At 52.9% G+C, this 576,716-nt stretch overlaps 1 protein-coding gene and 2 long non-coding RNA genes across 6 annotated transcripts; 2 read left to right on the top strand and 1 right to left on the bottom strand.

The window, feature by feature from the left end:
* Positions 1–166,427: 166,427 nt before the first annotated feature.
* On the bottom strand, positions 166,428–434,030 carry TAFA5 (TAFA chemokine like family member 5). 4 transcript variants are annotated; one of them, XM_016939434.4, is made up of 5 exons: positions 433,789–434,030; positions 271,456–271,605; positions 209,735–209,862; positions 170,952–171,102; positions 166,428–168,537 (listed from the first exon to the last, which is right to left on the bottom strand). In XM_016939434.4, the coding sequence occupies exons 1-4, from the start codon at positions 433,898–433,900 to the stop codon at positions 170,968–170,970; spliced, it is 525 nt and encodes a 174-aa protein (XP_016794923.1). In that variant the 5' UTR covers positions 433,901–434,030; the 3' UTR covers positions 166,428–168,537; positions 170,952–170,967. The 4 variants fall into 4 exon arrangements, with proteins under 4 accessions (XP_016794923.1, XP_016794924.1, XP_016794926.1 ...); XM_016939435.4 differs by lacking the exon at positions 433,789–434,030 and adding an exon at positions 345,957–346,195; XM_016939437.3 differs by lacking the exon at positions 170,952–171,102 and having other exon boundaries at positions 433,789–433,983.
* LOC129138494 (uncharacterized) lies at positions 375,175–376,153 on the top strand. The gene is made up of 3 exons (XR_008541802.1): positions 375,175–375,405; positions 375,616–375,863; positions 376,025–376,153. It is a non-coding gene; the product is annotated as an uncharacterized LOC129138494 (long non-coding RNA).
* Positions 377,703–383,798, top strand: LOC107970281 (uncharacterized). The gene is made up of 2 exons (XR_001712798.3): positions 377,703–377,957; positions 383,251–383,798. It is a non-coding gene; the product is annotated as an uncharacterized LOC107970281 (long non-coding RNA).
* Positions 434,031–576,716: the final 142,686 nt, after the last annotated feature.

The raw sequence follows: 576,716 nt of genomic DNA, 5'->3' as shown, positions 1-576,716 counted from the left end.
TAATTTCCATCTTAGGTATTTATCTAAGAAAAGTGAAAACGTACACCCACATAAAGGCTTGCACATGAATATTCATGCAGCTTTATTCAAAATAGCTGTAAAAAATGCTCTTCAACTGATGCATACATACACACGTTGTGGTATATCCGTACTAAGGAATACTAGTCTGCAATAAAACAAAGTAACAATATTTACCAATGCCACACTACAGCATGGATAAATCTCTGTATCATTATGTTAAGTGAAGGAAGTCAGACACAAAACCAATACCAAATGAAAGAATTCTAGAAGGGTCAAAGCTAGAGAGCAAAAGGAGAACTGCGTGATGGGTGCTGTGGAGGGGTGTGAAGTCACTGGAAGGCAAGAGTAACTTTTGGAGCTGTTACAAATGTCACATGTCCTGATTGTGATGGTAACAAAATTTATAGATTTATATACCTTGAAATGATGCATTTATTGCATATTAAACATATTGTAATGTAATGAAACTAAAATAAATGGTTATTTTTGGTTTGCCAGTGAAATTGGGCAACCAATGGAATCAAACAACAAAAATAAGTCAGTGGAAGAAGGAAAAGAGCAGTAAAATATACTCAATCAGGAATAAAGCGACAAAGATAGAACCAAGAACATATGGGATACATTGAAAACAAAAAGATAGTAGGCAAATCAAATCAAGTATAACTTTACGTATAAATGGTCTAAGTGCTCTAATTAAGTCAGCGACAGGATGGATGAAAAGAAAGACGTAATTGTATTCTGTTTATAAGACATACAATTTAAATACAAAGAGCCAGATAAATTAATAAAAAGTAAAAACGAGTCGAAGATGCACAATGAAAACACGAGTGGCTGCATTCAAAGCGGACTTTAAGACAAGAAGTAGTATCAGATAAAAGGAGGAACATTTTAAAATGAAAATTACACAAATTCATTCAAAAACAGTAGTTTTTAAAGTGCACGCAGAGAGAGAGAAAAAGTGCTTTAAATACCCGAAGCAAAAAATCAACAGAATTAAGAAAGAAAATAGATCCACAATTACAGAGGGAGGTTTAAATAGTCCTCTCTTGGAAATTAATAGATCAAAAATATGAAAATAACAGTAGAAAAATGAGTGAGGTAAAGAAGATGTGACTAGCTCTGTCAACCCACTTCGACTAATTGGCACTTGTGGAACACTGCAAACACAAACTGTGGGATACGCACGATTTTTAAGTGCTCACAGGATAAACTTCCAAATTCACCATAAGCTGAGCCTTGAAACATGTCTCAGTGAAGTTCAAAAGACTGAAATTGTACAAATTATATTTTCTAATCACAAGGGAATTGAAATAGAAATCAATAAAAAAATTGTTACATAAAACACTCATATATTTGAAAATTAAATAACTCACTTCTATGTAATTCATGGGTTAGAGAGGGGAACCACAAGGATTATTAGGAAAAAAAATGATAATGAATACCAGACATATAAAATTGTAGAAGATACAGATAACAGTAGCTTAGAAGGAAATTTATAGATTTATATTTTAAGTTTAAAAATAAGAGATTCATGATTTCAGTCATATATAATTCTGCCTTAAGGAGTTATGTGGTAAAGCAAATTAAACCAGGGGAAGTAGAAAAAATGAAAATAAAAATGAAAATAAAAATAAAGCAAAATGTATTAAAACTGCATACAGAACTCCTATCAAAGGCATTAAAGATAATCTGGTAGGTAACTAGTAGGTAAGCTAATCAGTTTTTAGCCCAATGGTTGGGGAATATTGCTGGACCCAATAAGGTCAATCTTTGCAATAGCAGAATGTAAAGGCTGCGATTATATGTTCTGTAACATATCCCCACATTTTACTACTGTCAACGTGGACCTAGATGTGCAAAAGCATTGTTTACTAATAAACAAATGAATTACTGAATTAAAAAGAAAAGAATAAAGATTTCAGGAGAAATAGATAAAAGAGAAAATAGAAGATAAGAAAATAAATAGTCAGAAGGTGATTATTTGAAAAGATTATTACATCTGATAAACTTCTAACTAGATCAATGAATAACAAACTAGGAAAAAACAAATTATCAGGAAAAAAGGGACTCAGCCATACATTAAAAGGATAACAAATAATAGAAACAACTTCATATCAATAATCTCACAACTTAGCTAAAGTGGAAAAATACATAAAAAGCCTAACATAGTAAAATTCACAAAAGAAGAAATGAAAAATCTGGGGGGAGACTTCAACCACAATGAAAGATTTGAGAACATGGGTAGCGGGGGGAGACTTCAAACACAAAGAAAGATTTCAGAACCTCGGTGTGGGAGGGGGGAGACTTCAACCACAATGAAAGATTTCAGAACCTGTGTGTGGGGGGAAAGACTTCAACCACAATGACAGATTTCAGAATCTCAGGGGGAGACTTCAACCATAATGAAAGATTTCAGAATCTCAGGGGGAGACTTCAACCACAATCAAAGATTTCAGAATCTCAGGGGGAGACTTCAACCACAATGAAAGATTTCAGAATCTGGGGGGAGACTTCAAACACAATGAATGATTTCAGAATCTGGGTGTGGTGGGGGAGACTTCAACCACAAGGAAAGATTTCAGAATCTCAGGGGGAGACTTCAACCACAACGAAAGATTTCCGAATCTGGGGGGAGACTACAATCACAAAGAAAGATTTCAGAATCCTCAGGGTGAGACTTCAACCACAATGAAAGACTGCAGAATCTGGGGGGAGACTTCAACCACAATGAAAGATTTCAGAACCAGGGTAGCGGGGGGAGGCTTCAATCACAATGAAAGATTTCAGAATCTTGCGTGGGAGACTTCAACCACAATGAAAGATTTCAGAATCTCAGGGGGAGACTTCAATCACAATGAAAGATTTCAGAATCTCAGGGAGAGACTTCGACCACAGTGAAAGATTTAAGCATCTTGCGGGGAGACTTCAACCACAATGAAAGATTCAGAACCTGGGTGGTGGGGCGGGAGACTTCAACCACAATGAAAGATTTCAGAACCTGGGTGGCGGGGGGAGACTTCAATCACAAAGAAAGATTTCAGAATCTTGGGGGGGAGACTTCAACCACAATGAAAGATTTCAGAACCTGGGTGGTGAAGTGGGAGACTTCAACCACAATGAAAGATTTCAGAACCTGGGTGTTGGCGGGCAGATTTCAACCACAATGAAAGATTTCAGAATCTCAGAGGGAGATTTCAACCACAATGAAAGATTTCAGAATCTGGGGGGAGACTTCAACCACAGTGAAAGATTTGAGAACCTGGGTGGAGGGGGGAGACTTCAACCACAATGAAAGATTTCAGAATCTGGGTGGGGAGGGGAGACTTCAACCACAATGAAAGATTTCAGAATCTAGGTGGGGAGGGGAGACTTCAACCACAATGAAAGATTTCAGAATCTGGGGCGGAGGAGGGGGGAGACTTCAACCACAATGTAAGATTTCAGAGTCTGGGGGGAGACTTCAACCACAATGAAAGATTTCAGAATCTCAGGGGGAGACTTCAACCCCAATGAAAGATTTCAGAATCTCAGGCGGAGACTTCAACCACAATGAAAGATTTCAGAATCTGGAGGGAGACTTCAACCATAATGAAAGATTTCAGAACCTGGGTGTGGTGGGGGAGACTTCAACCACAATGAAAGTTTTCAGAATCTCAGGGGAAGACTTCAACCAAAATGAAAGATTTCAGAATCTCAGGAAGAGACTTCAACCACAATGAAAGATTTCAGAATCTGAGGGGACACTTCAATCACAAAGAAAGACTTCAGAATCTTGAGGGGGAGACTTCAACCACAATGAAAGATTTCAGAATCTGGGGGGAGACTTCAACCACAATGAAATATTTCAGAACCTGGGTGGCGGGGGGAGATTTCAACCACAATGAAAGATTTCCGAAACTTGTGGTGGAGAGTTCAACCACAATGAAACATTTCAGAATCTGGGGGGAGACTTCAACCACAATGAAAGATTTCAGAATCTGGGGGGAGACTTCAACCACAATGAAAGATTTCAGAATCTTTGGGGGGAGACTTCAACCACAATGAGAGATTTCAGAACCTGGGTAGCGGGGGGAGACTTCGAACACAATGAAAGATTTCAGAACCTGGGTGTGCGGGGGTGGAGATTTCAACCACAATGAAAGATTTCAGAATCTAAGGGGGAGACTTCAACCACAATGAAAGATTTCAAAATCTGGGGGGAGACTTCAACCACAATGAAAGATTTCACAACCTGGGTGGAGGGGGGAGACTTCAACCACAATGAAAGATTTCAGAATCTGGGTGGGGAGGGGAGACTGCAACCACAATGAAAGATTTCAGAATCTGGGGCGAGGGAAGACTTCAACCACAATGAAAGATTTCAGAATCTGGGGCGGAGGAGCGGGGAGACTTCAACCACAATGAAAGATTTCAGAATCTGGGGCAGGGGATTGGGGAGACTTCAACCACAATGAAAGATTTCAGAATCTTTGGGGGGAGACTTCAAACACAATGAAAGATTTCAGAATCTGGGGGGAGACTTCAACCACAATGAAAGATTTCAGAATCTTTGGGGGGAGACTTCAACCACAATGAAAGATTTCAGAACCTCGGTGTGGTGGGGGAGACTTCAACCACAATGAAAGATTTCAGAACCTGGGTGAAGGGGGGAGACTTCAACCACAATGAAAGATTTCAGAATCTAGGTGGGGAGTGGAGACTTCACCCACAATGAAAGATTTCAGAATCTCGGGGGAGGGGAGACTTCCACCACAATGAAAGATTTCAGAATCTGGGTAGCGGGGGGAGACTTCAATCACAATGAAAGATTTCAGAACCTGGGTAGCGGGGGGAGACTTCAACCACAATGAAAGATTTCAGAATCTCAGGGGGAGACTTCAACCACAATGAAATATTTCAGAATCTCAGGGGGAGACTTCAACCACAATGAAAGATTTCAGAATCTGGAGGGAGACTTCAATCATAATGAAAGATTTCAGAACCTGGGTGTGGTGGGGGAGACTTCAACCACAATGAAAGTTTTTAGAATCTCAGGGGAAGACTTCAACCAAAATGAAAGATTTCAGAATCTGGGGGGAGACTTCAACCACAATGAAAGATTTCAGAACCTTGGTGGCGTGGGGAGACTTCAACCACAATGAAAGATTTCAGAATCTCAGGGGGAGACTTCAACCACAATGAAAGATTTCAGAATCTGAGGGGAGACTTCAATCACAAAGAAAGACTTCAGAATCTTGAGGGGGAGACTTCAACCACAATGAAAGATTTCAGAATCTGGGGGGAGACTTCAATCACAGTGAAAGATTTCAGAATCTGGGGGCAGACTTGAACCACAATGAAACATTTCAGAACCTGGGTGGCGGGGGGAGACTTCAAACACAATGAAAGATTTCCGAAACTTGTGGGGGAGAGTTCAACCACAATGAAAGATTTCAGAATCTGCGGGGAGACTTCAACCACAATGAAAGATTTCAGAATCTGGGGGGAGACTTCAACCCCAATGAAAGATTTCAGAATCTTTGGGGGGAGACTTTAACCACAATGAGAGATTTCAGAACCTGGGTAGCGGGGGGAGACTTCAAACACAATGAAAGATTTCAGAACCTGGGTGTGCGGGGGTGGAGATTTCAACCACAATGAAAGATTTCAGAATCTAAGGGGGAGACTTCAACCACAATGAAAGATTTCAGAATCTCAGGGGGAGACTTCAACCACAATGAAAGATTTCACAACCTGGGTGGAGGGGGGAGACTTCAACCACAATGAAAGATTTCAGAATCTGGGGGGAGACTTCAACCACAATGAGAGATTTCAGAACCTGGGTGTGCGGGGGTGGAGATTTCAACCACAATGAAAGATTTCAGAATCTAAGGGGGAGACTTCAACCACAATGAAAGATTTCAGAACCTGGGTGTGCGGGGGTGGAGATTTCAACCACAATGAAAGATTTCAGAATCTAAGGGGGAGACTTCAACCACAATGAAAGATTTCAGAATCTGGGGGGAGACTTCAACCACAATGAAAGATTTCACAACCTGGGTGGAGGGGGGAGACTTCAACCACAGTGAAAGATTTCAGAATCTGGGGCAAGGGGAGACTTCAACCACAATGAAAGATTTCAGAATCTTTGGGGGGAGACTACAACCACAATGAAAGATTTCAGAATCTGGGGCAAGGGGAGACTTCAACCACAATGAAAGATTTCAGAACCTGGGTGTGCGGGGGTGGAGATTTCAACCACAATGAAAGATTTCAGAATCTAAGGGGGAGACTTCAACCACAATGAAAGATTTCAGAATCTGGGGGGAGACTTCAACCACAATGAAAGATTTCACAACCTGGGTGGAGGGGGGAGACTTCAACCACAGTGAAAGATTTCAGAATCTGGGGCAAGGGGAGACTTCAACCACAATGAAAGATTTCAGAATCTTTGGGGGGAGACTACAACCACAATGAAAGATTTCAGAATCTGGGGCAGGGGATGGGGGAGACTTCAACCCCAATGAAAGATTTCAGAATCTGGGGGGAGACTTCAACCACAATGAGAGATTTCAGAACCTGGGTAGCGGGGGTGGAGATTTCAACCACAATGAAAGATTTCAGAATCTAAGGGGGAGACTTCAACCACAATGAAAGATTTCAGAATCTGGGGGGAGACTTCAACCACAATGAAAGATTTCAGAATCTGGGGCGAGGGGAGACTGCAACCACAATGAAAGATTTCAGAATATGGGGCGGCGGAGCGGGGAGACTTCAACCACAATGAAAGATTTCAGAATCTGGGGGGAGACTTCAACCACAATGAAAGATTTCAGAATCTGGGGGGAGACTTCAACCACAATGAAAGATTTCAGAATCTGGGGGGAGACTTCAGCCACAATGAAAGATTTCAGAACCTGGGTAGCAGGGGGAGACTTCAACCACAATGAAAGATTTCAGAAAGTTATACTTTTTTGGGAATTTGGTCACAGATTTAAGGAAAAAGATACCAATCAGAATCCCAGCAATTTGGGAGGCTGAGACGGGCAGATCACGAGGTCAGGAGTTGAAGACACGCCTGACCAACATGGTGAAACCCCATCTCTACTAAAAAAAAATACAAAAATTAGCCAGGCGTGGTGGCACATCCCTGTAATCCCAGCTACTCAGGAGGCCGAGGCAGCAGAATCGCTTGAACCCGGGAGGCGGAGGCTGGAGCGAGCCAAGATCGTGCCACTGGACTCCGGCCTGGGCGACAGAGTGAGACTTCCTCTAAAAAAAAAAAAAAAAAGAAAGAAAAAAGAAAAAAGAAACCTTTTCAAAGAATCAACAATTACACACTTCCTCATAGATTAAGATTACACACTTAATCTATAAGGCCAGCACAATCCTGGTACCTAAACCTGGTGAAGATATTATAAGGAAATGAAGTTGGAGCAGTATCCCTAATGAACATAGATTAGAAAATGCTTAACAAAAATTCTAGCAAATTAGATATTCCAATATTTATAAGAATAATACGTCATAACTAAGAACTTAAAAATCAATCAACACAATCACAATTGTAAGCAAATTTAGCAGCTTTACGAGTTACATTTATAAACACATTCAATCGTACTTCTATACATTAGGAAAAAGAATTAATAAATGAAAATTTAAAAATATTATTTACATTTGAAAACGTAACACGCTTCAGAATACATTTAAAGAGATATATGCAAGACCTCTACAATCAAAATGACAACATTATTAACAGTGAAAGAAGACACAAATAAAAGGAAAATACATCATGTTCATATTGGAAGACTCGATGTTTATAAGATGTTAGTTCCCCCAAAATAGATTTATAGCTTAAAATCAATCTCAACAGAAATCCAAGCAGAATATCTTTGGAGGAATTTAGAAGCAGATTCATGAAAAAATGGAAATGACTTAGAACAGCCAAAGCAAACTTTCAAAGAAAGACAGAAGTTGCAGGACTTCAGTACCTTAGTCCAGGCTTACTATAAATCACCAGGAATCGAGACAGCGCAGTGTCAGTGTGCAGAAAGAAAAGCCAACGGGCAGAATAAGATGTCCAGAAATGGATACAGAACTTCTTGGTCAATAGATGTGAAACAAAGATCTTGGTGAAATTCAGTGGGGAAGGGAGATGGTGCTGGAGCAGGTGAGTTATCATTAGAAATATCTTATGCCTGCCTCACACTATACACAAAAAGTAATTCAAGATTCATCACAGACTTATGCATAAGCAGCAAAACCATTAAACTTCTAGAAGAGAACATAGAAGAATAATTCATCATCTTGAGATAGGCATATGTTTCTTAGATGAGACGCAGAAAGCCTAACCACAGAAAACTGATAAAATTGGTCTTTATCATAATTAAAGCATCTGCTCGACAAAAGACACCTCTAAGAAAATGAAAAAGCAAGACATGGGAAGAAAATATTCACAGTGCACATATCTGACAAAGGACACAGATCCAAAATAGATAGAAAAAATAGCTCCTACAATTCCAGAAGAAGAAGAAAACAGTCCAAATTGACAAAAATGTATAGAAACACTTCACAAAAGAAAATACACAAATAGCCAAAAGGCACATGTCAAGTTGCTGGCGTCATTAATCACGGGGGGACACACACATGCCAGGCGTTTCCCACTAGGATGGTTGAAATTGAAAAGACTGGCAGCGTGCAGCATGGGCAAAATTACCGAGGAGCTGGAACAGGCACCCTTGCGTGGTTCCTGGCGCAATCACTTTGGAAGATGTTTTGTTGTTTCTCACAATGTAACACATGTCTCTACTTCATGATTCTCAAATTCTACTCCTAGGTGTGGGCGGAGGATTACCTAGGTGCCAAGGCAAGAGACTGAGGCACAAACTGTTTCAGTATAATAAAGAAAATAATTAGAATAAGAATAGTCATAATACAAATTAGATATAGAGATGACCATGAAGAATTATCAATCATTATAAACATTATTAATCATTAGCTTTTAATATTACTCTTTATTGCATCACTAATATAACCTAGGAATAACCGGCGGGTATAGGGTCAGGTGCTGAAGGGACATTGTGAGAAGTGACCTAGAAGGCAAGAGGTGAGCCCTCTGTCACGCCAACATAAGGGCCGCTTGAGGGCTCCTTGGTCAAGCAGTAACTCAGTGCCTGGGAAGCCACCCTTTACTTAGCAGACTGCGAAAGGGAGTCTCCTTTCCTTGGAGGAGTCAGGGAACACTCTGCTCCACCAGCTTCTTGTGGAAGGCTGGATATTATCCAGGCCTGCCCGCAGTCATCCGGAGGCCTAACCCCCTCCCCGTGGTGCTTCAATGGTCACGCTCCTTGTCCACTTTCATGCTCCTCCCATACTCCTGGTTCCTCTTTGAAGTTCGTAGTAGATAGCAGTAGAAGAAATAGTGAAAGTCTTAAAGTCTTTGATCTTTCTTATAAGTGCATAGAAGAAAACGCTGACGTATGCTGCCTTCTCTCTCTGCTTCGGCTACCTAAAAATGAAGGGCCCCCTATCCTGTAATCACGTGACTTGCTTCACCTTGTCAATCACTCAGAAGATTCACCCTTCTTACCCTGCCCCCTTGTCTTGTATGCAATAAATATCAACGCGCCCAGCTGTTTGGGGCCACTACCAGTCTCCGCGTCTTGATGGTAGTGGTCCCCCGGGCCCAGCTGTTTTCTCTTTATCTCTTGTCTTGTGTCTTTATTTATTACAATCTCTCATCTCCGCACATGGGGAGAACACCCGCTAAGCCCCGTAGGGCTGGACCCTACACCTAGGTATGTATTTGGATAAAATGAAAGCAGGTTCACAGAAACATCGGCATAAAAATATTCATAGCAGCTTTTTCATAAGAGTCTCAGACTGGAAACAATTTAAGTACTCAACAGGTGACTTTGTTTTATAAACAAACTGCGGACTCTTCATCCACTGGAGTATCACTCAGCAATAAAAAACCAGCCACTTAGACCTGATCACACAGAGGCATCTCAGAAGCATTACACCGAGTAAAAGAAGCTCCTGAAGTCAAGCACACACCCTAACCCTGTTCCATTACTATAAAGTTTCGGGACAGGCGAGGCCAGTCAACGGAGATGGGCAGCAGGGCAATGGGTACCGCAGGAGGTGGCACAAGGAAGCTTTCAGGGAGGTGACATCTTCCTGATCTTGGTTGTGACGTGTGCTACTGAGGTTCAGTTGTGTCAAAACTCATTGGATTGGACTTTTAAGAACTGTGCTCGTCACTATGAGAAACGAGCCCTCAGTTACGTAACTAATACAACTAACTGAAAAATTATGCGTTAATGCTAAAACTCGATTCCTACCAACCCTTAAGAACAGGGCAGTGACTCTGCCTACACCTCTTGGCTTAGGTGTAGCTGCTGTCACCACGGTGGATACCACCTGCGCCATCACCCAGGCCAGGGCAGTGGGCATTAGACAGACAGGGATAGCACTAGGAATAGGGTTAGGGGTAGAGATGGAGGTAGGGATAGGAATGGGAGGGAGACAATGATGGAGCTAGAGAAAAGGACAGGAATAAGGATAGAGAGAGACAGCGACATAGAGATAGAGGTATGGGGAGGTAGATAAAGAGATAAATAGACACAGAGAAAACAGAGGATTTATCCTGAGAACTGGCTGATGTGATTATGCATGTTGCGAACTCCCACACTCCGGCCTCTGTCAACTGGAGCTTCTGGAAGCATAGATGATGTCTAAGCCTCCTGTGAGGTTTACAGATAATCTATGTTCATGCGAGCGCCTCCCACACAGTCAGCATCCCACCGACGGCTTTATGCGCTCATGTCCCCCCAGGCCCAGGGACACCTCCGAACCCAGTGTCCTCATACATCAGAGGCCCTGTAATCAGGGCACTGACACAAACGCACTTTCAGAGGGAAGGTAAATGTGAAGATAGGCTCTGCTTCCTCCTGCACTGAAAATTAGGGGCACTGGCCTTGCGGGGAAGGCTGGGGGAAGCAACACCGCACAGCTGCCATGCCTGCTCTCATCCCCGCAGCCTGCTGTCCCCAAATGTGCTCGATTTCAGAGCATAATGGGCAGAAGGTGTTTCATTTTCCAGAACCCAAGGAAAAAATGTAATATTGAAACAGCGCCGGGGACGGGGTTAAGAAAGAGATCCCTCTGCCGCCACGTGGTGCTGGGTTTGATTTCATTTCCATATGAACTTGTGTCCTTCTCCCAACCTTATTTCCTGCTAATCGGAGGAGCCGGCAGGACCACCCTAGCTTTGCTGGGTTGTGCCGTTACTTTTAATGGCAATATATTCCCATCAGCCAGAAGTCAACTGGAGTTGGGAGGGCACGTCAGGCAAGTGACAAGGGATGGGAGAAGCGTGGGCCCTTCCCCTGCAGGTGGATGACTCCCCAGAAATGCTATTTTCTATTTTCTTTGACATCATTGTCTCCATCAGCTTCCCCCTCACCCATGGAAATTGCCAGTCTCAGGGATGGGCAGCGGCTCTGGGGGCAGCTCTTTGCTTATTCTGCAGGGCCTCAGGGTCAGCAGAGGAGGCGTGACTGTCTTTAGAACACCTTAATGGGGTGATGGGAAAGAGATACTGGGCCCAGGACCCTGCGCATCCACCAGTGGCTGCCTCGGAGAGAGGAGGCTGGTTCCAGCCACAGAAGCCCACCAGCATGTGGTCTTGCCTGTTGCAGACCCGCCCAGGAGGCCAGGAGCAGGCTGGCCAGGAGACCACTGTTTGAGGAAAGACCACTGCGGGGGGAAAAGGTGCAAGCAACGCCTTTTGTCGTCCAAAAGAAATAAGAGTGATGCTTCTCCCAGGCTCACGTCAGGATGCCTGGCTGTGGTCCTCACAGGCGTGGACACCATGGGACACTCATCCTTGGGGGCCCCCGAGGGAGGGGACACAAGTCAGCATCAGGTTTGTGTGGATGACTGGGACCAGGAGTGGGAGGGACACCTGAACGGGGTGGGGACAGTGTCCACCCTGCAGTGTCTCCTGGCCAGGACCACCTACTCAAGGGGCAGAGTAGGGCTGCTTAGACAGGGCCTGGCACTGCCTGGATTCACCCTCATCACCCACCTCTCTTGGCTACCGGCCAGATACCCTGGCCAGACCCAACTGGAGTGAGTGCACGGAGGGCATGCACCAGTGTGGGCTTCTCCTGTGCCCCACCAGGTGCCACGCCATGTGAGGTGCGCACATCAGGGGAACCGAGAGGGTGAGAGGGATGCAGGTCTCACGTGCCACGCCATGGGAGGTGCCCACATCAGGGGAACCGAGAGGGTGAGAGGGGTGCGGGTCTCACGTGCCACGCCATGGGAGGTGCCCACATCAGGGGAACGGAGAGGGTGAGAGGGATGCGGGTCTCATGTGCCACGCCATGGGAGATGCCCACATCAGGGGAAGCAAGAGGGTGAGAGGGGTGCAGGTCTCACGTGCCACGCCATGGGAGGTGCCCACATCAGGGGAACGGAGAGGGCGAGAGGGATGCGGGTCTCACGTGCCATGCCATGGGAGGTGCCCACATCAGGGGAACGGAGAGGGTGAGAGGGGTGCCGGTCTCACGTGCCACACCATGGGAGGTGCCCACATCAGGGGAACCGAGAGGGTGAGAGGGGTGCAGGTCTCACGTGCCACGCCATGGGAGGTGCCCACATCAGAGGAACGGAGAGGGTGAGAGGGATGCGGGTCTCACGTGCCACGCCATGGGAGGTGCCCACATCAGGGGAACGGAGAGGGTGAGAGGGGTGCGGGTCTCACGTGCCACGCCATGGGAGATGCCCACATCAGGGGAACGGAGAGGGTGAGAGGGGTGCAGGTCTCACATGCCACGCCATGGGAGGTGCCCACATCAGGGGAACGGAGAGGGTGAGAGGGATGCGGGTCTCACGTGCCACGCCATGGGAGGTGCCCACATCAGGGGAACCGAGAGGGTGAGAGGGGTGCAGGTCTCACGTGCCACGCCATGGGAGGTGCCCACATCAGAGGAACGGAGAGGGTGAGAGGGATGCGGGTCTCATGTGCCACGCCATGGGAGGTGCCCACATCAGGGGAACCGAGAGGGTGAGAGGGGTGCGGGTCTCACGTGCCACGCCATGGGAGGTGCCCACATCAGGGGAACCGAGAGGGTGAGAGGGGTGCAGGTCTCACGTGCCACGCCATGGGAGGTGCCACATCAGAGGAACTGAGAGGGTGAGGAGGATGCGGGGACTCTGTGTGCAGCTTTTCCCACTAAATTGTCCCAAATCAAAAGTTTATTTAAAACACGGAATGTAAGGAAAGAAAGCAAAGACAGTGAAGACAGTGGGGCTTGGAGCGCCGCTGTGAGTGGGGACCTGCACCCCTCTCACCCTCTCGGTTCCCCTGAGAACCTGGAGCTAAAGGGGGTGTGTGGGGCCACGGGAGGGGCTTTGTCTCACAGGGTGGGTGGTATTCACTTATGATTCACTTACGAGTTTTCCATCATGATGGGAGTGAGGCAACAGAGAGCAGAGAGAGAAAAACAAACTAAAACACCCCTTCGCCATCTTCACTCTTGTCTGGGAGAGGCAGTTCTATAGGCTGAAAAACCCCAGATCAGAGAACGGCGAAAATGCAGTGGAAGGCTTCATGACCTGCAGGGATGGATGCAGCCTTGGCCTCCCATGACTAACGGCAGGAGGTCAGCAGAATCATCTTGTTTATTAGTAACGGAATGGGACCTGCATTTCTAGCAGTACAATGTATTCATAAACTGTTCCATAGACTTAAATATATATAGTATTTTCTATACTCACTTTATATTACAAAAGCAAAATGTATTTAAAACAGCAAACACAAGGTAACGTCTTCCCCCAGGGTCCCTCGGTTGTACCCAGGGGATGGGTGTCGAAGCCTGAGGAGGCTACCTCTCTGCTTCTATTATGGACTGAGTGTGTCCCCCAAATTCACATGTTGAAACCCTATCCGCCAAGGCATGGAATAGGGAGCTGGGTCTGTTATGGACTGAGTGTCCCCCACATTTAAATGTTGAAACCCTACCCACCAAGGACATGGTATAGGGAGCTGGGCCGTTGGGAGGTGACAGGTCGTGAGGGTGGGCCCCCCACGCGTGGGATTCATGCCTGTCTCAGTCGGTTCAGGCGATTATAACAACATATCCCGGGCTGGGGAACTTAAGTGATAAACATTTATTTCTTACCGTTCTGGAGCCTCAGAAGTCCAAGATCAGGGTGCCAGCATATCACAGTTCTTCAGAGAACCAGGGCCAGTGGGGCGTGTATAAAGATGTATAGAAGGAGATTTATCATAAGGAATTGGCTCACACAATTATGCACGGTCTGACCTCTGCAAGTTGGAGAATCAGGAAAGCTGTGGGCCAGGAGCGCCAATGCTGAGCAGAAGACAGAGAGGAGGATTCTCCCCGCCTCTACCTTTGTGTTCTACTGGGGCCCTCAGAGCCTTGGAGGGTACCTGCCCACACTGGGGAAGGTGGGTCTTCACCCAGTCTATGGATTCAACTGCTAATCGTTTCCAGAAACAGCCTCACAGATACACCCAGAAATAATGTCTTACCAGCTGTCCGGGCACCCCGTGGCTAAGCCAGGTTGATACACAAAAGTGATCATCACAACCAGCACGTGGGTTCAGGTGAAAGTCCTCTTTTGGTTGCATGCAGCTGATTTTCAGCCATCAAAGCCAGCTCGTGGGTTCAGGTGAAAGTCCTCTTTTGGTTGCACACAGCTGATTTCACCTTTGGTTGTTGCATTGTGAAAACGAGCAAGAGTTCTTTCTAGAGTCCCTTTGCTGAGGGCGCTAATCCCGTTTACACTGGAGGTTAGGATTTCAGCACCACAGAAATTTGGGGGTGACACGGCTCAGGGCTGCAGGCCAGGCCCTGGAAGCAGGGAGGAGGCTTGGTGGGAGCGTTTAGGAGCGCTGTTATCTCACGCGCTCGGCAGACTTTTGGAGGATGAGAGGCTGTCCCACCGTGGGGGGGAAGGCACTTCGTGGGTGATCCTTTTCAGTGCGTGGCTCTCCGTGTGGCGCCACTCTGCAGACCCCCCAGAAAGCACCTGCCCAGCGGGAGGCTCCGCAGAAGGTGCCTCTGCTGTGAGGAGGCCAGAAACTCCCAGCACCGCGGTAGGGACGTCGTTGAATTGAACCTTTCTAGATGAGGCTGGTCCCTCAGCAAAAAGGTCCCATTTCAGCACAATAGGTTTCCTTTTCCCATTTGGAAGCCTGAGATCAGAGGACTTGTGACAGAATAATTCCTGTGATGGAAAGCAGCATCTTCCTGTCTGACAGTGGGTCTGCCGGCACGGACGGGGCCCCCAGGACCGGGACTTCTGAAAAGTGAAGGCGGCCGGACAATACGGGCAGTGGCCACAGTGCACGGACACTGTGCTGCGTGCTTTCAAGACGCTGTGAAGTGCAGTGCGAGAGAGGCCCTGAGCCACGGTGCCGGCAATGGGCGTGGACCCAGGGTGCACCCAGGCAGCAGGCCTGACCCGCAGCTCCGTGTCACACCTGGAAACGCCGTGAAGGGGCCAGAGGAGCCTGTCCGTGGCCCAAGCCCTTGTGGGCTCTCAGTTTCCCTCCATTTCCACCGCCTCCCCTCCTGAGACCCTGGCATTCACCCCAGCTCTCCACAGCAGGACACACAAAATCCACTCTTGCCTTGTATACTCCAGCCAGAAAGTGACACAGGTCCTGCTCCACATGGCCCATCAGTGGGATCAGTCAAAAGGCTCCCCTGCCACTCCCCAGCAATGTTCCTGTCCACACAGCCTGCCACTCCCCAGCAATGTTCCCCAACCAGCCCTGAGACCTCCTCCTGGCAGTCCCAGGGCACCTCCACCCACCAAGCCCAAACAGGAGCTGGGCCTCTTCCCGTGTATTCTGCACTCCATCCACAAGGTCTTGGGCCACGGGCAGGCTCCTCTGGCCCCTTCACGGCGTTTCCAGGTGCTACACGGAGCTGCGGGTCAGGCCTGCTGCCTGGGTGCACCCTGGGTCCACGCCCATTGCCGGCACCGTGGCTCAGGGCCTCTCTCGCACTGGCCTTCACAGCGTCTTGAAAGCACGCAACACAGTGTCCGTGCACTGTGGCCACTGCCCGTATTGTCCGGCTGCCTTCACTTTTCAGAAGTCTGGGTCCTGGGGGCCCCGTCCGTGCCGGCAGACCCACTGTCAGACAGGAAGATGCTGCTTTCCATCACAGGAATTATTCTGTCACAAGTCCTCTGATCTCAGGCTTCCAAATGGGAAAAGGAAACCTATTGTGCTGAAATGGGACCTTTTTGCTGAGGGACCAGCCTCATCTAGAAAGATTCAATTCAACGACGTCCCTACCGCGGTGCTGGGAGTTTCTGGCCTCCTCACAGCAGAGGCACCTTCTGCGGAGCCTCCCGCTGGGCAGGTGCTTTCTGGAGGGTCTGCAGAGTGGCGCCACACAGAGAGCCACACACTGAAAAGGATCACCCACGAAGTGCCATCCCCCCCACGGTGGGACAGCCTCTCATCCTCCAAAAGTCTGCCGAGCGCGTGAGATAACAGCGCTCCTAAACGCTCCCACCAAGCCTCCTCCCTGCTTCCAGGGCCTGGCCTGCAGCCCTGAGCCGTGTCACCCCCAACCCAAGGCACCGGGGCAGTGCCCACCAAGGCTACCAGACGGAATCCCCACCTGGGATAATGGGTGAGGAATGTCCTCTGGGTCCTCCTTCTTCCTGAGGGAGAGGAGACCTGGATCAGTGGTTTTTTATCTGGAGATTGGGGATCCTGGGGAGCCCAGGAAAGTAGGCCGTGGGTCTCCACAGTCTCCTCCCACAGCCTACAAGAGCACCTGGAAACCGAAGCTTTGGCCACGAGCAGAGGGCACGGGCACCAGCACTGGGTGGTTTCCATGGGATTCTATTGGCTCAGGGCTGGGTGTTTTGGGGGGATTCTATCAGCTCAGGGCTAGGTGTTTTGGGGGGAATTCTATCAGCTCAGGGCTGGGTGTTTTGGGGGGAATTCTATCAGCTCAGGGCTGGGTGTTTTATGTGGAATTCTATCAGCTCCAGCGCTGGGCGGTTTGCGTGGAATTCCGTCAGCTCAGGGCTGGGTGTTTTGGGGGGATTCTATCAGCTCAGGGCTGGGTGTTTTGGGGGGATTCTATCAGCTCAGGGCTAGGTGTTTTGGGGGGATTCTATCAGCTCAGGGCTAGGTGTTTTGGGGGGAATTCTATCAGCTCAGGGCTAGGTGTTTTGGGGGGAATTCTATCAGCTCAGGGCTGGGTGTTTTATGTGGAATTCTATCAGCTCCAGCGCTGGGCGGTTTGCATGGAATTCCGTCAGCTCAGGGCTGGGTGTTTTGGGGGGATTCTATCGGCTCAGGGCTGGGTGTTTTGGGGGAATTCTATCAGCTCAGGGCTGGGTGTTTTGGGGGAATTCTATCAGCTCAGCCCTGCTGCACCAGGTTCGTCAGACTCTGCAGAGGGTGCGGCTCAGAGCTAGGTACATCTCCTCAGTAGACAAAAATTGAAGTTAATCATTACTAAATAATTCATGGAGGCTGTGTGGGTTTTTTTGGTTGTTAGTTCTGCTTTTGGTTTTTAAAATGGAGCCTGTGAGTAGAGACAACCACCCCACTGTTTCTACCTGGTGTGTAGCATGGGTGCCCATGGGGTCTGTGTGGCCTGTGGCGTGGGTATCAATATCCCCACAGACATTCACAGAAACTGCATCAGGGAAAGCAGTGCCTCCTCCAAGGTCCCACAGCTGCTACTTAGTGGAAGGCGGCCTCGAATACAGGCCCAGTTTAACCCAGAAGAGTAAACATCCCCACTGGTTTGCCTCAGGTCACACTTTGGGTGATGTGGGTTCGCCACAGCAGACACCTTCAGCTTGTATGGTAGCAAGTATTTGACTTATGCCACTGAATTAGGAAAACAGGTGGCAAGTGTGCTGTCCTCCAGGGCAGGCGACGCCCCTCTGGTCTGGGGCCAGTGCCCTCCCCGGTGTGGGCAGCAGCCGGGTGTTTCTCTCGATAGCACAGACAGGGCTCGGCGGGGCCAGCAGAGAGAACTCGCGGAGGAACGCGTCTCCCTACGACGCACTTTATTAACTGGACGCTTGCTTCATGCCAGCCTGGAGGAGCACTTTTCGGGGAAGCAGAGGCGAGTTCATCGGGAAAGGAGAGCATTATCGGCGTAAAGGTCATCTGTGGAGGACTAGTTAGTGGCCGGGCACTCGGCTCTTCCAGGAACAGCACGAGATTGCAGCTTGAAAAATGGCCACCGAGGAACGGGTGGTCCACCCACTTAGGCCGCTGCGGAGCCGGGCACAATATTAATGACATCATTAACTTCACTGTGAATTTCCATACCCGGTAGGCCCTTGTGCACAGTTATTAATACGGCTCCACTCGAGAAGGCCTCTGGGTGTTCCGTGTGCAGAATAACAATCGCTCAGGTGGCCAGGACGGGGTGCGTGTCCGGGTGGAAGACGCTGGACGGATGGAGCCGCCCCTCCTGGGCAGGGCACCTGGCCGGGAGGAGACCCCTAGAGGCAGACCCTGCTCTGGAAGCGTTTCCATTCCTCATGCCCACAGCAAGGCAGTGGACGGGAGCCAGCGCAGATCCGGGGCCTGAGAGGTGCCATGGGTTCGTCGGCCTCTGCCCCGTGACCAAGCGGGCATGTACCTCAGTTTCCCCTTAGCGTACGAGGAGTACAGGGTTATCCTGAGGTTCAAGGCTGCAGCCACAGCCTCCTCACACACCACTCACTCATGCCGGGAGCTACCACTGGGTGATTTAACGCTGGACACCCTGATGACCCTGTAGGGTAGGGAGGAAATTATTTTTCTTTTACAGTTAGGGAAACAGAGGCACGGGAAGATAAAGCCACTCACCCACAGAGACACAAGCATGGAACAGGGGACAAGATTCAAGCTCCCAGTGCAGAGTCACTGTCTATGTCCCCCAGTGCCACACTGCACCATCTCCATGTATCAAGATGGGAACGTTTCCCAGAAAGTAAAACTCCAGCACTGGTGCCCCCCATAACCCAGGAGCCCACAGACAGTGGCCGGGAGCAGGTGCCCACCCAGGATGTCAGTGGCCCTGGGCAGGTCATCCAGCTTCTCTAAGCCCCAGGCTCCTTGTTTGTCAAGCACGGAGGGTGGTCCAGCTGCTGCTACAGGGTTCCTTCGGGAGGCAATGAGGTGAGGTCCACCCCCGGAAAGCCACTCTGGGCACACTCAACACTGAGGGGCCCTTTCACAAGGTGGCTGTAGGCAGGGCCACAGGACGAGAAGGCGGCCAGTCTGTGCATGGGTGTGTTGATGATTCCGCACAGGTGGAGGGTGGATGTCCCCAGGCAGTGGCAAGGACTTGGGAGAGAAATTCATGTCCCAGATCAGGGGAGCCCCAACCAGGGGAGCCCCAACCAGAGGAGCCCAGCTTCGGGGCAGCACAGGGCTGTGCAGCCTCTGGAGCTGTGTGCCATCGTGGACCCTGTACCCAGAGCCTACCAGAGTAGGAGAGACCCTGGAAGCTCCCTAGGCACCCGGGGGGCCTCTCATCCGATGATCCCTGTTTCTGAGAGCTTGGCCATTCACAGATGGTGCCTGGCCCCTGGAGGTGCAGGCGTTGACGATGTCTGGGTCCTGTCTGGGCCACCTGGTGCTGCTCTGAGAGCCAAGACCCCTTCCACTGTGGGGCCCTTTGCTGTCCTCCAACGGGAGCCCCTCAGAAGGAACAGGCTTCATCGCGAGGGGAGACGGTGCGCTGTGGAAGGCTAACTGATTCTAATGCTTTTCAGAACATGAAGGATTAAAATTCTAACACTGCCTGGAAAAAACCACGCGCCGCCAGTAGAAAATAACATCTCGCAATTTCCATCTCAGGCCGAGGACGGTGCATTATAGGAAATGATACAAATTGAATTCATTTTCATTCTCATTACAGGGATGGGGTTACAAGCTGCCGTTCTTCTGGACACGGGGTCCTTGGGGGTCAAAGCGGCCCCAGCACAGAACTGTTTTCTCCCAGGACCCTGACGTCCATCTTGCAGGAGATCTGGTGGTGGGAGGCACCCAAGGAGGGGCAGAGCGGGTGGCAGGAACAAACCCACAGGGGGTCAAGGGGAGTGCCTGGCCTGGGACCCCGTTACCTGCAGACTGCTGGTGGAACTGGCTTCCCTGCGGGCCCAGCACAGGAGGGTGTAGGGATGGCCCTGGACCATCCGTCTGCAGACACAGACATGCAAGATGGACCTGCTGTTTCACTCCACTGACTGGAAGAGAAGATGAAGCACCAGCTCCACCCCAGCCGTCACAAAAGTACCCCCAAGAGCTTGAAGGTTTGAACTGTGCTTGGGCAGGGATGGAGGCCTCTGGGGCCTTGGAAGTTTGAATATCCCTTCTGTCACCTCTGGAGGCGCACATGTCACCAGGCCAGCCTGGACTCCACCATCAGCCGGCCGGGGGAGTGGACCACTTGCAGGGGATGGCCCAGCCCAGACTGGCTTCTGTTCCCCGTGGGCCCAGCAGGGCATTGGCTGTCCCCTGTTATCAGAGGAGGGTCAAAGCCAGGCAGGGCCCTCATGTCCCGGGGCAGCGTCTTCTGTCTGTGGAGCCTCCAAGGTCAGGAGGCTGGAGCCATCCTCTCCTCGCGCAAAGCGGCCAGGACCCCAGGCAGCCCTGTGGGGCAGAAGCCGGGCAGGGCAGGTAATGGAGGGCCAGGGCTGAGCCGGGAAAGCATCCTGAAGCCTTGCCTCAGACCCGGGAGTCCTGCTCCGGAGAAGGAGTCAGTGAGACTTGTTATACACGGTGACAGAGGCTGTTCAGGTCCTTCCTGATGGTACAGGGACCTGGTGATTTTCACCTCCTGCCTTTCGTGCTGGGGAAGAGGCTACAGGTTTGCTCTGGCCGAGGTGCGTCCACAGGCCTGGGAGTGCAACCACTCGAAGGGAGCGGAAGGCGCGGAGTGTGAAGGAACAGGCATCTGCAGGGGACTCTGGCTTGACCTGTGGGACTAATTTTTTTAAACGCCGTTTATTGTTTGATTTGAAGCCAGCACTGGTGGACGTGGGGTGCCACCTCCTGAACACCTTCCAGCGGAGAGCGTCAGACCCAGATGGCGGCGGAGGAAGCTTTGGGGTTGACAAGCCCCTGCATGAAGTCGAAGGACTGTCTCCCCTCTCCCCGGGACAGCAGCCAAAGTGGCGTCTCCTCTTCTCCCGGGAGCCGCCGTGGGAGGCCGGCGCTGTCCTGGATGCAGCAGGCGGGGTGCAGGGGTCGTGCCGCTGCTGCCAGGACATTTTGTGGCGGCATCGACTGCTCAGAGAGCGACCACACTTGGCTGTGGCCCAGGCAGCGTCTTAGGAAGGCATGTTCATTACATCAGATGGCCTCCTGCTCTGGGGAACCTCCCTCCTCCCCATCAGCCTCCACGTCTTTTTGAAGCCAGTGGGAAAGGCTGAGGCTCCCTGGCTGACTCACACACTGGCTACACCGGAAATGAAATGAGAGGTTGCCCTGTGTGAGAACACCAGGATGCTGGCCTCACCCTTCGCCCCTCAGAGTTCCCACCACGCTCACCCCCTGCAATTTCAGTTCCTGGCTCCCATTCTCCCGTAACGCTTCCCATAACGGATTATTTCAGTGTCTGCTCAGGCGTCCCCTCCAATCCCCTGCCCCGCACATCCTTTACCTGCTCTTCTCCAGTGCTTATATCTGCCACTGTCTCCAATAACGGTGTCCCATTCCCCCTCGCCCTGCCCCAACCCCCTCTGCTCCTGCCATGTCCCCCCTTGCCCTCCACCCCATCACCTCCCACCCCTGCCCTGTCCCCGCATGCCCTCCACCCCCTGCCCACTGCCTCATGCCCTCTGCTCTCCACCCCATCCCCCTGCCCTCGACCCCATCCCTCCTCTGTCCTCGACCCCATCACCCCCTGCCCTCCACCCCATCCCCACTCTGCCCTCCACCCCATTGCCCACTGCCCTTCACCCCATCGCCCCTCTCTGCCCTTCACTCACCCCTGCCCTCCACCATCCTCCCTCCTCCCTCACCCTCACCTTTTTCACTGACTTTGGATCCCACAGTTCCTCCTGAGCCTCACTCCCACACACTCACCCTCAAACACCCGGGTGCTGGAACCGGGCCTGTGTGTCTGGCAGAGGCTGAAGGAGCAACACACATCCCCAGTGGAACTGACAGCGTAGCGGAACTTCAGCCCCAGCTGGATTCCTCGTCCATGCTTGGCATCAGCGGCATGGGCTGGAATTCACCTGGGTTGATTCCGGCCCGTGTGGCACAGGTGCACCTGTGCTCTTCTGCAGGCCTAAGGCCTCAGTGTATTCCCTGCCCACGGGCTTCATTCACTTGTCAGCAGAGACGCAGCTTCGCAAACTGATCCCAAAGCTAATTTCTAGAAATATCGATTCTTTCAGCGACCTCTCCACTACAGCCTAAGGTATCTCACAGGGAGGGAAGTCTGTCTAGAAGTTTCATCTTGTGGGAGGTTCCTGAAATACTGTGGACCCCTGTCCTGGCCGTGTGTCCACATTGCCCGTGATAACCAACACTCTTATCCCCTTCCCGCCTCCAGCACGCCCACACCACCTGTCCCTCTCTCCTCTCCCAGGTCTGAGAAGTGTCTAGAAGCCAGGCCGTGTGCCTGCCACATCCTGACCTGTGTCCCATCTGCCTGTCGTGGGCCTGTCCGGGGTGCAGTCAGGAAGGGTCTCCTGAGCCCTCCTGGATGTCCAGGCTCCTCAGCGGTGTTTCCCACATCCACACTTTGAGGGGTGTGAGTGGGCAGGACAAACCCCTGTGCTTTGAAACCAAGCAACCCAGGTTCAAACCCAACTGAAGGGCTGTGGGGTCAGGTGCCTTTCTGAGCCTGTTATCTGTAAGGGTCGGGGTGGTGGGAGTATCCCTCCTGCCTCCTACACAGAAGTGGCCAGGGCAGCTGAGATGGGAGATGTGCTGTTCCGAGTGAGGCTCTGAGAAGGAGCTAGGCGAGGGGTGACGCAGTGAATGAATGGCTGATGTCATCTTGCTGCATCTGCACACACGGCCTGGGGTCCACACCACCACCCCCGTGGCCAGGAGTCTGAAGCCTGAGGGTGCACATGGCAGCTGCCTAGGTGGAAGGCACCGGGGCCTGTGAGTGGGACCCCCAATCCTGACTGCTTCCTGGGGTCCAGAGCACAGAGAGTGGGGTCTGGTGCAGCTCGGTGGGTGGGTGTCCAGCAGCCAGCTCGCCTGGTCCCCACACTCACCCAGCCTTCATGTCCATGTCCCCATGTGGCCACCTCCCAATGCCCAGAGGCTGGGGTCACCTGATAGGGAGTGAGGAACGCATCCAGGCGGGATCGCCCTCCCTGGGATCTTCTTGGAGGGAGGAAGGAGTGTGGCCGCGTTACCGGACGGGGACTCAGCCTGGGGAGCCGGTGGCTCCATCCCTCGATCTGTGGCATTGATTTCTGTCACAGGAATGCCGTGCCTACTGCTGTGGTCCCAGGGGAGTCTCTCTGTCAGCAAATGCAACACAAACAGGATTTGTTAACAAGCTGCTATTATACCTGGAGATTGCGGCTCCAATGGGGTTTAGAATGAGGAAGAAAAGCCTGGGTTCTTGTCTGGGTGCTACCTTTGTCCCCGGCAGCTTGTCACACGGAGCACAGGGAGCTGGTGTGCTGCTGATTTCAGACAGGGGGCGCCACCCCCAGAATGGCCGCCCACAGGAAGGGCACCCTACGGGGCCCAACACAGAGCGGGGACTCCACGTGCCTTCCTCAATGCTCCTGCAGTCCACGGTTCCTCATTTTGATGGAGGAGAGGATGAGGCCCAGAGAAACAGGACTTCAGCAGTTCAGATGCAAGGTGGCCAGAGGCCACATGGAAAGGAACAGGGAGGATGTGAGAGATTGTCCCAGGAGGGAGGCAGAAGGCATCGTCCTGCAAACGTCCTGCAGTCAGTGCCTGAGGCCAGATGCTGCCCAGGCAGAGGGGCCTCTGGGAGCAGCGGTTCAGCCCCTCACTGGACAGACAGGACTGAGGCTCAGAGATGGGGTGAGGGAGACACTGCCCAGGGAAGAAGCGGAGGCCAGGCTGGTGGTGACCATTCCTGAGGATGGGCTCTGCCCTTGTAGGGAGGCCACCAAGCACTTGTAATGACTACAGCCCTACATCGGCCCCTGCAGGGTCCCAGCCCTGGCCTGCCCCGGGCTCAGCTCCCTGTGGCTTGGGTCTGGGCTGCCCCATCGCAGCTCCTCCTTGCCAGGGTCTGTTACAATAGAAGCTTCTTGCACTCAAAAGAGAGTGCAGCCATGGTGAAGGCCTGAAGGGTGCAGGCTATCACCCTTCCTTGCTGCTTGGAAGAGCAGGGGCTTCCTCTGCCTCCCCACACCCTCTAGAGAGCACTGCTCATGTCGCCAACAGGAGTAGACCTCACTCCTGGGACACATGGGCTGGCCCAGCGGGAGTGGACCTCACTCTTGGGACACATGGGCTGGCCCAGCGGGGGTGGACCTCACTCCTGGGACACATGGGCTGGCCCAGCGGGGGTGGGGTGGACCTCACTCCTGGGACACATGGGCTGGCCCAGCAGGGATGGACCTCACTCCTGGGACACATGGGCTGGCCCAGCGGGAGTGGACCTCACTCCTGGGACACATGGGCTGGCGCAGCAGGAGTGGACCTCACTCCTGGGACATGTGGGCTGGCCCAGCGGGGGTGGACCTCACTCCTGGGACACATGGGCTGGCACAGCGGGGGTAGACCTCACTCCTGGGACACATGGGCTGGCCCAGCGAGGGTGGACCTCACTCCTGGGACACATGGGCTGGCACAGCGGGGGTGGACCTCACTCCTGGGACACATGGGCTGGCCCAGCGAGGGTGGACCTCACTCCTGGGACACATGGGCTGGCCTAGCGGGGGTGGACCTCACTCCTGGGATACATGGGCTGGCGCAGCGGGAGTGGACCTCACTCCTGGGACACGTGGGCTGGCGCAGCGGGGGTGGACCTCACACCTGGGACACGTGGGCTGGCCCAGTGGGGGTGGACCTCACTCCTGGGACACATGGGCTGGCGCAGCGGGGGTGGACCTCACTCCTGGGACACATGGGCTAGCCCAGGAGACCCCTCTATCTGCCACCCTGCCGACACCACCCAGCACAGTAGAGCAGTGGGGGCCTCCAGCAGAGGAAGGACACGGCTTGCCCGAGATGCATCTCTTACTACAGAGGGGTGTTCTCCCTCTCGCCCTCCCTCACTCCCTCCCGTTTCCTCTCCTCTGCCTTCTTGCTCTCCCTTCTCTTCCTCCCCATGACAGAACATGTCCACACCCAGGTCTCTGTCCACACCCGGGTCTCTCTGCGGTGCTCTGTCCACACCCGGTTCTCTCTGTCCACACCCGGTTCTCTCTGTCCACACCCGGGTCTCTCTGTCCACACCTGGGTCTCTCTGTGGTGCTCTGTCCACACCCGGGTCTCTCCGTCCACACTCAGGTCTCTCTGCCGTGCTCTTTCCTGGATTTTGCTGGGAGTTCTTCACTCCCTCCTATGATACCTGATCCTGTGTACATGCTCAGTGCCCTCGTCCTGTGTGTGGTCAGCACCCTCATCCTGTGTGTGGTCAGTTTCCTCGTCCCTGTTTGTGGTCAGTGCCCTCATCCCTCTGGTCAGCACCCTCATCCCATGTGTGGTCAGTACCTGGCACTGCTTTCTCCCTGGACTTCAGGTCGTTGGTCTCACTTGGCCTTGAGCATTGCTATCTGGATGGGTCTCTCCTGAGCACCCTGCCCTTGGGCTCCAGTTTCCCGCTTCTCCAAAGTCCTGACTTCCCCATCGTGAGCACCGGTTCTGGGTGCTGCCCACAGGAGTAGGTGCTGTCTGGGTGGGCAGTGCCCGTTGATGTGGGGACTGAGTGCAGGTCTTGTGGAAAGATCAGCCTGCTGTCTCCTCCCAGCTGGGCCCCTGGGGTTGGGGAAACGGAGACACCATCCCCCCAGAAGTCTGTTTGGCTCCAGAATATGAGGCCATGCCACGCAGGGCATCTTTAGAACACCAGCTTCTGTAGTGCACAGGGATCACAATGCCTGCCTCCCGCTCTCTGCTGGGGAGGGAGTCCGATTCTATCCAAAACAAAGCATGCCACTGAACAGTTGGGAAAAAAGGGAACAGGAATTATCCAACACCATCTAGCAAAATGAGTTCCGAGTGAGCCCTGCTTGCCCGTGCTGTGGTCAGAACACTCGCAACCAGCGTCTGTGTGGTTGGAGGTTCACTGCAGACCTCCACCCCCAGCGTGGAGCTCTCCTGGGATACAGTGAGGGGAACCGCACACTTTGAAACCTGCAGACTTTATCCGTGACAAGTGTGACATGGACGACCAGAAAGTAACCAAGCTGCGCCAGGCTCCAGTTCCTCCCAGCAGGTTACCTGCTGTGCTGAAGGAAGCAGTGCCCATGTTGAGAAAAACACAGGCCAGTGAACTCTGGAAACACCTCTTTGCAGTAAATTCCACCAAGTCTTCAGCCTCACCTCCTGCCTTCTGGGTCAGGATGGCAGTGCTCGACCAGACCTCATGCCAGCTGGCCTCAGACCCACCAGGAGGAGAAGCCCAGGCTTGGCTGCCAGCTCTCTGCCAACCTCCAGTCACTCACTTCCTCTTAAACTCTGAGATACCCTCGAGTGCAACTGAGCACATGGCTCTGCCCAGATAGAGGCAAGCTTTTCTGGACTTTCTTACAGCGTGGTGTGGCTGTGTGATTAGGTCTGTCCCATGGGACCTAGGCACAAGGAATGGGCCCCATTTCTGGGAAATGTTCTCCAAAGTAATGGGCACGCACTCACTCTCTTTGGCCCGTTCTTCCTTCCAGCTAGCTGGGATGCAGATGTGATGGCAGGAGCTAGAGCAGCTATCCTGGGCTCAGAGTTTGAAGCCATTTAATGAGGTAGCAGAGTCACCCTGCTAGCCAAGCACTCCCTGCCTTTGGACTGATAAACGGAGGCTTTGTTACCCTGTGTTAAATGGTGCCCTACATCATAAGAGCAGTGAGTGATCAGAGACAAGCTGGGAACTGCCCCAGGCTTCCACTCTGACCTTTTACAATAAGTATGATGTGGACAGCCCCCAGAGGTGGAAATGCAAAACCACTTGTCCCACTGCTCTTCTTCCTCAGAGATCCCAAGAAATGGGACTGGCACCACCAACACTCCAGCCCCAAGGGCAGCCACCTGCCTCTCTGGCACAGGTTCCTCTGGGCGGTGATGGGGGAACCCACCCTCTTCGGTTTGCAGCTCCCCCATCTCAGCCCTTAACTTCCAGCCCAGCTCGGGAATGGGAGAAGGAGGGAGTGAGGCACCGGGTCACAGCGATCTTGGGCCCCACACCGCTTCGCTCACCTTTCACTCAGGAAAATCAGCCATGTGCCCCTCCCTGGAAACTGGGGACGGTGGGGAAAACATGGATATTTGGGGAGCTTTGCAGGGCCTCATGATTCTACTTGGAGAAAGTGACCTACTCTACTTCAATATAAAACCATTAATGTGTCTCCTAAGATGCTGCTTGATCTAGAAAACCAGAAAAGAAAACTGAAGGAGGACAGTTAATTTACACCAAAGTGAGAGACGATTTGCTGATAGGAAAACTAGGCAAGAAGACACAGCATTTAAATACAAGCAAGTTTCCACAGAGGCTCATAGACATCTCCATCAGAGAGGGGCTGATGATACCCACGCTGGGGGCCGTGGAAATAGGGTGGCATCACAGAGGAGCGGAGCGGTGGGCAGGGTGGCACGCTTGGCTGTGGACATTTTTTAAAATCCCCAACTTTGAACAAACAGTGAAAAAGTCTACGTTTGTTATTAGGTTAGTGGTTGTTCCTAGGACCCAGTGGGTAAATGTTGGACACATGTGTAAAAAGCTCACTGAGACCCCCACACGGTCAGCAGCCCCTTGTTCCTCCATCTGGTTCTGCCCTGGTAAAGAACTTGAATGTGAATGTGACTGGCCCACAGCCTGTACCCCTCTCCTGTCTGCCAGTGACCCACCATCCCATCAGGAGGCCAAGACACCCCCCACGTGAGAGACAACAGAGGCTGGGAATGCTGCCCCACCTCCATCTTCCCTCCCCTGCCTGCCTCCTCCACAGCTGCTGCCCCAGGCTGGAGCCCCAAGGCCTCCTCCTCCTCCTCTTCTGCCTCCTTCTCATGCTCAGCCTGCCATGGCCACCTCGCAGCCCCTGGCCTCGTGTGGAGCCCCTGCTTGTCCATCCCGCTGACTGCAGGTAAGGAGAGAGCCCGGGACGCCCTGCGACACTGGGCAAATCTCTCAGACCCCCGTCCACAAAAACAGCCCCCACCCGGCCTGCCAGCTTGATGAGTAAAATTCTGTAGAAAGGCAACTCCGACTCACTCCCTTCCTGAGTGTGTGGCTTGGCTTGGACAGTTCTAAGTCTCCACTGCTTAGCTCTGGGGCATGGGAACAGCCTGGGGCCGAGCTCACAGGGCCTGTGAAAGGGTGAGATGGGACGCGGGGCCTGCTAGAGAGAGAGCCCCGTGTGCGAGGCCCCAGGAGCTGCTGGAAGGAGCCACCACGAGCTTGGATGGGACTCGGGGCCTGTTAGAGACAGAGCCCCGTGTGCGAGGCCCCAGGGACTGCTGGAAGGAGCCACCACGAGCTTGGATGGGACTCGGGGCCTGCTAGAGACAGAGCCCCGTGTGCGAGGCCCCAGGGCCTGCTGGAAGGAGCCACCACGAGCTTGGATGGGACTCGGGGCCTGCTAGAGACAGAGCCCCGTGTGCGAGGCCCCAGGGGCTGCTGGAAGGAGCCACCAGGAGCTTGGATGGGACTCGGGGGCCTGCTAGAGACAGAGCCCCGTGTGCGAGGCCCCAGGGGCTGCTGGAAGGAGCCACCAGGAGCTTGGATGGGACTCGGGGCCTGTTAGAGACAGAGCCCCGTGTGCGAGTCCCCAGGGGCTGCTGGAAGGAGCCACCACGAGCTTGGATGGGACTCGGGGCCTGCTAGAGACAGAGCCCCGTGTGCGAGGCCCCAGGGACTGCTGGAAGGAGCCACCACGAGCTTGGATGGGACTCGGGGCCTGCTAGAGACAGAGCCCCCTGTGCGAGGCCCCAGGGGCTGCTGGAAGGAGCCACCAGGAGCTTGGGGGGGCATAAAGCAAGTTGTGTTCATCCTCTCACAGTCTGGGGCCAGAAATCCAAACTCAAGGTGTCTTCAGGCCTGTGCCGTCTCCTGAGGCTCTAGGCTCCTTCCAGCCTTTGTGCTGCCTCCTGAGGCTCTAGGCTCCTTCCAGCCTCTGGTGGCTCCCACATTCCTGCGGCCTCACGGCTCCAGTCCCAGACTCCGTCCCCTCCATGTGTCTGAGTCCCGAATCTCCCTCTCCATTCCCTGAAGAGGAGACCTGGCATTGGACTTGGGGGCCCACCTGGGCCCATCAGGGTGACCTTCTCATCTTGAAATCATTAACTTAACCACATCTGCAAAAGCCCTTTTTCCAAATGAATCCAAACCCACAGGTTCAGGGGTTAGGACGTGGACAGATCTTCTGGGGCCAGCAGCCCCAGCTCACTGCAGTTAACAGGTGTCAGCGTGGACAAGCAGAGCTATCCCCAGCCTTCAGTTTGCAAGAAGTAGACTCACCCCTTTCTCTCTCCTGCCAGCTCAAGTTGCCCCTTGCCCGAGAGAAGCCTGCAAAGACCACGGTGCCTTCTCTCCTACTCCCAAGCCCCCAGTTGGCCATGCCTGCCAGGGAGTGTTTCCAGCCCTGGGACTGAGGACCCTGTCCTGCCTCTAGGAGGTGTCTCTTCCAGGCCTCCACCTCTGTTCTACGCCAGGAGCCCACTCCATGCATGGACCTGGCTTTGTGGCTCAGAAACGTGTTTGGTATGAAAATCCGGCAAAATCAAGTAAAATAGGAGGAAGGCAAGGTAAACCCAACGCGGTGTCCTAGATGCCCACAGAGCAAGCTGAACTGTTGCCCTGCCAGGCCTGGATGAGGGAGGAAACCTGCAGACGGGGGCACTGGAGGGGAGAGGGTTGACCGCGGCCCGTGAGCACTCTCTGCTCTGAGAGTTTGATTGAATGAGATTTTTGGTTTGGCTTCACTGGTTATTGTAGTTTTTCCATTATTTTATTGTGCAAATTCCTAGTAGAGTCAGCAGAATCGGGAGGCAAACTGAGCAGCTACTGTGAAGTGTGAAAAATTACCGTCAACTAATACAATCACACTATTTGCTTATGGGATTATGGCATGGAAATGAGGCCTCCAGGCTGGCAATTTGGCAGCAGACTCCGGTCACCTTCCCGGGCTGCAGCCCCGGCCCAGGAGTTGTGGTTCTCCTGACTTCAGTGGCAGGATGAGCTTTCCAGCTCCCATGGGGCAGACGCCGATCTTTTCTACGGCATTGACAACACCATTAATTTTATCACGGACAACACACCCCAGGGAGCTAGGCAGGGCACCTGCAGGGAGAAAATACACTCATCTCACATTCACCCAGCAAATAGTGACCCACCTCTCTCAAACACAAACACAGACCTTAAATCCAAGCAGCCTGGGAATAAGAAGTGAAACCTTTTGAGTGCTGTAAGTGTCACCCCACAGACTCTGGGATTCAGGAGGCAGGGACCAAGCCTTGCTGCCTTTGTTTCCACAGCTGCAATCAGGACGGCCTCCCTGATCCAGTAAGGGCTTCTGCCCTGACTCCACAAGATAATCACCTGAGGGATTCAAGAAACTCTAACGTCGAGGCCACACGCCAAACCAGTGAAATCCAAATGTCACGTAGGGGCCTGGGTTCCAGCATTCTTCCAATGACTTCCAAGTGGCTTCATGAACAGCCACTGCTGAGAACCACCATCCTAACTAGAGGTCTGGCAAGGTCATACCAGAGACACTGAAGACTCACATCTTCATTAGAATTCATGCCTGAAAGATGGAAGCAAAGGCCCTGCACACAGAGTGCGTTTCTCTGTTGAACACGGAGGATACCCAGAGAGTCAAGCATCTCCTCAGCTCAGGAAGTGTTTAAAAAGTAAGTGGTGAGTTGGCAGAAGGGATAATGAAATTTTAGATAGATGTTTGGATGGATGGATGGATAGATGGATGGATGGATAGATGGGTGGAGAAATAGATCGATGGATCATGAATGGAGGAATGGGTGGGTGAGTGGATGGATGGAGGGATGGATGGTGGATGAATGGATGAGTGAATAGATATGTGGTGTGTGGATGGATGGATGGGGGATGGATGGATGGATAATGGATGGATGGTGGATGAGTGGGTGGATGGATAGATTGGTTGGTGAGTAGGTGGGTGGTTAGATGGTGGATAGATGATGGATAGATGAGTACATATGTGGGTGGATGAATGGATGGTGGATGAATGGATGGATGGGGATGGATGGATGAATGATGGATGGATGGATGGATGGATGGATGGATGGATAATGGATGGTGGATGAGTGGATGGATGGGTGGATGGATTGGTTGGTGAGTAGGTGGGTGGTTAGATTATGGACAGATGATGGATAGATGTGTACATATGTGAGTAGATTAATGGATGGTGGATACATGGATAGATGGGTGGGGATGGATGGATTAATAATGGATGAATGGGTGGGTGGATGGATGGGTAGTAGATCAGTGGATGGATGGATGAGTGAATAGATAGATGGTGTGTGGATGGATGGATGAATGGATGGATGGTGGATGGGTGGGTGGATGTTGGATGAGTGGATGGATTGGTTGGTGAATAGGTGGGTGGTTAGATTATGGATAGATGATGGATAGATGAGTACGTATGTAGGTGGGTGGATGCCTGGATGGTGGTTGAATGGATAGATGGGTGGGGATGGATGGATGAATGGGTGGGTGGATGGATGAATGGGTGGGTGGATGGATGGATGGTGGATAAGTGGGTGGATTTGTTGGTGAATAGGTGGGTGGTTAGACGGTGGATAGATGATGGATAGATGAGTACATATGTGGGTGGAGGCATGGATGGTGGATGAATGGATGGATAGATGGGGATGGATGGATGAATAATGGGGGATGGAAAACACACGACAGACAGATTTTGTGCTGAAGACTGCATAGAACTGTGAGACAGCCTCCCTGACCTGTTGGAACTTAGAAAGAAGATGGTTTATGGAGGCAGAGTGTGACTCAGCCCCATAAGCTGGATTGCGGAGGGATGAGGAGATACAGTGATTGACACTTACTAAGCACTTCCTGTAGACGTGGCCGGGAGCATCCCACAGGAATCTCCACATTCTCCCCCTCAACAGCTCTCACAAATGAGGTTGCCAGGAGGTGGCAGGGCTGGACCCAAACCCCACTGTCCCTGGCTGCAGGACAAGTGATCATCCAACAGACAGCAAGGGCTCTGTGCCAGGCAGGTGCCAGCGACGCAGGGGGCCTGCTTGTGAAACAAACAGGTGGGCAGATAGATAGGTGGGCAGGTTGGCAGGTGGGCTGAGCTCCCCAACCCTTGACCAGCTGTTCTTCCAGGGCTTCACGGTGATCGAGACAGATCCCTTGATGTTGGAAGACCACAGCCTGGTGTGGAGGAGGTCACCCGAATGGGACCTAGCCTGCTACAGGATGCACGCCTCTGGACCTCGGTGTCCCCAGCACCTGGGAAGTGGCCACTAGATGAACAGGTGTCCTGCCCGGGACGCTCTTCCCCAGTGCCCGCCTGCGGGACTCCAGCCGCTTGTTCCGGCTCCTGCTGCACCAGCCCCTGGTGACCGAGGCTTCTCCCGACCCCCTGTAAGTAGAGCTCGCCTCGCCCCTGCCCTCCCTGCCCCCTGAATCTTCATGTCCCTGCCCCGCATTTCCTCACTTGCCGCGTCATATTTGTGCTTCATACGTTTAATATTTGTTTCTCATCTGTCTTCCCCTGACCTCAGTTTGAAGTCAGGCTCCAGGAGAGCAAGGGCTGGATTTTCTGAGCATCATAACTTCCTTCGTGCCCAGAACAGCTGCATAATAGATGCTCCATAAACACTTGTTAACCACATTATTGTGTGAATAAATATCATGTCCCTTTGCTCACTGGGGAATGCTGGTCAATAAAAGAGGAGTTCAGGAATTGTAGGGAGGGGGCTTCATACTAGGGGGCAGGCAGATTGAGGAGTTCCAGGGCAGCTTAGCCTCCACTCTGACCCTCAGTCTCCTGCTCTGCTCAGCACAGGTGACTCTAACTCCTCTGCTGTGGAGCTGCCTCGAGGATTCACGACATGTGGCCCGTCAGGTGCTCAGCCCAATGCCGGCCCCGACTGTGCTCCATGCACCTCAGCTGCCGCTGGGTCTGCTGCTTTTATCTGCACCTGCCCCTCCTTCTGTACAATGGATGGGCCTCTATTCATCTCTCCTACTTCCCCATCTCCAGGGCAGCAGGTATGTGTGGCCCTCATGTGTGTGTGATTTGTAGGAAGGAATAGGCTATTTGGAGATGGTGCTGGCTCAGAAGACCAGGAGGGAGGGGTGGGGGGCAGAAACAGAGGTGACACGGCAGATGCGGACACAAGGCTGACTTGGGCTCAGGGCCCAGTTCCAAGGTGCCGCCAAGTCAGGTGGGTGGAGCCCCCCAGGTGGGTGGAGCTCCAGGGAGCAGCAGGTCCTGGGCTGCCAACCCCCAGAATCTGACGAAAGGCACCATGCTCCACAGCCTGAACTTCCCTTTACCAGGGACATGCTCACAGGACACTCGGCCTGCCCAGGACACAAGGTCAGCCTTCCCTTCTCACCCCCACCTGCTGTCCTGGCAGAGAGAGGCCCCCACCACAGGGCGGCCATAGTGGACAGAGCTTCCTCCTGGGCTGGGACCCAGGGGCTGGGACCCAGGGGCTGGGACTCCCGGCCTTGTCCCCCTGGGCAGGACCTGGCCACCTCCCTGTTGCCCCAGGGTGAGGCCCAGCCGTGGTGTCGGGCACCCACTAGGTGCTCAGTCAGTGCTCCTGGGGGCAACTAAAGGAGAGGGCGGGACGAGGGGAGGAGGGAGGCAGGCACCGGGAATTGTCTGTTGGGAGACGTTTGGGGAGAGAATCCCGTCCCCTCAGGGCCCACTCCCCCCAGAAACCTGGAGAGGTGTTGATTGCTCTAGTGGAGGGCGGGGAAGAGGCAGGTGATTGCAGAGATTTGAGGGTATTTTCTTCATGTTTCCCCAGACTCCAGTGAGGACGGGTCTGCAGGGAGCTGCATCCAAAGGCGAGATTCCCGCACGCGCTGGACAGACCCTTCTCGGGGCTCCTGTTAGGTCTCCCTCTCAGTGGCTCGAGGTCTTGCAGTTTCTCACCTTGGGAGGGAGCGGCTTTGTCGGCCAAGGCTCCAGGGAACTGTGATGCCTCAGAGGAAAGCCCAGACCCACTGGCGCAGGGGACCGGGGCCCTGGCTCCAGGTCCCGACTCACAGGGGAGGAGGAGCTGGGTCATCACCACTGCTTCGCCTGTGGGGAGACTGGGCCAGGCCAGGCCGGGGTGGATCGGCTCAACCCCATTCTTCCCACAGGCGCCATCGCCGGGGCCCCTCGCTGGTGCTGGTTTTATATCAAAGCCCTTGAAGTAAAGTAATTGTCACTAAAGGACAGTGAGTTTTTATTTATGTATTTTTAAAATGATCCTATGTACTTGTTTACTTTGGCTAGACACCTTCAGAATTTAGCATTCCTAAAAACGTGTATTTTTAAAAGCCATTTGCAGAAAGCCCTGGGTCTCCTATCCCTTGGCTTCCCCCACCCCAGGAATTCAGAACACCCCAATCCCATCCCGGCGCTGCCCACACGCGTCCTCTAACCTCCACGCGGGCACCTACCTCCACTACACCCTCCCGCATGCATTCCCATCCCTGTGACAGAAGCAGAGACTGGGGGCCCAGCTTGGGTCCTGGCCAGACACTGGCCTGTGTGCAGCCCTCACTTTGCCCTGCCTGCCACACGTGCAGTCCAGGGACAATGGACCCATCACTCAGCGTGTTACCAGTGGAGGGTTTCAACCAGGAGTCATCCATGTTCTTGGCATTTTGAACAAAGAATTGGACAAAATGCACAAGCAAAGCAATAAGGAACAAAGTAACAAAAGCATAGATTGATTGAAATGAAAGCACATTCCACAGAGTGGGAGCAGGCTTGAGTAAGCGGCTCTAGAGCTCTGGTTACAGAATTTTCTAGGGTTTAAATACCCTCTAGAGGTTTCTCATTGGTTACTTGGTTACACCCTATGTAAATGAGAACTTGGCCTGCAACTAGTCTGATTGGTTGTGGGAGGCAGCCAATCAGAGGTGCTTTCCATTTTTCATCTGCCATGCCGTGGAAAGGGGGGCATTGTAAAGGGGTAGCCTCTGACCCGTTTGTTACTTGGGCATGGAGAGGTGGGGGTTTTCTTTTGATTCAGTTCTAGGAAGTCAGCGTGAATCGGCCTTCGGTTCCCTGCCTCCAGACCCTATTCTCCCGCCTCAGTGGGCTCCCCAAGCCCATGCCAACCATTGCCTCATTGAACCTGCATTGCGGTCTGGCCAGCTGACTAAGTGTGTTGTCACGTGCAAACAAGGCACCGAGGCAAAGCTGGTCCATGATTTGTCCACTGCCCAGTGACGGAGCTGGGCTTAGACCAGCACTGGCCCAGGGGCTGAGCTGTGAGCACAGATACCCTGCTAGGAGCTCAGTGTACTCACGTTCCTGGGAGCTGATGTCGCCCGGTGATGTGGGTGAAATGGGATAAGAATGGCCACTTCCTGTCCTTCCTGGATCCCCTACTCCCTCTCCTTCCCAGGCCCTGGAACTTGCTCTTGAAGCATCCTTGAAGAAGCAGGTGAGTCTCACCCAATCCCTGGGCTCCAAGATGCTGGGAATCCATGAAGGCATGGAAGGATGAACACGGGTCCAAGCAGAGAGAGACTCCATGGTGGACACTGGCCAAGTTGGGAGGCCTGGAGCCGGGCAAGCGTTGGGCTCCTGTCTCCCACCGCCAGCTGAGAGCCAGCAGCACAGAAGACCACCCGTTAAAATTTCAAGCTGAGCTGTTTAACGAAGCCCTCGGCTATTTGTATATAAATCTCCATGTGGAAAACGCCAGTGTGGGCTTAGCTCCGAGAATGGTTTCTACAGCATCCCTAATGACTCCATAAATCTCCAAAGCGTGCACCTTTAATCTGACATAATTAAAGACCGAGTTCTTTCCAAATGAAACGTTTGAACCAAGGAAGGCAGCTCTAAGTGTCCCAGGTCTGATGCTGGGCAGTGGGTCACGGCAGCATCTCCTCCTGCCTGACTATCCTCAGGGACAGCCTTGGCCAGGACGGGAGTGGGGATGGCAGGCTCAGGGCCCCTTCTCCTCGGGCATGTCCCTCAGACCCCGGCCTGCTCAGGAGGGATGGACGAGGGGCAGGGCTGCCCCCGGTGGGCTGGGAGTGGGCCGGGCGCCCAGGCTGGGCAGAATCACGGATGTTGTGTGCTCTCCCAGCTGTGTGAGGGAAGATAAACAGTGGGGGTATTTCCAGTCCTGCTGCCTCCCTCTAAGGAGGAGACCCCGGGTGCAGGGCAGAGCTGAGGCCTACCAGGTCAGCCCCAGGAGGGGCTGAGGACATGGCTGGCTCGGCTTCCCTGGGACATGACGGGGCCACCATCCTGCCTCCCCCAGGCTGGGTCTGCAGTGCATGGTGTTAGTATAGGGTGTGGTGTGTGTCATGTGTCCTGCATGTGGTGATGTGTACCTGTGTGTGATGTGTGTGCTGTGTATCCTGTGTTTGTGGGTATGGGGTATGTGTGGTGTCTGTGCAGTGGTGTGTGGTTTGGGGTTTGTGTACGTGTGTGATATGTGTGGGGTGTCTGCTGTGTGTGATGTGTATATGTGTAGGTTGTGTGTGTGTGGTGTGTGTGTGCATGTGTGTGTGGTGTTTGTGGTGTATATGTGTTTGTACATGGGTTGTGTGGTGTGTGTCGTGTGTGTGTGGTAGAGTGGTTTAGGGTATGCGCACATGTGTATGTGTTGTGTGTATGTGTGTGTTGTGTGTCCACGTGTGGTGTGTGTGTGGTGTATTGCGTGGTTTACCGTGTGTGCATGTGGTGTGTGTTTGTGCATGGGTTGTGTGGTGTGTGTCCTACGTGTGTGGTGGGTGGAGTGTGTCTGCACGTGGGTTGTGTGGTGCATATCCTTCGTGTGTGGTGTGTGTTTCCGTGTGGTGTGTAGTGTGTGTGGTGTGTGTCCTGTGTGTGTGGTGTGTACGTTTTCACATTGGTTGTGTGTTGTGTATGTGGTGGTGTGTGATCTGGGTATGTGTGCATGTGTTTGGTGTGTGTCCTGTGTGTGTGGTGCATGTGGGTTGTGTGTGGGTGTGTGGTGTGTCCTGCATGTGTGGTGTGTGTGTGTGGTGTGTGTCCTGTGTGTGTGGTGTGTGTATTTGTATGTGGTGTGTAGTGTGTGCGGTGTGTGTCCTGCATGTGTGGTGTGTGGTGTGTGTGTGTGTAGAGTGTGTGGTGTGTGTCCTCGTGTGTGGTGTGTGTGTGTGTGTAGAGTGTGTGGTGTGTGTCCTCGTGTGTGGTGCGTGTATTTGTGTGTGGTGTGTAGCTTGTGTGGTGTGTGTCCTTCATATGTGGTGTGTGTGGTGGTTGTGCTTGCACATGGATTGTGTGTTGTGTATGTGGTGGTGTGTGATGTGGATATGTGTGCATGTGTGTGGTGCCTATGGGTCGTGCCCAGGTTGTGTGGTGTGTGTGTCTGCATGTGGGTTGTGTGGTGTGTGTGTCTGCATGTGGGTTGTGTGGTGCGTGAGGCAGGAGGAGGAGCTGGGCCCGGGCAGCGGCACATGAGACACGCAGCCTGGTCGGAAGGGCACGCGGAGCCACAGGCGGCCCCAGGAGGCCACACTCACCCTAAAAAGAGGCGAGGTGCAGGATGAGCGGACGAGCAGGAGTGGGGCTCTGGGCGTTTCCCAGCAGATCCCGGCGGGGCTGGTCCGGGAGTCGGAGGAGCACCACCACCCACAGCCACCAGGACATGACGGATTCAGGACGAATTCCCTGGCCGGCGCTCTGGTCTAAAAAAGGAGGGCGCAGGCCGGGTGCGGCAGCTCACACCTGTAATCCCAGCACTTTGGGAGGCCGAGGCGGGCGGATCACGAGGTCAGGAGATCGAGACCATCCTGGCTAACACGGTGAAACCCCGTCTCTACTAAAAATACAAAAAACTTAGCCGGGCCTGGTGGGGCGCCTGTAGTCCCAGCTACTCGGGAGGCTGAGGCAGGAGAATGGCGTGAACCCAGGAGGCAGAGCTTGCAGTGAGCCGAGATTGCGTCTCAAAAAAAAAGATGAGTATGCAGCCCAAAAGACGGCCCCAAAGGTGATTTACTGATTCTGAGGGAGAAGGTGGAGAATCCACGGTGGAGAAGCCCTCGTGGTCAGCACCCTCACCGCGCCATGGCGGCCACAGCACCAACGGCAGGGCAGTCCTCAAATCGTCCACCAGGAGGGCTCTGCTTCACTTCACTGGTTTTCCCGCCAAAAAGAGGAGCACGAGGAAACATTCCAGAAAGACAAGTGAAAGCACATTCTACAGAACAGTCAGGCTGTGATCCTCAAAAATATCAATGTTGTGAAAGAAGGATGAGAAATTATCCCAGAATAAGGGAGACGAACACGTGACAACTAGATGCAATGCGTGATCCTGCTCGAATCCTGAGCCATTGACTAATAACAATCATAGTTGCTAACAAGGACATTATTTGAAGAGGGAGTGAAATGTGGGTATGGACTCCACACGGCACTGTAGGGTTGTGTCAGTGAGAGATTTTAGTAAGAGACTCGAGGTATGTGAATGCTCTTAGAAGATACGGATGATGCGTTTGAGGCAGGAAGTCACGATTCTGAAAGTTACCTTCCAATGGCGCATCAACAACAACCGCTGCCGTTACAACAGAGATAAAACGGGCAGGATGACATTGCAGCCATGGCGGATCCGGCACAGGGCATGGGGTTATGCATTGCACTGTCGTAACTTCTCACTTTCTGAAATGTTTTCAATGTGAAAAAATACAAATAGAGTGATGAAAATGATACACCAGCAAAAATATATATATGTGCATATATACACACATATATGCACATATATGTGCATATATATGTATATATGTGTATATATACGTACGTATGTATACACACACATATACGTACGTATGTATACACACATATACGTACGTATGTATACACACACATATACGTACGTATGTATACACATATACGTACGTATGTATACACATATATGTACATATGTATATATACACATACGTATGTATGTATATATACACATACGTATGTATGTATATATACACATACGTATGTATGTATATATACACATACGTATGTGTATATATGTATATGTATGTGTATGTGTGTGTGTATATATGCGTGTGTGTGTGTGTGTGTGTATATATATATATATATATATATATATATATATATATATATGAGAGCCAAGATGAACCATTATGTGAGACACACTGGAGTTCAAGGGCAAAACTGGAAGGATACAGAAGCCAGTTATGTATTGGTCAAGGGAGCAGGTGATGGAGGAGACGTAATGACCACGAGCACGTAGGAGCAGAACAACACAGCCTCAAAATACATCAACAGCCAGCGAGCCACCTGCAGAGTAGGAGTACGCAAGCAACACTGCAGAAGATTTTAACACTTCGCTACAAGTAATTGACAGAACAAGTAGGAAAAAATCAGCAAATTTAGATAACCTAATTAAAGAGCTCACAGTAGAAGATAGATTATCTTACACCAACAGTCAGAAAATGCACGTTCTGTGTAAACATACTGCGAACAGCATGTGCTCAGAAATTAACCATGAGCAAAATTACAGAAGTATTCTCCCAATTCCAAAGAATCAACATCATACTGATTATCTTCCAGGCCAATGTATAATAAAATTAGGAGCTATTCACTGAAGAGTATTGTTAAAAAAATCTCATAGGAACCTAAATAACAGACAACTCAATATGCCTTGGGAAAAATCATAAAACTTATGAATACCTTAGAGTAGAATGAAAATGAAAATATTATATTCATTGGTGAGACATAGTAAAGCACTATGAGGAATTTATGAGTTCAAAATATATTTACCAGAAAAAAACAAGGTCTTGTAAATCTTCTAAGCAGTAAAATTCAGGATAATTAATGACAAAAAAGAGATGACTGTCTGAAAATGCTTGTAAAATAGTAAACTTAGTCAAGACTAAGGGAGAAAAGAAAGAGAGACAATGGCAATGAAATTCTTAAGACTGAAAGTGATAAAAGAAGACACAGATGAGACAAAAGGATGTTTCCTCAGACAGTTCAGTATTAATGAATTGGAAAATCTAGATAAAATACTTAAACTGAAAATACTTAAGCTTAAAACAAGGAAAAGTTTGAAAATGTTATCTCCTTGTATCTCTCAGAAGGGCTTTAATTAGATAATTTCTGTCAAAATCCTGGCAGAAATTTCTGTAGATACAGACAAGGGGATCATAAAATGTATATGGAAAGTCTAAGGGGCTAAAACAATTAAAACAATTTTGAGAAAGAAAACAAAGCTGGAGAACTTACACCTCCTGATTTTAAGAATGCCTGTAGTCCCAGCTGCTCGGGAGGCTGAGGCAGGAGAATCACTGGAACCCAGGAGGCGGAGGTTACAGTGAGCTGAGATCACGCCACTGCACTCCAGCCTGGGTGACATAGCGAGACTCCATCTCAAAAAACTGACTGTAAAGCTATAGTAGTCAAGATAGTGTGACATGGGTAAAGGGATAAACACCTAAGTCAATAAAAGAGAACAAAGAGTTCAAAATAAGGCACACAAATATGGCCAAATGATTTTTGACAAGTTACAAAGGCAATTCAATGGAAAAAAGATAGTATTTTCATTAAACTGAACATCCATATGCTAAAAGAAAAATGCAACTCAACCTAAACCTCACATCTTATATAAAAATTACCTTAAAATGACTCATAGCTGTAATGTAAGGCAGTAAATACTTTATTTATTTATTTATTTATTTATTTGAGATGGAGTCTCACTCTGTGTCCAGGCTGGAGTTCAGTGGCACGATCTCGGTTCACTGCAACCTCTGCCTCCCGGGTTCAAGTGATTCTCCTGCCTCAGCCTTCCAAGTAGCACCCGTCATCACGCCCAGCTAATTTTTGTATTTTTAGTAGAGATGGGGTTTCACCATGTTGGCCAGGCTGGTCTCGAACTCCTGACCTTAAGTGATCCTCCCACCTCGTCCTCCCAAAGTGCTGGGATTACAGGCGTGAGCCACCGCACCCAGCCAGGCTGTAATATTTTAGAAGAAATATAGGAAGAATATGTATGGCCCTTGATTAGGGAAAGAATACTGACAAATAAAACCATAAGCACATTCCGTTTAAACAAAGATAAATTAAGGCTTTAAGTTTGCTTTACACTGAGAAAGAACCTGATAATGTTATTGAATGCTAGAAAATATTTACAAATCACATACCTGATGAAATACGCACAATATGTAAAACTCTCATGATTCATCAGTAAAAAAAAAAAAAACAAACTCATTTTAAAAATGGGAAGATAATTGGAGCAGACACTTCACAAAATAAATTACCAAAGAAGTGCATGAAAGGGTGCTCAACATCATTAGGCATTAACGAAAGAGGAATCAAAACCACAAGGAGAGATCACTGCACACCTGCTAGAATGGAGAATATATACATATACAGGCAACAGTGTGTACTAGTGAGAAAGGTGAGCAGCTGAACGTCTCTTGTGTCATGGCTAGCAGACATGCAGAAGTATACAGACACTCTAAAATTGGCTGTTTTTAATGAAGTTAAATATACACTTACCAGATGATAGGAATTTTATTTGTAGGTATTTACCCCAAAGAAATGAAAACTTGTGTTTACACCCAAAACTGCATATGGATGTTTGTAGCAGCTCTATCTATTCTGTTCATTAACTGGAAACATTGCACCTGTCCTACAACGGTAGCATGCATAGAATAATAGGCATCCATACGGTGGGATTCATTTAGTCATAAAGGGAAATAAGCTATTGATGTGCAGCACTTGGCTGCATCTCTAAGGCATTATGCTAAGGGAAAAATAAGCCTCTCAAAAGTTGACATTCTTGAGAACCAAACTTATATTGGTGGATAAAAGTTCAACGATTACTAGAGGTTAGGATGTGGTGGGGTTTCAATACAGAGGGCAGCATGGGGGAGCTCTGCGGCGGGTGTAACGACTCTCTACCTTCTGTGACGGCGGTTGTAGGATTCTGTGCATGTATTAAAACTCATTATATTCTACCATAGAGGGAGAGGGAGAGAGGAAGGAGGAAGGGGAGGAGAGGAGAGACAGAGAAAGTGAAAAACGCTCTAACCCAAATTAAAGACAGGTTGCAGATTTGGAAAATAACACTGTTGTAAAATCTGAACCAGACAGGAAATTAATATGTATTAAGTTCCAGTACATTTAAAAGGACTAAAAGCATAGATAGCATGTTCTCTGACTAAAGTGGAATTAAATTATAAACCAAGTAGTAAAGCCTGTCTGGAAAATCCCTAAATATTTTGAAATTTTAAATTACTTTTCTAAATACCCCATGGGTCAAAGAGGATATCACATGAAAAATTATAAAACATTATAAACTGAATGAAAATTTAGTGGCCTTTAGTTAAGCAGTGCATAGAATGAAATTTGTAGTTTTATAGGTTCACACGAAAAATGAAAAGTGTTTTGAAATCAATGATCTAATATTACACAACAAGAAAAGAAAAATCAAGCAAATGAAACTGAAAATTAAAAGGTAGGGCATATTAAAGATAAGAATAGAAATCAATAAAATTGAAAAACCTCAAACAATGGAAAAGATCAATAGAACCAAAAGCTGGTTCTTTCAACATTGTCCCTTTGTGTTTGATTCTCTGCAGTCTGAACATGATATGCCTAGGTGTAGATTTTTTGGTGTTTATCCTGTTGGATGCTCTGAATTTCCTGGATCTGTGGTTTGGTGTCTATCATTAATTTTGGAAAATTATGAGCTATGATCCCTTCAAATATGTACTGTGTTCTTTTCTCTTTATATTGTCCTTTTCTTTTCCCATGATGAGTATGTTACCCCTTTTGTAATTGTCTCAGAGCTCTTGGATATTCTGGTTCTTTTCTTTTTTCATCGGTTTTGGAAGTTTCTATTGACGTCTCCAAGCCCACTGACTCTTTCTCAGCCTGGTCCAGTCTACAGATGAGCCCATTGAAGGCATTCTTCCTTTTTGTTACAGTGTTTTTTATTTCCAGCCTTTCCTCCGGACTCTTTCTTAGAATTTCCATTTCTCTGCTGACATTATTCATCTGTCCTTGCATGTTGTCCATTTTTTTCATTATAGCCCTTAATAAAGTAATTATAATTATTTTTTACTTCTGGTTTGATAATCCCAAAAATTCTGCCGTATCTGAGTCTGGTATTCATGCTGGCTTTTTCTATTCAAATTATGTTTTTGTTTTGTGATATGCCTTGCAACATTTTTTTTTCTTTGAGATGGAGTGTCACTCTGTCACCCAGGCTGCAGTGCAGTGGTGCTATCTTGGCTCACTGCAACCTCCACCTCTGGGGTTCAAGCAATTCTCCTGCTTCAGCCTCACAAGTACCTGGGATTACAAGCCTGAACCACCACGCGTGGCTAATTTTTTTGTATTTTTAGTAGAGACAGGGTTTCACCATGTTGGTCAGGCTGGTCTCGAACTCCTGGCCTCAGGTGATCCACCTGCCGGGGCCTCCCAAAGTGCTAGGATTACAGGCATGAGCCACTGCGCCCGGCTCTACATTTTTTGCTGAGAGGTAAACATATTGTAGTGGGTAAAAGAAATTGAGACAAAGAAGCCTTTCTTGTCAGTTTGAAGTTTCTCTGGCTGAGAATTAGCTATAGGTATTGGAGGTTCAAAGCTCCTCTGAGGCTCTTGCTTTGGTCTTCCCTACTGTCCCTGGGTCTCCCCTTCTTAAATAAGGTGCTGAGGTGTGGAAGGGGTATCCTCTGGTCCCTGATTAGTCTCAGTTTTTAGGGAGCCTGTGTCCTCTGGACTGTGACCTTCACAAGTGCTGCTCAGCTTTGTTTTGATTTCCTCTCCCTTAAACAAGACAGGAAAGCTAGAGGGGCTGGAGTTGGGTGTGTCTCCTCCCTGGGTCATTAGGCACTGATAAAACCCCAGGAGGTTAAGATCTGGTAACACTTTTTCTCTTGAGAGCAGCCCCTATTAAGAGCAGAGCTCCAGAGCTTTCCCCACCCCTGCTAGAAGCAGAGGGGAGTTTTCTCTAATATTCACTGTGAGGTCCGGGCAGCGTGGGACCTCCTAAGACTGGGGTCCCCTCCCGAGTGTTTGACATTCAGGCCTGTCCACATTGAGCCTCCGCGGTGCTTCTACCAGTCCTGAGTCTGGCTGCCAGCCTCTGCTCCTGGGCGTCTGTTCCTGGGAAGGTGTAATTCTCTAGACCCACATGCATTTCTCTGCAACTGTGGAGGCAGTGTCTTACCTTGTGTCCTAAACTCTCTGATAAATCTGAGAAGGGTTGCTTTCAGTTTGTTCAGGAAAGACATGATGCCTGCCTGTGGCCCCAGCTACTCGGGAGGCTGAGGCGAGAAGATGGCTTCAGCCCGGCAGTTCAAGGCTACAGTAAGCTATGGTCGCCACTGCTCTCTAGCCTGGGCGACAGAGTGAGACCCTGCCTCTAAAAAAACAAACAAACAAACAAAAAAAAAACAAAAAAGAGAGAAAGTGAGAGAAACGAGATAAGACATAAATACCAATATCGTGAATGAAGGAAGGGACTCATTACAGGCACAGTATAAATTCAAAGGATGAAAAGAAACATGAGTAAATTTATGCAATAAATTGGACAACATAGACAAAATGAAAATCATCCTTGAAAGGCACAAATTATCAATATTGAAGAAAGGAGTACAAAATCTGAATAGTCATTAAATGCATAATTTATAGTCTCTCCTCAAAGAAAACTCCAGACCTGGATGCATTCAGTGATGGATTCTGTCAAACACTAAGGAAGAAACAGCACCAGTCCCAAGTGAGCTCTTCCAGAAAACAGAAAAGAAAAACCTTCCATCTTATTCTATGTGTCCAGCATCACCACGATTATGATGAGGGGAAAATCACACAATGTTAACTTTTAAACATATCATGAATATAGATGCCAATGTTTATAAATTATTAGCAAATTGAATCTAGATACATATGTATACAAAGACATAGACACATGCCTATACATATATATATATATATATATATACATGTCTGTGTATATCTGTGTGTGCACGTGTGTATATTCATTCCCAGGAATGTCAGGTGGATTTAGAAAATTGATCAATGTAACACCCTATATTAACAGAATATAGAAGAAAGTCAATAAATTCGACACAGGCATCTGACAATATTCATTATTCATTGACAGAAACAAACCTGAAAATGCAGATTGAAGAAGGAATAACATTTTTATGTGAAGGTGACATGAGCAGAAAATCCTACGGAATCTGAATGATCTCAGCAAGACCACAAAGGTAACTGTATTTCTAAATACTAACAATGAACCAATGGGAAATTTAATTATCAATATTTACAGTAGCATGAAAAAAGCATGAAATACTTAGGGATAATTTTTTGAAATAGTGTAAGATCTGTATACTTAGAATCACAAAATATTACTAAGAAAAATATGAAATGAAAGCCCTAAATAAATGGAATCATAGAGGAAATTCGTGAAGTAGAAGAAACAATATTGTTAGCACAACAATTCTGCCCGACACGACTTATACAATCAATGCCATCCCAATAAAATCCCAGCAGGATTTTTTTTTCTAAATAGAAATATGTAAGTGATTCTAACATTTATAGGACAACGCAAAGGATCTAGAATAATGACAATAATTTTGAAAAAGAACAAATTGGAGGTTGGTGGTTGCATAGGTATAAAATAGTCAATACTCATTACACTGTACTGAAAAGAATTGTATTTATTGTATTGATATCATGTCTCAATCCAATGATTTTAAAAGGAAAAGCACTCCCTTCACTATGGAGCTGTGATAATGGCCTGTTTGGGGAACAGCCCCTCTCTTTGTGCATGTGATATTTCCAAAGCTGAGACAGTCCCTGGGGAAGGAAAGGACCCAGTGATTCCTCTCTGGTTTTCATATGAGATTCTGCTGGCATTATTAGTACAAAATTCAATGTTCTGGATTAGGGAATGGGGAAATTAATGCAATTTGCATTTCACAGAAAAATTTCTGTGACATGTGGCAGCGATAATTCCCATGCAGTCGGTGGGAGCAAGGGCAGCCTCAGGCATGACAGAGTCTCAGGGACGGCACTTGCAGCTCCTCAGCCACCGGGCTGTGGTCCCCAAGAAGAGGCAGCTGCTGGGTTCGACGCTTGCTCATTCCGAAAGTTGTGCCACACTTAAAGGTTCGTTTTGGAGTTGGGGGGATTTCTGAATCCAAGCAGGTGGAGACATCTGGCCCATCAGACAGGATGGCCAGCAGCCGCCCCAGGGAAGGTGTCCCAGCCGTCAGCCCCTGCTGTAGCAGCCTCACTTTGCAGGACACCCAGAGGTTCCTGAGCATGAGTCTGGAAATCTCACAGAAAAGGCACACATTTGGAAGCAGGTCTTGCGCACTGATAGTGGGATGCCTGATTCAGCGGAGAGAGAAGAAGAAGCCTTTGGCAACTGGCCAACACGTGTGTCGATTCATTCATTTGCTTAAGTCTTGAAAACACATCATATGCCAGGCACTGTACAAGATGCTTGGAATGTAATAGTGGGAAGGAAGGAAGGAAGGAGGGAGGGAGGGAGGGAGGGAGGGAGGAAGGAAGGAAGGAAGGAAATCCCTACCTTCATGGAGCTAATATTCTAGCAGAAGACAAGCAAGACAAACAAGAAATAAGTAAATTATCACGTGTATATTTGGGTAGGAAGCACATGCTAAATCCACTGGGCTGGAGGCTGCTCTGTCTACTGCCCACCTGGTGTTTCCCTTTCCCCATTGAGGCTCCCCGCTGGATGAACCTGGCTTTTGCCCTGCTCTGGATGTGAGCCCTTTGCGGGGAGGGTCTCTAGGGCTCCATCAGTGAAGGGGCTCAGGGAATGTTTACCCTGTGTTGCTGGAGGAGGAACCGATGGGGGGGATGGGGATGGAGCATCAGGTTCCAGATCTCAGAGCACCCGGGACTGAGCTCTGGGTGTCCCTGCCATGGAAGGCAGGAGGGAGGAAGCGATCGAGGGATGGGGATGGAGCATCAGGTTCCAGATCTCAGAGCACCCAGGACTGAGCTCTGGGTGTCCCTGCCATGGAAGGCAGGAGGGAGGAAGTGATAGGGGTGGAGCATCAGGTTCCAGATCTCAGAGCACCTGGGACTGAGCTCCAGGTGTCCCTGTCATGGGGAGGCAGGAGGGACAGGGTCCTGACTTGTGCCCCATGGCCTTGGAGGCACACACTGTCTCGGATGCCTGGAGGCTCATGTTAATTTCCCCAGTGCCCTACAAGAACAGCCATGTTCCTCAGTGAGATGAACAAGGTGGACCTGGGCAAAGCCAGGGACGAGACCACAGAAGCCCCCCGGCTGCTTCTCGGAGCCAGGGGAGGGGCCGGACCGGCCTAGCCTCCTGGACTTTATCAGGCCCTGAGCTCTACAGAGGCTGAAGCTGTGGCTTTGGAGCCTTTGTTGTGTGTTATGTTTCTGCTGTGGGGACCTCCAGGGCTCTTCAGACCAGGAAGAGCCTGAGGCCCCCAGGGAGCAGGTGCATGTGCACAGCCAGGGGCGAGGAAGCCATGTAGGGCCAGAGAGGCAGAGGAGGGTGAACTCTGGCCTTCCCAGCAGCATCCAGGGAGGAAGCTGGGAGGGGCAGCAGGGCGGTGGGTGGGGGACAGGAGGACTCGGCCTCACAGGAGCCCAAGAGGGACAGGACTCGCAGTGGGGAGGCTGGCTGGGGGTGTGTAGAGACCCAGCGGGGAACCAGACCAGAGCTGCTTCCTGGGGTGTTGGGGTGGATGTCCAGATGGGGAGGCAGGGGGATGGTCACCTCTTAGAGTTTTGGTAAATGTGTGCCAAATAAGAAAATGCACAGCGGGGCAGGCATCAGTTCACCACCTCCATCACTCCTCAGACTCCAGTGTTCAACCTGGCCCTCCCTTCTGAGCACCTCGTGCTTCCCAGGAGCCCTGCTCCCAGCTGCAGAGCCAGAGGATGTGCTGCCGGGGAGAAGCTCGCACGCGGCTCAGAATAGGACACCCCCAGATGGATCTCAGGTCCCTGGAGAGACAGCTGGGGCTGCAGACTGGCTCGGCCCCGGGAGGGCACCAGCTCACCCCCTCACACTAAGAACCCAGGGTGAGACTGCATCTTTAAAAATAAAAGCCACATCTTGACAAAACAACACCAGTGCATGGACCCTTGAGAGCCGTTTAATCCACACAGCAGGAAGCCCCCGGCACAGGGTGTGTGCTCCCGCTGCTGCTGGAGGAAGATCATGCAGACACACGGGCGATGTGGAGGTGCCACGGCCCCCTGATTCTGGGGGCACGCCATTATGATGGAAATTTTGGCTGAAATGATGGTAATAGGTGACCCTCTACAATATTAGAGACAGTTAAGCCATCTGTTTTTCCATCTCAAGTACACATTCGATTTTATATGCCTACCTGCATGGAAAAATGACTTCCAACAAAAGAGCGTTTTCATTATGTCAGCTGGCTTCTGGGCGCACATTTTGGACGGTCATTCAAAACACACTGGCAAATTTCCCCTGAAGGAAAATGTGCCGCTTGGTGGCTCCAGCTGCTCAGGCGAGGAGGAGCCGACCTTCAGGGCCTGCCTCAGGTGCCTCAGCCTAGAGTCCCAGCCCCTGGCACAGCCCTTGGCCCTGACATTTCTCCCCCGGCCCCCACAGGGGGGCCCAGGGTGTGTTCGGTTCTCTTTTGCATCCTCAGCAACAGCCAGGTGTGCCTTCACAGCGCAGCCTTGATTTCCATGACAAGTTAAACCGTCTGCCCCTCCGTAGAGCTTCAGGCCCATGAGATGAGCAGGGCATAGGGCAAAAGAGCATTTGACGGCATGAGAGTCTGGGAAACGCTGTGTTTTAGAGGGATCAAGAACGATGGCGAAATCAGGCAGGAGACGTAGTTCATGTTCCCTGGGAGCTTAGCAGAGGAGGACAGGCACCCACCCCAGGGGCACACAGGCCACACCAAGGCTGCCTGGGGGAAGCAGGATGGAACGCACTGTGGAATCTACCCAGGAGGATGATGGGAGAGCTGAGGGTGGGGACTGAGCAGATGCTTGTAAGGTGGAGAAAAAATAAAAAAGAGAAGTCTCCCTGGCAGGAGGCAGGGGGAGGACCAAAGCAAGATGGTGCAGTGCCTTTTCAAGGAGTAACAGGCAAGAAATAGTAAAAGAGGAGAATGAAAAGTTAGGAAAGAAAAAAAAGAAGGAACAATGGCCTAACCAATGTGAAAGATCACTTCTCTCTCCTGCACAAATCGGGGGGTGGGCAGGGCAGAGAGAGGGGGAATGGAATCCTCCAGGGCTCAGGCCCCTTCTCTTACTATGCTTGGATCCTTACTGAATTTGCCTCAGGGTCCAAGATGGCTGTGTGTGCACCAACCATCACGTGTGCTATCCTGAAAGAAGGGGCCCTCCCAGAATACCACAACACTTCTGCTGACCTCGCCTTGGCCAGAACCTAGTGGTCTGGACTGATCTGACTGCAGAATAGGCCTGGAGATGGCCTCTTCTAGATGACTGTGTGGCCATCCTGAGTAAGATCATGGCTCTCTAAAAAGGAAGGAAAAAATGATGCTGGAGCAGCCACTGTCAGGAGGCCAAATTGTCATGGCCACCAAAGGCCCAGCTTAGAAGACAAGCCAGTTTCAAGTTTATTAGGAGCAGGCAGCACAGGCTTTTGAGCATGAAGGTAAAGTGGTCAGGTCTGACTATCAGCCTGGAGCCCTGGGGGCCAGGGTGGAAGGTGGACACAGGACAGTCAAGTCAGGTATTTCCGCACAGATATACTGAGTGCTGTCGGGCCCAAATGCTGTGCCAGTCCAAATAATTAGACAAAAGAATGTCTTGGCAAAGCCCGTTCCCTTCCCCGATCCCTCCTAACCTGGGAAATAATGTCCCAACCCACCGGTTTTCCAGGACAACCAGCTCCCCAACTGTATCCAAGCCACCTCTCAATTCTGACAGCTCCCTCCCCATGGCCCGGCAGGTGTGACAGCCTCCCTTTGGCCCCACAGTCTCGTCTGGTCCTGATCACCTGGGCACTGCCATGGGCCCTTTGTGGGCCTACAGGCCTGTACCCATCCCACAGCCAGGATGCCAGGCAGCTCCACCACCCGGAGTCCCTTTGTAACCTCAGCTGCACTGGAGGTAGATTGCCAGGTAAATTTCAGTTCCCTAAGTCCCATTTGAATTTCAGGTCAACAACAAATAAATTTTGGTGTAAGTTTAGCCCCAATATTGCCTAGGACATGCTTAGACTAAAAATAAGTGCCTTGTTTATCTATAATTCAAATGTAACTAATCCTCCTGTATTTTGACTTGCTGAACCCAGCACACTGAATTTGAAGGGTGTTTCCTGAAACTATTTGAGTGCTCCTCAGCCACATTCGGTTTGGAACAAGGAGCCAAGGTCCAATTTCCAGGCAAAACCAAATGGTGCCCTCGCTCCCACCCAGGGACGGTGCCAGGAATATGCCAGCCATCCCTGGACCCGGGAGTCACCAGGCACGGGCCCTGCTTAGGGGTTGATCATCTCTGAAACCTTCCAGGACCACTTTGGAGATGGCATCTGACCTCCTTTCCTGGGAAGCTGCGGGCCTGAAGCCATCTTCCAGGATTTCTCTCTGTAGCTGTAGAGCTAACTAACACCAGGCCTCCGGGCCAGGAACTGGCAGAGGATTCTGAGGGCATTTTAGCCTCAGGCAAAGCCTCCCTGGCCCCCCATCTGCAGGACTTGCAAATGGACACTGCTTCCAGCCCTCCTGATGAGGACACGATTATTCTTCTCCACTGGTGCCAAAGCAAAATAAAATTCCATTTGCTTTTTTGACCCATTAAACAAGAACATTAGGAGTTCTGCAGGGGTGACCATATTTTAATGTGCTTGGAAACCGTGGCAGGGGAGGTTCATTCCCTTGCCTGTTTGTACAGGAGAAACAGTGAAAGAAATCTGAGTCAACCAGGCTGCAGGGAGTAGAAGGCTGAGACTTTTTCTTTTTTTTTTTTTTAATACAAGGTGGTGCTTAAAAGTAATAAAGAGGTCACAGGGAAAACCTGTATCATGATGAATCCAGTTATTGCAAAAGAGCTGTTTCCTTCAATGTTCGAAAGCTGATAATACACGTGCACAGGCGTCTGCTTCTAATTTCAGGGAAGCTAAGCCCAGGAGCGACCGCTTTGGAGGCCATCGGCATGGAGCTGGCTGTCACCCCTGGTGCACGCGAGTGGTGGGGTCTGTACCCCGGAGGCCCTGCCCCACCAGGCAGGACGAAGGACAAAGCACTCCTTCCCTTCTCCAGCACACTCTGTCCTTTGCACCCCCTCAGGGTCGCACAGGTCATTCCTGCTTCCTGGAAAGACTCATCCCTTCAAACTGCTTTTTAAGCTCCTACTCAACCCTCAAGACCCATCTCACAGAGACCTTTAATTACCTAGGGTTGAGCTAGTCCTGCCTTCCCCTGCAGACGGCCCCATTATGTTCCAGGCAGCTTCATTCACAATTGTCTCCTCCTCAAATGTGGCTTCCCCACGAGCAGGGACCAGTTTAATTTGAATCCTGTCCCCCATGTGAACCGCACAGTGGGCAGAATGTGGTGCTGACGTAATTAATGTCTCTAAATATTTAATCCTTCCCACAACCCCAGAGAAGATCCAATTCTGATGTCAGTGGAATAAAATGCAGTTCAAGTTCAACTTGAATTGATTCCGATGGTTTTCAGCACAGCCACCCACCGTTCCCAGGCCCCGGCCCCTTGGCTGGCCTCTTCCACTCCAAACCGGTGGCTTCTTCCTCGGGGAAGGTGCTTCGGGCAGCAGGGGTGCCAGGACAGAGGCCTGGAAGATTCTGTACTACACAGCATGGGGGCCACATTCTGTTGCTGGAAGGGAGTCACAGGCTTGTCCAGCTCAAGCGCAGGGTCAGTGAGAGTCTATCCTCACACTGTCAGAGCCAGCTGGGCAGCGTGCCGGGGCAGCTGTCCTCCAGACGGGGACTCAGAAGCTTTGTGCTTTAACTTCATGACACCGGCATCTAAGCTCACAGCTCTGGGCCCCACAGTGGACAGGGAATGGACCGCAGGGTTGAGCCTTTGATCACAGTGCTCGTGCTTCCCCCTATGCCGTTGCAGGCCTCAGTTTCCCCAGCTCTTTTGCCTGCACACCTGGGTCCCACATCCCCAGCCTGAGACAGGATCTCCTTGTCACCGTGGCTCTGCCACGTCTGGAGGTTTCCTGACCGCGGTCAGGCACCTCTCTCGGAACCTGTTTCCGCATCAGCAAGGACAGGCGAGGCCAGCGAGGAGGAAGCAGCTAACTCTCGTTAAAAGAAAAACTTTACACAAATTAAATCTAACAGAGTTTAATGGAGCAAAGAATGGTTTGGGAATCAGTGAGCCTCCCGAACCAGAAGAGGTTCAGGGAGATTCCGGCACTGCCGTGGGACCAAAGAAGATTCATGAAAAGAAAAAGTAGGGTGACTTACGGAAGACAGAGCGCGGTCCAGAAGCAGCCACGTTGGCTCCAGCTTAGGGTCTGTCTTACTTGATCAGGGAAAACTCGATGATTGGCACAAGAGTAGGTTACAGACTATTTACACGTCCAGTTTGGTACAGTTCACTGTGTACAGAAAGACTTTTTTTTTTTTTTTCAGACTGAGTCTCGCTCTGTCACCCAGGCTGGAGTGCAGTGGCGTGATCTTGGCTCACTGCAAGTTCCGCCTCCTGGGTTCACGCCATTTAGGCTGAACTTATGTGAGGAGGCAGCTTTAGGCTAAGCTTATCACTCTGAATTCTCAGTGGCATGTCGGAGTTTGCAAGAAAGGTGGATTTCCCATTCATGCCAACTCCTCCAGCATGGCTACAGATCGCGGCTCATCAACAACTCACACGTTCCTCCCAGGTGTTAGGGCAGGACTCAGAACTGGAGGTCCGTGCACTGGCTCGTCTATGCTCCAGCCCAGAAATGTCCCCGAGGCATGGCCAGAGTCCTCCAGGCTGGGAAGCAGCGGAGGCCGGGCCATGCCAGATCTGTCGTCTGGGTTTAGCTTCGTTGCAGTGAGTGTTTACAGCTGAGTGGTGCTCTGGTGGCCTTTGCTCTACAATGATCCCTCTGGCAGCTCCATGGAAAACGCAATAGTTGTCCAATTCAGGAGTGAGTTTCCACATCCATCCCTGCTAAGGGAGTGCACAGTGATGGTGACTGAGAAGCTCCTCAGAGCACCAGTTCTGAAGTCACACACGTTGGGTTTGGGACTGGGATCCAACAACTCCTTGTTGTGGGACAGTGTGCAGTCCTTGTCTGGTGACCCCACTTCCCGGTCTGCAAAATGGGATCCTGAGACCTGCCCCTCTTAGGGCTGGGAGGACCCGACCAGCAAAGCCCACACGGCCTCAGGGCCAGGCAGGTCCCAGAGTAAAGGACGTGCCAGCGTAATTGTTGCCCTGGGTGTTGTTACTGATATTACTGAGAGCTGCTATTTCCCTTTCTCCACTGCCACCTCCACGAAGACAGCACACATTTGCTTAAGAAATAGCAGCTAGAGCTTGGGCTGAACTGTGAAACATAGAAAGTGTGCTATATCAATCAGAGAACACTTTTCCCTGGCACCAGTGATTTCTCGGAGAACTGTGAGCCCAGGCATCAGCTGTGATTCCATGAGTGATGGAGGGCCAAGAAGCAGAATGACACCAAGGGACCTTTTGTAAACACCCGCAGGAGCTCTCTGCCTCCATGACAAGAAAATAAAGACACAAACTCTTCTCTGAAATTAGGGAAAAGGAAACAGAGAAAGTAGATGAATGCTTTAAGGAAATTTTTGAGGATAGAAAACTAAAAAACTATTAATTTAAAAATAAATTAAGTAAACAAGCTCTAAATAATGGCATCTTTTCCCCAAACTGTCATAGAAGAAAAGCTAATGTGTTATTTTAAAGGATGACTCTCAGATGACACTTAAAATTCCATTTATATTCTAGTGATTAAACAAAGCGATTTATTAGAGTTTTACGGAGGCATTTTCTCCCTGTGTCTTACAACACAGACCACATCAAAAGCACCCATTTACTGCCATTATTTCAATATTGATTTTATTTTATGATCTTGATTTGTGATTTATAACTTTGTTTTTCTTGAGATTCCTGTCTTCATGTTGTTGGACCTGTGTGTAAAGCAGGAAGCAGCTCCCTCCCTTGGATGTACTAAAATAGTTACCGCTTCACATCCGTGATGCTCCTGGTTACCTTCCTGCCCCTGACACAAGCCATGCCGAGGTGGGGAGGGGTCCGGCCCACACAAGCAGGGAGGGAAGCCTGTGGTCTCTACACTGGCAGAGGAAAGGGGTACGGACGCAGGCACCTGTCCCAAGAGGGAAGAAGGCAGATTCGGGATGGAATTAGCAAGACATGCTCCCCGACTGATTGTTACTTTCAAGAAAGCAGCCAGCCACACTGCCAGCTTTGATAATTGACTTTATTCTAGCATTGATGGATAAATTGATTGATTGATAGATGTCAGACAGAGGCATGACTGAGGTGGGACCAGGTTTGTGCAGAAAGAATGATCGGCTTTACTGATTCAGTAAAATTCATAGTTTCAATAAGCCACAAACACACACCCCCCAAGCACTAAACACACAGGCACACACACGCATGCACATGTACATGGGTACACACACACACATACACACGATACTTTCAGGAAGAGCTGAGTTCATGATTCCAAAGCTGGAGGAGTGTCTCAGATGTTTCCTTCTGAGACCTTGGATGACTGGCGTGGGTGCCGGGGCATGGGGGCAGCTGCTGGCCCATCAGAGACAGGCCTGCCCATCAGGAACTTATATAGAAACCACAATGTGGCCAGGCTGGATGTGCTGTCTTTGCCTTAATCCCCAGCTTCATGTGCCCCAGATTCTACTGTGACCAGGACTGGCCTCTCATACAGCACTCAACCGAGCCCAGTGTCCCCAGCTGCGTCCAGGGTCACCAAAGTCCCTGCTCTCCTCTGTGCAGGGAAACACTCAGGCCCCGCAGGTGCCAATCTCTTCAGGAATAGTCAGGAATAGCGCAGGCACCTGCTCTGGAGCCTCAGCCTTGAGTGGTCCATGGAGAGGAGGCGGTGCTGGCCTGCACACCATTCCCTCCTTCCGGAAGCCGATTGCTGGGAGGCTCCACCTCAGCCTGCTATCCAGAACCATGCTCCACCCAGCAGTCCCCACGTGCCTTAGAACAAGGTCAAGAGAGGTATTCATGCCCAGGCCATGGTGAAAACCCGTCTGCTTGTTCTCTTTAGTAATTTCAATTATTTTATTTTTTTGTGAAAATTACACATGTGCATTAGGAAATTTTTTTTTAGTACAGAAAGCAACACTATCACCCCAATCTCATCCCCCAACAGGAACCTGCCTTCATACAAGGAAACAACCCCAGACGGCCTCCGCCAGCCGGGTGGGAGGTCAGCGGGAGGAACAGCAGGGAGGGCGGGAAGTCCTTCTACTCATGCTTTTAATTAGATGATTTATTTTAAATTATATTTAATATGAAAAATAAAGTAAAACAAAGGGAATGATCAATCTTCATTTCTTTACCATGGAAAAGTTCATTTCTAAAGATCTTTTTAAGGGAAAAAAATAGAAACATTGAGAGTTTGATAATGAGGGTGTATGAGTGAGTGCGAGTGCGCCTGTGTTCTTATTTTATTTTTTATTTTTATTTTTATTTTTATTTTATTTTGAGACAGTCTCACTCTGTTGCCCAGGCTGGAGTGCAGTGGCACAATCTCGGCTCACTGCAACCTTTGCCTCCCAGGCTCAAGCAATTCTCCTGCTTCAGCCTCCCGAGTAGCTGGGATTACAGGTGCCCGCCACCACGCCCGGCTAATTTTTGTATTTTTAGTAGAGACAGGGTTTCACCACGTTGGCTAGACTGGTCTTGAACTCCTGATCTCAAATGATCCACCCGCCTCTGCCTCCCATAGTGCTGGGATTACAGGCGTGAGCCACCACGCCCGGCCCCGGCCTTCCTTTAATTCAGCCTGGAAGCTTGGCACAGGGTGGGTCCTCAATATCCCTTCTTCCTCTGCTGCAATCCTACAGTGGTGGACCAGGGTTTTTCTTCATAATAATTTTTTGTCTTAACTTTTCCTCTGGTTGACCATTCACTTCCAGGTCACGTCTCTCCACATGTGGGGAAGTCTTGGGATATACTTCCCAAGGATATCCTTCTTTTCCTGGAGCTGATGCTCCTTCTTTTCCTGGAACCCCTTCCACTCGGTGGAGCAAGATGGAAAAGCCCTTGGGGAATCTGAATGTGTTTCTTTTCAGGAGCGGCAATGATTTTCAGAGTTCATATGATGACTTTGTGTGCCCTCTTTTATCTTGTGGAGTTGCTAGATTTTTTAATACATTAAAGAATACACATCTATTTAAATTATACCCAACACTTCACTGTTTCATTTTTGAAACAGTTTGAAACTCTCATATCCATGCCTAAATCTTTGTGAGAACTGAGTGGGGGGAAGGTGCAGAATGCTGCTGCATCTCCCTCCAGCTGCCCCTCTCTGTCCCATCATCCGAGCGCCTTCCCCAGAGGAGCTTTGCTCGCCGTCCTGCCGCTAAGACACTCCCTGCTTCCCCTTGCCTTCAAGCTGAAGTTCAAATTCTTTAGCCAGACATCCAGGTCCTTTAAATCAGCAACAACCACTTCTCCCACTCCAGCCCTAAAATTAAGTTGTAAGTGCCTGGCACTTCCATGCCAATGTATTTAAGTTTTCCCTTTTTTGTTGCCAGGAATTGTGTTCATCCCACTGTGCAGTGCAGTGTGATGTGGTGGAAAGACTGCCCGGAGGTTGGAGAGGCTGCCCGGAGGTTGGAGAGGCTGCCCGGAGGTTGGAGAGGCTGCCCGGAGGGTGAAGAGGCTGCCTGGAGGGTGGAGAGGCTGCCGGGAGGGTGGAGAGACTGCCCGGAGGGTGGAGAAGCTGCCCAGAGGGTGGGGAGGCTGCCCGGAGGGTGGAGAGGCTACCCGGAGGGTGGAGAGGCCGCCCGGAGGGTGGAGAAGCCGCCCAGAGGGTGGAGAAGCCGCCCAGAGGGTGGAGAGGCTGCCCAGAGGGTAGGGAGGCTGCCCAGAGGGTGGGGAGGCTGCCCAGAGGGTAGGGAGGCTGGGGTTCAGGATACTGACTCCAGCAATTACTGGCTGTGTCCTTGGTCAATTTACTCATCTGCAGAGCACCTTCCAGGCAGAACACGTGGGAGGAATAGATGACACAATAGTCTTTAAACACCCGGCAAGGGTAGGTGAGAAGAGAGTACAGAATCCTGTCCTCACGCTACCCAAGTCTACGAAGGCGTCCTGCCCCTTCCCCATCATGATCATGTGTTTTCCATGCACGGAGTTTGCACCATCTCTCCACCCACCCCCTTGCCTGGGCAGCTTTGAGTACCCACTCCTCGACCCCCAGTTTATCCATCTGCTTCCATTCCACTAAACTCCCTGAAGGATGGAGGGGACAGTGGCTTGCCCCAAGCACCACACCTGAAGCTATGATCTTCAGGAGACAAAGAGGACACTAGAGCCACCATTCACAGGCTGTCTCCCAGGCCCTCCTTGCACAGGATGTACAGGCTTCCAGCCCCCATTCCAACCACAAGCAACCAAGGCTCAGAGACACCAGCTAAGACACAGAAAGTCACTCAGATAATACCAGGAGGGTTATGATGCCTGTGCATTTCTGATATGAGAGTGATGCCACTGTATAGCCAGTCTCCTCCACTGGGTCTAAGATAAGAGCCAGGATGGAGATTCTCATCTGCAGAGAATCCTCTGTACAGCTTCTTGTCAGGACAGGCTTGGGGAACATAGACCTTCATTTGGAGATGGTGGAAGAGTCGGTGTCGGTGTCTCCGTGCAGAGAGGGCTTCATGGGTAGAGATGTGGGCATGGAGCTGATTCATCCAGACTTGGGGCTCTGATGTTCACTTGTTGGTCAAGTTCTTACCTTTCATAAGCCTCAGGGGTTTTTTTTTCTATAACATGTGTTTAATAACAAGAGTCATTACTTCCCCATAAGTTTATTGGGAGTATCAACCCAGTTAATCTATGAGAACAACCATACAGGGCATGCAGCACTCAATAACTTTTGCAAGGATAGGTGAATTTGTGGATGGATGGGGGAGGGGACAACAGGTGAGTATATGGATGGGTGAATGGATGGATAGATGAATGGATGGAGGGTGAGACAGACAGGTGGATGGATGGAGGGTAGAAGGGATGGATGGATGAATGGATGGATGGATGATGGAGGGTGGGAGGGATGGATGGATGGATGATGGATGATGGATGGTGGGAGGGACATTGGATGGATGGATGGATGGATGGATGGATGGATGCTGGGAGAGACAGATAGATGGATGATGAAAGGTGGGAGGGATGGATGGATGGAGGATGGGAGGGACAGATGGATGGATGGATGGATGGATGGATGGTGGGAGAGACGGATGGATGAATGGATGATGAAAGGTGGGAGGGATGGATGGATGGATAGATGATAGAGGGCGGGAGGTACAGATGGATGGATGAATGGATGATTGGGGGTAGGAAGGAAAGATGGATGGATGGATGGATGGATGGTGGGAGAGATGGATGGATGGCTGATGAAAAGTGGGAGGGATGGATGGATAGATGATGGAGGGCAGGAGGGATGAATGGATGAATGGATGATGGAGGGTAGGAAGGACAGATGGATGAATGATGGAGGGTGGGAGGGAAGGATGGATGGATGGATGGATGATGGAGGATGGGAGGGACAGATAGATGGAGAGACACTTATGGGCAGGCCGTATGTTAAGCAATGAGAAAACAGCAATGTTTGAAAACTTATGTGATCTCCAACCTCACGGAGTTTACACTATGGTGGGATAAACTGGAATTATTCAAATACACAAGAACAAGTGTGAAATTGCAACTGCAGCATGCTTTGTTCAGGAGAGAAACTCGGTTCTATGAGGCTCCCTACCTGGGCATTTGACCCCTAGCTATCACCTCCATGACCCCTGCCTGACCTCAGCTGAGACACCAGAAAAGGCTTCTGTGACAAGGTGACTTTAAAAGCTGAAGGCTGTGTGAACAAAGAGGGGATGTGAAAACATTGGTGGTTCAGGACGGGTTTCCTCAGAGTCCTGTTGGATGCGGACCCGGGGGCTGGAGTGGACAGAGCAAGGTGCTGGTGGCAGGTGACTCAATCTTCAGAAAGATGGCCCCGGGCACGGAACTGGCCAACCTTGGTGCTAGACTGACTTTGGAGAGGGGAAGGATTTGGGAAGGGCCAGGGATGGCCTGGGGTTTCTGACATCATCTGCAGGATGGTGGTGGTGCTGTTCCCAGATAGAGCAGAGGGTCTGAGCTGGGTGAGGTGGAGCCAGGGCCGGGTGCTGTGACAGGTGGATGGACAGAGAGAGAGATGGAGCTCAGGGATGGGTAGGAGCCGGGGTGGGAAGGTCGGAGCTGAGTGTGGAGCTCAGGGATGGGTAGGAGCCGGGGTGGGAAGGTCGGAGCTGAGCATGGAGCACAGGGATGGGTAGGAGCCGGGGTGGGAAGCTTAGAGCTGAGCATGGAGCTCAGGGATGGGTAGGAGCCGGGGTGGGAAGCTCGGAGCTGAGCGTGGAGCTCAGGGATGGGAAGGAGCCGGGGTGGGAAGCTCAGAGCTGAGCATGGAGCTCAGGGATGGGTAGGAGCCGGGGTGGGAAGCTCAGAGCTGAGCATGGAGCTCAGGGATGGGTAGGAGCCGAGGTGGGAAGCTCGGAGCTGAGCATGGAGCACAGGGATGGGTAGGAGCCGGGGTGGGAAGCTAAGAGCTGAGCGTGGAGCTCAGGGATGGGTAGGAGCCGGGGTGGGAAGCTTGGAGCTGAGCATGGAGCTCAGGGATGGGTAGGAGCCGGGGTGGGAAGGTCGGAGCTGAGCGTGGAGCTCAGGGATGGGTAGGAGCCGGGGTGGGAAGGTCGGAGCTGAGCGTGGAGCTCAGGGATGGGTAGGAGCCGGGGTGGGAAGGTCGGAGCTGAGCGTGGAGCTCAGGGATGGGTAGGAGCCGGGGTGGGAAGGTCGGAGCTGAGCGTGGAGCTCAGGGATGGGTAGGAGCCGGGGTGGGAAGGTCGGAGCTGAGCGTGGAGCTCAGGGATGGGTAGGAGCCGGGGTGGGGAGCTCGGAGCTGAGCATGGAGCTAGGGATGGGTAGGAGCCGGGGTGGGAAGGTCGGAGCTGAGCGTGGAGCTCAGGGATGGGTAGGAGCTGGGGTGGGGAGCTCGGAGCTGAGCATGGAGCTAGGGATGGGTAGGAGCCGGGGTGGGAAGGTCGGAGCTGTCTACACGGGTCCCAAAAGGCCACAGGTACAAATGGCACCACGCAGATGGGGCATGGGGGTGGCACAAAGAAAGAGGGCACCTTGTTCTTGAGCAGATCCATCACCCTGTGGCCAGAGAGAGGATGAGCCCACAGGACAGAAGGCACAGCTAGAGAGGACGAGGACAGCCCAACGTGGCCACTGGGTGTCAAAGGCCAGGCAGCGGAGGCGGAAGGCAGCGCGGGCATGGAAAGCCTGGCCAGAGGGAGGAGAGAGGAAAACTCACCACTGTAGGAAGAGGCAGGAAGGACGGAATGCTCAGTCACTGCTGTTCTCAGACACACTCACACAGCAGGCCTGAGGCCATCTTGCAAACCACATTCATGGGACCTTGTCACTGTCCCTCCTGTAGAGCTCCTGGTCTAGAGGCAGCCATAGCCCTAGGAGCAGAGTTCTGTCCTGTGCCCATAATCTCCTGCAGGGCAGTGCCAGGACCTCACAGTCCTTGGGGACATTTTTGGGACCCAATATCTGAACCTCAATCTGATGTCAGTCAATTCTCTCCAAGAGTTTGGGAGTCAAATCACACCCCAGCCCTACCCTAAGCCTCTAAGTCCACTTTCATGGAGCTGGTTCTTGGTCAGGCTCAGGACGAGGGACACGCCCAGGCACACACAAACTCGCAAAAACGCTCACACACACTTTGTTGTTTAATTCAGCCAAGCTCCTCACTTAAAAACTGTATTTCAGTTTCTTTCAAATTGATCTATTGCCAAAAATTCTTCTAACTTAACATTACAAAAATAATCATCACAAACTCCATAAATCATGAACTTATAACGATGATGGTAATCACTGATATAATGGTTGCTATATTGAGATGGATGGCATCCTAATCACTGGGGCCATCATTTGTGTCCCAGCCAATATTAAATTCTTCCTCATGCACTCAGGGGACAGGCAGCCCTGTCCAGGGCCTGAGGCCATCTCTCCAACCGGAGTCCCCCAGACAAACACCTGCTCCTGTCAAGACTATGGTGGGGTGGGCTCCCTACCAGGGCTCCTGCTGGGCCACCTGCGCCACCCTCCAACTTGAATTTCCCACTTGAGCAGCAAGCGCCCGTAAGTGTGCACTCCCACAGGCATGGTGTGCAAGGCCAAGCTGTCCCTGCTGCACGAGGCCACTGTCCGTCTGCTGCAAGCAGGGCTCCATAGAGGGGAGGTTCTGCCCTGCTACACCAGAAGAGCCACATCCTTCTCAGGGTCCCAGCTGGAGCGGGCCTCTTTCCACCTGGGCAGCAGCTAAAGAGGAAGCTGTGGGGTCACTCAGCCCTTGTGCCTGTGTGCCAGATGGACAGGTAACACAGGGTGGGGGTGTGGCAGTGTCTTGTAATATATGCATGCACTCCCTGCACATAGACACACACGCTAGGGCACAGGGCCCTTTGCAGTGAAGTCCAGGCCCTGTTCTCTTCTCCTTGTCACCAGTTTATGGCATTAATTTCAGCACTGTGTCAGAATGCCGAGGGGCTCACAAAGGCCCCACGAAGGCCCCCTGGATGAAATATCAAGGAGAGAGGGTTCCAGCACACAGTGACTGAGGCCTGGTCCAGGGTGGCGCCCTGTGAGCAGTCCCCTCGGTTGGACAGCAGCTTTGCTCTTCTGGGGCCAGCCATCACCTGTCTATAGGACATCCCCACCCATCTGCCATGGGCCAGGAAGCCCTCATCTACTCAAGCCTTTCCAGGCAGTGGCAGCCGATAGCCCAAGTCCTCAGACTGTCCCTGCTGACTCCAGCCACAGAAGAGGAATGGGCATGCCTGACTTCTCTTACAAATAAAGCGGACAGGCTCCCAATCCCACGGAAACCCTGCCCTCGTCATGAGACATGTGAATGGGGTGGCTCATGGCCATGTCTGTGAGGCTGGGTCCCTGCCCATCACCTCTCATGGTGTCTCACACCCTCAGCCCACAGTGGACCCTGCAAGGCCCTCCAGCCAATAGGCCTCAGGCCACTCCATTTTCAGCTTCATACAACAACCACATAGGGAAGTGTTGTTGTTTTTTAATGTGCTTACTTATTTATTATTTTGCTTCTCCAACAGAATAAAGGTCTCAGAGGGCAAGACCCTTTCTTCTTTGATACCTGCAGCATCTATAGCCTCTGAAACACCGGTTCCAGAGTGTGGCATAGAACAGAGTTGAGGAAGGAAGGAAGAAATGAGTGGATAAGTGGATGCTTGGATGGATGGGTAGATGAATGATGGATGGATGGATAAAAGGATGGATGGATGGATGGATGGATGGATGGATGGAGAGATGGATGAGTGAGTACATGGACAGATGAGGGGATGGATGGAAGGATGGGTTGATGGATGAATGGATAGGTAGACTGGTGGGTTGTTGGGTGGGTAGATGATGGATGGATGGATGGGTGGATGAATAACGGATAGATGGATGAATGGATGGGTGAATGCATGGATGGATGATGGGTGAATGCATGGATGGATGAATAGCTGAGTAGAGGATGAGTGGGTAGATGGATGGATGGATGGATGGGTGGGTGGGTGGATGGATGGGCGGATGAGTGGATCGATGGATGGATGGATGGATGGATGGATAGATGGATGAGTGAATGGATGTGTAGATGGATGAATAGATGGATGGATGGATGGATGGATGGATAGCTGGTTCTCTTTTGTGCAGAGAACTATGGCATCTTTCCCCCGGAGGATCTTGTAGGGAGCAGAATATGGGGCCTTTGCCCCAGCCAAGTCCACTCCCACATTGTTCCCCCTTCCACATTTGATCTCTAAGTTTCCCACTCACCAGAGTGGTCTTTCATGAAGACCTGCTTCTCATTTCACTCGCCCACAGACCACTTCTCAGGCTCTGACTCACAACCAACCAAGCTCACCCTCCATGCAAAGGCTCAAAGCTTTGAATGAGCTGATGCTTCCTTTCTCACTCGTCTCACCTCCTGCTGCTCCCCCTTTGCTGCCATTGCTGGTGGTCCCTGGGTTCTTGGTGGTTCCTCCCTGTCGAATGCATTTCCCTTCCTCTTCACCTGCTGCCTATCCATCCTTCAGCTCCCAGATTAAGCAATGCGAGTGGAAAGGCACAATTTAAAAACCCAACACGCACAGGCTCAAAGGTATGCACAAACACGTTTGGTCCCGAGATGGCTCTTGCAACCTTTGCTGTGGCAAGAGGGGCTCCTGGTGACCAGGGCAGCAGAACCACTTCTTGGAAGTGATAGAGGGATGTGCCAAGTGCTCCCTGATCCCTTCTGCTCCTCGGTGGCTCCTCACCTCAAGCTCCTCTTGCCTCTGCTCCTGCAGGTGCTGTGGCTGAACCTGCCATGGCAGAGGGCAGCCCCAGTCTCCTGCTCTCCACCACCCTCCCCACCCCCAAGTGGCAAAATCCTACCCCCACTTTGGTAGTGAGGGAGACCCAAAGCAGTCCATGATTCTGTTGGAGTAAAAAGGGGACTGCCAGCCCACACAGCCCTGCCAGCTCAGCTCAGCCTCTGTGTCCCTCCCTCCATGCACTCTCATGTCTGTGTCTCTGTTCAGGGATTCACTTTTCTCCACTGCACCTGCTTTTCTCCATGAGACCATATTCATGCTTTCCAGTCTCTGGCCAGGGAGAGGCCAGGGAGCCTCACTCTCTAGGAAGGGGTCCAGCTGGCCAGGCTTGAGCCACCTGTCTTCTTGTTGCCCAGAGGGGCCGTGTGCTATCAGAGGAGGAGAGGCCAAGCACAGTGGGGTGACTCGGCTATGGTCCCGATGGGCAGCTGTCCACGTTCCCCGCTACTGGGCTGTGTCATATGTCTGTACTGGCTAGTTAACAGCTGGGCAGGGTCACTCTGAGCAGCCTGTCCCCTTTCTTTCAGAGCGGATCCAGGTCCTGGGTTATGTGGGCCCCATGCCCATCCCCAGCAGGCCCAGCTCAAGCTGGAAGAGAGACTCCTCCGTGCTCACACAGCAGGGGTGAGAACACGGGGGCTTGATGAGACCCAAACCAATGAGCCTCGCCTCCCTTTGGCACTTGTATTAGTCCCTTTCATACTGCTATAAAGAACCGCCCAAGACTGAATCATTTATAAAGGAAAGAGGTTTAAAGGACCCACAGTTCAGCATGGCTGGGGAGGCCTCAGGAAACTTACAATCATGGTGGAAGGCGAAGGGGAAGCAAGCACCTTCTTCACAAGGATGCAGGAAGGAGAAGTGCTAAGTGAAGGGGGAAGAGCCCCTTACGAAACCATCAGATCTCATGAGAACTCACTCACTATCATGAGAACAGCATGGGGGAAACCATCCCTAGGATTCAGTTCCCTCTACCTGGTCTCTCCCTTGACATGTGGAGATTACGGGGATTGCAGTTCACTATGAGATTTGGGTGAGATAGGAAACCAACCATATCAGAGACTTGGCTGCCCAAGTCTCTGGCTAAAGTCACGGAAACTCCTTGGGCTTCAGAGGACGACTCCTGCTTTCAGTGAACTCATCTGAGGAAGCGGCTGGCCAGCAGGATCTAGAGTTGCTTGGACAGGGGTGGGAGAGGAAGGGGTGTTTTTAAATATGAGGGATGCGTTGAAGGACCACAAACCCACACTCAGGGAACGCCAGGGCCCCTCAACTTCCTTCTTAGAGATGCTTGAATTCCTGCCAGCCTGTTCTGAGTCCCAGGACCCCTTGAGCCCCAGGACCCCTATCCCTCCCACTGTATCCTGGGGGCTCTGGTCTTCAGCTTCTTGGGCTGTGCTAGGGGAGGATCTGCAGATGGAGCTGGGGGATCGTTCCAGGGAGGAGAGGGGACCCTCTGGCCTTCCACAGTGAGGGTTTGTCCTATTCCTCAAAGCTCCCTCAAAGGATGCGTCAAGTCACCTGCCTGGCAGACAAGAGGGATTCTGCCCCAGGCAGGGGACAGGGTGTGGCTTTTCCATCTCTCTCTCCCCATGCTGTTCCTGTAGGCAGGAGGTGGGTTAGGGGTGGGCCCAGTGGGCTGTGAATAGTTGCAGGGGGGCTATCAGCACCCTCTGAGGGGACGGGTCTTTAGTCGTCTCAGTCAGGAGGGTCTGAGGAAGCTTTGAGGCTAAACCACCCTCTGATCACTGGCGCAGGCCCAGGCCTGCTCCTGCCCGCCATTCCAGAAAAGTAACAATAGTGAGGTGCATGGATTTCTGTTGAAAGGAACATTAACATTTATCGACTCGAGAGGTTTCTATCGATTCCCGTGGAAGCAAGGTCAGCGTGCACCTGCGGAAGGAACGTCAGCCCCTTTCCTGAGGTGAGGAGTCAATATTTGCTCTTTCCTGGCTGTCACTCAGCGGCCAGGCCACCACTGTCCATTCTCAAGGTTAACCCAGTCTGCAGCTGCGGAGGGACCCAAGGACAGAGGGAGAAGACCACAGCCACAGCCACAGCCACAGCCACAGCCGGGAGCTGTGCGTCTCCAGGATGCCCAGGAGAAAGCCAGGGACAGACCACAGATCCGGCGCTGGGACGGGCCCTCTGCTCCTGCGGACACCCATGCACCGAGATTAAACACGCAGTAGCTCCAGGCCCTGCCAGACTTTCGTCCCTAACTCAAGGGGTGCCTCTGGTGCACACCTCACACCTGCCCTGGTTCCTTGCTTCCCTTGGCCAATAACAGATGAGGCCCGAGCCTGTCTCAGCAGAGCAGGGAAGGAGCTCAGTGCCCCGTCAGACTCTGCAGGTGTCTGTTCCGTTTCCCACCTCCTGAAGCCATGTGCCCCCACAATCTCACACAAAGCTGGGAGGCACTTGGGGAGAGCACCATGATGACAACCTCGGGACCCTTCTGGCTCCTGTGTCTCAGTAAGATGCAGGGAGCTGATACCTCCATGTCGGAGCGGACAGGTGCTGAGGACCAAAGATCTGAGATGGAAACGGTGTCCACCTGGGCTCCAGAACCCATTTTCTAGCATGCCCGTGGGGCCTGGTGTCCACAGATACCTCGGTGAGCTCAGAATGACACTGTGGTCATTTTCTGGAGCAGTGATGCTCTCAACTGAGATCTCTGGACCTGAAACCCTCCCCTGGGCTGGTCCATACTTCACGGTGGCTACGCGAGATGGCTGCACAGAGTCCCATCAACTAAACACTCACCTGGGCTGGTCCATACTTCACGGTGGCCACGTGAGATGGCTGCACGGAGTCCCATCAACTAAACGCTCCCCTGGACTGGTCCATACTTCACAGTGGCCACGCATGAGAGCTGCATGGAGTCCCATCAACTAAACCCTCCCCTGGGCTGGTCCATACTTCACGGTGGCCACGCGAGATGGCTGCACAGAGTCCCATCAATTAAACACTCACCTGGGCTGGTCCATACTTCACGGTGGCCACGCATGAGAGCTGCATGGAGTCCCATCAACTAAACCCTCCCCTGGGCTTGTCCATACTTCACAGTGGCCACGCATGAGAGCTGCACGGAGTCCCATCAATTAAACCCTCCCCTGGGCTTGTCCATACTTCACGGTGGCCACGCATGAGAGCTGCACGGAGTCCCATCAACTAAACCCTCCCCTGGGCTTGTCCATACTTCACGGTGGCCACGCATGAGAGCTGCACGGAGTCCCATCAACTAAACCCTCCCCTGGGCTTGTCCATACTTCACGGTGGCCACGCATGAGAGCTGCACGGAGTCCCATCAATTAAACCCTCCCCTGGGCTGGTCCATACTTCACGGTGGCCACGCATGAGAGCTGCATGGAGTCCCATCAAATAAACCCTCCCCTGGGCTTGTCCATACTTCACGGTGGCCACGCGAGATGGCTGCACGGAGTCCCATCAACTAAACCCTCCCCTGGGCTTGTCCATACTTCACGGTGGCCACGCATGAGAGCTGCATGGAGTCCCATCAACTAAACCCTCCCCTGGGCTTGTCCATACTTCACGGTGGCCACGCGAGATGGCTGCATGGAGTCCCATCAACTAAACCCTCCCCTGGGCTTGTCCATACTTCACGGTGGCCACGCATGAGAGCTGCACGGAGTCCCATCAATTAAACCCTCCCCTGGGCTTGTCCATACTTCACGGTGGCCACACGAGATGGCTGCACGGAGTCCCATCAACTAAACCCTCCCCTGGACTGGTCCATACTTCACGGTGGCCACGCGAGATGGCTGCACGGAGTCCCATCAACTAAACCCTCCCCTGGACTGGTCCATACTTCACGGTGGCCATGCATGACAGCTGCACGGAGTCCCATCAATTAAACCCTCCCCTGGGCTGGTCCATACTTCACGGTGGCCACGCGAGATGGCTGCACGGAGTCCCATCAACTCACCAACTGGGCTTCTTGTTGTCATTTTCCTCCTGCAGCAGAGCCTGCACCTTTCCACAGAGAGATCTGTGTCTCTTTCTTCATGGAACAGGTCCATGATAGCCCTGCCAGGGCCACCAGCCGCTGACCTCCTGTAAGTCCTCCTGCTTAGAGCTTGTCCATCTTCACAAAACTGGAATCTGTTAGAGTACCCATGTGTCATTCTACCATTGAGCGCTGTCCCTTCTTGGTGCACTCGAGGCGTAGCTGAGCCAGGCTTCCTCTTTAGCTGTCTGCTGCGAGGCAGTGGGGGGCGCTGGCTGGGCCTCAGCCACCTTCTCCTGTCTGCAAGGTGGGAGCCCTGGGAGAGCAGGGATGTGCGAAGATCTCTGGAGCCCAGGGAGCCGCCAGCCCTCTGTCTGCAGCTGAGGATTCCTGGCGGTGCCCTCTTGGGAGGTTTGGAGGGTGACTAGAGAGAAAGCAGGAAAAACGACCAATCAGTCACCTGGTGCACAGAGCCCAGAACACCCTCTCTCCTCCCTTTTCCATCTAAAGAGAAGAAAGAATGGGATGGATGTAGAAACCCCAAGGGGGCTCTGGGACCCCCTGCCCCTTCCCTCCCAGGTGGGCCTCTCAGGTGCCTCTCGCCCAGGGTGGAGCTCTGGAAGCAGATGAGGATCCCCTGTGGGGACAGCTCCTGTGTGGCAGGTCTCCCTGGACAGTGGAGGCCCTATGGTGCCTGCGATGGCCCCCGCCCCCTGGCTCCTCGGGTGCTCCCCGCGAGTCTCCTCTGCAGCTCCTCCTCACCTCCCTCCTCCTCGGGTGGTCCTGGCCAGTCTCCTCTGTGACTCCTCCTCACCTCCCTCCTCCTCACCTCCCTCCTCCTCACCTCCTTCCTCACCTCCCTCCTCCTCAACTCCCTCCTCCTCAAGTGCTCCTGGCCAGTCTCCTCTACAGCTCCTCCTCACCTCCCTCCTCCTCACCTCCCTCCTCTTCACCTCCCTCCTCACCTCCCTCCTCTTCACCTCCATCCTCACCTCCCTCCTGTTCACCTCCCTCCTCACCTCCCTCCTCTTCACCTCCCTCCTCACCTCCCTCCTCTTCACCTCCCTCCTCACCTCCCTCCTCCTCACCTCCCTCCTCACCTCCCTCCTCTTCACCTCCCTCCTCACCTCCCTCCTCTTCACCTCCCTCCTCACCTTCCTCCTCTTCACCTCCCTCCTCACTTCCCTCCTCCTCACCTCCCTCCTCACCTCCCTCCTCTTCACCTCCCTCCTCACCTCCCTCCTCTTCACCTCCCTCCTCACCTCCCTCCTCCTCACCTCCCTCCTCACCTCCCTCCTCCTCACCTCCCTCCTCACCTCCCTCCTCACCTCCCTCCTCCTCACCTCCCTCCTCACCTCCCTCCTCCTCACCTCCCTCCTCACCTCCCTCCTCCTCACCTCCCTCTTCACCTCCCTCCTCACCTCCCTCCTCCTCACCTCCCTCCTCCTCACCTCCCTCCTCCCCACCTCCCTCCTCCCCTCCCTCCTCCTCGGGTGCTCCCGGCCAGTCTCCTCTGCGGCTCCTCCTCACCTCCCTCCTTTGCACACAGCTGGGCTCTCTGAGGCGCCTTTCCCTGCCCACGACTCCCTGAGTGGCTTTGAGCTTCCCTGTGGCTTTAAGCACCACTCATGCCCCTGACTCCCAGAGGTGCCTGTGGAGTCCACACCCTCCCCAGAGCCCAGGCAGCTGACAGGACTGTCTGCTCTGAAGGTGCTGTCGCCGTGGCTACAGCTCCTCTCATCTCCCACCTCTGATTTTCCCTTCGTCCATCTTCCCTGTCCCAGTAATGGCACTGCCGCCCACAGCTGCTCCTGCTACTGACCAGGAGCCAGTGTCCCTCCTCAGGCTCACCCCAAGGCCACTGTTTCCTCTTCTCTATCCTCTCTCTCCCTCCCCACTGTCTTCCTCTCTCCCTTTATCTCTCTATTTCTCTCTGTCCTTCTCTCCCCTTTCTCCCTTTCTGTCCCCACCTCTTTTTCTCTGGCTCTCTCCCTCTCTCCCTGTATCCATTTCCCTCTGCCCTTTCTCCCTCTCTACCTGCTTTCTCCATCCCTGTCTCCCTCTGTCCCTTTCTTTCTCTCTCTGCCCTTTCTTCCTCTCTCCCCACTTTCTCCCTCTCTCTCCCCATCTCCCTTTCACTCTGTCCCCACCCCACTGAGCACTCTCCGCTCTCCAGTCCCCACTCCTCTCGCACACACCCATCTGCCCTCCCAGCTCCCTCTCTCTGCACACTCCTCAGGACTTTTAGACGCGAGTGTCATCTAACCACTCTGAGGTCCTAGACACATTCTCACTGAAAGCAACTGCATGTCACCTCATTGCACTGTTGCTCTGGGCACAAAATCCAGACTCATCAATCTGCCTCATGGGGACAGCTGCTCAGCCCAGCCCCGGACAGCCTGGAGGCCCAGGTTTCACAGCCAGCACTTCCCAGGGACTGAGGGAGGCCAGCAGCTCTGCCAAGGGCATGCATTTCTGGAAGGGAGTGGAGCCCACTGGTCACTCAGGTCTGCCACCAATGGAATCAGTGCATACACCACAGCCTGCTAATGTCAGCCTTGAAACAAAACTCCCTGGAAAAAAACACAGAAATGCCTGCACAGGCCTGCTCCTGCGAGGGACCTGCCACCTCCCAGAGATGGCCGTGAGCAGTGGCATCCAAGGGCGGAGTCAGCACGCAGAGGCCTTCCCCGCTGCCTCCAGCTCCCGTGAGTTCATTAGAGGCTCATGGACTGGATTAGCTGGTCAGCTCCCTGGTGTGTTTGTCTGTTTGTTTATTTTAAGTCTATCTTATTTTAAGTCTACCTTTTTTTTTTTTTTTTTGAGATGGAGTCTCGCTGTTGTTGCCCAGGCTGGAGTGCAATGGCACGATCTCAGCTCACTGCAACCTCCGCCGCCTTCCGGGTTCCAGCAATTCTCCTGCCTCCACCTCCTGAGTAGCTGAGATCACAGGCACCCACCACCATGCCCAGCTAATTTTTGTATTTTTAGTAGAGACAGGGTTTCACCGTGTTGGCCAGGCCGGTCTCAAACTCCTGACCTCAGGTGATTGGCCCATCTCAGCCTCCCAAAGTGCTGGAATTACAGGCATGAGCCACCGTGCCTGGCCAAGTCTATCTTTTAGAACAGTTTTAGGTTCAGAACAGCAAAACTGAGCAAAGGTACAGAGATATTCCATGTAGCCCCTGGCCCCGCAAATGCACAGACTCCCCCATTATCGACACGTCCCATGAGAAGGTGTATTTGGTAGAACTGATGAGCAAACATCCATGCATCATTATGGCCCAACGCACCTGGCTCACAGTAGGGTCACTCTCTGCCTGAGTGTCACAGTAGGGCTCACTGTCGCGGTGATGTGGGCTTTGACAAGGTGCGTGGACTGAATCCAGCACTGCAGCCTCATCCGGGGCCCCCAGACCCTCTGTGCTGCCCCTCTTCATCCCTCCCTCCCCACCAGCACTTAGTAACTATTGATTTCCATACTGGCCCCATAGTTTTGCCTTTTCCAGCATGTCATGCACAGCAGATCTTCAAACAACATCATTTTGTCCAACGCTGTCTTGTTATCATGTTGATGAGAAAAAGAACATTGATTCCCTGTCATCTCCTCTGTGTGTGTGTGGAACTCGCATGTGAACCCATTTAGCAGCTTGGCAGAGTGGACCAGGAGATGGAAACGTTTGAAGACAGAGAAGAGGGAAAACTGGAGAAGTGAGATCCCAGAAAATAGGACAAGGACAGATTGCCAAGTGCAGGACCCAGAAGAGTGGTCCCCAGGCAGGACAGGTTTTAACACCCTATTCCACATGCAAGGGCAGGTGCTGGATGCCAGGAGAAGACGGAGCCCCAGCCATGTGTGGGTGGGTGGCCAGTGTGTAAGAGGACATCGTGGTACGGTGGGTTCCCAAATACTTGTGGACAGAAGGAGGACAGAGAGGGAGGGAGAGGGGAAGGAGGAAAGGAAGAGAGAGGCTGGAGGGAGGGAGGTTTTTGGCGCTGGGTGCTGGGGAAGGAAGTGACTCCTGCCTCAGCAGCCCCCCTCAGCCTTTGGCGAGTCGGAGGCCCCAAGCATGAAGAGTGAGTGGGACTTTCCAACGACAAGGGCGGGTCAGGGAACCCAGGCCGCAGGACAGCAGGGCCAGGGGCATGGAGGCCTAGGGTGGCAGCTCCTCCTCCTAGCACGCGGGAGCCCTGGAGGTCTCCACACTGGGCGATGGGACAGGAAGACGGGATGGGGAAGGCCGCTCCATATCTCTAAGGAGAAGAGGCAGAAGCAACAGACTGAGGACAGTGAGGCCAGGTGTCCAAGGGGTCCGGGCTCCCCGGCGCTAACGTCCACCCCGATGAAGCACCCACCAGCGGGGCTGCCCTGCCCTCAACCTGCTCACTGAAGGGGAACCCTCGAACCTCTCGGGGTTCTCCCAGCAGGAGGGAGGGCGACTGCTCCCCACCTCGCCACCCGGGAAGAGCTGTCGCCATGGAAACCTCCCTGTTGTCTGACTGAATTTCAGAACAGGGAATATTTTAGTCAATCAAGAAATTCAATTAGCTGAATGACATTTATTAATGCACCGCTATGCAGCACTAATTCCTGCTTTTGGGGAGATAATTGGTGTATTTGTGAAGAAGTGCAATTCAATATTTATCAGCTGCTGGTTTTCAGCAAATGAATAATCTGTTGAAAATATTCTCCTCAGGAATGTCACTTTTACTCAAACCCGCTGACAAGTGCGTCCTGTCTGACATGCCGAGTTCACCTGGAGGTGGGGTGTGTTGAGGCGCTGTGGGGTGCAGGGCTGTGGGCTGGGCCTCTGCCTTCAGAAGAGGCTGTGCGTCCTCAATGTGAGGCCCCAGGCGGCTCCATGGCACACATTCCTGTCCCTGCACAAAGGTGCCCCCTGCCAGCAGCTGCCCCGAGGGCTCAGGCCTGGATGGTGAAGGAGCCGAGGCAGTGCCTGCTCCAGGTGTCGGCCACTTCCTCCTACCTGGCCTCAAGGCCACCAGCCCACAGGAGGACCCGCTGCTGTACCTGTTCCACACCCACATCCCACACCCTGCACCCCACACCCTGCATTCTGTACCCAAAACCCAAATCCCACATTCTGTACCCCAAACACCATGCCCCACATCCCGCACTCCACACCCCACACCCTGCCCCCCACATTCTGTACCCGAAACCCAAACCCCACGTTCTGTACCCCAAACACCACACCCCACATTCCACACCCCACACCCTGCACCCCACACCCCACACCCTGCACCCCACATTCTGTACGCCAAACCCCAAATCCCACATTCTGCACCCCAAACCTCACACCCCACATCCCACACCTCACACCGCACACCCTGCCCCCCACATTCTGCACCCCACACCCTGTACCCCACACTCCACATCCTGCACCCCACATTCTGCACCCCAAACCTCCACCCCACACCCTGCCCCCCAAACCCCATACCTCTCACCTCCTGGGATTCAGCCCCTGAGCCACCCTCTGGGGAAGCCTCCAGGATCTCCTATCCCCTGGCTGGGGCTCGCTTTTATCTCAGCCCCACCTCCTGTGTTAGAATGCCCCAGCAGCCTGCCTATCCCTCCTTCCTCCGGCTCCTCAAAGGCAGGACCACGTCACTGTCCAGGAATCCCCACCATGCAGCCAGCCAGCGGGCTCACACTTCCTCTTTAATGGAAGTGCATACCGTTGGCATCCAATAAAAGATTCCAGGACTGCAGGAAGGCAAAATGGAAGCTGGAATGGGGGTGGACCTCAGTAGCCAGCGCTCTTGCTGTCCACAGCATTTGAGGCTGCAGGTGAGACTCAAGACACTCTGAGAGCCAAACATGCTTGTCACACACGGAGATCAGAGTAAGAAAAGGAAAACGCGAGGCTAGGAAGCCAGGGCCCAGGAGCTTCCAGGGAGGTGGGGGAGCACGTGCCCGTGGAACGAAGGGGCGACGGGCCTTTTGCCTTGGGCTGGGGTGTTTGAGAGCAGAGAGGTGGGGCAGTTGGGGACTGCAGGTGTCGGGCCCCTGTGGGAGACGGGGGCATGGCGGCCAGATGCACCTGAACCTCAGCTTCCTTCTGGCCAGGTGGGGAAAGGGCAGCGCGGACAGGAAAACCACAACGTGAGCATTTCCACCTTTCTATCCTTCCTGCAAATACTAACTTTCTGTGTCATTCCCAGCTACAGGTGTCCTGTCTGTCAAGTATTAAGAGCGGCTTACATTGGGCAACCTGTGGGGCCCTCCACACGCAGTGGGGCGCACGCTTTCAAAGCCTGGCGGGGATGGAGGACGCGTGGCTCAGGCCCCCACGGTGCCACCTGGGCCCAGCTCCCAAGCCCGTTGGAAGCCACCCCCATGCCTGCAGGTGACAGCAGAGGGCGCAGCCCACACCAGGGCATTTTCCTCAAGACCCTCCTGTGCAAAGACAAGACAGGGAAAGGCAAGAAAACACGGGTTTGGAGATTATCTACTTCTATTTAAGAAAAAAAAAAACGTATTTTAGCATAATCCTCTGGTAAGCACTAAACAGGCACCATTCGCAGAAGCTTGGGTTCTGTTCAGAGGAGTGGATGGAGCTGGAACCAGGATCGAGGTCTGTGGAATGAAAGGTGCCATCCTGCAGCGTGGAGCACCCCATGCCTGCCCCCGCAGGGCAGCTCTGATGCAGGTACAAGTTAGGGGAGGTGCTCCAGCAACACAGCCCCTTCTGTGTGTGGTGGCGGGAGTGAGAATGTGATGTGGGGTCTCACGTGGAGACGGGCGCAGGAACAGCATGGAGAGAGAGAGATGGAAAAGCCACACCCTATCCCCCACCTGGGACAGAATCCCTCTTGTCTGCCAGGCAGGTGACTTGAACCATCCTTTGAGGGAGCTTTGAGGAATAAGACAAACCCTCACTGTGGAAGGCCAGAGGATCCCCTTTCCTCCCTGGAACGATCCCCCAGCTCCATCTGCAGATCCTCCCCTAGCACAGCCCAAGAAGCTGAAGACCAGAGCCCCCAGGATACAGCGGGAGGGATAGAGGCCACTCAGGGGGTCCTGGGACTTGGAACAGCCTGGCTGGAATTCGAGCATTGCTAAGAAGGAAGTTTAGGGGCCCTGGTCTTCCTGGAGTGTGGGTTTGTGGTCCTTCAACGCATCCCTCATATTTAAAAATACCCCTTCCTCTCCCACTCCTGTCCGAGCAACTCTAGATCCTGCTGGCCAGCCGCTCCCTCAGATGAGTCACTGAAAGCAGGAGTCGTCCTCCCATCCATGCACCCCTGAAGCCCAAGGAGTTTCTGTGACTTTAGCCAGAGACTTGGGCAGCCAGAACTCCTCTAGCGCTGATATGGTTGGTTTCCTATCTCACCCAAATCTCATATTGAACTGCAATCCCCGTAATCTCCACGTGTCAAGGGAGAGACCAGGTGGAGGGAACTGAATCCTAGGGTCGGTTTCCCCCATGCTGTTCTCATGATAGTGAGTGAGTTCTCATGAGATCTGATGGTTTCGTAAGGGGCTCTTCCCCCTTCACTTAGCACTTCTCCTTCCTGCATCCTTGTGAAGACGGTGCTTGCTTCCCCTTCGCCTTCCACCATGATTGTAAGTTTCCTGAGGCCTCCCCAGCCATGCTGAACTGTGGGTCCATTAAACCTCTTTCCTTTGTAAATGATTCAGTCTTGGGCGGTTCTTTATAGCAGTATGAAAGGGACTAATACAAGTGCCAAAGGGAGGCGAGGCTCATGGGTGTAGGAGACCACGGGGAGGCCAGGGCAGGAGGGATCTGTCCCATCCATCTCCACTCACAGGCCCTGCAGCTCTGCAGGGAGCACTGGGCTCCGGGAGGAGCACATGGAGATTCAGTCTTGGGGGCCGGAGGATAAATGTGTCACTCCCCTAGACCTGGCTTTGTCCCCTTGACACTCACTCACTCACTGACCCACTCACTCACCCACACGGCTGCATTTCTTCATTCACCCAACACAGTCCAGCCTGGGGGAGCCAGGCCCCATTTCCCTGCTCAGAGCCTGCTCTGTTTCTTCCAGGGAGATGGGCCGATTCCGCGGGTCCCTGACTGCCCCGTCAGCACCTAGGCCCGGTCCCTGGCTGAAGCCCAGAGGCCAAGGTTATTTCACAGGGAAACCCCTTCTAGATGGTGAAGGGGAAAAAGAGGAAATGCTACCCAGTGGGGTGCAGGGGGAGGAGGGCGCCGAGGTGGATGAGGAGTGGAGGCCAGACTCTCTCTTCTCCCAGCTCTTGGGCCCCATGTGGGGGTATGGGCTCTGGGAAGACCCCTGAGAGGGTGTGAGAAGCTCCACGTCTCAGGTCCTGGGATGCCCCTGGCTGCCATGTCTCAGGGGCGTCCTGCGTCCTCTGTGCATGGGTGGGAGGGGCAGCTCTGCTTCAGCGGAGAAGTTTCTAGATGTAGATGTGGGAGGGGTACTGCCAATGCTTTCTGCCCAGGCATGGCCAGGATGCCCAGACACCCTCTAGTACATGGGAGGGGCCGTGGGGAACCCTGTGGTAAACCTAACCAGGGGCCGTGGGGAACCCTTGGGGAACCTGGGATTGGGGGTGGGCACTCAGGGCAGCAGCATGGGTGGGGGCAGGTTAGTGACGGTCCCCAGATGTGGGCATTGCCAAACAGCCAAGAGGAGGGGTCCTGCCTGCCGAGGCCGGTCTGCTGGAGCTGATCCCAGGCCAAGGCTGGTGATGGCTGAGGCCCTGAGACCCTAAGATCCCAGCATCTGCACAGGGCAGTCATCGTGGGTTATCCCCAGGCACCTGGCCTCCATCATGTGAGGAACAGGGAATTAGGGAAAAAAAACTAAAAGTCCAGGAATTTATGCAAAAGAAGTTGCATCGCCCAAGACAGATGGCTTGGAAGGAAGTACTGCAATACCAGCAATGAATGACTAAAATCGCCCCCCCGCTATGTGGAAGGTGGGAGCCCTCAGAGAGATTATGCTGGTGACAGAGAACAACAAAGCTCCCCCAGTGCCTAAGGCCACCCTTGACCTGTTCTTCACGTGTCCAGCCTACTCTCCCAGCTCTGCTCAGTTCTTCCAGCACAAAGCCCTGGACAAGGTAGCTCCCATGTGCCCCCACGGAGTGGACAGCTGCCCCTCACAGCTCTGGCTCTGAGCACCCCCTTCAGAAATGGCAGGGCTGAGCTTAGTGGCTGAGCTTGGTGGCTGAGCTTGGTGGCCGAGGGCGGGGACTGGCAGGGGGAGAGACGGACAGACAGTGTTGAGTGGGACCTCACATCTTCGATGCAGACCAGTGCTATGGCCCAAGTCCCTGCAACCTGTCCGAGAAGAGAAGCCAGGGAGGTAGGCAGCCCCTTCCATCCATCCACTCATTCACTGAACGCACATGTGCCCAGCGCCTGCTCTGTGCCCTCCACAGTTAGGGTGAAGGGAGTACACGGTACAGGGAGCCAAGCCCTGCCCTCAGGGAGCTCATTCTCAGGGGCAGCTGGCGGCTGAGGCCAGCGGAGGGCCCGGGAGGGGCCAACACTGTGGGGAAGGGGCCTGGCAGGGACAAGCACAGGGCCTGCTTGCCACAGATGCTGCTGGGGGTAATGCAGGTGTGTGAGGGGAAGTACCAGGAGGAACACACCTCCACCAGAGCCTGACCATGGGGTAACTCCTTTGTTTCTCTCCTGTCTCCTCATCTCTAGTGTAAACCCAGCAAGACCTGCCTCTCAGGCTGCCCAGAGACCAGGAGTGCACCTGCTGTGCTAGGAGATGACACAAGGTGACTGTGAAGCTGCCACTCTCGTGGTGTTTGCTGTCTTAGGTGACGGAGGCTGTATATGCTCCACCCTGGGGACGTAGGAGCCTGCAAGAGCCCCGTGCCTGTGCTGCAGGCATCCTGGGACGGCGCTGCATCAGGGACGTTTTGTGCCTCCTTCCGGCCCCCTCTTTCCCTTTTCTCATTCCCACCTCCTTCTCCCAGCTCAGAGGTGTGTGAGTCTCAGCCACTCCCCAAAGCAAAACCCTCATAGTTAGCCAGGGACCCAGGCAGGGGTCTGGCAAGGCCCCCTCCCACCTCTCAGACTTTTCTGTCTCCAGAGGCAGAACGTGCACGTGGGCTTCACATTGACTTTGGGGACTTGCCGTCACCCCAGGGCACTCCAGTCTGGTGGATGCTGACTCTGACCACACCTGGGAACCAGTCTACACCTGGGTCTCAGCTCGTAGTGACAGTCCCTGCCAGCCCCGAGATTTCCAGGGGCAGCACCGCCCCTGAGGTACATGGACCCCACCGCCGTCCACACAGCACACACGCACACGTGTATCCGAATCTGCGAGCAGCATATGTGCTGTGGGCACAGGTGCCGCAACCTTAGCTGACGGATTATGAAACTGAGCCTGCAGATCTGAGCCTGTCGTCCGAGATCCGTGCTCTCATTTCCTAATCCACTTCCAAAAGCCATTTTCCCATACTAAGGGCAAGACTTTCAGCCAGACACTAGGAGGATTTGAAGAGAAAGAAGCTACAGTCTTTGTCTTTTAAAGGAATCCAATCTTGAAGCCTGAATGAGGCATACGCAGAGGAACGCAGGCTACAAGACAAAATGCGATAATGCACAACCACCAGTTAGAAGACACAATGGAAGCCAAGGCCCCGATTACGACAGCAACAAAAGAGATAAAATACCTATGAATAAATTTAACAAGAAATGGGCGAGACCTGTGTGAGGACAACTTCACAACATTCATGAAAAAAACAAAAATGGAAATTCACATGGTCAGGAAAAGTTAGTATGACAGTGATGTCTATTCTTCCAAGTTAATTTGCAAATTGAATGCAATCGCCATCAAAATACTAATGTGTTGCTTTCTCTGGGATTAGTCAAGGGATTTTAACTTCAAATGGAAAAATGATTCAAAAATAGGAGAAATGAGGGGAAGGAGGGAGTGGCTAGCTCTAGCAGATATTAGTAATCCATGACTAATCAGCTGTGATCCTGGAGTACAGTCATGGCAGACAGGACAGAGGCACAGGTAGGAAGTCCAGAAACAGCTGAGTCAGGTAAGTCCTTGCTGGGAGTGTGGCCAGGACGCGGTGGGACAGGATGGCCAAGAAAAGGCACAGCCCTGGGGACAGCCCCACCTCGTAGCCTGTGTGTGTGCACATATGTGCATGGGAGGACACGTGTGCATGTGTGTGAGGACACGTGGGAGTGTGCATGTGTGTGCATGAGGACATGTGTGTGCATGTGTGTGGACACGTGTGTGCATGTGTGTGAGGACACATGTGAGTGTGTGAGGACGTGTGTGCATGTGTCTGAGGACACTTCTGTATGTGTAGGTATGTATTGAGGACACATGTGTGTGTGTAAGGACACGTGAGTGTGAGAGGACACGTGTGTGAATGTGTGAGGACACGTATGTGTGCATGTGTGAGGACACGTGTGTACGTGTGTGAGGACACTTGTGTGTGCATGCATGTGCATGTGTGTAAGGACATGTGTGAGTGCATTTGTGAGAGGACACGTGTGTGCATGTGTGAGAGGACACGTGTGTGCATGCAGGTGCGTGTAAGGACACATGTGAGTGTGTGAGAGGACACGTGTGTGCATGTGTGTGAGGACATATATGTACATGTGTGCTATGACGTGTGTGTGCATGTGGATGCGTGTGAGGACACTTGTGAGTGTGCATGTGTGTCCACACGTGTGGGGACATGTGCATGCCAGTGTGTGCCTGTGTGCACATGCATGTACATATGTGCATGCACACGTGTGTCCCAGGCTGCCCCAAGGCTCAGACAAGCTTCCCCCACAGGAGCTGCCATTTTCCTCCAGAAACAGGATTTCCTCCCAAAAACCCAGGAATTACCGACCCCCAACCCAGCAGGAGACTCCGACAAAACGCCGCCTTCCCCCGCCCTTCCCATCTGCCGCCCCAGACCTCAAAGCAGAGGCACCTCCCACCCCCACACTCTGCACTCCCGGCTGCAGTGGTCCTAGGGCGGCCCTGTGAGTTCAGTCATGGAGACCTGAAGAAGAAACGGGAGGTGACCTCAACATGGTCCCACTGTCATCTTTTATGGCAGCCCCATCACCCCTCCTTTCACTCCAGCAATGAAGCTGGCAGGTGCCTGGGCATCTGGAACAGGGCTCTGAGTCATTGAAAGAGCGATAGAGCAGATCGCTCGGGGGAGATTGCTCAGGGGTGCTTAGCACTGGTGTCATCACCCTGTGTTGATGGGGGACCCCAGGGCAGCACCCCACGATCTGGGACCAGGCTAGGGCTCTGGTTTGAGACTAGACAGGCAGGGGGAGCTGGGCCTCGATGACAAACGTGGAGAGCACGGCCACGGGTCTGGGTGAGTGCTCAGTGCCCGCAGGCAGGGTGGGTGTGCAGGCTTCTGCCCCAGTCACAGAGGGGAGCACATTACCTGCCCTGCAGCCTCTGCTCTCCCACCTGAGGTTTGGAGCCCACTCCCAGGAGCGCGCACCTGCGTGTGGCTCCACAGACCTGATGGCTGTGGCGACGACCGTGAATGCCACTGTGCACTCCAAGACAGAAAGCAGAATCAGGCGTCAGCATCAGACCGTCACGGGCACCGAGAACGCGGCTGACGCTGGATGGGATCGGGCTTCATAAGCAGGGCCCCCCACTCTTGCCCCACAGGTCCCCCCACGCTGGCAGGCAGCAGCGGCTGCAGGGAGCGATCAGGACAACAGGCAGGCTGGAGGAGCCTGGAATCCCCGTTGGGATGCCTCGGCGTGGCACCTGCAGCCTGCTCCAACCTTGAGAACACGCTGTGCTGGGCAGGGGATGGGCTGGCAAGAGGCCGGCTGTCTCCTAGGGGCTTTGACCAATGCAGGTAGGAGAACTAAGCCAGAGCCCGCCCAGCGAGTCCTGGAAGGAGCCGGATGGGTAGTGGTGCTGGCCTGGCCCTGAGCTGGGGGCTGACCATGAGCAAGTCAATTAACAGTCAGGCAAACCTCCATCTAGTGGGCAGGGTCCCGCACAGCTCCCAGAGCTCACAGGGGCGACACCGGGGGTCTCACCATCCACGAGGAGACAGATTACAGGTGCTGTAGGCAAACCTAAAATAAATCATGTTAAAGTGCAGCGTTTAGCAGCTCTCGGCACATGACCTTGGCGTCTATCTCTATTTCTGAAACATTTCCATCCAGCGCCAACACCCCATGCATAGGCAGCCGCCGATCTGTGCCTGCCTGTGGATCGATCTGTTCTGGATCTTTCGTATGAATGGGGCAACACAGCTTGCTACCTTTGGTACTGGCCTCTTCCCCTCCGCACCGTGTCTTGAGGTTCAACCACATCACAGCTGGGTCAGGCTTCATATTCCTCTTTGTGGCTGCATAATTCTCCACCACATGGCTCTCCTGCAAATGCACCATCTCTCTCCATTCTAATTTTTAATTTTTAATTTTTTCTTTCAGATGTAGTCTCGCTCTGTCGCCCAGGCTGGAGTGCAGTGGCTCGATCTTGGCTCACTGCAACATCTACCTCCCGGGTTCAAGCGATTGTCCTGCCTCGGCCTCCTGAGTAGCTGGGACTGTATGCACCCTCCACCATGCCTGGCTAATTTTTATATTTTTTTAGTAGAGACAGTGTTTCACCATGTTGACCAGGTTGGCCTTGAACCCCTGACCTCAGGTGATGCACCTGCCTCGGCCTCCCAGAGTGCTGGGATTACAGGCATGAGCCACTGCACCTAGCCTCGCTCCCCATTCTAAATGTGACTTTTCTGTCACCATTACCACATTGAAGAAATTATCCCTTTTTTTAATTGACAATCTTGTGTCCATTATTGCAAAAATGACCCTCAATGACTACAGTGGATTTATGTTATCGAGAGCCCCTTCATATATTTAAAGGATGGTCAAGTGTTTGAAATGTTGTTTGCTTGCAAGTTTTTACTATTTCAAATAAGGCAGAGATGGACATATTTATAGCTAATTCTTTGCATATATCTTTATATATTTTTTAGGACAAAATCCTAGAAATGAAATTTCTAGGTCACGTCACACCCATTTAAAGGCTTTTTATAGAGCTTGAGAAACTGCCCTCCTTAAAGGTAGAGGAAGCAGTTGATGCCTCCTCCGTGGAGCTGCGTGTGAGTTTCCTCTCTGGGCAGTGTTTACCGCTGTGCAGATATGGCCTTTGGGGAGGATGGACATAGCTTTGCAGATGTTCTGATATATTTGCCATGGAATCTAAATATACAGCCATCAATACCAGGTGTCATCTATGTTTTAAAGAACTGAGTAAGTTCCTGTTTTATGGTTGAAACTGAAACTAAAGCCCTTTTTATTACCTTACACTCATATTTCTATGCCAGTCCTCCACAAAATTGTACCCTAATAGATTTTATGTTTCAAAGTTGTTATTGATAGTCCTATTATAATCCCTATAGCAATATTCAGAAATATACATATATGTCTATAAATTGATTTTGTTAATTTCCAGGTGCCATTGATCTTTAAATACTAAAACCAATTCTTCTAGTTTGGGTTATTATTACAATTATTATTAGCAATACTAGATTAAAATCACATGAATGTGTTGTACATGTTGACAAATAATTTGTAAACATAAGAAGTTATTTTTTAACTGCATCCTCTGATATGATGAATGGGGCTTCTCCTCACATTCAAGTCATTGCTAGAACGAGATGGCATTCAGCTTAAATGTTATTAATTTTAGTTTGTATTTTTTCATCTAAAAACCTGAGAAAATGTTCATATAAATGAGATGAGTGTGAAGGGAACTCCTAAATTAGATATACATCAGTTTGTTGAAACTGTAATGAGTTCTCTGCCAGGGAACACACTGTGTGTGCTGAGCACAGTGCCCCACCGATGTGCGATTCTTCAATGAGATGGTGACATTCCCTTGACAGATGGAGCCTGCACTCCCTGCCCTGGGATGGGATCCTGGCAGGGCTGTGGCCTCAGCAGAGGTGATGCTACCCGATTTCCAAGGCTAGAACACAAAAAGTGATACATACCACAGCGAGATTCCATCTCACATTCTTTTGAATGGCTCATATTTAAAAAAAGATAAACAGAAAGAAAAAGTATTACTGAGAATGTGGAGAAATTACAAGTCTTGTGCATTGCTGGCGGGAGTGTGAAAGAGCACGGCTGTGTGGAAAACAGTATGGCATGTTCTTCAAAAAAATGAACATGCAATTACCCTATGATCTGGGGATCCCAGTTTTGTGTATATCCTGCAAAGGATTAAAAGCAGGGTCTTGAAGAGACACTTACACACCATGTTCAGAGCACATTATTCACAATGACTAAAACACAGAAACCACCCAACTGTCCCTGGGCAGATGAATGGATAAGCAAAATATGGTCTGTATATACGACGGAATATCATTCAGCCTTCAAGAGGAAGGAAATTCTGGCACATGCTGAACATGGATGAACACGGATGTTATGCTGAACATGGATGAACACGGATATTATGCTAAACACAGATGAACACAGATGTTATGCTAAAGAACGTAAGCCGGGCACAGAAGGACAAATACTGCATGACTCCGCTTACATGAGGTCTGTGGAGTAGTCAAATTCACAGAAACAGTAAGTGGAATGGTGAACGGTGGGTGTTAGAGGCTGGGGGTTGGGGGTTTCATGGGAACAGAGTTTCTCTCTGGAAAGCTGAAGCATTCCTTATGATTCATTGCACAACAGTGTGAATATACCAAACACTACCAAACTAGACACTTTTACATAATGGCTGACATGGTAAATCTTAGGCTATGTGTATTTTACTGCAATTGAATTTAAAAATTTTTCAATAAAATTGAGAAAGCAAAAACAAAAAATCCCACACAAAGTAACTGCGATGTATGTTTTTGTAGGGGTCATTTGTTTTTGAGGCACTCGTTACTAGAATCCAGTGACTTCACTGTGCAGAAGCCCAGGTCACAGAGAAAGCCACAGGGAGGGGTGTGGCTGACAGCCCCAGTGACCAACATCCATCATCAGATGTGCGACGAGGAAGCCTCCAAGGTGACATCAGCCCCATCCCCATCTGAGTCACAGCCTGTGTAACAACCGCACAGCTGAGCCCTGTCACCCACGGGAAATCACAAAATGACTGTGGGTGTCTGAAACCACAAAGTGCTCAGGTGTTTTGTCACATGACAGTCCATGGCCAGATCATACCAAAAAACACATTAGGGATCAATAATCATATGATTTTATTTATTATCAAATCATTATTATATCCTTTTAGATGACTATGATTTAAAAATTAAAATCGATTTATGATTAAATTACTAAATATAAATTGTTGCTAATGTGATTTCAGATTTTAATAGTTTTTGTGACACTGAGTTTTGTTGAATGGAAACTCACCTGAATTTGCAAAAGTAGTTATTATCCAATCCTTGGCAATTATCTTTCTTCCTGCAAATCAACACTATTTTGCATTTTTGTTGTTGTTGTTGTTTATTTGAAGATCACTGTTTCTGACAGAGGTCAAAAAACTTCAGCCCATGGGCCAAATCCGATTTGCAGGGTGATTTTTTGTTTTTTGTTGTTGTTTTTTTGTTTGTTTGTTTTTGTTTTTTTAAGATGGAGCATTGCTCCGTCACCCAGGCTGGAATACAGTGGTGCGATCTCAGCTCACTGCAACCTCCGCCTCCTGGGTTCAAATTATTCTCCTGTCTCAGCCTCCCAAGTAGCTGGGACTCCCAAGTAGCTTCCACCACGCCCAGCTAATTTTAGTATTTTTCGTAGACAATAGAGAAAGGGTTTCAACATGTTGGCCAGGCTGATCTCGAACTCCTGACCTCAAGTGATCCACCCGCCTTAGCCTCCCAAAGTGCTGGGATTACAGGCATGAGCCACTGCGCCCAGCCTACAGCATTATTTTTTATGGTCTCTGGGCAAAAAATGAATTTTATATCTCTGTTGTTCAGCTTTTTCATTTTTAAAAGGGTGTATCTATAACAACAAGTCATTGGTGACAAAGACTGTATGTGGCCTGCAAAGTCTAAAGGTGTTTACTCCCTGTTTTTTATAGAAAAAGTTTGTTAATCTCTGCTTCAGAAAATCATTTACCAGAAAATTTTAATAATAAATGAGCTGCTTTTGACTGAAAATATTTGTATTCTTCCTTATATTTTGATTACTAGCTATAAAATCATGAGGTGACCAATTTCTTTCTTCAGTCCTTCGGAGCTGTGGTTCTGTTGTCTATTCTTCTGCTAAGGATTCTGTTATCAAAATACTTGGCCTTCCTTTGCAGGCAATATGTCTTTTTTCTCTGGCTACTTTTAAAGTTCTTTTGTTTGACTTTGGTGTCGTTCAGATTGGTTTTCTATTATGTATCCCAGTATGGAGCTCTTATACCCTGGTATTTATAACACTTTCTGAATATGAGGATTCGTGTCTTTCACCAATTTTAGAACATTTCTAGCACTTATCTCACGGCCATTGCCTGTGCCCAATCTTCTCCCATCTCTTGTTCTGGAACTACAATTGAACTGTGGTGCACTGTTGGATTTGTTCTTCATGTTTTCTCCTGCTTCTACCAGGAAATTTACTCAGCTCTAGCTTCCATTTTTGACAATTCTCTTTCTTTAGAAATAAATAGGGCCAGGTCAGGTGGCTTGAGCTTGTAATTCCAGCACTTTGGGAGGCTGAGGCAGGAGGATCACTTGAGCCCAGGAGCTTGAGACAAGCCTGGACAACATAGCAAGACACCCTCTCTACAAAAAACACAAAAAGTTAGACAGGTGTAGTGATGTGCACCTGTAGTGTCAGCTAACTGGGAAGCTGAGGTGGGAGGATTGTTTGAACCCAAAAGGCGGAGGCTGCAGTAAGCCAAGATTAGGCCAACACACTCCAGCCTGGGTGACACTGAGATTCTGTTCCAAAAAGAAAAAAAAAATGTATGATTATTTTTCCACTTCTTAAGATTTCATGTCTTTATTTTTCAGACATTCTTGTGGGATTTTTTAAAAATGTTTTACTGATATGTGGTTATGTTTCTATATCATTTTATTTTACTAAATATTGAAAACATTTTATATTCAGCCTTTCACGCTTCATGTGTTCAGCGTCTTGGTGGTCAGCTTCTGCTGTCTGTTCTTCCTCCTGCTGGTCAGGATGGCATGTGTCCTTGTGAGTTTTGTGATTTGAGATTGTGAGCTCATGTTCAGTGGGGATTGGGCTATGAGAATCCACCGGCCCTGGGATGAGGCTCTGTCCTGCTGGGGGCTCTTGTCTTTGTTTCTGTGGGGTGGCCCAGAGCATTAAGAATCTGAAGCACTTTAACCTAATTCCTTGTCATTTTGGTTTCACAAAATCTGCAAGTAGTGTGCATTTAAAACTCAGAAGATGATGGTACGTGCCTGTGGCCATCATTTCCCTCTGCCCTTGGGTGATGTTTTTCCCTTTGAGCCTCTCAATCATGCAATGCCCCTTTGAGGGGCACCTGGAGGTGTCCTGGGAGAGACAGATCTCGGCTCCATGCAGCTTAAGGCAGAGGTGGGTGCCGGGTTTGTCTACTTCTCCATTGGGATGGCCCCCGGTAGGTGGCTTAACTTGACCACCTTGCTCAGCCCAAGGTGTTGTCTGACCCTGTACTGCCCTCGGGCCTCCCTTCCCAGGACCTCAGCCCTCATCCCATCAGCCCATCACCCATCTTGGCTTCTTTCCTGTTCCCTCTGGACTTGCCTGCTGACTTCAGAGCTGGGAACAGGCCCCTGGGCAAGCGGAGGTGACAGCTCCATCTGTCCCTTGAAGCCTCTTCTGGCCCTTGCACTGGCTTTGGCCATGGCCTCGACACTCAGACACTCCCAGGGGTGGGGGCCCCCTGACAAGACACCTTATTTATTTATGCAGGAGTCTGTATAAAGGGGCACCTACCCCAACCATGCCACACACTAACCCCCTACCCCACCATGCCACACACTAATCCCCTACCTCAACCATGCCACAAAATAACCCCCTACCCCACCATGCCATGCACTAACCCCCTACCCCAACCATGCCACACACTAACCCCCTACCCCACCATGCCATACACTAACCCCCTACCCCAACCATGCCACACACTAACCCCCTACCCCACCATGCCATGCACTAACCCTTTCCTCCTGTTTCCTTGAAGTCTTTGAAAACCAGGCCCCTTGGTGACTGAGACTGGCAGGCAGCTCTCAAGCCATCCCAGCTCCCATGGAAGCCCCAGAACTTCTGCTTCCAGGTTCCCCTTCATTTTTGGTTCTTGGGGATTTCTTTTACTTCACTTGGAGGTTAGCTGTGCATTTTACAAAATATTTAATGTCTTTATCTTTTCTAAGTGTTTTTGATGGATAGTATATCTAATTCCATTGCTATAAATGGAAGCTTCCCATGATCCCTTCGAGCCCACGGCTGGCCACCCTTCCTACCAGCAGAGGTTCCATTACCAGGATAGTCCCTGGAGAGGAGGGTGTGGACAGGGGAGTGAATCACCCACATGGAGTTCTATCATCTGAAGGAGACACAACTGCTGAGCACCTACTGGATGCCATAATGACAACAAAGAACTGAGAAGCCAAGAGTGTGAATAAACAAAGCACGTTCTGTGTTCAACGGCAGTGAGTCCTTCCATAATGCCTATCATTGCTTCCCAGTTCAAACATTCACCCCATGGTCTTCAACTGCTTGTTTCTGGGTCTGTCTACTGTATGAGACACTGGAATTCACATCCCCAGTGTGTGAGACTGTATTTTATTCATGTCTGTATTTTTAGCACCCAACTCAGTACCCTCCATAAAGCCAGGGTTTCATAATTTGATGAATGAGTCACTGAGTTTGGCAAGTCCAGTGGTGACTTTTAAAGCAAGGATGTCTTGGGACTGAGTGACCTTAATCCCTGACATCCCAACTCTGACCTCCCTCATGCCTCCAGCGTGGGGTCCTGATACAGTGTGGCAGGAGGCCCCATCACTCCACATGGGCACCATCACAGACACCACAAGAGCCCAGAGTGGGCCCCATCCCCACAGCTGCCTCCCCAGCCGGGGCCTGGGGCTGGGCCACTCTTCAGTTCCACCAAGGTAACCTGGTGCTTTCACGCACCCCCCCAGAGCCCAGCTGAAGACAAGCAGGTTGCATTTCAGAAATACGGCGCAATGCTCTGAGGGGCCTGGGGCCTGGGGATGAGGTGGGTGTATAAGGAAACCTGTCTGGGGCCTGGTATGGATCCCCGAGGCCTGGCTGGGCCATGGGCACCCTGACCCTTCCAGAATGCAAGCTCGGGTGCATCTGGAGGCTCGGGGGGCCCATGCTCGGAGCCGCAATCACCCACAGAGGAGGGCATTGGGTTTCCAGGTGGGTTCCAGTGGGGACCACGTCCCTCCAGGGCCTTTCATTTGAGATGATGACATCATCCTCTGGCAATGCCCCCTGACCCCAGGATTCTGTCCTCAACTCCCAAAGCTCTCATTCCTTACCCTGTGTGCCCAATGGGGTGCCAGGCACCTTATCCAGGCCACCTATGTCCTGGGGATCCTCACTTCATGGAGGCTGGGATGCAACGGGGCTTGGACTCCAGCCAACAGCTCACCTCATACCCTTCTATGAGGTGCCCCCCTTGGCTGAACTCAGCTGGTGAGACCCGTTCCCTCTTGGAGCCGAGTCCCCAGTGCTCTCCCCAGGGCAGGGACCCCAACCCCAGGGGTGTCTGAGTGTCAGGGCCAGGCCACAGCCAGTGCAGGGGCAGGGAGAGGCTGCAAGGGACAGAAGGAGCCGCCACCCCGCCTGCCAGGGACCTCCTCCCAACTCCGATGTCTGCTGGCGAGTCCAGAGGGAAGAGGAAAGCAGCCAAGACCGGCGGTGACAGGCCGTGACGGGTGGTGGGCTGATGGGACGAGGGCTGAGGTCCCCGGAAGGGAGGCCTGAGGTCAGTGCAGGGTCAGACAACCCCTCGGGCTGATCAAGTCCGCACAGGTTAAGCCACCTCCCACGGGCGGGGGCTTTTGACGGAGCAGAGAGCAGGTGAAGGAGAAGGCAAACCCCACACCCGCCTCCGCCTGAAGCTGCATGGTGCCAAGATCTGGCTCTCCCAGGACACCTCCAGGAAAAACAAAGACAGCTATTAAGGAAAACAAATCTACCCTTCTAATTCCTCCGTGTTCTTAGAGGCACTCAGAGGGCAGTTTTTCACTCCGCAGTAAATAATTCACTCAGACTCCGAAAAACAACAGTCAATGTTCTTCCAACCACCAAAAAAGAACGAGTGAAATCACCGCGGCGAAGGCAAGCGGGCCAGAGACGCTTTGTTCCTTCTCAGGATCCCCTGCCTCCACCGTCTCCATAAACACTGCCAGTTTCCACGGCCTGCGGGCTCGCAGGGGCAGCCATTCAGAAGAAGAAATTTCTGAGGTCATCAAGGGGTTAATAAACCTGCCTGCACAAACCTTTCCCCAGCGACCCCATCCCCATCCCTTTGTTTGACTTCAAGACCCCATTCTAGGGAATATGATTGTTTATCCATTAATCACTGGGAGTTTGGGCTCAGAGCCAGCCTGGTTCTCGCTGGGTAGAAACCGCAGGTGCAGGCGGAGAAGCCGGAAACCCAGGGATTGCAAGGGCGGTCAGCTTTAAAATAATCATGAATTACGCCGTGATTCGCTAACAGACTCCTAAGCACATAGAATTTTGAGTTCAAGGGGTCTTGGTGGTCCTAGAGCTGGGCTTCCTTTTTCTTTTTTTTGAGACAGAGTCTCACTCTGTCGTCCATGCTGGAGTGCTGTGGCGCAATCTCAGCTCACTGCAACCTCTGCCTCCCAGGTTCAAGCAACTCTCCTGCCTCGGCCTCCGGAGTAGCTGGGATTACAGGCGGGCACCACCACGCCTGGCTAATTTTTTGTATTTTAGTACAGACGGGGTTTCACTGTGTTGCCCAAGCTGGTCTTGAACTCCTGAGCTCAGGCAATCTGCTCACCTCGGCCTCTCAAAGTGCTGGGATTATAGGTGTGAGCCACTGCACCTAGCCGGGGCTCCTCCTTAGTGGGTGAGGAACAGGTGTCCCAGCCAGCCTGGGACCCAGCTTTCGGGTCCAACCTCCCATCTCAGGATGTGGGTCAGCCTTATGGCAGGTCCTGCAGTTCCAAACCCAGACTCTGTCCTTCCTGCAACAAAAGCTCGCTGAACACTGGCTGTGCCAGGTGCTGGGAAGCCAGGTGGGCAGAGCTGCTGCCTGCAGGGGCACCTGATCAATGGGACAGTCATGGCGCAGCCAGACCCAGGCCCTGGTTGGTCTCGGTCGCTCAGGAGCCAGGTGGCCTCCTGGGAGGAGCCGCTGCCCTTGTCCTGGAGAGCGCACACTGCATAGGCTATGGGGACAGAGAGCACCTTCTGCAAGGGCCAGGGAGACAAGGGGCCTAGGACAGTGAGTCAGGACCTTAGCATGGAAGGAGGCCTGTGATGGAGAGAAGGGAAGGACAGCACGAGCTGTTGGTGGGAGGCTCCTAGGACTTCCGGGAAGGTCAGGTCTGGAGGCAGGAGTGTGGGGTCATCAGCGCCAGAGCTTGGAGAGGAGAGCCCCAACAGCAAAGCCTGGCGTCCCCCAGGGGGAGGAGCAAGCAGAGGAGACGGGGAGGATGCAGGGAGCCCGGAGGGACAGCAAGGGCATGGCAGGGACAGGCCTAGGTCACAGGACTCTGGCCTTAGCCTGGTGGGGGCTGAGCTCTGCAGACATGATGTTGCACAGCTCAGTTAGGTGGAAACATCTCTGAGGAATCATGAGGGGCCCTGGAATCCAAAAGCAAAAGCAACGGCCGAAAGACCACCAGAGCAGGGAGAGGCTGGGGGATTCAACCCCATCAGCTCCACCTGGACACCTAAAGGCAGCTGGATCTCAACTCACCTGCGCGTGATCTTCCCGCTGGCGGCTGCCCTGGCCAGCTTTCCCATCTCACGTCAGGCGCCTTTGCATGCCCAGCAGCTGGACCCAGTGTGGCGGCACCATGGGGTTCCCTCTCTCCTGCGACCTGTCGCCAGCCTACGGAAAAGCTGCCCACTTGACCAAACTTTGAGACATGCCTGGAATCCAGCGCTTCTCAAAGTGCTGTCCTCCCGGCTGCTGTCTCCTGCCCATTTTGTGCATCGGTCTCTGGATTTTCTGCACAGAAACTGGGAGGAAACCTGGGGCCGAGTGTGACCTCCCCAACTCAGGACTCTCCAGAGCCTTCATCTCACCAAGAGAGAGGCCCAGCATCTGTGCAGTGCAGTCCCAGGACCCTCCTCCCTGCCTGCTCCCCTCCAGCCGGGCTGGGCTTCTCGCACCCCTCTAAAAACAGCAAGCCCTCCAAAGCCTCAGGCTCAATGCCTGAAGTCTTTTCTGTTCAGGATTCTCTTCTCCCACCCACCCCGCGTGACTCGCTTGATTCTCTCCTCTCACCCACCTCACTTGACTCCCTCAATTATCTCCTCTCACCCACTCCACATGACTCACTCCACCGTTTCCTTCTGGACTTTTCTCAACCGTCACCTCCTCAGAGAGGCCTTCCATGATTGCAGCAATTAGGCCAGCTGCCCGGCTGTGCCTGATCCCCATCTGCTTTGTGTTTTTTATAGCATGAAGCTTCATTCTGGCCTTTATTTGTCCCTCCCTTGCTGGTTCCGACCTCCCCCTCACCCCCAGATGCTGTGAGAGTCCAGGCCCTGCCTCTCACTCCCTTCTCTGGGGAGCCTGTCAGAGGCGCTGCCTGCGTGATTGTTGAATGAGTGAACTGAGCCCCCACAGAGGGCTGGCATGGAGCCACACAGGGCGCATCTCATCATTGTGCCAACAAACTGGAGCCGGCCACTGCCCTCCATCTCTCCAGGGAGACCTCAGGCCCTGAGCCCCTGCCCCACGTAAGAACCCTGGGAGGAAGGAGGCGAGAAACCCTGCAATCACGGCTGCCGAGGGCCCCAGTGACACCTCTGCCTTCCTCTCGCTTTGTCTTTGCCAGCAGCTCCCCGGATCCCATGCCCGCGACGTAAATACCGCTCCGAATGCAAACACAACGCCAGGCTGTAATTGCTCCGTGAAATCTGCATCCTCTCCCTGACATGGCATTTTACCACTCAACTAATCATTAACTGATAGTTTGCTGCATGGAGATAATATTTCTAATATGTAATGCAATTTCCAGAGTATAGAAAGTGCTTACGATACAAAGCTGTTATTCGAGGTCGTGGACCTGTACGGAATTGATGAAGACGCAGCCTCCAGAAGCCCCGAAAAGAGCGGACGTGCCAACGGTCCCATTGCGCGTGGTGTTTGTCTATGCAGAAAGCGTATTTGTAAATCAAGGAGAAAGGAAAATCAATGCATTTGCATCTTTTCTCCCTCAAAAGCGCATTAGATGTACTTTATTTAATGTGACGTTCGTTTGTTGCCCGTCACTTAGGGTGATGCATACGGGTCAGGACCTACCAATAATTTTAATCTCCTAAAAGCACATTTCTATGCTAATTTTTAATTACAATTAGTGCAAATGTCAGCTGTTAGCTTTGGTGACTGACTTAATGATCTGCCTGTGTTGTGCCTCCAACGTGAGATTCTAAGGCAGAGGTCACGGGGGGCAAACAGTGATTTGAATGTTAAGTGAAATAACTTGAAACGCACGGGCCTTGGAGCTCACACACCTGATGCAGATGCTTCTGTCTCGAGACCTGGGTGGCTCAGCTCAGGCCTGAGTTGAGCACCTGCTTGGCACCAAGGAGGCTCTGTCCTCCACAGGTCTCCCCTGCCTTGGACTGCTGTGCACCCGCCTGTCTTCAAGGAGCTGAGAGCCCGCCCTTCTTTGCAGAGAGCGCCTCGTCTTGGCCTGGGCCTAGAACAGCTTTGTGCGGAGTTGGGCCAAACCCCCAAAGACCCTCAAGTCACCCTGGGCTGAAGCCGTGACCAGCTCATGGCCCTTCCAGCCCAGCACTGGGAAAGCCAGAGGACATCAGCAAGCCGCAACCTTCCCAAAAATCCAGAAACGAAGTCCATGCGTAGCCCCTCAAAGGCTGCTGGAAGCCGCAGACCCTGAGAACTTCGAGGCTTTCCAGATGCTGCATGTGGTTGGCTGTCTTTACAAGCCTCTAAGGCTTCTTGTTAAACACACAGAGTTACTGCAAGCTTGTCCAACCCACCTGGCCCGTGGGCTGCATGCCACCCAGGATGCCTTTGAATGCAGCCCAACACAAATTTGTAAACTTTCTTTAAACGGTGTGTATTTTTATGATTTTTTCTTTTGCTATTGCTAGTGTTAGTGTATATTTTATGTGTGGCTCAAGACAATTCTTCTTCTTCCAATGTGGCCCAGGGAAGCCCAAAGATTGGACAGCCCTGCATTACAGCCTCTGAGCTAGGAGAGAAGAGGGCGCATCCTAAGAACGGTGACTTTTCCCGAAGCAGCCTGACCTGTTCACAGCAGGGAGAGCTCTGCCTCAGGAGGAAAGGAGGATGTGGCTTTGAGGCCATGGGGGGAACTCCTGTGAGAGTCACTTTTTAGAAAACTCACAGTTGAAGAGAACTGTTTCAGAGCAAGTGTCACTAGCTTGGACTAGAAGGGAGACAGTTCAGAGTTAGGAGTAGCCAATAGGCCTCTGAATTCTTGAGGGCAGGTGACAGCTGAGGAGGCAATGCCACCAGACACACAGGCCACTTCTGAGAAAGGGAGACATCTCCATGGGTGGAGCCCAGAGGGCAGAGCCTCAAGCTGAGGACAGCCAGGGAGGACAGCAGGGATGGGCAGGCTTTCTCTGAAGGCCCAGACAACAAATTGCCCAGGCCTTGCCAGTCCTGGGGTCTCTGGAGCTATAGACACTGCCACTAGGGCACAAAAACAACCCTAGACAGCACATAAATGAATCGGCATTGTCGTGTTCCAATAAAACTTTATTTACAAAGCAAGCAGTGGGCCAGATTTGGATTCAGGATTAAGGAACAGTCCCAAGAGGAGAGCACTGGGCGTGGGTCAAGAGCTATTTCCTGGCCTTGAGTCTGGGGGCGGTGTGTGTGCCCAGCTGGATGTCAGCACTGCTCTGCCCACCCACTTCCGGGTCCTCCTGTCCTGGCTGAAACACCCGTCACAGGGTCGTCCTCCTGTCCTCACCGCATGGCTGGTGTTGCCGTCCCCAGGTCAGGAGAAGCCACAGCTGGACCCGAAGCTGTTCCTGCAATGGAAGGAGTCTTTGGGGTCTTGGGTGAAGGGGAAACATCTCACCAGCCACTTCGACAGGTGAGAAGGGCCCTGGCTCCCTGTGGCCCCATGTGGACTGGCACTTGGTCTTTGAAGATGGTGGCCACCCATGTCCCAGCCTTCCCGTTCCTCAAGGGTGGGTCTTCATGGATGGTGAGTCCCATGGGTGGGTCCCATAAATGAGTTCCCTGGGTGGGTCCTGTGGGTGAGTCCCATGGGTGGGCCTGTGGGTGAGGCCGGTGGGTGAATCCCGTGGGTGGGTCCTCTGGTGAGTCCCGTGGGTGAATCCCGTGAGTAGGTCCTCTGGTGTGTCCCATGGGTGGGCCTGTGGGTGAGCCCGGTGGGTGAATCCCATGGGTGGGTCCTCTGGTGAGTCCCGTGGGTGGGTCCCCTGGGTGGGTCTCATGGGTGGGTCCCATGGGTGAGTCTTGTTGGTGGGTCCACTGGGTGGGTCCCTTGGGTGGATCCCGTGGGTGGGTCCTGTAGGTGAGGCTCAGGAGTTCAGCTCAACAGAAAAACAGCCCAGTCAGGATGTAGGGTGGTGAGGAGGGACCACTGTTGCCTTAAGCCACAAAGTCTGAGGGTGATTTTTCACCCAGCCAAAGAAAATAGTGCAGGAGGGCGGCCACCTGCCCATGACTGTGTCTGTGCCCGTACCAGGGGCTTTGCGCCTGCTCAGACCCCTGCACAGGGAAGTTTAAGCAGGGAAGACGCTGAGCTTCTGGATTTCGCTCCAGTGCGGCGAGGAAGGGAGAGGAGGAAGGTATATCTCAACCCCCGCCACCCCAGGAGGATGGGGGGGGCAATGTGCAGGTCAGGAGGGAAGCCCCAGTGCCTCCGTGGGGCCAGCAGCAGAGGCCCCGAGGGAGCTAGGAGGGCCCGGCCTCCCTGCCACACACTGCACCAGCCCCAGGCCAGGCCAGAGGGACCCCCCCCACCCACATCCCACCATATCTGCAGTTCCCTTTCATAATGAAAGCTGACAGAATGCAAATGAGTTTCTAAAGGAACCAGCAAAAGTGGCAATTTTTCTCATTTAATGTTCAGATGAGCTGTCTGTCTCCCGAGTGCACAGTCTCATTAGAATTCAGAGACTAATTTCGTCCATCAACATGAGATGATTGGTTTGAGAAAGGTTTGGGGTGTCCTAGAGCGAGGCTGAGGTCCAGTGGCAGAGCTGCCGGCTGGGGCTGGCCAGGAGAGAGAGGCGACCCCCCGCCCCCCAGGGGCTCTTTGGGCAGCCCCTCCCCCACAGTAGGGAAAAGCCAGGGCTGGGACCTCAGAGCCCGCAGACCCGACAGCCCAGACCCTTGAATGCAGAGGGCTCCATCCCGGGGCTGGACTCCTCCCACCAAGGACGGAGCTCTCAGCCCTACATGTCTCTAACGAGTTCTTACGGCTCAATACCAACCACGGTCTAAGCACCATCAAAGCCAGGCTTTTGGAGCGGCCAAAGACAGCCAAGCCCTGCTTCCCCTTCTCGCAGAAGCCGCATCTCCCAGGGAGCCACAGAGACCCTAGGGACCAAGGGCGGGGGGCACTGGGCTTGCCAGTCCCACCTGGCCCACCGCTCACTGGGATGTGGCTTCCATCCTCTCACCGAATCCTCACAGACCTTCAGAAGGGGGTGTCAACTCCATTTACAGAGGAGGAAGTATAGACTCGGAAGGAAGTGACCATCAAGGGCACACAGCCAGCCCTGCATGTGTGGAGCCAGGATGGGAAGGCAGACCCCTGTGGCCCACGGACCTCCATGTCCATTGTCACTGTTGCCAACACCTTGTAGCCAGAACTCCAGGGATCAACGCCCAATGCCGAGGAGCTTCCAGGAGGGCATCGTCAGGGAGAACCAGGATGACCTGAGCATGGAGATGGGTCTTGGCAGGCAAGCAGGTCTGAGTGGGCACGTCTGGGGGTGCAGAGGATGAAGGCTGGTGTTGGGATGGGCAGTGGCTCTGCAGACGAGCGGGCGCCCCCCTGCACCTTCTGTGCTCCTCCCACATCTCAGTTAGCCCCGGGGTCCTCAACCCACAGGCGGCTCAGCCATGTCATGGAGCCAGGCTGCAGGTGTGGTGCCGAGAGAGGGGCTGAAACCCCCCACCGTGGTGCAGGCAGCCCACAGCGCAGCCACATCTGGCAGTGAAACTCCAGGCCTCTCCTTTCCCACCCACTCACCCACCGGAGTCCACCCTCCCTCTGTAAGCGGATGGTGGCTTTCACCTGCACCACGACACACATGCACATGCAGGGCCCGTAGGCAAAGCGTGACACTGAACAGGTGTCTCCCACTTGCAACTATGCAGACGCTTATCAACACGGAGCTAGTGAAAAATTACTGAGATTGAAGGAAAGCAAACATCACCGCAAAGTCTCAAAAAGGTGTGCGTTGGCACAATTAGAATTAAAGTTTAGAAAGCAGGTGGACTCCATGATAAATTGCTATTTGCTGAACACTTGCGGCGTGCCTGACACGGTCCACTATTGGGGGAATTATCAAATACTCACAATCCTGCTATGGAAAATGCGCCAGGTTCAGCCCAAGGTTGTGGAGGGGGCCGCGGACTCACAGAGTTTACTTTCCCTGCCCCGTGCTCCACGGCTAATGAGCGGCAGCGCAGAGACGGATGCGGGCGGAATGACTGAGCACCCACACGCTCAGCCACTGGCTTAAGCTGCTTCCTCAGTCACATAAAGAGACAGAATTCCTGATATGTTGCAGAAAGGCAGCAAGTGACAGAAAAAGACAAGACCTTCCATTTTCATGAATATGACAAAATGCAATAACCTGAAGATTCTCTGCTGCAGGCCCCTAGAAACACGGGCAGAGTGCAGCAATCACAACAGCAGTGACAGTAACAACAGCACTGCTCAGGCAAGATCACCATGGCCGTGCTGTTTATTCATCTCCCAAATTCCCTGTGGATGCAGACAAACAACAGAGACAAATTAGCCGGGCTTGGTGGCAGGCATCTGCAGTCCCAGCTACTTAGGAGGCTGAGGCAGGAGAATCACTTGAACCCGGGAGGTGGAGGTTGCAGTGAGCCGAGATGGTGCTCCTGCACTCCAGCCTGGGTGACAGAGTGAGACTCCATCTCAAAACAAAAACAAAAACAAAACTGAGATAAAACCAGGACAGCTGCTGACAGAGTCCCCAAAGTCCCCAGAAAACAGCATCGTTAGGAACTCTCCTTTCCCCGGCAACCCTGCTCATCTGGGAACACAGATTGCAGTGGGACCATGTGGGCATGCCTTGGGATGGAGGGATGTGAGCGCTCACCTCTGCTAAGAGCCCCTGACATAGGAACCCAATAAGAGGCTCCCCCAAGCAGAGCCGCACATTCCGAGCAGGTGTCTCCTCAAGAAGAACCATGACACCCAGAGAGGGCTCCGTGGCCCCGTTCTGAGGTGGCCACAAAAGACTGTGGGGGACCATGGGAAGACGAGGGAATGCTGGGGCAGCCGAGGCCTTCAAGGATGCAGAAAATCCCCAACAGAGTCACCCTTCAGAAGGACAGGCCCCACCCTGCGAAACCTTCTGGTGTAGATTCCAAATTGTGAAGGGTGGGATACGGTGGGAAAAGAGGGCGTGGCTCAGGTCCTGGGCCATGCGCTGGCCAACGGCCCTCAGTGTCATAGAGGCGGCTGTACCCAGAGGCTGTGGCTTCAACACTTTTGATGTAACAGAGGAAGAACCCTTGGTTGTGAGGGTAAGAAAAACACCTTGGCCCCTGCCTCTCCACCTGCACACGGACACCCTCTAACATACAGGAGCATCAATCTTATTCAAAAGTAAGCAAGAGAAAAGGGCTGTGAAAAATTCCACACAAAGACACCTTTGTGAAAATAAAAAGTAAATGGGAACTGAATTATGAGCTAGTTAAGATCATGTAGCCTCCGAGCAGATGCAACCCAGCTCAGTGCAATAGATGAACTGAGCAAAATTAGGGAAATGACAGATGCATGAAAGAACACAAGAAATTAAAATAGAAAAGCTCGGAAATACGCTGGCTAAACAAGGAGGGGAAGTCAAAAGACGGAAAGAGTGCAGAAAAATTTTTTGAAAGAAAAAGGCACATTTTAGAAACAAGAATTGAAACAGTACAAACATAAGAGTGAACAGACACCAAGAGATCACAGTCAAATCAGTGAGAGGTAGAAAGGAGAAATGGGCATCGGGGGGATGGAATCTCAAAGTAAAGATGATAGAAAAAACTCACAGTTATGGGATAGAAGCAAAGAAGGTCTGGATACAGGTGAACAGAAATGGCCAAAAGTGGAGAGGAAGACAATGGAAGAGACGCCAGGCTCGCCACGTCCTGAAAGCCATCATCGCTGAACTCGAGGAAGATGTGTCCAAGGAGTGCATTCTTGTACCCAGGACCCTAAAGCACCCAGAATGGTCAACGCTGAACAATATTCTAATAAAACACTGGGCTTTAAAGATAGAGGCTTCTGCTGGGCAATGTGAGGAAATCAGCAGGTGACGCTAGAATCTCTCAGCCAATCGGGAATTTCTGAGCTAAAAGGAAGCATGTTTGCATCTGCTCTATCGCATGGACAACAGCCATAAACTGGGACTGTTTTGGGCAAACAGGGACACACAGCCACTGTGCGTGCAAGAGAAAAGTAATGAGATTGTCGTTCGATTTCTCAACAGCAAAACTTTGTACCAGAAAACAATGGGGAAACATTTAAGAAGCAAAATGCAAGTCAAGGTTGGTTTGTTTTTTGTTTTTTTGTTTTTGTTTTTGTTTTTTTTTGAGACGGAATCTTGCTCAGTCACCCAGGCTGGAGTGCAGTGGTGCAATCTCAGCTCACTGCAACCTCTGCCTCCCGGATTCAAGCGATTCTCGTGCCTCAGCCTCCCAAGTAGCTGGATTACAGGTGCACGCCACCAAACCCAGCTAATATTTGTATTTTTAGTAGAGATGGGGTTTCACCATGTTGGCCAGGCTGGTCTTGAACTCCTGACCTCAAGTGATCTGCCTGACTCGGCCTCCCAAAGTGCTGAGATTACAGGCATGATCCACCGTGCCCGGCCAAGTCAAGGGTTTTGTATCCTACCTAACTGACCTTCAGGTATAGACCACAGACAGTTATGAACAAATAAGAACTCAAGCCCTGCAACCCCTATGGGTCCTTCCTGGGAACCAGCTCCAGAAGGGCCTGCAGACAAAGCCAGAGATTACGGCAGAAGCCTCAGCATAAGGCCCGGGCTGAGCATACACAACAGTGTGGGGTTGTCGTACGCTGAGAAAACACAATTACAACTAATTTGCAGGAAAACCAGGATATGTGGAAGGTGGGAGAACGCTCTGATTGCCTCCTAGATCTTGACTGAGAGCAGCAAGACATGACTTTGTATAAATGCTGAAGAAAAGGGTGGGAAGGGAGAAGAGGTTGCTGGCTCATTTCACAACTGCTCATTATGGAAACGAATGCAGAGCAGCCATGCATGAGAAGAGCAGATATTTAAAAAAAATGCAAGGATAACTGTATCAGAACAAACATGCAAATATTCCCAAACACCAGATACAGCCAAAAAAAGCCAAGAATTTTAAAAAATCATAAGCCACACATGAGCGTGCTGAGGCCAGACATACAGGCTGTATCGGCGCACGTACAAAGGCTTAACTCCCCCGGTCAGAGCTATGTGAGCAAAAAAGACCTGCCTCTGTGATACATGCATGAGATCTGTGTGAGACGAAGGGATTCACAAAGATAAAAATAACAACATGAGCAAAGAAATGCTAAGAAAGCACGATTAGAAAGGAAGCAGGGTCCCTGTGATTGATCTCTGGCAAGAAGGGTTCAGACCAAAGCAATCAACAGGGTGGAGATGGAATTCACGACAAAAGTAGAATTGACCCTTGAACCACATGGGGTTAGGGGCTGCTGCCCCCTGTGCAGTTAAAGATCTGCATATCAATTTTGACTCCCCAAAAACTTCACTACTACTAGTAGCCTACTGTTGACTGGAAGCCTTATTGATAACATAAAAAATCAACTAACACATATTTTTATGTTGTCTGTATTATATGCCATATTCTTAAAACAAGGTAAGCTAGAGAAAAGAAAAGGTTATTAAGAAAATCGTAAGGCGGAGAAAATGTGTTTACTATTCATAAAGTGGAAGTGGATCATCGTAAAGGTTTCCATCCTCGTGGCCTTCATGTTGAGTGGGCTGAGGAGGAGGAAGAGGGGAGGAGGAGGGGCTGGTCTTGCTCTCTCAGGGGTGGCGGTGGCAGAAGAAAATTCACGTAAAAATGACCCATGCAGTTCAAACCCATGTTGTTTAAGTGCCAACTGTATCAATTTTTTTTATTTTGGTGCATTCAATAACAAACAAAAGTTTGATAAAGAGAAACTATGAAATATAACAAATTCTGATGAATACAAAATACAAAATTTTGACAGACACTGCTAAAAACAGTAAAATACACCTAACGGTAGAAAAATAGATCAAATGGACAAAGCATCAGGTTACAGTTAGGCCTGAACAACACGTAGGTGCCACCTACAGATTCTGATTTTTAAACTGTGAACTACTTTTTTAAGTGCATAGGATGTATCTATAAACACTGACCATATTATTAGGCCAAAATAAAAACAATTAGTATTCTGAACATGGTATCATCATGAATCAAAGAGGAAGTTTAAAACAAAATGATAGAATACAGGTACACCTCAGAGATATTGTGGGTTCAGCTCCAGGCCACTGCGATAAAGTCAATATCACAATAAGGTGAGTTCTACACATATTTTAGTTTCCTAGTACATATATAACTTAGGTTTACACTATATTGTAGTCTATTAAGTATGAAATAGCATTATGTCTAAAAATATAATACGCATCCCTTATTTTAAAATACTTTAGTGCTAAAAAATAGTAACAATCCTCCAAGCCTTCAGCAAGCCATAATCTTTTTGTTGGTGGAGGGCCTTGCCTGGATGTTGGTGGCTGATGACTGATTAGGGTGGTGGTTGCTGAAGGTTGGGGTGGCTGTGGCAATTTTGTAAAATAACACAACAGTGAAGTCTGCCACATCAATGGACTCTTCCTTCCACAAAAGATGTTTCTGTAGCATGCAACTCTGTTTGATAACATTTTACTCCCAGAACTTCTTTCAAAATTGGACTCAATCCACTCAAACCCTGCTGCTGCTTTATCGACTAACTGCAAATAATAAATATTCCAAATCCTTTGCTGTGTTTCCAACAATGTTCGCATCGCCTTCACCAGAAGTTTCCATTTCAATAAACTACTTTCTTTGATCATCCCTAAGAAGCAGCCCTTCATTCGTTCAAGCTTTATCATGAGATTGCAGCAATTCAATCATAGAGATGCCACCTCTAATGCTAGTTCTCTTGCTGTTTCCACCCATCTGCAGTGACTCCCTCCACTGAAACCTTCAGCTCCTCAAAGCCATTCCTGAGGGCTGGAACCAACTTCTCCTAAACTTCTATCAATGTTGATATTTTGACCTCCTCTCATGAATCACAAATGCTCTTAATGAAATCTAGAATGGTGAATCCTCTCCACAAGGTTTGCAATTGACTTTGCCCAGGTCCATCAGGGGAATCACAATCTATGGCAGCCATAGCCTTATCAAATGTATTTCTTAAAGAACAGGACATTACCATTGAAATTACTCCTTGATCCATGGGCTGCGGAATGGATGTTGTGTTAGCAGCATGAACACAGCATTCATTCCCTTGAACATCTCCATCACAGCTCTTGGGTGACGAGATACCTTATCAATGAGCAATCACAGCTCTTGGGTGATGAGATACCTTATCAATGAGCAGTAATACAGTGAAAGGAATCTTTTTTCTGAGCAGTAGGTCTCGACAGTGGGCTTAAATATTCAGTAAACCATGCCATAAACAGGTGGGCTTTCATCCACGCTTTGTTGTTCCACTTACAGAGTCACGGGCAGAGTAGATTTTGCATAATCCTTAAGGGCCCTAGGATTTTCTGAATGATCAATGAGTATTGGCTTGCACTTAAAGTCCCCAGCTGCACTAGCCCCTCACAAGAGAGCCTGTCCTTGAAGTCAGGAATTGACTTCTCCTCTCTAGCTATGAAAGTCCTAGATGGCATCTTCTTCCAGTAGAAGGCTGTTTTATCTTCATTGAAAATCTGTTTAGAGTAGCCACCTTCATCAATGATCTTCGCTAGATCTTCTGGAGAACTTGCTGCAGCTTCTCCATAAGCACTTGCTGCTTCACCTTGCGCTTTTATGGAGATGAATTATTTCCTCAAACTTCATGAACAAACCTCTGCTAGCTTCCAACTTTTCTTCTGCAGCTTCCTCTCTTCTCTCAACCCTTCACAGAATTGAAGAGAGTTAGGGTCTTCCTCTGGATTAGGCTTTGGCTTAAGGGAATGTTGTGGCTGGTTTGATCTTCTATCCAGACCACTCAAACTTCCTCCATATCAGCAAGAAGCCTGTTTGCTTTCTTACCATTCGTGTGTTCGCTGGAGTAGCACTTTTAATTACCTTCAAGAACTTTTCCTCTTCACTCACACCGTGGCTGACCGTTTGGCACAAGTGGCCTCGCTTTCTGCCCATCTCGGCATTGGACCTGCCTTCCCGACCAAGCCCCACCACTTCTAGCTTCTGATGTAAATCAAGAGACTTGTGACTCTTCTCTTCACTTGAACAGTTAGAGGCCATTGTAGAGTTCTTAACTGGCCTAATTTCAATGCTGTTGCGTCTCAGGGAATAGGAAGGCCAGAGGAGAGGGAGAGAGATGGGGAATAGATGGTCAGTGAAGCAATCAGAACACACACATTTGTCTATTAAGTTTGCCATCTTATATGGGTGCAGTCTGTGGTGTCCCCAAAACAATTACAATGGTAACATCAAAGATCACAGATCACCAAAACAAATATAATAATAATGAAAGAAATTGGAATATTGTGAAAATTATCCAAATGTGGCACAGAGACACAAAGTGAGCCCTCGCTGTTGGAAAAATAGCGCCAATAGACTTTCTCAACGCAAGGTTGCCACAAACCTTCGATTTGCAGAAAATGCAATTTCCACAAAGTGTAATAAAACAAGGTGTGCCTGACTTTGGCAAATTACAATAATTAAAAAAAATGAATCCCAGATCTATGAAATGCATCTATAGCTGAGCTTTGGAAAATTCATAATAAGTATTTTCGTAAAAATGAACAAGATAAATTCTGAATTTAAAAATGGGAAAAATATCCATATAGTGCCTGGAAAGAAATAGAAGGAAGTAATTCATAATGAGAAAAGAAAAAAAAAGACAAGAATGACATAATGCAGAAAATCTCTGCGTTATGACTACATTAATCAAGCCGGTGCCTTTGGAAAAGGCAAACCCCTGACCCACTTGTTTTGGTCACGTTTAAACAGGATGCTTTTCCCATTACTTTTACTCTACAGGTTCCCTCCACTCCATTCTTTTCCTTACAGCTAAACGGTTGAAAAACTTGGGCCATGCAGTTCATTCAACCGGTCCCTCTGTCCCTTGTCCTGGGAATTGGCAACTGGATCCCAATAACCAACTTCATTTTTTAAAAAGCAAAAAGCACAAATGTACAAAGTGGGAAATGACAAGGAGTAAATAGCTGTCAAAATGAAAGAATTTTTAATTTAAAAATTGTGTACATTTCTTTGCAAATAAATTGAAGACCTAATTGAAATTGACAACTTCCAAGAAAAAAAAGTTTACTGAAAAATGGCTCAAGTCCCCGTAGGGAATCTAAAAAGGCCAATTTTCTACAAGAAGTGAAACTATAGTTATTTTCCATGAAACAAGCCAAAAAAAGCCAAAGTGACTTCACAAGGGAATTTTAGCAAATATCAAAAATCTTACTGCTACTTGGAATATTTAGAAGCACAGATAAAGGGGGACAATTTCCAAATCCTATTTGTGAAGCAAGAAAGGCATTCATCTGAATCTTTTTCAAGCACAATAAAAATACAGATTAATATCACTTACGAACATTAATGCAAAATGTCAAATATGATATTTAGAAATTTTCAAATAATAGAGTAGATAATTTGTAAACAAAATCCTAATCACATTAAAAATTAAATATAACATGACAACTGGGGTTCATTCCAGGAATGCAGGGATAATTCAATATTAAGAAAAACATTAATATAATACATTCATCATATTAATTGGTCTAGATGAAAAAATCATCCAGTCATATTTATAAAAAGTAAAAGGTCATTTAACTAAATTCAACACTCATTCCGTATACAAAATAATATTTAGTAAAATAATAATTGATGGATTTTTTAACCTGATAAATGTCATATACTTTAATTCAAAAGCCAGCATTTACTTAATGGAGAAATGGCGTAGGCGTTTCCACTAAATGCACAAACAAGACTATGATGACCACTCTTCCCACTAGTGCTTGACATTGTAGTGGAAGTAACAGCTAATGCAGCTAGACAAGAGAATTCGATTCAAGGATTAATAACCAAAAAGAGAGATAAGCTATCTCAGTTTGCAGGTGGTATGATTGCATGTTTAGTAAGCACAAAAGAATAAGTGGAAACTATGACAAAAAAATCATAGAATATAAAAAAGTAGCAGGTCAGCATGCCCACTTTTAAGGATCTATTCCAAAGACGCACCTGTCAACACATGAAATGGCATGTGCACGCACTGATTCATCATGTCAGCACTTTTCACAGTAAAACTCAGTATGGGGCACTGACTCTCCAGCAGCAGGGAGCGGAGGAAGAGATGAGAACACACACAACGGCGTAGGGCAGGTGCACTGGTGTGTGCAGCAGGCTCCTTCCAGCACCTGAGAGCAAGATATTCATTTCCAGAAGCAGGTGAAGACGTGCCACACATCTCATTATTACACTTTCATGGTTCCCATTAAGGCAAATGGAAACATCAACCGCCATCCCTCTCAGAACTACGCTCATTTGCCAGGGACCGAGATGGCTTCTTTGCTCTATTGGGTAACAACAAACATTGATTCATAGACTGATTTTGACAACTTAGGGTTAAATTGCAACCATATATGGGCTACAGGTTCTAGAGTTTGGCCAAAATCAACAGAAACATTCTATGAGAATTGTTCACGCGGAATTAACAATAAAGACTATTGCACATTTCATTATTGTTTGTAAACTATGCTTACCATCCTTTATATCATTAGATAGCTAGAAAGCGAGATACGTAGCTACGCAGGTAGGTAGATAGATAGATAGATAGATAGATAGATAGATAGATAGATAGATACATAGATAGATACATAGAGACACAGATAGATACATAGATACATAGATAGTTATATACACACATAGATAGATACATAGATACATAGATTAGATACATAGATAAATAGACGATAGAGAGAGAGAGAGAGATGATAGATAGATAAAAATCTAATCACATTTTTCCAGAGCGCCAGTTCTAAACATTTACTAGCACTCACCACTGTCCACTATGGTAAAACAAAGTGAGGAAATGAGGAAATTATTAATATTTTACTACAGAGTGATTATATATATATATATATATATACACACATACATATATATATACACACACATATATATATACACGTACATATATATATATTTAAGACAGAGTCTCACTCTCTCACCCATGCTAGACAAGAGAATTGGTGAGAGAGTGCTGGAGTGCAGTGGCATGAACTTGGCTCACTGCAACCTCAACCTCCCAGGCTTAAGCTACCCTCCTGCCTCAGCCTCTAGAGTAGCTGGGACCCCAGGTGCACACCACCATGCCCAGCTAAATTTTATATTTTTCTGTAGAGAAGGGGTCTTGCCATGTTGCCCAGGCTAGTTTCAAACTCCTGGGTTTAAGTGGTCTGCCCACCTCAGCGTTCTAAAGTGCTGGGATTACGGGCATGAGCCACCACCCCGGCCTACAATATATTAAATATATTTTTAAGTTAGTAAAGCAAGGCTCAGAACAGTATTTATGAAATGTTAATTATTGTGCAACTAAAAAGATAATACAAATCTACATACACATTTGCTTATATTTTCGAAAAGAAGCAATGCAATAATAAAGTAAAAGCTAATTGTAAAGGAGTTACCTGAGAGAAAGGGAGGTGTCAGGGTAGAAGAGAACAGCATGGAAGGGGGAACTCTGATTGTGCCTCATTCTTTGTTTTGACTACAGAACCAGATAAATATTCTATATAATAACAGACAATATTAAAGCAAAAGAGGAAAATGTCACCAATCATTTGGAAGCAAGCTGGAAAAAAAATGATGCTGTATGACAAGTAGGTGGCATACCCATATAAATTAGATCAGTTTCACATAAATTCAAAACACAAGGTTTTGACCACACATTCCTAATGGAAACGGCAAAGGATGCCAGGCGGAGCCACCACCAACAGCCTTTAGTGTCAGTGTGCTGAGCAGTGCAATGGGTACTGGGATTTTGAACTATTATATATGTGTTGCAGCAAAAAGCAAATATATTCAACCTAAGTAGTGAAAAGAGGCAGATATAACCATGCATTTAAGTTGGAAGTCTCAGCATGATGGTTTTACCTTCTGAAAGTCCAGCATCGACAGGCATCCTGATGCCCAGACACTTCTCTCTAAACACCATTTCCTTCTGAAAGAAACAGGACTCCATAGAGGAATGGCTAACTCTAGGGGAAAATGGACAGTGGAAGGTCAGAAAGCAAGGCAGCTATTAAAGCTTAATGAGATGGCATCAAAAGACGCAGGAGTCGGGCCAGGCATGGTGGCTCGTGCCTGTAATCCCAGCACTTTGGAAGGCTGAGGTGGGCAGATCACCTGAGGTCGGGAGTACGAGACCATCCAGACCAACATGGTGAAACTCCATCTCTACTAAAAATACAAAATTAGCCGGGCATGGTTGTGTGTGCCTGTAATCCTAGCTATTCGGGAGGCTGGGGCAGGAGAATCACTTGAACCCAGGAGGTGGAGGTTGCAGTGAGCCAAGATCACACCACTGCACTCCAGCCTGGGAGACAGAGTGAGACTCTGTCTCAAAGAAAAAAAAAAAAAAGACACAGGAGTCAACTTAAAGGGTTTCCACCAACCTGACATGACATAATTTGGACATAAACAGAATAGTGACTGCCATAGATTGACATACATCAAATATGTAAAACCCATGAGTTCATGACATTACTTAAAAATAACAAAGCCCATGATCATTTTGGAGGTTGCCAGGGTATCAACTCATTGCTTCTAAAAATTGATAAATGAAAGAATCCAAATAATTTCGCTGCCTTTTCTGCAAACTCTCGTTTTCAGAGTGACCAAATGGTTGAAGAGCAAAGTGTCTTATTATTATTAAATGTGGGATGAGACATTGTGTATCTGAGGATGCAATGAACTCGAACATCAGTATACTTCTAGATCTACCTACAGGGAACAGAAGAACATGCAAAACATCACCGCAAGAAAGACATCAGCCAATGCTGGAATGTGAGGCATTGGACACGATAAATCATCATGTTGCTCAAACAAATCAACCACCAGTAAAAAGCAGTTAATAATATAAAAGAACTTCAGAGGCGAGAAAACTGTCAGCTTTTGCTGTGTAACAGACAACCAAAAATTGCAATCATTTATAGCAACAAAAATGTTTTGTTATTCAAGCGTCTGAAAGTTAACTAGGGTGGGTGTGCTTCAGGTTGCAGGTCTGATCAGCAGGTCAGCTGGCGTGACCCCGTCCTGCCTGATTTGTTCTGTGGCACCGGCAGGAGCAGAAATAGCCACCCAGGTATGTTCTCCTGATGCTGAGGGCAGAACCTCGGGAAGCCCAGCCCAGCCACACAAACACCTCCACATCTGCTCACATCATGTTTCCTATCATCTCATTGTCCCAAGTGAGTCACAGGCCCAAGCCCTGTGGCAAGAGGCAGAAAAGCTCACTCTGCCCAGAGGGAGACCAGGGCATGGGGTGGCTGGGTGATTGCACAGCGGGGGAAAGAATAAGAATGATGATCCAACCTTCATCATTCAGAGGAAAAAAGACAAAGACAAGAGCAATGACAGAAGAAAGCAGTCCCAGATGGCTCCAGAGAAGCCCTGGCCAGAGACCTAGCTGAGGAGAACACACTGGGGTTCTGGCCAAGGAGGCTGCAAGGCTGGTGTATGGGCCCTGCCTCCGCTGTCCTCCTGGGCTTCCCAGCTGGGGCTTTCCCACCCCCCTGGGCCTGGAAGAGGATGGAAGCCCTGCCATCCCATGTCTCCCTGGCCCACGTGTTGGGGACAGGCCACTGGGAGAGCATATGTGCACCCTCACCCCATTTGAGGCAGAGGTTCAGCAACCTCTTCTTTCCCATCCCCAGCCCACCCTCCCTCTCCCCACTCCCGGAGTGCACGAACAAAGAATTCCCAGAGGAGAGAGGGAAAAGGTGGGGTTCATGGATCAAGCTGTCTGTCCAGACCAGAGACTCCTGCTGTTCTGTGAACCTCCAGGAGGCCTGAGCCCAGCTGGTGCCTCCTGGCAGGTCTGGGCCAATGCCCAGCCATCTCCGCGGCTTCTGCAGCTTCATTGAGCAATGGCCAAGGCGTCCTCACTGGAGTCTTTGACAAACCACCTCCAGAGCCAGAGGCACAAAATTGAAAGCCTGCTTCCTCCATCGGGGCTCTAGATTCTAGAGTGTTCTGCTACAGCCAGCCCCCTGCTTTTCCTCTGCTCTAAGGACGATGGACCCCCATTGGACCTACCATGCTGCTGAGACCCTAGCTGGAGTCACGGAAGCCACGTCTGTGTGGCCGGGTCTGAAACCTCCTCTGTTCTGCTCTTGTGGTACTGCCTGGATCCTCCCGATAGCCTGGCCCTCGTCCCCAAGAGTACAGCACCAGCTTCTAGAACATTCCTCCCTGCACGGAGCAGGCAGAGCAGTTCTGCAGCACAGCTGGTGCCTGGTCAACAGCCGGGGACTGAATTTGTGAGATGAGTCTGGGTCTGCTTCCTAATTTTGCTAAGAGCAGAAGCCACATCCATTGGCAGCCCTTCCCAGTGGCAGGCTCATGCACACACCTTGTGTCTGTGCCCCCCATAGATCTTCAGCACACCCCGTGGTCCCTCACCTAACTCACCCCTGTGTGCAGGGGCCAGCTTCACCCCAGCCTTCCCAGGTCCCTGCATTTGGCCCAAACATCTAAACCCACCTCCGAGTCTATCCCTGAAAGAGGGCCCTGGAAAGGTATACCAGGGCTTGTACTCCAGCAAGAACATGGCCCCCTGACCCATCCCTCTACTCCAGGTGGAACCCAGAGGCCCATCTACGCTAGGCTGAGTGTGGGCTGAAGGACAGGGAGCCAGGCAGACCCCCAGGCCACACCGGGCTATGTGAAAGCGGCCTGTGAGGATAAGCCAGCACGGCGCGGGGGTGTGTGTGTCTGGCTTCAAGGCCTGCGTGCTCTGTTCTTGGCGGCCACTGAGGCACTCTCCAGACAATGCGGTGCGTCAGAGCCCTTTATTTTTCCACTTCTGATTCCACAAGCGCCGTTGTTTCCTGGCTCAAGGCTGCAGCCGGGAGCCCTGATGGATGTTAATGGGCATCTCCAGGAGTGGATAATCTTTTAATGTTTTCCAAGAGGCCTCCACGGGAACCGCTCTTTATTAATACACCTGAGGAGTCAAATCCCTGCTTATCCTCCGTTTAGAAGGATGTCTGATTACATGGTTTTGCGGTGGGCTCTGGAGGGAGGCCCTGCAGTCCTAAATCTGGCTCTTTGGAGGCGAGGACAAGACAGGCTTGACTCTCGGGGTACAGAGCCTGCAGCCCGAGGTGGCTCTCAGGGTCCTGGGGGGCCTCAGTGTGTCCCAGCTGGAGTGGAGGAAAGAATTGTGGGTCCAGGGCAGAAAAGTTCCTCTGCAGAAAAGCAAGAAATCCAGACACCAAGAGCCCAGGTCTGACAGAGGATAACTGATCAGGACCACTGTGCCCCACGGCAGGGTCCCACCAGCCGAGGCTGCGAGGGGCCCCTCCCAAGAAGTCCAGACTCTCTCCCGACTGTGTGAACAGGGAAATGAGTTTCAGTCAGTTCAGCGAGCAGGCATTCAAACTGGGGCCTGCCTCTTTCCTACCCGGTATCCTGCTTGTCACCACCACCTGCCCCAGTCAGGCAGGGCCCGGATCCCGGGAGCAGGGGTCAGAACTGGACCTGTCCTTGCCTGCAGTGTCTCCCGCCAGCAGCGAGGTTGGTCGGAGCATGATAGTCACTGGCGAGGGGCCAGAGCAGACATCTGAGCGCTACATTGCACAACACAGGGAGCTGTGAGACCTCCACAAGATGAGGCCAGCCTGTCCCTCTGCCCCTGGCTGTCCCGGCAGGAATCCCTGGGGTCCGGCAGTGGCTCAGACCAGGACTGGGCGTCTCACCAACCCCCACTAGTCCATGGTGAGGCTCACACCCACCCCAGCCCCAGGGGCCCCTTCATTGTTTACTTCCAGCAGGATGGTGCGCCCTGGAGTCAGGGAGGTGGCTTGGAGTTCCCGGTAGGACCAAGTGAGGAAGGAGCTACTGAGCACAGGCCAGGGAGGCTTTGAGACAGGCAGTGGGGCTGAGAGTGGGTGCCCCAAAGGAGGGTCCCAGAGCTGAGGGGTGAGGACCAAGAGCTTTCTGTGGGCCCTGAACTCCCCAGACCAGTGCCCTCCATCAGTCCTGCCTCTGGGAAGGGGCTCTCGGGGTCCTGTCTCCCAGATGACCTCCTGGGCTCTCTCCCACCCCTCCTCTTTCAGGTCACTGGGGGGTTCATGCATCCACTTTTTTGTGAATACATAGTAGGCGTATCTAAGTATGGGGTACAGGAGACGTTTTGATACAGGGATGCAACATGAACTAAGCACATCATGGAGAATGGGGGGGTTTGAGTTAAAAGCAACCCAACTACACTCTTCAAGTTATTTCAGAATATACCATGTGTCCCTTTGTTCACCGGGCAGCTGCGTGAGTTTGCCCATTGAGGGGAGCCCAGAACACCAGGATGACTGATGTGGTGACTGCTCCGGGGGGCCCCGGGCTGGTTGGTGAGGGAGACCAGCCTTGCAGACACCAACCAAGAGTGTGACTCCAGGGACAGCAGCGCGGGCTGAGGCTTGAAACCACTGCATTTTTTTCCCTAACTTAACATAAAATGGCAGATCTAAACATTTTTGTCGGAATGTTTTAAACGGCTGATGTGCTGTATTTGTACATATTTATGGGGTGCTTGTGTCCTCTTGCTGCATGTCTGGACTGTGTCATGATGGAGTCAGGGTATCGAGGGTCTGCGGCACCCGAGTATTTACTGTTTCCACGAGTGTGTAGGTTTCAGGTCCTCTCTCTGTTTCGGAAGACAGGCTGCTGTTTTTGTTTTTGTTTTTTTTTGTTTGTTTTTTTGAGACAGAGTCTCTCTCTGTCGCCAGGCTGGAGTTTGCTCTGTTGCTCACTCTTGTCACCCAACTCTGCTCACGAACGTTTCCAGCCCAGAAATGCTGGCTGCTATGTGACCTTAGGCCCCTCCCCTTGTCTCTGAGCCCCCGTTTTCTCCTTGCTAACCTGCCTCAGGCATGGCTGTCCTGAGCGTCCAGGCGCTGCCGGCCATCACTGCCCTCATGGGGGCTGGGCGCCCACAGGCCTGGGACACAGGCTGCCCCTCCCTGAGAGGCCAGCACTGCCATCCAGGAGGCCCGGAGACCCCTTCTCGCCACATCCACTGGCTGGAGAGCTGCATGTACTTGGCCTTCGCCCAGGAGAAGACGCCAGCCTGCCCGCCCTGCCCAGGAAGCAGGCCAGCGCGGTGGGCCGCGGCCATCCATCTCCTTAATGAGCCCATTTGTCACGGGGGCCGGCATTGTTCACCTGCCCGACTGAATGGGCCTGTTCCGGCCCGGATGAGAGCCAGCCAGGCCCTGATTGTCTGGGGGTCACTTTGCAGGCTGGTCAAGGCGGATGGGACGAGGCTGTGCAGGCCCCCCCACTCGCTGCAGATGACAGCCTTCCTGAAGGTGCCCGGAGTGTTTTGAGGATCTAGTTGTCTAGGAACAATGTGGTCTGACTGGCAGTCATGCTTTCTTGTCACCAGGAGGGGGACATCTGCCATGTCCCAGAGTCAGGCCTGTGCTTGGCTGCCCCAGCCTGTGGTCCTCCAGGACAATCGTCAGCCTAGGCCAAAGGGGGGACTATCACCCTGGTGGCCAGACAGGTGGGTGTGAGGCAGCAGAGGCCAGCCCTGTCCTGGGAAGGGGACAGGCCCCGAGGATGTGGCCACAGTCCCTCTGCATGGCTTCATGGCTGAGCAGCTTTGGAAAAGCCACCCAACCTCCTTGGGTCCTCCGGATGCTCCCAAAGGGCACAGGAGGCCCCTGGCCTGTGCCGTGCCAAGGTCATCATGCCGAGCTCTTGTGCTGCTGAGGCGCCGGCTGACAGGGGGCTGTGTTGTCCTCATGGTGCTGTGAGTCACTCCGGGCCAGAGTCCTGCTGGACACTGTGGTGAGGCCGGGGAATACAGGAGTCCCCATTTCCTGAGCCCCAGCATCCTCAGACATAGTCCCCAGGGCCCTGGGAGGAGCAAGGGGCCACCTGTGTGGCAGTTCTACTTGGGACAGGTGAGCTTGAAGAGAGCAAGAGGTTTGGGCGGTGCTGGAGTGACGTGGTGGCGGCAGAGGTGACCTCACCCAGGAGAGCTGGGCCAGCAGGGTGGGCGGCGAGGAGAAGGAAGGGCCTGTGCTGTGGTCCACAGCCCTGCACCCGTACCTTGGGGAAGGCCTCCTGCTATCTGTGGCGTCCCATCCCTGGGGAGGCTCTAGCAAGGCAGAAAAGAGGCATCGAGAGGAAAAGAAACACAGGAGCACAGACAGCCCCGCAAGGAGGACTCAGGATCTCCAGCTGGTCCCCATGTGCCTTGCGTTGAATGATCAGGACGTGCCCTCCCACACAGTCAGGCTTGGCCAGGGTGTCCCAGGCTGGCCCCAGAGCTGTGGAGCTTAGCACTCGAGTCTCAGCTCAGACCCGGCCTGTGCCTGGACACTTCCTGGCCAGCAGCCAGTGTGCTGGTCAGGACCTGCTCCCCCAGGACCGCCTCAGCTCAGACCCGGCCTGTGCCTGGACATTTCCCGGCCAGTGGCCAGTGTGCTCGTCAGGACCCGCTCTCCCAGGACCGCCTCAAGGGTGCAGAATCACCTCCCTCCACCATCTTCCCAGCTGCCCTCCTCAAAGAGCCTCCCGCCTGAGGAGGCCCCTGGCCCTGAACAGTGGGGCTCTCCTGGGGCTGCACACCTGAGACCCTGCAGGATTTGTTTAAAGGAGACCCTCTGATCCCAAGGGTCCACCTGTCCCTTCTCGGGCAGCACCTCAGCAGTTTCAAGGTGCTTTCTGCATCCCTGATCCACAGAAGGAAAGAAAGCCCTGAAGCATGGCCCGGGCCCCACAGCTCAGGCCCTGCTTAGAGAACTCCACCAGCCTCTGGATGCCTGGAGGGAGCCGGGGACTCGGCTGCCTGCTTCTTCACCACGCACAGCCAGGATAAAGGGAACGAGGAAGCTGTGTCCCCACCACCCCCACCCCGCCACCCACACACATCCGCACCTGTGATAAAGGGGGTCTCTGCAGCCACTATCCCCGTGAGGCTGAAAGCAGCGATGGGTGGAAGTCCTGCTGCAGCCCAGACTGTCAGGGGCTGGCGGATCCCCAAGCCACCCCTCCCTTATCCACGATCCCATGGCTTCCTTCAGTGGGACTTCTCCTTAAAGTGCCATTACATTCACTTCCTCTCAACATGAATGTCTCAGGGAGCAAATACAGAATGATTGATGAAGGCCAGTGAGCTGAGGGGGTGACCGCAGGCTCAGGGAGGGAGGGCGTCTCCCTAGGCCGTGGCACACAGCACCAGCTTCCTGTCTCCAGCCAGGAGAACAGAGACCCCGTCTGGGAGCAAAGCATGAGGGGACCATGACCGCTGAGCTCGAGTGGCCGTCGGGAGCCTGCAGCCTCGCTCTCCCACAGGCACCTGCAGTCCTGAAGCCCCACAGAGGGTCCCGGCGTGGGGCAGGGTGGCATGGCTGCCGTGGGCAAGTCAGGCAGACCTGAGTCCAGGCTCCGGCAAGGGGCGGGGTGGGGCAGCCACAGACGGGCAAGTCAGGCAGACCCGTCACTGGGCTCCTCCATCCTCCTCCCCTGCAAGGCCGGCTGCGGTGGGAATGAGAGGAACTCAGGTAATCATCGTGATTATGGAGGCTGCCTCGAAACGTGACGCGTGTGGGCACAGAGGGAGCACACAGTGACTGCCCGATGGGGGAGGGAGGGACAATCAAGGGCTCTGCTGATGAAACCCCAAATCCCCCAGTGCCATCCTTCAACCAGAGAGTAAACCAAGGCCCAGAGCAGCCCAGTGATGGCCAAGGCCGCAAGCCCAGGTGTCTACCCTAGAGATGGGCCCCTCTCCACACCGCAACAGCTTTCCGCAGTGGGGCCTGACATGGAGGGGTGAGCCCAGTTCTGTGCTCTGGGGGAGGCCTCTGCTTCAGCATGAACCATTATAGGGTGTGTGTGTGTGTGTGTGTGTGTAGTGTGGTATGTGTGGCGACTGTGTGGGGTGTGCGGGGTGTGACAAGTTGCATGTGGAGTGGTGTGTGGTGAGTGATGTGTGATGACTGGTTTGTGGTTTTTGTGTGGTGTGTGCTTGGTATGTGTGATGTATGTCGGTCTGTCTGTGTGGTTTGTGAGTGCGACATGTGGAATTGTGTTGTGTGTGTCTCTGTGTGTGTGTAATGCAGGGTTAGAGTTGGGGAGTGTGAACCCTGAAAATCTAAGACAGGTCTCAGTTAAGGTAGAAAGTTTATTTTGCCAAGGTTGAGGACGCATACCCGCGACACAGACTCAGGAGGTCCTGGTGCCCAGGGTGCTCAGAGCACAGTTTGGTTTTATGCATTTTAGGGAGATATGAGCTATCAATCACCATATGCAAGATGAACATTAGTTCAGCCTGGAAAGGTGGGACAACTCGAGGTGAAGGCGGGACAACTGGAAGCGGGGAGGGGGTCCTAGGCCACAGGTAAGTGAGAGACAATCGGTTGCATTCTTTTGAGTTTCTGGTGAGCCTCTCCAAAGGAAGCAATCAGATAGGCATTTATCTCCTGGAGCACGCGGTGACTTTACATAGAATGGGAGGCAGCTTTGCCCTGAGCAGTTCTCAGCTTGACTTTTCCCTTTAGCTTAGTGATTTGGGGGGGGCCCAAGATGTATTTTCCTTTCACAGGGGTAGGGTGTAGCGTGGGGCTACATGCCTGTGTGTATGCATGTGTGTCTGTGTGGTTTATGTGATGTGTGGAAGCGTGGTGTGTATGTGTGTTTGTGACATGGGGTAGAGTTGGGGGTGTGGTGTCACGTGGAGCTACATGCGTATGTGCATGTGTGCATGTATGTATGTGTGTCTGTGGCTTTCGAGTGTGATATGTGGAAGCATGGTATGTATATGTGTTGGTGATATGGGCGTGGAGTTGGGGGGTGTGGTGTTGCATGGGGCTACATGCCTGTGTGCCTGTGTGCATGTATGTATGTATGTGTGTCTGTGTGATGTGTGGAAGTGTGGTGTGTATGAGTGTGGGTGTGGAGTTGGGGCGTGTGGTGTCACATGGGGTTACATAACTGTGTGTGTGTGTGCATATGTGTGTGCACATGGGCTTGTGTGCCTGTGTGTGGTGGGGATGATATGAGGCATGCACATGCGTGTCAGGGTCCACTGCCCCAGGAGACTGTGCCTCAGGTCCTGGCCCCCTCCTCAGTCCCTGGCCCAACTCTGCTGTGGAGGGACGTTCCGGCTCCATCCCATGACCCGGCTGAAGGACACCCAGACCCACACCACCCTCCCCGCTCCTTCCCTGCACTGTTCCTGCTTCCTTTGCTTCTTGCTCTATTTGCATGTCCTGGTCTGGAACCCTCAGCCCCAACTGAGACCCTCCTCAACATGGGCGCTAGGATGGGACGGCCCCAGGCCACTCCCCTGAGTGGGGCCAGTGCCATGTGGAGCCTCCTTCACCTCCACGCCTGGGCTCAGGGGTTCTCTGCCAGAGGGGCTCCTCTCACCCTTCTGAGGCTGGGCACCCCACCCTCCCCGTTCAGCCAAGACGCCGTCCTCCAGCCACCTGTGTCTGCTGGCACTGACCACCATGAGGCATCTCTGTCATGCCGGTTCTAGGCAGGTGCCGCAGCCACACGGCTCACCTCGCTCCACCTGGGTTGGAACTCTGAGGGGTCTGCAAAGTGAAGGCGCAGGGGAGATGGGAGCACCCCGTTGCTCAGCACCAGACACCAGGAGCGTCCTGAGCCTGCCTGCCTCAGGTGGGTTCCCCAGGAGACAGATTTGCATTCGAGGAGTTTGTGGGGCTTGCCTTTGGGGTCTTGCCTGTGGGGAAGCACAAGAGGGAGGCCTGGGTTGAGGGGGGCACTGAGCTGTGATTCAGGAACCAGGGAAGCTGTGAGTCCCACAGGGAGTGCTGGAACTGCATCCCCGGCAGAGCTGGCCCACCCTGAGGCACGAAGGTATGGCTGTTACCCAGATCAACCAGCCACTGGATGCGTGGGCTGCCCTGGGAGAGGGCACACCCCTGCATGTGGCAACCGTCTCTTCCCAGGAGGGCAATTCCCAAAGAGCAGCCCGGCTGGGAGCCGTCACCACCACCGCTCCCGGCTGCTGCAGGAAAGAAGGGTCTCCCTCCCCACGGGAGTCCCTGGGCGTGCACCCTCCACCCACAGGGCCTCTCAGGGTCTCCTGTTGGAATTAACGGGTCTGAGGCAGCTCCCCATGTGGCATCAAAACTGGAAGGGAGGAAGGAGTCAGACAGACTCAGGTGGGTGACCTGGGACCCTGCTACAAATGGAATGTTTGTGCCCCGTCAAAATTCTTCCCTTGTCACCTAATCCCCAGTAGGATGGTATTTGGAGATGGGGCCCTTGAGAGGTGATGAGGCCAAGAGATTAGTGCCCTAACACATGAGACCCCAGAGAGCTGCAGTCCCCCCTAACATATAAGGACACAGGGAGGCGGCACCGTCTCTGAGGAATGAGCCCTGGCCAGCACCTTGACCTGAACTTCCCAGCCTGCAGAACTTCGAGAAGCAACTTTCTGTTGTTTACAAGCCCCCAGTTTGTGTTATCTTGTTATAGCAGCCCGGAGAGGCTAAGACCGCGCCCAGCCTGTTCTTCCTGGAGGCCAGGGTCTCCAGCACCAACCTCCTCCAGGAGCAGGGTCAGCCACCCCTGCCATGAGACAAACTCTTATCCTTGCCTGCTGGGCCCTGGGAGCAGGGCGCCTGAAGACACGGGTGAAAGTCGATTGGGATATGTGCGGAACCGTTTATTCTTAGAAACGGGACCTCCAACCTGCCAAGCATGTATTTGTGGGAACAGAAAGCAAAATCACCCAAGCAGACCACTGAGCAGGATCACAAGTGGGAATCCTAGCCACGCCTGGGGCCCCGGACCCGTGTATTCTACGCATGAGAGGAACGGCGGTGACTCATGGTCATCCACTTAGGATGTGCACACAGTTCCTACTGCACGCTTGTTAAACAACGTCGGTCTCCAATTGCATAGGTGGGATTGCAGGTACCAGGGCTATCAACCCTGATAATGGCACAGAGCGCAGACTGGGCCGCCCACTCTCCCTCAACAAATCACAACACAGGTGTCTTGTGGGCACCATCATGGGGACCAATCACAGCGCTGCTTTCAACGCCGGCCTGTGATCCATGATAGGTCGGTTCTCACACTGGCAGCCAAGCCTGTTGCACTGTCACCTCCCTGACCCCAGCGATCAGCGCCTGTGACATTTGACAAACACAGATGCTCCACGGAGGAGCTGCCCCACAGAAACGGGAGTGCAGCCAAGAGACAAAGTCACCGGGCGTGAAATTACGCGGAGTCGCAAGAGAAACAGCTGAGCATGGGGTCCCAGGTTCATTCTGGCCACATCAGCCCTGTTTCCAGGAGTCCTGGCCCCCGTCAACCCTGCACATGGAATTGTGCCTCCATGTGGACAAGCTCTGTCTCCAACTCCACGTCCCACTCATGGACCTGCCCCCTCGGGATGCAGCCCCACACAGGGTCCCTGGCCCCCGAGGCCTGCGTCCTGGCCCCGAAGCTCCTTCAGGGAGAGCTCCCTCCCTCCCTTTAAGATCCACAATCGTCCTGCAGGCTGACTTCCTGGGGTCTGGTGTCCAAGAGGGGAAGGCCTTGACCCTTGGACGGGGGTGCACCGTTGCCTTATTGAGGCCCTCCTTGGAGAATGCATGATCCTCCCCTGCATGACGTCAGAACTGCCCCTCATGGGATGAACCTCAACGTTAGGCAGCTCCCGGGGCATCAGACCCGCTCCTCATGGGAGGAACCCCAACGTTAGGCAGCTCCGGGGCGCGCTGGCTTTGGGGCCTCCCCTTCAGCCCCGGGGCCCCACAGAAGCAGAGCGTCCCTCTCATGCCTGCTGGGACTAGGTAACTCCTGCTGGGGTCTCACTCTGATTCCAAATTGGTGGGTTGAGTTGCATCCCCTCCCAAAAATCACATGAAACTCCTAGCCCCTAGAACCTCAGAATAGGGGCCACATTCGCAACCACCACAGTGGCACAGAAGCAACACTGGAACAAAAATAAAGGCCAATTAATTGTTTTGGAAGTGTGGAAACTTTGGAATCAAGTTATAGATTCAAGAATCTCTGCAGATTCCAAGCAGAACAAATGTGAAAAAGCACCTATGAGGTAAGAATGTGGTCTTTATTCGGAAGTAGAGTACGTGCAGATGTAACTGGTTAAGATCCCAGAGGAGGGTGGCGCTAATTCAGTGTGAGTGGTGTCCTCACACAAAGGGGACATTTGAGCACATACAGATGTACCCATACGGGAAAGGCCGCGTGAAGATGGAGACAGAGATGGGGGTGATGCTTCTACAGGCAAGGAGCCTCAGAGATCACCAGCAAACCCCAGAAGCTGGAGAGAGGCCTGGCACAGATGTCCCCTTACCGCTGCAGGAGGACCCAGCCCTGCCAACACCTCGATCTCAGAACCTGGAACTATGAGGTAATCAATTCCTGTTGTTGAAACTGTCCAGCCTGTGGTATTTTTTTATAGACACTGCTGGACCAAACTTTTCTCCAGATGACAGAGAAGTGCCCAAGTGTGTCTCATCCTGGGAGGAGCACATGGCTGTGTGAGAGTGCCGTCCTTGAAGGAACCAACCCACTGGAAGTGTAAAGCACCTGTTCCCTATGAAGCTCTCTGAACTCCTACTGCAAGGCCTCAGCACACCATGCAGGTGAGTCCGGAACACACAACCGCCCGTGCCTGCCAGGCAGCTGTGCTCCTCTTGGCTCACTGTTAAGAGTGTCCTGGAGCCAGCAGCCCCGCAGTGCCAGGGCTCGGGAACTGGGGCCAACATGAAAGAAAGAGCAACCATTAGGCCAGGTGCAGTGGCTCATGCCTGTAATCCCAGCACTTTGGGAGGCCGAGATGGATGGATCACCTGAGGTCAGGAGTTCAAGACCAGCATGGCCAACATGGCACAACCCCGTCTCTACTAAAAATACAAAAATTAGCCAGGCGTGGTGGCATGCGCCTGTAGTCCCAGCTACTCGGGAGGCTGAAGCAGGAGAATCGCTTGAACCTGGGAGGAGGAGTTTGCTGTCAGCCGAGATCGTGCCACTGCACTCTAGCCTGGGTGACAGAGTGAGACTCCAAGGAAGGGAGGAAGGGAGGAAGGGAGGGAGGGAGCAACCATTAAAATAAACAGGTAAATACATAAAATAGATAATAAAAATAGATAAAATAAATAAGATACCTTGATGTAACGTACAATTCCCAAGGCATGCAAACTCCATCAGCCGATTGACCTGAGCACCCGTCTCCTCCAAAGCTCTCATTCCATAGACGCTCAGTCCACTCCCGTCCCTGCTCCAACTCCAAGGCCCTGATTCCCTGCGCCTGGAATGCAGACCAGGTGTTTGTATTTATTTGTAAGAGCCCAGGTGATTCTGAGGCCGCTGGGCTGGGAGGCACCATTCAGAGACCCAGGTGGTTCCTGACAGTAACAACCAAGAAACGAGAAGGCCCCCGTGGAATGGGAGAGCTTCACCCTGTCTGCCGCAGGCTTGTCCCCTGTTGAGGCTTTTTTCTCGGGTGCGGTTACATCATTCTGAGGAATGCATTTCTCTATCCAAGTATGTTTCCATGAGAGTAAGTTTCTGGGGGAGTCTTTGCAACAAATGAAGAAGGCAATAGCCCTACTCACAGCCCTCATTGCAGTGAGTGAATTCACATGGCCTTAGTTTCAGGGTCCAGATCTCATGGGAGTCTCCACTCCAGCTCCCTCCCCAGCAGGATGAATCAGCTTGAGTCACTCCCACGCAACACCCACCCTGTGTCTCTGGCATGGCCCTCTCCAGGCATGAAGAGAAGGCAGATGGACGTTCACACTCCATTGTCCAGGCGCACCGGGATGGAGGGGCTCTGGATTCCACGCAATTAGGGGGATGTGGCATATTTCTGGCATAGGCTTTTCCAACCCCCACTCAACTAAGGACAGCCCAGAGCTCTCTCCCGAGCTCCTGAGAAAAGTTTTTAATTACTTGCTTGGCGTCTCCACCTGTTGTCTCATGGTCTCTCACATCCCACAGGTGGGAGGAAAAAAATCAGCTTCTGCTCACAAAGCAGGCCTCCCGTGTTCGGCGTTTCAGCTCCTGGCCTGGTTGTGGTATCATGGCCTCAAATTCATCCACCCACAGACCCGTTCCTAAAGAAATATTTGCAGAGTTCCTGCTATTTGCAGGCACTGTTCTAGGAGCTGGGGATACCATGAACAAGAGACACACAATTCAGAAACCTGAGCTCACACATCTGTCTATGTTGAGGCAGCTTATGTCAGACTCACCGTCCTGCCAAGAACAACTGTGATAGCTTGATGAAATTTCAAAAAGAAAAAAAACAAAACACAGCTTGAAGACATCAGAGAGCAGCCCAGGCAGCCAGGATCTGAGAAGTTAAGAGCCTGCCCAGAACCTCCCCAGAGCCAATCCAGAACCTTCCCAGAAATGGGCACAGCTTGGGAGGCAGCCCCTCCCCCACACCGGCCACTGCTTTTTCTCCTTGGGGCAGCTTCTGTCCCACCCACAAGGGCAGGAAGATGAGAGAGTGCAGCCCAAGGCCTTGCCAGCGTCTCCCTGGGCTGGGACAAGAAAGTTGGAACTCAGGGCTCTCAGGATGCCAGGGTTGGGGGTTTAAAAATGCCAGCGAATACTGCTGCAGTGTTCATGCAGATGCATGTTGCTTTTTGGTAGAAGGAGGAAGGGGCAGGGGTTGAAAAGCGAACTGTTGCATACTGTGCTCAGTAACTGTGTGACAGGATCATTCATCCCTAACCTCAGCATCACACAGTATACCCAGATAATAAACCTGCACATGTAGCCCCTGAATCTAAAATAAAAGTTGAAAATAAATAAATATAAATAAAATAAAAATCCCAGCGAAGTAAGAACTGGAGGAAGTAGGCCTGGCATTCCACACACAGCATCCCCTCAAGGGTCCTGATCTCAAACTTAGATGCACCTGGATTCAAGGCTAAGCAAGTAAATGGAGTCAACAGTGAAGGAGGCTGGAAAGTTGAGTGGCGGTGTCAGCTGCCCTGCAAGGCTAAGGAAAAGAAGACTAGAGTTCCTGCACCTTACAGAGGGGGGCCCCCGCAAACAAGCCAGGCCGCTAGCAGAGCTCTGGTGAGGCTGAGCCCCAAGACTGGGCATAGGGAAGAAATGGGTCAGTCCTGCAGTTGCCTCCAAGGTATCTGCTCCTATCTGACTCCCGTGCTGGGTGGGCGTGGATTCCATCCTTTCCTGGGAAGAGGGTCCTCAAGGAAGCCTCTGAAGTCTCTCATGCAACATGTTCAACTGTCAATAAAATAATTACCAGGCATTCTCGGAGACAGGACCAAATGAGCAGAAACTACGAGCAAAACAAAAACTGACTTAGGAGTGATTCAGAGTTTGGAGTCTTTCAATATCTTAGTTAAAATAACTACTAATAATACAGACCAGAAAATAGCTGAAAAATGAAAACTTTCTGAGAGAACTGGAAATGAACCAAAATTATCAAACGGAAACTGCAAAATTTTAAAGTGAAATAATTAAAATTAAATATTCACTCTAAGGGCTTAGCAGCAGATGACGTAGAGCAGAAGACAGAACATTGAAATGGGAGAGAAGGCAGTAGAGCCTGTCTAGATTAACACACGGCAGGTAAAAGGATAGAAAGGCAGGAAAGAATGGAGGAGATATGTGGGGTGAAGGTGAAAAATCTACATATGCGTAATTGCACCCATACGAGGGCAGAGAATAACAGGGGCACAGAAGCAGTCTTGGAAAAAAAGCAAGGCCAGTTCATTTGTTTAGAAGTGCGGAAACTTTGGAATCAAGTTATAGATTCAAACATCTCTGCAGATTCCAAGCAAAACAAATGTGAAAAGCTCCCCCAAGGACTGAGAAGACAAAGCAAAAAATTCTAAGAGCAGCTAGAAGTGTAAAAAGTGCATGTGCACACGCACACGCACGCACACGCACACACAGGCACGCACACGCACACACACGTGCACGCACATACGCACACGCACGCACACACGCACACATGCACGCACACGCAGACACGCACATACATGCCCACACACGCACACGCGCACACACGCACACACGCACGCACACGCGCACACACACTATAAGGAATCAACAGTGAAACAGAGCTTACTTTAAAAGGAAACAAAAAAACAAGATAAAAAGATGGAAGGCAGTAGAACGGTGTCTTTAGAATGCTGAGAGAAAAATAATTGCCAACTTGGAACTCCATAGTAAAATATCTGTAATAAACAAAAGCGAAAAAAAATTTCTGATAAAGAAAAACTGAGAAGATGGATTCACTGCAAGCAGAGGCATCCTGTAAGAAGCCATCCAGGTATTGCTAGACGCACGGTGATATGGGAGGAACACTGCACAGGGAAGTGAGAATATATGAGTCTATCTAAATAAACGTCATTTTTTTTTTCAAAATAATAGTAATAATGTGTAGCTGGGTTAAATTTTTGGTAAATTTAACAAGACTATCAGAAAGGGTGAAGGAAGAGAGTAAATATCGAAGAAGTGTTTTAAAATCCTTGCACTAACTTGGAAATGGTAAAAGAAATAAATGTAGACACGAAATGTACCAAAGGTAATTTTTTAATCTCTGGGGTAACTAAAAGAATACTTAAAGATGTAAAATTGAGACTGATAGAGAAATCGGAAATGCAATTATTAATTAATCAAAAAGAAGCCAAAAATGGGAAAAAAAGAAAAAACAATCAGAATGGACAAATAAAAAACTAGAGGAAAGACAATAAATTTGAAGAGAAATACATCAATGTGTATCTTCAAAGAGACAAGGACACCCCCTCTCTGCATTCTGTTCAATGTTGCCCTGGAGCTCCCCAGCCAGGGCAGCTGTCCCCCATGTGTGTGGGTATAAATGTGTATTTTACGTATGCGATTAGAAAGGATAAGTAACATTTTATTTTTCACTATAAACATTATTATATATGTGGAATATGAAAAAGAATCTGTAGATAAACTAGAGGAACTATTAAGTAAATCTATGTTCAATGTGAATAATTCTATTACTATCTACCAGCAAAAAAAATGAGAAATAATGAAAATGTTAAATGATTCTATTTACACGGGCACTGGGTGTGTACAGGATCACTGCAGGCTCAAAGCGAGTACGACAGCAGCATTTTAAGATTGGGAGGGGACACTGGGAGACACAGATGCAGACACACATGGAAGGCACTGTGTAAAGACACAAAACACATAGAGGGGAGATGACCAGAGGCAGAGGCGAAGCGATGCTCCCACCAGCCAAGGAATGCTGGGGGCCGCAAGAAGTTGGAAGAGGCAAGGAGTGTTCCCACCCCGGAGGCTTCAGAGGGTGCTTGGCCCTGCTGACAACTTGATTCAGGACATCTGCCTTCCAAAACAGAGAGAATCGATTTCTGTTGTTTTAATCCGTCGGGTGATTCATTACTGCAGCCCTAGGAAACGTCCTGTCCACCAAAGCTTTGTGCAGAGCACGCGGCCCGGCAATCGAACTCCTAGAAACAGATGCAAAAGAAATGCATGAAGTGTTGACAAAAGAATTCATCCATCACGAATGTAATCCCAGCACTTTGGGAGGCCAAGGTGGGTGGATCATGAGGTCAGGAGATTGAGACCATCCTGGCTAACATGGTGAAACCCCATCTCTACTAAAAATACAAAAAATTAGCCGGGCAAGGTGGCGGATGCCTGTAGTCCGAGCTACTCAGGAGGCTGAGGCAGGAGAATGGTGTGAACCTGGGAGGCGGAGCTTGCAGTGAGCTGAGATTGCGCCACTGCACTCCAGCCTGGGTGACAAAGCGAGACTTCGTCTCAAAACAAACAAACAAACAAAAAAAGAATTCATCCAGGATCATGCATAGCAGCACTGATTTCAACACAATCTCAACAGAATGAATGAAAACTTCAGTATGCCATGAAATGTTACCTTGTAAGGAACACGACTAGAGCTGCACACACGCGGATGAACTTCACATAGCATTGAGCAGAAGGAGACAGACATGAAAGAGAAGCTGCTTTATAATTGCACGTAAACAACATTTAGGAGGAGGCAGAACTAAACTAGGCGTTCGAGATCAGGACACTGCTGACCTACATGGGAGGTGCCATCTGGGAAGGAGGAAGAGGAGCCATTGGGGGCTGGAAATGGTCACTCCCATTCAGCCATTACATGGGTGTGTTTCCTCCCAGAAACTCATCCGGCCAGGACCTATTATCAAGGCCTAGGAATGGGTCATTCCATTGACTGCATTATTCTTGGGTTAAATATTTTCACACAAAAGAATCAGAGGCCCCAAAATCTCCTCAAACCTACCTCACTCCACTCTCCACACGGTCCACCTCTTGTTTAGGATACCTCTCAAAAATCTAACCTACAGGTAAAATGAAAAACATCGCAAAGCTTCTAGAAAGAAACAGGAGGAAATCAAGATGGCTTTGTGCTTGGTGATGAGTTTTTAGATATGACACTGAAAACACAGACCTTGAAGGCAAAAAAGCCTTAGACTTTATTCAGATGATACCTCTGCTCTGTGAACGATGCTGGGAGGATGCTGAAGACAAGCCGCACGCTGGGAGGAAACATTTGCAAAACACATCTTTGGTAAAAAGCTTGTACCAAAATATATAAAGAATTCTTGACATTCAACAATAAGGGAACAACCCAGTTAAAAAGTGGGCCAAAGAACTGAAGAGATGCCTCACGGAAGAATATATACAGAGGGCAAATAAGCACACAAAGGAATCCTCAAGATCAGTGGTCATTAAGATATTGCCAATTTAAACAGTAATGTGATCCCACTGCACACCTATTAGAATGGTTCACAGCTGAAACCCTGACAACACCCAACGCAGGCAAGAAGGCAGAGCCAGGCAACCTCTGGTCCATTGCTGGAGCACGAGCAAAATGGCACAGCCATTCAGGAAGAGAGCTTGACAGTTTCTTGGGAAGTTAAATATAGTCTCACCATATGATCCACCAATCACACTCCCACATATTTATCCAACTGATTTGAATACTTATGTCTACACAAAAACCTACATGCAAATATTTATAGCCATTTTATCCATAATCTCCAAAAACTGAAAGCAACCAAAATGTCATTCAAAAGGTAACTAGATAAACAAATGGCGGTCCTTTCACACAATGGAGCATAATTAGTGACAGAGATGAGCTACCAAGCCATGCAGAGAGAGGAAGGAATCACCAATGCTTGCACCTTGAGTGCATATTTTTCATGTGAAAAAAGTCAGTCCAAAAATGGCTACTCACACTCTGTGATAACAATATTTTCAAGCATGTGAGAAAAGGCAAAACTATAGAGATAGTAAAAAGACCAGCGGTCACCAGAGATTGGAAGGGGAGGGAGGAGGGCTGGACGATGAAACAGCAAGGACTCTTAGGGCAGTGAAACTATTCTGCATGATGCTGTCATGGCGGAGCATATGACACTATGCATTTGTTACAACAGGTTTGGATCATAATCCCCAAAAGATGCAATCCCAAACTCCATAATCTTGAATGTTGAAATCCCAAAAGATCAAAATCTCTAAACGAAAGTTGGGAAAATTTAATAGGGAACACTCAAGTCACTGTTTATCAAGTCACAGAACAATTTCAAAAGAGGAGCAGCAATACCATATAGAAAATTAACGTAGGCCGGGCACGGTGGCTCATGCCTGTGATCTCAACACTGTGGGAGGCTGCGGCGGGTGGATCGCTTGAGCTCAGGAGTTCAAGACCAGCCTGGCCAAACATGGTGAAACCCCGTCTCTACTAAAAATACAAAAATTAGTCAGGTGTGGTGGTGGCGCCTGTAATCCCAGCTACTCGGGAGGCTGAGTCAGGAGAAGAATCGCTTGAACCCGAGAGGTGGAGGTTGCAGTGAGCCAAGATCAAGTCACTGCATTCCAACCTGGTGGACAGAATGAGGCTCTGTCTCAGAATTAAAAAAAAAAAAAAAGAATGTGAACTTTCTTGACAGAGAGAGTCATATCCTGAGAGAGAAAGAAAGCAGCTTTTCATTTATCATGCAAGACTCCAAAATATAGTTAATGGTCGTGAACAAGGGCCAGCTCTTATGGACACCTTCGTGCAATTGCCTGTAATCCATCCCTGTAATATACGTTTCATACGTCAAATTTTCTTTTTAGTTTTATTTTAACTTATTTAGTTTGTTTTTACTATTTTAAGTGGTCAGATTTTTTTTCTTACGATTTTCTGTGCTATGAATTTTATCACTTCCGCATCATTTCCAATACTGGAGGTGTAAATTGTGCTGAGACTTTACAGTTCTAATTAGTTTTATGCCTTTTTTTTTTTTTTTTGCAAATTTGACTCTACAAAAGCACGTTATCACAATATTGACATTTTGTATAAGTATTGCCCACGTACGTACAAACTTTGAAACTTCCTCAGTAAATGGAGAGATGTCTTTTTTGTACATCCGCATGTATGAAAAATGAAATTTCTTGGGATCTCGGCTCTTTGGTCACCATCATGGTGACCCATCATGGTTTTTGACAGAACTTCTCAAAATACTTAGGTTGTTCCTTGCAGTATCTCAGATGACCGCAGTTAGTGAGCTGGGTGCTAACAATTACCAGCCATTGTGGTATGTGTTTATACATTTCCCTTTTTCAGCAGTTTCTTTTCTTTCCCTTTTTTTAAAGATGAGGTTTCACTCTGTCACTCAGGCTGGAGTGCAGTGGCGTGATCCTAGCTCAATGGATCCTCCTGCCTCAGCTTCCCAAGTGGCTGGATGGCAGGTGTGAGCCACCTGTCCTGTTTCATCACAGACACAGCTCATCTTTTCTCTCTTCATTTTTGAAGGTGAGTCTTGCTCTGTCTCCCAGGCTGGAGTGCAGTGGTGCAATCTTGGCTCACTGCAAGCTCCACTTCCCGTGTTCACACCATTCTCCTGCCTCAGCCTCCTGAGTAGTTGGGACTACAGGCACCCGCCACCACGCCCGGCTAATTTTTTTGTATTTTTAGTAGAGACAGGTTTTGCCATGTTGGCCAAGCTGGTCTTGAACTCCTGACTTTGTGATCCACCCTCCTCGGCCTCCCAAAGTGCTGGAATGACAGGCATGAGCCACTGTGCCCGGCCAGCTCATCTTCTTATAACTGTTATGCCCATGTGTCTGTTCTTAGTTTACTGAATGTTTATGCTTGCAAAAATACGTATGTGATTATTGCCTATTTTATTTTGTAAAGTGGTCTATAAAGGCCACTTTTTGATTCCACTTTTAAGTGGAATGGATTGTTTTAGATTCCACTTATAAGTGAGAAAATGTGGCCGGGAGTGGTGGCTCACGCCTGTAATCACAGCACTCTGGGAGGCCGAGGCGGACAGATCACGAGGTCAGGAGATCGAGACCATCCTGGCTAACGTGGTGAAACCCCATCTCTACTAAAAATACAAAAAATTAGCCAGGCGTGGTGGCGGGCACCTGTAGTCCCAGCTACTTGGGAGGCTGAGGCAGAAGAATGGCGTGAACCCAGGAGGCGGAGCTTGCAGTGAGCTGAGATTGCACCACTGCACTCCAGCCTGGGTGACAGAGCGAGACTCTGCCTCAAAAAAATAAAAAAATAAAAAATAAGTGAGAAAATGTGGTATTTGTCCTTCTGTGCCTGGCTTTTTTCATTTAGCCTAATGTCTTCCAGATCAATCCATGTTGTCACAAAATACAGAACACTTCTCTTTTAAGGCTTAATAGTATTCTATTTTATGTGTGTGTGTGTGTATATATATAAAATATATATGTGTGTGTCTATATATATGTGTGTGTCTATATATTATATATGTGTATATATAATATGTGTGTATATATTATATATGTGTGTATATATGTGTGTATATATGTGTGTATGTGTGTATATATAAAATATGTGTGTATATATAATATATATGTGTGTATATATAAAATATGTGTGTATATATAATATATATGTGTGTATATATTATATATGTGTCATATATAATATATGTGTAAATATTATATATGTGTTATATAAAATATGTGTGTATGTGTATATATAATATATGTATATATAATATATATGTGTATATATAATATATGTATATATTATATATGTGTATATATAATATATATGTGTGTATGTGTGTATATGTGTGTATATATAAATAATCTTTATGTGTGTGTGTGTGTGTGTATATATATATATAAAAAACGTTTCTTAATCCATTCATTCATTGAGAAACTCTTAGGTTGACTCCATAACTTGTCTATTGTAAATAATGCTGCCAAAACAAAACATAACAACAAAAATAGACAAATGGGATTATATCCAACTATAAGGCTTCTGCACAGCCACAGAAACAATTAACAGTCAAAAGACAACCTGTGGATAGGGAGAAAACATTTGCAAGCCGTACATCTAAATACGGGGTTAATACCCAAAATGTATAAGGGACTCAAACAACTCAATAGCAAGAAAATAAATGAACCAATTTTAAAAACTGGCTTGGGATCCAATAGACAATTCCTAAAAGCCAACATACCAATGGCCAACACATATATGAAAACATGCTCAATATCACTAATCATTTAGGAAAAGTAACTTAAAATCACAATGAGATATCCACTCACACCTGTCAGAATGACACTATTATCAAAAGGATGAAGGACGCTGAGTGTTGGCGAGGCCATGCAGTAGAGGGGCCCGGTACTAAACTGTACTAACTACACAGTTGGTGGGAATGTAAATTAGCACAGCTCTTATGGACGACTGTATGGAGCTTCCTCAAAAACCTAAAAATAGAACTACTGTATGATCCAGCAATCTTACTTTTAGTGTGTATCCGAAGGAGTTGAAATCAGCATGTCAAATAAATATATGCCTCTCTGAATCTCCGGCACATGCAGAACCCCAAGCCGGACCTGGGAACCTGGGCCCAGAGGATGCAGGCTCAGCCCTGCCCTCCAGGAGTTTCAGATAAAGGGAGATGGGGCACATTCAGGGACAGCCCACCACAGGGTGGACCCCACAGAGGGCTGCCCAGAGGGGCCAGGGCTGGGGAGCCTGGGAGCGGGAAACCCACAGGGTCCCTGGTCTCACTCAGTGGTGCCCAGAACAACTGAAACCCCATGACTACCCAGGCCACCTGCCCTTGCATGTAAGCCTTGCTGAGTGACCAGCCAGAAAAGCCACAGGTGGAAAGGACCTTGCCAGCCCCAAGGCTGTGAGTCTGGAGGAAACTCAAATCCCTTGTCCGTAGTGAGGCAGGAGCAGGTGCTGCTTCAGGGACAGGGCTTAGGACCTGTGGTCAGTGAGCCCCTCCTCCCTCCTGGGACCTTGCTCTCAACCAGCCAGACCCCTGGGGCCTCAGCCTGGCTCACAAGTGGCGGCTCCTGCACCCCCAGCCCCTGCCTGGCTCACTGTCCCCTCCTTGCCAGTGGGCTGCTGTTTTTGAGCCTTTGCCTGGGAGAGACTTGCTTCCAGAGGCCTCCCTCCCTCATCTGCTAGGCGGCCCTGCCCTCCCTGCAGACCAGCCCTCACTATAACTGTGTCCCCCCAGAGGGTGGCTCTGTGAGGATAGGACAGGCGCTGAGTGGACGTCACATGGTGACCCAGACACAGGGATCCCTCAGCAGACAGCAGAGAGGAAAGAAGGCTGGGCTGAGCCCCATCTCTCGGGAACATCTCAGGAAGGGCTCATGCTGGGTGCTGATAAGCTCCAAAAAGGCTCACGGTGGCTCCAGCACCCAGCCTGGGACATGGGGTCGCAGCTGGCAGGGCAGGTGTGGGGTAAGCGGGGAGCTGTTTGGGATTCCCTGGAACTGAGTTGAGGCTCCCTTGGGTCTGTGATGTTTGCAGCAGGAGAGTGACATCTCCGAGAAGGAGAGAGGTTGGCCCTCAGGTGTGTGGTGAAGGGGCCTGAAGAATGTAGCAAACGCTGTCAGCCCCACCCCATGACACCCCAATTTTGTTTACACTTTCAGGGGATCCTTGGCCTGTCTGTTTGTACTGCTACAATAAAATATCACAGACTGGGTAATTTTTATGTATTTATTTATTTTTATTTTATTCATTTTTTTGAGGCAGAGTCTCGCTCTGTTGCTGAGGCTGGAGTGCAGTGGCGCAACCTCCGCCTCCTCGGTTCAAGCGATTCTTCTGCCTCAGCCTCCCGAGCAGCTGAGATTACAGGTGCCTACCACCACGCTGGGCTAATTTTTGTATTTTTAGTAGAGACGCGGTTTCGCCATGTTTGCCAGGCTGGTCTCCAACTCCTGACTTCAGGTGATTTACCTGCCTCGGCCTCCCAAAGTGCTGGGATTCCAGGTGTGAGCCACCGTGCCCGGCCAATTTTTAATAAACAGAAATGTATTAGGTCACGAAAGCCCCACCTCACAGCACTGCCACATTGGGGGTCAGGTTTCCAACTCAGGCTTTTGCGGGGACTCCTTCAAACCACCGCAGCCCCCAAAGGCCCTTCATGCTCCTGCTGTCCATGCTCCAGGGTGAGAAGTTGGGGAGCAGAGTGAGAAGGGAAAGGAACCCAGGACTAAATCCCGGGGGCAGGGGGTCATGGGCACCGTCGCCATTAGCTCGGCCACATTCAGCCTTAACGGAACCCACAGCCCGCACGGCTGACACAACGGCCCTGAGTCTGCACAGCACTGGAGGCTGGGAGTCCGAGAGTAAGGTGTCGGCAGGGCTGGTGCCTGGGGAGGCCTCTTCCTGGAGGGCATATGGCCACCTTCTCACGGTGTCTTCACACAGCAGAGACGGAGCCCTCTGTGGCCTCTTCTCATGAGGCCACCAGTCCTGTGGGATCAGGCCCTCCCTCCTACAACCTCATTTAACCCTAATCACCTCCTCACAGGCCCCATCTCCAAATACGGTCACACTGGGGGCTAGGGCTTCAACCTATGAATTTGGGCCACATAATTCAGTCCATAGCAGGCTGCAGAGGGCAGGAGGGGGCTGCAGATGTCCGCTGAGGAGGGTCCTCCTGCAGACCACCCAGGGGGAAGTTTGGAGAGAGTTCAGGGGGTCAAGGGGCCCATCAGCCCTATACTGGGAGGGACCTGGGAGCTAAGCTGTGTGGCCACCCCACGTCCCATATCTTCCCAGCACAAAATGTGCCTTGCCGAGTTGATTTGCTCAGCTCACTCTTTATTTTGAAACGACGTCAAGCATGAAGAAGAGTTGCACAAATAATGCCAATAACTCCGGTGCCACCTTCATGGGGGTTATGGTGGTTCCAGTGCACTCCACATGTCCCCCCTCTCTCTGTCCCTCTCTCTCGTGTACACACACACTGTTTCCTGATCCAAGAGTGAACCACCCTTAAATTCTTCCCAGTGTGAAGATAAAAATTTCCAAAAATCAGGAAATCCTGTCTCTTAACCAAGGCACAGTTAGCACCTTGGGACATCCCACATGGCCCCGGGCTCTCTTCTGACCTGTGGTCCATGGTGGAGCCACGCCATGCCCCAAAGGAGGCCAGGAAGACGATGCCACGGCCCGACTGGGACCCAGGCCCTGGGCTGCTGTCCCTTCCTGGCTGTTATCTGCTTGATTATTTGCGATTTCTAGATATTGTCACAACATCAAAAAATTGTATTAATCATTTACATTCCCCACCCCATCTTTTCCAAAAATCCAGGCCACAGACGGGCCACCCTCATGGTCACGGCCTGGAGGCCCCTTGCAGATGCAGAGTTCCAGGCCCCCGCAGGCTCAGGGAACGGGAGGTTCTGGGGTCAGGGCCCCCGGCTCGGTGTTTTATGAGACTTCCTGTTGATTCTCCAGCGCAGGGAATTTTGAGAAACACCGGCTTCGCCTGCACTTTGGTCTGAAGCTTGATGTTGGTTTAACCAGGGTGTTGTGAACTGTGCTCATGACCGATGTCCCTGGAAATATCTTACTGGAGCTAGCAGGGTCTGACTTGTACCTGGAACCTTCAAGTTCCCTTATCTGGAGCAAGGTCCACAAGACGGCCACACCCCAGCCCCAGGACGGCCCAAGGGCTCAGCAAGATGGCCACTGTCAGTTCCAGAGAGACTTGTCCTCTGGGTCCCCTCTGTTGCAAACCTTTCATCCTTGGACACTTGGCGAGTTTTATGAACAGACAGTGCATTTCATTGCCGGGATTATTATTTTTTTAATTTTGAAATTAAGAATCCAAGATTCCTCTACATATTTTATGAAAAGCTCTGTCTTCCATTTAATGAGCTCTGTGTGACTAATCAGAAAATAAAACGTATAAAGTAGAATGATTTAGCCTGTAAAATGAGAAATGAAGAAAAAGAGTAGCACATTAAACTTAAATGGGCTAGGTTTTCCTGGAGTTGACCTTGGAGATGGTTTGGGGCGAGGGAAGCTTTGGGGAGGGCAAAAGGTGGCCAGGAGCAGTGGGGGCATGTCCAGAGGTGGACACCTGGAAGGCGTGGTCCTGCTGGCCGGGAGCTGGCCAGTACCCGCAGCCCTGCAGCCTCCAAGAGTGGGGCAGGAGGTGACAGGCCATAGGCACCTTGGGGGTTTCACTTATGGGTCCATCCCGTTGTCAAATGTGCACAGCTGTCCCACCCAGGAGGGAATTCCAGGGATGGGCAGAGTCTCCGTGCTTCCACCCCGAAAGTGTGCCCTCTAGTGGAAGAGAGTGGGTGGAGACATATTCGAAGGAGTCGACCAAGCTGTTGGCCACCGTATTTGTTGATGGTTGGCTTAGCTTTAAAGACTCCAGCGCTGAGCTCCCAGCTGTTCAGGTTGCAGTCTTTAATTATTTGATCTGGAGCAGAGTTCCCTTTTGAAATGCAAATTTCCTGGAGCTGAGATCTTGCCGAGCCGCCATCCTGCATCCTGAGGACTGTGTACCCCAAAGGGAGGCCTGTCTGAGAGCGCAGAGGAAGTGGGGAACCCAGAGGCCGGAGGCATCCTGGCCACAGCCCTGGGCTGGAGCCTCTCTCTTCCTCCCACCCCTGCCCTCTGTTCTCAGTGCCTGGCATTTTAAATGGCTGCATAACTGTGAAGACTGTATTTACATAAATGGCCAATAAACATATGAAAAGATGTTCAAACTCAATAGTAATCAAAGACATGCAAATTAAAGCAACAGAGATTGATACCTTTCTCTGTTTAGCAAATTGGCAAAGATTAAAAAGAACGATAATCCCTGATTTGGGTACCAGTGTGGGAATAGTTGGGCACTCTCCTCTCCAGCTGGTGGGCTTGTCAAAAGCTTCCGCTTTCCTGGAGGGGGAATTTAGCAACCTGCAGCACATGCTAAAATGCAGAGACTTTTTATGCCTCTTCACCTAACAACGCTGCTGCCGAGGGTTTGTCATAAAGAAATGATTAAGTGAGATGGCAAGGGTGACACGCTGGAGAAATCACAGCATCAGTCATCACAACAAGAAGGGGGCCCAGAAATGTGAGCAAGAGGAGGACACGCCATTCTTGGAGAGCCCCCGGCTCTGCCATACCCTAAAGAACAGGGCACATTGCTATTATCGACATGGAACAATGGCTTAGTACTACAGGGTTCAGGAAGGGAGCAGGGTCCAGAGCCCTCTACATAGAACTCCCCATTCATACAAGTGTGAGCGGGGTGACTGCTATGTGCCTAAAAAATTATAGGTGCTGAAGCTTCCAGCAGACATAAGCCAACTAAGCTTTTTGCCCACAAGAAGCAAGTACAGAAAGACAATGTATTAATCTCCAACGGCCACTGTAACACGTTACCACAAAACAGAAGACCTGACACCAGAGGTCCTGTGTCTGGCGATGGGCAGGGCCTTGCTCTCGCTGAAGGCTGTGGGCAGGATCTTTCTTCCTCTCACAGCTCCTGGTGGCTGCAGGCCTTTCTTGGCATGTGGCTGCACCACTCCAATCTCTGTCTCCGTCATCACGCCTCCTTCTAGGAGGCTCATTTCCCAAATTTTCCTCTTCATGTAACGACACCAGTCCTTGGATTTAGGAACCACCCTAATCCAGAATGAAGGCATCTTAACTTCATCACATCTGCAAATGCTCTATTTCCAAAGAAGGTCCCATTCACAGGCACTGGGGGTCAGGACTTGGACGTATCTTTTGGGGGTTGGAATTAACCCACACTCGACGGTCATTATGGGTAAAAGCCGTCCTGCTACGCACCCAGCCCTGCATGCGGAAAATCCCTTTAGCCTCCAGAGCAAACCCATGAGCAACGCAGCACTGCAGCCCCACTTCACAGACGGGAGGTTCCAGGACTCACCCAACGCTGGGGCCCACAGTGGGCAGGTGGGTCGGGGTCCTAACCCTCAGTCCCTGGGGACCCCAGAGCTCAGAGCAGCCCTGAAGACATCCTCAGGCTGCTGTGTAGCTTCGGGAGGGTGCGATTTGGAGGTGAGGATGCCCCCATCCCCACCACGCATCTCTCCTCCCCCTCCCCAAGCATGGCCCCTTACTGCTCCTAGAGATAACCAATCTCTCATTTTCTGGCCATAAATTCCTTGTTTTTCTTTTCAGTTTCACTGCCACATCTACATCCCTGAAAAGCAAAGCACAGTTTAGTCTCTGTGAACTTCATAAAAATGGAAGCATATTTCATTACCCTTTTGCTGCCTGCCTTCCTCCACTCAGCATCACAGGTTTGGGGATTCATCCTGCTTTTCGTAGATCTGGGGTTCCTTCCTTCCTGTCACTGAACTTACGACAGTCCATTGATTCATTTTGCTGCTGAAGTGGCTTTGGCTTGCTCCCATTGGGGGCTGAAATGAGACCTGCTGCTGAGGCCGCTGTGCTGTGGGTCCCGCAGGATGGGGGTGAGATGCTGGGGTGCACCCCAGGTCGGGGGGGTCCCATCCGCACCGTGAGCACAGCCCCCTCCTCCCTAGAAAAGGTCAGACCGGTTCCCAATGGGGCTGCATCGGGCTTAACTCAATTTTCCCCTCTGCACTTTATAGAACGCTTACACATTCGAACATGTATTGTTTAAATAATTAGATTATTTTGGAATGGTGTAAGCCAGTGGGAGAGAGACAGTAGCGTGGTCTCATGTTGGAAAGCTTGGGCCTGGCATCCAGGCAGACAGCCACCGTCCCGTCCCTGCGGGACTCTGGGCCTGGGGTCCTCACCGGGGATTCAATGAGCCGCTTCCATTACGGGGCTCAGCCGGGCCTGGTGTGAGTTCAGTACTGGGTGCAGGCTTGCTATGATTGCTGTTGTCATCAAAACAAAACCACTTTCATTTGGGAAAAATATTAAAGCCACGACAAAGGGCGGATGGACAGAGGCCTGTACACAGGGCTCCACGTTCTGCATAGGGTCCCAGGCATGCACCTTTTCCCCAGCGCAGTGGTGCACGTCGGAGCCACCGCCTTGGGCTCCAGAACTGTGTGTCTTGCTCTGTCCCAACCCCCAGTGTGTGTGAATTCTGCCTGCACAGGGCCAGCCTCTTAAGAGAGAACTGTGCCCTCTCATCTCAATGACCCAGAGCCAGCCTAGGACAGAAGCCACCCAGTGAATTAAGCTGCTCAAGCCACATCGTCCCAGCCAGGTCCACGTGTCAGAAACCAACTGTGAAGACTGGGACCCAGTTTCAGCTCAGGACTCAGCGAAGAGCCCGTGCTCCTGGGTCCCCGCCATCTCCATGGCAGCAACGTTGGCGACTGTGGCCCCTCTTTCACAAACCCACTGTCGGGGCTGAACTGCACCCCTAAAGTCCACGTGTGGAAGCCCTAACCTCCAATGCCTCAGAAAGAGGCTGTATTCGGAGAGAAGGCCTTTATAGAAGTGATGAGGTTAAAAGGAAGTTATCGGGCGGGCCCTAATCCAATAGGAAACGGGAAGAAGAGTCATTATAGAAGAGAAGAGAACGCAGACAGGCACAGAGGGACGCCCAAGAGAGGACTCAGGGAGAAGACGCCGCCTTAAACCCGAGGAGAGGCCTCAGGAGGAACCGGCCCTGGCCACACCTTGATCTGGAACTTCCAGCCTGCAGAGCCTGCGAGAACCAATGTCTGTTGTGTTTGCCGCCGGTGTGGGGTGTGACGCTTTGTTTCAGGAGTCTGGGCCGGCCCGCAAACCTGCACTGCGTCTCCTTCAAGCTCGGTCTAACTCTCAGTAAACTCATTCTGCTTTGGCTCAAAAAGGTTGATTTTTTTCCTATCTTCTTTCTTTTGCTCCTCAAATCCCAGTGGGTCCCTGCAGCTACTCGGTCATTCAGGCCAATGTGGGGTTTTGCCACCAGCCCCTGTTCCCTCGGGTGAAGGTATGGGCTGCACCGGCTACGTGAAAGCTCTGGGGTGTAAAGACCCAGTCCCTGCACAGTCCAGGCAGCCTGGCTGCAGAACCGCCGGTGCTCCGCGCCGCTGCAGGGCTCCGTGAGACCAGGGCACCTCTTGAAACCTGTTTCTCCTTCTCAAACGCAGGGATCTGAGGGAGGCCTGCTTGGAAGGGTGTCATAGGGTTTAAGTGAAATGAGCAACAAGTCCAGCCACGCTGTGCGTGCCAGCAGGGCCAGGCAGGCAGGACGGGATCTCCTCTGTTGCCTTAGAGGCGAGAAGGGAAGGCGGTGGGTACCGTGGCCCCGGCTGTGTGTCTTGCAGGACTCGACAGCAAGGGCTGAATGGGGCCAGCCCGGACTCGCGGGGTCAGTGGGAACTATGGAGCCAGGCTCTCTGCTGACGTTCGGTTAAATTTCAAGTAAGTTGCTCAGAGTTTTGCAAAGTCCAAGGTTACACGAAAATAAAGGCAAATGGTCCATTTTATGATTTTACATCAGTTACTCACACGTGGGAAGCAGGCACCTTGCCGCGGAAATGGATGGATTAATCTCCCGTGTGTAGGTTCCTGGCTCAGGGAGCGGCTCCCTTTATCTGTCTTTCATGGGCTTTGCGTCCCTGGTGGGCTGGTGTCCCTGGCAATGTCTCAGGGAACAGGCTTCCAGGACATTCAACAAGTACCTGTTAGCCCCACGCCCTGCCGCCATGCTGGTCCCAGCTCTGCCTGCCTCCCCACTTCTGCCCTTGCCTCCCCAAAGGCCGATGACCCCACAGCAGCCAGGGGAGCTGCATCTTCTGGGTCACAGCATGTCCTTCTCTGCTCAGACCGTGCAGTGGCCCTGCTCCTGGAAGAACAGCAGAGTCCCTCAGGGCCTGAACCCTCCAGAGTCTCCACTCCCATCGCTCTCTGACCCTACCTCCTGCCACTCCTCCCTAGGGCCCTGCATCCCTCCACTTCCCTCTCCTCCTGTGCCTGGAGCATGAAGAAGGCCCACTGCCGAGGCCTCTGCAGCTGCGGCCACCTCCTTCCCCAGCTGCACGCGCTGCGGCCACCTCCTTCCCCAGCTGCACTCAGGGCTCTTCCTCGCCCCCTTCAGGTCTTTGCTTAAACACCCATAACCTGTGTGGCCTTCCCTGGCCTCCCACTGGAAACAGAATCCTTGATCCAGCACCCCCAAACCCAGCACTCCACCCTGACACCCCTCCTTGCCCGTTTCACTTTTCCCCATGGTGCCTCTTGCGTCTAACATAGTTTACACGGTAACTTCAGGAAAGGGCTTGTTTGGGTCTGTGTAATGAGTGCTACATCCTTGGTACCCATAACAGGCACGGGAAGGGCAGCTCTGGGTTCTCACCTCCCGAATCCCGAGCTCCGTGAGACCCTGCTCAGGTAGCTTCACCTCCCTGGGACGCAGAAGAGCTTGTTAGAAATTTGCTGCACCGTGAACCACCGTGACAGTGTGCTGTCTCTCCTCTCCTGATGCCAGTGAAAACCAGGAGAATAAAAAGCTGGGAACAGCAGCCACCCGCAGTGAGGGGCATTTCTTACTCTGGACTTTAATATACTTGTAAAATCAAAATGCTAAGGGGTCACAATTAGATAGGGGCAGAGAAGCCAGGGTCACTTCCACAGGCCTCAAGAGAATCAGCCACACTCACTTGGTTTCCAAAGCAGCTGGCTCACCCTGGGAACCGGAACCAACAGCTGTACGTGTGAAAAAACAGAAAGAAGTGTGTGCATAGGCTACAGGGGACTCCTGAAAACCAGTGACGCCACGAAGCTGGGAGGGAACAAAGAATGCATGACCTGCCATCTTTACAGGAGACAGTGGGTCCCACATGTGATGGAAACAAGGACTCGTGTGGACAGGAAGCAGCTTTGAACTGCTGATACAACACGTGGAGGCTAAGACCAGACCGATCTCATATGGAATACAACATGTCTGTCAGCACAGACACAGACGCACACCCTGTATCACTCAGTGCTTAACTGGGAGCCAGAGAGAAGATGTGCATGTGCTGACCAAGTACATACTTTGGCCCCTTCTCCGCACGGTCTTTCTGCAGATACCTGGCCTGAAAATAGCTCTCCTCATTCAAACACAAGTAAAAATAACAAGAAAAAATAGGAATAATGTAGAGGAGGAAACTAAAAATATATTACAGAAAAATTTGGTCAGGGAAAGGACTGAAAAATATTATGAAGAAAAAATAGCATCACATGGATTTAAAGATGATGGTTTTTTTTTTAAAGTTATAATAAGTCAGGAAATAAAAGCCTTAAAAGCAGAGACACAAGAGCTCATGGAGGCAATAATAAAACAGAAGAAAAGGATAAAAATAATTTGGCACACCTTGGGAGGAAATGACAAAGATCAAGAAAGCCATCACAGAGAAGGCTATATTTGAAGCATCATAAGGCTGGAACAGCCATACCCAGGGGAAAAATAGGCTTAAAAAACTTGAGCAAATGAAATAATTTTAGTTTTTAAATATAAGAAAAATACAATAGCGATAAAAGACAAGGAAGATTTCCAAAATATATATAACGGTTAGCCCTGAAGAAGAGGAAATGAAATTACTGGTCTTGAAAGATACAGAAATAATACTGAGGGAATTCACACCCCCTAAAGCTGTCAAAGGACTTTTCCATAGGAGATTTCAGAAGTGTGTGAAGCAGTTTCCGTAAAGACTTCATTAAAAAAAGTCATTCAATAATTTTATACCTTGCTAAACTATTATTCCAGTATAAAGTAAAGATATATATATATATATGCAAGAAGTCCCATAAACTTTATTGAAGACATTGCTAACAGACAAAAGTCATCCAGCTAAGAGCTTAAGAAATAGTCTATGGAAAATAAATTGGTAGTGAGGTTTGTATGAAGACTTGTAAGTTAATACTAAAGCTAAGACTGTGGAAATGATGGTTATGGAGTGATAACTGTTCTAAGCCCTAGTAATATAGAAATAATTACATAACTAAGCAGTGGGTGGATGAAAAAGGCAAGCTAGAGGCTGAATAAGCAGATTTCATCATCATTCTTAGTACAGGAGGTCAGCAGTTGTGGTGTAAAGTGCACAAATCATATAAAAGATGGATGATTGTATTGTATAAGAACATAAAGATGGCCAGTAAAGTATGTGAGGATCATGATGGAGCCAGCAGTACCACACAGTGCATGCTGACCCCAGGCTCTCCAGCCCCCTGGTTTGTAGCAAGACTTGGCCAAGGGGGAGACGCAATGAGAGATCAAAGAGATGGAAGAGAGTGAGGTGAGGGAGTTCACTCCCCAGGTTCACTACCTTAATGTCCCAGAGCTGCTGTGTCCATTGACAGAAGGCCACTGCCCCTCTCAAGGTGGCTGCTTTATCCATCACTTTTATTTTCCAGGTTCCAGTAACCCCTCTGTCCTAGTAGTCATTTGGCCTAAGTGCTGGCTCTTCCTACATTAAATTCACACAGACAGAGAGAGAAACAGAGAGAGAGGAAGAGAGAGAGAGAGAGAAAACTTGCTTTTGATAAAAAGCAACAAAGGAGGTGGAGAAAGCAAAGAAACTCAGATAAGGCAGAAAAAATATCAAAAAGTTGTGTATACATAGATAATATTCAAATATAACTAGTTATAGCAAGTGTAAAGATTTCATTTTTAAAAAATGGTCATATACTAAGTATGTAACATACCTAAAATATAACAAAAAAAATTGAAAGTAAAGAGGACAGAGCCTTGGAAGCAAATGAAAATCAAAGCTGCCTTGGTGTAGCTATATTCAAAGCAGAATGAAAGTTCTAGGGGTGAGGAAGGCTATTTTACAATAAAAAAGTCAAATCCATCAGGAGAACACTTTGCATGCACATGGTATAGTCCCAAATTTTATAATGCCAAAGTTAATAGAACTGCAAGGAGAAGTAGATAAATCCATCCCCATACTGGAAGATTTTCATACAGCTTTCTCAGTAAATCAAGACAGCAAAACTATTTATAAGCATATAAAAATGGAAACAACACAATTAACAAATAGATCAGATGAAAATATAAACTATAGAATCCTGTACCTCAAAATTACAGGATATTCTTTATATGTATACACAGAACACTCATGAAAATTTACCTGTATTAGAACATAAGTCAAATCTCAACATAGTTCCAAATAAAGTATTACCATTAAACAGAGTATATTTTATGAACATAACTACATTGTAAGCTAATGACACACAGGTAAGTTAGCAACACACACAGTTATTAATGAAATGGTTAAACAGACTGTGGTATGTCCATACCATGAAACGCCACTCAGCAATATAAAGAAACATGCTGTTAATACAGGCAACAGTCTGGGTGAATCTCCGGGCAATTGTGTGACACACAGAAAGTCAATCTCTAAAGGTTACATCGTGGATGATTGCACTTATATACAATTTTTTAAATGACAGAGTTTTAGAAATGGAGAAGAGGATAGTGGTTGCCCAGGTTGCAGGGGAGGAGGAATGGGAGGAGAGTGGCTATGACAGAGGAAGGCAATCGATGGGATCTCTGTGGGGTTGGAACTGTTAGGTATCTTGATGGTGGTGTTGGGTACATGAACCTACAAAGAGGATAAAATTGTATAGAACTCATCGCACACACACACACACACACGCACACACAAATGAGCACAGGTAAAACTGAGGAAACCTTAATCAGCTCAGTGGCTTCTGTCACTGGGTTGTGCTACTGTACTAGAGTTTTACATAACATTTGTACTGGGGACGGGGTGGGGGAGTGTACATAGGCTCTCTCTGTATAATTTCCTACAACTGCATGTGAATCTACAATTATCTTAATAGAAATTTCAACTAAAAATTCTCTACATTAAAACTTGAAAATTAACTTTGGTTTAAAGAATGCACAGAAGTGGGAGCTGTATGATACTTATATTTAGATAATCAGACAAAACTGCAGATGAAAGCTCTATAAAAACGCCGGGCGCATTGGCTCACACCTGTAATCCTAGCACTTTGGGAGGCTGAGGTGGGCAGATTGCCTGAGCTCAGGAGTTTGAGACCAGCCTGGGCAACATGGTGAAACCCCGTCTCTACTAAAATACAAAAAAAAAAAAAAAATTAGCCAGGCGTGACGGTATGCGCCTCTAGTCCCAGCTACTTGGGAGCCTGAGGCAGGAGAGTTGCTTGAACCCAGGAGGCAGAGGTTTGCAGTGATCCGAGATCATACCACTGCACTCCAGCCTGGGCAACAGAGCAAGTCTCCATCTCCAAAAAAAGAAAACAGTTATACAAAAACTGACAAGCTGGGGATTTCCCAGCCAAGGGCTCCTGCAAACCACCTGGCAGTAAAATCAAAAGTCAATGCATTTTGCCCACACACAAAGAGCTTCCAAACAGCTTTGAGGACCACTGCTCTCAACCAGTCAGGATGGTCAAGTGTAAGGAAGGCCTGCAACATGAAGATGGAGGCCACAGCCCAGAATCAAAGCAGACTCACTGGGAGAAAACGGGGACTTAACAGAGTGAAGAAACTTTCCAGAAAGCATCCAATACTCCAGAGAAATAAGAAAAATATTGCAATAATAAAAGGAGAGCAAGAAGCTATCTACACACGAGGAGCATTGAGAGAACAATAGCAAAATAGCTGATGGAAATTAAAAACATAGCAGCCCAAATGAAAACTCGATAGGAAGGTCTGGAAGATAAAGCTGAGGCTATTCCACAATCTTACTAAAGGTTAGCAGAGATAAAGAGACAAAGATGAAAAACTAACAAATGAAATTACATCAGTTTAGAAGGCCAAACATCCAAATAAGAAAAGTGACAGGGGAGAATGCTAAGAAAGGACATGAGATGATAGATCAAGAAGGCTCGATAAGGGCTGGGCACAGTGGCACAGGCCTGTAATCCCAGTACTTTGGAAGGGCGAGGCAGGTAGATCATCTGATGTCAGGAGTTCGAGACCAGCCTGGTCAACATGGGGAAACCGTGTCTCTACTAAAAATACAAAAATGAGCCAGGCGTGGTGGCTCATGTCTGTAATCCCAGCTACTCAGGAGGCTGAGGCAGGAGAATCACTTGAACCCAGGAGGTGGAGGTTGCCATGAGCCAAGATCGTGCCATTGCACTCTAGCCTGGGTGACAGAATGAGGCTCCATCTCAAAAAAAAAAAAAAAAAAAAAAAAAAGAGAGAGAGCTCAATAAGAATCCAGCATGTGGGTCCCACACACTGGCTCACGCCTATAATTCCAGCAGGTTGGTAGGTCAAGGTGGTCAGATGACTTGAGCCCAGGAGTTTGAGACCAGCCTGAGTGACATAGTGAGACCCTGTCTCTACAAAAAATAAAAAAGATTAGTCAGGCGTGGTGGTACATCAGCTACTTGGGAGGCTGAGGTGGGAGGATTGCTTGACTAGCCCAGGTCAAGGCTACAGTGACCTAGGATTGCACCACTGCACTCCAGCCTGGGCAACAGAGTGAGACCCTGTTTAAAAAAAAAAAAAAAAGAAGCCAGCACATGAATGAAAATAGACCCACACCAAGATTCATTGTGGTGAAATTTCAAACCAGAGCACAGACTGTATTCTACAATCTTGTATATAGACAAGAGTTGGATAAAGGGACTGGGAATCAAAAAGACTTAGGGCTTCTCAATAGCAACACGGGAGTCATTGACCCAATGGAGCACCACGTTCAGAAGGTGGAAGGAAGGTAGCTTCCAAACACAAATCCTTTACCTGGCCAGACCCATCAGTATGTATCTGAGGAACATGAAACCCACTTTGGATGGGCGGGATCCCAAACGCTTGCCTCCTTTGAACTCTTCTCGAAGCTCCAGAGGAAGCACCCCACTGAATGGAGAGTAACCCGTGGGGAGGCTGCCCCAGGACCCAGGGGACACCTGGCCTGATGCAGGATGGTGAGAGATGTCGGCAGGGACAGGAACAGCTCTTCACCACATGCAGGAGTTCACCTGCCCAGATGGGAGCATACCCCCAGAAACAGCACCTTCAGGTGAACCCCAGCCTCATCGCCGTTGTGCCATAGACTCTTTGCTGTGGGCTTCCCTTGGCCGTGTGCCAATGAGTTCTTCACTCTCCTCTGCATGACCTGAATTTTGGGCCAGCGGAGGGCCTGCGTCCTAACCTGCACTGTTGTTCTGCTTTGACTGAATCCTGAGAGCTGGAGGACTTGGCAAGCCAGAGACATATTTCCCTGCCTGCGTTCCTCTGGGACATACAGCCCTGAGTCAGGACATGGCCCCCATCCCCACCCCTGCCCCCCTCCCTCGCCAGCTGCAGAGGTCCTCAGGTTCCACGGAATTCCACAGGAGGCTCCGGTAAACTCTCCAAGAGGCTGAGACTGTGCTTTTGCCTACCAGCTCCCTTAGCTTGCCTTCCTCCAGTGCCTTCATCTAAACAGCTGTAATATGACTCTTTCCTTAGGAAGCTAGTTTTGTCCTTAATACTCACGTTTTAAACTAAATAATATAATGTTTACAGATGCACAAAGAAATATAAGAACATACTTGTATATATTCAGAACAACGGTAACTCTGGGGACATAAAATTAGAAGAGATGGGTGGGCTGAGGACATGGGGGCTTCGAAAGTGTTGGTCGGGATTTGATTCTTAACACAGGTGTTGGAAGAGAGAGTGTTTCATTTTTGCTGTTATTTAAACAGTTCATATACAATTCTGAATGCATGATAAATTTCATAGTAAAGACATCAAACATGAGAACTTTACAAATAAACATGTGAAGACCGATAAATGTGAAGACTTAGTTAAACTGAAAACATTCCTGGAAAAAATATAACGTCAAAAGATGACCCAAAAAGAAATAGCAAGCATAAATAGACCTATAACATTGAGGAAACTGGATCCATATTTTAAAGCCCACCCATAGTACATGTTCGATTTTAAAAAGAGGCATGCGTGGTTTTATGGGTGACTTCTACCAGCCAGTCAATGAATAGATCATTCCAATTTCATAAAGAATTTTCCACACAATAAAAAATGAAAGAACTCATTTTATGAGGTGAGTTTAATTTTGATTCCAAGCCAGGGAAGGACAGTATAAAAAGGGAAAATTGTAGGTCGATATAATTTACGAGCATAGATTTTTAAAAATCATTCAAAATATTAACAATTCAAATGTGGTAACCCACTAAAAAAAAATCACTCACGACCAAATTGGATTTTGTTAGGAGTAAAAGAATACATTAACACCACATGCTATAATTCACTACATAAAAATCATGCAACTATTGAAATAGATACAAAAAGTACATTTCAAAAATTTAACTTAATTTTTAATAAAAGCTCTGAGAAAGCTATAAATGGGAAAGAACTTTTAAAACTTGATATAGGTTATCTACAAAAATTCACAGCAAATGCAGTACTTCAGGATACAACCTCCAGACACCTTGTCTTTAAAATCTGGAACAATCCAAGGATACTTGAATCCAGTAGAGTAAAACAAGAGCAATAAATAAAAGGTATAAAAAGGAAAAAAAATGACATTAATGCCAGTTTCATTGCATCAACGGACATATTATTCAAATTAATAAAAGTTTCCCAAAGTCTCTGTGTGTAAAAACAAAAGAAACAAAAATTTAAGGTACAAAAGTCTGTTAAAAAGAAAATAATAAAGTGTTGCTGAAGGACAGTGAGAAGACCCAAATAAAGGCAAAGATCTATTATGTTCATTTATGTGAAGGCATAAATGAAGACGGAGATATATTATGTTCAACATCTTTAAAATGTCAGTTGTCCCACTTTAATTCATAAATTCAATGCAATTCTCATCAAAATTCTTACAAGACTTTTTATGGAACTAGACAAACTGAAATTAAAATGTATATGTTCAATATGTGCTAATTAGAAGAGTCATTCCTCAAACTTACAGACCTGCAAAGACTAAAAGTGAAAGGATGGAAAAATGACCTTTCAGAAAAATGCTTACCAAAAGAAACTTGGTATGACTACCTTAATAACATTCAATAAACCTTAAGACCAAAATATTATTTTTCATAAAGAGGGTTATGACACAGATATAAATATTTTAATTTCACATTAAGATATAGCAATATTTACCATGCCTACTCTTAGCAAAATAGCCTCCAAACATATACAGAAAGAAATAAATAGACTTACAGGGAAAAAGTAATCCAATATCTATACTCTAATCCATAAATTAGATGTAAACAATAGTATTCTAGTGGGATATTTCAACACATTCTATGTATAGGTCAAGCAGAGGAAGAATCTGCAAGGGTAACTTACAGGGAAATAATTAGAGTTAGGCAACCAACAGATAAAGAATATTTTTTCCAAGTATACATATAAAAATATACAAAAATCGATTGTGCATGAGGTCATAAAGAGAGTCTCTGTGTATGTCTAAATACAGACCCTCCCTGACTTACCATGCTTCCATCTAACGATTTTGTTGACTTTATGATGGTGCAAAAACGATTCCATTTTCACTTTCAGTACAGCATTTAATAAAGTGTACAAGACATACAATACTTTATTACAAAATGGGCTTTCTTTTAGATGATTTAGCACAACTGTAGGCTAATGTAAGTATTCTGACCATATTTAAGGTAGGCTAGGCTAAGCTACAATGTTGAGTAAATTAGGTGTGTGTACTATTAAATGTATTTTTGACTTACAATATTTTCAATTTTTAATGGGCTTATTGAGACATAACTCCATCTTAAGTTGAAGAGCATCTCTTTGTGTGTCTGTGTGTGTGCGTGTGCAGAACAAGATCTCTGACCACCATGCAATAAAGCTTTTAAAACAAAAAGACAAGTTAAAAATCACCCACATATTTAGAAATTGAAACACCATTACTAAACAACTCCTGGGTTCAAAATAATTAAAAGAATTAAAATGTAAAAGGATCCATAACTGATTTACAATATAGACACTACATATCACAACTTTGTGGGTTTACTCTTCCGGTATAGCAGTGTGAGCCTCCACAGAACCGTCCTATTGCTAATAATAACTATAAACAACAGACAGAGTGCAAAATCCAACTACCTAAGTAAACTAATGAATACACCAAAAGAAGGCAGACTGTGGAGTGGCACCAAAACTTGGAGAAGCAATTGACTAGGGAGTGAGTTTCTCCTTGTTGGTGGCTTTACCGAGTGTGGACCACAGTCAAGGAAAGGTGCACAGCAAACAGCTGGAACTCTGTCTGGCCTGAGATGGAGGGAAGGAGTTCTGGGAGATTTCCACTGGTGAACAGTAAGCAGGTAAAACTGGAGGAAAGAGAGTCAGAGAGGGAGAGCCTCTATTTCCATGTATGAGTCCCACACATGTCTCAGGTAGACCCTTAGACCAGGCAGGCAGAGGACAGGATTAAAGCAGCACACTAAAATTTTAGAAAATTCAACTGAAATGTAAACCTCCATCTTCAAAAGGTGGTTCAGGGCTAAGAGTCTGAATCTTACTGGATTAATAGCTTAAAAAAATCAACACTCTTCAGAGGAATATATCAGAATGCAGAATGAACAAAGTGTACAGAATGAAATCCAAAACAAATTGACATATATGCAAAACAAAATAGTAAAATGTGACAAATTATCAAGGGACAGTAAAATCAACAGTCTAATGCCCTGAGATAAACGAGATGTCTGAATTATCAGAAAATAACTTGAAACCTACTATTATATCTACACTTAAAAGTAAAGAAAAATATATTTGAAATAAATCAAAAGATAGTAAATCTTAGCAGAGACACAGAAAATATAAAAAAGAAACAAGTGTAAAATCTAGGGCAGAAAAATACAATATATGAAATAAATAAATCACTGGACTGAGCTCTGTAGCAGACAGAAGATGACAGAGGAAATTGGTTAAATCAACAGAAACTAAGAAGAGATATATAAAAGATTTTTATAAAATTAACAGAGCCTCAGAAACTTGAAAATAATATCAAAACATCTAATATACATATCCTTGGAGTTCCAGAAAGAGAACAGAGATAAATTTGGGCAGAAAATAGTATTTTAAGATTCAATGGCCAAAAACATCCCAAAATTGGTGAAAGAAATGAATTTACTGATTCAAGAATCTCAGCAAACTCCAACTAGAATAAATCCAAATAAAACTATGTTTAGACATAGTAAATAAAATTGCTTTTAGGGAAATTTTTTAAGTGGCTGAGAGAAAAATGATGCATCGGACACTGGATAAAAACAATTCAAGAGACTATGCCTTTCTCATCAGGAAAGTGGAGGCCAGAAAATCACGTATCAACATCATTAAAGTGCTTAGAGTGAGAGAAAAGAAAAAAAAATTATCAACCTAGAAATCCATGGCCTCCGAAAATATCCTTCAGTAATGAAGGTAACATAGCAGCATCTTCAGCTAAAGGAAACGAAGGTAATTTGTTGCCAGTAGACCTTCGTTATAAGAAATGCTAAAGGGAGATCTTGGGCTAATGTGAAATGATATCAGAGGGAAATTTAGATTTTTCCAGGGATGAATGAAGATCATTTGAAATGATAAATATCTGGGTAAATATTTAAAAGATCATTTTTCTGTTAAATGAATTTGTATAACTATATAAAGCCAAAATTAGTACAATGTCTGAAGGGGTTTGTAATGTTTGAAGATGTAACACATAAGTCAGCTATAAGGTAAATGAATGTAGCGGATGAGAAAAGGGAATCCATATGGCTGCAAGGTGCCTAGATTTTATGTGAAGTGGTCCAACATTGACTTGGAGTAGATTGTGAGATATTAAACATGTATACTCTAATCCATACAGCAACCTCTAAAAAGAAATAAGACAAAGATGAATGGTTAGATGCTAAAGGATAGTTGAAATAAAATTATAAAAAATATTTTTTAATATAAAAGAATACTGGAGCAGAAGAAGAAATGAAAAGAGGGTACAAAAAACAAAAAACAATTGAATGGTAGACTTAAATATATAGGTATATTATCAATCATTACATTACATGATAATGGTCAAAAACTCCCATTTAAAAAACAGAGATCACCAGATTTTAAAAATCAGTATGTAACTATATTATGCCTATAAGAAATATATTTTAAATCTAAAGACACAGACAGGTGGAAAGTAAATGGATAGAAAAAAATATATAGCATGTAACGAGTAAGCATAAGATAACTGGGCTGACTATATTAGTATCAGATAAAATACACTTCAGTATTATTTTACCACAGTTAAGAGGGACATTTCATGAGGATAAAAGGGTTAATTTCTCAGGAAAAGAAAAGAATGACAAAACTGGAGGCTAATTACAACAGAGCCTTTAAATACATGAAGCAAACATTAATAAAATTAAAGGGAAGAATATACAATTCGAAGTAGGAGACTTTAACACCGTCTTTCAGAATCCTAAAGGAATTAAACAAAGAACAGGGAAGATACGCAGGATTTGAACACGCATACCAAACATTTTCAACTAATTGATATTTAGAAGCATTAAGAAAAAATTTTCAGAATTAAAATAAAAATGGAGAATTTCACATTATAATAGATTTTAACAATTTTCAGCAATTCATTAAAAAACTTGACAAAAATTCAGTACGGAATATTTGAACAGCATTATCAACTACTTTCCCCTATTTGATATTTATAAAACATTATACCCAACATTTATAAAAGGCATATCTATTTCCAGTTAGTATAATGCATTTATGATTCGCCATGATAGGAAATGTAATTGGCCATAAAACTTTTAGCTTCAATAAATTTAAAAGTATTAAAATTATACAGAATACTTTCTCTGATTGCAATGGAATTAATTTAGAGATTAATAACACTAAACATTTAGAAAATATAGAAATATTTAGAAATTAGGACAATTCATGGGTCAAAAAGAAATAACCAAGGAAATTAGATTAACTGAACAATAATGAAAATACAACAGATCAAAAGTTGTGCGATGCAGAAAAACCAATGCTTTAGAGTGAAACTTACAGCTTTAAATGCTGATATTAATGGATACTAGGCTTAATGTCTGGGTGACGAAATAATTGGTACAACAAACTGTGTAGCAAACCTGCACATCCTGCACATGTATCCCTGAACTTACAAGTTAAAAATAAATAAATAAATAAAATAAAACCAAAAGAAACATTAAAATGAAACAATATTATTTGCGTGTATGTATATACACACACCAGGGCCTCAAATAATATTGTTTGATATTGATTGATACTGGTCAATTCCTGAGTTTTTATTGGAGTGTTTATTCTATTTGCTTATTACTCTATTTATTCTTTTTTTAAATAAAACTCAACTTTAATCTGGAAATATATATCATTATATTTAATAGCTACATAAATATATGAAATTATATACAATATATATTATAATATATTGTTAATAATATGATAATATACACTATATAACAATTATATAGTATGTATTCTATATATTATATATAATTTACATATATTATATGTATCTCCAGATTAAAAAGTTGAGTTTTATTGAAAAAATAAGAAAAGAAAAATGAAACACAAAAGTTTTCATCTTAATAAGCTAGAAAAAGGGTAGAGTAAACCCAAAGTATTACAGAAAGAAGAAAATAATAAAGGTAAGAACATAGATCAACGAAATAGAAAAGAGACAGGTGTGGGGTGAGGAGGGATAGAAGGATACATTGAGGAATGGCAGATATGTTCATTATATTGATTGCCGCTATTATGGATGAAATGTTTATGTGCCCCCCACAATTCATATATAGAAGCCCAAAGCCCCAATGCGATTGTGTTTGGAAATGGGACTTTGGGAGGTAATTAGGGTTAGACGAGGTCATGAGGGTGGGGCCCTGGTTTGATGGGATTAGTGCCTTTATAAGAAGAGATATTACAGCACTTGCTCTCATGCTGTGTGCACACATCAAGGACAGCCATGTGAGCATGCAGCAAGGAGGCTGCCATCTGCGAGCCAGCGAGAGAGCCCTCATCAGGAACCAAGTTGGCCAGCACCTTGATCTTGGACTTCCCAGCCTCCAGAACTATGAGAAATGAATTCCTGTTGTTTAAATCATCCAGTCAGGTATTTTATTACAGCTCAAGCAAATCAAGATAGTGATTGTTTCAAGGGGATATATATATCAGACTTACCACGTGGTACACTTTAAATGTGTGCAGTCAGTTACATGCTAACCATACCCCTAAAAAGCCACCTTTTGATTTTTTTAGTGAGCTTTTGGTTTCATTGATTTTCTCTATTACTTATTTATTTTCTCTCTTATTGGTGTCTGCTCTTTGTTATTTGGATTCATTCTGCTCTTCATTTTCTAGCTCTTTAAGGTGGAAGCTTACATTCTAGACTTTTCCCTCCTTTCTAATAGAAGCTTCTAAAGCTATACATTTTCTTTAAGCACTTCATTAGCAACATTGCAGAGATTTTCATAAATTGTCCTTTTGTTATCATTCAAATAAAAATATTCAAATGTTTTCAATTAAATATATACAATTTAAATTTCCCTTTTTTTCTTAACCCGTGGTTTGGTTATTCTAACCAAGTCTGGTATTTCCAAATTTCAGAATTTTTCAGATATTCTTATTGATTGCCAATTTAATTCTATCGTGATCAGAGAACATATACTGTTTGATTTTCAGTCTGGATTTTTTTTAAAGATTTGCTTGATTGTCTAATATTTGGTCTATTTTGATTCATCTTCAGTATGTCTTGGAAAGATTTTGTGTAGAGTTAACACCTTACATCTATTAAGATGGCTAAAATTAATGAACACTGATCAGATATATTACAACCACTTTTGAATACAGTTTGGCAATTTTAAAACATATAAGCACACCCATATATGATTCAGCTGTCCCATGCCTAGGGGTGCTCTATTTGCTGTTTCTGCGAGTGTTGATTACATACTGACTGATGTCCAAGTCTTCGACATACTTGACGGTTTTCTATCTCTTTGTCCTATTGATTACTAACAAAGAAGAAATAAAATCTCAATTTATCATGGTTAAATTGTTGATTTTTCCTCTCAGTTCTGTCAGCTTTTGCTTCACGTATTTTGGAACTTTATTATCAGGCACATATGCATTTATGATTTTTTTCCTGCTATATTGACACTTTATTATTGTTAAATGTTCTTTTTGTCTATAGTAATATTCTTTGTCTAAAAGTATACTGCATTTAATATCAACAAATGCACTCCAGATTTCTTATGCTTTACTGTTTTCATGATATGTCTTTTCCATCCTTTTACTTTCTTTTTTTTGAAATGGAGTGTCGCTCTTGTTGCCCAGGATGGAGTGCAATGGCAAGATCTCGGCTCACCGCAACCTCCACCTCCCGGGTTCAAGTGATTCTCCTGCCTCAGCCTCCTGAGTAGCTGGGATTACAGGCATGTGCCACCAGGACTAGCTAATTTTGTATTTTTAGTAGAGATGGGATTTCTCCATATTGGTCAGGCTGGTCTCGAACTCCCGACCTCAGGTGATTGGCCTGCCTCGGCCTCCCAAAGTGCTGGGATTACAGGTGTGAGCCACCGTGCCTGGCTACCCTTTTACTTTCAACCTATCTGTGTCTCTGTAGTAAAGTTTTTCTGTTTAAAGCACATATTTTCTTCTTTTTATTTTATTCCATCAGTCATTTCTTGAGTTTTTATTGGAATGTTTATCTATATTTATTTATTTATTTATTTATTTATTTATTTATTTATTGTTTGAGACAGAGTCTCACACTGTCGCCCAGGCTGGGGTGCAGTGGCACGATCTCGGCTCACTGCAAGCTCCGCCTCCTGGGTTCACACCATTCTCCTGCCTCAGCATCCCGAGTAGCTGGGACTACCAGCGCCCACCACCACGCCTGGCTAATTTTTTATATTTTTAGTAGAAATATTTTTAATTTAACTATTGATATGTTTGGACTTAAGTGCCACTTTGCTATTTCTTTTCTATTTTCTCATTTTCCTTCCTATATTATTCCTTTTATGTCTTTGCTTGTGGCCATCAAATGTTTTAAGCAAACCATTCAATTCCATTTCTAGGTAAAATTTCTTTGCAGTATTTTCTAGTGGTTCTGCTAAGGATCATATCATGTCAGCACAACCACCTTAAAGTTAGTTAATATTAAATGATTTCTGAACAAATGAGGACACTTTCAAGGGACTATGTTCTATTGTACCACCTATCCTTTGGGCTACACAGTGTAATACAGAGATATATTAAACCTCTGTCAATTTTAACCCTACAATAGTGTTATAATTTTTATTTTAAACAGCCATGTGTGTTCTATAGAAATTATAAGATTACGTACACATGTATCTATCTTTATATCATACTTCAGCATTTCTTGCAGTAAAATCCTATTAATAATAAGTAATTTTTCTCACTTTTATTTTGTCTGTATTTCGCCTTCATCTTTGAAGAATAGTTTTTCTAGATATAGAATCTTTGGATGATGGATATTTCCCTTCTTCCACAATTTCATGTCTCCTCAACATCTGTGGCCTCCACTGTTTTGGATGAAAAGCCAGCCATTAATCATATCATTGTTCCTCTCTATGAAATGGGCCATTTTTCTCTTGCTGCTTTCAAGAATTTCTCCTTTCCTCACTTTGTATTTCAGAGATTTGACTATCATATAATCTAGTTGTGGTTTCTTATGTTTATCCTACTTTGGTTTGTTGATGTGAATAGTTCTATAAATATTCTCACCGGTTTGGGAAGTGCTGGCCTTATTTCCTCAATTTTCTTTAAATTGTCTACTGTATTTTCTCTTTTCTCTTTCTGGGGCTTTTATTTCACCCATGTTGGACTCCCCGATATTGTTCTCAAGGTCGCCGAAGCTTTTAAATGTCTTCTCAATCAGTTTCTCTCTGTTTCTCAGATTGGACCATTTTTATGGATCTATCTTAAGGTTCACTGATTCTTTCTTCTGCTGTTTCTGATCTGCTCATTGAATCCATCTGGTACGTTTTTCAATTTATTTTCTGATATTGTATTTTTCACCTGTAGAACTACAATTTAAAAAAATAGTTTTCATTTCTCTGTTGAAATGTTCTACCTATTAACTCATTAATACCACACGTTTCTTTAATGATTTATACACATTTATATTAGCTCCTTTGACGTCTTTGCAAAATCCAACATAAAAGCTGTCTCAGAGTGGGTTTCCATGCCTGATTTTTTTTCACATTTGACTATTTCTCTGCATGTCTAGTACACGTTGGAGGGAGGCTTGCCAATGGAAGTAATATTTTGTAGATGCTCTGAAATGTCTTTTATTCTTCTAAGCGTTGTTTCTGTGTTACCCTAGGCAGCTAATCCGCCTGCTTTCAAAGCTGTCTTCCCTAAAAAATGCAGCAGGTGGCCTCTGCTTGTCTTTGTTGTTGCTGTTTTGTGAGAGAGAGGGAGCGTGTGACTGTTTATTTTTTATCCTGGTCCCATGTATTAATCCTACAACTGTGTGGTTTAGCGATCAGCTATGTATTCGGGCAGTGTACGTACTCAGATTTGGGGGCTCACCCCCTCTCTAAGAGCCTTGCTGCTGAAACTACCCCTTAATTCTTAGTTGCTCTGCCATCCCCAGTTTCTTCCTGCTTTAAGGCAGAACAGCTTCCTCTTTCAGTAACAGGGACCAGTGTAGGCTGGGGAATGAACTCTGCCAAGGGTACAGAATTCTTCTGAATATCATCAGAAGCCTTTTCCGTCTAATTTCCGCCTCATTCCTCCAGGTCCCCCGTGCTCATTTGCTGTTTAGGAGTCAGCCAGGGATTTGGGCAAAGTTTGACTCCGACTTGAGGTCTCAGCCCATCTGCGCTTTCTTGCTTACGATCTTCTCCGTGCACTTCCAGCTGCTCTGTGTCGTCCGCCCCCTGAAGCTGCAGAGCCGGTGGTTTTCCTATCACTACAGGTGGGGTTTTAGGAGCCACCTCCAGCAAGAAGCCACAAACCGGGCGTCCTTACCTGACGTGGATGCATCCCTTCCAAAATCACTTCTCAGTTTCTTCCTGCCCTTGTTCATGTTCCAGTGCTTCCAAATGGTTGCTTTGGATCATCGTGTTTGGATGTTACTGTTGTTGGCCAAGTGGATCTCCTGCCCCATCGTCCTCACCTTCCCCTGCTCATTCCTTCCTGAACCTCCAAGAGTCCACCTAGGATTTTATTTTTTTTCTGTCTCATTTTTCAGTATTTCCTTGAGTAAGACCCTTTTTGGAATCTTTTTCTCTCCATTTTCATTTTTCTGCAAGTACGTATCTTTATTTTACCCTCGTTTTAAAAGTATATCTTTGCAGAGGTGAAGTTTTAACTCAAAAATGTTGATTTTTTTCTACCCGGAACTTTCCAGCTGCTCTGCTGCTGTCTGGCTCTCAGTGCCCATCAGTCATCTGGAAACACTCCTGTGCTTAGCGTTTGTTCCCTGAGTCTGCAATTTGGACTGAGCTTGACTGGGAGTTTCTTTGGCTGATCCTGGGGAGCTCGCTGATGGCCGTCTACTGGTGGCTGGGCCGGGAACTGGCTGGTTTTTGACAGCTCCACTGGGAGGGCTGGGGTGGCTGGCCCCTTCCTGTGTTCCTTCCTCATGCAGCCTCACCCAGGCTGGTTCACTGCGTGGCAGGGCCTGAGGCCATCCAGCAGGAGGACACTCTAATGAGCCAGGACTGTAAAAATGTCTGCCTGCATCCCATTTGCTATTGTTTGATTGGACCGAGGAAGCCACGCAAGCTCAGAAGCGGTGTGGGACGACACTGGGAGATGTGCGCCAAAGCGGCTGTCACAGCGACAATCTGCCATGGAACACTTGGCGCCAACCACTCCCATTTCCAAACACTCCTCCAATTAGGCCATCACCCTCTGGTCTGTAGTCCCACCTGGTCTCCTCATATGCCTGGCTCATCGTTTGTCTGCAAGGGTCCAGGGTGGTGCAGCCATGCTACACGGCTCCATAACTCATGCCAATCTGCCCCACGGTACATGCACCCATGGAACCTCCTGGATCCCACACTCTGGGCAGGCAGGAGACCATGTGATTGCAGAGGAGCTCATCATGTTGCACACACAGCTGACCCTCCTTCACCCAGAGCCCTGTCAGTGGGCTGCTGTAACCCCTCCAGGGAGCTCAGCTCTGAGATTTTGGGACACGGAACCCAGCTGTCCTATAGCTCTTCAAATGGAACCTTCATGAAAACCTAGCACCCCACCCATCGTGCACAAAGCACAACACCTAAATCCTTGCCTATTGAAAGTTTATTCCAATAAACATTTGAGCATTCCCTTAACAAATCGACACCAGGCTCTGGAAAGACAAAGAAAGCCGCCGTAGCACCTTCTTGCAAGACCCTTATCTCCTGGTGAAGAAGAAAGACTTGAGGACATAGCGCCTCTATGAAGCTGGACAGACAGAGATGAGGAAGGAGAAGAGAATCCTCATGGCATCAACATTCAAGAGGCTGGAGCAAGAGCCTTTCCCTGAAAAGCCAAAAATGGAATTTACACCAAGAAATCAGGTTGAATTTAGACCATGAGATAGGGAAGGTTGTAACGTCCAGGGAGCGTCTGAAGAGAGATGAAGTAGGAGGGAATTAATCTGAGACGTTCGAGGGAAGATGGGTATAAAGGAAGCTGACATTCATTGGATCCGGTGTTGGGCCCGAGCCTTCCTCCTGCTGTGCTGGGGTGGCATTTCCCGGCTCTCTTGCTCTCTGGGAGCTCCCCCACGTTCTTGTTCTTAAAGGCTCTTTTGCAATTTTTTAAAAATTTATTTTTAGTTTATATATTTAACTTGTACAATATGGTGTTTGTTTTGATACACAGAAAGAGAGAAATGATTACTACATAGGAATTAACATACTCATGACCTCCACAGTCACACTTCCTGGGCACCTGTGTGTGTGCACGTCTGTGTGTGTGCGTCTGTTGTGTGTGTGCGTCTGCGTATGTGTGTGCGTGCATCTGTGTGTGCGTCTGTGTGTGTGCGTCTGTGTGTGCGTCTGTGTGTGCGTCTGTGTGTGCGTCTGTGTATGTGTGTGTGCATCTGTGTGTGCGTCTGTGTGTGTGTGCATCTGTGTATGTGTGTGCGTCTGTGTGTGTGTATGTGTGTGTGTTCGTGTATGTGTGTGTATGTGTGTGTGTATGTGTGTGTGTGTCTGTGTGTGTGTGTGTATGTGTGTGGTAAGAGGACCTAAAATTGACAATCTCAGCCCATTTTCTGTATGCAGGACAATGTTATTAACTTGGTTGGTCCTCCTGCTGTACATCAGACTTCTAGGCTTGGAATGGACAGGACACAGGTTGACTCACACGGACCCGTCTATGCCACCCACCTTCCTCAGAAGGTAGGTCCTCGGCCCGGGGCCCTCCGGGGTCTGTGGTCACTGTGATCCTTGCAGAGCCGTGCACTATTCTCATCTGCCACCTGGCCCGTGATCTGGTTCGGGCCTGTCTCTCCGGAGGTAGGAGAGAGGACTTCTCTTTGAATTTCTCTCATTTCAGGCAGGTTAGCCTTTGGTTTGTAGAGCCAGGAAATGATTGAACAGTGTCCAGGAGGTGACATGAATGGTCCTCTTATTTCTGCCAAATCACCTTGGGCTGTCTCCAGCCATCTTTGACAGATGCCCACACACTCCGAGTTGCTCCTTGCATATGTGGGTCTTGATTCACCTGTCGTGTGTCCCGCCTGTGGCCTGGAGGGAAGGGAGGCAGTGTCCACAGGGCCCGGGCCCTGGAGCACAGCCAAGGGAACCCACACCTGAGATTCCCCTGGGAGCTGGACCCTGGGCCCTGGTGACACTGCTGCAGCGGCCTGTGGGCAGAGATGCTGGTGGCCACACAGAGATCCACACAGAATGAGAATGCAGGTGTAGACAGGATTTCCAAAAAGCTCAACAGGACAGGAAAGCAAACAAGAGCTCAAAATTCTACCTCCAACATGTCCTAAGCAGACGACTCCAGGCTATGCTCTGCCACAGTTGGATTAGGATAAGTTATGCTGTGGCAGGTGGTGACACCCGAATCCTAGAGGTTTCAACAAAAATGGTCTGCTCTTTCCCTCATTTCCGTCTGTGGCAGGTGGCCAACTGGGCCCTGCCACCCATGCTCTGGCTTTGGCCAAGCGGCCCCTGTTTAGGACATGCCTGTTTGGTGGCAATGGGAAAAGAAAAAATACAAGACAGCAGTAGAGCTTGATGGCTGTAAAAACTTCTGCTCAGAGGCCCTTGAAATCACTGCCGCTCATCCTGCACTGCTCAAGCAAGTCCGAAGGCCGAGGTCCAGGCCAACAGGGCCAGGATGAGAGCGCCGGGTCTTGACGACCATAAACCACTGTCCTCCCAACATGGGAGCATGATGGATGGCTCGATCCATGGATGGAACATGACTGAGACCTCCAGGCTGCACAAGTGACTGACAGGCAACAAGAGGGGGCATGGCCAGGAGAAAGAGCAGGTGGAAAGGCTAGTTCCAGTTACAAGCACACAAACATGCATGTGTGTGCCATGCCGGGGTGTGGAGGCAGTGGGTATTTTCTTCCATTGTGCGTCCCTTGATAGTGGCATAATTTTGTTCCAACATGTAAAAATGAAAGGGGAGATACCCAATGGGGATGACAGGCAGCCATGGCCGGAGCTGCCAGTTGGAACAGGAGGTCTGGGCACCGTCCTGGGTGCTGCTGTGTGCATGGCGAGCTGCCACTCCAGCATCATAATTTATGCCCGGTAAGGTGGACAATGTGTCGAGTAGTGTGAGGACGCTTGTGACGAACACCTCAATGCTTCAAAGGAAGAAAGGCCCACAGACGGCACAGCAACAGACAGAGGCCAAGACTTGCCCAGTGGGGCTGCGGTCAGGCTCCTGAAGCCAGCGGAGCCCCCTCTACAGCCATCGCATGCCCCACACACAGACCCCAGTGACTGGCTGCCCCAGGGCCGTCCACTCCCCCAGAGACCCCAGTCCCAGGGAACCTGCCCATCCTGTCCTCCACCAGCCCTGGCCAGTGACCACCAGCAGCCACAAAGCCGACTCGCAACTGTTCTCTCTTCCAGAGTTCAACATCTGTGGACACAGGGAGTGAAGGAACAAGGCACGGTCACGATGCGAGGCTGGCTCTGGAGCCAAAGGCTGGGTCTGTGCATGTGTAACAGGCTCCGGTGACTGCTGGGCCAGCCCCAAGGTCAGCCCCTGGCAAACCCCAAAGACGGCACTTTCTGTCTCCCAGAAAGGGGCACTCAGACGTTTATGGACAGACGAAGCAGGTTTGTGGTATTGGAAGCAGCTTTCAGCAGTCCTCCTCCCCTCCTCCTCCTCCTCTCCCTCCTCTTCCCCCTCTCCTCCCTTCCTCCTTCCCCTCCTCCCATCCTCTTCCCTTTCCTCCCCTCCTTCTCCTCCTAACTCCTCCCCTCCTCCTCCTTTTCCCCTTCTTCCCCTCCTCCTCCATCCTCTTCCTCCCCATCCTCTAATCCTCCTCCTCTCCCCTCCTCTTCTCCCCTCCTCCTCCCCCTCCTCCCTCCTCCTCCTCCTTCCCATCCTCTATCCCTCCTCCTTCCTTCTCCTCCTCCTTCCCATCCTCTATCCCTCCACCTCCTCCTTCCCATCCTCTATCCCTCCTCCTCCTCCTTCCCATCCTCTATCCCTCCTCCTTCCTTCTCCTCCTCCTTCCCATCCTCTATCCCTCCTCCTCCTTCCCATCCTCTATCCCTCCTCCTCCTCCTTCCCATCCTCTATCCCTCCTCCTCCTTCCCATCCTCTATCCCTCCTCCTTCCTTCTCCTCCTCCTTCCCATCCTCTATCCCTCCTCCTCCTCCTTCCCATCCTCTATCCCTCCTCCTCCTCCTTCCCATCCTCTATCCCTCCTCCTTCCTTCTCCTCCTCCTTCCCATCCTCTATCCCTCCTCCTCCTTCCCATCCTCTATCCCTCCTCCTCCTCCTTCCCATCCTCTATCCCTCCTCCTCCTTCCCATCCTCTATCCCTCCTCCTCCCTCCTCCTCCTCCTTCCCATCCTCTATCCCTCCTCCTCCTCCTTCCCATCCTCTATCCCTCCTCCTCCTCCTTCCCATCCTCTATCCCTCCTCCTCCCTCCTCCTCCTCCTTCCCATCCTCTATCCCTCCTCCTTCCTTCTCCTCCTCCTTCCCATCCTCTATCCCTCCTCCTTCCTTCTCCTCCTCCTTCCCATCCTCTATCCCTCCTCCTCCTCCTTCCCATCCTCTATCCCTCCTCCTCCTCCTTCCCATCCTCTATCCCTCCTCCTCCCTCCTCCTCCTCCTTCCCATCCTCTATCCCTCCTCCTTCCTTCTCCTCCTCCTTCCCATCCTCTATCCCTCCTCCTTCCTTCTCCTCCTCCTTCCCATCCTCTATCCCTCCTCCTTCCTTCTCCTCCTCCTTCCCATCCTCTATCCCTCCTCCTCCTTCCCATCCTCTATCCCTCCTCCTCCTTCCCATCCTCTATCCCTCCTCCTCCTTCCCATCCTCTATCCCTCCTCCTCCTCCCCATCCTCTATCCCTCCTCCTTCCCATCCTCTATCCCTCCTCCTCCTTCCCATCCTCTATCCCTCCTCCTTCCTTCTCCTCCTCCTTCCCATCCTCTATCCCTCCTCCTTCCTTCTCCTCCTCCTTCCCATCCTCTATCCCTCCTCCTCCTTCCCATCCTCTATCCCTCCTCCTTCCTTCTCCTCCTCCTTCCCATCCTCTATCCCTCCTCCTCCTTCCCATCCTCTATCCCTCCTCCTCCTTCCCATCCTCTATCCCTCCTCCTCCTCCTTCCCATCCTCTATCCCTCCTCCTTCCCATCCTCTATCCCTCCTCCTTCCTTCTCCTCCTCCTTCCCATCCTCTATCCCTCCTCCTTCCTTCTCCTCCTCCTTCCCATCCTCTATCCCTCCTCCTCCTTCCCATCCTCTATCCCTCCTCCTTCCTTCTCCTCCTCCTTCCCATCCTCTATCCCTCCTCCTCCTTCCCATCCTCTATCCCTCCTCCTCCTTCCCATCCTCTATCCCTCCTCCTCCTCCTTCCCATCCTCTATCCCTCCTCCTTCCCATCCTCTATCCCTCCTCCTCCCCATCCTCTATCCCTCCTCCTCCTCCTTCCCATCCTCTATCCCTCCTCCTTCCCATCCTCTATCCCTCCTCCTTCCTTCTCCTCCTCCTTCCCATCCTCTATCCCTCCTCCTTCCTTCTCCTCCTCCTTCCCATCCTCTATCCCTCCTCCTCCTTCCCATCCTCTATCCCTCCTCCTTCCTTCTCCTCCTCCTTCCCATCCTCTATCCCTCCTCCTCCCTTCTCCTCCTCCTTGCCTCTCTCCAAAGAGTCCTCCAAGTCCTGCTGTGACCACACCCAGCCAGGCCTGTACCAGGGCCTTCTGATTTCCTCACAAAGCAAGAGGCATGCTACCTCCCTGGGAGTTTCTTTCTCCTTTTCTGTTGCTGCAGAGCCGGGCCCATTGCTGCTCTCCTCGGAGAGGTGGCTGACTGCAGGGCACTGGTTTGGTCGGGAGGCTCAGGACCAAGGCTCTCCTTCTGACCAAGCCTTGACTGGGCCCCTCTGAGCCTTTGTCTCCACGAGGCCACAGCCTGGGGCTTCTGCCCGTCCTTGCCGAGTCCAGCGTTAGCAAAACTACTGCTGGGTCAGCGTAGGGAGGCGACCACCCTTGTAGCTGGGCAGGTCCCTCCTCTCCCACCTTCTATGTCTGCGTCTTCTGCCTGCCCTCCTTGAGAATCCCGCCAGCCCACTAAGCCTCCGGGCTGGCCCCTGCATCTCTGGATCCCTGCGTCTCCAGGTCGCTGCGTCTCCAGGTCTCTGCGTCTCTGGGTCCCTGTGCCTCTGCTTAGTCACTTCCCATCCATGCAGCCCCAGTGCGCAGCAGAGCTCCCGCCGAGGCCAGTGGGTTGGAGCTGAGCCCATCTCACGCCACGTCCTCAGTCCTGGCCCCTGTGGCAGCGGTGCTGATGAGGTCCTCCTTGCCGATTTTGCAGGTGTCAAAATGGCCTTTTCCTCAGTGCCCTTCCCTGGGTGGGATCAGATGCTCCTTCCTCAGCCTTTGTCTTCCCGCTTCGAGACAGGACTGAGTGGCACTGGCCTGCAGGAACCAGGTTCCCCCTCCCTTTACCCCAGAAGGAAGCCCTCTGAGTGAGTGTCCACGGAGGAGGAGGGGCTGCATCCCAAGCTGACCCACGTGGTGCCAGCCTGGCCACCTCACCGCCCACCCGAGAAAGAGACTAATCCCCTCCCTGCAGCATTGGCAGGAGGAACAAATGAGGTGACATTCGTAAAAGGAGAAAATAAATGTGGCTATTATTTCAGAGTAATTCCGTGACTCTGGGCGCAGAGGGAAGAAATACGATACTTAAGACGCAGGATGTCCTCTACGGAAGCCAACAGCCCAGAGGAGAAGGCACACGGGGCCACAGCGTGACAGGCCAGTGCGCGGAAGGAGCAGAGGACAGCCCTTGGGAACTAAGAGGTCCCCCAGTGTGAGGGCTGAGCAGAGCAGTGCTGCGGAAGGGGTGACCCCCTCAAGCTAGGGACCTGCCGGAGTAGGGGATGCGGTGTCGCGGCAAGGCCCGTGCTGCGTGGTCAGAGGCTGCATCTGAGGCCTGGGATGGCTGAGACACCGAAGGACCTAGACCTCTGGAAGCAGGCCCAGAGCTCACTGATAACCCGGAGAGGCCACCAATGCAGGCAGCATCTGCAGTGGGCCAGACCCAGGCTGTGCAGGAGGTGCCGGGCCTGGCCACGCCCCCACATCCATGTCCCCCATCTCCACGGGGCACGCAGCCTCCCAGGAGCGGGGGGACAGGGAGGCAGCCCTGGGCGGTTGGGACAGATGCTCAAATGAGGGCGCTGGCACCCAGGGTGCAGGGAAGGCTGCTGTCCTTGCTGTCCCTGCTGTCCTGAGATCCTGGCTCCCCCGATCAGCCTGGTGCCCACCCAGCCCCATTCCTCATCCCGGCAAGACGCACGCATGGGCCACCTCCCCTGGACCCTCCTCCAGCCCAGTGTGGCTTCTCCTGGGACAGGCTCACCTGGGCCCTCTAAGGCAGCAGGGCAGTGGCCCATGGGCCTCTCTCAGGCTCCCAGGGGAGAGTCTAGGCTGGGGCTGGGGGCTGCTGGAGGCCTCTGCCCAGTTTCTGCCTAGTGACTCCCTGCCTGGGAGCAAGAGCAGGGGCCCCACCTCCGCCTGCTGAGAGGAGTGCCAGGGTCTCTGGGATTTCGGTTCCTTACATTCTGTGGGGGCACTGACTTCTCAAGCTGACAGCTCAGGACCAGAACAGCAGAGTGGTCACGCCCTGAATGCCAAGGCCACGTGTCACTGTGGCATCTAAAACACTAGGCAGGGGAGGACGCAGGCAGTGCAGGACCCAGCGGGGGACGTGGGCAATGCAGGACCCTGGGGTGGGGAACATGGGCAGTGCAGGACCCTGGGGGGGACCTTGGGCAGTGAAGGAGGACCTGAGGGGGGACGCGGGCAGTGCAGGACCCAGCGGGGAACGTGGGCAATGCAGGACCCTGGGGTGGGGACATGGGCAGTGCAGGACCCTGGGAGGGAACTCAAGAAGGGAAGGAGGACCCGAGGGGGGATGTGGGCAGCGCAGGACCCGGGCGGGGGGAACACAGGCAGTGCAGAACTCGAGTGGGGACAGGGGCAGTGCAGGACCTGGGGACACTGGGTGGGCTCCAAAGGTCCCGGGACAGCCTGTCTCAGCTGCCTTCCGACAGGCGCTCTGGGCATGACCTTGAGGGCTGCTTGACCTTGGGGGTTCCTTGACCTTGGGGACCACTCCCCATTCCTGAGGGCTCCTTAAACTCAGGAATCCTTCAGGGTTCCTCCCTGGACCCTTGACTCAGAAAGTGCTCAGCACATGAGGGTGCTGGTGAAAATAAGCACACATATGCACACACACACACGTGCACGCACACATGCACACACACACGGGCACACACATGCACACACATATGCACACACATGCACACACACGCGTGCACACACGTGCATGCACACGCACACACGGGCACACACATATGCACACCCACGTGCACACACATGCCCACCCACACATGCACACACACGTACACACATACACACCCATATGCACACACACTGCACATGCACATAAACCACACAAACACACCACAGGCACACACACATTCACACGCACACGCTCTCCGACAGGGCCCTTCGGCCTGCTCCCTGCTGCTGCTGGGTCATCCCTACCCATGCCAGCCCACTGCCTCCTGCCCTGTTCTTACCCACACGTGCCCCCATGTGGATCCATGCCCCTGGGACGTGGATCCCATCCACAGTCTGAACTGGCCAGTCTGGAGGGGCACCTCACGGCTGAGACAGGGACGGCAGCAGGAAGCCCCACATAGGAGGTGCCTACCCTGGCCCCAGGGCCTCAGGAGGGCAGAGGCTCGTGGGGTCTCCACTTTGTGATCTAGCAGCTGAAGCTCAGAGAAGCGATGTGTCCCAGGTCACAGACCTCACTAGAGGGAGAGACAGAGCTTGGCCCAGACAGCATCTCTGAAGGCCAGCACTGAATGGGGAGCTGGGACAGGTTCCATGAGGTGGGTGTGGCGGGCGAGCACCAGTGCCCAGGGTCACCCCTCAAGGGTGACACGGGGCCTGGGAAGGAAGTGCAAGGCTTCGATCAGGACCACAAGCACCTTCGCCTCGAGTGCTGGTCACCCTCCACCTCCTGACTCCTCGTGAGCTTGGCGAGGTTCTCTTTATTCTATCAATGGGGAAACTGAGGCTCGGAGAGGAAGCATGGCCGGCCTCAGGCCGTTGTGTGGAATGCCGCGCAGTGTGGCTTCCAGCCAGGCCTTCATGACACTGCTCTACTGCCTGGGACAGAGAGGATGGAGACACTTGGCCCTGCCCCTTAGGCAGCAGTGGCCAGGGCTGCCCCTAACCAAGGTCGTGCCCTTGGGGTGTGGCCTCTGCCTGCTCTTGTTGTCCTGCTGGGGCTGCACAGGGTGGCCAGTGGGGGCCCTGGGCAGAGGGTTCTGGGAGGCTAAGGACTATCTCTGAGTGTCTAATTTGCAGACTCCACTGGTGGCTCAGCTGGCCCAGGGCCCTGGGAAGGCGGCTCTCAGGCGCACAGGAGGCTGTGACCACCCCTAGAACACTAATGGATGGGGCCCATCTGTGGACATCCCCACCTGCAAAGGGCTCTCCCCGGACCCTTCACCTTGGGGACGGAGCCGGTTCTCCCCTTGGACGGGGCAGGTATTGTTCCCAGCAGCCTGAGTTAGGCAAGGCAGCGACCTCCTTCCCTCAGTGCATGGGGAGCAGAGGCAGCTTGGGCAGCCAGCGCTGGGGTTCCCGGTGCCTCCTGACCGAGGCAGCAGGGAGCTTCCTGGGAGGAACACCCCCAGGAGTCCGCATGGGGCTCATAGCAGGAGGACAGGCCAGGGTTCAGGCCCTTCTGCTCAGCCTCTGGGCGTGGGGCTGCTCCTCAGGTATCAATGGTGGGGGCTGCTTTCCTCCCAGCACACTGACGCCTCTCCTCCCAGCTCTCACTGTGATACAGGAACGGGCTGGTGGCCCCTCTCCTGGCCAGGCTGCCCCATCCTGTCTCACTGTGCTGACCACAAAGCCACAGACCACATACTTCAGGCCGTGCCTCTCCTCTGTGGGAGGGAACGGAGGACCCTCCAGCCCAGGCACCAGGGCACCCGATGGAGAAGAGGCCAGCCCAGGTGCTACTGCAGCCACTGTAGCTCCGCCTCCTGCCCTCCCTCCCAGGAGAAACCCGGCCCCTTATGGGAAAAGCTGAGGCCTTGTCTGTCCACCTTGATGGCTCCAAAGACCAGTGACGTCTCCTTGGAAGGAAGCACAGACGGCCAGGCAGCCCGTGGCGCAGCCCCCCAGCCCAGCTGCCCAGTCCGAGATGCCCTATGAAGAGCAGCTGGTGGGTACCTGGTGGTCCCACCCAGGTGGCCTCAGGTGTGGGCAGCAAGGAGGCTCTGGGCTCCAACCTGCTCTAAGTGGATGTCTCTGCAAAGGGGGTGCTTCAGACCTGGGCCTCCTTGGGGAGCTCTGTGTCTGGCACCTGTGTGGGGCCAGCTCACGAGAACCTGGGGCCAGCCTCCCTACTGACAGCCTGGGCTTCCCCACCGGCCAGGGGAGGAATGAAGGAGAGCCGATGCCTGCCACACTCAGGCGGCCGCACGTCAGATCCGTGGAGGGACTCAGGGCACAGTGTCTGTGTGGGGCAGCGATATTTAGGCAGGGATGACAGCCCCCCAGAGGGCTGCAGACAGGCACTGCCCACTCGTCTGGGGCTGGGCTTCAGAGGCCATCCTTGTGGGTGCAGAAGAACCCAGGGGCTCACAGGCGGCACCGGCTATGCCGTGAGGGCTGCAGGCACTGTCTGCTCTGACCCTGGGGGTCCCTGTGCTGGCCCAAACCTGTCATCCCCACCAGCCTCACCAGCCACAGCCCCTCTCCCAGGACACCACGCCCAGGGAACAAAAGCCATGCTTATCAAAGGAGTTTTTCTTTATTTTTCATAATTTAGCTGAATCAACACAAAATTGAATACTGTAAAACAAGAAAAAAAAATATGCTGTAACATCTTAAATCTCCCGATCTCTGCCCTCGAAGGTGTCTACACTTGCTTTCAAAAGAAACAGGCGAGGGGGAGGCCGTGAGGACACTGGCTGGCAGAGGCTGCGGGCCCGGGCCGCCGGAGCCGGGGCAGCTTGGGAAGGACCCTTTCCAGGCCCACCCCCTCTGTGATGACAAATCCAACCTCAGCCCCTTCTTTTAGTCCAGGATACAAATGCCTATAAATTTGTGGTGACTGAAAGGTAAATTAAGTCCTCATGGATACTGGAACAGGTCTTAAATACATGGATTTTCTTTCGTATCTTTAGTCTATGGTTGCTGGAACAGCTTCTATATAGTTATTTTTTTACGTTTTTTTTAGTAGGATAGAACTAGCATAATACTCATGTTAATTGGACTCATAGGTAGTATATACTTCAGCGGGAACTCAGGAAAATGAAGGAGGCTGGCGAACGACGGCCAGGGCAGAAAAACCAGAATTGTCTTATTCCTCGGCCCTGCCGGCCCCGCCTGCGCCTCTGCCCGGCGTGACTTTCTGGACCTACTGACACGAAGACAGAGGACTTCTCAGAACGCGGGGACACAGACGTGGGGAGAAGGGCCGCCAACTGGCCTCAAGGTCCGTGAGTGGCGAAAGGGGCAGGAAACGGAAAACAAAACCCATTGGAAGAAGCATGTTCAAAATATTGTACACTCAAGTGTTGACCAATACAGAGACCAGAGGGGGAATCAGGAGCCGCCAAGCCTGGCCCGCAGCGAAGGGAACCCGGCCTCCCCGGGCACGACCGATACATCTGGGACACCGACACCACGGTCCTCCGCACGCTTCTCCCAGAGTCCCGCCTTCCATGCCTGGCACCCCGGGGTCCGCGGGGCACCACCTGCCCGCCGTGTCCCACCCCCAGAGTCTTCAGAAACACACGGGGCTCGGCCCGACTCTCAGGACGGCCGGGACTGCCACGTTAATTGTTAAATAGGATTTTCTACAAATATACAACATATAAAAACTGTTAAATATATAACTTTAGGCTTTGCAAAATACATTTAATGATCTCTTTCAAACAAGTGTTACTCGAGTTTTCTTTGCTTTCTGGAGCTAAATGGGGTATCGATGAGGCAGCAGTCACGGGAGACCCAACATGCTCTTGGCAGATACTGGATTATCCAACTATCAAAAATGGAGCTGTAGAAGAGGCATGTTTAACTGGTTAAAACAGAAAGTGATTTTAGTACGGTCAAGTTGATCTAAGTACAGAGGAATAAAGCGGCCTGCGTTCCCGGCGTCTGCGTGGGGGCCATCGCCGGCCGCGCCCTGGCTGCCTCCCACAGGGGTGCCACGGCCTCCGCGCAGCCGAAGCCCGTCCTCCGAGGGTGCGCGGGGTGCTCCTGGGGTGGAGGCCTCCACCACGGCCGCCCTCTCCGCTCCGCCGGGGCCACCAGCATGTCTCTGCCACCATTGCCCTCCCGCACGCACAAGCGACCCCAGGGACCCTGACAGTGAGGGTGCGTCCACGTTCAGATAGATTTTGCTCTTTGGTCTATGGAGTATACTGAAAGTATAAGAAAATAAAAGCAATTCAGACAGTCTGGGGCACGGGAGGAGGCCGCTTCTGTGCCTGACAGTCCCCTGGGGCAGGCGTCGTGTCTCAGGCGGGCTGGGCTGCAGCCTTCTGTGGCTGCCGGAGCTGCCTCCTCCTCCTCCTCCTCTGAGGACAGCAGGGCCAACGCCACGGTCGGCGGGGGCTGGGCGCGGCCGGGCTCCCACAGACTGCGTATTGCTGATGCCAGGTGCCGCCCCCCGCCTGTGTGTCCAAGTCCGGCCTCCTCGGGTCGGCTGGACAGACCGAAGCTCAGGATGCCGAGGCCTGAGGCCGTCCTTCACGGACCACAGGGAAACGGAGTGGGCGGGCGGCAGAGAATGGGTGAAGTCCAAGGCGAGTGGAGAACTGTGGCTGAGGCGTGGGCTCTCCAGGGAGCCAAGGCCACTCCCGGGGCCCCTCAGGGGCTGTGTTTGTCAGGAGACCTGAGGAGCAAAGAGAGAGAGAGGGTGAGCCTCCTACAGACGCTGCCCAGGGCCACAGGGAACACAGGCTCCTCTTCCCTCCCCGGCTCCTGCCAGCCGGCCTCCTGGAGGGCCTGAAACGAAGAGCTCATCCTCAGTGCTGTGAGGGACATCCAGGCCACCAGACAGTGCCCCCAAATCCCCACCCTTCCTTGTGTCTCGGGAGAGTGGGGCGCCCTCTGTGCACGACCTGGAGGGGCTGTCAGCCTCGGCCAGAGGCCTTCCCACCCCACTTGCCGGCTTCCTTCCTCTATGCAGCCATATCACTTTGCCACTCCACAGCTCAAGAACCATCTGTGGCTCCCTATTCCCTGTATCCAATTCAAACCCCTCCCAGCTTCCTGGGCCTCTGAGGCCACAGACTGCAGAGCTCACCCAGAATGGTCGCTGCAGGCTGGGGGACCTGGCCACACCCCCACCACGGAGCCACCCTCCCCTGGCCATCCACGCCGGGCCTCTACAGGTCTGTGTGCCATTCCCGTGGCTGCCCAATCAAATGACCACATACTGGGGGATGGGGATCTGAAAGATCAGTTAGTTCTTCTTGCCCAGACTCAAGGTGTGGACAGGGCCGGTTCCTGCTGGAGGATCTGAGGGAGGGTCCACTCCAGGCCCCCTAGGGGTTTCTGGTGCTCCAAGCAATCCTCAGTGCTCCTTGCCCGGGAGACGCATCGTCCTGATCTCTGCCTCCATCCTCACACGGTCCCCATGTCGACGCAGACCCTGTCCCATCTGGTCCCAGGAGGATTCTCTTCAACAGGAGGCAGAGGCCCTAGGGCTCAGCTTCCCCCTGACACTCACCCTTTCCCTGGGCCCCAGGCAGCCCTGAGAATCTGCCCTTGAACCGACCTTGGCCAGGAAACTCATCATGGGACCCTGGCCCTGCTGAAAGTTCTGAGCCCACCCTGATGCTGTCTCCTGGGCGGGCACCTCCAGGCACCTGCCCACCTGGGTTAGGCCTCATCTGCCTTGTGTTAAATTCCTTACTCAGCCAGGGGCGGTGATGATGAGGGTCTCGCAACTGCAGGGCCTCCCCAAATCCCAGGTTCCGTCAGGGCCAGGGGTCATCTCCAGCACCCTGGCCAGCTGCGGTTCCTGAGCTCCTGGGCGCCAGTCACTGCTCTGGGAACGACCTTGCCGTCACCTTGTCATAGCCTCGTCTACCCAACGGGGCTGTGGGATTAGAACCCACACTCAACAGGACCTGAGGCTCAGGGGTGAGGGGACCTGCCCCGGGGACAGAGCAGCCCCATGGCACACTTTGAGACAGGGAGCCTCAGACGCCTTCCCAACCTGGCTTCCTGGAGCTGCCACCACGGCCGTTCTGCCTGTGGCCCAGCCAGCCCTCTCTGCCTGTGGACACTTGTGGCCTGGGTCACAGCTGGTGCGTCTCCTCACTGCACCCCTGGGGCCTGGAAAGGAAGCTGGCTCTGAGCTCCCCTCTGCTGGGTCCACGGGCGCTCGGTCATCCACAGTCCAAGGCCAAGGCCTGCGTCCTCTAGTCTGCAGCCGTTGTTCCAGAACCCAGTCCCCAGAGGGCTCAGAATTGGCCCCAGAGTGAGCTTGCCATCACACCGGGCTGTGGACGCCCAACAAGCTGGCATGAACGGTGTGGTCCCTAGCTGCCTGCTTCACCTGCGGGCACCTGATGCTTGGCCCACACAAGCCTTTCCATCAGGAGTGACCGGAGGGCGTGGTCCTGAGCCTGTGGAGCGTGTGTTCAGCTTACATAAGAGGTTTACCCCGTGCTCAGACACAAACAACAGAACCAAACCTCCCAGCTCCATTCATCCAGGTAAATGATACTTTCTCTTCCTCACTAGAAGTTTCCATCTGACGTTAAGGTCAGGAGGAGCCTGCTGTATGAAGGAACATGCTATTCTTTTTTTTTTTTTTTTTTTTTTTTTTTTTTTTTTTTTTAGACAGAGTCTTGCTCTACCACCCAGGCTGAAGTACAGTGGTGCGATCTCGGCTCACCGCAACCTCTGCCTCCCGCGTTCAAGTGATCCTCCTGCCTCAGCCTCCTGAGAAGCTGGGACTACAGGCATGCGCCTCCATGCCGGGCTAATTTTTATATTTTTAGTAGAGACGGACTTTCACCATGTTGGCTGGGCTGGTCTCAAACTCCTGACCTCAGGTGATCCGCTCACCTTGGCCTCTCAAAGTGCTGGGATTACAGGCATGAGCCACTGTGCCTGGCCTGAACACGCTGTCCTGAATGGAGCCCATACGAAAGGTTCCAGTAAACAGTAAGAGGAAAGCAGCAAGACAGCGTGAAGACCATGGTGCCACCTCCACGGACCCCTGGGACGAGGGACACTGTATCTTGGGAAAAACCCAAGTGGAATCAGGGAGGCCACTCTGGAAATACATACCGAATCCCAGCCATGTTCAGGAAGCCTTTGGCTTCTTTCCTGGGGCTGCTCCCTGAAGGTGCAGAGCCAGGTCACAACCAAGGCCCCAACGCTTCCTGCACCCCAAGGCCAGGTCCACGAGAAGGGCTGGAGCGGCTGTGGTTGGTTGCTGCTGTTGAAATCACCATGCAGAACATCAGGGACTCAGACTACAGGGCATTCATTCTAGCAATCCCAGCAGGCATCCTGAGCTGCAGCAGGTCATCTTCACAGGGAACCTTCTCCAGTCCCAGGGCCCCTTAGTTCTTAGGCTGAGCAGCAAAGTGCATTAGGGCAGGGCAGGGCCGGGCGGGGCTGGTGACACCATGGTGGCCTCCAGTCCTGTTGGCTCATGGTGTCCACTCCCCTGCCCTCCGCCCTCCTAGCCTGGGAACCACTCCTTCCTGGGCTCCAGGGCGTTGAGCCCACTCTGTAGGGTATGGGCGAGAGTCCTACTGGAAGGGAGGTGCTGGCCACCAGCCTCCTGAGGACATGGGGGTCCGGTACCCATCAGGCTGGTGAGCTGCCTGAGGATGGCTGCCGGGGTGGGACGGGGAGCTCAGCAGGCACCAGGCCCCAGGGGTGCGGAGCAGGCTGACCCTCTGCTGAGGAAGCAGGCTGCCATCCCAATCCACCCTGATGACAGGTGATGAGGCCCCTCCGGCTTCTGTCCTGTAACAAGGCTGGACTAGGCTGCCACCTGGGAGGAGGCCAAGCTAGAACCCCTCTTCCCAGGGCGGGGCACACCTCCCAGGTCCGAATGCTGCAGCAGCAATTACTATCTGAACATCCACTTACTCTCTGAGCGTCCCCCTGTGCCTCAGTTTCTCCATGTGTAAACACACCCACTTCCTGAGTTAGTGCTATGGCTTGAAGAGATCTAATAGAGCCAGCACCACGTGAGCATCTCTCTCTTTTTTTTTCTTTAACAAGACGGGGTCTGGCCTTGTCACCCAGGCTGGAGTGCAGTGGTGCGATTGCAGCTCACTGCAGCCTTGAACTCCTGGGCTCAAGCCATCCTCCCACCTCAGCCTCCTGAGCAACTGGGACCACAGGCACGTGCCACCATGTCCAGCTGATGTCAATGTCTCTTATGTTGAAAATGAGAGTGACGGGTGACTGGGGTGTCTGCCTGCCTGATGAGTGGGGTGCTTCCTGAACGGCACGGGGTGGAGGCCAGCCTGAAAGCCCAGAATGCCCTGGACGACTTCACCGAGAGCAGAAAGACAACACCGAGAAGGGCCAGGCCCGGTGCCAGCCAGAAACCACAAGGACAGGGGCCGGAGGCGACCAAGCTACTCAGCCCAGGCGGATCCTGGGGACACACGCCCTTTCCTTGAGTGGACGCTGAATGTGCCCCAGTGAGGGACACAAGGACCCCAGCCCATCGCTCACTGTCTCCTGGAGGCTGCGTCCTGTGTGTGCAGCTCACACACCTCTCTCCCCGGGACAGTGTGCCCCTGCGGGTCTCACAGGTGGCAGCTCCCGCTCTCACGCAGGAGCTCAGCTCACCGGCCGCCCTCCTCTGATGCGTGTGTGGCGAAGCGAGGCCTCTCAGGACCCTCCTTCCCGTGGTGCTGCCAGGAGAGGTGCCTGACACCAAGCCCCGGCCTGTGGGACCAGGGGCAGAAGAGCCACGGTTTATATGAAATCTTTGGGCCGGTGCTGACACCTCCCGGGCCCCCTCCAAGTACCCACGTCAACCACAGTGGACAGAAGAGGCATCTGACAGGAGGCACCGCTGCTGCCCCAGATGAACAGTCATCAGCTGAGACTGAAGACAGAGTGAATTCTAGGACCTCAGGTAACTTCTGTAACGCCAAAATACAGGGCTGAGCCATTGAACACTATGTCATGTGTGTGCTCAGAGTGAACCCCGGACAGGCCAGCTGCCGATGACAAAGCCGTGTGTGCCCATGCTCAGGGTGAACCCCGGACAGGCCAGCCACCAACGACAAAGCCGTGTGTGCCCATGCTCAGGGTGAACCCCGGGCAGGCCAGCCGCCGACGACAAAGCCGTGTGTGCCCATGCTCAGGGTGAACCCCGGGCAGGCCAGCCGCCGACGACAAAGCCGTGTGTGCCCATGCTCAGGGTGAACCCCGGGCAGGCCAGCCGCCGACGACAAAGCCGTGTGTGCCCATGCTCAGGGTGAACCCCGGGCAGGCCAGCCGCTGACGACAAAGCTGTTGTGTGCCCATGCTCAGGGTGAACCCTGGACAGGCCAGCCGCCGATGACAAAGCCGTGTGTGCCAATGCTCAGGGTGAACCCCGGACAGGCCAGCCGCTGACGACAAAGCCGTGTGTGCCCATGCTCAGGGTGAACCCTGGACAGGCCAGCTGCCGATGACAAAGCTGTGCCCTGTGCAATGAGCCTGCTCCACCAAAGAGCCAGGACTGGGTAGCAGACTCGGGTTCAGGGCTCAGGGCTGCTGAGACACCCTCACAGGCTAATGGTCCCAGGGATGAGACAGAACCCACTCCTGCCGGGCGCAGTGGCTCACGCCCGTAATCCCAGCACTTTGGGAGGCCAAGGCAGGTAGATCACCTGAGGTCAGGAGTTCGAGACCATCCTGGCTAACACGGTGAAACCCCATCTCTACTAAAAATACAAAAAATTAGCTGGGCGTGGTGGCGGGTGCCTGTAATCCCAGCTACTCGGGAGGCTGAGGCAGGAGAATCTCTTGAACCTGGTAGGCAGAGGTTGCAGTGAGCCAAGATCGTGCCACTGCCCTCCAGCCTGGGCAACAAGAGTGAAAACTCTGTCTCAAAAAAAATAAAGAAAAGAAAAAAAGGAACCCGCCCCCTGCCTCCCAGGGCTGCGGAAGCACAGAGAAAAAGATGTTCGTAAAGGTGCTCTGGAAATGTAAGAAACCACCCAAGTTAGGACCGTGTCGCCGGAAGAGCACACAGGTTTAGCACCGCTCTCTAACGAGGAGGCTGTGTCTGCAGAGCGACTTTGCCGAGTGCCCTGCAAAGCCCATTTCCCCAAGGCTGCGGGGCTGAGGGAATCAGTGTGGGCTCTACAACTTGACTGGGACCCGGCTCCGATCCCACGAACCACACGGGTCATGGCCTGGGGAGGGCCACCAAGTATCGATGCCTCCAGGCCTTCCCTGCTCGCCGCACCGCTCCAGCCTTCATCTCACGAGACTCCAGAAACATCTCCTTTTCAGGAGGTGAAGCTGCCCAAGGGTGGCCCTCATCTGGGGTCACCAGAGAACCACAATCTGTGGCCCCCACCTTGGAGCCTGAGTCAGCCACCCTCTACAGAGCGATGCTCAACGCACAGGGCCCAGAGCTCCCCTCGGTCTCCTTGATCCCACCAAGAAATGTCAGGGACTAAGGGCCATCATGGAGCCAGCATTGTCCTTAGGGCCAGCCCCTTCCTCATGGCCGAAGACACACATTCTGGGAACGAGGCCACCCCCGTGCCGTGGGGCTGCACAAGTGCAGGGTTCAGGGATGACTCCATCTCGACAGAACAGCCTTGGCAGGCCCAACTCGGAGCTTCCCCGACGGCAAACCCAGCCCTAGGAATGAAACTACGCAGAAAAATTAACAAGTAAAATCTCCCAAACTCATCACGACTGGTGTGATCACTGAAGCCAGACACAATGTCCCAGGCCACCAAGCAACACTCGGCTGCTGTAGGGCAGGTGGGGGCATCGGCTGAGGAATGTGCGGACGGATCATCTGTTTATCTGTCAAACATTTATCCATCTGCCATAAACAAGGCACCTGACTCAGGAGGGCGGCAAAGACGAATGCAGGCAGGGTTCTTTCCCTCAGGGTAGAGGAGCTCCCCCAACACAGCTGGGCTGGCAGATTGGACATCAGAGACGTCAGCGCCTCGGCTGCCCACGGCGGGGCCCAGCTCCCCCACAGTCCGCTCCTGGCCGTGGTACGCCGGAATGAGGACGCACCTGGCAGCCCTCCCCCTCCTCCATGAGCTCAGGAGTGAAGACCGTGCTGTACTGGACTGAGTCCTCTGTTGAGGCTGAGCTGTGTTCTGCAGTAACAGACATGAAGATCCTGACCCCATACCTGTGCATGGGGTCTTACTTGGCAGCAGGTTCTAGCAGATGTGATCGAGTTAGAATGAGGTCGTATCAGATTAGGGTGGATACCACTCCCTTACAGGGAGAAGGAAATCTGGACTCAGGGCAGACACACAGAGTAGCAGGCCCCATGCAGACAGAGACAGAGGCGGGAGCCACGCAGCCACAGCGGCTGCAAGAGGCAGGGAGGACCCTCCGCTGGAGCCTCCCAAGGGAGCACGGCCCAGCAGACACCGTGACCACAGACGTCTGGACCCCCGAACCGGAAGAATGGCAGGAGGAGGCAGGGAGGACCCTCCGCTGCTGCCTCCCAACGGAGCACGGCCCAGCAGACACTGTGACCACAGACGTCTGGACCCCTGAACCAGAAGAATGGCAGGAGGAGGCAGGGAGGACCCTCTGCTGCTGCCTCCTGCAGGAGCACGGCCCAGCAGACATTGTGACCACAGACGTCTGGACCCAGAACTGTGAGAACAGGTTTCTGTGGTTTGAAGCCACCGGGTGTGAGGCATTTTGTTCCAGCGGCTTCCGGAGACTCACACAGCTTGGACACTGTGCCTGACCCGAGTGAGTCCTGGGGACGTTGACTGGAACCCGGGGGCTGCTGAGCCTGCATCCCAGGGCTGGGCTGAGGGCGGGACCAGGCAGCACCGCCCCAACATGTCCGCACTGTCGGGGCCCCGCGTGTGGGCTGCACGGAGGCAGCAGAGGGCCCTCCTCACACCGTCAGTCCCTTGGGCTTCATCACACCTGAGCTCCCAGCTGGGGACTCAGCCCCGCAGAGCATCCCAGGCCATCTCTCCTCTTCTAATACACCATACTGCCCAGTCCACCATAACGCCTGCTCCACTGTGCTGCTGGCTTCACCACACCACCCGGCCCACCACATCGCCTGGTCCATCACGCTGCCCGGTCTACCACGTTGCCTGGTCCACCATGTGGCCCGGCCCACCACGTCGCCTGGTCAGCCACGCCACCGGGTCCACCACAACGCCCGCTCCACTGCGCCGCCAGGTCCGCCACACCGCACCACCCGCTCTACCTGCTCCACCCGCACCACCCGCTCCACCTGTCTCCTGCCCCACCTGCTCTGGCTGGGCTCTTGCTGTGTTAATGTGGGCTCTGACTAAAACTGTGCTTGACTCTGCTGTCTATGTCCTCCGCTGTGAAGCAGGTTTCTCAACACCAGGACCATCCTCGTGGGGGTCAGTTCTTTTCCCGAACCTGGCAGGGGCCCCGTGCACCTGTGCCTGGTGAAGGATGAGGGGCCTGTGGGGTGGGGCAGGGCTGTGCCTGGTGAAGGATGAGGGGGCCTGTGGGGTTGGGCAGGGGAGCCGGTGCAGCCAGACCCCTCCAGAGCCTGGCAGGTGCCTCGACCTCCCACAGCCTCCCAGCTGGAGCCTCTGGGAGCCCCAGTTTCCCCATCTGTAACACGCGATAGGAACAGTGTTTACCCCCAACCATGGGGTTCTTAACAAAAAACTGTTTAATTTCAAGAGTTCAGCCTAAGAGAGAATGCAGGGCACTTTTTCTATTGCAGAGTATAACTCAGAATAAAGAAGAAAAGCCACAGGGACCTTCCTCACCAGCTTCTACAAGCATTCATCCAGAAGGCTGCCGTGTTATTGCTGGAGCTGCTGTAACCAGGTACCCCAGACTGGATGGCTTGAACAAAGGACATTCGCTGTCTGCAGCCCAGGAGGCTGGACATCTGGGATCCACAGGTGCGGCAAGGCTGGCTTCTGAGGCCCCTCTCCTCGGCGTGCAGATGGCATCTCTGAGTCTGCACAGGCTCAGCCCTGTGTGTGTCTGTGTCCTCACCTCCTCTTCTTAGAAAGACAGGGTCCTCTTGAATCAGGACCCTGGACCCCAAGGACCCCACTTAAGCTTCTCTCCTTTAAGGCCCTATCTCCAAATACATTCAGACTGGGGGTCAGTGCTTAAATGTATAGATTTGGGGGATGCCGTTCAGTCCAAAAGAGCTGCTGAGGGGCTGACCTGTGGACTCAGGGACTTGAGGACTCTCTCTGAAGTTCACGTGCAGAAAATGCCTAGAGTCCCGCCACCTTCCCCTCCACGCCCGACGCAGGAGGTGCTGGGGAACATGCCGGGTGACTCCAAGGTGCCCAGATGGGACCCAGCGGTGAGGATGGTTCCAGCTTTGCAGGGAGGGACCCAGGGGTGAGGACGGCTCCACCTTCGCAGGGTGGGACCCAGCGGTGAGGACGACTCTGGCTTCGCAGTGTGGGAACGGGGGGCAGGATCTGGGCTGGGCAGCTCACCAAGGGGCTGGGGTGGAATCACGGACTCCCCACCTCCCAGAGCCTCATTTTCTCCATCTGTGCGGATAAGGACCACAGCCAGGGTGGTGGGAACACCCAGAGTCCAACACAACAGCGCTGTGAGCGCACCTCGGGGACGCTGGGTCTCCACTTCCTACATCCTCGGGGACGCTGGGTCTCCACTTCCTACAGGGATGACGCAGCCTCCCTGAGCGCTGACTCGGGGCCCTGCGAGGAGGCAGATGGGACCTGCGGCCATGTTCTCATCACTGCTGCCGTTTCTAAGGCTGTTTACCTGGCACAGTCCCAGGGTGCTCAGGGGTGAGGGCGGGGGGTCACTGAGCTCCCCTGAGAACAGGGCAATTGTGAGGCCTGCCGGGGGCATGTCCTCAGCACGGTGCCTGCAGACCCTGCGAGGCCACATCGCAGCCACCACATCTCTGTGAACTGCCCCCAACACCAGGGCTGGGCTCTCGTGTGTGAATCTCCATCAGGGGTGGACACGTGACATGCTGAGCCCATCCGCTCTCTCTGGAATCTGTCCCTGGCTGAGAGCGTGGGCCAGTGACGGTGCTGGACCTTCGCTGAGACGGTTCTGAAGCCACGACGCTGCCACGTGCTGCCACATTAGGAAGGAGACAGTACGAGGCAGATCCGCCAACTGAGGCCGGGGCACAGCTACATCCCTGCCCCCCTGGTAAGCAGATCCCCCACTTTTGCTCACTAAGCAGTGGGAAATGGTTACTATTCCTTGCAACCAGAGAGTGAAGGCTATTGCTGTGTCTTATCTGCAAACACACAGGGAGGGGCCGGAGTCTGGAGGCTCTGTGAGTCCTCAGAGCCACGCAGCCAATGCGGGGAGGCTGGCTCTGCGACCAGCTCGTCTGCCCCAGGGTCCCCGCTCCTGCAGCCACCTCCTGCCCTGCCGTCCTCCCAGCCAGGGAGGCCACACGCAGCAGGGTGGGGTATAGGCTTCTCCTTGGGGCCCCTAGTTAGCAAAGTCACTGTTGGGTCCTGTTAGGAAAAGCCTCGAGCATCCATTCACCCTCTCCAGGGTTGGTGGAGAGGGGCCTGCAGCGTGAGCTCCTCCCTGTGCTAATTAAGAACAAGCCAGCTGGGATGGGCATGGGCAGCAGTGTCCAGGAGGATGGGCACTTGGTAGAGTCTAAGGAATCAGCACATCCGGACACCGATCAGACTCCCACTTAGAAAGCTGACCTGCAGTCCTGGACAGTTGAGGGTGCAGGGCCCCCAGAGCTTCTGCTGACTCAACGCGCTGACGGCCAGATCGCTGCCATAGATCATGGAGTAATCGTGCCTCGCGCTGGGGAATAAAGGGAGCTGTGCACGGCAAATGCATGGGGAGGCGCTCTCAGCTCTGAGAGGGAAGGATGGCACCAGGAGAACCAGTCCACAAGCAATGAAAGCAAGCCCACGACAAACACAGAGAGGCAGACGGAGCCATCACATGCTCCTCCCCAGATCTGCTCAACACTTCATCCTTTATTGGTCATTGTTATCACCTCTGGACACATCTGGGCTGCTACAGATGTCTAACCTTGTCTCAGCAATTACAGTGCCGGCCACTCACCCACCCCAGAGGACACAGCACCTGCATGCAGGTGTCCTCAGGCTGAAGGCAGGAGACTGCCCTAACCAAGGCTGGGATTAGTGTGCACAGGCATTCACTATGCAGCCCTTCTGTGCCATGAGGTGGAGAGCTGGGGAAGGAAGCAGAATGGGCAGTGCCAGGGCCCTGGAAAGGAAGGCGTGTATTCTTTCACTTAGCTTTGACAGAACCAGACCGCATTCTCAACATTTTCTGCAAGTTGCTAAGCTGTAAGAACACATATTTCTTGGTTGGTTAAATAGTCTAGCATACTTCTCTGGGAAAAAAAAAATATTTAATTTAAATATGGGAAAATTATATTTCTGTCTTTCCAATGGTATATTTCCTCTCTTTGCCTCATAGCTATCTTTGGGTCTTTGAGAAGTTCCTAGAAGCTTCCAGAAACTGGGCCCTGGTGCGGGGGAGGGTTCTCAGCAGTGCTGGGGTAGTGGTGGGCTGCAGTTTGCTATTTCTATGGAGCTGCTGCTTTTGCAGATAGACCATGATTTTTCCTTTTTGGAGAAGGGAGCAAAGCATTAAGGTTCATCGTTTTGAATCACGAATACCAGGATCCAGGTGTGATGCTCATACGAGGGGTGGCTTGGTTTATAATCCAGTGGTGAAAGGAGGAGCCGGTGACAATGAATTTGTGCCATCAAGGCAGCGTCCCATTTTGGCACTGAATTCTGAGCAGCAGCAAGGTCAAGGTGCCATGTCGGGCTGCCTGTGACGGCCGATTAACCCTCAGGAGTGAAGATAGAGCCACAAGTGGCGAAAAACACGGAGCTCCTGAGAGCTGACCCAGCGGCTGCCTGGTTATGCATCATGGAAACTAACACACCCTGCCTGGGGAATGTTGGCTTTTTATACCTCTTGAATGAAAATAACCCGTTTAGGAGTGTGCACATCATGGCCTCCCTCACTTAATAACCTGATTACCGGCGCAGATGGTCTCACGTGGGGAGGCTGTGGTGCAATCACCCCTCACTGGGGTGAGCAGAGGGTCCTGGAGGGACTGAGCTGGGGGGCTCTGTGCAAGGAGTCAGGAGAGGCCAGAGGCAGCAAGATGAGACTCAGGAGCACAGGCGTGGCCTTCGACCTTCCCTTGCTGTGCGCCCAGAGGCCTAGGAGTGGCTGTCCGGGAGGGGTGCTGACTGGGACACCCGCTGGGCTGCAGGGGACATTCTGTGTCTGACCTGGGGGCCCCCATGTGGGTTTGGTGACATCACAATCCACGCAGTGGTACCTTTAAGATGTGTGTGTTTCACTGCTGAGAGCTATACCTCAATTTTAAAAACAATATAGACATTCCAGGGGCTTCCCTCCTTTCCTCCAGTGACAATAAGGCCCTCCCCATGCTGGGCTCCCCGTGCTCGGCTCCCAGTTCTGCAGGCACTGCCCTGCTCAAGAAGGAAATTTCACACTTGGCCCCGGCAGCCAGGCTCACTGCAGCAGGCCACCCATTCCGTCCACTCCAAAGGTGGGTTCCTGGACTCAGCCTCACTGAATTCTAAATGAGAGGACCCAGGATCTCCCTCATGTCCTCCAAAGGAGTCCAGAGCACCCCCAACAGCATCCCCCAGGGAAGGCCCCCACACAGGCAACCACAGGAGGCACAACAGGGCTGCACAGTGACCGCGGCCCTCACTTATCACTCAGCATCTCACGCTCGGTCCAGCTCAACCCCACCTCTGACCTCAGAGGCTGCAGCTCCCTGGGAGGTGGAAGCCGCCCTCCCTGGCCACAAGGCTGCCCATTTGCCCTGCGGAGGCCCGGAGATGCTCACACCTGGAGCCACAGTCACATCCAGCGCTAGGGAGCAGGGCTGGCATCCCCATCCCTGAGGTTGCACTGGCCTTGGGAACCGCCCACCTCTCCGGCAACATTGAAGGGAGTGTGAAGGACGTGGCTCTGCCACTTCCAACCTTCCCCTTCCGTGCCGTGCCATGGCGCAGCTCTGAAGCTCTGTCCCTGTGCCCAGGCTCACCCAGCACAGTGTGCGGTGCCCTCTCCCAGCCCCAGGAGAAGACCCCGGCTGGCATCAGGGGCGACCACAGCATCTCGGTGACTGCAGCCCCACAGCCTCATTCAGTTGCGAGTTCATGGGTGGACAGCATTGAGGGGACCAGGGACAGCAGGGCAGGCTCAGGGGCGCTCCTCAAAGGCAGCGTCAGAAGCACCTCCCACTAGGGCAGCTCGGGGTCCCTAAGGCCAGGCGCTGCCCTCGAGCTGTGGGGGCCAAGTAGCTTCTGAAGCTCAAGGTCAAAGCCCAGCCACGTTCTCAGGTTCCCTGTCTTATGGTCTTTGCCCTGTGTCCACGTTCAGGACAAATGGCCATTTGGGGTGGGACAGGCCTCTCTGTGTGGCCAGGTGTCTGGCCTCTGAGCTCGACACGGGGCAGAGTCCTCACATCAACAGAGGTCAGGAGAGGGGCATGGTGGTCTTGCCAGGGCAGCCCCCACCTGCAGCTGCTGTGCTGTCAGAGCAGAGCCCCTGGGGACCAGGGCAGAGACGGGTCAGAGCCTCTCTGCCTCAAATACCAGGCTATGCCTAAGTACCTGTGTGCTGCAGTTTTATTGAGATATGATTCACATACAATAAAATTTGCCACTTAAAGTGTCAATTCAATGGTTTCAGCATATTCCCAGAGTTGGGCAACCATCACGACAGCCAACTTTAGGACACCTTCATCTCCTCGAAAGAAACGCCATACCCGTCAGCAACCACTCCCCATCGCCGTCCTGGACCCTAGCAGCCACGGGCCTTCATTCAGCCTCTGTGACCTTGCCTGTTCCGGAAATTTCACATCACTGGGCTCCGACAGGGCATACTTTGGTGACTGGCTTCTTTCACTCGGCGTCATGTTTCCGAGGTTCATCCGTGTTGCCGGTTCATCAGAATGCCATTCCTTTTTAAGGCTGAATAATATTCCAGTCATGGCTGTACGAAGGTTGTTTTTCCGTGGGACCGCTGACGGACACTTGGGCTCTTTCCACTTTCTGGCTGTTGGGAATGGTGCTGCTAAGAACAGGAGTGTACAGGTTTGTGTGTGGACATGTTCTCATTCCTCCTGGGGAAGGGACCCTAGGAGTGCGATTCTCATTCCTCCTGCGGGGAGGGACTCTGTGGACTCCAGGAGTGCGATTCTCATTCCTCCTGGGGGGATGGACTCTGTGGACTCTAGGAGTGTGATTCTCATTCCTCCTGGGGGGAGGGACTCTGTGGACTCTAGGAGGGCGATTGCTGCCTCCCTTGGTAACTCCATCATTTTCAGCCACTGCCAAACTGTCTTCCAAAGCAGCATGAGTACAAGTTTCAGATTCTCTCCACAGACTGCCTAACTGCTTTCTGCTTTCCAGAGAGACTGGTGGATCTTCATTCCTATTAGCATCCTTTAAGTCAGCTCAAAAGGAGATCAGATAAAAAGAAAACAAATGAACCTGAGTGGCCTCTGTGTGGGTGCTTTGGTCGCCCTTCTTGACAGTGACTGTCTCTGTCATTTTTTCTGGCTGCTTCCATTTCGTATTTTGGGAATTCTCTATTTGCGGACTTTGCCCATCTTCCTGTGGACTGTGCGTCTATCACAAGGTTAGGAGACACGCTCGCCAGCTGTGATCCACCTCCTGCTCCCCACGCTGTGATCTGCCTCCTAGCGTCATGCATGTGACTGGACTGTCCTACGTTTGAGGTTCTGAGGTCAATCGGGGTGGCTAGAGGAGATCAGGGGCTCCAGCTCCCGGCTCCTTGGTAGGATCCCAGCTCTGTGGCTCGTGGGTGGCCTTCAGGACGTTACTTAGCACCTCCGTGCCTCCGTTTCCTCATCTGTAAAACGGGATGAGAACAGTCTGCAGCCCATGGGCAGCTGTCGGAATGAATGAGTTAATCTACCTGAGTGCCTAGGTGCACAGGGTCAGGCGTTTGCTGTCATCGTGGATTTCTCCAATTGAGTTTACAATCGCAGTGTTCTTCCTCACGCCACACGCAGATCAATATTCCCCTCCACTTCCTCCTGGTCATCTCAGAGTTTCCTTTATCCTTTACTCTGCAATACCAGGGGAATTTAGTTTTGAACATGGTGTGAGGTAAGAGTCCAACTTGGGTTTTTCCCCAAATCCAAAGCTGATTTTCCCAGCACCTGCTGCTGGTGACCCTGTCCCATCCTCACTGATTTGAGATGCTCACGACATCCGTTATCACCTCTCAGGAACACCTGGGTTCATTTCAGGATGGGGCTGTTCACTTGGCCTCTTCTGTGGATCAGAAAACAGCAGTCAGAAGAGCTGACATTTTAGCATTTACTTATGTGCTGGGACTTTGCCAAACATGGTCCTTGTGTTAACTCCTGAGGCAGGTCACAGTGGTGGGCCCAGGCTTGGGCCAGGCAGGCGGCCCCAAAGCCCAGAGCTGCTCACACACTGCCCAGAGCCCAGACGGCTCCTCTCCTGCTGTTCACACATGTGTCTACACCAGCAGGACGAGGACACCCGGGTGAGTCTTCCGTTCCAAAGTCTTTGACGCCCGAGACTGAATTACACCCTAGGATAAAACGTAAAATCATCTTGTGAAATTCTGAAAACCCATGGGAAACTGGATTCAAATCTTACTAAATGTAAAGATCAACTTTTGAAAGAACAGCCGGACTCACGATGTTTCGCCCTCCACTCCTCATGTCAGCGTCTACGGCATCTTTCATTTGTTCCAGTCTTTTCTCATTTCTCACGGGAAGTCTTTACATTTTATACAGGTGCCAACCATTTCTTACTCATGTTCTTTCAAGTTACTGTTTTTTGCTGTGATCAATAGTCTTCCCCTCTCATTTATTTCACGTATTTATTGTAATTAAATCATTACAGTTTGAGACACATGTGCTTGGAAGTCAGCAGCAACGGTTTCTGTGTACGGTAGCTTCCTTTTTTGCATATGCAGAGCAGACTTCTCCTAAAGGTGACCAGCAAATTCACCACTTTCCCATCCTGACCAACACTGTGCAGGCGGCTGCCCATTCCAGCTCTTGGCAGGTGGGGCTGAAGAACTTTTATTAGTCTGGTCCAGGGGTTGGCAAACTTGTGCTGCAAGTATATGCATTTGCAGCTCTGGGGCAATAGGTTCTGTTTTGTCACTGCTGAACTCTGTTGCTGTGGCTCCCACCCATCTGTAGACAATGTGTGAATGAACACACGAACGGATGGGCCTGATTTGGCCTGCAGGCTGGAGTTTGCTGAACACAGATCTACATCACAGACTGGGTCTGTGAAAACTTTAACATTGGATACAAGCAGAGAACTTTCTATACTCATACTCGGTCCAGTTTACTGAAATCTTATTAGTTTCCAAGGCATTTCAGCCAATCTCTAGAGTTTCTGAAGCACCTGCTTACCTCACCTGCAAGTAACAAGGATTGTATTTTCTCATATCACACACTGATGTGATTGCATTTGCCAGAACGTCCAAAAAGTCACCATGCAGGACTCCCCTGAAGGTTCCATTTGAAGAGACATAGGGCAACTTGCCCGTGAGGGTTCCATTTGAAAAGACATAGGGCAACTGGGTTCTGTGTCCCAAAATCTCAGAGCTGGAGGCTGAAGCACATGCTGGCTTGGGTTTCAGATGGACGCTGGGCCCTGGGTGGGCCTGTCCTACCCTCCAGGCTGACTGGAGGTCTGTGGCTTTTGGTGCTTTTGCTCATTTGATTTGTTTTGTAATGAGTAAGACTGTGTCCCCCTAGTGACTTTCCCAGCATCTATTAAATTAGAAGACTTTTTAAAAGATTCAATCTGGTGATATAGTCATTCTACCTGATTTTGAAATACAGGCATACCTCAGAGATACAGTGGGTTCAGTTCCAGACCACCGCAATAAAGTAAATATCATGATCAAGTGAATCACACAAATTTTTGGTTTCCCAGTGCATATAAAAGCTATGTTTATACTATACTGCAGTCTACTCAGTGTGCAAAAACATCATGTCTAAAAAAAGTACATACCTTAAAAATAAGTTAGTGCTAAAAATGCTAAGGATCATCTGAGCCTTCCGGGACTCGTCATCTCTTAGCTGGTGGAGGGTCTTGCCGTGATGCTGATGGCTGCTGACTGATCAGGGCGGTGGTTGCTGAAGGTTGAGGAGGATGTGACAATTTCTTAAGACAACACTAACGTTTGCTGCATCGATTGACTCTCCTTTCATGAAAGAGTTCTCTGTAGCATGCAATGCTGTTTGAGAGCATTTTAACTAGAGAAGAACTTCTTTCAAAATCCGAATCAATTCTCTCACACCTGCCGCTGCACTATGTGCAGCTATGGCCTATGGAATATTCGAAATCCTATGTCATCATTTCCACAATGTTCACAGCATCTTCACCAGGGGCAGATTCCATGTCAAAAAAACACTTTCTGGCCAGGCGTGGTGGCTCACGCCTGTAATCCAGCACTTTGGGAGGCTGAGGCAGGTGGATTACGAGGTTAGGAGATCGAGACCATCCTGGCTAACACGGTGAAACCCCGTCTCTACTAAAAATACAAAAAATTAGCTGGGCGTGGTGGCGGGCACCTGTAGACCCACCTACTCGGGAGGCTGAGGCAGGAGAATGGCGTGAACCCGGGAGGCGGAGCTTGCAGTTCCAGTGAGCCGAAATTGCGCCACTGCACTCCAGCCTGGGTGACAAGAGCAAGACTCCGTCTCAAAAAAACAAAACAAAACAACAAAAAAACCCACTTTCATTGCTTATCCCCAAGAAGTACCTCCCCATCCGTTCAAGTTCTATCCTGAGATTGCAGCAGTCCAGTCCCCTCTTCAGACTCCACTTGCAAATCGAGTTCTCTTCCTACTTCCATCACATCTGCAGTGATTTCCGCCACTGAAATCTTAAACTCTCTCAAAGCCATGCATGAGGGTTGGATTCAACTTCTTCCAAACAGGTGTTAATTTTGATGATTTTGACCTCCTCCCATGAATCACAAATGCTCTTAATGACGTCTAGAATGGTGAATCCTCTCCACAAGGTTTGCATTTGACTTTGCCCAGGTCCATCGGAGGAATCATGATCTATGACAGCTATAGCCTTATCAAATGTATTTCTTAAAGAAGAAGACTTTAATTTCAAAATTACTCCTTGATCCATGGGCTGCAGAATGGATGTTGTGTTAGCAGCATGAACACAGCATTCATCTCCTGGAACATCTCCATCCGAGATCTTGGGTGATCAAGTGCATTGTTAATGAGCAGCAATATCGTGAATCTTTTGTTCTGAGCAGTAGGTCTCATCGGTGGGCTTAAAGGATTCAGTCAACCATGCCATACACAGATGTGCTGCCATCCAGGCCGTGTTGTACGTTGTATGGAGCACAGGCGGAGTAGGTTTGTTTAATTCTTCAAGGACCTGGGGTTTTCAGAATGAAAAATGAGCTCCAGCTTCAACTTCAAGTCACCAGCTGCATTAGCCTCTAACAAGAGAGTCGGCCTGTCCTCTGGTGCTTTGAAACCAGGCACTGACTTCTCTCTAGTGGGAAATCTCACAGTTGGCGTCTTCTTGCAATAGAAGGCTCTTTCATCTACATTGAAAATCTATTGTCTAATGGAGCCACCTTCATCAATGGTCCTGGCTGGATTTTCTGGAGAACTTACTGCAGCTTCTCCAACAGCAGTTGCTGCTTCACCTTGCACTTTTATGTAGTGGAGACAGCTTCTTTCCTTAACACTCATGAGTCAACGTCTGCTGGCTCCAACTTTTCTTCTGCAGCCTCCTCCCTTCTCTCAGCCTTCACAGAATTCGAGAGAGTTGGGGCTTGCTCTGGATTAGGCTTTGGCTTAAGAGAATGTTGTGGCTGGTTGGATCTTGTCTCCAGACCATTAAAACTTTCTATCCCTTTCTTATCATTCATATATTCACTGGAGTAGCACTTGCATTTATCTTCAATAATTTTTCCTTTGCTCTACAACTTGGCTGACTGGTGCAAGAGGCCTAGCATTCAGCCTGTCTCAGCTTTCGACACGCCTTCTTCACGAAGCTTGATCACTTCTAGCTTTTGATTTAAGGTGAGAGATGGACGCCTCTTCCTTTCACTTGAACACTTAGAGGCCACTGTAGGGTTATTAATTAGCCTAATTTCAATATTGTTGATTCAGAGAACAGGGAGGCCCGTGGAGAGGAGAGACGGGACTGGCCAGCCAGTGGAGCTGTCAGAATGCAGAAAACATCCATCTGTGAAGTGTGCCATCTTACACGGGCATGGTTTGTGGTGCCCCAAGACAACTGTAATAGTCACATCAAACCTCAATGATCACAGATCACCGTAACAGATATAGTAATAAAGTTTGAAATACAGGGGAAATTACTAAAACGTGACACAGAGACACAAAGTGAGCATACGCTGTTGAAAACATGGTGCTGTCAGACTGGTTCAAGGCAGGGCTGCCACAAACCTTCAATTTGTGAAAACGGCAATATTTGCAAAGTGCAATAAAGCAGAGTACAATAAAACAAGGTGGGCCTGTAGCAAGACGCACTTTTGTTGCTCATGTTGGCTCCACCGCGCTGCATGTGGCCTTTTCTTTCTTTTTTTTTTTTTTTTGAGACACAGTCTTGCTCTGTCGCCCAGGCTGAAGTGCAGTGGCGTGATCTCGGCTCACTGTAACCTCCACCTCCCGGGTTCAAGCGATTCCCCTGCCTCAGCCTCCCGAAAGTAGCTGGGACTACAGGCACGTGCTACCATGCCCAGCTAATTTTTTTGTATTTTAGTAGAGACGAAGTTTCACCATGTTGGCCAGGATGGTCTCAATCTCCTGACCTCATGATTCGCCCACCTCGGCCTCCCAAAGTGCTGGGATTACAGGCGTAAGCCACCGTGCCCGGCCTCTTTTTTTTCTTTTAAAGGACTCAGAATTCGGTGTGCTGTTATTTTATGTAGGTGTGAGCAATGTGTGTGCCATGCAGTACTAACACCAGAGGATGCACATTCCAGGGACACGGATCCCCAGAGGCGGCTGCTGCCCCCGGGACAATGCTGGGTGGGTGTATGCAGCTGCTAGGCTGCTTGCTGAAGGAATTGCGTGCCTGACACGGTGCCTGGCCCACATCACAGACTCAAAAGTCTTTGTGGAAGGAGATGATAATTGGAACTTTTTTATCTTTTGGGACACTTTCTAAAATATTTCAGTTCCTAAATATATATTTATAATTAAATTTATATATTTCATATTTAAATTTATATTTATGTTTTATATTTAAATTTATATTTATATATTTAAAATAAATTTAAATATAAACTTATAAATTTATATTTATATTTTATGTAATTAAAAATTACATATTTAAACAAAATTTCCAGATTTAGTGATCAATACACTAGCTACACATACCACATACACTTGTGAATAATTTTTCCTTTGCTCTACAACTTGACTGACTGGTGTAAGAGGCACAGCTTTCAGCCTATCTTAGCCTAGTAATCTGATTCCTCTTTTCAGATTTATATTTGTGAATTTATATTTTATACAGATTTATGTTTATGAATTTATATTTTATACGAATTTATAATATAAATATATTTATATGACTATTATATATTTACATAAATATATTTATAAATTATTATATACTAATAATATAAAAACATATATTTACAAATAAATATAAAAATATTATATATTTATAAATAAATATAAAATATTTTAGTTCCTAAGATAAACTGGATGATTTTCCATATTTTCCAATATTTGGGAAAAGAAACCTGAACACTAAATATTTTAAGCAGCGTGCCTATTAAAGTATTGTTCTCTGAAAATTTTACTGAAGAATATTAACATTTATCTATTCCTTCAGTTATGTATGGTAGTTTTTCCCCTAGAAAAAATATATATTTCATAAAAATTTCCAGATTTAGTGATCGATACACTAGCTATGCATACACTTGTGAATAATTTTTCCTTTGCTCTACAACTTGGCTGACTGGTGCAACAGGTGTAGCTTTCAGCCTATCTCAGCCTAGTAATCTGCTTCCTCCTTTCAGATCTATTTTCTGATATAAAATAATTTATGTAAAGAAGTAAAACCACATTTTTATAGGTTTGTTAAAGGTGCAATGACACACTCTATGCCTTTCTTTTAAAAATTCATTAATATTTCTTTTCAGCTTTACCAGCTGTTTTCTCCTCTTTGAGGGGAGGGGTGGCTTTTCCTCACGCTTAAGTTCTTTGTGTTCATTCTTTCTGATTTGAAGATAAAGGCATTTAAAGACATACATACACTGATGAGTAGCTCTTTCACTGGATCTGCAAAAATACCGTGTGTTATTTCTATGACATTCTAAATGGGATATCAATAACTCAAATGCATATATAATATTGTTCAGTAGTGCTGGCCCTGCTCAAATCACTTTAATATACGAATTCATCCAATGCTTACAAGAGCCCTAGGAAGTGGTATTTTGTCCATATTATAAATATAGAAACTGAAGCATAGAAAGGGAAGTTTGCTCCAAGTTAACCGGCTGGCAGTTGCTCCATCCAGCACTGGACACCAGCAGATGGACTTCAGACATTGCATGTGACCTTTTGTGAGTGTGGCTTCTTCTTTTATTAAAACTTTCAATCAATAAATTATAAGAAAGTCCTGGTTAATAAGGCTTTTATTTTTTGGTGTAAGTCTCAATTTTAAATACAGTGTATTCTCACTGGAAAAGAGGGCTGGTGCATTTCTTCTCCTAGTGTGATTTAATTCATGACTTGGTTTATGGCTCTTTTTGTAGAGATTTCAACAATGATTGAAAATTGGAAGCAGCCTTGTTTGTATACTATAATTTAGATATGTGGCTCAAATTCAATTTTAGTTAATTGTAGTATTCAAAAGATGTATGCACTGCTGCTTTTTATTGTTGTTATTGGTGGTGTTTACTTGACCTTAATATAGATTAAGTTATTTAAATCTCAGCTAAAAATTGTGTTTCTGATCATATAATTTATTTGTAATTGTGTTTACATAATCTATTCTTATGTATGCTAATCAGCACATAATGATTTCTAAATGTGACACTTTCATTACAGTCTGAACTGTAAGGCGTAAATGTGTCAATAAGTAAATGTATCAATATATGACAATATTGTTCCAATTTAATGTTTACCCTCTCAATTTCCTTTCAACTGCATTTGCCTGATTTATCTTTATTTATTTTTTGCTTTTAACCTTATTATTTTGTAGGAATGCCCTTAGAAAGCAACACATATTTGGCTATTTTCAACACTTGATTTGATAGTCTTTGCTTTTTAATAGAGGAGACTAATCCATTTACATTTATTGTCTTCACTGATAGTGACATTCTATCCGAACACTATGATCCAAGTTGATTTCTGGTTATGTTCCTTTCATGATTGGTCTTGTCTTTACACACATGCACAAGTGTCACTTGCTTTTTACTCTCAGTGGTTTAGTTGAAATTATATTTTGTCTCTATTTGTGATAGCTTTTATGTTAAGCAAATGCACTCTTAATGACTACATCATTTCTCTAATGACTTAAATCATCATGGCTCCTTCTATCCCATGAGTGACTCCAGCCTGCCACTGCCTGCTCCCCACAGCCTCTGTTAGTTTTACTAGAGGTTACAGACCAGGTTATTTTCATGCACCAATTGTTTTTCATAATATACAGAGTATATTAAATAATAGTGCGGTGAATCTTATGTTCAATTTTATAACCATAGTTAGAGGAATTATTTATATCCAGCCCCATGTATTCAACCGATATCAATGGTCACCATTAATCATCTTACATGTGACCTTTTCAATGTTCAGCTCCTGATGTTTCTTTCTTTCCTGATTGACTTGAGTGCATCTTTTCCTCACTTATTCAGGAAAGGTATGTGGGTGGTATGATAAATGTACCTGATAGCAATAATTTAAGCATACCCTGAGAATGACCCCGTACGGAAGATACACCTGAATGTGTGCTCTGAGCTAGGGAATCCAGGAGTGGCCAACCTGGAGATACACTCCTTGTCTATGAGGAACATCTGAGCCCCCAGCCCGTCCTATGGAACGTGGCCTACACAGGGGATTGAGGCTCCAGATCCAGGGTTGAATGAAGACTGCCAGGTGGAGCCTGCTTGGGGGAAGGTGCTATTTGAAAATGCCATATAAACTGCAAGCTTTTTGCATGTGGTTGTGGTTTTCCTGTCCAGCCCACCACCACTGGACCAGTGATTCTCCCGTCCAGACTACCACGAGTGGATTGTTTCTGTATGTGAGGTAGTTCACCTGTCCAGCCCACCACCACTAGCCTCTCTACCCTGTATGTAAGTGCCCCCCACCTCCATGTCTCATTTGCTGGCTCTGGGTCTCTTCTTCAACCTCTTGAACCTGGTGCCATTCCCACTGAAGACAGTAAGGGTTCGGCATAACTGGTAAGCTTTCTAAATCCTTGCAAATCTAAAGCTGTCTTATTTATTTACTTTGTCCAAAAACAACAAAACAAATAGAAATGAGAACAAATTCATAAGTAAAACGAAGTTTCAATCATATATTTACATAATTCTCCCTCTTGTCTCCTGGTTCTAAGTCTCACTGAGTTCAGAGGACAGCTTGCATGTGTGTTTGTGGGGATTCTTGTTCTCTTGTCTTTTTATTTTCTTAATATCCCCTGGATGGTTATCACAAGGGTTTCCTTTGTTCTTGAAATTCAAAGATATCACCATAAAATGGCTAGATCCCGGGTGTTTTTGTTTGGTTTTTCGTTGGCAGTTTCCTCCAACTCGAGTAACTTTCTTTCCAACACTATGGTTTCCACTCTAATGTGATTCTTCCTTCTGCTGGTGCCATTGAGGTTCCCCCTCAGGAGCATCCACGACTCTTCAGTTAGATATTCATCCTCTGTCCTCCATATCTACCAACTTCTCTTTATCTGTTTGGCTCCATTTCCTTGCTTTTTTTTTCTGTGAATTATCTCTTGGTTTTAAGATTAGTCTCCTTATCACTGTTTTGATTTTCTGCAGTTATATTTATGTTATTTGCAGCTCTCAATACACAACTAAACTCTACTTTTACATCTTTGGTGTCTCTGTATCCATCTTCTATTTCATTCAGAAAACCCTTGGATGTCTGCCTTCGTTCCAGGTCCTGCCTCACCTTGGGTTCCTGGCTCCTGGGTCACGGCCATGCAGTCCATCTCTGTGACACCAACAAGCAGACGCTTTCTATAAAAGTATTGTCTGTTTACTGCAGAGATCTATTTTCAGAGCTACCTCTGCCCTAAAATCTTTAGGACAGGATTGCTTTCCATAGATAGTGCTTATTATTATTACTTTTTTACGGGCTCATACTTGAGTTTTGACTTTGAGGCTTAAAAAAAAATGCCCTTTTGAACCGGCAGAGGTCAATCAATCCTGGTCTAGAATGAGCCATGGGGCATGGCGGGGAGCTCGTCTCCAGTCTCGCTCTGGTTCCTGCAGGTGTGGGAAGCCCTGCCCACTGCGGGATGGCCTGAAAGGTCTGGGTGATGTGCAGCAGGCCCTCATCTTCACAGGATGCCTGACAGGCTTCCCGCCAGCTGGAGGCGGCTCCTCAGGGCTGGGCTCTGCTCCCTTTTGGGAGATCAGACTTCTGTCTAAGCTGCAGAGTTTTCTGCTCCTTTGGGAATGAGAGCTGAACGGAAGAACACAGGTCCTGGTGCGCCCTTGGCCCTCTTGCTTACTCCTACTCTAGCTAAGAGGCTCTTCTGCCATCTCTGTGCCTCTTCTGTGAAACTTACCTCCACCCACTGCCTTTCCTCCCTGCCATGCCACAGGCTGGGAGCTGAGTCTCTGCAGGACTGAGCAGGGGATGCCCCCTGGGTGGGTAGGATTCCACCTCTGCCTGCCTGTGAACCCTCTGATCACCAGTTTCTAAGTCCTACGGTTAGACCCAGGCCTGAGAAGGAAGTCTAGGGCTTTTTGTGCATTACAGGAGGTCACTGTCATAGCTGGGGCTCAGAGGATAAGGCACGGGCTTCCACTCCTTTGAGCCCCAGGGGGCTTTCCCCAGTGCTTTTCAGCACTTACTTGTTTCTTTCTTTAGGTCATGGTGTTATTGACAGTTGTTCTTATTTCCAAAGCATATGTAAAACTGGACACTGGGCAGAGGCTGTGCAAGGAGTGAGTGTGTGGCTGCATTAATCCAGAAAGCCACGGAGGCTTCTATGGATTTGCAGGGGAGCCCATCTTCTCCTCTCTCCTCCAAACGCTGGAGAAGCTCATTCTCTCTGTGAGTGGAGGGTCCCAGGTGTCGGGAGGAGGGAAGCTGCAATCCCCCACTCATCCGATCCTCCTCTCTTGAAACCTCATCAGTCACATGTCCCTGTGTCCTGTGAGAACCTGAAGCCACATGGCCATGACTACACAGTGCCAAATCTAACCAACAACAAAACAAAGCTTTTGAGAGATGCAGCAATGCAAGCAGTACCCTGAGTCTCTCCTGCTGCAGCAATGCAACGAGAACCCCGAGTCTCTCCTGCTGCAGCAATGCAACCAGAACCCCGAGTCTCTCCTGCTGCAGCAATGCAACGAGAACCCCGAGTCTCTCCTGCTGCAGCAATGCAACGAGAACCCCGAGTCTCTCCTGCTGCAGCAATGCAACCAGAACCCCGAGTCTCTCCTGCTGTAGCAATGCAACCAACACCCCTGGTCGCTCCTGCTGCAGCAATGCAACCAGCACCCCGAGTCTTTCCTGTTGCACAGCACCAATGACCAGATGGGCAGGGGTTTCCCAAAGAAGAGGCCGAGAGTCTGACTTCATTCTAATGCTGGATTCTAATCGGGCATGTAGACATTCCAGGATACTCTGGAAGATGCCACATGTGGAAAACAAGAATCCTTTTCCTACACAGAGAACTTGTCTGTGCCTTAGGTAGGGCAGAAGCAAGCAAGAGGGCCAGGAGCACAGCAGAGCCTCAGAAACCTTTCTCGTCCACCATTTTCCTTTCTTATCATCCCATGAGCCTGAAGGGTCAACCCTGGGGGCATTCTTACCCCCTTCTACAGATAAGGAAACTGAAACTCTAAAGATAAACTGACTTCCACAAGGTCTCCCACCCTAGCATGCAGAAGAGCAGTCACTCTTCCAGGCAGGGGGAGGATGGTGGGATCTGACCCAGTAAGTCTTTTTGGTACAATGGCCGCGTCCCTGGAAGGGGCTTGTCAGTCTGGGAGGCACACAGTGGTTCAATCATGCCCAAAGCCTATGGAGCCTGAGATTTATATTCCAGTTCAGGAAGAGGTGATATGCGAAGGGATCCAGGGACAGAGCCGCAGTGACGAAGACGCCAGCACTGATGAACACGATGGGGTAGAGGTGTCATCCAAGGACCTGTGCCACCCGCCATATCTTGGGTTTAACGGGGAGCTGACATTTAAAGTAATTTGGATGCAGACACAAATCCTTCTATTTCATTTTTAAAGACTGATCTTTAACAAGCGCCCATGCCACACGTCGTATTTCATTCCCACTGCAGCATGCAGAAGCCATGTGGAAGGGGGTGGCTGGCAGAGCCCCGGTATCCTGTGTGCTGCTATCTGGGTCTGAAGAGCTGGGCTGAGAATGAGGCACATCTGGACACATCAGCCAAGAAGATGGCACACACAGGTGCTGTGACAAAGGGACCGGTCTGGCATGATGGGAACCTGGGGCTCAGGGGACAGGCTGGGCACAGGTAGAGGGTGGCCTTGGGGCTAGAGACAGCTAGAACGAGCTTCTCCAGCGTTTGGAGGAGAGAGGAGAAGACGGGCTCCCCTGCAAGTCCATAGAAGCCTCCGTGGCTTTCTGGATTAATGCAGCCACACACTCACTCCTTGCACAGCCTCTGCCCAGCGTCCAGTTCTACATATGCTCACTGTTAGGATGGACCCCAGACGTGACTGCCCTGTGGCGTGCAGCCCAGCTGATTGGAGACAGCACCTCACTGTTAGGATGTACCCCCGGCCACGACTGCCCCTGTGGCGTGCACCCACCTTGCATGTTGATCTTACTTTCTTTTTCAATTTTTGTTTTTATATACTTTAAGTTCTGGGGTACATGCGCAGAACGTGCAGTTTTGGTACATAGGTATATACACGTGCCATGGTGGTTTGCTGCACCCATCAACCTGTCACTTACATTAGGTATTTCTCCTGATGCTATCCCTCCCCTAGCCCCCCACCCCGACAGGCCCCAGTGTGTGATGTTCCCCTCCCTGTGTCCATGTGTTCTCATTGTTCAACTCCCACTTATGAGTGAGAACATGCGGTGTTTGGTTTTCTGTTCCTGTTGTTAGTTTGCTGAGAATGATGGTTTCCAGTTTCATCTATGTCCCTGCAAAGGACATTAACTCATCCTTTTTCATGACTGCATAGTATTCTATGTTGTATATGTGCCACATTTTCTTTATCCAGTCTATCATTGATGAACCCTTGGGTTCATTTTCCAAGTCTTTGCTATTGTGAACAGTGCCGCAATAAACAATGAGATACCACCTCACGCCAATTAGAATGGCGGTCATTAAAAAGTCAGGAAACAACAGATGCTGGAGAGGAGGTGGAGAAATAGGAACGCTTTTACACTGTTGGTGGGAGTGTAAATTAGTTCAACCATTGTGGAAGACAGTGTGGCGATTCCTCAAGGGTCTAGAACTAGAAATACTATTTGACCCAGCAATCCCATAACTGGGTATGTACCCCAAGGATTATAAATCATTCTACTATAAAGACACACACACGTATGTTTATGAAATTTTTTTTTTGAGACAGAGTTTTGCTCTGTCGCCTGGGCTGGAGTGCAGTGGTGTGATTTCGGTTCACTGCAACCTCCGCCTCCTAGGTTCAAGCGATCAAGCGATTCTCCTGCCTCAGACTCCCAAGTAGCTAGGATCACAGGTGCGTGCCACCACGCTTGGCACATTTTTGTATTTTTAGTAGAGGCGGGGTTTCACCATGTTGGCCGGGCTGGTCTCAAACCCCTGACCTCAAGTGATCTGCCTGCTTGGCCTCCCAAAGTGCTGGGATTACAGGCGTGAGCCACTGTGCCCCGCCCTGATCTTACTTTCCACAGTACAGTCAGGAAGGAAGAAGTTCATCTTTGTCCTTTACAAAGAAATTAATCTCAAAGCAATGTCATCTGTAAGATTATAAGGATTATAAACCAATAGGAGAAAAACAGGTTTTCCAGCACTTGGCCAGCACCTTCTGCCAACCAATAGGAGAAAAACAGGTTTTCCAGCACTTGGCCGGCACCTTCTGCCAATCAGTTCATGAGACTTGGAATCAGACAGTGGCACCGGTTCCAACGGCTCTGGTGAGGACCTGAGATCACACACAGTGGACGGGCTTGAAACAGCAGCACGGAGGCAGTGCTCTGGTGAGGATCTGAGGTCACACGCAGCGGGCGGGACGAAGGCAGTGGGTGGCACGAAGGCAGTGGGTGGGCTGAAACGGTGGCACGGGGGCAGTAGCCCAGGCTCCTCTAGAATGGCCAGGGAGGTTGTCCCTCACAGGGACAACCCTCTATGGGGAAGACTCCAGTGTCTAAGGCGGGACTCTATCCTTCCCCTAGGATTGTGTAGATTCCAGGGCCATTTGAAAGTCCAGCATCCCGAAGCCTCACCCATCGAGATGGAGCTCACGTCCACCTTCCTGCCTGGGCAACCACGCAGTGGGGCTGTCAGGGAGCCTGGCCCAGCAGGGGACAGTGGCCTTAGCGCCCTCAGGAGAGGGGGCCACTCAGGTTCCTCATCCGGGGTCTTCATGTGGGTGTGACTTCACTGTGCATGAGGGGGCCTGAGGCAGGAACAAGAAGTGCCTATTCTGGGATCCACCCAGAAAGGGTCCCCAGGGGTCTGGGCAGGACGTGGAGCCCTTCCAGGGCATTCCGTGGTCTGCACTGTGAGCAGAGTTCCTCTAGACCACAGCCAGGCCCTGGAAGGTGCTGCTCAGAAATACGTCTCGAGCACAGGGAACCCTGTGGAGGCTCCGTGCCCAGGTGCCAGCGTGGTGGGGACCAAGGCATTGCATTTCCATTGTGAACATGATGAGAACTTCTGGGAAGCTGCCCTGTCAGCAACAAGACAGGGTGTCTCCCCGTGTCTTGGAGACCAGGCTCCCCGCACCTGCATAGCCGGAGGATGGTCCCCAGGACCCCTCTGTCCTGGCTATGCACGGTGGGATGTGAGCACCTTGCCGCAGTCCTCGCCAGGTAAACAGAGTGCTGTCTGCCATTTCCTCAGCAAGCCCTTCCCACCTCTCTTCCCAGTGATGTGCCAGACTCAGAGGCCAACCAAGCAGGCCCATTTGGCACCAAAAAGTGACCCCTCCCAGCGATTCTCGAGGGGTGTCCCTGAGATGTTGGGTCACGTGTCTCATCTCTGCATTCCAGTCTCTGACTTGGCACCAAAATAGTGTCAGAGGGATGGGAACGGTGGGGAGAAGACAGGGAAGCAAGGGCAGGGGAAAGGAGAAGGAGGCACTGATCATGTCACTCAGACAAACCCTAAGCCTGATCCTCACCCTGACCCAACGTAACGTAACTTTCTGACCAGTAGGGGGCACCAGGAAATCCCCAGCCCCGCCACACCCACTGGGTTTCATGACAGACCCCGTCCACCCTTCTGCACCGGGCGAGCGTCCTCACGTTTCAGCCATTTGCCATTTATGTATTTAAAACGATTCAAAGAACAACTTCTTTAAGGAAGATCGAGCCTAATGCAGGACAATTACTGTAAATGGCGCCCAGCGTGTCACGTCTCCCATTACAAAATTGGCCCAAAGTGCAGACAGAAATAATGTGGGTTTGGTCAAACCAAATTTTTTTATTTCTGGGCTCATTTCTGCTGAGAAAATGAAGAGTGTCACTGCTTACAATACTAGCTGATGTGGCGCCGGCCATATACGTTTTTGTTTACACACAGAATCTATTAAAATGTCCAGCCATTATTGTGGTGATGAATAGCGGTGATTCAAAAGAACGCAAAATGGATTGCAGACAGGGATCAGAGTAATGACTTAGTATTTTTCATTGTTTGTGCAGAAAAAAGATTAGTTAGGTGCGGGTCCCCGGCCACTTCTGGCCAAGTACCCACCCCTGCTCCGTCTCTCAGACCTGTTTAAGCCTCAGCCTTCTTTGTCCTTGGGAGAGAATGCAGGGGGGCAGTCCTGAGGCCACCTCGGCCCACCACCACCCTGCTCTCTTGGGCTGGTGAGAGGGTAGGGAATGTCCTTCTCTCTCCTCTTCCTTCACGATCCTTCTGGGCAGTTTTTCTCTCCCCTGGCCATCGCAGCCATCTCTTCCTGAGCTCAGCCTCCCTCTCCCTGCAGTTCCCTGAGTTAGGCTCCATGAACGCCATCTGATCACACTCCAGACGGACTTGGAGCCTCTGGGCTCTGGCCCAGGCAGCCAGGGCTGAGCTGCTGGCTGGAGGGCTCCGAGGGGAACAGGACGTGCCACCTCACCCGAGGGGCAGTTCTCTTCAGTCCTGCCGGCTCTGCGTCCACCTGGCATTAGTTCCAGAAGGACGGGGAAGGTGAGCCGGCCTTGGGAAACAGAGCCCCTGCGGGTGTGTGCAGGCCAGGGCCCCTGGCGAGAGGAATGTCTGCACACCTCCCCACACGGGATTCAAAAGAAAAAGTTGAAAATCCCCCTGGGCCCATAAAATGGATTAAAACTGCGTTTCCTCCACGTTGAGAACAGCTATGCTCCCCAGTCCTCAAGGCTGGGCTGACCCGGCCGGGCAAAGAGGATTGCTCAGCTGGGAGGACATGGGGACAGACAGATGGTGGAGGGCAGGGTGGGCCCTCAGCCATGGTGACAGTGAGCCGGGGGCAGGGGCCACCTTGTCACATGAAGGGAGGAAGTGACAAGCTGCACCCTGTCTCTGCAGGGCAAGCCTGGTGCAGGATGGGGACTATGAATGCTTCCAGCAACAGAGAGGGAAGAGGCTCACACGGAGGACTGGAAGGTTGGGGGGCGGGGGTGGAACTCCCAGTCACTTAAGAAACTTCCAGAATCCGAAAGGGCTGCGTGAATTCCTGGTTGACCTCATGGGGCCGGGGGAAGCCTGGCTGGGACCAGGGTCCCTGTGCGGGGAGGGGGCCCCAAGGCCCCGGCTTGGCTGTGCTCTGGGGAGTGCTCTGGGAGATGAACCGCAGGCTCCTAATGGGGGTGGGACAGGGCAGACACAGGTCGCACGGGAGGATGGCGCCCACACAGGTCTGCCAGGCCCACGTCCTCCCTCCCTGCTTGCGTGTGGTTGGCTGCCTGGTAACTGTGGATCCTCCCTCAAGACACCTCTTGACTTCCCTCCACAACCACAGCCACCACCTTCCTGCTTGGGGGCCTCCCCGCTGCCCCCACAGAGGCTCAGTGTTCAGCTACAGCATCCCCCTTCTTCCTCCAGCAGCCCTGGCCTTTGCTGACTAATGACGGCCACAGCGGGGCCCAGTGTCTGCTGTGCAGGGGGCCAGGAAGTGGCCATGGGCATCCCAGGGAGAGGCCGGGTGAGGACGCCTGGGTGCACCCTGATACCACCTCGGCTCTCGCCTGCCTGTGTCTGGGAGAGGGCACTGCAGACCCTCCCGGGCCCTCCGCTTCTGCTCAGCCCGTGGCCTGCTGTCCGCAGCAGCCCTGCCCTGGCCATGCAAGGCCACGAGCTCCACAGCCCACCTGGGCTCGTGAAGGCAGCTCTATCTCACTCCCAGATGAAGTGGCTCTGTGTCCTCCCCCACCACACGCAGGACAGACGGCTCCCGGGCCTTGCAGACTGGCCCTGCCCAGCCTGGGGCCTTACTCCCTTCTGGTGACACCCTGGTCCCTCTGGATGCCTAAGCCTGGCTCTCCGGGGTGCTGGCCCAGAGGACCTGGGTGGACCCTCTTCCCTTGCCTATGCCCTGACCAATTCAACTGGGCCATCACCCCCCTCAGAAGCTGTGCCCAATGATGATCACCCCCGTGTGGCTCCTGGAGGGCAGGGGCCATGCCTGCTCTGTGGTCCCTGGGAAGCACTGGAACTCTCCAATGGCATCTGCAGTGCCCGACAGAGAACGGGGCCTGATGAATACGTGGGCAATGGATCTGGCTGAGGCAGTGCTGGCTCGGCCACAGCTCTCCAACGTTCCCATGCTGGAGCCTCAGGGCATTTGTGCTTGTTTTCCTAGAAAAATCTTCGTTTTTTCCCTCCCTGAATGCCTGCATATTTGGAATTCATTTGCGAATTCCTGCTAGAAACATTGGGTGCTTCTTCATTGCCCTCTCCCTGGGAGACACCTCTTGTCCCCTGACCCCTTCCTCTCATCTTCCGAAGCACAGGCACGTGCAGGGCTCCTCCTGGGATGTTCAGGGCTGGAGCCTATTCTCCCTGCACCCTTGACGGCCCGTTCCAGCAGTGACGGAGTTCCAGGTCAGGAGTCGCAGCCTGCGCTCTGCAAGACCTGGCAACACTGTTTCCCGGCTTCGGCGATCTGCTGAGAACCCGACGACGCTGCTATGGGCGTCTTTGCCCATGACCTGGTTTTTCCCTCTGAGTTTTGGGGATGTTTTTCATCTCCCGTGGTCTGAAATTTCATGCTGGCATGCTTTAGGATGCGACTGTATTCATTCATTTTCTGGGCTTGGTGAGTACTCTAACGGGAAACTGACATCAGTTCTGGAGAGATTTTTAGAAAGCATTTCTTTGATAATTTCTTCTTCATTTTCCGCTATTTCAGGAGGTTATATTGTTCAGAACTCCTGAATCAATTTTCTGATTATTGTTTTCCTTTCCTAGTTCCCATTTCTTTTAGAAAATTCCACTCTCTGCTTTCTGAGAGATTGCCTCAGTTTTATGTCTCCAACATTCTACTGGATTTGTAACACACTCTGCTGCTACACACACACAGGCATACAGTACCTATAGGCATACCATATGTACATGTATGCACACATCTCTGCCATGTAGACATATACGTGTGTGTATGTGTACAGTTTCCCAAAGCGCTCTCCAGGCTCTTGTTAAAATTTTACTTTCAGTTCTGGGATACATGTGCAGAACCTGCAGGTTTGTTACATAGGTACACATGTGCCATGGTGGTTTGCTGCACCTATCAACCCATCATCTAGGTTTTAAGCCCCACATGCATTAGGTATTTGTCCTAATGCTTTCCCTCCCCTTGCCCCCCACCTCCCAACAGGCCCTGGTGTGTGATGTTCCCCTCCTGGTGTCCATGTGTTCTCATTGTTCAACTCCCACTTATGAGTGAGAACACGCGGTGTTCGGTTTTCTGTTCCTGTGTTAGTTTGCTGAGGATGATGGTTTCCAGCTTCATCCATGTCCCTGCAAAGGGCATGAACTCATTCTTTTTTATGGCTGCATAGTATTCCACGGTGTGTATATGCCACATTTTCTTTATCCAGTCTATCATTGATGGGCATTTGGGTTGGTTCCACGTCTTTGCTATTGTAAATAGTGCTGCAATATACATATGTGTGGATCCTAAGCAGAAAGAACAAAGCTGGAGGCATCATGTTACCTGACTTCAAACTATACTACAAGGCTACAGTAACCAAAACAGCATGGTACTGGTACCAAAACAGATATATAGACCAATGAAACAGAACAGAGGCCTCAGAAATAACACTACACATCTACAACCATCTGATCTTCGACAAGCCTGACAAAACAAGCAATGGGAAAGGATTCCCTGTTTTATAAATGGTGCTGGGAAAACTGGCTAGCCATATGCAGAAAACTGAAACTGGACCCCTTCCTTATACCTTATACAAAAATTAACTCAAGACGGATTAAAGACTTAAATGTAAAGTCTCCAGGCTTCTCGACACTCCTTTAATGAGCTCCCCATCCCACTTGTCTACTGCCAGGCCATCAACAGCATCCAGACTCACTGTCCAAACTCAGTGGTGACATCTGTGGCTGGGGCAGGCTTGCTGGCCAGGCTCACCTCTGTCTCTTGAGGCGCCTGGGTTGGGCCAGCAGGCCCCACCCCTCACCCAGTCCTGGGCTCCCCTCTTCTCTCCAGCAGGACAGGCTTGGGGTAATGACACCTACAGGGCTCAGGGGTCAGAGCCAGTGTTCCAGGCAGCACATGGGGTCACAACCACACCCTTCCACCTGCCAAACATGTCCCTAAGGCTGAGAGCCAGGGAGAGGAAGCAGAGCACCCAAGAGGAGGAAGATGGAGGCCCTGGCCTCCTCACCTCCCTGCCCCGCTCCACCCCCAGCCTCCTCGCCTCCCTGCCCCCTCCTGCGTCTGGATGCATGTCCGCTGTCTCTGAGGCTAAGCTGTGGTTTAGCTGGTATGCTGGCCCTTCCTCTGCTGTCTCGATGACTCCTTGCGGCCTCTATGTTCCTCGCTCCTCTTCCTTTGGCTTCTTCTGGTTTTGTTTCTCTCCCAGAGTGACCTTTGCTTTCCACCATGTTTCGGAGCACAGCACTGAACAGCCGGCTGGTGGCAGGTGGGCTTCACAGGAGGGCCCTGTGGCCCCCAACTCATGGCACCCAGGGGTTCTGATCTGGGCCGGGTGAGTTCAGTGGGTGGAATGGGGGGCCCCCAAAGTTCATGTCCACTGGGGAACCTCAAAATCTGACTTGATTTGGAAATAGGTTCTTTCCAGGCATGATTAGTGAAAGATCTTCAGATGAAATCATCCTAGATTTACAATGGACTCTAAAGCCAATAGCTGGAGTGTTTATAAGAAAAGGGAGAAGGAAATTTGGCAAACAGAGCAGGCCCCATGAAGACGGATGCAGAGAATGGACTGCTGTGGCCACGAGCCAAGGAACACCTGGGGTCACCAGAAGCTATGAGAGGCAAGAGAGGGGCCTCCTCGAGAGCCTCCCAAGACAGCAGGGCCCTGACCACTTGATCTTGGACCTCTTGGCCTTCAGGACCTTGAGATAATATGTTTCTGCCATTTTCAGCCACTCAGAACGTGGTCATTGGTTATGGTGGCCTCAGGACACACAGGCAGGAAGTGTATCCAGAAAGAAGCCTCCTGTCTCTTGACTGAGCCCTCAGGGAGCTGAGTGGGGACTCACCTCAGAACGTCGATTTTCACCTAATCGCCTGGTTTCCAGAAGTTCCTGCCATGCTTGGCTGTGTTTCCGCTGCAGGGTCCAGCGCCGCCCAGGTCTCTCCCTCTCTAGCATGAGCCTCTGTGAGTCCAGTTTTCTTTGGATTCTGCAGGGAGCTGAGGCCCAGGTGGTGGGTGGGAAGGACCAGGGGTCTCTTATGCAGCCTGTCAACTGGGCCCACCTCTACAGCGCTGGGAGGAGGCCGTCAGCACTGCCCTGCATCAGAATGGAGGCAGAGCCCACACACTGCTCTCCTGGGGCTCAGCTCTGCTTGTCAGCTCCGTCCACCCGCTCCCATCCTTCCAGACCTGTCTTGCTGAGTTTGCACTCAAAGCAGGAGGCCATTTTCCCCCTTTCGTGTCCCTGTCACCCTACAGGGGGTTCCAGAAGGCACATAAAGGAAGTGTGAGTGTCTCGTCCTCTTTAACTGGGACCCTGGTGCAAAAGCGTCTGCTGTTTCCCATGGATGGCTCCTCCAAGAATCAGGGCTCAGTGTGCGGGCCACGGACACTCTGTCCTTCTGCAGGGCCGCCCTGGGCGAGGGCCTGGCACGGGAACGCACTCTTGTGCCCCAGCTGCCTGGCGGATTGGCACAGACACGGGAGGACTGGGCTGGGACCCCGGTGTTGACACCTCCTTCTTCAAGCTGGGGGTGCTCTGAGGCAGGGTAGGTCCTAGCCTGTTCTTCCCATGGATCTGTTAGTGGGGCCACGTTGACACATGCTAAGCCCTCAGAATCCGAGAATGAAGAGACCTCATGGTTTGAGCTTGCTACCGCACAGATGCCTTTCCTGGGATGGGCCCCTCCTCCAGGCTCTGAGCTTGCAGGAAGCTCAGGGGCAAGGGTCCTGGTGGCCTGGACAAGGCAAGCCATCCACTGGGACAGGGGCTGTGCAGCCAGAAGGCTCCTCCCCGTAGCAAGCTGGCTCCTAAATCCCAAACAAGGCCCCCATGGACGCTCAGCACTGCTGGAGATGCCAACGGGAGAGCTCTCGAACCACGAGATGACCACAGAACCTTTTCCAGAGGGGCTTGTAGGTGGCGTGAATCATCCATCGGTGGTAAGTCTGACCTCCAGAACTCGCCGGCAGGCTGAGAGCACAAGCTGCCCAGCCCAAGTCAGCAGCGGTTTATGGCAAGACGAGAGAAGAGACAGCATTTTGGCAGGCTGCTGGCCGGGCCACCAGGCCCCAAGGAGACCTCAGTGTCCTCTTGTCCATATCCAACGGAGGCCCTGGAATGGCCTGACTACACCACGCTCCTGGGATGCCTGGCCGGGGTGGAATTTAGACATCCGAGCCCCCACGAGATCAGCGGCAGCTGCCGTCTGCACATCCTCAGAATCTCTCACGTTGGGGAAATGGGCTTTTAGTGTAATGAGTTGCCATGAAATACGAGTTCCCGAATAGAACCATACAGAAACCCCGCTGAATTTTCTTCACCCCCACAACTGTGATTTCATGCAGCACAGAATTAGAAGGTGGTACTCAATAGTGAATGTGCAAACAGGATTTCCATCTAGCTGGCTGATTCTGATGTAGGAGATGGCACAGCTCACTGACAAGTATCTTGCAATACATAAACACTATAAAAACGTGGCGGAGCAAACACTGATGAGAATATTTCCAAAAGCCAGTTGCATGTGGGGTTTGCAGCCCCAGCCAAGGAATGTCTGTGGAGAGAAGACCTGCTCGTGTGTGGGCCTGGCCTGCTCCCCTCGGCCCCACCAGCCCTGCCTGTCCCTCCTCCTCCTCCAGCTCTGCGAGGCCAACTCAAGGACAGAGGAAGCCAGAGGCAGAGCACAGGAATGGGAAGGAGGGCGGACAGCAGCTCTAGGCCTGTCCCCAGGGAGCAGAAGCCAGAGTGGGGGGCCAAGAAGGAGCGCTGCTCACACCTCGGGAGAACCTGCAACACCCACCCAGGGTCCCCTCGCCTGGGGCAGGTGGACGTCCACAGGGTAGAGCCAGCGGAGAGGCAGCACCTGGAAAAGCACCGCAGAGGTCAGTTTCTCTCGAGTCCCCACAGGATGCGGATTTCCAGCCTTTCATAGCAACCTAGGAGAAAGGCTTCTCCCATGTGAGCGTGTGTGCCCAGGCGCGTGCTTTGTCACCGGGCGCTCACCCTCCTGACACAGATGTTCTGTCACATTTTCACTCTATTCCTTCCTCCTTTTAAATGCTGGTCATGATCTATTAAATTAATTTCACAACCCACTAATGGGGTGACGGCCTGCACTTTCAAAAGCAGTGATCTTGGGCCGGCACGGTGGCTCACACCTGTAATCCCAGCACTTTGGGAGGCCGAGGCGGATGGATCACCTGAGGTCAGGAGTTTGAGACAAGCCTGGCCAACATGGGGAAACCCTGTCTCTACTAAAACTACAAAAACTAGCTGGGTGTGGTGGTGGGTGCCTGTAATTCCAGCTACTCGGGAAGCTGAGGCAGGAGAATCACTTGAACTCGGGAGGTGGAGGTTGCAGTGAGCCAAGACTGTGCCCTTGCACTCCAGCCTGGGTGACAAGAGCGAAACTCCATCCCCAAAAAAGCAGTGATCCTGGAAACACAAGCATCAGCATGTGCCTGGGGTCCACACTCGGTTAATCCATGAATCGTGAATCCACGTGTCACACAGAGAGGTGCAGGCACGGCAAGGGGACGGGGCAGCAGCACCCTTAGGCCCAGCGCCCGTGCTAGGCGACCCACACTCTGGTGGGGCCACACAGAGAAGTAAACGGCAACGGCCCACACGGGAAGGGGTTGAGGAGTGACAGGGGATCGGCGCGATGGTGGCGCGCAGCTGGGCAGGCTGGGAGCGGGTGGCTGCCTGCATCAGGCCTGGGCTGGAGGCCAGCTCTAATCTGAGAACGTGGCCACTAGGATGGAATTAGCAGCAACTCAGTATCCGCTGAGTCTCTAAAAGCCAAGTTATGAGAACGCCATCATCTCGCAGAAAACCAATTTATGGTAAAGTGTGAAATCTCATGTAGTGCTAATTTACCATCTAGGAGAGAACTCAGATGCAATCGCACAACTGGGATTGTAGCTTCCAATTCTATGGTGTTTGGTTCAAGAGCTCAACTAACCTTTTCAGAAAGCTTTGAACACAGGTCACCACAGGCCAGTGATTCCATTAGGAGCCGGCTCTCCTGCTGTTCCCAGAGACTTCTCCCGAGATACCTGGGAAGATTACAGGGCCCACCCCGGTCCCCTGGAGTGAGCACATGGTCACTCACCGAGATCCACCGGCCCAGGCATCCGCGGCCCATGTATACAAGGTGCCCCCGCCATGGCAACATGAGGCACAGGTTGAGAGACAGGTCTTCAAGCCCCCGACACACACTCTCCCCCAGGAAAGCAGAGCCGTCCCCTCCACCTATGAGACCTCACTCTCTAGAAGAATCAGGGTGCCTGAGAGTGACTAGCCTGGAAGTGGACAGCCGTCCTTCCTCTCCTGGATGACGGAGTGTCCTGCTACAGGCAGACTCCCACCTGCCCATGTCCCTGGTCCCTGCAGGTGCCCTCCAAGTCTCCACCAGCAGAGGCTTGGGGGGTCCCCTGCAGTGTCCTAATGATGGGAAGATCAGAGTATCTGAGTCTCCTGAGCTGAAAGCCACGTGGGGTCTCACACCAAGCCAGGTCTGGCCTTTGTGTTGAGCAGAACAAGCAGAATCAATCCCACCTCCCTGGACTTCTGTACACCTGGCCACCAGCAGTATTCAGCTCACCCAGCCGCAGTATTCGAGCCTGTGAAACTTAGCTCCCAAGCCTGTGAGGCCCAAGGGAAAGGGAGTCTGCAGCCATCTCCGCCAGGCTCTCTGAGCACACCAAGCACCGGACAGGTGCAGCTATTGTTCCCAAAACCAGGAAGGCTCGAACCGCTCTGGAATATCCCAGGTGCCTGGTCAGCCTCTGCCTCAAATGCCCCAGAACAAGGGGGGCTCACCGCCTCCCGTGGTGGGCCCTGTGGGCTTGGACTGAGCTGACACGGTGAGCACCTCGGTTCTCTGTCTCTGCACACACAGACGCCACGCTGGCCAGGCAGACCTGGACGGATGCGGCAGGCTGCTTGGGCGGTCCTGGAAGGACGCGGGAAGCTGGTTGGGTGGCCCCGGCCTGGCTCTGGGGTAGGTGAAGGGGTCCCTGATGAGATTTCATGAGAATGACTGAGGTGCTGAAGAACTACAGGGGAGGAGAGAGGAGAAGACAGGCGTTCTGGGTGAGCGCAGGAGGCAGGGAGGGCTGGGTCCAGGGTTTGGGCCAAAAGTGAAGGAAAACACCATGAAGCTGTCTGACAAGGCATTATCCAGGCAGCCTGACAGGTTGGGGACAGGCCATATCTGTGTCCCCCACTTACCAGTGTGCGCCCTGCATACGGGGGGCTTCACTGGTCACTTTAATTAGCGTTGCCCTTAGTGGGGCCAAAAGGTCTGCCACGGTAACCCTGGGCAGGAGCGGCTGCAGAGCTGCACCAGGAGAAGCCTTCATGCAGATCTGAAGACCCCGATGGTGCCTGGTGGGTGAAGGGCATCCCTCCAGGGGGATGCAAATGCCCTGAAGCAAGGTAGAGGGGGTGGTGGCACAGCACTGTGAGTGTGCCCAATGCCACTGAGCTGCTCGCTTTAAAATCGACAACTTGATGTTATGTGAATTTCAGCCCAATAAATTACCAAAAACCAAAATGTGATGATGCCAGCAGCCTCCAGGTAAGGACCCAATCCTGTTCCTGCCAAGCACCTCGATGCCTTTGGAGGGGCTGGGCCGGTCCTGGCCCTGTCACTGGCTCAGCAGGGCTGCCTGCATCCAAGTGATGACACCTTTATCCACCGCCAGCTCTCACAGGGTCTGTGGACTCCCTGACTTCCCACCCCGGTGAACTGAGCAGTCCACTCACAGAGGTGCATCCGAGTTCATTCCTGAAGGGGTGCGGCCTGAACGCTGGCCTGGGCGCCTCGTGGGCCTCAAATCACGCGGAGGAGGGGCTCATCAAAGGGCGACTGAGAAGTGATGGGTCACTGGAAGCTGGGACCCAGAGTGGCTTTCACACCCATCCCTCCCAAAGTCAGGGCGAGGCGGCCGCTTATGTTGAAGCTTCTACGAGGGAAACGAAAGGCTGCGCCTGACTGGGGTCCACAGGTGGATGGAATGCACCTGCTGTTTGTGTTGCTGGAGACTCAGCGCAGTAACGCAGGCCTGGGAACCCCAACCAGCAGGGACAGAGGAGAGCCTAGACCCCCTCTGCAGACAGGTAGCAGTAAGGACATGGTAGAGCACTGTGCATTTCCTGGGTGCAGGACGGAATCATTTGCTTCTGCACTTAATGCCAGATAAACAAACCCTGACCAGGCAAAGCCCAGGACCTCAGCTTAGAGCAACCCACGTCCCTCATCTCCTGTCCTGTCCGCGTGCCTCGGGGTGGCGCCGGTGCCTGGCCTCACACTCCTCCTGCAGGCCCACACCCGGGGAGGCCCTGGGCTGCCAGCGAGGCTGAGTCTGCATGAACTTCCACAAATGCAAGAGGTCCCTGAGAAACCCATGGGGGGCTTGGAGTGCCGCCTTGCCCATCTCACTGACATCCTGGCTGCAGCAGAAAGCCGTGCGACTCTCAGAAGACGACCCTGAGAGCCCCGAATTACGTTAGAACCCCAGGGATCCGTGGTTCTCCTTGCAGCAACTCCACCAAATTGGCCTCTTGAACCAAGTGCCGGAACAGCCCAGCCGAGCCCTCTCTTGGAGGCCGCTCAGGCAGCAAGGGGAAGGATTTCCCTGCAGCCCAGTGTGAGGAGCTGCAGCCCCCTCTCCCTGTGCAATCCTGGGAGGAGGCTCGGATGCCAGGGGGCTTTCCAGATCCTTCTGCCCAGTCACAGATCTCCCTGACCTATTCCCAGAGCGTGGAGCCCGGATCCATGTTAGGGAAACGCTCACCCACTCACGTCCTCAGCTTCCAATGCCAACCTCAAAGGAGGAGCAGCCAGGATGAGGGGGTGCCACTCGCTACTGAGGAGTTGAGGCCACCCCATGGGAATGCCCTGAGCCCCATGCACGTGGGCATGGGCTCCCCTCCTCTGCCCCTCTGCAGGGGAAACCGCCTCAGCATCCGTGGCGTGCCTGGTGGCGCCGCCTTCAGAAAAGGCCCATGTCCACCCGGCGTTCCCCAAGCTCCCGCCCTTGGGAAGAGCAGCTCTAGAGACCCAGGTCAGCCGTGGCTTTGGGAGGGCGGGGTGCGCTGCATGCCCCACTCAGGGGGATAGAGAGGAGCTGAAGGGCCCTCCGGGTCTCTGGTGTGAGCAGCCACCAGGCCAGGCCCAGGGACGGAAGGAGCACACCTGGACGGAACCTGCACCTGGCCCTGTCTCCACAGAACCCCCGCCGTGCCCCGGGGGAGTTATCAGAAGTTCATCTTCAGGAGGGGCGGATGCCTCCTCCAGCCTGCAAAATCACAGGCACATCAGTCCCGGAAACAAGACGGCTCTAACCAGGGGGTTTCGAGACCTGGTCAGTGATCTGACTTCTGGGCTGACCAGCCTTGCAGGTGGTTCTGCATCCAGCTCTCAGCCCCCATGTACTCACAGACCGTCTGCCCCAGGACAGATGGTCAGGAATTTAGCCCCAGAGAGGGAGGTGGGGGAGGAGACAGGGCCCTGGCCTCTCTGCATGAGGATGGAGTGAGCAGCTGCCACCTGTCCCCGCGGAGCCCAGGTGGCGTCGGAGGCCCGCACACACATACCCCCTCCCCAGCACACCCACGAGAAAGCCGAGGGCCACGTACCGTGGTGGTCTTTATCCTCCCGCCGGGCTGCGTGCACGTCCAGCCTGACCGGTTGATTAACAAGTCGCAGCCTTCCCCCTCCAGACACGGAAGCATGTCACACCACTGCTTGGTCTTGATGATTCTTGCTGTGGGAGAAAAGAGACAGGCAATCAGCGTGCTACTCTCATGGATCGTGAGGGTGTTGCTGAGGGCACCTGGGTCCTGGCACTGGCTGGGGGGGCCCTCAGGCAATGCCCGGCGTGGCTCCACCCAGGGACCCTCACACAGGGACACCGGGCCCAGGGGCTTCGCCAGCTTCCTGGTCTCCTGGTTTAGTGCTTGCTCCCCAAGTCCCGCTCTGCCATCGGCCAGTCGTGGAGCAGCAAGCAATGATCGAGGGAGCTAGAGACATGTCTGTGGAGCAGAGCCATGGCCCCTCCTGCAGTGTGGCTGCCTCACTCTCTCTTGTCTGGAATCCACTCGAGAGCCAGAAGAAGGCAGGAGGAGGGGGTTCCCAGTCAGGACATCCTCAGATACAGCGAGGGCAGCCTGTGCACAGGGAGGGAACCAAAGGGGAACAAGGGGACCCAGGCTTGGAGCTCAGAGGGAGGCCAGGCTGGAGATGGGGAGTCGATTTCCCATCCTTGACTGGAGGATTTACAGCAACCCCTGGCCCCCATCCCACCCCTGCCTCGTCTCATCTGCAGATGCCGGGCTGACCCCTGGGGCCGGCCCAGCACCAGCCGTGTCAAGCCTCCAAGATTAAAGGATGTGAGTCCTTGTGATGGCCCTTGGACAGGGCAGGGGGCAGGGCAGGGCCAGGTGGATGGGGGCACTGGCTCCCCACCAGCACAAGGACTCTGAAGCCCACATTAACACCTCCCATGCCATAGAGAATTGCATTTTCTCTCTTCCCTGGAGGCCCACCCTATTTTGTGGCTGTAGGTGTTAGGCAGACTGGAGATTACTCTCCACCAGAAAGCACGAGAAGGACTTCATGGCAGAGTAAAAGCTGATTGTATTAACATAACCTTCGCTGCGGGAATCTCAAAAGAACGATTAGCCAGCCATTTCTCAAACTGGGAAAAAATATGTCCTTCCTAATGCACACATAATTACTTTTATAAAAATTGGACCTACAAACAGGGGTTGCCATCCAGTTGAAAAACGTAGGCATTCAGATCAGATACCAAACACCTGCCCGGCAGTATTTTAGTTCAAGGTTAAGTTATAAACATGCACACTTACATACACAGGATTCTACCACCGACTTCAACCCTATGGCGGGAGATTAGGGAGAACTTTGCATCTTACATGAAAAAGAAGTTTGAAAGTTTGGGTCCGAGGCTCTAGGAGAACGGATGAAGTCACATATCCCTACTGCACTCGCTGGTGAGAGCCAGGCACCCCACTCTACGTGCCAAGTGGATGGACTGCATGTGGCTCGCTTCATGCCAGTGCTGGGGGGGCCAGGGTGGGCCTTTTCCTCCCCTTCCTCGCCCACTCACAGTTCCTCGGGGTCCTCACTGTTCCGAGTAGAGGCTTGGAACTCATCTTGTTGGATGTGGGCAATGCACGCATGAAGCCCCTTCCTGTTTTCCTTTGGGTCCCTCCTTCCTGGGGCTCAATGTTTGATGGGTCCACTGGCCCCAGGATGCAGAGAACCCAGTGTCTGGGCTGCCTCAGTTGCCAGCCCTGCAGAGTAGGGAAGGCCTCTCTGTCACCCACACCAGGCCCAGGCTGCACAGACACCCAGGCCCAGGGCAAGAGTGGCCCCCATGGCACCCAGCCCCCACCTCCCGTCTGCAGCCCCGGTCCCTTTCACGAAGCTCCAGAGCCCTTGGCTTCCTCCTCTCTCCTGGGTTTTCTCTTCCATGTCACCTCTTTTCCTTTTTTTAAATAAAGAACACGACTCTCAATTTGCATAAACCAGAACTGTAGTTCCCCAGGATACCTGTTTACTTGAAAACCTGAAAAAATTTCCAAGATTCCTCGCCATAGGAAGGATATGACAACTACATAAACAGTTGTGCAAATGCACGTGTGTGCACACATGTGTGCTAACATACCGTCCTCCAGACGGGCAGCGGGCTGGCTTCATGGCTATGCAAACAGGCTGCTGCACACGGCTCCAGGTACAGGAGGGCCACCGCTTGGACAACGCTCTGCAGTTCCCAAGTCTTGAAATTCTGAATAATTTTTAACAAGGGCTCTGTATTTCATTTTGCACAGGGTCAGCCAATCATGCCGCTGGACCGCAGGCAGTGGCTGTCCCTATAGGAGCAGTGGGCAGCAGAGGACAGGGTCCTGGGAAACAGCTCACTCCTCACCCCACGAGGGCGCAGGCCCTGGGGTCATCGCAGGGGAGGCAGGTCTGGGAGGTCAGGGGCCCTCTGGAAGACAGACAAAGGGACAGCATCCCAGGCAGAATAAATGGGTTCTCGTCCTCAGTTCTGACAAGGGGGGAGGAGCTGCCTGAAGCCTGCATGACTGCAGTGGAGAGGAGTCTGAGATGGGCTGGTCATGCCTGCCACAGCACCCACGGCAGAGGACGCTGTGGGGTGCTGTGTCCCAGCCAGTCCTGCCCCACCCCACCCCCGGCACCTTCACACCCACAGCCAGGGAGGCAGGCGTCCACCAGCCGGGCATGGCTACCCCCAATCCCTTTCCAGGTCAGTGCTAGGGATGGAATATCCTCTCACTGCAGCCTCACCCCTGGATTTGGAGATGGGGCCTTCAGAAGGTGAAGAAAGTTAGATGAGGCCATGAGTGTGGGGCCCTGATCTGCCAGGATTCCTGTCCTTAAGAGACTCCAGAGAGTTCAAGCATGTGTGCTCGCTGTCTCTCTTTCTCTGTCTCTCTCTCTCTCCCCTCCCCAGCCCCCTGCACCATCTCAGGACACAGCAAGCAGATGCTGCCTAGAAGCCAGGAATCAGATCCTCACCAGGAACCAAACCTATCAGCACCATGATCCTGAATGTCCAGCCTCCAGAACCGTGAGAAAATAAACGTGTGTTGTTTAAGCCCCTCAGTATGCGGAGTTTTGCTACGGCAGCCTGAGCCGGCTGAGACAGCCAGGAGACCAGGAGACATGGGAACATCCCTCGTTCACCTGAAGAGTCAGGTGAGGAAACTCCAGCTGAGAATCAGTGTCTCCCCCCGAGAAAAAGCAACTGTGCTCCTTGCCACTAACATGGCACGTGGGGATAGGGAACCCCCCGGCTTCGCAGGGCGACTCCAGGAAGAACAAGCCACCCAGGCTGCAGCTCCCAGGCCCTCAGAGGGTCCCAGCCACCTGCTGCACGTCCACCAACCCCGAGGGACAGCGCTGAGAGAGGGGATGGTGCCATGAGTGGGGATGGCCGGAATCTGTCATGCGTCTTCCCGGGGCCCCTTTTCTTGTCTGTTCTATTCCTGCAGAAAGCCACCAGCAGCTGTGTCTCCCATCCCTGATGCATCGTGTTGGGTAACAGTAAATATGGTAGAAAATCTCAGACACCCACAAACACGAACCTTAAACCCACGAGGAAGCTACAGGATGAAACACACATGCCCCAGTAGCAGAAATCCCCTTGCAATGCCTGAGAAAAGAGCTGGACAAATTACAGAAAGCATCGTGTGTGTGTGTGTGTGTTTGTGTGTGTGTGTGTGCGTGTGTGTGTTGAGGGTGTGTTTCTCTAGCACCAACAGTGAAGGACATGAAAGGAAGAGGCTCCAGTGTGGCTTAAAAGAAATCCCCACGTGGGCTCCCATCCACCCCGTACCATGGCGCCCAGGGTAGTCTTTAGTGCAATGTGGCTCCTGCTCTCATCTTGAGCTGAACGGGGCCTCAGAAACCCCCTGGGGACCCCAGTGCCTGTCCTGTTCTGCCCTAACAGCCAGAAGCAGGGACTGGGCTGTCTCAGGTGAAGTGAGCCCGTCAACTGCAACAGGGAGATGTTTCTGCGTCTGCCCGGGCCAGTTCTGGCACTCTCTGCAGCACAGGGCAGGGCCTGGGCCAGCAGGAGTGGGGTTGGCACAGACCAGAAAACCCGGGCAGTGTGGGTGGTGTCCGAGGGCAGGTCCCGACCTGCCTGCAGGGCAGGCTGTGAGAGGGTGGACAGGAGGTGGCCTGGGCCCAAATCCTTCACTACCGAGCTCAGCTGGGACCTCATGCCCACCACGAAGCTCATGCTCTGGGCTGGGAAATCCCGGGAGAAGGACGCTGAAGGTGGACACAGTGCAGGCCGCAGCGCACCACCCAGCACAAGGCTCGGCTGGCCAGAACCTACAGGCTGTGTTGTTGGGGCCCTCTCGGTCAGGCTAGGATGGAAGCCACCAGAGCTCACTGGGACTGTGGGGCTGAGGACGGGGGAGGGATCTGGGGCGATGTGCCAGCCTTCAGCATCTTGGACACACACCCTCTCCAGTGCCAGGGCCCAGCCTACTGGCTGTCTACGGAGAGGACCCTCATCCCTGCCAGACATGATGTGGTACTATGCACGGTGGTGCTCGGGGTCACCTGAAGGAGAAGAAGGAAGGACGGCGGGGTCCGGGGGGACTTAGGCTGGTGAAGGTGGCTCCAACCCTGCCTATGCTGTAGCTGCCATGCCTGGCCACACACCACACACACATGTACACAACACACACACGTACACATCACACACATGTATACACCACACACCACACGCAAAGGCATGCAGACACACGCACAGGCACACACATGCCCATTTACATGCAGGCTCACAAACACGTATCTATAGGTGCAGCACACACGCACACATGCACACATGTTCACGCACACACATGCATGCACACACACAGATATGTATCTGCACATGCACCCACATGTACACTCTCGCCTGCTCTCAGCATTTGCAGAACAAAGGGACAAGCAGACAGCAGGCCTGCCCCGTCCCCAGGCCTGGCCCTCCTGAGGGCACCAGCGGGCCGGCCCTGAGCACACACCACCTTTTGTTTGACGGCAGGAGCTGGGCTCACCCACCCCAGCCCACTTCCTGCTGGAGACGGTCAGAGGCACAGCGCCGGGCCACCATGTCCCGGGGACAAAGGGGCCTTTCAAGCATACATTTCACAACTCCCTTTCCCCGGGCACGGGTGAGGAGGTCTCCCCTCTGGTCACAATGTTGCAATAGCTCTCAGGGAAGGGAAGCGGCGTCCCCAGGGGCTGACAGAGCTTCCTGAGGTAGCGTGAGTGACGGTGACTGAAACGTGGGCTCTGGGCAGACAAACGTCATTACCCATCCACAGGGGCTAACCTGGGGGGTCCTGAGCACACGACAGGTAAAGGGCACGGGGGGTAAAGGGCACAGGGTCTCATGCGTATTTATGTCCGCAGTGCCTGTCCCCGGGCCGGTAGGAGCAGGTGCTTAGGACGTGGCTGGAGAAGGGAGCCAGGGAGCCCCTGCGTAGGATAGAAAGGGGGCATAGGAGTGCGTCTCAGAGTGGGTTTGTCCAGACTGGACCTAGAGTCTCACCGATCTCAAGCCTCTGTAGGACCCCACAGCCCCCGAGTCCCAGCCCAGCCAGGCCCTGGGCCAGCAGTGCTCTTTCTCTGCCTGGAAACACTTCTCTAAGGTGCCAGTCAGCCCCATCTTCCGTCCCACACCATGCTCTCCATCACACACATATATGCCATTCACTTATGTAGACACAGGCACACACATACATACCACACACAGCCACATGTCCACACACAAACGCACACACGCACACACACACACTCACACACAAGTCCACTGTGTGCCCTCTTGCAGACTCACTAACCACACATGCGTATCGTCCCCGGGGCCACCTGGCTCCCTGGCAATGAGTTCCCAGGTCTACAGAAGGGCTTGGCTCCTTCCACCAGCCCAGGTCCCCTCTGTGTGTACATTCAAGCTGCCTCCCCAGACAGAGGCCAGCTCCCGCTCCAAGGCCCCCCAGTCCCCGGGATGACGCAGCCGCTGCACCTAGACCCTCGTCAGTGGCAGCATAAAAACCTTGGGCTCCAGGAGGGCAGAGCGCAGAGGACGCTACCCAGTGCGGGCTGGGACTGTGTTTCAGGGGAGGGAGGCAGCCAGGGCAGGGCAGGAGCCGGGCTCTCCTTGAAGTCTCAGAGAGGAGCAGGCCTGGTGACCCTGCAAACAGCATGGGGAAGAAAGGGCTGAGATGCGGGCGGGGCCTGGCTGGCCACAGGTCCTCCGCACAGCCTTGTTCAGGCTCCCAATCAATTTGCCGAAAGTCCAACTTGCCAAAAACAGTTGGGCGACCCTTGAATGGAGTTGAGGACAGAACAGTGTGGCTGTTTGGGTGACAGGGGCCGAGTTAAAGGGGACTTCAAAGACCCCATCTACACAAAGGCCTGGGAGGAAAGTGCACCCTAGGAAAGGCAGCTGAGGGTTGCGCCGACTCCCAGCGGGTGGGCAGGGTCCCAGGAGGGCGGCCCACAGCACCTGGGTGGACCCGTGCAGGAGAGGGTGTGGCATGTCCTCAGTGTGGGGACACACACCAGTGCCTTAGAGGAGAGCCCTCCCTGGGAGCTGCCACCCAGCTTCCTCTCACCACGCCTGCATCTACAGCTCTAGACACAGCTGGAGGACACGGATGCAGGGTGGAGGGAGGGTGGAAGCCACCTCTAGGTCCGGCTGCAAAGGTCATCTCTGCAGACAGGGGCCTCTACCCTCTGCCCCATGTCCTCTACTGGATGGAAGGAGCCGGTCCTGAGACACCCACTCGAGCTGTGTGCCGCCTCGGGCATCCACTGAAGTGGGACGAATACACATCCATTGTACCAGGCCCTAGGGATGAAGGGCTGCGGGCCTCTCCACAGCCGGCAGTGCTTCTAGTAACAGCCAGAGGGCTCTTCCCATCCTCTCCTCCCCAGCCTGAACTTGGGGGATGAGAAGCAGACAGCTGAGTGGGGTTCTCAGCCTGAAGTAGGGCTGGGCAGATGGCACGGAAGGAGCTGTACCGTCAAAATCCAGCAGGGTGTGTCTGTTACGTGGGATCGGACATTTGAACTTGTTTGCCATACAGGATCAGACATCTGAATTTGTTTGCTATAACAGGATCGAACATCTGAACTGCTGAAGTGGGACGGCTCTTGCTACTGAGTGTCCTGAGAACCTGTGATGATCTCAGAGCTGCCAGACAAGCTCTCATCCGGCCTGCAGACAGGAAGAGCCCTGCCCCTGGAGTGCGTGCACACAGGTGCCCACAGGCAAACATGCACATCCACATGCACACTCACGTGTACCAAGAAGCAGGTCACGGTGGCACCCCCACCCAATACCCCCACTCCCGAGGGAGAAGAAACCCAGGCCCGCTTCCGCTCCCCTCCTTTCCTACCCAAGGGGCACCCCCAGACCCCAGTCTCCTTAAGACTGTACTGGCTTTGGTCAAAGGGCTGCTGGATCCTGAGACCGTTCTTTCTCAGGATCTCTCCCCCAGCCCCTGCCGGCCTGCTCTGCCCCGGGAGCTCTAGTCGTACCTGGGTACACTCTCCCCGGTGAGGTCAGGCTCTCACGGCCTAGTGTGTGTGGAAAGGCCGACGCCTACCCCACCCCACCCGCTAGCTTCCAGCTCCTTTCCTTGCACCCCTGCCCTGAAGCTGGAAGACGACCTCTGCTGTCCCCAGCCCCCTCCTATGTTCCTAGGGGCAGCTGTCTGGGACACGAGTTACTTGTTCTGGAACATTGACTGATTCGATGAAAGAACAGTCTCAGGATCCAGCAGCCCTGTGACCAAAGCCAGCACAGTCTTAAGTGTGATCTGGAGGGACACTTATTTCCAAATGCTGTCCCGGGGGCCCATGTGTGTGAGGTGGGGTGTGTGTGTGTGTGTATATGGTGTGTGCGTGTACTCGTGCACATTCATGCAGACATCACATCCAGCAAAGGCCCATCCACTCCCAATACCCCGTGTAAATTCCAACAGGAAGAAGAGGCAGGAGCTCAATGTGTCAGTGGGGTGTGCAAGCTGCTCTCTGGGGCTGTGGGTGGTGCACCCAGGGCCACACTCTGTGTGCTTCCCGCCTTCCCTCTCCCCGTCTCAGAGCAGTTCATTAGGAGTAAGTGCAGCAGTAAATATGCAATGAACATTTCTTCTGTTCACAGTCGCTGCAATAATTGGATTATTCCCGTTTAAAGCTCCGCTTACTCACCCTGCAAGGCAAAGCTTGTCTTCACCGGAAAGAGACATCTTAGGCAAGTTATCAGGAACCCGCTCATAAAAGTGCCTTCCAGGACAGCTCTGGGTTAAATATAAGGTGTGATGACAACAAACAAAGCCACGTGATTATTAAGACGCCTTCATGCGACACGTCCTTAAGTATGTGAGAGCAGAGCTCACTGAACGGAACGCGGGGAAATGTATACACACGGAGAGCCAGCAGGTACATCTCTCCACCCTGGAGCTCACTGCCAGTGCCCTGTCACCGAGAAGCATCTGCCCTCCAAAACGCGTGCTGCAACTTTAAATGTTATTGGTTTTGCTGTTTTGTGTTTGCTTTTAAATAGGCATCAGTTTATTTGGTTTATTCCAGTTTTACTGCCTGGTAAGGGCTCCCAGCTTTGTGTGCGTTCATAGTCCTGCAACATTGTAATCAGAACAATGAAGGTCAACAGTAGGGCGGGTCTTTCCCTTAAAAGGCGTTGTCAGCAGGGCACGGTGGCTCACGCCTGTAATCCCAGCACTTTGGGAGGCCCAGGCTAGTCGATCACCTGAGGTCAGGAGTTCGAGACCAGCCTGGCCAACATGGTGAAACCCCGTCTCTACTAAAAATACAAAAATTAGCTGGGCATGGTGGTACATCCCAGCTACTCAGGAGGCCGAGGCAGGGGAATCACTTGAACCTGGGAAGCAGAGGTTGCAGTGAGCCGAGATCATGCCACTGCACTCCAGCCTGGGGGACAGAGTGAGCCTTGGTCGCGCCAAAAAAAAAAAAAAAAAAAAAAAAAAAAAAAAGCATTGCCACATTACTTAGGTCTGAGGAACAGGGCTCTGGGCTGCTCAGTAGAGCAGGAGGCACAGTTAGTGCCAGAGCTTGTTGCAGGGCCAGGCTGGAAGGGTCTCTCGCAGGTAAGGGCACAGCCCCGGCCATGCACGGGGCCTGTAGAGCCCAGACGGGCTGCACCCCGAGGCTGCGGAAGGGAGCCCAGGAGGCACCCGCTGTAGGGCCAGAAAAGCTCGCAGGACCTCCCCCTGACCCCAGCCAAGGCGGGCATCAGCTCCTCTGGGGTCCCACTGCTGGGTCCCAGCCCTAAGACACAGGAGTCTGGATGCAGGTGTCTGGAGAAGCAAACGGTGTGAGGTTTCTGAAAGATGTAACTTAGTCTCCCTCTGTCCCTTGATCCTGTTCAGTGGTAAAAGCAGCTCCCTGCTGGGCTTGGGGGATTCCAGCAAACTCCAGCTATCTTAGTCCCTCGGAGGTAAGGGAACCTCCTGGGTCACTGCAGCCTCATGCAGTAATTACATGCTGGTCCCAGTAATCAAAACGCAGCACCTGACTGAGCGCCAGTGTCTTCTGGCCTGTAGCTGGGCACCCGGGGGGGCCTGGTCCCCTGCCTCTGTCTCCTTCACCCCAGGCAGGGCCAGGGTGGAGCAGGAGAGAAGGTCTCACAGGGCACTGCGCTAAGCCTGGAGGCTGCTCAGCCCTGATGCTCCCTCCTGGGAGAGCGTTCCTAAGGCCCCCAGGGCCCCAGGAGCCTGGGATGCAAAGTCTCCCTGCTGCCCACCTGCCTGGCACTCCTGTCTCCAGGTCCAGAGTCCCTCCCTCCAAAGGAGCCGCCAGGCCCCACAGCCACCCTGCTGTGCTCAGCGCAGATCCAGCATCCTCCGGTGTGAGAAGCCTCCACGAGTTCCCAGGCCCGACCTACTGGCACTCCTGGCACATCTTCCTCCCAAGAGACCTCCTCGCCTCTACCCTTCTCATTCCTGAGGTAGAACCAGGGGTCCAGCGTCGCCCAGGTGGTTCCTGATGATTGCCTGGGAGACCCGCCTTGTTCCCAGGTGTCCTGTGCTCATTATAAACCCCAGCATCATCTGGAGACTCACTCAAGCTTCCGGTCACATACAACCCTCCCAGGCCAGGCACCCTCAATCTACATACTCATCCTTGCTCAGCTCCTGGGATGCTCCTATGAATAGGTGGGAGCCTCTGTTCAAGACGACACCTGAGGAATGTGCCCCACTCAGGTCAGCCTCCCTGCATGGCACTGGCATCCCTCCCATCATGGGTAGAACCCTGTGCTTCAGCTTCCTCTCTCCCAGCTCAGCTCAGTCAGCTCTCCCTATCATCACCTTCACTACCATTACCATCATCATCATCATCACCACCACCACCATCACAACCACCATCATTATCACCATCACCACCATCACCATCATCAAGTGATTCCCTTCCCTTGGCCTCCTGAGTAGCTGGGATGCACCACCACGCCCGGCTAATTTTTGTATTTTTAGTAGAGACGGGGTTTCACCATGTTGGCCAGGCTGGTCTCGAACTCCTGACCTCAGGTGATCCACTTGCCTGGGCCATCATCATCACCACCGCCATTATCATCACCATCATTATTGTCACCATCATCATCACCACCATCATCACTACTATCACTATCATCATCATCACCATCACATAATCATAACCACCACCATCGCTATCATCACCACCACCACCACCATTATCACCACCATCACCATCACCACCACCACCACCATCATTATCACTACCATCACCACCACCACCATCACTACCATCACCATCACCACCACCACCACCATCATTATGACATCATCCTAACCACCACCATCGCCACCGTTATCCTCACCATCATCATCACACCATAATGCTCACCATCCTCACCATCCTATCAACAGGACCATCATCACCATCATCATCCTCACCATCACACATCATCACCACCACCACCATCATCATATTGTCATCACCACCATCATCATGACAATTATTACCATCACCATCATCATCATAACCACCACCGGTATCCTCACCATCACCAACATCACCACCACTACCATCTCATCATCATCACCATCATCATCACCATCATCATTTTATCACTGTCATTACCATCATCACATTATCATAACCACTACCATGATCATCACCATCACCAACATCATCATCAATTGTAATCATCACCATCACATTATCACCATTAGCACTATCACCATTACCATCATCACCAACACTACCATACTGTCTTCATCACCATCATCATCACCACCACCATCCTCAACATCACAATCATTATCACCGTCATACTACCACCACCATCATCACCACCATGATTATCATTGTTGTCACCATCACCATCAATGTCATTATCATAACCTTCATTATCACCATCACCAACATCACCATCATCATAAATATCACCACCACCATCCTGATCCTCATCATCATCTTCCTCATCCTTGTCATCATCACCATCACCCTAATCACATCATGACAACCACCATCATCATCGTCATCATTATCATCATCATTACCATCACCACTGTCACCATAACCATCATCTCCATTGTCAGCAGCTACCTGGAGTGACTCCCTCCCTCCTGTGCCATACACATGGCTGCCCTCATTCCTATGGCAATTCTAGGTGAAGGCTCTCATCCTTAGCTCATTTCAGGTATGAGGATGCTGGGGTTCAGAGAGGGATAATGATGCAAGCCCTAACTGCACCCCAGTGGCCTGTCTTCATTCCAGTCCAGGTTCCTCTCTTCTTGGATCCTCCCCAGTAGATTACAGCTCAGAACTTCCATCCCTGTGCCCAGGGAACATGTGCCTGGCACGCCATCTTCCCCATCCCTTCAAGGATGCCCTTTTGCCCCTGGTTTCTCATCTAACCCAAGCAGCAGGGGAGCTAGCATGCTACCATTGGGGCTCCAATAAGGAGTCTTGGATTTCCAGGGAGGTTTTCGGTCTCCCTGAGACGGGAGCTCCCTCCTCCTATCCTAGGGCCTTTGCGCGACTGTGCTGTGCTGGTTAGAAGCTGGAATGATGCAGGCCAGGCCTTGCACACACAACCTGCGTCTCATGTAGCAGAGGGTTTGGGCTCAGAGGTGGCTCTGCAGGAGCAAACCTCATTCCACCCTCATTTCCTGGCTGAGAGATTTTGAAGGCAGCAAGGATAGCAACAGTGGTATGGGGGTGAAGGGGTGTCGGACCCCAGCCATCAGCTGCCTGGACACCTGCAGGGATCCTTCAGGGTTTCCCCTCTCCGGAACCTAGCTCTGCAGTTGGGGGGAGCTCTGCCCTCCAATGGGAGCCCAGGTGGCTGCCACCCATTCACTCCAGGACCCCCCTGCAGGTCAAAGGGGAAGTGCTGGCATCTGAAGCCCCAGATCTTCACCTTCACCTCCTGTCCCTGGGCAGGGCACTCAGGGGCCCCTCAAAGTTCCTGAGGAAAGGAGGGAAGGAGGGAGGGAAGGAGTGAGGAGAAGAGGGAAGGATGGAGGGAAGGAGTGAGAAAAGAGGGAAGAGTGGAGGGAGGATAGGAAGGGACAGGAAGGCACCTGCTACGCTACATCTGGCCGGAAAGGTCATAAATGCATAGTGCTGAGAAATGCGCAAAGCCACAGCGTCTGCAGAGCTCAGGCCCGGGTGGCTGGCACAGTCTCCTTCCTCCCCAGCCTCGGTGTGGGTGTGCAGGGGTCTGAGGGTGGGCAGCCTGCACCACTTCTCCCATGGCACCCGCCCATCGAGCCCCGAGACTGGGATGTACAGCTCTGATTTCACATGCCTCTCAACTCTACTGATCAGGGGTCCGGGGCAGGTGGGGTTGAGGGTCTGAGTGGACCCCAGTTGACCCAGCTCATCGAAGTCCCAAACAGCCTATATGCTCTCGAGTGCAGACCCTCTGCGTCCTGTCTGTGTGGCCATCCGCAGGATGGCTGTGTGGCCCCGTGGTGCTTGAAAGCCCTACACTAGGGACTGAGTGATGCTGTATGCAGAACTTGAAGCCAGCCACGCTGACTCCCCTCGCCAGGAATCTGGTGATGCCAGAGGGCCCGCCTATTTTTTTCCAGCACCAGGAAGCCCCAGCCAATCTCTGAAAGAGTCGGCAGCTCAGGAAGGTGCCCCTGCTGCCCACACCCTGGCCAGGTGCCCTTGCCCACCCCCAAACCTGAGAACCACACAACCCATGAAACCCATGAAGAGAAGCCAATTGTCCATAGGACCGTTCCCTGGTCTGACGTCACAGGGAGAAACATGCTGGCTACTCCAGGGGGACAGACAGACAGGCACAAGTGGTGTTCCTTTGCCTGGGACCGTGGCCATAACATTACTCAGCTCAACACCCAAGCCCCGAGATGCTCATGAACGGCAGGTTTCCCTTGGGAATAAACTTTCCTCATTTCCATTAACACAGAGTTGCTTGCTGTACTCAACAGCCTGGAAAAATGAATCATCCAGAACAAAACCAGTGAGATTCCAGGAGAAATCTTTGGGCATTTACTCAGATATCGTCAGAAACACATCTCAGCTGTCTGAGCTGGGGAGGCTGCTCTCCCTGGCAGTGTCTCACCCAGAAGAGTGTCCCTCGAGTCTCCCAGATCTGGCTGGTGATGGAGGATTCAATCTACAGCATGGGAAAAGGAGTGGGCAACGTTAATACAGACAAATACATACAAATCACACACACACAATGTGCACACATACACAAATGCACAAGCACTCAATGCAGACACACAAAGACACACACACCACCTGGCCTCACGGAGTCAAATAGAAATGGGGTATCTCAGAGGTACCACAGAAGAACCCACAGGCAGTAAGTCCTGACACAGGCACTGAGGACGGTCACTGTGAAACCATCTCTGCAGGGCACGTTTGAAGCTCACAGGAGGGCTCAGGGCTCCCGTTTCTGCCCGATGGGAGGCAGCACTTTGAGGCCTGACCTCCCCAGTGGTCCCAGACTGGGGCAGGAAGGCTCACAGGCAGGTGGGGGTGGAAGTCCAGAGCGGTGTGGGGGTGGGAGTGGAAGTCCAGAGCGGTGGGGGGTGGGGGAGGAGGTCCGGAGCGGTGGGGGGTGGGGGCGGGGGTCCGGAGCGGTGGGGGGGGTGGGGGCGGGGGTCCGGGGCGGTGGGGGTGGTGGGGGCGGGGGTCCGGGGCGGTGGGGGAGGTGGGGGCGGGGGTCCGGGGCGGTGGGGGGTGGGGGCGGGGGTCCGGAGCGGTGGGGGGTGGGGGCGGAGGTCTGAGCGGTGGGCAGCCCTTGGTGGTCTTGGAGCTGCTCACAGGCAGCCTCCCCCTGTAGGTCAGCCCTTCCCAGGGCACTGTGGCCCGGGGACACAGAGGACATCAGATGAGGCACTGCCCGGGAGCAGGACCAGATACCCACAGGCTTGGTGACTTGTGACCAGCACATGCGGCAGGGAGGAGGCTTTTGGGGTGAGCGGCACAGCCGGGCTTCCTGGGCTCAGGGCTCAGGAAAAGGCAAACACGCCCAGAGCACTGGCTGGGAAGCGCCCGTGTTTCTGGGAGGAGTCTCTGTCCCACACCTCCAGAAGAGCCTCCTGCACTCCGGAAGGGCCCCACTCGAAACGTCAGAGCCCAGACACACCAGGAAACGCGCAGGGTGTCCCAGCAGTGCCAGCCTTCCCTGGGGCTATGCCACACAGTCATTTCTACGTATTTGTGTGTATTAATGTTGACCACCCCTTTCCCCAGCGTTCTGAGCGTCGGGGCCCTCGGACAGCTGCTGACTGTCAGGGCCGCCCTGGTGGTCCTCCCAGGGACTGGTATGCTCATTTATTACTGGAATTTTATTATTGATTTCTACCTATGGGGAATCAATTAGCTTCATCTTCACATTACAGAAGAGGACACAGAAGCTCAGAGAGCTCAAGAAGTCTGCCAAAGGTCACACGGCTTACAAGCGGTGATGCTGGAACATCGGATGCAGTCAGCCTCCGCGTGGTCTGTGGGCGGGGACCTCAGAGGGGCCCACGGGCTTCCTGAAGAAAGAGGAGAAGCCGACAGCCCAGTGGAGATGCTGAATCGTCTACAGAAGACAGGAGGGTGCCATTCTGGAGCAGGGGACCCCACAGTTTCCCCACCTGGCGGAAACACCCGGGGCACCATCTGTGAGCTGCGTCCATCTGAGATGGCATAGTCAGTAAGATGGGTATAGGTGGCCATCGCTGACCACACCCCACAGCTGGGTCAGGATTGTGGCCTGGAAGATGCAAAGCCCAGGGTAGGCTGGAGGGTTGGGGGAGGCCCTCAGAAACCAAGGCCCGGAGCAGGACTGAGAGAGAGCAGGAATGAGGCCTGGAGCAGGACCAAAGCCCGGTGTGGTGCGGGACTGAGACAGAGAGAGAGCAGGAATAAGGCCCGGGGCAGGACGGGACCAAGGCAGAAAACAGGACCAAGGCCCAGAGCCGGACCAGGGGTGGGAACAGAGTTCCCTGAGCTCCAGGCCCAGCTGCCCCTCCTGCGGGCCTCACCTGCTGGTCTCCTCTGGGACCTCAGGCTATGCTTCCTCATCTACCCATGGCCGAGTGACAGCCATCTGCAAGAGTCGCAGTCCCTCCTTTACTGCCTGCACGGGCTGCACTATGACGCGCACGGATCTCCGACTCACCTGGCCATTCCCGGTGGTGGTACATTTCGGGTGTTTGTGCTTTCCTGGTTTTTCCCTCTTACTTTCAATTACTCTCTTAGGGCAAATTTCTGGGAGCAGAATTATGGGATGAAAAAGTCGGAGCATTTTCATGGCTCTGGACTCATCCTGCCAGGCTGCTCTGAGGGTGAGTGAGGCCCCTCCAGGCAGACAAGGACGTATTTTCCAGCAGAGGCTTCGACTCGAGGTCACGTCCTGCGCTCAGCTACTGGGAATCCGAGTGGGCGGACAGGGTCGAAGGGCAGCGTTCCAACGGCCTTGGGCCTGAGTAAGTGTCCTGGACAAACACGCTGCTGAGTTCTGCTGAGTTCTGTGAATAGTGAGCACGGGCTCGCGGAGTTCTTACACTGTTCTCAAGATGACGGGGCCCAAGGCGCCGCCGATGCCCTTCCTGCCTCAACGGTACCCCATCCCTGAGGTGGCCTGGGAGGGGCTCCTGAGGTCCCAAGCAAGCTCTGGGCTGTTCCTGGCCTGGGCCCAACGGGGCCTGAGGTCGGCGACTGAGGACACACGGCTGCTTCCCATTCTGACCTTCCTGGGAACACGCCCCTCGTATGGCCACCTGCACACCGTCACGAGGCTGTCTAGATACGTATGCATTTTAAATACTACTCCACATGCTGGAGAGCTCTGCGGAGTTCCCCATCCTACAGCACTGCTGTGCCCTGCTGCCACTGCCATCATCATTTATGGGATTGATTTCATATCCTTAACCTTCATCAGACTGTCAGGCTATGACTGAATCCTCTTTCAAAAACCAGGTAAGGGCAGGCATGGTGGTTCAGGCCTGTGATCCCAGCACTTGGGGAGGTCCAGGCAGGAGGATCACTTGAACCCAAGAGTTTGAGACCAGCCTGGGCAACACGGCGAGACTCAATCTCTTAAAAAATTAATCAATTAAGTAAATTAAAATAAATCAGGTAAACAAAATTGCCTCTAATGGTCCCAAAATATGCTTCTTGCCTTTCCCATGAGCACAGTCCCAGCTGCCTTGATTAAGCCTGACAGCAAGGAGGGATGGGCCCAGGGCTGCAGCGGACCCGTGACTCTCAGCAGCCCCATTTGCTGACTACTGCAGCCCGCCCTGCACTCTGAGGGTCTCACTGTCTGACATCCTGCAGGCTGGAGGCAGCTCTCAGGCCACAGGCCATTGCTGAGGGAAGGGAGGGTCTCCTGGGTGGGCCAGGGCTCAGGTCTCGGTGTCTTCCCAGGAAGACCCTAGCCTCCTCCCCCTGGCACACTGCCCCATCCTGGGTTCAGGGAGGAGTAAACCAGGGCCTCTCTGATTGGGGACAGGAAGGAGGCACCCAGTGTTCCTGCCCTAGGAGCTGGTGGCACAGGCCCCTTTGGAGGGAGACTCAGCCCTCCAGGGCACCTAGTGTCAGCTCAGTCCATCCAAGGGGGGCTGTCTCAGGATGGATCCCGTGACAGGGACCTCCTGGAAGCAGTTGGGAGCCAACAGGCACACCTGGGAGGACCCAGACAGTTGGGGCCCGAGTCTCCACAGGCAGCACCTCGCCATCCCGCGAGACTCAGCGTCAGCTGCCTGGGGCCCTCCCCGGATGTGCCCAGCAGAGAGAGCCAGACACCTGGCCTTCCTCCTGAGCAGACCTGCCAAGGGGCAGGCGCCCCGTAGGGTCCACAGGTGGGGAAAAGCAGAGGTCACCTCTCAGATTATGGCAGGCCTGAGCGCCTGCAGCAGGGGCGGAAGAAGAGCCTGCTCCTGGCGCGTCCTCCGCTGCCCAGCCATGCCACTGCGACTGTGAGCCTCTCCAGGCTGCGTTCCGCGCGAGGCTGCATCTGCCCTGGGCGCTCAGCACACAGGCGAACCCAGTTTGCCTCCTCACCTGCGGTCCTGGTGCCCGACGCAAGGCGACCCTGTCCTGGCCACGTGTCCACCTTCCCTCTTAGGCCTTGCTGGTTTTGTTACTCAGTAAAGACCGGGAGGATGACGATACCAAAAATGTCAAACGTGAAGTAAAATCTGCATCAGCAGCAGTCCCAGGGCTTTGGAAAGACGGCCCCGCCCATCCTTCCATCAGACCCTCACAGCCGCGAGAGGAGGCGGCTCCCTACTTGGCAAACAAGGGAAGGGGCCCAGAAGTGGCCCCTGCACCTCGCACCCGAGCCAGCTTGAGCTTAGGAAGCCCACAGCCCCTGACCACCAATGGTCCCCGGGCTGCCCTGAGGCTTGCCTGGGAGCCTCAGGTATGGAGGGACTTCACCGGCCGCTGGGGCCTCAGGGACTGGCTTCGTGCTTCCTGCTTTGCGGCGGGTCTCCTTGGCCACTGGAGATTGACGGGGCTCAGGAGGGTCAAGCATCTTCCTGATGCTCACCTAGCTGCTTCCAGGCAGATGCTGTGGGCGCTCTCTGGACCCCATCCAGATGTGGGGTAAGCTCAGGAGGCGAGGTGTCCTCCCTCCACGACAGGCAGCTCTGTGCCTGGATCAACTCATCATAGAAGACAGGGGGCGGGGGCAGCGCGGCCCCCCAAGCCTGGGCCGACATGGGTCAGCCCACAGCCTCCTGGGCAGAGGCCAAGGCCACTCATTGGGGCTGTACTTTCCATGTGCCTCAGGGCACGTCTAGCTTGAGGGACACAGGCCTGTCCCCAAGAGCTCTGATTACATCAGTCCAAGATGCTACACTACAGAGAGGGAGTCCACAGGGCAGCCAGGAGGGCTCCCTGGAAGAGATGAGGTTTAAAGAGTGAATTGCCCACAAAGATAAGAGGGTGACAGCACAGCAGGCAGGAAGGGCCTGCAGGAGGACGCAGGGGCCCTGGCCCTGGCGATGGGCTGGTCATCACTGTGAGCCTGTGGCAGGGCCAGCACTGGGATCTCGCTACAAGCATGGAGGGGGTGGAGAGGCCAGTAGGGTGGAGGCTGCACACTGGGCACGCAGGCCCTGGTACGGCTGTGCGGCTGATACACGTCCCAAAGAGCCACAGTCCTCCATAGCCCCGGCCCCCACACCTGCCTATCACACCCAGACCCACTTTCTGGAATGTGGAGTCCACTCAAGGTGGTTCTCTGTGGGTCTCCAGCACACAGTTACCACCTGGGCCAAGGGGTCATTGTGTGAACACAAGGAGATGGGGTGGGAGAAGGGTCACATCCAGGAACCTGCTGGGAGCCCCGTCCCCTTGCCTGGCAGGCTGAGGACAAATGCAGTTATGAGCATCTTTCCATGCAGGAGGGGTGGGGGGAGCACGGGCCCCTGGCCTCCAGCTGATGCCACAGGGCAGGGTGGACATCTCCACATCCACTGACCCCAGCCAGCCCCCCAGCCAAGCTCACCTCCCCCAGTGCTGTGAGGCCACCTGTGATGGACGCCAGGCCACCAGGGAAGAGGTTGCAAGGCAGGGTGGTGTACAGGGAGCGCTCCCTTGCCGTATCCCTCATCCTGGAGGGACTGGCTCCTGGGGGCAGCAAGGACCTTGCTAGTGACTGAGGGAAGCACCCAGCCAGGCTCAGAGACACTTACACCAACCGGGGACAGGAAGGAGGGTGGTGCAAGGAAGGCCCAAGGCTGTGGCCCCCCTCACCTGTTATGCCAATGATACCAGCCCATCAACCCCCTCTTTCCTGCACAGTCTGGCCCCAGCCCCATGAAAGCACAGCTGGGCTGGCCCAGGGAGCTGGGGTGAGTGGGTGGGGGACAGGCCAGTCTGTCCACCCGAGGGGCTACACGGGTGACCTAGGACCCCAAACTGAGAGCCAGTGAATAACATCGGCTCAGACTCGGTGAAGCAGCAGGGCCTCAAGATTGAGCAACATCTCACGTCACCACTTTGTCTCCACCCAGAGGACTTGCTCTCAAGTCTCCGCAGGTTCCTCAGGCATTAGAACCCGACCCTGTGCTTCTGGCCCTGGGTCTGAGGGTACAGGCTGGCCTTTTCTGGGGTGAACGTGTCCCAAGTCAGGGAATCGCTAAATCCCTCCCAGAACTCAGAGCCTGAGGACAAGGCAGACGGGGGCGCTCCAGATGTGGACCCGAGATGTGGGGTTTGCAGGTGGGTGAGAGGCGCCCCATCTCTGGGGTGGGGGTCAGACCCAGTAACGTGTCTACGTCCATCTGCTCCACACTCCCCGCTGCATACGGCGTGCAGACCAGAGGAAGGGTTCCACGCATTTTTGAAAACCGCGCCTCCCTAACTGCTCTAGCCATCTTGCACATTTGCAGCTGAAGACTTCCGTGAGTACTGGGTCCTCCTGGGAGGCAGGTGCAGAGGCTGGAGGGACCCACACCAAGGACATACATAGGCCATTTCATGTTGTGCTTAGCAGTTAAGCTGCAGCACATCAACAAAGGTTTTCTCTCCTTTTTTTTTTTTTTTTTTTTTCGAGACAAGTCTTGCTCTGTCACCCAGGCTGGAGTGCAGTGGTGCGATTTTGGCTCACTGCAACCTCCACCTCCCAGGTTCAAGTGATTCTCCTGCCTCAGGCTCCCAAGTAGCTAGGATTACAGGCATGCGCCACCACACCTGGCTAATTTTTTATATTTTTAGTAGAGATGGGGTTTCATGATGTTGGTCAGGCTGATCTCGAACTCCTGACCTCAGGTGATCCGCCAGCCTTGGCCTCCCAAAGTGCTGAGATTATAGGCATGAGCCACTGTGCCCAGCCCTCTTTTTTTGTTAAATCAGGACGCACTGTTTCTCAGAAACTGGGAAGTCAAGACTCTCCTTTCAGCTAAGCAAGGAGCTTTCTTAGAAATGAACCCAGGGAGGAGCCGGCCAGGGAAAGCCACCGTCCCCCGAGCAGCCAGGGGGAGTTAAGAGGCCTGAAGATCTGGCCCTCAGGGGGCAGGAGCCAAGACAGGGCCAAGGCCTTGGGGTGCATGAGGCTGACACAAGACAAGACTCCAGGAGAACACTGAGAAAAGGGCAGCGTGCTCTGGTCCTTGCTATTCAGTGCTGATCTGTTAATCACTCAAAAAAGAAAAATCTGCAAAACCCAGATTACATCTTAAAATTAGATAAAATTTTCTTTCTACAACTTCTAGACAGCATAATTTAGTGGGAACAGTCTTGATAATTATTTTTTCTTTAAATAGTTACAGTAGAATGTATTAATTTTCAAGATGGCTCTCTGATTAGAGTGATTCATTAGCTCCAGGAACTGTCCCCATCACGCTCAAGAATGGAAACGCCTCCCTTTATGAAGAGTGCACCAGTGCAAAACCCTCCAAGTCTGGGTCATCAAATTAGATGAGAGAGAGGGAAAAAAAACCCCAAAACACACAAAAAAACCAATAAAAAACCCCAACTGTAATAAGCTACCTGTTTCATTATTTCATTAAGACATGTAAGTGGAAGAAAAAAAAACCCTCTAATCATGTTCCTCAGGCAAATTCCTACGAACTAACAGAAGCTATTTAAGAGAGAAGACAGGAGAGGCAGCCGCAGTTTTTAATTTTAATGTCCAAAAAGGAAAGTGTCTACTGTCTGGTTCCAGGAGGTCCCAGGCGCTAAGTGCTGGTGGAGCCGCACTCAGGGAGCCTGGGGCAGCCCAGGGAAGGTGGGTCGTGGTATGTGGGGGCAGCTACATGTTCCCCCCTCAGAGGTGGGGCACTTAGGGAGGTGACCTGAGGCCAGCAGGGTGTGTAGGGAGCTGGGTGCTGTTGGTTGTGGATCCGTCACTGGGAGAGTGAGGAGGGGAGAGTTCCCAGGGATGGTCCTGTTTACAAGTGGAGTGTCACTGCCTCAAGGGGAGGCACTCGCCGTGGCAAAATTAACACGGAGGCTGAGAACTCTGACTGCCTTCTCAGGGAACCCAGTGCCCTCACTAGGACCTGGATCCATCAAGGCTCACAGAAGGCTTCATAGTTAGGTTCAGGAAATATTTAGCCATCCCCCATCCACCCATCCACAGATGCCCCCCCACCCCTGCCATCAATCCATCCATCTATCTACCCACCCATCTATCTATCCATTCAAACATCCATTACCATCCATGCATCATCCACCATCCATCCATCACCCACTAATCCATCCATCCACCTGTCCACCATCCATTCATCCACCCACCCATCCACCCATCCATCCACCTATCCATCTATCTATCCACTCAATCCATCCACCATACACCACCCACCCATCCTCCCATCCATCAATCCACTCATCCATCACCCACCCTCCACCAATCCATCCATCCACCTATCTATCCACCTATCCATTCAAACATCCATCCACCATCACCATCTATCCATCCATCCATCCACCCATTCATCAATCCATTCATCCATCTATCCATCCATCATCCATCCTCCATCAATCCATCCATCCATCCACTTGTCCACCATCCAACCATCCATCATCTATCCTTCCATCCATCAATTCACTCATTCATCACCCACCCTCCACCAATCCATCCATCCATCCATCCATTCAACCATCAATCCATCCATCATCTCCATCTATCCATCCATCCATTAGTCCATCCATCCACCTGTCTACCATCCATCCATCCATCCATCCCCTACCCATCTATCCATTCAAAAATCGATTCACCATCCATCCATCCATTCAAGCATCCATCAACCTATCCACTTTCTATCAATCTATCCATTCATCTACCCACCATCCATCAATCCACCTGTCCATCCATCCATCCATTCTTTCTCCCATCCACTCACCCAAACATCCAAACACTTGAGCATCACGTTCTATGGTTTGAACGTCTGTGCCCCCCTGCAATTATGATGTTTAGATCTAAACCCTAAGTGATGGTATTAGGAAGTGGGGCCTTTGGGCAGTGATTAGGCCATAAGAGTGGAGCCCTCATGAGTGAAATTAGTGCCCTTACAAAAAGGACCTGAGAGAGGCCCCTCATCCTTTCCAGTATGTGAGGACACAGCCAGAAGACAGTTGTCTGCAAACCAGAAGAGAGTGCTCACCAGAACCCGACCCTACTGGCACCATGATCGTAGATTTCCAGCCTCCAGAGCTGTGAGAAACAAATTTCTGTCTATGCACTCCATTATAGCAGCCATAGCAGACAAAGGCACAGTGAAACCTAGGCTTGTCTCCTTTCCCCTCCTGGGCAGAGACCCCTGGTGGCCTCAGACGCCATACTGCCTGCTGCCCACAGTTCAAGGAACTCCTCCACCTGCCCGCTGGAAGGAGCTTTGAAAGAAGTGGGAGTGACCTTGGCCACCTGTGCTGACCCCACTCAGCACCCCTTCCAACTCCCGGGGCACACGTGGGGCCTGCATGTACTCCCGGGGTGCACGTGGGGCCTGTGTGTACTCCCGGGGCGCACGTGGGGCCTGTGTGTACTAAGGGAAGGCATCTGCATTTCCAGGCCCTGCCCTCCTCTTAGCTTCTGGAACCACAAGGAAGGATGACCAGTGGTGATGGATGCAGCCGGCGACAGGTGTACATGCAGAGGACTCTGAATGGGGTGTTTTCTAACTGGCAGAGAGCTGTAAACTCAAAATGAAACCCTAAGCCCCCCAGCCAACTGAACAGACACCCCCATAGGCCAAGGAGAGCCCAGAGAAATCTGACAAACTGAATTCCCAACCATGATGGGATGGGAGATTAGACACCCCTCAATATGCCCCCTCCCTTTTGGAGTTTAGGCCCCACTGACCAGCAGTATCATTAAAAGAGAGATCATAGACTGACAACATGGATAATTTGTGGCAATAAGATACCAAATTCCAACCTGACTCTGGTGCAGCATCACATGACACATAGCAGGCTCTAAAGGAAATCAAAATATTTTACCCCAAAGAACATTTCTCTGACATATTTTGAAATGGCTCTGCAAAGCCGTCTCTTGTGGGGAAAATTTGCATCTCCTTTTTCTAGGTCTTTCCTGGATCCAAGAGAGATTTCACTAAGAGTCTGACACCTTTTAAGGTCCTAGGAGAGACATTCATTCTCTCTGAAGCCTGCTGCTTACAGGCTTCATCTACATAATAAGAACTGTGGCTTCCATAATCTCCCATTTTAACTCCAGCATTCCTTTTTACTGACTTCTGAAGTCTTTAGACAAAGCTTAACTCTTTCAACCAATTGCCAATCAGGAAATCTCTGAATCCACCTATGACCTGGAAGCCCCCACCTTGGAGATCTCCCCTTTCCCAGGCCAAACCAACGTACATCTTAAGTGCACTGACTTATGCCTTTGCCTGTAACTTCTGTGTCCCTAAAATGTATAAAACCAACTATAACCCAACTCAGGCACACGTGGTCTTCCTGAGACCATCACCCAGGCCATGGTCACTGGCTCAGAATAACCCTCCTTAAATATTTTACAGAGTTTGGCTTCTTGGTCAACACAGCCTATCAGCAGGGAAGCTCTGGGTAGCTCCTCTGGGAGCTGCACCCTGAGAGGTAAGTGCCAGGCAGAGCATGTGAGCAGGTCAGGCCCTGTGATCACCATGAAACATGGAAACCTTTGTATTTCCAAGGAATTGGAGTTCTCAGCCGCTCTTGGGGGATTTTGCCCAGACACAGCCTCAGTCTTTGTTTAGTGCCTTGGGCACTTGCCTGTCCCAGCTGACAACCTCAAAGATCCTGGGAAGCGGGCAGGAGGGTGGGAAGGCCTGGAGAATCTGAAAGGGGCCGAGGTGCTTACCAGGGTGACACAGTGCACAGTGACTCTGAGTTGCGGCTGGTCTGCTCTGGAGGCAGCATCAACCTTGTTCCCACCTGAGTCCTGGGTGTCCAGCCTCGTGAACGGGAAGGGTCACTGTACTTCTAGGCCACGGTTAGGTCACATCATGAGACGTGGAGGCTTCACGGGACAGCTGCTGGGAGTTCTGAGTCACTCCCTAGCCCTTCCCTGGGAAGGCCAATCACGCTTCACGGCTGCCTCCTCTCCTCCTGGGCTCAATTCTGCCTACTTCCAAGTGCCTCTCAACACAGTGCCCTCCCTCTACCCCACGAAGCCTCCAAAGATCACCGTCCTGTGAGCAAACCCCTGATCCCACAGGAGACAGGAAGGGCTGAGGGAGGGCAGAGCCAAGCCATCTCCACGCACCTCTGCTTCCAAACGCTCACTCCCCTCCCAAGAAAATACCATTGCCTGGAATTCAGGTAACGGCTCACTCCATGGTAAGGAGACTCGGGGCCTTGGGAAAATCATAAAACTGATTGCACTGGTCAGTTTTCAAACTGCTATGAATAACTACCTGAGACTGGGTAATTTATAAAGAAAAAAAAGTTTAACTGACTCACAGTTCCTCATGGCTGGGGAGGCCACAGAGGAAACTTACAATCATGGCAGAAGGCAAAGGGGAAGCAGGCACGTCTCACATGGAGGCAGGAGGGAGAGCTGGCAACGGGGGAGGGGCTACACTTTTGAGCCATCAGATCTCGTGAGAACTCACTCACTGTCATGAGAACAGCATGGGGAAAACCACGCCCATGATCCAATCACCTCCCGCCAGCTCTCTCCCTCGACACCTGGGGATTACAATTCAACATGAGATTTGGGTGAGAACACAGAGCCAAACCGTATCGCCGATGACAAGTTTGAAAGTTTGCAATTTTTTCAAAACAGTTCTGTGATAGAAAGCATTGAACTGAATGAAGGTGCTGGCCCAGCCTCCTAGGCCGTCCTGGCAGTGGGAGGCTGTTGCTGAGCCGTGGAGGAACCAGCGAGCACACGGTCTGTGGCCCAACGACCTGGCTCTGGCCTCAGCCCGTCCCTTCAGGTAAACTCTCTTTGGCCAAGAGAGCCTCTTGGCCTCATCTGAAGAGAAGGGTGCAAACAGCACCTTCTAAAAGCAAAACAGGTGAGCGGAGTGGCAACGGAGCACTGGGCTGTTAGGCTGATGAAAGGGCACAGTGCCCAGCAAGTGCCGTACCTGGCGCTCTCTCACCACCGGCCCCCAGCTAATTAGCTTATGGCGTTAAGCTATTAACCAGCACTCTCGTCTGTGTGTAATGCCTTTGAAGAAAGTCTTTATTATGTGGGAGGAACATCCGGGCCTGTCCGAGGTCACTCCTGCATCACTGTGCCCCGAGTGTGTGTGTGTCTGTGTGTGTGCGTCTACCAAGAGAGCCGTGTCTATTCCGAAACCTGGCTGTGACCCTGTAGCTGGTATTGCCACCGGGACTGTATAACTTAAGTAGAATTAAATAAGTCAACGGAAGGTAAGTGTGGAAAGAAAGCAAGGAGCTGTTTCCATGAACACTAGCTCAATATTACCGAAAAATGCAATAGAGTACATTTCTAAAAAACAATCTGCTGTGAATTTAGGTGTGGTCAAGACAAGGGGAGAGATGGAAATTAAAAGTCAAAAACTGCCAGGGGACTCCACGCATGTCAAGCCTTCCTGCCACACTGTAATGAAACACAACCTTGAAATCATCAAGTATAACTAGGAGCCTGGTTTTAGAAATAAACACACACACAAAAAAAACCCGACGAAAGCACCAAGCCACAGATCACCCGCAAAGCAAAGGCCTCATCCAGACACACGTCAATTCAGCGACAATGACTGTGCTTCTGGGTAAAATGCAAATGCCGTCAGGGTTTTGTCAATACAGCGACAATGACTGTGCTTCTGGGTAATATGCAAATGCTGTCAGGGTTTTGTCAATACAGTGACAATGACTGTGCTTCTGGGTAATATGCAAATGACGTCAGGGTCTTCTGCTTTCACCAACTTGTGGGACAGTTGACCAACCGCTGGTCAGGACATTGAAAAGAAGACCTCTTTTCAACCTCAGCCTGGTCCTGTGGGACGTGGGGTCACCAGGGGACAGAAGCTCACGATGATATGTATCAACATCACTAGCAACTTCAGGGGGCTCTGGGTGGAGAGGCAGATGTTCCCAAAGCCACCTGCACCCCTTCTGCCCCAACCCCTTCATCTGCAGCCCCTTGCGCGTGGGGGTCTCACCCAGGTGCCATCTGCCATTTCATCCCCTCATCATCACGGCTCTAGGGGACACCTGGAGAAGCCCTGGGTTCTAAGGTCAGGTCATTCCTGAGGCTGGAGAGTGGCAGGGCTGGCATTCCTGCCAGCTGCTGGTCTAGGGAGCCCAGACTGCTGGCCACAACCTGGAGCAGGAGGACAGAGTTCTGGATCCTCTATACACAACCACAGGGGTGCAGAAGTTGTGATTTGTCATCAAACGCCCACTGTGCTCCATGAATGGGATCGATGGGAAGCTGAGGACGGCCTTGGGGAGCCGCAGCCTCAGGCCCTGGGAGGCCCCGAGTCTCCAGTGATTCCACAACAACCTCTGCTTGACGGGGAGCTCCCGTACCCTCGCAAAGACTCCACAGCTCCTAGGACAGTGGACGGATCTGTGCGAGAACCTAAGGCCATTTCCCCTCAATGTCCAGCCCCCAACGACGGGGTGCTGGTGTTTGATCAAGCAGGAGTGGGAGAGTCTACATGTGGACAACACCCCAGGATCCGGAGTGTGTGCAAGAAGGACAGACCCCATCTTCTAACTCAACTAAATAACTACACGTGTGTTCTGTCTGAGAATCAGGGAAAGCGCCTCTCTTAGAAACTTCTTGCCTCTGTTTTTTTCTTTTTTTTTTTTTGGAGATGGAGTCTTGCTCTGTCACCCAGGCTGGAGTGCAGTGGCACAATCTCGGCTCACTGCAACCTCCACCTCCCGGGTTCAAGCAATTCTCCTGCCTCAGCCTCCCAAGTAGCTGGGATTACAGGCACCTACCCCCACGCCTAATTTTTTTTTTTTTTTTTGTATTTTTTTAGTAGAGACAGGGTTTCACCGTGTTCCCCAGGCTGGTCCTGAACTCCTGAGCTCAGGCAATCCACCCGCCTCAGCCTCCCAAAGTGCTAGGATTACAGGTGTGAGCCACCGCACCCGGCCTCATCTCTGGTTTTTAAACAATTTGAAGTGAGGAGAGCGTCTCTACTGCTGAGCTGTGCGTGTCCTCACAGGTTGGAGCCCCTCATTTTCTGTGCTTCTCCTAATTGGGAGAAAACTCAGTTCCAGGCATTTGGATGTGCTTTCCTTGGTTACAGCTGCGATGGGCAGGGGCTGCCTCTCCCTACAACTCTGAGCATGATGTGCTCAGGGATAAGCGTGGCTCAGGCCCTGCCTCCGAGTGCTGCATGCTGCACCACGATGTCTTCCAGGATCCACTAATATTCTGAGCAATCCACTGAATCCGACAGGTAGGGCCCCGGAGAACAAAATGGATGCTCAGAATTTAGGCAACATGTCTGAGGTTTCCAGCGAGCCTGAGCCAGATTAGGATCCTTCCAGAAGCTGTGGTGGGAGCACAGGTTGGGCCTGGGGGCCCTTTTCTCCATGCTCCCCAGTTCTTGCCACCTGGGCGCCCTAAGATGAGAGCCGACACAGCTTGGTGTGCCCGGCCCAGCACTGGACGGTGGCACAGTGGGAGTGAAGCAGGCACAAGTGCAGGTGTCTGCAGCACTGTGCTCCCAAGGCGGCTGCAGCGGGAAGAGCCAGGACATCTGGATCCTCTTTCACTGGACCAGGACCTCCCACGGTGAGGACCACATCCTCAGTCCTCCTCTGCCCTAGAGGCCTGGCATGCACAAGGGGCCTGGCACACTGGCTGTCAGCGCCCAGTCGTGGTGGGCAAATTTTGGGAGGCTGCCCTGTCCAGGGGCAGCAGCAGTGCTGGGGTCCCTCAGCTCCTCCTGCCTCCCCATCCTCTGTGTTTGCGGGTGCCCACTTCCCTTTCTTGGTGGCCCCTCTCAGTGTGCTGCCCCCGTCACCTGTTAGCCCCCTCGCCCTTCTCTCCTGCTGTGGGGCTACCTGGACTTGAAGGGAGACTAAATGCCACAGGGCCCCGGCGGCAGGGACTGGGCAGGCACCTGCATGGCGGGTACGGCAGGAGGCTGTGCACTAAAGTCTCCTCGAGATCTTCCATCTTTTGTTCTGAGAACCCAGCAAAAGCTGGCAGCAACCTGGGTCGCGGGACACACACGCTCCTGCCAGCCCCACAGAGCCGCAAATTGGAAGTTATTTATAACTCTGCTTCCAGCAAAGAGGACAGGCCGGAGCCAGGGCCTGGGGTCTAGGGTGAGCAGGTGGTTTCAGCCTCAGACATGATATCCTCCTTGCACACAGGGTGGGGGGACCATGGCCACCCATCCACACCCACCGGGGCTGCAGCAGCCGCAGTGAGACCACGGGTGGGTGCCGGTTGAACCGGGCCCTCTGCAGCCTCACGAGGCCTCTGTGACTCCTGGGGGTGATGCTGGGATAACATTTACAAGTGGGAAAACTGAGGTTCATGGGGTCCGCCCAAGGCCATCCTAAAGGAAGGGACAGAGCTGGGGGTGGACTTGGTCACCACTGGGCTAAGCTGCCTCGCCTGTGCAGACCCCTGAGAGTGCTTGGGCAGGGCCGGTCCACACGGTGAGGGCGGTGCTTCATGGAACAACACATCTTCAGCCACACCGGGAGAGGGATGGGCGGGGAGCCGGGAGAGGGATGGACGGGGAGCCGGGAGAGGGATGGATGGGGAGCCGGGAGAGGGATGGACGGGGAGCCGGGAGAGGGATGGACGGGGAGCTGGGGAGCCAGGAGAGGGATGGACGGGGAGCCGGGAGAGGGATGGACGGGGAGCCGGGAGAGGGATGGACGGGGAGCCGGGAGAGGGATGGACGGGGAGCCGGGAGAGGGATGGACGGGGAGACGGGAGAGGGATGGACGGGGAGCCGGGAGAGGGATGGACGGGGAGCCGGGAGAGGGATGGACGCAGAGCTGGGAGACGGATGGACGGGGAGCTGGGGAGCTGGGGAGCCGGGAGAGGGATGGATGGGGAGCCGGGACGGTGCCCTGGCACCGGAACTCAGAGACAGGCTTCCAACATGTGAGAAGTTTCTTCTGTCCTTACACCCTGAGGTCTTTGAAATACGCAAATGTACACACCAGCATTTTTTTTTTAACTTTGTTTTTCCGTTTTCTTTTTAGAAGTTTCCATCATGCATTTTCCCGTGACGTCTATCTCCAGCATCCTTCCTTGAGCGCAGGGCTTCCGTCCTGTGGGTGGGCTGAGGACACTTTTCCACGTGTGGGACAGAGGCCGCACCACCTGCAGCCCCGGCCCCGCCTGCCGCAGCCCTGCTTACGTCACACACGCGGCTCCCCAACCTCTTCCTGCTCCAGCTCTCCAGGCTCATCCAGAGCTCATGTCCCTCCAAGGACCTGTTTGAAGCCCTTCCCTGGACCACAGGCCTCAGCATTCTCGCCTGGTGCCCGACCTCTTCCTGGTTCCTCTGCACAGCGCCCTGAGACATGGATGGATTTGAGGCCTGTGTCTCTGCCCCGCGTAGGGTCAGTTCTCCGAGGGTGGCTCGGCTGGCTGCCTGTACCACTGCGTCCAGGTGTGGAGCCCGGGGCACAGCAGGATCCCCAGAACATCAGCTGCACAGAGCCGGCGGGAGAGAGCCCCTCCCTGGGGGCCCTTATAGCCCAGCTTAAGGGAACAGGAAAGAGAAGCCTCAGAAGCCCTCAGCAGAGGGAACATGGGGCCCAGAGCAGCCGCCCCAGGAAAGAGAATTCAGGAAAGAGGTTTGAGGGAGGCGGCTCAGGAGGACCAGGGAACTGGAATGGCAAGGGTCAGAGTCAGGGAGCTGCTGACATCAGACAGAGCAACGGGGGCGGGGATAGGGAGCCCCAGGGGCCTGGAAGGTTTGGGATGCAGGAATGGGGAGCTCCGGGGAGTGAGCTCTCGGGGTCTAGGGAGGCCTGGGGGACTGGAAGGTCTGGGGGTGAGGATGCCAGATCAGGCAGGGCTGCCTCCAGCTTGGACCTCCACAGTGTTGGAGCAACATGGCAGGGCCACTGCAGGACTCCTCTGTCCCTCCCCAGGGGCCAGGACAGCTGCCTGTAGCTGGGCTTGGGTGGCCTGTCATCCAGGAGGGGGACGCCACGCCCGCCCGACCTGACTCTCCTTGTGAGGGAGACTCACTTTTTCTTCAGTTTCTTCCTCAAGTTCCTCCTGCAAACTTCCAACCAGGAGCTGCTTCCTCTGGGCCTTGGCGCTCAGGGGTGGGAGGCCTCGGGGAGGAGAAGACCCAGCCTGGACTCCAAACTCAGGCAGATGGGCCCAGGAGGGAGGCAGCAGGCAGAAAGCCAGGTCTGGGCTGTCCCACGTTGCTGCTGGGTCTATTCCTGGCCAGCTGATTGGCCCCTCTGGTCAGTCTTGCTGGAGATGAAGACTTGCCGGGGAGCAGTCCCTCAAGAACACGGGAAGGTCACTACAGCCTGGATACATGTCCCTTCTGCAATCACGTGGCCCGGCCACCCTGAGCTGCCTCCACAGACCCCGGCATCCCCATCCCCAGAACTGCACATCTGAAACCGACGTCCGAGCCAAGGCGTGATGACCACAGGTGTCGGGAGCACAGCGGGCGGGCAGGGTCCTGCTCCCCAGGCCTATGGGGGAGCCACGAGCAGATCCTGCCCTGACAGCAGGAAAATAAAATTGTTTCAGCCCATCAGCATCCCCGACGGGCACTCGGAAGGCAGCTGTATTCACAGCAGCTGGCCTGTGCCGGAAACAGCTTTCTGTCCAGTGGGCAGGAGAGAATGTCCAAGATAATTGTGTCTTAATACAGATTTATATGGGTGGCTCTGGGGTGGTCAGAAGTGGCTTCCAGCCGAATGCCAGGCAGGGGCATCCTCCACGAGACAGCAGAGTCTTCTGCAGGGCAGAGGCCTACCCAGGGCTGCCCCTGGGAGCCCAGTGGTAATGACAGCTCAAAAAGGTGACCCCCACCCTAACCAGGCCATCCTGGGAACCCTCTAATCACTTCACACTTGCAATGTCCAGGGAGGTTTGTCCAAGGAGCATCCCACTTCCAGAAAGAAACTTAGAGAAATCAGTTGACCTCCTCAAGGTCAATGGCTTGGGAGTGGAGAAACCAGGACTTGAGCAGGGCTTGTTGTATCAGAGTCCAAGCCATGAGCAGCGCATACCCGCTCCCCGGCCGCAGAGTCCACACTGGCTAGTCCACACTGGCTGGGGAGAGGGTGGCTCCAGCTATCTCAGCCTGCAGAACTGGGTTGCAGTCCTGTGTCCTTCCTCGTGGGGGCCATTTGCAGGCATGGCTGGGACAAAAGAACTGGACATCACACAGGCTTGGAGAGCGGGAGCCGTGTAGACTCCTGAACGACCACCAGGCATACCTGGGAGAATCACCCACAGTGTTGATGGCTGTTCCCCCTGCGCCTCTGAGTGGGAGCCACAGGAAAGACAAAGCAGGGATGAGGCCCGCCTCCCTCCAATGCCTCCTTCGCTTGCCTGCCCCACACCCTAACAGGCATGTCTGCTGGCCCCTTTCTCCCGGGACAACGTCCACCCTCCCTCAAAGGCTCACCTGGCCCAGACCCAGAAGGTGTCCTCCCACCTGTGGCCACTCCCAAATTCCAGATGGAACCTGGACCCCAGGTGGGAGGGACAGGCCAAGACCATGAGGTGGACGCTGTCCAGGCTCTCTGCCCTCCCAGAACACTCTGGTTCCTTTGACTGGGCAGGCTGGGGACACGGCTGGATCTTTGAGGCTGGCTGCTGTGGCCCAGGGAGGCTGCCTGTGAGCCCTCTGGGGGCTGAGATCAGCCTGTGCTCTGTGTTTTATTCCAAGCCTCAAATGGTCCAGCCAAGGCCCCCTGCCTGCCCCACCGCCAGCTGCCTCAGCAGCCTTCTGGAGGCAGCACCTGCTTGCCAGTGGTGGGCGCCAACTCCCTGCTCCTGAATGAGGGCAAATGTGGCACCTGTGCCCGGGCGTCAGGGTGCGCTGTGATGCACAGGGCAGTGGGTCTGGGATGAGCCACCTGCAGGGCCTTCAGGCTTCAGGGCTGCACTCCTGTGTGCAATGGTACAATGCTGACCTGGAGACTGGGGAGGACAGGGTGGGTCTTGAAGAATAAGAGAGCAGGAGGCCTCAGGCCTCAGCCAGCAGGCGGGGCTCCCCGGCAGCTGTGAAGGAAGAGCCAGGACAGATGCTTGGAGACTGCAGAGGGAAGCCGGGCTTTTGCACCCAGTGGTGTCAGAGCAACCTCGGCACATGCCTCCTAGGTCTTCTCCAAGCTTGGTGTTGAAAACGGCCGCCACCAGGACTGTCCTGCTGAGATGCCCAGCTGGTGGGGGGTCCACTTGTCTGGGCAAAGCTTCTCCAGCCTATTTCCCCTTTTGCTGCCCTGATAACAGGAATATGCTTCCCAGGATCCCATAAGTGGGTGTATGGGCCGGGCTGCTTTGCTGAGGGCAGCAGAGATGCCCTTTCCAGGCTGATCCCTGAAGGCTGCTCTGCATCCCCTGCTCTGTCTCCCGCTGCAACCTCTGAGGCCCAGAGTTTTGGACAGGGGCCCCGCCACAGGAAGCCTCCTGAGTCCTGCATCTCTGCCACTTGGCAATACCCATGTTGATCTTTACGTAAACAAAATGAACTCTGATGGCAGGTCATTGGCAAACTTTTTCTTAAAAGGCCACAGAGCTTGGGAGGCCGAGGTGGGTGGATCACCTGAAGTCAGGAGTTCGAGACCAGCCTGGCCACAGGGTGAAACCCCATCTCTACTAAAAATACAAAAATTAGCCGTGTGTGGTGATGGGCACCTGTAATCCCAGCTACTCGGGAGGCTAAGGCAGGAGAATCTCCTGAACCCAGGAGGCGGAGGGTGCAGTGAGCTGAGATCGCGCCACTGCACACCAAGCCTGGGTGACAGAGCGAGACTCCATCTCAAAAAAAAAAAAACTGGCCAGACAGCAAATCGTTTGGCCTCTGTGGCTATGCAGTCTCTATCTCAGCCTCGTCTCTGTCACTGTGACACAAAGCAGCCACAGAAACACCAAAAGAATAGTGTGACAGTGTCCCGATAAAACTGTGCATCGGGCCAGGCTTGTTCTTATAGGTACTGCTAATGCTGCAAATCTCCCATCACACTGCAGACCCAACGGGCAAGCTAAGGAGGCCCCCCTCCCCACGGCGTCTCCCTGAACGAGGGCTCCTTCTGTGGGGGGTGTGGACCTCCCACTGTCCCTGCCTTTGTGACGTGTTGTTCCAGGACAGGCAGTCACTAGGGCCCAGATGCAGCGTCTAACTGCACTAACATGGATCAGCCCCAATGTCGACGCCCAAACAAAAGCGTGGTTTGCAAATGACGCGATTCAATCAATAACACCGAGATCACCGTTGTGCAAACTGTAACTCGAAGGCTGAGGAGGGACGTACCTGAAAGGTCACTCAGATAAAGCCCGTTCCAGAGGCAGGAAGAGCAGATCCTGGGATGTGTGAACACAACAGTCCACACAGCCAAACCACGGACAGGCATGGACGGGTGCCAGAAAGGAACCGCTGGCGGAACAAAAGCCCTGCCCTGGGGAGCCCCGAGTTCTGGCTGGGGCAGGTGGGGGCGAGCAATGCTGGAGGCCCAAATGTGACATACCGTCTCACTGTAACTAACTGCTAGAAGGGTGCCTGCAGCCGGGAGCAAAGTCCCAAGAAATGAGAGAAGATGAAACCGGGACCTACGTCTGCACCGCCCGGCCCAAGCAGGAGGAAGGGCGGAGGGCAATTCCTGCAACATCCCATAGAGTCTAGATGTGAGATGGGCGAAGAGGAGTCCAGATGTGAGGTGGGCAAAGAGGAGTCCAGATGTGAGGCTGGCGAAGACGAGTCCAGATGTGAGGCGGGCAAAAAGTCCAGATGTGAGGTGGGCAAAGGGCTGGGGCAGAACGGGCCCTCACTAGACACCCGACCCCAGAGCCGGGGCCAGCCCTCCCACCCCCAGTATCTACAGAGCTATACCCAGCTATGATGCATTTCCCAGGCAGAGTTAGGGGAAAGGCCTGTAAAGAACCTGTGGGTTGGCAGGACAGGTCAGCAGGCGGTGTCTCTGTGTGGACCACAGCTCCACAGAGTGGACATCAGAGCCAAAAATAACCTGGCCCCATGCACCTTCACCTTCCACCCTCCCTCACCCTCCTACATACCCGGGGCTGAGGTCAGCCTGTGCTCTGTTTTATTCCAAGCCTCAAATGATCCATTTGACATCCAAGCCCTGCACACAGTACACAGCCAGGCAGTCCACCCTGGAACACCCAGAGCCTCTCAGTCCAGCAGCGACAGGGCACCAGCCATCCCACCCTCAGAAGAAGGCCGGCCTCTTCCTGGCCAGCAGAGCCCAACAGCCATTCCCCCAACTTAGGGGAGAAGCCTGCTGCAGAGGCAGAGGGTCCCAGCCACCCTCCCAGGCTTACAGGCCTAATCCTCTGTTGTCCAGAAAGAGACGAGACAGGCAGGACTGCCTGGGAGGGAAACTGACAGCAGGAAGCAGAGGCACAGAGAGGAGTGAGCTGAAAACTGACCCCAGAGGAAGCAGAGACACACAGAGGCAGAAACTGTTTAATCTTTTTCAAAAAACATCTGCAGAGATCCACAAGGATGGTGCCACATCAAACCAGAGCAGACTGCTTCAGAAAGCAAGAGTTCCCCCAAAGTTCAAAGTGGGGTTGCTGGAGGAGAAGATGACGGTGATGGAGGAGACCTTCCTCAGAACTGGAACAATGAGACCGATATCTTCTAGAGCACAGTGCCCCAGATGAAAAGGAGACAAGTATGTAAAAGAAGAAGCTGGAGATTTGGAGGCACTGGTGCAGCATTCCTTAGCGGGGTGTGCCATCAGCCTTGGGGTCAGGGTTTTTGTCTGTTCCACACTGTCCTGGACATACTCAGGACTCGGCATCCAGGGCTCTGAGCACCAAATGCCATTAGGACCGTGGTCTTTATAGTGATGAAAACCACCAGCACGTGTCTGGGTGTTGAGGTTCTATTTCCAATGGAGAATAATTGCTCTGATCAGAGTCCCAAGGGAAATAAAGACAATGGAGGAAAAGAAATAATCACAGATACATAAAATTCCCTGAGCTAAATTTGAACTTCCCATGCAAAGTGCCCAAAGGTGTCAACATACCTAGATGTCATGCAATGATGCATCAGAATCAAAAGGTCAAAAGGATGGTGCATGGGTTCCTGAGGGGTGATGAGCAAAGGAGTGAGGTATCACACAGCCATCATGTAGGCTGGGAGAAGGCAAGGAAGTGATGTCTTCAAAGCTCCAAAAGAAAATCTGTTTGTGCTGTAATTCTATACCCAGCCACGGTATCACACACAACAAATCATGCTTTGAGGAAATGCTTATCTGATATGCGGCAACTTCTTCAATCTCACCCATTTTTTTTTCCCCTGATAAATGTAAGGAAAATGGATACGTTCAAAAAAGCTAATAGAAGTTTCCTTAGGGCAATAAAAGAATTATTTCCATTTTCTTCTTTAGGCTACACTTTTCTCTACTGTCCAAATTCTCTACCATAAACATTAAATGTTGGATGCTAGTTGTGAAGATAATTGAAGTGGACTGTTGTATTGCACGCAGATGCAAGCAGCAGAAGTATGATGATTCCCACAAACCAACTTCCCCAGAGTCCGTCGGCTAAGGCTTAATAATCAGGAGCCCAAAAACCAAGCCAAGAACAAAGGCTGTTCACACTCAGAGTCCAGAGAAGGAAACTTCGAGATGAAAATCTCTCAATATCAGCTGAGCTTGGTAAATATAACGAAATTATCTCAATCACTTACAGAAATCATCTCTGATCCCTGAAGCAGGTGTTACAAACACCCTTTACAAACCAGAAAACTGAGACTTGGAGAGGTTCAGGGATTGCTTCAAAGACACACAGCTACTATGTACAAGACTCAAGATCTGGACCCCAAGTACGCAGTTTCACAGCCCGGGCTTATTCCCCACTCATCAGATATTGTTTGGGTCTTGGAAACATGCACCTTCTCTCTTTGCCTGCAATCCTGGGCCTGGTCACACATCAGGGAGCTGATTTCTGAGTCACAGTTGAGAGACTCTCCAGGGACAGGCACCAGGGACAGCCACAGAAGGGAGCTGTTTTCAGAGAGGGGCCACTGTTTGCTTGTGTGTCCAGGACTGGAGGTGCCCTGAAGGTCTCATTAGGCCCTGGGAGGCCAGGGGATTCTCTGATAAATCTGTCTGTTCATGTCTGGTTTAAACTCAGGTTCGCTGACTGGGATGGCAGGTTCCTCTCCAGACACTGTTCCATCCCAACAGTCATGCTCCCAGAACACAAGCCTCTGAAGGAACCACCACTCTGGATGGCTTGGTTGGGATAAGCACCGATGAAGAAAGCAGGGAGCACTCTGACTTTTCCACAGAGAATGGAACATACCCCAGGCTGCCTGCCTCAGCAAGCCAGCACCACTTTCGGCTGAGAATTTCTGTGATTCTCAACAGAGCACCCCAGATGTCAGAAATGCCCTGAGCAGAGAAAGACAGGTGAAAGGGCTGGTGGGGCTTCCAGGCCAGGGGCAAGTTGGCTCCGTTCGGTGCTCCCTGCACACTGAGGAGGACTCCCGGCTCAGACCTGCTCATTCCGGTCCTCCTGGCTGTTTCCCCGAATGGCTCGAGCTCCTGGGGAAGCTTAGCAGGGTGAGAACTCAGCCGGAAGCTAAGGACACGGAGGGCACAGGTTTCCTGCATGTCTGTGCAACCTGAACATCCAAGGCATGATTTAAGAGTGTGAGCATACGGCACAGTCTATTCCTCCCAGCTTGGTGTGTCCCTGGGATACAAAAGATCCTCTAGCATTTTCTAATAAATTCCTGTGGGTGACGCTTCCCTCTGGCCTCCAAATTTATGGGTAATGAGCAATGGCAGTTTGACTTAACAAGGTTTAAGATTTCCATTCAAACAGATAAGTTAGCACCAACTGTCCCAGGCTTTGGGAACGGTGTTTCCCTGCCTTATTTATTGTACAGAGAGTCACCAGAGGCCCATAAAGCTGCCGCAAAGCCAGCCACGGCTCCTGATGGTCTCCATCATGTAAAATTGCCCTCACACAACTGAGGAGGTGCTTTCTCGCCTTCAGGCCGTGACAAAATGCCTCAACCCAGCATTTTCCTACATCCTGATGAGACGGCAAAATTGCCGGGTCATTAACCAGCCGCTCCTAAATCCTGTCTCTGCTGCAAGGAGCTTTGACCTTGGGTTCGACTCTGCCCAGGCCACGCGGCTACTGCTCCTGCTTCCCCCACCTCCGCCGATGGATTCCCCCCATTTTCACTCTCCAGAGCCTCAGTGCGGGGCCGGGAGTGGGGCTGAGCCCAGCCGGCAGCTCTCCTGAGTCTGAGCTGACAGCCCGCCATGGGCTTAGCCTCTAAAAGGCTGGCATGGGTGTGTTTACCCAGTGCCCACCAGGCCTGGCCTTCCAGCACGTGCTTAAGCATTCTGTCCTCCGCGCCTTGGTCCAGCAAGAGCCTTCATTAAAAAGAACGTTCCAAACCCTGTAAGCCAATTCATAATGACTTCTTCAGAGGAATCGTGGCCTAGATAAAGGAATGGTATCCAATACTGCAATTATTTACCATAAAAACCACCATTAAGGAGGGCTGACTCCCAAGGCGCACAGGGCCATTAGCAGCCGATTACAGAATGAGGGGCAGTGTGGGCCAGCCCCTAAGCACACGCACAGCCCGGAGAGCTGCCCTCCGAGAGGATCTAAGCGCCTAACATGAGGCCAGGGCTGAACATCTGGCTCTGGGACATGATCCTTCCTCTTTCCGCAGGAGGGATTCGCAGGCTTGGATGGCTGAGACAAGCTGCTTGGGAGTTGAGGGGCAGTAACAGCCAGGACTGGGGACCCGGAGAGGTCACAGTTTGTTTGTTTTTCCATTTCCAGCTAACTGAATGGAGAAGCCAGCTCAGGCGGGAGGCAGCGCAGCCTCAGGGCTGGTGAAACGTGGAATCACAATCTCAGCTTTGCAACAGCCTTCATATGCGAGGGCCAGAAAGCACTTACGTCTCTGGGCTATGGTTCATTCCTGCAGGCAAGTGGGCAACATGGGGCTGGGAAGCAGGTGGGCCTGGTGACAAACGTCTTACCTGACACAGGGGCTCCTCCCATGGCCCCTTTGCTCCCAGGAGCCTGACTCGGTCATTTAAGACCCCCTGGCTCAGGGAGGAAAGGCTATGCCACCAACTCACACCTGGGACAGATGGAGAAGGCATCCTCTCGTCATTATTCCAAGGACCCTGCTGCATCTAATTTTGGAAACTCAAAGGCAGGGTGCTCCCTGGTCATGTGGGGCACTTCAGGGTCACTCACTCACCATGGCGAGGCTGGCAAATCTGCCTGGGATGCAGCCCTACTGAGGCGGAGACATGGGCACCTGCCCTTCTAGAAGTGGGTCCTCACAGACTGCATGGGTGCAGTGGGCTGGGCTTGAAAGTGGGCTACCCTGGGGCCAGGGGCTCCTTTTGCCTGATAGGTTTCTGGGTTTCCCTGCAGGCGAAGCTCATGGGCTGGGGCCTGCAGCCACCTTCTCCTTTTTTGAAGTTTGGAGATGAAGCAATGCCTGCCTTAGTGTACGCGGGCTGCCAAGACAACAGACCACACGCTGGGGGCCTTAGACACAATGAGTTTATCTCTCCCAGTTCCAGGGACTGGAAAGTCTGAGATCAAGGCATCAGCAGATTCGGTGTCTGGCGGGGGCTTCCTGGTTCACAGACGGTGCCTCCTGGTTGTGTCCTCACGTCGGGGAAGTGGGGAGGGTCTCCCTTCTAAGGACATTAATCCCGTTCCTGAGGGCTCCCCTCTCGCCAGCTACTCACCTCCCCATTCCTGAGGGCTCCCCTCTCGCCAGCTACTCACCTCCCAAATACCATCACCTCGAGGGTGAGGATTTCAACACATGAATCTGGGGAGGTCGCCAGCACTGGGACCATGGCAATGCCCGTTCAGACAGCTTGGTCCTGCCCTTTCATCTTCATTAATCCACCAGAGCTGACGCTGAGCTCCCCCGCAGCAGCCTCCACCAGGAGGGAAGTTAATCCTGGTGCCAGCCAGGTGGTGTCCTCCCAAGATCGCGGCCTGTGGCCCTGAGTGCTGGGGGACTACAGCTCCCAGTGAAGACATGGCCCTGAGTGCTGGGGGATTACAGCTCCCAGTGAAGACGCGGCCCTGAGTGCTGGGGGATTACAGCTCCCAGTGAAGACGCGGTCCTGAGTGCTGGGGGATTAACGCTTCCAGTGCAGATGCGGCCCTGAGTGCTGGGGGATTACAGCTCCCAGTGAAGACGCGGCCCTGAGTGCTGGGGGATTACAGTTCTCAGTGAAGATGTGGCCCTGAGTGCTGGGGGACTACAGCTCCCAGTGAAGACATGGCCCTGAGTGCTGGGGGATTACAGCTCCCAGTGAAGACGCGGTCCTGAGTGCTGGGGGATTACAGCTCCCAGTGAAGACGCGGCCCTGAGTGCTGGGAGATTACAGCTCCCAGTGAAGACGCGGCCCTGAGTGCTGGGGGATTACAGTTCTCAGTGAAGATGTGGCCCTGAGTGCTGGGGGACTACAGCTCCCAGTGAAGACGCGGTCCTGAGTGCTGGGGGATTACAGCTCCCAGTGAAGACGTGGCCCTGAGTGCTGGGGGATTACAGCTCCCAGTGAAGACGCGGTCCTGAGTGCTGAGGGATTAACGCTTCCAGTGAAGATGCGGCCCTGAGTGCTGGGGGATTACAGATCCCAGTGAAGACGCGGCCCTGAGTGCTGGGGGATTACAGTTCTCAGTGAAGATGTGGCCCTGAGTGCTGGGGGACTACAGCTCCCAGTGAAGACGTGGTCCTGAGTGCTGGGGGATTAACGCTTCCAGTGAAGACGCAGCCCTGAGTGCTGGGGGATTACAGTTCCCAGTGAAGACGCGGCCCTGAGTGCTGGGGGATTACAGCTCCCAGTGAAGACGCGGCCCTGAGTGCTGGGGGATTACAGTTCTCAGTGAAGATGTGGCCCTGAGTGCTGGGGGACTACAGCTCCCAGTGAAGACGTGGCCCTGAGTGCTGGGGGATTACAGCTCCCAGTGAAGACGCGGTCCTGAGTGCTGGGGGATTAACGCTCCCGGTGAAGACCCATGCTCATGACAGAAACTCTGTGGCCCTGGTGGCCAGAAGCCGATTATTTTTGCCAGGGGAGTCAGAATATAAGAGAAATTGAATTAACCAGGCAGGAGTTATAACGCAGTGCGGAGTCTCGAGGACCCTCAAGATTCCAGCGAAGCCCGCGAGATAAATAAATATCAACAGGGGAGTGTGGCACGGAAGGCGGGAGGGGCACTCACATGGAAGACGTTCACTAACACGCAATACCCATGTCAGAACCGATAAGACTGCAAATATATCAGGATCACAGTTACGGTATTTCAGGAAATGGAATTTTATTAGAAGTTTTCCAATCTTTCCTCCCTTCCTCCCAGTCTGCCTCCTGACTCCTGCCCTGAAATATGCTCTGTTCTCCTGGGTGAAAGGGAACAGACAGGTAAATCATCACACCGTTAGGGGGTACCCAAGCCAGGAGCGCGCGGCTCTTAGATGCAGTGCGGGGCTGGCTGGGGAGGGCGGGCGGGCTCCAGGCTCCTCCTGCAGGCCGCTCGGATGGGCAGACCTCATCCCTGCTGCCCTGTGCTGCCCCTGGAAAAGCTCCAGGCAGAAACGGGCCTGCTGCATGCTGGGAGGGGTGAGGGCCAGGGGTGCTCCCTCTCCAAGTAGGGATCTCACCCGACTTGCCCTCCTCCCCCTCAATCCCAGGCTGTCCCTGTTTGGGCTTCCCCAGACAGGACCGGGTGACATTTCTCTGGAAATCACCTATGCAGCTGGGGTGCCTGGGTGACTCTCTGGACGCCCACTCCCTCAGTCCCTCCTCCTCCCTCCAACCACTCAGCACCACGGGGGTGAGGGAGGCTGAGACAGTCGGCCACCCTCCACCTCCTGGGCTCCGGATGGAATGCTCCCCACAGCCCACACAGCAGACATGCGGTGCCCGTGTCTCCCAGCAGGCTGGAGGGAGGCCTGCTAATGTCACCATCCCCAGGAGCTGGGGCATGTGAAACCCGCTCTGACAAGGGGTTTCAGGCAGTGGAACTAGCCGGTGTGACGCTGTCACGGGGATTCCTGGCACTGCATATTTACCAAAGCCCATGACATGTCCACACCAAGAGGGAACCGCAGTGTACGCTGTGGATGCTGGCTGGTCACTCAGTATCACCAGGTCACGGGCCTCCGTACTGGCTGGTCACGGGTCTCAGTATTGCCTGGTCATGGGCTTCAGTAATGCCTGGTCATGGGCCTCAGTATTGCCTGGTCACGGGCCTCAGTATCACCTAGTCACGGGCCTCAGTATTGCCTGGTCACGGGCCTCAGTAACGCCTGGTCACGGGCCTCAGTATTGGCTGGTCATGGGCCTCAGTATCGCTTGGTCGCGGGCCTCAGTATCGCCTGGTCGCGGGCCTCAGTATTGGCTGGTCACGGGCCTCAGTATTGCTTGGTCACAGCCCTCAGTATTGGCTCATCAATTGTAACCAGTGGACCTCGCCAATAAGAGAGTCCAGTGATGGTGTCCCATGGTGGGAGGGAGCTGTGGACACCCTCTGCTTCCTGCTCTCTTTCTGTAAACCTAAACCTTCTCTAAAAAAAGTAAAGTGTATGAACTTAAGAAGTCACAGACAAAAACACCTCCATGGCCATCAGACACTGTAGAACAAGCCCCATGGCTCATTTCTCGGCTGGGATAATAGCTGGCATTTCCCCTCTGAGTGCAGAGGGGAAGACATGGCCCCAGAACTACTCCTGGCTGCGATCATATTTGAACCTCCCCGACCATCTGCAGGGTCAGCTCAGCTCCCCTCTGGGGACCCAGGGCACACAGTGGCCTCTGCAATGCTGAGCATCACGCCAGGCCCCTCTTCTGCCAGTCAGGCCATTAGGAAGACCACCAGGCCGGGGACCTCTCCCAGTCCCCACCCTCCTGGAGCCAGGCCAGGCCCCTCGTTCCCATGGGAGGGGTAGGAGGCCAGGGCTAGGCTGGATGCAGAGTGGGGGCGATGGGGGCGATGGGGGCATTGGGGGCAGGTGGGGAGCAGCTATCTACCTCCCCACTGCGAATCCCACCCTGCGATGTTCAAGCAGGCGGCCCAGGGAAAAGGAAAACAGAGAGGGCCCTGGTTCGTTAGCGTTCTCGGGAGGGCGCCTGCCGCTAGATAGGAATCTGTGTGTGATCTCAGCTCCGGCTTTCAGCGGATGAGACATAAAAGATGATTAGCTAATTAGATATAATATATTCAGGGATGAGACCCAGTCCTCCATTCTGTCTCTCTAAAGTGTTTCAGAACTTTACATAAAACCATTATGAGTGAAAGGCTAGAACTTTTCAATAAATGATGTTGGATCTGTCGGGTCTCCATGTGCAGAGAAAAAAAATGTGCCTTGAGATCCATCTCATACCACATGGAACATTAATCAGAAACGGCTGGTAGACCCAACTGTGTGATGTAAGGCTGGAAAGCTGGGACAAGAACGCGAGAGAACGTCTCACGGCTTTGGGGTAAGATGACGTTTCCCACACAGAACACAAAACACACGACCTGGAAGGGAAAAGATGAATCAATTCGACTTAGCTAAAATTAAGAATTTCTGCTCATCAAAATGTACCATTAAGCAAATAAGAAGGCCAGCCACAGAATAAACACAGGCTTGAACGGAGCATATAGGAAGAGCTCCTGCAAATTACTTAACAAAAGGACCAGCAACTCAATAAACATGAGTGGAAGACGCAAATGAACACTTCACAAAAAGCAGCTATCGGGCCACTCCAGACGGCTGTAGAGTCACGCCCAGGATCTTGACGCAGCAGAAAAAACCAAGTCCACAAAACACCGTAGGCTCAGCAAAATGGCTGAAATTAAACACACTGACCATCGCCGGTGCTGGAGGGACCATGACGCACACAGAACATTCATGGACTGCTGATGGCACATGACATGATACAATCGCTCTGAGAAACACTCTGCAGGGCCTACCGTGGCTAGGTCACAGCCCTGCCACTCCAAGGCGAATGCTGGAGATAAGTCAGTGGACACGGCCACCCGGAGACGTGCACCAAGTATGTTCACAGCAGCATCATGCAGAATGACTAAAAATTCAAAAGAGCCTGCACGTCTACCGTCCTTGGCACAGACAGATAGATGGCGGTACAGGGACATTTTATATAGCAATGAGAGTATCAGATTGTCACCACACATGACAGCACGGGCAGCTCTCACAGACGTAACGAGGGAAAGGATCCAAGTCCAAAAATGAGGCCTATTCCCTGCTTCCGTTGATGGGAGGTTCTGAAACAGGCAAACCTGCAGTGACAGAAGTTAGGGCTCTGGTGAGCCAAGGGGAGGGGTGAGATCGGGCCAGGAGGGGTGATATCAAGGTTTGCACTTACAATTTCCAATTTGCCTGTATAGATGTGTCAATGAAATATTTTTTTAAGTTACACTTTAAAAAAGAATAGTCACCTATTTTGGGCTTCTAAGCCCAATTTAAGATCAAGCAATCTCTTCAGAATATGTCTACACGCATATTTTGTAAATCAATAGAATTGTATAGACGTCGTTTCACAAGGGTCATCAAAGATGGCCTGGTGATGAGGGAAGATCATTTCACGAGACACGACTACATTTACTGAGCCAAGGTCTGGGGGACTTTCCTTACATCATTCAGGCATCAGAGGCAACATTCAAAGGAGATGCAGCAGCCCCCCATTATTCACAAGTGATACACCCCCAGACCACCAGTGGCTGACTGGAACGGCAGAGAGTACCAAACCCAGCTGCCATCAATCAAAATCCATTTCTGTTCATGTATTCCATCCACAAACTGAACGCCTTTTCCATCTTAACTATGCACTTTTTATACACCGTGGCCATAACTTTTGCAGTCTGGGGTGCAACAGCAAAGCCAGCATGAGGTCTTTTTCCTTCATGGATAGAAGATTTTTTACTGTAGATCTTAGCAACCTCAGCATGTGATTTTTTTCCTTTCCTTATGAAGTTGAGAATTCTCATATTTTCACTTAAAGGAAGCACTTCACGGCTTCTTTCTGGCATATCTGAATTGCCAGCATCACCCGTGCTCTTGCACTTTGGGGCCATTATTAAGAAAAATAAGGGTGTCTTGAACACAAGTACTATGATGCCACGACAGTCCGTCTGATAACCAAGACGGCTACTTAGTGACTAACAGGCAGCTGACTTGGACAGTGTGAATATGCTGGGAAAAGGGAGGGTTCATGGACCGGATGGGACAAAGTGGAATGGCGCAAAATTTTTGTCATGCTACTCAGAATGACGTGCAATTTAAAACTTACGAATTACTTATTTCTGGAAATTTCTATTTAATACTTTTGGACTACCTTTGACCATGGGTAACTGAAACCACAGAAAGCAATGCTGTGTGCTTACCTCTGAACAAGTATGCCTGCAATTTTAGTTTCCTGCCACCAGGTGGTGATAGAGACCGAGTCAGCTGGGTAAAATCATGCTTGCAAAGGCCCTAAGTCACCGTGTGCCGGCTGCTGCACTTTGCCCTTTGTCTACAGTTGCGTCTCCCCTCGTCACCAGTGGGAAGGTGACTGGTCCAAGGTGACTTGGGCAGTGAGGCACAGGACCTACAAAGATGCAGGCCACTTAACCCCAATGTGGCCCCTCAGCCCACTCTAGTGCCCCCAACTGCAGGGTCTGGCTTGACCTTGAGAAGCAGCACCCCGTTGACATGTCCATAACTCAGAATAGAAATATCCTTCCCTTCCCAATGGTAAATGAAACCTTTGTTAAGTCACCTGGCTCTAAAATGAGCCAGAGACACTTAAAAATGACAAAAAGTTAAAGCCAAAGAAAACCGCAGCTAAGGCACCCACAGGGGCCCAGCACCCTGCTCATCCAGCCACCCTGCGTCCCGGAGCATCCCAAGCATCCCCACGTCCCTCCTGCAGCTCCCGCTCCCATCAGTCAGGCTCTGCTCCTGTGGGAGGCATGAGCTGCCAGATCGGCCGGGTGGTCTGAATAATTAAAGGAGACCTTTATTCACCTCTCGGGCTCCCTGCGTGAGAGGTCTGCTTCCTTCCACAGGCAGCCTCATAGGGAGGGCAAGGATTGGGGGAGGCCACCATTGCAGCTGCGACAGCGGGTAGGCCGGGATGGCCCCTCTGTGGGCTAGTGGGTGCCCATCGCCTAGGGCCCTGTGTCCTCAGCTGCCGCCTCAGTTTCCCTGGTGACCTCAACACTCCCACACCCAAGCAGGCTTGCCAGTCTGACCTGCTCCCAGCCTGTGTCTCTCACTCCGTGCCTGCTGGACACCTGCTCCGGTGAGCTCGCACCAGCTGGGGGGCAGAACAGATGCTCCACGTGTGCCTGGGGCCTCCTGGGGTGGACACAGAGCATCGCTGCACATACACCCAGGCCTGGGTTCAGCTCTGCCCTCCACACGGTCTCACACCTCTACTGGAGCCCCACCGCCTGGGCCCTTGAATCACCCCCATCACACACTTCCCCACGCGACCACAGTCACTGCCACTTTCTGCCCAGCCTGACCTCTGCAGACTCCTCTTGCTGCCCTGAACTTATGGTCCAGAGAGCAGCAGAGAGATTTTTGTAGAAGGCCATCAGAGTGGTCCGTCACCTTCCTGGCACCCCCGAGGCTCCCGGCAGGTTTGAATCAACCATGTCCTCTGGCCTGCAGAGCCCCTGCCCAGGGACCAGCCTTGACTCCCTGCACCATGCCAACCTCCAAGCCTTGTGCTCCCGCCATGTTCCTGTGAGCTCCTCCCGCTGTCCCCACAGGCACCAGGCACATCCTCACCACCCAGGCCGAGCCCCAGCCCCACGTCCACCTGGAGCTGGCTTCCAGGTATTCACAAGGCCAGAGCCTTCTGGATTTGCAGGTATCAGCCACAACACCAGCTTCCCAAAGTGGGTACCCCAATGAGCCCCCAGTCACCATCTCCCCAAAGTGGGCACCCCAATGAGCCCCCAGTCACCATCTCCCCAAAGTGGGCACCCCAATGAGCCCCCAGTCACCATCTCCCCAAAGTGGGCACCCCAATGAGCCCCCCAGTCACCATCTCCCCAAAGTGGGCACCCCAATGAGCCCCCAGTCACCATCACCCCTGTGGATGTCTCTGCAGGCTCCCAGGCCCCCAGTTCATTTCTGCAGACTTGTGTATTTGTCTTTTATTGGCCTTTTCCATCCCACTGTGTCTCCAGAGCCCGGAGGTTCCCAGAGCATTACTCACAAGGACGTGCAGGGAGGAGGACGCTGTCCAGGAGGGTGGGGGAACGAGCCCCCAGCGTCTCCTCCAAATCTGGCACCCACTGCCATACGCTGCCCCCTCTCTGTTCCCTGCTGCACTGTCCCCATAGGGCGGGACCAGGCCTGGGCACTGATCAGTGTCCAGCAGGCTCTGAACCCAGGGAGATGAGCAGAATGTCTGACTACTGACCGGAAACACGCCGTAAGGTGTCTTTGGAAAGACGCAGACAAACCCTCGGGGCACCGGCTCATCATGCATGGTCAGGAGGAAAGAGCCTCCAGTTTCCCCTCATCGGGGCGAGTTCTGCGGCCGGGGTTCGAGGCCTGCACACCATTCAGCCCAGCCTTCTTCTGTAAATGTGGGAAGGGCACAAGGAGGGAGGGCTGGGGCAAGGTTCCAGCAGGCAAGACGTGCCCGAGGCGGCTCAGGGCCGAGGGTGGGGCATGGGGAATGTCCCTCTCTGCGCTCTGGTGGGACACTGTGCCAGGTGGCCACAGACCCTGACCGTAGGGCCAGCAGTACGCCAGTGACCCCAATTGCAGTGTGGACTACACAGGGGTCCAGACGATTTGGACACACACCCCGTACGTGCTCTCATGATTTGCTCAGCAAACCTTTGTTCCTACAAAGGTCACCTGGGGCCTGGAGACCCCACACTGTCCGGGGCTCCATAATAGTGGAGCTGGAATGAATGAGCTCTGACTGTATTCACTGTGCCTGCTCCTGCGTCAGAGTTTCCCCCGAAGAGACACGCCCCCTAACTCCGAGATTCCAGCAGCCGGCCCTGGGTCTCCGAGACTGTAAGAGCAGCTGTGGGCACGGATCGGGGTGCTCCCAGGGCCAGGAGCTCTGAGAGTGTCTGCTCCCTTCACCTCCTGACCCCCCAAACCCACCCAGAAGGTGAGGAGCCTCCTCACTTCTGCTGACAGAAGAGAGACCCCGGCCTGGGAGAGGGCCACGCGCTGTGTCGTTGCACAGCTGGTGAGGGGCAGAGCCAGGGCGGAGCCCAGTGGGGCGATCCCCGCACACCCTCTGCAGCTCCAGTCATCTGCCTCCACGAGGCGCTGAGATGAATTCGCCTGGGACATGCAGCTGTTCTCCTGAAAACAGGAACATCAGCTCCAACGCCACAGCATTTTGCGGCTAAGGGGGCTGCCGGGCATTTTATCGGCTGGAAAGAATTGTCTCTAGGGGAAAATTCTGTGTAAAGAGTTTTTAAGTTCATTCTTACAACCTGTCCAAGATTTCTAGAAGGGTCTGGACCTCTTGATGGCAACACAGCCCCATAAAAAAATGAAATAAGGAAAACGTTCACACCACAAACATACTCGAGATGTGCTCAAGCGCCACTTCTGCTCCAAAGAGTCCAAGCCACATCCGGCCACCGTCAGCAAACAGCAACTGTGCTCAAGCGCCACTTCTGCTCCAGAGTCCAGGCCACATCCAGCCACCGTCAGCAAACAGCAACTTCCTTGCCGGGCACTGGGAGATGGGACAGTGAGGGCACAGCGTGTCCGAAGACAATGAGTTTAGAGGATTTGCAATATGGGAGCCTGGGTGTTTTTTGGGAGGACAGCCCTTGAGAGAATACCCAGCCCCCTAGAAGGGTGCACTGGAGTCTGGGAACCTGAAGATGACTCGGCATCCAGACAGGCCCCAAACATGGCCCAGAGCCGTCCCCGCCCCACACCCGGAGCAGGGGAGGAACAGGGAGGCAACCCCACTCACCCCCCTCCAAGTCACATGATCAAAGCATCTCCAAGATCAAAATAAAATTTTCTTTCAAAATGTCCCTGGCTTTTTCATCATGTTATTTAATTTAGTTTGAAATCTCAAATCACATCAAAGACAGCATGGGGACTGTATGTTCATCAAAGCAGGGCCTGCGCTAAGGGAGGTGGAGGGCGCCAGCTGTGGGGCTGCTGGTCCTTGTTCCCTGCGCACAGCCAAGCCCCACCAAAAAGGCCAGGGACGGAGGCCTTCCCAGCACCGGCCCCTGCCACCACCCCCAGCACAGCTCAGAGAGGACAGCAGCTGGGTCCCTCATCAAACCAGGACAGGGCGAGAAGAACAAGTGGGTGAGGACAGGGAGAAAAGCAGGACATGGGCAAAGAATGCCCCACCCCCAGCTTGGCCGCCGCCTCCTCCCGGAAGGGCTCCCTGACTTGGAGCCTCCTCCACCCACATCCACCGTCCAGCCCAGCTGCTGTGGTGGTGCCTGAGTCCCTCTGTGCCACTGAATCTGGGTTCCCCTGAGAAGGCAGAATCTGGACCCCCTGAGGAGAATGTGACCATGAGGTCCAGCCTCTCTGCCTCCTGTCTTGGACTCAGCCTCCTGGCTGGTCTGTGGACGGTGGGCTGGGCTGTGAATGTCTCCCTCCCTCCACAAGACGGTCCCCGTAGACCTCCTGGCTCCATGGCCAGACCATGGTGGCTGAAGCAAAATTCTCCACTTGCTCAAAGCCCAGCGAGCAACAAGGCTGCGGCTATGATTCTGGGTCCCTTTGTGGGTGGACGAGGGCTCAGAGTGAGGCAGGGTCTCTGCCTGTGTCCCGCCTCTGCAGCCAACAGGCCAGGAAGAATGTTGGATCCTCCACCGCGGGGTCCAGAAGGCGCTGCGCCCTCAGCAGGGCCCTCGGAGACTTGCCCAGGACTCTGCTGCCCAGAGACCATCAAGGTCCCCCGGGTGTCCTGCCCGGTAATCGCACCTGCTCCTGACAATGACGGGCAAAGGCGTCACCTCCTCTTACACGTCCTCTTTGGACGCTGCAGTCTGAGGCCATGGTTCCTTCCTCTAGGTTCTTGTCACTGCTCCCTCCACACCCCTCAGCACAGGGCACTGTCCATCTGAACCCTTATTCCATGACTGCCTGGGAGCCCAAGAGGCCACACTGTGGCCACAGGCCTGGTCCTTTCTCTCTCTGAACATCGACGCCCTAGGTCTGGGCCAGCAGGTGCATTTCCAGGACAGAAGAGAGACGTTCTCTGCAGCACTGAAGCCCCAGTGCCCCCACTTTCCAGCTGTGGGCTTGGGGCCAGCTCCACCCTTTGTGGGGCTCAGCTTCCCTGCTTTTAACAGGAGGTGACAGCAGTACTGCCCTGGGTGGGTGTTTGTACAATGAATGGGGTGATCCATATAACCTTCAGGAAGGAGCTGGGACAGGCCAGCCCTCACCTGCCGGCCGCATCAACTGTCACGGTGCTCCGTCACTCACGCAAGATGCAGCGTGGCTTTCAGGATGCTGAAAAATAACCCATATTTAGACTCCACCCAGAGAGGCAGGGAGCTGCGGAACTGAGCGCCCATGGGCTGTGCACATCCATCTGGCATCTGCCATGGACAAGCAACGCTGCAGGCTCGGGACAAGGGACCTGCCTCTGTCCTCCTCAGAAGAGCTCCGGAATCCCCAGATGGGCCGTAATAGGAACGCAGCAGTCGTAAGACCTCGCTGCTCCCCCACCCACCCCGCCCTCAGGAGTGTTTGTGGGGCTGAGTTTCGGAGGTGGAAGTGGACGGGAGCAGCTCAAGGTCCTCTGGCATCAGGCAGACCCCATGCACCCTTCCCTGAAACGTCACGAATGTCCCTGCTAATGGCCGCAATCAGGGCCCGCGCCAGCACCACATGCTGGGCCCCCTCAGCTCTCGGCTTCCTGGAGAGAATTTCCTCAAAGATTTTTCAAAGATATTTCTTCTTGTAGACACTGATTATTCTCAGATGCTGATTAACATATGTAAGATGAGGCAAGCAGCATTATTAGCAGGGTGTAGTGGACACTGTAAACACCATCAAGAACCTGGAAGGCATCACTCAGGTTCAAGAGCGGCAGCGTCCCCCATCCTTCCCTCTCTGCTCCCAGCTCAAGGCCTGCTGGTTCACTGGCTTTGTTCATCATCGGGTCTCCCTGAAAACCTGCTTCAACCAGGCATTTGGAGGCATCAGGACCCACTGACATTCACAGAGCGCCTTTACATACTCAGGGCACAGGTGTGTGCTGGAGATGCAGGCATGGATGTCACCGTCCCCATCACGGTGGTGCTGCAGGAGAGACACGTGCCTCAGGGATGAGGCGTAGTGTAGGACTGCATGAAACCCAAAGTGACATCTATGTCCGTATCCATAGATCTGTAGTTTTCTTGTGATGTCTGATACTTTGGTATTAGGGCAATACCAACCTCATAGAGTGAGTTAAGAAGTGGCCCCTATTCTTCTATTTTTTGGAAGAGCTTTAGAAGATCCAGTGTTAATTTTTCTTTAAGTGTTTGGACCAATTCACCAGTGAAGCCATCTGGTCCTGGGCTTTTCTTGTTGGGAAGTTTTGATAACTCATTCCTTGTTTTTACATAACATAGGTCTATTCAAACTGTTTGTTTCCTCTAGAGTTAGTTCTGGAAGTTTGTGTCTTTCTAGGAATGCGTTTATTTCATCTAAACTATCTACTGTATTGGCATACAATTGTTCATAGTATCCCTTTAACCTTTTTATTTCATATGGTGGGTACTAATGTCCCCTTTTATTTATGATGTGGTAACTTCAGCCTTCCTTCACTTTCCTCCTTCTCTATCCCTCTCTACTCCCTCATATCAGCCTAGCTAGAGATTTGTCAATTTCACTTATCTTTGAAAGAACTAACCTGCTGGGTGGGCAGTGGCTCACACCTGTAATCCCAGAACTTTGGGAGGCCAAGGCAGGCAGATCACTTGAGGCCATGAGTTTGAGACCAGACTCACCAACACAGTGAAACCCCATCTCTACTATAAATAGAAGAAAAAAAATAGCTGGGCGTGGCAGTGCAAGCCTGTAATCCCAGCTATTTGGGAGGCTGAGGCAAGAGAATTGCTTGAACCCGGGAGGGCAGAGGTTGCAGAGAGCTGAGATCACACCACTGCACTCTAGCCTGGGCAACAGAGTGAGACTCCATCTCAAAAAAAAAAAAAAAAAAAAAAAAAAGAGACTCCATCTCAAAAAAAAAAAAAAATGAGACTCCATCTCAAAAAAAAAAAAAGAACTTTTGGTAATTTTCATTATTTTTCTATATTCTACTTTATTCCCATTTTAATCTTTATTATTGTCTTTCTTCCACTTGATGTAGATATTGTTTACTCTTCTTTTTTTAGTGTGTTCACGTGGATATTTTTGGTTTCAGTATAATTTATCTACAGGTCAGTTTATATAATTTCATTGTTTCTTTTTTTTTTTTTTTGAGATGGAGTCTCGCTCTGTCACCAGGCTGGAGTTCAGTGACGCGATCTCGGCTCACTGCAACCTCCGCCTCCCGGGTTCAAGCAATTCTCCTGCCTCAGCCTCCCAAGTAGCTAAGACTACAGGCACCTGCCACCACAGCCAGCTCATTTTTTGTATTTTTTAGTAGAGACTGGGCTTCACCATGTTGGCCAGGATGGTAATTTCGTTTTTAATAATGGGAGTATTACAAGTCAATTCACACATTTCCTGAAAATTTAACCCATGGTTCTCGCAATCTGGTGCAAGCCAGTTCCAGTATACCACAAGGGTGGTTCTAGCAGACTCTAGAGAGCAAGCAACACCCTGAAAAAGAATCAGCGTCGGCCGGGCGTGGTGGCTCACACCTGTAATTGCAGCACTTTGGGAGACCGAGGCAGATGGATCAGGAGGTCAGGAGTTCAAGACCAGCCTGGCCAACATGATGAAACCCCATCTCTACTAAAAATACAAAAAAAAAAATTAGCCGGGTGTAGTGGCAGGCGCCTGTAATCCCTGCTGCTCGGGAGGCTGAGGCAGAGAATTGCTTGAACCTGGGAGGCGGAGGTTGCAGTGAGCTGAGATCGCGCCACTGCACTCCAGCCTGGGTAACAGAGCGAGACTCTGTCTCAAAAAAAAAAAAAAGAATCAGTGTTTGGCTTCAGGAAGCCAGGCAGGACCATGCCTTCAACCACACTGTCCCTCCTCTGCTTCTCTGCCCACAGCTCAGAGCGCTCGGGGGACCTGCTTGAGGCCACAGCTGCGTTAAGAACATACACGTATTTCTAAATTGCCGTGGTCTAAAAGTGTTCCCTAAATTCACGTGTTGGAAACTTAACCCCCAATGCAGCAGTGTTGGGAGATGGGCACTTTGACCGATGTTCAGGTCATGAAAGCTCCACCATCCTGGAGAGATAATGCTGTAAAAGGACCTGACTGCGGGAGCCTGGCCCCCTTCTGCCCTTCCACCTTCCACCACGTGAGGACGGAGCGTTCTGCCTCTCTGGAGAATGCAGCCCTCACCACACAACTGAACACGCTAGTGCCTTGATTTTGGACTTCCCAGCCCCCAGAACAGTGTAAAATAAATTTCTTTTCTTTGTAAATTACCCAGTCTCAACATCACAAAATGGACCAAGACAGAAATATCCAAGTACTTAAGGACTTACATTCACTTTTCTAATGACTGAAGCACACAAAAGCTTTTCCCGCAGAAGAGTGAGGGCTGCTGTCCACTCTGCATCCTGCCAGCCCCTTCAGACACGGTTTGCTCCAGGAGCAGCCGGGGGGTCTGGGCAGGGCTGGATGTGGAGTGGACCCCCACTCATGCCTGCTGCTGAAGGACCCTGGGGCATCCTGGGTGACAACCATGCCCAGTACACAATGACAGATGGGTGTGGCCTCCCCTTTAAATGCAGTGCCCATTTCCTCCAGGAAGCCTTCCTGGATTGCCACACTGATGCATCCAGCTAGTACCAGCCACCACACGCTGCCTGGCTCAGCTCTGGGCCCGCAGACCCCATAGGCCTAGGCTGCCCAACCACGGCCCCTCCTCCCAGCCCTCAGTGCTCCTGAAATGACTGTGGGGATAAGGAGGTTGCTCCCCACTTGCCCCTGCTCTCCCCACATCTGTCCCAGCTTCCATCAGGGGCCTTCTGCCTGGGAGGCTGCAGAGTGGGTGCTGGATCAAGGTCAAATTCACACAGGAGCTCCTCCCAGCCCTCCCCTTCCCTTTCCTCCACGCCAGACAGTTATTAGTCATTTGAGTCATTCGGCTCAAAAATGACAGAATTCGAAAAAAAATTAAAACCCCACCCAAGTTTGTTGGGAGTGATTCGGATGGGAAAGTCAGTGCCGGGAGGCCTGCACTTGGCAGAGGGGCCCAACAGGACGAGGGATGGGACGTGCCTGGGCAGCACAGCCTGGGGTCCCACTGCCCAGGACCCTGCAGCTCTCTGTCCCCGAATCACACAGAGTGGGGGCCTTGTGGAGCAGGCACAAGCTGTCCCCATCCTCATGGGAAGGAGTGATGGTGGGTTCAAGGCAGGGGCACGAGTGGAGCAGGCGTGCTCTTTCCAAACCCTGTAGGCCCGTGGATGATGCATCCCACATGCAGTGGGCCTTCCACGGGCAGGCTTCAAGAGCTCGAGGGGGCTAGGACACCAGCGCCCCAGCGCCAAGGGAGGGTGGTGGTCTGCCCAGGGTCAGGCCCAGCCCAGGTGTCTGGCCTCCTCCTCCTCCTCCTCTTGGCTCCCCTGGTTGGCAGCACAGGGGCCCTGTGTCCACAGCCCTGGGAAAGAGCCTCCCTTATGAAAGGGAGGGAGCAGAGCCAGGTGACCACCCTCTTCCCTCCAGAGCCACAGCGCCAACGTGACGGGACAGGACCCTCCCTCCAGAGCCACCGTGCCGACGTGACGGGACATGGAGAGGCTAGAGCAAGGAGACCACCCCCTTCCCTCCAGAGCCGCCGCGCCTACGTGACGGGACACGGAGAGGCTCGGGCACCCATGTTTGCTCAGCCACCTCCCAGTGTGCTCCCAACCTGAGACTCCCCACAGCACCTCAAAAATCAGCAACTTATCTACCAACCCCAGCTGCCATCTGGTGGCGCTCACGTAGTGCCCGTGAATGCTGGGGTCTCCTCTCCTTCACCCTGAGCTGTGCTCCCTGGAGCTGGGAGTGGGGGCGCTTCACAGAGGGGGACATTCAAGGAACTTCATGTTCTCAGCAGCAGAACACCCTGGCTCCAACCGTCTCATCTCTCTACAGAGGCATCAGAGAGCCATGCAGCTACTGTGTGGTTTTCCAACAATTAAACGCACCGAGATCTGGAAGGAACTGCTGGGTAACTTGCTGGAGAAGGACTGGCTTGCTCCCTTCTGGTAAAACTGGACTCTGATGAAGCAAAGTGCTTGGCCTTTACCACAGTTGCCATTGTACCCTCACGCCACAGCCATGGGTCGGGCCGGGCAGTCAGCTCCTCTCTGAAGGAACTCCACCACAGTGGCCCTGGCCAGGGCCTGGGCTGGCCAGGGCACTGTGAGTTGTGGCTCCAACAGCAGACACACCTGCCCTGCCCTGCCCACCTGCTGGGCCTGAAGTGGCTGCATCCTCTGGACTGAAGCAATTCACATCCACGTCCTAGGGAACCGGTGGCAGGGTCTCTTCCCACCATCTTCCTCACAAACCAATCATGCTCAGAACTGAGGGACATGGTGCCCGCATCCCAGGGCATCTCCAACCCCATCTGGATCCAGGCAGAATGGAACGGAGGGGTGTGCTGGGGAAGAAAGTGTCGCCAACAGCCCCCAGGCGCCTCTCCGCTTGCCAAGCGTTTATAACACGCCACCCTCTCCCAGCAGTGGTTCCATAACAAAAAGGCCGCGGGTGGCAGCAGTCTGCGTGGAGATGTATGTGTCCTGACAGCCCCACCACGGTCGCGTGATGCAGTGGCTGGCAATGCCTGCCAAGCAGAGGGCCACACCGGCACCCACAGCTTCTGTGCCACAAAGCACGGACCCCAAGCCACGAGGGGTCCAGGGTGGCCAGGACCCACAACCTGGCTGAGGATGCGGCTGCACACCCAGTCGCCCATGGCCTCGGGAAGCCTCCAGAAATGCTGGGATCTCCCTGAGCCCCCAGAAGGAAGCCGACATGTCCATGCCCCTAAGCAGTGGAGAGGGTGCCTCCTGAGGCAGGCAGGTACCCAGCTGGTCTCCGTCGCGCACTGGAAGGTACCTGGAACATGAGTCCTTTTCTCAGGAAGGTTGTTAGGGGAGCGGGTGCCCAGTAAACAGCCCAGAGCAAAGCCGGGTGCTCCACGTGGGGGTCTGGGCCCCTCTGAAAAACAGCTTCATTATCCTTCCTCAGATCAGGGCCTCGGTGATTTGGTGAGGGCCCAGACCTCCTCCTGGATGGCGCTGGGTGGCCAGTGCGGGGTGCCAGGCTGCCAAGGGTGGTCAGGGCTCAACGCAGGAAGGGCTGCCCATGAACAGCCAACTGCCAGCAGGCGGTCTCCTGTGAGCTCCGTGGTCAAACAGATGTCCCCATGTTGTATGAACAACTGTAGGGAAGCAGGGCCTTCCTTATCCCAACCACCACTTGCCGAAGGGATGAACGGGGCAGGCAGGGCCAGCCACAGCCTCTCCAGCTGCCACCCTGGGGCCAACCCCTGGCCAGGCTGAGCACCAACTGGTAGATGCAGGCTGACTCGGCCACAGACACCGCATCTTAGGGACCTTGGCGCACTCCCAGTCTCTTGCGTACAATAGAGCAGGTGATTCACGTCTCTCCTGGTGGAAAATTCCCGTCACCCTAGTCCCAGCCACAACATGCCTTCAGCTGGCCCTGGGGGCCCCGTTGGCGCCTCGAGGTGGAGATGACGCGCTGTGCCCAGCCTCTCAGAACCGAAAGGCTTTTGCTCCTGCACTCCTGTAATTAAACCCCACATTGCTAGGGCATCATGAGCAGCTAGGCATGATGATGGTCAACAACGGGGAAAGGCAAGAGAAGAAGTGACTTCCCTCCTACCCTGGCTCCTGCAGTCACTGCCAGGGCCCACAGCCCAGGGTCCAATGGCCCTGCCATCAGTGTGGTCCCCATCCCCACAGCAAGGACAGGACCATCTCCAGACTCCTGTACGTGGCCAGGGCACCCTCCACCCTCCCGCACCGACCTGCTGCTGGAGGATGAGGACAGGGCTGTGGACGTGGGGTGGAAGGTGACGCTGACCACAGATCCCCCTCGCGGTGCCCCTTCTTCTTCACACCTGGACTCTAAACCACACGTGAAGCACAGATGCCAAACCCACGGCCTCAGCGTCCACCCGCCTAAGGCTGCGCGTCTTACTGCCAACCATCCACACTGCCTGAGAGCGGGCAAGGCCTCTACTGTCCCACGCCTGCCTCAAACTCCCAACCACAGAGAAGCAAAGACTCTGGCCACCATACCTCTGCCCAGAACCCAGCAGTGCCCACCTGCCTGTTTTCTGCCTCTTTTCCCAGCCCAGGACCCAGGTGGCTGGCAAGGCCTCATGCCTGGAGAATATAAGGCTCCACCCAACACCCACCTCCAGGCCCTCTGGCCCTGCCCCTTCCTGGGCACAGCCTCCCCAGACCTGGCAGTCAGCCCGGCCTGTCCTGCACCTCCCAGTGGCCACTGCGGCCCTGACAATTGGTCTGCGCAGTGCCATGACTGCAGTTTACCACCCTCCAAAAGCTCCCAGGGAAAACTGCCCCCGCCCACGACCGAGACTTGAGGCTACCACCCTTCACCCCTCTGGCTCAGCTCTGGGGCAGTTCCGCTCACAAACCACCACCCTCTGCTGCCCCCGCTACTGGGCTGCAGTCTTTGGTTTCCTGGGAAAGGAGTTTCAGGAGAACTCAACTTGTGGGAGACAGCACCTCTCTTCATAAAGGAAGACCTTGCTTCAGCGAGGCGGGCTGGCCAGGTACAGCCAGCTACTGCATGCCTGGCAAGGGCTGGGTGAGCGCTGGACTCGGACACAGGGTCTCAGTCCTCAGTGCCGTGCTGTGGTGGCTGCGGGACCCAGCACGTGTGTGCTGATGGAAAAGGGAACCTGGCGCGTCTGCATAAACAGCTAGAAAGGAGCAGAAGCAGGGCCTGGCCAGCCCGCCAGGGCATCACGCACCTGGGTGCCTGCCTCAGAGGGCAGCCCTGGGGGAGGGGAGGCTCGGTGGCTGATACTGTGTGTAAGGATGGAAAGCGCCACAGTGCGTGGCTGGTTTGTGTTTGAATCTTTCACTGATGGTTCCGTAAGTTGGATCTCGCATGCAGGTGCACAGGCTCACAGCCCTGCCCGGTACAGGCAGGGACGTGGTTCACCCAGAAATGCTTTAGCTCAGAGACAAGGCCAGGGAGGCTGGAGGCTAGAATTCCTCTCTAACCACTGGCCCTCTCTTTTCACAAAGAGAAGCATTTCTGGTGAGCTCCTCGTCATCCCTCAATACCCTATTCAAATGCCCCCTCATGGATGCATCCTTGCTGAGGTCCCAGCGGGAAAAAGTGACGGCACTCTGGGGCCCCAGTCTGAATTCCCGCACCTGCAGCACTGCATGGCTCTCTGTATTGGGTGTTTTGAGTTGACTTCCCCATGCACCTCTCCTGCTGCCATGGGTATCCATCTTCTTTCAACAGATGAGTGAGTGAGCAAATGTATGAATAATTAAGAAACCGACCAATGGACAAGTGAGCACAGTCAGGCTTGCTCCGGCATTCCGGGCGCCTGTGGTCACGGAACATGGTAGGGGCAGCAAGTGCCTCCCCGATTTCAACCCTACTCACATTCAATTCCAACCCCGGCCCAACACAGCACAAGTTTTCTCTTCAGCAAATGCAATTCACATGCGAGGAAACTTATTATGCACGCAGAGCAAGAAAATAGAAAAGCAAAAATTAAATTAGATGGCAGCCTGGAAAATGCCCACTGTGCAAAAAGAAGCAAAGCTAACTAAGCTAACTAATTTGTTTGGCCTCCCTTGAAAACGGGACGGTTTTAATTTGGGTCTCTGGGACCCGGCTCCTGAGGCACCAGGGGGCTCCTGGTGAGAGGAAAGCGAATGCGGTTTCAGATGAGCAGACCCAGATTCAATTAGTAATCAATTTTGACCCCAACTCTGCCCATAGGCGGGCGGAAGTAATGAGAAGAAAGGACGGCCTGGCTGTGAACTCCTTGGCCGTGCAGGGCACCGCTCTCCCCCTCCCAGTCTTGAGACGCATCAGTGTCCCCGAGAAGGCGCCCCGGCCACCATGTGTTCCAGTGGCTCCAGATACAGGCAGCCGGGAGGGCCGTGGCTGTGGGAGAAGCTGTGGGAGAAGCAGTCCCCTTCCGTGGGAAGGAGACCGCCACGCCTCTGCCCCAGCTCACCCCGGGATCCAGCTCTGCAGAACCGAGGCCTGAGAGCCACTGAGCAGCCCTGAGGCCCTGCGTACCTGGTGTTTAATCAGATGCCTTCTACAGATGCAAATTGATAGATGTTTTTAATAAGGACAAAAACAAGGCTCCAGCGGCCCACTCCTCCCTGCCCCAGGTCCTCAAAATGCACCAGAAGCCTTTGATGGCTCCCCTCTCCTCCAGCCTACTCCAGCAAGCTCAGCCTCTCGCGCCACACTCCCCCTCCCAAGTGCCAAAGAGCTTCCCAGAAACCCTCAGGGCCAGTGGCCGGAGGGCCGGTGGCATACGGCTGCTAGGTCTAGGGAAGACAGACAGGTGGCTCAGCTGGAAGGCCACCTGGCCCACGGTTCTTCCTGGGTATCCCACCTGAGCAGTGCACGCAACCCCCAGGCGCACAGGGCATCTGCGACCAGGAGAGCTGCACGGACTGAGACCTGGGCAAGGCATGCTCCCTTCAGCCAAGAGCCCGCGGCCCCTTCCCCTTCTTCCCTTCCTATAAAGGCCTCAGGGGTTAGGGGTCCAGGTAGTGGGCCCTGGGGCAGACTCACTGCCTGGCCTGTTCCTGCACAGTCTTAGGACACGCTCATCAATGAGACACCCGGAGGGAGCTCAGTGATTCCGCCAGCCCTCATCCTCCTGACGATGCCCTGACTCTGCTGAGAACCCCTAGAGGGGTCTATCTGGCTTTGGAGGATCAAGGGCTTGGCCTATTAGAACACCTTTCTCCCGGTGATACCAGCATTCTTTTTTTGTTTGTTTGTTTTTTTGAGACAGAGTCTTGCTCTGCCACCCAGGCTGGAGTGCAGTGGCGTGATCTCGGCTCACTGCAACCTCCGCCTCCCGGGTTCAAGCAATTCTCTGCCTCAGCCTCCCGAGTAGCTGGTGCACACCACCACGCCCGGGTAATTTTGTATTTTTAGTAGAGACAGGGTTTCACCATCTTGACCAGGCTGGTCTTGAACTCCTGGCCTTGTGATTCACCCGCCTCAGCCTCCCATAGTACTGGGATTGCAGGCGTGAGCTACTGCGCCTGGCTGATACGGGCATTCTTTTTCCTAGTGCAGCTGCCTCCCTCTGTGGAGTGCTCAGGATGCCTTGGCCCTGTCTCTGTACGCCCCATCCCTTCTCCATGGACCTTCACCAGCACCCACGTAGCAGCAGGCTCTATCCCTGACCCCGTGTTCTCAATCACAGCACACGGGCAAGGCTGCCCACGTCAGGCTCCTGGGCAGAGGCGGTGGGATCCGAAGTTGGGCATCCGGAGCCCCCACAGGGGGAGTGGGGGAGGAAAGGACCCTTGACCAGAGTCAGGAAACTCGGACCCCAAATCCAGCCCTGGGAGGCCTGGCAGGGGCCTGCCATCCATAGGGTGGGCCAGCTGAGCATGGGACACATCTCCACAGGTCCCTGCACCGCGTCCCCAGAAGGCCAGTGAGCACTGCGCCAGGCCTGAGATGCTCGCACCCATGTTTCAGTGCAGGATGCCATGGATATAGCTGCCCTGAAGTCCACCAAGGACTGGAGGGGCCACTGGCCAGCGACACCCCTACATATCCTCGGCCCTACTCCACCTGCCCAGCCCCTGTCCCTATCTTCTTCTGGCTTTGCAGGGCCTCTGCCCCTACCGGGCCGCAGCTCGAGGGCAACCCCAAGTCTACGCCTGTCACTCAGGGATGCTGGTTTCTCTCCACCCCAAGAAGTGGCGTCAGGGACCCCACATAGGGGACTCCGCATCTCACCCATGGGGGACCCTCCCTCCCTACACTCTCTCCTGGGCTGTGGTCAAGCTGCTGCGCCTGGAACCAAGGCATCCAATACCCTTGCGTGGGGTCCTTCACCCCAAGGCTGCCTGGACTGGCACATGGCTGCTGCTGGCTAGGCCCATAGCAGCCCCCATGTCTGCCCCAGGGAGGGGTCTCCCTACCCACTCTGGTCACAAGGGAGGGAGGCAGCCTGGATTTAATGCCGGGCCTACATGCCCACCTGTGACCTTTGGCTGGTGTTGACACCAGATGCCTTCCCGGGACACACTGGGCCTTGGGGAGGTCCCGGCTGTGGGGTTCCCAGGTCTCATGCTGTCCCCTGAACTTAGCTGGTCACCAGTGGTCTTAGTCAAGCCCACTCTCTCCCCATGGTCAGGCACAGCATAGACACAGCAGAGTTCCCTACCAGATGACAGGCTCCCACCAGACGCCGGGACAGCCCCTCCCGCCCCATGTCACCTCATAGCAGGTGCCCTTTCCAAGTGTTGACTCAGCAACACTATCATCCCTCAGCCACGGCCCAGCTTGTCAGAAGCTTGACTTCTAGGGGCCGGGGGTCACCGCCAGCTGCCAGCAGGCACTCATCTGCATGGGCTCAGAGCCCATGGGGGCCGGAGCTGCGGCCTCCCGAGTCTAGGCATGAGAGTGTCTTGAACTGGCCAGACCCAGAGACAAGGAGCCAGGTCCCGCTGGCAGCCTCGGCCAGACCACACGCAGACGATGGAACGGCACCCAGGGGACCTTGCCATCCTGCGGATGACCCCTCTGCTGTCCTTCTCCTCTCCCAGAGGCAACATCAGAGAACCACAGCCTTGGGCCAGAGACCCCCAAACATAGGCAAGTAAGGCAGGGCGCCGGCATCTCCCTGACCACTCCCCCAGGAACTGGAGACTGCACCCCAGCCAGTCCCCAAGCCACAAGCTCACACCATCCATGGGAACACCTGTGCCAACAGCCAGGGGCCTGACCCGAGGATGCGCTGAGGCCTAGGGGGACCTTCAGGTAAGGGGCCGCGTCAGGGAAGAGGCACCCTTGGTGACGCCGCGCTCAGCACCCGGAGGGGTCCTGGGGCCACGGGTGCTTACCGTCCACACAGGCGGGCCGGGCTCTCGTGGTGCCGGCGATCTGCCCCTTTCTACACGCACAGCGGGCGGTCTGCCGGGCGATCGTCCTCCGAGGCTGGCTGCTGTCCCGGTCCAAGGTCACAATCTCACAGGTGCCGGCGGCCAGCTGACCTGCAGAGAGGAGCAGAAGCGACTGAGCGGCCACACGTTACAGACACCCTACAGCCAGAGCCCACCCAGAGCCCACCCACAGAGGGGCCCCCGGCAGCCAGGCCACAGGGCAGGGAGACCGCTTCACTCAGAGGGAGCGTCCAAAAGCACCTCGAAGGCTGCCAGCAAGGAGCGCTCGATGGAAGCCAGAGCTGGGTCAAGTCGGCGACCTCCACCCTGTGCGCAGCCTGGTGTTCAGGCGGTGGTGCTGCCTTGGCAGACAGGAAATTAAACACAGCCCCATCTTTATCACGCCCGGAAATGAAAGGTTCGGATCACAAGGAGGGAGCTGGCTCCCCTGCACACAATCAGGCACCTGCTGGAGAGAAGCCGGGCTGTACGAGGCACAGTGCTTGGTCTCCATCCCCAAGTGCCAGCACACTGGCCCCAGGGTGTGGCACTTTGGAGCCGGAAAATAGGTCAGACCCCCGCTCAGGCTTGTCAAAAGTTGTGTGGAACCAGCCACGCTGCCAGGGAGGAACTGCCATGCCTGCCTGGGTACAGAGGCACGAGCAGGCGGGCACCACTGTGTGCATCGATGCCAAAGGGTTCAGGATTTCCTCTGCCCTCCCACAGCGCAGTGCACACCCACACACACATATGTGCATGTACGTGTGTGCAAACAGGCACACATGGCCGCACACAAGGCACAGATGTGCACACACCACACCCCTGGAGTGAGCCACAGGCACGCAGGTTTACATGGGTGGCACCCAGGTGTGAGCACACTAAGGCCAGGGGTCTCAGGCTCACCAGCAGCACATGAGGACATGCTCCCCAGGGGTGCACGTGCCCATGCAGACACAGGTACACACAAGCTTCATGGATGTGCTCTGCAGACACCCACCACCCATGGGTGTCGTGGACAGGCTCCCACAGGAGCACCCTGCATCCCCATCTCCCTTGTCACACCACCTCTGCTCCCCACATAACAGATACCCCACAGGGCAGGAGGGAAGCAGGAAGGACCCCGGGGGCAGAGTCAGGCTCTGGGATCACCTGTGGTACAGAGAAAGGACACATTTCTTCCAAAGGTGCCAACATAAATAATTTCCCTGGCTTTCCTCACTGCCCCCTCCGCATCCCCTAAATTCCAAGGAGAAGGCTGTCTCTGCAAGGGCCCGACAGCCCAGGCATCTCAGGTGTGGGAAGATGAACAGCCAGGAAGTTCTACCCTGCAAATAAACCCATGGAATTTAAGATACCACTCTGCTGGTAAAACGCAGCATGGCCACCACCAATCACAGCCAAATATTAACACTGACAAATAAAGACAGTGCCCGTGCTCCAGGTGAAGATGAAAACCCAGCATCCCCAGGGCAGGATGGAGCTTGTCCCTCAGCCAGTGCTGCCCAAATCTGCCCTGAACGGTGAGTGCCAGGTCCCCTGCCATCCAGCTCCACATGGGCACCTGCTCCCTGGAACCACCTGGATGTCTACTTACTAGCTGCCTCACTCCTTCATCTGAGTAGGTAATGAGCGCCTGCTGCAAGCCCTCCTCTGTGCAGGGCCCTGGGGCCACGGCGGTTAGAAAAGAATTTGGTGTCCTCCCCAGGGGCCCCTTCCAGCTGGGGGAGATGGCCGCAGCATCAGAGATGCACGGACTCAGGGGTCCCAGCCTGTGGGGATCAGCAGAGAGTCTGCGGGCTACCTGGGGGGCTCAGGACAACAGGATGGCAGGGAGGTGACTCCGAGGAAAGCCGTGGTGGGTGCGTGAGGGACGAAGGGTGGCCATCCCACCCTTGCAGAGAGGAACCTGCAGGCAATGCCTGGGTGCTCTCCAGCAGCCGTTTCTACAGCCTGGGTGCCCTTCCTTATCCATCGCACTTTTTCTCCTATGATAACCTTAGACGGCCCCTCCTCTGGCACCTGCCTTGTCACCTGTCACCTCTGGGTCCCCCAGCCCAGCACCCTGGCCAGGGCAGACATCACATGTGCTGGCAGGGTGCGACTTGGAGGAACTTGGAGGGGCCACCCAGCTCTCTCACCCCAACACCCCACACGGCTCAGACTGTCCTCAACCCTGGGGAGTGCCCGTGTCTGATTGTGACCAGGAGGCACGGGACGACTCTAGTGGGCACCAGACCGGCCTGCCCCAGCCCCTTCTGCCCATGGTGCAGGGCATGGAGCTGTCCAAGGTGGCCCAGGCCAGGCTGCAGAGCCCAGTGCATAAGGGCCTGCTGAGTCATGGCTGGTGCGTGGCTGAGGGGAGGGGGTGGCATAAGTTCACAGGAAGGATGCTGGGGCAGCAGGGGCCTCCTCTGGGACTGTGAACCAACCCCACCACCAAGCCCCTCCCACGATGAGCAAAACCCTCGTCCCCCGGTCGGGGCCCCCTCCCCGAAGGCTGTGGGGCGGGAACTTGGACTTCCACTACCGAATTGCACACAAAATTACACACTGCTCCCAGAAAAGGGCGACACCAAATGAGCAAGAGAAGAAGTGGATGAATAAATACCACGAGGAAAGAGCACCCGGGAGGATGAGGCGCTGCTTCTCTCTGGATAACAGTGGTTACTGCGTCAAAGCCATGCTGTGGGGCAACACGCATCTGGACGGGTCCCGAGCACACGTTCTTACATTGTGATTTACGCAGAAGGAAAGTCACTGTGATCTGAGGATGGTCCCCAGCTGCTGTGTTAAGCTCTGCAGGTTGGCTCTGGGCCACTCCACTATTCCAGGCTGCGTTGCCGCCACCTCGACCCCAGACCCTTCCCTCTGACATCAGCCCCAGCAGAGACTCATGGTGTCCAGGCCACCCCAGGGCCAGCTGCCTCCTTGGGGCAGGGCCCAAAATGGGGCAGCTCTGGAGTCATCCACCTACAGTAGCTGGTGCCATGGGGAGATGGCCACAGCAGTGCTGGGGTACTGCTGAGCCTGAGAAAGCCTGCTCGCCCTGCCGCTGAGCCTGGTCACTAAGCCGCCAACCACACAGCCCACCCCTCAGGTGCTACCTGACCGGCCAGGGCTTTGGCATGGCCAGCCCCCGGGCAAGCTGCTGTCCCTCCTAGCTGGCCTCCTCCTCTGTAAGCGGCACAGGTGCCACACACTGGGCAGGGCCACACCAAAGTGCACACTGGAGGGTCTCTAATCCCAGGTCACCCTCACCCAGGTGGTCCCCAAACCAGCCACGGCCAACCGAACACTCTCAGCCCTCAGGTACACAATTCGAACCAAATTCCATGGACGAGACGGTGCTGAGCCCTGAAACAAGGCCACCCCTACACCTCTGCCCTGCAGCCACTGGGAAGCTTCCTAGAGGAGACATCAGGGCCTTGCAGGAGCTTCCTGCGTAACAGATCGCCACAGCGAGCCGCGCACCAGGCAGCCTGAACGGTACACGTTCTTATCCCACGGCGCTGGAGGCCGTGCATCTGAGATCCACATGGCAGCCGGGTTGCAGTGCCTCTCAGTCTTTCTGGGCTGTCGCGACCCTCAGCTCAGCCCCAGCAGGTGGATGCCTGGAGCCTGCAGCAGATGCAAAGGCAGGGATGGGCTCTGCCAGGCCAGGGGCTGGCCCAGGACTCACCCCAACCCCAGGGTCCCATTCCCCAAATGGGAACACTCAGCCCAATACCTGAGTGGCCCCCAAACCTCCTTCTGGGACTACTGACAGGGCCAGGGCAGCCAAGAGCCAGGGTGGGTGGAGCTCTAGAGTGGAGCTCCCTGGCTCTCCCACAGCTGTTCCCCCTCATACCACACAGGACTCGCACACACGTGTGCATGCACACACACCACACACGTGCACACACAGACCAAACACACCCCCCACACGTGAATGTACATATCACACACTGACCAAACACGTGCCCACACACAACCCACACACATGGGTCAGCATATATCACACAGAAAGACCACGCAGGCCACACACCACATACTCCACACACACAGACCACACAGTCACACACACGGCATGTACACCCCCACACACCCCAATCTCTGCCCACTGTGAGGCCTTTGGGGAGGGGTCCAGGCCGGCCTGGTCTCCAGGCTGCAGGGACAGGGTCCTCAGGGGTCCGGCTCCGAGTGCTGGGTGATGCTTGGCTGCCATCCAGTGCTGACCGCCCCTCTGCTCACGAGCTCCAAAATCGCCTCATTCTCAGAAAGGGGGGTTCAGAAGGGAGGGCGGGCCCACCAGGAGTCAGAAGCTGTGGAGACCGCACCAGGGCTGCCTGTGGGGCATGATAGCCTGGAGGTGTCCCTGCTGTCTGGAGGTACAGGGTAGACCCAGGCCCCTGGGCCGCCCCTTTGCACCTGCCCAGCTTCTGGAAGGAGGCCATTTGGGAGGTTCTGGGGTCCCCTGGGGCTCTGGCAGGGCTGGGACAGTGGCGAGGCCTCCCCACAGGGCTTGGCACCCTCAGCAAAGCGCAGGCCCCTCCACCAGGCTGCCCCACGCAGCAAAGCACAGGCCCCTTCACAGGACTGCCCCACTCAGCAAAGCACAGGCCCCTTCACCAGGCTGCCCCCCTCAGAAAAGTGCAGCCCCCTCCACCAGGCTGCCCCCCTCAGCACGCTGCTGGTCCACCCACGATGCCAGCAGGCTGCCCCCCCTCAGCGTGCTGCTGGTCTACCCACGGCGCCGGCCTTTTCTTGGAGATAGGGGATGGTGTTTCTGTCTTTTCTCTCATCTTTTTTTGTTTTTAAATAAGGAGTTTGCATTGCTTTTAAGACCAGAAGGAAAAACATTCAAAAATAAAGCAAGTAATCACAATTCCTTCTCCAGCGCCAACTCCCACAAAGCCCAGGCCGAGTGCTTGGGGAGTGGCCTCTGCTGAGAGGACATGGGACCTTGCAGGTCCCCCCACCGACTTTCCGCTGGGTTGGCCTGGACCGGGGGCCTCCGAGGGCTCCCAGTTAGCGAGGCCGTGTGCACACGCGTGTGCGAGGGGACGGCATCGTGTGAGGGGAGGGTGTGCGGGGGGGAGGGGAGGGTGTTGTGGGTGAGGGGAGGGCGTGTGGGGTGGAGGGGAGGGCGTGCAGGGGGGAGGGGCAGCCACCATCAGAATGGAAAAGAACAAAGCTGCCTTTGGGGGAGTTTTCTTAGAAAGGCAGTGACATCATCGTGTGGCAAAAATCGGAAGTCGGAGAGAGAGATTTTAAAAAATAAAGAATCCATCCCTCCAGCCCCCAGGACCAGCCCCTCCCGGAACACATCCCCAAATTTGACTTTCTGTCGGGCTGCATATGGGTTGATCATATGAAACCTCCTTTCCACAGGTGGTGTTTGTCACGCATCATTTCACAGAGACCCCCTTCTGTGGAAAGAATGTGGCCACCTGGCACATTCTAAGGCAGCAGGGAACCACCAGAGACCACGGACCACTGTTCCCACTGCCCTGGCAGGGGGGCCACGGTGCCACCAAGGCCTCAGCTTCAGGCAGAAGCTGTCCCATAGGGCAGACCCCCACCAACACCCCCCCACGGTTCTCACTGCCCCAACAGGGGGACCACGGCGCCCCCACGGTCTCAGCTTCAGACAGAAGTTGTCCCATAGGGCAGACCCCCACCAACACCTCCCCAGCTGGGGAGCCTGGGCAGACCACTCACTTCCTAATTCAGAGTCCCCTGGCCTCTGAAACAGGGAGGCAGCCTAGCTCCTTGCCATACAGAGAAGACCCCTGACAGGCAGAGCCAGGTGTGAGCCGGGCACTATCTGTGTGCCATGTGGCTGGGGGAGCTTGCACACTTAGGAGCCCCCGCCCAGCCTCTGCAAGAAATTGCCCCGGGGTAAACGCCTCTCATCACCCACAGCCCAGCCCAGCCCTGCCCTGCCCTGCCCACCCAGCGGGCTGTGTCTAAGCCAAAAAGGGAGACCACGTCCCAGGGGAAGCCCCCCCTTAGAAGCACAGCCCCCGTGACAGCTGAGATAAGCCAGCCTTGGTTGCCAAGGGAGCCCAGGCTGTGTCTGCGCTGGGCGCACAGGCTGGAGGAGCTTCCGCAGGCCGTGGGCCCATTCATGTCTCTCATCGGCATGCAGGGGGCGGTGGGTGCCGGCATGCCCCCATGCCCACTCAGACGCCAGCTCTGAGCTCCCACACAGTGTGGGACCCTCCACCCTCCAGCAGAGCTGCATGGTAGACCTGCCTGGGAGCCCTGCTGAGGGCCAGATCTAGCCTCCACCGTCCCAGGACAAGAACTGAGAAGTGGTCTGGTGGCCTCCAGGAGCCTGAGGCCTGCAGAGCCGAAAAGCCTGGCGCCGGCCCCATCTGCTGCACTGGCACAGCGAGGCAGGGGCTGCACTGGGTTCAGGGGCTGCAGCACGCCCTCCACAACCCACCCAGGCTAGCACCATCATCACCTGGGTTCCTACAAACTTTACAGAAACAGCTCACAGAGCTGATGCCGCAGGCCTTGGGCGGGGGGGCGGGCGGTCATGATTTGGGACCTGTGGATGAGGGGAAGAGCAATGGAGAAAGTATCTGTCCAGCAAAATTCCCAGAGCCCTGCCCAGACCCTGGGGACTGCTGGCTCTCCAGGACCCCGGCAGGTGATGGCAGGAAGGACGCTGCGGACTGAGTAGAGGTGGGTACAGGTCCAAGTCCAGCCACTCTGTTTTTATAAGTGAGCCAAGTTTTGACAGGGGAGACGGCTGGACCCAGGGAGACAAGCAGTACCCTCTTCTTCCAGGTGCCAGGCAGGGGCTGGTGGGGCAGTGGGGGCACCTGCATGTGGCTTCAGGTGGGCATAGATCAGGCCCAGGCTCCAGGAGGTGTGACAAAGGGAGCCACTCAGGGGCCAGGGCTGGGGCCTCCCTGGTGGGAAACAGGCCCTCAGGGTGTCTGGAGCTCAGCCTGGGCCCTCTGGAGCAGCTCCTGCCACCCGTGGGGCGCAGACCCACAAACCGTGTGATCCTGCCAGGCTGTGACACAGATCTGGGAGAATGTCTGATGTGACAGATGACAGGATGAATATCTAAAATGACTTTGACAGGCACAGACCAAGAGGGTGGCATTTACCATTCACGAATGTCAGCTCTGTGCTTGGTCAGACCAAGAACAAGGTGCAGCTGAGGGGCCCCGCAGGCCTGAGGGCAGGGGGCGGCCCGAGGTGACCCACAGTGCCACTGGGAAGGTGGGGCCCGGGGGCAGGTCCCCAACGGGGAGAAAAGGAGGCGCCGTGGGGCCGCCCAGAGTTCCCGTAGGGAGTGCTCACACACCAGCCTGTGTCCAAGTGACGGGTGGGGCAATGGGGTGTCCTCAGCCTGTCCTGCCCACCTGCATGGGCACCATCTCTGAGCTGGGGCCTGGGAGGAAGTGAGGCCAGGAGAAGAGCTGGGCTTAGTGTCGGGGTCCCCCCTGTGTGCGGTGACCCAGGGCTTAGTGTCGGGGGAGGGGTGCTGCCTCTGTGCGGTGTCCCAGGGCTTAGTGTCGGGGGAGGGGTGCTGCCTGTGTGCAGTGTCCCAGGGCTTAGTGTCCAGGGGGGTGGTATTGCCTGTGTGTGGCCCAGGGCTTAGTGTGTGGGGGGGGTGTTGCCTATGTGTGGCTTAGTGTCAGGGGAGGGGTATTGCCTGTGTGTGGTGACCCAGGGCTTAGTGTCAGGAGTCTAAGACACGTGTACCCTGTGACCAGTCATTTGCCTTGTAGGAGTGGCTCTCAAGGACGAAGGTGTGAGCAACGCCAGCAACTGGACTGGCACTGCCAGGGCGTGGTGACAGGACACACCTGTGTGTTCCCTGAGCCCCCGATACCCGCAGGTGAGTGCTCTTCGCCACTGAGAATCTCGAGGTGTGTGGTTTCTAATACCCTGGCCGCCCCTTGCACTATGTCCTCAGCGACTGTCTTGTCAGTTTAGAAGGACAAGACTCCCTCTGCAGTGACCCCCGGGCAGGACAACCTCAGGATCCCAGGTCCCAAATCTGTGCTCGGCTCTGTTTTCAAGGCTTTACACAGGAGAAGACTTATTCATAAACCGGAAGGAGAAAGGCCTCAAGGAGAGTTTCTGCGGGTGTGGGAAATGGCTCGGCTGTGCTCGGCGGGCGGGAGTGGCTGCGAAAGTGTTGGGGACGTCGATGGTTTGGGCTGGACAGAGGCTGTGAGTTCTACTCTGCCTCGTCCCAGACACACCACATGCCCCACACATGCACACACAGATGCGCACACCCGAAACACACAAACCACACACCTGAGCGAGGGTGCGGGATTTCATTACAGATGCGAGACCAGCAGGGATAACGGCAGAGCTCAGGCTGGCAAGGCCGCCTCATGACCACAGGGGTAAAGGCACTTTGCTGCCGATAACACTGGCTCCGCACATCAATTAGGATGTTACTATTATAACCGCTTTTATTATGGGTGAAACTAGCCAGCCAGTGTGGACCGAGGCCAAGAGACAAGGTGAGAAGGGCAGACAGGCGAGGAGGCGTCAGCAGGAACCGCTTTTGAGCTGAGACATCAGAGCTCCGGGGCAGAGACCAGCCACACCAGGCTTCCTGCCATGGGCACATGTGTGCACATGTGTGCACATGCCACCATGAGCTCACACTCCTCACAGGCACACATGCACCCCTACGCCACACTCATTTAGTGAGGTACACGCATGCACACAGATCCTTACACACAGGCACGCACCAGGAGCCACGGCCCTGTTCAGAGGCCCCCACAGGCATCCCCAGCCCTGCCCACCATACAGGTGTCTGTACCCTGACAAAGCAGGTGTTGGGGCAGAGCCAGTGACTCGGAAAGGCTGCTCACCTGCAGACACCTCCCTTCCACTCTCCCAGAAGCCCCTAGCCAGGGCCCCTGCAGCTGGCCAGGCACATCATCTGGCAAGCCCGGCTTTGCTCACTTGGCCCCTACTGCCCATACCTTAGGGCAGGGGCCAGGAGGGTCCAGAGCCCTGGCCTCAGCCTCCCAGGGCCCCGCGCCTGTCCCGTCCAGCTGGACTACACTCTGCCCTACACTGAGGCTGTCCTCCTTGGGCACAGCTGCCCCATCCTGTCACTCCTGGAATAAGATGCCAGACTCCTGCTCAGCCAGGGCACCAGCCCACACCCACACTAGCTCTGCCCCAAGCTGCAGGCCTCAGGCCCAGCCATCTCCAGGCTTCACAGCAGCAGCCCTGGGGGCTCCTGGGGTTCGGAGGCAGCAGGGACCTGCCACGAGTGGGGGCACCATCAAGGACAGAACAGCAATTTCCAGGGAGCGTCTCCCCACAATAGAAGGCCTCACCTCCACTCGGAGCGACCCACACAGGCCCACAACAGAAGACCTCACCTCCACTCGGAGCGATCCATATAGGCCCACAACAGAGGGCCTCACCTCCACTCGGAGCGATCCATATAGGCCCACAACAGAAGACCTCACCTCCACTCGGAGCGACCCACACAGGCCCACAACAGAAGGCCTCACCTCCACTCGGAGCGATCCATATAGGCCCACAACAGAAGACCTCACCTCCACTCGGAGCGACCCACACAGGCCCACAACAGAAGGCCTCACCTCCACTCGGAGCGATCCATATAGGCCCACAACAGAAGACCTCACCTCCACTCGGAGCGACCCACACAGGCCCACAACAGAAGGCCTCACCTCCACTTGGAGCGATCCATATAGGCCCACAACAGAAGGCCTCACCTCCACTCGGAGCGACCCACACAGGCCCACAACAGAAGACCTCACCTCCACTCGGAGCGACCCACACAGGCCCACAACAGAAGGCCTCACCTCCACTTGGAGCGATCCATATAGGCCCACAACAGAAGGCCTCACCTCCACTCGGAGCGACCCACACAGGCCCACAACAGAAGGCCTCACCTCCACTCGGAGCGATCCATATAGGCCCACAACAGAAGGCCTCACCTCCACTCGGAGCGATCCATATAGGCCCACAACAGAAGACCTCACCTCCACTCGGAGCGACCCACACAGGCCCACAACAGAAGGCCTCACCTCCACTTGGAGCGATCCATATAGGCCCACAACAGAAGACCTCACCTCCACTCGGAGCGACCCACACAGGCCCACAACAGAAGGCCTCACCTCCACTCGGAGCGACCCACACAGGCCCACAACAGAGGGCCTCACCTCCACTCAGAGCGACCCACACAGGCCCACAACAGAAGGCCTCACCTCCACTCGGAGCGACCCACACAGGCCCACAACAGAGGGCCTCACCTCCACTCAGAGCGACCCACACAGGCCCACAACAGAAGGCCTCACCTCCACTCGGAGCGATCCATATAGGCCCACAACAGAAGACCTCACCTCCACTCGGAGCGACCCACACAGGCCCACAACAGAAGGCCTCACCTCCACTCGGAGCGATCCACACAGGCCCACAACAGAAGGCCTCACCTCCACTCGGAGCGACCCACACAGGCCCACAACAGAGGGCCTCACCTCCACTCAGAGCGACCCACACAGGCCCACAACAGAAGGCCTCACCTCCACTCGGAGCGACCCACACAGGCCCACAACAGAGGGCCTCACCTCCACTCAGAGCGACCCACACAGGCCCACAACAGAAGGCCTCACCTCCACTCGGAGCGATCCATATAGGCCCACAACAGAAGACCTCACCTCCACTCGGAGCGACCCACACAGGCCCACAACAGAAGGCCTCACCTCCACTCGGAGCGATCCACACAGGCCCACAACAGAAGGCCTCACCTCCACTCGGAGCGACCCACACAGGCCCACAACAGAAGGCCTCACCTCCACTCGGAGCGATCCACACAGGCCCACAACAGAAGGCCTCACATCCACTCGGAGCGATCCACACAGGCCCACAACAGAAGGCCTCACCTCCACTCGGAGCGACCCACACAGGCCCACAACAGAAGGCCTCACCTCCACTCGGAGCGACCCATATAGGCCCACAACAGAAGGCCTCACCTCCACTCGGAGCGACCCACACAGGCCCACAACAGAGGGCCTCACCTCCACTCGGAGCGACCCACACAGGCCCACAACAGAAGGCCTCACCTCCACTCGGAGCGACCCACACAGGCCCACAACAGAAGGCCTCACCTCCACTCGGAGCGATCCACACAGGCCCACAACAGAAGGCCTCACCTCCACTCGGAGCGACCCACACAGGCCCACAACAGAAGGCCTCACCTCCACTCGGAGCGACCCACACAGGCCCACAACAGAAGGCCTCACCTCCACTCGGAGCGATCCATATAGGCCCACAACAGAAGACCTCACCTCCACTCGGAGCGACCCACACAGGCCCACAACAGAAGGCCTCACCTCCACTCGGAGCGATCCACACAGGCCCACAACAGAAGGCCTCACCTCCACTCGGAGCGACCCACACAGGCCCACAACAGAAGGCCTCACCTCCACTCGGAGCGATCCACACAGGCCCACAACAGAAGGCCTCACCTCCACTCGGAGCGACCCACACAGGCCCACAACAGAAGGCCTCACCTCCACTCGGAGCGACCCACACAGGCCCACAACAGAAGGCCTCACCTCCACTCGGAGCGATCCATATAGGCCCACAACAGAAGACCTCACCTCCACTCGGAGCGACCCACACAGGCCCACAACAGAAGGCCTCACATCCACTCGGAGCGACCCACACAGGCCCACAACAGAAGGCCTCACATCCACTCGGAGCGATCCACACAGGCCCACAACAGAAGGCCTCACCTCCACTCGGAGCGACCCACACAGGCCCACAACAGAAGGCCTCACCTCCACTCGGAGCGATCCACACAGGCCCACAACAGAAGGCCTCACATCCACTCGGAGCGATCCACACAGGCCCACAACAGAAGGCCTCACCTCCACTCGGAGCGACCCACACAGGCCCACAACAGAAGGCCTCACCTCCACTCAGAGCGATCCACACAGGTAGCTCTGCTCCGACTCATAAGTTAAGTGCCTAATGTTTAGTCTTATCGCTGATTGTACAGACACTTAGTATGAGGATTAAAAACACAGAAAATGCACTCTTTAAGATCTGATGGAGTATCATAGTCTCAATATTTAAGTTACAGTGAAATCAAGTTTGTTATTAAATCCCAGAATCAACTCCTCCATCACAGTCTGACTTCAACAGAAGCAATTATATGTGTGCGAGGAGATCATGGAAGCCCGGTTCCCCCCATGGAACAGCCAGCGTCCGGCCCAGGCTGCCCTCACTCACATAGTTGTGAAATATAATGCTGGCGTTGCTAGCAAAGTCAACCATCTCAGGAAAACATCAACTGAAGCGACCTGGCCAGCTGACGGCAACGCCTCCCTGTGTCCCCACTGGCCAGCCCCTCCCATGGCCCTTCTGGAATCTTCAGCTGGCTCCCACCACTGCCGGGAGCAACTGCCTGCGGCCTGGCCGTCTGGCCACTGCCTGTGCACCTGCAAACGTGGGCAGGGCCCACAGGAAGTGTGTGGGTGGCTGGGAGGGAGGAGGAAGGCGTCCCCGGACCCACGGCTCCTCCCCAGCTCTGCCTGGGCCAAGTGTGCCAAGAGCCGCCTGTGAAATCCGACAGAAGCAGGTGGAGAAGATGACACTACAAATAAAAAAGCAACAATGGCCGCGATTACAACAATGACCGGGGCTGCTCAGCCCCCCAGGACCCAAGCCAGAGCGGCTGTGGTTCAGCTCCCTGCACTGGCTCCTCAGGGACACTGAATCAAAGACGCCCAGTGCCACCCCCAGAAACCCCTTCCTTCTCTCGCAGGTCCCCAGGCTGCACCTGCAGAGGCCTGGGAATATGTCCTGCAGACACAGGAGGAACCAGGCCAGGACTGAGCATGGGTGCAATGCCCAGGAAAGGGGGAGTGCTGGTGGGACTCTGCCCCCCTTAGCTGGGATGGATGGCTCAAGACAGACATGCAGGGTCTGCTCAAGAGCCCCTGAAATGCGCTGTGCAGTGACGCCTGGGAAGACAGACACCCTCACGGAGGAGGAGCTGCTGCTGGAAGGTTCTGGGCCCCCTGGGTAGGGACTGGGAGACGGTTGCTAGAGGCGGCCAGGAAGGCAGAGTGGCTGGAGGTCAGCCTGTGCTTGCCCTGAAGAAGACTGGGAAGCCCCAGCTCCTCCCAGGCCTCTACCAGCCTCAGGGGCCGCCTGCCCCCAGGCCCCTGGCCTCTGCTTCTCGCAGCTGTGCCCTCCACCAGCTACGCCTGCCCACTGTGCTGCCCGAGCACACGTCAACCTCTCAGGCCCAGCCCTGGCTGGCTTGGGACAGGTTGGCCCTGCTCTCTGGCCCCAGCTGGTGCTAGGTGGACGGAGCTCTGTTTGCAGGCATCAGGTCACACTGGGGGCTGGCCCTGCTCTCTGGCCCCAGCCGGTGCTAGGTGCATGGAGCTCTGTTTGCATGCATCAGGCCACAACGGGAACAAGGCCGGCTGTGCTCTGCGTTCTCCGTCCCCAGGCCCCAGGCCCAGAACAGCCCGGGCAGGATGGTGGAGTAGGGGCCGCTGCCCGTGCACCTCCCTGACCAGGGCAGAGGATCCCCCCTACCTCAGGAAAATGGCTCCCTGGGACCCTGCTTTGGGCCAGACTTGCTTTTCCTCTTTGATGTGGACACAAACCAAAGAGTGCAGCAAGCTCCTCCCAGATGCCCCGTGTGCTGGCTCCTTCCTGTCCCCAAGCCCAACAAGGGCTGCACTTCATGAATGACTGGCAAAAGGCAGATGAAGGAAGGATTGTGTGAGTGCATGAGAGAGTGAATGAGTGAGTGACTAAACGAGTGAGTGGCTGAGTGAATGAATGAGTGAGTGAATGAGTAGATGAATGAGTGAGAGGGTGAATGAATGACTGACTGAGTGATTGACTGAGTGACTCAGTGAGTGAGTGAGTGAGTGAATGACTGAGTAAATGACCGAGTGTGTCAATGAGTGGTGAGTGGGTGAATCAGTGACTGAGTGGGTGAATCAGTGACTGAGTAAATCAGTGAATGACTGAGTGAATGAGTGAATGAATGAGTAAATGAGTAAAGGAGTCAAGGAGTGAATGAGTGATTGAGTGAATGAGTGACTAAATGAGTTAATGAATGAGTGAATGAGTAAAGGAGTGAATGAGTGAATAAATGAGTGCGTGACTGAATAAGTGAGTTAATGAATGAGTGATGAGTGAGTGATGAGTGGGTGAATGAGTGAATGATTGAATAAATGAGTGAATGAGTTAACGAATAAGTGATGAGTGAGTGATGAGTGAATGAGTAAATGATTGAATAAGTGAGTGAATGAGTGAATAAGTGAGTTAGTCAATGAGTGAGTGATGGGTGAGTGATGAGTGGGTGAATGAGTAAATGATTGAATAAGTGAGTGAATGAGTGAATAAGTGAGTTAATGAGTGATGAGTGAGTGATTAGTGGGTGAATGAGTAAATGATTGAATAAGTGAGTGAATAAATGAGTGAGTGAGTGAGTGAGCAAGTGAGTGAACGTCAAGGGAAACGGACAGAGACTCTCCTCTGGCCATGACTTCTCGCCTGCTGAGTCTGTGAACCGGGCAGCTGAGGGCAGTGGGGGCAGTGCACCGTCAACAGGCCCTGTGCCCCCAGGCCCTCTGAGTGACAAGCTGCCCCCTGGAAAGCGTGGGGGCCTCGCCCAGGCCCTAGGGGGCTGTTTCTCACCCACGATTGTGAGAAATCAACACAGTGGCACACACATCCCTGAGAAATCAAATCAACACTATAAATGAACATTCAATTTCTCAGTATTTCACCGTTTCCACGTTCTGGCTTCCTCCCATATCCTCATCTTCACTTTAACTAAAGATGACTTAATATGTAACTTTCCACAAGTCATTTAAACAAACGCACTCACATGGTCACGACAACAGAAGCACCAGGACCCACTGCCACCCCCAGCCGCCCCCACCAATCCCTCCCTAGAGAAGCCTCCCTTCTTGGCTCCGTTCAGGAGGAATCTGCACCAAGAAAGATGCAGAGAGAGGGAAAAGAGAGAGATACAGAGCAAAGCATGGAGAGAGAGAGAGAGAGAGAGAGAGAGAGAGAGACAGACAGACAGACAGAGACAGACACAGAGCAAAGCAGGGAGCTCGAGAGAGAGGGAGGTGGGGAAGAGAGAAGGGCCCCTGCAGGTGGGTGGTGAGCCCCGCTGAAGATAAGCTGTATTGTTTCAAGAACATTCCACAAACACACCCATGCTCCTGCCCGCTGGCCCCCTCTCTCCAACATTCAGGAATGTCTGTGCAACGACCACCTGCCCAGTCTCCCAGGCCACAGCCATGCTGGAACACTCTCCCTGCCATGGTGGGCAGATGACATTCGTGCCCTCCTCATCCCTTCACTGGTTCATTCCCCGCAAAGGTCGTGGGGTTCAGGTTGGCTCTGGAGTCCTCCAGGAGGCCCAGCCTCCTCCTTGCTGCCCAGTGGGGGCGACCTGGCTCTTCGGGCTGCTGGGAGACCCTGTGGTCCAGCCCCTGGGAGCCCCTGGGAATTGCCTCCATGGGGCCTGGCCCCACTCTCACTCATACTCGCCAAACTCCTGTCCCACAGGGCACCAGGGGCCAGGACTGAGGACGGCTGTGAGCACCATTCTCAGCCCCAGGAAGTGCACGCCTGCAGCTGTCTAGTGGAACTGAGGATGCTGCAGGCCCATGGGGTCTCTAGTGTTGTAGTCTATGCCTGCCACCAACTCTGCAGGCCAAGCAGTGACCTCACTCCAGCCCAGCCTCCGCCTGGGGCTGCAGAGACTCCGCCCGGGGCTGCAGAGACTCCGCCCTGGAGCCTTCAATTCTCTCTGCAGGGATGACGAGGAGGCCTCTAGCCTCTGCTGCCCCCCGTCAGGAGGGGTCAGGGCCTCCGCAGCCAAGTCCCAAGGCATCCATGACTGAAAAACCTCCCAGGGCCAGGGCCCTTCAATGCCCAACACAGAGAATGGCCTCCGGAGGGGGCTTCCCCAGCCAAGGGGACCCTTCAACACTCAGGGTGCTCGCAGCCTCTCCAGGGCCCGGCACGTTCTGTGCATCTTGTTTCACCCTAGTATCCCCGCAAGGGTAGCAGGCACCGAGCTCAGAGATCCAGGCCCCAGCCTGGCCAGGCAGCAGCGCAGTGGGCTTCAGGGTGGACCTCGGGGAGTAACTCTGGACCCCACCCCAAAACTTGGCACCAAAGGGGTCGGGGCAAAGCAAGGACAGTGGCCTTGGTTTACTTACTCTATAAAACTGCCCTGTGGGATTAACACCCATCTGCCTCTGGACTGGGTTTCTCACTGTGTAAAATCACCCCGCGGGATTAACACCCGTCCGTCTCTGGACTGGATCAGAAACGCCTCAACCCACACCAGGCAGGCCCATGGTAGGTGGGAGGCAGGCAGGGCCCGTGGCAGTAAGGGTTGAGGACGGTGGCCGGGAAGCTGCATGTATGGGGTCTCCCTGGGCCCACAGGAAACACCTGCACCCCAGCCGCTCCCAACTCCCAGGTAGGAGATGACCTTTGGGAAGACCACATCCGGCCTAGGCCCTGGAGAATGTGGATTCCTGGTTTTCACACGACACTCAGTGACAACGTGATGAAGGAACACAGGATTGCAGGCCCTGTACCGAGCCGTGTGTCTGGCTGGACCCCTGCCACCCGTACTGCCTGGGAGGTGGGCACGCACGTCTGCATTTTACAGGGGCTAGGGCTCAGGGGTCCCATCGCCCGTTCACAGCCAGGAGCTGAGAAGTTGCCTTTAAACCGGGCCGCATCCCAGCTGCCCCCTAGGCCCCCTGCTGTCCTTCCCACACTGCCACGCAGACCCTTTACATTCCACGATGTCTAGCAAATGTCAGGAAACGTGGAGGGCGTCAGATTTCCCCCTAAGTCCTCTCAACGTGAGATCCAGCCACGAAGCTGTGGTCAGGCAAGAGCAACTAATTACCTGCTCCCAGCGCCTGAGTCTGGCTAATTTCTTCTGCAGTTAACACGGGGCTCGGGAGGCCGGTGTGACGCCGGGGCTGTGCATCTGGGTAATGAGGCAGCAGGGGCTCTGGTCCAAGAGCTCCCTCACACTGCATGGCTGGAGACCTGGGGACACTCACAGCAGTCGTGAGGATGCTGCCGCCTGGCAGGGAATATCCACGCGAGCCACTCAGCGCCTGCACGGGCCGCACCGGTGCCGGGGCACCAGGACACCAGGGGAACCCCTCCAGGCAGAGGCCTGTCTACGTCAGTCCCTGCTGGAAAGGCCGGGCAGGCGCGTGTCCAGCGTGGCCCTCATGGAAGGCATGTGGCTGGGTGGGGCTGCCCACCAGGGACCGCTCACCTGGGTGGGCTGCAGCTCCTGCCAGGGGAGCCTGAGGTTGCCCACTTCACCCTGGCCTGGCCTGGCAGAGGGGCCGAGACCCCGGAGCACACCAAGGGCCCCCTGCCTCTCCCAGCAGATGGCAGGTCATCCCAGCCCCGGTCCCCTGACCGTCCCGAGTGGGTGAGCCGAAGGAGCTCTGCCTCTGCCTGGCCCAGGAGGTCCGTCCTTAGAAAGGGCAGGGCGGGGAGCCACACCCCCTCCGGAACGTTCCTGCAGGGACTCCACGCTGCATCCCAGAGCACCGGCCCCTGGCTGAAGGACACGCCGAGTTCCCCTGTCCTCGGTGACCCTGGGCCTTGCATCCCAGAGCCAGCACGCACGCCGGGCTCTCCCCACACAGGTGCCCCTGGGGCACTGGGTATCTGGGTATGGGGGCAGATTCGGGCTCACTTTGCTTTTCCTCGGGGGGCCTGGCTGGCTTGTTTTCAGGTAGAAACAAAAGAAGCCCCACAGCCGAGTGCCCAGCTTCCTTCCCCAGCGCCTGGAGCCTGGGGTTCATCGCCCCCGTGATTCAGGGCCCCGGTAGCCAGCCCTGCAGCCTGTGTGGCTTCTAGGCGGCCCCTGATAGAGGGCAGTGAAGATGTGGACGCTGTCATTGTTCTGGAAGCGGCACTCACTGCACAGACTTCCATCATTAGCGCCTCACTGGGTCCACCTGGCCCCACCAATTATCCCGTGAACCTGTGTAGTAAGAAGGCGTGGCCACCTGCCCTGGGCCCAAGCGAGGCTGGAAAGTTGTGGACACAACAGCGCACACCTGGTCATCACACGCCGCTTACGACCTAACAAAGGCAACGAATAAAGGCCACGGACGCCCCAAGGCCAGGGCCGACGTAGCAGTGGAGCAAGCCTCCTTCTCTCTGTGCCTGTCACCAGCTCTGGGCGCCTGCCCCTCTCAGAATTTCCCCACCCCACCCACAAGGCATCGTGTGCTGGTCAGTGCCAGGGCCAGGGAGTAACTTGGGGCAAACAGGGGACACGTCATTCAGCGAGCTCTCCTCCAACCAGAGATGCCCAGCAGCGTTCTGCAAGCAGAGCCCCCTATTTAGAGAATCTGGAATTTGCAGCCTCCCACTCCACCTGCTCATCCCCCGCCCCCGTTCTGCAAGCAGAGCACCCTATTTAGAGAATCTAGAATTCACAGCCTCCCACTCCACCTGCTCGTCCCCCGCCCCGACCCCAGTCAGGTCAGTTCCTCCCAGGCTGGGATTGGCTTCTCTGGGCTGGCTCTCTATGCAGCTTACAGGGTGACCCAGGGATCCCTGGACATCTGGGGCTCCCCAGCCAACACTGGAGCCCAAGAAGTTTTAAAGCACGTGACCCCAGCTCAGCTCCAATTTCCCAGGTGCCCGCACTCCTCTGCCGGGAGGACACTCGGCGTTGCCGGGTGGCATCTGCCCTCTCCCATCCAGGGGGCTGTGATCCAGGGTTTCCTGCAGAGGCGATGTGGACACAGAGCTGGGACTCTGTGCTAGGGACCGTCCCAAGCATCCCAGGGTTTCCTGCAGTGGTGATGTGGACATAGAGTTGGGTCTCTGTGCTGGGGACTGTCCCATGCATTCCACGTTGGAACAACCACAGCTGTCCCCAGACATCATCAAATGTCCCCTGAGGGGCAAAACCATCTCTAGTTGAGACCATGCAGTGTGACCCAACCTGTGACTCCCCAGTATTTAAAACATGTGCCCACCCCAATCTTAAGAGGATGCATGTGCCTTTCAGACCGTTTCTAGGCACAAGGGACACAGGAAGGAGGTGGACTTAGCAAAACCAGCAGTAGCGAGGGTTGGGGCCCAGGGAGCTGCGGACTGTGGGGCATCCGGAGGAGGGCCTGGAGGCAGAGCTACGGGCTCAGCTGTGCTCCACAGTGCCTCATTCCCAAAGCCCCGGGGTGCCGAGGCCAGGACGAGGAGGGGCCGCTGGGTTGCTCCGGCTCTGTCCTTCCTGAGCCGGAGGATGGGAGGCCTGGGAGAGGGCGTGTGAGCTGAGCAAGCAGGGGAGAGTCAGCCCAGGGCCAGGCCCTGAGGGTGGGAGGGCCTAGATGGGGCTGAAGCAGAGAACCCCAGCAGGCCCAGCCCTCAAGCAAGCATTGCTGAAGTGGAGTCCACCTCGAGGGGAGCCGCTGGGGCCCCAGAGCACCAGTCTGGTCGGTGCCTTCCTTCAGGATGCCGCCGGCAGGGCCTGCGGAGGGGCCAGGGCTTCCCCTCTGCCCAGCAGCCACAAGTGTGCTGTGGCCCTCACACTCCTCTTTACTCCTCTCCTCTTTACTCAGGTCTAAGGGAAACGGCGCCCGGCTCTGCACTTCTTGGTCACACTGCACGCCTGAGCTCCCAGCCCCCACCCACAGCCCCAGGTGCCATCTCCTAATTAACTTGACACCTTCCACCTTGCAGGAGGCTGGCACACGTAAGGACTGGCAAACACGCCGATGTGTCTGATACTTCCCCTAACTGTTGGTGGCCGCGGAGCTGTTTGCAGCAGTGGCTATTTGTCTTAAGGAGAAACACCCTACGAAGGGGCCTAAAATCCTCCCGGGGGCAGCCATGCCCTGTCTCTGACTCCAGAGGGACACAGAGCATGGCAGCTCTGCTTCTCCAAGCTCGTCCAGCTCAACAGCACATCTGGGAGCTCACCAGGTCCAAGCATCGCCTCTCCTGGAGGGGGTGGCGAAGGCCCCTGGGGCTGCACAGGGAGCAAACCCGTCTATGCCCTCCTTAGCAGACCTGGCATCCCGCCTGGGAGAAAAGCCAGGCACAGGGCACCTGGGTACCTGCAGAGGAAGCTGTGATCGGCGACATGATCTGAACAGGAGAGATCTTCTGGGCCTGGAACCTGCAGGACCCCAGCAGGGGAGGGCAGAAGGCCACACTCCAGAGGCAAAGGGGGCGATGACCAGGAAGCAGGAGGGGCTGGGACTGGCACGGAGGGTGTGCCAAGGCAGGGGCTCCTCTGACACCCCCACAAGCTGGGTCCCGTGGGGCAGCAGCCAGCCTCCCCGTGTCCCCACGCGCCTGGCCTGGGCCTGTAGAGAAGTGGAACATGGTAGCCTGTGCTGCCAAATGCCCTGAAACGGCCCTCCTGCCAGCTGCGTCACCTCCCAAGTCCACCTCAAGCCCAAGGACCCACCAGAGCCTCAGGCCAGACCTCACAGAGCCGGCAGAGTCACGTCCTGTGCCCACCCCAGCCTGGCTTGCAGAGACAGCAGGTCCCAGCCTGACCAGGATCGCATCCTCCGCTCCGGGCAAGGTTCCCCCACACCGAGCCTACTTTTCCCTGCCTGGATGGTGGGAGTAAGGTAAGTGCACACACCTGCCTGCCGGGTCACCTGGGAGCATCTGGAGAATATGCAACCCCCCGTCCTTGCTGGCATGTGTTGCTGAGGTCAGCCTAACACGGACTCCACGGGCAGCCTCAGTGCCCAGGCCAGGCCTGTGCCTCCCTCCCCCTCGTCCTGGCCATGGCCCTGAGGCCCTTACTCCCTGCAGCCTCCACATCAGCCCAGGCGTGGGTCAGGGACAGACACAGAGGGTCCTGCCTCAGCTGCACCTAGGGTGTGAGTGTCTCATTTTGGATGAGCCAAGAAAGGAGGCTGCTGTGTCCAACAGCGTGGGCCTCCCACGACAGAGGCTGCAGTTTCCATCCTGCTACTCGCCCCCATTAAGAAAGCTGCTCAGCCTCTCTGCAGCTGCCTGCTCTCCAAGCACAGCAGGATGGAACTACCTGGGGGGGCAGGGCTGTGTCACAATTTACAAAAACCACCAGCAGCATCACAGGCACTCTTTGCGTGTGCTGTCGCGACCCCTGGCACTGGCCCAGCCTGCACGCGGCGCCCTCTGGGTGCTGACGCATTTCTCCATCCTCGGCGCCTGTGGGGCTGCCTCCCCCGCCACCCCCAGACCTGCAGCTGCCGGGCACGTGCTGGCTCCGGGGACAGTGACGGAGACAACACATCCTTCACTGTACCAAGACTCTTACTGCAGACTTTCCTGTCTTGGGAGGAGCCAACTTGGGAGGTCCAGGATGGTACAGAAAAGACTGAACTTCCAGAAAAATTCAACTATTATCAGGTTTCTTCTGCTTAACCTTCTTTAGATACACATACGTGGTGCCAATGCCAAGCTGAGTGGAAATCATGTCTTCTGGCCTTGGTGTGTATCCCGGCAGATTACAGGAAACAGAGAAAGCTGCAGGATCACCAGGAGGGGCTGCTGCCACAGTGAAGGAAAGGGGCCCCGCGGCCATCCTTCCAACATCCACGGAGCCCACACAAACGCACAAGACCGGCAATCCCACGGAGGACAGGAGGTCTCAGCACGGGGCTGGAGCAGCTGGAAGGTCCACAGGCAAAAAGGAAAAATGTTATCTAAACGCCAACCTCACACTTTCACAAAAACCAATTCAAAATGGACCTGAGACCTAAAGACGAAACACAATAATATGAAACTTGTAGAAATAAACACAGGAGAAAAATCTATGGAGCCTTGAATTGGGTGATGAGCTTTTAGATAAGCATCAAATGCATACTCTATGAAAGAAAACCATTTGATAAATTAGATTTTACTAACATTACAAACATCTGCTCTGCAAAGACACTGTGAAGAGGATGAAAAGACAAACCGCAGACAGAGAGATGTTATTTGCAAACACAAATGCGATGAAGAATTGTTATCTGGAGGGCACACAAGAAAACCTTTAAGCTGAACAATACGAGCACAGACGACCCAATTAAAACATGGGCAAAGGATCTGAATGAACACTTCACCAAAAAAATGGCAAATATGCATATGAAAAGTTGCTCAACATCATCTGCCATCAGGACACTTCAAATTGAAATAAGGAGGTAACCGCCACATACCTCCTAGAATGGCTCAATTCCAAAAACCAAAAAATACCTAATGCTGGCAAGGATGTGGCACAACAAGAACGCTCATTCACTGCCAGCGGGGGTCCGATATAATGCAGCCACTTTGGAAGACAGCTTGGCAGCATCTTACAAGGCAGAACATACTCTTACCATACGATCCCAAAATCACACTCCTAGGTACTTAGCCAATCGATTTGAAAACTTCTGCCCACACAGAAAGCTGCGTGTGAATGTTTATAGCTGCCTTATTCAAAATCACCCCAAACTGGAAGCAACCAAGAAACTTTTCAACAGGTGAATGGATAAACAAAAGGTGGTCACGTTCATATAAGTGGAATCTTACTCGGGGATAACAAGATGCTGCCAAGGCACAAGAGACACATAGAAACCTTAAACGCTTACTGCTGAGGGCAAAAGGTCAGTCTGAAACGGCTGCATGCACTATGAATCCGACTCCATGACACTCTGGAAAAGATAAAACTACAGAGAAAGTCAAAGGATCAATGGTTGCCGGGGTTTCTGGGGGGAAAGAGGAATGAATAGTTGGACCCAGGGTATTTTTAGGGCAGAGAAACTATTCTGTAGGATGCTGTGATGGTGAACACACAGCGTCATGCATTTGCCAAAACCCCCACAATTCCACTAAAGAGTGAACTTCAATCTATGCAAATCTAAAATATCATTTACTAGGTTGGGCATTCCAGGCAGGACTTTTATCTGGCGTTAGGAGCATCTGTGTTGTAAATGTGTGAAATAACCTCCCTGAGGGAGCTGGGGAGAAAAGGAGCTCACCGGCGTGATTCTGGAAAGGGGTGAGGTCTGTAAGACTAAAAGCAAAAGGACCTGATCGTAAGCACTGTGCATGAGTTGATAAAGGTGCTTCCCATAGGACAGACTCATGATTGCGATAGTGCTATACACGGACACTTGAACTGAACAGTGAGCTGCATGGCCAGTGGCCGGTGGGGGCCAGTTTCTCACTGTTGCAGTGGGAGTTTACCGACAGGCAACGGGAGGGGGCTAGAATAATCCACGGGGTGGTGATCAGAGTTGGAGACGCCCGCGTGAACTCCCCTTTAACCTCAACATAGATACGGTGGTTACACACGGTGTATTCATGGCTGTGAATAGACTGGTGAGTCATACACATTCATGCATCTCCTCCCTCTGTCGGCCAAGAGGGCTGAGAAACAATGACACTCCATTAGCAACAAGGATGCTGGACACCAAGACCAAGGTTTTTGTTTTTCTCTCTCTTTTTTTTTTTTTCAAGACAGGGTCTCACTCTATTTCCCAGGCTGGAGTGCAGTGAAGCAATCTTGACTCACCACTACTTCTGCCTCCTGGGTTCAAGCAATTCTCCTGCCTCAGCCTCTCAGGTGGCTGGGATTACAGGTGCCCGCCACCACACCCTGATGTTTTTTTGTTTGTTTGTTTTTGTATTTTTAGTAGAGACAGGGTTTTGCCACGTTGGCCAGGCCGGTCTTGAACTCTTGATCTCAGGTGATCCGCCCACCTCTGCCTCCCAAAGTGCTGCGATGACAGGCGTGAGCCACCACACCCGGCCAAGACGGAGGCTTCTAATAGTACTCTGTGATGAAAGAAACCCACACTCCCTGGGGTAACGGCTGTTTCTGAGACTAGGGCAGGAGCTAGACAAGATGAGCCAGGAGTCACTGGTGGTGCCAAGAAGTGAAGAACAGCTCAAAACACACAGTCACTGATGGGCTGTGCCAACGGAGCCCACGAGTGCCAGGGGGAGCGCCCATGGCCAGAGCTAATATACCTGGCAACCTGGTAAATAAAGCAGCCCTGGATCGCAGCCTAAAGGACAAATGCATCTATCAGTCCACAATGATAAACAGTGAGAGTGACTGAATCGATTACGAAATGGGGAGAAAATGCATGTCTCCGACGCTGAAGAATCCAAGTAGAGTGGATGTGTCCTCCTCACGGAGGCGGCCTGTCCCTCCCCACTCCATAAGTGAGTGCTGCACCTAGGGATGCTCTTCCAAGGAGCACCCTATGGGAGAAAGAGCGACCTCACAGGGCAGGAACCTGACCCACACGACCCCAGGCAGGTGCTCAAGGCCAAGTATGTGACACTCATGACAGTGGATGCCCCGATAGGATGTGATGAGAAGGGCACTTCACTTTGGCATCTTCTTCCCAAACACCCACAGCCCGAGTCTAATCATGGGGAAAGCATCAGATTCCAAAAGAGGGTCATTTAGTAAAATACCCAACTTCGCTCCTCAAAACTGTCAGGGTCATCAACAACACGGAAAGTCTGAGCAACTGTCAGGGCCAGGAGGGGTCCTAGGAGACGTGACAACTAATAATACCACGTGGGATCCTGGATGGGATCTCAGAAAGAAAAAGGACAAAACTAAGGAATTCTGGATACCATAAAAACTTTAGCTGAAGATGACAAGCCAATGCCAGTTCTTTAATTGTAACAAACGTGTATATGAATGTTAAAATGTCCTATTAATAATTATTAGGTGAAAAGTAGGTGCATAGTATATGGGAACGTTCTGAACTGCCTTCAAGTTTTCCATAAATCTAAAATTTTCCCCAAGAAAATGGACCAAGGTCTGTTAAAATATCTGTAGGAAATACGAAGGGCAATAGGCTTTCTGACGTGCACCGTGAGGAGCCCAGCAGAGGCCTCGGGCCGCCGTGCCAGGCTCTGATGCGGTTAAATGGGGCGTACTGGGCCTGCTGGCTCTTCCTCCTGCACACCTGTCTGCAGGCTTTCCAAGAAAGATGCTGAGCCCCGGGAAGTTCACATCAGCCTGGCACTCAGCAATGAGCCGCCCCCTTCCTCCACCAACTCACGCCAGGGACCTGGCCAAGACACCTGCTCAAAAGGTGATACCGACACCCGTCACAAACACATCACGGGCTGCGTCCCGTCCCACAGGTCACCACGCAGGGCCACGCGACACGTCCTCTCCCACAGGTCACTGCGCAGGGCCACGCAGCACATCCCGTCCCACAGGTCACCGCGCAGGGCCACACGACACGTCCCGTCCCACAGGTCACCGCGCAGGGTCACGCGACACGTCCCGTCCCACAGGTCACTGCGCAGGGCCACGCGACACGTCCCGTCCCACAGGTCACCGCGCAGGGTCACGCGACACGTCCCGTCCCACAGGTCACCGCGCAGGGCCACGCAACAGGCTGCGGCTGCTGGCGAAACCATGCTCATCCATCCCACCGCCGTCAGGGCATCCTGCAAGGTCGAAGGTGACAGCTGCAGTTTGTGCTCACCCCTGCCACCCCCTGCAGCCCACAGAACACATTGCTGCAGGGCCGAGCTCGCCCTGTTCTGGGTAATTAGAGAGAGATGGAGAGGGCCGTCTGGAGTTAAGAGCTTCTGGGGAGGAAAACCACGTGGTGAATGGAGCGAAGTGTCCACAGAACAAGGAAGCGAGCACTGGGTCCCTGCCCGCCCAGTAATGTGCTTGGCTGTCACGGGCAGTCCCAGGTGGGAAGGTGGCCCTGTCCACACAGCCGAGACCTCCAGGGGACCTGTTCACACCTGTCAACAGGACTCCAAAGAGGCAGCCAACACACCGGCTCAGGGCGAGGGGCCTGTCTGCTGGCAGAGGCGGCCACACAAGCTGAGCCTGCCACGTGGGCTGTCCCGCATCGATACCACCTCCTCCGGGAATCCTCCTACAGCTGCGCCATTCTCCAAATATCCACAGCGTCGTACCACGGCAGGTGACAAGGACTCCCTCCATGGTGTAACTTTGGTCAGGCTCCTCCGAGCCCTCTGCTTGGCAGAGCCTCAACCTCGGCCAGCTGAGATCCCCTCCATGTCTGCTCCAGCCCCTCTTCCTCCTCCTGACACCAAGCCCAGCTCCTCTGAGTGGTTTCTGTCCACTCCTTCACTCCAGAAATCCCCAGCGCCCCCTGCTGTAGTGGAGCTGAGTGCAGTCTCTCCCCACTGCAAGAGTCTGGAATGGAGCCTGCCTTGCTGTTTTCTAACAAGCTTCTGGGGCAGATGCTTTTCTGCAACATAGGCAGGTGCCCGGCCAGGCCCTCCAAGGTGCCCAGGGCCTGCCCACCATGTGAAACAGCCACTCCCTGTCCTAGGTATCCCTCTCCTCCGGGTCACTGAAACGTGGCTACATAAATATTTTGGGGATAGAGCAATCAGTGTAACTTTGGGAGCTTCTGACCCTGAATACCACATGGTGTCAAGGTGGGCCCCCGTTACCCCTGGGTTCTCACGCACTCCTGTGCTCTAGGGTGATTTCAGCGTCTCCCACTCAGGGTGCAGGAGAAGGGAAGGTGTGTTGTAGGGGTTGTGCTGCTGTGAGAACTTGTTCTGGAATGGACGGTTCAAGAAATACCTGGGCCCTGGCTTCTGACACCATCACTACTCAGCCTCACTAGCCAGCGAGAGCCCAAACTCCTCATCTAGGAAAACAGAAACACAGGCAGGGGTCCAGCCACCTCCAGAGGCACAAACCGTGCCAGGCTCAGAGGCCTGCAGATGCAGCCCTGCTCCGGGCTGAGGCTTCTCCCCATCCCCAGTGACACTGAGACCTCGTGGGCTCTCAGCATCACAGGGCCTTGGCCACCACTCCCCACCTCGAGAGGCCAGTCACATGTATGTTTGCAAGGTCTCAGGACGAAGCTACTGTCACACCCTGCCTTGCTCCCTTCATAAAGTGCAAGACCCCGAGGCCACGGGCCTGGGCTCTCCTGATGCTGCAGGCTGGGCCACTCTGCGGCCACAGCCGGACTCAGTGGAGCTGCTCTTCCCTGCTTTCACCCTGGGACACCAGGCTCCCTTCTACTCGCTCCTGCTACAACCGCCGATGCCCTCTGAGAAGCCCTCACAAAGCATGGGCCCAACAGCCCCTACCCCGGCCAGAGTGAGCAGAAGTGCCCATGAGCACCTACATGATGGGCATGGGGGTTCCTGTGCCATGCTGCCCTGGGCATATCCGCTGATGCCATGGATGGAGCACCCAACACAAGAATGGATGAATGGATGGGTGGGTGTGTGGATGAAATGATGGAAGCAGGGATGGATGATGGATGGGTGGGTGCATGGATGGAAGGATGGATAAATGGATGGATGGCTGGTGAGTGGGTGGATAGGTAGAATGGATGGGTAGATGGATAGAATTGGTGTGTGGGTGGATTGGGTGGATGGCTGGGTGGATAGTGTGGGTGGGGGGGTGGATAGTGTGGGTGGGGGGTGGGTGAATAGGATGGGTGGGTGGGTGGATGGATAGTGTGGGTGAGTGTGTGGATGGGTGGATAGATAGGGTGGGCAAGTGGGTGGATAGTAGATTGGGTGGGTGGGTGGGTGGATGGATGAATAGGATAGGTGGGTGGGTGGATGGGTGGGAGGGTGGATGGATAGTGTGGGTGGATGGGTGGATAGATAGTGTGGGTGGATAGATAGGGTGGGTGGATGGGTGGATGAATAGGATAGGTGGGTGGGTGGATGGGTGGGTGGGTGGATGGACAGTGTGGGTGGGTGGATAGATACGGTGGGTGGATAGATAGGGTGGGTGGATGGGTGGATGGATAGGATGGATGGGTGGGTGGGTGGATGGATATGATGGGTGGGTGGACAGATAGAATGGGTAGGTAGATGTATAGAACGGGTGGGTGAGTAGGTGGATGGGGGATGGTGGGTGGATGGCGGGTGGGTGGATGGATAGTGGATGGAGGGTGAGTGGATGGTGGATGATGGGTGGGTGGATAGGATGGGTATGGGGGTGGGTGGATAGGATGGGTGTGGGGGTGGTGGATGGATGGTGCATGACAGGTGGGTGGAGAGGATGGGGGATGGGGGGTGGGTGGAGAGGATGGGTGTGGGGGTGGTGGATGGATAGTGGATGATGGGTGGGTGGATAGGATGGTGGATGGTGGGTGGGTGGGTGGATAGGATGGCGGATGGTGGGTTGGTGGGTGGATAGGATGGATGTGGGGGGGTGGATAGGATGGGAGATGGTGGGTGGGTGGATAGGATGGGGGATGGTGGGGGGGTGGATAGGATGGGTGTGGGGGGGTGGATAGGATGGTGGATGATGGGGGGTGGATAGGATGGGGGATGGTGGGGGGTAGATAGGATGGGGGATGGTGGGTGGGTGGGTACGATGGGGGATGGTGGGTGTGTGGATAGGATGGCGGATGGTGGGTTGGTGGGTGGATAGGATGGATGTGGGGGGTGGTGGATAGGATGGGAGATGGTGGGTGGGTGGATAGGATGGGTATGGGGGTGAGTAGATAGGATGGGTGTGGGGGTGGTGGATGGATGGTGGATGGTGGGTGGGTGGATAGGATGGGGGATGGTGGGTGGGTGGATAGGATGGGGGATGGTGGGTGGGTGGATAGGATGGGTATGGGGGTGAGTAGATAGGATGGGTGTGGGGGTGGTGGATGGATGGTGGATGGTGGGTGGGTGGATAGGATGGGGGATGGTGGGTGGGTGGATAGGATGGGGGATGGTGGGTGGGTGGATAGGATGGGTAGGGGGGTGGGTGGACGGATGGATACATGGATGATTCAGAGATCAAATTAAATTGTCCTCAGCAACAACATCAAAAAACAAAAATAGAAGAACAAGAAACTGTTCCCTTCTCTGAGGAGACAGCCGTAGCAGAACTAACTGATTAAAAACCGCCTCCTGAATTTTATGAGCATCAGAAAAGTCCAACTCCAAACTGGGCCATTCTGAGACAATTAAGTCAAAATATGTGAATTCATTTACACAAATATGGGAAGGAAAGGAGCTCCTGGTGAAATGAGAGGAGAGGTTTGCAGGGCCCTGAGGAAGAGGCGGGAGATGCCACCCAAGGGTCAGGGACCTGGAGACACTGCAAGCCCTGTGGAGGGAGGGGTGGCTGGGGTTCACCAGAGAGGACACCAAGGGGGCAGTGGGCACGAGGAGAGAAAAAGGAGGTGAGGCAAGAGTCCCCCCACCCTGCCCCCATCCCAGAAGGGTGTGGACTGGGGACGGTGGGAGAAGCAGGGCCCCGGGTCCTTCCTCGACGCCGCCACCCTCCACCCTGGACTCAGGCTCATGCTTTCTTTTCCTCTTTCCTGTTGAATTTGACCACTGGCATTTCACTAAGACACAGGCAAATCTCCAACCCACATGTCACAGCCAGGGAGGAGGGCCGACGCCCCCAGGCCCGTGGGACTCAGCACTGGATGCACAACTTTCAGGGAGCGGAGGAAGCTCGGGGAGCAGAAGCTGCTCTCAGGGGCTCCTGAGCCAGGGCCCAGAGCAACGAGGACAGCGCTTCCCACCCCAGCATGCCGCTCCAGACTCTACGCTGTGACCACAGGGCTTTCAGGTGGGGCAAAGGGCTCTGCCCGGCAGGCAGCGTGACGCCCATGCTGCCAGACTGAGGCCCTGAGTCCGGTCCTGACGCCAACAGTTGAGGATCCTGGGGCCAGCCCGTCTTTGCCATCCTCTGGCCCTGCACTCTCACACCTGTAAGCTCAGCACTTTGGGAGTCCAAAGTGGGCAGATCATGAGGTCAAGAGATCGAGACTAGCCTGGCCAACATGGCAAGACCCAGTCTCTACTAAAAATACAAAAATTAGCTGGGTGTGGTGGTGGGCACCTGTAGTCCCAGCTACTCGGGAGGCTGAGGCAGGAGAATCGCTTGAACCTGGGAGGCGGAGGTTGCAGTGAGCTGAGATCATGCAACTGCACTCCAGCCTGGGCGACAGAGTGAGACTCTGTCTATAAATCAATCAGTCAATCAATTAATCAATCACTGGTCCATGTGCCTTCACCCACACCCTCTCCCAGTCTGAGGTCCAAGAGTCTGGGGTTCAGGCTCCTTCCCGCATGGACAGATCCAACCCTGACGGCACCCTCTAGAGACAAAGGCAAGAAGGCCAGGCTCTGTACAGCCCGGCCACTGACCATGGGCAGAGATGTGGCATGTCGTGGCTGCACTCAGAAGAGGAAGAAAAGACCACCAGATATTTTAGCTGCTGTATTTTAAACATCAGGACACGGAGGCTGAAAATAGATCATGATTGTGGAAAGCCGAACAGCTGACATGTTTATCCGTCTCATTCATCACTCCTTCTTCCCTCAGCAATGGGTCTTGGGCAGCCCCTGCTTCTAACAACCCCTGACATCCACTCTGCCCTGGGTCTCTGAGGTCTTCTAGAACCCAGGACTCCACCAGCCTCCCAGGGCCTAGGTGAAAATCTGTGCAGGGGAGGGGGGCCTATGGGGAACCCAGGGTGTCAGGAGGCAAGGGGAGACAAGAATGGGTGTGAAGCAGCCTCATGAAGAAAGGAGAGCCTCAGAGGCAACCCCCAGCACAGCCATCCTCAATCCCAGATGGGCCACGAAAGCCACCTGCCTGCTCCCAGTGGCCACAGGGCCCAGGAGAGGCTATACAGCCCAGCAGAGCAGCAAGGGCCCGCTGTGCACGCTGCCTCCGGGACCTCCCAGATTGAGCTGCGGGCGTGGACAAGGCCACCTGATTACAGATAGCAAGGGCCCACTGTGCACGCTGCCTCCAGGACCTCCCAGACGGAGCTGTGGGTGTGGACGAGGCCACCTGATTACAGATAGCAAGGGCCCACTGTGCACGCTGCCTCCAGGACTTCCCAGACGGAGCTGCGGGTGCGGACGAGGCCACCTGATTACAGATGATGAATATGAAACAACGCCAATCCGTTACCCAACACCAGGCAAAGCCATCCCCGGCAACTTTATGAGCAAGTAAATCCTGAGCTTGCTCCAATGAAGTATTTACGAGGTCTCTTGTTCCAAAACTGCACGCATGGCCTTTTTCTAATTCAATCTATCCCACAAAGGTAAATATGAAGGCTTGGCAGAGGCGAGCGTCAGTGCACAGGCTCCTGGCCTGCCACGGTGCAGTTTGGTCCTGGGGAGGCAGGAGAGCCTGGGACAGTGGCTCTGTGCCACTGCCAAGCCTGTGGGGGACGGGGGCAGGTGTAAAGACTTCCAGAGCCCCAACTCCCACCCTCCAGTATCCAGGTATCCACAGCTTGGCCAGGCTCGACTGCACCCACAATCCTGAAAGAGTGCAGAAACAACCTCTCTAAAATCAGAAACCCCAGTGCTTCCTGCTGTTAACCTCCGTGTCCACACAGAGCCTGGCGCCACACTTACTGGGTTCAAATCCCAGTGTGCCACTTACCAGTGGCCTGAATTTCCCTTTGTAAAAAATGGCCATAAAAACCGCACCCATGTGGCAGGGCTCTTAAGAGTAACAACTGAGGTTACCATCAACAGAGTGCTCAGAACAGGACCCCGCCCTGGCACACCACGTAAGGACAGGCTGGACCCATATGTGCTGTGCACCTCCAGGCAGGGGGTGGTACAGAGGGGACTCAACCCCAGGGCCCTGCTCCGTCTTCTCAGAACACACAGCCCAGCAGGCATGTGGTCATGTCACCGCAGACATCTCACCAGGGATGCACCAAGCCAGGCTCCAGAACATCCAGCCCCCGCCTCAGGCATGGGGCAGCTTTATGTTCCCAGGAGATAGACGCGGAGACAGACTCTGCCATTCTCTCTCCTGCTGCATCCCCAGTTTCTTTCATGGGCCACTCAGCCTGAGAGGTGACGACAGTGAGGACAGTGAGTGCCGAGGTTCTGCGAGAGGCGCTTCCGGGGCCACTGAGGCGGGGACGGGAGTGCCTGCATGCTGCCAGGAGCTCCACACGGCTGCAGTAACGAATGGCCTCAAACCAGGGCCCCGACACAGCACCCATTTATCCTCTTGCCGCTCTGAGGGCCAGAAGTCTGAGCCCAGCTTCACTGGCTAAAGTCAAGGTGTCACTGATTTCTTCTAAGGTCTCCGGGGAGAATCTGTTCCCTTTGCTTTTCCAGATTCCAGAGGCCACCACATCCCTGGGCTCCCTGCCTCACATCACCCCCTCTCTGCTTTATCCTCATGCCCCTTTTGCCCCCTCTTCCCAGGACGCCTGTGACTGCCTGTGAGACCCACCTGGACAATCCGCAGTCACGCCCCCATCTCAAGATCCTTAATCACATCTGTAAGACCCTCTTGCCTGGCGAAATGACACATCCGCAGGTTCCAGGGATTAGAACCCGGACATCTTTTGGGGAGTGCATTGTTCAGCCAACCACACGCTGGGTCTGCACAAGGCATCCCCCGAGTGACCACAGGTATCCACGCTCCCAGCCCAGCCCTGGTTTTGTTTCTCGCCCAACAATGAACTCACCATGGATGAAGCCCAGATCCAGATGTCCACCGGCCCACCAAGGAGACTGGACACCCATAGAAGGCCTCTCTTGGACGAGACGCTCCCACCCCAGCCGTGCCCACCGAACCCCTAGGGGTCCCCACGGACCTGCAAGCAGCTGGGTGTCTGCCAAGCCCAGAGCCACACAGCCTTCGGAGCTGGGCAACTCCCTGTTCCCTATTCCCACCATCTCGCTGCTGACCCACCTCGCTGGGCTTTCTGCAGCCCTAGACGGAGGGTGGGATAGGCAGGAAGAAGTTTTGGGCTTCAGTGGCCCATCTGGTGGGACAAAGTGCAGCCCATCCGGCCTCAGCGAGGCCACTCCCTGGTTTCCATGCGCAGGCAGAATGCCACCTTCCTGCCTCGTGCTGTGACTTGCAGGCAGGAGGAAGACCTCTGGGACCCTGTCCCAAGCGGCCAGGCTCCAGGAGCATCCCGAGTGCATGGGCGGGTGACGCATTAGAGATGCTCCCAGGTGACTGCACCTGATCCCATGCATTAGGTGATGCATTAGGGATGCTCCCAGGCCTCACGATGTGCACTTCATCCAGCAGCACCCTCGGGGCCACTGCAGAAGACACGATCACTTGGGCCTTCAGGCTCATCAGGCCTCGACCAGAAAATGCTCGAATTTTAGAAAATCAGCACGGCGGTGTTACGGCGGTATTGGCCACACTGTATGAATGTATTCCACCTTCCCATTCAAAGCCTGCAGCGCTGTCCCCAGCTCTGCCTGACTGCTGATGGGACCCTCACTCCCTGCTGAGAGCCCACCCCACTCCTGAGCAGCCCCGGGGCTGGTGAGCTCTGTTGGAGTGATCCCCAGCCCCAGGCCCAGCTCCAGGGTCCCAGAGAATCAGCATACCAGGCCGGTGTTTCTCAAAGGAAAGGATGACCCCTGCACCCCACAGAACCAGTAGGGACGTGCCTGGCTGTATTCTAGAAGCCCCAGTTCAGCTCTTCACAGCCTCCACCAGTGTAGAAACAGACCTGACCATCCCTGCACAAACTAGGGCAAAGCCAGGGTGAGGATTGGAAACCCTTAGGCCACTGGAGGGGCAAGGCTTGCTGATAGCTCCAGGAGGGATGTGCAATGCAGAGAGGGCTGGCTGGGAGGGGGGTCTCTGCGGACAGGAGCTGTACCTCCATGGTCCCCCGCGATGACCTGGCCCTCCCCTGAAGCCCCAGTGGAAGAGGCATTGCCTTTCTTGTCGCAGGGCCCCTCCTGGAGAGGGGGGGATGGGGGCGGGGGCCAGGACTGTGAACCCCAGAAACAGTCTAGAGAGTGCCCTTCATGTGGAACAGGGGCCAGAAGGACCCGTGGGGGACGTCCTCATAAACCGCAGGAGAATCACCTTGTAAATAGAAAGGGATTTATTTATGACCACAGAGGGTGAAAACCATAAAGGGAAATGACTGCCTTGAAAGTCAGGCACAGGGAGCCCCCCCAGGAAGGCGAGCATGGCCCCCACAGCTAGGCGAAGCCCGTCCGAGAGGAACACGGACAGAGCGTCCTCGGCCACGCCTGCTGCCACAACCTCCCCACTGCCCAGGACCTGAAGAAAGACTGGCTGTAGCCTCAAGCCATCCGCTTCCCTTTGCTTGGGGACAAGCTCGTCGGACCGAGCCGCCGGCTGCCACCATGGGCAGATACGAGTGCTTTTCATCAGTTCTGCTGGCACAAAGGCAGGGGCTGCAGATTCGTGCTAATTAAGAACTCTTATCACTGTTCCCATCTTCCCCAACGCAGCTCTCTCACCTGGAGAGACACACACCTGTCCACCCTCCTCCAGGCAGCCTGGGTTCAGGAGGGACGGGGATGGTGGCTCCCGAAGGGGCGTCCTGGGAAACACGGAGGCTTTGTAAGCGAGTACTTCTTAGAATCTGGTTGTGGTTGTTTGAATAAACTAGAAGGTTGAAATTGTAAAGAAAAAGGATGAATCCCCCAGGTAGCGCTGAGTTCTTACAGTGCGTGGCTTCTCCCCAAGCAGCCAGTGGCTTCTGGCCCCGGTGACTGGGAGGCCAGGCCCGCTCTGCTGACCCCATGCCCGGCCTTCTCTCCAGGGCCGGCTCCAGCTGGCCAGCCCCAGTGCCACCCCCGGTGCCTACCCCGGCCCCCACATCTGTCTCACACACTACAAGTGCTGGACGTGTGCGGCACAGAAGGTGTGAACGAAGCTCTCGGTCAACAGGACGCGCAGCACCCTGGCAGTACTTGCTTGCGACAGGAGCAGGGTTTCCACAGATGCCCCAGGACGCATGGAATCTCAGAGGAGCTTTTACAAAGGTCTCCTACAGCATGTTTCCCAGCCATGACTCTGTGGACACACCAGGCACAGTGTGAGTCTGGCCTCTGCATCCCTTTAACCACGAGGCAAGGAGCCCTGGGGGAGGGCACTTGTCTCCTGCCCGGGGTCCTCCTGCCTTGCCCGGGACTTAGGGGTTGGTACAAGGCGGGATTTTCAGCTTTGAAACCAGAAAATGTCGTGCAAACCAGGACATGTGGATCTCCCAAGTATAAGGGTGTCTAAGAATGCATCAGTGCATCTGTGAATGGGTAAACGTCTGTGTATCAGCATATCCACGAATGAAGCACATTTAGCAATTTTTTAAGCAGCTGTGGAACCCACACACGGCATAAACAGTTGTGGGGGGCAGATGGGTGTCTGCAGTGTGATTCTCTTCACGGTTTTGTATCTACGACAATTTTCAAAATGAAGAGTTGGGGTAAGGAATGGTTTGGGCCCCCAGCTCTGTGCAGGCCCTTCAGGAGAGGGCGCCTGGGGGCCCCAGACAGGGGCCCACCAGCAGACAGGGGTGATGTAGCTAAGCACATCGGCTGTCCTGAGATAACATCCATCGGCCGAGAGGTCAGGACCGCTTCGCAAGTGCAGGGTGGAAATAAACCAGGGCGTCTGACGGCTCCCACATGCTCGCCAGCGGCTTTGTCCTTCCACAGAATCCCATCTCGCAGGGGCCGCGAGCCGGGGGTGGTGGGAAGCGGGCTGAGGGCCACCGGCCAATCTCCAGACTGCACCCAGGAGCCTCTTCAGCCGTGGGGGCCTGGAGACTCTGTGCAGCTGTGATACATCCTCTTATTGTTCAGGACCCACCAGGAGCTCGAGGGGGCCACATTCTATCGCGACAGAGTCACGAAGGGCCGGAAGGACGTCAGCATGGCCTTGCATCAGGTTCAGGCTGGGAGCCCCGGGCTGGGGCGCAGCCACGAGGGCAGCCGGGGAAAGGCCAGAGCAGGTGGAGCCAAGATCACACTGCGGACTGGACCCTCAACCCTGCCCCAGAACCAAACACTCAATGGAGATGGAAATCCGTGTTTTCTAATTCACGGAGGAGGCTGGGAAGGCGAGATGAGCGCCTGGCCGAACCACAGGGCCAGGAGTCCGTCTCGAGTCCAGACAACCCCAAGCTCAGGAGATGAGACAGAGAGGAAAGAAGAATGTCAGAAGGACAAACAGAGTGGGGGAGATGGACCCCAGAGAGGCTGGGAGGCAGAGACGGCAGGGCCCGCAGGGGCATCCACAGTGGGCTGGATGACAGAGGCTCAGTGCAGGCTCTGCACACATTAACAGAGACGGACATCAGCTCAAGGAGGTCAAACAGTGTCCAGGGGCCCGTGCTAGGGACGGCTCAGCAGAGACGTAAGGGACCAGACTCAGGTCCTCAGATCATCAGTGAAGGGACCTGTGTTGAAGAGAGGACTCCAAGGAGGAAGGAGGAATACGGCGTGACTCAGAACAGCCGTGAGTGCTCCCTAGAGCTCAGTGAAGGCAACAGGAGAATCTTCCAGCATTGATGTTAGCATATTCCTGAGCACGGGAACCGTCTGGAAATGGCCGGGCTGCACCACAGAGCCAAGAGTGGCTGGTCCCTGAGTGCCAGTGAGGAAAAGGCAGCAAACGCCCTGCCAGGGATGCCAGAGGAGGAGCCCCACCTCCTGGGTCTGTGTCACGCTCACATTCAAAACTCAGACAAGCCAGAGGCTGGAGGGTGACCAGGCCATCGGCTCACTGTGACCTCCTGCACCACCCACTGCTCCCCACGATGACCAGTCGGCCATGGCTCTCCTGTCAGAAACCCCCTCTCAAGGGACCCTGCTGTGCACAGAAGAGGGACACATGGAGACACATCAGCGGGCCCTGGGCACATCAGGAGAGACCCCCATGGGAAGGTGGCAGGGTTGCCCAGGAGGGTTTCTCAGAGACAGGGATGGAAGCAGAGGAGGAGCTCAGAGAAAGGCACTCGTGGGAGGGCAGACACTCGGGGAAAGGGAGACACTCAGGGAAAGGGAGACACGCGGGGAACGGGAGACACGTGGGGAACAAGAGACACGCGGGGAACGGGAGACACGTGGGGAACAGCAGACAGGTGGGGCGGGGGCACCTCCCATTAGGCGAGGGCTGCTGGGGGTCGGAAGAGCCCACTGGATGGGAGGACTGGAGGGTCCAGGAGAGACGAGGCCACCTGTGCCCAGGGACAGGGCCCCAGGGAAGGCAACAGGTGGGCGTGCTATAGGGACAGCTTGACACACGCTCAAAATGTCAGTGTTGCAGGGAGGTACACGGGCCATTTAACCCCTTTGCAGTCTCCCAAGACGCGCACAGGCTGTGAGACACGCGTGGCCTGCCGTGATCTCACAGGCTCGCCTTGATTACACTTGAACATGCAAGTGAGCCGCCCTGTGCTGCGGGGGTGTGCACTGGAGTCACCCACGCTGGCGGCCAAGGACTTTGTTTCTATAAGGATTACAAATGGAAAAGCATGAGGCCCAGTGGGCGGCCAGGGGATGAGCCACCCAGGGGAGGAAGCCCCGTCTGTGGGAAGCACAGGGCTCCTGCACCTGCATAGACGCACCCTGGAATTCTGGCCCTGGCCACAGGCACAGCGCCCTGTGCTGCTTCCAGCCTTGCCCTGGATCTGAGACCCACCCTGTGCAGAGGCAACCTTTCATTATATTACAGGTGAGGAAACTGAGGCTCAGAGAGGCATACAGCAGTAAACAGGGACCCAGGATTCCAGCAGAGCTGCCAACACCCAGCCCCCTGGCAGCCAGAGGTGGGCCCCTCCCTCCTGACTCTCAGCAGCCCTCAGGGCCGCACATCTGGAGTTAAGGCTCACACCCCAGGCACTGCCTCTGCCCATCCGGGGGCCTGGAACAGCTTCTGCCCAGGGAAGGGAGGTGTTGCAGATGCTTTACTGAAGAGTGAGTCAGAAAAAGGTGGGAGGAGGAAGGAGGTGGAAGGAAGAGGGGTGGGTAGGTGGTTTCCAGAAAGTTCTACCAGGAGAGGCAAGAAAGGCCAGCCCACGTGGACACAATCAGAACACCGAAGGGGCGACATCTCCGAAGGTCTCAGGGGACACAAAGTGGCAGGACACGGAGGGTAAACACAGACTCTCACGAGCCCTGGCCACAGAATCCACATGGCCGAGCCCCCAGAAGCCCTCGCCAGGCATACCTCCCGCCACAGATCCCAAAGATCAAGTTCCGAGTTTAGAAGGAAGGAGATTTCCAGGGGTGGCTGTGTCTGCTGCCCCATCCGGGCTGACATGCCGCAGGTAACGAATGCTGAATAAGTGAGTTCTAATAAATAACAAAATGAATAATCTGGGTGTACGAAAGGCAACGCAGGACAGCATCTCAGCGAAAGGGGAGCAGGTGAAGGAAGGGAGCAGAGAGGCTGTATTTCGGGGTCTGCCGCTAGCTGTGTTTTCAAAGCTATCAAAAATAGGCTGAGTGTGGTGGCTCATGCCTGTAATCCCAGCACTTTGGGAGGCCAAGGCGGGCGGATCACTTGAGGTCAGGAGTTCAAGACCAGCCTGGCCAACATGGTGAAACCCCGTCTCTACTGAATATACAAAAAATTAGCTGGGCGTGGTGATTCGCACCTGTAATCCCAGCTACTAGGGAGGCTGAGGCAGGAGAATCGCTTGAACCCAGGAGGTGGAGGTTGCAGCGAGCCGAGACTGCACCACTGTGCTCCAGCTGGACAATAAAGCGAGACTCCGCCTCAAAAAAAAAAAAAATTACCAAGGGTCATCCAGCCAGTCATTAATGTACTGGAGTGGGAGGGACACAAGTCAAATCCCCGATGCCTCTCGTGTCCCACCACAGTCTGGGAGGGGGAAGCAGACGAAGGGAAGGGGCTGCAGCGGGGACAGCTTGGCTGCATTCACCATCCTTCCCTCCCCATCCTCATGAAGCCCTTGCTAATGGAGATTCTCTGCAAGGCGGAGTCAACACACACAGCACGGGACCAAGCCCCAGCCTCAGCCCCAGAAATCACACGGCCCAACGCTGACAGCTCAACACGGCCCGAAGCCCTCCAGGTGGTCCCGAGCTGCCTGCGAGCCTGCCCCTCTGCTCCTCCATGCTGGGGACAAAGCCCTCCTGGTGGTCCCGAGCTGCCTGCGAGCCTGCCCCTCTGCTCCTTTGTGCTGGGGATGGGCCTTCTGTGGTCCCTCACCACCCCGGGAGCCAGCATGAAGGTCCGCGGTTCACTGGGTGCCTGAGGGCGCTTCCTCAGTGTACCTTTCGTCGTGATTTATTTATACGCCGGCCAGGGCGCAAGGCGAGGACCTCGTGACTTCACAGCAGGTGAATCTTACTTAGCACAGGTGAGGCTGGACACCCAGCTCCATAAACAGAAAGAATCATGAGGAACGGGCAAGACTGAACCCATTACTGTGCCAAACGCTGGGATGCAGCCTCCGGCCTGTCCTCCAGTACCCTCAGGAACGTGCCTGCAGCAGTGCAGCCAGGCCCTTCTCGGGGGCCACGGGAAGGCCTCCCTGCCCCGCCTCTGGTCAGACCCTGCTGAGCCGACCTTAGGGTCTTTTGGGGCTCCATCCAAAGCCAAACAGCCCCCTCCACTGTGTGTTGTTATGAGTTCAATTTTGACCCCCTAAAACGATGCTGAGATTCTAACCCCTGAGGCCTGTAACTGTCACCTTCTTTGGAAACAGGGTCTTTGCAGATGTAATCAAGTTAGGCGAGGGCCATTAGGGTGGGCCTCAATCCAATATGACTGGTGACCTCACTACAAGAGGAGGTTAGGACACAGAGGGAGGACGGCTGTATGTGGTGGAGGCAGAGGCTGGCGGGAGGCAGGTGGAAGCCAAGGGCTGCCTGAGCCACGGGCAGCCAGAGAGCAGCCGGGAGCAGCTTCTCCCCCAAGACCCTCAGAAGGAAGCAGACCTGCGGGAACCTGATGCCAGACCCCCGGCCTCCAGAAGCACGGGCGGCTCCACACCAGTCGTGTAGAGGCTGCCTGGCCTGTGGTCCTTGGTCACAGCAGCCTTGGGGAACTCATACACCATCCTCGGGTCTGTGAGCTTCAGAATCATGGTGGTTCTTTTGCAGGAGAAACGGGGGCGGCCCCGTCCTGGGTTCAGGAGCTGTGCGTGAGCAGAAGTGGACAGAGGTGTGGACAGAGGCGAGGTCCAAGGCCCCACCCCACTCCTCCTGGCTCCGGCGCCCTGTCCACACCACAGACAACACATGGCCAGTGATGCCACAGGTCTCACACCACAGACAACGCATGGCCAGTGATGCCACAGGTCTCACACCACAGACAATGCACGGACAGTGATGCCACAGGTCTCGGACTAGGCAGCTGCCTGGCCGAGCGTCCACGAAGGTCTCTTAACTCGGAAACTTGGCTCCTTCCTTGGCATCTGGATGTTGCCCCAACGTGTCTTCGATTTCTGAAAACACAATCTCCCTCTTCAGGCCTCACCCAGGAACCTGCTGAGCTGGGAGACGTGCATTTCCCACCCAAGTAGAGGTTGCTCCTTAGAACACACCACCGCCCACCTGTTTACGCACATCCATCCGACAGCAGTGCTCTCCTCTGCCAGGGCCATCGCTCCACAGTAACAGACTGTGCCCTGGCTAACTGCAGCCTAGGGGACTCCTGACGCTCCCCCAACTCACTCAAATGAACCCAACCCACTTGACATGTAAGAATAAGCACCTGCCCACGCCACTCCTCAGGAATGTCCAATGTCCAGTTGACGGTCCATCAGATACTGCGGACAGCAAAGCATGGCCCTATTCCGCTACAGCACAAGGCCCGCAAACCTGGGGTGTTAGCAGAGAAAGCTTTGCCATGGGGCACAGAGCTCCCGAGCGTCGGGTGCCTGCCCTCTGCTGGAACGAAGGCCCGGAGCTGTGGCTTCAAGCAGACAAAGGCCAGCGGGCTTCGGGAGCCCCTCCACGGCACTCTGCAGTTCCTCAAGTAATCATGGCTCCACCGCCCCCAACCAACACCTGGCACGCACAGGTACAAACAGCCCTTCCTCACCAGGATTGGCGCCAAGAGGATTCTCTAAAATGCTTCCACCATCACGGTCAGCAGGATGTGACCAACTCAGGAAACGCTATACAATGCTGGGAAAACCGCAGCATGTCTGGGGAAAAAATAGACGTGGCTGTCACTAAGATGACTCCCTACATGGACACCAATCCACGTGGCCCCAAGTGGAGGACGGATGAGTCAACTTTGTAAGAGAGGCTCCCAGGAAAAAAAAAAACCAACAGTATCACGTGTTCATGAGTGAGAAAAACCAGAGGCAAAACCGTATTTCAGCGCACACTTCACCAGCATAAATGTTCAGAGAAAAAAGGACTGGAAGGAGGTATCGTGAATATGGCTGATGGCTACGGTGCTGGATAGCGAGAAAACAGGAGGCTTCTTGGATGACAGGGTCTCCTGAGGTGTTTCTGTATTTCCTAAACACATCATAGACATTTACCTGACTTTAGAGGAGAAACAAAATCAGCATCGGTGGTGGGTCTTGAGACCAAGACCCCCGAGAAGCAGGGGTCTGGCAGCCCGGGGCCGTGGGAGGGGCTGGCAGCCCGGGGCCGTGGGAGGGGCTGGCAGCCCGGGGCCGTGGGAGGGGCTGGCAGCCCGGGACTGTGGGAGGGGCTGGCTCACTGCCTCACTCTGCCTGTCCAGCCCCAAGCCCTGAGCTGCCGTGGTGTGAAAATTCCCTCCACGTTCCCCAGGCCTGGAGAGGGATGGGCCCGGGGCCTCCTACCTCCCAAGGAGGAGCAGAATTTCTCCAAAGGGAAACGACCCCACCCTCCCCACAAGTCATAGCTCCCTCACTCCTCAGGACCCCCAGGGTGGTCAGAAAAGGGCAGGACTTAGACCAAGCAAAAAATGGAAAGTTTTAGTTTTGAGTTTTTTGTTTTTGTTTTTTTTAATGAACTGGACCACTCTCCTTTGGGCCTGCCTGCTGCAGACCCTTCTGGCAACCCCGCCTCCCCAACCCCCATTTTGCACTTGACTCAGAATCTCCCAGGCAACAGGGATGGGTGGGCCAGCCCTAATCAGAACCTGGGACAGACCTGCTCCAGACTGAGGTACCTGGGATGGGTGGGCCAGCCCTAATCAGAACCCAGGACAGACCTGCTCCAGGCTGAGGTACCTGGGATGGGTGGGCCAGCCCTAATCAGAACCCGGGACAGACCTGCTCCAGACTGAGGTACCTCGGATGGGTGGGCCAGCCCTAATCAGAACCCAGGACAGATCTGCTCCAGGCTGAGGTACCTGGGATGGGTAGGCCAGGCCTAATCAGAACCTGGGACAGACCTGCTCCAGGCTGAGGTACCTGGGATGGGTGGGCCAGCCCTAATCAGAACCCGGGACAGACCTGCTCCAGGCTGAGGTACCTGGGATGGGTGGGCCAGCCCTAATCAGAACCCAGGATAGACCTGTTCCAGGCTGGCCCCAGATCCATGCACTGCCTCCGAGGCTAACGGGACCGGGCCCTGCCTGCAGGCCTGAGTGAGGCCCCACTGTGTAGGGACACAGCTTCCTCCTCAGACATCCCCAGAGCCTGGCCTGGATCTGTCCCCAAGAATCCTGAGGACATGTGGTGACTGCATCAGTGAAAGTGATGCAGGACATGGGTTACTGCTTGCCCTGGGCACAGAGTGGAAGCGAAACCTGGACGGAAGCAAGCCAGCGTGAACTGTCACGTGAAGCAGGCCTGGCACCAGCCATCACGGGCAAGGGCCTGGCTCGGAGCCCCAGCGTCTGACAGCACTAAATCATCAGAGCGCCCTAGGCCCCTTTCCTCCCACCAAGAGCGTGTCTCCCCTCTGCACCCAGGCCTCCAGGTAAGGAGCCAGGCAGGGGAAACACGCGGCACTCCTAAGCAGCGATCGCTAATCCAGGCTGAATCCCAGACGCCAGTTTCAAAGCAAAGAGAGCAGCAGCAAAACCGCTTTTGAGTAACAGGCTTTTGCATATGAAAGTAAACATGGCTTTTGTATAAAAAGAAGAAAATCAGACAAGAAAGTAAGTTCCACAGATAATCCCACCACTCTAGTAGCCACTCCAAATCCTCATTTCCCCAAATCCTCATTTCAGTATTTCAGCTTTCTGGATGTCTTCATAGAAATACACACATCTATATCCAGACAAATACCTACAGCAACACTGTAATCATCCTGCCTGCTGCTTAAACCTACTTTTTTTCAGTTCTCAAAACATCACGAATTTTCTCTGCTTGTGGAAGGGAGTATCCCTTGGGGCTGAGATCCACTCAGTCTGAAACCTGGAGTGCACGCTGTCTCCGACGGTTCGCCACTGCGATTCTCGAGAGGGAGCATGCCTTGAGGTCTCACTCTGTCTCTCCTTGTGCCCCAGGACAAATTCCTGGAGGTGGGATTTTGGGGTCCCAGGGTTTGGTACAGGGACTTAATGACCTCCAGGAGGTGGAGGAGAGCGGAGCCCTGCTGCTGACTCTCATGGGGCTCTTGGGGCAGGTGCACCAGCAGTCACATGGCAGGACAGGTGCCCGGCTCCGAAGCCTCCCAAGGTCAGACCTTGTGCTGACTCATCAGGCTCACCAGGCTGAGTCATCTCCCACTGCTGCCTCCTCCAGCCACCCAGCACACAGAGCTGGGGGTCCACCCCATGGGGCAGGCCCTTCCCTGTTCACTGCAGTGGCTGTGAACCCATGAGGGACTCTGGGCTCCCCGGAACCTGCCCTCATGGATGCTTACACCCCAGGATTAGCACCAGGCATCCCAACTGTGGGTGGGGACTTGGCATGGCTGTGACAAGACACAAGGACCCTACAGCCCTCTAAGTGAATGTTAATCATTTTCAGTACATGTCACAGGGTGAGAGAGGCAAGGCCCCAATTTTAGAATCAATCAGGCTCAAGTTGAAGTTCAAATTTAGAGGCCTCCCAGGTACAAGCTTTGGGCCTTGGGCAAGTTTCTTGACCTCTCAAAACTTCAGATATCTCGCAGGTAAAATGCCTGCCTGCATCCTAGTTAGGCTGTTAGGATTAAAGATGGTGGATGAAATGCAGTAAGACATAAAAAAGTAGGCCCTATCACCACCACAACCATCATTGCCATTACCATCACCATCCCTGCCACCACCAACATCATCACCATCATCATTACCATCACCATTGCCATCACCACCATCCTCACCATCACCACCATCATTACCATTATCACCATGATCACCATCAACACCATCACCATCATCACCATCGCCATCACCACCACCACCATCATCACCATCACCATCATCATCACCATCACCACCATTAACAACATCATCACCATCATCCTCACCATCACCCTCATCACCATCATCACCATCATTACCATCACCATCACCACCATCACCACCAACATCATCACCATTACCACCATGATCACCATCAACACCATCACCACCATCATCACCATCACCACCACCACCATCATCATCACCATTACCACCACGATCACCATCAACACCATCACCACCATCATCACCATCACCACCACCACCATCACCACCATCATTATCATCACCACCATCACCATCACCAACATCATCACCATCACCCTCATCATCATCATCACCATCATGACCGTCACCATCACCACCATTATTACCATCACCATCGCCATCACCGCCACCGCCACCATCACCACCATTACCATCACCGTCATCACTATCACCATCATTACCATCACCATCACCGCCACCACCATCACCATCATCATCACTATCACCACCATCATTACCATCACCGTCACCGCCACCACCATCATCACCATTACCATGATCACCATCACAATCAACACCATCACCACCATCATTACCATCACCATCGCCACATTATCACCATCACCACCACCATCATCCTCACCATCACCACCACCATCATCCTCACCATCACCATCATCACCATCATCACCACCATCACCATCACCACCACCATCATCATCACCATCACCATCATCACCACCATCATCACCATCACCACCACCATCATCATCACCATCACCATCATCACCACCATCATCACTATCATAATCATAACCACCATAACCATCATCACCATCACCATCATCATTCAGTCCTCCACCTCTTCCTTATCATCAGCAGCATCATCACCATCACTAGCAGCAACACCATAATCTCCTCTCCACCATTATCACCACGATCATCATCACCATCATTACCATCAACACCACCAAGATCTCCTCATTGCCATCACCACCTATATCCTCATTACCCTCATCATATTCACAGTATCATCATCTCCCACATCACCATTACTACTGTAATATCCATCTCCTCCTCCCCAGAATCTAAAAGGAAAATGCACTCTGCAACAAGCCCAGAAAACTCCTCCATCCCAAATCCAACTGCTAAGAAGCATACCTCTCATACCCTCAGAGAGGCCCCCAGCCTGCCCTGGGCCCCTCAATCCTCCCCAAACTCCTGTTCCTTGGAGGACATTATAAGAGTGGAAGGAGGGAAAAAAATCTATGGGCTGCAGCTACACCAGAAGGGCACCACAAGCTAGCTGGGGGCTTGCACACCTCCCAGATGTGCTCACCTTCCATGGGAGAAATTTGGAAAACAAAGCAAGAGGACCTGGCCCAAGGCCAGTGAGTGGAGGGATCAGAGCCAGAGCCCAGGAGTCCTCCCAAGCTTGAGCACTCCCTGTAGCACCACGGGGGCCTGGGCAAATCCAGTGGGTGCCAGCCCAGGTCTTCCCACAAAGGCCCTGCTGGGCGGGAGCCATCTCCTGCTGTCCCCACCACCACGGCGGCTCAAAACCCAGAACAAGTCTGGAACACCATGAGAAAACACCGTGGAATCTGCAGCAAAATGCAGAGGACATGTCTGAGTGGTGACATGCCCATGTCACAAATGACTCCAGGGCACTGAAGGTCCTCAAGGCACACATACAGGGTCAGAGTGTTATCCTAAAACGAAGGAACGCAGTGCCTGAGATGCAAACACTCGGTCCAAGGTTGCCTGTACTGTGGCCAAGAGGGGCCCAGCGGATGCCTGAGCTGTGTGGCTGGGCACGTCAATGCCCCTTTCTGAGCTGCAATCCCTTCATTTGTAACACAGGGAGAATTCATCCACCGGTAGCTTGCGCGCCTGTCGCTTGGAGTGAATGAGACACACACAGTCCAGTGCTGTCCACGGGGTACCTGGATTATCAAAACTAAACTCCCGGGTGGGTGTCATCGGGGCCCACAAGGTCCCCCAAATAATAAGAGTCAGCAATGGGGAATATGCCTCCAGGCCAGGGGGTTCTGACCACTGCCCCCCATTCACTTTCCCCTCTGTGCACTCCCTGAGACGCACGAGTTGGGAGCCAGGGTCCTCCAGCCTGCCAGCCCACTGGATCTCCACTTGCTGCTGCTTGCCAAGTCTGCCTGGCCAGAGAGAGGACCGCAGGCGGGAGCAGTGCCTGTGTTATGATGAAAGCTACTTTTTAGGAAGCAAAACCTCCTCTCCAGAATGTAAAACCTCCAGGAGAAGGGAGAGGCAGCTGCACCTCTGTGGGCTGGTTGGGGAAGATCTGCGTGCCTGCCCTTCGGCTCAGCGCAGGGCCAGGGCAGTGCCTTGCAGGAGACCATGCTCCTGGGAGAGGCGGGAGAGGCAGGCCAGGTCCGAAAGATACCCTGGCACCTCTGAGCCATCCCCTGGGTCCTGTAGTGGCTCCTCTTGGGGCAGGGGTGGAAGAAGAAGCCCTGCCCTAATCTTCCACCAGCAGGCAGGGGCACAAGGAGACTGTCAGACACCTGGCACCACTGTCCCCAGGGTGATCACCCCCAGCCACACATGCTTGCTGCCCAGCGTGGTGGTGCTGTGGCTGCACTGCGTGGCCGCCTCCCTCAGGTGGGCATCTCATCTGTCCATGACTCATCGCTGAGTGGGTGGGCCCAGCAACGCCATGTGGGCAGAGCAGCCTCCGGGCACTCAAGCCCTCCCCCTACCGGAACTGAGGACAGGCAGTGCGCATGGGTATGGAGACAGGAGGAGAGGGCCCAGAGGAATGCACGGGCACCCATTTTTCCGGGGCGACCCTGTCTACAAGCACACCAGCCAGCAGGTCCTCGACGTGGGGGGCCTGACCTGGGCTCCAGGGTCCCTGGGTGATGGCTGTGTAGCTTTCTCCAAGTCACTGAGCCATTGTGAGAATGGGGACCGGTGGGGTGCCCCGAGGACCTCACTGGGGCTGTGGATAGAACACGCCCAGGAGGCATTGGTAGAGCAGGGGATGCGGGGTCCCTGTCTGGGCCTCTCGGCCTCAGGGGCATCGGCCTCATAGATCGGCAGAGGCTCCTCCAGCCCCGCACGTCTCAACGGCCCCATGTGACACCAATAACCTCTCAGGGCCCAGGTTCCATCTGTGAAGCTCAAGCCTCTGGCCAAACTATCTCTTGGCACCCACTGACTTATTCCTTCACCAGGTGTTCACTGGACACCAGCAGGTCCCGGACACTTCAAGGCCACACAGTCCCCTGAGAAACGGCCACAGCCAGAGTCCAACAGACATGTGCGGCGAGCCAAGCGTCTCTGTACCAGAGGCCACATGGTCCAGGATACGATATATGTTACAACAAAGACACAGGGCCCACGTCGCAGAAAACGGGGAGTCCACAGCAAGGACACAAACATTCCCTGCAAAATGGGCCAAGAAGAGAAACTGCAAGGGGGTGAAAAGTACTCAAGGTGGAAACGCTGATGGACCCATCTCCACGGATGCCTCCTGGGCGTGTTCCATCCACAGCCCCAGTGAGGTCCTCGGGATCACCCCACCAGTCCCCATTCTCATAATGCCTCAGTGACTTGGAGAAAGCTACACAGCTGTCACCCAGGGACCCTGGAGCCCAGGCCAGGCCCCCATGTCCAGGACCTGCTAACTGGTGTGCTTGTGGGCGGGGTGGCCCCGGAAAGGTGGGTGCCTGTACATTCCTCTGGGCCATCTCCTCCCATTTCCATCCCCCATGCACACTGTCTCTGAGGATGAGGCGCAAATTCAAACTACAAGGAGAGGCCCCTTCACTGCCTGTGGCTTGAGGAAGATGCGGAGGATGGAGGGCATGTGCCCTGCATGCAGGCTGGGGAGTCGGCACATTCTCGCACCACCCAGAGGGTCCTGTAGTTGCCCTTGATGAAGGCTGGTGCCAGCCACAGACCTCTGAGGGCTTATCCCACCAGCGTGCCCACTCACAGGGACTGGAAGGTGCATGCCGCTCACACTGGCACGGTCTGTACGTGCCAGCCATGAGACAGCCCATCAACGAATCAAAGCCTGCACTGGACAGAATGGTGTGCGACTGTGTGGAGGAACGAGGCCACTCGCCGCACAGTGCTCTAGGGAGGCCTTCCAGAAATATGCCAAAGGAGTGAAACGTGGAAAGGCGTAGGGTGCACTCTCACAGATGGCGTGGGGTGTGTGTGCATGCAGGCGTGCACTTGTGTTAGGCAGAACACACATACCTGGAGGGGAGGGAGGAGAACTGGGTTCTGGGGAAAACTTCACAGAATGCTGCTTTGCACCTTTTAAATTCTGTACAATGTAAAAGACCCATTCAAAAGATATAAGGGGCTGGGCGTGGTGGCTCCCGCCTGTAATCCCAGCACTTTGGGAGGCCAAAGTGGGAGGATCGCCTGAGGTCAGGAGTTTGAGACCAGCCTGGCCAACATGGTAAAACCCTGTCTCTACTAAAAATGCAAAAACTCGCCGGGCATGGTGGTGCATGCCTGTAGTCCCAGCTACTCTGGAGGCTGAAGCAGGAGAATCGCTTGAGCCTGGGAGGCAGAGGTTGCAGTGAGCCAAGATTGTGCCATTGCACTCCAGTCTGGGCAACAAGAACGAAAACTCCATCTCAAAAAAATAAAAAAATTAAAAAAAGATATAAGGATATATACACGCACACACACGTCATATTCAAGGGTATGTGGAGAGAGACAGAAGCCTCCTTCTCCATAAGGGATACATCCAAGACCCCCAGCGGATGCTGGAACTAGGGGTAATACCGAGTCCTACACACACCACGTTTTGTCCTCTACATACAAACCTATGACAAAGTGTGTAAATTAACAGCAATAACTAGTAATCAAACAGGACAATTCTAATAACAGGCTGTAGTTAAAGCCGTGTACACGTGAGTCTCTCTGTAAATATCTGACTGTACGTCCTTCCTTCTTCTGGATGACCAAGGAGAGCATCAGCTCTGTGAGGAGAGGAAGCCGGGTGAACGACGTGAGCACCGTGACCGAGGAGAGGGAGCCGGGGGAATGACGTGGGCACCGTGACCGAGTGTCAGGCTCTACTGACTTCGAACACCAGCCCCGCAAGCCTCGCCGCGACAGCCAATCCGGTAACCGCCCTGGCTACCAAGTGACCAGTGGGTACGCAGCAGCTATGGCTTGGGTCTGATGGACAAAGGGACGATTCATGCCCCAAGTGGGACAGCGTGGGACCACGGGGGACACCACCACCCTACGCGGAAGGGCGTGCGGCTTAAAACTCATGAATTGCTTATTTCTGGAATTTTCCATTTAATATTTTCAACATCATAGTTGGGTGAATGTAACCCAAACCAGAGAAAATGAAATGGAAGAACTATTGCACACGTGTGTCACCAATGAAGATGCACACACACGAAATCACACGTACAGACACACGCAAAGTCCTAAGCATGTGCACGGGCACACTTCTGTGCCTACACATACACACTGCACAGTTCGGAACACAGAGTGGAAAGGCCGAACCATGACAAGGCCCGTGTGGCCACGAGGGCCGCCTCGGGCCCCTTCACGTCCCAGAGCTGGTGCGAGGCCTCCACTCTGATCCCCGCTGGACCTGCGCAAGTAGGAGGCAGGATGCCACCCTGGCCTCCTGTGTCCCTGCATCCCTCACGCAGACCTCCTTACTGCCCGTGGTAGGCGCCATCTTGGCATGGCTGGGTGCCATCCTCCCCGGGGACGCCCCTCATCCACTCCCCCATTTCCCTTCACCACATCCTCACTTATCTGCCCTGCACTGTTATCTGGGGATGTTGCATAGGATAACTGACACAGGGGAGATGCCAGCTGTGACAGCGCAATGGTAAAAGATGTCCCAGGGCCTCGGGGGGCCGCACTCAGCCCCTCTATCCACCGCTGTTTTATTTTGACTGGAATCTCAAGGTCTGGCAGAAACAGGGTGACACAACAAGACCAGCCCAGCCCAGGGAAAGTCAGGAGACAGACGGGGGGAGAGCTGCAAACACTCACCGCAGGCCAAGAGGGAATCGAGGCAGGAAGGCTCCTGCTGGACCAGCGGCCCCCAGCCTGTGTTCTAGGCCAAGACAGCTCCCCTCAAGCAGAGATGCCCAGCCTGGAGGCATCTGTGGCCATCTCAACTGGAGATAGAGGCCCAGGATGCTGCTCAACCCCCCACATAGCACAGGGGGCCCCTACATGGAAGAATGATCTGCCTCAAACATCGGCAGTGCTGGGGTTGAGCGAGGGCTGGGGTTGAGCAAGCCTGCTCCAGCAGAACCAGGGGCAGCCAACACGTCTCTGTGTGGCTGGCCGGCCATGGCAGCTCCCAAACCCTCCAGGAGGCAGGGCCTGTGAAGTGGAGGTGGCCCCTGCAAATGCATCCCGCTCCTGGCACGCACAGGGTCCAGGGCTGCCACATCAGGCCCTGTCCACTCCCTGGCTTGTGAGGGATGCTGGTTCTGCCCTGCAGTCACACTCTCTCTGTGCCATGCTGAGTCTGATCAGTGGCTGTTGAGGAGCCTCAAGCCCACCTGCCCACAACCAGCGCCCTGTGGGCCTGTGACGCCCAACCTGCCCATGGCACCCAATGGCCCAAACGATGCGAAGCAGTAACGAACACGTTCAGTCTCTGTCCCAGCCCTTCAAGCCCTTGCCATCTCCAGAGTGGAAAGCGTCTTCTGCGTGTTACGGAGCGGACTGAAAGCCAGGGCCCTAGGGAGTCTCAGGATGGGCGCTGGTGGCCAGGAAGACCAAGGCAGATTGAGTGGGTTGGGACTTTCTGCCTTATCATCCCCAACTCCAGAAAGGGGCTGGAGATTGAGTTAATCACCAATACCCAAGGATTTAATCAATCATATGTACCCAAGGAAACATCAAACTCCTAAAAGATGGGGGGAAGGTAGCAAGCTTTCAGCTCAGTGAATGCAGGAGGGTGCTGGGAGGACGGCTCGCCCAGAGAGGACATGGGGGCTCAGCACCCACACCCCTCCCCTGGCCCTATGCACCTCTGCCAGCTGGCACAGCCCGTCATACCCTTTACAACAAGCAGGGAATGGTAAGCAAAGGGCTTCCTGAGGATTGTGGGCCATTCTCGCAAATGACGGAATGCCAGGAGAGGGTGGTGGAAACCCCCTGACTTACATTCAGTCAGTCGGAAATACAGATACCACCTGGCGCTTGGTTCCACTGGTGGCACTTGGACTTGGTATCTGAAGGGGGAGCAGTCTTGTGGGACCGAGCCCTTCCTCGGTGGGGTCTCAGCTAACTCTGGGGAGTAGTCTGAGAACCGAATTAAATTGGAGGGCAATTTAATTAAATGGCCAGATATTCATTTGGTGTCTGGAAAGTTGGAGAACTTGTTGGTGTGAAAAACTGACACATTTGGTGTCAGAAGTGTGAGTGAAACCAGGTCAGCCGGTGACACCATGGCAGCCTACATGGAGGTCATCTCACACAACTGCCTAAGATGCGGCCACTGCTGGGCCCACGAAATGGCCACTCTCCCAGGAGGTGGCACCAGGAGGAGACGTCCCTTCCTGTGTGGTCTCCCTCAGCCCCACGCCATAAACACCAAGCACGATCACAGCGCCAGCCCCTCACCACTGCCCCCTGGAAATAACCTCCAAGTGACGGGTAACGTGTGTCAACGTGACGGAGCCACGGTGCCCACAGGTTTGGTCAAATGATTCTGGATTTTTCTGTGAAGGAGTGTTTTGGATGAGAGTAACGCCTGAATCGGTGATTTTGAATAAAGCAGATGGCCTTCCATACTGTGGGTGGGCCCTATCGAAGCAGGTGAAGGCCTCAATGGACAAAGATGGACCTTCCTCAAGCAAGAAAAGAATTCTCCAGCGGAGGCCTCACGACGCCAGCTGCACCTCTGGCTGCGTCTCCAGCCTGCCCTCTTCCCTGCAGATCATACTGACAGCCTCTGAAACTGCAGAAGCTTATTTTTAAAAAGGGAAACCTCGCTCCCTCTCGCTCTCTTGAAGTCCCATTGGTTCCGTTCTCTGAAGAACCCTGACAGGTACCCTCCCCCAACCATGGAGGACCAGGACTCCTGCGTTCATGCCATCAGCATCACGCTCAAGTCATAATCGGCCCGTGCGTTGGTCCAACCCGGCTGTCCCTTCTCCATCCCTTAACTCCCCCTTCTGGGGCACTTTCCAGCCTCATCAGGGTCTCCACTCCCAGAGAGCAGCAGCTCAGCCTGTGCCTACCACGTGTGTCTGGAGCCAGTCGGCTGAGAAGTGCCGGTAAGAGTTTTCTGAAAGGATGACAATGAAGGGCATGATGAAGTCAGACTCAGCCAAGAACTGGAAGCTGAGGTGCAGATATAACCGCATGTGGTGGGTTTCCCCTCACAAGTGAGCCAGCCAGAGGGGAACGGCAGGGAAACTGAGGCCCAGGTGATGCGGGCCATGGTGGCGTGGTGAAGAGGGTGGCAGGTGGCTCCCAGGACACTCTGCATATAAGCCAGCCAGAGGGGAACGGCAGGGAAACTGAGGCCCAGGTGATGCGGGCCATGGTGGCATGGTGAAGGGGGCTGCAGGTAGCTCCTGGGACACTCTGCATATGAACCAGCCAGAGGTGACCGGCAGGGAAACTGAGGCCCAGGTGATGCAGGCCATGGTGGCGTGGTGAAGAGGGTGGCAGGTGGCTCCCAGGACACTCTGCATGTGAGCCAGCCAGAGGGGAACAGCAGGGAAACTGAGGCCCAGGTGATGCGGGCCAGGTGGCGTGGTGAAGAGGGTGGCAGGTGGCTCCCAGGACACTCTGCATATGAGCCAGCCGGTAGAGAGGGGAACAGCAGGGAAACTGAGGCCCGGGTGATGGGGGCCACGGTGGCGTGGTGAAGGGGGCGGCAGGTGTTCCTGGGGACACTCTGGGGACATGCTCAGGGAAGGCCCTGACTATCTCCCCTCTGGGACCATCAATGGTGGTTCACGAGGTAAATAAATTTACATGAATGCTATTTTTTGGTGTTCTTTAAAAAATTGGCCGGGTGTGGTGACTCACACCTGGAATCCCAGCATTTGGGGAGGCCAAGACAGGAGGATCACCAGAGCCTAGGAGTTCGAGACCAGCCGGGGCATCGCAGCGAGACCTTCATCTCCACAAAATACAAAAACTAGTCAAGCGTGGGGGTGCACACCTGTGATCCCAGCTACTCAGGAGGCTTGAGCGAGAGGATCAGCGGAGCTGGGAGGTGAAGGCTGCAGTGAGCTGAGGTCGCACCACTGCACTCCAGCTTGGGTGACAGGAGACCCTGCCTCAAAAACAAAATAAAATAAAATGAAAATGATGGCATCCAGCACAGAGGAGCCCTAGGGCAGTGGCGCCCCTCTGTATGCTACGATCTCGGTGGACGCACGTCACGATACGTGGGTCCAAACCCACAGAATGCTCCATGCCAAGAGTGAGCGCTGGTGTGAACCATGGGCCTCGGTTAATAACAGCATGTCAACGTCGAGCCTCACTTGTCACTCACGCGCCTCCCTCATGCCAGCTGTTATCACGGGACCCTGTGGGGACGGGAGGGGCAGGAGAGAGGCTAGATGGAAACTGCCATCTGCTCAATTTTTCTATAACCCTACAACTGCCCTAAAACATAAAGCCTGTGATTTTCACAAACAGTAATAAAACCACACTCTCAACCTTGCCCCTTGACAGAATATTGAGAATGCGCTGCGCTGAGGAGCGTTAATCAGTGAGGACCACACCGGGAGGGGGGCTGGTGTCCCTTAGCCCTGATGCCATCCCAGAGCCCAGGGCCCAGAACCCAGACCCAGACACACGGGCCGTGGAGGCACAGCGTGGTCAACAGAAACCAACGCTCAGTCCTGGGCCCCAGAAGGCCGCGTCTCTTCAACACTGCTTCTTGCCTTTGCTGAAACAACTTTATCTGGGTAACTTTCAGCAAAACAACTTTTTGTTTTAATTAAATGAAAAATAAATCTGGCACAGCTACCATGATTTCTACAGATTAGCCGAGCTTTGAAATGCCTACGCTCCTTGTTAAACCTGTTAATTCAGGCACTGCTTTCAAGATGCATTTCAAAAGCTTTGGAACATGCTTTCTTAATACAAAAGTTAAGATTTAAACAGTAATACCACTAATTCCTCCGGAATGGAGCTTAATTAGAGCAGAATGAGAGATAACAAATGTCCTGTTACAAACCATGGCGAAAGGTGTATTATCATACTTACAGATTGTTTTGCATAATCTTGCCACTTAATAAGGCTACAAGATACCACGTATGAGAAGTTTTAATTTATGCAGCTTATAACTCAGCTGTAGTTGGAGACAATCTCAGTTCTTAAAGGATTAGAGCACGCTGATGTGAGCGTGGCCCTGTGTGGACACGAATTAAACAGTGCAAGAGGAACTCCAGGGCTGCTGGGAGCCGGTCCTCAGAGGCACCCCTGTCCCCTGCAGCCTGATGGGCAGGTTGCCCGCTGCACTGCGTGTGGCAGCACGTCTGGAGATGTGTGACATCTCCCTTATTGTGGGTTGTCCACGGAACGGATGCAGGGTCTCTTGGTGGCCTCCACAGAGCCTCAGTGGCTTCAATCCAGAGAGGAGACCTGGGCTCTTCCGATCAGGGAGCTCCTCATAGCTACCGGCAGCACTTGCGGATCTAACACACGTGGCCACTTCCCCGGCCTCTTCCACAGGATAACGCCAGCCCCTGCTCTGTCAGCTGCCTCCACTGCCCCTAACGCCTGCTGGAGTCTTGGGGCACAACCACACCCCCACTGAGGCGCAGGGAAGAGGGGAACGTGGAAGAGGCCACCATCTGGGGAACCAGTGTCTCCCTGAAGTTTGAGGTTGGAGCTGATCAGGGGTGGTGGTGGTGTCTCCTCCCAGGCCCCATGGCTGCATGTCCCCTAAGCAGGTGGGAAGGGAACTGCTTTGCCACTGGCGGGCCCCGATTGGGGCATGCAGGCTGCAAACTCAGAGGTACGAGCACAGCAGGGCCACACTCAGGGGCCTAATTCCAAAGCCAAATTCAGGCTCACCACCACCACCAGGTCACAGGCTCAAGGCAGCACTCCTTTCTAGAACTAGAACCACCCTGGGTGGGGCTTTGTGTGCCCCGTGTGGACAGGGAGAGCTGATCTGCAAAGTCCCTCAGGGGTACAGGCACCCTGCTCAGCCGAAGGTGTGCTGGGGACATGGGGCAGTCCCAAGGGCTACTCTGAGCACCAAAAAAAAAAAAAAAAAATGTGCTCAGGAGGCAAATTCAGCTCCAGCTGCACTTGCCTCCGGGGCTGAGAGACAGCGGAGCATCCTGGCAGGGCGCCCGTCCTTACGCCCATCCGTCTGTCTGCACTGCTATCTGTCCACCTCTTAAAAATACAGACAGTGCTCCTGGTAGACAACAGAAACGCGGGGACCACTGAGTGGCAGTCTGGCCTCTGCAGAAGGCTCTGGACACCCACAGATGAGGGCTGTGCAACGGCTCAAAGGCAGGACGCAGAGATGGCTGGCAGCCGACGGCAGCCGACGGGAGCATGAGCCTATGGGGATCCTCACGCCGGGGCCGCTCTGAGGACTGTGTGAGGCATCAGAGTCCTGCACTGCCCTGTTTTCAGGCTATGTCCCTGAGAGGGTGGGGCCCAGCCCTCCCTATCCCAGCCCCATCTTCCCATCCCCGTGGGCGTAGCCCTCAGAGGCTGCCTGTGCACACTTGTGTGTGTGTGCCTCGGAGCTTGTCAACCTATGTGCACCGGGTGCTCAGAATACACTAACAGCTTCCCCTACACGTGTGCACCCCAGAACGTCCCACTGGTTCCCCCATTTCTCTCCTCGCCCATCCGAGTGGGTCAGACAGCCAAAGCCTGCCAGGATCTGCTGCACGGTCTGCAGTCCCCGAGCCTCGCTGGGTCTCGTCTGCACCCCAACGCCGGGCAGTTCCACTGGCCAAGAGCAGCCGCCTGCTTCCCTCTCACCGCCCCTGTGCATCCCCAGAGAAAGAGAGCAAACACAGGGCCACTCTGTGGGCACAGGAGCGTGACCAGGGCCTGGGAGGATCCACAGGCCTCAGCGCCCTGGCAAAAAGCTTTTGTTTTCTGGCATTTATCACAATGGGTCTCCCCGGAAACCATAATTCCTTACATAAGGACTTCAGAAGATAGAGAAAATAATAGGAAAAATAACGAAAATGAGAGCCGACACTGGCACTGATGGGGTCTCCTTGGGCCGCAGCGCCGTGCACTCTGTGTGCTGTGAGGTCCCCTTCACCACCTCGGAGGCTCACAGTTGCACTGGGGTCCACAGCAGGGCAAGAGGGCAGCAGGACTTGGCCTCGGGGGAGCTCTTACTGTCCCATTTCACAGATCGGGAAGTGGAGGCCTGGGAAGGCCGTGCTAAGGGATGGCCCCAGCTGGCCTTCCTTGGGGACTCCCTGGGCTGCGACGGCTCCCAGAGTTCACTGCACCCGAGGGCGCGGTGAGAAGGCGCCCAACAGGAGCTGCAAAATGAAGGTGCAATTTTAAGCAATTGGTACCAACACAGCCACCTGGGGTGCTGGGCCAAGGGGATGTTTCTCTCAACTTGGCACTAGCCCTCCTCAACCCAGCAGTCCCTAATCCCCGACCCCAGCCACCCCCATCAGTCCCGTGCCCTGAGACACCCCCCGAGCCCAGACAGCCAGCTCAGAACCTCTACCTGGTGCCAGGCCCACAGCAGTCTCCTTGCCTGAAAAGACACGTCCCCTCACATCGGTCACCATCAGTAATTTGAGACCCATATGGCCTTGGGCCAGTCCCTCCCCTGCCCCGTGCCTCCATTTCCCCATCTGCAAAATGGAGGGGCTGGGCCCGACCAGCTGCATCTCAGCCTCTGCAGCCCTCCTCTCCCAGCTCCAATGCTCCGCTTTATACACCAGGCTGCTGGGGACACAGGTGGGGTCCTGGGCTGGCCTCAGGCTCAGGACGTCAAGCCAGGAAAGAGTGATGGCGTCTCCCAGGTGACACTGTTCGTGAACGTGACTTTGGGCACCTCCCATCCCGCGTCTGCTGCAGCTCCTGTCGGGATTCCTGGAGGACATCTCAGTTCCGACGGCTGCAGGGACGCCTCCCTCCTGCAGACCCCCCCGCCCCACTCAGCTAGCTCTGAAGAGGCCCCGGTCCAGGACCCAGGACCAAACCCCACAGACAGGTCCACCACAAAGACCCTGATCCAGCCAGCCAAGCCCTCTGTCCCCAGGTAGGTGTCTTTCTGAGAGACCCCTGGGACCACCACGGAACACACAGGAGGGATTCCAGGGAAGCTCCAGGAATGCTCCCCGCACCTGCATCTCCTACAAATGCCCCAGAAAACTGTGTTTCTGCTTGGTTTCTCGGGAGCACAGGGCTTCCTTGCTCTAGACTGGCTCAGGCCTCTGAACAGGAGGGCAGGCAAGAACCAACCTTCCCAGGACCGAGTTAGTCACTGAGAGGAGGGAGTGAGGGAGGGAGGGAGGGAGGCAGCAGACACCGGCCAGACAGGCAGAGCGCAGAGGAGTGCGCCCCAGAGATGAAAAGAGAAACGACAGTGCCCGGAGCACCCATTTCGTGGTTCTTCAGCCCAAATCAGAGGCTGGGACAGCAGGAGGGGGAAGAGACCTGGACCCAGGGCTGGGCATGAGGCAAGGACAGCAGAGAGCTGAGTGCAACGTCCCAAGCCCCTGCCTGTAGTGGCTCCCACTTCACCTGCACCACAGCCTCCAGGGTCCTCTTATTCTTATCCTGCGTGCAGGGCAGGAGACAGGGCATGGGGAACATAGCCACCAGGTCACACACCAGCAAGGGGACAGCCAAGGCTCAACCCTGGGAGGCTGCAGGCTCTGCCAGCCTCACTCCAGGGCCACCGTACAGTGTTGGGGACAGACCAGCAGCCCATAGAAAGAAAGGAGGCTGGCACAGTGCCCTGGGCACAGCACGGGCACAGGGTCAGCACCATGGGTGGGTCACTGACCACAACAGCAACTCCACCCGTGGCTCAGGCCCAGGCCTCAGGGTGGGGCCCGACCAAGGCTGGCCCCACCAGCCTCGGGACCTGCCAGGGACCCCCCGCCTCCTGCCGTCCAGGCAGAGGCCTGCTAAGGAGGGGAGGTGCCCCGGGGCCGTGGGCATCACCCCCAGCCACCACACTTCAGTGGCTGAAGGGCGCTCAGGGCCGTGAGGCTGGGGCACTGCATCCCAGGCACCTGCCTGGGGAGAGAGACACCGGGCCCAGGTGCCCGGGATGCTGGCTGCCCTGAGAGGGAGACTCCGTGGAGAAGGTTGGGAGGGGCTGGACCCTAGCTACGTGGGCTTCCGCGAGCCCAGTGCCTCCTCCTTCTGCCATACCACCATCTCCTGACTGGGGAACATGCTGCCCACATCAGTTCAGGGCTCAGCTGGCCGCGGCCCCTCCCTCAGGCCAGCTCAGGGTCAGGCCCAGGCTCCGGCATTCACCTTCCAGCTGCTCTGGGTCACCCCCTCACCCTGTGACCCCGCTGCCCTGGAGCAGACTCTCTCCTGTCATCTGGAGCCCCCAGGGCCGCCCCCAGTCAGTGCCCACTCCCTGCACCAGCAAGATGACTCTGTCCAATGCGAGGCCTCAGAAATTCCCAGAAACTCCCAGCTGCCTCTGTCTGTGCTCTCCATCCAGGGCAAGGCCATGGCTGGGGGCGACTGAGGCATCGCAAGCCCTGGGGGTCAGATGCACGGGGGTGGGAGGAGAGCGGGCAGGACCCAGAGGGGTGGCTTGTGACGGGAACACCCACTCCTGCCTGTGGCTCTGAGGGCAGTTTCCACCCAAGGGCAACCACGATCCCTTCTAGAAGATTCACTAAGGAACCGGGAGCCTTCTCCTCTTCCTGGCTCACAGCCCATCCCAGAGACAAGAAGAAACCAACTCAATACACAGAACTCTTCAGGTTGCTGTCAAGGCCAAGCCACCAACTTCAGAGAAAAGAGAAATGTGTGTTTCAACTAAGATAAATTAGTGCATTAAGAACAAATCATGACTTTGGGAGGCCGAGGCGGGCGGATCACCTGAGGTCAGGAGTTCAAGACCAACCCGGCCAACATGGCGAAACCCCATCTCTACTAAAAATACAAAAATTAGCTGGGCGTGGTGATGGGCGCCTGTAATCCCAGCTACTCAGGAGGCTGAGGCGGGAGAACTGCTTGAACCTGGGAGGCGGAGGTTGCAGTGAGCCAAGATCATGCCTTTGCACTCCAGCCTGGATGACAGAGTGAAACTCCATCTCAAAAAAAAAAAAAAAAAAAAAAAGAACAAATCATGAACAAAAAGACTAAACACCAGACACATTTTTAATAACATACCAGGTAACTGTGAAGCTGGTCACAACCGATTCCAACTGGAATAGGAAATGGCCTGGAGGAGGCTGGGCACAAACATTGATCTTTTTCACAATTTTCTTTTGGATTAAAAAAAAAATGAAAATGTCACTTTCAAAGGTACACCAGCCGGTGGGCTCTCAGAGTCACAGTCCTGGGTCTGTGTATGGCAGCCCCTCGTGGTCAGCTCGGCCCAGGCTCAGCCCCTTCTCTACACTGGGTGTTTAGGAGATGCTGGAGAAGCCACAACAGTGTCTCCCGGGCTTGGGCCACCTGTGAATCCGCCAGGGTTGCACCATACCCATGTATCACCTCACTGCTAGAAAGAAACCTTCCATCAGCCCGTGAATGGAAAGCCAGCGCCTTTGCCATAAATAGAAGGTAGCCATAAAAGCTGATACACAGCTATTAAAATAACAAATGCCCGTCCGCATCCGCATAAAACCATCTTGCAGGCCAACAGCGGTGCGTGCCCTTGCTCCGGGCAATGCTGGATTTATGGAAGGAGGAGCATTAAGAATTTCTGGGCTGGCCACCCCAACCCCGATCTCCTCGGGAAAACCAGCTTCTTCCTTAACCCCCAACTCAAGGGCCCTCGCCTCCGTGGCATTCCACCTCCGGGATGGGAATCCGGATCTTCCCCTTCATGCTGACGGAGCATCTGTCCCCTCCAGGTCCTCCTTGAGACAAGGTGGACCCGAATCAGACTCAGGCCCCATCCGCCAGCCACGCTGACCAGAGACCCCCAAGCACGCGTGCATGTGCGCGCGACACACACACACACACACACACACACACACGTCAGCTGCAATCCCCTGTGACAAGATCTTCGGCTTGGCCTGCTATATCCGGTTCCTCTGGCCGCTGTAACAAACCACCACAAACTCGTGGCTTAAAAACAGGAGTTTCTGCTCTCACAGTTCTGGAGGGCAGAAGTTGGAAATCAAGGTGTCTCGGGCCTGCGCTTCCTCTAAAAGCTCCAGGGAGGATCCTTCCTGCCTCTTCCAGCTCCTGATGGCTGCAGGTGCTCCTCAGCGTGTGGCCACATCACTCCAGCCCCTGCGCTGTCTTCACGAGGCCCCCTCTCCTGTCTGTTTGCTTCTCTTCTCTTCTCTTCTAAGGACTTGCCTTTGGAGTTTGGGTGCATCCTAACCTAAGGCACCATCATCTTGAGAACCTGACCTTAACTACATCTGCAACGGCCCTTTTTCCAAATGAGAGAGAAAAACCTGGGTTTCCAGGTGGCTCTGTCTTTGGGGACCTCCAACCGACCCTGGGTTTCCAGGTGGCTCTGTCTTTGGGGACCTCCAACCGACCCTGGTTTCCAGGTGGCTCTGTCTTTGGGGACCTCCAACTGACCCCACAGGTGTACATTTCTCACAGGTGCAGAGACTCAAGTCCTCACTCTGCCTTTTCACATAAATGATCCCATGAGACCTACCAAACCCCCAGCCAGTCACCCCCTGGCCACCTTCTGCCAGCAAGCAGCCCATGTCCGGCATATAGCAGGTACTCAATACGTGCATGCCAAACTGAGGCCAGCATGTCTATCAAGGTTGTCCCCAAGGCAACCAGCGGGCAGGAGCAGGGAGTTGTCACTGTGCAGGCATTCCCTGGGGACAGGAGGGTCTGAAGATGGATTTTCTGGTTCTGCAAAGCACAGTTATTTATAAGCAAGGTCTGCATTCTTCTATCGGTGAAGCGAATCAGAAGGCCTGCTTGGCTGCTTCTGTAATCGGAGGAGAAGAAAGGTAATTGGCTAATAAAATCCGCCTTCTCTGAGGCAGAGGCTGGCTTTGAAGAGTGTGTATTGTAAAGGCTCCATGACCACTTCTAAATATACCCAGGGAAGATCACGGGGGGCCAGGTTGGCTCCACGCGGTCCAGTTTGAATGGTCTCGGGGACGGGTCTTCCCACAGATTCCTCAGTCTTCTGCCAGGAGCATCCCCGAAGGCACTGTGCTCACCTGAACCAAGGGCCTTCTAGAACCCCCAGGCCCTGCCCTGCCCCAACTGGGAGGCCACAGAGGCAGGGAGGTGGCGCCGAATCGTGCCCCCATCCCCGCAGGTCCCCGTTGTCACAGCAAGAGACCATAGCCCAGAAACCAGCCCCGATACCCAGCAGCCACCAGACTCAATCAATCCATGGGGACCCACTTCGAGTCCAACACAGGGGACGGGGTGAGGAGTCCCACTGTCAACTTTGAGGGTAGCACCCACCCTGCCTGGGACCCTCTGCAGGACCCCTCCCACTGCGAGCAATGCCTTCCTTCCCCCAATGCCTCAGCAGAGCCTTTCAGGACGGGCAGTGCAGCCCCATCCAGGGAGCAAGGTCGGGAGAGAGGGCACCTGGTTCTCGGGCGGTCGCCGAGACTGCACTTTCCGCCCTTGCATTTCCTCAATGGCAAAGTCATGCAAGGATCACACCCTCTGCGCAGGTGGCCTGAGGAGCAAAGGAGGTGACAGCGAACAGCGGTCACTGCGGTCACGGCCAGGCCCCTCTCACCAGAGGCCCCCGTGCTCAGCCCCAGGGGCTCACCACCTTGCCATGCTCAGCCCCAGGGGCTTACCACCTTTTGCCACCTCTGCCGAGATGACCCTTCTCCACGCTTCAAGGCCAATGCTGACCCCCTGGTGAACATCCAGTTCTCCCATGGACCGACCCCCCAAACCACTGGAGCCCCCATTATGCACAGACGGAGCTTGGCCAAGGGGGCTCCTGGCGCCTGCAGGATAACCCGGGCCTGCCTGCTTCCCTTCTGGAGTAAAATGGGCAGGAACAAGGAGCCGGCCTGGCTGGGAAAGTGCGGGGGCTGAGACAGAAAGTTCAGCCTGGGAGGGAGGGCTGCTTCTGGGAAGTTCAGGAGCCCCTGAGGGCAGGCAGAAGGCCGCCTCTGCGTGAGTCCTCCAAGCTCCAGGCCTTCCGAAGCGCTGATTTGATTTTTAAAATGCAAAAGGAGAAGAAAAGGCAAGGGCAGAAGGCCGTGTTTGGAGCATGCTCACACGGGTGGCTGGAAGGGTGTGTGTGAGGGCAGGGGAAGTGGGGAACCCGCACCCTGCCCTGAGGGCCAGAGAGCCAGGGCCTGGCCTACCCCACAGGGCGGCCCCATCAGCCAGAGGACCAGGTGTCCCTGGGACACTTCAGGTGACACCGGCTACCCTGGGACCCTCCAGGGCTCCATTCCCTGGGCTAGGAGTCCACAGAAATGCAGCAAAGGACAGGGCCAGCAGCCACTACCTCCTCGGTGCCTGGAGCTGTGACTTCCTTAAATGCCTGCCTGCAGCCCACCCCCGACCCGCCTGCAGCCTACCCCCGACCCGCCTGCAGCCCACCCCCGACCCGCCTGCAGCCCACCCCTGACCCGCCTGAAGCCCACGCCTGACCCGCCTGCAGCCCACACCTGGACTGCCCACAAACAGCTGCTCCTGTTCCACGCAAGGGCAGCAGCTCCCAGTGTGGCTGAGGACACAGCCCTTTCTTTACCACCAAAGCACAAAGCTGCAAAGAAGGGCAAGTCCCTGCAGTCCAGGACCCTCTGCCCACCCCGAGGCCGGTGAGATGAACCTAGGTGTGCAGACCCCTCCAGAACTCGTGCCCACAGCATCCCAGAGCCCCGGGATGCATGGGAAACCGTCATGGGCCTCCACACAGAAGGTCACCCCAAATTCAGGAGGAAGGAGAGCTACCCACCCACAGAACACCCTCAGCTGACGACGGCTTCCACACCCAAAGCATGAAGAGAGACCTGCATGTGCCATGAAGCCACAGGGAAACCACAGACAAACAGACACAGCTGACAGCACGGGCCTGGCTCCTGCAACCTGGACATGGGGTCGGTGGAGGCCCGGTTCTCACCAGAGTCCCCATGTGGGGTAGGCCTTGATTACCTGGAGGGTGCCTTTTGGCTGCCCCGCACACTACAGCCCAGCCAGACACAAGGTGGGAGCCCATCCTGCCATCCAGGGGACATGGAGCAGGCCTCCCTCCCTGCCTCCTGCAACAGTGTCTGGACAAAGGGGCTGCATCCTTGAGGAACTCTCTAGAGAACACAGTGGGCACTGTCCAGGTCGCCCAGCTGTGCATGGAAGATTCCAGACTGCACTTCAAAGACTCCGCCCACCAGGGTCCAAGCCACCTTCCCAGGACCTCCGGATCCAGAGAAGCCAGGCAAAATCCTGAGAACACCAGCCCTGCACCCCTGCAAATGTGTGCGAATCCCTCTCCAGACAGCGCAGTCCTGTGGCCAGTGCCTGTGGCCTCATCTGCTCCACAGACACGCCCAGCACTTGGCAGGGGCGGCTCCTGGGTTTCGCACAAGGTCACTGCTGGGGCCATCTGTCAGGGGACCCCCGTGGAAGTCCTCGGGCTTCCACTCCTTTTATCATTCCCTTCCTGCAAAGAGGAGACCGAGGGTCCCAGAAGCCCAGCCACTAGCCTGGTATCATGCTGCAAGTGGGGCTTCCTCGTCCCAAAGGTTATTTGCATAGGTGGGTGTGACCCTTGGGAGGAGCACAAGACCTGCAAGACGGGCGATGCAGCCTGCAGCAGGAGGTGCGTGTGCAATGCCCAGGCAACACCCATGCCACCTCTGCCTGGGGTCATAGAGAGAAGAGAGCCACGCGGCTGCACCTGTCCTGCTATCCGCTGGGATCTGCACCCTCCCTTGACCTCACTGGGCCACACTTGCCCCAGCTGTGAAGGTCAGGGCAGTGCCTTCCTCCTCAGGAAGCCTCTGCAGAGGCCCAGCCAGCGAGGGCCAGGGTCAGGGTCTGGGTGAGGATGGGGACAAGGCTGCAGGGGCAGAGGCCGAAGCTGGGGTCCACCCTCCTCTCCCTTCCTCCAGAATGCCAGGCTGGGCCCACGGGGTGAGCTGCAGACTGTATGGTGTTTGGGGTATCGTGTGTGTGCAGTGTGATGGGTGTAACGTGTGTTTATGATGTTTGGCTGTGTGTCTATAACATGCATGTGGTGTATGTTTGTGTGTGTGTGTCTTGGCATGTGTTTGTGTGGGGGTGTGTTTCTGCACTTTGTGTGTGCGTGGCCTTCACAGGATATGTGTGGTGTGTGTGTGGTATGGGTATTTGGTATGCGTATGTGGTGTATGTTATGTGTGTGTGTTGTGTGTGGTATATTCTGTGTCTGTGTGTATGTTGTGTATGTTTGTGGTGTGTGTGGTGTGTGTGCATAATGCATAGTGTGTGTGTGATGTCTAGTGTGTGTGGTGTATTTTGTTGTGTGTGGTATCTGTGTGGTGTATTGTGTGTCTGTGGTGTGTGCTGTGTGGTATGAGCAGTGTGATTTTTTTGTGAGTGGTGTGTGGTATCTAGTTTGTATGGTATATGTGGTGTATTTTGTATGTGGTGTATGTGTGGTGTATTTTTGTGGTGTGTGGGATGTGGCATGTGTGTGATGTGTTGTGTGTGTGTATGTGTTGTGTGGTGTGTGCTGTGTGGTGTATGAATATTTTGTATGTGTATGTGGTGTATTTTCTGTGTGTGTGTGTTGTGTGTGAATATTTTGTATGTGTATGTGGTGTATTTTATGTGTGTGTGTTGTGTGTGGTTAGGTGGTATATTATCTGTGTATGTATGTTGTGTATGTGGTATGTTTGTGGGTTTTTTTGTGTGTGTGGTGTTTGGCATGTGGTATGTGTGCACAGTGTGTCGTGTGTGGTGTCTAGTGTGTGGTGTATTTTGTTGTGTGTGGCATCTGTGTGGTGTATTGTGTGTGTGTGCGTGGTGTGTGCTGTGTGTGTAGTGTATGCTGTGTGTGTGATGTTTTTGTGAGTGGTGTGCGTGTGGTATCTAGTGTGTGTGGTGTATTCTGCATGTGGTGTGTGTGTGTACATGTGAATGTGTGTGATGTATTTTCTGTGTGGTGTGTGTGTGATATCAGTGCAGTGTATTTTGTGTGTGTGTGTGGTGTGTGTGTGAGAGATGTATTTTGTGAGTGGTGTGCTTGTGGTATGTGGTGTATTTAGCGTGTTGTGTGCTGTGTGTTGTATACGTGTGTATGCGTGTGTGGTGTATTTTGTGTGGTGAGTGGCATGTGGCGTGTGTGGTGTGTTGTGTGTGTGTGAAGGGTGCGTGTATATGGTGCGTGTGGGGTGTGTGGTGCATTTTGTGTGGTGTGTGTATGTGGTGTGTGTGATTTGTGCTGTGTGTGTGGTGCATGTGTGATGTATTTTGTGAGTGGTGTGTGTGTGTGCGTGTGTGGTGTGGTGTGTGTGAGGTGTATTTTGTGTCGTGTGGTGCATGGCATGTAGTGTGTGTGATGTGTGTGTATTCTGTGTGGTGTGTGTGTGTGTGTGGTGTATTTTGTGTGTGGTGTGAATGTGTAGTATATTTTGTGTGTGGTGTGTACGTGTGTGGTGTATTTACATAGTATATTTTGTGTGCCATGTGTATCTATGTGTGTGATGTGTACTGTGCATGTGGTGTGTACTGTGTGTGGTGTGTGGACTGTGTGTGGTGCACGGTGTGTGTGGTGTGTGTGATATCTGTGTGGTGTATTTTGTGTGTGTGTGGTCTGCTGTGTGCTGTGTGTGTGGTGTGTGTGTGTGTGGTGTGTGATGTATTTTGTAAGTGTGTGGTGTCCAATGTGTGTGGTGTATTGGTGTATTTTGTGTGTTGTGTATTTTGTGTGGTGAGTGGTGTGTGGTATGTGTATGATGTATGTGATGTTTTGTGGGGGGGTGTGTGCGTGTGATTGGTGTGTGTGTGTGGTGTGTGTGTGTGATATATTTTGTGAGTGGTGTGTGGTGTCTGGTATGTGTGGTGTATGTGGTGTATTTTGTGTGTGGTGTGTGGCGTGTGGTGTGTGGTGTGTTATATGTGTGGGTAGGTGTATGTGGTGTGTGTGGTATATTTTGTGTGTGGTGTGTGTATGGTGTGTGGTGTGTGGTGTGTGTGTGGTGTATGAGGTTTATTTTGTGTGGTGTGTGGCGTGTGTGTATGATGTTGCGTGTGTGTGGTGTATTTTTTGTGTGGCGTGTGTATATATGTAGTGTATTTTGTATGTGGTGTGTTGTGTGCTGTGTGGTGTGTCTGCATGGTATATTTTCTGTGGCGTGTACTATGTGTGTGGTGTGTGTGTGGCACATTTTGTGTGTGGTGTGTGTGGGATGTGGCGTGTGTATATTTTGTGTGTCGTGTGTGGGGGTGTGGTGTATTTTGTGTGTGGTGCATAGTGTGTGTGGGGTGTGGGGTGTGTATATTTTGTGTGAGGCATGTGTGTGGTGTGTGGTGTATTTTGTGTGTGGTGTGGTGTGTGTGGTGTATTTTGTGTGTGGTGTGTGTATATTTTGCCTTTCATGTGTGTGGTGTGGTATATTTTGTGTGTGGTTTGTGTATGGTGTATTTCGTGTGTGGGGTGTGGTGTGTGTATATTTGGTGTGTGGTGTGTGTGCGTGATGTGTGGTGTGTGTGGTGTATTTTGTATGTGGTGTGTGGTATGTGTATATTTTGTGTTTGGTTGCACTGTGTGGTGTGTGGTGTATTTTGTATGTGGTGTGTGGTATGTGTATATTTTGTGTGTGGTGGGTACTGTGTGTGTGGTGTGTGTGTGGCGTATTTTGTGTGTGGTGTGTGTGGTGTGTGGTGTATTTTGTATGTGGTGTGTGGTATGTGTATATTTTGTGTTTGGTGTGCACTGGTGTGCGTATTTTGTGTGTAGTGTGTGGTGTGTGTGTGGCGTGTGGTGTATTTTGTGTGTGGTGTGTGGTGTGTGTATATTTAGTGTGTGGTGTGTGTGCGGTGTGTGGTGTATTTTGTATGTGGTGTGTGGTATGTGTATATTTTGTGTTTGGTGTGCACTGGTGTGCGTATTTTGTGTGTAGTGTGTGGTTGTGTGGCGTGTGGTGTATTTTGTGTGTGGTGTGTGGTGTGTGTATATTTAATGTGTGGTGTGTGTGCGGTGTGTGGTGTATTTTGTACGTGGTGTGTGGTATGTGTATATTTTGTGTTTGGAGTGCACTGTGTGTGTGGTGTGTGGTATATTTTGTGTGTGGTGTGTGGTATATTTTGTGTGTGGTGTGTGTGTGGCGTGTGGTGTGTGTGTGGCGTGTGGTGTATTTTGTGTGTGGGGTGTGTGGTGTATTTTGTGTGTGGTGTACTTTGTGTGCGGTGTGTGTGGTGTATTTTGCATGTGGTGTGTGGTGTATTTTGTGTGTGGTTTATTTTGTGTGTGGTGTGTGGTGTATTTTGTGTGTGGTGTGTGGTGTGTGTGTGGCATGTGGTGTATTTCATGTGTGGCGTGTGTGGTGTATTTTGTGTGTGGTGTACTTTGTGTGCAGTGTGTGTGGTGTATTTTGCGTGTGGTGTGTGTGGTGTATTTTGTGTGTGGTTTATTTTGTGTGTGGTGTGTTTCATGTGTGGTGTATTTTGTGTGTGGTGTGTGTGGTGTATTTTGTGTGTGGTGTGTACTGTATTTTGTGTGTGGTGTATTTTGAGTGTAGTGTGTGGTGTATTTTGTGTGTGGTGTGGTGTATTTCGTGTGTGGTGTATTTTGTGTGTGGTGTATTTTGTGTGTGGTGTGTGTGGTATATTTTGTGTGTGGTGTATTTTGTGTGTGGCGTGTGGTGTATTTTGTGTGTGGTATGTGGCGTATTTTGTGTGTGGTGTATTTTGTGTGTGGTATGTGGTGTATTTTGTGTGTCGTGTATTTTGTGTGTGGTGTATTTTGTGTGTAGTGTATTTTGTGTGTGGTGTATTTTGTGTGTGGTGTATTTTGTGTGTGGTATGTGGTGTATTTTGTGCGTGGTGTATTTTGTGTGTGGTATGTGGTGTATTTTGTGTGTGGTGTATTCTGTGTGTGGTATGTGGTGTATTTTGTGTGTGGTATGTGGTGTATTTTGTGTGTGGTGTATTCTGTGTGTGGTATGTGGTGTATTTTGTGTGTGGTACGTGGTGTATTTTGTGGGTGGTGTATTTTGTGGGTGTATTTTGTGGGTGGTGTATTTTGTGTGTGGTGTATTTTGTGTGTAGTGTATTTTGTGTGTGGTGTATTTTGTGTGTGGTGTATTTTGTGTGTGGTATGTGGTGTATTTTGTGCGTGGTGTATTTTGTGTGTGGTATGTGGTGTATTTTGTGCGTGGTATGTGGCGTATTTTGTGTGGTGTATTTTGTGTGTAGTGTATTTTGTGTGTGGTGTATTTTGTGTGTGGTGTATTTTGTGTGTGGTGTATTTTGTGTGTGGTATGTGGTGTATTTTGTGTGTGGTGTATTTTGTGTGTGGTACGTGGTGTATTTTGTGGGTGGTGTATTTTGTGGGTGTATTTTGTGGGTGGTGTATTTTGTGTGTGGTATGTGGTGTATTTTGCGTGTGGGGTGTGTATGTGGTGTGCAGCATATGGTGTGTAGTGTGTGCAGTATGTGGGGTGTATGGTATGCGTTGTGTATTTTGTGTGGTGTGGGTGTGTGCAGCGTGTAGTGTGTGGTGTGTCTCTGTGGGGGGGCACCGCAGTGCGTGTCTCTGGGAGAGGTGGGCTCACACACAGAGCCCAGGTAAGAGGAGAACAAGGAAAGGGCCGCCTGCCCCGACGGGCAGGTCAGGGCTCCCACAGTACAAAGGCTACCGGGTCCCATGGTTGGTGTCAAAGGAGCCCTGTCCACTCACTGGGTGCGTGTGTGAGCGAACAGTCCCATGTTCCACGCAGACCCACAGCTGCGTGCTTCGCTCCGTGTTTTCTGTCTGCTCAGATCGCAGTGCAGCCACAGATCTATGTGTCTCTGCGTAAATAAGGTGAGGATGCCTCCCTCCCCTCTCCAGGAACACAGGAACACCACTGCCTGCGTGCGCTGCTCCCTAACGAAGGGGCTGTATTTTAAATGAGGTTTATAATGCATGATCCTGTAGTTTATGTTTAAGAAGATCACACACAATGATATGAACACCTATGAGCATTTAGTTATGCATAAGCAGGCACGTGTACACACACACATATGCACACACATGAAAATGTCAGCAGTGAACCCTTCCAAGAAGGTTGCCCCCCATCCCGGCCTTCTCCAGGGCCAGGGGCTCTTGGGCTGTGTCTGCAGCCAGCACTCTACTGAGCACGGACATCGCCTCGCCAGTGGCCCCTCTCCTACAGCTCCACGCGCCCAGAGATGGGCAAAAACCACCCACCTCCAGACCACCGAGTGGGGAATAAAACCATTCTCCGCACGGCTTTCTCGCACTGTGCTCAGCACGGCAGCAACATGGGAGACTGATGAGTTTCCACAGATGCCGGCAGCAAGATCAGCCGCAATCCAATCCTCCCGAGTGTGCAGCAGGAGGGACCCCCAGCTGGCCCCGTCCGTCCACTGCCAGCCTGGCCCTCGGCAGGGACTGGCTCGGCCCTTGCAGGGAGGCCTGGGAGGCTGGGACTCCTGTGCCCAGCAAGGCTGCGATGAGCCACCTTGTGTCTGGAAGTCACCTCCATTTCCAGTCCTTTTATATTCTAACTTTTACAGTTGTCAGAGACACAGCAGATGAGAATCCCATTACGGTGAGTGTGGGTTTTATTTAGATTCTGTGTCACACAAGAAATGATAGTAAATGATGATAAAAGAGTTGGTTATTTTTAACGCCTTTTCATTTCCACCCCTCCCAGCAGCCATTCACACCTACCTGGCCTTGCAAACAGCGTCTGCTGGAGGGTCGGGGAGAGGCAGGCGGAGGGACACCTGCCATGTGGGGCTGGCACTGCGATGCCCCTGCGCTCTGTCTGCCTGCACACCTCATCAGGGCCATAAAAACAATGCACCCAGGAAGTGGGCTAGGGAAGCCCCTGGGGCCCCTAGACAAAGCCCAGCACCCCTCCACACTCAGTCTGAGACTCAGGGAGAAATGAGCAGCCAGCTCCAAGCTCGTAGCCTGGCGGCCGGGGCAGCCCCATGCCAAGACTGGGTGCAGGGGTGCAGGCACAGCTGGCCGTAAGCATTGAGAACATAGAGCTGCCGAACTCCCTCCTCCTTCCACACACACCGCGTGCAGTGAGTTCCTCCTCCACTGTTAGAAACTCAGAATGGAGCCCGGTGCAGCCTCGAGCCCTCACCAAGAACAGCCTTGCTGCTCTGGGAAACCTCAAGGGCATCGACCAAGCCCTCACCCAACCCATCATGGACCATCCACAGCCCTGGCTCTATGCCTCTGGGACAGAATGGCTGTACACATTCATCAAATATTTTTGATGGAGTCTTAGGGCCGGGAACTGTGCTGTGTCTCCTAAGAAGTTCTCTATCCATTTCTTAAAAAATAAACTGATCCATCTAACAGATAGACGAACACTCTGCATTGGCTGCTAATCTTGTAAAGACGGCATCAATTAATGACGACTGCACGGAGCCATAACAATTCATACACCATCAGTTGCCTTCACGGAGCTGAGCATGCCCCTTGTTACGGGCCACACGGGTTTGCAGGAGGACGCCTCATTTCCAAAAGAGCCAGCTAACTAAATCAATGGAAGTTGAATCCGTTGACTCAATCAACAGTCTGCCCTCCGAGCAGCTGCTCAGAGACAGGCACGCCACAGCGGTTCTGAAAGCGCTTCCGGAATCGAGGCCCGGGTACACCGTGCCACGGCTGCTGGACGCAAAGCTCTCAATATTAACCTGCAAAAGAGGCTTTTGCACAGCACGTTCAAGCCGTCGAATGCACTCCCCTGCCACCAAAAGGATTTACCGAGATAGAGTTGAACCTCAAACCCACATTTAAAGGAAAGAGGCACTGGGTTCTCCCTCCCATTCAGAAAGGATCGGGCCGAATCATTTCCCGGCTTTCTCATGTCCCTTTGGGTGCCAAAGCCCAGAAACCTCTCTGCCGCTGTGGCCTGCCTGGGTGGCCCAGGCTCGCCGCATTCCTTCCTCTTTGAAGTATTTTCCTATCCTTCTGTTTACATTAAGCATCCACACCAAAGCCTGCTAATCTGTGCTGGAGTGCTGGAGTCCAAGTGACTCAAGACTTCCAGAAAAATATTGTAAAGTCTTTGGAAGAGGGAGGTGGAAAATATTTTTATACTTCTCGCCGTTTCCTTAACTCCGTATTTGGAGGCCAAACATGATGATGGAGATAAAGTGCTGGCTTCCCTCTCGTGTCTCCGTGACACACGTCGTCTGCGCCCTAAGGAAGCGGCCGGCTCTTCCATCAGGGTCCTGGGATTCCCGCCCTCATCCCCCACTTTAACTACACCCCATGCAGACACAGCACGTGCACACGCCAGGCAGTTCAGAAGAAAGGACGGCTCTCCCCTCCCAGAGGAGGGTCAGCGTGTCCTAAGGATGACCGGGCAAGAAGAGCAGCTGCCCAGGCCCCAGTGCCGGACCCCACACTGCGGCCCTGCTTTCTTCCCGGGCCTGTGGCTGCCCAGCCAGGCCTGGTGCGGTGGGCAGGACCTGTTCTCACAAAGCTCGGACATACCGAGGCTGCAATTAAGGACCGCAATTTGCCTCTCTCTCGGTTCACAGCCCTATTCATCTCCACAAACACTGGAAGACCAGAGTGGCCAGGGGGGACGGATTAGCCACGGGGTGGCCTCTATCTCCACACAAAAGGAGAAGTGTGGAAAAACGGCTCCCTGGGTCCCCCATTCTTCACCCCTGAAAAAAACAGATTCATGAAAATGGCTATTTAAACAGCTCTTTCCCACTCAGGCCCAGACAACAAGTCACAATTGTCCACCCGCCTGCCTTGTTCCCTCCCTCCTGCTGGACAGCGGCTGCTGGGAGGAGAGTGGCCCCAGGCCGAGCCCATCAGCCAGGAACCAGAGTCGGCCACCCCCCTCCCTGCACCTCTCACTGCTGGTCCCTCAGGCCTCCCCTGGGGCTCCTGATGCCAAGGGGCCAAAAGGCCATCTCAGCAAGGACAGGGAGGCTGCCCAAGTCCTGACCTTCCAGACAGACAGGCAGCAGGGCTCAACCCAGGGTGGTGAAGGCCACCGCTTCCGGACAGGGAGACAGGACTTCAGGAGTCCTGGAGGGCTGCGCAAACACTGGGACCTGCAATCGCTCCTCCAAAGGTACCTGTGCCCTCAGCGTACAGCTGACCCCATCCTCATCTCACCTTCCTATGACTGCGCCGTCTTCCACAACACCGACACACGTGTGTCTGCTTCAAGGTAAACATGGAGATCTCTGTGAAGGGCTAAATCCAAAGAAGTACTCCACTAAGCGAACACGACCAGTATTTAATCCTGGGCCTGCTCCACACCTAGACCTTCCCATCTGGGAGACAGAAACTCTTTCTTCTTGGCCAAAAAACAGAGTCCTTTAGACCTGGAGCCTCAGGGGGACAGCAGAGCCCCCGGAGGCACCTGCACTGGGTCAGCGCCGCAGGGCGAGGCAGAAAGGAAGCCCTTGTCACAGGCCGGCCACATGGCCAGGAGCTTTCCCCGTTACTAACTCACAGCTTCAAAGTCAGTGGAACTTCACTTCATCACAGAGTGTCAAGATGCAGCTGGGCACCTGGACCTCAGAGAAACACTGAAATTTTCACATACATGCCCTTTCCGCAAGCCAATCCCCCAGAGACTTCGAGATCAGCCAGAGAGGCAGAGAACTTGCAGCGCGAACACAAACAGGCCCAGCAGAGCAGGGACCCCTTTGCCAGGTACCTGGAATGCACCAGGGGTGGCTCCCACAGTCCTGACAGGGGACACCAGCAGAGGACAACCCTCGCGGGCTTGCCTGGACCCAATGACTCCTCAGCAGGAAGGATGGCCTCCCCAGCCCCAAGTGCTACTGCCCTATGGCAGAACCACCCACTCCTGAAGTGGGTCAGCAAGGCAGCAGGAAGAAGTTGGGCCTCCCACCTGGGGAAGGGTCCCCGCAAGCCCGGGCTGGCAGGCCAAGCCCGCAGCAGAGTCCTGGGGTAGCCTACTCTCCCTTCAGACCTGGCCCTCCTCTGTACTAGGTGCCCACATCCAAAAGCAAGGGAGGGAAGTGGACACCAGGCCCATGGAGGTCACAGGGTCTCGGGCCAGGCTCCTGCACCTACCTGCTTCCCCAGGCCTCCGGCGGCTCATTAATTAGTCAGGAAAGCAGCTGAATGTTGCAAGCCCTTCCTCTGCAGGAACCCAGAACTAATGAGAACCCAGCGCCTTACCAGCCACACAGGCGCCCTCCGGTGCTCAGCCTTCCCAGCGGACCAAGGGGAGCACCAGGCGGAGCTGGCCCAGCCTGTGTGCCAGAGCACTAGTAACCATGAGCAGGGGTGCCCGGGGGGAGGCCAACGCCTCAGTTGCCCCCAGTCTGATATGACAGGCCAGGCTGATCCCGGGGTGCACCGGGAGCCCTGCAAAGGGAGCCTGGCCCTGAAACCAGGAAGTTTCCAGGAGTGTGTCTGGGGTGCCTGGAGCCGACCGACCGCCCATCAGGGGAGGTGTGGCCCTGCCCCCAACCCCCAGTAAGATGCTTCCCAGTCCAAAGGGCCTCTCCAGCCACGAGGGTCCAACCGTTATCCTGGGCGCCTCAATAGTCCCAGACTGCCCTGCAGTGCAGCAAAGACCAAGAGAGCAGGGGCAGAACTCGGCGCGGGGACCTGCGCACCCCGGTGACCAAGCCCCTGCTTCCCGAACCTATGGGTCTCTGGAAGGCGGCTTGGGCCCTGGGGAACAGGTGCGCAGGCCGGTTTCCCGACGTCCGCGGGTCCCAGCCCGGCGCCCACCCTGGCGGGTCCCAGCTCCGCTCCCGCCCCAGCCCGGCCGGCCACCGTGGAGCGCTGGTGCCATCTACCGAGGGCCCGGCGGCGTGCGGGCGGGCGCCGCTGCCACCGAGCCGTGTGGGGCAGGGGATGGGAACGGCAGCCTCGGCTTGGGCTGGGGATCCGGGGCGGCGCCAGAGGCACCGACAACGCAGCGCGCCCCGACCCCGCGCCCTGCCGGTGAGCCCCGATGGGGGCGGGGCAGCGAGATCCGCGGGGGGTCGGGCTCCTGGTAGGGTCGCGCCGCCGGCCGCTCCGGGCCCGCAGTGGCGCTCCACGAGCCTCAGCCGAGCGCGGCGGCAGCGGAACGTGCTGGAAGCCGGGTCGGGCGCCGGGGCCGCCGCGAGCCGAGCAGAGCGCGGAGGACCGGTCCGCGCGCCCGGGGACAATTACCTTCTTTGAGGAACTGCGCGTGGATCACTAGGACGAGGAAGCAGCAGAGCGCGGCCCCTGCCAGTGCCCAGAGCGCCTTCAGGAGCTGCATCGCGGAGTCCCAACTCGGCCGACGCCCCCGAAGTCGCGCAGCGAAGGTCCAGGCGCCGCATCAGCGCCCCGCCGGGTGCAGCCTCCGCGGCCGCCCGCTCGCGCCCTCCGTCCGCCGCCAACGCCGCGCTCCGCCGCGACTGGAGGCGCCACTCCGGGAGGCGATTTGTGTCTTTTTGGGCAGGGGGGAGGGGAGCGGGCGGGGGGAGGGGGGCGCCGCGGAGGGGGCGGGCGGGGGCGGGGAGGTTAGCAGAAAGTCTCGGGCCGCGGCGGCCGCCGCTCCGACCACTCGGCCACCATCGCTGGCTGCGGGGCGCCGGGGGCCCGGGCGCGGGGGGGCGGCCGCCGCGGCCCCATGAATCAGCCCCGCCGCCGCCCCCGGAGCCGCACCGCCAGCAGGGCCCGGACGGCGGGCCGCGGATTGCGCAACGGCCGGGCGGCGCGGGGGGGGTCCGGCGCGGCCCCGGCCCCCTCCTCCGCCTGTCGCCCCCCACCGCCCGCTGCTCGGCGTCGCCTTCCTCCTCCTCCTGTTCCTCCTCTTCCTCCGCCGCCGCCGCCTCCTCCGCCGCCCGCGCTCGCTCCGGCCCGGGGCTCAGGGGGCCGCCGCGCCGCCGCCGCCACCGCCGCCGCGGCGGGCCAGGCTCGGGGCCGGGGCTGCGCGCCGGGCGCGGGGCTGCCGCACCATCGCCGCCGCCGGGGCCCGCGCGGCCCGGCCGAGCCCGCGGCGATCGAACTTGCGCGGCCCGGGGCTGGCGGGCCGGTCCCCACCGGACGGTGCCGGCCTCTGCGCTCCCAGCAGCCCGCGCCTCCGCCGCCGCGGCCGGGACTAGGTCCGGGCCCGCCGCGCCCCTGGGCTGCCCACGCTGGGCCGCCGCTGCCGGTGTCGGTGCCGGTGCCGGTGGCTGCCGCGCCTACAGGTGGGGCCGGCGACGCTGCGCGCCTCGCCGCCCGCGGGACGCCGCTGCTCCGGCCTGGAGGCGCGCGCCCGCCCGCTCGGCTCGGCGCCGGCTCCTCGGGGGAGGCGGCGGGAGGGGGAGCGCGGCGCAGTCGCTGCCAGCCCAGGTGGCCGGGCCCGCGCAGCCTCGGACTCCGGCCCGCGCCCGCCGCCGTCTGCGCTCCTCCCGGCCGCGGAGCCGCCGATGCGCACTGGGCCGCGAGGGACCCCGGGGACCCCGCCCTGCAGCGCCCCCGCCTGGCGCGCCGGCGGGTCAGGTGGGGCCGGCCCAGCCGAAAACTGCGGGTCGGGCTCCACCTAGGTGCGCAGGGGCCTCACTGCAGAGCCGGCCCTGCTGGCGCGGGAGACCGGACGCGGGGCCTCGAGTGGTGCCCAGCCTCCCTCGCACCCAAGGCCCCAGGAGAGACAGGGAAACCCAGACCCAGGTACCGCCCCAGCCGGGCCCGACCAGCGGCTGGGAGGGCTCGGAGGAGGCTGGTCCCGCGGCTTCTGAAAACGGCACATCTGCCTGGAAACACACACAAACACACTCACACCTGCCCCTACTGTGTACCACCCTCCAGCCAGCTGCCCTGCACCCAAGAGCGTGGGCGCACTGTTAATGCCCACGTTCTGTTCCAGGGGAAACAAACGGATGCCTCCCTGCACTGCCTCCCTTCCCGCCTCTAGGAAGAAAGGGTCTTTGTTTTAGGCCACTTTTGCTCCCCAACCCCGCTCCCCAGAGCAGGGGGCACAGGTGTCCTCCTCAGGGGTTCGCCCCAGAGCCCAGCACCAAGACCAGTGTGGTAGGCCTCAAGGTATTTTTGCCTGAATTGAATTTGAAATTCAATTTCAAATGACCAGAAAAGAGCAGTGGGCAGGAATCGGGGCCTAAGCTTCCTGGGACCCTGAACCTCTCTCCTGACCTGTGCAGGGTGGGGGCAGTGCTGGTGCCCGCGGTGCATGTGATTCACATGAAGGCTGTCTCCTCCTTGCACCAGTATTGACGTGCCAGGAAGGGAAAGAGGCCTGGCCCTGAAGGGCTCTTGGAGGTCAGATAGATCAAGCCAATCGGTATGCATCTGGGGAAACTGAGGCTTAGAGAGGCATGGTGACTGGTCTCACATCAACTAAAAAGTCAAGGGCAGAGTCAGGACCAGCCACTAAGCTTGATGCTGTCTGCCTGACCTGGCTCTGCGGTGCCCAGCAGCCGGCCAGGGGAGAGGCCATCCACGAAGCAGTTCTTCACCTCTGGCTCATCACCCTCCACCTGCCCCCGAAAACATCCAGGAGAGACAAGAATGTCCCATCCAACTCCTCTCACCTAAAGGAGTGGCCCCAGCCTCACACCAGCCAAGCAACTAAGCAGCTGTGGATCTGCCCTGGGAGGGACTAGCCATTCTCTCTGCTCAGGCAATCCCCTTCAAAACCCCATTTCCTATAAGCACCCCACTGTTTCCTGCTCTCCACCCCTAGACATTCTCTAGGAAAGATCTAAGGTAGCAGCTCCTCAGGAACCCACCCTGCCTGGCTGGCAGAGCCTGACCTCCAGCAAGGTCGTTGGCATTCATCCCTCACCTGGCACAGGGCTCCCCAGTCAGAGGACTCGGGGGTCTTCTGGGTGCTTATCACATGTGCTCACCCCTGGCCCCCAAAGGGACCTCAATCAGGAGAGAGAGCCTGCCCTTGACACTCACTGTGTCCCCAATCAGGTGCATATCATTTGAAATTCTGAAAATAGAAAAGTATGCTACGTTCACCAGGGGAATTTTTAAGAACTACATTTGGAAGATCCTTCTGTAAAGAGAATTAAAGAGGATAAAGGAGGAAAAAAAAGAAAGTTCATAAATAGAGGCATGGCCCACCAATTCACTTTCAACAGGTGGGACAGGAGGACTTCCATATCTAACGTTGGGGGACCACCATCACACTTCTCCGGGCACCAAGGCTTCCTGTTAGTAAATGCATGTGGCATTGCTTACACCTTTAAAAGCAATCACAGCTGCAAACTCAAGAACCTCGTGTAGGGCTTCCGAAGAGTGAGTTAACAGTGCAGACCAAAGAGGCCCTGGGTGCCATTGGGAAGTCAGCTCCAGATGGCAGTGTGAACACCTGAACCAGATAAAACCAACACACATCTCAGGAGGAGACACCTAGGGTTCTCACTGACATGACAGGAAAAACCCTTTACAAATACTGAAACCATTACTGTGTTGGGAATCAAAATGCTAAGCAAGCCAGAAAGGGTGAGGGGGTCCTGGGCCCAGTCTCTGGACAGAAGAGAAGAAACTGTGGTGGGAACCAACAGAAGGATGCCCACATCCTCCCGAGAAGGTGAAACAAACCAGGGGCATGGCCAGGTGTCCAGGCAGGAGTGCACTTGGCCAAAGAGCTGCACTTCCACAGTGCCGGGTGGGTGTGTCTTCCCCCAAACCCCTGCAAACTGCTGCTTTAAGGCTAGTGTAGCTCAGACCAGGGCCAGAGGAAAGCTGTCCACAGAGGGGGTGACTTGTGCCTGGGGACAGTCCCCACAGTGCCTGAGGTGTGGGACTTTGGATGGAGAAAGTGAGCATTTAACGCATCTCTAAATGAAATTTAACATTGCCTTCAGTTAGGCATGTAGTCAGTAAACACAATACTTTAGCCATAACTATGACTTTGTCACCAACAAAAATCACAGGTATTTTCATATCACATTACAGCTCTTGTAGCTATCTCAGTCTATTGCTTATTTTCACCATTACTTCAAATTATGGTCGTCCCACTACTAGACTTTGTATGTAATGTGTTCATAAAGAAAACACATTACTGTATCAAAAATAGGCTTTTTACCATTTGCTAACTGCATGTGGATATAATTGATCTTCTTCATCAGGTATTTTTAGTTTGTCCTGAGATGGGTGGCACAGGCTTCACCAGACTTCCAAACAGGCCCATGGCACACAAAAAAAGCCAGGAACCTGCTTCTGGAGTGAAAAACTCAAGGTCTAAGAAAAAACCAGGGCAGAGCAGAGTTAAGGACTTTGGTCACTCATGAGAAGCAGGGTCAGCAGGTCCAAAGGTAGCACAATTCCTCCCAAGAGTGAAATGCACAAAAACACCTGTCCCTAGGGTCAAGCCGCCAGCACCAGCAAATGTGGGGACCCTGTTTGTCCATCGGCTGCATGCCCACTTCCAGGGTGGCCCATCTGTCTACGCACCTTGCTCATTCCCAGGGAATACAGTAAGTGCTCATGGTCAAGTGAGAAGCCTGTTGGGCTACACAGGGCAGAGGTGATTCACACTGACCGGTCACTACACACACTTCAACCTTTATTCCTATACAGACAGGACCTAGCAGGCAGAGATCACTAGGTGTTTGCAGAAAGCTAGAGGCATGAAAGAGAAGTCAGGCTCAGCTGTGCATACTCTACACTTGAACCTTAGGGGACAGAAATAATTCAGGGAAAATAATCATAACCATAATTGTGATTATTCTAAATAGCATCATTCTCAAAAAATTTGAAATAATATGGTATCAATAAGAGAAAACCAGACTCCCAAGAGGGAAAAAAGGCAAACAAGAGAACAAGAAAAAAACTCCTGGAAATTAACGTGAGTGGACCATTTTAAGATCTAGGGTATATACTGAATGGTAAAATGGGAATGAATGAAGACTGGGCTGTGGAAAGTAAAATCAAATATTTTTATAAGAGTGGAGAGCACATAGAAAGGTGAAAAAGTATGGAAAATTTGAGACCTAGAGGGTATATCCTAAACATTAAACATCCAACTTTCATTTATTAGAAGTTCTAAAGGAGAATAAAAGGCAACAAAGAGGAGGAAATAGTCAAATAAATAAATGCACATCTTCAGATTGTAGAGACTTACCATATTCTGATTAGATCTAATGGACAGACCCCTAGATCCAACCAATGCAGGAAAACCTTGCAGAATTTTTTTTTAAAGAAAAAAAAAAAAAACAGGCCAGGCACAGTGGCTCATGCCTGTAATCCCAGCACTTTGGGAGGCCAAGGCAGGCAGATCACAAGGTCAGGAGATTGAGACCATCCTGGCCAACATGGTGAAACCCCATCTCTACTAAAAATACAAAAATTAGCTGGGCGTGGTAGTGGGTGCCTGTAATCCCAGGTACTCCAGATGCTGAGGCAGGAGAATCGCTTGAACCCAGGAGGCAGAGGTTGCAGTGAGCCGAGATTGTTCTACTGCACTCCAGCCTGGCAACAGAGCGAGACTTTGTCTCAAAAAAAAAAAAAAAAAAAAAAAAGCAAACAACAACAACAACAAAATGTTCTGAGGAAAGAAATGAGCTGATACTGAATTTTGCTTTAGAAACACTGGCTTCTCGAAGACAGTGGAGCAGTGACTTCAGATTCTGATGGGAAAAGATAGAAGACCTAGAATTTTATACCCAGCTAAACAGTCAGCAATGCATACCATTTGAGGGGATTCAGAAGTTCAGTTTACTAGTCCCATCCCTTATAGAAAAAGCTGATCTAGGTTACACTCCACCAGAGAAAGGAATCAAGGGAATGTACTTGGAGATATGGGATAAAGGAAAATTTAGCACATTTGACTCTCTAGAAGTAGAATAAACTGTGAAGAATAGGTATGAAGATACATTAGGCCTTCATACTTGAAAGAATCTCCAACAGGTAAAATCTTTACAATGGTATATCTCTTTCTCCATAGTTCTAGTCAGAAATCTTCTTTCTGTTATAAACATTTATGGGATAGTACTATAAATGTCCTTTAATTCCATTCAAATTTTAAAATCAACATGTACACAAATTAATAGTAGAAAGCGAAATGTAAATTCTCAAACCCTGACCATTAAATACATAATAGAGGAATGAAAAGAGGAAGGCAGTCTTTTAATGGAGAAAGTAGGCCCTCCGTGTTTTTCACTGTTCAAAATGGAAAGTGACGAGGTCCTGACCAGAGGTGATGAATTAAGAAGTAAAATTTGAGTGTGCACTGCTGACATCATGCATGTTGAAACTAAAAACGTATTCGTGATCAGGGCCAGGCTGGGTAAGAAAGAAGCTATTAACCATTTTGTCCCTGGGGAAAGGCCTGGATGCCAGGAAGAAGGAGGTAAAATCCTGCTTTTCATTTGGAACTTTCCTTTGTCATTGTAATTTGTTTTTTACCATATGCGTCATGTATATTCTGCGATTTGAGATACCCTTGTCTCATAAAAGCAATGTAGATAAATTGTGTTACATTCATATAATGTAATGCTTTGTACTCTGAGGAAAAGGAAGAAGTGGTATATGTATAGGCAAAGATAAAGGCAGCCTCAGCCATGTTTTCAGTGGGCATGATCATACCTGTGCCTCTAACAATCACAGACCACGAGGCAGGGAGGAGGTCATGATGTTGGCCTTGACCAATAGGCAGAATCCATCCAGTGTGGACCGGAAGGCAGGGCAGATGCAGCATGGTAGGGCCCTGCCAGGGGAGTGTGGGGAGCAGAGGAGTGAGACTGAGCCAGAAAGAGGGGTGATCTGCACGTGAGCATGTTGGCCAGGAAGAGCACAGCCTCAGGGAGGCCTCTGGCACTGCGGCTATGTGTGCGGGGGCACTGGCGGCCAGGACATTGGGGTAAATCCAGCATGGCCCGTGAGGGCCCAAAGAAGTCCCCAGAAGGACTAGAGCATGACAGGCCATAGTTCCTGCCTCTTTCTGGGCCTGGGAAACAGTGAGAGGGCACGCCAGCCGCATGCTGGGGACAGGCCTGGAAGGCAGCCATGGGCCTCACCAGTACCCGGAACCCAAGCAAGGCCTGCGGGAGGCCACCCCCTGGGATGCACGTGGGTCAGGTCAGCATGCACTTCCATGACCACTTGACGAGCCCGGCCCCCGCATCAGCCAGGATCAGCAATGTAACGACAGCAGACTGGGCCCACGGCAACGCACAGTGGCTTCCACGGGCACCATGCGCACAGCCAAGGTCGGGAGCGCTGAGGTTGCTCTGGTGAGGAGGGACCATGGTGCTCACAGGAATGCTATGCACCCCATGGGCCTTGATTGTAGCAGCCACACTCCCCATGTCCTTGGCAGCCTCCAAGTCCACTATCAGACCAGCCATCCCAGAGGTCACAAAACAGCAAGGCGCCCAGACCCCCCAGAGACACCCCGAACACACGGTTTATTGAATCGATGCCAAGCGCATGGTGAGAAGCAAAGGGTCATTTCAAATGTCGGGGCCGGGCCAGGTTTTTCAGTTTCCAGAAACTTCCATGACTGCACCCACCTCACACTCCTCTAGAGCTGTAGTCTGAGTATCCACGGCCCGTGGCCCTGCATCCATCATCCTCCCCTGAGATTGCCCTCTTCTGAGTAACTGCGGCCACCTGCAGTGCTTGGCACACCCCAGGCAGCTGTCCCCATCCCACAGAGGCCAAAACCAGGCACCAGAGAGGGGAAGCGGCTGTGTAGGAGGCCACGGCCAGTGAGGGTTCCTGTGGTTCAGGCCCCCAGGCCCCAGTCTGCTCACAGCCCGGCCCTGCCCCTCCTTCAGAGCTGGCTGTGGGTTCAGGATGGAGGGTGCCTGATGGCCCTGGCCGTGAGCACAAAAGGATGCTCTGTCATCATCTGCCCTCGTCCCCCACCCCAGCCCCAGAGGCTGTGCTCAGCACTGCTGGACAGTGGAAGGAGATCTAGAGAAGGGCAATGGGGAGAAGGGAGCCTGGGCTGGCAGTCCAGGCTCATGGGGCAGCATGGGGCAAAAAGCAATGGGCTTCGTGGAGGGAGGACCACTGGTCACAGGTCCAGCCACCGTTGTGACCAGACCGCTGGCCAGTCATTAGTCTCCCTGTGCCCCGAGTCCTCACTGACGCCCACTGCAAGGATTACAGCAAATGCAGGCAGAGAACACTGCACACGGTTGGTCTCAATCAATGTTTTCTTTCCTCCTTTTCCTCCTGCATGTGTGGAAGAGGCCATATCTTGTCCCCAAGGAGACCTCTGGGACACACTGTTGTGGGGATCTCCGAGAGATGTCCCAGCCAGCCCTTGTCTGGAGTCACTCCCAGAAGAGAATCTTCATCTGAGCTCAAGTTTTGATTCTGCACCAAGGGTAGATGCCCCAGCAGGGCTGGCTCTGACCTCTCCTCAGTGCTTCATACCCAGGCTGAGTGAGTTGCACATCCTCTCTCTGGAGCAGACGAGACGTGAGCAGAGCAGGTGATACAAGCGATAGAAAACCAGAAGAGGAAAGGCCACCAGTTTCCAGAGGAAAAAAGAGAAGATGGAGGCGCAGGCCAGGGCAGGGGGAAGGTGCTGCTTTCTTTCGCTGACCAGCTGGGCCTCGGGATGGCTGAGGCTGCAGTCCGGGCAGGCCCTGTGGGCTCAGTCACACGGGCAAAGACAGACTGCCTGCTGGCCCAGGGTTTGGCTGTTTTACTCGCATTTATTTTGTGACCTGCTCTGGCATACCCAGAAAATAGAGGCTGTGAACTCACTGTCCCCTAGATGGGACTGAAGCTCCCCAGCTGGCACAGACGCTGCCCACGGTGGATCCATGCTCTTCACTGGTCTCACCTCCCAGCTCTAGGACTGCAGGCCACTCCAGTGCAGCCAAACCTCTGCCCGTTCCCAGGCCTGCCCAGCACCTTGCGTGGGCTGAGCCTCAGCCAGGGATGCCCTTCTTGACCATCATCCTGTGAGACCTCATTCCCCAGGCCACCCTGCAGACTGCGGTGTCACACCTGTTCCTGCAGCCCCAGCCACCCCTGCCACAGCCCAGGGTACCCAGAACTAAGAGCTGCTCTTAGTTCCCGAGCTCACCCGGAGGAGCTTGGAGGATGTGTGACCAGCTGGTGAGTTCTGAGTGAATGTGGACAGCAGGAGGGGGCTGGGAGGGGACCTTTGGAGGAGCAGGCCTGTCCCCCCTCCCCTCAGGCCACCTGCCCACGCTGGCCAGCCCTGCCAGCCATGCCCACCAATCCCCGCCCGCAGCAACCGCAGGGACTCTTATCTCCAGGCCCGCACCCACGATCACCCTGCTCTCCTTTTTGAAATTCTTATCTTTTCTCTGCACACATTAACTCACACTTTCGCTGGGCTTAATAGATCCCATTCACTCAAAGTGGGGATTGTCCTTTTAAAGCATTTCCTAATAAGGCTGGGAGGAAAGCACTCAGCCTGGGGCGGGAGCCTGCTACCCCCAGTCCTCGGAAACAGATGGGCACACACGAGGGCCCTCCCAGCAGCCTTCCGGAGGCCAGGCGGGCAGCACACAGCGGGATGCTCTCCCCAAGTGAGGGCTCCGCCTGCCCCTCAGGGAAGCAAACACATTTTTGTGTGTGTGTTTTTGTTTAAAAACAATCATTTCCTGTTCAACTATCCTAAGGAAAATGAAAGCGAATTCAAGATGTTCCCACCCGAAATCTGGAAGTTCTATTCTTCAGAAAATGCCCGGAAGCAGCACCTGCCCATGTGGAGAAAGGCCCCTCCACAAGTGGAACAGTGAAACCTGGAGACAACGCAAGTGCCCTTCCGCAGGGAAAGGGGAATCCAGTGCGGCCAGTCCGCAGGCAGCAGCGCTGCGGAGCAAAGGAGAAAGGACAAACCCAACCCACTGACGTCCCCAGGCGTAAATCATGAAACCACAGTGCTGAGCAAACTACGGCAAAAAAGCTGCAGAACCACAAGGGCTGCATGGATCCAGGCCTTTGAAAAATGCTTCCAAGGAGGACACAGGCAAAAGGAGGACAGCATGATCAGGGGCTGGGTTCTCTACAGGCCACACTCTTTACACACCTCACCCCGTTTAGTTCTCACAACCTTCTTAGGCAAAGATTCCACCCCACCCCCCAACGTATTGCTGAGGAAACTAAGGCTGAGGCAGCTCAGCAACCTGCCTATGGCAGCAGAAGGAGAGGTTGGGCTAAAGCCAGGTGTACCCGGGCAGCCCCTGCTACCTCCCTAAAGAGGCCAAACATCCTCATAGGCCCCTTCATCTTTCCACTCACCCATTTGTCCATCTGTACATAATCCATCCATCTGTCATCCACCCATCCAACATCCATCCCTCCATCAATCAATCATTCATCACCCATCTACCATTCATCATCCATCATCCATCCACCTACCATCCACCCATCATCCACCATCCCCCCATCCATCCACCATCCGTCCACCCATCACCATCCATTCATCCACCCATCTTTCATCTACCCGTCATCCATTCATCACCCATCATCGATCTACCTATCATCCACCCATCATCCACCATCCACCCATCCATCCACCATCCACCCATCCATCCACCATCCGTCCACCCATCACCATCCATTCATCATCCACCCATCATCCATCCATCATCCATCCATCTTTCATCCACCCATCATACATTCATCACCCATCATCCATCTACCTACCATCCACCCATCATCCATCTACCTACCATCCACCCATCATCCACCATCCACCCATCCATCCACCATCCATCCACCCATCACCATCCATTCATCGTCCACCCATCATCCATTCATCATCCATCCATCCATCATCTATCTATCCATATCCACCTATCATTCATCCATCATCCATCCATCCGTCCATCATCCATCCATCATCAGCTCATCATCTATCCGTCATCCATCTAGCCACAATCCATCCATCATACATCCATCTGTCCATCCATCCATCCATCCATCCACCCAGCTGCACATCTATTCATCATCCATCATCCATCTACTCATCTACCTATCAATTCATCTATCTATCTATCATCCATCCGTCCATTTGTCTACCATCAGTCCATCCATCCGTCCACCCATCCCTGGTTTTGGTCTAGGCAAGGAACAATCAGGAGAGAATAAAACCCAGACCTGCCATCTCAAGCCACTGCTCCAAGGCAATTCTAGTCCCATAAGGCAAGCTCCATGGCTGAAGCCAGCATGTGTGTTCCTGAGAGCTGAGCACAGGGCTGCGGTGGGTGCAAGTCCCAGGAAATCCTCTCAGCAGTGAGGCAGAGCTCTAACGTGGTAGGTGGATGTCCAGAACCTAAGACCTGAGAATGACAGTTTCTCTGTGGATGCCCTAAAAGCCTTCAATGGATGGGGGAAAACATCAGATTCTGCCCAAGGCTGGCACCAGCCAGGCAGGTTGAGCTAAGCAGAGTTGAAAAGAGTTAGGTATTGGTGGCCCTGGTGCACTGAATATTTATTTACACATTGCTGGGAACAGAGCATCATGCATTTGTAAAACTAAAACAGGAGCATCACCCCACAGCCACTTCTAGGACTTTGCTGTCCATCAAGCCAGAGGGCCTGGATCTGGGACATTTACATTCCCACTCCTCTACCCACCGCTAGGAGGGCCACTTCCCATCCCCTGCAGCCAGTGCCTGAGGAGTGCCCCGCCTACTGTGCCTTCTCAGGGTCTATACCCCACCCAGCACTTGGCCGTGACAGTGGGGTTCTTGCCTGTTCCCTGGGCCTGCCTCAAGCCGGAGTCCACATGCCCTCACATGGCAGGGAGTCCGCTCCCGCCTGCCGTGACCATGGCCAGTCTCCTCCAGGGAAGCTCCTCTCAGCCCCACCACGGCCATGAGGTTCCCCAGCCCCCACCTTACCATGGGATGAGAAGGCAGAGTGCAGAGCAAAGACAGCAGGTGTGGGGCCGTGCATTTTAATTCCCTTCTAACCCTTCATGGATGGAGATGCCAGCTTACAACTCTCCCAGCTGCAGCTTCTGCACCTCCTCTTTTTTGCAGGGCCACTGGGGGGGCGGGTGTCTCAGACTGTGCGTGGCACCGAAGGCACCCACCATGGGGTAGCTGTCCTGCTTCCATGGTCAGCTGAGCCTCGCTGGAAAAGTCGATGGAACCCCTAGGACATTCCCTCAGTGGCTCCCAAGGACCAGCACACAAGTGCCAGGCCTGGAAGCTTTCTCCAACCGCTGGAGCCCATTCTGTCCAACTGAGAAGGAGGCTGCAGTCCCTGGGACCAATGCCCCCATGTGGAGTGGCCCTCAACTAAGGCCTGCAGAGCTGGGCCCATAGATGCTCCAACCCCTCACCCTCGGGAAGAAGACCCGGAGCCCCAGCCCATGGTGTGTACCTTTTTCAGAGCTGCCAGTGGGCTGACTGGCCATCCAGGAGGACAATGACCAGACCACATGTGACAGCAGAATTCCAGCCCACTGTCCTGCAGCTGCAAGCTCGGAAGCCAACCCACAGCCTCTGCAGCCTTCAGGCCCAAAACGTCAGCACTTGGTCAGTAACCACCAGCTTCCTTCATTTTCTGTCCCTTCGTCCCAACTCAGGACCAACCAGAGAAAACCCAACGTGCCCTGAAGCCCCCTTAGGGAGCTGCTCTGGCTTGCCCAGGCCTAGGCCTCCCATCCGTGCAACCTGGAGCGTCCCTGTTCCACCACAAGCTTCCTGCCATCCTCGGGCCACGGGCGCTGAGTAATGGCCTTTGCTCATTCTCATTGGTTGTCTTCCTCCGTTTCCACAGTGGTCACGTGTCCAGCTGCCCACAGCGTGACCAGGGGATGAGCCGCCTTTGTGGACCGCACTCCCCGCCCGCTCCACGTCCTTACTTCCTGCACACATCATGTGCACGCCAGGCCTCGGCTTAGGGTCTGCTTTTGGGGGACCCCACACTGAGGAACCCTTGGCTGTACAATGCACTGTTTGTACAGAGAACAGCTGCTCCTTCTACAGCATCGTCGGTTTCAGGAAGGACAAGGATGCCCGGCTCCAGGAAAACCTGGGCCCAGTGAGGAACCTGGTAGGACCTGGAGGCGGGCTGGGCCAGGCAGGCCAGTGAGGGAGTAGCCTTTACTTATGGTAGGGTGGAGTCGACGCTGCCACCTGGCGTGGGTCCTTGGGGTCTTGACCTTTGTCAAGAAGCTGGTGTCCTCCCAGGAGCCCGAGCTCCCGATACCCTGCTCAGCTCGCTGGTAGCAGAACAGGCACTGTGACCATTGCTGCTCAGAGGGAGGAGGCCATGCCCCAGCCTGTTGGGGTGCAGAGGAGTCCGAGGGGCAGAGAGCCCAGCAGTGCTGAGCTCCAGGACCCATGCCTGCCCGGCAGCAGCAAGAGCCCCTTCTCAGATGGCAGATGCAGACACCCTCTGGGAGCCAGGCCCCTCTTCCCATATAGAGACAAGAGGAGCCGCACATGCCACCCGCCTTCAGACACTCAGATATGCGGCCAACACCAGCCCCACCTGTGCCCAGAGGAGTTCAGGGCCCAGCCTCAACACTGCCGGTGAGTGAGGCCAGACAGACCACGGGAAGCTGGGAGAAACGGCCGCCGTGGTCCCCACTGGAAGACAGCTCTAGAGGAGCGTGGGGTGGGTACAGTCATGGAAGTTTCTGGAAACCGACATAAGCGCCCACTGTGGTCCCCACTGGAGAATGCACAGGAAGAGCCCCCGGGACGAGGGGCCACTTGTCTGCAGGGCTCTTGGAGGGGATGAGGGGGCCACTTGTCCGCAGGGCTCTTGGAGGGGATGAGGGGGCCACTTGTCCGCAGGGCTCTTGGGGGCCACGCAAAGACCTGGCCAAGTACCTGAGGAGGGGCAGCCGGCACTGTTTGCTAAACGTCAGAGAAATGGTGGAAGGTCAAGGGCCGAGGCTCTTGAAGGTCAGTTGCGGCTGTGCAGGAGCAAGCGGGCGGCTCGGTCCAGCCCAGCTCTGGTGTGGGAGATGCCAAGGCACCAGCCTGCAGCTCCGCCAGGGCCTCCAGTGCCATCGCCCCCCAGGGCCTCCGCACAGACGGGCATCCCGGGGCTGTGAGAGGAAAGGGGGTCTCAGAGCTGTCAAGTGGGAGCCCCGTGTGGTTTGGGGGAGTTTTCCAAGGTTCATGAGTGAGTCCTCTCTCACTGTGGGGGTGGAGTTGTCATGAGAAGCCGTGTCAGGGGCTCAGGCCTGACCCGCCCTGACCCACCATTAACCAGAGACTGGGCGTGGGGGCCTGGCTGTCCCATCTGCCAGTCAATGACGGCTTAGGAGGGGTGGAAGGCAGCTTTTCCTGGCAGTGTCAGTGGATTCCCGAGGGCCTTGGAGGCTGTGACCGGGCCCCGGGGGTCCCCACAGGAGCTAAATTCCCCCCCTCCCTCCCTAGATGCTCACCCTGGTGGGGAGGACTGGGCTTGGTGCTGATACGGGGCTGCCTCTCTGAGTCACAGGCCTTGTAATGTCCACACTACTGTTCAGTGACCCTCCTGTGCCCCCTTCCCATTTTCTAGAAAGGCTCTGGGGGGCCGGGCGCAGTGGCTCACGCCTGTAATCCCAGCACTTTGGGAGGCCGAGGCAGGCGGATCACGAGGTCAGGAGATCGAGACCATCCTGGCTAATGCGGTGAAACCCCGTCTCTACTAAAAATACAAAAAAATTAGCCGGGCATAGTGCAGGCGCCTGTAGTCCCAGCTACTCAGGAGGCTGAGGCAGGAGAATGGCGTGAACTCGGGAGGCAGAGCTTGCAGTGAGCCGAGATTGCGCCACTGCACTCCAGCCTGGGCGACAGAGCGAGACTCCATCTCAAAAAAGAAAAAAAGAAAAAAGAAAGGCTCTGGGGAAATGAGGGGGCTTAGGATAAGGAGGGCAGCAGAGATGGCTGCAAATCAGTGCTTACCCTGCGCCAGGACCTAGTCCACACCACCGCCTGCCAGGCTGTTCCTACTATGAATCCCTAAGAAAGGGACCCTGAGGCAGAGAGCACTCAGGGAGCCTGAGGCCGGGCAGGGTGACCAGTGGCCATGAGCCGAGCCACCGCCCACGGTCCCAGTCCCAGGACGGAAAGGACTCTGATCCCGCGTCACTGTGCAGAATGTGTGTGGCCCTGGACTGGTCCCCACGCAGCCGTGCTGAGCCTCGGAAACACAAACTTCTAAATAAGGTCAAAGCCCAGGTCAGTGACTCAATGTCTGCTCCCAGCACCAGAAATGGTTTATTGATTTTTAGACACCTGGGGGAGCATTGTTTGTGCCATGGCCCATGACCCCCCATGGGCATCGCGGCTCTCCAGTGGGGTTGGAGTGGTCCAAGGCTTGAGGCGTTGCCGTGGCCACCGTCATCATCACAAAGCCAAGCATTCCAGCCCTGCCGACCCAGGAGCCACTGTTAGGAGCGGATACAAACAGGGGTGGCAAACATTTCAAACCGTGGAGAGGTGTGGCCTCCACGGAGAGGTCAGGCTCCAGAAGTGTGGGTGATTTTTCATCCACGAAACGAGGCTGGAAACACAGCCCCTGCTGAGGACACCATGTGCCTTCCTCCCCAGAGGCCAGCAGCCCCAGCACACCCTGGAACAGCCTTGTCATCTACGGAGCAGTCTGAGGAATTCACAAACCTGCAAAGGGGCCCCAGAAACATTGTAGCGAGGGGACTCGGCTATCCCTGAAGACGGGAGAGGCTCTGGGTTCTGTCCTTCAAGCAGAAAGGACTTTCCTTGGGCTGGTGATAGAGGTACCAGCAAAGTGTCCCAGAGCCACAGAGCAGAGTGGATCCGAGATGTGGGATGTCATCAGCCCAGCTGCTCCCTGGGCCCCATGGCCTTTCTATCCTTATGATCACACATGCCTTCCCAGGGTGGGATGCATCACCTCCCATCCACAGTCCCCACCCACCTCCCAGCTTGAAGAGCAGAGCCTGCCACAGCCAGACCCAGACAAATCCCAGTGTCACCTACACAGGGAAGTTCCGCTCCATCCCCAGGTGTAGAGGACTGCACAGGATGAGAACTGCTCACACACAGGAGCCAAACAAAAGCCACTTTAAAGACAACTGTGAGGCCAGGCGTGGTGGCTCACACCTGTAATCCCAGAACTTTGGGAGGCCGAGGTGGGTGGATCACCTGAGGTCAGGAGTTCAAGACCAGTCTGGCCAACATGGTGAAACCCCATCTCTACTAAAAACACAAAAAATTATCCAGGCGTGGTGTTGAGCACCTGTAATCCCAGCTACTCAAGAAGCTGAGGGGGGAGAATTGCTTGAACCCGGGAGGCAGAGGATGCAGTGAGCCGAATAGCACCACAGCACTCCCGCCTGGGCAACAAGAGCGAAACTCCATCTCAAAATAATAATAATAATAATAATAACAAAAGACAACGTTTTTCATGGCCCAGTGTGAGTGTCAGGACCCAGGTGCCTTCTGCAGCATGAAAGCACCTCACATTAGTTCACACTGGGGGCGCCTGCTGGCACTGTCCTTGCCCGGGCTGGCCCCAGGCCCTGATGGCCTACCTGCACCTTGGTGCTCCTGGCATCCCACGTGTGGTCTCCAGGGATTGGAGGCCGAGAATGGAAATGCTGGGGGGCCTGCTGGGGCCATATGAATGCCAGGGCCACACCAATGCAGTGGCCACACCAAGGCCGGGGTGCACCAATGCCGGGAGCCTGACGGCACCAGCCTGGGCGCACGACAGGGACAGACACCTGAGCCACATCACACCCCCGCCCAGAAACTGAAAGGCTCCCATTAGAGAAACGGCCCCCTGCTGAGAGCGGTGACGCTCCTCCCCTACAAGGACTTGGCTTTCCCATGGGACAGCACGTGGAGGTCCCCAAATCCTACGCTGTGAAGGCATCGGTGGCCAGGGCAGCTGCCTGATGGAGGATGGCCGGCGTGTGCATAGAAAGAAGACCCTGCAGTCACTCCTGCCCAGACCCTCACACCCACGGGAGTCTGGACCCCTGCATTCTGGCCTCAGGTCCTCCCGTGCCAGGCTGAGACAGAAACGTCTCTACGGCGGCCCCTGCAAAGATTCAGTGCACGGCGACCGCATCTCTGGCGATGGTTGTAATGAGGATGAGGATGAAGACCCGGGCCTGTGGCGCGGCCCCCGCATCCCTTCCTCCATCCCCGCTGCGCTCCGCTTCTGGGTTTGTCCCCTCTGCTCCCCAAAGGCAGGCCCCGCCGCCCCTCCTGCCTGGCTCGGGCTGTGCCCTCATCCCACACGCCCCTTCCTGGCTTCCTTCCTCCTCCTCAAGGCTCAGCCAAACCCCATATCCCCTCTAGGTCTCGCTGATTCTCCCACTTTCAAGGCTTGACTGCCCCAGAAAAGCCCTCTCGGTGACGGCTGCAGTGACAGGCAGAAGCCTTGGGGACGTGGAGACCAGGGGGGAAGGGGCCCACCTTCCTCCATCAGCCATGTCGCCTCTCAGAGCAGAGCTCCAGGACCACCAGGGTCAGAGGAGGGGTTGTGGGGCAGGGGACCCCGCAGTGTGGGTTGTCAGGTTACCCGGCTCATCTCAGGGAGGGGCTCTAGCTGGGACCTCAGTGCCTGCTCCCGAGAGCAAGGCCACCTCCAGACTAGAAAGAGCACAGAGCAGTGATGGCTGAGGGGTCAGAGTCTGAGCCGTCCCTCCACCATGGGGCCCACTTCCCAAGCAGCCCCGACCGCCATGGGTCCCAAAATCTGCTGCGGGGCAGCCCAGTGGCCCAGGAGGAGCGTCCACCACTGGGGTCAGCTCCGGCCGCCACCACAAAACACCATGGCCCGGGCGCCCTCAACAAGGTCAAGGGCAGCCCAACTGGGTTCCTGGTATGGGCTCCCTCCTTGGGTCCCTCGGCACTATGTCCCTCATGTAGCAGTGAGAGGGAGGGGGCGCCTCCCTCACGCCTCTTTCCTAAGGGCCTGACCCCAGTATAAGGGCCCCTGTATGACCTTGTCACCTCCAAATGCCATCGCCCTGGGGCTAGGCCATTTGAATGTGGGGGACACGGTTCAGGCCTGGCACCTGCTTATTGTGAATTTCCCGCCGTGCTCCTGTTCTCTCACTCCCTGGCAGCTGGCGGAGGCGAGTGAAGCCCAGGAGGTGGGCCCGCCGTTCGCCCAGGCACCTGGCACACGTGGGCACCCAGGGTATCCTCCTGACCTCGTGAACCACCAGCCCTCTGTGGCACACACTCGCGTCACGCCCCTCCCCATCCTGGCCCTTGAACCTGACTGGACCTCGCTGGTCTACAGCCCCTGGACCACGTCTCCGCATTCGAGTCTCCCAGTGGCCACGCCTGGAAGATACTGTGGAGGTGTTCCTGGTTGGCCAAATGAATATTCCACAGCAACGAAGAGACCTCTCCACAGACCATGGCTCCTGAGGCCACGCTCACATGGATGGCGGGAGAGAGGCCGTGGCGAACACCCACAGGAGCCCAACTCTCCTTCATCACTTCATTATTGGCTTTGAGGATACGTCCCTGTAAGGAATCTGCTGCTTGAAAATGCAAATGATTATGAGCCCCAAGAACCCAAGAGGTGCGACAGACATTAAAGAGCATTATGTCAGTTCCAGGGAGGGACGCATTCAAAAACAAGATTTAATTTGTCTATGTGTAAAATGCTGGACTTTAAGAAACACCTAGGGCCAACAGCAAATGAGTGTGTGCCGAGGAAAAGCAGACGATGATTTGCCGGCTCCCAGCAAATTGAACATAAGCTCCAGTTATAATGCAGCCACGGAGAGCGAAGACGCAATAATGACTAGATTGGGATGTTGCGACGGTGGCACTGAATAAGAATGAACTGGCACAGGCCCGGCTTGCTGTCCATCTGGGAGTCCCCATCACCTTCCCTGTTCCCTGGAGGTTGTGCTGATCTTGGTGAGGTGCAGAATCTAAAGGAAACAGGGGAGGGAAACAAGACCACTCCCCCCTCAGACTGGGGCCTCTGCCTGAGCGGGCTCCGTGGCTCCAATCTGTCTCCACCGAGTTGTCTCATGGGAAAGGTCCCACCTGCCCTGGCTTAGACACATCCTCCAGTTGTGTCCTCATTGTGATCTCAAGGGACAGGGGTCCTGGGACCCATTTTCAGGGGACATTGCCTTCCAGTGGATTCTAGGGGAGCTGACCTCGGGGAGGGAGCTCTAGGCATGGCCAGAGCCCTCCCTGAACAATGATCGCCCATCACCGCCTGCTAAGGGCAGGTCAGGAAGGGGTGCTGTGGGGGCTGGACCTCTGCCGAGAGTCTGGAGGTGCCCTCCCGCCTGCGAGTGGCCGTGGTGCTCGGTGGCCTGTGGCCTGGCATCTTCAGGGAGGCCTTAGCTACCAGCTTTCAGTGGAGTGCCTGCAATGCTTGGGCGAGACCAGGCTCCCACTCAGCCTCCTGCAAGGAGCCGCCGTGGTCACCTCTAATCTAACCACCACCTGGGACTGGTGTCCTAGGGTGGCCAGAACAGAACGGCACAGGTGCGTCCCCATCAGCCCTGTCTCCAGCATCGCTCAGGGCAGAAACTCATGTCCTCGCAGCCCTGGAGGCCGGGAGTCCAGGGTCAGGGTGTGGGCAGAGCTGCTTCCTCCCGGCGCCGCCCTCCTCAGCCTGTGGACGCCGTCTTCTCTCTGTGTCCTCACCGGGTGGCCCCTCTGTGCCTGTCCTTGTCCTCATCTCTCGCTATAAGGACACCAGTTATACTGGATCAGGGCCCCACCCTTACGACCCCATTTAACCTTAATCACCTCTTTAAAGAACCTGTCTCCAAGTACGGTCATGTTCTGAGGAGCTGGGGTTAGGACATCAACATACGGATTTTGGGGAGACACAATTCAGACCCTAGCACAGCTCTGATGCCGTTACTGCTGCCGGCCCTGAACCCCAGACCTGGGCACTCTCCCCGCTCCCTGCGGGCCTCCCAATGGTGGGTGCCCCTGGTGACCACGCCAGGCCCGGCTGCAGCCTTCTCCTTTGGGAGGGTTAACTCTCATGAGTGTCATCTGCTTTTCCTCCCAGGACCAAGCAGGCGGGTCTGTGCCCAGTGAGTGCATGAGGACACCACTGTGGACGGCAGGGTGCCTGGGTCTGCATCCCCGGAGCTGGACAGTGCCCCCAAGGGAAGTGAGCATGGGGCCTCAGGGGCTGTGGAGGTTGGGCCCCGAGCAAGGCCGTGATCAGGTGGGACCCTGCCTAGGGGGGTGTCCCTGAGAACAGCCTCGAGGGGACCCCACATCCCTGTCTGCCTCAATCCCTCTCGGGTCTGACTGCAGGAACCACCTGGCCTTGTCTGCTGCAGTCACTGCCCCGCCACACCTGTGTGATGTGTGCCCTGCAGACCAGAGCCCCCAGGGACACGAATCCCCTGCTGCCCCAGCGCCTCTTCGGGACACCCCACTTTCCTTTCAAAAATCAAAGGTCTTCCAACATGGGCCTGCCAAGAAGCATCTCTTCCAGATGAATACAGATGGCACAGGCTGATTTAAATAAATCTATTAATTATGTGCAGCTTAGCACGCGTGCATATGTGTGTAAGCTGCAGCTCCTAAATAATGTAATTCGGGGAGCCTCTGCATCTATTACATTTAATTGCTTCTCCCTGTGGTGCGCAGGATGGAGATGCAGCCACCACCTCACTAGGTCCCTGGAGCTTGGCAAACCCCAGAGGGGCTGCTCTGCAGGAGGGGCTGGCCACAGGGGGGTCTGGGGATGCAGGGCCAGTGAGCACTTGCTCTGAGGGACCCGCCTCTTCTCACAGTCCCCTGGGAGCCTCCCCAGGACAAATTCTTCTCCTCTGCCTGTGATGCCCTCTGTGCCATTGGTCTCTGGTGACATCACCTCCCATCAGTGGCCCAGGAGTTTGGTGAGACCACCAATCCCTACTATCCCCCTCCCGGAGTGGGGTTCAGCGTTTAGGGTCTTAGCCTGGTCCATGCATCCCACAGTCATCAGAAGACTCTGCCCACAGGACAGGACACCTCCAGGGAGGGAGCTAGAACAAGAAGAGGGCCCTGGCTGGGGCCGGGGAGCAGGTGGCAGGGCCTCCACCCCTCACAAGCACCACCCAAGGCCAGGCCCAGCCCCTCCCAGGTCTGTGTGCTTGAAGCAGTTGTTCCTTGAGAGATGGCTCGGCAGCCTCCAGCCAGCGGCCACAGCGCCCCCATCCCCACGCCCGTATCTTGCCCGATGCCCTCGGGTAGGTCTCCTGGACCAGCTTCCTGGGCTCCTGTCTCAGGGGATTGGACAAGGTCCCCTCTTCCCTGGGCCTTGCTGATGACGGGGTCACCTGGCTGCAGGAGGCCACAGACCACGGGGTGCCCATGGCGTGGGGGTGCACCCCAGGCCACTTCCAGCAGCTTCTCCGTGTTCAGTTTGCGGATTTTTGTTGTTGTTTTTGCATTGTCTCCCTCTCTCCCTCTTCCCATAAAGATCTGCACCTCTGAAGACACAGACACGCTTGGACACCTACGTTGTCAGAGTGAGAGTCAGGAAAAGCCACAGGAATGAGCTGGGAGCCCACGTCCTCCATCAGGGAGCAGCCGCCCTCCCCGGCAATCCCTCGCAGGACACGGCCTGAGCACCAGGGCTGAGCTCCGCTTGCTCTGCTGGTGAGACAGGGGATTGCTCTGAGAGCGAAAGGGAGGAGGGAGGAGAATGCCCAGGCGCCTGGGAAGCCGGTCGTGCCGCTTAGGAAGAGCGCTGAGCCCACCGCCAGCCCCATGCCACCAGCCAGTATCCATTCATTCCTTCATTCATTCATCCATCCTCCCTCCCTTCACTCGGCATCCACGGAGCCCCTGTGTGCCAGGCCCCGGGCTGTTTGCTAAGAGACAGTGGTGGGTGGGGCAGGGACAGGTGTCCAGGACTGGGTGGCCCTGCAGTGGGAGTCGTCTGACCTCCTGCTGCCATGACAGCCACGGAACAGCCTTCTCTTGCCTCCACCATCGGAGATCTCAGAGCCCCAGCCTCAGGGGCTACATTGCCACCCTGGGCCCCCGCCCAGAGACTCCCGAGAACACAGCTTGAAGAGGCTTGTAGGACCCCCTCTCAGGACCACTATGGGGAGAGGAAGCACCTGACCACGAGTGTCCCACTGTCTCTGCAGAGACACTCCTGCAAGCTCTGACACTCGGGGAAAGAGAGACCCACATCTTTGTAGAAACCAGCAGGCTCTTGAGAGGATTATAGGTCTGCAGAGAATCTTAGCATTTCATAATTTTTAAATTATATTCCAGACACCCGGGAAATTTTGAAATAATAATAATTTGGAGGTCTAATCTGTTAAAACAATAGCTTTTAATATTCATTTGTTACTGGCAATAAATGGCTGTAATAACCTGATGATGAAGCTGCTGTGACCTCCGCTGAACCTCAGCAATCTCATTTGCATTCTCATTAAAATGACAGTTTCAGTCTCATTCTTTGAAATCCATAATACCCTCCTTTCCAGAATTTCCAAAGCCTCCCTAAAGAGTAATTAACTCATGTGATTAAAAATGTAATATGTTGGGAACATTTTTTTACTTTATGAAGGTACCAGGTTAAAAGTTTTAATATGCACTGTATTAATCGTAAATCATTTTGATTTTTAAAAAACCCTTACAGAAAGAGAAGTAAATGGGAAAACTTCATTGTCAACGTTGGATTATGATAATTTCTTTCCTATCCTAATTTTTATTAATGGAAAAAAAATGACGGCCTAAACTAGCCCATCAAACTTCTGCACCTTCAAAGCCGCAGCCCAGACACCCGGGAGCATTTCCCTGGGGACATTTTTGCCGGGAGCCCTTTCAGAAAGTCTCCAGCCTCTTCCTCCCGACCTTTCAAAGGCTCTCCACAGCCTCATCTCTTCCCTGAGCCCAGGCGGGAGCTGAGCTCTTCTGAGCTGCCGCCCGAGGACCTGGGTTCTGGAAGCGGGAGCGAGATAAAAAGGAAGCCTGTGGTTTGTACCTCATTTGTCGCTTTGGGGGAATTTCCGTATCTTCTTTGATGCTCCCATTCAGTGGCCTGGACAAGCACAGTGTCCACGCTTGGCCAGGACGGAGGCCAAGAGCTGGGCAGGTGGACGGTGATCACCTAATGAGCATCAAACAGCCTCCACTGTCAAGTTCTCGGTTGGATTCCAGGGGCCTTGACAAGCCCTCCCAGCAAAAAGAGGTCACAGGCTGAACAGACGAGGACCCGGGCATGCCAGGGCTGCGCCCCAGGTCAGGCAGACAGGGAGGGCACCACCAGCCCGGAGAGAGAGCCGTGGGAGGCAGACGGGCCTGCACCACGGTGAGCATGGAGGTATGCTCAGAGACACTGTAGGAACCTTCCAGAACACTGTCTGGGCCCCGGGTGGGGGACAGAGTCAAGGACAGTGGTGCCTGGTGATCTGTCCCCTCCCAGCCCTGCCCCAGGACTCATCCCTGGGACGCCTCCTCACCCTCTCCCACCATCCTGTCCCTGGTGCAGTTCTCCCCATGACCCCAGCCTCCTCCTGGGTGTCCAGTGCATGCGGCCAGGGAAGCCTGCATCCTGCTTCCCTCCCTCCATCCTATTCCCTCTGGCCCGGGCGCCTCCGGGCAATCTGTCCTTGGTCAGGGTACTGGGCATGCAGCCAGGAACAGAGCTGAGACTGACCCGTGTCTGCGGGGGCACATGGAGGGCACAGGAACCACTGTCCATCGCACAGAGCCAGGGCATGGGGGCCTCCACGGAGACACAGTGAGCCAGGCAGGAGGGGCACAGAGCGGGGGGCCTGTGGAGTCAAGGTGGTCCAGGAGGGCTCCCCTGACGAGGCGGCATTTGGGCATCTGAGGGAAGCTGGGATCACACAAGTCAGGAGGATGTCTAGAGAGGAAGCTTCCAGAGGAAGGCAACAGCAGGGCCTGAGCTGAGCCCGTGCTGGGTGTGGTGGTGGGAGATGAGGGGTGGGCTCTCGGGGTGAAAGATGCATGAATGAATGAATGAATGAATGAGCAGTAGGCAGACCAACCTCTGCCTGTGACCAGGTGGTTGGGGACGAGCCCCCCTCAGATCAGCCCCAGGTCTGAGTCTCTGGGGTATTCTGCAGGGAATGCAGACAGGGCCGTCACAACAGTGGGAAACCAGGGGCTCAGCACCCAGGGCTGGCTCTGGGCCTCCTTCCTCGGGGTGAGCCCTGGAAGCCCCATATAGGTGCAACCCCAGCTGCCCCTCCTCTTCCCTGGGAGCCTGGCTGGGCCCCTCGGAGGATGATAAATGTTTATTTAAGGTTTTTACAGTTGTCAGTATGATAAACGGACCCTTGACAAAATCAATGAATCAAGTAAGCTGAGCTAATCTACAGGGGCCCCTCTGGAAGGGGTCTCCCACCCTGCCCGCAACTCCGAGCCCTGCGACGGGGGTTCTAGGTGATCGATCCATTTAGGCAGAGCTGGGCATGGGCGTGGGTTCCGCCGGGCTGTGAAGTCTCCATGTCCTGACCCAAGGAGAGCAGGCTGCCCATCTCGTGGCCTGCAGGACCCCAAGAGAGGATGTACAGGCTCATAAGGGCTTCCCACAGCGGGCAGCGCTGACAGAGTCAGCCAGCAGCTACATCAGCAGAGGGATTTGTTTCCTAAACAAGACCCCCTGAGAAGGTTTCCTGAGGGCTTCAGCCCATCAGACTTCTGCCACTGCCTCCAGGAAGCCCTCCTTCCTGCCCAGAGTCCAACTCCTGGGTGACAGCAGCCAGGCACCAGGACACCAGCAAGCAAAGGCAGCTGGCCCACAGGAGGCAAGTGTGGACCCTTCTCCACAGCAGAAGAGCCATGTGAGGTCCGCTGTGACTGGTGACTCCTTGGGAGGGGCTCTCTGGTGGTCCCCGGGAGCCCACACAAGGAAGGCTCACAGTGCACAGGCTGCAGCCACACAGCCACAGTGACAGAGCACAGCAGAGGGAGCACTGAAGGACGCTTCCTGCCGGGAGGACAGTCAGAGCTTAACGGCCATCGCACGGCGTGGGGCCAGCACTGCCTTCCCACAGGAGCCCGCGCTCTCAATCAGTTTTCCACAGGGCTCCCAACTCCCACCAGGGGCTCAGAGGCTATTCATTTGATCTCACACCTCTGTTACCAACAGCGGCCACACCCACACTTGCCATGGAAAAGCGCGGGGCAGCAGGTGGGTCCTGGGCCAGCCAGGGGAGCGGGCGGGGCAGAGGTGCGGCTCTCCTGGAGAAGGGTCTTTGGGGAGGGGAGAGAGGGCAGCACTTGTCACAGAGTTTCCTTAGCCCCGTCTCCCCTCCTGCACCTGCTTCCATCACTGCTGCAGACCACGAGAAGGGTGGGTGCCAGAACCCTGCCCCCCTTAGGACCCCATGCACATCATCACAGGCCCCTCAAGAAAACACTTGCGACAGACCCCAACAGGTCTATATTTAGAGCTGAACTTTAAGCCAAATATCAAGGAGTTCTGGAGCGGAATTCTTGATGGGCTGGGCCCCTTAGTGTGTGCCTGGAAAACCGGCGAGCCACCATCACCTGGTCCCATCCTGCTCATGCAGCTCCTCCAGTTCTTGCAAGCTTTTCATGGACAGTGGCCTTGCCCAGGAGGTGAGAGGAGAGGATACGGGTCTGCTGTTGATACTGGGGCTACACGGGGCTGGCACCTGCCAAGACTGTGCCAGGCGTCTGGGTCAGAGCCGAGCTGCCCAGCCCTCGGCTGGCGTTTTCCTCCCCGAGCTCAGACGCACTGACCTGGGGGGCTCCCTGCCTTCCAGGGTGCTCCAGGCCCAGCCTTGTCCAGGTCAGGGTCAGGGGCCCTGGGAGCCCAGGCTGAGGGGTCTTCAGCGTGGCTGTGCTGTCAGAGGCCACATTCATGCTGTGCCTGCCTCCTGCTCACTGAGACACCACAGGGAGGGACCTCACCCCATGCCCCAGAGGGGCACGGAGGACTTTGCATGATGTTCCCCAGGGGTGCCCTCAGAGCAGTCCTGGGGGAGAGGGGACACCACAGCAGCCCATCTTATGATGCCCAAATCAGGACCAGGGCCCTCAGAGCAGCCCTGGTGGGGAGGGGACACCACAGCAGCCCATCTTACGATGCCCCAAGCAGGACCAGGAATGTCTGCCTCACCCCCCGGTGACACAGGAACGAAAGGGATCCACGTGGTCCCGGGCACGACTCAGGCCTGAATCCTGGAGGCACCGCTCTTTCCCAAGAACAAGAAGGTCAGAGAAAGCTTTCTGGAGCCCAGACACCCGTGGATCAGAGTAGGGGGCCCTGGATCAGGATGTACCTTGTCTGGACTCCACACCCAAGCACTGTGTGGTCCCAGGCAAGCCACCTCACCTCGGAGCCGCAGGTTCCAACCTGCAAAGAGACCTTGGGAGGATCCAGCAGCATCAAGTTCGGAAGGCAATGGAACCTGCTAGGAACTGTGGGATGAGGGTAGGGGGTAGGGGATATCTGCTTTGATACAAGACACTCCTTCACACAATGCCGGCATTTCCCAGGGGCACCTGGCTCCGTGGGGGTCAAAGCCCTCACATCTGGTTCCATCCAGATGTGACCTCTTAGCTTACTCCCAGAGAGCCATCCAGGGTCCTGCTGGGCACCTCCGACCAGTCTGTGGGAAAGGTGCATGAGAGGCCCATGTGCCAGCCTGGAAGCCCTTGCCCTCTCATGGCGCCCCTGTCTGCATCTGGCCTCACCTGTGGCCTGCACTGACCCTGTTCTCCCAGGCCTACACCTTATCCCGGCCAGATGCGCCATCTGCCCAGGCCCTGGAGCCGAGCACTCAACTCCTGGAGCCTTCTCTAGCTCTAGGTAGGCTGTGTGTGGAAACAGGGCAGGGCCACCTCGGGTGGACACACAGAGGCTGCTACACCCATGCCCAGCATACCCCAAAGTTCCCAGCTTCTGATACAGGCCAGCTTTGCCACATACGAGTCACTTAATGTTCTCAGTTACTGAAACACTCTGTGACTCAGTTTCTCTTTGAGAAGGAGAGGGATGTGACAGTACCTGACAGGGTGGCCTCAGGGATGAGTGCATCATTGCAAGGAAATCATTCAGACCTCGCCTGGTGCAGAGCAAGCTGGCAATGAACACCCAGGACCACAAGTCCAATTCCCGAGGGCGTCTGGCACTGCTAGCGGGGGACTTTGCCTGTTCATCCATCTCCAAACTTAGTCCTCAGACCTGGGCAGGGGCCCATGCTTGTCCTCAATGTGCACAGTTGCCACAGCTCTGACAACCACCCCAGGCCACACAGCAGTTGGTATGGAAGATGAAGCCCAACCTGGCACTGCCTGGTCCTGAAGCCCAAAGCCTGGCCCTGGCCCTGCCACACCATCAGGGGCAGTCATCTCCAAAAGCAGGATAGGCGGGACCACTGCAGTTTTACAGGAGCAGGTAGTCCCTTGGGAGGCACCTGCACCTGCTTTTGCTGAGTCCCTGCATCCTGCTTGGTATTGCCATGGTGTCCCCTTCTCCAAATGCCACCACATGAATACCATGAATAAGATTTAAATTCAAATTAGGGCCACTTTCTGGAATGCATGCAGAATCATTTGCTGCACCAAATTTCAGAAGAGCACGGATCCGGTACTAGCCACCCATCTCCCTGCGCAGTGCTGACCACCAGCTGCCTGGTGGCGAATGGATTCCATGTCCCTGAAGCTCATATTGTTCCGGGCATTTATTGATGGTCCAGGTAATTCAAACATGCTCATGAGCAGGTATCAACATCAGGCCTGGGCTGGAAGCCCTCGGTGTCTACACACTGCAGACTACTTGGCAATTAATTTTTTGGTGACTGTCTAAAGAGAATCAAGGCAGAGAAATGGGATCATGAATCCTGCCTTTGGCTGGAAGCGAGGCTCATTCCATTTGAGAAAGGTGTGGTATGTGTTTACTCTTCCTATTTCTACTAAGGAGACAATTTATGATGAAACTGACTGTGTCATTTCATGCCAATGAATTCACATTTTATGTGGGAAAACTCTTCTTTAGGTCAATCTGATCGCTATAAAGAACTTCTCTTTGGCCAAAAGGCTCTTCCAGCATGGGTGTGAAGGCTTCTTGTGATATAATTCCCAGAAAGACAATGAGTTCAGTGAAACCAAATGACTTTAGTCCAGCAGTGGGCCAAGCACTTAATAAGCACCTGCTGTATGCCAGGTAGTATAGGGAACTGGATTAAAGGGGCCAGGAGATAAGAGACTTCGGTTGTTAGGCGACTGTTGGGAAAACTCTCATGCACGCTCTCACCTGCACTGATGCTGGGCTTGGCCACGTGGCCTGCTTTAGCCAGTGGGATTTTCGTGACCTGGAGGGGCTGGCAGTGATGTGGTTCTGAGGCTGGGCCTGCCCCTGTGAAATGCAGCCCTGAACCCAACCCACCACCTGGAGCCCAGCCTGCCGAGAGCAGCAAAGCTCCCCCAGTCCACTCCCCTGCCCCGGAGCCTGGAACCTGGGGTCCAGTCTGACCCCACTGTAGCTGACCCACAGACCCACGGTCAAAGCCACCACTGCTGACCCAGGGTCCCGAACAGCACTGTGAGGCCCGAGTTTCTGGTTTGTTCCAGAGACAGGCACCCAATCTCAAAAAATATATACTGGTTGGAAACACAAGCTCATGCTAAAAGGCATGGCAGGACGAGTCATCTCCACAGTCGGTGGGGCGAGGGAGCAGGAGGGCAGGGAGATGATGACCCAGAGAGGCGGGCAGCTTCGGGACTGCAGCTGCACATGGCATTTCCAGCCATCCTCCTCGCTACACTCACTTAAGAGAAAGAGTAATCCTAATGGGTGTCAACACCCACATGTGTGCAGCTGGCCACAAAGAAACTGGACAAAGCCCCACGGGGCCAGATCCCCATCAGGCACCGCCGGGCCTCCTGCACCTGAAGCTGGGCCTGTGCACCTGCAGCACTAGCTGCCATGTTCACTCGGGGGAGGTCCCAGGGTCACCTTCCTCACTCCTGGGACCTCCGAAGATGCAGGCAGGAAGAACACATCACACAACAGGGCAGGACTGGGGCTGGAGGACAGGGCCAGGGCTCGAGGGCAGGTTCTCAGTGAAGACCACCCTATTTCCACTCTGGCGCTATCACCGGTTAGCCATGGGATGCTGGGCTCACTAGTTAATGGTGACATTTCCAACCTTCTCCACGTGTGAAATGCAGCAGCAGTCGTCAAACTCAGAGTCCTCTGGAGAGAGACGGAGACACTGAGGCCCACCCCAGAGTCTCGGACTCCGCAGGTCTGAGTGGGGCCAGAGATGGGCATTCCTAACACGCTCCCAAGGCTGTGCCAATGCCACTGGGACCCCACTCTGAGTCACTGGCTTACGAGGTTGCCATGAAATCAGATACTGTCCCTAAAGTGGAGAACCAAGGGCCGGTACATAAGGCAGCACCCCTGAACACAAGCGGCTCTCCCCATTACTGTCACTATTGCACAGTGAAGAGTCTCCCGGCTGCTCCAGCTCTGGCCCAGCAACCATGGCTGGTGCCCATCTCCCCCATCTCTCACCCAGTATGGGGGCTCCAGGCTTGGGGCTGATGTGACATCACAAACAAAGGTATCCTCACTTCCCCTCCTACAAAGGAATGCAAACACCTGGGGAAAGGCTGGATCCCAAGAGACCCCTGAAGCCCCAAGAGCTCCCCTGATTGTTCCAAAGCAACAATCCCCCCCATGAACAACTCAGGGACCCCCTCGATCCACGGCGTGAGGCCCACCAGCAGAGGAAGAGGAGCGTCCAGTCCTGACTCCCACTAGGCGCAGGGGAGCCGAGGTGAGCTCCCAGGCCCGCCGGATCTTCCCGTAAGTGGTTGGGCTGAAAGACTCCCTCTGCCTTTTCATTTGAAAATATAGATACCATCAGACGTTTTGATCATTTCTATTTTTGTTTCTACACTTCAATTTTGGCAGTACTCTCTTGGGAGCTGGGGGGAAACACATTTTTCTCTACCATTTTTAATCTTCTTTTATTTATCAAACTTAGCTCCTCTTTGGGTGGATTAAAACAGACTTGGACAGAGTCTGGAAAAACAAACTCCTTTAAGACAAGACAAAGATTGAGTCTGGCCAACTGGCTATTTTCAATCCTTGCTGAACGGAGTCAAGGCAGTCGGTAGTAACAGCTTGTGGCCATCCGCAATTGTTCTCCCCGCACGAGAGGGTGGAGCCTCCTGGAAGTGACCAGAGCCGGTGACTTCGGGAATCAACCCTCCTGAAACAGCCGATGGCCTAGTGAGTCTTTCCAGAACTGCAGAGGGGCATTTTAGTGTGGAACATGAGTGCTGGGCACCTGGAGGAATGGAGGCGAGCCCCCCATCCTGCGGACCCTCACAGATGGGAAGTAGGAGGAGGACTCGCCAGGCCACGCCCTCACGCACTCTTGATCCTTTTAGGATTCCCCAAAGCTCGCTGGATGCACATCCCTTGCTCAGCAGTCCACATCATCCGTATCTCTCATCCCACAGCCGCGGGCTGCCCAGCCAGGTGAGAAAAACAGGGGCGTCCACACACCCCGTTTGAGAAGGGGGATTCTTTCCCCCACAAGCTCCAAGAGGATAGGGCAGTGTCCGATGGTCACTTGGGGACCTCCAAGAGCCATCCAGTGCTCGGCACAGCGTGTGTTTGCTGAATTAATCAAGGACTTTGCAGTGGACTCAGGCCACCTTGCCCTGGGACGGGCAGGCACAACATGAGGACTGACAATGCGGTCAGCGCACGCCGGCATGGGAGCCTCAGCTGCTGGGAATGCACTTGCTGTGAAGTGCTGACCAAGGAGTGGACTCTGCCTGCTGGCCACGTGCAGGCGCAGTCCCCATGGGGAGGCACGCTTCTTCCGGGCTGAAGGGGAGCCCTCCTCCTCCAGACTCAGCGAGCCCACCTGCTCCTCCAGGCTGCCCGCCCAAGTTGTGCCCGTAATGGGATGGGAGGGCCAGCCCCAAAACTGAGCATGCGCCTGGCTCTCCTCCCGCCCAGCGACGGGCCTGGCCACCCAGAGCCTCCGGAGCAGCTCCCTTGGGTGGCACCTGCTTGAGGCTCACAGATCCTGGCACTCCCCTTCCCCAGGGTGGCAGAACCCAGCCAAGTTATAGCAGGCAGCACTCACGCCTTCACCCACTCATTCATGTATTAATCTGCCCTGCCGGACTCCAGGGGCATCTGTTGACAAAGAGCCTCTAACTGGAACGGGCCGTGGGGACTGTGTCCTGGGGTCTCTCAGGTGCCCAGGCGACAATCTCCTTGGGGCACTAGGTAACTGCAGCAATTTCCCCTCCCTCTCTCCTGCACCCAAGGGACCTGCCCAGCTGTCTCCACACCCTAGAGCCCACCTGGTACTGCTCCTGGATGATTTCTGGGTGTCGGCCCTGTCTGCCCAGGAATAGCAGGGGTCCTGAAAACAGCGGCAGCCCCAGAGCCTCCACCTCTCCCAGCACCAACACAGGATGCTCCATAACACCCAACCTAGTTCCAAAGAGATTGTGAGTGGCAGCTGGGTTCAGAGTAATCACTGCATAACCCAGAAACATTCATTAAGCACCTACTGTGTGCTGGGCTATCCACTACGCATTAGGAGATACAAGACATAGGGTTGCTGCCCTCATGGGCGTCTCACTCAGGTCAGGGAGCAGCCAAATAATTGCAATCACAACAGTGTCCTATGAGTGCTGTGACCCGGGGCAGATCCAGCCCCCTCTGAGGCAGGGGCCACCTGGAACACTGTGCCAGGGAATTCCGAGACCAGAGGCCTTACGCCAAATGGCAGCATGGCACGGTCTGGATGGCAGGCTTCAGTGAGTGGCGGAAAGACTGCGGGGAGGGCAGAGCAAGAGGGAGGAAGAATAGTGTCTCCCACAAATACAGTCCACTTTCTCCAAACCTGAAGACTCGCTTAGAACCTCATGATCCGGGAATCCATCTGGAGATTGTGAAAGTCATGGTTCCCCTGAGAGTCCTTCCGCCTGTTGACTGAGCCATTGGGGGCTGGCTGGACTGCTCCCACCATGCAGCAAAGGAGAGGCGGCTGCTGCCCACTGAAAAGCAGGTGCGCTCAGCATCCTTCCTTCACACCCTTAGGGCCTGGCGGCAGGAGGTGGGACGAGATGCAGACTTCAGCCCCGAGTCTGGCTTACTTCAGGATCCCTCAGGGCTGTCTCACCTCAGAGGCAGCGTGGGACCCCAGGCCACACCTTGTTTGCAGGCCTCGCCTAGATCGTGGTAACAGCCAGAACTCAACAATTTCTCCAAGTCAGCCTCCCCGCGGGCCGGAGTGGGGACTGAGACCAACATGCACCCTCATCTGTGGGCACGCAGGGACACAGCAAGTCCAGAGTGAGTGCTTAGTGCACATCAGGCCTTAAGAAGGGGGGTGGAAATGCAAAGCACCTAGCCAGCTGTGACGCTCTGTGCAGCTCCGGGAGGAAGCTGGCATGTGCTGAGGCAGTTAGCGCCGTTGCACCCTCCTGGTGCTGCAGCTCATTTGAAAAAAGCCCAGATTAGCATGCGGTGCAGAGGTCTGCATATTTCAACAAACGGCTGCCTTGTTGGATGTCACCTCGAGGGACGGGCTGACGGAGTCCCTGGCAAACCCAGGACTGGCCGTGGAGTGGGGACACAGCCTGAACTGCCCCCAAGCCGGTGGCATTGGCTTGCCCTGTGCAGCCTCCTCCCATAGAGGGGGCAGACAATGTGGGGGGAGGATGCCCCCCCAGGTCCACAGCTCTGCAGAGGGCTTGGACCCCACTCTGCCAGTGTGGCGGGCATCAGAGCTGGGTGGGGCTCTGTGAAGTTAGGGTCATGGAGATGGTATGTAAACCATGGGACCTGAAGGGAAGACCCCACCCCAGGGTGCACACCCCAGACACCAGGACACACCCCGGCTGACAGGTCTGGCCAACGGAGCACTTAGGAGCAGGTGGTCTCTGCAGCCCACCCCGCTGTCCTGCTGAGCACCCAGGTACCCATGGCACTGGCACATGACCAAGGACAGACATCCATGGTGTGGGCTGCCTGGAGCCCCCCAGGCCCCTAGGAGCTCCTCGGCTTATCAGAGACCAACTCCAGCCCTGAAAGCCCTCATTTTCTGGGGTCTTCTGGAGCCCCCCAAGGGGATCACCCGTGCCTCTCCAGGTGGAGAATGAGGCTCAAATGGAGGGGAATCTTGGAAGCCCGGATGCCCCGCCTGGAGGGAAGCTGCCTGCTGGGGCAGACACCTGGCCTGTCCAGAGCCTAACTGAATGCCACAGGTCCCAGAGATACTCAGCTTGGAGCAGCCTCTGCACTGAGCAGGCCTGGAGTCAGTGGGCTCTGCCCAAGCAGGGACACAGTCCCCCAGGAAGTTGAGAACACAGCAAGCCAGAGCGGGGAGGCCTCCAGTGAGGTCCAGCCATCTCCACTGCAGCAAGGATAATATCTCCTCTCCAGACTGCGGTCAGCAGCGGGCCCGAGGTGTCCTGCTCTGTCATGGCGGGAGGGTTCCATGAGCAGCAGCGAGGGTCCCCCCGTAAGAGGTTGCCCCCACCCCGCCAAGGCCAGACCAGCAGGGAGGCTCTCCTTGGAGGCAAGGCCCCCACCTCCTGCTGTTCCTGGGTGACATTTCCTCCAGAGAGTGGCCGGAAAGGTCACCTCCCCTCCACTCGGGCCTGCTTCATTGCCGTGATTACACTTTACGATTCTTTTATGAAGGATTTTGTCTTTAAGTTCCACAAATGTTATTGCAAAAAATGACTTGGGCCCCATCTCTGCCCCGGGGAGGGGAGCGGCCTGGCTGATTGGTAATAAGGGCTGATGCGTCAGAGATCCTCATTTTCAACAGGGCTGGAGGAGACAAACGACCCCCGGCTCCCCAGGAGATGTTCAGAGACGCAGGTGCCAGGGGAGGGCGTGGAGGGCTCCAGGTGGACGCAGACCCCAGACCACTCTCCCCTCTCTGTGCCCCTCAGCAAGTCACCCACTGCCAGATCGGGGTCCCGCTATGTAGAGTGGTCATGGACACTTCACACAATATGCACACACTCCACACACTCCACACCATACACATCACACACTACACACCACACACGACACGCACCACACATCATACACCCCAGACAGTACACCAGTACACATATCACTATACACACCACACACACACAAATACACACATCACACACACCACACATACACCACACAAACACATCACACACACATACACACAACACACACACACCATACACATCACACACTGTACACCACACATGACACACACCACACATCATACACCCCAGACAGTACACCAGTACACATATCACTATACACACCACACACACACTAATACACACATCACACACACCACACATACACCACACAAACATCACACACACACCACACACACACACCACACACCCACACACACACCACACACCCACACACACACCACACACACACATCACACACGCACACACAACACACACACACCACACATACACAACACACACACCACACATGCACACACACCACACACGCATCACACACACACCACACACCACACACCACACATGCACACACACGCCACACACGCACACACACCACACATGCACACACACGCCACACACGCACACACACCACACACACACCACACATGCACACACACCACACACACATACACATCACACACACATCACACACACACCACACACCACACACCACACATGCACACACACGCCACACACGCACACACACCACACACACACCACACACATACACACCACACACCCGCACACACACCACACACACACCACACACCCGCACACACACATATGCACACACACCACACACATCACACACACATACACACTACACACACATCACACATGCACACACACCCCCCACACCCACACACACACCACACACACACATCACACACACCACACACGCACACACACCACACACACATCACACATGCACACGCACACACACACCACACACACAGCCCCGGCCCCTCCAATCTGAACACCCGGGTGACAAGAACCACAGCAGCTGATTGATGCCGGGCCCTGCACACTGGCCTCCCAGGCCCTGCACTCGGCGTCCTGGAGCTCCTTCCACTCAGCACCCACACAATCCCCTGGGGTATCTGTGGCCCCCAACATGCCCCGGGGGAGCCCAGAGCCGGCTTCCCCCAGCTGGAAGACAGCACTGCTGGGGCCTTCCCAGGGCACGGGTGGTGGCACTCAAGACCCGGAGCCTGGCAGGGCTGCAGACCTTGCCACCCCTGAGGTCAAGGCCTCCCAGCAGTCCCACCTTGAAGAAGGACTTGAGCCCAGAGCCAAGGGGAGGGTCCTGTGTGTCTGTGGCCAGGTGCACTGAGTCCTCACTGCAGGTCTGCGTGGGGCCTCCCACCCTGGCCTCCCTCCACCCTCCCAACACCGACACGGGGGGTGGCACCTGTTGCCTTGTGTGGCATACAGGCGGGCTGGGGAATATGCCTGGGCTCCTCACACCTGGGACAAGGAAAACAGCAGCAGGCCGAGGCTGAACTGTGAGTTGTCTTCCCTGAGAGAGGCAGACTCCACAAAGAATGAAACAATGCCCTTCAGCAAAAGTCTGGGTCCTACGGGCCCTCCAGAAAGCATGGGAATGGGGAGGGTCTCCAAGTCCCTGCACGATGCTCCAAAGGGTACAGGGTTCTGGAGTCTCCAAGTACCTGCACAAACACCCCAGCAGGGACAGGCTCCTTGGAGTCTCTGGGTTCCTGCACAAAGGTCCCAGGGGCTATAGGGTCCTGGGGTCTCCAGGTCCCTGCACAAGTGCCCCAAATGGTACAGGTTTCTGGGGTTTCCAAGACCCTGTACAAACGCCCCGGGGGGACAGGGTCCTGGTGTCTCTGGGTCCAGTGCACACACCCAGGAGGCACAAAGTCTTGAGAAGTGCTGCCGTTCAGTGGCGGACTTCCTGGGGCTTCACTCCCAGCCCTGACTCCCCCACCCCCTGTCCCTGAACAGGTTCCTCAGCCCAGGATCCCCATTTTCCTTTGGTGAGCCCCTCTGCAGGGTTTGGCCCAGGTCTGGAGCCTCACGTCCACACAGAGAGCTGCTACCAGGACCTGTGTTACCTGGCCGGCTTCTAATAAATGGCTGCTGTTTGTATTTTTTTTTTTTTTTTTTTTACTGTCAATGAAAAATGGTCTGACAGGCAAACACAAAAACAAACCCATTACACCGAGTGCCACAAAAATCTTCCTCTCAACATCTGAAGCTAAAATTGAGGCCAAGCTTCACAGTACATTAGTGACTAAATTCTGAATAACATCGTTTTGTAAAGGAGAAATAATTGGCAAATTATGAGATTATTTTAGTACAGTAACTTGAGAAAGAACAAGAAGAAAAGGAAGCGAGGCTTGGATTCATGAAAAACAAAAGATGCATTTGAGGCAAAAAAAAAAAAAAAAGGCAAACTCCTGTGCAAATCTGCACTCAGCGTTTCTTACCTCGAGGTGGGACTGGGTCGTTTTTGCCGGGGGCGGAGGACACCCTAGAAGTCAAAGGCTTATGTGCCCCATTAGACCTCAGGGGACCAGGGACTGGAGCAGAGAGGTCGGGTAATCGGTCATCGTTCCCATGGCGGGTGTCAGTTCTGGGCACAAGTGGCCTCAGAGAGGGATTCTCTGGGGGTCCAGGCAGGATCTGCCTCCCCCACCCCTCCAGAGGTTTTCCAGGCTTCCACCCAGGGGATCCACCTCCCCCCACCGCCCTGGTCCTGGGGAGCAGGCTTCAGCCCACGGGTCCCTTCTATTTCCCACCTGCACCGGTGCTGCAGTGGGAAATGAATTCAAACACACCTTTGTGACCTACACGGGTCTAACCTGGGCAAACTCAGCCTCCCGTGCACAAGGCTAGACCCAAGAAGGCACAAGCCCTGGTGGCCAGCAGGTTCACTGCGGGTGAGGGGGCCAGCCCTTCTCCTGCAGTCAAGGCTTGCCGGCTTTTACCCGGCTGCTCCTAACCCTTCCCAGGCCCCCAGTTCCACTCCCAACCCCCCAATCCATGGGACATGGGCTCTGCCAGACCCCGGTTTTCTCTCCAGTGCTGGAATCCAACCAAACTCCTCTCCCTGGCAAGGCCCCATCCCCTCCCACCTTCTGCCTGTACCCCTGCCCCCTTCAGCACTGGTGGCAGGTTCTAGGACTTCGAAGTTTCCCCTCTGGCTCCCGTTACCCAGTTCTCAGCCAACGTATCACGTCCTGGGGGTGACCTTGCCTGGTCAGCTAAGCCCTGTGCTTTCCTGCCGCTATTAAGCCCTCTCCTGAAGTTCTCTAGCTGAGCCCTGTGGCCTTCCTGGCACTGTTAAGCCCTCTCCTGAAATTCTCTGACAGGCCCTGGAACTCCAGCAACATTGCTGGATATTTCTTCATTTGCTCATAGGCTCTGTTCCCGTGGGCGGGCCCTGTTGGGTGGCACCGACCTGGCTGTAGCTCAGCACAGCATACCTTCCTCGTCCTTCCCAATTTCCACCTGAGGGGCTCCTAGCTTCTTAAAAAAATACAGAAAGTGGGAAGAGAAAAGTTGCAGTGACAAACTGCACCCATCTACATGTAACTCCGTCTTTAAGAAAAGTCAACACAATAATTTTCTTTGTTTCAGAACAGATGCCAAGAGGGAAATCAAAACAGCTTTTCCTGCCTGGGAAACAGTAACAACCACTTCAGAGTGATCACTGCCCGGCCACGCACAGCCTGGAGGAGCCCATGTCCTATTAGGGTATCGGCTTTGCCTCCGATTATCTGGCAAATAAACCAATTTAGGAGTCCACCAGGGTCTTTCTGGCCACCTCTCCAGGGCCCTGGCTGGGCCAGTCCTGTCTTCATTTCCATACAGCCAGCATCCTCAGTGAGATGGAGAAATGTCATTATTTACCAAGAAACCAAGATCTGAAAATGGCAATTACTCGGCAGGTCAGCAGAAAGCCCCAGGATACTTCTCTCCCCAGGATTCAGCCAGCAGCTCGGAGCTGGAAGACACAGCCAGTGCCCACCCCACAGGCTCCCACCCCCTGTGAACTCACGTCCCATTGGTTTACAAAAACGAGTATGTATCCCCCCCACAAATACATATTCATGCCTCCAAATGTAAGTCTATTGCATACTTTATAAAATACAAACTGAAAAGTGGCAGTAAAATGCAGATATAAACATGACACAATTCACCTGCTTGCTCTGTGGGCCCTGGGGACTGGATTCCGCACCTCCAGGGTGGAAGGAGACAAGCTCCCTGCACCGTTGATCCTAGGACTGGCCGTGGGACTTACTTGGCCAATGGGATGTTTGTGGATGTGACCCAGGAGGAGCCCTCAATGAGCTCCGGAGGTTGAGTTTGGTGTCCTGCGATTTCCCACGGCAAGACCATGCCGGGAAGTAGCTAGTCAAGAATACACGGAGACGCATGGAAGAGACCTGAGCCCACCGCGGCCCGGAGCAGAGAGCATGGCAGACCCATGAGCAGGCACAGCCATGCTCCCTGCTGTGGGCCACAGAAGCTGGACTGCTTGTCAGGCAGCACCAGTGCAGGGAGAGCTGACTGGCTCTGATTCCGGCCACCACCTGGTCCTCATTCTGCCCTCCAAAGTTCCACATGGACGATACTGTATCCTGAAGGGCTCAAGGGAGGGAAAGCTCGCCGGCCAATACCCAACTACCTCGAATCAACCAGAGCCAGAAAACTGGCCTGAGGATGGGGCGCCCCATGGCCTGGCTCACAACCAGCCTGAGGGCAGGGCTCGGGGCAGCGGCCCTCAGCCCCTTGCCCAGGACTGTCCTCCTCCTCCACCTGCTCAGTCCCAGCTCCCATCCCCGCCCCTAAACCAGGAGCTGGCAGCGACTTTCGGTAGAGGGCCAGGTAGTCAATATTTTCGGCTTGGCAGCCCCGGGCCATCTCGGTGGTTTCACGTATTTTTCTTTTTTTGTTATAACCCTTTAAGATGATTAAAACCATCCTTAGCTTCCTGGCAATATAAAAGCAGGCCACTCAGCCTAAAACCCGGAGCATCCACACCTGAATCTGCCTTCAGGAAGGGGCATGGAGCTGACCACGCGCTGGTGACAGAGAGGTCCGTGCACTGCCTGGATCTATGGCACCCCCACGCCAAGTGGCCCACGGGGGAATGGAGGGCATCGTGCCCCTGCCACCCCCTCACCCTGACCCTACACCCTCAGCCCGATCCCCACCATCAGCCAGAGGGGCCTCAGGAAACCAGGTGTACAGGGTCTGCTCAAGGCCTCTCCTGCTCTCTTCACTCCGGCAGGAGCCTGGCTTAGTCTGGGGACACCGTGGGGCCTTCTAGGCTGCTGGGCTGGGCGCTCTGACAGGGGAGCAGAAAGGGGCCTCCAGGGCCCCAGGGAGAGCTGCAGGACCCTGGCTGCAGCGCCTGCTGGGCTGGGCTTCCTCCTGAAACAAGAAGGAGGCCATGGCATTTGGTTTGACGCTCATCGGGAGCTCCTTGCTGCCAGCTTCTGGGTCCTCCCAGGAGCCTTGTCCAACTATGGGACCCGTGGGCTGGGATTGAGAGTCCAGGCTGGCCAGGGCCGCATGCTCAGTCAGTAAGTGGCAGGGCCCAGATTTGAAACCAAGCCCCATCCTCTGCCCACATGCCTCCTGGCACACAGACATGGCCTGCCCTGGGGTTTTGTCCCTGGCATCCCTGGTCTAGAGTGGATGGAGGAGTGGGGAACGCCACCCTGAGCTCCCATGGCCAGACCCCGTCTCTCCCAGACGATGACGATCTTGCCTGGAAATGCACCAAGAACAGAGCGGGAACCTCATGTCCTCAGGTCCCCAGGGAGCCGGGCCATGTGGTGGCAGCGCCAGCCTCCCCCGCCCCACCCTGCCCCCACCCCGGGTGTCTCAAAGGCAGAGGAACGAGAGCCACAGAACAATCCGTTCCATCGGGGCCTCTGCCAGCACCAAGCCATCTGGCTCAAGTCATCGGGACCTCCCAAATTCCTGCCAGACCGGGAGGCCGAGGGGGTTTTTGTTTGGGGTGGCATTCCTCCTGACCACACCCATCACTAAGAGCTCCTAAAGGAGAGGCACCCAGGCCAGCCACGTCCAGAGGGAGCCCCCGTCCCAGGTCCTGCTCCTCTGCAGACGACAGAACTCAGCCAGCCGCAGCCCAGCCAGTGCCAGCGTGTCCGGGGGCTGCCTCGGGTCTGTGGGGCAGCTCCCAGCCACTCCTCCACACACAGATGTGAAGCTCCTCCCTTCCCCAGCGTAAACCCTCCTGGAGCACAGAAAGCCACTGCCGTGTGCATGTGTGTGCGCACCGCCTGTGCCCATGGGCGGCTGCAAACAAAGGCACTCTGTCCTCCCCGCAGCACAGGGCACAGGGAGCCGGAAGCCTTGGCCGCAGATGAAGACAGGCATGCTGTTGACATGGAAACCCAATAGTTAAAAATTCTTCAGGCGGTTTCGAAATGTCAAATTTTGATAACCAGGTTGGAGTCCTTGTTCCTCCATAGTGAAATGTTTGGCAAAACAAGCCCTGCCATGAATTCCTGACAACTCGTCAGCCACGGCGCACGCCTGAGCCATATGTCCCTCGACGGGCGGTGTGCGCTCGTTACCCACCCGCGCCAGCTCCCGGTGCTGACACGCTGTCAGGGCTGAAAGGACGGCCTGCCTCTCCGGGCTCGTCTTTTATGGACATATAACTTGTTGGCGGACAAAGGACATCCACTTGTTTCCCGGCTTGCCGAGAGGAAAGCCCTCTGATAGACAATTCTCCCTCTATGTTGCCCCACAAAAACCCGGGACTGCTGGCATTTGCCTTGAGCCGGGGACAGTAGGTTTCCAAGTCCCTGCTAATTAATGGAAACGTGTGTGTGTGTCGGGGCATGGGGGACGCATGAAGACAGAGACCCACACCTACATATGGACACTTGCTTCTGCCAAGTTAGTTTCAGGAGACGAAAACCAACCCATGTGGGAACTCGCTGCATGCGGCACCAAGCGGCGGTGCAGCTCTGTGGCGGGGGCTCGACAACACGGGCACTCCTGTGGGGGGTGTGTCTGTGTGTGCCCCTGTGCAGCCATGCATGAGTGCCCATATGCGTGCCTGTGCAAATGTGTGTAATATGTGTGCAGTGTGCTCACACCTACGTATATGCATATACCCACACAGCCTGTGTGCACACACACGAGTGCTCATACACGTGCCGGTGTGACCGTGTGTGTGATGTGTGTGCAGTGTGCTCACAACTACATATATGCATATACTCACACAGCCTGTGTGCACACACACACGAGTGCTCATACATGTGCCAGTGTGACCGTGTGTGATGTGTGTGCAGCATGCTTGCATCTAAACATATGCATATACCCACACAGCCTGTGTGCACACACGCATGAGTGCTCATACATGTGCCAGTGTGACCGTGAGTGTGATGTGCCAGTGTGACTGTGTGTGTGATGTGTGTGCAGCATTCTTGCACCTACATATATGCATATACTCACACAGCCTGTGTGCACATGTATGCATGAGTGCTCATCACATGTGCCAGTGTGACCGTGTGATGTGTGTGCAGCATGCTTGCATCTACACATATGCATATACCCACACAGCCTGTGCGCACACAAAGGCACGAGTGCTCATACATGTGCCTGTGTGAACGTGTACATTGTGTGTGCAGTGTGCTCACACCTACACATATGCGTATAGCAACACAAACTGTGTACATGTTTGTGTTCAATGCTCATCTGTGACACATACACACCCGTGTAATACTGAAGTCAGACATTTCTCCTAAGGCCATCACATCCTCTCTTGACGCACTCCTGTGCAGGTATTATTTGTAAATGTGCACCTTACATGCACACTCATGTGCAGGTCACAGTGTGTGGGAGTGTGACTGTGTGTGTGTGGATGAAAAGACACACTTTTAAGAGACACACACACATACTACAGTGGTGCGGTGATCATTTGCATAAAAACCTGTATAAAGGTTCCACCTCCCCTGGAAAGACACCCTGTGCACAGCAGAACGTTCCCCGGTAAGGGTTGCTGGGCTGGGATCCCAGGGTGAGAGGCCCCAGGGCCCAGCCTTGGGGAGGGGCTGCCCAAGGCTGGGGAGAGGTGATGTTCCGGAATGTTCCGTGTTCGCTGGCTGGGGTGACAGAGCTGGCCGGGGACCCACGAGTGGCCAGTAGAACTAGGAAGAAAAGGAGAGGACAGAGGAGCTAAGGCGTCTGTGCTGAGGCTGCTGCTCAGCCTCCAGGACCCCCAAGACAAACAATGGGCACCGGCCTCCATCCCTCCACGGCCAAGCCTCCACAGTCGCTGAGCGCAGCCGCTTCTGCGGCTCCCAGCCCCGTGTCCCTGACCTGCAGCAGAGCCCGCTTTCTCAGTGCAGGTCCGCCCGCGGTGCCCGCCGGAGAGCTGGGCCTCCCCCTCCCCCCGTTCCAGGGTAAAGGACAGTGGAGGGGGCGCAGCCTCTCCTTCAACCTCCCCACACCCCCGCAGGGCGGCCCCAGCAAGCACCTGGAGGAGACATTCCCGGAAGTGAAGCTGGAGGACGAGCTGCTTGGCTCCGGGCACAGGCACATTCCAGGGCCCTGTGGGCTCAACTGCAGCCTCCCTCAGGCCCTGCCCTCCAGCCTGCCCTGCCCACCCACCCAGGCTGTCCTGGACCTGCTGCTCAGCTGACACGGCCCCTCCTCTCTGCCTCCACACTCCTCAGTCCTAGAGCTGGCCATGCAGGGTTACCCCCGTGGGAGCCCTCTGCAGACCCCCGGAGGAACGCCCGGCCCCACCTCACCTGCCTGTGCCGTCTCATCTGCTTGACCCACCTCACCTGCCTGCCCTACTTCAACTGCCCGGCCCCTCACCTACCTATCAGCCCTCGTCTGCCTGACTCCCCTCACCTGCCTTACCCACCCCACTTGCCTGATCCACCTCACCTGACTTACTCATTGCACCTGCCTGACCCACCGTACCTGACTTACTCATTTCACCTGCCTGACCCACCTCACCTGACTTATTCATGTCACCTGCCTGCCTCCCCCACCTGTTTGACCCACCTCACCTGCCTGCCCTACTTCAACTGCCTGGCCCCCTCACCTACCTATCAGCCCTCATCTGCCTGACTCCCCTCACCTGCCTTACCCACCGCACTTGCCTGATCCACCTCACCTGACTTACTCATTGCACCTGCCTGACCCACCTTACCTGACTTATTCATTTCACCTGCCTGCCTCCCCACCTGCTTGACCCACCTCACCTGCCTGGCCCCCCTCACCTGCCTGACCCCCCTCACCTGCCTGTCACCCCTCACCTGCCTGGCCCTGCCTCACCTGTATTCTTGACTCTGCTGTGAGGGTAGCAATGGAAGGAGACCCTGTGGGCTCTCCTGAAAGGAGAGTTTCTTCTCCATGTCATCAGCCCAGCTCCAGGAAATGCAGATGCTAAGGGGTCCTTGCTAACTTTGGGGTGCTGACCCACTATGACCCCACAAACCATGGCCCATGCCCTCCACAACGTGCCAGGCTCATCCTTTCCACCAAACATGGTGAAAACGGCTGTCATCCAGCCACACGGCTGCTGCTTCCCCATTTTCTCATATTTCTGGAAACTGGCTTCTCTGTACAGCAAGAAACGACAGGTGGGAAAAGGAAAAAGAAGGTTTGGGGAAATGCGAAAATGTCCTTCTCTGGGCAACAGCTCACTGCGAAATTTCATTCTGGCCAGGGACCAAGATGCCCAGAGGGTGGCCTCGAGTTGGGAAAGGGGCCCTAGGGTGTCCTTCTCCCATTCCCTTCCAGATCTTTCTACAGCCATCTCCCGAGGGCCTCACTGCTTGGGGTGTGACCCCTTCCTGGCGTTTCAGAATGTGGTGGGATCCAGCTTTGACTCAAATGACCAAAATACATCCTGCTGACATCTCTGATGGGCAAGGCCCTAGCTGGACCTCAGACTTGCAGCCTGGAGGCCAAGACGCTGAAGACCTCGTGCTGAGAGAGCCCCACCGGGGCCTGCCCTGGAGTCCTCACCCTGTGCCACCCCTGCCACCTCCGTGCCAGCTGTGCTGGGGTCGCCTTCTGCAGACACAGGGCTTGGACACCACAATTCTGGGGTCCCAGGTGAGAGCCAAAGGTTTGACGGCTGCACCCCTCCCCCTCACACCTAACGGGAGACCAGGGCATCGATGAGACTTCTATTCTTTGCTCCTTGCACCCTAATCACCGCTGGTCCCCTCACCCTTCCTCAGGGCCACCTCCTCAGACCCCAGCCATCACCGCTGGTCCCCTCACCCTTCCTCAGGGCCACCTCCTCAGACCCCAGCCATCACCGCCGGTCCCCTCACCCTTCCTCAGGGCCACCTCCTCAGACCCCAGCCATCACCGCCGGTCCCCTCACCCTTCCTCAGAGCCACCTCCTCAGACCCCAGCCATCACCGCCGGTCCCCTCACCCTTCCTCAGGGCCACCTCCTCAGACCCCAGCCATCACCGCCGGTCCCCTCACCCTTCCTCAGGGCCACCTCCTCAGACCCCAGCCATCACCGCCGGTCCCGTCACCCTTCCTCAGGGCCACCTCCTCAGACCCCAGCCATCACCGCCGGTCCCCTCACCCTTCCTCAGGGCCACCTCCTTGGACCCCAGCCATCACCGCCGGTCCCCTCACCCTTCCTCAGGGCCACCTCCTCGGACCCCAGCCACTCCATCAGGCTGGACCCTAATCACCGCCGGTCCCCTCACCCTTCCACAGGGCCACCTCCTTGGACCCCAGCCATCACCGCCGGTCCCCTCACCCTTCCTCAGGGCCACCTCCTCGGACCCTAGCCACTCCATCAGGCTGGACCCTAATCACCGCCGGTCCCCTCACCCTTCTGCAGGGCCACCTCCTTGGACCCCAGCCATCACCGCCGGTCCCCTCACCCTTCCTCAGGGCCACCTCCTCGGACCCCAGCCACTCCATCAGGCTGGACCCTAATCACCGCCGGTCCCCTCACCCTTCCTCAGGGCCACCTCCTCGGACCCCAGCCATCACCGCCGGTCCCCTCACCCTTCCTCAGGGCCACCTCCTCAGACCCCAGCCACTCCATCAGGCTGGACCCTAATCACCGCCGGTCCCCTCACCCTTCCTCAGGGCCACCTCCTCGGACCCCAGCCATCACCGCCGGTCCCCTCACCCTTCCGCAGGGCCACCTCCTCGGACCCTAGCCACTCCATCAGGCTGGGCGGCAGCAGGCACAGGCCTCCCAGGGGGTGCTCCCAGGGCCTCTGCTCCCAGAAGGACACTGCACAGGGGAACCTCCGCCCGCACCTGTCAGCAAACCCCCGTCCCCTGGCAGCATTTAGGGGAACAGCCTAGGGACTCAGCACCCTGGGCTCACTTCAAGCTCTACCACCCACAGGCGGTGGGACCTTGGCAAGTGTCTGGATGTCTCTTGGCCTCAACTTTCTCACCCTGGACATGGAGAAGATATGATCTCCCTGTTGCAAAGACAGTGTGTGTCCTGTGTCCTCCAAATCCTAGGACTCATTCCTCAGATGCTCCCAGCCCGTCTTCCCGATGGGAGCCAGGGCAGGGGCACCATTCCTTGCTGAAAGATGTCAGGTGGAAGTGGCCCGGGTCCTTCCAGGCCTGACCTCCTGTGCCATCCTCCTCTTCTTCCCCTTTCATGGTGACCTGGAAGCCACGTGTGAGACGGCAGCTGCATTAGAGGCCCCCAGCGACTGGGTGGGCCACACCCTATGCCTGCAGCAGGGCAGATGCTGGACGTGACTATAGTGTCTGCAGCCTGAGGTCTCCCATCCCACCTGCCTCACTAACCCCACCAGCGACAGTGCATAATCGTTGACTGATCCCAATATTTTAAAACCTGAGACCAAAATACACAAAGAGACTATCCTGAAGACACAATAAATCCTTGCTGGGTACATGAACAGCCTTGGGATTGAGCAGGAGGGAAATGGTCTCTTGAGAACATGTAATACGTGTTTCCAACATGTACTCCTCGCCGGAAAGATCCGAGCTGTCAGGGCTGGCCACAGCCTGAAAAGGTGCGGAGTAAATAAAAGGCAAATATGGTGAAGATTAGACGTGCGGCCTCCGTAATCTCCTAAAGAGTGCTGGCTGGGCAGCCCTGGAGGCAAGGGCCACATTTGCATAATCTCTGTAGAAAAACCCCTGGAAGCCAAGCTTATCATGGTTCTGAGAAGAAGAAAAGGCAAGGAGATCCCTCCTCTTCATCAGAGAACAGAAAGCACCAAGGGGTTCCTCGTCCGGAGGAGGCAGGCGGGGTGCACAGGAGCAGGGCTCGGGAGAGAGCCACCCACCTTCCTCTGGATGCACAGTGACCAGCTGTGCAGACAGGAAACGGGAGCTCATCTGCAGAATCAGACCCAGAAGCGTCACCAGCTGTGCCGGCATGTGCTGGGCATGAAGTCCTGTCCGTGGTGTGCCTGGCTGTTCCTGGCTGTGGGACGTCCACCCTCTCCTGCCCTGCCAGGCCCGTCCGTCCTTCTGGGGGAGTTGGGGGGTGGGAGGCACCTGCTGTCTCTTCCTCCAGGGTCAGCCTCCCAGCCTCTCCTCCCAGGATTAGAGAGTGCAGTCCTGGGGGCAGTCCCAGACAACCTCCCTGTACGAACCCCTTTCTGTTCCCAAGAGGCATGTGGTCTCTGGCGCGAGACTGACAGCTCAGCAGGAGGGCGCGCTGGGGGTCTAAAGGCATTTCTCCTGCAGGCGAGGAAGGCAGGGTCCAGGCTAGAGTCCCCTGCACAAAGCCGGTAAGCTTAGGGGTGCAGGCCGGCTACCCCAACCTGATGCCAATGCCAAACCAAGTCAGTAACCCCCATGTCGACTGCACCTGCAGGGAAGACCCACTGTGGCCTCAGGGACCTCGAAGTCTGCCAGATCCCAGGCCACAGGGCACCGGGGCGGGTGTCAGGAGCCGCCTGCAGAGGCTGCAAGACTCACGTTGTCTGCAAGAAAGCCCCTCTCACTGTCCGCTCCAGGGAGGGGACAGGCAGGCTGGTGCCCCAGAGCTTTCACCTGCCCAGTCTTCATCACAGCCCCACCCTGCCCAGGACAGGCTCCCAAGAGGCAGAGCCAGGGCAGGACAAGCCTGGGACTGGGGCTCAGCTCCTGCGGCCACACATCTGAGCTCCACGCAAGGCCGAAAGGGTTGGCCAGGGGCCGCTCAGCTCATCACAAAAGCAGAAGGTTCCCCATGCAGACCCACACTTCCTGGATCTGAAACAGGCCCAGCCACGTCGGCAGGCAGTGCGGTGGCTCCTGGCTACCCCAGCCACCTCTGACTGATTCCCTGAGACGGTCCACACACCCATGACCAGCTCTTGCCGGTTGGCATGTCTGTGAGTGTGGCCAGTCCCCTAACAAGGCTGGGGTCGGGGCGGGCAGGGGCACCACTTTGCACAGGGGGTCCCTGTACAGTGGAAGCTCAGTCTGTCATGTTATTGTGACATCTCAGCCACTTTCATTTGGAACCCGAGGGACATTTCTCCCCTGCTTTGTCGAACCCCATAGCCACACACACTGGGGTCACCTCTCCTGCCCCAAACCTCACTCCTGGGAACTCCCTCTGCCACCGGCCCCCTGAAGGGGTGGGCCTGGGGGTCAGGTGTGAACCAGGTGGCCATGACTCCCGGCCCAAAGACAGCAGGTCCCATGTGACATGGACAGTTGGACAGGAAAGACGGGAGCCCATTGGAGGAGGGTCGCCAAGCAGAAGGGATGGGAAGGGAGGGAGCCAGGGGAGCGCTGGTTTCTTGCCCACCCTCTAGCAGGGGAGGAGACGGGAGGAGCCCTATCCACCTGCTTTCCACTCTGGGCCTCAGTTTCTCTCTCTGTAAACCTGCAGCAGGTTCCCCTGAACCATCCCAAGGTCCCTGGCCAGAGTCTCCAGTGATCAGCCAAGACTCGAAGCCAATCCTTTCAGTTGAATGCCGGCCCCACGACAGTGCCCGGTGCATTCCTTCTCTGGGCTCCAGCAGGTGATGGCCCCTGTGCCCTCCAGAGGTTCCTTCACTCTGTGTTTTCTCAGAAAGGCACTTCAGGGACAGGCAGCACCAAGACTCCTGATGCCCCATTTGTCAGATGACCATGCTCGGATGTCACAGGAAGGGAGCAGAGGAGACTCACACTCAAGTTCTCATGCATGCAAAAATGGAGGTGATGCAGGCCCAGCCTCCTCCTCCTCGAGTCGCCATGGAGACAGAGCAGGTGGTACAGGTCATCAGTACAGGAGGGTCTGCAGACGCCAGGGCTTTCCCTCACCCTACTCAGCCCAGCCCCACAAAGCAGAGGGCCCACGGCCTCTGCAGCCACAAGCTCAGTCCTCAGGGTGTGTCCAGAGGGCCCAAAGCCCCTGCAGCCATGAGCTTAGTCCTCAGGGGGTGTCCAACACCCTGTGAAGGGAGAAGGGAGGTCTCAGATGCCCCAACTCCCACCTGGAAGCTCTTTCTTCCAGAGTTTTCCTCCACATGTGCCTTCCAGGCTCGCTGTGACTCAAGGGCTACAACCACTCCCAGAGCACCCATGGGAGGATGGAGGTCTGAAGGGGCCTGACCACACACCCTCCCCGTCCACACACCCAACCCATCATCCTGTCTCTATGGAAAATCCTGATTCTGCCACAGTTCAGCCTGGTCGGAGACCCCTGGAATCCCACCTGGACACCCCCATCTCCTGCCTGACACCCCCATCTCCTGCCTGGACACCCCCATCTCCTGCCTGGACACCCTCATCTCCTGCCTGACACCCCCATCTCCTGCCTGACACCCCCATCTCCTGCCTGGACACCCCCATCTCCTGCCTGGACACCCCCATCTCCTGCCTGACACCCCCATGTCCTGCCTGGACACCCCCATCTCCTGCCTGGACACCCCCATCTCCTGCCTGGACACCCCCATCTCCTGCCTGACACCCCCATCTCTTGCCTGGACACCCCCATCTCCTGCCTGGACACCCCCATCTCCTGCCTGACACCCCTATCTCCTGCCTGGACACCCTCATCTCCTGCCTGACACCCCCATCTCCTGCCTGACACCCCCATCTGCCTGACACCCTCATCTCCTGCCTGACATCCCCATCTCCTGCCTGACACCCTCATCTCCTGCCTGACATCCCCATCTCCCGCCTGACACCCTCATCTCCTGCCTGGACACCCTCATCTCCTGCCTGGACACCCCCATCTCCTGCCTGGACACCCCCATCTTCTGTCTGACACCCTCATCTCCTGCCTGACACCCCCATCTCCTGCCTGGACACCCCCATCTCCTGCCTGGACATCCTCATTTCCTGCCTGGACACCCTCATCTCCTGCCTGGACACCCTCAACAGCCTCCACCCTGATTTTTCTGCCTCTACCCAGGTCCTAGGCATGCAGCGCCAGAGCGAGTTCTCGAATGTGAAGGTGGTTTAAGCAGTCACTGCCCTGCTAGGGCCCCTCAGAGGGTTCTAGTGCCCTCAAGGGCAAGCCCCCATCAGGCAGCTACCCTGTGCCCCATGCACCCCACCTGCCTGAGCCTTTCCCCAGGCTGGGCCTTCACCGGAAATGTACCCCCTCATTGTCTCCCTGCTACCCCTCCCTTCTCCAGGTCACAATGGGACTGTGTCTCCCAGAGCAGGGCCTCTGGGCCCCAAGGAAAGCAAAGGCAGGTCAGGGGCTCCACAGACCCCCAGCTTCTCCCCCAGTGCTCCTGGTGCAAGCGCACAGCTGCTGAGTGGGGCCCCACCCACCGGCCCTGCACGCACACTTGAGGCCACTCCGCTTCCAGGGTGTTCCTGGCTCTTTCCACAGTGCTGACCTGCAATCATACTCACACCATGTCTTTGTTGACTCAAAGCATCGGTTAATTACACAAACTCCCTAAGCACCTGACAAACCACAGTCCCCAAGGCCACATCACAGGTGGGGCAGGTGCACAGGCTCAGACTCCTGGGATCAACCCTAGGCTCCTAGGGGGTGAAGACCACCCTTGATGGGAGCTGGGCCCCGTGAAGGAGTGTGGCAGGGCTAGGTGCAGTGGCTGCAGGCAGCCAGTGCAGGGTGCAGAGGTGCTGGGTTGCAGGGGCTGCCCTTCCAGGGGTGCCTCCTCACTATGGCCTTGGCTATGCACAGGCATTGGGGAATGGGCCCTCAGAGCAGACCCCTTTCCTGGAGACACGATGCACCCAGGTGGCACCGACTCATGCCCCAAGGCCCTACTGGAGTCCTCACCACAACTCCGCAGCAGCCCCCAGGCCCACTCCCATCTCACTCCGCTGGAAGCTTGTCAGGTACCAGGACCACACCAGGCTCCTGATTCATGGGTTTCCGGCGCCTCCGAACTTCAGCGTCCTTAACTGAGAATCAGCATCATCGACGCCATCAGAGCCATCGCGGGGCCTGTGGAGGAGGAGAGGGCAGGCACCGGGGGGCCCCGGGCGGCCAAGCCAGCTCTGTCTATGTCACTTTCATCTGCCTGTCTGGTGCCCTGCACCAAGGATCACATGACATTCCCGATTCCAGAGAGGAGAACAAGTAGTAAAAGTGCATCTCAGAAGCGCCTGAAGAAGAGCGCGCCTGGGAAGGCGGGATCGCACCTGTTACGGCTGCCGGCATGTAACACGGGCCTGAAGCCTCGCGCCGGGCTCCACCTACCCGTGAAACACCCGGCGCATCTCAGGCACCTCCCTCTGACCTCCCGGCCACCATCGCCGGACCCACAGCTGCTCCCCTCAACCACACGACAGAGGCTGACCCAGGAAGGGTCTGAGCTAGGGCAGAGGCCCACAGAGCCCCGGATCCTCCTGCCACTTCCAGCCTGGGTGGGATGCGGCTTCCCACAGGGCTTCCGACAGGTGCTGTGGTGGGACCTCACCTCCCTTCCAGGCAGACTTACAAGAGCTAGAAGGAAGCTGGAAGTCAGAACCTGGCCTGTCTCTGTGCCCCAAGGACTGTGCACCATGTCCTTCCTGAATGTTCCCATCTGGAGGCCGTGCACGGGGAGTGGCTGGCTGTCTCTGGGCAGCTGCAACAGCTCAGGAGTCCGCCTCACTGTCCACGGTCCCATTGCCCCTCACCCCTGCTGCCCTGGCCTTGCCCTGCCCTATAAGCAGGTGCCAGGAGACACCATAGCTGCTCATCCATTCAGAAACACAGGAGTATCAGCTGCGCTGTAAGAACTGGACGAGTGCAGATCTCAGAGACCCCCCAGGCCTGGGCTGCAGTTGGGGTCTAAGTGGACCTTGACATTTACAGAGGAGGAAGTGACGGCCAGCCACAGGGAGTGCCACGGGGTCGCCTCTGACTCTGGCATCGCCCCAGAGCCACAGCCTCCAGAGGGTGAACCACATGGCCTGGTCAATTGGCCCAGGGGAGGCCAGCAAGGGCCCACGGGGCACTGGGCGGGGCTGTTACAATGAAGCCCCTTACATCTGAGTTCTCCAAATGCACACATCTGACTTTCAATAAATGGAAAAATTAAAGTTATAGTGGGCCTCATCATGAGATATAATATATTAAGGGAAAGGAATCACTTAAAGAAAATCCAAAGGACAACTCAATATCCTCCCCCTTTCAGAGGAAATGCAGTCCCATCTCACAGTTGATGTCATTGTTAATTCTTTCTAATGACACATTCAAGAAACAAAGCAAAACAAAAGAACCATCAACTCAGCATTTAGAACAACATATTTTGACAGCATATTTTTAAACTAATTCCCCTCTTCCAATGAAAGTGCCGTCTTGCAATCTTTCTAAGTCTATTCAGTATATACAACATGATTATCTCATTCTTCTCATGATGAAAACTCCGAGATACATAATGGCAGCGTGATCGACATGCAAATGCACTCAGGGACATTGTCTCTTCTTGTAAGGACCAGGAAGGACCTACCAATGAGGATGCACCCGCAGGAGCTCCGGGGCCAGCGGCCGCCCTGTATGGTCAGCCTTGTGAGGCCGGCATGCAGAGTTAACCGGGAGTGAGCAAGGTGGCACGCAGGAGCCAGCCCGTCTCTCCCTTGTGGACCAGGGACTCTGAGGGCTCCAGGTGGCCAGTATTCAGATGTGTCTGGGGCGACAGCTCCTGGAAGACTTGACTGGGGCACCTGCTCCCACTCTGCTCCCCTGAGAAGGATTTTGGAGCCAGCCAAGGGTACACAGTGAGGGATCCCTGTAGGTAGAAAGCTCCCTCGGCTCCTGGCCAGGGTGCAGGGGACCTCCCCAAAGACACAGATGGCACAGTCCCAGCTCAGGGCACCACACACAGATGGAGGAGGGCGGCAGGGTAGACAAAGAGAGGATGAGGCCAGACCGGAGTCCCAGCCCTGGACAGCCCCTTCATGCTGGGAGCACCCAGGCAGGGCCACGGGCATGCACCCCTCAGTTTCTCCATTGATAAGGTGAGGCCACTGGCTCCCCTGGCAGTGACTGAGACCACCCAGGAAAGGATGAGTGCAAAGATCCGTGAAACCTGCCAAGGCTGGTGCCCGGTACACATTCTCCAAATCTGCACTGAGGGCCATTTGGTGCCCTTGTCCAGCCTGACAGCGATCTGGGAGGCAGGGCAGAGGGAGTGGAGACCTCAGGACACCTCATCCACAGGTGGGGAGAGTAAGGAGGGAATGAGCCACACACATCTCCACACCTCTGCAGGGGCGACCTCAGGATGCCTCGTCCACAGATGGGGAGATTAAGGCGAGAATGAGCCGTGCACACCACCGTGCCTCTGCAGGGGCCTGGAGGCAGGGAAGAACAGGAGGGCTCGGGTAGGCAGGGCTTCTTTAGGCGGGGCACCGGGCCAGCAGCAGCAGCAGCTTCTGGGGCCCCGGCCTGACCCTTGAATCAGAAACCATGGGTTCAGTCCAGCGATCTGTTGGTCCACAAGCCCCTAGGGAATTCGGATGCATGCTCAAGCCTGGGACCGCTGAGGCAGAGGGTGGACCTGGGCCACCAAGTCGGAAGGGCCTCTACCTGGGCAGAGGTTCAGCCGGGAGGGGGAAGGGGCATTTGCGAGAATGAGCACTGGAAGCAGAGTCCAGAAGGCAGAGCAGGTGGCAGGCAAGAATGAGCACTGGAATCGGAGTCCAGCAGGCGGAGCAGGCAGCAGGCACCTGTCAGGGTGAGGGTGGGGTGTGGACCAAGCCCTCAGTGTATCCCAGGGTCCCGGTGTGGAGGTCTCCAGGCTGCTCCCTGACCCCAAGGGCATCGGCCTAAGATGGGACACCCCATGGGGTGCATCCCCTGGGCCAAGGGATGTCCCCAAAGAAGCTCATCTCCTAATCTCTGGAGCCTGTGAATGGGTCAACGGGTCACCTTACACGGCAAAGGGACGTTTTTAGATGTGATTAAGTCAAGGGTCTTGGGATGGGAGAGGACCCTGGACCCTCCAGGTGGGCTCCAACTCATCACAAGGGTTCTGGTAAGTTGAGGGGAAGCAGGAAGGTCAGAGCCAGGGAGAGAAGATGTGAGAACCAAAGCCGAGGGCAGGGCGGAGAGAAGTTGCGGCTCCACAGGCTCTGAAGATGGAGGAAGAGGCAGGAGAAAGGGCCAGGCACATACTCCTGGCTCAACCACCCACAGGGAACCCGCGCCTGGATCAAAGAATGCCCCAGGAGCCTGGACCAGGAAGGAACGCCCTGGGTGCAGAAGGTCCTGCCAGTGTAAGGAAGACTCTCTCCACGTTTCCCAGCAGGGACAGGGAGTCACTGCTTCCCCACTCCTGGTGCAGAGTAAACCCCTCGTCTGGCCGCCCACCCCTGCTGGCCCTGGGGAAGCTTGGTGCAGGGTCTCACCCACAAGCTAGGGCAGCAACTAACCCAGGCATCCTTGTCGAGATGGCGTGTGTGCCGGATCCTGCGTGTGAGAACTAACCATGCCCAATGTGGGGGGCCCTGAAAGGGGTGGGCTGTGGACGGAGGCTCCAGCTTCCAGCCATCCTGAGTGTTTTGGGAGGAGGGGAGGGCTGATGCCTCTTCCGCATCTCAGGCTGAGAATGTTCCAGAACTTCCCAGATGCCACCAAGGTCCTGTTCTGACTGCCAAGTGTCCAGCAGGGAGGGCGTCCCTGACCAAGCGCCTAGGCCAAGGCACTGCTGGGCTCCTCAGGGTGGCCTTGGGGAATGCAGGGCAGGGCGTCTCCATCCCTGAGGTCTGCATGGAGCTCACATGAGCCTGCACCTGGAAGAGGAGCTTCCTCTCCACTCCAAACGCCAAAGGCGCAGCCCAGCAGAACCTCCCACCAGCCCCCACAGTGTCAAAGCCACGCAGGCTTTTGAGACAGAATCCTGAGGCTCGTGGAGATGGAGGCCCTGAGGTCAGCGTTGGAAGCGGTGGGCTGCCAGCCGCACAAAGGAAAACTGGCCAGACGGGAGGGAGGAGAGAAAATCCTGAAAAAGCAGCCATAATGGACTAAAATAAGGTCAGCGGCAATAAAAAATGGGGGACGGCATCATGCTATATTCCCACCCTGCTTCCGCCCTCTGACAGGCATCACAGGCCAGCCCGGCTGCGGGGCAGGTTGGGACCACGTGCGGTGGTAGCTGTGGGCACCTCACCTGGGTGTGCAGTGGCAGCTGTGGGCACCTCGCCTGGGCGGCCTGTGGTGCCTTCAAAGGCCAGCGCCAGCCGCCTGAGCCCCGGCACACTTCTCGCCAGCCTCCTCTCTGCAGAGAGGACCCTGCGTCCACACCCAGACTGGCCTTGTGTCTGCCTGGCCTATTTTCAGCTGTTGGGGTCAGGCTTCCCACTAAAGCCTCTTGGTAGTAAGTCTGGGCTGCCCAGGAATAGGGGTTCCTGGGAGCGGCTCCTTCCTGGGCCCCCGGGATGCCTCCTTCATGCAGCCCTGGCCCAAGTTGGGCACAGAGGGGCTGGGGTCAGTCCAGGCGGCTGATCTGGCCCAAGCAGGCCTGAGCCTAGGCCTAGGAGCAGCACCTGGGATGTGGCACCAAGCCCCGTGTGGGTGAAGGCAGAGAGCCGGGGCCCAGGGCCACCCTTCGGGGCTCCCAGAAGCAGAGGCCCAACGTTTTCCATCCAAAGCCTCCTTCCTGCTCAAGTAGCCAACAGCCAGGAGATAAGTGATTCACCTCCACAGCCCAGCGGAATGCCGGGAGCCGGCCACAGAGCAGGGCCCAGGGGAGTTTGCTGACTCAGGGGCTGGTTTCATCCTACCCCGTAGGGTCCCCTGGATGGTGTTTAAGTGGAACTGGCCCTGGTGGAGGCTGCCCGCCGGCCCACCAGCCCTGTCCCGCGGCAAAGCCAGGGAGCACAGGAGCCAAGCGCCACGAAGTGCCCACCGAGCCGAGCCCGCCTCCAGCAGAGGCTCCGTGCAGGGCGCAGCAGGGTTTTGTGGCACGAGCGGCAGGGGAGGGGATGGAGGCCCGTGAGCTGGAAGCCTTGACACGGGCACCAGTGGCTCCCTGGCCGCCCCCATCCAGCCTGGCCATCCTCCACCGTGACCCATGGGCTCTGGGTCTCCTGCTGGGAAGGAACCGACACAGCCCCGCCACGGGGGGCTCCAACGGCCGCAGCCCCTTCCAGCTATTCCTGGCCTCCCATTGGAAGTGTCTTGCCCTGTGCTCAGCAGCCCCACCCTCTAGTCCCCCAGGACAGGGACGTGGTGGACAGCAGACCCACGATATACTGGAGCTGGAGGGCCCTGTAGGGAGACCTCCCAGCCAGAGTCACCAAGGGACAGGCCAGCCTGGGGGCATGTGGGCTCCTTGGGCCGACTTACAGTTGGCCCCTAAACTTCCACCCACAGGCCCAGGTGACCCTCCATGAGTGGCCACAAAACCCCAGGCAGGCCCAGATGATGTCCAGGCAGTCTCTCCCATGGCCTGGGCTGTGAAGGGAATGGCCTTCCTCCCAGGGGCGGATGAGAGGACTCAGGCCCTGTGCCTGGGGAGGGCTTCAGGTTGCCTCTCGAGGTTGGGGGCCTAACCTTGCCTGGCCCCGCGCCCACCCCAGGCAGCCTCAGTTTCCAGAAGCGGAGGACGCAAGTGTAGAGTCACAACCACTGCCCCAGGGAGCATCAGCCCCCACCAGCCACTGAGGGAGGGAGACTCTAAGGACAGAGCCAAGCCCTGGGGCCGCCGGTGCCAGTGGACGGGAGGCGGCCGCCTCCGGACCTGGGGGGTCTGCATCCCCCCAGCCTATGGGCACAGACGGAATTCCGGGAGCCTCACACCTGTTCAGAGCCCCCAAGGCAGCTGCTGCCCTTCCCATCTACAGATACAAGGCCCAGAACTGCCACAGGCTCTGCCACCGAGACCACAGGTAGACGCAGGGGACAGAGGGAGGGGTGGGAGGAGGTTCCAGTCTTGGACAGCAACCGTCAGCCTTGGGCTGCCCATCTCCAGCTTCTACATGGGAAAAAACAAAAACAAAACAACGTCCTTGCTGTTTAAGCCAATGCTGGTCACGTGTTCCGTTACTTGCGGACAAGTATTCTTGGAAATACCTATCCTAAGGAATAAGGCCGCGAGGGAAGTAACCATGCGCTCCCCATCCGGAGCGTGGGCACTGGCTGGCCGGGAGCTCGGCCTCTGTCCTCCCTGTCGTCTAAGCCCCTCCCCAAGTTTGGTCTGAGCAGGAGCTACAGCTCCATCTCCCTCCACACCCTCCACATGAAGCTCATCCTGGCCCCGATGTCAACTCCAAGTTGACAGATGCCAGGTGAGAGCAGAGAGCCCTGCTAAGGAACCCCAACAGCACCCACAGATGAGCACGATGCTTTAATGACAAATTCAACGAAGATTGGGGCAGTTCCAGGTGGCGATGGAAACTTCTCGACGTATGTACCTTTTACACCTAACAGATCGGGTCCATCTGTGGCCACGCATCTTCCGTCTCCCGTGCGGCTGGCTGGGATGGCTCCCCAAAACTCACATTTGTAATAAACACCATTCATCGCAGGCACGACACCCATCCTGGAAACAGCACTTTAGAATTTTTTTGTTTTTATCACCAGCTTAATGATGACTAATGCCTGGGTGATTATCTTGTGCTTTTTTTATGTGGCACCGAGAACAAACAATATCATTAGCAATGCAGAAAGGAGAGAAAATGGGAGCACGAGGTGGAGGCAAAGGCGAGCAAAAGTCAGACAGGAAGCAAAGCTGGCTGCCTGGCAAGAGAACGTCTGCAAACTGAACCCCAGGGGTCCCTGGGCCGTGATCTGGAACCTTCCACTCCTCACTGTTTGATGTTGCAAAATACAACAAACCCAAATCGGGAAGAGGGGTTCCTGGAATGCACTGACTTTATTTTTTAAAAGTGCCCAGATGAGCCTGTAAAAGCAATGTCCTGCTGGGTAAATAAAGCCAGAGGAGCGATGATAGGGCAATAACTGATGAAATGGGCCAGAGGAAGCCCATTCACAGCCCTCCTCACATGCCCTGGATCCTGCACGGTTACGGCCGTGGTGGGAAGAATTCAACAGGCAATTAATTTCCAAAGCAAATTCCAGCCTCCCACGCACACATCCCCTACAAAGAGACATCTTTTGAACACAGGCAGAACTCAGCCACCTGGGCTTTTCCAGGGGTTGGCTGCTTACGGTGGGGACAGGTCCTCACCTGCCTGGATCACAACCTGTCATCCCACCCTGCGACCCCCCCTGGCCCTGGCCCTGGCCCTGGCCTGAGGGATGTGCTGAAGCCCAGGGTCTGAAAGACAGTGGGCTTTTCCCGACCTTCCAGATCCCCTTGTTTGGGGGCCCCTAAACCAGATGAGAGGACATGGAAGCAGTTTCTGGCAACATCAGGGAAGGCTGCCCATTCCCCTGGGCCCACCAGGCTCTCTCTGCCCCTCTGCACTGGTCTGAGAGCTCCATGCCCCCTCTTCCTGCCCATTAGGCCAAGTCAGGCCACCCCCGGCTCTGCCCCAAAGCCCCTCCACACCTGGTCTCTCTCCAAATCCCTCACATCCGTCTAGGACCACCACCAAATTAATCTCAAGTCCCCGATGGCAGGCATTCTGACTCTCCATCCCCAACAAGGGCACTGCTGGGTGCAGGGGCCACTCCAGAAACACTTCATCCAACAGGGTGTCCTACCTGCAGAATCAGATGGCAGTTGGCCACTTCACCAGCGAGAAGGGTAGGTGGTGGGTGTTGGAACAGCCTGGGGCCCCAGGCCTTCGGGGTGAGCCCGTGCACGGTGGAACGGACAGAAGGATGGATGCAGCCAACACATGCCCAGTGTCACCTGGGCCGGGGTCAGTACTGGGACCCTCACACCCCGAGGGTGGCGTGTTAGTGGCCTGTGTCGGCATAACAAAATCCCACAAACCCGGCATCTCACACAGTGGAATTATCTTCACACAGTTCTGGGCCAGAAGTCCACAAAGTGTCGGCAGGGCCAGTTCCTTCTGGGAGCTCCAGGGGAAACATGTGGCCTCCAGCTTCCAGCTTCCAGCGTGGCTGGCCACCCCGCGGCTCCTCGGCTAGCAGGCCCGTCACGCCCATCTCCACCTCCGTTTCCACAGGGCGTCTTCCTCTGGGTGGTCTCAGGATCTCTCTGCATCTTCTGAGGACACCGGGCACTGGATTCAGGGCCCATCCAACTCTCGTGTGACCACATCTTAACTAATTCCATCTGCAACAACCAATTTCCAAGTGAAGTCACATTCGGAGGTTCCAGGGGACATGAATGTTGAGGGGACACTTTCCCACTCTGCACAGTAGCCCTGCCATTACCCTGTTTCCATGGCACAGAGAGGTTAGGTGACTGGTCCAAGGTGCAGCCATAACTGGGATGGGCAAGAGGCACGGCACCTGCTCTGCTCACCTCCCTCCTGCAGAGAGACTCCCAAGGGCTCAGCTGCTCAGAACACTCTAGTTGCCCGTGAGGAGCCCAGGGCTCCAAGAAGAACGCGATTTGCCCGCCACCGCCCCCAGTTTCAGCTGAGCTGCTTCTGGTCCCACTCCAGGCCTCCCGCCTGTCCCCGCCTCCCACCACCCATCCCTCTCTCGTGGCCCAGCAGCCACAGGGGACCCACACCCCGAGTCTGCATTCAAGGAGGGCATCCCCCCCTTCACATAAAAGGACACGTGTGCTGCCTGGGATGGCAGAGAAGACCCAGGGTCAGTGGCAGCGAGATGCCTGAGGGGCCACCCTGGAGACCACAGCCTGTTTCATGGACGCTCCGATTCTGAGTCTGAGAAGCGTGGCCCCTGCGACTACGCGATTGCGCGATAAACAGATTAGGGCATTAGGCTCCAGAGTTATTAAAAGTGAAAGGTCCTCAAAGGGAAGACGCGGGATTCTTGGAGCCTCTATCTCCTACAAATATGTAATGAAATTTAAATTGAATCTGGTTTAAAATCATTTACCTTTTGACATCATGTATCAGTACACTAAGCATCGGCTGAGAAAGCAAATAACCTTTCAAGCAGAATGAAAAATTACTCTGTCTCTTTTGATTCCATGTTAATTTTCAAATTTAAACTACCCTATAGCTCTCGGCCTGGGGTCAGCCACTGAAGGCTGTTGATTGTGCTAGGTCAAGGCCGGTGGGTGGAGACCCCAGGCGTCCTCCCTGCTGCACTGCAGACGTGAGCCCTCCCTCCAGGGTGTCCGACAGCTCTTGACAGACAGGTGCTCTTGACGGACAGGTGAGCTGGGGGACCGCCGGCCGCCTGGTCACCCCAGGAAGAAAGGGGGAAGGGGCAGCCCTTGCCTCTGTCTCTCCTCCAGGTGACTGAAAAGTACCGTTCTCCTTTTCCACATGGGTGTAAAGTGTCTTCAGGAAAAGAGGTGACACCACTTGCCTGTCCCAGCGTGACCCTGGGCACAGCACTCTGGAAAGCTGGGCTGGAGTCTCACTGGGCGTGACCGTGACCTTAGGGGACCCGTTTCCTCTGCAGGCCCCCTGTTCTCGTCAGGGGTCTCTCAGGGCTCCCCTTGGTCAGCCCTCCCTGCTGAGCACCCCTGCTCTGAGAGAGTCCGCCTCCCAGGCTAGAGGGTAAGACCCGCTCAGTGACAGTAATGCCGTGAGAACTGTGGGTTCTTTCCAAGCCTTTGCCTCAGAATCTGGGGTTCTGGAAAAGAGACAAGAGCCCTCGTTTTCCTGAGGGCATGGGCAGCTATGCGGAGGAGACACAGACGGACATCCCAGGTGGGACAGGGGGAGGTGGACTCAGGACACCCTCTCAGATGTCCCTCTGCCTTGGTTTGGGGAGGACGGGCACCTCTTTGTCCAGGCCTGGAAGGACTTCTAGCTCTCTGAATGTGGATTCTGGGGGGCAGAGCGCCTTATTCTCCCCATTTCACAGAGGGGAGGGCTGAGCCTCAGGGAGGCCCCACAGAACAGGAGGGAGAATCAGGTCTGAAACCCCAGGTCCAGACACCCAGATCCCACGTGGGCTCCTGCGGGTACCATCTCAGCTCCTGGGACCCGAGGGTGGAGAAGGCCTCCCAGACCTACCGGGTGGCCTGACAATGTGAGAGGAGCCCCCGGAAAGCAGCAGGGCTGCCTGGTGGGCCTGGGGGATTCTTCCTTGAAGTCCACTGCTAGGCCTGCCCATCCAGCCGCCTGTGACCACGGCCAGCGTTCAGAGAGGACGTGGGGCCCGGGCCCCCAGAGCCTGCTGCTATTTCTTAATTAGGGAGGAGACACAAAGGGGCTTTTCACGAGGCTGCCCCCGCACCGTCACATGTGAGCGCCACTGGGCTGGAAAACAGAGGGGGCTTTGCCAGAACCTCACCCCCACCCGGCCGTGCCTGCCCAGAGAGGGCGGGGGAGGAGCAACCAACAGAGGGGGCAGGGGAGAGGGAGGAGATGGCACGACAGAGGTGGCCCCGGGAAGCAGGCAGGCCGGCCTCACCGCGGCTGCTGGATGTGGGGATCTCGGTGCCCCAGCCTAGGCCCGGGTCTGTGCGTGCCCCATGCAAGGGGCTGACTCTCACCAGGATGCAATTCAAGGCCTCTGGTGGCCCAGGGCCCGGCGGGCTATCAGAACCCGGACGCCCGTATGCGGGACAGAGCAGCCCAGGATCCTCGGTGGAGAGTAGCATGGGCTCCACAGCCCGGGGCCAGGTCACAGTTTGCTCCTGGCATACCCTATAGGAGCCTGGGCTCACACCAGCCAGCCCTCAGGCAGCTGAGGAAGGATAGCAGAGGCAGGGCATGGGCGTGTCCCAGGAGGAGGTGGTGGGGGTCAGGGCTGCTTCCCATCTTGCATCTGCCAGCCGTCCCAGTGGCCAGGACCCTCTGAAGTCAGGGACCCAGGACCTGGGACCTGGGGAGAATGGGGCATGCTGAGCAACTGCTGGTGCTGGCTGGGCCTGGAGTCTGTGCCAGCTGGGCCCTGTAGCAGTTGCTTTGGCTTCCCTGCTGGGGGCAGGAGAGAGAGGACCTCAGGTGGACGTCCGAGTGCCCAGTCTGGAAAGGCCTCTGCAGCCTTTGCTTCTGAAGGTCTGGGAGAGCAGGAGCTTCCGGGGCTGGGAGAATTGCTGCAGAGGGAGGGATTGCTTCATAGGCACGGGGCTTTTTGTGGGGTGACGGAAACGAGAACTCGGCTACAGTGGGGTTGTACAGCATGGTGGCTGCAATAGGTGCCAGCAGAATGCAATCTTCAACAGGATTAATTTTGTTATGTGAATTTTAACTGTGAAAAATAAATACATAAGATGTTTGAAAGTCTGTAAGGGCAGCCAGACCCCTCTGAGAGCAGGACCTGGATGGAGTGGTGCACATCCCCACAGCCCCTCCCCACCAAGCACTGCCTGGCACAACTGTGAGGGCCACATGCAGTGTCCCGGAGGTGGGTCAGCGCTGGCCTGGCTGGGGGCTGCGGCCACCAACCTCCTGGAAGGCACTTGCCTTCGTGGCGGTGGCTTCTCCTCCATCTAAATTTGGGGGATTTCATGAAGGGCCACCCCTGTCCTGAGCCACATGCCCCGAGCCCAGACACAATGGGACATGAAGCAGAGGCCAGTAGAGACGTCCTGTGCAGACTGGCTTCACCCTGCAACGTTCAGAGCTGCACTCACCTTGCCGTGGGTATGGCCTTCTCCAAGGCGTTCCCAGGCTGCAACAGGGAAAAGGCCCACCAGCTCCTGCCGAGAGTTGGGAGCGGGCCCCCATTTCGTTCAGCAGCGAATGTCACAGACGATGGTGATGATGTCTGCACTGAATATTCCACTCACTTAAATTACACCAAAACCACGCGGCCCCGAGGTCTCGGTGACAGGGGAATGGGAATCGCAGGAATTAAATGGCACAAAGGGGGTGGATTGTGCTGAGATCACCAGGAAGAGTATTAAGAAAAGCCGTTAATATGTAGTTAAAAAATTCCCAATCTCCACAAGCATATGCCGTTCCACCTAATTTTGATCAACTTAAATGTAAAAATGTCTCGGCGCCTCCACGCGGGTTTCGCCGCCATCTGGTTTAATTAGTCTTTGGGTAGCGCGTCATAAAGTTAATGGCAAGTGCGTTGCCGGGCCAATCAGAAAGCTGTGCTGAGGCCTTATTTCACCAAGTCTGTTTCTCCTCAACCTGCCGTTGGGTGAGGTCAAGGCCGGCGGGTGCTGAGCGGCGGTGAAGGCGGCGCACAGGGAGTGAGGCTGGGGCGGGGAGGGTGGCTGCCCGGGTTGCCTTTCCCTGGGTAGGGTGGGGGTCTCTGAGTTCAGCCCACCTGGAGGAAGGACACCTGCCCACCGAGACTGATGGAGACCCCTGGGGGAGCCAGCAGTGGGCCTGGAGAGGAGGAGCCCACAGAGACCCCCATCCCCTGGCCAATGCCAGTTCCTGTTCTGAGGTGTGGCTTCAGCGGCCTTGCCCACTGTCCCCAAGTCCCTGCACTGTCCCTTCCTCTGGGGCGGTGCCCTCCACACTCCCCGTCCCGCCTGGAGCCGGGGGCCTCCCGCTTGCATTGGGCATTGGATGCAGCAGGGCCGGGTGCAATGAGGCCTCAGGGGTGCCCTTGGAATTGGGCAACTAGAAGGTCAGGGGTCACTGTGAAAAGAGAGGTCCCTGAGGAAAGGAGCATCAAGGGAGAGCAGACGAGCAGATGGGAAGGCAGGAGAGGAACTGGAGAAGGGGAAAGGAGGCCAGGGTGGATGGAGGAGTTGAGGTCCCTGTGGTCTGAGGTCAAGGCACTGAAGGAGAGGGGTGCAGTGAAGGTGACCCAGGAGAAGGTTCCCCTGCAGGGGTCAGGGGTCAGGCAGGACAGCGGACAGACAGCTGCGATCAGGTGATCCGCCTGCCTGCAGAAGCCCACTGCTGAGAGGACGCTGCCTGTGCAAGCCCTGGGCTCCAGCATTTGCCAGCTCTGCACCTGCTTATCTGAGTCTCTGCTCCTTTCCAGGGAATAATTCCTAACTGAGGTTCTTCACCCACTGCTGAGAGGATGCTGCCTGCGCAAGCCTGGGCTCCTGCATTCGCCAGCTCTGCACCTGCTTATCTGAGTCTCTGCTCCTTTCCATGGAACGATTCCTAAATGAGGTTCAGCCACTTGCTGGCTGGGAGGCCCGTGCCGTGTCCAACTTTGGACCTCTGTGTTTTCACCCCCAAAACGGAGATGGCAGTGCTTACCCTGTATGGTTTGGAGATCAGAGATGATTTGTGGAAACGCCACCCCGGCGTCAGCCCAGAGCGACAGCCCCATTAGTACCACGTCAACATTCCCAGATGCTGCCAGACATGAGTAGAAAAGGAAGGTCACATGACCAGTGGACTTTCCCTTTTTGCCTTCTCTGCCAGGAAGCTCAGAGCTATGTTTTGTGCTCAATTTTCAGAGTTCCCTGTAGTCTAGGACGGTGGGTCTCCACTGGGACAAGTCACCTGGCTGGCATGAGTGGGGGACTGACCCCCATGGTCTCCACGCTGCCCGGCTTATAAGCTCCCTGGGCAGGGTCTGCAGGGTGGTTCTCGGTTTCCTCAGGACACTAAAGACCACGTCCTCAGAGATGTGGCCCAAGTTCTGGAGGGCCAGGAGCCGCGGCCACCTCAATTAACCCCATGTTGGCTGTCAGACAGAGAGAGCTGAGACTCAAAAGTCATGGCGAAGTTATTCCCTGGCTACCAAAATTAAATCTGTGAAGAAGGAACAGGTTTTCAATGAATTTATTAATCAATTTGACAATGCCTGGGGATTGTAATATAAAAATAATCGGTTGGCCTTCTCACCAACGTGAGATGCCAAGAAGGTGTCATTTAATTTTCCAATGCCTACCACCACCTCCCCCCGCCTCCCAAAACTTATTTTACATTAATTGAGATGGAAATTTTCTAATCTGGAATTTCTGAGAAGCATCCATTCATTTCATCGCAAGCCTGCTCATATATGCAGCAGCAACTCCGCGGCCGGGCCTGGGGTGCAGCCAAGGGCCCTGACACTAGCCTTGACCTCCTTCCAGGCACTGAGCTTCTTTCTCACAGCCTCGAAGTGCTTGGCCCCAAGATGGGGAGTCTACACCCCCGAGAGACCTGCAGAGGCTGAGATCTCAGAGGGAAGTGACAGGAAAGGGAAGGGCAGGAGGAAGGGTCTTCTGAGGACTGGCTCATCCCCCTCTCCTCCTGCCCTGCTGGGTAGCTGAGAGCCCTCATCCAAGCTGAGAACACCAGGCCAAGCCCTATTCTTGGCCCCCACAGTGCCCAGACAGGGCTGCCAACTTCAGCCCTGGGGACCAGCACTGTGGGAGTGGGCAGACAGATGAGGTGGTCTCTGTGAGTCACCGAGGAGACCAAAGTGGCCCACACTGGGACTCCCCCCATGGAGCAGAGCAAGGCACGGCACCTCCTCCTCCTGCAGACTGCCCAAGGCCAGGGCCCTGTCAGAGCCACAGGGCAGACGCGGGCTCTGGGGCCGCACAGGCCTGCCCAGGTGCTCAGCTTCTCTTAGCCATGTCTCGCTCAGAGCACTGGGCTGACTTCAGCCTTGGGAAGCCTCCGGGTCCTGGAGCTTGAAATGGGTCTGGTCACACTGCAGTTAGAAGCCGGCATGGGGTGGCACCCAGGAATCGCCAGTCTGTCCTTCTATGGGGGGGGCTCTTAGAGCCGCCCGTGACAGAAGGCCTCTGAGTGACGGGAAGGAGCCGCACTCAACTCTGCACATGCGGTGAGCCGTCCCTTCATGTGGACCTGAGGGTCTTGGAAACTGAGGCTTGAAGCAAAACGGCCTGTAACAAAATGCTTCGATGTTACAAGAAAACACAGTCGAAGGAAGCAATGTTACTCCAGGACCGGCTGTCTGTCATTTTCCTGAAATTTGCAGTTTCCAGCTCTTATCACCAATGCGGAGTGAGGACTTCCTGTAGACGGTGTAGGGTGGGTTGACAACTTTAAGGTTACAGAGGGTCCCAAACCCTTTCCTTCCCCCAGGAAACCCTCTGCACATAAACAGGCCTGTGCCTGGGAAGAAACGCACCCCAGAGTGGCTGTGTCAGAGTGATCACACGTGTACAGCACACTCCCCCCTCCACAAACCAGTCTAGGTTTGGTACCATCCTTATTTCAAATGTTGTTACTTTCCTCTTGTTTTCAGTTAGTCTCTCTCTCTCTCTTTTTTTTTTTTTTTTTTTTTTTGAGACAGAGTCTCGCTCTGTCGCCCAGGCTGGAGTGCAGTGGCACAATCTCGGCTCACGGCAACCTCCTCCTCCCAGGTTCACACCATTCTCCTGCCTCAGCCTCCCAAGTAGCTGGGACTAAAGGCGCCCGCCACCACCCCCGGGTAAATTTTTTTTGTATTTTTAGTAGAGACTGGCTTCACTGTGTTAGCCAGGATGGTCTCGATCTCCTGACCTCGTGATCCACCCGCCTCGGCCTCCCAAAGTGCTAGGATTACAGGCATGAGCCACCGCGCCCGGCCATCTCTCTCTTTTGAGACAAAGTTTCGCTCTATCACCCAGGCTGGAGTGCAGTGGTGTGATCTCAGCCAGTGGTGTGATCTCAGCTCACTGCAACCTCTGTCTCCCAGGTTCAAGCCATTCTTTTGCCTCAGCCTCCTGAGTAGCTGGGATGACAGGTGCCCACCACTGCGCCCGGCTAATTTTTTGTATTTTTAGTAGAGACAGGGTTTCACCATGTTGGCCAGGCTGGTCTCGAACTCCTGACCTCAAGCAATCTGCCCACCGTCGCCTCCCAAAGTGCTGGGATTACAGGCGTGAGCCACTGCTCCCGGCCAGTTATTCTCTTTAAAATTCCACCTCTCCTTGAGCGGAGCAGAAGATGATCCTTTCCTTTCTGCACTGTGGCCGCGCAGTGAGAGGCAGCGAAGGGGCCGGCCCCACTGTCAGCAGGGCATCTCCTCCACCTCCTCCCACCAGGCAGCCTGCAGGGGCTCAGTCCCCTTGCAGCCTGGTCCACCACAGGGGCTCAGTCACCTTGCAGCCTGGTCTACCAGACCAGGCACACACAGAATCGGGTGGCGAGGGCCCCTTGCCACTTTCCCCAAATCCCCACCTGAACCGTGGCCATCAGCTTCTGGTGGCCCTCCCTGCAGCTCTGTGCCACGGGGCTCCAACCTTGGCCACCGGCCTCAGCCTAGCAATGGTGAGGAGTGAGTGAGTGCACCATTCCCCACAGCAAGCCCCGTTCCGCATCTGTAGCCCTTTCCGGGAGCCCGCCTGACTGCTCAAGACCAGACATCAGCCTCGGCTTCGGGGGACGCACCAGGCACAAGCGGGCAGTTGCCCCGTGGCTCTCCCAGTGCGGGAAGAAACTGTCAGCACCGTCTTGTAAGGTTCCACAGGTGATGCTTCATTTCCGATACCTGGAGAGATGGGCCTGCGTCAGGGCCTGTGTGTGCCGGGCCGGGTGACAACCGTGAGAATGGAGAATGCCTTTCTAGGAGCTCAGGGGTTGGGCCTTGCAGAACGAATGCGGCTTTGCACAGCAGACGCCTCCGTCTGTTGGAGAAAACACAGAGTTTTGTCTTGACCTGGGCGAGGGCCTCTTGTGCAATGGAAACTGAGAAATGGCTTTCTGCAGACCTGCAGTGTGGCGCTGACTGAAGGACATTTTCCAACAACAGGAATGTGCTCCTGTCCTTATAAGCAGCCTCCCCTCCCCCTGGGAGCCACATCACGCTTCTCCCTGCAGACGCACAGCCCCAGGAGACAGCAAGGAGGAGGAGGAGGAGGAGGAAGCTCTGGGAAGCGTCAGCCACCTGACCCAGTTTGCCAAGGAGCAGGAGACAAAAGAGGCCAGCCTGAGAAGGTGGCTTTTCCTGTGGGATTCCAGACTGGTTGGACTTCTCTGCTGGCAGGTGGTGACCAGGGCCTGGGCTTCTCTCTCCTGTCCACACATGAAGCAGAAGCGACAGGGGAGTCATTGGGGTCTGGGATCCCCAGCGGCCTCCTCCAGGGCTGTCCCTGCTTCCTGAGTCTCCCCACTTCCCAGCAGAGACCAGCTCTGGGTCATGCAATGTCCTGGTTGACCCTAAAACTGCTTGGAGTCACCAGGTGAGCATGTCCCCATAACAGATGACAGCAATATCCATGTGGGCCAGGCACATGGGGTGCCCAGCCCCTCCCTCCCTCATGTCAAGGAAGGGGTGAGAAATCCTCCAAAGATGGACTTTTGCAAACAACTAAAACCCATTTCTTTAAGTCCTCAAGTGCTTTTGAGTGTGGGAAGGAAGTCTATCAAATGCCTGCAATGCGCATGGCTGCCTGCCTGGGCAAGGTCAGGAAACAGCAGGAACGCAGGCCTCAGAGTCCACACACATCCAAATCCACCTCTTCCTTGATGTTGTTCCTGAAGCCAGGGAGCTCAGAGCACAGGGAGCATGGGGGAGGGAAGCCAGGGGAGCATCCTGGAGGAGGGGGTGGCCTTCAAGCCAAATTTCTCAGGGGCTGCTCTCTGCTCAATGACACAGCCAGGTTCCCCCACCCCAGAATACAGCATTGCCCTACAAGCAGGTCAGTGGACATCCATCCTGTTCTTTTCTCTCAAATCTGAAGTTTATTATTACAGAATGAAGGTTTGCACTCACATTTCCTTCTTGCAGCTATAATCACTAATAGCCAGTCTGTTTTCCAAAACAATGAACACCGAACATCAACCAAAGAGCCATGGTGAACATCTGGATGTCTTCTTTTGAGAAATATCTATTCATATCTTTTGTCTACTTTTAATGAGATTATTTGGGGTTTTTTTGCTGTTGAGTTGAGTTCCTTGTATGAATATATCCTGGATATTAGTCCCTTGGAGGAAGAACCCGCAAATAGTCTCACCCATTCCACAGGTGTCTTCCTCACCTTGCTGACTGTTCCCTTTGCTGTGCAGAAGCTTTTGAGTTTGGTGTAATCCCAATTGTCTGTTATTGCTTTTGTTGACTGTGCTTTTGAAGAGTCTTCCCCATAAAACCTTTGTGCAGACCAATGTCCCGAAGCATTTCAGTTTTCTTCTAGCAGTTTCATAGTTTCGGGTATTCCATTTATGTCTTTAATCCATTCTGAGTGGTTTCTTTATAATGTGAGAGACAAGGCTCTAGTTTCAGTCTTTCTTTTTTTCTTTTTTCTTTTTCTTTTTCTTTTTTTTTTGAGACAGATTCTCACTCTGTCACCCAGGCTGGAGTGCAGTGGCATGATCTCGGCTCACTGCAAGCTCCGCCTCCCAGGTTCACGCCATTCTCCTGCCTCAGTCTCCCAAGTAGCTGGGACTACAGGCGCCCACCACCGTGCCCGGCTAATTTTTTGTACTTTTAGTAGAGACAGGTTTCACCGTGTTAGCCAGGATGGTCTCGATCTTCTGACCTCGTGATCCACCCGCCTCAGCCTCCCAAAGTGCTGGGATTACAGGCGTGAGCCATCGCGCTGGGCCTCTAGTTTCATTCTTTTGCATGTGGACATCCAGTTTTCTGGCATCATTTGTTGAAGAGGGTGTCCTTTCCCCAAATGGATGTTAAAAGGCCCCACATCACTAATCACCAGAGAAATGCAAATCAAAACCACAATGAGATACCAACTCACCCAGTTAGAATAATGATTATCAATAAGACAAAAGGCAAACACACAAACAAATGCTGGCAAGGATTCAGAGAAAAGGGAAGCCGTATACACTGTCGGTGGGAATGTAAATCAGTACAGCCGTTGTGGACAACAGTAGGGAGATGTCTCAAAAAAATAAAAATAGCACCTACGCCCTCATCTAGCAATCCCACTACTGGGTATTTATCCAAAGGAAAGGAAAGCAGCACGTGAAAAGGGCAGCCTCAGCCTCATGTTTCCTGCAGGACCACTCACAAGAGCCACGACGCAGAATCAGCCTAAGTGTCCATCAGCAGGTGCCTGGATAGAGAAAAGGTGCCACACACACACTGGAGTAGTATTCAGCCGTAAAGAAGGACGAGATCCTGTCATTCGCAGCTGCAGGCATGACTCCGGAGGGCACTGTGTTAAGTGAAACAAGTTAGGCACAGAAGGATAAATACCTCCTGTTCTCATTCACACGTAAGAGCTAAAAAATGCTGAGCTCATAGAAATAGAGGAGAATTATGGTTATTAGAGGCTGTGGAGGGGAGGCGGCTAGGGAGAGGTTGGCTAGTGGACACCAAGTTACAGCTAAACAGGAGAAATCAGCTGTGGCACTCTATGCACAGTAGGGCGACCACAGCTAAGAGTAATGTACTGCAGATGTTAAGAAACCTGGAAGAGAGGATCTTGAGCATTCCCAACACAGAGAAATGATCAATGTTGAGGCGATGGGTGTGCAGACTACTCTGATTTGATCACCACACATTGTTTGTATATATGTGTTGAAATATCACACTGCACCTATAAATATGTACCATTATTTTACGCCAACTAAAAACAAAAAGAGAAAAATATCAGCGGTGGGGCAACTGCAGTTAGGTTGTTACAGGGAAGGCTTGGGTTGAGTCCTGGGACCCATGAGGATGCAACAGGCACCCAGGTGTCCCCACTCAGGCTGTCTCCAGGGCCCCACACGTGGCTCTGGGACACCAGGTGGCTGCAGCAGCCTCAGGGCGCCCACCGCCTTCTCTCCTCCTCCTCATATGGCGCCATTCATTCTGGAGGGAAACCCCCTCACCTGGGCACACCCTGTTCCTTTTCTTGCTTCCAAACTCCCAACACTTTGCAGGCACAGCTGGGAGCGGTGACCTGGGGTAGCCACACTGGCCAGCTCTGGGGGGGCGGCAGCCCTGGAGGGGACTGGCTGCACCCCCGCCTACTCTCTAGCCCACCCTGGGTCAGCACCTACCTCTCCCAGCCTGTCTCCTGCAAAGCTGGGATAAAGCTGCCGGCTGCCCATGGCTTCTGTGAGGTGCAGCCTCGAGCTGAACAGTGCGGCCCCCACACAGACAGTCACCTCCCTGAGAGAGAAACAGTGGCCCACGCATCAGGGCTGTCCACGTACTGGCTCTGCCTCAGGGTTGCACCAGCACCCAGCAACCCCTCTCTGCAAGCGGGCGGCTCTAGGGGCCGAGTGACAGTTCTCCCCACTGCCCAACAACCCCTCCCTGCATGCGGGCGGCTCTAGGGGCTGGGCGATGGTTCTCCCCACTGCACAGATGAGGACACTGAGGCCCAGCAGCTGGTGTGGGCCAGGCCAGGGCTGCAGATGGGCCTCGTGCTGGGGATGCCCAAAAGGGAACCCCCAGCTTCCCGGCCCACGGAGCTCCTCAAACACCTAGCGCTGGCCTTGGGGAGGGGGCGCTGTCCATCCTGACAGCTCCCAGGCAGGGGCTCCTCACATGGCCACCCTCACACTGACCCCTAGGGGCAGTCCCGGTCGACCACCCGGAGGGTTTCCAGCCCACTCTCCCTCTTCTACCTTAGGACAAAGTCCACCCTCTCTTCCGCAGGCCAAGCGCACATCCTGGCTCTGAATGAGGCCCCATGGGGAAACAGGCCCTTTCTGGGGCCAAAGACAACCCTGGATGCCACGGAAGCAACTCTGGGGAGGCGTGCTGGGCAAAAGGGGCTGGCAAACCACTGAGCACATTTCAGAAGATTCCTCAGGGCTGCTCCTTCAGAGAAATCAAGTCCCAGGCAGATGCCGCCACGTCTGGCGATTTTCCAAGGACTTCTCAGCCCCCCAGGGCTCCAGGTTGGGGGTTCACGGGAGCCTCTCTGGAAGGACCAGGGCTTCAACTCATGCCCTCCCAACAAGCCCCACCCCTGCCTCAGTGACTTGGCCCCAGCCTGACCGGCCGGCCACTCCTCCAACTGCACACCTGGCCCTCGATGACTGTCTCCTTCTCCTCCAACTGCATACCTGGCCCTTGGCGGCCGTCTCCTTCTCCAACTGCACACCTGGCCGTTGGCGGCCACCTCCTTCTCTTCCTACTGCACACCTGGCCCTTGGCGGTTGCCTCCTTCTTCTCCAACTGCATACCTGGCCCTTGATGACCATCTCCTTCTCCAACTGCACACCTGGCTCTTGGCGGCTGTCCCCTTGCTCGGCAAGGCGCAGCCACGGGGTTCTCCCCATGCCACTCGGTGCCCAGTCCCCCCTCTGCTGTGGGCTGGAGGGGATGCCTTCTGCAGGCTCCAAATCACCTGTGGAATGAAATCCAGCAGCATGTCCCATGCTGACGTGTCCAGCCCTCCCAGCCCTGCCTGTGTGCCAGGGATGTTGATGAATTTGGTGTCATCCTAGGTCTGTGTGGCAGGAGGCCTCCTGCACCATCCTGGTGGGTGGGGAACCCCGCCTGCCATGGCCAGAAGAGGTCACTGCTAAGGAAAGGCCGTGGTCCATTTGCCGTGTGCCCTGAGCGCAGTGGCGTCCCAGGCCCTGAGGTCCCTCTTCATTCTCATCAGCACCCGGCAGGGCAGCCTTGGCCATCCTGGTAGCACAGGTGAGGAGAGGCTGGCAGGGGGCCCTGCCTGAGGCCATAGCTACGGAACGGTGGCATAGACCCACGAAGCCAGCTCCTATCCTCCAAAGGCCCCGCCTGTCACCCCTGTGGTCTCAGATAGACGATCCACTGCCGGGAAGAGCCCTACGCCCTGGACATGCCGCGTTTTTGTCACACTAGTCTAGCAAAACATTAGGACCCCAAAGGAAACACACACAAAGCTCCTCCCCGAAGCTGGGCCCTTCAGAAAGGATTCTGGAGGTGCCCATGTTCCCCATGGAGCACAAGGCTGCAGGAAGGGTTCTGGACCCCATGTTCCTGGCTGGGAAAAGGTTTTCTTCTCTAAGGCTGCACGGATTGTGCTGGAAGAGCAGCCATGGGCCTTCCCTCCATGCAAGGTCAAGTCATGAAAGGTCATGGAGACCAGAGGTGAACAAGTGCGGGGCTGCAGGAGGAGGGGCCAGGTGAGGCCAGCAGCCCAGGGCCACATGCTGCACCCTGGAGACAGGGAGTGAGATAGGGACAGCCCCGTGGGGTGTGCAGGGAAGGGCGACCTCAGCTGGCCTGGGGTGCACAAACCTGCTCCCAAGAAAGGGTTATCTTCAGGGCTGGCCCTAGGCTGGCTCCTGGGAGTGAGTTCTGAGACCCTGGAATGTCCTGTCCCATTAGAGTGTCTCTGTAGGTCCGAGGCCTTGGACCACGCCGTGCCAGCCTGACCAGTTTATGCCCCAGCTGGTTTATGGACTTGTCCACAGGAGCCCTTTCCCTTTGCAGATTGTAATCTGTGTCCTTTCATAGTAATGAGCCAAAACCATGAGTGTAACAGCTTTTCTGAGCCCTGTAAGTTTTTCCAGAAAATCTTCAAGCCTGAGGGTGGTCTCAGGGATGCTGGCCCACCAGGATGGGGACAGAGATGCACAGGGCATGCTTCGGGTGACGCTCACTGCAGACAGAGATGCCGACTACAAGTGTGGCCTGGGATGCCTTCTTGGTGGATGCTCCCCACTGGTCCACAGGTGGACAAAGCAGTAGGCTGATGGCAGTGCCCCCCTGGCCATGCAGCTCCACAGCCCCCCTTGGGGCAGTAGGCCTTTTAATGGCAAGATTCAGAGCAGAGGAGACCACATGTTCAAATCCCAGGCCTGGCACACTCAGGTAAGACAGAGCCACTGTGGTCCTCTGAGACCCTCTGTATCTTCTTCTGTAAAAGGGGGCCCATGAAGCCTGCCTCTGGGGTGCAGATACCTACCTGCACCCAGCAGTGGCCATGGACTTTTGTGTAGATGATGGATCCCTGAGCCTCAGGGCACTCCAGACGCCCCCGGTTCAATCCAAAGGCCAACAGCTAAGCCAGCGTGGGGCCACGCAGGGTGACCCCTCCACAGATGGAAGTTGTGACTTGTCACGGAGATGGAGTCATGAGAGTTTCATGTGAAGAGCAGACAGGACTAAGGCAAGCTTCTCTTCTGACCTGAGAAAGCCCCCAAAGTATCTCCCAGGAGGCCCCGCAGCAAGTGGCAGGTAGACAGGCCATTCAGCAGGTCCCTCCTGAGAGATGGGTGCCCGAATGCCTGGAGACACTGACCTACTTCACCTAGACAGTGTCCCGGGCTCCAGTGTGGCTGGCAGGCAGGGAGGAGTGCCCATCCACAGTGGCCCTGAGCAGGGATAGCCATACCTCAGAGGTCAGAGGAGGCTCAGGGCAGGGTGGGGTGTGTGGCAGGTCCCTGAGCCCCCCAAGGCTGGACCCTGCAGCCCCTCTGCCCCACCCTGCCCTGGCAGCTGCTGCTGGCAAGGATCCTAACACAATCGCCTGCAGGGGTCTCTGGGATTCGGCGAGCCATCCCAGGACACTAGGAAAAGCCACTTGCTCTGATAAGCTCCCAGAACAACCTTGACTCATTTTCTGCCAAGCACTGCCTTGTGCCTTCCATGCATGTCCTGCCAGAGCTGGCTGTGGGGCCGGTGAGCCCCAAACAGGGAGCCCCCTCTCCAGGCCTCAGCACACCCCCAGGAGTCTGTGAAGCTCTGTGTCCTTCCCCACAAATGATAAAACTGAGCCAGTCTGACAGCATGTGGGAAACGTCCCCCAGCAAGGTGCCCGGACTCACGGCCTCATCAGCCCAACTGCCCAGGAGGAAAAGAATGTCATTGGACTCCTTCAAATGATGGTGTGAGCCACCCAGAGCAGAGGACTCCCTCTCCAAGACCAGCTGCCCCCCTGCCCAGCCCCCGGAAGTCTTTCTGCTGCAGGGCAGCGCCCCCATGGGGAGGGCTCCCTAAGCACGGCTGGATTAAGAATGGACGTTTGCTAAACAGAATTATCCCAATCTCATGGAAACACATGCACCTAAGATAAAGTGCTGGGAGAACAAACCCCCAGGACGCCACCCAGGGTTATCTCTGAGCCACAAGATAAGGTGGCCTGGCTCACTCTGCCAGCCGAGGGAGTGTCACCTGGATGGCCTCCAGTCCAGCCCGCACCCCTCAAAGCTCGGTGGAGCCAAATCTCACTCTGTTGTCTCTCAGAAGTGCCCACTCAATCGCTGGTACCAGAAATGAAGAGTGAGCAACTGGGTGTTGAGTTCTGGGGTGGAACCTGGGTTAGGCATGATACAGAGAGCAGGGTCCCAGCCTGGCTTATGGAGCCCACCTGAGTGTGAGTGTGTGGTCCTGGGTGACAATCCTGAGCTGGCTCGGCACCCCACACACTCGGGGTCCTGTGGTGCTGGTGTGTCGTGGGGATGGGCTCCTTCCCAGAGTGTAACAGACAAAAGCCACCTGACGTCTGAGGAGCTGATGGGGGTGCGAGTGTCATCTAACATCACCATGGGGACAATGGCACTTGGGACTTTTAGAGCTTCTCCCGTGTTCGAAAACACTTTGTTTTTCATCTGAGAACCTCAAAATGATGGAAGCAAAAGTAGATCAAAAAGTGACCACCTTCAGCAAATGCACGTCTATTTTCATCAATGAAACAGTAATTTTGATTAAAGCATAGTCTTTTTGAAGATTCCGTTTGTAGCTGGATGGCAGCCCATGGCTGGAAACAGGAGAAAGTGCCGAGACAGACTGGGAAGCCCTTGGCTACCGGCTTCCACTGTCCCTGGCACTTTTGGTGATGCGTTTTGCTCTTTCCTCCATGTGGGGAGCCCTCGTCTCTAGGCTGTGGGTTCTGAAACCTTCCCAAGTTCACGAGTCCACATCTGCTCTGGCAAGGCCTGTCCACAATGTGCTTGGCGTAAAGCAAGAGGGACACCAGGCCAAAGGTATCTGCCCTCAGGGACCCACGAGTCAGTGGCTTCCCATGCACCTGGCACCAGCCAGGCTTTTCACAACTCACGTGTTCAGCAAATGCACACACCCCACCCATGCTCCCGAGGTCCTTCCCAGGGGCAGCAAGAACTCTTCTCTCTGGAAGCCCCGGCCTTCTCCAGCTCACAGACATGGCAGAGCCCTGGTAATGGGACAGACCTCCTCACACAGGCAGCTCAGAGGAGCCACCCGCTGCCTCCCGACACAGCCACAGAACCCCGAAAATGAGCCAACAAGACTCACGGATGACTGCATGGAAGAGCACGGGAAGGTCCCGCGTGGATCTGGGACCCGCATCCTCCAGCTCTGCAGGGCAGGAGCCTAGAAGCATGAATTAGCACCAATAAATGAACATGAGTCCTATATGACCCGTTGGTGGTATTTAGCTACATTCTGGGATGTGCTATCAGGGAATGGAATGCTACAGAAGAGAAGCCATTTGAAAGCACAGCAAAAGTGTCTTTTCGAAATAGAGGCCACTCTTGGCCAGGCGCGGTGGTGGCTCATGCCTGTAATCTCAGCATTTTGGGAGACCGAGGGGGGCGGATCACCTGAGGTCAGGAGTTTGAAATCAGCCCGGCCAACATGGCAAAACCCTGTCTCTTCTAAAAATACAAAAATTAGCCAGGTGTGGTGGCAGGTGCCTGTAGTCTCAGCTACTCGGGAGGCTGAGGCAGGAGAATCACTGGAACCTAGGAGGTGGAGGCTGCAGTGAGCCGAGATTGCATCACTGCACTCCAGGCTGGGAGACAGAGTCGGACTCCATCTCAAAAAAAAAAAAAAAAAAAAAAATCCAAAGAGAGGCCACTCCCGAGTCCGAGCAGCAGAGTCCAAAACATTAGAAGTCTTGGAGCCATTAACACTGTAACTGCTGCAAAAGCCTAAGACTAAAGTACTCCCGGGAAGGCTCAGCTCCCCCAGAAATGCAGCACCAAGGCATCGGGCCCCAGGCATGCTTTAGAACAAAGTGCCTCAACAGGTAATAAAACCAAATACACACGAGATACTGAAATGACAACAAATTAGGTTCTCTCCCAGTCCAATCTCATTGCATGTTAATCTCAGACCATCGGCCTCAACAAAGCTCCAAGCAGATTTGTTTGCAGGTCAACCAGGACAGGGAGACTCCTCAGTCTTCTTGTTATCCAATGGATTTTTAAAAAGAAATAAGTAAATTCTGAGATGTTCATTGTCATAAAACTGGTATCTATTTTTCTAAAACATCAGGTGAAAACCGTCATGGTAGAGACAGCGGGTGGGCCACAGGCTGGCAGCAATGGCATTGGGAGAACCCACACAGACAGTATTCACCAGCCCCTCCAGCTTTAAGTTCAAAACCTGAAGACCAGGCAGGCGGCATGGGGCGGAATGGATGGGGTGCCCTGAAGTGACCGCACACCCCATCTCTGCAACTCCCCCATTCTGCCTGTTGTTTCAGAAAACCATTCTGGGGACATCAGTAAGCCTGGGTGCTAGTGGGTCTGGGTGTAGTGGGGACAGATGCACCCTCCGGGACACAGAGAGGGGCTGAGAAGAGCGGCCACACTCAGCGGCCTGGCTCAGCCCTCACTCCGCCACACCCCTGGGGCCTCCAGGGGACAGGAAAGGAGATGCTGGTACACTCCTGGGCTGTGTCTCAGTCCCAGTTCCCATTACTGCATCCCATCAGATTCCCTGGGGCCCGTGAGGCCTGGGAGGTCAGCAGAACTCAGCCTTCCAAGCCCTTCCCACCTGTGTCCTCATCCCTCCTCTATCTCTCCCCAGGCATCCCCGACTACCTCTCCCCAGGCACCCCCGACTGCCCCTTCCCTTGGAGAGATGAGCCAGGACCAGGAAGGCATCCAGGAGGGAAGCAGAGGCAGTCACCCAAGTTCACGCCGCCAGCCTTGGCAGCACACCACCCGGGTGCTGGAGCCTGTCTCCAGGACAGAACGCCCAGACGCAAGGGCGGGAAAATGCACCAAAAACTAAAAGGCCAACGGGCCTTAGGTTTGCTCAGAGCAGGCTGGGGAGTCAGGCCTGGGCACACTGAAGGCCTCGGGGGCTGACTCAAGGTGCCCGGTGCCCGGGAGAGAAGGCCTCACTCCAATCAATCCATGCATTCAGGCCACAGCTCCTCAAGGATTTGGAGCACGAGCCAGTCTTGTGGCAGCGCGGAGGGAGGGGCTCACCACGGTGGAGGCAAAGCCACTCACAGCCCGAGAAAGGCAGTGGCTCAGAATGTCTGGTGGCGGGGGAAGGGTGGGGGTGACAAGGAAGGCAGGGCCAGAAGCCCTGGGAAGGCCTGGTTGACCAGTTTGGAGGTGACAGGGACACAGTGGCCATGCCCATGGAAGGGGCCTTGGGCAGTCAGCAGGAGATGACCTTGAGGCTGACCTTCAAAGATGCGTCCCTGACAGGACCCCAAGCATGCCCCAGCTCCTCCCGTTAGCTCCTTCCATGGCAAACAGCACACATACCAAGCACCAGCCCTACCCGAGCAGGGCCAGGCCCATCCCCACCTCCTGAGTCCCCCAGCCCTGTCTGTGTGCATCCAGGAACCCGAGGCGGCGATGGCAGGCTGGGTTCTGGGACACAGTGCGATGTCAGCCAGTCCCCCAGTGCTACTACGAGCTAGATACTGGTGACTCACTTCCCAATTAGCCACGTCGTCACGGGAAGCGCAAGTCAGGCCTGCTAAGTATGCGTGTTTCACAGGGTTTACTCTCCAGCTCAGCCGAGAAGAGGCGGACAGCACAGCCCGCCTGCGGGCCCGGCGCCTTCCACACCCCCTCCCTCCTCAACAGCATCGGGGCTGCTCTCCCCAAGGAGGCCGGCGCGCACTGTGTGCTCAGGGACACCTGGTCACCCGTCTGTGCAAGCTCACTTTGCTCCACAGTGGCCCAAGTGACCCGTCCCCTGTTTGAAAACACACTAGAGGTGTTTGTCGAGCAATGTTTCAACTTCATTGTGTGAATTACAAGCAAAATCCCATCAGTCCCTTAGCCCGTGAAGCTGAAGCCAAAAGCAAACAAGCATCACTTTAAGCTGTTGTTGGTCAGGGACAGGGGAGTGGGGTCAGGGCCCAGACGAGCCTGCCATCTGCATTATGGGGCCTTGGAGTCTGAGGCTGGGATCGCTGATACAGAACTGTACAACCCTGCCGCGTCACCTCCGTTTTTATCATCCTAAAATTGAGGGTCTGGAAGACAATGAACACCATCAATTTCGGGCTGGAAAACTGAGGCCCAAAGAGGAAAAGCCTTAACCTCCCCTCATCTTACCAAGCAAAGGGGTCTCTGAGAATTGCTGAATTTGAAGGGAACAGAAGGTGGCTTTGGTTTAAGACACATGGAGTCTGAGGATGCAAAGGGAGGTGTGGTTCCAGCTGACCAGATCTGGAGCTGCAGGCAGACTCACGGGTGTGTGTGTGTTGGGAGTGCTGTCTAACACACCGGAACGCACATTTGCACCACATAACAGAAGCACACTCCACGCCCCAGCCCACCACATGCATGACAAGGGGACCCGGGAGGGAAGGTCCGCCTTGCCCTAAAAAGAGGGGAGGAAGATGGCCCTGGAAACAGGAAATTCCTGACTCAGCAACAAAGGTTGGGGGTGGCAGAGGTCGCCCCAGGCAGGAGGCTGCCCACAGGATGAGAACAGCCTGCCTGGAGGCAGCATCCAGTGTAGAGTGGAGCTGAGTGTTCTACCAGCACAGGCCGGCTGACCCCGGCGCCACCCCCCTGCGGAGGGCCCTACTGAGCCTGAGCTCAGCCAGGGACCAGGAACCAGGGACCAGAGTCAGGGGAGCCGGCTGGAACAGAAGGGCACGTCGGTGCTAGGCTGGGGGAGGCGCAAAGATGGACATAAAGCAAACTCTAGGCAACCAAGGGTCCCACCAGCAGAGCAGAACTTCCTGGGGAGAAATCCACTTAGGAAATGCGGGCTGTAGGCACCACAGAAATCTCCAAAATCACACATGGGGACTCAGCCACCTCCTGGAAAGGCGGGCGTAATGAAACAAGCAGGAAGATGAGGGGAAAGGCTGATGGGCGCCGCCGTCGGTGCGGGAGTGTTTGATTGCCTCTAAATGGCTTCATCACCATCGGCAGCACGGTTACATGTGAAATGCGGAGAAATTAAGACAGAGAAGAGATTGCAAGCAACTGGTGAACCCTGCGCTGATTCCAAGCTCTGGAAACAGAAGTGTGTGGAAACGTGCAGAGACACCTCCCTCCCGGCAGACAGCCTTTCCAGCAGCTCCGCCGGTCTGGGAGGGGCTGCACTGAGCCTGCAGGAGCTGTCTCTGCACAGAGAAACAGTCACGGGAGGCAAGGGACCCGCACGGGACGGGGACTTGGGCTGAACTTCCTCAGACCCCCATGCTGGCCCGTCCAGCTGCAGAAGTGGAGAAACCCAGAAACTGTAAGATTGCCACCCTGCTGGTATTGAGTCCACACCAGGAAATACCAGCACAAGTGTGCTTGCTGGGGCCACAGACAAGGTATAGGTGCGCTAGAGCAGGGCTTCCAGTGGGCTGATTCTCCCAGGGTCAGGCGGCAAGGTCCAGAGACATCTTTGGTTGTCACAACTGGGAGGAGGGGCCCCTGGCATCAAGTGGGGGGTGGCTGGGGTGCTCGCAAAGCCCCGCCATGTACAGGCAGACCCCTGCCACAGAGCATGGCCCAGCTCTAAATGACCCCAGTGCTGCCCTGAGAAACCCTGAACTGGGAGAAACTGGAACAAGTGCAACTTTAAGGAGAACAAGGATTGGGGAGCTGTCACTGCAGAAGTCCAGAAAAAGAGGCCGAAAGGAGGGTTTGAGTTTTCCACTCTAGCAACGAGAAAAGTCCTACTAAATATACCTACCAATTCTGAGCTCTTCCCAGGTATTCCACATATTATTATTATTAATCAAACTGTTAGAACCAAAGATATCTTTGGAATCCAGGAGACTTAGTTTGCAAGAGGACAGCAGCCCTCCAGCCCCTGCCTCTTCAGCCCCGCCCCAGGCTCGCAGCCCCATCCCTAGGCTTGCAGCCACTCCTACCCTCAGCCCACTCTTCAGCCCCGCCTCCAGGTGGGCCCCACCCCACTCTTCAGCCCCGCCTTCAGGCCTCCAGCCCTGCCCCTTCAGCCCCGCCCCCAGGCTTGCAGCCCCACCCCTAGGCTTGCAGCCACTCCTACCCTCAGCCCACTCTTCAGCCCCGCCTCCAGGTGGGCCCCACCCCACTCTTCAGCATGGCCTCCAGGTGGGCCCCACCCCACCCTTCAGCCCCGCCTCCAGGCCTCCAAACCTGCCCCTGCCCTCAGCCCCGCCCCCAGGCCCCCAGCCCCGCCCCCAGGATTCCAGCTACTCCTCTGGCCCTCAGCCCCGCCCCCAGGCCTCAGCCCCGCCCCCAGGCCTCAGCCCCGCCCCCAGGCCTAAACCCAGACTGATGACCCCTGGCCACTGGACACTCCAGTCTTGTCTTTCAAGCTTCTTGGCTGCGCTCAGGCGGAAATGCCGTCTTTTCTAGAGCTGTTCTACGAGTGCAGAAACAGGGGCAAGGGGCTGGCCCAGAAACCAGCAGCGAGGCTGCGGAGCATCCCTGAAGATGGAAGAACCCTGCCGGGCCCCGTGGGACCGCAGGCGCCGGCTTCTCCTCCCTGCGTCGTCCCTCCACCCAGGGCAAGGTCCGCCCATACGGGAAGGAGGGAGGCGCGGCCTGGAACACCGCAGGCGGGGGCGGAACGGGGCCTTGGTCCCCGGCAGGGCTGATTTCCATGGATGGGCCACTGCTGGGGACCCCTGAGCCCGTGGGGAGTGGAGCTGTCACCGGGAGGAAGCCCAGACCTGGAGTCAGGCAGGCAGGCCTGCAGTCCCTGTGCGGGACCCGCCCCACCGCTCCCCATAAGGAGGGGGCCTCCAGTCCAGCAGCTCCTCCCCTGGTGGCTGGGAGGTGAGGGGGCACCAAGCCTCTTTCTGAAAGGTGAAATGCAAGCACAGCAGCCTGTTACTGTGTTAGTGGTATTGCTTTCTCTGTATTTTCTTTCCTATATTCATTCAGAGATCCTGAACCAAGCATGAAGATGCTGTGGGCGACAGATTACTGCATGTGCCTTTAGGTGGCACAGCCTACGCCGTTAACCCCCAGGAAACCAGGGCCCCTGATGGCTGGACCACCCCGCCTGCCCTTCACGACTCTCCCTGCGGTGTACCTGCAAACCAGGACCACACAGCGCCCTAAACGAGCAGGCAGTCCCAGCAGGGGTAGAGCCAGACCCCTCTGTGCCCAGCTCTGGGTGGAGTGGGTGACGTCAGAAGACATCGCCTACCACAAGTGGGCCCTCCTCTGTCCCCCACAGCTGGTCAGGCGTCCCTGACTCCCCTGGCTCCTCTGCCTGCAGGGTTGACGTCATTGTATAGACGGGTTTCCACATCCACGTGACCTTCTGGAGCTTCAGCCCACTGAGAGCTGGGAGGTTCCCTGTGGCTGCCTCACCGTACAGCTCACTGCCCAGCAGATGCCGTGACCAAAAGCATCTGTCCAGAGAGCCCACAGTCAGTCCCCCGAGGCCAGCAGCCATGCCCCAAGCTCACAGCCCAAAACAAGGCAGAAAGTGCCCCTGACAGTGGCCACCACAACACACACGCACAGCACTGGAGAGGGGATGGGGATGCATGCTCAGGGGATGCCTCAGGAAGCAGGGGATCCTCTAAGACATGAGGTGGGCACTTTCTGGCCTAGCTCACCATGCCTTCCTGCATCCACTGCATTTAGGGAGTAAGCCGGGCCTTCACGGGCGGTAGGAGCACCACAGCACCTATGTCCAATCCGGAGTATGTGGGAGAGGAATGAGCACAAGCAGCTTCCTGGGAAGCTTCTAGAAGGCCCTGTAGGCAGGAGGCTGCTCTCAGGATTGGACTCCAGGGCTGGACAGAGGGATGGAGACTCCCACCTGGGCCGGAGGGCTCAGCTTTGGGCGCCCTGAGTGTGGTGAGCCAGGGGAGAGGGTGAGAGCCGGGGAGGAGGGTCGAAGGCAGCCAGGTTCTTCCAAGGGAAGTTATGGTTCAGGGCAGGGGCCTGGAGGCGGAGAAGCCACTGAGGATGACGCTGCTACATTCAGGAGGGAGAGCAGGTGTGAGGTCTCAAGTGACAGCAGCCCAGACAGAGAGAGGACGGGCAAGATGTCTTTGGGACAACGAATGGACATGCCGGCTGGGTGCAGGGCCAGGGGCACAGGGAGCCCAGGGAAGGGAGAACAAGGATGGAGAAGCCTCCCCAGATGGAAACCAGATCCAGAGCTAGATCTTGGGCTGCCTCTCACCACCTCTGGGAGGTCCCTGACATTCTGAGGTGGCGGCTGGGTGGGGACACAGAAGGGTAGCATGAAGAACCCACCAGAACACAGGGACCTAGCCCAGGCTGCTCCCCCATCATCTTTGGCCTTTGCTTTGTGCCGACTGACTGTCCCCTCCCCTCTGGAATGTCAGCTCCAGGAGAGTGACCATCTCTGCCCCCGGGGCTTGGCGCATGGCTGGAGCTCACCCAAGACTAATTAAATGAATACCCTGGAAGCCACGTCTCCAGCTTCACCCGCAAGCCTGCAGCCAGCTCCACCACTCCTGCCTCCTTCGAGCAGTGCTGGAAGGAGACCCGCAGAGCCAGGCCCCTCCAAAGCGGAGGCTCACCCCATGGCAGGTGACACGCCAAGGGACAGGGAGGCCTCTTCCAGGGAGAATCACTGCGGGGCTGCCATCCCACTGGGCCCAGACCCACCGTCCCGCAGGATGCTGCTGGCATACAAAGCTGGAACTCAGCCTCCCTGGAGCCAGGAGGACCAGGGGATTCCAGAGGAGTCCCGCTCGCCTAGTTGGAGATAAAAGTAATTCCACACCCGATTCCTGCCAGCCATTTTAATAAATAAGTAAACGCTACAAAGCCTCAGGGAGCCCTCTACCACATTCGCCGGGGTGAAGGACAGACAAGAATAGTCGCCCAGATCTGCTGCCAGCTGCCAGGCCCGCTTCTGGAAAGCCCAGCACCGAGGCAGCTTGTGCTGCTGCCGTGAGTCTTAGCACATTCTAGGGCGGACAAGTCCAGAAGGGAGGAGCAGGGTGGCTGGAGCTGCTGTTCCTGGGCTCCAGGCCTACCCAGGGCCTCCACAGAAACCATCCACACTGGGGGCAGATCAGGGGGCCCTTGTCAATGGAGAAGCCCCAGGACCATGTGCAAGGCAGCATTTAAGAAGAGACACACCAGACGCTACGGGCCCCCTGCACCTGCACCAACACAGGCCCCTGAGACAGACTCAAGGACAGTTCTCCTAACAAACAGTCATCAATCTACAGGGCTTTCCACACCCCAGTGCTCACTCCGGCCACCTGATCAGATTCTGGTCCTCCTTGTCCATCTCCACCCTGAACGCTGGGGCTGGACCATCGCTGACAGTGCTCCGGGTGACAGGTGGCAATCTGTAGAGGTCATTAACTCCAGAGCACCACATTTTAATGCAAAAAGGAGCCCTTCTAAATCGGCGCAGATGCGAGCCTATATAAAGAAATGGGGATTTTAATGTTTTGCTTTTCTTCCCTTTTCTAGTGCCACATTATCATAACATTTTCCCATAATTACGCCCATAAAAGTCACCTGAAAATGCTTCATGCCACAAAAGTTGATCTACATATTTCATTCCGAGCATGTCGAGTGGCAGATCCTGAGCTCAGAACTCTGGGGCAGAACTTAGCTGGGGAGCCTGGCATGGAAGAGACCCGTCAGGTGGAGCCTCCTTCTTGGGTTCAAATGTCCTCTGGCCTCAGGGAGGTCCAGCAGGGACACCTGTGTGGACAGTGGAAGAGCGGAGACCCCCCTTCTGGCCCTATCTCAGTGAAAGAGCAGGGGTGGAAGGTGGGAGGGGACAGTGGGGCACCGCCAGGATCACCAGGAGTCAATACGGCTCTCCAGGGCACTGTCTAGAGCCGCTGGGAAGTCCCTTCCCCCAGGGGTCCCTTTGGAAGTCCCTTCCCCCAGGGGTCCCTGCGTGGGAAAATCCTGTGAGGGGGCAAACCTGCCTCTTCCTCACTGAGCCTAGGGCATGGATGTCGGCTAAAAGAAATCCCAGAGACAGATAATTTATATTTATGGAGCTGAAAAAAAACAAACATCCCATCTTCTTGTGCCCCAAATTCATCAAATAAAAACACAGTGAGAATTTTTTCAAAAAAAGATGAGAAATAAACTTCTGAACGGCACCACTTCATGAAGCCTCCACTGTTTTCCATTTTACCTCTTCGAGAACTCCAGAACAAAATTTGAACAGCAGGAAAGTAACATATTCTAATCGCTCCTAAATATGCAATAAATTGTATTTATAAAGGAAATGCAACACTGCAGTGCCTACGCTCAGTTAGGATTCTAATGGATTCAAAACAATTCCAAAGTTGTTTGTAATTTCTTCTCATAGTTATAGCTGAGGACATGAGATTTAACTGGAAGGTACAGCTCAATATTGATGGGATTTATTTGGAAATTTCCATGTCCAGCACATAGTGAACCTGTCTGTCTTCCTCACTCTCCCTGGTACGCTGAAATATAGTCTGGGTCCCCACCATCCACCTGCTCGTGCTGAATAGGGCACATGGAATCTAGGCTAGTGCAGAGTGTCCTTCACCTTTGATTTCAACGCTGCACACAAGGACCGAGTCAGTGCTTAGGTGTCATAGGGAGTTGCCCCAGGTCCTCATTTGCTTCTCTCCCTTGCTGCTGTTCTATCCTAGATGCCAGGGTGGAAACATCACATCTTCAGCGGCGGGCACAGAACACCCTCAACCAGCTCTAGCTGGGTCAAGAGGTCCCATTCCACATCTAGGCAAGAACCACATCTAGGCAGACAGACTTCTCTACTCCAAATATGCTAAGGGGAAAACAACCTATATCAACTCTTTTTAAGCCACACCCAGAGAGGTTTCCTCAGACCAGAACGGAGAAGAGCTTCAACTTCCCCATCAAAGCTCATCATCATGCAAGTCAACTCATTACCAACCATCCAACAACCCTCATGGGCAGCACCGGCCGCGGAAGAAACCAAGCCTGCTGTCACCGTGATGGTCGCAGACCACCGAGCATGCATTTTAAAGTGAGCCATCCAGGGCCCCTTCCCCTGTTTGCGTCTCCTGGCACTTCTTCCCCAGGAGGAGAAAATGACAAGGCTGTGTCACTATAGCAACTAGCCTAATTGGTGGACTGCAGGTCTTTCTCCGGCCAGACGGTGGAGCCCATCTCCTTATATATGGATCCCAGCACACGAGAAAGAAAGAAGGCCGGACTCTCACTGGGCCAAGAACAGTAGAATCCCCCCAACAGAAAACCAGGCCAAGAAAGAATCCAGTTTCCTCCTAGCTGCACTAGGAAGCCAGCACCTTATGTGTTGCAGAGAAACACACAGATTTAATAGGCAGGATAATTGAACGCTGTATGATACTTATCAGTTTCCCTAATTAATATGATACAAATATATCTGCTTCATAACACAAAGACATTTTGAGTAATAAAAATCCTTACTGATGACAAAAACAATTTACAAACGAGAATACGAACTATTCTTCTTCATCCCAGATCTATTGGAAGAAAGAATGAAAATCCTAGGAACTGTTTAATTTGCATTTAATTTGCTTTATCGGTTCTGAAAAAAAGGGGGGGGGGATTTTTTTTCTCTAGGACTGCAGTTCCAAGCTATAAATTATTATTATGTCTATTTTGTATTTTAGTGAAATGTTTTAATTTCTCCAAGTACATTTCTGGTGTAATGGGGTGTGTCTCTTATTGTCAATTATTCCATTACATGGAGATGGAAACAGCCATAAAAAATGTGCTTCACCCAAGCTTCTGTTATTAATTATTTCTGCTACTCTGGTAAGACCTTCTTACCAATTGTCCTTGTCCTGGCGAAAGGCTGTTTCCAGAACGCTGGGGAGGCCTCCTAAGGAGGAGGGATGAGTGTGGAAACCAGATCTCCCATCCTCAGCGTGTCTAAGCAGCAGGCTCAGATGTCTGTGCTGGGACACCAGGACTCGACTCGGCAGAGCAGGCGACAGTCTCAGGAAGGTGTGAGCCCGTCCGGATGAACAACGTGCTGACACCTTAGGATTCAGGATGCAGCGCAGGGTGGGAGAGGGCTGACGCTGCGTGTCTTGAGACAGTGTGTACCGCGCTCCTCGCGGGCTCGGGAAGTGCGGTGTTGAAGCCACAGGGCCCTGGTGTCAAGTACTTCGCAACAATTAGCAGTTGTTCTTTTCCACACCTGCTGAGCTGCTGGGGGTTGGGGGTGAGGTGTTGTCCTGGGTTCTAGCAGCCAGCCAGGGATGGGCCGCCTGTAGTGGGCTCAGGGCACTACAGCCTCTCCCCAAACACTGCTGAATGAGCCCCCTCTCCCTCTCTCTCTCCCTCTCCTCTCCTCTCCGGTGATGCCACCAGGAAGTGCATTCAAATGCCTCCTCTTCCGCACAGTTTACCTGCCATTAACCCTTTCTACATCTCCTAGGAAGCCTTGCTTGGGGATCTTCTAGGGAATCCCCCCACATACCCCTGCAGGCCCCGAGACGGCCGCGGAAAACTCGGGGGCAGGCACAAATGTCGCTCAAACCCCCAGACCCTGCTCCCTGCAGGCGGCCAGCCAGTGAGTTCCCAGGGGCGCCGGCGCACCCACGGTGGCCTCGTCTGCCTGGGCAGCTCGGGTTGAGACCCCCAGGCTTGGCGACCCCTCCCCGCTCGGTGCCACAGCATTTCTCGGGAAATGCATAACCGCGCTGAAGCAAGTAGGAAAATTCCTGCTCTGGTCCCCGGGTTTCCCTTGCGATCCTGGCGAGCTGGGCTGTCCCAGGACTCCGGAGGCCGATCCTGCGGCTGCCCGGGTCTCCCTTGGCCACTGTGCTCTCATTTTGGCGACAGCGGAAGGATCAGATCGGACTGGGAGCTTGGAGGCCCGGGGCTCTGGAGGAGGTGGTGTCTGTGGAGGGAGGTTCGGTGCTGGCCTTTTTTTTTTTTTTTTTTTTTTTTTTGTAAAGAATCCATATTTTTCCATCACCTCCCGCGCCCATGGCAATTCTCCATGACAGGTGCTCCCCAGCACCCGTCCTATTCTCCCGCTGAAGACAAGAAGCCTGGAGCTCCCGGAGCTGAAGCCGACCAGCCCGCGCCATCTGGGGCCAGAGCCTGTGCCCGGGACGCTGAGCAGCCCCCACTTACCCCACCAGCCACGAACGTGCCCCGGGATGCTGAGCACCCTCCCCAGCGCCAAGGCTGGAGTCTGCACCCGGGACTCCAACCACCCCTCATTCCACCCGCCTGGAGCCTCGGCAGGGGCACAGGCCACCCCCCACCCTTCACTCCAGGCAACCGGGAGCCCGCGGCGGTCACCCCCTACCCCAGCCCTCAGCTCACGCCCGGGCGCCCACTGGCCCGCACCACCCCAGCCCGCGCCGGCGCCAGTCCCGCCGGTCACCAGCTCGGGCCCCAGACACGACCCGAGAAACGTCCGCGGCCGCGGCGAGCCCCCTCCGGGCATCCCATCCCTCACTTCGCTTCTCTTTCCAGAAGGCGCCTGACGAGCCCGTTTCCCGGGAAAGCGGAAGCTCCAGCTGCTCCTCCGAGCCCAGGCTGGGCTCCTGCCTGAAGAGCTCCTCTCCGGGCTCGGCCGCCGCGTCCCCCCTTGTCCCGGGCTGAGGCACGGGGAGGGCGCTCCGCAGACACCCCGGCAGCGCCGCCCGCCCTCCGCGACCTGCAGCTGCCTCCTGAGCGCGCATCTCGGCCGGGAAGCCGCTGGCTGGGCTCCGACCGCCGGGCAGGGACGGGCCGCGCCACCCGGGGCCTGGAGCCCGGGCCCTGCCGGGGAGTCAGGGAAGGGAGGCTCGGGCCGGGGCGTCCGACCCCGAAGTGCTCGAGCGCCCGGAACCCGGGTGGACCCTCTCGCCCGCCCAGCGCAGCGTTGGACCGGCCGGGACTCGGGGGACCATGCGCCCGGCGCTCGTAACTCCGCGCCGACTCCGGGAGGCCCGCGGGGCGCCTGCCGGGGCCGGAGGAGCGGGGTCCGGGGCCCAGAGGGCCGTGCCGGGGCCGGGGCCGCGCGGTACTCACTGCAGTAGGCGATGAGCAGGCTGGCCAGGATCATGAACGCCCAGAAAGTTGAGGACATGCTGGGCAGGGCGGTCGCATCTTGCCGGCTGCCGGTCCTGGGCGATGGCGCCATTGAAGCCGCGGCGCCCGCGCGGGGGGCAGCAGCGCGTCTCAGCAGCCGGCCCTGCCCGCGCCCCCGCGCCGGCCTCCACGTGCGGGCCCCGCGCGCGCCATCCTCCGCCGCCGCCGCCGCCGCCGCCGCCGCGCCCGGGCCCCGGCCCACCGCGCCCCGCGCCGCTCCCGCGCCTCCCGCGCTCGCGCCCGCGCCCGCCGACCCCGCGCCGGCCCGCCAGGGGGACGCCGGCCCCGCTCTGGGCGTCACTGCGCGCCCCGGCTACGCGCGCCCCGGCATCCGTGAGAGAGGCGCGCGCCCGCCACCGGTGGGGGCTCCAGCCGCCCGCCGACCCGGGACTGGCAGAGGGGACGCGGCGCCCGAGCCGCTCCTCTGGATGGCGACAGAGACGGCCTGGCGCGCCCGCAGCCTGGTCCCCCCATGGGGAGGACGGCCGGGCCAGGTGAAGTTCGTGCACTTGGGCCTTCCGCGTCCCCATCCACCGCAGCCAGGGCCTGGAAGGCTGGGGAGGGGGCGGGGGCGGCAGACGCCTCCTAAGGTGGGTTCTGGGACTTGGATCCGGAGTTTATTCCAAGGAGAGGGTGCTCTGGGCCTGTTCCCTAGGTGTGCCCTGTTACCCAAAATCGGGCTTGTGCAGTGGGGTCCCTGAGTCCACTGGGAGCACAGCCTCAGACCCCAGCAGAGTCACCCTTCATCGGAAGCCCACCACCCTGAGGGCTCCTCCTCCACCTGGGGCGGCACTGCCAGGCACAGGCACGCACTTTCCCTCAGTCCTCTGCCCCACGATCACTCTACTCGGGCACCTCTGCCACTGCCCGGTCCTTGCTGAGCCATCTCCTGGTTCATCTCCCTGGAGTCCCTGCAGGACCGGCTCTCGGTGGCGTCTCCGGGCTCCCAGTCGCAGGACTGGTCCTATCCAGGTGGGTTTTCTGAGCAGGATGACAATGATCGCAATCTATTTTACCTGCATAGTCAATGATCATCTGCAAGACAGGTTCACTCCTATAACAAGCAAAGGATGGGGAAAATGAGCCTTGTAAGGACACAAGGACGCTTTCCCCGTCTCCAACCCTCCTAGTCATGTCCCCTCTGCACCTCCCTCTACAGCCCAGGAGATACGCTCCCCAGTCCAGGATGTCCAGATGGCCCTGCTGCCTGGAGAGGCTCTGGCCCCTGCCGGTAGCTGCCACAGCACCAGCCCAAGCTCTCCCTTCCTGCAGGTTCGTGCACACGACTAATAGAACCCCTCCTCTGGAACTCACAAGATATTCTCCATCCTGCATAGGGCTGGGGGCTTGAGCACCCCAGGAGATTCTTTTGGAGCTGGAGACCCTTTTCTGAGGAGCCAGCAGAGGGCCTGCAAGTCAGATTGAGCAACGCGGGAGAAGAAGCATCATCCCTTCATCTTGAGGCCTGGTCCAGGGAGGTGAAGGGATGTGGACTGTCCCCAGCCGTACACTCACCCACAACTCATGCATGCAAGCATTCATGCCCCAATGCACACACTGCACCACACACACACACATATTTTCCTTGAATCTCTCTCTCTCACACACACACACACACACACACACACACACACATACTCTCCCATCCACACACACACAACACTTTAGGAGAAACTGAGCAAAGAAAGGCAGCCTCTCACTGCGAGTCCTCTAACCCCCGTCCCAGTGGTTGTTGTGCACTGAAGCTTCCTTGCCAGGGGCTCTGACGGGATTCTTGTGTTAATATGATTGTGTCCATGCTTGTTTTCTCCCATCAATTTTCAATCCTGTTTAATTAAAACGCTGACTTTCCTGTTTAGTATCTTCTCAACTGCAGCTTCTCCCTGCTCTCTTTCCTGGCAGGGAGGTGATTCTGCAGAAGTTGGGGCTCCTGACAACTTTGGGGTGGCCATGAGGGACGTACCTCTTGCCTCTGGTTGTGCAGGGTAGGCATGGGACCCTGGCAGGGAGGGGCTCCCTCAATGGGATTCTGTGGAGTCAGCCATTGATGCCCAGGTCTCCACCCTTACAATTCCATTCCTTTCATGGAAGCCTTTTTTCCTGCTAAAAAGGATGTGGCTTTTAAAATGTTACAGATTCCAATTCATCCTGTCCATCCCGAACTCCTGTGCCAGACATTCCTTCATTCAACCTCTGTTTATTGAGCACCTACTTGGGCCAGGCACTGGGACTGGGGAAGCCAACAAGACATAGATTTTCTGTCCCCCTGGAAAGTGACAGTCAGTTTGAGAAACAGACAAGGAAACAAACAATTCCAGTGCAGTGTGGCAAGCGTCACAATGGGAGGGAGAGGAGAGCACTCTTGGAGCACAAGAGAGGAGCGTTTACCCTAAAATCACACTCTAGAGAGCAGCAAGGTGTGTGCCAGGGAAGGCTTCCAGGAGACTGGTTTCCAGGCCCTTTTGGTCCATCCTTAGGACAAACACACACACACATGCACACATATATGCACATACACGAACACACACATGTGAACACACAGGCACACACATCCACACACACGCACATACATGCACACACATGCTTTAACACACATGCACACACGCATGCACACACATGCTTGGAGTGAAAGTTTCCGAAGCAATAATTACCCCAAAAATACTCTGATGTTTTCTATTGTATCCTAATTCATTTTTGAAATGCTGGTTGCCCTCCCAATAATTTGGTTTGTAGTAATTTTCTTTGTTTAAAAAATATGGTTTGAAGAGAGATGCAGTCTACCTTGACTTTGGGAGGGTATATTGGAGCCTTCTTGCCAAAGGACAGGGGCTGTGGTGACAATGGGGTGGCTGGGGAGGGCTCCCAAGCAGAGGAGAAGGGGTGCAGTGCGGTACCCGGCCTGCTGTATCCAGGAACTCAGACATTGAGGTTTTTGTGCTCGCAACATTAGGGCTATGGCGGGGAACCTTGGGCTATGGGAGAGCAGTGCCTGGTTCATTACATGCTGAATATTTCCAGAAAAAGGGAATGGAAGGGGAGCCCTTGGTGCTTATGACTTGGAGTCTAGAATGGTGGAGAGTCTGAAAATGGTGACGCTAGAAAAGGTGAATTCTCCACCCCAGGTTACAAGTAGAGGGACCTGAGGAGTGGGGAGGCAGGGGGGAGGTGTGGGGTCCGAGATCAGATTGAAGAGATGGGGTCTCCCTGGGACAGCAACCTTGAAGTAATTACAAAGACACCACCCCCGGGCAGCCCGAAGGCAAGGGCAGGTGCCTGGTCCAGCCCCATCCCGGCCTTGTTTCCAGAGGCCTGGAGAGAGAGACCAAGATGGAAATTGAGGATGGGGGGTGAGCGCAGCCTGAATTCGGTTGCTAGGGAACAGAAAGCTCTGCTCTGGATCGCAACACACGCTACGGATTGACGATTTTGTTGTTGTTGTTGTTGATGGGCTGGTTTTGATTACTAGCCAGAACTGACAGGAGTTTAGATTTTGAAACCTAAATAAGTCTATTAAAGAATCACAGCATCACCTTAACTCCTACCCAAAAATGCAGGGGATGGCAATGGTGTAACCCTTGAGGGAGTCCTCGGCTCTCACCCCACACCAAGCCAGCAGTCCTGGGACTGCTTCAGAGGCCTGACCCATAGAAGGGGCATCCTGCATGGCGGGGCACCCAGGGTGTCGGAGGAGGGCAATAGAAAAAGGGGCGTTACCCAGAGAGGAGGGGCGGCTGACCAGGGTGCGGACCCAGGCACGTATTGCAGTCAGGTGGCAGCCTCGCTGTCCTCCTGGGGATGTGAGCCCACTGCTCGCTGTGTTCTGCTGTGGTCGGCGGGGGTGGGTTGTTCTCTCTCCACTCCTCCCTGCGGTGAGGGTGTTTTCTATTTGCCATTAGGTTGCGGGTGCCCAACTGACCAAAGGCTTGCTGAGATACTGAATTTGGAGCTGAATGTTTTCACGGGGTGAGATGTCAGGATGTCCCTGCTGATACAGTGGGAGAAAAATGTATTTTATGCAAGGCCAGCGCTATCTCCTAAAGGAAGCACGCAGGTCTCTGAACAGCAGGTCGCGAAAGGTGGGGACTGTAGCGGGCTACTGTGCCTGCTCTCCCAGGGATCTGTGCCTCCCTCTGAAAACAATTGCAGGCTTTCACCTTCCGCACACATATCCCACGTGCATTTTACCAAGAGGTTACTCTGACAGCTGGGGGAGGACCCAGGTTGGCAGAGAGAGTTGAGCCAGCTTGGCAGTGGCTGGGAAGATCCAGATGAGAGCCGGGGTGGCTGGCTTCTCAGGAGCAGCTGTCAAGGCAGGGATGTGGGGGGCTTGGCAGCTATCCAGGAAGTAGAACTGACAGGCTATGGGGACTCCAGAGTGGTGGGCATGGCAGAGATGTCCCAAGTGACTCCCCAGGCTTCTGGCTAGAGAACCTGGGCATGGCTGGGTGTGGTGGTTCACGCCTATAATTCTAGCACTTTGACAGGCCAAGATGAGAGGGTAGCTTGAGGCCAGGAATTCAAGACCAGCCTGGGCAACAGAGCAAGACCCCCATCTCTACAAAAAATCAAAAAGTTAGGCAGCATGGTGGCGCACACCTGTAATCACAGCTACTTGGGAGGCTGAGGTGGGTGGATCGCTTGAGCCCATGAGTTCGAGGCTGCAGTGAGCTCTGACTGTATAACTGTACTCTGGCGTGGGCGATAGAGGAGACCCTGTCGAGAAGGAAGGAAGGAAGGAAGGAGGGAAGGAAGGAGAAGGAAGAGAAGGAGGGAGGGAGGGAGGAGAGGGGAGGGGAAGGGAGGGAAGGGAAGGGATTCAGAGGTTGAGGTGGGAGGATCGCTTGAGCCCATGAGTTCGAGGCTGCAGTGAGCTCTGATTGTATAACTACTCCGGCGTGGGTGATAGTGGAGACCCTGTCAGGAAGGAAGGAAGGGAGGGAGGGAGGGAGGGAGGGGGGAGGGGAGGGGAGTGGGGGAGGGGAGGGAAGGGGAGGGGAGGGAAGGGATTCAGAGGTTAAGGTGGGAGAATTGCTTGATCCCATGAGTTCGAGTCTACAGTGAGCTCTGATTGTATAATTGCACTCCAGTCTGGGTGACAGAGGAGACCCTGTCAGGAAGGAAGGAAGGAAGGAGAAGGAAGGAGAAGGAGGGAGGGGAGGGGAGGGGAAGGCAGGCAGATCAGGGAAGTAGCAGGGATAGCCGTTAAGATGGGCCCCGCCAGCTGCTGGGAACGGACTTGACCAGTAGGGAGCTCAGGCACTTCCTCAGCAGCTTCCAGGCCAAGAGAAGAGCCGCAGCACACAGGAAAGAGAAGCACAAAAGGCCAAAAGACGCACAGGGAGGAGGGGCGAGGCCCAGCAGGCACAGACTGTGTGCCCCGTGAGAACAGAGGCCACTTTGGTGCTGAATTCTCAGCCCTGAAAACAGTGCTTTGCAGAGAGTTGGTAAATGACATGAATGCATGATTGAATGATAATTATCCATTTTATTGATCCAGTCTAGTAATGACAATAAGTAATATTGATACATCCCATACTAAGGGCCAGGCACTAGTCCAAGTTCCCCCACATACTCACTCACTTAATCTTCATAACAGCCCTAGGAGGCAGTCGATACCCGGATTTAAGGACGTTGAACCTGGGGCAAGGAGGCCTGCAGGCAATTGTCCTGGGATTTGTAGGCAGCCATGGGGAGCTGAGGTTGGGATCCAGGTGGTCTGCTCCAGAGGACCTGCCCTGACGGCTGTGCCCGCGGCCTCTCATCACCAAATCTCGTTCATTAAAAAAATACAAAATGGAGAGACAAGCAAAAGGAATACAGAATGTTCCTCAATTCTGCCACGCTGAGTTCACCACATTTAGCATTTTGTTAATATCTTTCACATCTTTTTTCACATATACATTCATCCTGTAAATATTTTTTAAACAGTTTTCTTAGTACACAGTGAATATTATTTCACGGAATTATATATTCTTCCAGAACATTGTGTTTTCTGGCGGCCTGAAATTCTGTAACACATAAATACTGCCGTTTATTCAATCAACCTTGATTTTTGGACATTTAGACGACTTCTAGTGTTTGGAAAACACTTCAGAAATGAACACCCTTTTACTGAAATCATTTTCTATATTTATGGTTATTTACAGAAAAAATTACAGAACTGGAATTGTTAGGTCCAAATAAGGACACAATTTTGAGGCCTTGCTGTATATTGACAAATTAATTTCCAGAAATATTAATATTAATTAGCATCCCTACGGACAGTGCGTGAGAGGAACCACGTCAGTCTGTTCGCGTCAGCACCAGATATCATCACTAGTGCTAGTACCTTCGACAATTTTGCACGTAGGAAGAAGTTTTACTGTTGTTTCCATTATGCATTTCTCTAATAAGGATTAACAATTTTTATGTATGTCATTTTAGTGTCTTTTGTAGATCAACTGTTTATATTCTTTTTCAAATTTTCTCCTCGTGGGTTTGTCTTTTATTATTGATTAGTAAGAACTCTTTCAATTTATTTGTGGGATATAGTCCTTTAATTTTGGGGGAATTTCAAACAAAAAAATAGAAACAAGAATATCATCATATAACAATATTGTTATAATCATCTTACAAATCATTGTTTTCAGTTGTCTTTGTTGAATGTGTCACGTGACCAGTTATAATCATATTACAAATCATTGTTTTCAGTTGTCTTTGTTGAATGTATCACGTGACCACGTTTCCTCTTGGAGGTTTAAGTATGTTGTCAATGGGAATGTGCCAGGAGGTTCTCATCTTTTGTATCTTTCAATATTTTAAACAGCTTCGTGGAGGTGTATTGACAGGGGTTCTTCAGGGAAACAGAACCAATAGGCTCTGTGTGTGTGTGTGTGTGTGTGTGTGCAGTGATATATCACTTAACAATGGGAATATATTCTGAGAAATGTGTTGTTAGGCAACGTTGTTGTGTGAACATCATAGATGTAGGTACTTACCCAAACCAAGATGGTGTAACCTACTGCACACCTAGGCAATATGGTAGGTTGAGGCTGTTGCTTCTCAGCTACAAACCTGTACAGTGTGTACTGAGTACTGTAGGTGACTGTAACAAGTAATATTTATCGATCTAAACATAGAAAAAGGTAGGTACAGAAAAATATGGTATTGTAATCTTTTTTTTTTGAGATGGAGTCTTGCCCTGTCGCCCAGGCTGGAGTACAGTGGTGCACTTTCGGCTCACTGCAACCTCTACCTCCCGGGTTCAAGCAATTCTCCCTGCCTCAGCCTCCCGAGTAGTTGGGACTACAGGCACCTGCCACCACACCCAGATAATTTTTGTGTTTTTTGGTAGAGACGGGATTTCGCCATGTTGGCCAGGCTGGTCTCAAACTCCTGACTTCAGGTGATCTGCCCGCCTTGGCCTCCCAAAGTGCTGGGATTACAAGTGTGAGCCACCGCGCCCGGCCAGTATTGTAATTTTATGGGGCCGCCATCATATATGAGGTTCATTGTTAACCTAAACATCGTCATTCAGCACATGACTGTATATGTAAAGAGAGAGAGAGAGAGAGACTGTCTGGCTCATGGAATTGTGGGGACCGGCAGGTCTGGAACTTGCAGGGCAGGCCAACCGCTGAAGACCCAGGAAAGAGTTGATGTTGCAGATCAAGTCTGAAGGATTCTATAAGCAGAATTTACTCTCCTGTGGGAGATCTCAGTCTGTTTGCTCTTAAGGCCTTCAACTGATTAGACAAGGCCCACCCACATTATGGCAGGTCATGTGCTTTACTCAAAGCCTACTGATTTAAATGTTAAGCACATCTAACAAATACCTTTGCATTAACATCTAGACTAGTGTTTGACAAAACAACTGGCTACTGTGGCCTAGCCAAGTTGACTCATGAAACTAGCCATTATAGGAGGTGTAATTGGCCTACAACAAACTGCATATGTTTAAAATGGACAATTTGGTAAGTTTGGGCATATGCAGACGCCGGTAGAAACATCACCACCATCAAGATAATGAATACATCCATGCCATCACCTGCAGGTGTCCTTTGGCCCCTTGTCAGTCCTCCATCCCAGGAAACTATAGATTGTATCATTATACATAGGTTAGTATTTTCTGTAAGATTATAAAAAATGGAATTATCCAGTATATACTCCTTTTTTTTCTGACTTGGGTGACTCAGCATAACTATGTTGAGATTCATCCACGTGACTGCATGTATCACAAATAGTTCGTTCCTTTCTATTGCTGATCCCTTACCGTCGCATGGATAGACCAGGTGTCCGTGTACTTACTTGTGATGGACATTTGGGTTGTTTACTCTTTTTTTTTTTTTTTTTTTTTTTTTGAGATGGAGTCTCCCTCTGTCGCCCAGGCTGGAGTGCAGTGGCGCGATCTCGGCTGACTGCAAGCTCCGCCTCCAAGGTTCAGGCCATTCTCCTACCCCAGCCTTTCGAGCAGCTGAGACTGCAGGCACCCGCCACCACGCCTGGCTAATTTTTCTGTATTTTTAGTAGAGACGCTGTTTCACCGTGTTAGCCAGGATGGTCTCAATCTCCTGACCTCATGACCTGCCCGCCTCGGCCTCCCAAAGTGCTGGGATTGCAGGCGTGAGCCACTGCGCCCGGCCTGTTTACTCTTTAGACTATTACAAATAAACTGCTGTGAACATTCATGCACAAGTATTTGTAAGAGCACATACTTTGTTTTTTTGTGGATAAAGCGCAAGGGGTTGAATGGCTGGATCAGATGATAGGCATACATTTCACTTTTTACTGAACTGCCAAACTCCTTTCCAGTGTGATGGCACCATTTGACACGTGCCCCGGCCACATGAGGATTCTACTTCCTCTGCATTTTGGCCACATCCTGGCATGGTGGGTCTTTCTGATTATAGTCATCCTAAGGGGTAAGAGGTAGTATCTCACATGGCATTAATTTGCTTTTCTCTAATGACTCATCATATTAAGAATTATTTCATGTGTTTATATGCGTCTTCTATGGTGAAGTACTCACAGTTTTCAATTTTCTTGATTTCTGAGATTTCTTTATATATTCTAGATACAAGTCTTGACGAGACAGATAATTTGCAAATATTTTTCCCAATCTATGGCTTGTCATGTCATTCTCCTGACAATGTCATTTAAAAAGCTTAAGTTTTTTATTTTGATAAATTCCAGTGTATCAATTTCTCCTTCTATGGATTGCATCTTTTAGTGTCATATTTAAGGAATCTATACCTAGCCCAAGGACATAAAATTTTAAGGTATATTTACTTTTATAAGTCTCATAGTTTTAGGGTTTACAGTTAGATCTGTGACTCATTTTGAGCAAATGTTTGTAATGTTGTGAATCATAGACACAAGTTTAATTTTTTGCATATAGATTTTCATTTGTCTTAGCATAATTTGTTTGAAATATTATTCTTTCTCCACTGAATGGCTTCTGCCTCTTTGTCAATAATCAGTTGCCAATATTTGCTTGTGTCTATTTCTGGACTCTCTATTCTGTACCATTGATCTATTTATCTAACTTTATGCACACTGTCTTGATTACTAGAGCTTTAGAGTAAGTCATGAAGTCAGTTAGTGTTAGTACTCCGTTGTTTTCTGCGTAAAGAGGTTTTTTGGTGCTTCTAGATCATTTGCATTTTCATATGCAAATTAGTATATGAAATTAGTATGGATTCTTGGAAATTTACTTATACTTAGGGTTATAATTTCATACTGGGTTTTTATTTTGTAGCTGAGATGTTTGTAGCTCTGGCCATCGGGAGCTCTTCCAATGGTGTCTTGTGTCCACTTGACACGCCCCTGGCCTTGCAGGGTCTTTTTTTTTTTTTTCCAGCACTTTTATTATTTTAAAATAGCATTTTTCCATCTGTCCACCTGTCTGCATAACGAAGCGGCCGTGATAGCAGGCAGTGACCCATGAGGACACCCTGAGTTCCTGCAGCGTTGGGAAGACCACACCTGCTGATTGCTGAAGACTTGGGCAGGCTTATTGCCAATGAAATTATATTTCCTGCCAGGTTCTTTTTCTGACATGATGAAAAGCCACCCAAGAACCCATCCTCAGCTCACGGGTCCTGGCCGCAGGCTCAGGGCAGGTCGGGATCGGTGGAACCCTAGAACCCATCCTCAGCTCACGGGTCCTGGCTGCAGGCTCAGGGTGGGTCTGGATTGGTGGACTGTTCTGTCACTCTTGGACATCGTCCCTGGATGAGGGTCTCCAAGGCTTGAGTCTTTATGGACAGGACAGTATTTCTGGTTTTCATTCAGTTTGATGGCGCCCCAGGGGTTCTGGGGAAGAGCTTGACCTCCACCAAAGGGGGAAAAAGAGGTGGAGTTGGTGGCCAGAGGGTCCCACTCTTCAACCAAGTCTGCAGTGGTTGGCTTTGGGCATCAGGCTTCACTTGAAGGAAAGTTCACAGCGGGGTTTCTGGGTGTCCCTAGAGGAGGCCTGTCCCTTGGGCATGTCTGCCCTCTTGCTGTCCAGTTCTGGCCCCCGACTTCTGACCCAGCTGCACTCTTCCCCTGGGGAACTGCTCCTTCACTCCTTTGCCCATGCGTGTTGGGTGAGGCTAGTCCATCCCCGATGTCAAAGCTCATAGGGGCTCACGTGGGCTGGCCAGTGACTGGCTCCAGTATGAGCCAATTCCAGGGCTTTTGCAGAAATTGCTAGAAAAGGAGCACAGTTTCATCACTGGCCCTGCTACTTGTGGGACCCAAGCCCAGAGCTGTCCAGAAGCACTGGGAACAGGGAGCCTGCCTGAGGACAGAGCCTAAGGTGGAAGTGACCACAGATGACGTCAGTCGGCCCCTGGGTCCTGCCCCTTGAGGATGTACCCTTTTTTTCTGCTTCTCAGCATTTTTACGACTGTGCATAGACATTTCCCTTTACGAAGAAGTGGGTTTGAGTGATGTCTCCCACTAGCAATGAAAGATGCTAGCCACAACAAGGTCATTGGTCTAGGATTTGCTCAAGAACATAGCAAAATGTCCAGGACAGGGAGTGAACCAGGCAGCCTCTCTCCCCGCCGCCGGAGCCTCCCGCTGCCTCTCAGAGACCTCAGGGTGGTGAACTGGCCTCCGACCAGCCGCAGTGACATCCCTGCCTGCACACAGTTCAGCGGCCTCTCACTGGGGTGAGTGACATCTCCAGGGCTGGGTACACTGTCCCATCAGGCGGCCATCCATCGGCCAGACAAACCCCTGGGCACCACACCAGGAAGACTCCCGAGTTCCTGGGCCACATTCTCGGGAGAATCTGTCTCCCTTCTTGGACATTGAAGCTGAGAGATTTATGGGCCGAAGTTTTTTCAGGGGAGCTGTCTTTTGAATTATCGTGTAATTAAGATGCTAATGGCTGTTTATGGAACCTTCTCTTCTCAGTCCAAGTGCTTTCTGAATAATAAGGAACGTCCCTTTTGTGATGGTGGAAAACAGCACTGAGAGCAAAAACCTTCATTAAATCACCATTTGCATCTTTTTTCTCCTCTTATAATAAAAAGGAATTTTCTAATGCTCATTATTTTTTTGTTGTGTGAATAAATTGTAGGGAATTCTTCTACTTACAACCCATTTCTTTTGTGAATGAGGATAAACACCTTAATTCTTCATTGGGGCCTTGGAGGATGCCCCCAGAGAGCAGCTTCTTAACCAAGTCTTTTTTTTTTTTTTTTTTTTTTAAGGAATTTTGCAAACTTTGTCCAGAAAAACATGCCAGGGCCTCCCAGGGCTGGCCTGAGGTCACCCTGTGGCCACTGGCTTAGGAATCCCAAGTAACTCTGTGTTCAGGAGCCGCGGCCCGCTCAGGGCCCGCTGAACTCCGAGGCTGAGCCTGGGGCTGTGCACCAAGAGCCCGTCCTGTTCACTCTCCAGATGGGGCTAAGGCCAAGTGAAACAGTGCAGCCTGTTCAAGGTGACCCAGCGAGACGCAGGCAGGCCTGGGCCAGCAGCCAGGGCCGAGTCTCTGTCCTCGGCTCCTTTGCTGCAGCCCGAGATGTCTGCCACATTTTGTTACAGTCAAAGCAGATCTGGTCCCTCGCAAGCCCATTTCCTGTGGCTGCTTCCAGGCCCAAACCCGGCTCCGTGGCGAGGCAGCCCAGGACACCCCAGAAGGCCATCTGCGCAATTGTAGTTGACAACCTAGAGGCCTGGTGATGGGGTGTGTGGAGTGGGATGACCCTGGCTGTCACCACTGCGGGTGGCCCCACACGCCACCATGGCTAGGCGGCATGGACCTGCCCACTGCCACCTCCCTTGAAAGGGCCAGCACTGCTGTTCATCACCAGGTGGCCAGACGAAAGGACCCTCTGAGACATCCCCTTTCACAGTCTCATGTGACCCAGGAGCCCCACGTGCCCTGTGCTCACGCCCTCCCTGGACTCCAAGAGCTCTGTGTCTGGGCCTCCCTATCCTCATGAGTCTCCACTCAGGGCACAGTGGGGAGAAACCAGCAGAAATTCAGGGCATCTGACTCAACCATTTTCCCACAAGCCACAGGGGCCTTGATCACAGAATTCCATGGCCAACAGGACCTTCGAGGCCAATTTGCTGTCTTTCCTCCCAGTCCAACTCCTGGGGCCAGTGGCAGATACAGGTTAGCAGAGCTGAATCACTTATAGGCGTGAGCCCCATCCAACCCACAGTGGTGGGGTCTGCATAGGGCTACACCCTGGCTGCCCCAGGTCCTTCTCCATCCTGCCTGGGGGAGGGGTCAGGCGCTTATGGCTGCCTGGGGCCTGTGGCACCCAGCCCCACCCTCCTGGGAGAGGCGGCATAACAGATGATCACAAAGCAACAGAAATTTATCCTCTCACAGCTCTGGAGACCAGAAGCCAGAAATCCATGTGCGGTGTCCACAGGGCCACGCTCCCGGGAGGCTCTCAGGAGGCTTCTCCCTGCCTCTTCCGGCTTCCAGTGGCTGCAGGAGACCCTGGGCTTCTAGGCCTCTCATTCCAGTCTCTGCCTCTGTGGCCACATGGCCATCTCCTCTTCTCTTTGTGTCTTCTCCTTTTTTGTCTCTTAGCTGGACACCTGTCGTTGGATTTAGGGCCCAACTGAAGAGTCCAGGATGACACCTTCTTGAGATCTTTAACTTAATGACAAAACCTGAAGACCTTTTCATCAAGTAAGGTCCCATTCACAGATTCAGGGGTCAGGACACAGACACATCTTTTGGGGGCCACCATTCCATCCACTCAGCACGTTTTATCTGACGAGAAAGGTTTCTCCATCTGTCTTTTCCAGACTGTGGCCAGGGCAGAGGCCAGAGGTTACCTACGCGGACAGCTCACTGGCGCCCTCTTGTGTGGCGCTGTGCCCAGCTCCATCTCAGCTGTCCCTTTTCCCAGGCAGTGTCCACCCCTTCCCTCTGTGCCCTCCATGGTCTTCTGTGACCTGGGGTTTGTTGTCAGCCAATGCGATTTTTACCATGAGCTGTGGACACTCATGCAAATCACCTCACTTTTCCAGGTACAACTTGAGCTCTCATCTACATAACTGAAGGCTGCACCCAGGGCTGTAAAGAGTGAAAACGCATTGCCGAAGCATGAGCACCTCCTGCAGTTCTCAGTAGACATTTGGGAAGCGAGTGAACCGCCCTGTATGGAGTGTTTGGAGGAGGTCGGAGGGTGTCAGGCCTGAGCCAGGGGCTGCCTTGGGCCTGTGTCGGGTGGCGCATGCCAGAGGAATGAGGTGGGAAGGGCATGCACGTGGGGTCTTGGCAGCCCTGGAGCTGGCCTAGATGCAGCAGCTTCCTGATAAAGTGAAACTGTTCCATCGGCTTGCCATGCTTTGCTTAGCCATCCGCACTTCACTGTTGGGCGAAAGAAGATTTTAAAGAACACCCTTACCAGATGTCAGAGTTTGGGATTTGGGGTCCATGATACCCAAATCAGATGCCACTTGAAGAAAGTAACACGAATTGCTTTCAACACATCAATCAACAAAGAGCATTGATGGATGAAGAGAACATTGATAAATGGGATGTCCTTTTGCTGAAACTCTAACTTACAGTAAAGGGGGGAAACCCACAGAAGCCCAGTGGAAGCTTCTGGAGCCAGGAGCTACCCTGACTCTCTCCGCAGAGGGTGTGGAGGGGTAGGCGGCAGTCAGCCCCCAGCCCAGAGTGGAGGGCACCTGGGCACATGTGTGATCAGAGCCCACATGGAGGGAGGCCAGGGTCCAGCTTCCCTCCACTCTGGGAACATGGGAGGCCCTGTCCCCAGGCCATGGCATACAGAGGGAGGAGCAGGAACTCTGGCAGCCTCAGAGGTGCGTGCCAGGCCACAGCCTGTTGGAAATTCCTCAGGAGTGCATCGCCCGGGGTCCCCCAGCCTGTGGGAGGCAGAGGGGGCGAGGCCAGGTCCCCCAGCCTGTGGGAGGCAGAGGGGGTGAGGTCAGGTCCACCAGCATGTGGGAGGCAGAGGGGGCGAGGCCAGGTCCACCAGCCTGTGGGAGGCAGAGGGGGAGAGGCCACGTCCACCAGTCTGAAGCCTGTCCTGCCCAGCTTGCTGTGTGACTCTGGCCTCGGGGGGAACATTATCTGAAATGTACATAGTGGAATCCAGGCGGTGTTCACCCCTTCCCTCTGTGCCCTCCATGGTCTTCTGTGACCTGGGATTTGTTGGTCATTGGCAGAAACAGAAGATGCATTATTATTACTGTAAAAGGTAAAGTTGTCCCCTAACTGGCTCAACTGTCCGAAGACCCCCCTGCTTTTTCTGCTTTTCCTTGTGACTCAGCCTGGTCTTTCTTCTTCCAGGGTGGCATCCCACTGACTCCTACGCAGCCCCACCCTGGTTCCCTCACTCCCAGATTCCTGGTCCCTCGGGGTCCTAGGGCTGAGTCCTCCATAGCCCCCACACACAGCCCAGGGCTGGGACTGCCCCACGGCATAGGACAAACTCCTCCAGGCCTCTGAGAGAACTCCTGGGCTTTCATCTACATGATTCAGAAAGAATCTTTTCTCTCTTTCAAATGTTAATGTTTTTAATTTCCTTTTTTTTTTCATTTTTCATTATAACTGCTAAGATTTTTCTAATTGGCATGCCAACTGCTTGCAGACTTGACCTGTTTCTTGCAAAAAAAGAAAATCGCTTAATCATTAAATACAATTATTACTTCATTCTTCTATCTCTTCAGTCTACCAAACTATTATATACTCTTGATGATTGTCGTTTTCGTCAAAAGAAAACTGTATCCAAAATCCCGTAACACTTACAAATTAAGTGTCTTAATTTTTCAAGTTCTTTTGGGGCTTGCCATATGAGTGTATTATTCTTGCATATTGCACATTCATTTTCTATTATTTTTAATACATAATTCTACAAAATAAGCATTCTTCATGATATATATTTGTTTGAGAATTTCTTAATAAAAGATGGGAGTATTTGTTACTTAAAATTCTATCACTTAAAAGCAGTTGCAAGGGTTTCCTATGAAGACAGGATAGAGAATCCACCTTGTAATAACCCCCTTTGCTCCATACTCATGATGCCTCGTTCAGAAAAAAACCCAAGGAATAGCTGGTCTCCTTAGTCCAGAGTTGGGTGCAGGTGGGCGGGGTTGAATCCTGCCCAATGATGGTGACCAGAAACATCAGAATGGAGGGTAGAGGCAGGCTCCCTGCCTACAGTGGAGAGGTGAGGTGACCTCATGATATCAGAGTGGAAACTCGCTCTAAAGTCCAGGAGCGGCTGGGTGCGGTACCTCACGCCTGTAATCCCAGCATTTTGAGAGGCCGAGGCAGGTGGATAGCCTGAGGTCAGCAGTTCGAGATCAGCTTGGCCAACATGGTGAAACCCCATCTCTACTAAAAATATACAAAAAGTTAGCTGGATGTGGTGGCAGGCGCCTATAGTCCCAGCTACTTTGGAGGCTGAGGCAGGTGAATCGCTTGGACCTGGAAGGCGGAGGTTACAGTGAGCCGAGATCACACCATTGCACTTCAGCCTAGGCAACAAGAGCAAAACTCCATCTCAAATAAATAAATAAATAAATAAATAAGTAAATAAAGTCCAGGGTATACAGTTAGAGGTGAGCCTTAGGCACAGAGAGACCGCATGACTGGGATCTGAGCCCAGCCCCCCTGGCACTGTGGATGGACCCGAGGCAACTGCAGTATCCCTGCAGGAAGTCACACAGATCCTATGGAGAACCCGGGTCAGGATCACGTGGAGGGTGCAGTGGAGGGACCGTCCTTAGACAGAGGCAGGAGGAGGAGAAAAAAGAGAGGCACAGAAACATAGGGAGGAACACCCCCCCAAACTTCTCCCACTCAAATTTGGCTTGGAGGTCCAAACTGAGATAGGCATAAATGAATATAATGATAAGAAATAAAGAACTGTAACCAAGAAAACCAACTCTTGGAACATAAATTGACTCTAGGTAAAATCATTCATGTCTTTACATACAAACGGAGGCTTCAAAATAAGCTGAAGGTGTTTCAAGAGAGAATTGAAGGTGAAATCATATTTACAAATGCACAAAAAATAATAAAAAACAGACAAAATGCAATGACGTGTTTTGTGAAGAGCAGCTAATTGGAGATCTTAAACATGAATTAAAAAGGAGTCATTGAAATACATTTTATAAAAAAAGCCATATATGTGTGAAAGTCTAGCCTGCCTGAATGCAGTCAAAGTGAGAAGTAGTGAATTGGAAGAGAGTTCAAAGGGAATCATCCAAAATACAATGAAGTTACAGCCAGATGCTGAAATGAGCCCATTTTCGTTTTAGCATAGATACAAAGATAGTAAATTCTACGTTTCAAAGTGAGATCACCACTTAGAAATTTAAGCTGATGGACCGGGCACGGTGGCTCATGCCTGTAAACCCAGCACTTTGGGAGGGCTAGGTGGGTAGATCATTTGAGATCAGGAGTTCGTGACCAGCCTGGCCAAGATGGTGAAACCCTGTCTCTACTGAAAATACAAAACTTAGCCGGATGTGGTGGTGCATGCCTGTAATCCCAGCTACTCAGGAGGCTGAGGCAGGAGAATTGCTTGAACCCGGGAGATGGAGGTTGCAGGGAGCTGGGATCATGCCACTGCACTCCAGCCTGGATGACAGAGTGAGACTCTGTCTCAAAAAAATAAATAAATAGAAATTTAAGCTGATGGTGGAGAATGAGCCAAGAGTTCTGAAGCACACTGCCAGTATCAAGGATATATAAGGTCAGGGAGGGAAGGAGGGATTTTGAGGAGGATTTTTAAAGAGACATATTAATGTCTTAAATTTTTCCACGATAACTACTGACCCCACTTTATTAAGCCCTACTTTCATTAAAAGAAAGTCAGAAAAATACACTGAAAAAAGTCCAAGATCCATTCGGGATAGAAACTACTCAACAACCAGGAGTGGAGAGTGGCTTCTCAGCCGGAGGAAGGACATCTACCAGGGATATGAACAAGCCCGTCGTTAGGGGTAACATTTTAAAAACATTCTTTTTGAAGCCAGGAACGAGACTTAGGACCCAGCTCCAACTGTTCCTCTTCAAATTTCCCTGGACTCAAGCCAATGTAATAAGGCAAGAAAAAATAGATTCAAAAATTATAAAAATAAGACAATTTATTTGCAGATGATATAATTGTATACATGGACCATCAAAGAAACAAAACTACCAAGAAAGTTTCTGGATATGTACTTTTAAAAAATGTCAGTAGCATTCCAAATGGTAAAATAAATAGAAAATACAACAGGAAACAAATTTCCATTTACCTTTCCAACAAACTACTAGATGCCAAAGATTTACCAGGCCCCTACAAGCAGGATTAGGAATTCCAAAAGACATACAGTTGGCCCTCCATATCCGTGGGTTCCACATCTGTGGATGCAGATCAAAAATATTTCAAAAAGCGGATGGTTGTGTCTGTACTGATCACATATGGACTCTCTTTCTTGTCATGATTCCCTAAACACTACAGTTTAACAACAATTTCCATAGCATTTACATTTATTAAGCATTATAAGCAATCGAGAGATGATTTAAAGCACACAGACGATGTGTGGAGGTTATACGCAAATACTATGCCATTTTCTACCAGGGATGTGAGCATCTGGGGATTTTGGTGTCTGTGGGAGGTCCTGGACCCATCCCCATGGATACTGAGGAAAGATTGTGCATATAGCTCTGGCTGGATGACTCGGTGTATTTATGGATTCAAAGTCAGTAGCATGAACAAGTCATTTTCCTTAAATTAGTCTATAAATTCAATGTAAGTCCATGCAGAATTCCAATAGTATTTTTCATGGAGCATGACATTTATTATCACATAATAGAGAAGGGCAAAGAATAGCTGAGTTATCTGTGAAGAAGAAGAAGAAGAAAAGAGGCATGTCCTACCAAATATCAATATACGCTAGAAAGCTATAGAATTAAGACAAGGTACAGAGTGTACTGTGACAAACAGAACCGACAGAAAGAAACAGCCCAGGATGCACCCAAGATATGTGAAATCAATATATGGCAGGGGTGCCATAACCTCAATGAGAAAAAAATAGAAGTTTTTTTTTAATAAAATGGTATATAATCAATATAATAATGGTATATAGATAATCAATATGAAAAACATTTTTTTATATTATACTTAAAAATAATATTTGGGTATATTGAAAATTAATATTAAAAGGGGACATTTACAATATTTAAAAGAGGCTTCTTTTGATAGTTAGGTATTGGACAAAACATCCTGCTTTAATATACTTCAGAATGGTGGATAGAGTACAAAATATATGCTTTTAAACACGAATATTTACCAAACTAAAATAGTAAGAACAATCTTCAGAAATAAAACGTAACAGGAAAGCATAAAAGCAGGCTCTGGAGACATCGGTGGCCCATCAAGGCAGTTGTCAGGCACAGTCACATGGAGTTTGGGTTTCTAACAATGGCTCAGGACCCAAGGTGAGGAGATAAATAAGGATCATTGTGTGTGGTTGGAAGACTCAAATAGCTACTGTCAGGAAAAGGGGAATTTAGAGAAAAATCTTCCTTGCAAAAGAGACAGCAAGCACATTTGTGTTACTCAACTCTGGCTCTGGGTAGAGGGCAGGGAAGGGGGTTGATTCCTTTGAAAACTCAGACCTCAAAAATCCAGAGAAGGGTTAGGGCTTTAATTTTCTGCATGGTCCAAAAACACTCTAGCAGATGAATTTCTCAGTCAGGCCCAGGTTCACAGGGCTCACTGAAGGAAAGGCACTATTTTATGTAGTTAGACACCCACAACCCAGGCCTCAGAATCTGTCCAGAGAATGATCCGTTGGAAACCCATAAACTCACACAAGCACAGAATACCACCAGATAGGGAAACAGAAACAGCACTGCCTTTGTCCTACAGTGACTCCAGATGTGGGGATATACAGATTCTCAATAAGCACATTTCATGTGTTTAAGTGGAAATATGAAACATGCGTAGGGAACAAGATACTATTAGCAGCCGGGCGCAGTGGCTCACGCCTGTAATCCTAGCACTTTCAGAGGCCGAGGCGGGTGTATCACTTGAGGTCAAGAGTTCAAGACCAGCCTGGCCAACATGATGAAACCCCATCTCTACTAAAATACAAAATTAGCTGGGCATGGTGGCGGGCGCCTGTAATCCCAGCTACTTGGGAGGCTGAGACAGGAGAATTGTTGAACCCAGAAGTCGCAGTTTGCAGTGAGCCAAGATCATGTCATTGCACTACAGCCTGGGCAACAGAACAAGACTCCGTCTCAAAAAAAAGATACTATTAGAAATGAGAGCTGACCCATAAAGCCAGAAAGTAGCTTGGCAGTTACCAGAGGCTGGGAAGGGAAGTGGGTCAGGGGATGAAGAGAGGTTGATTAATGGATACAGATATATGCTTAGACAAAAGTGATAAGACCTGGTGTTCCATAGATCAGTAGGGTGACTATGGTTAGCATTAATCCACTGTACATTTCAAAAAAGCTAGAAGAGAATGACTCAAATGTTCCTAGCATACAGAAAAGAAAATATCTCAGGTGATGGATACTCAAATTGCCCTAATTCGATTATATGAATGTATCAAATTATCTCATGTACCCCCAAAATGTGTACATCTAAAATATGTACAACTATCAATTCAAATAAATACATTAATTTAAAAGTGAGAGCTCAGTTGGAAGAAAACTTAATTAAGTCAATAGAAATGAAAATTATAATAATTGAAATTAGAAGCCAAATGGACAGATGAAATACTAGAGTTTGAAAAGCGGGCAACTGATGTAAAGAAATAAGGATAGTGGGCTGGACACGGTGGCTCACGCCTGTAATCTCAGCACTTTGGGAGGCCGAGGTGGGAAGATCATGAGGTCAGGAGTTCGAGACCAGCCTGACCAACATGGTGAAACCCCATCTCTACTAAAAATACAAAAAAAATTAGCCAGGCGTGGTGGTGGGCACCTGTAATCTCAGCTACTCAGGAGGCTGAGGGAGTAGAATTGCTTGTACCTGGGAGGCAGAGGTTGCAGTGAGCCGAGATCATGCCACTGCACTCCAGCCTGGGCAACAGAGCAAGACTCCATCTCAAAAAAAAAAAAAAGAAAAAAAAAGAAATGAGGATGTTGACCAAATATGATCTGGTGTTTCAAGTTTCTCAAAGGAGTCAGAAATTTGATGAAGTCAATGAGAGTGATGCTGCAGGATTGCCTGAATTCCACAAAGTCACTGACAGTTAAGGACTTCAAAGAGTTAACTATGGAGAAAAAACAAACAAATTTGCCAACAGACACAAGGCAGGTGTGGTGATATCAGGGCCAAGAGAGGCCCTTGGGAAACCTGATGAAGCCATTCAATATTGCATAAAACTACGTTCCTGCCCTGAAATAGTGGAAAAGGTTTCTACCATCATAACATTTATTTGGAAAAACCACGCTTGAAAACCCAGAGTCAACGTCTGAGTCTTCTGATAATGAGTTGCATTAAGAAATTTATATAGCACAAAGTATAGAACAAAAATTTTGTTCATGGATTTTACATATTGTTAAGGGTAAAACACAAATTAAATGTTAAAATAATCTGCTCTGATCTTCCGGGTTTTATTTAGATTGTTTCTAAGTGAGTGGGTGTTGATGACAACTAGTTTTTCTTGATCTGTGGCTGTCCGTGCTGACCATTCACCCTCTGCAGAGGCAGCATGAGCTTCCATTTCCCCCGAGGATATGGGAGTGCTTGATACTCCTCCGCCCACAGCTGTTAAACCACTGGTGATCTGCTGGGTGAGAAAAAAACACGTGTTTTTGTTTTTGTTTTTGTTTGTTTGTTTAATTTTGGCTGTTCTTATTTGAATTCCAGTAATCATAAATAAGATTGATTCCATAAATCATAAATAAGATTGAACACATTTTCATGTGTCTGATGTACATTTATCTTTTTATTTTATTTTATTTTTTGAGATGGAGTCTAGCTCTGTCACCCAGGCTGGAGTGCAGAGGGATCTCGGCTGACTGCAACATCCGCCCCCCAGGTTCATGCCATTCTCCTGCCTCAGCCTCCCAAGTAGCTGGGACTACAGGCGCCCGCCACCATGCCCGGCTAATTTTTTGTATTTTTAGTAGAGACGGGGTTTCACCGTGTTAGCCAGGACGGTCTCAATCTCCTGACCTCGTGACCTCGTGACATTCGTCTTTCTTTTTTTGAAAACTGCCTGTTTCAGTTCTTGTCCTGGGGTTCTTTTGGGTTGTTTATCTTTTACTTTTGATTTGTACAAGCTTATTGTAAATTAGGGACAGCCATTTGTTTGTCATATGTTTGTATTGCAAAACATTGACCTTTCAGTGTTTGTGCTTTGTCATTGTTTCTGTCATCTTTAGTGCTGCAAAAAAAGGTTTTACAGGCCAGGTGCAGTGGCTCACGCCTGTAATCCCAAAACTTTGGGAGACTGAGGCAGCCGGATCACAAGGTCAGGAGATCGAGACCACCCTGGCTAACACGGTGAAACCCTGTCTCTACTAAAAATACAAAAAAAAAATTAGCTGGGCACGGTGGCGGGCGCCTGTAGTCCCAGCTACTCGGGAGGTTGAGGCAGGACAATGGCGTGAACCTGGGAGGCGGAGCTTGCAGTGAGCTGAGATGGCACCACTGCACTCCAGCCTGGGCGACAGAGTGAGACTCTGTCTCAAAAAAAAAAAAAAAAAAAAAGGGTTTTACATTCTATGGGGTTAAATAAGAGACCATCCTTTCTCCATTGCATCTCCTTTGCACCTTTGACATAAAATCAGTCCATAGAGTAAGTCTCTCCATGGACTCTATTCTGTTCTATAGCTGTATTGATCTATGCTTATAAAACACAGCACTATCTTCATGACTGCAGCTACAGAGTAAGGCTTTAAGTCTTAAAACCGGGTAGTGCAATTTCCCTAATTTCATTCTTCTTTTCAAAAAAAATTTTTTTTTTTTGGCTATTCTGGTTCCTTTAGTTTCCTGTATAAACTTTAGAATCAGATACAAAAAATCCTTCTGGCACTTTGATAGAAATTGCATAAATAACCTGCACATTGTTAGTCATAAGTAGTTTATATTTTTGATGCCTTTGCAAATGGTGCTTTTAAATTTTAATTTCTAATTGCTCATTGATAATATGTAGAACTACAATTGATTTTGTACATGTATCTTGTATTCTGCAACTTTGCAAAACTCATTTACTAGTTAAGTAGCTTTTTTAGTGATAAATTTCTTGGCCATGATGAATTCTTTCAGCATTTGTATGTCTAAAAGAGTATTTTGTCTTCATTTTTGAAAGACATTTTCACTGGATATAGAACTGAGAGTTGACATTTTTTCACTTTAAAGACACTGTCCTACTGACTTCTTGCTCGGATGGTTTCCGATGATAGATCTGTTGCCATACTGACCTATGTTCTTCTGTATGTAGTATAACTTTGTATCTTGCTGCTTTAAAGTTTTCTCTTGATCAGCAGTTTAGAACAATTTATGAGGATGCAGCTGGTAGTTTTCTTATTTCTTAATCTTGGGGCTCACGAGCATCTTGTGTTTCTGGGCTTAGAGTTTTCCAGAAATTCACGAAAATGTCAGCCATTATTTCTTCTATGTTTTCCTTTCTTTCCTGTCTCTCTGGGGACTCCAAGGACAAATATATTAGGCTACTAAAAAGTTTCTCGGCCGGGCGCGGTGGCTCATGCCTGTAATCCCAGCACTTTGGGAGGCCGAGGCAGGTGGATCACTTGAGGTCAGGAGTAGGAGACCAGCCTCCCCAATATGGTGAAACTCCATTTCTACTAAAAATACAAAAAATTAGCTGGGCATGGTGGCAGACACCTGTATTCCCAGCTACTCAGGAGGCTGAGGCAGGAGAATCGCTGCAACCTGGGAGGCAGAGGTTGCAGTGAGCCGAGATCATGCCACTGCACTCCAGCCTGGGAGACAGAGCAAGACTCCGTCTCAAGGAAAAAAAAGTTTCTATCATTCACTAATATGCTGTTGTTTTAGTTTTTTATCTATACATTTCATTTTTGATAGTTTCTATTGCTATGCCTTCATGTTCAGTGGTATTTTCTTTCACAATGTCTAATTTTCCATTAATCTCATTCAGTGTATTTTCATCTCATACATTGCAGTTTTCATGTTTGATTTGGTGCTTTTTAATAACCTCCAAGTCTCTGCTTAACATGCCCAATCTTTGCTCTAGTGTTTGAACTTGTGGTTGGTTATAATTTAAATAACTATATTCATGTCCTTTTTGGCTAATTTTAACATCTGTGTTGGTCATGGGTTGATTTTAGTTGATTTTTTTTTACTCTTCATTTTGTGCTACCTGGTAGTTTTTTGATTGGATGCCAGATGTTATGAATTTTATCTTCTTCGGTATTAAATTTTTTATATTCCTACATTATTTTTGAGCTCTGTTCTGATATACAATTATGTTACTTGGAAATAGTTTTATCCTTTCAGGAATTGCTTTCCCCATTGATTAGGCAGAATGAGAGCAACATTTAGTCTAGGGCTAATTTTCCCCTATTCAGAGACATGAGCCTTCTGAAGAATCTCCTCAATGTTCCAGGAACTCTGAGCTGTTCTCGACGCCTGCTGGGAACGGGCGATATTCCCGTCCTGGCGAGCTTGGGACATCGTTTCCTTCCATTCTTCCGGGAGGTTCCTGCTCTGACTTTGTAGCCAGAGTAGTACATGTATGTAGCTTCCTCACACACACACACAGCACACACGTGCTGATCAATATTCAGTGAACACTGCGGCGTAGGTAGCTTCCTCACACACACGTGCTGATCAATATTCAGTGAACACTGCGGCGTAGGTAGCTTCCTCACACACACGCGTGCCGATCAATATTCAGTGAACACAGCGGCGTAGGTAGCTTCCTCACACACACGTGCTGATCAATATTCAGTGAACACAGCGGCGTAGGTAGCTTCCTCACAGACGCGTGCTGATCCATATTCAGTGAACACTGCGGCGTAGGTAGCTTCCTCACACACGCGTGCTGATCAATATTCAGTGAACACTGCGGTGTAGGTAGCTTCCTCACACACACGCGTGCCAATCAATATTCAGTGAACACTGCGGCGTAGGTAGCTTCCTCACAGACGCGTGCTGATCAATATTCAGTGAACACAGCGGCGTAGGTAGCTTCCTCACAGACGCGTGCTGATCAATATTCAGTGAACACAGCGGCGTAGGTAGCTTCCTCACAGACGCGTGCTGATCAATATTCAGTGAACACTGCGGCGTAGGTAGCTTCCTCACAGACGCGTGCTGATCAATATTCAGTGAACACAGCGGCGTAGGTAGCTTCCTCACAGACGCGTGCTGATCAATATTCAGTGAACACAGCGGCGTAGGTAGCTTCCTCACACACACGCGTGCTGATCCATATTCAGTGAACACAGCGGTGTAGGTAGCTTCCTCACACACACGTGCTGATCAATATTCAGTGAACACTGCGGCGTAGGTAGCTTCCTCACAGACGCGTGCTGATCCATATTCAGTGAACACAGCGGCGTAGGTAGCTTCCTCAAAGACGCGTGCTGATCAATATTCAGTGAACACTGCGGTGTAGGTAGCTTCCTCACACACACGCGTGCCGATCAATATTCAGTGAACACTGCGGCGTAGGTAGCTTCCTCACACACACGTGCTGATCAATATTCAGTGAACACTGCGGCGTAGGTAGCTTCCTCACAGACGCGTGCTGATCAATATTCAGTGAACACTGCGGCGTAGGTAGCTTCCTCACACACGCGCGCCGATCAATATTCAGTGAACACAGCGGCGTAGGTAGCTTCCTCACAGACGCGTGCTGATCCATATTCAGTGAACACAGCGGCGTAGGTAGCTTCCTCACAGACGCGTGCTGATCAATATTAAGTGAACACTGCGGTGTAGGTAGCTTCCTCACAGACGCGTGCTGATCCATATTCAGTGAACACAGCGGCGTAGGTAGCTTCCTCACAGACGCGTGCTGATCAATATTCAGTGAACACAGCGGCGTAGGTAGCTTCCTCACAGACGCGTGCTGATCCATATTCAGTGAACACTGCGGCGTAGGTAGCTTCCTCACAGACGCGTGCTGATCAATATTCAGTGAACACTGCGGCGTAGGTAGCTTCCTCACACACGCGTGCTGATCAATATTCAGTGAACACTGCGGCGTATGTAGCTTCCTCACACACACACGCGCCGATCAATATTCAGTGAACACAGCGGCGTAGGTAGCTTCCTCACAGACGCGTGCTGATCAATATTCAGTGAACACAGCGGCGTAGGTAGCTTCCTCACAGACGCGTGCTGATCAATATTCAGTGAACACTGCGGCGTAGGTAGCTTCCTCACAGACGCGTGCTGATCCATATTCAGTGAACACAGCGGCGTAGGTAGCTTCCTCACAGACGCGTGCTGATCCATATTCAGTGAACACAGCGGCGTAGGTAGCTTCCTCACAGACGCGTGCTGATCCATATTCAGTGAACACTGCGGCGTAGGTAGCTTCCTCACAGACGCGTGCTGATCCATATTCAGTGAACACAGCGGCGTAGGTAGCTTCCTCACAGACGCGTGCTGATCCATATTCAGTGAACACAGCGGCGTAGGTAGCTTCCTCACAGACGCGTGCTGATCCATATTCAGTGAACACTGCGGCGTAGGTAGCTTCCTCACAGACGCGTGCTGATCCATATTCAGTGAACACAGCGGCGTAGGTAGCTTCCTCACAGACGCGTGCTGATCAATATTCAGTGAACACTGCGGTGTAGGTAGCTTCCTCACAGACGCGTGCTGATCCATATTCAGTGAACACAGCGGCGTAGGTAGCTTCCTCACAGACGCGTGCCGATCCATATTCAGTGAACACAGCGGCGTAGGTAGCTTCCTCACAGACGCGTGCCGATCCATATTCAGTGAACACAGCGGCGTAGGTAGCTTCCTCACACACACGCGTGCCGATCAATATTCAGTGAACACTGCGGCGTAGGTAGCTTCCTCACACACACGCGTGCCGATCAATATTCAGTGAACACTGCGGCGTAGGTAGCTTCCTCACACACACGCGTGCCGATCAATATTCAGTGAACACTGCGGCGTAGGTAGCTTCCTCACACACACGTGCTGATCAATATTCAGTGAACACTGCGGCGTAGGTAGCTTCCTCACACACACGTGCTGATCCATATTCAGTGAACACAGCGGCGTAGGTAGCTTCCTCACAGACGCGTGCTGATCAATATTCAGTGAACACAGCGGTGTAGGTAGCTTCCTCACAGACGCGTGCTGATCCATATTCAGTGAACACAGCGGCGTAGGTAGCTTCCTCACAGACGCGTGCTGATCCATATTCAGTGAACACAGCGGCGTAGGCAGCTTCCTCACACACACGCGTGCCGATCAATATTCAGTGAACACTGCGGCGTAGGTAGCTTCCTCACACACACGTGCTGATCAATATTCAGTGAACACTGCGGCGTAGGTAGCTTCCTCACAGACGCGTGCTGATCAATATTCAGTGTACGCTGCAGCGTAGGGAGCTTCCTGACATACATGTGCTGATCAATATTCAGTGAACACTGCGGCGTAGGTAGCTTCCTCACACACGCGCACCGATCAATATTCAGTGAACACTGCGGCGTAGGTAGCTTCCTCACACACGCGTGCTGATCAATATTCATTGAACACTGCGGCGTAGGTAGCTTCCTCACACACACACGTGATGATCAATATTCAGTGAACACAGCGGCGTAGGTAGCTTCCTCACACACGCATGCTGATCAATATTCAGTGAACACTGCGGCGTAGGTAGCTTCCTCACAGACGCGTGCTGATCCATATTCAGTGAACACAGCGGCGTAGGTAGCTTCCTCAGAGACGCATGCTGATCAATATTCAGTGAACACTGTGGCGTAGGTAGCTTCCTCACACACACGTGCTGATCAATATTCAGTGAACACTGCGGCGTAGGTAGCTTCCTCAGAGACGCGTGCTGATCAATATTCAGTGAACACTGCGGTGTAGGTAGCTTCCTCACACACACGCGCGCCGATCAATATTCAGTGAACACTGCGGCGTAGGTAGCTTCCTCACACACGCGTGCTGATCAATATTCAGTGAACACTGCGGCGTAGGTAGCTTCCTCACACACACACGTGATGATCAATATTCAGTGAACACAGCGGCGTAGGTAGCTTCCTCACACACGCATGCTGATCAATATTCAGTGAACACTGCGGCGTAGGTAGCTTCCTCACAGACGCGTGCTGATCCATATTCAGTGAACACAGCGGCGTAGGTAGCTTCCTCAGAGACGCGTGCTGATCAATATTCAGTGAACACTGCGGCGTAGGTAGCTTCCTCACACACACGTGCTGATCAATATTCAGTGAACACTGCGGCGTAGGTAGCTTCCTCACAGACGCGTGCTGATCCATATTCAGTGAACACAGCGGCGTAGGTAGCTTCCTCAGAGACGCGTGCTGATCAATATTCAGTGAACACTGCGGTGTAGGTAGCTTCCTCACACACACGCGTGCCGATCAATATTCAGTGAACACTGCGGCGTAGGTAGCTTCCTCACACACACGTGCTGATCAACATTCAGTGAATACAGCGGCGTAGGTAGCTTCCTCACAGACGCGTGCTGATCAATATTCAGTGAACACTGCGGCGTAGGTAGATTCCTCACAGACGCGTGCTGATCAATATTCAGTGAACACTGCGGCGTAGGTAGCTTCCTCACACAGACGTGCTGATCAACATTCAGTGAATACAGCGGCGTAGGTAGCTTCCTCACAGACGCGTGCTGATCCATATTCAGTGAACACAGCGGCGTAGGTAGCTTCCTCACAGACGCGTGCTGATCAATATTCAGTGAACACTGCGGTGTAGGTAGCTTCCTGACATACACGTGCTGATCAATATTCAGTGAACACTGCGGCGTAGGTAGCTTCCTCACACACACGTGCTGATCAATATTCAGTGAACACTGCGGCGTAGGTAGCTTCCTCACACACACGTGCTGATCCATATTCAGTGAACACTGCGGCGTAGGTAGCTTCCTCACAGACGCGTGCTGATCCATATTCAGTGAACACTGCGGCGTAGGTAGCTTCCTCACAGACGCGTGCTGATCAATATTCAGTGAACACTGCGGCGTAGGTAGCTTCCTCACACACGCATGCTGATCAATATTCAGTGAACACTGCGGCGTATGTAGCTTCCTCACAGACGCGTGCTGATCAATATTCAGTGAACACAGCGGCGTAGGTAGCTTCCTCACAGACGCGTGCTGATCAATATTCAGTGAACACAGCGGCGTAGGTAGCTTCCTCACAGACGCGTGCTGATCAATATTCAGTGAACACTGCGGCGTAGGTAGCTTCCTCACAGACGCGTGCTGATCCATATTCAGTGAACACAGCGGCGTAGGTAGCTTCCTCACAGACGCGTGCGGATCCATATTCAGTGAACACTGCGGCGTAGGTAGCTTCCTCACAGACGCGTGCCGATCCATATTCAGTGAACACAGCGGCGTAGGTAGCTTCCTCACAGACGCGTGCCGATCCATATTCAGTGAACACAGCGGCGTAGGTAGCTTCCTCACAGACGCGTGCCGATCCATATTCAGTGAACACAGCGGCGTAGGTAGCTTCCTCACACACACGCGTGCCGATCAATATTCAGTGAACACTGCGGCGTAGGTAGCTTCCTCACACACACGCGTGCCGATCAATATTCAGTGAACACTGCGGCGTAGGTAGCTTCCTCACACACACGTGCTGATCAATATTCAGTGAACACTGCGGCGTAGGTAGCTTCCTCACACACACGTGCTGATCCATATTCAGTGAACACAGCGGCGTAGGTAGCTTCCTCACAGACGCGTGCTGATCCATATTCAGTGAACACAGCGGCGTAGGTAGCTTCCTCACAGACGCGTGCTGATCCATATTCAGTGAACACAGCGGCGTAGGTAGCTTCCTCACACACACGCGTGCCGATCAATATTCAGTGAACACTGCGGCGTAGGTAGCTTCCTCACACACACGTGCTGATCAATATTCAGTGAACACTGCGGCGTAGGTAGCTTCCTCACAGACGCGTGCTGATCCATATTCAGTGAACACAGCGGCGTAGGTAGCTTCCTCAGAGACACGTGCTGATCAATATTCAGTGAACACTGCGGTGTAGGTAGCTTCCTCACACACACGCGTGCCGATCAATATTCAGTGAACACTGCGGCGTAGGTAGCTTCCTCACACACACGTGCTGATCAACATTCAGTGAATACAGCGGCGTAGGTAGCTTCCTCACAGACGCGTGCTGATCAATATTCAGTGAACACTGCGGCGTAGGTAGCTTCCTCACAGACGCGTGCTGATCAATATTCAGTGAACACTGCGGCGTAGGTAGCTTCCTCACACACGCGTGCTGATCAATATTCAGTGAACACTGCGGCGTATGTAGCTTCCTCACACACACACGCGCCGATCAATATTCAGTGAACACAGCGGCGTAGGTAGCTTCCTCACAGACGCGTGCTGATCAATATTCAGTGAACACAGCGGCGTAGGTAGCTTCCTCACAGACGCGTGCTGATCAATATTCAGTGAACACTGCGGCGTAGGTAGCTTCCTCACAGACGCGTGCTGATCCATATTCAGTGAACACAGCGGCGTAGGTAGCTTCCTCACAGACGCGTGCTGATCCATATTCAGTGAACACAGCGGCGTAGGTAGCTTCCTCACAGACGCGTGCTGATCCATATTCAGTGAACACTGCGGCGTAGGTAGCTTCCTCACAGACGCGTGCTGATCCATATTCAGTGAACACAGCGGCGTAGGTAGCTTCCTCACAGACGCGTGCTGATCCATATTCAGTGAACACAGCGGCGTAGGTAGCTTCCTCACAGACGCGTGCTGATCCATATTCAGTGAACACTGCGGCGTAGGTAGCTTCCTCACAGACGCGTGCTGATCCATATTCAGTGAACACAGCGGCGTAGGTAGCTTCCTCACAGACGCGTGCTGATCAATATTCAGTGAACACTGCGGTGTAGGTAGCTTCCTCACAGACGCGTGCCGATCCATATTCAGTGAACACAGCGGCGTAGGTAGCTTCCTCACAGACGCGTGCCGATCCATATTCAGTGAACACAGCGGCGTAGGTAGCTTCCTCACAGACGCGTGCCGATCCATATTCAGTGAACACAGCGGCGTAGGTAGCTTCCTCACACACACGCGTGCCGATCAATATTCAGTGAACACTGCGGCGTAGGTAGCTTCCTCACACACACGCGTGCCGATCAATATTCAGTGAACACTGCGGCGTAGGTAGCTTCCTCACACACACGCGTGCCGATCAATATTCAGTGAACACTGCGGCGTAGGTAGCTTCCTCACACACACGTGCTGATCAATATTCAGTGAACACTGCGGCGTAGGTAGCTTCCTCACACACACGTGCTGATCCATATTCAGTGAACACAGCGGCGTAGGTAGCTTCCTCACAGACGCGTGCTGATCAATATTCAGTGAACACAGCGGTGTAGGTAGCTTCCTCACAGATGCGTGCTGATCCATATTCAGTGAACACAGCGGCGTAGGTAGCTTCCTCACAGACGCGTGCTGATCCATATTCAGTGAACACAGCGGCGTAGGCAGCTTCCTCACACACACGCGTGCCGATCAATATTCAGTGAACACTGCGGCGTAGGTAGCTTCCTCACACACACGTGCTGATCAATATTCAGTGAACACTGCGGCGTAGGTAGCTTCCTCACAGACGCGTGCTGATCAATATTCAGTGTACGCTGCAGCGTAGGGAGCTTCCTGACATACATGTGCTGATCAATATTCAGTGAACACTGCGGCGTAGGTAGCTTCCTCACACACGCGCACCGATCAATATTCAGTGAACACTGCGGCGTAGGTAGCTTCCTCACACACGCGTGCTGATCAATATTCATTGAACACTGCGGCGTAGGTAGCTTCCTCACACACACACGTGATGATCAATATTCAGTGAACACAGCGGCGTAGGTAGCTTCCTCACACACGCATGCTGATCAATATTCAGTGAACACTGCGGCGTAGGTAGCTTCCTCACAGACGCGTGCTGATCCATATTCAGTGAACACAGCGGCGTAGGTAGCTTCCTCAGAGACGCATGCTGATCAATATTCAGTGAACACTGTGGCGTAGGTAGCTTCCTCACACACACGTGCTGATCAATATTCAGTGAACACTGCGGCGTAGGTAGCTTCCTCAGAGACGCGTGCTGATCAATATTCAGTGAACACTGCGGTGTAGGTAGCTTCCTCACACACACGCGCGCCGATCAATATTCAGTGAACACTGCGGCGTAGGTAGCTTCCTCACACACGCGTGCTGATCAATATTCAGTGAACACTGCGGCGTAGGTAGCTTCCTCACACACACACGTGATGATCAATATTCAGTGAACACAGCGGCGTAGGTAGCTTCCTCACACACGCATGCTGATCAATATTCAGTGAACACTGCGGCGTAGGTAGCTTCCTCACAGACGCGTGCTGATCCATATTCAGTGAACACAGCGGCGTAGGTAGCTTCCTCAGAGACGCGTGCTGATCAATATTCAGTGAACACTGCGGCGTAGGTAGCTTCCTCACACACACGTGCTGATCAATATTCAGTGAACACTGCGGCGTAGGTAGCTTCCTCACAGACGCGTGCTGATCCATATTCAGTGAACACAGCGGCGTAGGTAGCTTCCTCAGAGACGCGTACTGATCAATATTCAGTGAACACTGCGGTGTAGGTAGCTTCCTCACACACACGCGTGCCGATCAATATTCAGTGAACACTGCGGCGTAGGTAGCTTCCTCACACACACGTGCTGATCAACATTCAGTGAATACAGCGGCATAGGTAGCTTCCTCACAGACGCGTGCTGATCAATATTCAGTGAACACTGCGGCGTAGGTAGATTCCTCACAGACGCGTGCTGATCAATATTCAGTGAACACTGCGGCGTAGGTAGCTTCCTCACACAGACGTGCTGATCAACATTCAGTGAATACAGCGGCGTAGGTAGCTTCCTCACAGACGCGTGCTGATCCATATTCAGTGAACACAGCGGCGTAGGTAGCTTCCTCACAGACGCGTGCTGATCAATATTCAGTGAACACTGCGGTGTAGGTAGCTTCCTGACATACACGTGCTGATCAATATTCAGTGAACACTGCGGCGTAGGTAGCTTCCTCACACACACGTGCTGATCAATATTCAGTGAACACTGCGGCGTAGGTAGCTTCCTCACACACACGTGCTGATCCATATTCAGTGAACACTGCGGCGTAGGTAGCTTCCTCACAGACGCGTGCTGATCCATATTCAGTGAACACTGCGGCGTAGGTAGCTTCCTCACAGACGCGTGCTGATCAATATTCAGTGAACACTGCGGCGTAGGTAGCTTCCTCACACACGCATGCTGATCAATATTCAGTGAACACTGCGGCGTATGTAGCTTCCTCACAGACGCGTGCTGATCAATATTCAGTGAACACAGCGGCGTAGGTAGCTTCCTCACAGACGCGTGCTGATCAATATTCAGTGAACACAGCGGCGTAGGTAGCTTCCTCACAGACGCGTGCTGATCAATATTCAGTGAACACTGCGGCGTAGGTAGCTTCCTCACAGACGCGTGCTGATCCATATTCAGTGAACACAGCGGCGTAGGTAGCTTCCTCACAGACGCGTGCGGATCCATATTCAGTGAACACTGCGGCGTAGGTAGCTTCCTCACAGACGCGTGCCGATCCATATTCAGTGAACACAGCGGCGTAGGTAGCTTCCTCACAGACGCGTGCCGATCCATATTCAGTGAACACAGCGGTGTAGGTAGCTTCCTCACAGACGCGTGCCGATCCATATTCAGTGAACACAGCGGCGTAGGTAGCTTCCTCACACACACGCGTGCCGATCAATATTCAGTGAACACTGCGGCGTAGGTAGCTTCCTCACACACACGCGTGCCGATCAATATTCAGTGAACACTGCGGCGTAGGTAGCTTCCTCACACACACGTGCTGATCAATATTCAGTGAACACTGCGGCGTAGGTAGCTTCCTCACACACACGTGCTGATCCATATTCAGTGAACACAGCGGCGTAGGTAGCTTCCTCACAGACGCGTGCTGATCCATATTCAGTGAACACAGCGGCGTAGGTAGCTTCCTCACAGACGCGTGCTGATCCATATTCAGTGAACACAGCGGCGTAGGTAGCTTCCTCACACACACGCGTGCCGATCAATATTCAGTGAACACTGCGGCGTAGGTAGCTTCCTCACACACACGTGCTGATCAATATTCAGTGAACACTGCGGCGTAGGTAGCTTCCTCACAGACGCGTGCTGATCCATATTCAGTGAACACAGCGGCGTAGGTAGCTTCCTCAGAGACACGTGCTGATCAATATTCAGTGAACACTGCGGTGTAGGTAGCTTCCTCACACACACGCGTGCCGATCAATATTCAGTGAACACTGCGGCGTAGGTAGCTTCCTCACACACACGTGCTGATCAACATTCAGTGAATACAGCGGCGTAGGTAGCTTCCTCACAGACGCGTGCTGATCAATATTCAGTGAACACTGCGGCGTAGGTAGCTTCCTCACAGACGCGTGCTGATCAATATTCAGTGAACACTGCGGCGTAGGTAGCTTCCTCACACAGACGTGCTGATCAACATTCAGTGAATACAGCGGCGTAGGTAGCTTCCTCACAGACGCGTGCTGATCCATATTCAGTGAACACAGCGGCGTAGGTAGCTTCCTCACAGACGCGTGCTGATCAATATTCAGTGAACACTGCGGTGTAGGTAGCTTCCTGACATACATGTGCTGATCAATATTCAGTGAACACTGCGGCGTAGGTAGCTTCCTCACACACACGTGCTGATCAATATTCAGTGAACACTGCGGCGTAGGTAGCTTCCTCACACACACGTGCTGATCCATATTCAGTGAACACTGCGGCGTAGGTAGCTTCCTCACAGACGCGTGCTGATCCATATTCAGTGAACACTGCGGCGTAGGTAGCTTCCTCACAGACGCGTGCTGATCAATATTCAGTGAACACTGCGGCGTAGGTAGCTTCCTCACACACGCATGCTGATCAATATTCAGTGAACACTGCGGCGTATGTAGCTTCCTCACACACACACGCGCCGATCAATATTCAGTGAACACAGCGGCGTAGGTAGCTTCCTCACAGACGCGTGCTGATCAATATTCAGTGAACACAGCGGCGTAGGTAGCTTCCTCACAGACGCGTGCTGATCAATATTCAGTGAACACTGCGGTGTAGGTAGCTTCCTCACAGACGCGTGCTGATCCATATTCAGTGAACACAGCGGCGTAGGTAGCTTCCTCACAGACGCGTGCTGATCCATATTCAGTGAACACAGCGGCGTAGGTAGCTTCCTCACAGACGCGTGCTGATCCATATTCAGTGAACACTGCGGCGTAGGTAGCTTCCTCACAGACGCGTGCTGATCCATATTCAGTGAACACAGCGGCGTAGGTAGCTTCCTCACAGACGCGTGCTGATCCATATTCAGTGAACACAGCGGCGTAGGTAGCTTCCTCACAGACGCGTGCTGATCCATATTCAGTGAACACTGCGGCGTAGGTAGCTTCCTCACAGACGCGTGCTGATCCATATTCAGTGAACACAGCGGCGTAGGTAGCTTCCTCACAGACGCGTGCTGATCAATATTCAGTGAACACTGCGGTGTAGGTAGCTTCCTCACAGACGCGTGCTGATCCATATTCAGTGAACACAGCGGCGTAGGTAGCTTCCTCACAGACGCGTGCCGATCCATATTCAGTGAACACAGCGGCGTAGGTAGCTTCCTCACAGACGCGTGCCGATCCATATTCAGTGAACACAGCGGCGTAGGTAGCTTCCTCACACACACGCGTGCCGATCAATATTCAGTGAACACTGCGGCGTAGGTAGCTTCCTCACACACACGCGTGCCGATCAATATTCAGTGAACACTGCGGCGTAGGTAGCTTCCTCACACACACGCGTGCCGATCAATATTCAGTGAACACTGCGGCGTAGGTAGCTTCCTCACACACACGTGCTGATCAATATTCAGTGAACACTGCGGCGTAGGTAGCTTCCTCACACACACGTGCTGATCCATATTCAGTGAACACAGCGGCGTAGGTAGCTTCCTCACAGACGCGTGCTGATCAATATTCAGTGAACACTGCGGTGTAGGTAGCTTCCTCACAGACGCGTGCTGATCCATATTCAGTGAACACAGCGGCGTAGGTAGCTTCCTCACAGACGCGTGCTGATCCATATTCAGTGAACACAGCGGCGTAGGTAGCTTCCTCACACACACGCGTGCCGATCAATATTCAGTGAACACTGCGGCGTAGGTAGCTTCCTCACACACACGTGCTGATCAATATTCAGTGAACACTGCGGCGTAGGTAGCTTCCTCACAGACGCGTGCTGATCAATATTCAGTGTACGCTGCAGCGTAGGGAGCTTCCTGACATACATGTGCTGATCAATATTCAGTGAACACTGCGGCGTAGGTAGCTTCCTCACACACGCGCGCCGATCAATATTCAGTGAACACTGCGGCGTAGGTAGCTTCCTCACACACGCGTGCTGATCAATATTCATTGAACACTGCGGCGTAGGTAGCTTCCTCACACACACACGTGATGATCAATATTCAGTGAACACAGCGGCGTAGGTAGCTTCCTCACACACGCATGCTGATCAATATTCAGTGAACACTGCGGCGTAGGTAGCTTCCTCACAGACGCGTGCTGATCCATATTCAGTGAACACAGCGGCGTAGGTAGCTTCCTCAGAGACGCGTGCTGATCAATATTCAGTGAACACTGCGGCGTAGGTAGCTTCCTCACACACACGTGCTGATCAATATTCAGTGAACACTGCGGCGTAGGTAGCTTCCTCAGAGACGCGTGCTGATCAATATTCAGTGAACACTGCGGTGTAGGTAGCTTCCTCACACACACGCGCGCCGATCAATATTCAGTGAACACTGCGGCGTAGGTAGCTTCCTCACACACACGCGTGCCGATCAATATTCAGTGAACACTGCGGCGTAGGTAGCTTCCTCACACACACGTGCTGATCAATATTCAGTGAACACTGCGGCGTAGGTAGCTTCCTCACACACACGTGCTGATCCATATTCAGTGAACACAGCGGCGTAGGTAGCTTCCTCACAGACGCGTGCTCATCCATATTCAGTGAACACAGCGGCGTAGGTAGCTTCCTCACAGACGCGTGCTGATCCATATTCAGTGAACACAGCGGCGTAGGTAGCTTCCTCACACACACGCGTGCCGATCAATATTCAGTGAACACTGCGGCGTAGGTAGCTTCCTCACACACACGTGCTGATCAATATTCAGTGAACACTGCGGCGTAGGTAGCTTCCTCACAGACGCGTGCTGATCCATATTCAGTGAACACAGCGGCGTAGGTAGCTTCCTCAGAGACGCGTGCTGATCAATATTCAGTGAACACTGCGGTGTAGGTAGCTTCCTCACACACACGCATGCCGATCAATATTCAGTGAACACTGCGGCGTAGGTAGCTTCCTCACACACACGTGCTGATCAACATTCAGTGAATACAGCGGCGTAGGTAGCTTCCTCACAGACGCGTGCTGATCCATATTCAGTGAACACAGCGGCGTAGGTAGCTTCCTCACAGACGCGTGCTGATCAATATTCAGTGAACACTGCGGTGTAGGTAGCTTCCTGACATACATGTGCTGATCAATATTCAGTGAACACTGCGGCGTAGGTAGCTTCCTCACACACACGTGCTGATCAATATTCAGTGAACACTGCGGCGTAGGTAGCTTCCTCACACACACGTGCTGATCCATATTCAGTGAACACTGCGGCGTAGGTAGCTTCCTCACAGACGCGTGCTGATCCATATTCAGTGAACACTGCGGCGTAGGTAGCTTCCTCACAGACGCGTGCTGATCAATATTCAGTGAACACTGCGGCGTAGGTAGCTTCCTCACACACGCATGCTGATCAATATTCAGTGAACACTGCGGCGTATGTAGCTTCCTCACACACACACGCGCCGATCAATATTCAGTGAACACAGCGGCGTAGGTAGCTTCCTCACAGACGCGTGCTGATCAATATTCAGTGAACACAGCGGCGTAGGTAGCTTCCTCACAGACGCGTGCTGATCAATATTCAGTGAACACAGCGGCGTAGGTAGCTTCCTCACAGACGCGTGCTGATCAATATTCAGTGAACACTGCGGCGTAGGTAGCTTCCTCACACACACGTGCTGATCAACATTCAGTGAATACAGCGGCGTAGGTAGCTTCCTCACAGACGCGTGCTGATCAATATTCAGTGAACACTGCGGCGTAGGTAGCTTCCTCACAGACGCGTGCTGATCAATATTCAGTGAACACTGCGGCGTAGGTAGCTTCCTCACACAGACGTGCTGATCAACATTCAGTGAATACAGCGGCGTAGGTAGCTTCCTCACAGACGCGTGCTGATCCATATTCAGTGAACACAGCGGCGTAGGTAGCTTCCTCACAGACGCGTGCTGATCAATATTCAGTGAACACTGCGGTGTAGGTAGCTTCCTGACATACATGTGCTGATCAATATTCAGTGAACACTGCGGCGTAGGTAGCTTCCTCACACACACGTGCTGATCAATATTCAGTGAACACTGCGGCGTAGGTAGCTTCCTCACACACACGTGCTGATCCATATTCAGTGAACACTGCGGCGTAGGTAGCTTCCTCACAGACGCGTGCTGATCCATATTCAGTGAACACTGCGGCGTAGGTAGCTTCCTCACAGACGCGTGCTGATCAATATTCAGTGAACACTGCGGCGTAGGTAGCTTCCTCACACACGCATGCTTATCAATATTCAGTGAACACTGCGGCGTATGTAGCTTCCTCACACACACACGCGCCGATCAATATTCAGTGAACACAGCGGCGTAGGTAGCTTCCTCACAGACGCGTGCTGATCAATATTCAGTGAACACAGCGGCGTAGGTAGCTTCCTCACAGACGCGTGCTGATCAATATTCAGTGAACACTGCGGTGTAGGTAGCTTCCTCACAGACGCGTGCTGATCCATATTCAGTGAACACAGCGGCGTAGGTAGCTTCCTCACAGACGCGTGCTGATCCATATTCAGTGAACACAGCGGCGTAGGTAGCTTCCTCACAGACGCGTGCTGATCCATATTCAGTGAACACTGCGGCGTAGGTAGCTTCCTCACAGACGCGTGCTGATCCATATTCAGTGAACACAGCGGCGTAGGTAGCTTCCTCACAGACGCGTGCTGATCCATATTCAGTGAACACAGCGGCGTAGGTAGCTTCCTCACAGACGCGTGCTGATCCATATTCAGTGAACACTGCGGCGTAGGTAGCTTCCTCACAGACGCGTGCTGATCCATATTCAGTGAACACAGCGGCGTAGGTAGCTTCCTCACAGACGCGTGCTGATCAATATTCAGTGAACACTGCGGTGTAGGTAGCTTCCTCAAAGACGCGTGCTGATCCATATTCAGTGAACACAGCGGCGTAGGTAGCTTCCTCACAGACGCGTGCCGATCCATATTCAGTGAACACAGCGGCGTAGGTAGCTTCCTCACAGACGCGTGCCGATCCATATTCAGTGAACACAGCGGCGTAGGTAGCTTCCTCACACACACGCGTGCCGATCAATATTCAGTGAACACTGCGGCGTAGGTAGCTTCCTCACACACACGCGTGCCGATCAATATTCAGTGAACACTGCGGCGTAGGTAGCTTCCTCACACACACGCGTGCCGATCAATATTCAGTGAACACTGCGGCGTAGGTAGCTTCCTCACACACACGTGCTGATCAATATTCAGTGAACACTGCGGCGTAGGTAGCTTCCTCACACACACGTGCTGATCCATATTCAGTGAACACAGCGGCGTAGGTAGCTTCCTCACAGACGCGTGCTGATCAATATTCAGTGAACACTGCGGTGTAGGTAGCTTCCTCACAGACGCGTGCTGATCCATATTCAGTGAACACAGCGGCGTAGGTAGCTTCCTCACAGACGCGTGCTGATCCATATTCAGTGAACACAGCGGCGTAGGTAGCTTCCTCACACACACGCGTGCCGATCAATATTCAGTGAACACTGCGGCGTAGGTAGCTTCCTCACACACACGTGCTGATCAATATTCAGTGAACACTGCGGCGTAGGTAGCTTCCTCACAGACGCGTGCTGATCAATATTCAGTGTACGCTGCAGCGTAGGGAGCTTCCTGACATACATGTGCTGATCAATATTCAGTGAACACTGCGGCGTAGGTAGCTTCCTCACACACGCGCGCCGATCAATATTCAGTGAACACTGCGGCGTAGGTAGCTTCCTCACACACGCGTGCTGATCAATATTCATTGAACACTGCGGCATAGGTAGCTTCCTCACACACACACGTGATGATCAATATTCAGTGAACACAGCGGCGTAGGTAGCTTCCTCACACACGCATGCTGATCAATATTCAGTGAACACTGCGGCGTAGGTAGCTTCCTCACAGACGCGTGCTGATCCATATTCAGTGAACACAGCGGCGTAGGTAGCTTCCTCAGAGACGCGTGCTGATCAATATTCAGTGAACACTGCGGCGTAGGTAGCTTCCTCACACACACGTGCTGATCAATATTCAGTGAACACTGCGGCGTAGGTAGCTTCCTCAGAGACGCGTGCTGATCAATATTCAGTGAACACTGCGGTGTAGGTAGCTTCCTCACACACACGCGCGCCGATCAATATTCAGTGAACACTGCGGCGTAGGTAGCTTCCTCACACACACGCGTGCCGATCAATATTCAGTGAACACTGCGGCGTAGGTAGCTTCCTCACACACACGTGCTGATCAATATTCAGTGAACACTGCGGCGTAGGTAGCTTCCTCACACACACGTGCTGATCCATATTCAGTGAACACAGCGGCGTAGGTAGCTTCCTCACAGACGCGTGCTCATCCATATTCAGTGAACACAGCGGCGTAGGTAGCTTCCTCACAGACGCGTGCTGATCCATATTCAGTGAACACAGCGGCGTAGGTAGCTTCCTCACACACACGCGTGCCGATCAATATTCAGTGAACACTGCGGCGTAGGTAGCTTCCTCACACACACGTGCTGATCAATATTCAGTGAACACTGCGGCGTAGGTAGCTTCCTCACAGACGCGTGCTGATCCATATTCAGTGAACACAGCGGCGTAGGTAGCTTCCTCAGAGACGCGTGCTGATCAATATTCAGTGAACACTGCGGTGTAGGTAGCTTCCTCACACACACGCATGCCGATCAATATTCAGTGAACACTGCGGCGTAGGTAGCTTCCTCACACACACGTGCTGATCAACATTCAGTGAATACAGCGGCGTAGGTAGCTTCCTCACAGACGCGTGCTGATCAATATTCAGTGAACACTGCGGCGTAGGTAGCTTCCTCACAGACGCGTGCTGATCAATATTCAGTGAACACTGCGGCGTAGGTAGCTTCCTCACACAGACGTGCTGATCAACATTCAGTGAATACAGCGGCGTAGGTAGCTTCCTCACAGACGCGTGCTGATCCATATTCAGTGAACACAGCGGCGTAGGTAGCTTCCTCACAGACGCGTGCTGATCAATATTCAGTGAACACTGCGGTGTAGGTAGCTTCCTGACATACATGTGCTGATCAATATTCAGTGAACACTGCGGCGTAGGTAGCTTCCTCACACACACGTGCTGATCAATATTCAGTGAACACTGCGGCGTAGGTAGCTTCCTCACACACACGTGCTGATCCATATTCAGTGAACACTGCGGCGTAGGTAGCTTCCTCACAGACGCGTGCTGATCCATATTCAGTGAACACTGCGGCGTAGGTAGCTTCCTCACAGACGCGTGCTGATCAATATTCAGTGAACACTGCGGCGTAGGTAGCTTCCTCACACACGCATGCTGATCAATATTCAGTGAACACTGCGGCGTATGTAGCTTCCTCACACACACACGCGCCGATCAATATTCAGTGAACACAGCGGCGTAGGTAGCTTCCTCACAGACGCGTGCTGATCAATATTCAGTGAACACAGCGGCGTAGGTAGCTTCCTCACAGACGCGTGCTGATCAATATTCAGTGAACACTGCGGCGTAGGTAGCTTCCTCACAGACGCGTGCTGATCCATATTCAGTGAACACAGCGGCGTAGGTAGCTTCCTCACAGACGCGTGCTGATCCATATTCAGTGAACACAGCGGCGTAGGTAGCTTCCTCACAGACGCGTGCGGATCCATATTCAGTGAACACTGCGGCGTAGGTAGCTTCCTCACAGACGCGTGCCGATCCATATTCAGTGAACACAGCGGCGTAGGTAGCTTCCTCACAGACGCGTGCCGATCCATATTCAGTGAACACAGCGGCGTAGGTAGCTTCCTCACACACACGCGTGCCGATCAATATTCAGTGAACACTGCGGCGTAGGTAGCTTCCTCACACACACGCGTGCCGATCAATATGCAGTGAACACTGCGGCGTAGGTAGCTTCCTCACACATACGTGCTGATCAATATTCAGTGAACACTGCGGCGTAGGTAGCTTCCTCACACACACGTGCTGATCCATATTCAGTGAACACAGCGGCGTAGGTAGCTTCCTCACAGACGCGTGCTGATCCATATTCAGTGAACACAGCGGCGTAGGTAGCTTCCTCACAGACGCGTGCTGATCCATATTCAGTGAACACAGCGGCGTAGGTAGCTTCCTCACACACACGCGTGCCGATCAATATTCAGTGAACACTGCGGCGTAGGTAGCTTCCTCACACACACGTGCTGATCAATATTCAGTGAACACTGCGGCGTAGGTAGCTTCCTCACAGACGCCTGCTGATCAATATTCAGTGTACGCTGCAGCGTAGGGAGCTTCCTGACATACATGTGCTGATCAATATTCAGTGAACACTGCGGCGTAGGTAGCTTCCTCACACACGCGCGCCGATCAATATTCAGTGAACACTGCGGCGTAGGTAGCTTCCTCACACACGCGTGCTGATCAATATTCATTGAACACTGCGGCGTAGGTAGCTTCCTCACACACACACGTGATGATCAATATTCAGTGAACACAGCGGCGTAGGTAGCTTCCTCACACACGCATGCTGATCAATATTCAGTGAACACTGCGGCGTAGGTAGCTTCCTCACAGACGCGTGCTGATCCATATTCAGTGAACACAGCGGCGTAGGTAGCTTCCTCAGAGACGCGTGCTGATCAATATTCAGTGAACACTGCGGCGTAGGTAGCTTCCTCACACACACGTGCTGATCAATATTCAGTGAACACTGCGGCGTAGGTAGCTTCCTCACAGACGCGTGCTGATCCACATTCAGTGAACACAGCGGCGTAGGTAGCTTCCTCAGTGACGCGTGCTGATCAATATTCAGTGAACACTGCGGTGTAGGTAGCTTCCTCACACACACGCGCGCCGATCAATATTCAGTGAACACTGCGGCGTAGGTAGCTTCCTCACACACGCGTGCTGATCAATATTCAGTGAACACAGCGGCGTAGGTAGCTTCCTCACACACACACGTGATGATCAATATTCAGTGAACACAGCGGCGTAGGTAGCTTCCTCACACACGCATGCTGATCAATATTCAGTGAACACTGCGGCGTAGGTAGCTTCCTCACAGACGCGTGCTGATCCATATTCAGTGAACACAGCGGCGTAGGTAGCTTCCTCAGAGACGCGTGCTGATCAATATTCAGTGAACACTGCGGCGTAGGTAGCTTCCTCACACACACATGCTGATCAATATTCAGTGAACACTGCGGCGTAGGTAGCTTCCTCACAGACGCGTGCTGATCCATATTCAGTGAACACAGCGGCGTAGGTAGCTTCCTCAGAGACGCGTGCTGATCAATATTCAGTGAACACTGCGGTGTAGGTAGCTTCCTCACACACACGCGTGCCGATCAATATTCAGTGAACACTGCGGCGTAGGTAGCTTCCTCACACACACGTGCTGATCAACATTCAGTGAATACAGCGGCGTAGGTAGCTTCCTCACAGACGCGTGCTGATCAATATTCAGTGAACACTGCGGCGTAGGTAGCTTCCTCACAGACGCGTGCTGATCAATATTCAGTGAACACTGCGGCGTAGGTAGCTTCCTCACACAGACGTGCTGATCAACATTCAGTGAATACAGCGGCGTAGGTAGCTTCCTCACAGACGCGTGCTGATCCATATTCAGTGAACACAGCGGCGTAGGTAGCTTCCTCACAGACGCGTGCTGATCAATATTCAGTGAACACTGCGGTGTAGGTAGCTTCCTGACATACATGTGCTGATCAATATTCAGTGAACACTGCGGCGTAGGTAGCTTCCTCACACACACGTGCTGATCAATATTCAGTGAACACTGCGGCGTAGGTAGCTTCCTCACACACACGTGCTGATCAATATTCAGTGAACACTGCGGCGTAGGTAGCTTCCTCACACACACGTGCTGATCAATATTCAGTGAACACTGCGGCGTAGGTAGCTTCCTCACACACACGTGCTGATCAATATTCAGTGAACACTGCGGCGTAGGTAGCTTCCTCACACACACGTGCTGATCAATATTCAGTGAACACAGCGGCGTAGGTAGCTTCCTCACAGACGCGTGCTGATCAATATTCAGTGAACACAGCGGCGTAGGTAGCTTCCTCACACACACGCGTGCTGATCCATATTCAGTGAACACAGCGGCGTAGGTAGCTTCCTCACACACACGCGCTGATCAATATTCAGTGAACACTGCGGCGTAGGTAGCTTCCTCACAGACGCGTGCTGATCAATATTCAGTGTACGCTGCAGCGTAGGGAGCTTCCTGACATACATGTGCTGATCAATATTCAGTGAACACTGCGGCGTAGGTAGCTTCCTCACACACGCGCGCCGATCAATATTCAGTGAACACTGCGGCGTAGGTAGCTTCCTCACACACGCGTGCTGATCAATATTCAGTGAACACTGCGGCGTAGGTAGCTTCCTCACACACACACGTGATGATCAATATTCAGTGAACACAGCGGCGTAGGTAGCTTCCTCACACACGCATGCTGATCAATATTCAGTGAACACTGCGGCGTAGGTAGCTTCCTCACACACACGTGCTGATCAATATTCAGTGAACACTGCGGCGTAGGTAGCTTCCTCACAGACGTGTGCTGATCCTTATTCAGTGAACACAGCGGCGTAGGTAGCTTCCTCAGAGACGCGTGCTGATCAATATTCAGTGAACACTGCGGTGTAGGTAGCTTCCTCACACACACGCGTGCCGATCAATATTCAGTGAACACTGCGGCGTAGGTAGCTTCCTCACACACACGTGCTGATCAACATTCAGTGAATACAGCGGCGTAGGTAGCTTCCTCACAGACGCGTGCTGATCAATATTCAGTGAACACTGCGGCGTAGGTAGCTTCCTCACAGACGCGTGCTGATCAATATTCAGTGAACACTGCGGCGTAGGTAGCTTCCTCACACACACGTGCTGATCAACATTCAGTGAATACAGCGGCGTAGGTAGCTTCCTCACAGACGCGTGCTGATCCATATTCAGTGAACACAGCGGCGTAGGTAGCTTCCTCACAGACGCGTGCTGATCAATATTCAGTGAACACTGCGGTGTAGGTAGCTTCCTGACATACATGTGCTGATCAATATTCAGTGAACACTGCGGCGTAGGTAGCTTCCTCACACACACGTGCTGATCAATATTCAGTGAACACTGCGGCGTAGGTAGCTTCCTCACACACACGTGCTGATCAATATTCAGTGAACACTGCGGCGTAGGTAGCTTCCTCACACACACGTGCTGATCAATATTCAGTGAACACTGCGGCGTAGGTAGCTTCCTCACACACACGTGCTGATCAATATTCAGTGAACACTGCGGCGTAGGTAGCTTCCTCACACACACGTGCTGATCAATATTCAGTGAACACAGCGGCGTAGGTAGCTTCCTCACAGACGCGTGCTGATCAATATTCAGTGAACACAGCGGCGTAGGTAGCTTCCTCACACACACGCGTGCTGATCCATATTCAGTGAACACAGCGGCGTAGGTAGCTTCCTCACACACACGCGCTGATCAATATTCAGTGAACACTGCGGCGTAGGTAGCTTCCTCACAGACGCGTGCTGATCAATATTCAGTGTACGCTGCAGCGTAGGGAGCTTCCTGACATACATGTGCTGATCAATATTCAGTGAACACTGCGGCGTAGGTAGCTTCCTCACACACGCGCGCCGATCAATATTCAGTGAACACTGCGGCGTAGGTAGCTTCCTCACACACGCGTGCTGATCAATATTCAGTGAACACTGCGGCGTAGGTAGCTTCCTCACACACACACGTGATGATCAATATTCAGTGAACACAGCGGCGTAGGTAGCTTCCTCACACACGCATGCTGATCAATATTCAGTGAACACTGCGGCGTAGGTAGCTTCCTCACACACACGTGCTGATCAATATTCAGTGAACACTGCGGCGTAGGTAGCTTCCTCACAGACGTGTGCTGATCCTTATTCAGTGAACACAGCGGCGTAGGTAGCTTCCTCAGAGACGCGTGCTGATCAATATTCAGTGAACACTGCGGTGTAGGTAGCTTCCTCACACACACGCGTGCCGATCAATATTCAGTGAACACTGCGGCGTAGGTAGCTTCCTCACACACACGTGCTGATCAACATTCAGTGAATACAGCGGCGTAGGTAGCTTCCTCACAGACGCGTGCTGATCAATATTCAGTGAACACTGCGGCGTAGGTAGCTTCCTCACAGACGCGTGCTGATCAATATTCAGTGAACACTGCGGCGTAGGTAGCTTCCTCACACACACGTGCTGATCAACATTCAGTGAATACAGCGGCGTAGGTAGCTTCCTCACAGACGCGTGCTGATCCATATTCAGTGAACACAGCGGCGTAGGTAGCTTCCTCACAGACGCGTGCTGATCCATATTCAGTGAACACAGCGGCGTAGGTAGCTTCCTCACAGACGCGTGCTGATCAATATTCAGTGAACACTGCGGCGTAGGTAGCTTCCTCACACACACGTGCTGATCAATATTCAGTGAACACTGCGGCGTAGGTAGCTTACTCACACACACGTGCTGATCAATATTCAGTGAACACAGCGGCGTAGGTAGCTTCCTCACAGACGCGTGCTGATCAATATTCAGTGAACACAGCGGCGTAGGTAGCTTCCTCACACACACGCGTGCTGATCCATATTCAGTGAACACAGCGGCGTAGGTAGCTTCCTCACACACACGCGCTGATCAATATTCAGTGAACACTGCGGCGTAGGTAGCTTCCTCACAGACGCGTGCTGATCAATATTCAGTGTACGCTGCAGCGTAGGGAGCTTCCTGACATACATGTGCTGATCAATATTCAGTGAACGCTGCGGCGTAGGTAGCTTCCTCACAGACGCGTGCTGATCAATATTCAGTGTACGCTGCGGCGTAGGTAGCTTCCTCACACACACGCGCTGATCAATATTCAGTGAACACTGCGGCGTAGGTAGCTTCCTCACAGACGCGTGCTGATCAATATTCAGTGTACGCTGCGGCGTAGGTAGCTTCCTCACACACGCGTGCTGATCAATATTCAGTGAACACTGCGGCGTAGGTAGCTTCCTCACACACACACGTGATGATCAATATTCAGTGAACACAGCGGCGTAGGTAGCTTCCTCACACATGCATGCTGATCAATATTCAGTGAACACTGCGGCGTAGGTAGCTTCCTGACACACACGTGCTGATCAATATTCAGTGAACGCTGCGGTGTAGGTAGCTTCCTCACACACACACGTGCTGATCAATATTCAGTGAACACAGCGGCGTAGGTAGCTTCCTCACACACGCGCGCTGATCGATATTCAGTGAACACAGCGGCGTAGGTAGCTTCCTCACACACGCGCGCTGATCGATATTCAGTGAATGCAGCGGTGTAGGTAGCTTCCTCACACACGCGCGCTGATCAATATTCAGTGAACACTGCGCCGTAGGTAGCTTCCTCACACACGCGCGCTGATCAATATTCAGTGAACGCTGCGGCATAGGTAGCTTCCTCACACACGCGCGCTGATCAATATTCAGTGAACGCTGCGGTGTAGGTAGCTTCCTCACAGACGCGCGCTGATCAATATTCAGTGAACGCTGCGGCGTAGGTAGCTTCCTCACACACGCGCGCCGATCAATATTCAGTGAACACAGCGGTGTAGGTAGCTTCCTCACACACACAGCGTGCTGATCAATATTCAGTGAACACTGCGGCGTAGGTAGCTTCCTCACACACGCGTGCTGATCAATATTCAGTGAACACTGCGGCATAGGGAGCTTCCTCACATACATGTGCTGATCAATATTCAGTGAACACTGCGGCGTAGGTAGCTTCCTCACACACGCGTCCTGATCAATATTCAGTGAACACTGCGGCGTAGGTAGCTTCCTCACACACACACGCGCTGATCAGTGAACACAGCGGCGTAGGTAGCTTCCTCACATACGCGCGCTGATCAATATTCAGTGAACGCTGCGGCGTAGGTAGCTTCCTCACAGACGCGCGCTGATCAATATTCAGTGAACGCTGCGGCGTAGGTAGCTTCCTCACAGACGCGTGCTGATCAATATTCAGTGAACGCTGCGGCGTAGGTAGCTTCCTCACACACGCGTGCTGATCAATATTCAGTGAACGCTGCGGCGTAGGTAGCTTCCTCACACACGCGTGCTGATCAATATTCAGTGAACGCTGCGGCATAGGTAGCTTCCTCACACACGCGTGCTGATCAATATTCAGTGAACGCTGCGGCGTAGGTAGCTTCCTCACACACGCGCGCCGATCAATATTCAGTGAACACTGCGGCGTAGGTAGCTTCCTCACACACGCGTGCTGATCAATATTCATTGAACACTGCGGCGTAGGTAGCTTCCTCACACACACACGTGATGATCAATATTCAGTGAACACAGCGGCGTAGGTAGCTTCCTCACACACGCATGCTGATCAATATTCAGTGAACACTGCGGCGTAGGTAGCTTCCTCACAGACGCGTGCTGATCCATATTCAGTGAACACAGCGGCGTAGGTAGCTTCCTCAGAGACGCGTGCTGATCAATATTCAGTGAACACTGCGGCGTAGGTAGCTTCCTCACACACACGTGCTGATCAATATTCAGTGAACACTGCGGCGTAGGTAGCTTCCTCACAGACGCGTGCTGATCCACATTCAGTGAACACAGCGGCGTAGGTAGCTTCCTCAGTGACGCGTGCTGATCAATATTCAGTGAACACTGCGGTGTAGGTAGCTTCCTCACACACACGCGCGCCGATCAATATTCAGTGAACACTGCGGCGTAGGTAGCTTCCTCACACACGCGTGCTGATCAATATTCAGTGAACACAGCGGCGTAGGTAGCTTCCTCACACACACACGTGATGATCAATATTCAGTGAACACAGCGGCGTAGGTAGCTTCCTCACACACGCATGCTGATCAATATTCAGTGAACACTGCGGCGTAGGTAGCTTCCTCACAGACGCGTGCTGATCCATATTCAGTGAACACAGCGGCGTAGGTAGCTTCCTCAGAGACGCGTGCTGATCAATATTCAGTGAACACTGCGGCGTAGGTAGCTTCCTCACACACACATGCTGATCAATATTCAGTGAACACTGCGGCGTAGGTAGCTTCCTCACAGACGCGTGCTGATCCATATTCAGTGAACACAGCGGCGTAGGTAGCTTCCTCAGAGACGCATGCTGATCAATATTCAGTGAACACTGCGGTGTAGGTAGCTTCCTCACACACACGCGTGCCGATCAATATTCAGTGAACACTGCGGCGTAGGTAGCTTCCTCACACACACGTGCTGATCAACATTCAGTGAATACAGCGGCGTAGGTAGCTTCCTCACAGACGCGTGCTGATCAATATTCAGTGAACACTGCGGCGTAGGTAGCTTCCTCACAGACGCGTGCTGATCAATATTCAGTGAACACTGCGGCGTAGGTAGCTTCCTCACACACACGTGCTGATCAACATTCAGTGAATACAGCGGCGTAGGTAGCTTCCTCACAGACGCGTGCTGATCCATATTCAGTGAACACAGCGGCGTAGGTAGCTTCCTCACAGACGCGTGCTGATCAATATTCAGTGAACACTGCGGTGTAGGTAGCTTCCTGACATACATGTGCTGATCAATATTCAGTGAACACTGCGGCGTAGGTAGCTTCCTCACACACACGTGCTGATCAATATTCAGTGAACACTGCGGCGTAGGTAGCTTCCTCACACACACGTGCTGATCAATATTCAGTGAACACTGCGGCGTAGGTAGCTTCCTCACACACACGTGCTGATCAATATTCAGTGAACACAGCGGCGTAGGTAGCTTCCTCACAGACGCGTGCTGATCAATATTCAGTGAACACAGCGGCGTAGGTAGCTTCCTCACACACACGCGTGCTGATCCATATTCAGTGAACACAGCGGCGTAGGTAGCTTCCTCACACACACGCGCTGATCAATATTCAGTGAACACTGCGGCGTAGGTAGCTTCCTCACAGACGCGTGCTGATCAATATTCAGTGTACGCTGCAGCGTAGGGAGCTTCCTGACATACATGTGCTGATCAATATTCAGTGAACACTGCGGCGTAGGTAGCTTCCTCACACACGCGCGCCGATCAATATTCAGTGAACACTGCGGCGTAGGTAGCTTCCTCACACACGCGTGCTGATCAATATTCAGTGAACACTGCGGCGTAGGTAGCTTCCTCACACACACACGTGATGATCAATATTCAGTGAACACAGCGGCGTAGGTAGCTTCCTCACACACGCATGCTGATCAATATTCAGTGAACACTGCGGCGTAGGTAGCTTCCTCACACACACGTGCTGATCAATATTCAGTGAACACTGCGGCGTAGGTAGCTTCCTCACAGACGTGTGCTGATCCTTATTCAGTGAACACAGCGGCGTAGGTAGCTTCCTCAGAGACGCGTGCTGATCAATATTCAGTGAACACTGCGGTGTAGGTAGCTTCCTCACACACACGCGTGCCGATCAATATTCAGTGAACACTGCGGCGTAGGTAGCTTCCTCACACACACGTGCTGATCAACATTCAGTGAATACAGCGGCGTAGGTAGCTTCCTCACAGACGCGTGCTGATCAATATTCAGTGAACACTGCGGCGTAGGTAGCTTCCTCACAGACGCGTGCTGATCAATATTCAGTGAACACTGCGGCGTAGGTAGCTTCCTCACACACACGTGCTGATCAACATTCAGTGAATACAGCGGCGTAGGTAGCTTCCTCACAGACGCGTGCTGATCCATATTCAGTGAACACAGCGGCGTAGGTAGCTTCCTCACAGACGCGTGCTGATCCATATTCAGTGAACACAGCGGCGTAGGTAGCTTCCTCACAGACGCGTGCTGATCAATATTCAGTGAACACTGCGGCGTAGGTAGCTTCCTCACACACACGTGCTGATCAATATTCAGTGAACACTGCGGCGTAGGTAGCTTACTCACACACACGTGCTGATCAATATTCAGTGAACACAGCGGCGTAGGTAGCTTCCTCACAGACGCGTGCTGATCAATATTCAGTGAACACAGCGGCGTAGGTAGCTTCCTCACACACACGCGTGCTGATCCATATTCAGTGAACACAGCGGCGTAGGTAGCTTCCTCACACACACGCGCTGATCAATATTCAGTGAACACTGCGGCGTAGGTAGCTTCCTCACAGACGCGTGCTGATCAATATTCAGTGTACGCTGCAGCGTAGGGAGCTTCCTGACATACATGTGCTGATCAATATTCAGTGAACGCTGCGGCGTAGGTAGCTTCCTCACAGACGCGTGCTGATCAATATTCAGTGTACGCTGCGGCGTAGGTAGCTTCCTCACACACACGCGCTGATCAATATTCAGTGAACACTGCGGCGTAGGTAGCTTCCTCACAGACGCGTGCTGATCAATATTCAGTGTACGCTGCGGCGTAGGTAGCTTCCTCACACACGCGTGCTGATCAATATTCAGTGAACACTGCGGCGTAGGTAGCTTCCTCACACACACACGTGATGATCAATATTCAGTGAACACAGCGGCGTAGGTAGCTTCCTCACACATTCATGCTGATCAATATTCAGTGAACACTGCGGCGTAGGTAGCTTCCTGACACACACGTGCTGATCAATATTCAGTGAACACTGCGGCGTAGGTAGCTTCCTCACACACACGCGTGCCGATCAATATTCAGTGAACAGTGCGGCGTAGGTAGCTTCCTCACACACACGTGCTGATCAATATTCAGTGAACACAGCGGCGTAGGTAGCTTCCTCACACACGCGCGCTGATCAATATTCAGTGAACGCTGCAGCGTAGGGAGCTTCCTGACATACATGTGCTGATCAATATTCAGTGAACACTGCGGCGTAGGTAGCTTCCTCACACACGCGCGCCGATCAATATTCAGTGAACACTGCGGCGTAGGTAGCTTCCTCACACACGCGTGCTGATCAATATTCAGTGAACACAGCGGCGTAGGTAGCTTCCTCATAGACGCGTGCTGATCCATATTCAGTGAACGCTGCGGTGTAGGTAGCTTCCTCACACACACACGTGCTGATCAATATTCAGTGAACACAGCGGCGTAGGTAGCTTCCTCACACACGCGCGCTGATCGATATTCAGTGAACACAGCGGCGTAGGTAGCTTCCTCACACACGCGCGCTGATCGATATTCAGTGAATGCAGCGGTGTAGGTAGCTTCCTCACACACGCGCGCTGATCAATATTCAGTGAACACTGCGCCGTAGGTAGCTTCCTCACACACGCGCGCTGATCAATATTCAGTGAACGCTGCGGCATAGGTAGCTTCCTCACACACGCGCGCTGATCAATATTCAGTGAACGCTGCGGTGTAGGTAGCTTCCTCACAGACGCGCGCTGATCAATATTCAGTGAACGCTGCGGCGTAGGTAGCTTCCTCACACACGCGCGCCGATCAATATTCAGTGAACACAGCGGTGTAGGTAGCTTCCTCACACACACAGCGTGCTGATCAATATTCAGTGAACACTGCGGCGTAGGTAGCTTCCTCACACACGCGTGCTGATCAATATTCAGTGAACACTGCGGCATAGGGAGCTTCCTCACATACATGTGCTGATCAATATTCAGTGAACACTGCGGCGTAGGTAGCTTCCTCACACACGCGTCCTGATCAATATTCAGTGAACACTGCGGCGTAGGTAGCTTCCTCACACACACACGCGCTGATCAGTGAACACAGCGGCGTAGGTAGCTTCCTCACATACGCGCGCTGATCAATATTCAGTGAACGCTGCGGCGTAGGTAGCTTCCTCACAGACGCGCGCTGATCAATATTCAGTGAACGCTGCGGCGTAGGTAGCTTCCTCACAGACGCGTGCTGATCAATATTCAGTGAACGCTGCGGCGTAGGTAGCTTCCTCACACACGCGTGCTGATCAATATTCAGTGAACGCTGCGGCGTAGGTAGCTTCCTCACACACGCGTGCTGATCAATATTCAGTGAACGCTGCGGCGTAGGTAGCTTCCTCACACACGCGTGCTGATCAATATTCAGTGAACGCTGCGGCGTAGGTAGCTTCCTCACACACACGCGCTGATCAATATTCAGTGAACACTGCGGCGTAGGTAGCTTCCTCACAGACGCGTGCTGATCAATATTCAGTGAATACTGCGGCGTAGGTAGCTTCCTCACACACACACGCGCCGATCAATATTCAGTGAACACTGCGGCGTATGTAGCTTCCTCACACACACACGCGCCGATCAATATTCAGTGAACACTGCGGCGTAGGTAGCTTCCTCACAGACGCGTGCTGATCAATATTCAGTGAACACTGCGGCGTAGGTAGCTTCCTCACACACGCGTGCTGATCAATATTCAGGGAACACTGCGGTGTAGGTAGCTTCCTCACACACGCGTGCTGATCAATATTCAGTGAACACTGCGGCGTAGGTAGCTTCCTCACACACGCATGCTGATCAATATTCAGTGAACGCTGCGGCGTAGGTAGCTTCCTCACACACACGTGCTGATCAATATTCAGTGAACACTGCGGCATAGGTAGCTTCCTCACACACGCGCGCTGATCAATATTCAGTGAACACTGCCACGTAGGTAGCTTCCTCACACACATACGCGCGCCGATCAATATTCAGTGAACACAGCGGCGTAGGTAGCTTCCTCACAGACGCGTGCTGATCAATATTCAGTGAACACAGCGGCGTAGGTAGCTTCCTCACACACACACGTGCTGATCAATATTCAGTGAACACAGCGGCGTAGGTAGCTTCCTCACAGACGCGTGCTGATCAATATTCAGTGTACGCTGCAGCGTAGGGAGCTTCCTGACATACATGTGCTGATCAATATTCAGTGAACGCTGCGGCGTAGGTAGCTTCCTCACACACGCGCGCCGATCAATATTCATTGAATACAGCGGTGTAGGTAGCTTCCTCACACACACAGCGTGCTGATCAATATTCAGTGAACACTGCGGCGTAGGTAGCTTCCTCACACACACGCGTGCCGATCAATATTCAGTGAACACTGCGGCGTAGGTAGCTTCCTCACACACGCGTGCTGATCAATATTCAGTGAACACAGCGGCGTAGGTAGCTTCCTCACACACACGCGTGCCGATCAATATTCAGTGAACACTGCGTTGTAGGTAGCTTCCTCACACACGTGTGCCGATCAATATTCAGTGAACACAGCGGCGTAGGTAGCTTCCTCACAGTCTCGTGCTGATCAATATTCAGTGAACACAGCGGCGTAGGTAGCTTCCTCACACCCACACGCGTGCTGATCAATATTCAGTGAACACTGCGGCGTAGATAGCTTCCTCACAGACGCGTGCTGATCAATATTCAGTGAACACTGGGGCGTAGGTGGCTTCCTCACACACACGTGCTGATCAATATTCAGTGAACGCTGCGGCGTAGGTAGGTTCCTCACACACGCGCGCTGATCAATATTCAGTGAACACAGCGGTGTAGGTAGCTTCCTCACACACACAGCGTGCTGATCAATATTCAGTGAACACTGCGGCGTAGGTAGCTTCCTCACACACGCGCGCCGATCAATATTCAGTGAACACAGCGGTGTAGGTAGCTTCCTCACACACGTGTGCTGATCAATATTCAGTGAACACGGCGGCGTAGGTAGCTTCCTCACACACGCGTGCTGATCAATATTCAGTGAACACAGCGGTGTAGGTAGCTTCCTCACACACACAGCGTGCTGATCAATATTCAGTGAACACTGCGGCGTAGGTAGCTTCCTCACACACGCGCGCTGATCAATATTCACTGAACACTGGGGTGTGGGGGCCTGGAGAACTCTGGGGCCCACTCCCGTTGCTGCCCTCCCCTCTCTTGAGCTCTGTCCACTCAACGCAGGGGTTCACCAGTCCCCATGTGGATGCCCCTCAGGGTACTGTGGCTGGAAACTCTTGGCAGCGGCTGAAGCAATCACTGAGGTCACTGCACGGGTTTCCCTCCTCTCAGGGTCCCCCGTCCTTCCCTGCCCGATGCCCAGTGTTTGGAAAATGAGTTTTTCATGTATTTTTCTCTGGCTTTATTGCTTCTGGTTAGAGGCCGAGCCTGGTCCCTTTTGCTCCCACTCAATCAGAAGCAAACAACAACCCTGCCTTTAATACTGAATGTTTGAAAAGATTTGCCAGTGTAGAAAATTAATATGTGTAAGTCCACATGAATATAAATAAATGGCCGAATAAACAAATAGAGGAGGAGACACTAAACTTTGCTGTAGAATTCTGATTCTATGTATCTACTCCTCATTATCCAGGAGGTGGAGATTAATAAGCTCCTCTCTTCTCCAAACAGGGGAGCAGGGTCAGACTCAATGACTGGTTTCCAAACAACAGGCTCAAAAAGGAACCACAGGAAGTTCATAGTGGAGAATCCTGGCAGATACCTCCTTAACCACGTGATGAAGGTCAGCACCCCCAGCAATGGCAGGTGGAAATCACGCACCCCCGGGGCAGTGTGCTGAGATAGGCATTTCCTTTCTGTGGTGTGATTTCCAAGAAACAGCAGGTAAACCCAGGCTCAGGGACAGTTCACAGGACGCGTGGCCCGTACTGCTTGGGACCGTCAAGGTCATGACAAACAAGGAGAGATGTAGAACCTCTTGCAGACCAGAGGAACCAGATTGTTTTGACAAGTAAATCTGATGTAGGGCTGTGGATGAGATCCTGGAATAGAATGAGGACATTAATGGGAAAACTTGTCTGTAAGCTTGAGTTTCATTAAAAATATATATATATATTTGAAAGAAAGCCAAGATTGCAGCCCAGGAAGAAAAGGGGAGGCTCTTCAATAAGTGGGGAGGGATTAGCTGAATATCTGTGTGGGAAAAGATGCATCCTGACCCCTGCCTTTTACCTTACATAAAAATCAATTTCAGATGGACTACCGTTCTAAATGTGAAAACAGGAGCGCTTTTAGAAAAAAGCGTAGGAGGGCATCTTTGTGGTCTTAGTGGGGGCAGGTTTCCTAAACAAGGCCTGGGAAAGTGGATGTGTTGAGTTACATTAAAATGAGGACGCTCCGTTTATTAGAAGATGCCATTAAGAGAGGGACAGGACAGCTGTTGGTGGGCGGGGATACTGACAAGGCAGGTTTGCAACACAGGACTCGTAGCTAACGTGTGTAACGAACTTCAGATGGGTACGGAAGCAAGACAATGCAACACGGTGGCCGGTGCCTGTAACTCTGGTCACTCGGGAGGCTGAGGCGGGAGAATCGCTTGAACCCAGCACAGTGTCTGGTGCATGCACCCATTCTCTGGATGAGCAGGCAGCAGGCTCCAACTGGGCACTACCAAGAGAAGTGCTTCCAGAATATTCCAGAAAGTGGCTGTTGGTAAACTCACAAACTCATTCTATTGGGTTTTTACCCAGGAAGGGAACCGCGTGGGGATGGAATGTGCTTGGTTCACATGGAGGATAAGAGGTGGAGGTTGCCGTGAGCCGAGATCACACCACTGCATTCCAGCCTGGGTGACAGAGTGTGATTCCATCTCAGAAAAAAAAAAATGCAACAGAAAGTGGGGCCTCATGTTTGACTAAACTCCTCAGAAAAAAGGCATGTCCAAGGGGCCCTCGCACCCTGTGCCGCTTCCCTGAGCTGCCGCTGTGTGTTCAGCAACCTCCTCACAAAAAGGCATGTCCGATGGCCCTCACACCCTGTGTGCTTCCCTGAGCTGCCGCTGTGTATTCAGCAGCCTGGGGAGATGCCTGGGGATGAGGGGCTAAGGAGCTCCACCTTTTTTTTTTTGAGACGGAGTCTTGCTCTGTCTCACCCAGGCTGGAGTGCCATGGTGCGATCTTGGCTTACTGCAGCCTGTGCCTCCCGAGTTCAAGCTATTCTCCTGTTTCAGCCTCCTGAGTAGCTAGGATCACAGGCATTACACCATCACACCTGGCTAATTTTGTATTTTTAGTAGAGACGGGATTTCACCCTGTTGGCCAGGCTGGTCTCGAACTCCTGACCTCAGGTGATCCACCCACCTCAGCCTCCAGAAGTGCTGGGATCTACCTCTTCACTGCTGCAGTGCAGTGTCTGCCACCATCCCTTTGGGAAGCCCCTGGGCAGCACCTCCTGAAGCCAAAAACCAGCACATTCCGTGCCCATGCAGTTCCCTTCCTGGGTATCAACCCAATAGAATGAGTCCATGTGTTTACCAAGTACCACTTCCTGGAATATTCCGGAAGCACTTCTCTTGATAGTGCCCAGTTGGAGCCTGCTGCCTGCTCATCCAGAGAATGGGTGCATACACCAGACACTTCACACAATACAATCACACACAACGGGAGTGGAGGGGCCACAAGGTCACGCACAGGGTCATTCCTGGAGGAATCCCACAAACATCCCATCAGCAAAAAGAGACTTTGGTTCCATTCACATGGAGGCTAAGAGGCTCAAGAGGCATCCCTGCCATGACAGGGAAGATTGGAGCCTCCCTTCGGGTGAGGCAGAGCGCCAGAGACTCCTGGGGCTGATCAGGTCCTGCCTCGTGATCTGATGTGCTCTGTGTGTGAACACTCAGGGAGGCGGGCCTTTCAGATGTGTTTTCTATGGTACAATAAAAAGTTGATATGAGAATTTGTTAAGTAAATCATGTTTTGATTTGCTAAACCTTGGTGGTGGGCAAGAGGGTGTTTATTAGTCTCCTTTATAGTCTTGTCTTATATCTGAAATAACTTTAATAAAATAACATAGATATGTCTATAAAATGAGAACTGAAAATTCCCCATCCTAGCGTCTACTCAACCCTCTCTCCCAGCCCTTCTTGATGCAGCCACTTCTGACCTTGATTTTGTACCATAAGTTCTATCATTTTACCTGGAAGACTCTGGTCACAGTGGAGCTTGGGACTATTTTAAAAATCACCTAATAAAAATGACTCCTTGAGTTAATGATTTCTGAACTGTATTCTGGTTATTCTTTAATTCCTATGATATTTAAACTATTCCAGATCACACAAAAAGATGAAAAGCTGAACACCAAAGATTGATAATGATAATAAAAGAAGAAAAATTACATGTTAATTTCATTTCTAAATTTGGATTCAAAAATCTTCAATAAAATTTAAATAAGAAATCAAATCCTGTGGTATATTTAGATGGATAATCCATCATGGACTAGCAAGTTTATTCCAGGAGCGGAGAAGCCAGCCTTGGTGGAGGCGGCAGAGCAGGTCCATTTGTTCTCAAGGCTGAGAGTAAATGAACTGATGCCGAGCTCTGCCCGCATCCTTCCCTGTCCCGTGCAGGTCCTGAGCACATCTCAAAGCTCTTCTGGTTGCTTCCAGATGTCAAAAGCCTAGGCTGGGCACGGTGGCTCATGCCTGTAATCCCAGCACTTTGGGAGGCTGAGGGGGCTAGATCACCTGAGGTCAGGAGTTTGAGAACAGCTTAGCCAACATGGTGAAACCCCATCTCTACTAAAAATACAAAAATTAGCTGGTGTGGTGGTGGGTGCCTGTAATCCCAGCTACTCTGGAGGGAGGCAGGAGAATCACTTAAACCAGGGAAGTGGAGGTTGCAATGAGCTGGGATCACACCACTGCACTCCAGCCTGGGTGACAGAGCGAGACTCTGTCTCAAAAAAACAAATAAACAAACAAATAAAAACCTGTGCAGCCTGAGGGCTTCCCTCCAGACTCTCTTCAAAGTGACCTTCTCACTGTACTTCTCTGTGGGGGGCTGCAGGGTGGCCTCGGTGGGGAGGAGATGCCCCACCTTCTCTCCTCTGGGCTGCGCTTTCTTCTCTGTCTTGTACCTGCCCTTGAAGAAACTTCCAGGTTTATCCCAAGTGACCAGGGGTCAGGAAGCAAGAGCAGAGGTTTCGGGAGTGCCCGGGGCTGCAATGGGGAGTTGGCGTGCTCTGTGCAAGATGGGTGCCCTCCAAACTAGTGCTGTAGCCAGTCTTCAAAAAGCTATTCCATCATTCTTTTGGAGGGGGTGCCTGTGTGTGTCTTGGGCACTGCCCTCCTTGGGTTCCTGAGGCAGGTGACACCCCTCCCCCACCTGGCCTCCCGCAGTCTTCCCCCACCCCAAATCTGCCTCACATCCTCCTGTCCTTGCTGCCGCAGGGCCCTTCCCACAGCAGGAGTCTCTCGGGGCAGGGCTTTCTTAGGATGGCTGAGGTCTGGCTCTGGGATGGAGCCAGGACATGCTCCTGGCCCTTGGGAAAGGCGACCTGGCCCGCAGGTGGTGGGGACACTCTGCCAGCTCCGCAGGGCACTTCTCTCCACTTGAGAAGGAGCATTGAGGCTGGGGGATGCCAGCCCCCGGTTCCCTTCCTGGCACTGCCTCTTCCCACCTGCAAGAAACAGGGTGTGTCCCAGCCCCTCTGTGTCTTGGTTTTCTCAGTGGTCAAAAGCAGGTGATGCTGGCACCAAGGTGGCGGTGTAGCTGGCTGATCACCCCAGGGAATGGTGCCACATCGGGGCCCAGCGCTGGTCTCTGCTGCTTCAGGATTACACAAAGCAGGATGCGACCAGGGCATTCTATGAGCCTGAGCCCATTGCCGCACTTCATTTGTGTCACGTGAGCTCCTTGGTGAGAGGCAATGTCGTGTGGACAGCACGATGGTGGACGAGGCAGCTGTGAGCCCAGGGATGGTGGTTTTTGCAGCAGCACTGAGTGCAGGGAAGACAAATCCACGCCCAGAGTGCCTGTTCCAGCAAGGACAAAATGCTGCCTTGTCCAGGGTGGAAGCAGTCCAATGTAATCAACCTGCCCCCAGGTAGCTGGCTGATCACCCCAGGGAATGGTGCCACATTGGGGCCCTGTGCTGGTCTCTGCTGCTGGCAGGTTGGACAATCCATGGTGGCCATAGCCACTGGGGCTTGATGAGCGGGAGTCTGTTTCCGAGCCAAAGCACAGCCTCCATCCCAGGCACCATGGGCGCTTTGTTCAGGAGCCCTGGTATGCAGATATTGATCTGGCAAATGCTTTCTTCTCCATTCCCATCATAAGGCAGTTCGCTTTCAGCTGGCAAGGCCAGTCAGGCACCTTCACGGTCCTGCCCCAGCAGTCCATCAGCTCTCCAGTCTATGTCAGAATTGAGTTCTTAGCATGTCAACCACCTTTCACTTTCACAAGAGCTCACACTAGTTCATTCCATGGATGACTTTATGCTGATGAGACCTAGTGAGCAAGAAGTAGCAATTACTCGCGAATTACTGCTAAGACATTTACACGTCAGGCTCTCTGCCACTTGGGCCATAAGACCCAGCAGATCCAGTGTTGTTTGAGGTGTCAGTGGCAGACAGGGACTGTGTGTGTAGCCTTTGGCAGGCCCCAGAGGTAAATCACAGCGGAGGATGTTTTAGGATTTGGGAGCAAAGCCCCACCATCCGCTGTCATTGCTCTCCTTTTGAGAAACAGCTCTTGGTTTGCTGCTGGGCCTTAGCACAAATGGAACACTTCACCAGGGGCCCCCCAGTAACCGTGTGACCTGAGCTGCCCATCATGAACTGGTGTTATCTGACCCAGCAAGCCACGAAGTTGGGCGAGTATACCAGGGACCAGAGGATGTGTCCATTAGCTCAAGCCATAAAACCTGCCCCCAGGTCTTATTGTACCCCCACATCTGGTACAGCAGTCACAGGTGGAGTGTCCCCACTTGGTTAAGTGACTTGAGAACTCAGTGTCATTCTTCAGGATCCAGTTGTCCTTTGCACAGGCCAAATAAAATGCCGTGAAGACGCAGTGGGACTCACCACCCCTGCATCCTACAAGTCCTTGGTGGTGGCACCAATGTCTGCAGTGCTTCCAGGGTTGCAGTATTGTTTTTGGTTCACTATTGTCCTGGGTAGAGGCTGTTATAGTGGCTTCCACTGGCCTTTCCCACCACTGTAACACTTCTCACAACACAGGCCAGGGAACCTGTATGGAGACCCTCCAGGTGTTGAGGGCGTCTATCCCAACCATGCACTTGGAACTAGGAAAATAACTGCATGATGGGTTCAGGGACCCACCGGGCCCACTGTGAGATGAACGTGAGCAGAAACTCCATTGACCACCTGACCTCCCTAAGCCCCGACTCAGACTAGAGGGTGATAGTGGCCTCTGGGGTCCCTGGAATTAATGTCAGTTCAGAGCCAGTGTCCAGCAGTCCCCCGAAGCTCTGATTAGTTTCTTTTTTCCAATGTACATCTACCCCAGTAAACGGCCACAGATCCTTTGGGGAAGGTTGGGAGAAAAGTTGACTAAATTTTTGGCAGCCTAGCTGGGTCCTTCCTAAAGTGGAACAGGCCTCCCCTTTATTCAAGGGATTTTGTGTTTGTAAACTGGCTCAAGACTGGAAATTGATTGAGGGGCTGTGGCTGAGTGATTCAAGTTACATTTTTGTTCACTTGTTCTAGAACATTTCCACTTATATAGGACACGTAAAAACCTAGACTGCCCATATACTTCTTATTTATTTATTTAGAGATGTAATTTCACTCTCGTTGCCCAGACTGAAGTGCAATGGTGCAATCTCGGCTCACCGCCACCTCCGCCTCCTGGGTTCAAGCGATTCTCCTTCCTCAGCCTCTCAAGTAGTTGGAATTACAGGGGCCCGCCACACGCCCAGCTCATTTTTGTATTTTTAGTAGAGACGGGGTTTCGTCATGTTGGCCAGGCTGGTCTTGACCTCCTGACCTCAGGTGATCCACCTACCTCGGCCTCCCAAAGTGCTGGGATTGCAGGCATGAGCCACCATGCCCGGCCTGCCCATCTACTTCTGTTTTATGGACACCGCAGTCCACCAACCAACACAATAGGTCTCCGCAGGTCAGACTATTCTAATTGCTGCAGTGACTCTGCTGTCCATCACCACAACCACGCCCCCTCGTTCTCTGGCTGTGAAATGCTGCCCCCTGACCCTGCCACACCAGGGGCCAATGACCCCCATTGCATTTTTGGGTGTCAGTTCCCTGGCAGCGTTTCCCACCATAGTATCTGATCTACAGAAGGGAACAACGACAGGGCACTTCAACGAAGCTGGGATCCCGCATGCGTTCATTTCTCATGGCCACAGGCAAAGGTATGGCCTCTGGGCCCTCCCAGGGTGAGAGTGGGTCTTACTGATATGTCCACTGTCATGCTCCAGCCTCTCCAGACCTTCGAATCCCTTCTTCTGCAGTAAACCAATTCCAGCCCAGCATTTCCAGCTCACATGCTGTGGTTCAGCCTTCAGGCAACCAGCCCAACACATGGTTAGGGACCCCACCACCGCCTCCCCTCCACCTCTGAGCTACAGCACTGAATTGGGAATTTCTGCTTAGTGAGCCTATATCAACAAATTGAGCCTGAATTTATATTCCTTCCACCATTATCCCACATTCTCAATGTCCATTTCCACACATAGTCCTGAGATTTCTGTCTCTATAAATTGGAAAAATGTAGGTTTTTAAAATTGTAGTGAGGCCGGATGCAGTGGCTCATTCCTGTAATCCCAGCACTTTGGGAGGCTGAGGCGGGCGGATCACCTGAGGTCAGGATTTAGAGACCAGCCTGGCCAACATGGTGAAACCCCATCTCTACTAAAAATGCAAACAATTAGCTGGGCAGGGTGGCGCGCCTGTAGTCCCAGCTACTTGGGAGGCTGAGGCATGAGAATCACTTGAACCCGGGAGGCGGAGTTTGCACCACTGCACTCCAGCCTGGGCGACAGAGAAAGACTCTGTCTCAAAAAAAAAAAAAATTATAGTGCACCTTCTCACAGGTCACACTTGTGCATGAACCTCTGACCTCTCGGCTTCTTCTGGGACTTGAGCCTAGTTACAGGCCTGGAAGCAAAGAGAGGTGGGTGGGGGGGGGGGGGGTCCTGAGGGCATTCAGGTCTGCCCTCCAATCAACACCCTCCCTAAAAAGTGGGATTCAATTTTGATTGCAATTCAGCCACTTGTAGGATGAGATTCTGGATTTCGTTTTCGGAAATCTAAGCTCTGCAGCAACAGGAGGGAAGGGCTTCCTTTGGGGTAGACCCAGACAGTTCTAGGTCACTTACCGGGTGCTCGTGCTGGAAATTCTAATACCTGAGCTCATCTCTCTTTTTTCCCTACTTTGCTGAGCACAATTAGGAGAACCAGCCAATCTCCTTATGCTCTTTAGTTTGACAAAAATGTTCTGAGGCACCAAATACATGGCCACCCAGAACCTTGGCTCTTCTGCGTGTTTTATGAGGAGCATCCGGTTGTGGGCTCGTGTGTGTCTCCATCGCCACATTGTGTTACAGACGCTTCACCCCTGGAATGGAGTCATTAGGGCTTTGAAATCTAATCCGATTAGAGAACTGATTCAGAAAATTTGAGGTGTGGAAAGAGAGGTTTATTTTAAGGAACTGACTCATGTGATCACAGGGTTTAGTAAGTCTAAAATATGTAGGACAGGCTGGCAGGCTGGAGACTCAGGCAGAGTCAGCGCTGCTGTTTGGAGGCAGAATTTCTTCTCCAGGAAATCTCAGTTTTTCCTCTGAAGGCCTTCGGCTGATTGGCTGAGTTCCACCCACATGATCGAGGGTCATCTCCTTTACTTAAAGCCCATCAGTAGGAGGTGTGAGCCACATCTACAAAATACCTCCACAGCTACACGCAGGTTTGCGTTGGGCTGAGTAACTGGCTACTCCATCCCAGCCAAGTTGACACATAAAAATGGCCATGGCAGTGACAAATTTGGGCATTTTGTTATGTTCCATTGATCTGTTTTGGTCTATGTGTGGAAATGTCATATTGTCTTGATGGAAGGAGGTATTTATACTTAATTAAACAAATAACAATTCCTGGACATTCTATCTTCCATGTGCAGTTGAAGATTGCTTTGTCCAGTCTGCCAAAATATCCATGAGGAATCTGGTTGGAATGTTATTTGATACATAATTAACATGAAAAGACTTATTCACTGGTCCAGGATATGGTTGTATTCCCAGAAAACCAAAAGACTGAAGACACCATGAACACCACCCGTGAATGTGGTGACGTCGCTGGGGCAGAAGGTCAATTCACAACAGAATAATAACAATTCTTTCAGAACTATCCAGTTTCAAGTGGAGATGGACAGAAAATCTATTCATCATAACGAATTAACTTTCTAAAATACCTAAAGGTACATTGAATCAGCAAAGCATAAGACTTATATGTAGACAGGCCGGGCACAGTGGCTCACGCCTGTAATCCCAGCACTTTGGGAGGCCGAGGCGGGCAGATCACTCAGGAGTTTGAGACCAGCCTGGTCAACATGGTGAAACCCTGTCTCTATTAAAAATACAAACAATTAGTCAGGCGTGGTGGGGTGCACCTGTAATCCGAGCTACTTGGGAGGCTGAGGCAGGAGAATCACTTGAACCCGGGACGTGGAGGTTGCAGTGAGCCGAGATTGTGCCACTACACTCCAGCCTGGGTGACAGAGTGAGACTCTATCTCAAAAAAAAAAAAAAAAGACTTCTATGTAGAATCGATAACATCTGAATAAATGACAAGATACAGGTTGCTTCTGGATGGTGGGATTTTAGGCACCTGGACAGTGATGACCCTGGAAACCCTCCTGGGGTGGAGGGTGAGGCAGCAAGGGAAGAACAATGGAGCCGAGAGCAGGAGATGTACCCACGCCCCACAGGCCCCAGCCAGTGTTGGGGAGTGAGTTCTCAGCTACCCGGATCTCCATCTCTTTTGTTTTTCTTGCAAAATGGTAATCATGATACCTGTCTCTCTACCACATATGGTTTTCTTTTGGAGGGATCAAATGGGATATTCTATTGAAATTGTTTTGTAATCTGCAAAATAAGGTTTTATGACTGTAGCATCAACATCATGAGGCAACGTCGGATAGGAGGGGGTTTCCCTTTCTCTCTCTCTCTCGTGTGTGTGTGTGTGTGTGTGTGTGTGCATGTCCGTGAATGTTCTTCACCTCATGAACATCTCAAATAACCATGCTTCCACACAATTTCTCAGGAAAAATCTCTAAACTCTGCTTTCTAAATCCACACCATGGAGGCGATTCTCTCTTGGCTGCTTCCGTGGGGCGTGGGGGGCTCTGGATTTTCCTAACACAAGTGTCTGGTCACCTGCGACTTACCACCTGCACTTCTCTTCCTATCTCCCTCATATATGGGTTAGTGAAGAAAACTGACTGCTGAAATACACTTGCAGTGGGGAGGTGTTTGAAATGCAGAGTTAATGTGTGTTACCAAAGGGCCTTAAATTATTCAGGTAACCTTGGGTGAGCCAACTAACCTCCCAAGGCCTCACTGTCCTCGTTGGCAAGAGGAAGAGGTTCTGGGAGATTGGCTGTGGGAGTGGTCTCTGAGCTCCTGCCCTGCTCTGGGGCTGGGATGTTGGGCGCAGCTCACCAAGATGTGCAGATGTTAAAGCTTCCTGAGGTGCAGATAAGAACTATAAATAAACCGTTTCCAACGTGAAGATGTTGTCATAAGACTAATATGTGTCCTCAGGTAGAGAATAATTATTATCTTCAGTGAACAAGAAAACCACCTAAAATTATAACAAATTCAAGCAAATCCTCTTGATTACAAAATACAGCCTATAATTCAGATGTGGCTGTATATGGCTGCAAAATGATATGTTATTAGGGGCTCAGAATAGCAGCAGGGACTTTTCATCTTGGGCCGTACACACCATGGAGGCATGCTCTGGGCCACGGACATCGCCTCGCCAGCCTGCTGCAGGAACTGAGCTGGAAGATATTTAATCCTGAACTATAATAGAATTCAGTGCTCATTATTCAAGAGCAGGCGTGGGTTCTGGCCCATGGTAATTATTAAAATCATGTTTATGCCAAGTAATGCAATGAACGTCACCTACTTTTGACCCGCTGTGCACAGGAGGTGGAGGAGGCAATGTTTTACATCTTATCAATTGGATTTAGGACGTGTTGCACGGTGGTGGGGGCGTGAGGTCTGACTGTGGTGATGAGGGACGTGGCAGTGCAGGAATGGCTGTTGGATGGCCCACCCTGCTCACAGCCAAGGGATCAGCTCCCTCATTTCCTGCGTGGGAGACATGGGGAGGCAGGGGCGTAGCAGGGGCTGCTGTTGGCTACAAGATGAGGCCCTGACTTCCTGGCCTGGATCCACCACCCCTTCTGCTGGGCCCATCTTGCATTTGGTCGGTAGTGACAACTATTGCTGGTGCCCCGGTTTCACATGATAAAGGGTACGGGTCTAGGGGTGGGAGGCACCGGGGAGCTCATCAGAGGCCAGCGAGATGCTCTTTAGGCTGCAGGAGAAGGAAAGTGTGCTGGCTGCTGGCAGGCACAGCTCGCCACCTCCCTCTGGCCTATGGACATGGGGATGGGCCATGTTACCAGGAAGGACCCAAATGTCCCTGGACCTTGCCCCATCTGCTCTCTCAGAGTCCCTGTTCTCTCACATCTTATCTAGCTGTTTCTGGGAGAACTCACAGGGTGTCCCACCCTCAAGAGAGCCAGCCACAGCATCCTGTGTTTTAAATGCTGAGAATTGTGCTACACAGCTCGTCTCTGGGGGCTGCCGGAGCTGTGGCCCTGCAATCTCGGGGTGCCTGGCCTGGTCTCAGCTCTGTGCTTTGCAAACACACGGAGGAGACACCTATGCTTCTGTCCTCATTGCACTTGACGCTTTGGCTTTGGCCTCGCTACCCTCCTCCGGCCACCCGCTAGGAAGAGTTGTCCCACTCAACCCTCTCCCCTCCCATAAGTCTCACGCAGCACCACCCACCCAGCCTGAGGGAGGGCCTTGCTTTGGAAGTCACAGGGAGAGCAGTGAATGTGGTTCCCCGAGAGCACCCGGCCCTTCTTTCTTCCTCCTTTGCATTCACTGACATTCAAAGCCAGCCTGGCCTGGACTCTGTGCTTCTTGGGCTCCCAGGAAGCCCGTCTCTCCTCAGTCCCCGCTTTGTCCCGCCCCGATGCACAGACCCTCACTGCAAGACTCAGGTGCAGTCTGGGGACTACACCTGCCATCTCCCAGGCCTCCTCTGGGGCTCATCAGCTTGTGCAAGAGGGTGGCCCCTGGGAGGAAGTCCGCTCCCTGCAAGCAGAGCTCTGTGTACACGGAACAGGGGCTGGACCCCAGGTGGCCCAGGAGAGGGTGAGGGCTGAACCTTCTCAGTGTCCTGGGGTTTGGGTAACTGTTGGAATCTTCCCTCAGAATGGAGAGGATCCTCCAAGTCCCAGAAGGCAGCGCTTGGTGCTGTGAACGGTTGTTCTCATTACTTGAGGCAATGGCGTATCTTGGTAAGTGCAAATAGATTTTATTTTTTCCAGCAGAAAGTCTGTTATTCCAAATTTCTTAAACTTTGTTCACTGTTCTGTTTCAGTTCCTCTGTCAGTGTCTTTGCAGGAAGAGTTTGACTCTGTGGGTAATCTATGGGCTGATGAAGACAACAGATTGAGGACTGCGTGGTAGAAAGAGAAAATTTGTGCCATTGACTTCTTGGGAAGCAAAAGACGAGATCTGAAGATATAATTAAAATGTAGATTGAGAGCACATTCTCAACTTACAATGCTGAAGATAAGATTTAGCATAGATGGTGCCCTGGGAGGGGGCAGAGATTGCTGCTCTTGCAGCCTCAGTCCCCATGGTGCTCGGGTGGGTGCTGGAAGCCAGGCTTCTGGAGAAAGGAGACCGGGAGGCAGTGCTCACTGCTGACCCTAATGGCACCTCATTCATAGTCACCGAAGCCACATCAGAATCATGTGCTGTGGGTCCAATCTCATCCAGTTCCCCAAGAAGAATCATTAGCCCTTGGGGACTGGATTTAACCATGGCCTCTACTGCTCACTAGCAGCACCCCCGGCTCCCATCTGTGAGAAGGGGTGACAGGCAGGGGCCCGTGGGACCACTCCCATGTGACCTCGGTGGCAAATCCCAAGACAACCTTGGCTTCCGATGCCACTACTTCCTCCTGTCAGCCCTGGCTGTTGTCGGCATCCCGACAAGCAAGGATGGCTGGCGGCATCCTCCTCTTTCCTCCTATCCCCTTCGCAGCATCGTTTCTGTGATGAAGAAAGCTAAGGAAGACCCAGCAGCCATGTCCAGAGCTGCACCCTGGTGTCTGTCTTTCAGGGCCTCAATCCCCTGGGGATGCCCCACAGGGTCCTCGTGTTCTTGGAGAACAGTCTCTCAGCAGCCTCTCGTGGGCACCTACCGCCATCCTGGGGGAAGAATTTGCTCATCCACCTGTCATCTGTTCCGGCCAACCTTCCTCCCCCTCATGGGACTCACATGTAAGTCCCAACCCTCAGGACCTCAGCCTGTGACCTCATATGGAGATGGGGCCTTTCCAGAGACAATTCAGTTAAAGTGGGATCTTTGGGGTGGGCCCTAATCCCACAGGACGGGTGGCCTCATAAGAAGAGGAGATGAGGGAATGGACACCCACAGAGGGACGCCCATGTGAGGACACAGGGAGGAGACACTGTCTGCAAAGCCCAGGTGCAGGGCCTCGGGAGCAGCCCTGTGACACCTTCACCTTGGGCTTCCGGCCTCTGGAACTGGGAGAGAACAAATTCCTGTTGTCAAAGCTTCCCAGGTTGTGTTATTTTGTCATGACTGCCCAAGCCGACTCATACTTCATCTCAGATGTGGTTTTGTCATCCTGGCAGTGGCCTGCCTTGAATAAATGACATGCATGGGGCAGCCCGAGCAGGTTGAATGCAGGTCCAGGGTCCAGGCCTTCCGGTGCTAACACACCAGGTGCTCACCAGCAAGCCTGGATGCTCAGCGCTCCCAGGAGTGCCCTGTACCTTACTCAGCTTCCTGCGCGGCTGTGCCAGGTGTGTCTCACTGCAGAGGGCCTTTGGCCCTTCTCTCTCCCCTCCCACATCTGCTTCCTGCGCACCCGAGGCCCAGGAGACCCTGTTTCCACTGTTCCCACTAAGCAGGCACTAAGGGATGAGTTGACCCGGAAGTTTATTCTTTTGCTTCTGTTTTTGCTTTTTTGAGACGGAATTTCACTCTTGTTACCCAGGCTGGAGTGCAGTGGTGTGATCTCGGCTCACTGCAACCTCTGTCTCTCAGGTTCAAGTGATTCTCCTGCCTCAGCCTTCCAAGTAGCTGGGATTACAGGCGTGTGCCACCATGCCCAGATGATTTTCTTCGCATTTAGTACAGATGGAGTTTCACCATGTTGGTCAGACTGGTCTCGAACTCCTGACCTCAGGTGATCCACACGCCTCAGCCTCCCAAAGTGCTGGGATTACAGGTGTGAGCCACCGTGCCCAGCCCTGAAGTTTATTCTTAAGTGGATTCTCTCTTTCATAGGAAACTTTCAGTGAAAAAAAATAAAAGAAAACAAAAAGACGATGCTAACTATAGAAATCAGATTTAAAAAAGAACTAATATACCAGAGCTTGTTGCTAATCAGTAAAAAGTTCAAAAATAGATAAATATTATATATTCCATCAAAAATTTACAATTAATTACCATTTTAGTATCATTGAAGTTGTCAGCGAATTTGATTACTATTCTCAATTATAGACTTCGCAAATTACCCCCCCTTTCTCAAAAGCTCAAGTGACATTTCTAATTGCTGATCTAAGAATCTGCTTCCCAGAATAGATAGAGAAGACAAAAATAAGTGTGGGAGATAATGAAATTTCATCACACAATGTTGAGCAAATCATCACAGGCAGCAGCAGGCAGGGCCGCTGGTCAGCCTCACCACCCTCCCCAGGTCACCTGCTAGGAAGAGTCGCCCCACCCAGCCCTCTCCCCTCCCATGAGTCTCAGGGCAGCGCCACCCACCCCGAGGGAGGGCCTTGCTTTGGAGGTCACAGGGAGGGCAGTGAATGTGGTTCCCCGAGAGCACCGGGCATTTCTTGCTTCCTCCTTTGCACTCACTGACTTCTGCTCCTGAAAAGCCGACTGGCCCAGGCAAGCTCCCCCACTGGGGAGTATCTTCTTAGCCTTGAATTTCAGGCTTCTGGGTGCCCACCTGCCTCCAGCCCCAGGGAAAAAGGAGTCCTCCCTCATCCCAGACTGCTTCTGGGCCCATTCCCAGAAAACCCTCTCCACCCTGTGGAGTCCTGTCTCTTTCCTGTCTGGGGAGGGTCTCGCTTCCTCTCTGCTTCCCCTGCTCCAGGCTCCAGGCACCGCACATCACAGGCCCCCCCTAAATACCCAAGGGCGAGTAGGCCCCGGGAAGAGGCAGAGTGGCCCACTGGGAGAGTGAGGGTACCTGAGCCTGAATCCTGGCTTCTCCACTTTGCACCGGAGCTCCCCAGCCCAGTCTATTCATCTGTGACATGGGACAGGAACAATGAGACATTCCTCAGAGCTTGGGTGCGTGCATTAAGAAAACACACGCGTGGCTTGGCCCCGGCACCAGCCCAGGACCAGCACTCAAGCAAAAGGAGCTTTGGAAATGACAGAAAGCCTTGGGGAGAGAGTTCCACCATCATGCTCACGTGTGAAGACACTCAGATGTGATGGCAGCACAGCCACCTGTTTGAGTGTCTCTGTCCCCAGGGCTGGAGGGCCAGGATGTCTTTCTCGGGGGTGGAGTTAGGAACCCGCCGACCAGAGCCTGGGCCCGGCCTCTGAAGCCAGCTCTCTGTTGTTCCCATGCTCCTCCCACCTCTCCCTCTGTGCCACGAGAAGTCCTCTGAAGCAGATTCTGCAGCGCTGTTGGGGGCAGCCGCAATGCTGGGGTCCTTTCCCCGGCCATGTGGTCAGAGTAGGGCAGAGGGCTCTTCCCAGGCCTGCCTCCTCCTTGGCCTGCCGATCCCAGGGCTTCCCTCTGCTGGCGATGCTCCAGCACAGCCTCCTCCTGAGCCAAGAGCCCCCCAGGTCCCAGCACCTTCCAGCCCTCTGCTCCTGGATGGCTCCTCAGACTCAGTGTGTGGGCAGAGCACCTGGCCCCTCTTCTTCCCCGCACCCTCTCCCCACCCCTCTCCCGAGCTCTGTGGCTTGGCCCTGGGTCTGCAGCACAGGATGGAACACAGCGACCCCCACAGGTGCCACTTTAGGACCCAAGACTCCTTCACTGTCTCCTCTGTCACCCTCTGCACCCAGTCACTCAGCAAGCCCTGTGCATTGTGACCCCATAAGACTGTTGAATCCGCCCACCGTGTCTTCTTTCTCAGGGTCCCAAGATGGTTTGTGGTCTTGCCGTGTCTCTGCTGGGCATATTCCTTAGTCACTGACAGACCTGCCTGCCATGGCTGTCTGTGGTCAGAGCTGTTGGCCTTGTCTACACTCCGAAAGGCCACCTGAGGCCCAGAGAGCTCCAGGGCTTTCTGAAGGACACAGCTGCTGAACGACAGAGCTGCGCACAGAAGCTTGTCCCCACAGCTGCTGCTTCTGTGGCTGGCTGACCTCACAGCTGGGACGTGGGCAGCACCGACACCACCCTCATGTGGGTGTGGACAACACTGCCCAGGCCAGGGCAAGGCATTCTGGGAAGGAAGGCTGCTGTCAGACTAGGGGCAAATCCTGGTGCCAAGGGAGGTGTGGCTGTCGGCTGTAGGGCAGAGCATCATGGGAAGGAAGGCTGTTGTTGGCTGTGGGGCAGAGCATCATGGGAGGGCAGACTGTTGTCGGTTCTGGGAAACAGCATCATGGGAGGGCGAACTGTTGTCAGCTGTTGGGCAGGGCATCATGGGAAGGGAGGCTCTTGTCAGGCTGTAGGGCAGGTCATCATGGGAAGGAAGACTGTTGTCAGGCTCTACAGCATAGCATCATAGGAAAGAGGGCTGTTATCAGATTGTAGAGCAGAGCATCACGAGATGCTTCCTTCATCATGGGAGGGGAGATTGTTGTTGGTTCTAGGGAAGAGCATCATGGGAGGGCAGACTGTTGTTGGCTGTTGGGCAGAACATCATGGGAAGGCAGACTGTTGTTGGTTTTAAAGAAGAGTATCATGGGAGGGCAGAATGTTGTTTGTTCTAGGGCAGAGCATCATGGGAGGGCAGGCTGCTGTTGGTTCTAAAGAAGAGTATCATGGGAGGGCAGAATCTTGTTTGTTCTAGGGCAGAGCATCATGGGATGGCAGACTGTTGCTGGTTCTAGCGAAAAGCATCATGGGAAGCAGACTGTTGGTGGCTGTTGGGCAGAGCAGCATAAGAAAGTAAGGCTGTTGTTGCCTGTTGGGCAGAGCATCATTGGAAGGAAGGCTTTTGTTAGCCTGTAGGGCAGAACGTCATGGGAAAGGAAGACTGTTGTCAGACTGTAAAGCAGAGCATCATGAGAGAGAGGGCTGTTGTCAGATTGTAGAGCAGAACATCATGGGAGGATAGACTTGTTGGCTGTTGGGCAGAGCATCACGGGAAGGCAGGCTGCTGTCAGGCTGTAAAGCAGAGCATCACGGGAAGGGAGGCTGCTGTCAGGCTGTAAAGCAGAACATGGGAAGGCAGGCTGTTGTCAGGCTGTAGAGAGAACATCATGGGAAGGCAGGCTGTTGTCAGGCTGTAGGGCAGAACACAGTTGTCTGGGCTGTATGGTGTCTGTAGAAGAGCTGGGAATGGAGGATGCAAATACATGGGGTGTTTAGTTGCTGACCATGGAGTTTGGGGTTAAAAAGAATCCTTCTGCCTGAGCTGAATCTTCAATGAAGTGTCCCTGATTTGATTATCTTTAAAAGTGCATTTCCTTTATAATTTAGCTGTCTCAGATGTTGGGAGTCCTGTGAGACTTCCCTTGGCCAGCCCAGCACTGGCTCTGCCATTCTCTTCCTGGCCATATTGGGTGAGTGATCCAATTTCTGTAGATATTGGCTTTCAATGCCCTGTAAAATGAGGGCTTTGCTGTACACCTAATTCAGCTCCATATTATTCACTGAATCTGTGGATTTGTCCATACCCATTTCTTTACATGGTCATGAAGCACTTCCTGAGTACCCCATATCCGTCTAAGTTCCTGTTCAGTGGTACTGAGGTTAGGGAACACGTTGACTTTCTCAGCATCAGTATGCCGTGGTCCAGTGGTTGGATTATTCAGATAGAGAAAATCCCTGCTCACATCGGAAAGCAAGGCTAGCAGACGTGCAGGTAGATGGAACACTCAGGGGGAAGCTACAAATGACAGCACTGATGATGGGCTGGGCCTTGATCCATATTGTTTCATTAAATCCCAGAAGTGACCCTGTGTTGGCCTTGTGACCCCAATCTTTCAGTGAGGAAATATAGGTGTAGAGAGGTTAAGTGGATTCTTGGAACAGTGAGTGTGGAGGCTGGGTTCCAGCCAGGGCTCAGAAAGTCCTGCCCTCGCGTCATTTCCAGATGTGTGTGTTGTACCCACTCTGTCTGATATGGAAGCTCTGCTGTAGGGGGCTTGGCAGAGATCTCTGGCCATGAAGACCTCACTGTCTCGATGGCCGGCAGGAGCAGGGTAGAGTGGGCCGAGCTGAGGAAGGAATGGATGGGAGCAGAGAATGGCTCTCATTGTCCTCTGTGTTGTGGGCAGTGCTCTGGGCTTGGGGTGTAGGTACATTGCTCAGTTAAGGGGGCTGAAGACCTACTGTGCTCCAGGGACAGGCCTAGGTGTGACGAGATCTCCTACAGCCCCTCCATCGGGTAGGACAGCATGGGACACGGAGACAGTGACCCAGGGCCCCTTGTTCTGTGCCTCCTGGTGCCTTAGCTGGGTCAGTGGTGGGCTCCACAGAGAAGCACAGAGCTCACAGTTGCCGATGGCAGAATCACAGAATCGAGACCACTCCTCACCAGGGTAAGAAGGAATGGGTGTATCCGGAGACAAGTAGACACGGCAGCATGTGATCTTTTATGACTCAGCCTGGGTCAGCTCTTTCATTAAAAATTAGAATTCCTGCTTCATCATTTTCGTGGCTCTGACTCACATGTGATGAGAGATTTCCATGATCACCCATAAATTTCAATGCTTATTTAAGGGAAAAAAAATAGTTGTGGGAATTTATGATGAACAGGGTAAATTTTTAGGAGCCGGCATTGGGCTGTCAGAGGCCCAGAAGGTCTCCATCCCTGGAGGGGGTGGGGGGTCTGAGAGAAGCAGAACCTCCCGGCGGGCCTCACCTCCCTACCTGTCACTCCTGCAGCTAGAGCCACCCACCAGCTCTCTGGGGCCGCTGGTCAGCACACTCTGACCTGGGCACACTTGGCAGGGAGGAGAGAAGGATTCCAAATCTCCCTAACTTCAAACAGGAGCTATCCAGGCTGCAGAGTGCCATGAGGCATCAAAGTCAGGAAGACGGGCAACGCCTACATCTTCTAAAACTATTGTTGGCCAATGTCCTGTAGGAAGGCCGGGCGCGGTGGCTCACGCCTGTAATCCCAGCACTTTGGGAGGCCGAGGCGGGTGGTTCACAAGGTCAGGAGATCGAGACCATCCTGGCTAACACGGTGAAACCCCATCTCTACTAAAAAAAAAAGACAAAAAATTAGCTGGGCGTGGTGGCAGACTCCTGTAGTCCCAGCTACTCGGGAGGCTGAGGCAGGAGAATGGCGTGAACCCGGGAGGCGGAGCTTGCAGTGAGCCGAGATCATGCCACTGCACTCCGGCCTGGGCGACAGAACGAGACTCCATCTCAAAAAAAAAAAAAAAAAAAAGAAAGAAAGAAAGAAAGGTGGCACAAAGTCGGGGGTGGTGGGGAAGAAACATTCTCCCCACACTTTGGTTTCCATGAGGGTCCACATACATTGCCGCTCTTGAGCCCCAACACGAGCTTTTTGCCAGGGCTACAGTGGGGTGCCTTCCTGGGCAGAGGGGAAGCTGGGCAAGTGTGACTCACACTCACCATGGGAGCTGGTGCCTGCAGGTCAGGACTCATCCTGACCAGCTCCTCCTCACCGGCTAGTGTGACTGAGAAGCCCTCTTCGTGCTCGGCACTGGGGGACCAGCAGGGCTGCAGAGCTAGGCGTGCCCGTGAACCTCGCTCCAGCAGCAGTGAGCATGCCTTTTGTTGGTAGTTTGCTTGTTTATTTGTGTGTATTTTAATTTAACTTCCATCCTCCTGGATTCTTCATATACCTCAAGTCATTCTGGACGAGGAGAGAGAGAAAGCCGGGCTTTCCGAGGACTTTCCTGGCTATAAAACTGGAAGTCCCAAATCTTGGGCACCCCCTCAGTCCTGAGCCACTCAGGTGTGAAAAGAGAAGTCTTGTGAACCGACCTCTCAGACCAGCTTGTCTGGAGACAGAAGATGCACAGTCCTGACCCGTTCCGCTGTTTGCAAGCGGTCCTCTTCAAGGAGGGCTTGAATTTGCCAGGTCTCAGTTTTCACAGCTATTTCATGGGAGTAAAACTCTGCCATGTAGCTAGGAGTTAAAATGTGCCATAGACTTACTCCTTGCAGAGGAGGTTTCTGCTTGCAGAGCAGCAGACGATAGAGAAAATGTCACTGCCAGTGGGAGTTCTGGAGGGCTCCCTGGAAGAGGCAACTGCATTTCGGCCAGGTCTTGAGGATTCCAGGAAGGATGGCTTGGGGCTGCTGGGGGTGGCAGAGCCTCCATGGGTGGCCACCACCTGTGTGTGTCTTATGCCTCCTCGCTCCTTCCCTCTTACCCCACCCCAGCACAGAGCAGGTGCTCAGGAAACATGGCCTACATTGCAGCCTCTCATGGCACTGGCCACAGGACTGGAATTGCCTGGAGATGCTAATCCATCAGCTCCTCCAGACGGGGTGCTGCTGTCTGACCTCCCAGCTGCGGCAGGACTGACTCTGTAGGCAGGTGGGCAGTCAGACCAGTGGCTCCTGGCCTGGCTGTGCCCTGAGTGCCTTCTCCAAGCCAGTTCAGGGTGTACGGCAGGCACTCAGTGTCCTGCATGGAGTGGGCCCGCATCCTTGTGTTCTGCAGCTGAGCAAGACCCGGCCCTGCCCTCCCAGATGTGTCCTCCAGCAGGAAGATCGGTAAGCGCGTGTGAGCGCTGCAGGCATGCGCTGGCCGAGGACATGGGGTTGCTCGCATGAGTGAGCCAACCAGCCTGTGGGAAGAAGTGAGAGAGCCCCGCTCTGCAGACCCCTGAAATGAAAGGCACCCGCAAATCCCAGAGAAGCTTTGATCAAAGCCTCACTTCTGCTCTTACCAGCACAATGCCAGGTTGGTCACCTGGGGCAGCTCCAACCACAAGAAGTTTCTCTTAAGCAGCCCCAGATCTGCATCGGTGAGCATCTCCTGGGCGCTGGGCTCCATGAGCTGTCCCTCTTGGTGTGGCCATAGACAGAGGCTGGGTTGATCCATGGGTTCTGATGCTTCAATGATAATGTCACTGATACAGGGAGACTTTGCCTCAGAAGCTGGGGCTGGCCCATTTTTCATTAAATAATATAATTTGTTGCATTGGTATGCAAGGACAAATAGCTCTGTCGAGCTGAAAGCCTGAAAAAAAGAAAAGGTAATATAGTGTTGTTATTCATGAGCTGAAGCCACCCTTGGAGAATATTCCTCATTTTGACTAAAATGTATCTTCTGCCCACTCAAAGCAAATGCAATTTTCCTTTTTATGACTATCGGTTATTTACATGGAAAAAGTTTAAGTAAGGCCTGTACTACCAACAGCCACTGCTCCCTGCAGTGTGGCACCAGAGGGGTTGCTGGGGTCAGGTCCATGCAGGGGCCTCTGGAGTCCCCAGAAGGAGGGAAAAAGGCAGGGTGAAGAGAGCCAGGGATACCCTCCCACTTGGCCAGACAAGAAGCCCCTTGAGGGCAGGGACAGAAACCCCATGCCACCTTCCTTCCCTCCCTTTCCTTCTTTCCCTCCCTCTCTCCCTTCCTCCCTTTTCTTTCATTCCTTCCTTCCTTCCTTCCTTCCTTCCTTCCTTCCTTCCTTACTTCCCTCCTTCTTTCCCTCCCTCCCTCCCTCCCTTACCCCTTCCCTTCCCTTCCCTTCCCTTCCCTTCTCTTCCCTTCCCATCCCTTCCCTTCTATTTTACTTTCTCTCCCTCCAAGAGTCACTTGGCTACTTCCTTAATGTCCCATAGGGTGTTTCTCTGGGTCTGAGGAAACAGAAATCTAACAGTTTCTCCATCAAGACGTAGGCTGGGTGCAGTGACTCACGCCTGTAATCCCAGCACTTTGGGAGGCCAAGGCGGACAGATCACCTGAGGTCAGGAGTTCAAGACTAGCTTGACCAACATGGCAAAACCCTGTCTCTACTAAAAATACAAAAATTAGCCAAGTGTGGTAGCAGGGGCCTGTAATCCCATCTACTTAGGAGGCTGAGGCAGGAGAATCGCTTGAACCCAGGAGGTGGAAGTTGCAGTGAGCCAAGATTGTGCCATTGCACTCCAGCCTGGGCAACAAGAATGAAACTCCATCTCAAAACAAACAAACAAACAAACAAACAAACAAACATGCTATAGGTTGGGTTGGGTACAGACACAGTCAGCTAATTTTTGTAATGTGTGATGAGCCTGTTTGCTCACCCATTCACTCAGGACTCATCGCTCTAAGCCGAGCCCCACCCCAGGCTCCAGGTGCAGTGGGCACCAGTGGGGATGCCCCTCCCTTCATCCTCAGCCGGGCCTGGAGCCATCTTGGGAGCTCACAGCCACCCTGCCTGTTGGAGACTCACCCAAAAACAGGACACAGCCCCGTCCCCGGGAGCTCCTGCTGCAGCTGTCCTGCTGGGCTCGGCTCAAGGCACAGCAGAAGGACAGAGAAAGGATGGGAGCCTGAACCTCACTCCTTTTAGGCCAGAGCCCAGAGCAGGTCCTGGGGCCACGCTGAGTTCATCCCCCGCTACATCACCTGTCATTGCATCTGACCATGGGATTGTTATAATTAAGGACAGAGAGGAAAATGTAACTATTAAGGATTTTATACAAGTAAAACTAGTCAATTTCCCCTGCAGGGCCTTGCCGGCCAAGTCTATGTGTGCCAGGCACAAAAGAACTGGAGCTTCAGACTCAAGGTGCATAGATCAGGGCTCAGGGTTAGGGCTCTGGGCTCAGGGCTCAGGATTAGGGCTCAGGGCTCAGGGCGGGTTAGGGCTCAGGGTTAGGGCTCTGGGCTCAGGGCTCAGGATTAGGGCTCAGGGCTCAGGGTTAGGGCTCAGGGCTCAGGGTTCAGGGTTAGCGCTCAAGGCTCAGGATTAGGGTTCAGGACTCAGGGCGGGTTAGGGCTCAGGGCTCAGGGCTGAGGACTCAGGGCTCAGGGTTAGGGCTCAGGGCTCAGGGCTCAGGATTAGGGCTCAGGGCTCAGGGCTCAGGATTAGGCCTCAAGGTTCAGGGCTCAGGACTAAGGCTCAGGGTTCAGGATTAGGGCTCAGGGCACAGGACTAAGGCTCAGGGTTCAGGATTAGGGCTCAGGGCACAGGATTAGGGTTCAGGGCTCAGGGCTCAGGATTAGGGCTCAGGACTCAGACTCCTGGCTCTCCTCCCCTGCCATCTTTCTCCCGGGGTCTCAATATTGATACGGCATTCACACAATCCAAACATATGAACCTAGTAACAAAGGGCTTGCATATTATCATGGAGTTTCCCAGAATGTAAAGCACCAGGGGCCCAGGATGTCTCCTGGCTTGTCCTCTGCTGCCCTTCCCAACTTCCAGATCACATAGTCCTGTCCCGAAGGCCTCCATGAGCAGGACAAGTCTGTGCAGACACTAGGAGGCTCTCAAAGCCAGGAGGCAGCTGCAGGTCAGGCTGTGGGGCCGTCATTCCCCAGGCAGGGGTGTTGGACCCACAGACAAGGCTCATGGCTGAGGTGAGCAGGCGGGGGTGGGGGATGGAGAGACAGAGGCCTGGGGCTGGGGCCTCCGTGCCGGCTGCACCTGCGGGGTCTCCTCTTGGCCCAGTCCATGGTGCAACAACTCACCTGCAGAGCCAGAGCCTCAACACACCTTCAGGCAGATGCTGATAGAAGAGGACCTGCTGCAGGGGGCCTCATACCTCTCATGGGTGCAGGTGGTCCCTTGCCACCCACAGCCCTGAATGGCTGCCTCTCCCTGCAGAGGGCCAGCTCGCAGGAAGGAACAAGTCAAGGGTGGATGAGGCCAAATCCTGCAGCTACATTTGACAGCCTTCCCTCCGGGCATCCACAGGGCAGTGGGAGATGGACCTGCACCCTTCGCCGCAGCTGGGTCCCAAAGTCAATGCTGTGGGAGGCACCGAGGGAGGGACAGAGGCCCCACTGGAGGCAGCTTTGAGGAGGCCCAGAAAGGAGGCACCACTGGAGGCAGCTTTCAGGAGGCCCACCTGCGAGCAGGGGCACTGCACTGTGCTGAGCCTGGAGGACAGCCCGAGAGAGACAGGGCAGAGGCCAAGTGCTCCAAGCAGTCCTGGGCAGTGCACAGAAGTGTTGCATGGAGAACCTGGAGGGAATGGCAGGGGCAGGGTCCCCAGGGGCGTCAGGAGGCACTCCCTGTGTAAGGTTCCGCTGGGGAGTCACGGCTCCAATTTAGCCCTGCCATTAAGGTGCCAGCCCCATGGCGAAGGCCTCAGGATGCAGACATGGTGAGAATGGTGAGGAGACAGCTGCAGGATGGGGTGCTGGCCCACGGGGAAAGGTGGTCAGGCTCTCAGCTGAGGATGAGTCTGCACCCGTCTCATGGGACAGACAGCAATGTCTGGAGACATCTGGGGTCCTCAAGACTGGAGGGGGCTCCCGCATCTAGTGGGGAGAAGTTGGGGGTGCTGTAAACACCTGATGGCATGAGGGGCTGTGACCAGCCTGGTGTGTGCCTCGGGTGGACGGCACGCTAAGGTGATGGAGGAGGACTGTCATGGGGAGGAAGAGGCCTCTGAGCAAGAAAGGGTGGCACGGGGAGGCCACAGTGAGGCCCCACAGGATGTGTGTCCCACAAATGTCCCAGGAAACGAGAAAGAGAATGGAGGAACCAAACCCGGGACAGGGCCGTGGAGGGCGCTGGCTTCATTACATGCGTGTGTGCTCTTTGGAGACCAGCGTGAGCCACAGGACCCCTTTAAACACCAGGAAAGAGACAGCAGCTGCCATTTCTGAGCATTGGTGAAACAGGGAGGCTGAGACTCCGCGGAAGCGATATCTGTTTTACCCTTAAAAGCCATCCTCGGAAGACGGCGTGATGGATTGTGAGTGCCTCTCGATTGCCCGGATAAAGCCGCGCGGCTGAGGCACAGAGGAAACAGCACCCGCCGGGGTCAGGCTTGCGGACGGCACACTGACACGGTGCTTCTCCAGGAGACCTTGCCCGTGGTGGGATTGCGTTCGCTTCCGTTCACGCAGAGGATAAAACGCAGGGGTAGGACATTTACCGTGTTCTAAAAATGTGAAACTATCACCACGATCCCAATTCATTGCCTGCAAGGAGAACGCTTCATTCTTGACAAAATGATTCTCCTTTCTCCTACTGGGACTGGAAAGGCACCTGTTCCAGGATTCTGAGTGGAGGGGGGCACAGGGCATATTCCAGAAATGGAGGGACTGTTGCTAAGTCTGGGGTAAAGCGGTGCACCTGTCATGGAGCAGGTGGGTGAAGAAGCCGACGGTGGCCGTCAGCACTGAGGGGAGCACCCAGCTGGGAGCATGGAGCCTCTGGCTGGTGCAGCCTGGTGAACACTTTCTTCCCGCAAGCAGCTCCAAGAGGGCGGAAAGTGTCTAACTGTGGGGCGATGTAACTGCCGTCCTCTGGGTGCCCTTGGCCTCCTCGGCCACCTCCGATCACACTCCTGAGCCAGCCCTCCCTACCACCCACTCTCCCTTCATCGTCCTTGCCACCCTCACAAGAGGGCCCCTGAATGTTTCTGCCACAGGCTCTGTGGGTGGCCCTGGGCCAGGCCCTGGGTATGTTCTGTCCACTGCTGTCGGGAGTAGAATTGCACCAGCCCCAATTTCATGTTCTGAAGTTCTGACCCGTGGGACCTCAAGATGTGCTTATTTGGAGACAGAGTCTTTCGGGAGGGGAGGGGGCGGTGATTAAATTGGCAAAAGGAAGTTACACGGTGGTCCTGATCTACCAGGACAGGTATCCTTATAGTAAGAGGAGCTGCAGATGCAGGCACCCACAGAGACTGCCCTGTGAGGACACAGGAGAAGACGGTGTCTCCAAGCAGAGGAGAGAGGCCCCAGAAGGAACCAGCCTTGCCCACCCCTTATCTCGACCACCAGAGCAGTAAGACAATGACTGTCCGTGGTTGCGGCGGCCAAGCAGACTAACGCCCCCTCTGTGTGCCTGACTCAACTTTCTACAAATCCTCCCCTTCCTGCAAAATGGAAAGGTGACAGCTCCCGGCTGCAGGCACGGTGACTGCACAGGAGACGCCGCTGCTCTCCGGGCTCAGGGCTTAGGGAGCGTCCACTGTGGTCTGGGCCATTCTGTTGCTGGGGCCATGGGAGCAAGAAGACAGGCAGTGACCCCCACACTCTTGTGGCCAGATCCTGGTGTGGAAAGGAGTTGGGAGGGATGCCCTCCACAAGAATGTATGAGACGGAGCTTTCTAGTTCTATGAATAATCAAAACCCGTAAATGACAGTGTCTCAGCTTTGCATAAGAAGTCATTTTGTGGCTGGGTGCAGTGGCTCACTCCTGTCATCCCTCTCAAAGCCAAGAAACGATTTTCCATGCCCTCCTCTGAGAATGATGCAACTCTTCCCAGATAGAACTTCTTTTCCTCTTATTTTATTTTTTATTACTTTTAATAAACATTTCGTAGATAAAAAAGAGCATGTGTAGACTCAGATGTAGGCTGTCAGGAGTCCTGATGCTGTGACTACCCCCAACCCTCCATACAGCCTAACGACAAGCACGTGGTGTCATCTCTACCATCCTGACTGCCACCCCGTCTGTTCCCATCCCCACCAAAGGCAGTCCCCATCCTGGCAATGGAATCCTTGCCATTCCTTTGTTTTTCCTTAGTCTCGCCATGTTGATTTTTATCTATAAACATTACACATTCATGCTATAAAACTTTATTTAGATGGGACAGCCTTGACTCTATTCTTCTGTGACTCGAGGTCTTCTCCTCTCTCTGTGATGTTTCCTGCTTGTACGTGCTCCTGGATGTGTGTGGCATGGTGTGCCCATCGCCCCAGTGCAGAATGCAGCCATGCAGGTGTGACCACCACCTTGTCCTGGTGACAGCTAATGGGCGTTGCGTTGTTGCCGACACCCTTGCTGTCATGGACAGCGGGGCCACAGGCATTCCCCCGTCTTCTTCTATGGCCTGGGGTTCTCGGATCTGGAATTGCCTCGCTGTCACTGGCCTGCCCACTGAAACAATTTCCCCAGCGGTTGTGCTGGTGTCCTGCCTGCCAGGGGCGTGCCATTATGTGGCTTCCACCATTGTGTATCTTCCCCTTGCTGGGCATTGCCAGGCTGGTTATTTCAGAAATGTGGTTTCTTGCTTTCATCCCATTACTTGTTGAGGTTCCTTGCATGGATTCCTCCTTTCCAACATTGCTGTTGTTCAGGACGGTGGACTGGGGTGCTGTGACCGATTAGCAATGCCTGCCATGGCGCAGGTGAGGGACACAGTGGCTCACCTGCCATCATGGCTCGCCCGGACTAGGTGGGTTTTGTTTCATTAAAAATCAAGCTTTATGGAGAGTTGGTGCCTGCCTCCTTTATGTGTTATCAATGGATGGAGATTTGAAAAATGATAATGTGAGCTTAGAAACATCTGACTGTATTTCCAGCTTGCCTGACCCTGTGGAGGAAGGAGGGTCCCCAGAGAGGGTGGAGTCACGTTCCTGTTGCAGAGACTGCGGTGGGAGGTTTGGGTCCATGTGTAAAACAAAGTGCAGGGGAATCCACAGGACAATGTCAGAACAGGAAAGTAGATGCTCAGGTGAGCTAGTGCCTTCCCGGAAGTGATCTCTGGAGGGTGGACAGGTGTGAGAGTTGCCTGAATGATGTCTGTTAAGAACCATATGGCCGGGCATGGTAGCTCATGTCTGTAATTCCAGCACTTTGGGAGGCTGAGGCAGACAGATCACCTGAGGTCAGGAGTTCAAGACCAGCCTGGTCAACATGGTGAAATGCCATCTCTACTAAAAATACAAAAAATTAGCTTGGTGTGGTGGCTGGTGCTTGTAATCCCAGCTATTCGGGAGGCTGAGGTACGAGAATCACTTGAACCCGGGAGGAGGAGGTTGCAGTGAGCTGAGATCGCACCACTGCACTCCAGTCTGGGTGACAGAGCCAGACTCGGCCTCAAAACAAACAAACAAACAAAAAAGCCATAAAATACTCATACTTTCCTGCCAGTACTATTGCATCTAGGAAGTTATCTTGAGGACATAATCTGAGATGCACTCAGAGACGTTTTACAAAGTATTAACCCATCAATACTTAGCAGGAGATAATGGCTGTTAGCCTAAAGTCCTCCGGTTTATCTCTGCCTCATAATCCTGTCTTATCTTCTCGTAACATGTCACGGACAAAAGAGGACCTTGTGCACTTATTTGTCCATTTGTTTATCCATCTCCTCCCTCTGGGATTGATGTTCCAGAAGAGTAGGTGGGCTTCTCTTCCATCTACCTTCCCCTCACTTTTGCCACCTTGAACGTCCATGGAAGAAAACAGTGAGTTTTTATCAGATGAATGAAGAGGCATTAATCAGAATCACCTGTACTCTATACATCCTTAAGCAGCCAATAGCATGATGTTTTTAAAGAACTTCCAAGTGCAAATATTCAGAGGATGATGTTAAGGAAAATAGGACGATCCAGAGCTGCACACTCTCCCCACAATCACAATTGTGCAACACACACCCCTCACATCCCAGCCACATGACGTGGGGTCTGTCACCACCACGGGTCTGTCCATCTGGCTGGTGCGGACCCTGGCGGAGCCATCCCCTGTGATGTCCACCAGTGGAACCCCAGGCTCCAGGCAACTGCTTTTGCCCGGGTTGGGTAAGAGCTGGATGTAGCTTTGCCCGAAGAAGGCGCAGGCATCACCTGCCCAGGGTTCTGACGGTCCCAGGCAAGGTCTTGGCACAGCAGCCCAAGACCCAAGAGGAGAGCCAGGGGCGATGACTGCTGCAGCTGGAATCCACTCCCGTGTTTGTGATAAAGGGACTCTGCGTTGGAGCTGGGGCAGGCTTGGAGGAGCTCCCCAGCAGGGGCGTCTCCCGAAATAGGGACATGGCTGCCTGCTCCTGGCCACTCTCCCGTTCTTGGCTGCATGGGCAGGAAGAGTGAGGGCCGCCAGCACAGAGGCCTTGAAGCGCGTGATCCCCCATCCCTGCTGTCCCCTCTGCCCCTCCGTTTCCCCAGGCACTGGATGTCAGGCTTGGACCAAGCCATTTTCTCCCTAGTTCTCATATGCTTTGAGTCTTATTTTATTTGGGGGTAAGATTATATTAGAAGAAAGCTCTCTCTGCATGGCAGTCCCTTCTCAAAGAAAAGGCAAATTAAAGTATTCCCAGGAGGCTGTGTCTCCTTTCACATGAGAGAAATACACTTCGTGGAGAATGTTTCCTCCCCAAGCCCAGACCTGCATTCGGAGGAAGAGGGTCCTTCATTCATTCATCGATGGTTTCTTCAGTGCTTGCCCGATGGTTTTCTAGGCTCCAGGGGATAAACTAGTGTGTGTGTGTACGCGTGTGTGACAGTACGTCTGCGTGCACAGGTGCGTGACAGTATGTCTGCGTGCACAGGTGCGTGATAGTATGTCTGCGTGCATGCGTGTGTGATAGTATGTCTGCATGCACGAGTGTGTGACAGTATGTCTGCGTGCACGGGTGTGTGACAGTATGTCTGCATGCACGCGTGTGTGATAGTATGTCTGCATGCACGGGTGTGTGACAGTATGTCTGCGTGCACACGTGTGTGATAGTATGTCTGCATGCACGGGTGTGTGACAGTATGTCTGCGTGCACGGGTGTGTGACAGTACGTCTGCGTGCACAGGTGCGTGACAGTATGTCTGCGTGCACGCGTGTGTGATAGTATGTCTGCGTGCACGGGTGTGTGACAGTATGTCTGCGTGCACGGGTGTCAGTGTGTGTTGCATGTGTGTTTATTCCTGTGCAAATGCACACACGTAAGGGAATGTGTGTGACTACACATATGTGTATGCTTGTGAGTGTCCATGTACATACTTGTGTGTGTGTTATGCATTGTGTGTGGCAGTAAAGGGGTTCAGATATTTTGGGGGAAAGACAGAGACCTGACGTTTATGGAAACCGTGACCCAGAGGAGGGAAACTAATGGTAAAAGCCTTTTAAAAAATTTTCAGCAAGAAAGAAAGATAAAAGTTCCACATGCTTACTTGTTAAAATTAGGAGACTATGGCGAATGTTTATAAATAGAGTAAGAATACAGTGGTGGCTCACTCCCGTAATCCCAGTGCTTTGGGAGGTCGAGGCAGGTGGATCACCTGAGATCAGGAGTTCAAGATTAGCCCGGTCAACATGGTGAAACTCTGTCTCTACTAAAAATACAAAAATTAGCCAGGTGTGGTGGCACACACCTGTAATCCCAGCTACTCGAGAGGCTGAGGCAGGAGAGTTGCTTGAACCCAGGCAGTGGAGATTGTAATAAGCCGAGATCGTGCCACTGCACTCCAGCCTGGATGACAGAGTGATACTCCGACTCAAAAAAAAAAAAAGAATACAAGCGAAATGAAAAGTCTGCATGCAAACAACTAAATAAATGAGCAGAAGAACCCTAAATTATGAATATAGCCGGGATTGTGTCTGCAGCATGGCCTGGCTCTGCGCTTGCTGTGAGAACCCTGTGAATCTGTGGAGTCACCTGTAGCATGTGGGCTTGGACTCTGTTCAAGCCTGAGCCCGGGCCCCTCCAATATCCTGTGGCTGGCTGTCAGAAGAGCCCAGCACAGGGCCCCTCTCCTACCTGGTGCTGGCCAGAGCTTGGGGGAGAGAGCAGAATAAGGCCCCTGCTGCCCAGAGCATCACAGGGAAGTGGCTCTGGGCAGAGCCCTTTAAGCTTCAAGAATCAGAAGTAGATTCACACCCTCATACCAGCTCTAGTGTATGAGGAGGGGTTGATAAAGGCACCAGGGCTGTGGGGTGCACCTGCTGGGTTCTCCTCCACAGTCCTTTCCAGGGACCTGCTCTCCTCGCCCCCTTTCCTGTGGCAAGAGAAACTCGGAGGTTTCTCTGCATCTTGAATTGGGATGCAGACACTGAAACCAGCTGTGGCTGGGGTGTCTCCAAGGATTCTGTCCTGGCTTGTCATGACTGGGACTTCCCCGAGGGCTCTATCCTGCCTTGTTGTGGCTGGGGCATCCCTGGGGGCTCTGTCCTGCCTTTAGGGGTCTAGTTCCCATTCCATTGCTGAGATCCAAATCTCTGCAGGCCCTTGGCCTCCTGATGCACTTTGAAATCCACATGCTCTGGTCCAACTTCCTCTGCTACGGAGTCTTCCCGGGCCTCCAGCCTGGGGTCTCTGCCATGCTGGATTCCAGATGAACCCATGGCCACCTGGTCCAACCCGGGGCTCCGCCTCCCTGCCCTTCTGGGGTCCATGTGCTCCTGCCCTCTGTCCCTCTCCAGCTCTGCTTCCTGGTCCAGGAGGCTAACCTGGCCACATCACACTCTGCCACCCTCTCTGAGGTCTCGGGTTTCGCACTGTGGATGTTGGGTTCGGGCTCTCAGGGCCTCCTCATGGCTCCGTCCTCCTCCATGCCTGCCATCACGATGGATGTTATTTTTGCTGAGTACATCGGCAAAACACATCTGTTAATTTTCTGTATTTGTTTATCCACAGTAAAAATCTGAATTAGTAGCTATTTCACACTGCAGCTCACAAATAAACAGGAAAGAGGCAACCCAACAGCCATCTTCAAAGAAAATGAGCCCCGACATTACCAGGCAGACGGGCAGCCAGGAGGAGCCCTGGAAAGAGGCGGAAGGAGGTCAGCTCAGGAGGAAGGTCCTCAGGCGGCAGCACTGGAGGAGCCATGGGCATGGGGGACTCACAGAAGCCCTGGTCCCATCCCATGACTGCCTGGCGCCACCGAAGGACAGGAGATTCCCGAGACACAGCAGCCAACCTCGGCTCAGCCCAGGCCGTCCTGCTCTAGCCAGGGCTCTCCCCAGTGGCCAGTGTTCCTTTTCCTGCCATTGGGTCCTTCCCAGCCCATCGGGAGACAATCACGACCCTCATAACCATGCAAGTGATGCCACTTCAGGGCCTTCAGATTCCTGAGGACAGAGACGTTCCATCCTCTCTGCGTATCCAGCACCCAGTAGGACCACTGTGCAAAGTCTCGTAATGAGAAGGGCAGAGTCCTACAAAGCACCCTCTCCTTACAGTCCAAATGGGGCCGTCAGAACCTCAGTCCACCTCCACCTTAGTCCCGCAAGATGTCCGTCGTCACCCTCATTTTACAGATGGGGAAACAGCCTGGGGAAGAAAAGAGGGGTGTATGTGCTGGGGTCAGACTCAGCCCAGAGAAGGGAGGCACGGAGGGACGCGATGCCGGAAGACGGGGCGAGGCCCGGGGTGGGGAGGACGCCTTAGATGGGGGGATGTTGCTCCAAGCAACACCTGCCAGGGTTTGGGGACATTTTTGGCGTTAGGACTTGAGGCAGCTGTGCTGCTGGGTGACTGGCATCCAGTAGGCGGGGGCAGGGATGATCTGAGCATCAGGATGCCCAAAATGGCAGATGGCCCAGCCCCAAACGTCAGAAGTGCCAAGATAAGAAACCCTCCGTGCCCTGGCAGGAGGGCACAGCGCGCCAGGGAGGGGGATGCTGCCTCAAGGAGGCTGTCACCAGCCCCAAGTGACAAGGCCCCCTCCCAGGCTGTGTGCTGCAGCTGAGCAGTGAAAGAATCTCTCAATAAAGGATCTTGCATCTTCAGAGCTTAATCACAAGCAGCCTTGTCATTCTGAGTAATGGTGACTGGGTATTTTTTTTCCTTTCTTTTCTTCACTTCAAATGAATGTAATTGAAGGAAGCCGTCGCCCTTCTCTCTGGATATAGACACAAGCCCTTGAGGCTGGTAGGGGCAGGGTGCAGAGCACAGCTGAGCTGTGGCCCTTCAGTGGCAGAGAGGGAGGAAAAGGGCCTGGTGAGGGCTGGAGGGTGGGCAGAAGGCTGGGGACAGACTGCTGACCGCCCCCTCTGCCCTCGGGGAAAGGAAAAGGCCCAGAGTCTTTTAACTGGACCTGCCTGTTCCCCTGCAGGACAGGCACCCTCTGCCCCACTTAACCCCGCACACAGGCACAGAACTTCTTGGGCGTGAAACCGCTTAATTCTCATGGCAGCCTGCAGAGCGCTCTGATGGGATCCTTACCATCTCTCACCCCTCACATCAGAGCCGCCAGCTCATCTGTCTCTCCTCCTGGGAAGGGCCAGGACCATGGCCACCTGGTTCCCCACCCACCCCACCCAGTATGGTTTATGCAATTGCCAGACCCCAAGGAGAGCCCTGAGTCCTACAGCACCAGGCTGGGCGCATCGAGGCCCAGGGGCTCAGTGCCAAGGGAGGCCCCATACCCAGCTCCAACACCAGCCTGATCTCCATGGTTGGGGCTGCACAGAGCGTGGGCTCTCTTAAGTGTATCCTCCCTGTAACCTCCCTGGGTGAGGGGCCCAGGGAGCCAAGAGTGAACCACTGGGGGCCAGGGGGCTGAGGGCCGTGTACTATGCACGCGCAGGGGGCTTAAACAGAGGCAAGGGACTGCCTCGTGGTTCTGGAGGCTGGAGTTCTAGATAAAGGTGTGGGCGGGGCTGGCTCCTTCTGAGGGAGAACACGCCCCAGGCCTCTCCCCTGCTGTGTAGATGGTTGCCTTCTCCGTGAGTCTTCACATTCCCTCTCCCTCCTTATCCATGTCAAAATCACCTCTTCCTATAGGACACCTCCCTGTTCTATCCGGGGCCTCCCTAATGACTCATCTTAACTCAACCACCTGTTCAATGACCCTCCCTCCGAGCCAGGTCACAGTTGCAGGTACTGGGGCTCCTCACTCCAATGCCTGAGTGCTGGGGGACGGTTGGAGGTGGAGCCAAAGGGTGGGGCCCAGGGAGCAGGCCAGGAAGGTCTGAGGATGAGTGGGGTTTGGAGAAAGAGGGGGTGGGCCAGGTGCCGGTCCAGCTGTGCCTGGTGGCAGGGGAGAAATGACCAGATGATGGTGGTGGGGTGGGGGCCCCGGCAGGGTCCATGGCAGTTGAGCACAGCAGGGTTGGGGTGGTACCGAGGGCTGGTGGGGGCCCGAGAGTCCTGGGAGAGAGCGGTCTTGGGAGGATGGGCAGGGAGACCCAAGGCCAGCTCTGCTCCCCATTGCCTGGCCTGCCCCTGGGAGTCACTGCTCCACTGGGGAAGTTGTCAGAGGAAGCGTTTCCTGAGAGCCACTGAGGAGACCTGTGCTGGTAATGATGCCATTAGGGATCCGAACTTACACTATGTGTGTGTGTGTGTGTTGAACAGCAGTCATTGAATTACCAGATTGTAATATTATATCTGGCCCCTGCAGAGACCCTATTATCCATTACATAAACAAATAGCACAGACTCATTAAGTTATTAATATCTTACGGAGGCACAATCTCCCTGTTTACATCTCGAACAGATTTATGAATAATACAACCATAAATCACCCTGGAACCGGGTGCGCTGGGACATGGGGAGGGCACTTCCAGCGTCAGCTGACCCTAGCAGCCTTCCCACCCTCCGGGAAGAAACCCTTTGCTCAAGTTCACGTTCTCCACCAGTTTTCTGCACAAGCTGCGGATTCCCTCAAACTGCTTTTTCACTGTGACAGTTTAGAGGGTGGCTCTGGTCTCTGGTTTTTGAGGATGTTGGGGCCGTGTCTATTCAAACAGATTCGTGTGTCCCACCAACCAGTTCATTTGGTGGGTAGACATTTGTGGCCAAAGTGTGGAGTCGTGCACTTGAATCCACTGCCAAAAAATGTCAAACGCATGATTCTAAGAGCTCTCCAGAGGCTATGTGTGCAAGGGACAGGGGAGGGCCTGAGCAAGAGAGGGAGGAGGGCAGGGATACCCAGCAGGGAAGATGGGGAGGTGGGCGCCCAGGGGTGCATTGAGAGGTGGAAAATGCCAGCTTGTGCTTTGTAGGTAAAGATTTTCTTTTTTTCTTTTCTTTTCTTTTTTGAGAGGGAATTTTGCTCTTGTTGCCCAGGCTGGAGTGCAATGGCGCAATCTCAGCTCACCACAACCTCTGCCTCCCGGGTTCAAGCAATTCTCCTGCCTCAGCCTCCCGAGTAGCTGGGATTACAGGCATGCACCACCACGCCCAGCTAATTTTGTATTTTTAGTAGAGATGGGGTTTCTCCATGTTGGCCAGGCATGTCTTGAACCCCCGACCTCAGGACATCTGCCCGCCTCGGCCTCCCAAAGTCCTGGGATTACAGGCGTGAGCCACTGTGCCTGGCCTAAGATTTTCTGATGTAAGTATTATTCCAGAGTGAGTGTTTAATCCATCCAAATAGCAAATTTCCCCCAAACTCTTGAATGGCCTGTTTGCCCACAGACAGGTGGATCATAGCCCACTGCTACCTGGACAAGCCACACTTTGAGCGTCCCAACGTCCCTGAGATTGTGAGGCCTTGGAACCGGCAGCCTGGCCTTGGTGTTTCTGGTGAGAGGGTCTCTAAGAGTTAATGCGGTTCCTTTCCACAGGTGTTTATTAGGGCCGCAAGAGGTGGGGGACACTGTTCTCGCTCAGAGACTGCTCCTCATCTTGTTGGGGTTCAGAGAATGACAACAATCATCCTTTCCTTTGGGTTTCCTCTGTTATGGGTCTCCCGTTCAGCACTGCCAACAGACGGGGTCCACACAGCGTTTGTACCTGAGCCTTTCCACACATTCCAAAGCTGACCCCATTTGAATGGCCCTAACAGGAAAGTCCTTCCTGCCCAGTGAGGCCTCAGTTTACCTTGAGTGTCTCTTGGGGGCATACAATTGCAGAGTGCCAGGCCCAGCCTGGAAGGGCAGTGGAAGCCCTCCAGAAGGGGACCTGGACAGCTCCCTGGCCCGCCCTTCCCAGCCGGACTCTCCTGATTCTGCGCCTCAGGAAGGCATCTCTCTGCCCACCAGCTCTCAGGTGGCTCATACTGGCTTCTCCTGTTCTCTGCCTGTTCCCCAGAAATGTGTCCATCGACTTCTCAAAGCCACATGGCCCAAGCCCCGGGGATGAGGGCTCAGACCCCAGCAGAGGTTCGTCAGCACCCGATGGCTTTCAGGATCTCTGCTCCAGCCCAAGAGCCCCGGGGATGAGGCCACCTGCCACTCTCTCTTGTCCTCCATCCTTCCCTCTCTCCAGCCCTCCTTCCTCCCTCCTCTTTCTCCCGAGAACTTTCATGCCTACCTTAAAGAACCAGATGCAATCCTCCTGGTTTTCATTCGAAACTGACTCCAGCGTGAGGGTCTCTCCCTCCTTTTGATTTCCCTAAGCAAATTACCATCCAAACAATCATTTCCCATCGTATGGAATCTCTCCTGCTAAGTTATTATTGCTGACGGAGGATCTCTCATGCAAACGGCCCATTTTTCTAGCTTGTGTGGGGTCTCTGGGAAATTTCTGACTTTTCATTAGCAACCTTCCGAAATGACAAGTGTCCCCGCATCACAGTGTAGACAGCCGGGATCCGCAGCTAGATGGCTGTGTAGACAGCCGGGATCTGCAGCTAGATGGCTGTGTAGACACGTCCTGAGATCACGGAAATTATCCACGTTTTATTCCTCTTTCCTTGCACTCATGAAGAGAACATTCTTCAGAGATTGAAAAACAAAACAATGCATGGAATGAGAGCATTTTTCACATCTGAGATGCAGGCGTGGAATTTAAAGCATGAGGATCACACAGGAAGCTGCCAGAGGGCCCTTTTTCACCTCACACGGAGTGTCACCGAGGGGAGTTCATCTATCACACTGCTTACTCACAGCAGCAATTTAATTACGCAAACCTGATCTAAGGCCTTAATTAAATTTTTAAAAATGCGGCCTGTTCTCTCTGGGAACAACAGAGGCAGCTTTTCCACCCTGCTTCCTTCACAAATTAGCTCATCTGTGGCGCGGGGTTTCTCGGGAGGCGTTGGAAATGCAGATCTTGGTCACACATGTGCCTCCTAGGCCATTCTGCACATTCTCTTTATCTGGAAATCTCTGCACCTCTGATTGGTGCCCAGAAACACATACCTTTTGACAGGCACCTGCGAATTGGAGATGGGAGCCCAGCAACCCTCGCTGTTTGTCAATTTAATATCCTAGAACAAACAGCCCAAATCTCTGTCAACAGCCATTACGCGGAATCATATTGTGTTTCCTTTTCTATAAATCCAACTCATTACCCTGCATGACGGATTTGGGCCTGTTTCTCTTATTTGCCTTTCTCCAGTTCAACCAATGCTCCTTTCTGGGGAATATGCTGCTGAAGGCCAGGTAGTTGCAACGTCTCATCTCCTCGGCAGCTCCTTCCAAAGCCCAGCTTCTCTCTGGAACAGGGAAGGGGCGGAGGTTTGGGTGAGAAGGAAGGGGGCCTGGCAGGCTGGCAGAATCACAGGTGAGAGGTGTAGGGGGACAGGGATCACAGGACCCCACAGGCCTGGCTGCCCACTGCCTCTGTCCACACAGGGCGGTCAACATGCCACACACCACACCCCAGGCTGCTCATCCTGCTTCACAGGGCAGCCTTGCCAAGGCCACCAGTGCCTTCCTGGTGCCTCTTTCCAGCAATGCAGCCGGAAAGCCTGCCTGGGATTCAACACCCCACAGGGCACCCGCATCCTGCCTGGGATTCAACACCCCACAGGGCACCCGCATCCTGCCTGGGATTCAACACCCCACAGGGCACCCGCATCCTGCCTGGGATTCAACACCCCACAGGGCACCCGCATCCTGCCTGGGATTCAACACCCCACAGGGCACCCGCATCCTGCCTGGGATTCAACACCCCACAGGACACCCGCATCCTGCCTGGGATTCAACACCCCACAGGGCACCCGCATCCTGCCTGGGATTCAACACCCCACAGGGCACCCGCATCCTGCCTGGGATTCAACACCCCACAGGGCACCCGCATCCTGCCTGGGATTCAACACCCCACAGGGCACCCGCATCCTGCCTGGGATTCAACACCCCACAGGGCACCCGCATCCTGCCTGGGATTCAACACCCCACAGGGCACCCGCATCCTGCCTGGGATTCAACACCCCACAGGGCACCCGCATCCTGCCTGGGATTCAACACCCCACAGGGCACCCGCATCCTGCCTGGGATTCAACACCCCACAGGGCACCCGCATCCTGCCTGGGATTCAACACCCCACAGGACACCCGCATCCTGCCTGGGATTCAACACCCCACAAGGCACCCGCATCCTGCCTGGGATTCATCACCCCAAAGGGCACCTGCATTCCACACCCGGAGTTCCCAGACAGCGCTGCTACACATGCTGACCCCCTGGAGGTGGTGAGGGGCACACCCGGCCCATGAGTGCAGACTGAGGGCTGCAGGCCCTCTGTGTTCTTGAGGCTCACTGGGTCCAGGGTGCCGGGAGCCCTCAGCCCCAGGACACACTGACTGCTGCCTCACTTCCTCCAGGCTGTGACGCGGTGCGTGGGTCACTGTCCCGTGTTTAACAAGACCAACACATCCTCCCCTCCCTGAGCCTCCAAATGGCCAGATGGACTAGAAACTGACTCTCTCCAGACCAGGTGGGGCATCTCTGGGTGGGCTTTTGGGGCCTTAGCATTCTCTGCTTTCCTCATTTCCCCTGATCTCCTCTCAGGAATGGGGAGGTGGGTTGGGTCCCAGGCTGGGGGTAGGAGAATGTGCATTTCTAGAAGGTTCCTGGGTCATGCTGATGGCTGGTCCTAGGACCCTCTCTGAGAGCCACTGGCTTAGAAGGTGACACCCCATGATCCCAGCTCTTCCCGTGACTCTCGGGCTCCAGGTCCTCAGGTCCGGTGTTTGCAAACCCTTCACGCTCTCTACAGAGGCTAGCTCCTGCCCATGGAAACCCCACTTGCAAAGCCATTGTTTTGGTTGCAGATTGACAGAAATCCATTCTGCCCATCAGTGGGGGCCTTTGTTCCCAGCCCTATTGACCCACTCTCTGCAGGTCTCAGGCATAGAAAGCAGTCACTGCAGGGCCTGGCAGGGAGAGGGAGGACAAGAAGGGGTGTTTCGCCATGGAAAGGGTGGAGCTTGTAAAATCCCCCTCCCGCCCACCCACAGCGAGCAGAGTGGCCTCCTCACCAGGTAGGCCTAGACCTGTGGGCACCCTCCCCCTGCGGGCTGCTCACATCCGCTCATCCAGCCCAAGCGCTTTTCCAGCATGGCTTGTGGCCAAGCGCACCAGACCTCAGCAGATCTGCTCACATCCTTGCTCCTCCTCTTGGTTATCGGGCCGGGGGCTTCACTCCCCTGTGCCTCAGTGTTCTGCTTTGCAGCTGGGGTCACACAGTCCCTCCCTTACTGGATTGTAGTAAGATTAAGGGACCCAGCACACACAGAGCTTTGGGACACTGCCTGGAAGGTCACATGTGCAATCCATCCGGGGTTATGAGAGTTCTAGAAAGTGCTCAGCATTGAGGTGCAGACACGCGCACGACCCCCACCCCCTGGAGACGGCCACAGGGTCCTGGGCTACATGCAGAGACGCTGGTGGCTGCCCATGATGCCTCAGGGTAGGCAGTGGGATGATGCGAGACTGGGACTGAAGTCCCTCCATCTCCCTCTGCCGTGGGATGGGTTTCAGGCACGCTGACCTTTTTCTCAGGGGGGTTCTGGCTGGACAGCATGCCTGCCAAGAACTGGAAGCCAGAGGGCCCACCATGGACAGATGGCCTCGTGCTGGGCCTGCAGCAAGAGTTGGTTTGATGAAAGCAGCTGAGTTCTGAGGCTGCAGAGGGGAAGTCCCTGCTTACCCCCAACTCTTGATCTTGGGGAGGACTGCAGGGAAGGAATAATTGTTAGATATGCAGAGCAGAATCCCCTGTGCCCACAATCACTAGCAGACCCACTCCAGGGGCAGGCAGCAGCACTCAGCCCGACCCTGTGCAGCAGGGGTACCTGGGACAGGTGGGCCACCAGAAGGCCAGGGAGGCCCTGCCCAGGTGTGCTTGCTCAGGTGTGCCCTTCCCAGGTGTGCTCACTGCCATGCAGTAGGATACACAGCAGAGGGCAGCCCATGGGAGCAGGAAGTGTGTAAGGAAGGTGGAGTCTATCCCCCCCCCGAGCCGACGTCTCTGCTGACCAGCAGAGCAACCAGAATGGGTGCAATGTGCTATCTTCCTGGAGGACCCTGATGAGAAGCCAGGTGTCCCCCTTCCTGTGTTCCCGGAGACAGAGCCCGTCAGGCATCCTGTCTGTGCTCTGCCTTCTCCATTACTGGGTCCAAGGCTCTGCTGAACTTTCTCTATTACAGCCCGGCCTTGGTCACCGGTCCGACGCCATCCTCATGACTCAAGGGCACATTTCCTGGGGGTGAACCGCCACTGAGGACTCCTCCAAAGGGTGGCTCTGACCCAGCTGAAGTCCAGCTGGACAGGACTCGGGAATCTCAGAGAAATAGGGATGGTCCTTCCTGCACCCCTACCTTGGACCAAGGCCTCTGGCTGCTGCTCCAGCCACTACGGGCCGAGCTCCCGGCACAATGACAAACGCGTTTCCACCTGTTCAAGGTTGCACTTGCACGCCAACACACTCCCTTGAACAGCCATTCTGAACCCATTCTGACTACTCTGCTGGTCGTCAGAGACATCGGCTCAGGGTGGACAGAGCCTAGAGTCAGGCTTCCAAGGATGAGCGTCTATAGGGCTTCTTGGGACACCTGGTGAGCCAAGGGGACATTCAGATCACGGCCATCCTCAGCCCTCCTGGGCACTTCCCAGGGTCCGGCCCAGGAGCTGACCTCTCTGAACCCCTGACGGCCCAGGGCCGATGAGGGAGGAAACACACCCAGTGCCTCCCTCCTGTCCGGGTCCCTCTAGGCATGGCAACATCTCCCCAGGACCCTCGGGGTCATCTCTGCCTCCTCAGCAGGCACTCCAGGCTGTCCCCAACTGGACCAGAACCAGGCTGTCAGCCCCACATCCTCTGCTCTCCTGCTGGGCTGGTCCAAGCAGGTCTCTGGCCCGAGGCACACGTTTGGGGTGTTGGGGATACGGTGACGGGATCGGAGGAAGCCTCAGTGACCCTGAGAGCTGCCTGGGGACCCACTTGGTCCTGAGTCCATGAGAGTGGATCTTGCGCTCCCCAATCCTGGAGGAGCAGCCGGGCCTGGCAGAGTGCACACAGGGAGGCCTGGGCTCCCGGAAGAGCGGCTCACCTGTCCCTGCTGCGTGCAGCCGGTGGATGTCCATGCCCAGCAAGCTCATCCCTTGTGAGGCTCCTCTGGCCTCTAGAAGAGCAAGTCACTGGGTGAAAGGAGGGAAGCCCATGGGCCCCGGTGGAGAGAACATTCAGGAAGCTGGAAGAAGTTCAGTCTGGCTAGAGCAGTCAGCTGGAGGGGGTGGGCGTGTGGGTGGAATGGGGCTGCCTCAGATTCTCTCCTCGTGGTGGGCTCCTCCAGGGAGTCAAGAGAGGTAGGTCTTGTGCTTGTCAGCCCCAAGCCCTTCCCTGGCCCCTGCTTCTCCCTGAGGACCTGAGAGGTCTCAGCAATGCTCACGGGCCTGCCACTTCTCTGTCCTCATCCTTACCACTCCAGGGCACCCACCACTCCCCATCCTGCCTCAGGACCCTGGCGCTTGCTTCCTTGCCCCTGCGGTCAGCCTGCCTGTACCCCTCAGTCCCTTCTGGCTTGGTCCAAGTGCCAGCTTCTAGGGATGCCTTGGCTGTCCTACTGACGACTGCACTCCTGCCCCCGGGGTCCCGCCCCGTCTTGCTGTACACCTCCCCCAGCGAGCCCTTCCCATCCTCCAGTCCCTCAGCGCAGGTTATCTGCCAGTCTGTGTCCTGAGTGTCTCCCCCGGCATGGGCAGCAGCTCCGGGCGGGGATTTGGACCTGCTTATTTGCTCCAACAGCACCTGCCTGGAAGTGTCACTGCCGCATCCAGGTGCTCAAGAAAGCGTCAAGCGTCCGTGAGCTGATGGGGGACTGCAATCATAAAGGAAGATCACACTTGTCGCCTGCCTTCACGTCCCGTCCGGAGACACTCTCGGCAATGGAGGGTGTCAGTGTCGAGTGCCCTGGTCCTGCAGCAGAGGGAAGCTCCGAGGGTCACATGGCTGCAGCACAGCGAGGCCCCTTCTCTCCACTTCATAAATTCAGCAAACAGCAGAGTCCCTGAAAGTGCATAAAGGAGAAATAAGGCTCCCTCCAGACAGAAGAGCCGTGTGTAAAGATGAAGTCCTCCTTCTTCTCAGGCCTTTTATGGGAGGTGGAGGGAGGCCCCGCCGCCATCCATTCCAAATCGAAGCCTTGCTCCTAAATCACCTTCATTGGTGAGACCGATGCGTGTGGTATTACTCCAATACTCTTTTCAACGAAATGCGAAATATGTGATAATCATTATTTTAATGTCACTTGGGGCCTCTCGGTCAAGTAAAGATATTTCAAAGGCTGCATTTCCAAGTCAAAGCTGGCTACAAAATATTTAGGGAACTCCACCAAAGAATAGCCAAGCTATGAATCAGAGGCTCCACACCAGAGTGCTTTTTAATCCCGGACAGGGCTGAAAAATAAGAGGAAGATAAATTTTCATTCTTTTCACTTGTTCCATTATCCACTCCAACTGAAGTGCCCAGGCACTCTGCTGTCCCTGGCTGCAGCCCCAGGCGGCGTCTCTGCCGTGAGGGCTGTCCACGTGGCATTAATAATCATGAAGGCTGCAAGCAGCAAGGGGCAGGAGACAGTGAGGCTGCAGGAGCATGCTGGCCTTCCTGGCGGTCCTTGCTTCTGTCTCAAGGTCCCTGGAGACAGACATGCTGCTACATGTGTGGATGTATGCATGTATTCTGTCGACCCTTTCTTTCCTCTTCAGAAAGTGACTGTGACATGTGGCCTCATTTCACAAGCTCCACGGGTGACCCTCGAGGACCCTCTAGAGCAGGGACCTGCATAGCACGACCTGTGGGCTGAGTCTGGCCCTCTGCCTGGTTTAATAAATAAAGTTTTATTGACACACAGCCCCTCCCCATCTATCTACAGCTGCTTTGGAGCTTCAAAGGCAGAGCTGAGTCGTGGTGACAAAGACCATGTTGTCCTGAGGCTGACCACATTTGCTGTCTGTCCCTCTAAGAAATAAGCACCTCACTCCTCCCTTCACAGTCAGCCCTGGGGCTTTGCAGAGACGAGCCCCAGGGGACTCACTCCAGAGGAACCCTTGCCCAGCCAGCCTGGCCCTGCTGTGCCAACTCTGCTGTTTAACTCCTCTGTTCCCTTCTTGGTCTTCCAAAACCCCCTCAAACACAACAACAAACAAACAAGTAAGCAAAAAAAAAAAAAAAAAAAAAAAAAAAAATCCCCAAACACTGGCAGGAAGGTAAATAGATCCTGAACCAAAGAGTAACTCTGGAAATCAGAGAGAAATTTCTCACAACTTTCTTTTGAAATAAGAGACTCGCCGGGTACGGTGGCTCACGACTGTAATCCCAACACTTTGGGAGGCCAAGGCAGATGGATCATTTGAGGTCAGGAATTCAAGACCAGCCTGTCCAACATGGTGAAACCCTGTCTCTTCCAAAAATACAAAACTTAGTCAGTCGTGATGGTTGCGCACCTGTAATCCCAGCTACTTGGGAGGCTGAGGCAGGAGAATCATTTGAGCCCAGGAGACAGAGTTTGCAGTGAGCCAAGATTGCGCCACTGCACTCTAGCCTGGGTGACAGAGTGAGACTCTGTCACAGAAAAACAAAAAAAGAAAAAAGAAAAGAACTAAGAGAGGCATATTTCATTTATTTTATGATGATATTGCTGGTAGAAGTAACACAAAATAAATGTGTCAGGCAATAAGCTTCACACAGTAAAACGTATTCTTATCATTTTTGGAAACTTTAAATATGCAAAATTTAACTTTGAAATTTTAAACTGTGTAGAAAGAATGCACCTAAAAAGAAAACGTACAGTGTTTAACATTGGTATAATCGGAGAAGATTTGTATGACCACACCAATTGTTGTTGAATACTTGTAAAATTCAAACCAAAGTAATTGATTCCCACAAAATTAATGTCAGTAAAACAAAAATGAAAATAAAATGACGTATTTGAATTATGTAAAAAAATCAAAGAATTATGGTAAGTTGAACAGTTTGATAAATCTTGACCAACAGTTATAATTCTATTTTAAATATTTATAGTCATTAAAATGGAATCAGATGTCCATATGGTTTTAAAGTACCCTCTTTCTGGAAACTAGCCATCCACCCAACCGTCCAAACATCCAAATATCCAGCCATCTACCTTACCACCACTTTACTCCCTCCATCACTCACCGCTCCTTCTACCCATTTACTCATCTACTAACCCACCCATCCATCTCTCCATCTATACATCCATGTACCCATCCACTCCTTCACCCACCTACCCACTCATCCACCAATCCATTCACCCATCCACTAACCCACCCATCCATCTATCCATCTCTACATCCGTTCACCCATCCACTCATTCATCTGCCTACCCACTCACCCACCAATCTGTTCACCCATCCACTAACCCACCCATCCATCTATCCACCTCTACATCCATTTACCTATCCGTTCATTCACCCACCTACCCACTTATCCACTAATCCATTCACCCATATCAACCCTTATATCTATACATCCATCATCCACCCATCTACCCAACCATGAGCCACTCAACCATCTATCCACCATAATCGTTCACCCATCCATCTATCCACATAATCCTGCATTGATCCATCCAGCCAACCTTTCATTCATTCCACAAGAATACCTGAAATCATTTAGAAGAAAAAGTATAACAAAATAATCATGTGTTAGGATCTGGAAAAATGTCAGAATTAGAGGTCAGACCATGGGAAGATGGGAAAGAAAATATTTAGGACTTGGATCCTGGATCGGCATCAAATGGGAGCCTCACATACAGCACTGAGCTGCATTTTTTTTCTTTTTTTTTTTTGAGACGGGGTCTCACTCTGTCACCCAGGCTGGAGTGCAGTGGCGCGATCTTGGCTCACTGCAACCTCCGCCTTCTGGGTTCAAGCGATTCTCCTGCCTCAGCCTCCCGAGTAGTTGGGACTACAGGCGTGTGCTACCACGCCCAGCTAATTTTTGTATTTTTGTAGTTTGTATTTTTAGTAGAGACTGGATGGAACCAATGTGCTGACACCATGTTGCCCAGGCTGGTCTCAAACTCCTGACCTCAGGTGATCACCTGCCTCGGCCTCTCAAAGTGCTGGGATTACAGGCATGAGCCACCACGCCCGGCCAGCACTGAGCTTCTTACTGGAAAAAGCAAATTCAGCCAGTAACATGTCCTTCCTGTCCACTAGGAGAAACACACCAGTATGGTAAGAAAAGTGAATCCTTGCTTCACAGTCAGTTCTGAAAACTTCTCAACAGTGATGCTTCACTGGGGGAATCGCAGGACAGATAACAACCTCTGACACTTCCCTGTGGTCCACTGGCAAAGGTTTCCTCTGCAGCTGTGGTGACACCCCCTCTCAGCATGGAAAGACAACATGAACCAGACACGTCACACGTCAGGAGGAGCGGTCTCTGGGCCTTGTTGGATCTACTCCAGGGAGCTCGAAATAATGAAATCCTATGTCTCTGTCAAATGCCATAATGCAGGCTTTCCAGTCCCTGAGGGCTGTCATCTCAACAACGAGTGTGGAGCTGTGACATGAGGCTCCCCTGGACCCTCCTTCTGATTGTCTTGTTGAATCATGGTTTAGCTGGTGAGCAATTCAGCCATGGGTTTGGGTTGAATGGTGGACCCCCAAAATCTGTCCACCTGCTGCTCCTGTAAATATGGCCCTATTTGGAAAGGGGTCCATGCAGATGCTAAGAAGTTAAAGATCTTGAGGTGAGGTCATCCTGGATTATCCAAATGGGCCCTGAATCCAGTGACAAGCATCCTTATGAGAGACAGAAGAGGAGAAGAGAGAAGACACAGAAAAAAAAGGTCACACGGAGATGGAAGAGGACACCAGAGGTCACACGGAGATGGAAGAGGACACCATCTACAAGCCAAGGAGTGCCACGGAGTGCTGGCTACCACAGAAAGCTGGGAGAGAGGCCCGGAACACAGCCTCTCAGAGTGTCTGGATGGAACCAACGTGCTGACACCTGGATTTTGGACTTCTGGCTTCTGGAACTACGCAGGTCGTGGTAAGTTTTAATGGCAGCCCTAGGAAGCGAATGTACCATGGATCGAGCATTTGTTTAGTTGACATGTCTCTAGACAGAACATCGAAACCCTTGGGTTCAGAATGCCAGCTTGCTTCCAAGGAGTTTATTCAATAGTAGGCATTTTACCAAATGGACTTACAGTCTGTGTACGTACATTTTCTTCTTCCTTCAACCCCACCCACCTTAAAATAAGGACAGCAGAACTAGGTAAAGAGAAATAAAATGTCTCTTCGAATTCCTTGGACAAAAACCTGATTAATACAAAATTATTATTTATTATTATTTATTATATTATTGTGATGAGAATGATGCCCCTTATTTATTAAATGTTCTTGAGAGTTTACTGCATGTCAGGCACTTTGTTGGGTACGGGGGGATGAGGTGAAGGGATGGAGTCGTTCTGGTCAGTTCAAGGCCTCCCTAGGGCCATCCAGGTGACTGAGGACAAATGGCAGGGCCCTGGGTCACGGCTGTTGGGAGGAGGGAGTTTGCTCAGCAGGGAAGGAGGCCGTCCTGTCCCTTAGGCAAGTTCTGGGATCTGAGCTGGGAGCAGGAATAGTTATGTCAAAATGAGAACTTTTAAGGTGCAGACCCTGTCACTAGGCAGGTTTAAGTGGATCACATTTTCATAGATAATTTTCAGCTGAGACTCTTAAAACTTCGAATAAAAGTTCTCCAAGCCTCAAATGTTCAGTATGTGCCTCTTCTGTATCCCTTCCCATCCGTACAATACAAGACATCACTTCCTCCTGCCCAAAGATTCTTTTTTCCCTTCAACACTCAAAGCGCTGCCTAACCAAACCTTCCATCCAATTATCTCCCTGCAGCTTAATTTGACTGTTCCTGAGATGCTTTTTCTGGAACCCTCTACTTTTGTTGCTAAAATTACACTTGGCTATCCTGAACTCGGCTCAATTAGAATTCTCACTTCTGAAGATTTATTTCCTGCAAAAAAAAAAAAAAAAAATCCTCTGACGCGCCATGGAAATATCTCTGTTCCTCCGTGTTGATACCTGCTGGCGAGGCTGTTCCCCCAACACCGAGGCCTGGAGCCCGGATTCCTCGGGGCCTGGTGCAGGGGTTACCCAGTCCTCAGGGAGCTTGCTGGTGAGTGCAGAGGGCAGCCCTCAGATTCATTCAAGGGGTTTATCAAATAATCAACATTTCGTCTAATGGACTACTAGTATCTGCTGGGTAAATTTACTTCTCCCCTGGCTCACAATCCTTTTAGAATAAAAAGAGCAGAAGTAGGTATTGAGTTAAAAGTGTTTAGCCAGAATTTAGGGATGGAGAGGGACCCTGCCTTTAGATGGATAATTGTACCATTCCATCTCTTGCTCAGTGTGCCCAGGAGGACGGTGCCGTCCCTGGAGGACTCACGACGTGCTGTGTGCACATCCTCAAGTCTGACTTCAAGCTTGCCAAACAGATACTATGGTTTTTCCCCCAAGGAGGAACTGGTGATCCAGAGTTCATGATCATATAGTCGGTTGTGTGAGGATAAAGGATTTGACTTGGGACTGTCCAATGAGGAGTCTCCCCTGACACCACATCGCTTCATAGTGGAGAGATAAGACCTCATTCGGTATCTTCCAGAAGCATCCCACAGGAGACACCAGAAAGCAGGGTTCCTGGCCTAATAAGTTTGTGAATCAGAGCAGGCAACGCCCCTTTCTTAGAGATGACTGTGCACACTAGTATTGCAAGAGCTCCAAGACATTCTGCAATTTAAAAAGTCAGTTTAACTGTTCAACTCATCATGTACTAATTTTTTAAAAATAGCACCTACGAATACATCCAAACTAGTGTCCTAGGGGCATGTCGGGGACTTAACATGTTGGCCCGGTTTATTCTGTAGCACACCACTGGCCACAGATCCCACACCCTAGAACCATCTCAGTCTTGGAACTCCTCTCCCTTATGTCGCCCCTGGATTTGATGCCTATTTGCAGTTGGAAATCAGCTCAAATCCCCCATCCTTATTTGGCCTTCTTTACTGAATGACACTTTTACCCCTCTCCCTCCCGATTTGCCAGCCCAGGTTAAACACCTTGGCTTTGTAAGCCCAGTCACCATGGCCCATATTTGCACATGGCCACTGATAAACTCAGAGACAGGGACCACTGGCCTCAGTGAGCCGGGAACACAGCACAGTGGAAAGAAGCCCAGGAGGAAGGGTGCCCGGAGCGAGTCCTGCTCCAGTCCCCCGGAGGACGGGCTTCCAGGCTCTGCCCTCGAAGGTGGGCTGCAAGCCTCCTGCAGAGATGCCTTCTTTGGGGGAGGCAGGAAGCAGAGCAGGGGGAATGGGCCTCAGCCTCAGGAGACTGGGCCCACCTCCAGCTGCCGGGGTGAGCTGAGCCGCTTTGGGCAGACGCTCAGCCTCCCACCCCTGGAGGCGCTGACCATCAAAGGCAGGGTCACATGGGCCCTTCACTTGCTGCTGAGAATTAAATGGGATGGTGCATGATGGTCTGTGGCCAGAGCCAGCCCCCAGTGAGCCTCTGCGGCCTCCTGGTTATTGATTCCTGGGGCTCTGCTCTGTGTCTGCGCCTGCATGATGGATGTGGCCCTTTGCTGGCTGCTGTGTGTATTAACTTGATGGAGTGGGCCACCCGCCCTCAGCGCCCCTCCCCTGCAGATTCCCTCAGAAGCCACAGGAGGGGCTATGGGCGATGAGGCCAGGGAGGCTGCGGGCCTCAGCTGCCCAAGGGCTCTGCCATGGCCACAGGGAGCCCCCTTCAGCCCCTTGTGCATGCCCTTCCCAGTCCTGAGTGGAGGGCTCTTCAGGGGTGTGGTTCAAACTTTTCCCAAGAGTCACAGCAGCTGCCTCTGGCCCAGCCATCGGGAAGGGAGCTGCGCTTTGCTTGGTCCTAGCTCAAGGAGTTCATCTCTGCCACTATCCTGCTGAGTGTCCCAAGGCTGGTGATATGCTTATTAGCTCACGCGTTGACTGTTCACTGTCCACAGATACCAGGCTACAGGAAAGGACAGCAGTTCTCAGGCTGGGCTTCAAGGAGCATGTTGAAAACAGCAGGGAGTTCCCTGACCATGTCGACACGTGTGCCTTGACTTTATTCAACTCCAGACAACAGCACAGACTGCAGATGGCAATCATCTAATTGCTAATAGATTAATGCAGTCAGCCCAACCGGCTTACTGCTTGTTAGGAAGTTGTTGTTTTCAACATTTATTCGGAGACACTGCTGAAAGACTGTCAGAGGTGCTGGCTGGAGGTTTGTCTGATGAATGAGAGGATGGGTGCCCGGCTCGGATGTCCACACCTTCATTAGGCTGGAATTTAAGTCGACGTGAACTGTGAATCCAGACGTGTCTGTGATAAGAAAACAAAGCAACTGCCCTGTCTCCAGCTTTCCCTAATAAAATCCTGAATTTCTGTATGGTGTGCTCGCCGCAGACTGTGTGAGCGTATGTGAAGACAAGGCTTGTGTTTCCTGTTTGCTCAGTTCTACAAGTAGTGGTGACACAAAGTCGTAAGTCAAATGGTGTTTTTGGAGGGTGGAAGAGAGAGAGCACAGCTTAATTGTTGCATTTGTGGGTTTTAGAGGTTTTGGGGCACACCTCCGTAGACACACAAAATGAACTCACTTTGAAAATGAAAGTCTCCTATATCCTGGCTGTTACTAAGGATGAAGCTTCTCGTTTGAAGCCTCCATATTTACTGGTGCTCGACTTTGTAAGCATTTGACGTTGAATTTACAGAAGGAAAAACAATCAACTCTGGCTTCTTAGTAAATGTTAAGAAAGGTGTGCCAGCTGTTGGGTTTGTAATTCACAGCTATTAAATTCCTTAGGGAGGTGATAAAAAGTTTTTCTTGGGGCAAGAAAGTATGAAAAAAGATGAAGGAAAGTGCAAAAACACGTTTATACATGGGGCTTTGATACAGTTTTGTAATGCTAAGTGATGAAGAGCTATCAGCTTGGAATTCACACCTAATCAGTTCAGCAAATAGTTGTATAAATGCTGCCCTGAAAACACAAGAGTGGGAAGAGAAACCCAGGTGAGCTGCGAAGGTTCCCTGGCTTGAGTCCCAACCTACACTTTCAGTTTAAGGGACATAAGGACGATATTTTTAAAATGCAAAATATATATATATATAAATAATACATATAATATTAAATAATAAATATATATAAATATATATGTAGGCAATCAAACCACTTCGTGTAAAAACATAAATTTGTGTATCAAACTGCATTTTGTGAAAGTCCTTGCAGTTTCCTGAGAGACAGCAAGCCAACTAATTGGACACAAAATTGAATTCAAATGGCTTAGCCTGGCGTTCAAGGCCCACCAGCACTGGCCCTCCTTGTCCGCGTGATTCTTCCACGCGTCTGAGCCTCTGGCCGAGGGGATGGCATAAAGGCTGGCAGCCTGTCAGACCTGACTGCTGGAGAACCGGCCGGTGCCCTCCTCGGGCAGCCTGATACCAGAAGGGAGGGAGCTCTTCCTCTCTACTCGTCTGGTAAACCATCGTGCTGTGACTCGAGATACATTTTGAATTTCATGTTTTACTTCTCAAAAAAAAAAAAATCTCGACTCATGTGCTGACGGTGAGAGAAAGCCGCCAGGATGCATAATTTAATTGCCTCAATTTTTACCTGAAGTCTCTGGATGAACAAAAGGATCTGGAATGTGCTTTCTTTCTTCGTTTAAATAGAACTCGCCTGCTGAAATATAGAGCATGAAAAACAATATATTCTTTTAGACAATTTGGAAAGTATTTATAAAAAGACATAGGAGAGGACTTTTAATTGTTATATATTTTGATCTTAGACGATGTCATAAAGAATGCTTGGATGCCATGTCTCACATTAAGGGGCAGCTCTTGCAGGTCTGGCTGTGACAGTTTTGGGACTTGATGAAAAAGGACAAAAAGAGGAAAAGAGGCCCACAAAGAGGGAAAGAGGCCCACAAAGAGGAAAAGAGGCCCACAAAGAGGAAAAGAGGCCCACAAAGAGGAAAAGAGGCCCACATGTATATGTCTGAACATCTGAGCTAGGAATCTACTGGGCGTGTTGTGTTCTGATCACCAACCTTGATGGATGTGCCACCATAGCCGCCTGGAAGCTGAGGTATGAATTTAGAATCCTCAGACACACAAAGCCTTGCCCAGGACTATGGCCAGGGTGGAGAATCCTCACCTGGGCTGGGTGCTGGGTGCTGGGTGCCAGCCTGTGGCCTGCCCCACTGGGGGTGGAGGAGCCTCCCCTGGGCTGGGTGCTGGGTGCCAGCCTGTGGCCTGCCCCACTGGGGGTGAAGGAGCCTCACCTGGGCTGGGTGCTGGGTACCAGCCTGTGGCCTGCCCCACTGGGGGTGAAGCAGCCTCACCTGGGCTGGGTGATGGGTGCCAGCCTGTGGCCTGCCCCACTGGGGCTGGAGGAGCCTCACCTGGGCTGGGTGCTGGGTGCCAGCCTGTGGCCTGCCCCACTGCTCTTCCTGCTTGCGGGTCTGTCCTGTGCCTCCAGGGACCTCATGGAAGTGAAGGAAAAGGCTGTGGGCAGAGAACATGTTGGGCGCCACCTGGCAGAAATCAGCGTGCTGCCCAGCTGAAATGGGCTAGGACTGGGACCCCTGCCCACGAAGGCGGACTGCCCTACTTTGGGCCAGTGGCGGGTAGCGGGGATGCTCTGAAGTTGCTGGCCTCACATGAGGGCAGGACTGGGACTACCTCTGATTGTCCTAAAGGAGAAATCAATGATCATTTTTGGGAAGGATGAAGATTTCACCCAGGGCAGGAGCCAAGAGCACGGCCCACAGCTCTTGACATTACAGAAACTCCTCCTCTCCCAAAAAGGGCGGGGGGTGGGGGGTGCTGGGGAGCCCTCAACTCCGTGGGGGCCTCTGTAAGTGTTCACTGGTTTAGAAAAGGAAACTGGGGATAATTCGTATCTGATCATTACTGAATGCATTCTTCAGGAGAAAGCAGGTATCTACAATCTCCTGAGCAAATTCCCTCAGAATTCTGAATCTTTTACTTGCAAATCTATATACACTTTTTAGAAACTGGTGTCCGGCAGGAAGAAGGAGGTCCCTAATATTTAGCTAAATATCACTATGAAAGGCTGGGCTGTGCTGGGCTGTTTCTCCCGGCCAGATTCCTTCAGGTGGCTGAGAGCTCATTTGTGAAAGCCGCGGTGAACATCCTTGCGTGAACATCTCTGCCTGCATCTCTGAGCTACTCTGAGGATGGTTTTTGGAAGTGTGATGATGGTATTAAGGAGTGTAAACTCCTAACTCTTGTCTCTTAGATCACCACATTCCTTTTGAGAGGCAATTCAGGTTTCTCTTTCCACCAGCAGCGAAAAATATCACCATTTCACTTCACTCTTCCCAACATCAAATATTGTCTTGCTAAACTGCCAATTTGAAAGGTGAAAAAAGTTTCATAATTGCTCCTATTCGCATTTTAAAATTTCTGTGAGGCTGAGTGTTTTTCACATGTTTAGAACTTCTGTGACTTACCCATTCAAACCACTTGTCTCCTGGTGGTGGATAAATGCTCCTTAAACGTGGAGGATATTAAGGCTTTGCTAGAGTTGTTGCTAATGTTTTTCTCAATATGCCCTTTGTCTTTTAATGACGGAAGAAAGACAAAAATATTACTTTATGACAATAAACATTAATAAGTTAAACTCTCCTATTCCATGACAAAGATTAGCAGATTAGGGTAAACCGTAAGGCCCATTTATAAGAAGCATACAGAAAACAAAATGCTAATTTAATGATAGTTTCCATAATGAAAAAGTTACCATGTACCACGATTTACTGTGTGAAGCATGGTACGTTTCCTCAAAGCCTTTCTTTTTTTTTTTTTTTTTGAAACTGAGTCTCGCTCTGTCGCCCAGGCTGGAGTGCAGTTGCACGGTCTCGGCTCACTCCAAGCTCCACCTCCTGGGTTCACGCCATTCTCCTGCCTCAGCCTCCCGAGTAGCTGGGACTACAGGCGCCCGCCACCACGCCAGGCTAATTTTTTTTTTATTTTTAGTAGAGACGGAGTTTCACCGTGTTAGCCAGGAAGGTTTCGATCTCCTGACCTCGTGATCTGCCTGTCTCGGCCTCCCAAAGTGCTGGCATTATGGGCATGAGCCACCGCGCCCGGCCTCCTCAAAGCCTTTCTGATCGGACTTCTCTCACAAGCTCTCCTGAGACCTCTTAGTTTTTACAGATGGCACCTTGCACATGAGACATTGATTACAACATTTGCAACTGCGTGCTTGAGACATTGTATACAATATTTCAACTATGTGCTTGATGCCAGTCTTTCAGCCCGCTTGCGGGGTTGCAAATTCCTGGAAAACTGTGTGTGGATGAGCTATTCACCACTGAATCACTCAGTCAGTAACTGTTCACAGACGGACCCTAAATTCATTCGCTCATTTAATTCAACCTCATGTATAGCAATTATTGCCCCCATCTTATAAGTAAAGAAACAGGCTTGGAGAATGAAGTGACGTTCCTCCAACCACGAGTCTCTGAAGTAGCTCAGCCAGAATGGAAGCCCCGGTTTTAGGGACCACAAAATGCATCCACCACACAACAGCTGGAGGTTCAGGAGGAAACTCCAGGAGAAGCTTCTGGAGAAAAGCAAAGGAAAAGAAAGGAAGGCTTGAAATAGTCATTTACAGCAAGGGCCAAATGCAAGGCAACCATCATTTAACGAAAAAAGAGAAACATTGTTTTTTGGAAAGAAAGGATATTGTTCAACAAGGCTGTACCAGTCTCGAACATTTTGAGCTAAATGCCAACATCTAAATATACTAAAAATACTTTTAGAAATGTAGATATAAGTGGGCAGAAATCCATTTATAGGAGATTATGTTTCTCCCAGGCTTTGATCAAATAGACAATGTATACATTAAGGACCTAATGAATTTGAATAGTTTAACTAAAAACGTTACATGAAAGCATCTCTATCAAATATTGTATTGCATGAATTATTATTTTATCCTTTCAAGCTGCTATGAAACATATGCAAAATAGAGATTATATGTTAGACCACAAAAATAACAGTTATTCTAATGCATTAAACCAGAAATTACTTTTAAAAATACACAGAATGAATTGCTTGTAAAATTAAAAACAAAACAATACAAAGCAACAGCCAGGCTTGGTGGCTCAAGCCTGTAATGCCAGCACTTTGGGAGGCCGAGGCGAGTGGATCGCCTGAGGTCAGGAGTTCAAGACCAGCCTGGCCAACGTGGTGAAACCCCATCTCCACTAAAAACAAAAAATAAAAAAAAAAAAATTAGCCATGAGTGGTGGCGGGCGCCTGTAGTCCCAGCTACTCGGGAGACTAAGGCAGGAGAATCACTTGAATCCAGGAGGTGGAGGTTGCAGTGAGCCAAGATTGCACCATTGCACTGCAGCCTGGGCAACAGGAGTTAAACTCCGCCTAAAATAAAAACAAAAACAAAAACAAAAAACACTTCCCTAAAGGGACTGTTGAATCAAAAGATTCATCCAAACAACCAGAGCAGACCAATTAGGCTTCTGAGAAGCACTGCTGAGCCCCCACCACGAGGCCAGTGTGGAAGGCACCTAAGACATTTGTGAAATGAAGGAAGACCGAAGCACCCAAGTGACTTGCTTTTGCCTTTGCAGAACCCGTCTCTCTGTAAGGAGCCTTTGTGTACATTTCTAGCATCTCACAGCACCAACAAGATGTTCCTGACTATGATCCCCTCCACTTGGAATAATTTCCTTCCTCCCTGCTTTTACATGTTGGGGTGACAAGTGAGTCCTTAGCCTACAAGACCTCAACCTTCAGCTGAAACTTGAACCCACCAGAAAGCTTTCCGCACCCACAAGGCAGGCCCAGGTTAAGGCAACTCTCGTCCATGGTGGAGTAGAACTGCACGGGTAGCCCATGCCTAGAGCAATGCACTACACAAGCGAGTGCTCCTTCTCCATCTTACCCTCTCTCCTTCTGAAGAAACCTTCATGAGGGCATAGATCCTGACATTTCTGAATCCCCTGAGCCTGGCAGGGACTTGTCATTCCTCCTTACGAGAAAACCTGAACAATCTAAAAATCTACAGCTGTTCAGGACTCATCAGAAAATGGAGATCACAGGGCAGAATCTGGAGAGCTGGAGACATCAGAGAGACACAGCTCAGATTTGCTTACCTGAGCTTGTGGCCCTGAAGCCATCAGCCAGTAGGACCACATGAATGGCAATTTTGACGGATTGCTGGAGACAGGTGTGGGCTGGCTGAGAGGGAGGAACTCACACGAGCTGCAGTCCTGGGGACCCCCACATCTTTACCCTCCTTCCCTGCAGAAACCCCACTGGGTTCTCACAGTGAGGATCAGAGAAAGATCCCCTTGCATTATGAACAGGGGAAGGAAAGACTGATCATGGAGAAATAACCCCCCCCCAGAGCTTTCTCCACAATGAAGGCCCGCTCTGGGGCAAGGACTTTGCCAAAGGCAATTCTGAATCTTTGTCTGGGCAGAGGACAGCCATTTCTCCTCACCCCAGCCCTGTTCAGCCTTCTTGTCTGACCCTGGCAGGGAGAATCATCACCAGTGTGGTACAGTGGTTCCAGGAAAGAGACTGGGGAGTCTGCCACTGGAGAAGAAAGTAGGGGACAGAGGCCAGAAAGATCTGTATCCGTCAGTTGGGGTGGGACAGAAGCGTGTTCGAAGAACGTAGTCAGAGACACAGGCCTGCCGTTTAGTTTTAGTTTCTTGGGGCTGCCGTAGCAAAACACCACAGACTTCATGGGTTACAAAACCGGAAATGCATGATCTCACAGTTCCGGACAGCAGAAGTCCAAAATCAAGGTGTCCTCAGGGCCACAGTCCCTCTGAAGGCTCTAGGGGAGGACTCTGCCTGCCTCCTCTGGCCTCGGGGGGGGCCTCCAGGTGTTCCTGAGTTTCTGGCTGTGTCATCCCAGATCCTGTCTTCTTTGTCACGCGGCCTCCTGTGTGTCCCTGTGTCTTCTCCTCTTCTGTCTCTTCTAAGAACCCTTGTCACTGGGTTTAGGGTCCATCAGGATGATCTCACCTTGAGATCCTTAACATAATTACATCTGCAAAGACCCATTTTTTCCCAAACAACTTTGCACTCACAGGGGTTAGGATGGAAACACATCTTTTTGGGGCCACATTTCTCAACCGGCTACAGTCACCGAAAGACTGAGAATTCTTTAGAAGATTGTATTATACTCTCTGTGCCCGGCAGCCTCCTGCCACAGTGGCAGGGCTCCGGGGTGATACCAGTGAATCACTTGGCATAATAACGTGACCGGTGCTGTGTGATGCAGCCTGTCTCTGAGGATGGACACCAAACATGAAGCCAAGAGTGGAGACAAAACAAGAACACAAGGTAAATAGGAAACCCAGCCCCTACAGCTACAACACACGCAAAAAACAGGTGAACACAAACCTTCACCCAAAAGGTCACTTTGTTTCTGTTGTTGTTGTTGTTTGAGATGGAGTCTTGCTCTGTCGCTCAGGCTGGAGTCTAATGGTAAGAACTTGGCTCACTGCAACCTCCGCCTCCCGAGTTTGAGGGATTCACGTGCCTCAGCCTCCTGAGTAGCTGGGACTACAGGTGCCTGCCACCACACTCAGCTAATTTTTGTGTTTTTGGTAGAGACAGGATTCACCATATTGGCCAGGCTGGTCTTGAACTCCTGACCTCAGGTGATCCACCTGCCTCAGCCTCCCAAAGTGCTGGGATTACAGGCGTGAGCCACTGCACCTGGCCAAAGGTCACTTTTCTACAGAAGCTATTATGCTATACAACACATAGAGCTTTCAACAACACAAAATTACAAGGGACGACAGAAACAAAGCAGAAAAAGACAAAGTAGAGGTCAGAACGAAACTCAGAAACAGATGTAGGAATTATCAGACAGGAGCTTTAAAATAACTGTAATATGCTAAGGTCTCTGGTAGGAAAAAAGGCAATATGCAAGACAGAGGATTAACATAAGCAGAGTGATGGAAATGACAAGAAGGACTCCAAAGAAAATGCTAGAAATGGAAATCACAGGGACAGACATGACAAATGCCTTCGAAAATCTCAGCAGTAGACTTGACACAGCTGACAAAAGAATCAACAAACTCGGAGACAGGTCAGTAGAAATGTCCCACATTGAAATGCAAATAAAATAAATTAATACGGAGTTTCCAAGAATCGGGTTGATAGCAAATTTAGGACATATGTATTATTGGAATGCCAGAAGACAGAACGGAGCAGGCAGAATATTTGAAGCCATAATGATAGAAAACTTTCAAAATTAATGATGCACATCAGACCACAGATCTAGGAAGCTCAGAGAACAAGTAGGATAAATAACAACGCTACAACCTACCCCCCGCCCCACTCAGAATGTCGTAGTAACAGTACAGAAAACCAAAGACAGAGTATCTTAAAGAAAGTCAAAGGAAAAAAAATCACCTTACCTGCAGAGGAAAGAAAAAGGATAAGAATTACTTTGAAATTCTCTTCAGAAACCTTGCAAGTAAGACAGTGAAGTGAAATACTTAAAGTGTTAAAAAAAAAAAAAAACCCGCCAATCTTGAGTTCTGTGTCCAGTGAAACTATCCTTCCAAGGTGATGGAGAAATAGACTATTTTGGAGAAATGAAAAGCTGAGAAAACTTGCTGCCAGTACACTTGCCCTGCAATAATATTAAAAGTTCTCCAGGAGGAAGGAATGCGATATGTACCTGTGCTTATACCATGAATATTAAAAGAATAATAAGGGAATATTATGGACAACTCCATACTCAAAGATTTCATAACTTAGAGGAAATGGATGAATTCCTGGAAAGACACAAAGTACCAAAACTCACTAACAGAAAAACAATAACATGAATAGCAATTTATGTAATAAATACATTCAGTTAATAATTTTAAAACTTCTGAAAAAGAAAGTGTCAGGTTCAAATGTTTTCACTGGTGAATTCTACCAAACATTTCAGGAAGAAATTATACCAACTTTCCATAAACTTTCCCAGAAAATAAAAGCAAATAAAAACAAAATAAAAATAAAATGAACAATTCATTTTATGAGTTCAGTTTTACCCTAATATCAAATCTAGATAAAGACATTAATAAAAAAGAAAATTACAGACCGATATTTGTCATGAGCATGTATCTAAATATTTTAAAATTAGCAAATAAAATCCAGTAATATATAAGAAAACATAAAGCCTGATGACCAAGTAGAATTTGTTTCAGGAATGCAAGTCTAGTTAACACTCACAAATCAATCAATGGAACTTTTATTTATTTATTTATTTATTTAATCATTCATTTATTTATTTTAACTTTTATTCTAAGTTCAGGGGTACATGTGCATGTTTGTTACATAGGTAAACTTGTGTCATGAGGGTTTGTGGTACAGATTATTTCGTCACCCAGGTGCTAAGCCTAGTACCCATTAATTATTTTTCCTGGTCCTTTCTCTCCTGTCACCCTCCACCCTTCTATAGGCCCCAGTGTCTGTTGTTCCTCTCTTTGTGTCCATGAGTTCTCATCATTTAGCTCTCACTTATAAGTGAGAACATGTGGTATTTGATTTTCTGTTCATGCATTAGTTTGCTAAGGATAATGGCCTCCAGCTCCATCCATGTCCCTGCAGTTAACATGAGCTCATTCTTTTTTATGGCTGCATAGAATTCCATGGTGAATATGTATCACATTTTATTTATCCCATCTGTCATTGATGGGCATTTAGGTTGATTCCATGTATTTGCTATTGTGAATAGTGCTGCAATGAATATATTCGTGCATGTGTCTTTATAATAGAATGATTTATATTCCTTTGGGTATATATCCAGTAATGAGATTGTTGGGTTGAGTGGTATTTCTTTCTTTAGGATTTTGAGGAATTGCCACACTGTCTTTCACAATGGGTGAACTAATTTAAATTCCCATGAACACTGTAAAAGCATTGCTTTTTCTCCACAACCTCACCAGCATTTTTTTTTGACTTTTTATTAATAGCCATTATGACTGGTGTGAGATGGTATCTCATTGTCGTTTTGATTTGCATTTCTCTAATGATTAGTGATGTTGAGTTTTTTTCATATGATTGTTGGCTGCATATATTAATATGTCTTCTTTTGAAAAGTGTCTGTTCATGTCCTTTGCTCACTTTTTAATGGGGTTGTTTGTCTTTTTCTTCTTGTAAATTTGTTTAAGTTCCTTATAGATGTTGGATAGTAGAACTTTGTCAGATGCATAGTTTGCAACATTCTTATCCCATTCTGTAGGTTGTCTGTTTACTCTACTGGTGGTTTATTTTGCTGTGCAGAAGCTCTGATATTTAATTAGATCCCATTTGTCAATTTTTGCTTTTGTTGTGATTGTTATTGGTATCTTCATCATGAAATCTTTGTCCACTCCTATATCCTAAATGGTATTGCCTAGGTTGTCTTCCAAGGCTTTTATAGTTTGGGGTTTTACATTTTAGTCTTTAATCCATCATGGATTAATTTTTGTATGGTGTAAGGAAGGGGTCCAGTTTTAATCTTCTACATATGGCTAACCAGTTACACCAGCAGCATTTATTGAATAGGAAATCCTTTCCCCATTGCTTGTTTTTGTCAGGTTTGTTGAAGATCAGATAGTTGTAGGTGTGTGGTCTTATTCCTGGGTTCTGTATTCTGTTCCATTGGTCTATGTGTCTGTTTTTGTACCAGTACCATGCTGTTTTGGTTACTGTAGCCTTGTAGTATAGTTTGAAGTCAGGTAGTCTGATGCCTCCAGCTTTGTTCTTTTTGCTTAGGATTGCCTTGGCTATTCAGGCTCTTTCTTGGTTCCACATGAATTTTAAAATAAAATAGTTTTTTCTAGTTCTGTGAAGATTATTAGTGGTAGTTTAATAGGAATAGCATTGAATCTATAAATTCCTTTGGGCAGTATGGCCATTTTAATCATAGTGATTATTCCAATCCATGAGCTTGGAATGATTTTCCATTTGTTTGTGTCATCTGTGATTTAATTGAGCAGTGGCTTGTAGTTCTCCTTGTAGAGGTCTTTCATCTCCCTAGTTAGCTGTATTCTTAGGTATTTTATTATTTTGTGGCAATTGTGAATGGGAGTATGTTCTTGATTTGGGTCTTGGCTTGACTGTTGTTGGTGTATAGGAATGCTAGTGGGTTTTGAACATTGATTTTGTATCCTGAGGCTTTGCTGAAGTTGTTTATCAGCTTAAGAAGCTTTTGGGCTGAGATTACGAGGTTTTCTAGATACAGGATCATGTCATCTGTAAACAGAGACAATTTGACTTCCTCTCTTTCTATTTGAATACCTTTTATTTCTCTTGCCTGTGTGCCCTGGCCAGTACTTTCAATACTACGTTGAATAGGAGTGGTGAGAGAGGGCACCCTTGTCTTCTGCCAGTTTTCAAGGGGAATGCCTAGTGGAACTTTTAATATTAACAGACAGATCAAATAAAACTATATGACTTATCAATATACCAAAAAAGCATTGAGAAATTTAACATTTATTTATAATAAAATATTTTATCCAGCTAGGAATAGAAGGGAGCTTCCTATACCTATTAAGGGAAACTTATCAAAACCTCACAACTAACATCATATTCCACAGTGAGAGACTGAACGCAGTCCCTCTAAGACTGGGAACAAGGCCAGGATATCCCCTCTCATCACTCCTACTCCACGTTGCACTTGAGGTCCTAGTCCTCCCATAAAGGAAGTAAATAAAATAAAATAAAATAAAAAATTCATATTGTAAGGAAGAACTACATCTGCTTTTATTATTAGTTGACATGATAAAACTTTGAAATTCTTTGAACCAGTAAGTGAGTATAGCCGCATAAAGTTAATCTACAAAAGTCAATTGCTTTACTACATATTAGTATTGAGCATTTCAAATCAGAAAAATTTTAAAAATAATTTATGATAACACCAATAAAAATGAAGTACTTAGGTATAAATCTAACAAAATAAGTCCAGGATCTGTATGTGGAAGAGCATCAAACAGCAATGAAAGCAATCGAAGAAGAACTAAATAGAGGCATGTTCTGTGTTAGTGAATCAGAATAGTCAGCATCATTACAATATCAATACTCTTCAGATTGATCTATAGATTTAACACAATTCCAGTCAAAGCCCTAGCAATATATTTTGTAGAAATTAACAAATTTGATTCCAAAAATTTACATAGAAATGCAAAAGACATAAAATAGTCAAAATCATACTGAAGAAAAAAAAGTTGGCAGAATCACATTGCCAAATTTCAAGAATTATTATAAAGCTACAGGAATAAAAGCAGATTTGGAAAAATAATAGATCAGTGGACAGAATGTAGAGTCCATACATAGACCCATACAAATATAGTCAACTGATTTTTGACAAAGGCATTGAAGGCAATTTAATGGGGAAAAAAAAAGAATCCAGGTACAAATTTCACATCTTACACAAAATTTGACTCAAAAGAATAATAGACAAAAATGTAAAATGCAAATTATAAAATTTCTAGAAGAAAATGTAGGTGAAAATATATTTGACCTTAACTTTGGTGATACATTTTAAAATAAAACACCAAAAGCATCATTTATGAAAAAACATTGGTAAGTTGGATCATTAAAATTAAATGCTTTTGCTCTGTAAAAGAATGAGAAAGATAAATTACTAAATAGAAGAAAACATTTGCAAATCATATATCTGATAAGTAAATTGTATCTAAATTATACAAATAACTTGTAAAACTCAACAATGAGAAAATGCAAATTGTAAAATGCCAACTAAGTTTCCAATTTAAAAAAATGGGCAAAAGTCCTGAACAGCTAACTCATTAAAGAACTTTTACAGGTGGGAAATAATCATATAAAATGCTCACAATCATTTTTTATTAAATAATTAAAAATTAAAGCAATAATAAGTTACCACACACACCTATTAGAATGGCTAAAATCCTAAACACTGACATTACCAAATATTGATGAGGAGGTGGAGAAACAGAAACACTCATGTATTGTTGGAGGGAATGCAAAATGATCCAGTCACTTTAAAAGACAAGTTGGCTATTTCTTACAAAGTTACATATGGTCTTAACATACAATCTGGCAATCATCCTCTTAGATATTACCTGATTTCAAAACATATGTTCACATGCAAAAAAAAAAAAAACTTCACATGAATGTTTATAGCAGCTTTCTCCATAATCATCAAAAGCTGAGAGCAACCAAGATACCCTTTGGTAGGTGAATGGATAAACAAATCCTGTTACATTGTACAATGAAATATTATTCAGCAATAAAAATAAATGAGCCATCAAGCCACAAAAAACACACAAAAGAAACTTAAATATATATTGCTCAGTTGAAGAAGTCGGTCTGAAGTGGTAACAGACTACGTGATTTCAATTATATGACTAACGGAAAAGACACAACTAGACAGATGGGTGAAGAGATCGGGAGTTGTCAGAGCTTCCGTGGAGGAAGTACTGAACAGATGAAGAATTGTACATCTTTAGGATGGTGAACTGTTCTGCATGATATTGCAATAGCAAATACATGACACCATGCTTTTATCAAAACCTACATGTCTTTACAAAACAAGAAATGAATATTAATGAATAAAAATAATAATTATTATTATTTTTTGAGAGAAAGAATCTCACCCTGCCACCCAGGCTGGAGTGCAGTAGTGCAACCTTGGCTCACTGCAACCTCCACCTCCTGGTGCAAGTGATTCTCATGTCTCAGCCTCCCAAGTAGCTGGGATTACAGGCATGCACCACCGTGCACTGCTAATTTTTGTATTTTGGTAGAGATGGGGTTTCACCATGTTGGCCAGGCTGGTCTCAAACTCCTGACCTCCAATTATCCACCCACTTTGGCCTCCCAAAGTGCTGGGATTACAGGCATGAGCCACTGTGCCCAGCCTATTTTTAAAAATAACTTTAAGTGGTGAAGGGATGTGAGGATGGAATGAACACAACAACAAGAGTTCAACTGTATTACCAATGTGTGAAAGAAGCTTACTGAAAGAAGGAGCTATCTTGAGCAACTGGAAATGGATAGAGAAGGAGCTACTTAAGTAACTTGGGAAATGGATAGAGAAGGAGCTACATAAGTAACTTTGGGAAATGGATAGAGAAGGAGCTACAAAAGTAACTTTGGAAATGGATAGAAGAGCTACATAGGTAACTTTGGAAATGGATAGAGAGGGAGCTACTTAACTAACTTTGGGAAACGGATAGAGAAGGAGCTGCTTAAGTAACTTTGGGAAATGGATAGAGAAAGAGCTATGTGAGTAACTTTGGAAATGGATAGAGTCTGTAGACTAAGGGTAAAAGACACTGTACATAGCACTGCACTCTGACTGATAAAGTTATGTCCCATAAGGGTATGGGTTAACAATACTAATACCACTCTACAGGTGCACTAAAACTGAGAAACCAAGTAAACAGCAGCAGAAAATGGGTGCTAAGTTTTACCATGTTGGAGTGGGGGTGTACAGAGAAGCAGGGAGAAGAGGCTCTAATGAGCCACATGGCAGTGGATGAGAGCTGGAGCCATCAGTAAGAACTCAGGTTTAGCTCATTATAGACACAGATGGTTACATAGAGAATATTTATGGATTCATGCACATACTCGGGTCAGAACACACATGTACATTCCCTTGCTCCTCAGATGAGGAGGCCTGGAAGCGATGGTACCCTCATAGCAATGACTGCACCTGATGCCTGAAATTTGGTTTCTCATGCCTTTCTCTAATAAGCAGAACCAGGAGAAATGTCTGACTCCAAGACTCGGGCAGGAAATATGCAAGATGAGCCAGGAGCAGCTTGTAGTGCCATAAAGTAAAGAAGTGCTCATAGCAAACCAACAAGGATGGGACTATGTTCCAGAGAAACAAGAACCAACTGAAAGAGCTCCCAATGGCCAAAGCCAGAGCAATGAGAACAATGAAAGAAACAAAGGAGTATTGTATGACAACCAAGCGTAAAGCAAACATCCATGAGTCTATACGGGCAGAAATACATGATTAAACAAATAAATACACAGGCAAACTAACAAATAAGTAAGGTGAAAGAGATCAATCTCTCATGCGGAATGATTCCACATAATTTATATAGAAACTCCACTCTCAAAAAGATGTAGAGAAAGCTCCCCAACCCCTCAAGTGTGGGCTTCCCACAGTGACTTCTTGCCAAAGAGTTCGGTGTGGGCAGGAGGGAACAGGAACAGTTGTATAGTGGAGACATCTGATGGACAGTCTTCTAGCTAGATCATCTAGCTCCGCACCAATGATGACAGCGCCTACTGATGTTAATATGCTGGATCTGAGGTGACAAGAAGGCATGTCACCTCTGTGGTCTTCCTCTCCAAACCCATCACCCCTGTCAAGCCATGAGGAAAACATCAGACAAATCCCAGTGGAAGACATTCTACAAAACACCAGATCAGTACAACTCACAACTGTCAAGTTTGTCAAAAAGTAAAGAAAATCTGAGAGACTGTCGGAGACAAGATGTGCCCAAGGAGATGTGATGAGTACATGTAATGAGGTACTACGGATGGTGTCCTGGCATAGAAAATGAACATTAGGTAAAAAAATAAGGAAATCTGAATATAGTAGGAACTTTAGTTAATCATATTGTATCGGCCGGGCGAGGTGGCTCACTTGTAATCCCAACACTTTGGGAGGCCGAGGTGGGTGGATCACCTGAGGTCAGGAATTCGATACCAGCCTGGCCAACATGGCAAAACTTCATCTCTACTAAAAATACAAAAAATTAGCCAGGCGTGGTGGCACACACCTATAATCCCGGCTATGCAGGAGGCTGAGGCAGGAGGATTGCTTGAACTCAGTGGGCAGAGGTTGCAGTGAGCCGAGATCATACCACTGCACTCCAGCTCGGACGACAGAGCGAGACTCAGTCTCAAAAAAAAAAATCATATTGTATCACGATTGGGTCATTGCATCAATATTGGCTTATCGTTGGTTAGTAAATATTACATCAATTCTTGTGACAACTGCATCATGTGACTATAAGATTAATAACAGAGGGAACTATGTGTGGGGTATATGGAAATTCTCTGTAACTGTCTTTGCAACATGTTTGTAAATTGGAAATTTTTAAAAAATAAAAAGTGCATTGTGTATTAAAATGTTTTGTAAAGGGTTGGCATATTTTAACAGCAACAATTTTTAATTGATAAAAACCTCTTGTTACATCTTTTTAAATTATTATATAGGCAAAAAATGTTGTATGACAATTTTGAAAAAGGAAAATTAATTCCACACTCATAACTCCACCGTGTGACAAATCTTGCCGGTTTCCATTCCCAGGCTTTTGGCCTGACCTGGTCACATGGATGCAGATTTTTCAGAGTTGGATATTTTACTGTTCTTGTTCACCTACTACTTTCCTTACTGCTTGTTTTTAAAATAAAATTATAAAATGCAACAACAGAGTTGTGTTCCCCCGAGAAATTATTTTCTATTACACACAGTGCAACTGTGAACATCTTTGTGAGTATATTTTTTCTCTTCCATTGAACAATTTCTTAGGATGCCCTCTCGAAATTCCTCGTTTGGGGTCAAATGACAGGGATCCTTTCATGCCTCTTAAAATTGATAAATAAGATTAAGAATGTGAAATTACTACATGACAAGAGGAAAATTAAAAACAGAGGCAAATGCAACACGATATTTGGCTGAGTTGGTGATTGATTAGCTCATTGAATGACAGAGATGAGAAACAACTCTTGTCCACTGCTTTTTCTGGGCCAGGCACTTGGCATTTGCGATTGCGCTGTGAATGGCACATGCGATGTTAGTGTTTAGCAGCATATTCCAAGCGTGGGAAGATAATATAACAACATGCATCCAGGTCTGCTAGGGACACTTTCCTATTTCTTTCTAAGCATTTTTAAAAATAAACAATATATTACAATTTAGTTAAATACCATCGTTTTTTGTTTATCTGATATAGCTCCTTTTCCTGCCTCTTAAAATTCACTTCTGTGTCTCACATTCATACTTTGTATTTCTATAATGTATGTGTATATAATAAACAACATGTACTATTGATTTTCATTGTTTTAAGACTTACTGTAAATGGAACTATGTCATCTTCCCTTTTGCAACTTGCCCATTTTGCTCAACACATGTTGGGTTTTATGCTTGTACATAGATATTCATGTAGATTGAGTTAATTCATTTTAAATATTGATGGCATTGCTTCGTGCAAATATAACACACATTCTGCGAACACCTGCTGCTGGGCATTTAGGCTGTTTCCGGGAAACTGCCTCCCTGGGTCTCGGCATCTTCACCTGAGGCTCCCAAACTGCTCTTCAGCCTGTTGCATCCGTTTTTGCTCCCATCATAGCACCCGAGCACGTCCACCCAGGCTCAGGAGTGTCCTGAGTGTTATGGGGGAAGAGGTTCAGGATAGAAATTCAACTTTCTGCAACGGTGAAGGGAGCCAGGGAAGTTGAGGCCTGAGAGGGACATTGCTGGAACTGGGAGGGGACCATGGACCTGGGAACGCATGTGTCCAGCCCCCTTGCTGGACGTAAAGGGAAGCTAATAGGAGGGAGATCTGTGGGGAGCTCTTGCCCCCAGGGCCTCTCAGCTACTCCCCCTTGGCCGAGTGCTGCACGCAGCTGTGGGACTGCCGTGGTCTGGAGAAAGGCTGAGGATGGCGTGCAAGGGACTGGGACTGGGACTGCACTGGAGTCTGACGGAATCCCTGGCCTTGTTTTCACTTAATCACCTCTTTAAAGATCCTCTCTCCAAACACAGTCCCATCCCAGGGTGCTGGAGGTTAGGGATTCAACATGGCATTGCAGGGAATAGGACACAGCCTGTGACACCAGGCAGGCAAAGTGTGTCCCCGGAGGGCCTGGGTCAGGGGGATCTGACTCTCTGTTGCTTCAGCTCTCACATGTCACAGGGGCTCATCTTCTGGCCAAGATGAAGGCAGAGCCCTCCTGGGTTCACCAGAGGCCCCAGCGCCCTGCAGAGTAGCTAAGGGTGCCCACGCTGAGAGGTCGCTCTCACCTCTCCCACTCTCTCCTCTCCCCCTCCGCTCACTCCTGCATCTTTCCCTTCATTGACTTTTTCTTTTTTGAGCTGAGCCATTCAGTTAAAAGCATGTGCTTATTATGTTTTATCTTGCTTTTCTAGGTGAATTATGTTTTAAGAAGAATTGTTTTAGTTTATTTATTCTACCCCATTGCTGGAACTGGAAATTTAGCTACAATATATAATACTCATAACAAGCGGCACAACTTTCCAAGCCTGGGAGAAGGTGAGCCCCTTCCCCCACTCACACAGCTGTTACGTGGTGAGCAGAGAACCCACCTGGGCCTTGCTACCCCAAAGCTCACGTCTCATGCACGAATGTTCTATTTCCGTAAGGTGTCAGAATACCATTCTGATGAAGGCTGGGCTCAGTCCTTCCTGGCGCTCCGCTTTCCCAAGAGGCACTGGCTCAGTCCCGATCTGATCCCATCTGGAGTTGCCTGTTTGTGGCTGATGCGGCCCCGTGGAGCTGCGTGTGGGTGTGGGGCCATTGGCTCTCTGCCTGGCTAGGGGAGGAGCACCCTTCATCTCCCTCCATGCGGGGGTCTGTGTTGTCCTCTGTCTGCTTCTCTCAGCTCTGGGAGCCTAGACACAGAAAGCCCAGGTCCTCCTTGTCATCTCTCCTGCCTGGAGTCCAGTCACCCTTATTCTGGTAAAAACTCTTGAAAGTTTTGTGGAATCCTGAAAAGTTAGCAACAATGAGGAGGGGGCCCCAGGTATGGGACAGTGATTGTTTTGAGGGACGCTAACTGCAAACAGCACACTGCCACAAGGACCTTCCTCGGTAGGTAGCCCCTCCAGCATGACTCCATCAAATCCTGCAGCCCCTGCCTCTTTGCAAACACCCCCTTCCCTGCTGTGGTGTCCGCTGCGCCCTTGCAACACACTTTTCCTCTAACCAACCTGCCTTTCTTTACCTGGGACCGTCTCGGTAAATTCCTTTACCACCCAGGACGGCAAGACACCAGCCCCAACCATTGAACTGTGCCAAGAAACTGTGCCAAGTTTCTCGTCGGGAAGTGCTCCTGCTCCATGGGGTGTGCAATCTGGGTACAGATTCCCGGAACCCAGGCCCCCTCCAGGGACACACATTGCCTGCTTGGTGTCACATTCTGTGTCCTGTCCCCTGCAATCCTATGTTGAAGCCCTAACCTCCGGCACCCCAGGATGGGACTGTTTGGAGAGAGGGTCTTCAAAGAGGTGGTTAAGTGAAAATGAGGTCATATGAGCGGGCCCTGATCCAATCCCACTGGTCTCCTCGTAAGAAGAGGAGATGAGGATGCAGACACACCCAGAAGGGTGGCAGGGAGAACACAGGGAGAAGACGGTGTCTGCAGGCCTAAGAGAGGGGCCTTAGGAGGAACCAACCCTGGCCACATCTTGATCTCAGACTTCTGGCCTCCAGCACAGTGAAAAATTAAAGTTCTGCTGCTTGAGTCACCCAGTCTGTGACAGTTACGGCAGCCGGAGCAGATGATGACACCTGTCCAGTTGGTGCACATGCCCCACGGCCCCTCAGGTGTGTTCAGGGCTGAGGGAATGGCCCAGGTGGGGTCAGTAAGGAAAAGAAGCTCCCTGTTCTCAGATGTTCTGGACATCAGTGCCCAGGCCTGGGCAGCGAGTGGCTGCGGTCACGGCTCACGGCAGAAGGCTGCCTTCCGGACATCAGTGCCCAGACCTGGGCAGCGAGTGGCCGTGGTCACGGCTCACGGCAGAAGGCTGCCTTCCGGACATCAGTGCCCAGACCTGGGCAGCGAGTGGCCGTGGTCACGGCTCACGGCAGAAGGCTGCCTTCCGGACATCAGTGCCCAGATCTGGGCAGCGAGTGGCCGTGGTCACGGCTCATGGCAGAAGGCTGCCTTCTGGACATCAATGCCCAGACCTGGGCAGTGAGTGGCCGTGGTCATGGCTCACGGCAGAAGGCTGCCTGCCTACAGTCAGTGCCAGGGCGGGGACAGAGGGAGGCCCCCCTCCAAAGACTGGTTTATGCTCACGTCAGGCTGTGTGGGCTGCAGACCCACCCCAGGGCCGCGTCTCTGCCCTCGGTGCCCCAGCTCTGGAGCACAGGCTGTGAACGTGGCCCTCCCGGAGGATGGAGCCCAGGTCCGCATTCAGATGCCCTCCTTATCTCGAGGGCGTGCAGAGTGTGATGGAAACACAGGCGGACGTGAGGGATACACTCCTCCTTCTCCATTTTCCTTTGCTTGAGCCAATGACTTCGTTTTTGTAGAACACAACTTTCCCCTGGAGGGCGAAGCGAGCAGATTTCTGGAGCTTGAAATGGCAATCGTCATTAGGGTAACCCGCTTCCCCAGAGCATGTGCCCGGCTTGTCCTGGAAATGACAAGAATGGAAATGTGGCCGAGCACAGACACCAAGGCCTGAGGACGCTGAGACTTGGGGATCTGTATCATCCTCCACGGATCTCTCCAAAGCCAGTTTCTGTCCTACATAATATTCACCTCATTGGGATATTTCCCCATCATTTCAATGGGATGTTATAGTGAGATAAACGTGCCAGACAAAATTGAATTCTGTGGGTTTAGTTATTGATTTATTTATTTTTGGAGGGGGAAGGCCAATGAATGTGAATCAAAGCAACATTTTGCACTTTACATCAGAATTGATGTTGCTGGCATAATGAAGAAACTCATTTCATTAAGAATTGCTAATTACGAGATGCTAAAAAACAATAACCCTGGACTGTATATATTTCAAGCTAGGAGAGACATTTATTAGAAGGAGAAATGGTCTTAAGGATTTCTAAAAATGTGAAATTAGATGCCACCCAGAGGTCGCATGAGCAGGGCTGGTGAGTGGAATTGGAGTCTGAACCCCACAGTGATGGGGAGCACAGGGAAAAATGTTCCCCAATCCAAGGACTTCGGCTGAGTTTCCTGAGGCCATCCAGGCATGGGGCCTCGACCGCTTTCTACCACCAAGCCCAGGGGGCAGTGAATCCGCAGGTTCTTTTCTTTCTTCCTTCCTTCCTTCCTTCCTTTCTTTCTTTCTTTCTTTCTTTCTTTCTTTCTTTCTTTCTTTCTTTCTTTCTTTCTTTCTCTTTGTTTCTTTTCTTTTCTTTCTTTCTTTCTTTCTTTCTTTCTTGTACTGGGTCTCACTCTGTCGCCCAGGCTGGAGTGCAGTGGTGCAATCTTGGCTCACTGCAACCTCCACCTCCCGAGTTCAAGTGATTCTCCTGCCTCAGCCTCCTGAGTAGCTGGGATTACAGGCATGTGCCACCACGCCCAGCATCATGCTTCGCCCTCTCCAAATGCAGCTGCTGCCTCGGGCCTTTTCATCCTGGGTGCAGAAGTGTGACGATGCAAAGTGGTGCCTGTCACTTTTTGCTCCCTGTGTGGGGGCTGCTGAGGGTTTTCATCAGGCACTTTCTGCTTCCCGGACTCCCGAGCTGCCTGGCCCCTGCCTGTCTCCTCACCTGGCTCTCCGGACGGCCCTCCTGGTCTGAGCTGCCCAGGATGCCTCCTGCTGATGCTACATAGCCACACCCTGCTGCCTGCAATCAAAGAGCCACAGGGGCACAGAGCCTGGCACTGGGAGTCAGATGCCAGGCCCACAGCCAGGAGTGGACTCCACCAAGGCAGCCTGGAGGAGGTTAGGGGAGGCTGACCGGCTGGGGGAAGGGGAATCCTGGTGGCCCTGCGGAACTCTGGGATTAGGAATGTGAGTTCTGACAGTGCGGAGTGTATGAAAGCATCAGGTGTGGCTGTACCTGCCTCTGTGGGATGCTGCCACGCTGAGGCCGGCTTCGCTGGCCTGGCCCCTGTGGAAGCAGAAATGTGGGAAAAATATCAAATAGCCAAGAGAAACCTTTTTTGCCTGAAGCCTGAAAATAAAAATACTTTAAATATGGAAAACAGGTTCTTTATTGAGTTAGAAGACCAAGTTTTCACAGCAAGCTAAAATTATTTGTGCTAAACAGGGAGGTAGATCACAGAGAAGAGAATTGCCCAGCTCCCTCCAATACCTCCTCTGTATCCCTCTATTGAAATTCTATCTGAAAAGGGGACACTCACTTTTTTTGGGAAAAAAAAAAAGCAGAATAAAAGCAACAGAAAACCAGGATGCTATGGGAGCCAGAAGCCCCGTGATGAGCTTCCGATTGCCCCAGGACAGAGCCCAGTGGAGACCCTTCCTCTGAGAAAGAGAGAACGGGTTAGCCGTGGACTCTGATGATTATATTCCAGCCATTCTTTGATTTTATATTCCAAAACTATGACGCAAAAACCTTTCTGGCTTTGGACACTTGGCCATGGAACTGATCACAGTAAAATAGATCGTAAACTAGCCAAGGGGTGTCTGGTGCCGGAGCCGGGGCAGCACTGGGCTTTTCGACACAAAGGGGTCCGTCGTGCCCAATCCCTGAGTCAAGACCAAGCCTCCTTCCATGCCAAGAAGAAGTGTGCACCCAGAGAGAAGCCGCAGAAGACCATGGGCCCAGAAAGGGGAAGCCAGATGGGCCGACTGATTTTAAAATCTATAAATACGCGCACTGCATAGTGCTTAGGAGCTCCTGCTTCGGAATTAATTGGGCCTGGGTTAGAATCTCAGCCTCATCATTTGCTACCTTTTCTGAACTTGAGTAAACTATGTAAACTCAAGTCGTATTTTCTCCCCAATAGGGTTGACATGAACAGCAAATGGGGTTGTGATAGAAATCGCTTTTCCGGGTCAGGCACGGTGGGTGACGCCTGGAATCCCAGCACTTTGGGAGGCTGAGGCGGGCAGATCACCTGAGATCAGGAGTTCGAGACCAGCGTGGAACTCCTAGACCAGCCTCTAACAATACCAAAAAAAAAAAAAAAAAAAAAAAAAAAACAAATTAGCCGGGCATTGTGGCGTGCACCTGTAGTCCCAGATACTTGGGAGGCTGAGGCAGGAGAATCACTTGAACCTGGGAGGTGGAGGTTGCAGCGAACCGAGATTATGCCACTGCACTCTAGCTTGAGCAACAGAGCGAGACTCCGTCTCAAAAAAAAAAAAATTGTTTTTCTGGGTGCCAGGAGCCAGTAGGCATTCCATAAATACCTCGTTTATGCCTAATTTATAGGACAGAGGTGGGTGGTTTTCTCCCAAGTCGGACTTGTTATCTTGCCCCGAATGTCGTCTTTCTCCAGCCGCATCTTCCATTGCCCATTAATATCATCTCCCAGCCTCCAGGCTCCAGATCCTGGCTCTGCCTTCCACGCCTCTCCTTCACGGTCCATCGGTCCCGCGCATGCATATTGTTGCCGACACTATCAGGTTCTGCCTGGATCCTGTCCAGCCCCTTTCTGTTCCAACACGGGTGCTCTTTCCTCCCCCTCGCTGTGGCGGACACTCGGCCCTTCTCTGGGGGACTGCCCTGGCCCCTGGCACTGCATCGTCTGCCCACACAAAGGGCTGGAGATGTCTGGGAGTTGGCGTCCTGCCCCTCTCCCGGGTGCGCTTAGCTGGGGTGGGGCAGGAACTCCCAGCTTCTCAGCTGACTCAGGACATCTCTGAGGCGTACTCCAGGAATCCCTCGAAGGCTTCGGCTGAACCTGCATCCCGTGAAATTTCTCCTGAAATTGCACCCTTGCTTGGCTTCCTCCTCTTCCTGTCCTCCCTCCTCCACCCATCAGTGTCTCTGGGGAGCACAGCCTTGAAACATCCGAGAGCCTTGGACAGAAGCAGCCTGGGCTGGGGTCCCGTCTCCTGCATCCTCAGGGCACCTGCTCCTGGCGGATCTTCCGCCCTCCTGGGTTACCTCACAGCTTCCTGAGGGGCTCCTCATGCCTGGTCCACGCTTCCCACACTCCCAACCTGCATCTACCCTTTCACGCCAAGACTTGGATAATCCATGGATCGGCCAAGTACTTATTAAATCCTCCCTAATGGAGGCGGAGCTTGCAGTTAGCCGGGATTGAGCCACTGCACTCCAGCCTGGGCGACAGAGCAAGACTCCGTCTCAATAAATAAATAAATAAATAAATAAATCCTCCCTAATGGCGAGGCCAGACGTGATGTGCAGACACCATAGGAACGGAGGCTGTGTGATTGTTCCTTGTTGCTGGGAGCTTGCTTTCCAGGCGATTTATTCTGCTTTATCACTCCTTTACCTGGAAATCTTCATTTGACCCATTATCAATTAAACGAAGGTCAAGGATTCTTCATTCTGACATGCAAAGCCTCCCATATTTGTTAAGTGAAAGAAACATGGTGACCCCAGAATGTGCGTGAAACAGCCGAGTTTCCCATAGACACCAAGTGAATGAATGAATGAGAAGATGAATGAATTTTACATGGAAAACGGCCCTCAGAACGTCCCTTCTCCCCTCTTTTCCTGGCCACCCCCTTAACCTGGCCCAGCAGGTCTGTGCACCTGCGTCCTCTTCTGATGCTAGTTCCTCCTGCCCACATTTACAAACCGAAATGCTGCTAAAATTCATCCTTGGCTCTTTGTTTCTTATGCCCGAGTGTTTCCAGCTTTCTGACTTCTGGCTGTGGGCTCCACTTTAAGATCCCCTCCCTGCTTGTCTCCTTGGTCCCTCCCCTCTTCTCCTCCTGACTCTAAGTGTGAGTATTCTCTGCAATTGCTCTCTAGCTCTCCTGTAAACACAGCCCCACACTGTCCACCTTCTCCATTGCCCAGAGCCCTCAGGACTCATCTGGCTAACTGTAGGGGATTTCGGCTGCAGGGAGTAGGGGAACATTCTGTGCTATCTTTTCAATGTTTCCATAAATCTATTCTAAAATAAAATCTATGATATTAAAAATTCTATTTATTGTTTCAGATTATACCTGCTCAAGTGACGAGAGAAGGTGGACCCAGCCCATCATTTCTATCTTGGTACAATGGAAAGCCGATGAGTTGGATTATATTACTCAATCCCAACTAGCAAGCCTGCACTTAGAAACCATCACAGCAGGCTCCGCATCCACCCCCAGGGCCTTCCCTGCAGTGCGTTGATCCACTGTTGCCAGGGACACAGTTCCTGGCACACAGCATGTGGTCCCTGGGTGTTCGTTTATACCTCATCTCCTCTTCACCAGGGAACCTCTTTCTCAGCCACCCAAGGCCGATCCGCCGCGCTGTTGCACGGATCCTGCGCCTACTCCTGGCCCCTGTTTCTGCCTCTCACCCTCCTCTGCTTCCATCTTTTCCAGAGTAACACTTGCTCGTTGCTTTAACAAACAATTCCCAAATCCCAGCAGCTTAGCAACAGTAACAGTTTCTTTCTCTCCTGAGGAGTAAGGAGATTCGCCGGCTGGGAGCATGGAGACTCCTTGGCTGTCCTCCAGGCAGCTCCTGGGTCTTCCAAACTCCGTCCATCTCCGCTCCATGGTGAATCTCATGGTGTATTTGGGACGACAAGGGAGAAAGCTGCGACCTTCATCTTATCTTCAGCCTGAGTCATTTTATCTCACTCGTATACTTGTTTCTGGATGCCACTTACTCTCACCTCTCCCTGACTGACTTAATTACTTTGGAGGAAAAAAAATAACTTTGGCTTGATATTTGTAGCTCAGGTTTTGAAAATTCTACCTCTAGACGCAGGCAGTACAGCTTTCAAACTCTGCAAATGCCAGAACTTCAGGGATCTCTCTCTTCTCATTGATTGCTTTCCTGAGGCTACCTCTTTCTTGCAACCTCTTGCCACATGCTGCCAAATTGCCAGCACTCACCATTCACATGATTTTCCAACCTCCTTCTCTGGAAATACGGACTCAGTGGGCACGTGGACTGACTGAATGTGGAGAGAAGGTTAAAGTTCCAAGATGTGTGTCCTCTGCTTGGTTCACATTAACATATTTTTAGTTTCTGATAATCAGGTGATAGAGTTTGGCTGTGTCCCCACCCAAATCTCATCTTGAATTGTAGCTCCCATAATCCCTATGTGTTGTGGAGGGGACCTGGTGGGAGATAATTGAATCATGCAGGCTGTTACCCCCCTACTGTTCTCGTGGTAGTGAATAAGTCTCACGAGATCTGATGGCTTTATAAGGGGTTTCCCCTTTCCCTTAGCTCTCATTCTCTCTCACCTGCCCCTATGTAAGATGTGCCTTTCACCTTCCACCATGATTGTGAGGCTTCTCCAGCCATGTGGAACTGTGAGTCCATTGAACCTCTTTATAAATTACCCAGTCTCAGGCACGTCTTTATCAGCAGTGTGAAAATGGACTCCTAGGTCGGGTTCCTACCAGACGGCAGCCTGACCTTGAAGCTGATCTCACCTCCCTCCTTATTTAATGGAAACACCCAAGGTAAGTACCAATTTCTCCATGAGTCAGGGAAATGCCTCTCGCTGCCAAAACAATAATCCCCACATCTCTGGAGCTTGACCGAAACAGGCTGATTTCTCCTCATTCCACAGGCCAGTGCAGTTCTGTCTGATAGGGGTTAAAGTCCATTTCCAGTTGGGTGCGCCCCCAGCCACTCCTCTCTGAATAACCATGAACACTGTCCACAGTGGTCAGACCCGGCTGCCATAGCAAGACACCATAGGCAGGGCGGCTTAAAGAACAAAAACGCATTTTCTCACAGTTCTAGGGGCTGATAAGTCCAGGATCAGGGTGCCGGTCAGTCCAGCTCCTGGGGAGGGTCCTCTTCCTGGTTGGCAGATGCCACCTTCTCTCTGCCTCCTTCCATGATGAGGAGAGAGGGGACATGGGCACTAAGCTCCCTGTGGTCTCTCCTTACAGGGATCCATAAGATCGGGGCCCTACCCTTACCAGCTCACGGAGCCTTAGTTACTTCTTGAAATACAGACACATTGGGAGTTAGAGTTTCAACCTGGGACTTTTGTGAGGCACAGACATTCAGTTCATGACACCTCCTTCTATCTCGTGCTTCTAACGGTAGAGCAGGGAAGAGGGCACCGTGGAAGGATGCTTGTAAGGATCAGGGCTTGCGGTGCTTTACCTCGCTTCTGCCTGCATTCCCTGGGCCAGAACTCAGTTTATGACCCACGTCTAACTACAAGGAAGACTGGTTTCCCTCTGTGCCCAGGAAGAGGATCCAGGTAGGAACACAGTGACACTCTGCCACAGCCTGCATTGGGACACCATGCTCCTCAGGTCAAGGGAGTCATTTGTCCTTTACAGCATAGATGCGTGGGATCAGCACGGTGTGCCACCTGGGATAATGCGTCTTCCTGCAGAGTCTCTAGTGACATCGCCTTTCTTCCTTGATGGCATCACTGCTACGTTTTTCCTGATCAATCTCCCTAGAGGTCTACCGATGTTATTCATCTTTGCAAAGACTATCTTTTAGTGTCAGTAATTGTTATATTTTTCCTGTGTCCTATTTCTATGATATAGGCTGTGATACTCATTATTTACTTCCTTCTGCATATGTTGGGTTTAATTTACCTTTTCCCCCCTCCCAGTTGCTTTTTTTTTTTTTTTTTTTTTTGAGACAGAGTCTCACTGCATCACTACAGGCGGATGCCACCACGCCCAGCTAATTTTTGCGTTTTTAGTAGAGGTGGGGTTTCACCACGTTGCCCAGGATGGCCTCGATCTCCTCACCTCGTGATCCACCCGCCTCGGCCTCTCAAAGTGCTGGGATTACAAGTGTGAACCACTGTGCCCAGCCCCCATCCAGGGTATTTTTAATCTCACACGCTGCAGTTTTCATCTCTAGAAGTTTGATTTGAATGTGTGTGTATGTATTTTGCATGTCTCTACTTAACTTTTTGAGCATATGCAATACAGTGATAATAACTTTTTAGTGTTCTAACATCTGGGTCAGTTCTGAGTTCGTTTCAATGAATTTATCTCCCGATGTTGTATTTTTTTATTCTTTGGGTGCCTGGTGATTTATTGGATGCCAGAAATTGTGAATTCAGTCTTTTGTTTTTGTTTTTATTTTTTGAGATGGAGTCTTGCTCTGTTGCCCAGGCTGGAGAGCAGTGGCGTGATCTCAGCTCACTGAAACCTCTGCCTTCTGTGTTCAAGTGATTCTTATGCCTCAGCCTACCCAGTAGCTAGGATTACAGGCGCACACCACCACCCCCAGCCAATTTTTTGTATTTTTAGTAGAGATAGGGTTTCACCATGTTGGCCAGGCTAGTCTTGAACTCCTGGCCTCAAGTGATCTGCCCACCTCAGCCTCTCAAAGTGCTGGGATTACAGGCATAAGCCACTGCATCCAGCGTGAAATTAGTCTCCTAAGGTTCTGGATATATTTGTATTGCTATAAATATTCTTAAATTTGTTTGAGGTTCAGTTCAGTTAGTTGGAAGCTATTTATTCCTTTTGGTTCTTGCTTTTGTTAATCAGGTCCAGAACAGGGCTCAATTTAGGGCTAAGGATTCCTCAGATCCTGCGATGAGTCCCGGTGGATGCTCAGTCATAGTCTTTCAATTAACAAAATCATTCGTAAATAAAGGAAATGATCAACGATCAAATGGCATCCCAAAGGCGAGGGGCTGATAGTCACTTCCACTGTTGTGCAGTGAGTGCTCACGTCTGCTCCTGAATCCTGAGTAGACTGGGAGAGCCACACGACATTCCCAGGTTACATAAATAGGACCTGATTTGGGTTTGGTGACCACACCTGCGCAGGCAGGAGGGGTCTCGACTCCTTGAAGATACTGGTATTTTTGTCTCTTAATAAAAGCTGCACTGGCATCTGTCCCTTCTCCTGGAAAGAATTACAGCAAATGTTCACCCGCCCTGAATGTGCAGCTTATCAGCCCCTAATTAGGTTGCTCCAGTAAGAAATGGATTGTTTTCACTGTGATGGGAGTGGATCTAACATGACAGTTATTTATTCCTTTCCTATTTCAAACACATTCAAGAAGCACTGAGAAGGGCGCCCACTGACTTTCCAGCCAAGCATGTCAGCTTCTCCGTTGTTGGGCTGCAAGGGCTGCCAGTGCCGGCAGCTGTGGATCGTTCCTGGGGTCCCTTATGGCGCAGGTTGAGGGCTGTGAAGTGCCTGCAGGCAGCTGAAAGGGGAGTTTTGTGAGCCGCTCCCTTGCTCTTCACATCTTTCCCACCCCATCTGCATCAGCACCATTCCAAACCAGAGTCCTGGAATGCCAGCGGGGTTTGTCCGTTCCACACAGGGGCTCGATGGTGCGTTTACTGATAATAACTCACTTCAGGAGCTGGTGCAGTGGCTACGACTCACTCCTTCTTTCACATGTTGAAGATCAGGCAACATTATGAATAACTTGTTTGCCCACCTTGCAGCATTCTTCAGGATTTTAACCCAAATTCAATGGCTTTAGCTCTTTGGTCTATTTCTGGACTTGTGGTTGATGCCTTGTTTCTCTGAGGCTGGAGAACAGTTTGATGTAACATGGTTGTATTTTTGGGTCCTTGAAAATCTAAGGGCACCTGGGTCAATTGAGTCCTGGGTTGGTGGCCTCCTAGGTCTGTTGAACCTTGGGTCTATTGCATCCTGGTTCTGCTGTGTCCCAGGTCTGTTGTCTCCTGGGTCTGTGGTACCCTGGGTCGATTGTCTCCTAGGTTGGTTGTCCCCTGGGTCTCTTGTGTCCTGGGTCTGTTGTACCCTGGGTCTATTGCATCCTGAGTGTGTTGTACCCTGGGTCGATTGTATCCTGGGTTGGTTGTCCCTTGGGTCTCTTGTGTCCTGGGTCTGTTGTACCCTGGGTCTATTGCATCCTGAGTCTGTTGTACCCTGGGTCGATTGTCCCCTGGGTCGATCCTCTCCTGGGTTGGTTGTCCCCTGGGTCTGTTGCCTGCTGGGTCTGTTGTACCCTGGGTCGATTGTCTCCTGGGTCTGTTGTACCTTGGGTCTGTTGTATGCTGGGTCAGTTGTCTCAGGAAGTTGCTGCCGTCTGTAGCTATTGTTTCTCACCTGATCAGGCTGCTTTCCTGAGGCTTCCTTGTGAAACTGAAAGAGTCTTCGGAGAACTCCAGCCCCTACACAGTGAGACTTCCATCACCAAGGCCTGTCAGAGAGAGCCTGCGTCCACTCTTGGCCGCTCCATTTTTGAAAAGAGTTGCGTTTTTCCATCTGCATTTCACCTGTCCATCCATCAGCCTTGCACTGGGAACACGGGGGCACAAAGCCTGAGGTAGGGACTTGGTTCCAAAGGCACTTCTCACCGGAAATCGGCCCCCCCGTTTATTTCTGTGCAGGTGACTCATGCTCATTAGGCTTAATCACAGTGATTAGATTCCCGAGATGCACAGCAAGTGATTTCAATACTCATGAAATATTTTGTTAAATGACTGTTTCTACAACAACAGAAACGTGATATTTCCTTGATTATTAGTTGTGCGGGGATTGGGAATGAGACTTATTTCTTTGATTCATTCTTTTTTAAGCTTCCAGTGAACTCTTTTTACTTTGCTTGTTCCTTCAAGCCTGAGCCCATGCACATGTGTGTGCACTCCGGCCCTCTTCATACCTGAGCCTGCGCCCTGCAGAGAGCAGGTGAGGCTACCACACCCCTGGGCATCTGGGGCCTCCCCTTCCAGCTCCTGCAGGCCTGTAAGCCTGGAGGCGGGGCTGCCTCCAGCTTTCCTCCCAGGTGGGCATTATCCCAAGGTGGCAGTGCACCTGAGATGTCACAGAGACAGTCCCATTCTCACTCTTTCCCAGCACACCAAGGCGCCTGTCCCTGAGGACCTCCCCATTGGCGGCACAAGGCCCCCGGGAGTCAGCCCACACCTGCTTCTGCAGAGCAGAGGCTGCAAAGGGAAGAGCGGCTCCAGCCCCTGCCCAGGCCAGACCCAGAGCCGGGGGTTCAGCTTCTCCCGGTGGTGCCCAGGCAGACTCCAGGGCCTGCCCTGTGCCTCCCGCACCCTGGGTCCCTCTTTCCCATGGAGTGTGGGCATCCTCGCACACCCTGGGTCCCCCTTTCCCGTCGCGTGTGGGCATCCTTGCACACACTGGCTGCTCTGTCATCTCTCCTCCTCTCATTCGTTGGGAGGGGCTGGGCCTGTCAAGGCCTTTCCAGGGCCTGGAAGCTTCCGAGCCAGCCAGGGGCTTACAGGACAGGGCTCCCCTTCCCCTTCTAGTCTGCCATGTGGACAGGACCACAGGGTCAGAAGCAGATCTCTAGTCTTTCTGATCAAGTTCACCAAGCCAGGTCCTACCACGCCACTGTAGCTTTGCTCCCACCCACCCTCCTTCTGGTACCTCCTGCTCTAAACCAACTGAAAAGCACTCCCTCAGCACAGCTTCACGGCCACCCCTTGGCTCTGCCACTGCCTGATGGGCATCTGGTGTGTCCCACAAACTCAATTCCTGCTGGGCCATCATTGTTGGCCTTAGGGGTTCACCTGCATGAGGTCTCTGCCCCCAGGGGATGCCTGGACCCCTTTCTATCATGCAGCCCCTGACTAGCCCCAAGTTCCTGCTCCAGCTCTGGGGCTCTGGGACTGCGCAGACAGTCTGAGGGAGGGGGCAAGCTGGCTCTGCCCACCTTTCCACTCTGCCACTTCCTCTGAAGCCCCCGCCGCTGGTCTCTGAAGCCTCTGCTCATGTATGGAAGAGCACGCAGCGGCCTCCACTGACTGTATTCTCAGGATTGGTGTGGACCGAGGGAGCTCCCAGCAGCAGCAAGTGTCTCGATGGTGTGCTCTTGACAATGGTGCCCGATGGTGGGGGCACGGAGGGTCGCCAGCCCCGGGCAAGATGCCAGCATTACTGTGGGCACCGTGGACTCAGGCCAGTGGGAGCCATTTATCTGCATGCTTCCTCCGGCACTGAGGGTCACTGCCCAGGCTCTTCGTGGCTGCACCTGCAGGAGCTCTGGTCTGATGGCCATCAAAGGGCTTCAGACCTCAACCCTCATGGGCACCTAGATCCTTCATGTCTTCTTAGATTCAGGAGAAAAAGATGCTCATGGTAGACAAGTGAGGAAATGCAGGGACACAGAAAGGAAACCCTCACCCCGTCAGAGAGATAACGGTGCGTACTGACACGGTTTTGGCTCCGTGTCCCCAACCAAATCTCACCTTGAATGATTGGCGGCCTCCCCAGCCATGTAGAACTTTGAGTCTATTAAACCTCTTTCCTTTATAAATTAACCAGTCTCAGCTATGCAATATCATCTTTGTTATTTCTTATTTTTGTAGAGATGAAGTCTTGCTATGTTGCCCAGGCTGGTCTTGAACTTCAGGACTCAAGCAATCTGCCCACCTTGGCCTTCCAAAGTGCTGGGACAACAGGCATGAGACACTGCACCTGGCCTCCTGCCTGCCCAGATTTTAAAGAAAAGTGGAGCCATACTGTTCTGTTAGGGAGACGTCTCCTTAAACTTTGTAATACCCCTGGAGCATCGTCCCAGGGCGGTGGAGCCTCCTCTGTTACCTTCACAAGTGAGTGCCTGGCGCTGCAGTGGGGACAGCAGGATCTGCCCAGCTGTACTTCTACCCATTCCTAGCACTTCCTGGGAGCAGGCTCTGTTCTGAGTACCTGATGCTGATTGACTTTTTTTTTTTTTTGAGATGGAGTCTTGCTCTGTCGCCCAGGCTAGAGTGCAGTGACGCGATCTCGGCTCACTGCAAATTCCACCTCCCGGGTTCAAGCAATTCTCCTGCCTCAGCCTCCCTAGAAGCTGGGATTACAGGCATGTGCCACCATGCTGGGCTAATTTTTGTATTTTTAGTAGAGACGGGGTTTCACTGTGTCGGCCAGGCTGGATTTGGAGATCAGCCTTGGCCTCCCAAAGTGCTGGGATTACAGGTGTGAGCCGTTGTGCCAGCCCCTGATTGACTTTTCATTATCTGTAACATGAGCAATCACCCCACTTAGCAGATAAGGAAACTGAAGCACGAGATGGTGAAGTAACTTGCCCAAGGTCACACACCGCTTGCCCAAGGTCACACACCTCGTCAGGAGCACAGCCAGGGTGCAAACCCAGGACGGCTGGCTCTAGAGTTTGTTCTTTGGCCAATTCTGGGGTGAACGGTGTATTTCCACCTTTATCAAGGGTCTGATTTCCTCCCACATGTAAGGAGGTGGAATTTCTGAAGCAGAGTACGTGCACATTAACAGGCTGCTCTGAAAGCTTTCCAACATTCAGAAAAGCAGAGCAAACTGCTCCGGTACAGGGTGGGTTTCTGTTGTCTGAACATCCAAACTCCAAAATGCTCCAGAATTCAAAACGCTTTGAGTGCCAGCATGATGCCACAAGAAGAATTTCACCTCATGTGATGGGTCGCAGTCAAAGGCAGTCAAAACTTGGTTTAATGCACAAAATTGTTAAAAATATTACATGAAATTACCTTCAGGCTATGTGAGTAAGGTGTATATGAAACATAAGTGAGTTTTGTGTTAAGACCTGGATCCCATCCCAAAGATATCTCATTATGTATATGCAAATATTCCAAAATCCAAAAAAAAAAAAGAACAGAAAAATAGAACTCTGAAACCCTTCTGGTCCCAAGCACTTCAGAAAAGGGATACTTGACTTGTATTTCCCATCACCAGATTCAAGGACTGTCAGCCACATTCTGTGGAGCCTGAGAGCCAGTGTCCTTCAGGTCCCCGGCTGCTGGGGGCTGCATGGTCAAGGGCCATGTTCCTGCTCTGAAGTTCATCCCTGCATTCACACCAAAGACAGTCTGCGTCAGCTGATAACTGAGTGCAATAGGCGTACTAAGGCAGTTGGTCCCGGGAGGACCCCCCATGGCCTCCCCAACTGTCCTCACTGAGGTCCAACATGCCCCACTCACTCCAACACCAGGGCCTCCCCTTTGTTTTAGACACTGTGTTGTTACAGAAACCTGGACATCTGTCCTGTAGGGTTTTCCACAGGCTGCACTTGTCTATTAGCTTTTTTTCGAGTGTCATTTAATGTGTTCCTCTATCCTGAATATTTTCTGTGAGTTGGAAGATGGCTCCAAAACACTCATCAGATCCAAGTTCCCATTTTCTTTTGACAAAACGCGTCCTTGGTGGTGCCGTGTGCTTGCTAAGGCGTCACTGACTGGGGGTGGCTGCCCTCAGCCTGACTCCCACATGGGGAAGTTCAGCATTACCAATGTGTCCAGGGATGGCCATCAGCAAAACCTGAGAGCACTGTCACCCCATGTCCTGGGTGGCTTGTCTGTGGCCACATGGTGCACCTGCCCTCCCCAGAGGAGACAGGGGTCACTCAGGCTGGCAATGCTGGCACAGTCCTTATCTGTGTGTCAAGCTGTAGGAACTTTCATGATTGCCTTTCCTGCCAGTAAACATTATATTTAATTTTCCCTTAATATTTGATACGTATAATTCTATAACATACAATTAGACAGCATCATAATGCAAGGATGCCCCTGTAAAAAATAAAGCAGAGGTTCCTCTTCAAAGACATCCCCCCCGTTTAATTAGGAATAAATAGTAACTTCTCTTAGGAACAAAATTTATTCAAAGATCTGTGCTAACATTCTTAAATATCTTCTCGCCATAATAAAGAAATCAATGTACTTTATGTTCTTAGCTCCCACAAACACCCATGAGTCCCTCCTGGAGCCAGAACATCACAGCCTCTGGTCCAGCCGCGCTGCAGCCCAGGAATCCCGTGAGAGGTTCCCTCCTCCCCTGTGCTGACAAGAGGCTCACACGGCTTTGTAATTTGCATTTCTTTGAGTGCTAATGAGGATGAACATTTTTGCGTGCTTATATTTTTCTTTTGATATTTGCTTATTGGCATTTTTAAACCATTTCTCTCCAAATGGAGGGACTTTATCCTTTTTTCTTCTGAGTTTTAGGAACATATCTTAATAAAACATAAATTGTCAAATTCATCCATATTTTCTCCTTGTGACTTCTGCCTTTGGGTCTTTGCCTAGTAAACTGTTTTTCCATCCTGAGGTTATTTAAAATGATATCTTTTTGAGCTTCCAATATTTTATGTTTTGTACAAACTGTACATTTTAAATCTGTCTGGAATTCATTTTGCTGTAGAGATAGGTAACTAACATCATTTTATAAATACTTCTTTAGTGGTCTCAATACAGTTTAGAGGATAATTCATTTGTTACCAACAGATAACAAAATACCATTTTTATCATACGACAAATTCTTCCAGATGATTCTTGGGCCTATTTCTAGACTATTCTATGATTCCATCGATCTCTTTCAATCTCTCTCTCTCTCTAAGTAGCATACTATTTTATTAATGTAAAACTATTTGATAAGACGTTTCTTGGTAATCTATCACTTTATTTTTTAAGAAAAAAATTTCAAATCAAACATCCATTTTGTAAAGTTCTACTGAGATTTTCATTGGAATTCTAATTTTTTATCAATTCACTTCGTGAGGTTTGACATCTTTAAAAAGCTGAGCTCTCCCCTCTGGGAACGTGATATTTCTTTCCATTTATTCAAATCTTTCTTCACGTCTCTTCTTTGGTATCTGTCCTGAATGCATCTTGTTAGTTGCTGACTGCATATTTTATTTATTTTGTTGCTGTTATGCATGGAGATTTGTGCGGCTAGTCCTTTTTGGTGTATAAGACAGTTACTTATTTGGGATAGTGATGCTGTTCTGAATTATATTATTACTCCTAGTAATGATATCCTGTGTTTTAAAGTAGACCATCCTAACTTTTGCAGACAATCATGTTGTTTTCCCTTTTCAGGTATATCAGAACTTCAGATTTTAAAATTTATTTGGACAGGGCCTCAAGGCAGTTCTGTCTTATTTCACTCTCCCCACCCCCTCTAGCCCTTTCCAGGAGCTAAAACCAAGGCTAGCGCTGGAGGGAGGGACCAGTGGCCGCTCTAAGCATGAGACCTGCTGCTGCCAGGTTTGGAGCAAAAGGCCAGGAAGGAGGTCCCACTGGGCCGGGATGCAACTACAGTCCTGGTTCTGGCCAAGTGGAAGCCAAAATAGTTTCATTTCAGAGTCAGGTTTTCCCACTTTGAAATGGCTAAATTCCACTATGTAGCAATGTATTTAATAAATTAGCTATTTTGATGTGGCTTTTATAGGTGCTTACGATACCAAGAGGAACAATTCACCTGTTCATTCATGCATTCTTTCAGTAGCTATCTACTCTGCATCTGGCATAGTCCTAGGCTCTGGGAATTTATCAGTAGAGAAAATAAGCAAAAATCCATAAGGTATGTGCCATATCAATACAATGCTGGGATAGGGAAATATAATATTGAAAGAACAAAAAATCAAAGCACAGGGAAAGTGAAGTTCAGGCAGCAAAGCCTGGAGTCCTGCATGGTTACTAAGATGGAGGTGCATTTGGCCAGGCGCGGTGGCTCACGCCTGTAATCCCAGCACTTTGGGAGGCTTAGGCGGGCGGATCACGAAGTCAGGAGATCAAGACCATCCTAGCTAACACGGTGAAACCCTGTCTCTACTAAAAATTTAAAAAAAAAAAAATTAGCCGGGCATGGTAGTGGGTGCCTGTAGTTCCAGCTACTCAGGAGGCTGAGGCAGGAGAATGGCGTGAACCTGGGAGGTGGAGCTTGCAGTGAGTCGAGATGGCGCCACTGCACTCCAGCCTGGGTGACAGAGCAAGACTCTGTCTCAAAAAAAAAAAAAAAAAAGATGGAGCTGCCTCTGGGGCTGTGCTGGGCTCCCTGGTCACCAAACAAAAGAGGAAACAAGATGAACACATGGTATGCTTTTCCCAGAGGCAAAACACAGACCTGGTTCTCATGTTCTCTTTCTGTTTGTGGCCTTGCTGATTCCCAGAAGGAACTTGATCTATGAGAGAAACAGAGATGCAAGTTTATTTGGGACAGACTCTGTGGGTGCCTGAATGCCATGGTAAAGATCTGGAATGAACGCAGTGAGCACTGGGCAATGGTATGGAGAAAATAGCCCAGAGCCAGGGGCCAGATTTGTTATCTATTTTTTGAATACTAAGTGACTTTCATCAAGTCATGTTGCCTTTTTGAGCCATGGTGTTTCTATAAAAATTGAACAAGATTCTCTCTCCTAAAGTTTGCTTTATTTAATGAATTGTTACATTTGAAAGTACTTCTTACATTGTGAAGTGTTAGAAAAGTGATGATGATAGCAGTGATATCACTTTGACCATTGAAGTGGGGAAGGGGATTGGAAGGAGGAAGCCTGGAAGAAGGAGATCAGGTGGGGGATCACAAACGCCCACCCGGGGGGCCCAGCAGGGGATGCTGGGAAGCGTGGAGGCAGCCTCCTCAGCATCATGTGCGTGACCCACTCCTGACTCCCAGCAGAACCCCAGGAACAAGGCAGAGAAGAGGGGAGGCAGGAGAGGAGACCTGGCGGATCCACGGGTGGCGTGCCTGTTACCTACCTCGATGTCACAAGCCAATGCAAATATACTGGGATGAAACAAGCACCACTGTCTATTATTAGCGTCTGGATTCTGCAGGTCTGCAGTTTACATCATGGCCTCCGCTTCCTGATGTTGGGACCTCTGCTGGTAAGATGTGATGGGTGGGGGGGGGGGTGCTGGGGGCCAAGAAGTCCAGAGCCAGTTGTGACTGCGGACCAGAGCACTTCCAGGTCCCCTTCCTGTGGCCTGGGCTCTTCCCAGCCCCGTGGCTGGGTTCCCAGAAGGAGCTGTCCGAGAGAGAGCATTTGGTGAGCAGGTGCATGCCCTGCTGTCCTGGCCTCAAGAGTTACACCCAAGAAAACATCCCTCAGCTCATAAATAAATAAGTAAATAAATAAATAAAATGTACTGCAATGTGGCTTGTGGTGTCCTGAGTCTGTGGGCCCTCAGAGGCTGCTTGGCCCCTCTCTGAACCCAAAGCTCCCCTTGGCCTTGGTATTGGATTCTTCCAGAAGTTGAGCTGCCCTAGAGCAGACAGGACTGCATCAGAAGAACCCCGTTTTCTGCTCCCAAAGTCCGCCCTCCTTCTTGCTGTCTTCCCCTGCTTGGGACATCCAGGCCTGGACGCCCCTTCCTCTCTCCTTGGAAGCCCCTCAAGAGCACCTCAGTAGGGAGCACTGCCTTTGAGGAGTGAGAGCCCCTCTTACACCTTGCTTTCTGGATGCCAACCATGTTTAAATAGAGAGATGCTTTTGTTCAGTGGGACTGACACATACAATGACAACTTCATAGTTACATCAATTCTGATAAGTACTTTTAAAGCATTTGGCACTAAAGTGTATTATTTCAAAACAATTGAAATTAATGTGTAGAAATAAAAAACAATATGCATATCCAGAATCTGACACTTCTGTTCTTCCTGGGGGAAGCAGTTCGTGGCGAGGTCCCTTTCCTTCCAATTACAGATGCGGCCTGGTTCTCAGACTCCTCGTCAGCAGGAGAAATGTTTCCATCTCCAAGGGTGGGCTGTGCCTCTCCCGTCACACCACAGAGCCCATGGGACACGCAGGCCGGGAGCGGTGAACACCGGGTCTATGGAGCGTCCTGGATCTGTGGTACTTCCCGGGGGCTTGGGCCCCTTCTTCTCTGAGTCTGTTGGATTCCGGCCCTATTTTCCTTCCTTCCAGATTTGTCTCCATTTGGTATTCCATGCAGTCAGTGCCCCCCAAGGCTGGAAGGCCAGTGGAAGTCTTCCTGTAGGATCTAATAGGTACATAGAGGGCCAAAGCCACAGTGGGCGGAGGCCTTTCCAGTTAAGTGGCAAGAGAGCCAAGC

Source organism: Pan troglodytes, chromosome 23 (genome assembly GCF_028858775.2).
Source record: "Pan troglodytes isolate AG18354 chromosome 23, NHGRI_mPanTro3-v2.0_pri, whole genome shotgun sequence".
Taxonomy (NCBI): domain Eukaryota; kingdom Metazoa; phylum Chordata; class Mammalia; order Primates; family Hominidae; genus Pan; species Pan troglodytes.
This window is presented reverse-complemented; position numbering and strand designations above follow the sequence as displayed.

Excerpts from the sequence above, each read along its gene's own strand:
- TAFA5 (XM_016939434.4), bottom strand. The coding sequence starts at position 433,900 with ATGGCGCCATCGCCCAGGACCGGCAGCCGGCAAGATGCGACCGCCCTG. Across the intron at positions 271,606-433,788 it reads CCTGCTCATCGCCTACTGCA|GTCAGCTGGCCGCCGGCACC; the intron begins GTGAGTACCGCG and ends TCCTCTCTGCAG. Across the intron at positions 209,863-271,455 it reads CCGGCCCGCCTGTGTGGACG|CAAGAATCATCAAGACCAAG; the intron begins GTAAGCACCCGT and ends TTTCTCCCACAG.